This window comes from Lissotriton helveticus, chromosome 1_1, assembly GCF_964261635.1.
Source record: "Lissotriton helveticus chromosome 1_1, aLisHel1.1, whole genome shotgun sequence".
NCBI lineage: Eukaryota > Metazoa > Chordata > Amphibia > Caudata > Salamandridae > Lissotriton > Lissotriton helveticus.
In genome coordinates, this window is record NC_136057.1 from 925,592,605 (window position 1) to 926,080,191 (window position 487,587).

Genomic DNA, 487,587 nt, shown 5'->3' on the forward strand with positions numbered 1-487,587 from the left:
GAGTGCAGAGTAGGGAGTGCAGAGTAGGGAGTGCAGAGTAGTGAGTGCAGAGTAGTGAGTGTAGAGTAGGGAGTGCAGAGTGCAGAGTAGTGAGTGCAGAGTGCAGAGTAGTGAGTGCAGAGTAGTGAGTGCAGAGTAGTGAGTGCAGAGTAGTGAGTGCAGAGTAGTGAGTGCAGAGTAGTGAATAGTGAGTGCAGAGTAGTGAGTGCAGAGTGCAGAGTAGTGAGTGCAAAGTGCAGAGTAGTGAGTGCAGAGTAGTGAGTGCAGAGTAGTGAGTGCAGAGTAGTGAGTGCAGAGTGCAGAGTAGTGAGTTCAGAATGCAGAGTAGTGAGTGCAGAGTAGTGAGTGCAGAGTAGTGAGTGCAGAGTAGTGAGTGCAGAGTAGTGAGTGCAGAGTAGGGAGTGCAGAGTAGGGAGTGCAGAGTAGGGAGTGCAGAGAAGTGAGTGCAGAGTGCAGAGTAGTGAGTGCAGAGTGCAGAGTAGTGAGTGCAGAGTAGTGAGTGCAGAGTAGTGAGTGCAGAGTGCAGATTGCAGAGTAGTGAGTGCAGAGTAGTGAGTGCAGAGTAGTGAGTGCAGAGTAGTGAGTGCAGAGTAGTGAGTGCAGAGTAGTGAGTGCAGAGTGCAGAGTAGTGAGTGCAGCGTGCAGAGTAGTGAGTGCAGAGTGCAGAGTAGTGAGTGCAGAGTAGTGAGTGCAGAGTAGTGAGTGCAGAGTAGTGAGTGCTGAGTGCAGATTAGTGAGTGCAGAGGGCAGAGTAGTGAGTGCAGAGTAGTGAGTGCAGAGTAGTGAGTGCAGAGTGCAGAGTAGTGAGTGCAGAGTAGTGAGTGCAGAGTGCAGAGTAGTGAGTGCAGAGTGCAGAGTGCAGAGTAGTGAGTGCTGAGTGCAGAGTAGTGAGTGCAGAGTAGTGAGTGCAGAGTAGTGAGTGCAGAGTAGGGAGTGCAGAGTAGGGAGTGCAGAGTAGTGAGTGCAGAGTAGTGAGTGTAGAGTAGTGAGTGCAGAGTGCAGAGTAGTGAGTGCAGAGTGCAGAGTAGTGGGTGCAGAGTGCAGAGTAGTGAGTGCAGAGTAGTGAGTGCAGAGTAGTGAGTGCAGAGTAGTGAGTGCAGAGTGCAGAGTAGTGAGTGCAGAGTGCAGAGTAGTGAGTGCAGAGTAGTGAGTGCAGAGTAGTGAGTGCAGAGTAGTGAGTGCAGAGTAGGGAGTGCAGAGTAGGGAGTGCAGAGTAGGGAGTGCCGAGTAGTGAGTGCAGAGTAGTGAGTGCAGAGCGCAGAGTAGTGAGTGCAGAGTGCAGAGTAGTGAGTGCAGAGTAGTGAGTGCAGAGTAGTGAGTGCAGAGTAGTGAGTGCAGAGTAGTGAGTGCAGAGTGCAGATTGCAGAGTAGTGAGTGCAGAGTAGTGAGTGCAGAGTAGTGAGTGCATAGTAGTGAGTGCAGAGTGCAGAGTAGTGAGTGCAGAGTAATGAGTGCAGAGTACAGAGTAGTGAGTGCAGAGTGCAGAGTAGTGAGTGCAGAGTAGTGAGTGCAGAGTAGTGAGTGCAGAGTAGTGAGTGCAGAGTAGTGAGTGCAGAGTAGTGAGTGCAGAGTGCAGAGTAGTGAGTGCAGAGTAGTGAGTGCAGAGTAGTGAGTGCAGAGTAGGGAGTGCAGAGTAGTGAGTGCAGAGTAGTGAGTGCAGAGTAGTGAGTGCAGAGTGCAGATTGCAGAGTAGTGAGTGCAGAGTAGTGAGTGCAGAGTAGTGAGTGCATAGTAGTGAGTGCAGAGTGCAGAGTAGTGAGTGCAGAGTAATGAGTGCAGAGTACAGAGTAGTGAGTGCAGAGTGCAGAGTAGTGAGTGCAGAGTAGTGAGTGCAGAGTAGTGAGTGCAGAGTAGTGAGTGCAGAGTAGTGAGTGCAGAGTAGTGAGTGCAGAGTAGGGAGTGCAGAGTAGTGAGTGCAGAGTAGTGAGTGTAGAGTAGTGAGTGCAGAGTGCAGAGTAGTGAGTGCAGAGTGCAGAGTAGTGAGTGCAGAGTGCAGAGTAGCGAGTGCAGAGTAGTGAGTGCAGAGTAGTGAGTGCAGAGTAGTGAGTGCAGAGTGCAGAGTAGTGAGTGCAGAGTAGTGAGTGCAGAGTAGGGAGTGCAGAGTAGGGAGTGCAGAGTAGTGAGTGCAGAGTAGTGAGTGTAGAGTAGGGAGTGCAGAGTGCAGAGTAGTGAGTGCAGAGTGCAGAGTAGTGAGTGCAGAGTAGTGAGTGCAGAGTAGTGAGTGCAGAGTAGTGAATAGTGAGTGCAGAGTAGTGAGTGCAGAGTAGTGAGTGCAGAGTAGTGAGTGCAGAGTAGTGAGTGCAGAGTGCAGAGTAGTGAGTGCAGAGTAGTGAGTGCAGAGTAGTGAATGCAGAGTAGTGAATGCAGAGTAGTGAGTGCAGAGTAGTGAGTGCAGAGTAGTGAGTGCAGAGTAGGGAGTGCAGAGTAGTGAGTGCAGAGTAGTGAGTGCAGAGTAGTGAGTGCAGAGTAGTGAGTGCAGAGTAGTGAGTGCAGAGTTGTGAGTGTGTAGAGTAGTGAATGTGCAGAGTAGTGAGTGCAAAGTAGTGAGTGCAAAGTTGTGAGGGCAGAGTTGTGAGTGCAGAGTGCAGAGTAGTGAATGCAGAGTAGTGAGTGCAGAGTAGTGAGTGCAGAATGCAGAGTGAGTGTGCAGAGCAGTGAGTGCAGGTGCAGAGTGGTGTGTGCTGTTGAGTGCAGAGTAGTGAGTGCAGAGTAGTGAGTGCAGAGTAGTGAGTGCAGAGTAGTGAGTACAGAATAGTGAGTGCAGAATGCAGAGTGAGTGTGCAGAGCAGTGAGTGCAGGTGCAGAGTGGTGTGTGCTGTTGAGTGCAGAGTGCGGTGTATTGGCAATGTAAATGACAATGCCATTTATTTATGATTTAAAGAAAAAAAAAGAAATGTCATGAGCAATGCCAATAGCTCTACTTTTAATGATGCTGAGACCATTGCATTGTAAATGCTTGTTTGCATTTGTCACCCCGAGTGGGATGGGTATGCTCAGACATGAGTCCCATGCTCTCCACACCACTGGAGTCAAGCTATCCTGGCTGAAGACGGCTGATAGCCAGAAACCGGTCCTAGGAAGCTTGATTCCGGTCCAGGAAAGACATGGCTTGGCAGTTCGGGCTGGAATGTTCCCATGAGGCACAGGGTCAAGGCTGATTTGCATATGGCCATGTCTGAACTGGGGTGGTGTGGAGTGCAAAGAACGATGGATTTAGGCCCAGATCTCTGTACTGGGGTGAATGTATGACATTGTTCTGCATTCTGTCCGGCAACTGTTGTTTTTTCCTTTGCTACCTAGCAGACCTCAGCACTAAGCATGGGCGTAAAATCCGTTCCGCTCGCGGATTTTGCGGATTTTCGGTAAATTCGCAATCCGCAAACTCTAGCGAATTTGCCGAAAATCCGTCAATTCGCACGCGGCGGATTTTTTTGCTTGGTATTCCAATATTGCGGCGCGCGGCGTGGCGCACGGCGTTCACTTTCCGTCATTCAGCGTTTGCCGAGTTGGTTGTCTCGATATTTTGCGAGTGCTGCGCCATTTTGGATCTTGCTGCGGGATCCCGCGGGAGTTGGCGCCCGCGAATACGTAATCGCGGCTTGCCACCTTACCTTGCACAGCACCCATCGCGAGAGTTTGCAATTGCGAACACGTAGGTGCGGCGGGCAGAAACAATCTCGCACTCGCGAAATAGAGATTTTGCAATTCTGCACAAGAAATCCACCAGCAAACAGCATAAACCTTCAGAAAATGATGATTTTTATCAGAATCACTCCTCAGGTTGACATTTGCCTGCATTTTGTTTTGCAAGGAGTCTATTTTTTTGGGGGGGGAGGAAGGAAGTGCCCCACAGTCTCCAACTTCCTGTTTCTGTCCAGCAGGCTCCTCCCAGTGCTTTCTTCATGTGCTGGTCACTTTCATTTGGACCTTGACCTGGATGGATTACTTTTTGTGGGTGCTGCTGGATATTTGGATTTGAGGCCTTTTTGACTTTCTTTGGATCACCTTTGGATTAGAAATCAACTTTCACAAGTAAGTTTGTTTGGGGCATTACAGTTGCTGCAACTACAATTTTGGAACTTTTTCAGAACATTAAATAAAATATATTGTGGGTAGCCACAGTATCCAGTAGGACCAGGGTTGGTTATGGGTGCATGATACAACTGTTTTGTTGAATTTAAACATCATTGAGGCCATGGATGGGCTGGGATTGTGCTTAATTTAGTGTTTTTTGTCCATTTTCTGGGGCTGCTGTTGGGGCCTTTTGCCCAGGGGTAGTGAGTGGTGCATGGACTGAGTCTGCCTGTGGGGTCTTTTTAATGTAAACATCCTGGATGGCATTGGATTGTGGTGATTTTTGTCTGTTTTTCTTTTTTTGGGGGGGTGTACTGTTGATGTGGACTGGCCATGTGGTTGGTTTTGGTGGCCATCTTGAGTGCTGGTACCGGCAACATGTGCTTGGGGTGCAAGGGGCCATTTTGAAGAGAGGCAGTGTCTGAGGCCTGCACTTATTTTGCCTACTTTTCATCCATTATGCCCAGGGGTAGTGAGTGGTGGATGGGCCTAGTCTTTCTGTGGGGTGTCTTCTTGAATTTAAACACCATTGAGGCCATGGATGGGCTGGGATTGTGCTGAATTTTGTGTTTTTTGTCGTTTTTTGGGGGCTGCTGGTGGGGCCCTATGCCCAGGGGTGGTGAGTGTTGCATGGGCCCAGTCTTTCTGTGGGGTGTCTTCTTGAATGTAAACACCATTGAGGCCATGGATGGGCTGGGATTGTGCTGAATTTTGTGTTTTTTGTCGTTTTTTTGGGGCTGCTGGTGGGGCCCTTTGCCCAGGGGTGGTGAGTGCATGGACAGAGTCTGCCTGTGGGGTCTCACTCTCTTTAATGTAAACATCCTGGATGGCATTGGATTGTGGTGATTTTTGTGTGTTTTTTGTTTTTTCTTGGGGTGTACTGTTGATGTGGACTGGTGGCCATGTGGTTGGTGGTGGTGGCCATCTTGAGTGCTGGTACAGGCAACATGTGCTTGGGGTGCAAGGGGCCATTTTGAAGAGAGGCAGTGTCTGAGGCCTGCACTTATTTTGCCTACTTTTCATCCATTATGCCCAGGGGTAGTGAGTGGTGCATGGGCCTAGTCTTTCTGTGGAGTGTCTTCTTGAATTTAAACACCATTGAGGCCATGGATGGGCTGGGATTGTGCTGAATTTTGTGTTTTTTGTCATTTTTTTGGGGCTGCTGGTGGGGCCCTTTGCCCAGGGGTGGTGAGTGTTGCATGGGCCTAGTCTTTCTGTGGGGCGTCTTCTTGAATTTAAACACCATTGAGGCCATGGATGGGCTGGGATTGTGCTGAAGTTTGTGTTTTTTGTCGTTTTTTTGGGGCTGCTGGTGGGGCCCTTTGCCCAGGGGTGGTGGTGCATGGACAGAGTCTGCCTGTGGGGTCTCACTCTCTTTAATGTAAACATCCTGGATGGCATTGGATTGTGGTGATTTTTGTGTGTTTTTCTGTTTTTTTTGGGGTGTACTGTTGATGTGGACTGGCCATGTGGTTGGTGGTGGTGGCCATCTTGAGTGCTGGTACAGGCAACATGTGCTTGGAGTGCAAGGGGCCATTTTGAAGAGAGGCAGTGTCTGAGGCCTGCACTTATTTTGCCTACTTTTCATCCATTATGCCCAGGGGTAGTGAGTGTTGCATGGGCCTAGTCTTTCTGTGGAGTGTCTTCTTGAATGTAAACACCATTGAGGCCATGGATGGGCTGGGATTGTGCTGAATTTTGTGTTTTTTGTCGTTTTTTTGGGGCTGCTGGTGGGGCCCTTTGCCCAGGGGTGGTGAGTGTTGCATGAGCCTAGTCTTTCTGTCTGGCGTCTTCTTGAATTTAAACACCATTGAGGCCATGGATGGGCTGGGATTGTGCTGAATTTTGTGTTTTTTGTCGTTTTTTTGGGGCTGCTGGTGCGGCCCTTTGCCCAGGGGTGGTGGTGCATGGACTGAGTCTGCCTGTGGGGTCTCACTCTCTTTAATGTAAACATCCTGGATGGCATTGGATTGTGGTGATTTTTGTGTGTTTTTCGTTTTTTTTGGGGTGTACTGTTGATGTGGACTGGCCATGTGGTTGGTGGTGGTGGCCATCTTGAGTGCTGGTACAGGCAACATGTGCTTGGGGTGCAAGGGACCATTTTGAAGAGAGGCAGTGTCTGAGGCCTGCACTTATTTTGCCTACTTTTCATCCATTATGCCCAGGGGTAGTGAGTGGTGCATGGGCCTAGTCTTTCTGTGGAGTGTCTTCTTGAATGTAAACACCATTGAGGCCATGGATGGGCTGGGATTGTGCTGAATTTTGTGTTTTTTGTCGTTTTTTTGGGGCTGCTGGTGGGGCCTTTTGCCCAGGGGTAGTGTGAGTGGTGCATGGGCCTAGTCTTTCTGTGGGGTGTCTTCTTGAATTTAAACACCATTGAGGCCATAGATGGGCTGGGAATGGGATTGTGCTGATTTTTGTGTGTTTTTTCGACTTTTTGGGGTGTATAACTGATGTTCCTCTGTCTTCCATTGCTTGTAGGTGCACAAGAGAACCACCAGTGCCAGGAAGAAGTCCTGCTGCGGTGTGTGCAGCACAACGGCGCGTGTGGCCACAGACAACTCTGCAACTTGTGCAACTGCGGCCTGCTGTTCAGAGTGACATCTGAAGAAGATGGCCCCAAAAAAAGTTGCCCGTCGCTCCTCTAGCAAGAAAGTTGCCAGTAAGGAGCAGAAGAAGCAAGTGGCGCCACTTACCAAGGAGACTGGTGTGATGCCGACGGCCACATTTTTTGGGGAAAAAAAAGTACGCCTGCAGCAGCAGCGGGGTCTGCTGGGGACCAAGCTGGGAGCAGCACCTCCGCTCCATTGGGCTCAGTGCCACCACCACTACACCAACTTAGGTCCAAGCCCTTGACTGCTGCAGGGGCAGCCAGTATAGTTGTTCAATCACCATCGACCAGTGATGTTGGCTCATCGCAAGACAGTAGCAGCAATGTCCCTCAATCAACACAGGTTGTTGTAACTCATCTGACGAGTGTTGAACAACCACAGCTGCAACAACAATAACATGTGCAAGTACAAGCCCAAGTACATGTGGAAGGAGAGGCGGCGCAAGGAGAGGAGCAAGCAGAGGTGCATGGAGGGGCACAACAAGTGGCCACAATAGTTGTTCCTCCAGAAGTAGGGGCACACCTGGAAATCGACAATCAAGCCGAGGTATCATTCGAGGAAGCCACTCCTCCTGATGATCATTCATTGTCTTCCACATCCCGAGCAAGGAAAAGATCAAGGGTGTTGGTGTCTACATCTTCTTCAAGCCCACCTCCTTCTGATGATCTGGATCTTACTTGGGAACCAGCACCACTGCCGTCTGAGAGTGAGGTTGAGGAGGCACACCATGATCTGACAAAGGTAGCTAAGCGTAAAAGGAAGGTCGTCGAAACTCTCAAAGTTATGGAGTGTGATGACGCTCAACAAGAAGTTGCGTATACTCCTGCTGCTGAAGACTCTCACGACGACGACGCAGTCATCATCACTAACGTCACTGAAGCCCCAGCGGGCATGCAGCAAACAGACATTTTGACCCTAGCCCGACAGGCTGCTGAGCGTGATGATGAAGTCGACGAGGAGGCAATGGGAACACCAGAATCATTGATGTTAACTAGTACACCACAACGTACCGCTTCCATATTTCTTACTCGCCAGAAGGGACCTCTATCCACCTCGACCTCAATTAGTGGTGGTGAAATTGCACAACATAGTAAAGTTCAGCAATACACATCCTCCACTTCATCTGGCATTAGCAGCACGACCACCACCAGTATCGCCTCCTCCGGCCCCCACAGACATTTCAAGTCCGCAGTTTGGGACTTCTTTAGTGTTTCCCCAAAAAGTGAAAACATAGCCATTTGTAGCATTTGTAAGCTTGCAGTTAGTCGTGGTAAGCTTGGTACCAACTATGGGACTGGAGGCCAGAGAGGTCATCTTAAGAGACAGCACACTGTCCAATGGTTGGCGCACCTAAAGGCGATCAAGGAAGCCCGAATTGCAAGTCGAGAAAACGTTGATGTTCCATCTGATGATGACGAGGAGGAAGAAGTGTCACGCACTTCACTTACACCCAGTACCCCTGGGAGCCACACTAAGAGTGTGGGACAGACTAGTGAGACACCAATGCGAAAAAGTTCATCAGCGAGCGTAACTGGGTCGAAGAAGTCATCATCATCATCCCGTAAAATGGTCCAGGGCAACAATAAAACAATGTTGTTTTCAGATGCGCCATATTACCGCAACCACCCAATGGTGTGTCTGTATAACACTAAGCTGGCTAAAATGCTAGCGCTGGATCTTCTCCCTTTTTCTTTTGTAGAAGGGGTTGGTTTTCTCGAATTAGTGGCAGCGCTCTGCCCTAAATGGAAGGTTCCTAGCCGGTACTATTTTGCCCGAGTTGCGGTTCCAGCACTACATGAAGATGTGCTGGAGGTGATTGGGGCAGCTTTGCAGAAGAGTGCTGTTCACAATATACATCTCACAACAGACATGTGGACCAGTGGCGCAGGCACTGATTACATGTGCATCACTGCACACTGGGTCTCTTTTTCAGGGGTTAAAGCAAAGCTAAACGCAGGTGCTGACCTGGACCAAGTTTTTAAAGCTGCTCGGAAACATGCAACACTAGCCATGTTTGGCTTGGAGCTACGTCATACAGCAGAAAACATTTTGAATGAGTTCAACACAAAGGTCTTTCACTGGCTGTCTCCAAAAAAACGCGCCATTGGTTATGTTTCCACGGATAATGGCGCCAATGTAGTTAAGGCCATTGAACTGGGTGACTATTTCAGAGTGCCGTGTTTGGCGCACTGTATAAACCTGGTTGTTAAAAATTATTGGAGAAAGAAAGTCCAGCATGCCAGTTAGTGGTCACCTGCCGAAAAATGTGCAACCATTTCAGCCATTCTTTTAAGGCCCGGAAGCATCTGAGGAGCCTGCTACATGAACGTCGAATGCCAGTGAAAGCACTCATCCAAGAGGTGCCAACACGTTGGAACTCAACCTTCTACATGCTTGAGCGTCTGTATGAGCAGTTTGTTATACTCGATCAGTACTTCTTAACAATGGGTACAGCTGTGAAGGAGGACCTGAGGTTAAATGCGGCGCAATGGGAGCTAGTTAAAAGCCTGACAGACATGCTTCTTCCTTTTGAGTTCTTCACGCGTGCAGTCAGCAGGGAGGACTGTAATTTGGGATAAGCTATCCCATTGTTGCGCATGCTGGAGCCCAAACTGAAGGCGGTGTCTTCAAAGTTTTAAAACGATGAAGAAAAGCAAGAAGCTTTTCTTTTGGCGGAGAAATTATTAGAGCGTCTACGTGGCGATGAACGTCTTCAAAAGATCCACTCTGAACAGCATTAAATTTGTGCTAATATTCTGCATCCATGCTACAAAAAGCAGCTGGCAGGTTCTGCATTATTTCCTTTTAGTGATGAAGATGCTACAAAGTACAAACGTTGGGTAGCCTGGTCAGCCATCAGGTTTGAAAGAGAACGGAAGCTAATTGAAGGAAAAGGCAGTACATCAGCATCAGCAGGCCATCCCCAGGCACAAGACTCCACTTCTGCACCTGTGGCTGTGGCAGAAGTGACCTCTCAGCCGTTAAAGACACCGGCAACCGCATCATCTGCAAGAGACACAACAGAAATATCGGGTGATGAAGAGGATTGGCTAGCTGAGATTGGTTATGGTTCTGAAAAGGTCCGAGCGAAAATTCAGCGTAGTGGAGGAAACGTGGAGAACTTTGAGTCGATGGTGCAGGACTATCTGAATGACTCAACAGAGGTCTATGTTAATGCTGACCCATTGGCGTATTGGCATGGGAAAAAAGAATTGTGGCCAGAGATCTCCCGCCTGGCTATACATTACTTGTCTTGCCCACTCGCAAGTGTGTCTTCTGAACGTGTTTTCAGTGCTGCTGGTGGCATTGTAACTTGCAAACGGACCCGCATCTCGCCCAAAAATGTGGAGATATTGACAATGATCAAGATGAATGAGCACCTCATACCACCATATTTCAAAGTACCAGATCGCACGACGCAAGAAGACGAGGAGGACAGCAACTTAGAGGAGGGAATTTCTTCTGCGTTCGGTGACACTGACCTATTCCTGCCTGATGATTTCGCAGAGTATGAGGACGAACTCTTCTTCCCTGACACCGAGGCCTGAAAATGAGCCAATGAATTCAGACATTTTCTTTTTCGTACTTATTGACTTTTATTCCTGTGTTTCTGTCTTTCTTTGTTTTGCACAAGTTAATATAATTAAAACTTTAATCACCTGTACTTTTGCTTTTTGGCTGTTTGGGGGTCTTCTCTACTTGTTTTCGCCTGGGTTGACGGCTCTGGGGCCATTGCTGGGAAGGTCTAATACCGGATAAAACTGGTTTAAACAACATTCATGAGGAAAAAAGGTTTTGCCTTTTCTGACTTTTTGCTCAATGTAGCGTTTTCAGGGGCCTGTTTGGGGGGCTTCCTGGTGTTTGTGGGTGGGTTTCGGGCCTGGGAGCACTACTGGGTATGAATAGTTTAGATAGAAAGAGGTTTGAAGGAAATCCATGGAGGCAGAGGGGAGTTAGGGCCTAGCTGCAGAGCGCGCGCTGAGTGATTTTGCAAATTTTCAGAAAAGTGACTAAGTCCACATTTTTGTACTTTTGCTTTTTGGCTGTTTGGGGGTCTTCTACTTGTTTTCGCCTTTTTTGACGGCTCTGGGGCCATTGCTGGGAAGGTCTAATACCGGATAAAACTGGTTTAAACAACATCCATGAGGAAAAAAGGTTTTGGTACTTTTTGTAACTTAGGGTTCGTTAGGGTTAGCCCTAGCAGCAGGATTGCATGTGTTTCGGGGTGTTCTTGATTTTTGCAAATGAGTTATGGGGTTTTAGAGCACTCGTGGGAATGTGTAATTTTTGTTGCAAGCGACTTGAAGAAAATCCATGGTGGGAAAGGGGGGATCACTTACTCTGTGAGAGGCACTTAGTGTTGAAAAGATTTAGCCATTTACACTTAAAGGAAGAAAATGACACAGACTTAAGTTTCAGGGAAACAAACTTACTGTTAAACCACCACCCACCAGATTCAAAAGCAGTAGTATGGTGGGAAAGGGGGGATTTGGCATAGTTAAAGAAAGCCTTTGCCACTATTCTTAACTTAGGGCTTGTTAGGCCGGGTTTCAGTCTATGCAATGGGGAAAAAAGGATGGAGTCAGGCTTCACATTAGCGAGCCGCAATTCAGCATCCGCCAGGCAGGCAGTGGACAGGGTGTCTTCTGGTCACCAACATTGCTGGACGCAGCGTCAGCTGGAATGGAGGAGTGCCGCTAATAAGAGGAATTATTTGCTGCATGCAACTTACTTACCAAATTCAACAGGACAACTACAACAACATACAGATACAGTATCCATTGTTTTCTTCTCTGAGTGTGACTGCATTTCTTGGATCTCTCTCTGCTTCTAAATTGATCGCTACAGCCATTCTATAGGTTTTACTTCGGCTAATTTTTAAACCTAATTTAATGTAAGAAGTGTTTCTCTGAGTGCAGAGATAGGCAAGTGAAAACGCTGCAGCCCTGTACTGTCGCATTCTAGTACTACTTACTTTTCAGTAACAATGCATGCAGTAGGGCATGCACTTCCTTTATGGCACTTAAAAGATTTGTTGTTAGCTTTGTACCCAAATATTTCTATATCTTCAATTATTGTTTGTCCATGCTGTGCTTTTTTTTTCTTCTCTCAACAAAACATACCCAAAAAGAAACCCCCATTCCTATCCATTTTCCAAACTCTAACCCTCTTCCCCCGGGCTGTGTGGTTTTGCTTGATGTGTGACTAAATGACATCAATAATTCCACACACTTGCTGTGGAGGATAAGGTCATAGCAACAGGCTGGTGAAGGAATCCGAGGATATATTCTAGACTTACTCAGCTTCAGTACTATTTCTTGTAGTAGTAGCCAATGTCAAAGAAATTCAACGCAAGTACTAGTTATTAAGCATGGGCGGATCTAGCGGATCTCGCGTTCGCGAACTTGCGGATTTACGGATTCGCAATCCGCGAAGATCCGCGAACTCTAGCGGATTTGCGGATTTTCCCGTTTTTTGTGTTGGCGCGCGTTCGCGCCGATTTTGGGACAAGTTCGCAATTGCGAACTTACTTTTCGGCTCGCAACGGCCGCGACTATGTTGTTTCTACATCTGGTTTATCATCACAGGTTCACAGCACCCTCTGTTTCACCACTGCCACCCTCTGGGACACCCATGCCACCCTCCGGTACATCCTCACTGCCACCCATTAGGTTTATTTATCACTGTAGATTATGGTGGTTGAAAAAAGCAAGCACACCTGCCCTTCTTCAACTGCCATCAATTAATTTGTGTTTCATTAATGTGTCAGTAATTTTGAAAGTTCCAGTCTGGCTGGCACCTGCTTCCTTCCTTATCTGTAATTTGCTTTTTGTTGCAGTGAAAAATTTTTTTCACAGGACCTTTATGGTCTACTTGTAGCTATTCTATGAGCCTGCTGTTTGGGTCATAGCAGGGTCATAGAATAGTTGCAAACTCTGGAGGGGCCCATCAGGAAGCACTACCTTGAATGTTACTAATGTTAAGTTTGAACTTTTGCACCTGCTCATTGCTTTCAGTTTAGCTAAAATCGTTTTTTTTCTGCAATTTCGCGCGTTTTTTGGGGCGCGAATCCGTGCGAGATCGATTTCGGAAGCCGCGAATACGTGCGAATACAAAATTGTTTTTTTTGCGACGTGTATGTTCGCGTGATCTTGCGCGTGTTCGCGAGGCGCTTCTAGCTATACGTTTGCCAAGTTACCCTATCGGTCGTACACGGGCGCGGCCATCTTGTTGGCGTGACGTAATTCCGTTTCCGGCCGCTATGTGTAATCTCGCAAAGTGTGCTGCTCGCTAGTACAATTTCGCGCGTACTCGCAAGGAAAATCTCGCGCGAACTTACCCACGCGGTTGTGAACGGGCGCGGCCATCTTGTTTCTCATTCATTGCTATGGTTCTGGGCATGCTTTCTCTATCCTCTCTCAATCTCTGCCATCCTTTGCTTGTTTGAAGTTTTTTTGATCTAATTTTACTTATTATCTATCCCTCTATTTTTCTAGCTCTATATTTTTGTGTTTTCTGCAGCTTTTAGTTACTTTTAAACTACTTTTTTAAACTCTTTTCTTTTCTTCTTCACTATTCTATTTCTTGTTTATCATTTAACTCTATTTCTGCCCAGACCATGGTAAAGGGAGCCGGGAAGCACCCTGAGAAGGGGAAGGGTCCCGCACCCCGTGCCCGGCTCCCGTGCGGGCGTTTAAGGGGGGAGCAAGTGGTCCCGAGGGAGATCTTCAGCGCGGAGGAAGTGGCGGCACTGATCTTCCACGTCCAGCGCCGCCTCCCCAAGACGATCCTGGGAGGCGGCAAGATCGCGACTGGCTATGGCATCCGGGAGCGTCGCAAGCGGTGGGAGAAGGTGTGCCGGGCCATGTACAAGATCTCTGGGGTCCGGCGCACATATAACCAGGCCACCCACCGCTGGACCGATGTCATGGACCGGGAGCGGGACTTGCTGGACGCGCTCGGCGTAGAGGTCCCCGGGCTTGGTGAGTAGTAGTAGTAGTACATTTACTACTCTGTTTTATCCTGCTCTGTTATTTGCAAATCTTTGTTCTTTACCAAGAGCAATAATGCTGCCGATTACATTGAGGTAAATTATATTTCAAAATCTTCTATGCATTTCAGGTGCACTGCTCTCCTTCTCAGTAGCCTTGCTTCCTACTATGCTTCTTTGTTTTGTATGTTGTGTTCAGAAGCATTTCATTGGCCTGAGAAATTATGTATGAGTGTAGTGTAAAGATAAGAACTGCGTAATGCTAGACACTAAGGGTCATATTTTCAATTACCGGCGCATCCCTGCAAAGTAGCAGGGATGCGGCAGTAATTGTGTGCCATGCCACCACTACTCATTGGCCCAAAACGTCACAGAAGCCTTACGCATCTGTGCCGTAAAGGCAGCGCATTGCTGGAGTTGCGTGCCAACGATGGCGCAGCTCCAGCAATGCTCTGGGGTACCCTATCTCCCCAATGCTGCATCAAGCCGTACGTCGGCTTCAAGCGCGCAGGGTTTGAGTCATGCATCATTGTCCTAAAAGTGACTGATTGACATCTTGTCGATTTCCCTCAGCCACTTTTAGGATTCGTTCCTGCGCAGGTACGCCCTCCCTTGCGCCGGAACGCCCCCTGATGGCGCAGGGCTTTACAACGTGATGCATCGCCCATATGCCCATATGTGTTTTTTTTTAATATATACGCCGCACCAACACCATGGCGAGTCTTTTGTTCTGCCGCTGCGTCACAAAAGGCACGCAACAATGGAGGAAAATTAGCCGCAAGGGACTTCTAAATCAGCCCCAACAGACTGAAGTCCAGTCCTTCCTTTAGACACATGGCTATAAGAAGAAATAGTGGCGGTGGTGGGTGGATTGATAGTTTGAGTATTCACTGATCTGCAAGCAGGATGGACTTTGTCTGTCACTTCGCGTGCTGCGGACTGCTGCCTGCAGTGCCAGGCCTAGGCAAACCTCTTTAGTAGTCTGTTTATTGAGTTACATAGGAACTTTCTAAGTCAACGTTCCGCAAATCAGGCAATACGAATAACGTAGTATACCACATGAGATAGATCCCGTGGAATAGTTGTCTATCTATTTGCTATTTCTCCAAAATATTTAGTTATTGTTCTTTTGAAATGTTTGATTTGGTTGAAAAATCTCATCCATGTTTTCTGGTCTTTCTTTCTTTCATGTTGTACATCAGCTCCCCCCAAGGGCAAGAGGAGGACACAGGAGGAGGGTGCTGAGAATGCAGGCCAGGATCGGGCAGGCGAGGGCTCCTTTGCTGGCCCCAGTAAGTTTACATTTTAATAAAGAGTACCTATTTTTTCCTAGCGTTCCTCATTCGATTTTTTCTAAATCGTCTTTGATCTTCTTGTAGACTGGATCTAAATTCTTATCCTGCCTCGAATATGACTCCCTGTGGTATTACTAGACTATTCTTATTAGTCTGTCTGTGTAGCTAACTAAGATTGGACATTTGGCAATTCCATTGGACTCCCATTCTATTCAGCAATAGCTCTATGCACTGTCTCCTTACTGACTAGATAGTGTGGCAGAGTCATTCAGCTCCCGAAGTCACCGATAGATCCCCAATGATCTCTAGATTATCGTACGCCGGACAAGAGAGTAGTACGGAGTCACAGCACAGTCAAGAAGTGTCAGAGGCACTCATGCTTGCAAAAATTCCAAAACCTTTAGCTCATCCACTCTAGTCTGGAGGAACAAAAACCACAGAGTCTATTTAAGTTTAAAAGCTTTATTAAAAGTAAACACATTTATTAAAATCTACTTTGTCATAAAACTATTTAACTGAAAACGGAAAAGTGGTTAGTTCTGACGATTAATTGGACACATTTCTTGTGGTCGAGCCGAGCTCTCACCTGGTTTGAACTTGATCCTGGTCGTGTTCTTAGGAGTCAAGCTTCTGTCTGTTAGGAGAAAAAGTGGTGCGTGTTAAAAATCAAAAGCAAGCATTCATCAGTTGTGCATAAAAGTGCAGCAAGACAACAGCCTTCCCTGGAAAATGGGACATTTTTACTATCGAGTAGACAGTCACAAATTATTACATTGTATTCTGTTTTTTTAACATTTCTCCTAGACCAAATATTATATAGTAGTGAGTGGTGTATTCTAACATTCTTAAATGTACTTTGTAGGTGTAACATCTGGTGACGGGGCCAGCGCGGAGGTGGCTGTGTTGGGCGAGGACTCGGAGGCCTCTGGGGAGGAGGCGGTGCAAGAGCCGGCGGACGGTCCTGTGGGGGATCAAACGGTGGTGGCGGAAACAGGTAAGCTATATATTCCTTACTTATTGAGATTGAAGACTGCATAGTGTGCTTTCTGCACGGGTGTATTACAATTACAAATCAACCAGGTAGTAGTGAAGTTTTTGGTGAGAAGAATCCCAATAAGTTCTTAGACGAACGTGATGGATGGGATGAACGAAAAGGGAAAGAAGGGTGTAAGTAAGTGGGACGCGAACTTGTATGATGGCTGGCAAAGAAGAACGATATGTGTTTGCTTGGCCCCCGAGGTGGCTGGGAAGGAAAGAATATGGTATGGTGCATGGCTGGGTCAATGATGAAGCAAGGATGGGTGGAAGGACAGCAGCCTGGGTGGGTGAAACAGAAACTGTATGTGTGCGTATACTTTGACTGAATGGATGCCTGGAGCATGGTATTCTCTGACTCTTAGATAGCACATGTGTATCTAGAGAGAGTAGATGGTCGCCAGGTGAAGTAAGTGTTACCTTGAAGAGCATGTACCACCGCACCCGCACGTCCGTTCCAGTGCAGGGAAGGCAAGGAAAAGAAATTGTAAATGTGTCCAATACTACCATGAATAGTAGCAGTACTTTGTACTGCGTTTGCAATCACAGCATATATCTGGTTATTACGGTGGACACTCCGTACCTCTCTTAATAACTTTAGTTTACTTGTAGTACGTCATTCATGTGTGGGTGTATCACTGTTCACTCAATATTAAGCAAAGCACCTAAAGTCATGTTAGAGCAAGGATGCAGAAGTGGGACGTTACATAGATACTGTCCTCAATAGTTATGTACTGTACTTTCAATTTGCTACTTGTACTCTGTGACCCAACTTTCGGCTCAATCACTTTGTGTTATTAATAAGGAGCATTGGTTACAGACTATGTCTTTCTTTCTTCATATAGTTGCTCCTTCCAAATCAACAACAAGGAGGGAGCAGGCTAGATTGGCCCGGCAACGGAGGCTGGAGGCCACTGTCGCCGAATATCGGCGGCTGGTGGCCCTGGAGGAGGAGGAGGACACGCAGTCGAGCGGGGCAACAACGACATCCTCGACTGTGACCACTGCATCCTCCTCCGTGACTAAGCCAGCGCGACCGAGCCGGGCTAAGAAAGACGACCGCCACCGCCAAGCAACCGAAATACCAGCTGCCCCCCACAGGAGCTGCAAGGAACGCCAACGCCGCCTACGAGTCCGCATGTCCAACCTGGAGTAGGAGGTCCTGAAGTATAAGAACTTGGTTAAGGGCCTCCGCTCCGAGCTTGCCACCCTCCGCAAGGAGTATGATGCCCATGCCGCATCATGCACCAGCACCAGCACCCTCCAGTAGTGGAGTGTCCCTTGCCCTTTTTTTATAGACTTTTGGGGGGTGGGATTTGGGAGTTGGGATCGTTTTGGGACGTTTCAAAGACAATCGTTGGGGTTAGGGTGGGTGAGGGAGATTATTTTGTTAGGGCTAAATAAATATATTTTTAAACTTTATCTGACCATACCTGTTTTTTACTGCTTTTCAGTCTGGTGGGTGGGGGGCGGGGGTGTAACAGTAACTTTGTTTTCCTGAACAGTCGTAGGACTTTAGTAGTACAACCGTCAATCTCTTGTCTACTCCGAAATAATACTCCATTATACTACCTCCCACCAAACGCTTATCTTACCTGTAATTTGTGTTAGAAATTAGGGCTAGGAACAGGGCTGGCTCCAGGTGAAATGGGGATTAACGTTGTCAATCCTGGGCGGGTGACATTTCCTCATTGCGGTGGTACTAGTGGTGTGACACAGTGGCAGTTGCATGCCTATGGAAAAAAAGAAAACGAAACCTTGTTTGTCCTTACTGTAGCATTACAACGGTTACGGTACGATCGAGAAAATAGCAGGTGACAGTACACTAGAACAGTGCCATAATGTAGCCTAACAAATGGTAAAGTATTTGCTTGCAAGTATAACTAGTACTTGCGTTGAATTTATTTGACATTGGCTACTACTACTAGAAGATATAGTACTGAAGCTGAGTAAGTCTAGAACATATCCTCGTATTCCTTCACCAGCCTGTTGCTATGACCTTATCCTCCCCAGCAAGTGTGTGGAATTATTGATGTCATTTTAGTCAGACATCAAGCAAAACAACACAGCCCGGGGGAAGAGGGTTAGGGTTTGTAAAATGGATGGGAATGGGGGTTTCTTTTTGGGTAGGTTTTGTTGAGAGAAGAAAAAAAAAGCAGAGCATGGACAAACAATAATTGAAGATACAGACAATCTTTGGTTACAAAGTAAAGGTAAGCACATGCAGTCACACTCATAGAATAAAAGACAACAATGGATACTGTATCTGTATTGCGTATGTTGTTGGAGTTGTCCTGTTGAATTTGGTAAGTAAGTTGCATGCAGCAAACAATTCCTCTTATTGGCGGCACTCCTCCATTCCAGCTGACGCTTCGTCCATCAATGTGGTGACCACTGACAGAAGACACCCTGTCCACTGCCTGCCTGGCGGATGTTGACTGAGACCCGGCCTGTAATTATTGAACGGAAAACAGGAAGTGCTATTACAATACCACTGATAAATAAATAAAAGGTATGTACGCTGTGTGGTTCAAAAAGTGACACTTTGATTTCCCTAATAGACAGTACAATATTTTTGAAATTGCGTGCTCTGTCTGAGTCACCTTTTTAAGGATAAATAAGTATGGCCAAAATATTATAGCGGATCTTTCCCCTCAAGGTAGGTGTACTGTAAACTGTGTTTTAGAACAAAATTTGACCTTCCCAGCAATGCTCCCACCAAGACCCTTACTAAAGCCAGTCGCAAAAATGTAGAAGAACCCCAATCAGATCTCCAAAAACGATACCTAGCAGAAAAATGGTTACAAAACGTACTTTGAAAGTAACAGTAGGCCCAAATACAGACCGTGGATTGTATTCAAACCCCAGGCAAGACCCGCCAACCCACCCGCAAAAAAACACCCGACAACACCCCCAAACAGCGAAAAAGCTAAATCTCATACTTACAATGTCTCTCGGCCTTCGGTCCAAACGCGGCGCTGTGCAGCTAGGTCATCATCATCATCAATCATCATAACTCCTGTTTTCCACCACGGATTTCCTGAAAAGCAAATGCAATCAAGATTAGACTGTCGCAGCAGTGCTTCGACAGAGACCCCGGCCGCAACCCACCCACGAACAGCAGGAAGCCCCCCAAAACGCTACATTGAGCAAGATGTCAGAAGAAATAGCAAAAAAAAGGCTGTTCCTTATGGATTTTGTCCAAAACACTTCTATCCGGTATTAGACCTTCCCAGGAATGCCCCAGGCAAGACCCGCCAACCCACCCGCAAAAAAGCACCCGACAACACCCCCAAACAGCGAAAAAGCTAAATCTCATACTTACAATGTCTCTCGGCCTTCGGTCGAAACGCGGCGCTGTGCAGCTAGGTCATCATCATCATCATCAATCATCATAACTCCTGTTTTCCACCACGGATTTCCTGAAAAGCAAATGCAATCAAGATTAGACTGTCGCAGCAGTGCTTCGACAAGACAGAGACCCCGGCCGCAACCCACCCACGAACAGCAGGAAGCCCCCCAAAACGCTACATTGAGCAAGATGTCAGAAGAAATAGCAAAAAAAAGGCTGTTCCTTATGGATTTTGTCCAAAACACTTCTATCCGGTATTAGACCTTCCCAGGAATGCCCCAGGCAAGACCCGCCAACCCACCCGCAAAAAAGCACCCGACAACACCCCCAAACAGCGAAAAAGCTAAATCTCATACTTACAATATCTCTCGGCCTTCGGTCCAAATGCGGCGCTGTTCAGCTAGGTCATCATCATCAATCATCATAACTCCTGTTTTCCACCACGGATTTCCTGAAAAGCAAATGCAATCAAGATTAGAATGTCGCATCAGTGCTTCGACAGACACCAAAAATTACCCACAAACACCCGGAACCCGCCAAAGAGCACCTCAAAGGCAAGCAAGTCAGCAAAAACGGCAAGAAATGTCCACCTCATATTTGGTCCAAAACACTTTTGTCCATTATTAGAGCTTCACAGCAATGGGCCCAAATCCGTCAAATCACCCGCAAAGAAGTACAACACCCCCACAAGTGCTGAGTCTTTCTTCATTGGGCGTAATCCAGCACTCTGCTTGGAGGGAAATCGCAGTCTGGAGGAGGAGGATAGAGGAGCATGTTCTTCAGAACTTGTGAACCTGAGGAATGTAGACTGCGGCACCTTCAAATCAATAAGCAAACAAGTGAAGACAGTTCTGATGATGGTCTTGTTTTTGGGATTAGGTGATTAAAGTTTGAATTAAATTAACTGTGCAAAACAAAGAAAGAGAGACACAAAGCACACAGGAATAAAAGTGAATAAGGACGAAAAAGAAAGTTCTTGATTGATTGTCTCATTTTCAGGGCTCGGTGTCAGGGAATAAGAACAAGATTTCGTCATCATACTCTGCGAATTCAGGCTGGATGAGGTCAGTGACACCGAACAGAGAACAAATCCCCTCATCTACGTTGCCGTCCTCCTCGTCTTCATGCGGCGTGCTTTCTCGTACTTTGTAATCTGGTGGTATGAGGTGCTGATTCATCTTGATCATTGTCAGCCGCTCCACATTTTTGGGCGAGAGGCGGCTCCGTTTGGGAGTTACAATGCCACCAGCAGCACTGAAAACACGTTCAGAAGACACACTTGCGAGTGGGCAAGACAAATAGTTTATAGCCAGGTTGAAGAGCTGTGGCCACAATTGTTTTTTGCCATGCCAATACTGCAATGGCTCATCATTAAGAAAGACCACTGTTGAGTCATTCAGATAGTCCTGCACCATCGACTCAAGGTCAGCAACGGTTCCTCCACTTTGCTTACTTTTTGCTGTGGCTGTGACATTTTTTCGAGAACCATACCCAAGCAAACTTAGCCAATCCTCTACAACAGCCACTGTTTTTGTTGTGTGTGGTGCAGATGATCCAGTTGCCGGTGTCTTTAACGGCTGAGAGGTCACTTGTGCCCCAGCCACAGGTGCAGAAGTGGATTCTTGTGACTGGGGATGGCCTGCTGATGCTGATGCTGATGTACTGGCTTCTCCTTCAATAACCTGCCGTTCTTTTTCAAACCTCTTGGCTGACCAGGCTAACCAATGTTTGTACTTTTGAACATCTGCATCAGCAAAAGGAAAGAATGCTCTGCCTGCCAGCGCCTTTTTGTAGCGTGGATCCAGAATAGTAGCACAAATGTAATGCTGATCTGACTTGATCTTTTGAAGACGTTCATCACCACGTAGGCGCTCTAATAATTTCTCAGACAAAATGAAATGGTCTTTTTTTTTTTCATCTTTTTCAAACTCAGAAGACACCGCCATCAGTTGGTGCTCCAGCATGCACAACAATGGGATAGCTTTTCCCAAATTACAGTCCTCCTGGCTGACTTCACGCGTGAAGAACTCAAAAGGACGAAGCATGTCTGTCAGGCTTTTAACTATGTCCCATTGCGCCGCACTCATCCGCAGGTCCTCCTTCTGAGATGTACCCTCTGTGAAGAAATAGTGATCGAGTACCGTATACTGCTCATACAGACGCTCAAGCATGTAGAAGGTTGAGTTCCAACGTGTTGCCACCTCCTGGATGAGTGCTTTCACTGGCATTCCACGTATAAATAGCAGTCTCCGCAGATGCTTCCGGGCCTTAAAAGAATGGCTGAAATGGTTGCACATTTTGCGGCAGGTGGCCATTACCTCGAACGCTGTACTGTCTTTATCACTCAAGAATTTTTGAACTACCAGGTTGATACAGTGCGCCAAACACGGCACTCTAACATGGTCACCTATCTGCATGGCCTTAACTACATTGGCGCCATTATCCGTGGAAACATAACCAATCTTGAGTTTTAGGGGGGATAGCATTTTCAAGACCTTTTTGTTAAACTCTTCCAAAAGGTTTTCTGCTGTGTGACTTTTCTCCAAGCCAAACATGGCTAGTGTTGCATGCTTCCGAGCAGCTTTGAAAACTTTGTCCGGGTCAACACCTGCGTTTAGCTTTGCTAAAACACCTGAAAAAGAGACCCAGTGTCCAGTGATGCACATGTAATCAGCGCCTGCGCCACTGGTCCACATGTCTGTTGTCAGATGTATTGTGTGAACAGCACTCTTCTGCAAAGCTGCCCCAATCGCCTGCAGCACATCTTCATGTAGTGCTGGAACCGCAACTCTGGCAAAATAGAACCGGCTCGGAACCTTCCATTTAGGGCAGAGCGTTGCCACTAATTCAAGAAAACCTACCGCTTCTACAAAAGAAAAAGGTAGAAGGTCCACAGCTAGCATTTTAGCCAGCTTAGTGTTATACAGACGCGTCAGTGGGTGGTTGCGTTCATATGGCACGTCTGAAGTAAGCATTGTTCTAATGTTGCCCTGGACCAAGCATTTACGGGCTGATAATGACTTCGTTGACCCAATTTTGCTCGCTGGTGAACTTTTGTGCGTTGGTGTCTCACTCGCTCCAACACTCTTAGTGTGCCTCACATTGGGTGTGCTGCTGACAGGGGTACTGGGTGTAAGGGAAGTGTTTGACACGTCTTCTTCCTGCTCGTCATCATCAGATGAAACATCAACGTTTCCTTGAATTTGGCCTTTCTTGATCGCATCTAGGTGCGCAAACCATTTGACAGTGTGCTGTCTCCTAAGATGACCTCTCTGGCCTCCGGTACCATAGTTGGTACCTGGCTTACCACGACTAACTGCTTGCTTACAAATGGTACAAATGGCAAACTTTGGATTTTTTGGACAAACAGTAAAGAAGTCCCAAACTGGGGACTTGAAGTGTCTGTGGGACATGGAGGAGGCGGCGATACTGGTGGTGGTGGTCATGAAGCTAATGCCAGATGAAGTGGAGGATGTGGATTGCCCAACTTTTGTACGTTTTGCACTTTCACCGCCACTAATTAAGGTCGAGGTTGACGGAGGTCTCTTCTTGCCCGAAAGAAATATGGAAGCGGGACGAGTTGGTGTACTACTTAACTCCAATGATTGTGGTGTTTCCACTGCCTCCTCATCGACAACATCATCATCACGCTCAGCAGCTCTTCGGGCTAGGGTCAAAATGTCTGTTTGCTGCATGCCCGCTGGGGCTGCAGTGACCTTTATGATGACTGGGTCGTCGTTGGCAGAGTCTTCATCAGCAGCAGTATCCGCCACTTCTTGTTGAGACTCATCACACTCCATAACTCTGAGACTTTGGACGAGCTTCCTTTTACGCTTAACTACCTTTGTTTGTTCCCAAGTTTGATCCGTATCATCAGAAGGAGGTGTGCTTGAAGAGGATGTAGACACCACCCTTGATCTCTTCCTTGCTAGGGGTGTGGAAGACAATGAAGGATCATCAGGAGGAGTGGCTTCCTCAAATGATACCTCGCCTTGATTGTCGATTTCCTGATGTGCCCCTACTTCGGGAGGAACAACTATTGTGGGCACTTGTTGTGACCCTCCATGCACCTCTGCTTGCGCATCTCCTTGCGCTGCCTCTCCTTCCACATGTACTTGGGCTTGTACTTGCACATGTGATTGTTGTTGCGGCTGTGGTTGTTCAACACTCGTCAGATGAGCTACAACAACCTGTGTTGATTGAGGGACATTGCTGCTGCTTTCTTGCGATGAGCCAACATCACTGGTCGATGGTGATTGAAGAAGTATACTGGCTGCCTCTGCAGCACTCAAGGGCTTGGACTTAAGTTGGCGTGGTGGTGGTGGTGGCACTGAGCCCAATGGAGCGGGGGTGCTGCTGCCAGCTTGGTCCCCAGCAGATCCCGCTGCAGCTGCTGCAGGCATACTTTTCTTTTTACTCCCAAAAAAAGGGGCGGGCGGCACACCAGTGTCCTTGGTAACTTGCTTCTTCTGCTCCTTACTGGCGCCTTTCTTGCTAGAGGAGCTACGGGTTACTTTTTTTGGGGCCATCTTCTTCAGAGCAGGTCAGCAGGCAGCAGTTGCACGAGTTGCAGAGGGTTCTGTGTCCAGACGTGACGTCGCGTGACGTTATGCTGCACACACCGCTGCAGGACTTCTTCCTGGCACTGGTGGTTCTATTGAGTCTTCTTGTGCACCTAAAAGCAATGGAAGACAGAGGAACATCAGTTCAGTTATACACCCCAAAAAATCGACAAAACACAGAAAAATGAGCACAATCCCATGCCATCCATGATGTTTACATTGAAGACACCCCACAGAAAGACTAGGGACATGCAAGTATGCAACACTCACTACCCCTGGGCATAAGGGATGAAAAGTAGGCAAAATAAGTGCAGGCCTCAGACACTGCCTCTCCTCAAAATGGCCCCCTTACACCCCAAGCACATGTTGCCTGTACCAGCCAGCACTCAAGATGGCCACCACCACCACCCACATGGCCAGTCCACATCAACAGTAGTACACCCACAAAAAACAGAAAAACAGCCAGAAATCACCACAATCCAATGCCATCCATGATGTTTACATCAAAGAGAGTGAGACCACACCACAGGCACACTCAGTCCATGCACCACCACCACCCCTGGGCAAGCAAAAGGCCACACCAGCAGCCCCCCAAAAACGACAAAAAACAATAAAATAAGCACAATCCCAGCCCATCCATGGCCTCAATTATGTTTAAATTCAAGAAGACACCCCACAGAAAGACTAGGCCCATGCAACACTCACTCACCACCCCTGGGCAAAGGGCCACACCAGCAGGCCCAAAAAAACGACAAAAAACAATAAAATCTGCACAATCCCAGCCCATCCATGGCCTCAATGGTGTTTAAATTCAAGAAGACACCCCTCAGAAACACTAGGCCCATGCAACACTCACTACCCCTGGGCATAAGGGATGAAAAGTAGGCAAAATAAGTGCAGGCCTCAGACACTGCCTCTCCTCAAAATGGCCCCCTTACACCCCAAGCACATGTTGCCTGTACCAGCCAGCACTCAAGATGGCCACCACCACCACCCACATGGCCAGTCCACATCAACAGTAGTATACCCACAAAAAACAGAAAAACAGCCAGAAATCACCACAATCCAATGCCATCCATGATGTTTACATCAAAGAGAGTGAGACCACACCACAGGCACACTCAGTCCATGCACCACCACCACCCCTGGGCAAGCAAAAGGCCACACCAGCAGCCCCCCAAAAACGACAAAAAACAATAAAATAAGCACAATCCCAGCCCATCCATGGCCTCAATTATGTTTAAATTCAAGAAGACACCCCACAGAAAGACTAGGCCCATGTAACACTCACTCACCACCCCTGGGCAAAGGGCCACACCAGCAGGCCCAAAAAAATGACAAAAAACAATAAAATATGCACAATCCCAGCCCATCCATGGCCTCAATGGTGTTTAAATTCAAGAAGACACCCCTCAGAAACACTAGGCCCATGCAACACTCACTACCCCTGGGCATAAGGGATGAAAAGTAGGCAAAATAAGTGCAGGCCTCAGACACTGCCTCTCCTCAAAATGGCCCCCTTACACCCCAAGCACATGTTGCCTGTACCAGCCAGCACTCAAGATGGCCACCACCACCACCCACATGGCCAGTCCACATCAACAGTAGTACACCCACAAAAACCAGAAAAACAGCCAGAAATCACCACAATCCAATGCCATCCATGATGTTTACATCAAAGAGAGTGAGACCACACCACAGGCACACTCAGTCCATGCACCACCACCACCCCTGGGCAAGCAAAAGGCCACACCAGCAGCCCCCCAAAAACGACAAAAAACAATAAAATAAGCACAATCCCAGCCCATCCATGGCCTCAATTATGTTTAAATTCAAGAAGACACCCCACAGAAAGACTAGGCCCATGCAACACTCACCACCCCTGGGCAAAGGGCCACACCAGCAGGCCCAAAAAAACGACAAAAAACAATAAAATCTGCACAATCCCAGCCCATCCATGGCCTCAATGGTGTTTAAATTCAAGAAGACACCCCTCAGAAACACTAGGCCCATGCAACACTCACTACCCCTGGGCATAAGGGATGAAAAGTAGGCAAAATAAGTGCAGGCCTCAGACACTGCCTCTCCTCAAAATGGCCCCCTTACACCCCAAGCACATGTTGCCTGTACCAGCCAGCACTCAAGATGGCCACCACCACCACCCACATGGCCAGTCCACATCAACAGTAGTACACCCACAAAAAACAGAAAAACAGCCAGAAATCACCACAATCCAATGCCATCCATGATGTTTACATCAAAGAGAGTGAGACCACACCACAGGCACACTCAGTCCATGCACCACCACCACCCCTGGGCAAGCAAAAGGCCACACCAGCAGCCCCCCAAAAACGACAAAAAACAATAAAATAAGCACAATCCCAGCCCATCCATGGCATCAATTATGTTTAAATTCAAGAAGACACCCCACAGAAAGACTAGGCCCATGCAACACTCACTCACCACCCCTGGGCAAAGGGCCACACCAGCAGGCCCAAAAAAACGACAAAAAACAATAAAATCTGCACAATCCCAGCCCATCCATGGCCTCAATGGTGTTTAAATTCAACAAAACAGTTGTATCATGCACCCATAACCAACCCTGGTCCTACTGGATACTGTGGCTACCCACAATATAATTTATTTAATTTTCTGAAAAAGTTCCAAAATTGTACTTGCAGCAACTGTAATGCCCCAAACAAACTTACTTGTGAAAGTTGATTTCTAATCCAAAAGTGATCCAAAGACAGTCAAAAAGGCCTCAAATCCAAATACCCAGCAGCACCCACAAAAAGTAATCCTTCCAGCTCCAGATCCAAATGAAAGTGACCAGGAGATGGACAAAGCACTGGGAGGAGCCTGCTGGACAGGAACAGGAAGTTGGAGACTGTGGGGCACTTCCTTCCTCCCCCCCCCCAAAATGGACTCCTTGCAAAAAAAAAGGCCATGCAAATGTCAACCTGAGGAGTGATTCTGATAAAAATCATAATGTTCTGAAGGTTTATCCTGTTTGCTGGTGATTTTCTTGTGCGAAATTGCAAAATCTCTATTTCGCAAGTGCGAGATTGTTCCTTTCCGCCGCAACTACGTGTTCGCAATTGCGAACTCTCGCGAGGTGTGCTGTGCAAGGTGGCAAGCCGCGAGTACGTATTCGCGGGCGACAAACTCCCGCGGGAACACGCAGCAAGATCTAAAATGGCGCGTCACTCGCAAAGAAAAACAACTCGGCAAACGCTAAAATGACGGAAAGTGAACGCCGTGCACCACGCCGCGCGCCGCAACCAAGCAAAAAATCCGCCGCGAGCGGATTTCGCGGATTGCGAATTTGCCGAAAATCCGAAAAATCCGCGATCGGAGCAGATTTTACGCCCATGCTTACTAGTTATACTTGCAATACTTTACCATTTGTTAGGCTACATTGTGGCACTGTTCTAGTGTACTGTCACCTGCTATATTCTCTATCGTACCGTTGTAATGCTACAGTAAGGACAAACCAGGTTTCATTTTCTTTTTTTCCATAGGCATGCAACTGCCACTGTGTCACACCACTAGTACCACCGCAATGAGGACATTTCATCCGCCCAGGATTGCCAACCTTAATCCCCATTTCCCGTTGAGCCAGCCCTGGTCCTAGCCCTACTTTCAAACACAAATTACAGGTAAGATAAGCGTTTGGTGGGAGGTAGTATAATAGACTATTAGGACTAGACGAGAGATTGACGGTAGTACTACTAAAGTCCTAGGACTCTTCAGGAAAACAAACTTACTGTTAAACCCCCACCCACCAGACTCAAAAGCAGTAAAAAACAGGTATGGTCAGATAAAGTTTCAAAAAGTATATTTATGTAGCCCTAACAAAATAATCTCCCTCAAGACCCTCCCTAACCCCAACGATTGTCTTTCAAAAGTCCCAAAAAGAACCCAACTCCCAAATCCCACCCCCCAAAAGTCTCTAAAAAAGGGGCAAGGGACACTAGGTGCTGTTGACTTTAGCGGCCAGGGCATCATACTCCTTGCAGAGGGTGGCATGGTCGAAGCGGAGGCCCTCCACCAAGTTCTTATAGCTAAGGACCTCCTGCTCCAGGTAGGACACTCTGAGTCCTAAGCGGCGCTGGCGTTCCTTGCAACTCCTGTGGGGGGCAGCTGGTGTCTTTGCTGCTCGGCGGTGGCGGTTGGCTTTGGTAGCCCGGCTCCGTACCGCTGGAGCACTGCGCTGGCTGGCAGCCCGTGGGGACACGGAGGAGGATGCAGCTGTCCCAGTGGATGTTGTTGTTGTCGTACCGGTTGACTGCGTGTCCTCCTGCTCCAGGGCCACCAGCCGCCGATATTCGGCGACAGTGGCATCCAGCCTCCGTTGCCGGGCCATTCGAGCCTGCTCCCTCCGTGAGGGTCTAGTTGATTTGGAAGGAGCAACTATATGAAGAAAGAAAGACATAGTCTGTAACCAATGCTCCTTAAGATTAATAACACAAAGTGATTGAGCACAAAGTTGTGTCACAGTACAAGTAGCAAATTGAAAGCACAGTACATAACTATTGAGGACAGTATCTATCTAACCTCCCACTTCTTCATCCTTGCTCTAACATTAGTGGGAGTTTAAGGAACTAATTCTACGAGCACTATGGACTTCCATTACAGTCGACTATGACAGTACACCACCAGTCTTATTCTTCTTCTTCTCTCTTGTTTAGGAAAATTGGTACGTTATCTTATGTAAGCCGGCATAATGCCAGCGCAGTAAACTTGCACCCGAGAAAAACAGACGCACACCATGATGAGTGAGACAGACTTGCGTTACTGTACTGGTCCAGTACATGCAGGTGGTGAAGCTCTTCCTTTTCTATTACGGGTGGCACTGAGAATACTCTGTTACAAGGGCTACTGCTTAATTAATTTGGCTTTCACCCTACAGTGCAAATGAGTACTAGAAAAGGAAAATGAAGAAGCTAAATAATTTGATTATCTATCACTTCACATGGGATGTATTTGATGACATATGGGATGACTTTAGGTGCTTTGCTTATTATTGAGTGAACAGTGATGAACCCACACATGAATGACGTACTACTACTAAACTAAAGTTATTAAGAGAGGTAGGGAGTGTCCACCGTAAGAACCGGATATATGCTGTGCTTGCAGTTGCAATACAAACTACTGCTACTATTCATGGTAGTATTTGGACAAAATTACAACTTCTTTTCCTTGCCTTTCCTACACTGGAACGGACGTGCGGTGCGGTGTTACATGCTCTTCAAGGTAACACTTAGTTCATCCAGTGAACGTCTACTCTCTCTAGATACACATATGCTATCTAAGAGTCAGATAATACCATGATCCAGGCATCCATCCATTCAAAGTATATGCACACATACAGTTTCTGTTTCACCCACCCAGGCTGTTCTCCTTCCACCCATCCTTGCTTCATCATTCACCCAGCCATGCACCATACCATTTTCTTTCCTTCCCAGCCACCTCGGGGACCAAGCAAACACATATCATTCTTCTTTGCCAGCCATCATTACATTTCTCGTCCTTCCACACTTACTTACTGTTAGACGGGGACCTGGAGGGTCGGCCGAGCACAAGGGGAGAGGCCTCCGGTGAGGGCCGTCTCCAGCGATCGTACAGACAAGTAACTTCCCCCCCCCACAGATGGACACCACACGAAGATCAGAGTAACACCTTTTATAGGCAGTTCTTGAAGTAAGGTAGTACGATACAAGGAGATCAGGACACGATGATCCTCTCAATTCTAGTCTCTAGTAGGGAAAGGGGGTAGCGGGACAGTCTTGGTACCTACGGGTACTGAGGTGAAACGGCGGTAGCTCACAATCCTCAAGCTCGGCGGTCGGACGGGTCGGACCGCGGCAGCGCCAGCAGGTTCCGAAGAGATCGTAGGTGGCAACAGGCCGCGGCAGCGCCAGCAGGTCCCAACGAAGATGGAAGTTACAACGGGCCGCGGCAGCGCCAGCAGGTCCCACGAGGATGAAGGTTGCAGAAGGCCGCGGCAGCGCCAGCAGGCAGGACGATAGTTCACAAGGCAGGGCTGCGGCAGCGCCAGCAGTCCGTCAAGGATGAGTTCGTCTCGGTGTCTCTCGACTCCAGGATACAACTGCCTTCCTGCTCTGGGGCTCCTCGGTTATAGGTCTGGCGCCCTTTGATGTCCGGACCCTCGCACTGGGAGGTCGGGAGGTCCGGGATGAGGGAGTCCAGACACCCAGCAGGGGGGTGGAGCCAGCACCCGGGGAGGCTGGGGGCGATCGGCACCTGGCGGGGGAGAGCCATCGACACTTCTTTCTCCCATTAGCCTGCCAAGTGGTCCGTTCACCTCCTGGATGGATGGTGGTGCCGGGATGGCGGGGCCTGGCCGGGCCCAGGGTTGGGGTCGAGCTGAGGCCACGCGGCCGCGTGGTGCAGTGTCCAAGATGGCGGCTGGGCCGGGCAATGGGGCTGCCGGGGGCCCGGGCCCGTGACACAGAGATATCCGGGAGCAGGCGTCCCGGAGGGGACGGGTTGCGGGTTGCTTCTGCGGGTAGCCCCCGGAGAGCCGGTGTCTGGGCCCTGTCATGCGGGGAGGGAGCGAGCCCTTCGTGGGGCCTGTCCAACATGCGTCCCCCCCAGCTGAAGGCGGGGAGAGTCACCCATCCTCTTGGGGACTCTCCTCGTCGAGGCGGAAAAAGCGGGACAGGCCATCTGCGTTGGCGTGGTCTTGGCCAGGGCGATGCTCCACAGTGAAGTCCATCCCCTGCAGGGAGATGGACCATCGCAATAGTTTGGGGTTCTCCCCCCGCATTTGCATTAGCCATTGCAGGGGCCGATGATCTGTTTGTACCCGGAAGTGGGTTCCGAAGAGGTAAGGCCGGAGCTTCTTGAGGGCCCATACTACTGCGAAGGCCTCTCGCTCAATGGTGCTCCAGCGCTGTTCTCGGGGCAGGAGGCGTCTGCTGATGAAGGCCACTGGTTGGTCGACTCCCTCGGGGTTCAGTTGGGAGAGGACGGCCCCGATGCCATGGTCTGAGGCATCAGTCTGGACGATGAACTCACGGCTGTAGTCGGGGGCCTGGAGCACAGGAGCGGTGCACATGGCGGCCTTCAGCCTCTCGAAGGCCGCTTGACAGTCGGGAGTCGAGTTGACTGTTTTTGGGTTGGTCTTGGATGTGAGTTCCGTGAGGGGCCCCACAATGCTGCCATAGTCCTTTACGAACCGCCGATAATATCCGGTGAGCCCCAAGAAGGCTCGGACCTCGGTTTGGGTTACGGGGGAGCGCCAGGACTGGATGGCAGCGATCTTGAGCTGGAGGGGGGCCACCAGACCGCTCCCCACTTGGTGTCCGAGGTAGGTCACGGACCCCTGGCCGATTTGGCACTTGCTGGCCTTGATTGTGAGGCCGGCCCGTTGGAGGGCCTGCAGGACCCCTCGGAGGTGGCGGAGGTGGTCTGACCAGTGGCGGCTATACACCGCGATGTCGTCCAGGTATGCGGCGCTGAACTCTTCGAGGCCCGCCAATACCTGGTTCACAAGTCGTTGAAACGTGGCTGGAGCGTTTTTCATGCCGAATGGCATCACTCTGAAATGGTAGTGTCCATCCGGGGTGGAGAAAGCGGATCGTTCTTGTGCCCTGGGGGTGAGGCCGATCTGCCAGTAGCCCGCCGTCAGGTCGAAGATGCTTAGGTAGCGGGCCGCCCCCATGCGGTCAACTAGTTCGTCGGCTCGGGGGATGGGGTGAGCGTCGGTTCGGGTGACAGCGTTCAGACCCCGATAGTCGACGCAGAACCGGAGCTCGGGTGTGGTGCCCGGGGCCGCAGCTTTGGGGACCAGTACAACCGGGCTGGCCCAGGGGCTGTCCGAGGGTTCGATGACTCCGAGTGCGAGCATCTTGGAGACTTCTTCTTGGATGCAGGTGCGTACCCGATCTGGTACTCGGTACGGCCGGTGTCGGATAGGAGGACTGTCGCCAGTGTCCACGTCGTGCAGACACCAGGGGGTGACCCCGGGTGTGAGGGAGAATAGGTTTGCAAATTGCAGCAGGAGGGCCCGACAGTCTTGGCGCTGCTCCGGGGTCAGAGCCTCGGAGAGTTGGACCCTGTCCACTGAACCATCTTTTTCCCCGGCCCCCAGTAGGTCAGGGAGGGGCTCGGAGTCCTCTTCCGCCCCACTGTCTGTAGCCATCAGCAGGCTGAGCTCCGAGCGCACGAAGTGGGGTTTGAGTCTGTTGGCGTGGAGGACCCGGAGGGGGTTCCGGGGGGATTCCATGTCGATGAGGTAGGTGACGGGGCTCTTACGCTCGATCACCTTGAAGGGCCCCGTCCATTTGTCCTGTAAGGCACAAGGTTCGATGGGGGACATCACCCATACCTGCTGGCCAGGCTCGAATTCGATGGAGGAGGCATGTTGATCGTACCACTTCTTCATGTCCTCCTGACTGGCTTCAAGATTGGCTTTGGCGAGCTCTCTGAATCGCCGGGTCTGATTACGGAGGGTCAGGAGGTACTTGTAGATGTCTGGAGGGGTCTTCAGGGGGGCCATTTCCCACTCTTCTTTAACTAGGCTGAGAGGCCCGCGAACAGGGTGTCCGTACAGGAGTTCGAAAGGGCTGAAGCCGAGGGACTTCTCGGTAGGCGAAGAGGAGGCACGGTAGTAGCACGTCCCACTGGCGGCGTAGGGGTTCTTCCAGCCCATTGATCATCCCCTTGAGAGTGCGGTTGAATCGCTCGACCAGTCCGTTTCCTTGCGGGTGATAGGGGGTTGTGAATTGGTAGGTGACTCCGCACTGTTGCCATAGGGATTTCATATATTTTGAAATAAAGTTCGTGCCCCTGTCGCTGACGACTTCCCTGGGGAAGCCCACTCGAGAGAAGACCCCCATTAAGGCTCGACCTACCACTGGTGCTGTTACAGTTCGAAGGGGAACCGCCTCAGGATAGCGGGTGGCGTGGTCCACCAGGACCAGGATGAACCGATGCCCTTGTGCTGTTCGGGGGTCCAGGGGCCCCACAATGTCTATTCCCACCCTTTCGAACGGGGTGGTCACCACGGGGAATGGTTGCAGAGGTGCCTTGAGTTTGCGGCCGCTCTTCCCGCTGGCCTGGCAGGTCGGGCAGGACCGGCAGTGGGTGGAGACGTCATTTCTCATTTTTGGCCAGTAAAAGTGAGTCACCAGGCGGTTGTATGTTTTGTCTTGCCCCAAGTGTCCAGCCAGGGGGACATCATGGGCCAAGTTCAGAAGGAAGTCTCTGAAACGGAGGGGCACCACCAGCACTCGACTGGCCCCCAGCTCCGCTATTCTTTGTTCGCTGTACAGTAGGTCATTGTCCCAATATATCCAGTGGGCCCCTGCGGTGTCTCCTGCGCCCTGGGCGAGCGCTTGCTGTCGCAGTCCCTCGAGGGAGGGACATGTCTTTTGCTCTTGCCGGAATTGTTCTTGGGTGGGCCCCCCTTCCTGACGCCACTGAGCCAGGTCCGGAAGGTCTTGGGGCTGAGCGGGCTCTTCGTGGGTTTGTTCCGGGGTGTCGGTAGGGATGGAGTCTCCCTCTGGAGCGATCGGGGGAGGAGGTGCTGGCCATTCGGGTTCTTCAGATCTAGGAATGGTGTCGGCGGCCATGGACCGGGTTGTTACGCACGCCCAGCCCGGGAGGCCTAACATCCCCAGGTGCTCTCTTCTTTCAACGGCTGCCCACGGGGAACTCTCGAGATCGTTCCCCAGGAGGCAATCCACGGGGGCATCGTCGCGGACAGTCACTTTTAACATACCGGAGACTCCTCCCCATTCGAAGGGGACGCAGGCCATCCGACACAGGCTCTCCGAATTGTCGGCCGATCGGACGGGGCAAAGAACGTTTGGCAGAATTTGTTCTGGGGTCACCAGGTGACAACGGACGGCCGTCACACTGGCCCCTGTGTCACGCAGGGCTTCGGCCTTACGCCCATTTATGTTCACCCACTGGCTGTATTTCCTGGTGTTGGCTGGTAGGGGAGCCCGCGGGATCAGGTCTCTTCCCCCTAGGCAGGCCAGGGTCATGGCGGCAGGTTCCCACTCGGGCTGCTCCTGCTCATACTCTTCATGCTCTTCGGAGACTTGCTCTTCTCCTAGGGCGGCGGCAGCCACCTGGCGGGGTCCGGGGGTCTGGTTCTTTGGGCAGGTCGGGTCACTGGCATAGTGGCCGACTCGCTGGCATCGATGACACGTAACGTTGGCTCGGAACCCCGGGCGCATCGGGGGGTTGCCCCGGCCGGCCAGGGGCGGGGTGTTGTTGGCGGGAGCGGCCGGGACGGCGTCTCTGCCCCGGCCCTGTCCTCCTCCTCCTCCTCGGGGACGATGATGACCTTGGTTGGTTCTGTTCTGCTCGTTTGGCCCACTCCGGGTCACTCGGGTGCTCTCCCATCGGTCAGCCTCGGCGGCGAGCTGCCGTGGGTCAGTCAATTTACTGTCGAGGAGGTGCTGCCTGAGCTCGACGAAGCAGTTGTTGGAGAGGTGCTCCCACACAATGAGGTTGAAGAGCTGTTCATAGGTTGTTACGTTGCTACCCTTGATCCATCCCTCGAAGGCTCGGCTGAAATAGTTCACATATTCTATCCAGGTTGTACCCGGGATCCGGGTGCAGTTGCGGAACCTCTGGCGGTACATCTCGGGCGTCAGCCCATATCGACTGAGGAGGGCGGCCTTCATGTGGTCATAGGACGTCATTTGATGGTCCGGAAGCTGCAGCAGGGCATCCCGGCCTTCATTGACGAATCTCCCCCATAGACCGGCTCCCCAGTCACTTCGAGCGATCCGGTGGGCAGTCATGGCGATCTCGTAGGCCTTGAACCACTGCTGTATGTCGTCGTTCCGATAGTATTCACGGACCACATCCTTGGGGATGTGGACCTTCTGTTCGGTAGTACCTGGGGGGCGCGGTTGCTCGGGCACCCCTAGGTCTTTGTTCTGTTTGCGCATTTCTATCTCCGCTAGCTTGTACTCGTGTTCGTATGCCAGTCTTTTTTCTTCGAGTTCTCTCTGTCTCTGCTTTTCCTCTCGCTCTTCTTGGAGCCGTAAGTGTTCTAAGTTCATCTTTTGTTCTGCCAGTTTCAATTCTCCGTCTAATTTGAGCCGTGCCAACTCTAACTCGTGTAGTCTATTTTTCTCTCGTTCTCGGATCTCTTCCCGGGAGAGATCCGTTCTCCTTTCTTCCGTCAGAGTGGTGTTTGTCTCCGGGGCTTCGGGGTCCCGGGGTCCGGCGATATTTGTCTCTGCCCAGGATTCTAGGGCGTGTTTGAAGTCCTCTTTCATGCTCAGACCGGTGGTGGCAATGCCTAGTTCTATGCAAAATTGTTTTAGCTCTCGGTGGTTGTACTCTTCCAGTTTTTCCATCTGGAATTTCTCTGCAGATCCGCTCTCTCTGGTCGTCATTGTGGATTAGTCGTAGGGTGAGTTACTCTCTGTACGGTTACGCGTTGGTTCGGATCGCGCCACTGGCCACCAATGTTAGACGGGGACCTGGAGGGTCGGCCGAGCACAAGGGGAGAGGCCTCCGGTGAGGGCCGTCTCCAGCGATCGTACAGACAAGTAACTTCCCCCCCCCCCACAGATGGACACCACACGAAGATCAGAGTAACACCTTTTATAGGCAGTTCTTGAAGTAAGGTAGTACGATACAAGGAGATCAGGACACGATGATCCTCTCACTTCTAGTCTCTAGTAGGGAAAGGGGGTAGCGGGACAGTCTTGGTACCTACGGGTACTGAGGTGAAACGGCGGTAGCTCACAATCCTCGAGCTCGGCGGTCAGACGGGTCGGACCGCGGCAGCGCCAGCAGGTCCCGAAGAGATCGTAGGTGGCAACGGGCCGCGGCAGCGCCAGCAGATCCCAACGAAGATGGAAGTTACAACGGGCCGCGGCAGCGCCAGCAGGTCCCACGAGGATGAAGGTTGCAGAAGGCCGCGGCAGCGCCAGCAGGCAGGACGATAGTTCACAAGGCAGGGCTGCGGCAGCGCCAGCAGTCCGTCAAGGATGAGTTCGTCTCGGTGTCTCTCTACTCCAGGATACAACTGCCTTCCTGCTCTGGGGCTCCTCGGTTATAGGTCTGGCGCCCTTTGATGTCCGGACCCTCGCACTGGGAGGTCGGGAGGTCCGGGATGAGGGAGTCCAGACACCCAGCAGGGGGGTGGAGCCAGCACCCGGGGAGGCTGGGGGCGATCGGCACCTGGCGGGGGAGAGCCATCGACACTTCTTTCTCCCATTAGCCTGCCAAGTGGTCCGTTCACCTCCTGGATGGATGGTGGTGCCGGGATGGCGGGGCCTGGCCGGGCCCAGGGTTGGGGTCGAGCTGAGGCCACGCGGCCGCGTGGTGCAGTGTCCAAGATGGCGGCTGGGCCGGGCAATGGGGCTGCCAGGGGCCCGGGCCCGTGACACAGAGATATCCGGGAGCAGGCATCCCGGAGGGGACGGGTTGCGGGTTGCTTCTGCGGGTAGCCCCCGGAGAGCCGGTGTCTGGGCCCTGTCATGCGGGGAGGGAGCGAGCCCTTCGTGGGGCCTGTCCAACACTTACACCCTTCTTTCGCTTTTCGTTCATCCCATCCATCAAGTTCATCTCAGATCTTATTGGGATTCTTCTCGCCAAAAACTTCACAGCTAAGTCGAAGTACATTTAGAGGAGGCTACTACCTGGTTGATTTATAATACACCCGTGCAGAAAGCATACTATGCAGTCTTCAATCTCAATAAGTAAGGAATATATAGCTTACCTCTTCCCGCCACCACCGTGTGAACCCTCGCAGGAACGTCCGGCACTTGCACCGCCTCCTCCCCAGAGTAGTCCCCTCTCGTCCAACACCACCACCTCCGCACTGGCCCCACCACCAGATGTTCCATCCAACAAAGTACATTTAAGAATGTTAGAATACACCACTCACTACTATATAATATTTGGTCTAGGAGGAATAAAGAAATGTGAAAAAAACTAAATACAATGTAATAATTTATTGCATTATTTCGTGTCCATAGTTCTGTTTGTGCAGATTTGTCCCTGCAACAGTAGTAGAATGGATTGTCCTAGTATCCAAACCAAAAGTAAAGTAGTATCTTATTCTTTCTTGGTGGTCATTCACCTTTTTATTGTTGGCAACTGTCAAAGCATAAACATTTCGAAGACTTGAAAAGACATTATGGACAATCCCAGAGGACTGCACTCAGTGCATAGAGCTATTGCTGACTAGAATGGGAGTCCAATGGAATTGCCAAATGTTAAATCTTAGTTAGCTACACAGACGGACTAATAAGAATAATCTAGTAATACCACAGGGAGTCATAGTCGAGGCAGGATAAGAATTTAGATCCAGTCTACAAGAAGATCAAAGACGATTTAGAAAAAATCGAATGAGGAACGCTAGGAAAAAATAGGTACTCTATATTAAAATTAAAACTTACTGGGGCCAGCAAAGGAGCCCTCGCCTGCCCGATCCTGGCCTGCATCCTGAACAGCACCCTCCTCCTCCTCCTGTGTCCTCTTGCCCCTGGGGGGAGCTGATGTACAACATGAAAGAAAGAAAGACCAGAAAACATGGATGATATTTGTCAACCAAATCAAACATTTCAAAATAACAATAACAGGGGGGGCGTGGCTAGCAGCCGACTGGAATGGCTGCCTAGCAGAGGAGCTCCGTGGTGACTGAGACCCCATCTCATTATCCTTACATTCATCCGTGATCTCGGCTGCTCAGGCGACAGTTTCACCGAAAGGACTCCAAGCGGCATCCTCCGCCGCAACCCCGGTGTTGATCCGACGCCGGCAACTGCCCCGCGGTGGAGTGCCTGCCTGCGGCCTGCTCGCATCGTGGCTGCACCGGCCTGTCCTGCAACCCTTCCCGGCCGGAAGTGAGGGGCCGCCGGGAGACCGGACCGGAAGCCCCCGCATTGCGGCTCCGACCACAGCCCGGAGGAATCATCCGCTTTGCACACCGGACGTGTGCACTGGTGACGGCGCCCTTTTGCGGTGGGTCTTCAACTCCCCCACACCCCCCCCGCCCTTGACTTTGTTGTCATCGGGGGCCGGTGGAGAACATCCTGAGGCCGGGAATCGACGGTGAGTGAGGAGCCTGCGTCTGTTCCCCCCCCCTCGCCAACCCCCGCCACCGGCTGTATTACCGGCGGGAGGTGAGCGATCTATTGACACGCTGACGGGGCGGACCCGACCAATTACTGTCAGGCGCGCCGTCCCTCCTCCGGAGCCGACCTCACCTGCGCTGTTGCTGGCCCGGAGCCGCGCTGGGGAGAAAACGACCTGCCGGATTCGTGCCTGGGGTCGAGCAAGCACAGATACGCCCCAGTGTAAGCTCTGCAACGAGTTCACCAACCTGACATAGCTTTGAGGGGGCACATTGGACCCTAGGGGTTCTCCCACTACATGGAGAGAGAGTGCTGACCAGTGTATGCACCCTCATCCCCCAGAGACACTGCTCGCCCGGAGTAACAGTGAGACCGCTGTGGCGCAGTGGCCTGCACATTACAAGGCGCTCTGCATTGAGGTTTCCATCTGACCAAGCCTCGTCTACCCCACCGCTTTGTCGCTATTCACTATACTGCCCGACCTCGGTATTGGGGGATCCTATCTGCTGAGCCAGTCTCATAGCTTACCCCTGACGCCTGACCGGGCCTGCCTCGTCGGCGGACCGTCCTAATTGCACGCCCGACCCTCAGAGGGCGGAGAAACTGCCAGGACACTAGCCGGGGCTGACGCGCCTGACGGCCCACGCAAGGTCGGTGGAATGGCGGGAAAAGGAACGCGACACAACGCTGCTCAGTCGAGACTGGAAAAATTTGCGTTCGAGAAGACCCCCTCGCAACACACAGAAGGACGTTCGTCCGCAGGCAAAAGCCCCGAAGGTGACGGAGGGAAAAAGGTGACACTCGAGGACTTGATGAGGACGCTTACTAACGTCCAAACTACAGTGGGGGCCATCTCCTCGGACGTCGGATTACTGAGGGCGGACCTGCACAAGATGACCGAGAGGGTGGCGCAGGTTGAAGTGGTCACGAAATCCCTGGTTGAGGACACCTCCGGACTACAGCTGGCCATGGAGCGGATGGAGGCGGTCACTAAGAAACTGCAGGACAGGCTGGACGACCAGGAGGGGCGGGCTAGGCGTAACAATGTCCGAATCCTTGGAATACCAGAATCGGAAGGCAAACAAGCGATGGACCTTTACATCGAAGACCTTATCAAGACTGAACTGAAACCGAGAGGTCTATCGAACTTCTTCTCAGTGGAGAGGGCGCACAGGGTCCCAGGTGGAACGCCGAAACCGGGAGCAACACCACGGCCTGTCCTGGCCAGGCTATTCAATTTCCGGGACAGGGATATCATCCTCCAAGCGGCTCGGAGTACCCCACCCATCAAAATACAAAACTCCACGTTGGCCTTCTTTCCTGACTATACTGCCGAGGTGGCCCGACGCCGCAAGACCTTCATGGAGGTAAAACAGGCTTTGCGAGCAAAGGAATTGCCCTATTCGATGCTGTTCCCGGCGAAACTAAGGGTCGTAGATAACCATAAAGCATGGTTTTTTGATACCCCGGAGGCGGCGTGGGATTGGCTGGATGGTTGGCGTAGGGTGGAACCACCTAGACGCACGGGCAGAGACCAACGAAACCAACGATTCGACACTGCAGGAACTTCGCCAACATCGACCCGGGAGAATCGTGACAAGGAGCTGGAAGAGGGGCCGGAGGCCGACGAACGATGTCCTGATATATGAGTTCCTTACTGACACTGTACGAGCCATCGGTGGCAACGAGAGGTGAAAGGGCTGCCGTTGGACTATGCACGAGAGGAGCAGAATGTGACTGATGGGGTCACTCGTACCACGGAACACTTACCCCGCAAGCAAGTACATTGGGGAGAAATGGGAGTAGGCACTCTGCTAAGTTGGGGATGCGGGCGGTTCTTTGTCCGTGTAGCAGGGAGGCAGGGAGGGGGGATGGACAGGGGGGTTTGTTTGTAAAGTTCTATTGTTCTCTTTTGAGTCTCATGTTTTTCCTAGGGTTATATGTACATACGGCCACGGGGCATTTACTCTGGCGCCACTACACACTTCTAGATCTTCAATGCCGCCATAGACGAGGCTTCCTAGTGAGCCTAGTATTCTCCAGGGTCCTTCTAGCTAGACAGGGGGAGGGATTTGGAACTGCTCTGTACACTACACGATACGTTAGATGGTATGGGACCCCGGTCCGAGTGTCTTCTTCGGGAGCATTGCCGCTACGGCACTTAGTAAATAATGATTGTTCAGTGCTTGGGTCCCAGTGTTCCTATAGTCTCAGGTTCCTCTCTAGACCAGCTCTCCACTTAAGCGCAGAACGCTCTTTGTGTTACCTCTGTACGGCGCCGAACGCTTTTCACCACCACAAACGGAGCTTCCCATACACACTGTTGTTGGACCCCGGTCCACATGCTAGATTCAGCGCCACTGACACGCAGGAACACCTACAACCATGGCTGACCAAAACCTTTTAACGCCTCACCCCCCCTCACAATCACTGGTTACTCCCCCACTCACTATCATCACCTGGAATGTCAATGGGCTGGGCCACAAAATTAAGCGGGGTTTAGTCCTCCAATTTCTTAAGAGAAAGGCACCGACAATAGTACTACTCCAGGAGACACATCTGGTGGGTACAGCCTGTAAGGCCCTTAACCGCTGGGGATTTAAAATGGTCACCCACGCAGAATTCTCCTCTGGTTCACGTGGAGTTGGTATCCTGGTTTCCAAAAACGCACCCCTACTTATTAAACACACTTGGGCTGACGACCAGGGACGCTTTGCTGCGATCAGTTGCCAATGGGAGGGACGGCCATATAATGTACTGTCGGTCTACATCCCCCCGGCGTTGCATCAAGGGGCATTCCAAGACCTGGGTAACTTGCTGCTTAGACTCCCGGAAGGGGAATTAATTATCGGAGGTGATTTTAATGCGGTGCTAGATGCTGCCATGGATCGACAGCCTCCTCGAGAGGCTACCAGAGCGGACCACCTGTTCCGAGAATTCTTGGATGCACTGGGATTGTTAGATGCATGGAGACTCAAGCATCCCCGGGATCGACAATACACGTTTCTTTCGGGAGTGCATTATAGTCTCTCCCGATTAGACTACCTACTTACTCTAGCCGTTCCCCCAGAAAAGATTACATCCATTGAACACTTACCGCGGGGAATATCTGACCACTCCCCGGTGCTACTCACCTACACAGTACACCCCACCAGGCGTCAACGGATTTATCCGATCTATCCTGGGTATCTTAAGAATTGTACCATTTCTAGGGCACTAACGACGGCTACCACGAATTACTTCGAAGACAATGTGGGCTCGGTCGACTCACCATCGATACTATGGGAGGCCTACAAAACAGTGATCAGGGGACAAGCTATCTCCACCATCACTAGGCATAAAGTAGCACAGAGGGCAGCCATCGAGTCACTTGAGACAGCGGTCCAGTCCGCAGAGCTGGCGCATGCCTCTGACCCCACGGAGGACGCGGCACACACACTGGCGTTAGCATCTCAGGAATTCAGAGCATATGCAGAGGACATGACGAAGCTGAGGTTGACTGATACGCTACACAGGGTCTATGAGTTAGGAGATAAGACGGGGAAAATGCTGGCATGGATCGAGAGAAAGGAAAGGGCGAGTAGGTGGATAGCGACCTTAACACTTTCAGATGGCACACACACGACCTCTCCCGCTGAAATAGTGGAGGAACTCGCCTCTTACTATGAATCTGTGTACACTGCACGTGCGGATATCTCGATGGACGAATGTGCACGCTTCCTACATGACATTCCTCTCTCCACACTCTCGCAGGAAGAAGCACAGTCCCTAGAAGATGACCTAACGGGGGAGGAGCTGGGGCTGGCCATAGCAGCCCTAAACACCGGAAAGGCAATGGGACCTAACGGCCTACCGGTCGAACTATATAAGACGATGTCATCAGCCCTTACCCACCATATGCTTCCCATGTATGCAGACTGCTTGGAGCGGGGTTCCCTCTCGCCGGATCAGAGGTTGGCCACAATTGTCACTATACACAAGCCTGGTAAACCACCTGATCTATCTTCCTCATACCGACCGATCTCGCTGATGAACGCGGATGCTAAAGTGCTAGCAAAACTCCTGGCTCAGCGTCTGCAACCTCACCTCACAACTCTTGTCCACCCCGACCAATCCGGCTTTATGCCAGGGCGAAACACCTCCCTTAATCTGCGGCGTCTCAATGGGATACTACATCGCATTCCCTCACTCAGGGAGGATGCCGCAATTCTCTCATTAGATGCCACCATGGCATTCGATCTGGTGGAGTGGCCGTTCCTCTTTGCGGTGCTCAGGAAAATGGGCTTTGGCCCTAAATTCTGTGGCTGGGTTAAGCTCCTATATACAGCACCCCTGGCGCAGATCGTTGCGAATGGGCACACGTCACGAGTGATCACTTTGGGTCGCGGCACCCGACAGGGGTGCCCCCTGTCCCCGCTATTATTCGCCCTCATACTAGAGCCACTAGCGGTGAAAATCCGTATGGATCCACAGATCCGGGGCATCTCGTGGGGAGAGGGCTGGGAAGACCGCATCTCCCTTTATGCCGATGACGTGCTGCTGTATTTAATGTCTCCGACCCCGTCCCTATCAACACTCATGGCCATACTCGAGACCTATGGTGAGGTCTCGGGATATACAATTAACTGGGCAAAGTCGCTCTTGTATGTCCTACGCGGTTCAACGCCCATACTGCCACATGGCTGCACCTTGCAAACGGTAACCAGAGGGTTTAAATATCTTGGCATATACGTCACCCCACAGGTCACTGTCTTTATAGAAGAAAACCTGCTGAAACCTCTGCAGAGGCTAAGGTCGGATGTGAAGCACTGGCGCTCCCTTCCGTTGACTTTACTAGGCAGGGCGGCCCTCTTTAAAATGCTCTCACTTCCGAGACTCCTATACGTCTTGCAAAACACCCCGTTTCCAGTCCCTCTCACTTACCTCAAATCAGTCGATGCAGAGATCACCGCACTCTTATGGGACGGTAAACCGGCCCGAATAGCACAGGCTAAATTGTCACGTAGTTGGTACGATGGGGGCATTGCCTTGCCGAACATCAAATTGTATTATTGGGCCGCACAGCTTATGGTGGTGAATCAGTGGATACATGCCCCGCACCAAGATCCGGCCTACGCCCTTGACAGGACCGTCCTGCCCCCAGACAAACTTATGAAGGCGCTATACTCTGTCAAACGCCGGCACACACTCACGGGCCCTACGGCTCACACAATCAGGATCTGGCACGCTGCACAGAGAGCTCTGGGGTGGGAGGGGGTTCTTACGCTGGCCACACCACTCTGGGATACCCGTAAACTTGGCACACTGTCGAATTCGAAAGGTTTCAGGCAATGGGATCTAATTGGCATCTCGACAATTGGAGACCTATGGATAAGAGGGGAGATTATTTCATTCCCAGCCCTACAAGAGAAGTATGGAATGGGAGTAAATGAACGCTTTCGATATGCACAAATCAAACATGCCTTGCAGGGAGCCATCCCATCTGGTACAATACTTCCTGCATCCTCCCCCCTGGAGGATAGACTCCTCACTGACCACCTGGATAAGAAGGCGATCTCCCTTACGTATCGGAAGCTCGTCAATAATCTCCCTGACCCCACGGTGGTACTGCGCAGTCGTTGGGAGGTGGATCTGGGGGACATAGCAGATGAGGACTGGTTACACGCACTGGCATCACCCAGAGAGACCACCATACCTTCTCGACTGAAACTGGTACAATTAAAAATACTACATAGAGTATATTATTCACGTACTCTGCTACACAAGTTAGGGCGCACCCTGGAACCCACTTGCCTCAGGGGTTGTGGATCCCCGGGGACCTTCTTTCATACCCTATGGGATTGCCCCGAAATACAATCATATTGGGAGGAGGTTTTGTTTGAGGTATCGGAGGCGACGGGGGTGGTGTTGCCGAATGAGCCTAAATGTTGTCTATTGAATATCTGGTCTCCAACTGATATGAACAAGGGATTGCAACTCTGGGCGACACTGGGTATGGCCATTGCAAAGCGTAACATTGCTAGGAGATGGGGATCTGGTGTGAAACCCTCATGCACTCGGTGGTGTAACGATATGGATTCTGCAATGGTGGCAGAAAAGGCAGTGTATGTACATAGGGGGTGCCCTAAGAAATGGTCGAAAATATGGAATAATTGGAACGAATATCGGGGGAACTTATGTGACCCCCCCGAGGAACTGCCGGAACCTGATGATGACCTGTAGAGGGGATGTTACTATGGCTCAGCTCTGTCACGGCCTTCAATGTGTTGTGGGACACGGTGGGGAGTTCAGTGATCAAGGGTACTGCGATGTAACGTATGTGGCTTCTACTTCACCTAGGGGAGGTTCGTGGTTGGAATTCTGAGGTGTTTTGTGCTGGAGGGGAGAAGGCACGGAGAGTGTCACTCGGGGCGGGTGGTATAGCTTGTGATGGGACAGGTTCCATAGTATGATATGTGTACTTGGGACCCATTTGCCAATGCTTGTGCTGTATAACCCTGTAGGACGTTGACATTGAATGCTTTAATCCTACTTTTGATGGAGACAAGTTATGGTTGTTTAATATAAAATAAGACGGACTAGCTCAGTGATTATTCCTATCCGAATGTATCCAGGTGCTGTATCCATAATCAACAACTTGGCGAGGATGATCGTTAACGTTGTATTACTGTCATGATAATTGCATATGTTAAATAGCGGCCAGCCTCAGGGTTGTGTGCAAGACGCTGTGTATTACTGGAATATTTAATAAACGTCTTTAACAAAAAAAAAAAAAAAAAAAAAAAATAACAATAACAAAATATTTTGGCGAAATAGCAAATAGATAGACAACTATTCCACGGGATATATTGACCGATCTCATGTGGTATACTACGTTATTAGTATTGCTTGATTTGCGGACCGTTGACTTTGAAAGTTCCTATGTAACTCACTAAACAGACTACTAGAAAGGTTTACCTTGGCCTGGCAGGCAGCAGTCCGCAGCACGCGAAGTGACAGACAAAGTCCATCGTGCTTGCAGATCAGTGAATACTCAAACTATAAATCCACCGACCACCACCACTATTTCTTCTTATAGCCATGTGTCTAAAGGAAGGACTGGACTTGAGTCTGTAGGGGCTGATTTTGAAGCCCCTTGCGGCTCTTTTGCTCCATTGTTGCGTGACTTTTGTGACGCAGCGGCAGAACAAAAGAGGCGCCATGGTGCGGCGTATATTAACAAAGTGACGCATATGGGAGATGCATCACGTTGTAAAGCCCTGCGCCATCAGGGGGCATTCCGGCGCAAGGGAGGGCGTTCCTGCGCAGGAACGAATCCTAAAAGTGGCTGAGGGAAATCTGCAAGATGTCAATCAGTCACTTTTAGGACAATGATGCGTGACTCAAACCCTGCGCCTGCTTGAAGCCGACGTACGGCTTGATGCAGCATTGGGGAGATAGGGCACCCCAGAGCATTGCTGGAGCTGCGCCATCGTTGGCACGCAACTCCAGCAATGCGCCGCCTTTACGGCACAGATGCGTAAGGCTTCTGTGACGTTTTGGGCCCATGGGTGGTGGTGGCATGGCGCACAATTACTGGCGCATCCCTGCTACTTTGCAGGGATGCGCCGGTAATTGAAAATATGACCCTTAGTGTCTAGCATTACGCAGTTCTTTACACTACACTCATACATAATTTCTCAGGCCAATGAAATGAACACAAAATACAAAACAAATAAGCATAGTAGCAAGGCTACTGAGAAGGAGAGCAGTGCACCTGAAATGCATAGAAGATTTTGAAATATAATTTACCTACAATGTAATCGGCAGCATTATTGCTCTTGGTAAAAAACAAACATTTGCAAATAACAGAGCCGGATAAAACAGAGTAGTGATGAAATAGCTAGAAATAGCTACTACTACTCACCAAGCCCGGGGATCTCTACGCCAAGCACATCCAGCAAGTCGCGTTCCCGGTCCATGACATTCGTCCAGCGGTGGGTGGCCTGGTTATAGGTGCGCCGGACCCCAGAGACTTTAAACATGGCCCGGCACACCTTCTCCCACCGCTTCCGGCGCTCCCGGATGCCGTAGCCGGTAGCGATCTTGCCGCCTCCCATGATGGTCTTAGGGAGGCGGCGCTGGACGTGAAATATTAGTGCGCCCACCTCCTCCGCACTAAAAATCTCCCGAGCTATCACTGTCTCCCCCCTCAAACGCCCGCACGGGAGCCGGGCACGGGGTGCGGGACCCTTCCCCTTTGCGGGCTTCTTCCCGGCTCCCTTTGCCATGGTCTGGGCAGAAAGGAAGCAAAATAAGAAGAAATAGAACAGGGAAGAAGAAAAGAAAAGCGTTTAAAAAAGTAGTTCAAAATTAACAAAAAGTAGCAGAAAACACAAAAATATAGAGCTAGAAAAATAGAGGGATAGATAATAAGTAAAATAGATTAAAAAAACTTCAAACAAGCAAAGGATGGCAGAGATTAAGAAAGGATACAGAGAGCATGCCCAGAACCATAGCAATGAATGAGAAACAAGATGGCCGCGCCCGTTCACGACCGCGTGGGTAAGTTCGCGCGAGATTTTCCTCGTGATCATGCGCGAAATTGTACTAGCGAGCCGCACACTTTGCGAGATTACACATAGCGGCCGGAAACGGAATTACGTCACGCAAACAAGATGGCCGCGCCCATGTACGACCGCTAGGGTAACTTCGCAAACGTAGCGCTACAAGCGCCTTGCGAACACGCAAAAAATCACGCGAACAGGCACGCCGCAAAAAAAACAAATCGTGTATTCGCACGAATTCGCGGCTTCCGAAATCGATCTCGCACGGATTCGCGCCCCGCAAATCGCGCGAAATTGCAGAAAAACGATTTTTGCAGAACTGAAAGCAATCAGCAGGTGCAAAAGTTCAATCTTAACATTAGTAACCATTCACTCTAGTGCTTCCTGAGGGGCCCCTCCAGAGTTCAGTTGCCTATTTGCAACTATTCTATGACCCTGCTCTGACCCAAACAGCAGGCTCATAGAATAGCTACAAGTAGGCCATAAAGGTCCTGTGAAAAAAAAATTGCACTGCAACAGAAAGCAAATTACAGATAAGGAAGGAAGCAGGTGCCAGCCAGACTGGAAGTTTCAAAGTCACTGACACATTAATCAACCCCAAATTAATTCATGGCAGTTGAAGCAGGGCAGGTGTGCTTGCTTTTTTTCACCCCCATAATTTACAGTGATAAACCAAACAGAGGGTGGCAGTGAGGATGTACCAGAGGGTGGCATGGGTGTACCAGAGGGTGGCAGTGGTGAAACAGAGGGTGCTGTAAACCTGTGATGATGAACCGAACGTAGAAACAACATAGTCGCAGCCTTTGCGAGCCGACAAATAAGTTCGCAATTGCGGACTGGTACACAAATCCTCGTGAAACCTTGCGAACACAAAAAACACAAAAATCCGCAAATTCGCGAGAGTTCGCAGATTTTGCGGATTGCGAATCCGTAAATGCGCAAGTTCGCGTATGCCAGATTCGCTAAATCCGCCCATGCTTACTCAGCACTCGATCTCACAACCTCTGCTTGACCTTGACCAGCACGCCTCCATTGTAGGCCACAAGCTCAATTAAGAAAAAACTGGAATTCTCACGACTAACCCAGCTATGCGTTGGACATCGTCTGCCTGACAATAAGGTCAAATTCAACTCTGCTCAAATATCTTATTCCCTTCTCCAAGCGCAGTGGTTCTTGATCTAATATGAACCAGACGAATCTTATATGACAGGAAAGTAAAACTTGCATTGTGGTCTGCTGTCAGCCTCTCCCGGATGGCGTCGCTAGTCGCTATCAGGTCTAACATTACACCAAGGAGCTAATTTACAAGCCCCTATTGCCACAACAACGTCACTTTTTGTGACGTTCCCGTGGCGATAGGGGCTTTGCCTTATTACAAGGCAGGGTTAAGCCACATAACACTGCCTTGTAAGTAAGGCCCCCTTTCACGCTATGGGTGGGCAGTGGGTGTTGCGGTGGATGTTCCACAGCAACACCCATTGAGTTTGGCGGTGACTCCAATTTACAAGGGCAGCATAAATAGCAGGCAGCACCAAAATTAAGACCTGGAAAACCTTGTCTAAACTTGGCAAAACGAGGACAAATGCTTGTTTCTCCTTGTGTTTGGTTTTTCCATGTGTGCTGCCTTGTTCAGCACCACACATGGAAAAAGCAAAATGCCTCGGATTATTTATGTTCAGGAAAGTGAAATTTCAATAACAAGCTTTGGCACAGGCAATAGGTCTCTCCTTTGGAAACTTTTAAGTGTTTAGCCATGCAGCACACTATCCAGGGAGCTGTGCTACCAGGGATTGAAGAGCTATACAATTACCACACACTGGGTCATGTAGTCTGATTCAGGAATGCATCTCTATGGACAACTGCACTTCAACCGTGCCTTAAGAACAAAATAGGTCTACAGTTACAATAGGAGGTTTTAAAACTAAAACAAGGAAAGTGGCTGGAAGAGGGAGTTGAGTGTCCGGTCAAAGACATGTGTTTTTGGTCAAAAGTATGAAAGAGAGATCGACCATGAAATGGTGAGTGCAGCTAGAGACTTTCTCCACTCCTTACAATCTACATGATATCTTCTAAACACTTACATATGTGTGAACATACAATGAAGGTGAAACAGTACCCATTGCCTACAAATCTTATTTGTACACAAACGCCGAAATGTGTTATGCATCCACGGAAAAAATATTGACAGCAGTACAGACTGCTGTAGTGAGAGAAAGAGCACTAGCACAGGGGAAATGAATAATTGTCGTGACTCTGGTACCAACCTTAGAGGCTGTTCCCAAGGCAAGCATTCCAAACGCAAAAGCACTAAATCCATGATGGATACAATGGTTAATTCTCTCACTGCAATAGATGTAGATTACAAATTTGATTCTACATTAAAAATACAAGCATTTCTAGAGTATGAACAAGAATATCCTGTTCCGAATTAAATAATGCCTCTAGATCAGTATGAAAACATAATTCATACTGACGGATCTGCCCAGCCGGCCATAGAAAGTAATTCAGAAAAGGGGGTGGTGATGGCCATAGAAAGTAAACAACAATACAGCACAGCATGTGCGATTGCAAAGGGACATATGCGGGACAATAAGTACTGTCCTAGCAATAGGCAGATGCAGTCTCTAGGAGATTGCATGGCACAGCTGGCAGAACTAAAAGCCCTGATACTGGCACTAAAAAACACAGATCATGAATTCCCTACACTTATTGTGTGCAATTCATTTTACTGTGTCCAGTCATACTACAAATATCTTCACTATTGGGACCAGATTGGGTTTAGTGACCCCAGAACTTGCACAATAAAGCGCAAATTGCTTTGGGAATAAGTGCAAGTGGCAGAGCTGAAAAAAGGCTTGCCACAGGCTTGTGTAATTCCACATTGAGTCATCAGCATGTTGGTGTGCACATTGAAGGGAATTCAGTAACTGATGAAGCCTTCAAGGTGACAGTGAGAACTGCTGCCATTGCTGCAATCACTCGTTCCAGTACGAGTACAGACAGACAGCAGATGAAGGGTTCAACCGTAGCACGTCCGCCACAAACGCCACTACTGATATCAGACAGAACACTTGCATGTGCCTATTTGGACTACTACGGCCCCTTACAATCTGATGGGGCTTACAGGTACATCCTGGTGGCTATGGATTCATGCTCTAGATTCCTGAGGGTTGGACCCCAGAGCTCAGCTAATGCTTGAACTGTTAAAAAGGATTTGCAAGTCTTTATAGGGACATACTCAATTGGCACATTATATTCTGACAGTGGCCCTGTGTTTAGCACACAGGCTTACAAAGAAGCCATTGGAAGTTTGGGCGTGGTCTTGCGGTACTCCTCTCTGTAGCATCCTGAGGGAAATTTGATTGTGGAGAGGAAAAACCGGGACTTAAAGCAATCCTTAACAGCAAGGGTATTAGGGTCGGGTGGCAGTTGTGTCAATCACCTATATGGGGTCTAGAGGGCACTTAATATTATGCCAGGGAGTTCGCTAGGGGGCTGTACTCCATATGAAGTCCTGTTTGGGACTAGAACCCGTCCTCAATTGTGGCAGCTTTGTGGCGGATGAAAAACCATTTGACATCAAGGATCGTTTGGCTGTTTTACAGCAACTCAGTTAATTCTGGGCATTACAAAGCAATGCCCAAGTTAAATGGACCGCCACTGGGGAAGTGAAAGGTAAGTGAAGGCTGTTTAAGCAAGACCTGCCTGGGTCCCGAAGATTGGGGACTTGGACAGAGAAAAGATTTTGAACAAGAAAAAATGTGGGCCATCTTACAGAGCACCTGTACCTGTCCTGGCTATCAAAGGAACAAGAACAATACTTCTTCCGTTACTTGCCAGCAAAAAAGAAAAGAGATTTGTCTCAATTGATCTGATCAAACCACACTATGTGGCCAATAATCAATAGTAGGCTGTGTGGGCTCCTGGGTAGCTGCAGATCTCCTATCGCTACCATGCAGAATGTTCAGACAGAAAGATGAATAACCTTTGAAGATGATATTCTATGAAGTGAAGTAGTTACCAACAATGCAATGCAACCAGTGCCTGTTGAAATTGAACAGCTACAAAATACAAATGAAACACAGATCTCAGTTTGCCCCAATACAGATATCTATGTGAATATGTACGAAACAAGTCATCTGCCAGTTCTACAAAAGCTGCAGAGCTACCAAAGATATATTGAATTGCGTCTGGCTACTTCATTTAATTTGATACTTTCTCTCTGGATCCAAGTGAACCTGAGGTACCACCACTGCCTGTTTCCCACAAACAACTAATTTATGATTTCTACCTGTGGCTGAAAACGACCTACCTTGTTTCTCCCTGGCTACAGCTCTGGATTGCTTTGGCTCTACTTTCCTATTCCTTTGGATAGGTGTAGGGACTATCTTTTTCCTGCTGCTGAATGGACATTACCTCCCAGAAAGCTCTGCAGTACAAAATGTGAGTTTGGTCCTGAAACTACATCTATGATGACACCATAAACAAAGAGACCTGTCCTAAATCAACATTACAGTAGTTCCAGTTCCTGAAGGAATAGTTTGGAACTGGTTTCATATGATGTATGGTTCAACTGAACTTTTAAAAATACTCCACTTGTTTAATATTTCTTTTAATGATATCATCACTTCCAGTACTTTCCCTGATGATTGGGACTTTGGAACTGTAAACACTATGCTGTCTGATTTAGAACAATATGCTGCATTTTTGGGTGACAAATTGTATACCCGTATACATCTGACTTTGACACCATTTATTGTTACCAACACTATGGTCATCATTTTTTGCACAAAGCTAGTATTCCAAGTAACATTTTTTCTTACCATCATTGGCAGCAGTGCCCAACAAAGCCTAAAAGTAGTTCAACATCATTTGCACAAAAGTTTGCTTATTTTTCTGGGTTTAACACTTCAGACCAGAGATCTTAATATTATAATATTGCGCCTACACCTGCAAAGAAAAATATGCTCACCAATGTGAAACAGATATACTCTGCTTCCTTTGTTTCCCAACTGTCTTAACAGGGGTTTGACTTTTGGAGAGACACCATAGGCAAAAAATCTGTCTGGGGGACTAAAGATTGGAACATTCACAGCAAATTATCTTTCTGAATGACACAGTGCAACAGACTTCCTGTCTTGGTCTAGCGAAGATTAAGGACTTGAACACACCTCAGATTCCCTCCCTTTCACAATTTGAGGGGTGGCAACATTATACACAACATAGTAAGCCATATAAAACAATAGTTCTTCCAATTTGTCAGACCCCAATTGGAAGGGATGGTGGGTTTCGCCTATTGTCACAAATAGTTGTCAGTCAAGATTCAGGGGTACCACCAAAGGGTTTAGTATTTTATAGGCCTGACCAAAGCTACGTACAATGAGAATACTCTGGGGTGGTGACATCCTACAGTGTTGGTAAGTTATACCTGGATTTGCGAAATACCTCAACACTGTCCCAGGTGAAGCAACACTTGTCCTTACTCTCAGATGACATGGAACTTAGGGATTTTTTGTTAGGTCCCAGAAACCGCTTCAGAAGCATTTCCTTTATGCGATTTAATACGAGGTATGGAAAATCTCCCAGCAGGAGGCTGCTAGGATATTGCATGAGATTGACAGCAGGTTAACCTAGAAAAGGCTTTGACATTAGTCAACAATGGCATGACCACACTGACATCCAGGATTCATTAACTGGGAAATATTGTGTCCTCTGCAATAGGTATAATAGAACAGGATTGGGCTATTCTTCAACATGGACAATCAAAACTGCAAACCACTCTGGCCATTGCCCTGGTGGTATATCAACAGTACATCTCTGTTTCCTGCATACAATCTAACAGAAAGACAAACAACAATGGCATGAAGAGATGCAAAATATACAATGCTGCACATTGAAAAATTAGATCAATTACCTTTCACCATAGCTGAGTCACCTTCCGCAGAATGGTCAATCAACATTACACTGTGAGTTACGACTTCCAATTTCAGTACTGTCCACAGTATCACCAAGTAGGCAGGTATGAAGCATTGGGAGAGGGGTACATACATGAAGCTTGGGTATTACCGTACAGATTTAGAGGTAGGAATGAGGACACTGACGTTTTTCTCAGTGATTCAGACTGTGAGAGTTCTATAAGTGGTTCTCTAATTTGTCCGGATATTTAGCTTCACAAAGGCTGTCATGCTTCTTTTCAAACCTATTGTGTCACTTGAAAGGATCCCCAGCTGCCGTGATTCATTTAGTGCTATAATTACTCTCGAATGGGAGTTATTTGATGTTGAATAATCAAGGGTGTTGTGGGATGGTACCAGGCATCGCATATTTGGTCACAGTAAGTTCCACGGGTACTTGTTGTATCCAAGTATTGTTTCAACTGACCCACACAGTTAGGGAGGCAACGTTATGGCCTTCATTGGATGTTTCCCTTATACGGTGTGATTCTCTCAGCAGACTGAAAGCCATGCTGTCACAGAAGGATGTAGCCTTAACCTCAGCCCGGGTGACTTTTGATCTCCAGGTTGCAAGGTCTTCGGCTGAGAAACAGGTGCTAGTCCAAACAAACTTACGGCTCCATTTCAGAGAAATGGTACATCATATCTTTAACATGTCTGATACGAGTTGGATTGTGCACCTATTTAAGAACATAAGTTCTGGACAATTGAGAACCTTTCAGACAATTTTCGGCGTTATTTCATAATTTATACACTCCGTATTGGGAAGCAGTTTTTGAGGGCTTCCACTGGTCCTGCTACTGGCACTGGGTATCCTTCTTTTAATTTTCCTTCTACGCAATGGATGGCCCAGTTTCCAAAGAGATGGAAAATGCACTATTGGTGCGATGTTGCCGTGAACTCATGGTACTCTATCTGGGTGCACCTCAGCTTCGGGAGCTAAGTGAGCATTGGTTCCTTTCCTTCAGATCATCTTGCCTGTGCTACGCTGCCTATTCTGAGGATATGAATGTGTGTTGTATGTATGTCTGACCATTCCATCGGATGCCCCACCGAACGTTTATGTGCTACTGGACCCCTTAAAGGAACCCGTGTTACAGTGTCCCCAGAGTATTCCCATGTTAATGACGGCATTCCTAGAGCCTCCACGGGATGCTTCAGCTCCTGATGGAACGGACACAGGCTCTACAACCAGCACACAGGCTTCAAGTGTTTCCTCGGCGGCTACTGCGGGAACTGAAGATGATCACCTATACTCCATTGCCCTGATACAAGAGGTGTTACAGGGACCGTTGTCAGTGAATGCAAGCGACAGTGATTTGGCATCTCCCACACAGGACACATAAATATTTGGCTTACCGTGTAATGGGAACAATTTGGCCTTTTTCCAAACAAGCCAAATTGGAATTCAAAAACACTGTTTTGTTTTTTTCTCTTGCTATCACTAAGCACGGGAAACATCCTTTACAACGCAACTTTTACCACGCAGTGCCTTTAGGACGCAACTTTTACAACGCAAACCATTACAATGCATTGCGCTGGGGGGCGCTCTAGGATAGGGAATAGGTTTAATTTACTGTCCAACACCTTCCCTACTATCCACGGGGACTGGAGTTGGAATAGTAAATTAAACTATTCACTATCCAGCGCCCCAAAGCACTATGCGTTGTAATGGTATGCGTTGTAAAAACCGCATTGTAAAAGCATGCGATGTAAAAGCATGCGTTGTAATGTCATACATCCCTAAGCACCATAGCTTTCGATGTGCTTAGTTGGTCTCACAGCTTATTAACTATTTAGAGGACTTATAGAGGTATTTTAACTTTTACATTATTTTAAAACAGATACCATGTTTTTAAATGTTTTTATACTCATATTTTAGCAAGGTATTTCTGTTTTTTTACAGGCATATTTTAGCATTAGGTAATATTTTTGTCCTTCGGATGAGGAGTGGGTGTTATGAGCCCCAGTGTACCCCAAAATAGGCTTTAGTAGCTGCACGACATTTTATCTATATTTGGCCTACCTTGCTCTACATAACAGTTCTGGCACTGACCTTTTACCTAGTTATGTGCTGAATAAATGTTGTGTGGTTTTCTTCAAAAACTAGCCTCATTTATTATGCATGCATATCTTAATCCCCTGCCAATGACATGCACAGCAGGATTACCATCTTCTGTACACATCCAGGTAGAACTCCTGAGGGTACCTTTCGGGTATAAAAGAACCACATCTGCACTTGGCAACCAGAGGAGAGGCTTCCATGCTGACACTAGATGCTGAAGCCCCTGCATGCAGAAACTCCAGCATGCAGTGGTCTGACATCCCTTGCGGGGTGTCCAACTCAGGACCAAGATGGGGTCCTTCGTGCTCTCCTATCACATAATGGGGTTGGCGCTTTCCTAAGGGATTCTTGGCTTTACACCCACATATATGCTAGGTACACTTATATAGGGTGTGCAACATGGGAGTGCACTCAATAACTGCCATGTATTGATAAGCCTGCATATATTTACTGTTTTAGCACCATGGTAGAATTCTATCTTTTATTTACTCTGTTGATGCTTGTAATCGTATATATCTGTTTCTGTCTAATTATTGACGCTGGTTCAATAAATGCTTATTGAAAATGTCCCCATCGTTTATTCTGTGTATATTTCTGAGACCGAATGAGCACGATTGACTAAGAGAAAAGTATTGTACTATTTACACGAAGAATCAAGGGTTGTCAGGTTTCGATAGCTGCCAGAAACTATTCGCTCCTTCGTAAGGTTAGGGGGTTTTACAGTGGCACTGTGAGCTAGCTGGTCTAAAGGCTAGCAAATCCTGTGGGGGTGTCAGGAATATGTCTGGATACCAATCCCTTAATTTATGTTGTGTTAACGCGCAGATCCTATGTATTATTAGGAACTGCATGACACAATGTTTGTAGTAGTATGAATGAAATCAACCATAGAAAGCAGCCCAACGATAAAAAAGGCCAACAAACCTTAAAAAACAGCCCACACACTGACCTTTCAGACCACCTTTCGGGCACAGTGTGATGGCCTATGGCCAGTCCGACCCTGGAAGATGTGCCCTTTGTAGTGTGAGGGTGAACAGACATAATATTGAGTTGGAAATATTGAATAGCAGAAATATCAAGTCCAACATCTCGGACTACAAAAATATCGACAGTCAGAATATTGTTGTCAAGAATATTGAGTGGAAGGTAAATAATGTTATTAATATCATAAGCAAAAATATCATTGTTAACAATATCGTTGTTTTATTTAGTGTTATGTATTTTAGTGTGTATTTTACATGTATGTATTCTATTTTTTTGTGTAAGTATTGCATTTGTTTTTCGATAGAGGTGTTATATTTTTAGAAGTTATTAATTAAATACATTTTGCATTTTTGTCCATTGTGGGTTATGGGTTCATAGGGGAATTGGGTGGGAAGTAATTCAATTATAATAAATGTAATAATAATTTTTAGAAGTTATTAATTTATTTTAATAACATTTTGCGGTTTTGTTCCATAGCGGGTTGTGGGTTTATAGGGTAACAGGGTGGGAAGTAATTTAATTATAATTAATTAATAAATACATTTGAATAATTAATAGCTATGTATTTAACATTTGATATTGTTAATTGTGGTATTTAATTAATTAGTTATTAATTGGTTGTAAATTAATAATAATTATTTTGTAAATATCTTAATTGTGCTATTTTTGTAGCGGTGGGTTGTGGGTTTATAGGGGAATAGGGTAGGAACTAATTTAATTATAATTAATTAATTAACATTTTTAATTAATTAATATCTATGTATTTAATATGTTAATATTGTTAACTGTGGTAATTAAGTTATTATTAGTTAGTTATTAATTGGTTGTTAATTATTAATAATAAATTGGTAAATATCTTAATGGTGTTATTTGTTTAGGAGCGGATTGAGGGTTTATAGGGGAATAGGGTGGGGAGTGATTTAATTTATAATTAATTCATTTAGATTTTTAAATATTTGATTTTATGTATTTAAAATGTTATACTGTTAATTGTGATGAATAATTATTGTTAAATATTTATCTTTTGGTTATTAATAATTATTAATTAATTATTCATTATGTTATTTGTGTCCTTTTTTCCAGAGTGGATTGTGGGTTGATAGGGGAGTAGGCTGGGAAGTAATTTAATTTTAATATAATATATATTTTAATATATATATTTTTTATTATAATATTTATTTTAAGCTGTGTTATAGTTTTATATGTGTGAATTAATTTATTATTCATTGTTTTTAAATGTAAATGTATTTGAGCTTGTAAAGCGCACTGCTACCCGTCCATAGGTTTCCTGGCGCTGTATAACTCTGGGGAACCCGTCCTGGCTTTCCCTGTGGGATGGTCCCTGCTGGGAGTCCCCAAGGTGGAGCCAGGCATCCCCGGAGTTGATGGGGCCGTTGTGGAGATTAGGCAAGCTAATGCCCAGAGTTGCCGAGTGGGACCCCTGATTAGAGTAAGCACCGAAGCGAGAATTATCGAGTCCGCTGACCCAAGTCCACCACCCTGCCGCGTCGGGAATTGAACCCTGGTCCTGGGCCGACTTCTGCTCCTGGGTCTGCCGCCTCTAACCAGTGAGCCACACCACTCCAAATTGCTTCTTAATTTTAAATAATTAATCATTAATTAATCATGTTAATAGTGTTATGTTTTACAATATTGGTGGTGTCATTTATAGGGGAATATGGTGGGAGGTAAAAAAAAAAAATATTAATTGTTTGTTTATTAATTTCAATTATTTTGCTTGAGTTGGAATAGTAAATTATTCCCCTATGCAATCCAACACTTTTCCTACTATTGCACTTCCTGGAGTGGGAATAGTAATCTTATCCCCTCCGCTATCCAACATTTTCACTACTGTTGCACTCGCTGGAGCGGTAATATAAAATTATTCTCCTTTGCTATCCAAAACTTCCCTACTGTTGCACTCCTGGAGTGGGAATGATAATTGTTACCCTTCGCTATCCAACACTTGCTCTACTGTTGCACTCCCTGGAGTGGGAATTGTACATTATTCCTCTCCGCTATCCTACACTGTCCTTCCTGTTGCACTACCTGGAGGGGGAATAGTAAACAATTCCCCTTTGCTAACCAACATTTTCCCTACTGTAGCATTTGATGGAGTGGGAATAGTAATTTCATCCACACCGCTATCCAACACTTTCTCTACTGTTGCACTCTCTGGAGTGGGAATAGTAATTTTTACCCCTTCGCTATCCAACACTTTCCCTACTGTTGCCCTCTCTGGAGTGGGAATAGTAAATGTTATCCCTTCTGCTATCCAATTTTATTTATTTTATTTTATATTCTTCTATAGCGCAAGACTAGACCCCCGGAGGGGTATCTCCGCGCTTTGCCAGTGAGAATAGCCTTGGGTGGTAGAGAAGAGTTGTATGGTGCGTTATGAGAGAGGGGGGTCAGTTACTGGGGAAATAAGTGTGTTTTTAGGACCTTACGAAAGGTCAGATGGTTGGTCAATGATCTCATCTCAAGGGGTAGGGAGTTCCAAAGCTTTGGTCCAAGATAAGCCAGGGCTCGCCCTCCTTGTCTGGCCCTTTTTATTCTAGGCACCTGCAGAAGCTGCTGGCTACCGGAGCGCAGGGTTCGCCCAGGGGCGTATGGCAGGAAGATGTTGGTCAGATATTTAGGGCCTTTGCCTATCACACTTTTGTGGATTGTGCATAAGGTCTTGAAGTGCACTCGCTTCCTCACTGGTAGCCAATGGAGTTTAGTCAGCAGTGGGAGGGAGGGAGTCCTGGGGGGGACGTTGAGGACAATCCTTGCTGCCGTGTTCTGGATTACCTGCAGTTTTTTTAGCTGCCCTTCATTTGCTCCCAAAAGAAGGCCATTGCAGTAATCCACTCTGCTGATAACTAATGCCTGCACTAGTGTTTTTCTATGGCAGTCTGGCAGGTAGGGAAACACTCTCCTTAGCATTCCGATGGCTCGGAAGCAGGTGCTCGCCACCTGGTTTACGTGGTCCTTGTAGGTAAGTGTTTGGTCTAATAACACTCCTAGGTTTTTCACTGTGTTTTTGGGACTGGGAACTGGACCTAATTCCAGGGGCCACCAATCCGGTGTCCAGTGTGTTACTGCTTGTCCAAACAGCATGACCTCCGTTTTTCCTATGTTGCATTGGAGACAGTTTGCTGACATCCAAACAGATATTGCTCTCATTCCCTCTGCGAAAGATTTTTTTATCGCAGGTGTCAGTTCCAACACTTTCCCTACTGTTGCACTACCTGGAGTGGGAATAGTAAATATTTCCCCCTCTGCTATCAAAAATGTTTCCTACTGTTGCACTCGCTGATGTGGGAATAGTATGTGTTACCCCACTGCTATGCAACACTTTCCCTACTGTTGCACTCTTTGGAGTGGGAATAGTAAATTATTCCACTCTGCTAGCCAACACTTTCCCTACAGTTCTACCTGCTGAAGTGGGAATAGTAAATTATTCCTCTCCGCTATCCTACACTGTCCTTCCTGTTGCACTACCTGGAGTGGGAATAGTAAACAATTCCCCTTTGCTAACCAACATTTTCCCTACTGTAGCATTTGATGGAGTGGGAATAGTAATTTCATCCACACCGCTATCCAACACTTTCTCTACTGTTGCACTCTCTGGAGTGGGAATAGTAATTTTTACCCCTTCGCTATCCAACACTTTCCCTACTGTTGCCCTCTCTGGAGTGGGAATAGTAAATGTTATCCCTTCTGCTATCCAACACTTTCCCTACTGTTGCACTACCTGGAGTGGGAATAGTAAATATTTCCCCCTCTGCTATCAAAAATGTTTCCTACTGTTGCACTCGCTGATGTGGGAATAGTATGTGTTACCCCACTGCTATGCAACACTTTCCCTACTGTTGCACTCTTTGGAGTGGGAATAGTAAATTATTCCACTCTGCTAGCCAACACTTTCCCTACAGTTCTACCTGCTGGAGTGGGAATAGTAAATTATTCCCCTCCGCTACCCAACACTTTCCCTACTGTTGTACTTGCTGGAGTGGGAATAGTAATTTATTCCCTACTACTATCCAACACTTTCCCTACTTTTGCACTTGCTGGAGTGAGAATAGTAATTTTATCCACTCCGCTTACCAACACGTTCCCTACTGTTGCACTCTCTGGTGTGGGAATAGTGATATTTACCCTTACACTATCCAACACTTTCCGTAATGTTGCACTCCCTGAAGTGGGAATAGTAAATGATTCCCCTAAGCTATCCAACATTTTCCCTACTGTTGCTGTTAATGTAGTGTAAAATGTAATTGTAAAAGATTAAAAATATTTTAATATTTTAAATATTATAAATATATATGTATATTATTTTTATTTTACTGGTATATTCATACATATATATATATATATATATATGTGTGTCTTGATGACTTAGTGATACCCACTGCTGCTAATTTAGTGCTGCTCCAATTCTGTACTGCGAACCCTGGGATGGCGCTATGTTGTACTCACTACTATCCCCTTGTCTTCCTTCATCGTCTTCTTTCACTTCCTGCTACCAATGCCTCCTTGAGTATGCCAGCTCACAAATTACTATGAGCATTAGAAATGCAAAAGGTCCATTATTTTTCCTACATACGTGAAACTGATTAATTACAAATGCTTGTTTGAACTAGAGCTATGCATTAGTAAATGTGCACTAGCCACCAATGCCCACTGAAACAGGAATGGGAAACTTGCGGGCAGAAAAACAAAAGCGAATGATGGTGTCTGTGTACGCCGGCTGTCTTCAACTTACACCAAAGTGGATGCCTGCTTACGTGTGACAGGCACTAGGGAGTGTGTGCTTGGAAATCAGGTTGGTTTGAGAGAAACAAAGCGCTCACTGCGCGCTGCCTTCGGAGGGCTCCTTCTTGAAGGGGGAACGCTTTTCACAAGCTGCACACCTCTGCCAAAGTGGGGGAAGCACTCCACACCTTGGTGCCACAAGTAAAGTACCTAACACACGCTGAACATAGAACAACTACCCCATGTGTGTGAATTCTAGTATGTTGTCCAGTCGGATGAGGAGTGGGTGTTATGTTTCATATAGGTACCCCAATATAGAGTCAGGTAGCAACCTAACCTTTCACATATATTCTCCTCTACCATCACACTACATAACGGTTTTTGGGACTGACATTTTACCTAGTTACGGTACTGCTTACAGGACGTGGGGTTTTCAAAAACTAGCCTCATCCATTATGCATGAGGATTCTTGAAAACTCAGCAGGACTACCATCTCCTGCATAATAACTATGTATAAAGGTCATTCCTTCCATCATCCTAAGTCCGACATGACACAGCAAGGTAGAACCTCTGAGGGTTCTACTTTGGGTATATAAACACCATAGCTTGCTGAGGCAGGGAGAGGAGAAAAAGGACTTCAACGCTGACACACTGAGGCTAAAAGCTGAGTTTCCTGCACACAGACACTCCAGCTCGCAGTGGTCTGACATCCTTTGCGGGGTTTCCATCTCGAGACCAAGAAGGGGTCTCACAGTTTCTCACTTCAGGTAATGGAGTTGACTTTATCCTAGAGGTATTCTTGTCTCCACACCTACATACATGTTAGGTACTCTTAGCTACATCTAGTTAGAGTCACATCTTAGGAGCACGCATTCTTACTGTAATGTATTTTAATACCTGCCTGTATTCGTTGTTTTAGCACCATGGTAGAAATCTACCATATTTTATTCTGTTGGTGCTCATAATCATTTATATCTGTTACTGTCTTGGTTGTTTCAGTACACCTATTTTACACTAGAATGACGCTGGTTCAATAAATGCTTATTAAAAAATGACCCCCACCATTTATTCTATTTATCTCTCCTAGACAAAGGGAGCAGGAGTGACTGAGCAAAAAGTACCATACTGTTTCCACGATCCTTGATGGGACAGCGTTGTGATGTTCGATAGTTTCCAAGAACTATTCTCTCCTTGGTAAGAGGGGTTTCTAGGGGCACTGTGAGCTAACTGGTTTACATGCAAGCATACCCGATGGGGGTGTCGAGACTCAGTCTGGACATAAATCCCACAGTCTATATTGTCTAAACACGCAGATCCTATATAGGTTTATAGAAACTACACAACATGGCGCCCCCAATCTTGGTTTGGTACTTTTTTAATGGTCAAATCTTAGTAGTTCAGTCATGCTATTCACAGGGACGCCTACTCACATTTACCCAGTGACGTCTGGAGTAGGATGGGAACAATCTGCCACAGCTGAGTAGGCATTTACTATGTATTGGGTATGTGTGTATCAAGCTTGGAGGACAATAAAGTTCCTGTTGTGCATAAAACCATTATCAAAATAATGGCTGACGAAGACGCCAACGTGCCATCACAACATACTGCAGCTAGGGAGGATGAACAGGAAGGGGAAATCAACATTTCAGAAAATGTTAGAACTGCCCTTCCTAGGGGTGGGACAGTAACATTTGTGATTGAGTCACATCAATCATACAGAACAGAGGTATTCTATGCTTGGGTTAAATTCCCACAAGCAGATTCACACTCACATACATTTCATTTTTATATTAAAGATGAAACACCAGCTGAATACTGTCCATATGAGGACATTGAAGTTCCGCTCACCTACCAGGAGCACATAAACTGGTTTAAAGATGCCCTCCCACACACAAAATAAACAGGGAGACTCGGTCCGCTTAGAAGAGATGGAGCAACTTGGCCAGTCCTAGAGGCCTACACACCACATCCAGACATTGACATAATGTCAGTAGTAGACTTACGTCTACTTCATAAAGAAATAATAAAACTTAACAAAAATCTGACACAGTTTGTGATGAGACCACCCACACTTCAGCCAGCAAGGGCTGTACAAGCAGGACAAATTCAGGGATCTACCACTAAACTAACACCACAAACACTACATGTAGTTATGGGTAAAATGCCCAACAAACATGAGCAAATGCCATTCTAGATAGCTCAAAAAATAACACAGCTAGAGGCAGTATTTCAACACACTAGCCCTCAAGAAAAACACAGAATGCTAACAATTTGCTTGCCAATGGGGATAGCTCACTCCCCAGATAGAGAATTGTACCTTTTAGAGTACATATTTTGCTGCCATATATACCATAACTCATGGTATCCCTTCATTAGCAGTAACACCAGATGTATTAAGACAAATACAGAATGAGTATAGAGCAGAACCTGCTCTGAACTTAGGGATGATATTATTTGGTAATTTTGCCCAGGTATCAGCTATTATATTAGCAAACATAAAAGGGGAGGCAGCAGTAGCGGCAATACGCCAATGCCTGAGGGACTTGATTCCTTTACAACAGGAACATGAATTACCTAAAATCATCGAAGTCACCTATGCTGAATTAGGTAGAGACAATTTGGGAGCTAGAGCAACAAAACCTCAACTCATGGGTGGTACTAACAAGGATAGCACCAAGCAAGTACCTGATTTTTCCAAGAATAAATTGGATAATATTAAAAGACAAAACAATAGAGAGAATAGATCACAATCAAGGGGTGGGTCTCCTCAACAGGAGCCCTCCAAAAAGAGGTACAACCTTAGGAATCGTGATGACGTTAAAAAAAGTCACAGGTATGAGGATACAGATACACGTTCCTCTCGTTCCTTTGAAAGTTCATCAAAAAACTGAGAGGGAAGGATGGTCAGAACACAGACAAGAAGAGCGTACAAAGTCCAGGGACATGCAACGCGCTTTAGACTTCTAAGAAAAAAGAAAAAAACAAAATCTAAACATCAAATCAAAAAGAAGGTAGCAGGTCTTAAAGTTAGGCATGCCCAGAACTCTGAGGACTCAACCTCTGAACGGGGAATGGGCTCTGACGGTGCTAGACAGCGCAGCAGAAATAACAATAGCTCGCCAGAACCTGATGGAATTTCTGGTGACAGCGGAGTTGAATGAACATACCACGGTGGAGACACCTGATACACGGGTAAGTGTCCCACAAAGGTTACAGGAAATAACACTCCAAATGGAGGGGGACAGACCCAGAAAAATGTAAGTTCTCTTTTGGGAGAACCTGACTTATGGATATGACATTCTTTTGGCTGAAAAAGATTGGACGTCTGCACTTGTTATGAATTGCCCAAAGGGAGAAAGTAATTTGACCTGCCTTTTCCGATGTCGTTCCAATATACTTAAAACATGCATTAGCCCAGAAGTGGGCAACAGCACTTGCTTCAGCATTATTACACAACCATTATGGGTGGGACGCTGAGTCACCTCACCATGTTATCCCAGTAAAAACTACTTGATTCAACAGAGACAGTAACTAATAAAACAAGAAGTGAAAAAAAACAGGTCAGGGGGATCTTAGATCAGCCTGAATACCAAGGTGTAATTGAAACTTGCACAGCCTCCATGAACAATCGTTTGTTTCCCGTAATAAAACCCAATATTTCAAACTGTCCAGTTTTAGACTACAAACATCTGAACACACGCACTAAAACATTTGCTGTACAGAATGCACACAGTGCCGCATTAATGAATAACATTGTGCGAAAAAATGAAAAACAACACTAGGTATATCAAATGGATTTTGCTGCCAAAATATAGCACCTGAAAGCAGGTATTTGACAGCATTATCAGCGCTAGGTGGCATTGTCCTATGTAGATAATATTTATCTGAGGGATGATGATTTAGAGAAACACTTGACCCGGGTGAGCAACATAATGTTGGGGTTCCCCTCTGAGGACTACTAATTTAATTTTATAAAATCGAAAATAGCCTACCTCAATGTCCTATTTTTGGGACATGAGTTTCAAGTGAAGAGAAAAGCCTGGCAGCTAGCATTGTAGAAAAGTGTGCGCTGCTCCAACCTCCTTAATCATTTAAAAACTTACAATCCATATTGGTATTCCGAAATTTTGGCAGAACGTACCTTTTAGATTATGCAGAAAAACTAAAACCTTTCTATGACCTTATAAGACCTGATTTTTTAGGCATAGGACAAAAGAACACACAGATATCCTTCGGTCCCAACATGCTGACATGATAGCTTCCAAACACTTATACAATCGTCTAAAGACCACAAATTTGGTGGTCTGTATTATAGCGGGTCAATCTGGGTACGCTTGCCCATAGATCAGTATGAATATATTAGTTACACTGACGGTTCCGCTCAGCCGACCATAGATAGCAAACAACAATACAGTGCCGCACGTGCGATTGTGAAGGGTCTTATGTAGGAGGGTAAGTTCCATCCCAGCAGAACGAAGACACAGTCTCTGGGAGACTGCACAGCGCCTCTGACAGAACTAGAAGCCCTGGTACTGGCACTAATAAATGCGTATCGAGAATTCCCTACACTGATAGTGTGCGATTCTTTTTACTGTGTCCAGCCATACAATGAATATCTTCACTACTGGGGTCAGAAGGTGTTTAAAGACTCAAAAGGTTGCAAAATTAAGCATAAATTGCTATGGGATCAGGTAGCTGAGTTGAAAAACTAACTACCAAGAGTTTGTGTGATAAACACGCTGTCATCAATGTGATGGCGTTCACGTTGAAGGGAATTTATTGGCCGATGAAGCCGCATAAGGGTCTGTACGAATTGCGTGCATATCTGCAATCACTCGTTCAAAAATTGATAATAGGCAGACAGGTAATGGTAGCTGTCATTGCTTCACGCAAAAAGAGCACATCCTTGCAGAAAGGTTTTCCACTCAAGTGCTCCTGCAAATAACATTTTGTATGCTCAGATTACTGACATGGGGGATAGAGTAATACCAAACATAGATGTCAGATTAGTCTTAATATTAGCTGCACATAAGGGTCTGTATTCTGCACATGCTGGAGTTACCGCAACGTTTTTTTTATTGAAACGCTATTGGTGGCCAGGGTTAACTAAAAACACGAAGTCATCTGTCTTATTTGTCTTAAAGTCAGACATCTGTCACCAGATGAAGGGTTCCACCATGTCGCGTCCAGCGCAGACACCATTACTGATATCAGACAGACCACTTGTTTGTGTCTATTTGGACCACTGCAGCCCCCTACAATCGTATGGGGCCTAAAAATATATCTTGGTGGCAGTGGAGTCATGCTCCAGATTCCTGTCGGTTTGGCCTCAGCGCTAACTGTTATAAAAGATTAGTGAGTCTTCATAGGGACATATGCAGTCGGCACATTACATTCTGACTGTGGCCCCGCATTAAAATCTGGGGCTTACAAGGAAGCCATGGGAAGTTTGGGTTTTGCATTGCAGTATTCCTCTCTGTACCATCCCGAGGGAAATTTGGTCATGGAGAGGAAAAGCCGAGACTGAAAGAAATCTTTAACAGCAAGAGTATTAGGTTCGGGTGGTAGTTGGGTCTATCACTTATACGGGGTCCAAAGAGCTCTTAAAAATATGCCAAGAAGTTACGTAGGAGGTGTCACTCTTTACGAAGTCCTATTTGGGACGAGAATGTGAGTACCTGATCTCGACTATGACAGCACAGTGGTGGATGAGAAACCATTTGACATCAATAAACGTTTGGCTGTTTTTCAGAATCTCAATTAATTCCGGGCACTACAAAGCAATGTGCAAGTAATATGCACCACCACTGGGTAAGTCAAATCAGTCACGGCAGGAAATGCCTCGATCTTAAAAGTCGGGGATCTTGTCAGAGAAAAGATTGTGGACAAGAAAGAATTTCAGCAATCATAAAGAAAGCCTGTACCTGTCCTGTCTGTTGAAGGAACAAGGACAGCACTTCTTCTGCCCCTTGCCAGCAATAAACAAAAGAGATTTGTCTCTATTGATCTGATCAAACCACACTATGTAGCTGATACTGAATATTGGGCCTTGTGGACTCCTGGGTAGCCGACGCTCTACTCTAGCTACTATACAGGAAGTTCAGATACAAAGACTCATAACATTTGAAGAGTCACCAATACAAAGTAATGGAGTTTCCAACAATGAAATGGAACTCGTTCCTCTTGAAATAGAACATCAAAACACAAATGAAAGACATATATCAATTCGGCCTAACACTGATGTCTCAACAATATGCCTCTAAATGAGACGTCTGCCAGTTCAACAAAACCAGCTGAGCCACCAAAAACTAGATCGAAAAATGCATCTAGCTATTTCATCGATTTTGATACCTTCTCTCTGGATCCCAGTAAACCTGAAACAATGCCAGCTCCAGTTTCCGTAAAGCAACACATTTGTGACTTCTAAATTTTTCTGAAAAGACATACCTAGTATTTCCTTGGCTTGAGCTCTGAATAATAACTGGAATACTGTTTTTTCTGTTGTGGATTGGCCTTGTGACTGTCTTTTGCTTACTCATTAATGAAAACTATCTTCCAGAACGCTCTGCAGTTTCAAATATGAACTTGGTCTTGAAACCTCAAACATCATCTCATAGTGAGCAAAGAGACCTGTCTTTCATGAACATTCAGCTGTTCCAATTCCTGATGGTATTTTTTTGGACAAGGTTGTTTATGATGTATTTGGTCCCACTGAACTTTTGAAAATACCTCATGTATTTAAACTTTCTCTAAATTATATCATTACCTCCAGTACATTTTCTGATTATTGGGATTTTGAAACTGTAAATAATATGTTGTCTGATTTAGAACAATCCGATGCATTTTTAAGCACTGAAATGCTAGAGGACAAATCTGATTTTGACACTATGTACTGTTACCAACATTAGGGTCATCACATTTTACATAAATACAGTATCCCACAAAATGTTTTCACATACCACCAATGGGAACATTGCACTACAACACCGAAAAGTAGTTTGAAAACATTTGCACAGAAATGTTCTTATTTTTCATGGTTTAACACTCCTTTTTTTTTGTCCTCATTTCACCATAGGCGTCTGCAATTTTCGCATTGAGGACCCTATTCCTGGGCACCCTGGGTCCGTGCTCTTGCATTCACTTTTGGGCCAACCAGGCCAGCTTCTTTTTGTGCGAGGCTTGGTGTAATCATTGAACCATAGGGAGCCTAAACCAACCTCATTTCAGTACCCCAGGTAATTAATGGTAACCAGAGATTTTCTCCCCCTTGGTCCATTCTTGCCATACTTAATGCTGCTCCCAACCAGCTCTCATACTGTGGTGGTCTAGGATCTTTCCACAGCCTACAAATCTCTCTACGGGCAACTAATATCAAACAAAGAAATAGACCCATTGACTTATTAGATAGTAGGTTTGTGAGGATGTTGTCAGTACCAAAGACAACCAATAAAGAATTAAGATTTAAATTAACTTAGAAAATTTCCTCCAATGCCCTTTCCACATTCTCCCAGAAAACCCTTAAGTGAACACAATAGAAAAACATATGAAGATCGTCAGCCTCCAACACACCACATCTTGGACACTTAGGGAAGAGTTTGGTGTGAACCTTGCTATTTTTTTTGGGCATGGAATATAACCTAATTAAAACAAAGAAGTGATTCTTCTTAAGAGACGCTGGTCCTGAAACCCTACACTCCTGACCCAACCTCATATTACTATAGGATTGCACCTACAACTGCACAGAAAAATATGCTAACATACACCAAACAGATTTATTCTGCATCCTTTATTTCCCAACTGTCTGCACACGGTTTCGACTTATGGAAGAAAACCATAGATATAAAATAAGTCGGGGTTCATAGGAATGGCAAGTTCAGGGAACAGAAGCACTTTTTAGAGTGTGCCTCATTCCACAGCAGATACTATTTCTGAATGACACTGTGCAACAGACTTCCTGTCTTCGAATAGCCAAGAAGAAGGACTGGAACACACCTTTGATTCCCACACAATCACACTTTGAGGGGTTGCAAAACATTACATCATATGGAGGGGATACAATAGATGACATCATACAGTACAATTCATCAGACCACAATTGGAAGGGATTGTTAGTTTGGCCAACATACACAAACAGATGTCAAGCAAGATTCAGGGGTACCACCGAAGGGTTTGGTATCCATAGGCCGGACCAACACTATGTACAAAGAGAACATCTGGGGGGAGAACATACAGTGTTGGGAAGTTATGCCTTGATTGTCTGAAAACATTGACACCATCCCAGGTGAAACAGCACTTGTCCTTACTCTCAAATGAGGTGGATATAAGGGATTTTTAATTAGGTTCCCGGAAGCCACGTCAGAAACTTTTCTTATACGCTGTCTATAATGAAATCTGGAAAATCTCAGCAAGAAGCTGAGGAGAGACTTTGTGAAATAGATAGAATTAACTTAGAAAATGTCTTAGGTGTAGTTGACAATGGCATGACTACATTAACATCCAGGATCTATTCACTGGGCAACATTGTATCTTCTGCTATAGATATACTAGAACATGATCTGTCCATTTTCAGTATTGCCTAGAACACCAACAGGCAGGCAGATATGAAGCGATGGGTAGGGAATTCAACAAGGAATCTTGGGAATTGTAATACAGATTTTGATGCAGGAGTGGGGATATGGAAGTGTTTCTAAGCAGTACAAACTGCAAGAACTCTTTAAGTGCATCTCTCATATGCCACAATATCGTGCTACACGGGGCCTGTAACGTTTCAGTTGCAAACTTATCCTGTCACTTGAAAGTGTCCCCAGCTGCTGTTATAAATCCAGTATTCAGGTTGCTCTCGAATGGGAGTTACTTAATGTTGAATGATTAAAGTTGTTGTGGGATTCTTTCGGGCATTGCATATCTTTTCACTGTAAACTCCAGGGTTGCGTGTTGTATGCAAGTATTGTTTCCACTACCCACACAGTCAGGGAGGCGCTGTTATGGCCTTCATTGAATGTTTCCTTTATACGGTTTGAGCCTATGAGCAGAACAAAAGCCATGCTTTACAGAAAACCATGCCCTTATCTTCCCCCAGAGAGACTTATGATCTTCAAGTCGCAAGGTCCTCAGCTGAGATACAGGCACTAGTACGAACGAACTGCCCTTTCCATTTCATAGAAATGGTGCAACGTATCTTTAACATGTCTGATACAACGGGTATAGTCAGGGCCGTTTCTACCATTAGGCAGGCCTAGGTGGCTGCCTAGGGGTGCAAAAAGTTGAGGGCGGCCGGTGGACGCGGCAAAAAAATGAAAACTCAACAGTCAGGAAGCACTTACAGATATAAATGAAGCAGGTGCTTGCCTGAGTTGAAGCTCAAATTCTGTGACGCATTAATCATCCCAAAAAATTATTGAGCTTGATCGAGGCTGGGCAGGTGTGCTTTCTCCCCATATCTTATCTATCATCAAAAATTAGCTGCGATCCTTCCATGACTGTCTCGAGTGCAATCCCAGTGACGTTCCCGTGAGGCTAGGTAACGTGCCTTCAATTCCACCGTTGACGTGACGTTCAGCGCCACAGGCGGAGGCTGTGTGCTGGCGGCCGGCAAGAGGCAGAGAGACCCACTGCTGCCTGCAGGCTTGCCTATCAGGTACCAGGGGAAGCCGGGGTGGGATCCGGGTCGGTTGTGGCAGGCAGGTAGATGTAAAAAAATACAGTGGGCTAAAGGCCTGGTCAGTTAGTTATAACCTGGCCCAGACTAACTATTAGTAAGCAAGCAGTAAGCTGAGCGCCGCGGTCAAGTCTATCTGGAGCCGAGAGGGGTTTGAAGTGCGTGCAGGGCCGGGTCATTCCCAGGCACGCCATTAAACCATAGCTGCCAAAACTCTAAGGCAAGAAGAGTTTTGCACAGGTGGAAGAGGAGCCCTTGGGATCTGTGTCATGAGTTCCCAGGATGCACGGAAATCTCTGGGGCAGATTTTTAGGCATACCACTGGGAACCTTTGCGAAAAGAAAAGTAGTTTTAGCTGAAGATGTAAATATCTGCCCAGATTTTTATGTTATTATTATGACTAGGGCCTAACAAGTGGTACAGCTGGTCATTCAAGCAATGATTATCTCTCGGCGGGACTACGCTAGTTCACTCCTTTTAGGAGCGAACCAAGCTGAGATCCTTCGTTTACAGCGAGTCCAGAACGCTGCGGCTAGGGCAGTGGTCGGTTTGCCCCGGACCTGCCCCACCTCTAATACTCTGCGGTCCCTGCACTGGCTCCCGATGAATAAGCGAATTCAATTTAAAGCTCTCAGCCTGGTTTTTAAAATTCTTCGAGAGTCGGCACCTGTGATACTTAATAAACTGATCTCTCCCTATGTTCCAACTCGCTCACTTCGTTCCCTTGGACAATCCTTGGTGGTTGTTCCCCGTTTCAGACTTAGTCGGATGGGGGGACGCTCCTTTCGAGTGAAAGCTGCAGCCCTCTGGAATGCGCTCCCTTTGGAAATCCGCCTCTTGGATGAGTTAATATCCTTTCGTAGGGCCCTGAAAACCTTCTTGTTTTAAATGCTCCCTGTTTTAGGTGTTCTGCTTTTCTGTTGCTGGTTTTAGTGTTGTGTTGTGTCTGCCTTTCCCTGCGCCAGGACGCTCCTTCGCTGGAGCATCTGTGCGCATTAAAAATGTAACATAACATAACATAACATAACAATCAGTTATGATGATAAAAGGGCCATAATAGAGTTAATATATTAAGATTACACTAATTGCAGAGATACTTAGATATTCTATACCTGGGATAGCTGATTTCTTGTTAATGCTATGTGTGATGTGACGTGCATAATTTCAGTGTAATTATGAGTGATGTTTCAGGGACTATGAGTGACACTTTCTGGCAAGTAACATAAAGATGAAGGAAGCACATAAATATCAGAAAATGCACTAATTTCAGCAACGAGAAACACTAAGAAGACTTACATACTGCACAGTCAGGTCACTGGACCAGAAATTGAAGGGCACTCATCTAGCACTAATCTAGTACTCTTACTTTACTTAACTCTCTGTTCTTGGTGATCTGATCTTCATCTAGGCAGCCGTAGCGATGTGTGTCTGGCCTCGGCCATTGACTCTGCAGCAGCAGGCTAAGGACTGCCTTGTGCCACCTCCCACAGCAATCATTTTTGGTTTGCCGCCGGTTCCCGTGAATTCAGGCAGCTTGTCCGAGTCTTCTCCTAGCAGCCACTGCAAACGAACTGACGCGTGCTAGAGGTAAACAGCTAGATGGTCTTGGTCAACATAGCCGTGGAACAGATACAGGGTGCTGGGTGCCTGCTTTGAATAACCTAATTGTGCCTGAGCTAGTGTCATGGCCAGAGGCCAGCATTTCCTCTACAACATTGCTGTCGAGATCAAAGGCAGCATTTCAGCTTTATGCTGAGGTTGTCTCCACACCTGGAGGTGAAGGATCTAGAGAGTGTATTGTAGTGCAAACCAGGGCAGGGTCTGAGAATATATTGTTATGGTGTCCGCTGCCTCTGTTCCAGACATTGATGCCCCTGTGGTCACTCTTGTATTTTCTCAGGGTCATTGTCAGAGCTACAGGTGGAAGTTCAAACAAACACAGGAAGAGTGTCCTACTCTACTGGGCCTATGCATGGTGGTCAAAAAACAATTTGCCACTGGGGTGGTTAGCAGTCAAAGCTTGGTCTGGGAGGAAGGTCTACCGTACAGAAAACCTATAGAACCAGAACAGGTGTAAGTACCTCTTCTGATAGCTCTAGAGGCACACAGAAATGTTATCTTGTTTCTAGCTCATAAGTTACTTTCAGCCAAACAGACAAAGGACAGGTTAGATCTATTGTTCTACTAGCCAGGTATGACCAGCATCTAAAGTGAGTGGCAAGACTAGAGGCCATTCCAAGGCTCCTTCAGTGCCTATACCAATGACTGATGTCCCATGTGAGAGGATGGACACAGGCCATAAGTGTGTCTAAGGTGTGGTGGACCATTCCAATATGTGCTCTGAGGTGGTACCTCTGAGATAATGGCAAGGGCCCTCTTGCACTCATCTTCATGGTTGGATTTTCAAAGAATGTGATATCCTGCCAAAGAACAAATTTTACCTTTTCACTTTTGAGGGAATGTGAGAGCAAGCTAGAGTGATTTACTGCATCGCTGTGTGACAACCAACACCAATGTGCTAGTGCAATGCTTCAAAAAGACCCAAAAGACCATAATAGAAACTCTTTCAAAGCAAGAAATGATTGAGGCTTCTAGGCTGGATGACAGGGAAGAGAGTGATGGTAGTAAAAGGGAGTGGGTGGCATTTTTCAATTCTCGCCTAGGGCGGCAAAACACCTAGAAACGGCCCTGGGAATAGTACACCTATTTAAGACAATAGGTTCTGGACTATTAAGCACCTTTCAGACAGTCTTGGGAGTTATTCCCAACTTTATACAATTTGTATTCTGAAGCATTTTTGGAGTGCTTCCGCTGATCATCTTCCTAATAGCAGGTATCCTGATTATCATTTTTCTGTTATGTAATGGGCGGCCCAGTCACAAAGGAGATAGAAAAAAACACTCTTGTAGCCCGATACCATGATCGCATGGTATTCCATCTGGGCACACCTCGCCTCTGCGAACTCAACCTTGATTCCTGTCATTTAGACCATTCTGGAACAACTGTCTTCTGCCTGTCCTTCGATGTCTGTTCTGCGGGCAAGAATGTGTGTTAGATCTCTGTTTAACACATTCATCGGTTGTGCCACCAGACGTTGATGCTTTACTGGACCAGATAATGACCCATGTTCTACTGTGTCCTCAACATATTCCCATGTTGATGTCTACACTCTTAGAGGCACCACAGGATGCTTCAGCTCCTGCTGGAATGGATACCGGCTCCTCAACAAATACTCAGGCCTTGGATGTCACACAGCCTTCCCCATCTTTGGCTGTGGATAATACAAACCATCATCTGTGCTTGATTGACCTAATATGTGAGGTGTTGCAGGGATCGTCATCTGCGATGGCAAGCAACAGCGATGTTGCGTCTCCCAGCCAAGACACATAAACATTTGGCTCATCCTGTGCTGGGAACAATGTGGCTTTTTCAAAACAACTAAATTTGGAATTTTAAACAGTAGAAACTTTTACTAAACTGCATGGCTTTCAGTCCCTCATAGTTATTCGGACTATATATACGAACATATTTTAGTACAGACTTCTATCGCTTAAAATATATTTTTTTGCAATTTTTAGAGTTTTTACATTTTTGCCTATGATTTTTATGTATTAATTAGTTGTTTGCATACAATGCCTAGAAATACGATAGAATTTTAGTATGTCGTCCAGTCGGATGAGGAGTGGGTCTTATGTTTCATATAGGTACCCCAATATAGGCTCAGGTAGCAACCAAACCTTTCACCTATATTAAACCCTAGCATTACACTACATAACAGTTCTTGGGACTGACCTTTTACCTAGTTACAGTACTGCTTACAGGACGTGGAGCTTTCCCTGAAAACTAGTCTCATCCATTATGCATGAGGATTCTTGGAAACTCAGCAGGACTGCCATCTTCTTCATAATAACTTATATATGGGTTATTCCTTGCGTCATTCTAAGTCCGACATGACACTGCAAGGTAGAACCTCTGAGGGTACCACTTTGGGTAAATAAACACCAGAGGGCATAATATCAAGGGATTTATCTCTGCTTTTTTGGCTTTAAAAGCCAAGAAAGCAGAGATAAAATTATCTCCCTATTACCTAGCTGTCGCTAACACCAGTTAGCGACAGCTAATAGGAGATACAGCCTTATTCATCAACGGGCCGTTTTGCGAGCCCCTAATAGCGATTCATAGCGAATCGCTATTAAGGACTCGCAAAACGGTATTCATGTAGGAATTGCTAAATAAATAGCGATTCCTACACATTCCTTATTTGCGAGTAGCAAATTGCTAATCGCAAATAAGATAGCGATTGAAAGGGTGCCAGGGGTGTCCAAAGGACACCCTGTAGCACCCCTGAAATACAAATTGAAACAGGTGTTGCGCACACATATGTCCAAAGGACATGTGTGTGTGCAACATGCAACTTAGAAAAATGCTTTTAAAAGCATTTTTCTAAGTTTTTGCTATTTACCACGAGGTTTGACCTCGCGGTAAATAGCGGGCCGAAATTGCGAATTCGCAATTTTTAAATGGATGATGAATTGCATTTAAGGAATCTCAAATAGAGATTCCTTAAATGTAATTCCTCGCAAAATAGCGAAATCGCTATTACCGATTTTTGCATTTGGGATGATGAATCCCAAATGCAAAAATAGCGCTCGCAAAGGGCCAGATTCTCAGAATCTGGCCCTTTGCGAGCCGATTTCGGCTTGATGAATCAGGCTGATAGTGCCCATCTTGGGCCCCACTTTGCATGTCAGAGAAATTTATCACTAATGACATGCAAAGTGGGCGTGCCAAGATGTTAGCGACTGGAAACAGTCGCTAACAACGCTATCTCCTATTACCTACTTTTGGAGATATTCGCGCTAAGCGCGAATATCTCCAAAAGCTAACACCTGCCCTGAGTACTTCTTAGCCATGTTATCCAATGGGAGGTGGATAACATGGCTAAGAGCATTCGCTCGGTAATGCAGGAATATCGCTGACTTTATAGCGATATTCATGCATTTCGGACGATTTTTATTGTTTCAGAGATAAACTTTGCTAATAGCAAGGTTTATCTGCGATAAAAATCGTCGCAGCTCGGCGATAAATTTCTATCTCTAACCCAGCAATAGCGATAATTATCGCTATTGCTTGGTAATATGCCCCCATATCTTGTTGAGGCAGGGAGAGGACGAAAAGGACTTCCATGCTGACACACTGATGTGAGACGCTGAGGTTCCTGTACGCAGGCACTGCAGCTCGCAGTGGCCTGACATCCCACACGGGATGTCCATCTTGAGACAGGGTCCCACAGTCTTTCACTTCAGGTAATGGGGTTGACTTTATCCTAGAGGGATTCTTGGCTCCACACTTACATACATACCTCATTTCAGTACCCCAGGTAAAAAATGGTAACCAGAGATTTTCTCCCCCTTGGTCCATTCTCGCCATACTTAATGCTGCTCCCAACCAGCTCTCATACTGTGGTGGTCTAGGATCTTTCCACAGCCTACAAATCTCTCTACGGGCGACTAATATCAAACAAAGAAATAGACCCATTGACTTATTAGATAGTAGGTTTGTGAGGATGTTGTCAGTACCAAAGACAACCAATAAAGAATTAAGATTTAAATTAACTTAGAAAATTTCCTCCAATGCCCTTTCCACATTCTCCCAGAAAACCCTTAAGTGAACACAATAGAAAAACATATGAAGATCGTCAGCCTCCAACACACCACATCTTGGACACTTACGGAAGAGTTTGGTGCGAACCTTGCTATTTTTTTGGGGCATGGAATATAACCTATTTAAAACAAAGAAGTGATTCTTCTTAAGAGACGCTGGTCCTGAAACCCTACACTCCTGACCCAACCTCATATTACTATAGGATTGCACCTACAACTGCACAGACAAATATGGTAACATACACCAAACAGATTTATTCTGCATTCTTTATTTCCCAACTGTCTGCACACGGTTTCGACTGATGGAAGAAAACCATAGATATAAAATAAGTCGGGGGTTCATAGGAATGGCAAGTTCAGGGAACAGAAGCACTTTTTAGAGTGTGCCTCATTCCACAGCAGATACTATTTCTGAATGACACTGTGCAACAGACTTCCTGTCTTCGAATAGCCAAGAAGAAGGACTGGAACACACCTTTGATTCCCACACGATCACACTTTGAGGGGTTGCAAAACATTACATCATATGGAGGGGATACAATAGATGACATCATACAGTACAATTCATCAGACCCCAATTGGAAGGGATTGTTAGTTTGGCCAACATACACAAACAGATGTCAAGCAAGATTCAGGGGTACCACCGAAGGGTTTGGTATCCATAGGCCGGACCAACACTATGTACAAAAAGAACATCTGGGGGGAGAACATACTGTGTTGGGAAGTTATGCCTTGATTGTCTAAAAACATTGACACCATCCCAGGTGAAACAGCACTTGTCCTTACTCTCAAATGAGGTGGATATAAGGGATTTTTAATTAGGTTCCCGGAAGCCACGTCAGAAACTTTTCTTATACGCTGTCTATAATGAAATCTGGAAAATCTCAGCAAGAAGCTGAGGAGAGACTTTGTGAAATAGATAGAATTAACTTAGAAAATGTCTTAGGTGTAGTTGACAATGGCATGACTACATTAACATCCATGATCTATTCACTGGGCAACATTGTATCTTCTGCTATAGATATACTAGAACATGATCTGTCCATTTTCAGTATTGCCTAGAACACCAACAGGCAGGCAGATATGAAGCGATGGGTAGGGAATTCAACAAGGAATCTTGGGGCATATTACCAACAACTAGCGATAATTTTTGTCTCTAACTTGTTTAGAGACAAAAATTATCGCCGCACATCGGCGATTTTTATCGCAGATAAACCTTGCTATTAGCAAGGTTTATCGCAAATGCGATAAAAAACGGCCGCAATGCATGAATATCGCTGAAAAGTCAGCGATATTCATGCATTATCGAGCAAATGCTCTTAGCCATGTTATCCACCTCCCATTGGATAACATGGTGAAGAACTGCTCAGGGCAGGTGTTAGCTTTTGGAGATATTCGCGCTTAGCACGAATATCTCCAAAAGTTGGTAATAGGAGATAGCGATGTTAGCGACTATTTCCAGTCGCTAACATCTTGGCACGCCCACTTTGCATGTCATTAGTGATAAATATCACTGACATGCAAAGCGGGGCCCAAGATGGTCGCTATCTCCTATTAGCTGTCACTAACTGGTGTCAGCGACAGCTTGGTAATAGGGAGATAATTTTATCTCCGCTTTCTTGGCTTTTAAAGCCAAAAAAGCGGAGATAAACCCCCTTGATAATATGCCCCCTTGGGAATTGTAATACAGATTTTGATGCAGGAGTGGGGACATGGAAGTGTTTCTAAGCAGTACAAACTGCAAGAACTCTTTAAGTGCATCTCTCATATGCCACAATATCGTGCTACACGGGGCCTGTAACGGTTCAGTTGCAAACTTATCCTGTCACTTGAAAGTGTCCCCAGCTGCTGTTATAAAGCCAGTATTCAGGTTGCTCTCGAATGGGAGTTACTTAATGTTGAATGATTAAAGTTGTTGTGGGATGCTTTCGGGCATTGCATATCTTGTCACTGTAAACTCCAGGGTTGCGTGTTGTATGCAAGTATTGTTTCCACTGACCCACACAGTCAGGGAGGCGCTGTTATGGCCTTCATTGAATGTTTCCTTTATACGGTTTGAGGCTATGAGCAGAACAAAAGCCATGCTTTACAGAAAACCATGCCCTTATCTTCCCCCAGAGAGACTTATGATCTTCAAGTCGCAAGGTCCTCAGCTGAGATACAGGCACTAGTACGAACGAACTGCCCTTTCCATTTCATAGAAATGGTGCAACGTATCTTTAACATGTCTGATACAACGGGTATAGTCAGGGCCGTTTCTACCATTAGGCAGGCCTAGGTGGCTGCCTAGTGGTGCAAAAAGTTGAGGGCGGCCGGTGGCCGCGGCAAAAAAATGAAAACTCAACAGTCAGGAAGCACTTACAGATTTAAATGAAGCAGGTGCTTGCCTGAGTTGAAGCTCAAATTCAGTGACGCATTAATCATCCCAAAAAATTATTGAGCTCGATCGAGGCTGGGCAGGTGTGCTTTCTCCCCATATCTTATCTATCATAAAAAATTAGCTGCGATCCTTCCATGACTGTCTCGAGTGCAATCCCAGTGACGTTCCCGTGAGGCTAGGTAACGTGCCTTCAATTCCACCGTTGACGTGACGTTCAGCGCCACAGGCGGAGGCTGTGTGCTCGCGGCCGGCAAGAGGCAGAGAGACCCACTGCTGCCTGCAGGCTTGCCTATCAGGTACCAGGGGAGGCCGGGGTGGGATCCGGGCCGGTTGTGGCAGGCAGGTAGATGTAAAAAAATACAGTGGGCTAAAGGCCTGGTCAGTTAGTTATAACCTGGCCCAGACTAAGTATTAGTGAGCAAGCAGTAAGCTGAGCGCCGCGGTCAAGTCTATCTGGAGCCGAGAGGGGTTTGAAGTGCGTGCAGGGCCGGGTCATTCCCAGGCACGCCATTAAACCATAGCTGCCAAAACTCTAAGGCAAGAAGAGTTTTGCACAGGTGGAAGAGGAGCCCTTGGGATCTGTGTCATGAGTTCCCAGGATGCACGGAAATCTCTGGGGCAGATTGTTAGGCATACCACTGGGAACCTTTGCGAAAAGAAAAGTAGTTTTAGCTGAAGATGTAAATATCTGCCCAGATTTTTATGTTATTATTATGACTAGGGCCTAACAAGTGGTACAATCAGTTATGATGATAAAAAGGCCATAATAGAGTTAATATATTAAGATTACACTAATTGCAGAGATACTTAGATATTCTATACCTGGGATAGCTGATTTCTTGTTAATGCTATGTGTGATGTGACGTGCATAATTTCAGTGTAATTATGAGTGATGTTTCAGGGACTATGAGTGACACTTTCTGGCAAGTAACATAAATATGAAGGAAGCACATAAATATCAGAAAATGCACTAATTTCAGCAACGAGAAACACTAAGAAGAGTTACATACTGCACAGTCAGGTCACTGGACCAGAAATTGAAGGGCACTCATCTAGCACTAATCTAGTACTCTTACTTTACTTAACTCTCTGTTCTTGGTGATCTGATCTTCATCTAGGCAGCCGTAGCGATGTGTGTCTGGCCTCAGCCATTGACTCTGCAGCAGCAGGCTAAGGACTGCCTTGTGCCACCTCCCACAGCAATCATTTTCGGTTTGCCGCCGGTTCCCGTGAATTCAGGCAGCTTGTCCGATTCTTCTCCTAGCAGCCACTGCAAACGAACAGACGCGTGCTAGAGGTAAACAGCTAGATGGTCTTGGTCAACATAGCCGTGGAACAGATACAGGGTGCTGGGTGCCTGCTTTGAATAACCTAATTGTGCCTGAGCTAGTGTCATGTCCAGAGGCCAGCATTTCCTCTACAACATTGCTGTCGAGATCACAGGCAGCATTTCAGCTTTAGGCTGAGGTTGTCTCCACACCTGGAGGTGAAGGATCTAGAGAGTGTATTGTAGTGCAAACCAGGGCAGGGTCTGAGAATATATTGTTATGGTGCCCGCTGCCTATGTTCCAGACATTGATGCCCCTGTGGTCACTCTTGTATTTTCTCAGGGTCATTGTCAGAGCTACAGGTGGAAGTTCAAACAAACACAGGAAGAGTGTCCTACTCTACTGGGCCTATGCATGGTGGTCAAAAAACAATTTGCCACTGGGGTGGTTAGCAGTCAAAGCTTGGTCTGGGAGGAAGGTCTACCGTACAGAAAACCTATAGAACCAGAACAGGTGTAAGTACCTCTTCTGATAGCTCTAGAGGCACACAGAAATGTTATCTTGTTTCTAGCTCATAAGTTACTTGCAGCCAAACAGACAAAGGACAGGTTAGATCTATTGTTCTACTAGCCAGGTATGACCAGCATCTAAAGTGAGTGGCAAGACTAGAGGCCATTCCAAGGCTCCTTCAGTGCCTATACCAATGACTGATGTCCCATGTGAGAGGATGGACACAGGCCATAAGTGTGTCTAAGGTGTGGTGGACCATTCCAATATGTGCTCTGAGGTGGTGCCTCTGAGATAATGGCGAGGGCCCTCTTGCACTCATCTTCATGGTTGGATTTTCAAAGAATGTGATATCCTGCCAAAGAACAAATTTTACCTTTTCACTTTTGAGGGAATGTGAGAGCAAGCTAGAGTGATTTACTGCATCGCTGTGTGCCAACCAACACCAATGTGCTAGTGCAATGCTTCAAAAAGACCCAAAAGACCATAATAGAAACTCTTTCAAAGCAAGAAATGATTGAGGCTTCTAGGCTGGATGACAGGGAAGAGAGTGATGGTAGTAAAAGGGAGTGGGTGGCATTTTTCAATTCTCGCCTAGGGCGGCAAAACACCTAGAATCGGCCCTGGGAATAGTACACCTATTTAAGACAATAGGTTCTGGACTGTTAAGCACCTTTCAGACTGTCTTGGGAGTTATTCCCAACTTTATACAATTTGTATTCTGAAGCATTTTTGGAGTGCTTCCGCTGATCATCTTCCTAATAGCAGGTATCCTGATTATCATTTTTCTGTTATGTAATGGGCGGCCCAGTCACCAAGGAGATAGAAAAAAACACTCTCGGAGCCCGATACCATGATCGCATGGTATTCCATCTGGGCACACCTCGCCTCTGCGAACTCAACCTTGATTCCTGTCATTTAGACCATTCTGGAACAACTGTCTTCTGCCTGTCCTTCAATGTCTGTTCTGCGGACAAGAATGTGTGTTAGATCTCTGTTTAACACATTCATCGGTTGTGCCACCAGACGTTGATGCTTTACTGGACCAGATAATGACCCATGTTCTACTGTGTCCTCAACATATTCCCATGTTGATGTCTACACTCTTAGAGGCACCACAGGATGCTTCAGCTCCTGCTGGAATGGATACCGGCTCCTCAACAAATACTCAGGCCATGGATGTCACACAGCCTTCCCCATCTTTGGCTGTGGATAATACAAACCATCATCTGTGCTTGATTGACCTAATATGTGAGGTGTTGCAGGGATCGTCATCTGCGATGGCAAGCAACAGCGATGTTGCGTCTCCCAGCCAAGACACATAAACATTTGGCTCATCCTGTGCTGGGAACAATGTGGCTTTTTCAAAACAACTAAATTTGGAATTTTAAACAGTAGAAACTTTTACTGAACTGCATGGCTTTCAGTCCCTCATAGTTATTCGGACTATATATACGAACATATTTTAGTACAGACTTCTATCGCTTAAAATATTTTTTTTTGCAATTTTTAGAGTTTTTACATTTTTGCCTACTATTTTTATGGATTAATTAGTTGTTTGCATACAATGCCTAGAAATACGATAGAATTTTAGTATGTCGTCCAGTCGGATGAGGAGTGGGTCTTATGTTTCATATAGGTACCCCAATATAGGCTCAGGTAGCAACCAAACCTTTCACCTATATTAAACCCTAGCATTACACTACATAACAGTTCTTGGGACTGACCTTTTACCTAGTTACAGTACTGCTTACAGGACGTGGAGCTTTCCCTGAAAACTAGTCTCATCCATTATGCATGAGGATTCTTGGAAACTCAGCAGGACTGCCATCTTCTTCATAATAACTTATATATGGGTTATTCCTTGCGTCATTCTAAGTCCGACATGACATTGCAAGGTAGAACCTCTGAGGGTACCACTTTGGGTAAATAAACACCAGGGGGGATAATATCAAGGGATTTATCTCTGCTTTTTTGGCTTTAAAAGCCAAGAAAGCGGAGATAAAATTATCTCCCTATTACCTAGCTGTCGCTAACACCAGTTAGCGACAGCTGATAGGAGATAGTGCCCATCTTGGGCCCCGCTTTGCATGTCAGAGAAATTTATCACTAATGACATGCAAAGTGCGCGTGCCAAGATGTTAGCGACTGGAAACAGTCGCTAACATCGCTATCTCCTATTACCTACTTTTGGAGATATTCGCGCTAAGCGCGAATATCTCCAAAAGCTAACACCTGCCCTGAGTACTTCTTAGCCATGTTATCCAATGGGAGGTGGATAACATGGCTAAGAGCATTCGCTCGGTAATGCATGAATATCGCTGACTTTACAGCGATATTCATGCATTTCGAACGATTTTTATTGTTTCAGAGATAAACTTTGCTAATAGCAAGGTTTATCTGCGATAAAAATCGTCGCAGCTCGGCGATACATTTTTATCTCTAACCCAGCAATAGCGATAATTATTGCTATTGCTTGGTAATATGCACCCATATCTTGTTGAGGCAGGGAGAGGACGAAAAGGACTTCCATGCTGACACACTGATGTGAGACGCTGAGGTTCCTGTACGCAGGCACTGCAGCTCGCAGTGGCCTGACATCCCACATGGGATGTCCATCTTGAGACAGGGTCCCACAGTCTTTCACTTCAGGTAATGGGGTTGACTTTATCCTAGAGGGATTCTTGGCTCCACACCTACATACATACTAGGTACACTTAGGTACATCTAGTTAGGGTCTCACCGTAGGAGTACGCATTCTTACTGTCATGTATTTAAATACCTGCCTGAATTCATTTTTTTTGCCTTAATGTAGAAATCTAGCATCCTTTTACTCTGTTGGTGCTTATAATCATATACATCTGCTTCTGTCTTATGGTTGTTTCAGCACACCTATTTTACACTAGAATGATGTTGTTTCCATAAATGCTTACTGAAAAATGTCCCCACTGTTTATTCTGTGTATCTCTCTGAGACAAAGTGAGCAAGAGTGACTGAGTGAAAAGTACTGTACTGTTTCCATGATCCCTGATGGAAGAGAGTTGTCATGTTCGATAGTTGCCAAGAACTATTCCCTCCTTGGTAAGAGGGGTTTCTATTGGCACTGTGAGCTAGCTGGTATACAGGCAAACATACCGGTAGGGGATATTGAGAATCAGTCTGGACACCAATCCCACAGTCTATGTTGTCTGAACACCCAGAAATATATAGGTTTATAGGAACTACCTAACAGTACATGAGGGCCAGTTGCCATGAGAGGAAACCCAGCACACAAAGGAGGGCAAACTCGGACAATGCACCAATGAAAAGCCAGCAATTTACAACATCACACAAAATACCAAATAGAAAGCATGGGCATGCCAAAAGCCCACAAAGAGTGATTACAGCATGACTCACAGAGCACCTCATGCATGCTACCTTTAAGCTTGACCTAAAAACGATAGAAACCAAAAGGTAAAATTAAAAAACGGCCAAATGAGAGTCTTTAATAATCTATGCATGTGAAGATTTTTTGTTCTGTCACGTTATTGCTTTTAGTAGTGTCAACATTTGTATGGATATTTGCCGCTCTTTCTCTTGCCTGCACCGAATTGTGTTTGCTGATTCCTAAATCCTCCAACACTAGTCTTAGAAAATAAGCCTTGGTGTCAGTCAAAGCTACCTAAATGGAAAGCAAGAGTATCTTAGGGCATATTTAATACATTTTCATGAGAAAATCTGGAATTGAATATTGTGGGGGATGCATTACAACTTTATATTCTCTTCCACCTGTTTCCTGCTTGTAACCTACTCACATATACAGATTGCAAAGGCCAAGTGAGTAGCAAAGAAGGCATTCAGTCATGAAACCGAGAAGCAGCATGTCTGACTGGGGTGCCAGCATAACCAATCAATCAATCAATCAAAGCATTTATATAGCGCACTACTCACCCGGAGGGTCTCAAGGCGCTGGGGAGGGGGGGTCCGCTACTGCTCGAACAGCCAGGTCTTGAGATGCTTCCTGAAGGCGAGGTGGTCTTGGGTCAGGCGGAGGTGGGTCGGGAGGGAGTTCCAAGTCTTGGCGGCCAGGTAGGAGAAGGACCTTCCTCCTGTTGTGGCTCTTCGGATGCGGGGGACGGTGGCGAGGGCGTGGCTGGTCGATCGAAGCTGGCGGGTGGGAGTGTAGAAGTTGAGGCGGACGTTGAGGTATCTTGGACCTTGGTTGTGTAGGGCTTTGTGAACGTGGGTGAGGAGACGGAAGGTGATTCTCTTGTTGACCGGGAGCCAGTGCAGGTCTCTCAGGTGTCCGGAGATGTGGCTGTGCCGGGGGATGTCGAGGATGAGTCTTGCTGAGGCGTTCTGTATCCGCTGGAGTCTCTTCTGGAGCTTGGCGGTGGTTCCGGCGTAGAGGGCGTTGCCGTAGTCCAGACGGCTGGTGACGAGGGCCTGGGTGACCGTCTTCCTGGTCTCGGTGGGGATCCACCGGAAGATCTTGCGTAGCATGCGCAGGATATTGAAGCACGACGAGGAGACGGCGTTGACTTGTCTGGTCATGGAGAGGGAGGAGTCCAAGATGAAGCCCAGGTTGCGTGCGTGGTCTGTCGGTTTGGGTGCGCTGCCCAGGGCGGGGGGCCACCAGGAGTCCTCCCAGGCGGAGGGAGAGGAGCCCAGGATGAGATCTTCCGTCTTGTCTGTGTTCAGTTTCAGGCGGCTGGTCGACATCCACTCGGCTACGTCTTTCATCCCTTCGTGTAGGTTGGCTCTGGCGGTGGCGGGGTCGTTGGTGAGGGAGAGGATCAGCTGAGTGTCGTCGGCGTAGGAGATGATGTTAAGGTTGTGTTGGCGTGCGATGGCCGCAAGGGGGCTCATGTAGACATTGAAGAGGGTGGGGCTGAGCGAGGAGCCCTGAGGGACGCCGCAGATGACTTCGGTGGCTTCTGATCTGAACGGGGGAAGGCGGACTCTCTGTGTCCTTCCGGCGAGGAAGGAGATGATCCACTCCATTGCCTTCTCCTGGATTCCGACGTTGCTGAGGCGCTGCACTAGGGTGCGGCGGCAGACGGTGTCGAATGCCGCGGAGAGGTCCAGGAGGATGAGGGCCGCTGTGTCTCCGTTGTCGAGCAGGGCTCGGATGTCGTCGGTGGCAGCGATGAGGGCGGTCTCGTGCTGTGGTTGGCCCGGAAGCCAGACTGCGAGAGGTCGAGGGATCCATTCGTCTCGAGGAAGGTGGCCAGCTGCTTTTTAACGTTCTTCCCGATGACTTTGGCCGGAAACGGGAGGAGCGAGATGGGGCGGTAGTTTTTGAGTTCGGTGGGGTCCGCTGACGGTTTCTTAAGTAGAGCGCTGAGTTCGGCGTGCTTCCAGCTCTCAGGGAAGGTAGCGGTGTCGTAGGAGGTGTTGATGATGTCCCGCAGGTGGGGTGCGATGACAGCGTCGGCCTTGTTGAAGACGTGGTGGGGGCAGGGGTCGGTTGGAGATCCAGAGTGGATGGTGTTCATCGTGCGGATGGTGTCTTCGGTGCTGATCGGGGTCCAGGCGCGTGGGGTGGTGGTGGGGAGCGTAGGTGCGGTCGTGGGGAGCGTTGGTTGAGTGCTGAAGCTGTTATGAATGTCAGCGATCTTGTTGTGGAAGTAGGAGGCGAGGGAGTTGCAGAGGGCTTGAGATGGGGTGATGTCGTTGTTTCCGGCGTTGGGATTGGAGAGCTCTTTCACGATGTTGAAGAGTTCCTTGCTGTTGTGTGCGTTGTTGTCCAGTCGTTCCTTGAATGCAGTTTTCTTGGTGGCGTGGATCAGTTGGTGGTGTTTTCGGGTGGCGAGCTTGAGGGTGGTCATGTTGTCTGGTGTAGGGTCTCTGCGCCAGGTTCTCTCGAGGGCTCGGCAGTGCTTCTTGGAGCTCTTGAGTTCGTCGGTGAACCAGGGGGCTTTCTTGCTGCCGGGTCTGCTAGGTGGGGTCCTCAGTGGGGCAAGGTCGTCTGCGCAGCTGCTGATCCACTTCGTGAGGTTGTCGGCGGCCTGGCTGGGGTTCGCTGAGCTGGTGGGGTGGTGCTGGCTCAGGGATGCAGCGAGCTGGTCGGCTGTGATCTTGTTCCAGCTTCTGCGTGCACTCTGTTGCTGGTGGTGGTGGACCGTTGTTCTATTGAAGCTGAAGTGGATGCAGCTGTGGTCCGTCCAGTGGAGTCCGGTGGCGTGGCTGGATACGATGTCCTTGCTGGATGAGAAGACGGGGTCGAGTGTGTGTCCGGCGTAGTGGGTGGGGGTGGTCACCAGCTGCTTGAGACCGAGGTTGGCGTGGTTGTCCAGCAGGGTGGTGGTGTTGCGGTCATTGTTGTTCTCCAGGTGGAAGTTGAGGTCCCCGAGGAGGATGTAGTCAGCGGAGGGGAGGGCGTGCGGGCTGATGGAGTCGGCGATGTCTTCGCTGAATTGTGTGCGGGGTCCCAGGGGTCGGTAGATGAGGGTGCCTCTTAGGGTGGTCTTCGGGTTGGTGTGGATCTGGAAGTGCAGGTGTTCGGCGGTTGTCAGGGTGTCGTTGGTGTTGGTTGTGATGCGGATGGTGTTCCTGTGGACGATGGCGATGCCTCCTCCAGTTTGGTTGCTGCGGTCCCTCCTGGTAATCTTGTATCCGTCCAGGATGGCTATGGCGATGTCGGGTGCAGAGGAGGCGTTCATCCAGGTTTCCGTGAGGAAGGCGACATCTGGGGATGTGGTGTCGAGGAGGTTCCAGAGTTCTACGGCGTGCCTGTGGACGGAGCGGGTGTTGAGCAGGATGCACTTCAGGTGGTTGCTGCTGGTGCTCGGCTTGGCGGGTGCGGTGCAGGTCCGGATGCAGGTGAACTTGCAGGAGTGGCAGCTGAAGGGTCCGTGGGTTCGTCTCGGGGTGGCTCGGTAGCATCCCGGGATTAGGCCGGTGTTGAGTGTGTTGAGTTCGGTGGTGTTGTAAGTCCGTCGGGGGGGCTGGTGTCTGCGGGGGTCAGGGGTTTGGGCACTGGGCGTGGTCCAGGAGCGGACGGGCGCAGACGGGCTTACCTTCGGCGCGCAATCGGCGCGCCCGCTGCGCGTCAACGCTGCGGGTTTGCCACTCTGCCATATGAGGAGAGTGGGGGGGCGGAGCGAGGGAGGAGCAGCTGGGAGGCGGGAGCGGGGCGGCGAATGGGAAGGGTCCTAGGTGGAAGGGGGCAGGGCCGCAGGGGAGCAGCGGCGGGGAGCAGGGAGGTGGCGGGAAACGCGGCGGGGGCTCAGCAAGGGAAAACAGCGGGCAACAAATAAGAGGACGAATAAGAGGACAAAGGCTGTGCACAGAAAGGGCAACAGAGGATACAGCAACAATCAGAGGGGAAACAAACTGCAAATCACAGGAGACAGGTCACGAAATGGGCACCAGGGGGGAAAACAAACAGTCAGCAGGAGAAAGCGGCGCTGCGCTACGGAGGCTGAGACCACACCAGTGGTCAGGAGCACAGCTGCGGGCAGCGGCGGGATCGGGGCAGCCTGGGCACACCCACGGGGAGTGTGCGCGGTGCGTGGTGGTGTGACCGGCCCAGAGGGTCAGAGGTCTAAATATCTGCATTATAGTAAAAAGGGATTGATGGACTTGGCCCTTTTTGAAGGGTCGTCCCTGAACTTTTTGCCTGCACCCTCCTGTTTTTGGAACCCATTTTCGATTGCTTTTGGGATTCTATGCACTTTAACACTGATATCCAGAGCTAAAAATGCTTGTGATCTCTCCTTTAAACATGGTAGAATTAGCTTACCACCATTTGGCACATTTACTTTACTTGTAAAATCCTAATAAAGTGGTATTACATGTACCACAGGCTTCTAATTTAAATGCTACTAGATGGCCTGCAGCACTGATTATTCCACCCTCTGCCCGTTAAACATGTCTCAGGCCTGTCATTGCAGCCTGTTATTGCAGATGTAAGCTACCATTTCAGCATGGCAAAATAAAGCTTTTGCCAGGCCTAACCCTTTGTTACACATATAAGTCATCACTAAGGTAGGCCCTAAAGGCTCATTGGGCAGGGTGCATTCTATTTAAAAAGTTGGACACATACGTTTCACTTTTACGGGTCTTAGTAGTAAAAACTCTTTAATTCATTTTTCAATACTGCAAGGCCTACCTCTCCCCTAAGATAACATTAGATTATCTTATTACATTTAATAAGTATTAACTTCCAATTGGGAATAAGTCAGAATGTCGAGCTTGGTGTCTAAAGAATTGTCATCTAAATCCCTCTTCAGTGGTAAAGTTGGCTTTTAAGTCACAATTCTGAACTTGCCACTTTTACAAAGTTGGCATTTTCGTGTCTTAACCATTTGGCACTGCAACCTATATCCCGGGTGACTTGACTAGGTGTAGCTGGCAGGTAGTCTTTGTATTTTGCTTCACGATAGTGAGACAAAGGGGAATTAGGTATTGGCAGGATGGTCCATCTCGGGGTTGATAGGGGGTGGAATGCACCCTTCCTACTCTCCTATCGCACTTCCACATCACAAAGGCTCTGCTTAAGCACACTCAGAACAAATTTGACACTAGTCTCAGACAAGCGGGTACCAAGACAGGGAATCAGGACATTCCCCCTACTGTTGTCCTAAAAGTATTATGAGTTGTAATGGTATGCATTGTAGTGGTACAAGTCGTAATGGAATGCATAGTAAAGGTAGTTTCTAAAAATGCGTTGTGATGGCATGCGTTGTAAAAGCATGCATTGTAATGGATGTTGCGATGTAAAAACGGAATTGTAAAAGCATGTGTTGTAAATGTTTGCATTGTAACGTGTCCTATTCCCATTATTCGCATCCGGCCTTCTCCCATTTACAACAGCATTAACTGTGATGGCTTGGTCTGCCTTTCTTGGTGGTGGTGAGCGGCAGCACTTGGGGAAGGGGTACAAAGACTTACAGTAGCCGCAAAAGTTGAATTAAAATGGAGAAAGAGGCATGCAACATGCAGACGCACTGGATGGAGTGTGGTGTTTGGCCAGTTGGTCGGCCTCTGGTCGGCGCTTGATCCACATGTTGCTTGTGACCAAAATGCAGAACTACTCAGCCTAACTCAGAGACAAAAAAAACCCTGAGCTGCAGTGCAATATTTTGTGACGCTGAGAGACACCTTGTGACACCTTGAGGAACCTGTTGCCTGCTGTAGTTGCTTGCCGCCATACAAGTTCTGGTGCATGACCTTGAGCAAAGTATAAAAGTATAAACATGAAGTTCAAATTAGTTTAAATTATAAGCAACCTTTTACATATCATGGTAGGATAGCTGTTAGTGTAGCTACATTGGGTCAAGCCTTAACTTGAAGAGATGGCCCTGCTAGGTTGGGGTAAGATTTGTGATCTTGGTGTCTGCTTCCCCACTTCCCCCACCACACCTAATAAATCAAATTCCTTAGGAGTTTACGGGAAAATGAGATCCAGCAAGATCAGACAACAGGCTGTTTCAAAAACAATCAAACCAAAAAGACAGATAATGCCCCAGACAACATGACAAAAGCAAGAGAAGCCTAGGGCAGTACACTGATATTGCCCATACAAACATTATTTGGGAAATTGAATCGCGTTGGCAAATTCACGTTTTTAAAGGATCCAGCAGGATCTAGCAGCAGTCATTTATTCAACAACAGAAAATATTGAGGGGCTGCCAAACCCGCTCACTCCTCAAAAGCCAGATTCACTATTGATTTCTGACCAACGGTCTAGGGTAAATCCAAATACAGATGTAAAACTAATAGCTCCAATAAAGAGCAAAATGCCAAGTGGTAAAATCATAATGAGCCAGGCTCAGGTCCATGCACCAAATTACCCACATTCAACACCAACACTGACTCAAAGACCTGTCTCAGTTCAGCCCTCAATCTAGCCTTCTTCACAGAAAAATAATTACTCCATCAGTAACTCCATTGAAGAGGTGGACAACTCTTGACTACATTCAATTTCATTAACAAATAATACAGATCTAATACAGGCAATGGAGATTAGTACCATCACTCTGGCAAACGATCTTGAAGGACTTAAGCAATCACCGATCAAAATTACAAGCCTATCTGAACAATTACCCAAAATGAACCAAACAAAACCATAAGTAACCCGGGACTTATGCTACCGAAGCATGCTAAGTTATACAAGCACGTAGCATAGCATCCAAATCAACAATATTCTCAGATGCTTTAAAAAAGCTATTTCACGTGCTTAACAGCATATAACCAATTTATAAAAATGAACTTTTACAATGAAAACATTAGGTAATGAGAGAGCTGATGATTTTGGGGTTCCCCCTAACCTAGGGGGAGCACCAAGCAGATGCCTTGAACACAAAGAGCATAAACAAAAAGCACATTTTGTTGAACTTCAGTGGTGATCCCATCATTTTAGGACCACCCCAAGCACAGTTATTGGCAAAAAAACAATCCCAACCAAAGGCCCTGCAAAGCATTATGGGACGAGATTAGCAGTGGGCAGTGAATATTATAGTATCCAATATCAAAATAATTCTACAAAGAGCTGCAGTTCACCTATTTGTTACTAGATGTCCCTCACGAGTCAAATGCAAAGCATTGAAATTATTCTCACATCAAGCTGCAGTTCCACTGGTCGTCCCTAGATGTCCCTCACAAGTCAAATGCAAAACCTTTGAAACCCTTTCATCAAGCATTTGCATTTGACTCGTGAGGGACATCTAGTAACCACCAGTTGAACTGCAGCTCTTTGTAGAATTCTTTTGATATTGTATACTAAAAAATATTCACTGCCCCACTGCTAATCTCATCCCATAATGCTTTGCAGGGCCTTTGGTTGGGAATGTTTTTTTGCCAATAACTGTGTTTGGGTTTGTCCTAAGAGGATGGGACCACAACTAAATCGTTCAATAAGATGTGCTTTTTTATTTTCAAGGCATCTGTTTGGTACTCTCCCCAGGTTAGGGAGGATCCCAAAATCATCACATCTTCCACTGCGTGCTAATTTATAAGTTTCCCCATTGTGAAAGTACTATATGCACTTTAGCATATGAAGATAGAAATACCTATTTTATCATATCTGGTCATGTACAGGAAGCATTTTGCAATTTTTGCACAGTACAGACAAGTACACAGTGTCATCAACTACGCTACGCAGACTACGTGTACTACGCGAAGTTTAAAGTATACTATGTGAAGCTACGTGTAGTGCTGCTATGCAAGCTACGTCCAGGCTGTGGAGAAGCAATATCAACTCGAGCTCAGTCGGATTATACAGACCAAAATATACTTGACACCCCTTCATCAAAGGCAGGTAAGAGAATAAAAGATTCATATACTGCGAAGGAAAACTATGAGTATCATGAGACTGTGGACCTAAAAGCTGAGACTATTGCAAACTTAAACACCTCACTATTAAATATTTTACAAACATCAATCACGGCACTCAATATGCAGTCAGATAAGCTGGACATCCAGATTGACCTTATGAACCTAACTGCTTCTCACATCACCAGAATACACGCAAAACTAGATAAATTGACAGATTTGATAACAAGGGTGTAAGAAACAGACCCACCATCTTGAACAGATTGTGCGAGTGACCGAATTATTGATAAGTTAAGTACAATACCAGCCATTTTAACGAGTATTTTAAATGAAAGGAACAATCGCAAATTAGAACCCATGACTTGTAGACATACTCTGTAGCTGAGTAACTGCCACCAAGCTATGAAGGTTGAGAAACACTATGGGTATATTTACAATAGAACGGCATTAAGCTAAAATTGCTAACGCTGCACTCCGCCATTCGAAAAACACAGGGATGTGCTGCATCGTGGCGATTTGCTGTTTCTATGCACAAAGGAGCACACATAGAAACATCAAAAACAAGGAGAAGTTAATAATTTCTCCTCGTTTTGCCATGTTAAGACCAGGTTATTTTTGGTCTTAATTTTGGCGCTGCCCCATATTTACGCCACCATTGTAAATAGAGGGCAGCGTCAAAATCAATGGGTGTTGCGGCGGAACGGCCACCATAACACCCACTGCGCACCCCTTTCACACTGAGTGTAGCGCGAAAGGGGGCCTTATTTACAAGGCGCAGGGTTAAGCCACATTAAGGGCCTGATTTTGATGCGGTTAGGAAGGCCTCCTAACAGCATTTGCTTCTTCTAAATCGGATTGGGAATGAGTCTTCCTGACCGAGGGCCCAAGTATGATGCGGTTAGGAACATATACTCCCATTGAAGTCAATGGGAGTCCAACCAAATCGGGAAGTACCCGGAGGCATCATACTCCGTCGGTGGGACTCTCCCGATCCGAGTGGGTCGGAAACCATTTCAAAACCGATTCAGTCAGGAAGCTTTCCAACCCGCATCAGAATTGGGCCCTAAGTGGCTTAACGCCACCTTGTAAATAAGGCAAAGATTTATCGGCAAAGGAACATCACAAAACGTGACGTTTCTGTGGCGATAAACCCTTGTAAATATGCCCCTAAAAATTGGAGTCAAGCAAGCCACTTAACATCCCGTTCCATCCTTAAACTCCAATCCATTGACCAGGCATTGGGGAATAATGTTGAACAAACAAACCGATGATCCCTGTCAAGAGACAGAAAAAACATGCCAGAAAGGCAAGAAAGAACCTACAGTGTCTATTGAAAGATGTCTCATGCTGCAACAGACTATACCCCATTTTTGAGGGCAAGCAGGAGCAACAAGACATGGGAACAGTAACTATCTCAACAAACCCCGACAAGGAGAAGATAATCAAGGAGAAACTGTCAATTTCTGATTCATTAGAAACATCACAAACAACAAATTATGCAATAGATAATTCCTCGTATGCATCTGAAACTGCCCAACTCAAGCTGGCCATGATAAGAAAATGCAGTAAGGTGAAGCACTCCCAGCAACACCTCCAGGACCTCATTTATGAAAAGTGACGCATCGCTGCGTCAAAACAGTGATGCATCACTTTTCATTGCGCCCTCCTTGCGACACCAATGATGCGTCATATTTACAATATGACGCATCATTGCGCAAGGAGTTACAGATACGTCAGTATTTCTGACGTATCTGCATGGCGCAAAAGTGACACATTGCTGGAGTGTGTCATAAAAGTGACGCAACTCCAGCAATGTGTCCTTTCACATGGGGCAAGCCCTATGTGAAAGGGCCTGCATCAGTCTTACGCCTGCTGTGAGGCAGGCGTAAGAAATTGACGCATTTGCGTACTAGAAGTGGTGCAGTGACATCTTATGGATTTCACTGCGTCACTTCTATGACCTTTTCTTGCGTCAGAACACCCTCCTGCATACATTATACCTGGCGCAGTTATAATGTAGCGCCGGGGTATACAAAGTGATGCCTCTACCTAGATGCGTCACTTTGTAAATTTGGCGCAACAAGGCACATTTATTACGTTGCTGGTGCGTCACAAAAAGTGACGCACCAGCGGCGTAAAAGTGACGCACGGCCTCATAAATGAGGCCCCCAGGATTTAAGAGTAGGTAGGATTGTGCCCCTTGCAATGTGGGAAAAATCGCTACTAAAATTTAACTCTACATGTGACTATCCTCCCTTAGCATTAAATAATGTTATGTTATGTTATGTTATGTTATATTGGTTTTTATAGAGCGCACGGCTACTCAAAAAGAGTGTCCCGGCGCTTTTATTTAGGGTAGGCTGCAAACATAACACATTTAAAAAGAAGATGAGAATAGCGAATAAAAACAAAACAGACAACAGAACAGGAGAACCTACTGGGTAAATAGCCAGGTTTTAAGATCCTTTCTAAAGGCTAGTAAACTAGTGGCTCCCCGAAGAGTAAGAACAATAGTACAGAACCCCCCAAGGACAAACACTCGGGGGTCGAGTAACTACATTAACAAGCAATGATAACAATAGAAACCTTCTGAAGTTGTCTAGTGGGGTTTCTACCCACACAATAACTTCCAAAGGGATATGAGGGTAGTTAGCGTTAAAATGAAAAGAGGTGATTGGCCCAGTAATGGAGCAGTCTAAGAAACGCGCCAGCAAAATATTGATTCGGAAATGCTCCTCTGCTCCCTATTTCCTATAACACATTCCCTGCAAAAGGAGAGTCTGAGTCAGTAAATCCTCCTAATATCCCAGAATGTTTCACAAGGCCAGCAGGATATCCTCAACAGAGGAAATATAATTAAACTTTTTGCTGAATTATCCACTCTGAGGCATATTAATTCATCAGAATTAGCATCAGTTAAATTTCTTTCAAACGAGGGTTATTAGCATCCAGCACAAACCCTTACCACCTGGAGAACAGAGGCAATTGTGCTCTCAATTATAAATGCCAGCCATCAATTTGAAACACGGGGTATAACACTTTCAAAACCCTCAAAGCCCACAAAGCCACGTTTCCCTCTACCCCTGGTGATGTCAGCTAGAAGACTAAGCACTGTATTGGGTCCAACCTTGGTGTATTCAATTCTACAAAGTCCCCGTGGCACAATGGGAACAAGCAAACAAACAAAACGTAATCAGCCGTGCGATCGGAGCCAGGATCAGTCGTCTGGGTTAGCGTCAGCCTTAAACGTGCCAAGAAAAGCCTGACTATCTAAACGAGGGACTAGCAAGCCCCGAGAAATGTCATTAAACCTTCTCTCCTGGAATATTGAAGGGGCAAAGCATGAACTTCAGGGCTGAGATTATAGCTCTGCAAGAGACCTGGTTAACTGGGCCTATATAACTGGCAGGCTTTACACTCCATCAGGTTAAAGCCACAAGATCACCCCTATTTGGAAGAGCAAATGGGGGACTTTCTGTATATGTATCAACAACACTAAACATAACCTTGAAGCAGCAAATGCCCTATATTCCTCTTCTTCAAATAATCAAGTACAACAATTGGCACAAATATCCAACAACGGTAATACTCATTATTGTCTATGCACACCGTAATGCACAAGAAAAGATTGAACTTTTCAAATAATTTATCTCTGTGATAATTGAAAAGATGTTTGTGAACCCAACCTGGGAGATAATTGTCACAGGCAATTTCAACACCAAAGTAATTTGCACCCCAGACGAAGATGAGAATCTGGCATCAGAAAATGAAGTCTGGGCAGTGCCACCACAATCTCATCCTCCATTAAAATGCCCTGATTCTAACGGACAGCAACTAGTCACTGCATCGGAACAACTAGGCTTCAAAGTAGTAAATTGTAGAACTCAGGACACACCCTCAGGATGCACCTATCACTGTGCGAACTCTAGCTCAATAATAGATGATGCAATCCTCTCTTTACCCTACTGCCGCATTTGAGAAAATATGCATCCAAATAGACCAAGCAAAGTGACCACTCATATCAGCAATTGGATTGCAGCATAAACCCTTCTAAGCACATGAGTGCACCAGTTAAAGTTGGTTCATTAAAAATTATAATTTTTGAAACGCTTGAGGTGGACACATATTTCACGACCTGACTTGGCCAGCATGGTGAAAAAGACTTTGGAGTCTAGCGTGATGCCAAATTGTAGCCAAACTTATATATGAACCGATTTCACATTGAGACTCATGCTCAACCTGTAAAATACACTAAGAGGTAGGTCGACAAGCGATCAGAAGGCCTTATAAACAACTGCCAAGCCTTAAAAAAGGAACTAAGAAGACTAGTCAAGAGTTTAAAAAAAGGCCAATGCCCCAATGCATGTATAGGAGAAAATAAAAAACCCAATGAAGCAATATAAAAAACTACTTTGGGAAGACCGTAAAACCAAAATAGTGGCTTTTAGGCAAAAGTCGGATTCAATGCTAAGCAAACCAACATTAGAGCATTTTGGGAAACCATAAATGATATTTGCAGATCCACAAGTGTAATAAACAATTCAAGTGTGCTTGGGTCAACCATCTAACCAAGACATTTACCAAAGGTATATGCTCAAAAAATGCAGTGCGGGACAGCAGTGAAAACACTGGGGATACTGAAACAAAGGACATCACTATCTCCCAAAAAATGGGTATCAGCAACTCATGTATTACTTTGTACTGTCCATTTGGGCAGGAGATCCAACACTATCCATGAAATAAGGTGCGAAAGTAATAACAGTAGGGCAAAGAGATAGTGCGCCTGGACCAAACGGCATTCCGCAGGCTATTTTTAAACTCAATCCCGAATACTGGGCAATCCCACGGTCAGCTCTATATCAGGAGGTGGAACTAACAGGCTCATTTCCTAGGAGCTGGAGAGGGTCAATAATATACCCGGTCTTTAAGGGTGGACAATGTTCCAACCTGGCCAACTATAGGCTAATAGAGCTTATCGACTCAGAAGCAAAATACTACACAACACTAATCCTTGAAAAGAGAGATGGCTGAAATGTCTAACATTAACAACCTGGGGCCTCATTTATGAGGCCGCGCGTGAGTTTTGCGCTTCCGATGAGTCACTTTTTGTGACGCATTGGCGGCGTAAAACATGTGTCGTGTTGCGCACTATTTACAAAGTGACGCATCTAAGCAGATGCGTCACTTTGTAAACCCCTGCGCTACATTTTACCTGCGTCAGGTATAATGTATGCAAAGGGGGCGTTCACACGCAAAAAGCCTCGTAATAGTGACGCAGTGAAATCTATGAGATTTCACTGTGTCACTTTTAGGATGCTGGTGCGTCAAAATCTTGCGCCTGCCTCACAGCAGGCGTAAGACTGACGCAAGCCCTTTCACATGGGACTTTCCCCATGTGAAAGGACGCATTGCTGGAGTTGCGTCACTTTTGTGACACACCCCAGCAATGCGTGACTTTTGCGCTTACAGATACGTCAGAAATACTGACGTATCTGTAACTCCTTGCGACATGATGCGTCATATTATAAATATGACGCATCAATCATGTCGCAGGGAGAGCGCAGTGAAAAGTGACGCATCGCTGTTTTCACGCAGCGATGCGTCACTTTTCATAAATAAGGCCCCTGGTGCCAGTCAATCAGCCGGAGTTCTGCAGAGGGTTTGGAACAACCACAAACATACTAGCTGTTACCCTAACGCCAGATAAGTGTTAGCACAAGCGGAAAAAATGTCACCTATGCTTTATCGACTTTAAAGCAGAATTTGATTGAGTAGACTGGGAACGTTTGTGGAGAAAACTAAGTGAGTGAGGTATTCCAGAAAGAATTCTACGAGCCGTTAAACAGTTGTACACACATACCTGGATTCAAGGTTAAATAGTCAATGACACAAGATTATCGAGGAAAATCCCTACTGTAATAGGAGTCAAACAAGGCTTTGTGTTAGCTTCACACCTGTTCAATCTTTTTATGGCAGATATGTCTCCACAACTCGCCCAGACATACTCCCACCTCCAGCTTCAGGGCACCTTAAGAACGACACATATTTCTTATGTCAATGACACAGTTTTGATCAGCATAACAAGAGTGGGTCTCCAAAGATCATTTAACGATGTCACGGTCAACAAACGTGAAATCAACATAACCAAAAACAAAGAAAATTACTATTAGTAATTGGCCTGGGCCACAGCTCAAACTCAAGCTTAGAGACAAAATTCAAGAAGAAGTTAGCAGCTACAAGTACCTGAGATTGTACATAGACAATAGATTAAAACCACCAACACATACATAGTATGCCGCCACGACTGGAGCTGCCCTGATTTATGCATTTTGTGTACTAAGAAGCTGGACGGACCCTCCTTTAAGTTACTATTAGAGGTCATCACTGTTAATTGTTACCCAAAGTGACATACGCAAGGGTCTCCATGCACTGTAAGGACGCTCCGCTTCTGGACCGACTACAAATTAACACATACAAGCGGGTATTTGGCCTCCCACAGAATGCTTTACCTGCTCAAGTTCGCTTGGAATTTGGCCTCATGCACAAACCCTGGGAAGAAGCAACTCCACAATAAAAACATGGACCACAATTTGGTCAAGTCAAGGAAACATTTAAAATTATGCCCCATGGCTGGCATTGAAAACAGACCCTCAATCCGCCCATAGTGAGTATCTGCAGTTAGCGTTGAAAGCAACAAGGACAATAGACCTTTGGAACAAGAACCTGTCCCTTTCAACATTTCACCAATTAGTAAATAAAGCTGATAAAATGCACTCTCTTAGAGGATAAAAACAGACTAATCAGCTGCAAACATGTTTGGATGGTCCCACACACTTAAACTGACACCGCCCTTATATCTAAGAGTAACATTCTTTGTACAGATAAAGAGAAAGCTGATGGCCACTCGTTTTGGCACACTGCCGTCCTTGGCCGACCAACCATCTTTGAATTACAATGGTCCGCAGACATGTAGACTATGTGGCTCTGCAAAAGGGGGATTTTATTAATCTGATTTGTATATGCCCTTTTTTTAAATAAATCAAACACAAGGAGATGATGGACGGAGTGCTGAAACTTTTCAAACACTCATCCCTGTCACAGATCTGGGTTGAATCCATCATCATTCTTTAGCTCACTTTGCCACCCCAGTACAGACACAGCTATGTGCAAATCAGTCTTGACCCTGTGCTTCAGGGGAACAGTCCATCCCGAACTGCCAAGCCATGTCTTCCCTGGACCGGAAACAAGCATCCTGGGACCGGTTTCGAGGTAACCCCCTCATCAGCCAGGCTAGTTTGAATCCAATGGCAAAGTGAGCAAGGGACACACGTCTGGGCATACCCTGCCAACTCAAGGAGAACAAAGCAAACACAAGGAGGTGATGGACGGAGTGGATAATAGGCCTGCAGCTAGGGGGTCGCATGATATTAGTCTCCTTTAGTGTGGTCATCGTCGCGGGATTTAGAGTCTGCCCACCTAGGTCTAGTAATAGTAGCTCACTCGCAGAGTATGTCAATCGCCCACCATAGGTCCTGATCCCTGTGCCCGGTCGTGCGCGGACGGGCGCAGACGGGCAGGACTCTGGCATGACTCCGGCACAGGTCCGGTGCGTCCGCGTCCGCTGCACGGAGTCGTAGCCATCTCTTTTTAAGCGCTACTAGAGCGCGTCACCCGCCCAGCCCACACCCAATATGGCCGCCAAACCCAGGAACCAGCCCTCGGCGTCGATGCTCGGCCGAGAGCGGTCCGGAGGCAAAGGGAGGGGGGAAGAGGGACACAAAGCACAAGGGAGCACAGGGAAGTCTCAAGGCTTATTAAATCAAGCCTTAAAACCAACGAAGTTTAAAAATGCACTGATATGCTAAAAAAGCACAAAGTAAAGAGAAGAGACCTCCCGGCTTCCGCCTCAGGAGGGAAAAGTTGCTTCTGTCTGTAATCACTCGTATGGGCTCACTAAGCCCTTTTTAAGCGCTACTAGAGCGCGTTACCCGCCCGGCCCACACCCAATATGGCCACCAAACCCAGGAACCAGCCCTCGGCGTCGATGCTCGGCCGAGAGAGGTCCGGGGGGAAAGGGAGGGGGGAAGAGGGACACAAAGCACAAGGGAGCACAGGGAAGTCTCAAGGCTTATTAAATCAAGCCTTAAAACCAACGAAGTTTAAAAATGCACTGATATGCTAAAAAAGCACAAAGTAAAGAGAAGAGACCTCCCGGCTTCCGCCTCAGGAGGGAAAAGTTGCTTCTGTCTGTAATCACTCGTATGGGCTCACTAAGCCCTTTTTAAGCGCTACTAGAGCGCGTCACCTGCCCGGCCCACACCCAATATGGTCGCCAAACCCAGGAACCAGCCCTCGGTGTCGATGCTCGGCCGAGAGCGGTCCGGAGGCAAAGTTAGGGGGGAAGAGGGACACAAAGCACAAGGGAGCACAGGGAAGTCTCAAGGCTTATTAAATCAAGCCTTAAAACCAACGAAGTTTAAAAATGCACTGATATGCTAAAAAAGCACAAAGTAAAGAGAAGAGACCTCCCGGCTTCCGCCTCAGGAGGGAAAAGTTGCTTCTGTCTGTAATCCCTCTCTGAAGCTTGCTAGCCTGAATACAAGGTCACTTCAGAAACATCACCTTGAAATTTGTACTCTTCTTCAGGATGAGGCTATAGACGTACTAACTCTTACTGAAACTTGGCTAGGTGACAACTCCACTCCTGACATCATAGCCGCCCTCCCAAATGGATACGACATTGTTTGGCATAACCGACCGGATAATGCTCGAGGGGGGGGGGTTGCAATTATGTTAAAAAAACATCTAACAGTGGTCAAACTACTAGCTGAAACAGTAGATTCAGCGGACATACTTGGAGTAAAGATCACTTTGAACAACATATGTTTTGTTGTCCTAACTGTCTATCGTGCACCACAATGTACCCCAGTGTTTAATGATTTATTTGCCCCCATCATTTCAGATATTTGTACTCGATATAAAAAAGTCTTGGTGACAGGAGACTTTAATGTCCACTGGGACAGTGCATGTAAAGACTTGATAACCCGCCAGCTGGAGTCCTCCATGACCTCGCTAGGCCTAGAACAGCTCGTGGAGGCTCCAACGCATATTAAGGGTCACACGCTTGATTTTATCTGGACCTCTGATCCAGAGGTGGTCCTTACGGATATTGTACCCTGTATTTGGTCTGACCATTACCTATTCCTGTGTGATATTCCTATTGATAGTGTTTTGGCCAAACCACCGCTTAAAACAAAAAAAGTGCGTCAATGGAAAAAAGTCGATTCAAAAGCCTTAACTGACGTCCTTCCTAAATATATACAACCAATGGTCCCCCATGGTGATTTAGATCTGGACTATAATACTATAGCGGCGAATCTTAGACAGGCTATCGACCAGATAGCACCCGAAAGGGTACAGAAAATAAAGGTTACCGAAAAAGGGGCTCCTTGGTTTACCCCATCTCTGAGAGATTACAAAAGAAAGCTTCGTCATCTTGAGAGATGATGGAGGAAAACAAAAGACTGTACAGACCGAGAACGGTATCAAATCTCTTTGAATTCATATAAAAAGCTTATTGTGTCAGCCAAAGGGGAATATTACGAAACCCGTATAAACAATGCAGCTAATGTGCAGAAAGAAACATTTAGAATCTTAAAAGAATTGAGTAAGAAAGATGAAAGGGCTGAAATATCGATAGACTGTAACACCTTCCAATGTTACTTCCTTGAGAAGGTGGCAACTATCCTGTCCGATATTAAGAGGGATACTTTTAACGGTCCCCTTGCACCACAGGTCTCTCTAGCCCCCCCGAAATCTATCATTTCTAGGTTCGCAGGCATGGACTCTACAACTCTTGGACAGCTCATAAATAGAACCAAATCAGGCTCCCCCGCAGACGCATGCCCTCCCGGAATCTTTTGTTTGGCGCTTCCTGTTCTAGAGGATCATATCATTTCCCTCTTAAACAACTCGTTAGACACTGGTCTTCTACCAGCTAGTTTTAAAGAGGCACGTGTCAAGCCCCTGATAAAAAAGCCAGGGGCGGACCCGGCTATCCTGAAAAACTATAGGCCAATATCCAAGCTGCCTTTTTTGTCCAAGATCCTGGAACAACATGTGCTAAAGTCCCTGTCCTCGTTCCTGGAGTCACACCATCCACTCCAGGAGCGTCAAGCGGGGTTCCGCGCACATCACAGCACCGAGTTAGTAATGCTCTCGGTGCTGCATGAGCTTAGAGGCATGGCTGACAGTAAGAAACCAAGTGCCCTGATACTTTTAGATCTTTCAGCGGCGTTTGATACTGTCAGCCATGCCCTGCTTCTGGACAGACTGGCCGCTTTTGGGATAAAGGATCTAGCATTTCAATGGCTAAAATCCTTTTTGTCAGGGAGGACCCAGAGGATTCAGTTAGGGGATTGTATATCTGAAGTGGGTGTTCTTGAATGCGGAGTCCCGCAGGGCTCTGCATTGTCACCACTCTTATTCAATCTTTATTTACAACCACTGATAGACTCTCTGGCAAGCATGGGCTGCAGAATTTTTAACTATGCCGACGATACTCAGTTGTTACTGAGTATTGATAACACGGCATCTGCACAGACCCAGGCCCAGAATATACTCAGACATACGGTCAGCTTGATGACGGCAAATTTGCTAAAAATAAATCCCGAAAAAACTGAGGTTTTAGTGCTTTCAACTGCGGCCTCACCCTGGAATGACCTGTTCTGGCCCCAAGAGCTTGGCCCCACTCCACAACCATGCCCCAATGTAAAAAGCCTCGGTATCAAGATCGACCAAGAGTTGACAATGGCTAGCCAGATATCTTCTGTTGTTGGAATGTGTTCCAATCTAATCAGGCAGTTACGCAAGTTAGTTCCCCTACTTTCCCTAAATATGCTCCGGACCATTGTCTCGGCGACAATAATCTCAAGAATTGACTATGGGAATGCGCTCTATCTAGGTTTGCCAAAAATCTTAATTAATCGCCTGCAGGTTATTTTGAATGACGCAGCGCGACTGATCTTCAGATTACCTAGACAGACCCATGCCTCCCCATTACTATGCAGGCTACATTGGCTCCCCATAAAGCAAAGGGTGGACTTCAAAAGTCTATGCATCGCCCATAACGCAATCTATGGGCAAGCGCCTGCCTATATAAAAGAACGGCTTGAGGTCTATAATCCTAAACGAGTACTGAGGTCCTCCAACTCCCAATTGCTGTCTTGTCCACATTTCAAAATGGCAACCAAGGGAGGGAGATCCTTTTCTGTCCAAATCCCACAGATGTGGAACAAATTACCGGAGTCCCTTCGCAAAGAAACAAATCTTTTCCATTTTAGGAAGTAATTGAAAACATTGCTTTTTAGGGAAGCTTTCTGTTCCATCTGAAGTAATGCTGCTATCCCTGTATTCTCTTTTACTTCCTCAGCTGTTGTTACTGTCTCTGTCATGAGCGCCTAGAGACCTGACGGTGATTTGGCGCTATACAAACCTCAGATAACAATAACAATAACAGTGCTGAAACTTTTTTAAACAGACACCCACAGTCACAGATCTGGGTTGAATCCATCACCATTCTTTAGCTCACTTTGCCACCCGAGTACAGACACAGCTATATACAAATCAGTCTTGACCCTGTGCCTCATGGGAACAGTCCTGCCCGAATTGCCAAGCCATGTCTTCCCTGGACCGGAAACAAGCATCCTGGGATCGGTTTTGGAGAAACAACCCTCATCAGCCAGGCTAGTTTGAATACAGTGGCAAAGTGAGCAAGGGACCCACGTCTGGGCATACCCTGCCAACTTAGGGTGAACAAAGCAAACACAAGGAGATAATGGACGGAGTGCTGAAACTTTTCAAACACTCACCCCCAGAAACAGATCTGGGTTGAATCCATCATCATTCTTTAGCTCACTTTGCCACTGAAATGCAATGGTGAGCATAAAAACAATGCATTAGACCCAGATCTCTGTACTGGGTTGAATGTATGACATTGTTCTGCATTCTGTCCATCAATTGTTCTTTTTGCATTTGTCACCCGAGTGGGACAGGTATGCCCAGACGTGGGTCCTGTGCTCTCCATGCCACTGGAGTCAAGCTATCCTGGCTGATGAGGGCTGCATTCTGTCTATCAATTGTTCTTTTTGCCTTTTTAAAATAAAGTATGTTTTATTATTGAAAAATATTTTTAACGCTAGGAGCACTCAGTCCTGCAGGAGGGCGATAATAAAAGGGCTTGATCCAGTGGCCACCAAGCTTAACTGCAACATGATGAAAGACTTGATTTTATATGAAAAAGCTATTCAGTCTGAATTCACCTGCCCTGCAGGTCCATAAGAATATAGGTATGTCAAAGAATGAAGGCGGTAATAGTCTCAACATAGATTAAGGGCGAAATGGGTTGTGTATAATGGCCTTCTACTTAGAAGATTGTTGGGTTCTAGGAGCACTATGGCATCTTATTGATAACTATTTGCCAGCAAGTCATGTTGAATTCTCAGTACATTAATAACTAGGAGTTGTGATATCTTGGTGTTTTTAAACTTTACTGGTGAAATGTCTGTTTATGATGCTTCTGTAGCACTATGACACTTTTACTGATGACAACCCAGATGGTTTTAATGTTAATTGAGCTGTAAGGAAGGTTCCTAGACACTGTAAAGCCTATGAAATTGTGCTTAATTATGTATCACGTTTTACATATTCTTGTATTTACTGTAACATTGTTATGGTTTTTATTAACCTAAACAATAAAAAAGTTTTTAATTGAACTCAATTGACTGCCACTTCACTGTCCTGCTATTTACTGCCCTGCTTACTGCTGCCCTGCTTGCTGAGAAGGAAGGCTGGACCTACACCCTTCATGTCTCATGGAAATGACTCCAATGGTCAGCTGACTGACCTCTAGTTCTGAGTCCTGCATCTGATCAGCTGACCTGCTGCTTGGACCTGCAGCCGGACCTACCTGAGCCCTGCTGCCCTCTGCTGGAGGGAGTAGCTGACACCCAAGAGTTGTCCGCCAGGTCCTGGACTATTGGTGTGGCATCAGTTGAGCTCTCTCCCCAAGAAAAGAAGAAATCCTGAAGTTTTGGGCTCTTTGTAACCACAAAATGGCATGTTTGGGTCAAGATATTGCTGTCCGTACAGTCTGCCAATGCAAAGCTCCAGGACTCCTCACGCCATAGGGGCCACCAGTAAAGCCTGGCAACGTGAGATAGGCACTTTGCGCTACAGCATCGACAGCCTGCATGACTGCTAACTCGAATCTCCAGCAATGACTGTCCACGATACCTGACAGGATCTTCACACTATAGTGAAATCCGTTCACCCCACCTGGCCTGCTGTTCGCGGTATAGTGATGACCATCTGGGATGCTCTCCCTGCCCCATGCGGCCCCCTACACTACAACAGGAACTCTTCATGCTGAACTTTTGATGGTAACTCTTTCTGCAAGACTAAACTGTCCACTATATCCGGCCTGTGCTCCATCGTGGTCCACCTGAACGTTTGACTTTCACCCAGTCTTGCAAGGCCAGATAACTGTGAGTGACACTTTGTGCTTTTAGGCGCTATATCTACGTTTGAATCTTTGAAAATGCTTTTCTCTTGTGTATCATTTTGGCCTCAAATAAATATTTAAATATATTAAATACCACTCTAGTATTCTAAATTATTTTTCTAAAGTGGTGTAGGATTTTTCTGTTGTGTTTTCCCTTTATTACTGTTTCAAGTGCTGCATAAATACCTTGCACATTGTCTGTAAATTAAGCCTGACCGCTTTTGTGCCAAGCTACCAGAGGGTTAAACTTGTGTTTCACCCTGGCAAGAAATATGATTGCTGTTTGAGTAGGGTTTCACCCCCCTCCACAAACAGGAACCCTATTTCCAACGGGATGGATTCCACAATTTGCAAAACAACTCATGCTTGAGAGCACTTCCTGCCTAGCATTGCCCAATCTCAGACAATCACAGACCCTCTGATTAGATTTACTCGCACAAAAATCTTCAAGTGCATACAGTTCTGTAATAGGTTTTGAACTTGTAAAAAAGGTCATTTGCTAACATAAATTAAACGCACACACATTTACCAAATTGTTAATAAAACTCTATAACTCACACAAATTCTCTTTATTGACTTTACAAATGTCATATGAATTGCTGATACTGAAAGGTTGATCTAAATGATTGCTCCTTTCAAACTCTCTTTGTCGAGGTACAAAGGTCCATATGACCAGTGGCTGGGGTTATTTAATGATAACACCCGAAGATTGAGATATAAACATTCCTGTTTCATCAAGTGGCATTGAGAGGAAAGTTTATGTCACAGAGAGAAAGGAGCTGAAATAAATTGCCCAAATTAAGAAATGGCCCTTAAGTCAAGAGCCTGAACTTGAAGAATGGAGGAGTTTGCAATTCTGAAAGTAGTTGCAGTGGTGGAAGTGAGAGTATCAATAGGATTATGCATCACAATTGTCTTTGATGAGTTTTCGTTAATGTGTAAATAATAATAATAAAGACATTTTTAAAGCGCCAGGTTACGCCATCTCGGTGTGTCCCTGCGCTGAGTGAGAGGGAGGGAAACAGAACCTCGCAGCTATAGACCACTACACGCTGCCGGAGAACAGATAGGTTTTAAGCATCTTTCTAAACTTGATCTCAGAGCTTTCCAGCCTGAATTGTTGTGGAAGTTTATTCCAATTCTGAGCAGCCCGATACCTGAAAGAACGACCTCCCATCCTGGCGTTCTTTACCTTAGGGATCACCAATAGCCCGGTGCCCGTAGACCTCAGCGATCTCCTTGATGCATATCTGGTGATCAAGTCGTTCAGATAAGACTGGCCAGCATTGTTAAGAATCCGATGACAAGTGCATAGCGTCTTAAACATAACTCTTTCTTTCACTGGCAACCAGTGTAATGAGTTAAGCACTTTTTTTGAAGCCGCCCTTCTAGGCTGCCTAAGGACCAATCAATCAATCAAGAACATTTGTAAAGCGCGCTACTCACCCGCTAGGGTCTCAAGGCGCTGGGGGGGGGGGGGGGGGGGGCTGCTACTGCTCGAAAAGCCAGGTCTTGAGTTGCTTCCTGAAGGAGAGATGGTCCTGAGTGAGTCGTAGGTGGGTGGGGAGGGTGTTCCAGGTCTTGGCCGCCAGGTAGGTGAAGGATCTTCCTCCGGTGGTGGTTCTGCGGATCCGTGGGACGGTGGCGAGGGCGAGGCTGGCGGAGCGGAGCTGGCGGGTTGGCGTGTAGAACGTGAGCCGGTTGTTGTGGTATTCGGGGCCCAAGTCGTGGAGAGCCTTGTGTGCATGGGTGAGGAGTCTGAACGTGATCCTCTTGCTGACGGGGAGCCAGTGCAGGTCCCTCAGGTAGGCGGAGATGTGGCTGTGTCGGGGGATGTCCAAGACGAGTCGTGCTGAGGCGTTCTGGATGCGCAGGAGTTTTTTCTGTAGTTTGGCGGTGGTCCCAGCATAGAGGGTGTTCCCGTAGTCCAGACGGCTGGTGACGAGGACCTGGGTGACTGTTTTCCTGGTTCCAGTGGGGATCCAGCAGAAGATCTTACGGAGCATGCGGAGTGTGTTGAAGCAGGAGGAGGTAACGGCGTTAACTTGCCTGGCCATCGTGAGGGAGGAGTCAAGTATGAAGCCCAGGTTGCGTGTGTGGTCCGTGGGCTTGGGTGGGGGGCCCAGAGCAGGGGGCCACCAGGAGTCCTCCCAGGCGGAGATGGATGGGCCGAGGATGAGGACTTCCATCTTGTCTGAGTTCAGTTTCAGGCGGCTGAGCTTCAACCAGTCTGCGATGTCTTTCATTCCGTCCTGAAAGCTGGCTGTGGCGGAGGTGGGGTCGTTGGTGAGGATCAGTTGGGTATCGTCGGCGTAGGAGATGATGTTGAGGTTGTGCTTGCGTGCGATGGCTGCGAGGGGGCTTATGTAGACGTTGAATAGGGTGGGGCTGAGCAAGGAGCCTTGAGGTACGCCGCAGATGATCTTGGTGGCTTCTGCGAGGAAGGGCGGGAGACAGACTCTTTGGGTTCTGTCGGAGAGGAAGGAGGTGATCCATTCCAGGACCAGCCGCGCGTCGGCGTTCTGCAGAACCAGTAGTCGTCCAAGAGCCTTGTGCGTGGCCCCATGATAAAGTATGTTGGCATAATCGAGGCGCGATGTTATGAGCGCATGGACCGTGGTCTTTCTTGCACCTATCGGAAGAAGATCCAGCGTTTTACGCAGATTTCTCAAAACACCAAAACACTTTCCAACAACCTTTCTTATGTGTCCTTCATAGGAACGAGCAGGATCTACCCAAACCCCCAGATTTTTTGCCTCGAGGCACGGTGTAGGAGCAGGACCCAAGCTCGGAGGCCACCATTCCGTCGACCAGCTCGAGGTACTGCCTCCCACCACCAGCACCTCGGTCTTGCTGCCATTCAGTTTCAGGCAGTTCTTATCCATCCAGGAGGCAAGCTCCTGCATGCACGCCCTGAAATTGGATGCAGCAATCTCTGGAGCCTGGGATAAGGAGATCAACAGCTGGGTGTCATCCGCATAGGAGACCACCCCAACTCCAAAGCCCTGCACTATCTCTGCAGCAGTTTGTGTATTGTGTTTTTGTGAAGTTGATGGTTTAGTTTTGTTTAGGCATGTGATGTTGAGCAGTGGAAGTTGTTATCTGATTCAGAGTAGTCTGTGATCCCTGGATAGTTAAGAAATAAAATATTGTGATGTTACTTGCCTGCTAAGGTCTCGTGGTGTCAGTTCGTGAGGTGACATTGACCTCACAATTGAGATAGGGATTGCAATTAAGTTCTGTGAGTATATTGATAGCGATTGGTAATAGTGGAACCTCATTGCGCAAATGGGAAACTATAACAGTCAAGGTGATTTCCATCTGATCGAGATTTAATCTGTGTGTGTGTGTGTGTGTGTGAGGACGTTGGAAGAATTTTACTTTCGATTATATCTTGTATGAGTAAACTACTTTAAATTCTTTAGAAGACAATAGTTATTTGTTTATTGTACTTGCTTGAAGTTGTGAAATTTTGTGTACGAGAAAATTATAAAGACGGGTGAATTGCTGCAAGGAGCGAGAATTGTATCAGAGTGTGCTGCGCTGGTATAGGTCACTTGGTGTAATGTGCCACTCTGGGATTGGTTGGTGAATCATCTGGAACTGTACTGTATTTGTCTCATAGGAAAGGAGAGTGTTGGGATTGGAGAAAGATATTGATTTGCATGAGACTGTGAAGTAACCAAAAGGAAAAAAATAACTTGAAATTATTGAATTGATAATTGTTACTTTATTGTTGAATTTTCCAGTCACTTTAAAGTTCTTAGAGATTTAATCAGGGGTGATTTGCAAATCTCTGTTCATGAGACTCCACCAGAAGGTGTGTCCGGTCATTATATGGCAACAAATGTAGGACTTCATGCATGATTAAGGCTTCGTAGATGGCACAAGAACACTGCAAAAGAATGAGTATTCAGTAATCCACACTATGGTACTTTTGATTTGAAGATTATTGAACTTTTGAGGAAAAAACTACACAAAATGAAAACGCCTCCTAGACCTACACAGTATGAAGCATTTAATGCCTGGTAGAGAGCATCTCATGACAAAGAGAAAGAAAGGTACCAGAACAGAGCATAGAGAGCAGCTTGGAATTACATGGATGGTAAGTGGGGTGTAGAACAACAGAGATGGGGGAAGGATGGTAGTTGAGGGATCTGGAAAGTATCCGGCCATAGCTACAGACAAGTTGAAATCGGAAGCAGGAAAATTATGATGAGGAGTCCGCAAGAGAAAACTGATACTAAAATTCAGGGGTTGACATTTTAGATGCTTTGTTGTCCTCACTTCCGTCACCATGCGCAGCTCCAACATTATGTTCAGAAAGTGTTCCAACACTAGTGGCACAGTTCCTACAGCGCTAGTTGACCCAAATGTGATTCAGGTTGGGGGACCACCACCAACACTCTCAATTGCAACTGCACCTGTTGAAGCAGCAACTACTGTAATTCTATCAGATGTTACAGCTTCTATTGTGACTACTCCTACACCAGTGTCACAGGTTGTATCGGCTCAGACATTAGCAATTTGTGTTACAACTGCACCAATCAAAATTGTACCAAATACTGCTATTCTAGGTGCTGTATGAGGAATAGCCGCGACAGGGTTTATCCCAACTTCACAAAATACACAGTTTGTTGTCTAGACCCCCACCCCAGAATGTTCAATCATTGAGAGAAGGGAGAAGAATCATAATTACAATGCAAATTGCACAGGGAGAGACAGAACGATTTGATGATGAAAATAAAAGAACAGGAGATATAGAGAGGACAACTACTAGCCAGGAAAGGACAAGACACTTAAAAGCATATTTACAAGTCCCTATCACCACAGCAACATCACGTTTGTTGATGTTGTGGTGGTGATAGGATCCTCGCTTTATTCACAAGAAGGCGTTAAGCCACTTAATGCGGCTTAGCGCCTTCTTGTGAATAAGGCACAGTTTAACGCTACACTGAGCGTGAAAGGGATGGGCAAAGGATGTTGTGGTGGGCATTCCACCGCAGCACCCATTGGTTTTGATGGCATATTTACAAGGGTGGTGTAAATATGGGACTGCGCCAAAATTAAGACTTTGTGCACCGCACATTGAAGCAGCAAAACACCATTGATTGTGTATGTGCAAGAAGGTGTTTATGTGCAGGAAGAGACAACTTCCTGCACATAAACAGTCATTAAAAAACTATGTTTTGCAACTTCTATGTGCGCTGCATTGAGCAGCACACATAGAAGTTTTAGAACACCATTTCAGATTGTTTATGTGCAGGAAGGGATCCCTTCCTGCACATAAACAATCATTCCCCTCAACGCAGACACCCTTGCACTATGGTGCAAACGTGTATGCCTTGGCGTTGGCACTAGGCAGCTAAATTAGTGCCAGCGCAGGGGGAAACACAAGGCTTCACTGTATTCTTGTAAATACGGTACAGCATTGTGTTTCAGAAGTGGCAGAGTGCAGAGATAAGCCAAGGAGGCTAATGTCACGCTCCGCCACTTCCTTGTAAATATGCCCCTCAGATATACCAAAATTGAAGGTGGCATTGGAAAAGATAACATGGTATGTTTAGCTATTTCACATTTGAGTCAATACCAGGAGATTGAGCTGATATATTTGAGCAAGGAGATCACAAGACGTGCAACTGCCACACACAATAAATTTACAGAATTGGCAGGTAAATACGAGAATGATCTCACTAAGAGCATCCCTCTGCAGAAAAGGTTTATGGCACAATTAGATGATGAAGCAATTGTGACCATGCGGTCCTCAGGAATGAGATTACACATTGCTGAATTGGTGAACTGCATTTGAGAAATGGATCAAATAGAGACTTAGGGGCCCATGCATCAAGCGTTCTACCGGTCGCGAACAGGCTGATTCTGTGAACCAGCCCCTTTGCGACCGATAAAAAGCCATTTCCGATGCATCAAACACAAATGCATTCGCAAAATAGATAATTGCAATTTTTGTGATTACATATTTTGCGAATGCATTTAGGGGATCGCAATTTGCGATTCCCTAAATGCAATGCATGAAGCATTTTGAAAATGTGACTTTGCGTTAAGCATTCACACATTACCACCAACTTCAAGTTAATTTGCAAATCCTCAGAAAAATGCACAAAATTGCATTTTGCAAAGTGCCATGTGGTGCATACACATGCCCTTAGGGCATGTGTGTTCAGAACATGTGCACACTTACCTTATTTGGGGGTGCTTCATGGGGGACCTGGGCCCCCTAGCACCCTTGAAAGTGTATTTGCATTCTAGGCCCATAGGGATGAATGGGAAAGTATTCCCTAATAGGGAATCGCAGTTTGTGGTTCGCTATTAGAGAATGTGCAGGAATCGCTATTTATTTTACGATTCCTACATGCATAAGTAATTGGAACTCCTAAATAGCGATTCCTTGAAAATCGCTATTAAGGAATTGCAATTCCTTGTCTTGATGCATGTGCCCCTAAATGGGCAAAAAAACAAGGAAAGAAAAGGAAATCCTCAGATTCTACAGAAGTTAATGGTAAGCCACCATCACCGCTGCCAGATAAAGATGTAGCTCTAACTTTCCCCATGAAAGAGATATCAGGTGAAGGATATGTACATGTACGATGGAGTAGGGGTGATCTTGCGACATCCACAAACAGCTTCCTACAATTGAGAATCCTACCACTGGTATACAAGTTGACAGGTTTGTGAAACTTTTGAAGGTTTTATGGACAAATTTGAATACTACCTTTGATATTGTGGAACCAAGTGATCTATGGGCTAAATGTAAGATAGATGTACAATGGCCTTGTACAGAGCTTCCAAGAGATGTACTATGAGGTGATAACTTTTTTGAAAGGGAAAGATCCAGTGAGGGACAGTAATTGGTTAAAGATCAATAGAACTCAAGAAGCAAAGGAATAAGTGCATGTTTATAATGAGCCAGTGTTGGAGGTGTTTAACCAGCACACTGGACAAGAAAATTCCAAAAACGGAAAATGGAAAGTTTTGTTTCATAGGTTGTTCTTGAGTTGCGACCTAAAATAAGCATGGACATACAACAGAATGTAATTTGTTCGAACTCAAAGCCCTTAGATGAGATCTTGAAGTCTGCAAAGTACTGCTGTGAGGAGCAAGAGATGAAGCAGAAAAGACTTAAGGAGAAATTTATGTTGGGCCATACGAAGCTGGCTAAGAAAGATTTTCAACTTCATTAGAATTTAGGGAATGTTGGAGGAATGCAAGGTGTTGGTTTTCAGACTGGAAGTCAAATGGCACAAGGTGAAGTTGGCGCTCCACATGGTAGAGGTCGAGTTGCTTCTGTTGATCACAATTCAGTGGCAGATATTGCAGTGCTAAAGAAATCAACTCCTTGTCACTATAATTGTAATAGGCACGGGCATAGGTAGAGGGAATGTAGACAGAATCCCAATTGAGTAAGTTGTGAAGGGAAAATGCAATTTATAAACCAAACGCAGATGCAAAATGTTCCAATTCAAGCTCCAGTTTAGGGAATCCAGACACCAAATCAGTCACATGTCCCTATGAAATGCTGATTCTACAAGCTTCAGTGGCCTCACAGAACATGGGAAATCGATGATTCAATATGAATCAAGTACCAACAGGAAATTCAAATCAGCTCTAAAATTAAAACCCGGTTCAACAGTTTACCTCGTTGAGAATGAGAGTGTTGAATCCAATAATTTACAATGACTGTACCTGAGGGTGGAGAATGATTGCGTATTTGGTACAGTCTTGGGGGGTGGCCATAGTGGACCATTTGTAGGAGGAGTGGTAAATGGCCACCAAGGCCCTCATTATGATGTAAGTCAGAAAGCCCAAGCTCCCATAGAGAAATCGGAGTGTGCAACCGCACCATGTGCAGTCGTATCCTAATAATGCGGCCCGGACCACCGACCGACATCGTAATGAGGGCCCAAGTGTTCTTTCTCATCGACACAGGTTCTACCTGTTCCACTGCTAGAGCAGTGGAGGTCTCAGACCTACCCTTCTAAGGAAGAAAGATCCATGTTGTAGGTGTTACAAATTAGCAAATAATTAACCCTGTTTCAAAGAAGGTTCCCGTACAAATAGGGTTTCTTGAGGAAGATCACCAATTTGCTGTGTGTGATTCAAGTCCAGTGCATCTGTGCAGGTTGAATTGCACAATGTACTGTACAGCAGATGTTGATGAGTTTCGAAAACAAGATGAAAATGTTGAATTTAGAATGTTCAGACTGGGAACAATTTTTGGATTCTATCCTATTAAAACGATGTAGGATTTGCCTCCCAATCTATGAGATACTGTAAAATCAGGAGTATGGGATTTTTCAGGAAAAGACATCATACTAATCAATGGGTTAGAACCAAGTTAAATTACTACAAAAAAGTGCTGTGTTTCCAAGTATGGCTAACATGTAATCGCTGAGGGTGGGCAGAACTCGCAAAGTTTCACTCCACGGAATTCAGTAGAGTTACTTGAAAACGTCTTGAGACTTCGCAAACTAGCAGAAATCAGCATGTCGCACTGTTCATGGTGATTTTAATGCCAGTGGCTTGTTCTGGGTTGAAAAATCAGCGTAAATGGCACAAAGCGGTGTGCCAGAGGGCAATGCTTCTCGAGTCAGATTTCCTACTGCTCAAGAAGATTTCTGCTCGAGCAGCAGATGTCTCACCGCCCACATTGGAAAAATCTTGCAGGGCGCCCTCCCTGCAACCGAAAATAGGGCATTGGGATGCCAACTCTCGCTCGCCAATTTACCCTTGGTGAGTCGTATGCGAGAAAAAACGTCCCAATGCAGCAGTTGAATTGTGACGAACTGGCCAAAACTCCACCGTCTGAGTAGAATTTATTGCCCATCCCAAATAATCTCACATCTAAAACAGTGGCTGGAAAACCTCTAGTGAAGGAGTGGATGCTCAAACAAGGAATTTTGCGAGAAATTGTTTGAGTCCGATCTTCAAAAAACTTACAATATCGTAGTTCCATGCTGTCCCATGGTACCAAATCCAGTTACAATACTATTTCAGATTCCCTGATGCAGAATGGTTAACTGTTGTGGATCTCTGCCAGGCCTTTTTCTCTATACCATTGCATGAGAATTGTCAATTTTGTTTTGGCATGGTACTGATTTCCACCCTGGTATCCAGAGTGCCTTTCAGTCTTTAATCAAATATTGAAACAGAATCTTGAGACTTTACGGATGCCTTGCAACTCAGTTCTTGTGCAGTACATTGATGACCTACTTGTGGCATCAACTACACAAGAAGCTTGTAAACAGGATAATATTGCTCTTTAAAATCATTTGGCTGAGAATGGACCCAAAGTGTCCCAGAAAGAGCTCCTATAGGACATCTCAAAGAAAAAGGAATGAGAAGGCTGTGATAATAGAGAATCACAACAATGTAAACCCACCCAGAGCACAGAGAGAAGTTTGGATGTTCCTGGGAATGGTGGGCTACTGTAGACAATGGATACCCAGCTTTTCCCAAGTGGCCAAGCCTTTACTGAGGCTGAAGCACTGTTGTAGACCTAACATTTTGTCTCTGTTTTAGCTTTTCCTTTTTGACCTAGTGCCCTTTACTAATGGTGGTTTGCACATATTTCCCCTAATGCAAGAATGTGTGATTCACACATTCCTTTCTGATAGGCATTGTTGCCCTGTAGTCTGTACATTTAGTTCCAGCGTCACACAACTTAAAAAACAATGCATTGTTTTGTTTGTTGCTTATAGGAGACAACTATTTCTCCTCAGACTAATTAAAGATGCTCTTTTTCACCTTGAGAACAGTGTGATAAGCTTGCCATTTCATTATTTAAACAGTGTCCATGCTGAAGTCAGTGAGAGGTTCACTTCCTGCCAACATTCTCATCGAAATTGCAATGAGCTGTGACTGAGATGGAGGTCTGCAGTCCTCACCTTCATCCTGAGAAGGAAGATAGCCATGTGAGAGAAGTGTACAGGCCTGCATATTCAGACGGACGTGCATTAGTTAATGTAATGAGGCCAGATCCCTGTCATACAGTACAACAGTATGGGGTTCAGTTATTCCAATAGACCTGGCAGATGGGCACTCCCAACAAGCTCTCTTTAGCTAAGAACATTTTTGATAGATAGGAGTACCCTTAGTAACATTATAAACAATTAACATGATTGAATTATTTGTGTTTTCACCTTTCTCATAATGATTATAACAATGATTTGTTTTCTCTGTCTAATAATCGCAGTTCATATTTTATTACAACGATAAGAGCTTTTCAATAAATGTTTGAAAATGCATTGCAGCATCTTTTCTTTGTGACACCTTCGACATGCAGAAGTGACAAACACAAGAATTAGATCTGTAGCCACGAATCCCTTGGGAATCAGAGTGGTCATTTTTGAGCTTTGAGGTTACTAGTAACATCTACACCTCTGAAAGGTTAGGGGTTTAGATGTGGTACTGTGAGCTAGCCAAACAAACCAATACTTATTGATTATATAGGGAGATGCAGACTCAATATTATGAAAGCTTTATTGGCCTAATATACAATCCTAATAAATTTGTAGGAACCGTATAACAGGATGCCACCAACATTCTAGGTTTGGTATCTATTTAAAGGGTCTCCTGAGTAGTTCACTTGTGTGAGCCCAAGGCTCCTTTATTGCCTCTATAAGGAGACATCCATGGTGGTAAGGATTTATTTTCTTCAATTCAATAGGAAGTGCCTGTTTATGTCCATGGGTTGATCAAGCTTGATTTTTAAAAAAAGGATTGTCCCTTATAGTGGTTTCCTTTCTTTGAATTCCATTCACGAAATATGGTGCAACCAGTATTTATTCCAGTTACTAGTTATTTTACTGGACATGGACTCGCCAATAGAAGTGGAGAAGTTCACAATGTCAGACTGGGTCATCTCAGTAATGATGAAGGAACGTGGCCAGTCTTAGCAGGCTATAAGCCGTTTCCAAATGCATAAACATCAAACAAATGTGATACACTTGCTCTCTTAAATCATTTGGTTTGGCTGCATTGATATCTGAGGCAGTATATTATGCACACCTTAACAACTGCCCAGGCAAGGGTTCCTCATGCTGGTCAGGCTAATTTTGCCTTGTCTGCAATTACTCTTATTACTATTAGTGCCATTATGGGTAAAGTCCCTAACAACCCCATACAGGATCCAAAATAAATTCAGAATTCCCACTATGTGTATTCCACTTGGTATGGATCTCCCAGTTGATCAGTGTAGTACATGGGATACTGTATTTGCTGCAATCTGTATCATTACCCACATTACTCCAACAGTTGCTGTTATGCCTGCCAGAAGTCCTTAACAGATTCAGGCTGAACATGGAGCAGCCCCTACCCTGGATATGGGGATGAAACTCATTCACAAGTTTGCCACAGTAACTTAATACCTTAGTTCCTGTTGCAGATTAGGAACACAAGCTACCAAAAATAATTTCTGAAACCTATACAACTATAGGTTGTAACAGTTTGGGAACCAGACCTATTAAGCCACAACTTAAAAGCAAATCTGATGCTGATGCTGCCAAGCAGATACCTGAGACTTCTAAAAAGCGTTGGGATAAAAACAAAGCCAATGCTAAAATACTGACTGGATCTCTGCAACCGGAGTCTTCTGAAAATCATTACAATTTTTTTAAAAAGTGATACAATTAAATAGCATGATAGGCATCAGTATTCTAATATGCGTCCTTCTTGTTCCTTTTAGGACTCTACAGACAAGTGGCCAGAGAGAGGAGGACTAGGCAAACGCTGATAGGAGGAGTGTGGGAAACCAAAAACTGACTTACAGCGCTCTTCTGACCTCATCATATAAAAGGAAGAGAAACTCCCAAAACCAAAAGTTTAGATTAAATAGAGGAAAGTGGCTGGAGTTGTGTGATAAGAATGCCATAAATACTCAGAACTCTTCTTTGGACCAAGGAGTGGGTGAGAGGTCTTGTCGACAATACAGCAGAGGTCACAATAATGTACCAGCTATTTCAAGGGTTTCTGGTGGCGAGACCGAGTAATGACTTCATACAGGTTAAAACTCTAGATAAACTCTATGATTTAGACATACAAATTGTGGGTGACAATCCACATATTATTAAAGTAATAATCTGGTAGAATGTAACTAATGAATATGACTTTCTCTTGGCTGAGAGTGATTGGCTAGCGGAGTTTGTTCGAAAAGTCCAAGGTGAGGATATAATATTACCTTCCTTTTCTGTTATTGTTCCTGAGGAAGTTAACGCAGCATGTGCTACAGAATGGGCTCTTTCTCAAGCACTAGTATTATATTACAATCAAGCAAGTTGAGATTAAGACTTACCTTTTCAAGTTATACCTACAAGGTCCAGTCTGCAGGTGTAAACACAACGCTCTGCTAAACATGAAGCAAAACACCCTGTTAGGGAGATACTAACACAATTAGAATATCAAGGAGTTATTGAGCCTTGTGTCTCCCCTAGGAATAATTTGTTGTTTTCAGTGCTTAAACCAGATCATTCTTATTGTATAGGTTTAGACTATAGGCAATTAAACAGTCCTTCACACACTTTCGCCGTACACAATTCACACTGACTAATTACAAAGCACTGTTCGTAAATATAAATATATATATACATATATATATATATATATATACACACACACACACACACACACACATTGGATATGTTAAATGGCTTTTTCTATTAAGATATAGCGTCTGTACACCACAATTTGACCACAATCTCAGTGCCAGGAGCCAAAACAATTCTGTAGGCTCCCGCAAGGGTATAAGAATGGTCCAGGTCTGTTTGCTGCAACAGTAACATCAATTTTACAAGAAATTTTCTCAGAAGCGTTATTCTATGTTAATGACCTTTAACTCACAGATGAAGTTTTAAACACACAATTGCCCATAGTAGATTGTATTATTTTGTGATTCGCTGATCACGGCTATAAATTTAATTCCCCAAAATCTAAAATTGCCTTTCTCAGTGTCCTATTCAGGATCCGAATGATCAAATGAGGGCAAAAGCCTTTCACTATATTTCATAGAGAAATGTGCTCTCTTGCAAACCCTTCATACATAAGATTCCTAAACTTTGATAGAATATACATACTAGACTATGCACAATGGGTTAAACTGTTGTATGACTTAATTCATCCAGATTTGATGGACTTCTGAACATACTAACATGCTTGAGTCGTCCTCCTCGACCTCTCAGCGGCGTTCGACACAGTCTCCCACCACACCCTAACACACTGACTTCAAACGCAGGGATCCAGGGCAAGGCTCATGACTGGATCAGCTCCTTCCTCTCTGGCAGAACGCAGTGGATCAGACTCCCCCCTTTCCTCTCAGACCCCACACCAACCACCTACAGAGTCCCTCAAGGGTTCTTCCTCAGCCTGATGCTCTTCAACGTCTAAGGTGCCGCTCGCCCCCATCGTCAAAACCTACGGACTCAACATTGTGTCATACGCAGACAACACCCAACTCATCCTCTCCCTAGCCAACGAACCCGACACCGCCAGACACAACGTTTAAGAAGGCATTGAAGCCGTCGCCAAAAGGATGAAGAACAGCTGCCTACAACTAAACACCAACAAGACGAAAGTACTCATCATGGGTCCAAACCACGAAGCCTGGAACAACACTTGGTGGCCACCCGCCCTCGGAAACCCGTCCACTCCCATGGACCTCGCACGCAATCTGGGAATCACCCTTGACGCCGAGCTCATAATGGACCGCCAGTCTCGTCCTCCTGCTTCCACACCCTCCTACGTAAGACCTTCAAATGGATCCCCCTTGAACACAGAAAGACAGTCACTCACACCCTGGTCACTAGCAGACTGGACAACGGCAAAGTCCTCCACGCCGGAATAAACAAAAACCTCACCCACAAGCTACAGAACATCTAGAACCCTGCCACAAGACTGGTCCTCAACCTGCCGAAACACTGCCATCTCTCCCAGCACCTGCACACACTGCACTGGCTCCCCATTGAGCTAAGAGTCACCTTCAAGATGCTCACCCACGCACACAAGGCCCTCCACAACTTGAACAGCCAACGCAAATTCCACGTACCCCAAAGGACCCTACGATCAGCCCAGCTCTCCCATGCTGTGGTCCCTCTCATCAGAAAAAACAGATTGGGAGGATGCTCCTTCTCCTTCCTCGCAGCAAAAGCCTGGAATGCCCTTCCGCTCCACCTCAGACAGACAGCGTCGCATCCCATCTTCGTATGAAACCTCAAAACCTGGCTTTTCGACGGACCCACCCCTTGATGGACTGGAGCCTGCAACCCCCCCCAAACCCCAGCGCCTTGAGACCCTTATGGGTGAGTAGTCATGCTTAATAAATGTCTGATTGATTGCTTGATTAAACACTTACATGCTCACACTACTAATTTAGTTCCAGTTGTTGTACATATGTTTTATTCAATGAAGGAGAAACAGTGATGATTGCTTATAAATAGCATTTATATTCCAAATGCAGAAATGCATTTTGCATCAACAGATTTTTTTTCACTGCAGTTCAGACGCTTGTCTTGAAATAACGTCCATTCGCTCAGAGGAAACGCACAATTGTGGTGTCTCCTGTTCTGGCCTTAGAGGCTGTCATCAAGACCAGCGCTCCTAACGTGAAACATTACATCCTAGATGAATCCAGTGGACCACTTCCTTGACAGCTACTAATGTAGTTTATCTAGATGCACATTACACAGCCAACACTACAATGCCGAATTTAACCACGCTGCAGTTAGGTCACGGGTGGCGAAATGCCAATGGGCAGGGATGTGATGATGATGCCAATAAGCAAGCAATGTGACTTACCACCACTCATCCTTTCCACCACTGGGACTCCTCCCCCTCCAATCTTCTGTGTCTCTCCTGTCGCACTCTCTGCTGCCCCACGTCTTGTGCTGGCCCTGGCTCCGGCACTGGTGCTATCAGGGGCTAGAAAAAAAAAATCCCATTTTAAATACCAGATTTTTCTCTTAAGTAATTATTATTGTTTTGAACAACAGCAATACCTCCCTACAGTTTGGTTAGCAGTATCTGCTATTGAAACTATAACTATGGAAGGTTTGTTGGAAAAGCCAGGAAATTAAGCCAACCCAAAACTTTTTTCTTGGAATGGAGGAACAGAGCTATGATAAGTCATTGAAGGGCAATAAAGGGGTGGAATGGTCAATGAGGGACATGGGCTTGGTTGGCAAATGCAATGTGATCTCACTACTTTTCTGCCAGGCTACATTGTCATGGGAACTGTTGATAGACTTACAAAAATGAAGTATAACATAACATTGGGGTGTCCTCGACCATCGCCACTCCCTTGTTTTGACTGTTTGAGCATGAGCAAGAAAGTCTTCTCAACAAACATGAATGAATAATAGCTTATTGGGCCTGTATTCTTCGCAGTACCAAAATTATGTTCTCTAAGTCTTACAGTACCACAAGACATTTAAGTTGGAGAGGTAAAGCTAACATAGGGGCTCATTAGGATTGCGGGCGGACCTGAGTCCACCCGGCATCCCCGAGGTGTTGGGACCAGCCACCAGACATGTGTCGGTCCCACACCGTGAATTAGGATGCGACCCCCGCCATGGCGGTCGCATTCTGCAATTAACATTCCGGCGGGTGCTGCTGACAGCAGGACCCGCCACAATGTTAAAATTGCATGCCAGGCGTTTCACTGCACCACATGGCAGGCACCACACAATGCCTGCCACTTGGTGCAGTGAAATGTAGGGGGGTACCACAGGTACCCCCCAAGTGCACCCCACCTTACCCAGACACAAAGGGGGCCCGCAACTGGCCCATGGGCTCTCTCAGGGGCTAACCTGGTTCAGCATGTGCACTCCCCACCCATAGGGCAGGGCACACCCTTGACCTGGTGCTTTCTAACATTCAATCCATGAAAACAGAGTCCCCTTGGCAATTGGTGTTGACGGATCATTTCTTGATCCCTTTTTCATTTAATTTTGAAATGTCCAGACAGCAAAGGGGCACTCGTAAACCCTTAAAAAGTAATTCGAAAAAGCTGACTGCGGAGTCCTTAGGGCCAGTCCTACAGGGTAGTCTACCTTCACTATCAAATGACCCCAATGCTGACTCATGTGCCTTAAATAAATTGATTTCTGCCGCCGTGGAAGCCACGGCCCGGCCAAAATTTCTGAGGCAATCTATCTCGTCCCCCTGGTTCTCAGAGACCCTCAGAACATACAAAAGTAGGTGCAAACACCTGGAACAGCTGTGGGGAGTGGATTACTGCGCTCCAGCTAAAGTGATATATAAGGAAGCGCTGAAAGAGCTTCATAAATTGATGATAGATGCCAAGAGAGACTATGTGACGAGAAGCATTAAGGAGGCAGATAACTCTGGTAAAGAAATATTTAAGGTCGTGAACTCTTTTCTTAGGCCGAAAGAATTAGAGATTGAAGGGAAATCTTCCCTGTCACTGTGTGAAAGTTTTGCGGACTTTGATTTGTTTACAGCAATAGCTGAGACTGATAAAACTGAGGTTAAGTAGGGTAGCAAACCACATTATTCCTGTATGGAATTCCTCCCTAACAACCAGCAGGAAGCATTGGCACAAATCCTGAGCTGCAAGTCAGGCTCAGTGGAGGACCCCTGCCCCCCTAAACTGTGGAAAGAGATGGCTCACTCGCTTACTAAGGTGTTGACCCACATTTGGAATACATCTCTTACATCGGGTATCTTTCCTGATGTGTGGAAACATGCAATTGTCCTTCCCCCTAGGAAAAAACCCAATGGAGAGCCAGGCGATTTGAGTAACTACAATCCAATCTCAATGCTACCAGCACCAGCAAAAATGCTGGAAAAAATGGTGCAAAAACAGCTGGCCAATTTAATTGAGAAACACAGCATTTTGCACGACACTCAATTGGGTTTCAGACCCAGTTTCAGTACAGAGACGGCTGTTTTAGAGGTTGCAGAATCTGTGAGAATGTCGGTAAATTCAGGGGCATTAGTGATGCTGGTGCTCCTGGATCTATCTGTGGCATTTGACACGGTAGAACACGCAAGATTGGCACAGAGATTCCAGGGTATAAGCATTAGGGGAGTGGCACTATCCTGGCTGAAATCATTTCTTACCAACCGCACTCAGCAGGTTGCTCTGCTACCCCACAGGTCGAAACCCAAACATTTATAGTGCGGTGTTCCTCAGGGATCAGCACTAAGCTCCCTTCTCTTCAATATATATCTGGCCCCATTGTTCTCACTTATTGCCAATTGGGGTGTCAAGGCGATATCATACGCAGACGATACCCAGTAGGTGTTCTCTTTTAACGAGCAGTCGGAGGACACCTTTAAGAGTTTTAAAGGTTGTTTGAAAGACATCTCATTATAGATGAACAATAATAAGCTTAAACTCAATGCCGAAAAAACTGAAGTGTTGTTATTTTGAAAAAGCTCACCACCAGTATCAGAATTGTGGTGCCCACTGGAAATGGGTCCCCCTCCCACCCTCAAAGGTATGGTAAAAAAACAGAGAGTTAATAGGGAAACTGACCTCTTTTCTCTGCCCAAATGTCCTGCTTTAGCAAACTGAGAAGCCTGCGAAAGTTCCTTCCATATGCTTCCAGAGCAATGTCGCAGAGAAATAGTCCATGCCACTGTGACAGCTAGAATGGACTATGCGAATGGCCTCTATGTGGGACTGTCGGCATATTTGGTCAGAAGATTGCAGATGGTTCAGAATGCGGCTGCGAGACTGATTAGACTGGTACCACTCCTTGAGCATATCTCTCAGCACATTAAGGAGCTCCACTTGCTTCCAGGGCTCAAAGAATTACGTTTAAGGCCTTGACATTAGCATTCTGGTCAATCCATGGTAACTGCCCTAGCTACTTAAAACAACACTTGTGTAGCTATAAGCAGACCCGATTGCTGAGATCTAATGCACAACATCTCCCATGCACTCCTCAATTTAGAGGAGCTCGGATGGGTTGCAGTTCTTTCACAGTTAAGGCTTATAAAGTCAGGAACTCCTTGCCTAATAATATTAGGCATATTGTTTCGGAGGCATTATTCAGGAAAGCTGGGAAAACAGATGTGGCTAGTATGACCATGGCGTTTTCTCTGTACAGAGCTTCCGTCGGCCTGCCGCCAATTGCTATACCGCTAGGACACCTCCGTTTGAGGTAGCTGTTTGCTCTCTATAAGTGTTGGTACTATTATTTTTAATATTATCCCTGCCAGCCTTTCCATGGCGGAGTTGCCACCATGAAAAGGCCTTTCAAACTCGAGATCCTAATATGGCGGACTGTGCCTGCTAGGCACCACTACCATATTAATACCCCTGCTCTGCCCGGCAGGCAATCATGATGATTGCCACCGGCAGAAATACAGCAAATGGACTTTCTGTCCGCCATGATACCCACCACCATCATAATATGGCGGGGGTCAATTTCATGACGATGGCGGAACGATGCCACCGCCTGCCCGGCGGTGGAAAGCCAAAGTGGAAAGACCCATTTCGGTGATTTTAATCACCTACACAGCTGTGAAGTGTGCTGGGATGCTTAATTGAGTGCATGCCTCTCACAAACAGAGAGTGAGGTGTCCGTAAGATGAAGTGGTGACTTTTGAGCCAATTCAGAGATCACCTGTGTCCATACGGCTTGAAGGACTAAAGGGGGTTGAAGTACAGCAGATTTCCTCTCCTGTTCAAATTCTTGAAATCATACAAAGTGGTGTGGAAGTGTCACCTGAAAATGTAGAACTGAGAACTGGAAATAGAGGGGCTGTTGAATTGCCACCAAAACAAATTAATGATCCCGGTGAAGAAACAGGTGTGAGAAGAGAAAGACCCCATAGGAGATCAGAGTGGTCAAAAAGTAGCAGACAATTGAGATCTAGTGTGTCAGTTGAATGCATGTCACAAACTATTGTCAAAGAAACAGAATCCAGTGGTATAAGAGTCAGAAGAAGATCAACAGACACCAAGAAGACCCAAGAGAGCAAGAGTACCTTATCATAGCTATTTGGCACTTGAATGGACTTCCTACACAGAGACCATGCCTAACACAGCAGTTCAAGATCCCAATGGAATGAGATCAGAATCACTTGAACTTCATGATATGCCACATTAAGACAGCATTTGATTTAAATTCCTGAAACAATGCAACAAAATAAAACTTGACAAGTAATATTTAGCTAACTCAAAGAACCAAGATCTAATTCTAAAAACAATCAACTGTAAATAAACAGAATTGCAAAGACTGTGGAAAATGAACATTACAATTATTCATTAACAAAGACAAATAAAAAGAACTAAGAAGAATATCCTAGGGCAAAGGCTGCTGCAGGAGAGTAGAGATAATACTTCTAAAAGAAGACGGAGTGCTGCTAGGGATGCCTCTGGAAGATTAAGTAAATAAGCTGAATGAAATAACCACAAGTTAACCATTGAATGATTTGCACAAGTAGAAATCAACACAGCCTGCTGCTATATTCTACTTAAGTTCTGACTCTAGAAAAATGTGTTTCACAACCAAGGCAAGATGTAGGATATTAATAATTGCAGTCTTAAAACTTGGAGTACATTTAGTTGGTATGAATCTGACCCCAGAGGCAGAAACAGTTAGATGTACACCTGCACCGACATCACCTGCACGTATGATAGATGAGAAGAAATGAAAAGCTTATTTTATGGACACCTCAAATGGAGATTTGAAGTTGAATATTCTAGATTATTTCAGGAATACACACAAGCTTTAGATGCTAAAGATTGCTACGTTTGTGCACACTTACCTTTGTCAGCTGCTGAAGATGTAATGTGGACAAGATGCTTATTTCCAGTTGCCTGCTGACTGAGAATGGGTTTTCTATTTAGCTCTAGTATCTCCTTAGATGAATCATGTAAACAGCATAAATGCTTTAACAATGACTTTATCTCACAGACATACATGTAGTACCATCGATGGGGCATAATTAGTGGGAGACTTTTTTGGGGCAATCATTCCTGCTGTAGGAGAAGTTCTGATTGATGATAAAATTATAAAACATTCTACAGTCGTAGACAAGCTGGCTATTAGCACACCTTGTGCTTTGTTAGCAGTTAATACAGAAATAGTGGCTATTAGATAAATGGTCTTATCCGATTGATTAGCTTTAGACATATTGCTGGTGGAAAAAGGCAGAGCCTTTACAATGTTTAAGGCTCAACATTGCTGCTCATACATGTCTGATAAGAATAGAAAGATAGAAGAATTTGCAAAGAACATTTCTGATTTAAAACCTGAATTAGAAACTTTAGAGACAATTTGTGTGTTAGGAACCATAGAAAAGGGAGCTTAAACTATAAATTGAAGGCTTAGAACTATAGGGAGTCATATTAAAATATGTGTCATTCATTGGTATTTGCTTAATATCTTCATAAAGGATTTAGATTTTGCCTAGCAAGGCAGGAAAACAAAGAAAAACCAAGGAAAGAAGAAATAGAAATGGAAGAAAGGAAAAATAAGGCATACAAGCACTGAAGGAAGCTTACATTTTGAAAAGTAGATTTGATGAGATGGCAATGAAGGAAGGTGTATCTTTGAGATTCATTTGTGGAAAATTGTGATGGTTATTTTAACCATCAAGGGGGAAGGGTGCTGATGAAGCACATTTCTTGATTTTGCAAACAAAAACACATTTTACTAAAAAGTGCAAATTCTATTCTGAATATCATACATATAATAAATGCAATTTTTGTTGTGGGTAGTCATACCAGAGTTGTTGCATGCGTACAAGTGAAGTAAGATAATGTACTGACTTAAATTAGCCTAACTTTCATTTTTATGTTAATAGAAATGTATATAATAATTTTGAAAGGCATATGGTTCACGATGAGTTTTTGTTTTGCACACGATGTTTTTGTTTCAACTGCAGATGCTGTATCTTTTCAGAAATCTTCTGTTAGTTAGTAAATAGGTGTTTTTTGTATTAGACAGCTGATAGTGAGTTTCTCACTGGCCGGAGAGGAAACAACAGGAAGCATGATATGGGAGGAACAGTCTGAACTGCAAAATATGGATGAAGTATGTTTTCAAGGACTTGTATCTGTGGCCTATTGTGAAGACATGAGAAACTGGTGAGTTTTCCTGCTCCCAGGAGTTTACTCTAATCCTATTTGATGCTGTGAATGGAGAATGTGATACTTGTTTCAATTCATAATGCACTGTGTTATATTAGCATGTGTTCCTAGAGAAGGTCATCACATTCTATAGATCATTCCCTGGTTCTATGAGAACATATATCTCCTCATGAAAGGCTTTCATTTGAACTTTATTTCTTAGCAGAATATGTTTGCTGATTTATGGCTGAAAATACTTTCCAGATTCATTATTTCTTTATCATTTGAAGTGTTGTGGCTTTATGCTTATGAATGTATCCTCTCATCAGATCTCCTTATGGGTTTCTGAATTGACAATTTATTACATTCTCAATGTAATCTAGATTAGAGATATTCATTTATGGAACACTCTTGTTGCATTATTACTATTCTGACTATAATGTTCTCTAATATTGTATTTAATCTTGGTTTGAAATACCTACTAATGCAGTATTTGAATTTGTAAGAACAAGGACTGAAGAATAATAACTTCTAACTAAAATGGATTGAATTAACTAAATTATTAATACTATTCTTTAACTCACATAAATTCTCTGTATTGACTTTACAAATGTCAAAAAAATTGCAGATACTGAAATGTTGATGTAAATGATGGCTCCTTTTAACCTCTCTTTGCCTACGCAAAAAAGGTCGTTATGACCAGGTGGGGGTTATTTAATGACTACACCTGAAGATTGAGATATAAACATCACTGATTCTAATGATTTCATTTTTGTTGTTTTGGTCTCAAATCATTTATTAAATTCTAGTCTATTTTCCTAAATTGGTGTAATATTTTTCTTGTGTTGTGTGTTCACTTTATTACTGTTTGAAGTTCTGCATAAATACTTCACCCACTGCCGCTAAGTAAAGCATTACTGCTTTTGTGCGAAGTTGCCAGCGGGTTAAGTACAGGTTAATTTGGGGTTTGCATGTGTTTCAGCAAGACTGGAATTATCATTTCTGCTTGAGTAGGGTTTCACCCTCCACCTCCAACTGTCAACCCACGTTCAAATCGTGATACATTCTATAACTTCCAAAAAAGCTCATATTTGAGAGCCTTGCCAGCCTAGGAATACCCACTCACCAATCAATCAAACGCCTTATGAGCAGATTTACTCATACAAAAATCATTGAGTGCATATATTTCCGTAATAGGTTTTGAACACGCAATTGGCTAACATAAGTGAAACACATACACCTAAATGGATTTGTCAATACATATTTGCTCACAAGCTATCCTGCACAGTGATTCCCAGCATATTAACTCTTCTGTATCGTCACCAGTGGGTATTTCCAGTTCTTTTCCTGAGATAGGTTTTGTACAGATTATGTGAATGGACACAATTTCACAGCATTATGATGGTCTTTCATCTCCAGCTACATTGGATTCATAGCACCTCCACAAAGAACTCCATTACATATTTTAAGACCATTCAGGTAAAGTTACCCAATGTTCACATGCACAACATAAGCTTCAGAGCTCTATGGCTAGCTACCAACACTGGGGAACGGCCTTTACAACGAATCCATTACAACGAGGGACCTGAACCACGACTCATTAACAGTGGCCTCGACCTGATTTATGAGTTCTTTAATCACTAATGCATTTACAACGACCTGTTTGAACCACAATTTAATTGGTAAGTTATATAAACATGTTTAGTAAAAACAATATATTATATAAAGTGTGAGTAAAAAAATATTTAAATCATTTGAATCATTTATTAATTAATACAAAATTATACACTAATTAAAGTAATTATTGCAATGTATTTAATATCATAAATACTTACCTCTAGGGACGGGATGTAGGGACTATAGAGGTAATTTAGATGTAATATGTTTGATTTTTTTGTTTATGAAATGGTTATATTCTAGGTTGAGCTTTTTTGCTGAAATTGTTCACTTAGTCACTGTCCTGCATCTGCCCTGAGGTAAGTACCTGTTGGAGGTGGATTATAAAAATGGTACAGAAGTCATTGATCTGCACTTGCCCTGAAGTAAGTTCCCAGTGCACTTGGAACATCAAATTGGACCTGGTCACTGTTCAGCACCTGCGTTGAGGTAAGTACCTTGTGGATTTGGAATATTTAAATGGAACCTAAGTCACTCGCCAGCACCTGCAATATAACATTGAACCCATAGTCACTTTTCTGAACCAGCCCTGAGGTAAGTACCCAATGGATTTAGAATATAAAATTAGACCCTAGTCACTGTCCAGCACCTGCTCTGAGGTAAGTACCCGGTGGAGTTGGAAAATAAAATTGGACCCTAGTCACTGTCCAGTATCTGCTCTGAGGTAAGTTCCTACTGGATTTGGAATGTAAAATTGTTCCTCAGTCACTCCCCTACTCCAGCACTGAGGTAAGTATCTGCAGGGTTTGGATTTTAAAATTGGTTTCAAAGTCACTGTTCTGCATTTGTCCTTTTGTTAGTACCAGTTGGTGTTGGAATATTACTTTGAACCCTGTGTCTGCAACATTAGGTATTTTAGAAGAACTTACTGTGTGCAGTTGCAGTTATTTTTTTTATTGGTGCAGGCTCCTTAAATTTAGAAATCCAAAGCTTTTGTTTGTGCGAATTCTGAAATTGGAAAAGAAACTGTACAATAAGTATGTGTCCACCGCCAGCCCTGTAGTAATTTTATGGTGGGTTTGCAATAAAACATTGGACCCATAGTCACTATTCTGCACCAGCTCTGAGGTAAGTACCCAATGGATTTAGAATATAAATTTAGACCCTAGTCACTGCCCAGCACCTGCTTTGAGATAAGTACCCGGTGGAGTCGGAATATAGAATTGGTCCCTAATCAATGTCCAGCACCTGTTCTGAGGTAAGTACCCAGTAGATTTGGAATATAAAATTGGACTCTCGTCACTGTCCAGCACCGGCCCTGATGTAAGGACCCAGTTGTTTTGGAAGAAGAATTTGGATCCTTTTTTGTTAATATTATTTTTTTTACAGAAAACTGTAATTTGTACTGTTGTTGGTTATTGGTGGATTTCAGTATGCTCCTTGATATGTCAAATGAATATCTTTTCTTTGATGAATTTCTGAAATTTAACAAGAAAATGTATATATTTTTTTGGGGGGGGCTGTTTATACCTTTTTAAATATTCTGAATCGATTATTATTTTTTTTAATTCTAATAATTGCGATTAATTCACATTAACGTTATTGTTTTATTCTTATGTCAGAGTTAGTTACGTCTGTCTGATTTGTGTTTTTTAATAAGTCCATAACATATTGTTAAATTAATTTTCATTTTTATATTTTCTTACCTTTAGTTATGCACTCGTAATAATTTATTTAGCTTCAATTTACCTTTTGAGGCCTGTAGATGACACTCTTCGATTGTTTATGGCTGTTGATTTGCTCAGCTGTGATCGATGCATCTGTTCAGTCTGGTATCCACAGTTGAACTGTTGACATAATGGTGGATGGTCGTTTTTATATGTTTTAGTAGAGCGTATTGTTTTTTAAAAAGAAAATATGTGTCAGAATCTGTATTGTTTGGTTAATGCACTTTGGTTTAATATACCGTTCGACGCTTCGCCATTCTTGTTATCCTTCTTGTATGTCATTATTGTAAAATTAGACGAAGGACTTCTTTTTCAGTCGTTCTCGACAGTTGTTTGCTTACACTCTCCATGTACTTCAATAATTATTTTAAATGTTGGTTAAATGCCAAATTTTCAATATGTAAAATAAAAAAAAATTTTGAATGGAATTGTTCATTTTTAATAAATAAAAAGTATATTTTTGTGCCTTTTGTAAAAATGTTGTGGTTAAGGCTTATGGTGTTTCAATTGTAGTGGTTGCGTTGTTTTATAGGTAAATTTTGTAATTTTCATTATAGCACAAGTCGTGGTTCAAATCTTAGGGGCAGATTTATAAGCCCCTTGCTCCACTTTTGCGTCACTTTTCCCATGTTAAAAATGACGCAAAAGTGGCGCAAGGGCCTTGTAAATAAGCCCTTCAGTGGTTTAGGTTTGGTCTTGGTTTAGCCTGCGTGATTCAGCATGCGTGATTTAGGAGGTAGTTGTTTAATCATACATCCCCAACACTACCTAGGAAACAATCAGCGGCATAAGCGAGGTAATGAACAGCTGCCCACCCAGCTCATCGACAAGCAGGCAAGACAATCAGCACATCCATCCCTACACATAACACACTAGAAAGAATTGCAGCTGGTATATACTCCTTTACTTTCACAATAACCAGCACAAACCATTTCAACTATAGACTTCTAAGTTAACCTATACTAACCACGCACTAGCCAGCACAACAAACCAACCGTGCAAGAATGCTGGAAACAGAAAAGAAGCTTAGAACCATAAACAAGCTACGCAATCAAAATCGAAATTAATGTGAAACACTAAACAATTGTTATATCTTAAGATTGCAAAAACGCACATGATGTGGAATATGAAATGAGCTTGCAATGAATAAATTATATAATAACATTGGCTAAAAACAGATTCCATGGATTGAAATATTGAACTGCTGTTATATACCGGATAACCACTAGATGGCAAGATAGGCTCAATAATAAAAAATGAAGCGTTCTTGTTTTACACACTCGGCCTTAAAGCAATTCTACAAGGAAGTTCTCACTCACACCTCAGTATTGTGTCAGTGTGTTCGACAGGGCTGATCCTTACTCATGTATCATTTAACCCCTTGCATGCGCCGCAAATTTCTGCGCTGTGCAGGCGAATCTAAAATTGGGCGGGATTCGAATGGCCCCCGGCCGTCGTCAGCAAACGCCCACCATGCCGCATGATGCATCCGTCAAAATTCATCAGTAAAGGGATGGCGCTTATCTTTACTGCTCACCCTGTTTACCCTGAAACTCGGCATTAAGAGCTCTTGGTTGCCAACTACGATGGCAGTGTTTGTGCACTCAAAGATAGTGGAGCATCCCACTGCCTTAGAAATATGTGTTTGTTAGTTTTTGCACTGCATGCACATTGCTTGAAAGGGAGAGAACAGAATAGCGCGATATCTCCCAAGACCTGGTGCTGTTCAGCTGTAAAGACATGGTGCTGTCCTGTCGTGTGACTGAGCTGGCATCATAGTGTGACTGCCCTGTGGGAAACCTAGGCTTTTTGCTGAAAGAGGTCCCTTCCTGTACAAATTTTATGCTTTAAGGCATGTTTCACTTTGTATGTGTGCTGTACAATGAAGCATATGACAAAGTGGGGAAACAAGAAATGAAAAATTTCTCCTTGCTGAATGTATGACGTTACAACGCATACATTCACAACGCATACCATTACAACGAAACTTTTACAACGCAGGATCCATTACAACGCATGCAATTACAACGCATGCCATTACAACGCAGATGCTATTACAACACATGCCATTACAACGTAAGAATGGGTAAGTATTTTTTTATTTTTTATTATTGGGACTGTAATAGTAGTGTAAATGTTGGATAGTGTAGGGGTTAAAATTACTATTCTAACTCCAGGGGGGTGTAATAGTAGTGCAAATGTTGGATAGTGTAGGGGTTAAAATTACTATTCTAACCCCAGGGGTGTGTAATAGTAGGGTAAGTGTTGGATTGTGTAGGGGTTATAAATACTATTCTAACTACAGGGGGTGTAATAGTAGGGTAAGTTTTGGATAGTGTAGGGGTTAAAATTAAATTAAATACTTACCCATATTTACGTTGTAATGGCATGCGTTGTAATAGCATCTGCGTTGTAATGTAATGCGTTGTAATGGCATGCGTTTTAATGGATCCTGGGTTGTAAAAGTTTTGTTGTAATGGTAGTGCGTTGTGAAAGTTGCGTTGTAATGGCTGTTTCCCCTCCTTGCTACACCTGCTTCAAGGAGGAACAAGACTTTGGTGCAAATTCCTGTCCACAATTCTTTCTAGACAGGGATTTGCAACCAAAGCCATGGGTGAATGCATTGGAATGCCCATGCACCACTCATGGAACTCCCACTTGATGGAAAGTAACACAAGGCAGCGCATTGCAAGCTTTGTGTTACTCTGGGTTGAAATCCAACCTAACTCGTAATATGTGTTGGATTGTAAATCCCACAACACTTTGTACAAGGTTTGCATTAGAAAGTAACACACACCTGATGTGAAATGCTTCTAAATCTGGGCCCAGTCTTACCCATCTGTCCCTGTTACACCTTCTTCAGCAAAGACAACCAACGTCCAGCATATCCAGAAACATTTGAGATAACGTATAATTCCAAACTCAATAAAAAAGATAATACAAATCCTGAAGACATTCCACATATCTCAAAAAGTTTAAAGGACCTTACTGTAGACATATTAAAATGTGTTTCACTTTCAAGCTGTGCTGCACCACCTTAAAAAAGATCCAGTTCCAAAAAGAAAGTATATATGGCTGCAAAAGTCTCCATTGTAAGTAAATTCCTTTAGCCCTGAATTAAATTCTTTTTTTGCTGTGCCATACATTTTTTACACTACTACATATAGGTGGCTGTACGATTTTGGGCTACTGGTTGATGGTGATGAAACCCTACTCAAGCAGCAACCAAAATCCTTGTCTGGATAAAGTAGCAAGCAAACCTCAAATTAATCTGTGCTCAGCCCTCTGGTAGCTTGGCACAAAGCAGCCAGGCTTAACATAGACGCAATGTGAAAAGCATTTAGACAGCACTTCAGACCACACAAAGTGAAAACAGAACACAAGAACAATCTCACACCAAACTAGAACAACAGAGTAAGCTCCAATAAATAAAACAAGACTAAAATGACAAAAATCCAATACGTAGAAAAGATGTGCAATTTAAAACAGTTAAGGGAAAATAGCATGTAAAAGCACAAAGCGACACTCGCGGATATCTTGACATGCAAGAGTGGGAGAAAATCACAAGTTCAGGCCGACCACGATGGAGCGCAGGTCCAATACAGGGCCAGCTTAGTCCTGGTGACAGGGTTATCTTCTCAGTCACAGTGAAAGGGCCGCGAGGAGCAGGGAGAGCATCATGGATGGCCATTGAAGTACCATGAAGGGTAGGGGTGGGCGGAGTTTGCAAAGTTGCCTTTCGCAAAATTCCACGAAATGGCAAGAAATCTACGCGAGCACGCAAAATTTTGCGTGCTCGCGGAGATTTTGCTACACCCGTCAAAAGTATCGCCTGTAAAGTGGCACTACTGTGTTTGCGTGAGAATAAAACCAACCTGATCACCTGGTCACCGTGTCTTGCTTTATTTATTTATTACTTTATATCCACCTAACCCATATCATCCTTCAGCCACTATCGGCACAACAAATGAATGACATGTCACTAGGGGCCAGATGTAGGTAGCCAAATACCGGTCGGTATCGGCCGATTTCGGCCGTTACCGACCGGTATTTGGCTTTTGAGATGTAGGTGGGTCGGAATTTACAGAATCGGTATTTTTCCGAATCAGTAAATATACCGATTCTGTAAATCCATATGTAGGTGGCACAGTTTGCAGTGCCACAGGCCCTTAGGATTTCTTATTTTACCACCCAATCCTATTGGGTGGTATAATACCGAATTCCAGTGTACATGCACATCTGTGCATGTACACCTATGCCATGTGACACACAGACATGCCCTTAGGGCATGTATGTGTGCCACATGGCACACAAGCCTGCATTTGGGGTGCTACAGGGTGTCAAAGTGACACCCCATTCCCCCTGCCAGGATTCGGTATTTACCGATTCCGTAAATACTGAATCTGTATTTCCCATTGATTCCTATGGGCTTCAAGGCCCATAGGAATCAATAGGAAATACCGATTCGGTATTTGCAGAATCGGTAAATACCGACTCTTACAGAATCGGTAATTTTTTACCTACATCTACCTCCTTCCAATTTACCGACTCTTAAATACCGATTCGGTATGAGTCGGTATTTAAGAGTCGGTAAATCGAAATTACCTACATCTGGCCCTAGGTGTCATACACTGGAATGCAGTTTAGGATTTTCTGACACAACATATTTCAAAGTCACTGAACAATGAGCTCAAACGCCCCCAATCTCCTGAGGTGATGTGTGGTCTAAATATAAATGCATTGCTTCACGGTGTGATCTGATCGCCACCCAAAGTACGCAACTGGTGCCGTAGACGAGGTAGGGGGCAGGTGCTGTGAGAGGGTTTGGTGCGTTTCTCTGACCTTTTCTATGTCAGTGAACATTGGATTTCTCGCTGCTTGTCAGTTTCATTGAAGCCCAATTTCAAGATAATAGAGAGGAGCTCACACACCCATTCACCTCCCTGCCGGATAACGAGCTGACATTTCATATTTCACCTGGTGAGTCTGCTCGGGTATATTGTTTGTTATAATACGAATAATAGTGCATTCAATGCGGACAAGATAACCTAAATGAAGATATTTAAGAATGCTGGAAAAATGAATATATCGCTATAGAACTCAACAACGAGGCTGTTAGAAAAGGCATGCATGAAAATATATGAAGAAGCCTGAACAGTAAAACTTTTTTTTCGCCCTTCTCCATCTAGGCGCTGCACTTTGAAAGAGAAAAATGAAAGAAACAGAGTTTCATGCAATTTTGGATCCATTTCACTGGGGAACAAATGGAGGAAGTTTGCCAGCAAGTCAGTATGATCGAAGTAGAGACGGACGGAAAGAAAGAGAGAGAGGGAGGGAGGCACGGAGGCAGAGAAGTGGACACTCGAGCTCCTGCAAGTGCTTCCTGGTGAGGTTTAAAAATACCTCAAGCCCCCCGAATTCCATTGCGCCGCGGATGGTGGAACTTTCGACATTTTCGCGTTCCGCGTGGAAAGTGGAAATACCGAAATTTCGCAGGTTCGCCAGCAGAAGGGAATTTGCCGCCCACCCCTAATGAAGTGCCAGCTGGCAGTGCAGATGTTTTTTGCTGTAGCACAATGATCCTGTCTGGGTCATGAACGGTTGTGGCTGGAGCTTTGCGTTGGCTGTCACCTCGATGATCTCTGCTGCAGCAGTTTATTCACTGGAACTTTGCAGTGGTAATGGCAGCAAGCAGCAAGGTTTTGGTGCCAACAAGCCTGTTCACTTTCCTCAACTGAGGCCACACCAAGGGTCCAAGACCTGAGGGGCACCACTTGACGATCAGGAGCTCACTCCAGCAGAGCCCAGCAGGGCTCAGGCAGGTCCAGGCAGCAGGTCAGCTGTGCAGTTGCAGGGGGCCTCTGGATCTTGCCAATTTCCCCGTAGCTCAGAACAGGGGGTCAGCTGGCTGACCCTTGGAGTCACCTTAGCCTCTGATGAACGGTGCAGATCTTGTGTTCTTTCTCAGCAGGCAGGGCAGCAGGCATCAGAGCAGCAGATTAGCTGGACAGCAGATTGGCAGTCCTTCTGGCAGCAAACCAGCACAACAATCCTTCTTCTGCACTATCCACAGGTCCAGGAGTTTACTGAATAGTTTGTGTTTGAGGTCCAATATTTATACCTGGTGGCTCTTTTGAAGTGGGAGAAGCTTCTAGAGGTTTCTCTTTGATATGCGTAGGTTTTCTGCCTCCCAGTCCAGGTTCCAGACTAACTTCAGGGGGTTTGCAATCTTTTGTGTGAATGCAGGACTCAGCCTATTCAGGTGTAAGTGGGGATGTACCTAACTAACTCCACCCTCCCATCCTGCCAATGATAGCTCATCCAGGCACACCTTAGCTCTCCATTGTGTGTAGCTGTCTAGGAGGAATACACAAAGTCAAACTGACAACTACACCCAGTCACACTACCCAGGGAATGGCTGCAGACACTAAATGGCTAAGGCAGAAAAATGCCAACTTTCAAAATTGTAACCAAAAATCAAACTTCACCATAAAAGAGGATTTTCCATTACATTTAAAGAGACAGCAAAAATGAACTGTTTACATGTTCCCTTTTGGAAATTACAGCGTATTAAATGTAATAAGGTAACTTCAATGTTATCCTACAGGAGAAGCAGGACTTGCAGTAGTAAAAAATGAATTAAGGAGTTCTTCACTACCAGGATATTACACCTTTTTGTGTGGGCTGTTTAGGGACTACCCTCGGGGTGACATATGTATTAAAAAGGGAGGTTTGAGCTTGGCAAAAAGTTTGATTTTCCAGCTTGAAATGGCAGTTTAAAACTGCACACACATGTTGCAATAGCAGGCCTGATGCCGGGTTGCAATATTACTTAAGTGGGTGATGCAACAAGTACTGCTGTCCCACTGGAAGCATTTAATTTACAGGCCCTGGATACATTTAGTACTACTTTGCTATGGACTTATAAGTACATTCGAAATACCAAGTGGGTGTAAGCCTCCTCGACCATGGTTAGAGGAGAGAGCCAAGCACTTTAGCACCTGTTAGCAGTGGTAAAGCGCACGGAGCCTTAAGGCAAAAAAAAAGAAACGATTTCAGCAAAAAGAGAGCAAAGGCAAAATGTTTAGGGGTAACCCTGCAAAGAGGGCCAGATCCAGCAGTTGTGCTATGTAAAATTGCACCATGTCAATACCTAAGTGTGAATTGAACCTTAATATGATCCAATGTACATAATGTATTTATTATTTCTGCTTGTTTTTGTTAACTGTAACCATACATCACATGTAAGAACAGACATATACATCTTCACAGAGGAGCCGGGGAGTTATTGAGACTCTGAGCCCCTGCAGCAGCCCTGATTGTCCCTCTTCCAAGCCTTAAGCTCATGTAATTGTGCCAATAGATTCAGATATATATGCCACAGAACTTTAGCGCTTGGTTTGAAATGAACAAAATCCCCAACATGATAGCTGCTGTCCATGGTCTCTCCTGAACTGCCACCTAATCATCCCTGTAGTTCATTCAGGCAGTAAGGTGGGCTTTATGGAGGTACTGGGAACAATGCCAAACTGAGCATAACATTGATCTAGAGACAGGTTCATTTTAATTTGGCATAGCAACAGTATTTCATTTTAGTTTAGTTAGTGTTTCATGTTTTCTGTAGTGAGATTCTTATTTGCTGTGGTAATCGGTATTCCTAGTGCCCTATGGTGTGAGGTAACTCGGGTGGATAATGCTCATGTTGTAAGCAGAGGATGTTGTGTAAAATCAGTGGGTATCTGTTTTATAGGTTGGAGGGTTAATGCACCTGCTCTATGCCATTGCATCTAATATGAGTCATTTGTGCTCTTCATGATAAGTAACCCTATCTACAGCACCAGAGGCACCAGCATCCTGTTCTTACTGTATCTAATAAAGTCTATTTAACATTCGGCCTGGGCGTAGCACTACGCCACGTTCGCACAGTTTGCGAAGTTTGCTGCACGTAGCACAGTGTGAACACGCGTAGCATAGCATAGAATAGTGCAGCGGTCATTTTTTTTGCTTGCTCGCGGTCCTCAAAGTCAAGTTGGCGACCGCGAGCAAGCAAAATGACAACCTGTCTAGGCGTTTTCCTCGTTCGCGATCAGCAACATCAAGTTGCCGATCGCGAGTGTGGAAAATAAACCTCCCTGCGAGAATCTCAATGCAGGGAGGTCTGTTTTCTCATTGCGAGTGGTCGCATATGCTCGCGACCTCTCGCGATGAGAAACTACCAGTCCGCATTAAGAAAGCTGCAGCTCGAGGAAAAATCTCCTAGAGTGGCAGAAAACTATAGCTCGCACTGTGCAAGATGACGTTTTCAATGATTGCACAGTGCCGGATGCTTGTTCGCACTGTGCAACCATTGAAAACGACATCTTGCACAATGCGAACATACTACTACGCAGTTCGCGTAGTGCTACGCGTAGCTCGCATAGTGCGAAGTGCACTTCGCTTAGCTTCGCGAAGCGCTACTTCGCAAACTACGCCCAGCCCTATATAACATATACCCACAGCCTGTGAGGTGCTATATATTATATCTGTACTCTGAGGTGACAGGGCCATGTATTTGCAATTTCGTGTGTCTCTGTACACAGTGCTTCATGTTGTGTATGTATATTAATCCAAGAAGTGCGTCACTTTCTGTGCAGCCTATAAGATGCCTGTATACATCAAATGCCTGTATACCTCCTGGAGTCTGCTAGACGTGAATACATACATTTAAAGCACAATTAGGGTACCCATCATCTGAGAAAACTATGTTATCACCTGAGATCATTCTCTTGGCAAAGATATTCGTGTACTGCTAGTCAATCCGTAACTTGGGTTTGTAACTTTCACCCACCCATGGTTGGCATGCTTCATCTTGCGGCTCCTCCTTGCCCCAGAACCAAGGGTTCTGGGTGTGGGCTACTACAACCCCTTAAATCTAGGATGAGCTCTTGGGAGTGTTTTGTTTTTTAAATAGAGGTCCTATGAGGGTCAAATGTGAAGGTGAGGTATGCAGAGTGTGGGTTGAGTGTGGTGGGCTGAACAAGTTTTATTCTGGTGCCCCCAAGGGATAAGTTATAACTCAGAGGGGAGTGAACTTTAGCCCAATTGGAGAGGGATCAGCATGCTTCCACCTTGCTCGTGACTTTACAAACAGGTTCTAGGCATTCTTCAGGACCATTAATTTAGGAGAACAGTCACTCTGACAAATACCGGAGTTGAAGTGTGGTTTGAAAAATAAAAAGGTATTAACTCCAGTGATCCACAGTAGTTGTGGTAGGTGTCTGCTGTCGCATTTACCCACAGAGGTTCAGTATTGTTGGATACTGAGCCTCAAGTCAAGTCTACTTTTACGAACCAGAAATCAAGGCTGCTGCTATCCGTTGATGATCCACTGGTGGATTGTGCGACGAGGTCTCCACCCCTTGTGGCACCATTCAATCATTACGAGGTGGACTTTGTTATCTGTCCCATTGTACCTCTCTGGCCGCACTAGGTCCTACTGGTGAACTCTTGTAGGCCTTGCTGCTGTATTCCTTATGATTTCCTGTGAAGGCAGAATTTTGCATCTCTTGAAATGAGTGTTTTCGATGAAAATGTTTTTGCAAATGTTCCACTCTGAAGTAACTTAATGGCCCACCTAACACATTATTAAACTCCTAAACAAACAAATCAACAATACACATTTTTGCTGTATAATGTAGAATTGTTTTGTTGTTCATTTGGTCGAGAGATCAGCAGTTGAGGGGAGCCCATAGGACTAGGAATTGAGGCATGTACCTTGTGAAGGTATGTGCCTCAGTCTTGGAGGCACTTTCAGTCTTCTATGTAAGAGGCTTCCGAAACTCAGGCTGTGGATCAGTGGGATTCATTCTTTTGGTAATGCTACACACAGGTATTGACATGAAAATTACCAATGGTCTGCAGTAAAAGGACATACTTCTTGAATGCTTCAACCATCAGTTTACACTAAGAGCACCTGAATTTCTGAAGCTATTTAAACACTGCATCTTTGGTTGTTGTCCATTATGAGTTCTTTCAGCTACAACAGAATGTACTCTAGCCCCTTTAGAAGTGTTTTCCATAGAGTATATATGTAGTTGCAGCCTAGCCTACTGATGGATTCAATTCAGATTGCAAGCTACTCTTCTATGAAGCTCTTTAATGTCTCAAGTAGTTAAAAAAGTGGCTTTTGTAATTATCATTGCCTTTGCCCTAAGCAGAGGAATGCAAAAAGAGATTTGAATAACACTACAAACATAGATGTTTGAATGGCCTTGGTCTGCAGAAACTTGACAACAGAGTAAGAAATGACTCCCTTCAGGTAAAGTCAAAAGCCACAGTGACCGGCCTTGATCCAACCAATAGCTTCTACCCCAGGAAGTCACATCACTCAGACGATCTGCCATATCTGGGTTTAGTTACTAGTTTAAGGACAGGTGTCTCTGAGAAGAACACAGAGAAGTCGCTCCTTTCTGTGTACAAAAAGGGAGAGGGAGGACACTAATTCCAAGATGGGGGACAAAGACCCTGAATTTACTCCTTTAGGTGTTTCACTTCAGATGGAGTGAAGGGGGGAGGAGAAGAAAGGACTTGTAGGGTTTTTTTCCCGATTATAGCTCAGATAGTGCACATGGACAGACAGGTCTTGGAGAACAGGGAGAAGGGTCGATTTGGTTTTTAATTTATATTTTGGTTTTAAATTACTCAAAACTAACACCTCTAATGCATCCCTATTAACCATCCACTCAACTGTACCAGCTGTATCTTGCTCTTTTAGTTGGGTACACCAAGTATCTTGCTGGGAAATCTCAAACTCACCCCCCCCCCCCAACAATATTGCCACGGTGTTGCTGTGGGCAATCTACAGCAAAAAATCCATTGCTTTTTAGTAGCTGCTCCAGATGCACAAGGCCATTAAAAAGTGCCATTAAAAATCATGCGTTAGAGTGGCACAACGAGGAAAAATACCTTTATTTCTCCTAATGCTTTGCTCTTTCTGTGTGTGCTGCATTCTGCATTCTGCAGCACACATAGAATGAGCAAATCGCCTTTAATGATTGTTTATGTGAAGGAAGGTGCACATAAACAATCATCTTGCAACACAGGCACCCTTACACCATAGTGCAAGGGTGTCTGCATTGGTGCTAGGCAGCTTTTTTAGCACCGGCGCAAGGGAAAACACAGGGGTGTGCCGTATACTTGTAAATAGGGTGCATCCCTGCAATTTTTAAATGAGGGAGCACGGCACAGCTAAATTGCTTGCAGCTCCACACTGTGTCATTTCTTTGTAAATATGGCGCAGAGTTACCTGAGACCAAACAGCATTAAAAATTTAAATTATATATTGGCACTGCACTGTTTGAGACTGGCAGGTTGGAGGCGACTTTCAATGTGAGGAACAGTATGGCACCTCAGAAAGAAAACCTTTTGAACTTTAAATTACTTGTAGGCACAGCACATTAAGATAGAGACAGGTTGCAGCACGGGAATTTTGCTGCATTAACAGTGCAACAGAATTAGAAATTAATTGCAAACTTCACTATGGTACAATGTCTTTAAAGCTATGCCGAGCAAAACTTTAATTCGTGGGATTTCTCAATGTCACTTTAGGAAAAAATTGTAACCTTTTTATAAATTTTACATCTCTCAATTTAGCATTCTTTTTTTTAGTTTTGATCACGCGCCTCACCTAAAAAAAGAGAGTCTCACGAGATACAGCAGGAGACTGGTTCACGCAAAAAACGCCTCATCAACTATACTTGCTGTTCACACCTCTCCTCTGTTGGTATCTCGCCAAACTATTAAATGCTAGTGTCATGCCTGGGTAACAAAAGTGATGTGAGAAAACAGCAAACCACATTTTGCTACGAAATCATATTTTCACCAAACCTATGGAATTTCACAAAATTACACGCAAATGTTGAATTATTCCACACACACACCTCACTTAAAGCATTGTTTGTTGATTTGTTGGGTCATGTAGCAATGAACAAAACAGAGTGGAGTCAATATGTCAGTGAACTACTGGTAATTATGCTGGATGCATACCACAACATATATTTTTGACTTCCTGTGGCATTGCTGGAAGAGGACATACTGTATGCAAATACGCTTTTGGCTGCCCCAAAATGGGTCACATGTCTTCTGAAAGGAAACTCTGACACCCACGCAATTGTCTCAGAGTTATTGTGCCTCCTTGAGGTACTGCTTGAGTCTCAATGGGACCACATCTGGGCAGGCCCATGCCACTTAAGCAGTCACACTGACAAAAATAAAAACGTGCCGATGAGAATGCTTGAAATAATGTATCCCACTGTTAATTTCTTTGAGCACATTGTACTCCAATTGTTCTCATTACTATCACAGAAGAGACTAACTATATGCAGTTTAGCTTTAGCTAGATTTCTGATTCCCAAAACATGTTGGGATTCCTTTACCTCTAGCTGCGGGACAGAACGGCAGACGGGGCTTCAAGGCGTCTTGAAAGTTACCATTCACTGTTCTCAAACACGCAGCTGGAGTCATTAAGATTGGAGCCCCACAAACCCCTGCGGTGCCCATTAACCAATTTCTTCTTCTCCAAGGCATGCTGTCAGTAGGGTGTTCACTGCCCTCCACAGGGGTAGCAACTCAGGTGCCACTCATCTGTCTCCAGATGGGTGCTGGCAAAGCACATTCACAACCTTTGTCGCGCCTCAGCTTATGAATATGTGGATGATGTGTATGATGCAGTAGAATGCTGAGTGAGAGAAAGTAAGAATGTGATGCTGGAATAGTAGGTAGCTTGGACTGGAAGAGGGAAGCGGATTATTTACAGTTAGGGAAGGACACATCTCTGACAAAACCTAAGCTTTGTTGCTTGGATTCATAGGTTTACCTCTAAATAAAGATGCTATTATCCACGCCACCCTGTGTTATGGATCTTTCTTAAGAGGACTTTAACAATTTAGCGACAGCAGGGCCAGCTTTCGCGCTTGTGGTGCCCAGTACCACAATGTTTGTTGGCACCCCCCCATGACCACCTATGCAACAGATTCCCCTTACTACCACTCTTTAACCCCTTGCGTGCGTCGGACGGCCGCTGGCCATCCGACGTCACGGTGGGCGTGTGCGGAGGACGTCCGGGGGCCATCCGAACTACGCCCACGCTATAAATCACCCGCACCGCGGCGGAATTTCCGCCGCGTTTAAAGGGTTAAGAGACTCCCTCCAGTCTCCATAACCACCCTCTCTCAAATGCATTTAATTAGTTTTATAGCGCCACTCATATCAGTGTAGTGTGTCATGGCACTTAACATCACACACACATTACACAGAGACAATCAATTATACGTGTGTAAATCAGTTTACGGGAAATATTACATCAGGCAGAGGACTACAAGGTGTAGAAGTAACAAATCATCCATACTGGTAAGAAGTATATTTAAAGAGTGCTTGGTCCAGAGAAGCACACACTCAGAATTTAAAACAGAACACCATGGTTGGAGGTTCTCTTTAATAATAAGAATTGATTTCCTTTTTGCAACATAACGATGATGAAAGATGGCAAAAATTTCAACACTAATCTATACCATGCAATTTGCATGTAGCTCTTTGATGACAGTTAATAGCTCACTATTTTATGTTAGGATTTTAACTTAAAAACTGTAAGTCACAAAATGATCTCTCTGACAAAAGCAGTAGCGCACTGACCTATTTACCTTATATGCACTTTGTTATCTTTATGTTACACATTCTTTGCAACAGGCATATTAACTCTCTGAGCTACCTTACTATGAGTCAAAACGTCCACTAGATAAAACTCCAATCTCTGTCCAGCAAGAACATTATTCACCATAGTTATCTTGACGGTAAACAGTCTAAATATCGGTTTTCTTTTTCGACCTACAAGAATATCGAGTCGGAAATATCGGAGGGACAGAATATCGAAATCAAGAATATCGATGACCAGAATATCGACCTGAAGGTAAGAAATATCGTTTTTGTTAATATCGAAGTTAGTAATATCGATAGCAAAAATGTCCACGTTACTAATATCGATATTAATTTAAGTGTTATGTATTTTATATTTTAGTTTTTATAATTTTTGTTAATTATTGTACTAGTTTTAAAATATATGTATTACATTTTTAGAAGTTAGTAATAATTTTATTAAGACAATTTTGTGTTTTAATACCGTAGCGGGTTGTGGGTTTATAGGGGAATAGGGTGGGAAGTAATTTAATTATGGTAAATTAATTAAATATTTTTTAGTAATTATTACATATTTTTAAGTAAATTTTGCGTTTTAGTTCTGTAGCGGGTTGTGGGTTTATAGGGGAATAGGGTGGGAAGTAATTTAATTGTAATTAAGTAATTCTTTAATTTTTATTTATTGGTATTGATAATTAATTTTATTGTAAAAAATTATTATTAGGTAATGAAGTTTTATAAATTGGTAATTCATTTTTATTAATTGGTAATTCATTTTTATTAATCGATTATTATTAATTGGTAATTCATTTTTATTAATTGATTAATTGCTAATTATATTATGTGTATTAATTTATTATTGAAGTGTGTTGTGAGGTTATCGGTTAATGGGGGGGAATTCATTTAATTGTAATTAAGTAATTATTTATTTTAGTGTTGCGTAGTGATAATTAAATTATTGTTAATCAATTATTAATTGGTAATAACATTTTAATAACTAATAATAAACAATGTATTTATTGTTCATTCATTATTAATTGGTAATTACATTTGATTATTTATAATATATTGGTATTTATCAATAATTTATTCTTAATTAAGTATTAATTGCTAAATGTTTTTATAATTAATGTTGTTTGGTATTGATTTTTTTAATTATTATTATTTAGTAATAATTTGTAACTTATTATTTAATTTTATTTATTTTAATTGTTAATGAATTTTTTATTGGTCATTTGTAAATAATTATTTATTAGTATTGTTAATTAATTTATTGTAATTTAATAATTAAATTATAATTTTTAACAAAACATATTTTAATTATTAGTAAGTTACGTTAACCCCTACGCTATCCAATACTTTCCCTACTGTTGCACCCTCTGTAGTTGGAATAATACTTTTCACCCCTACGCTATCAACACTTTCCCCACTGTAGCACTCTCTGGAGTTGGAATAGTAATTTTAACCCCTACGCTATCCAACTCTACGGTTGTCTCTTCCCTTATCCTCACTTTCCCTCCTCGCCCCGCCCCACTACTTTCTCTTTCCTTTCTCTCCTCCCCTAATTGTATTGCTGATTGTTTGATATAATGTTTACTTGTTGATATTCTTCTGGTATATTGTTGAACCACATTGTTGCACTTCCTTTTGTCTCTCCTGTCGTCTCCTCCCGCATCCTCCCTCTATTTATGTCTCTCCTTCCCTCCTCTCTCAATGTATTGAGACCAAACTATTTTTGTCTGATGCCCGATGGAGCTACTTGGTTTAGCTATAGGGGAGATGGGCCGTGGATTCCCTCCTTGGTCGTCACCTACCCAGTCGGTCTTTAGGCAGACTTCTTTTCGTCTCTCCTTATTGTCTCTTCCATAGCTCCTATCCTCTCTCCCCTGAATCTCTCCCCTTGCCTGCTACTCTGCCTACCCCCTGTCCTTTGTGCCCTTTGACTAAGCTCTCCTTCTCCCCTTGTTGGGGAAAGATCCAATATTTATACTCTGGAGTCTCAGCGAACCCGCTGAGTGAGTCCACTGTGCCTAGGGAGCCACTCACACTTGAGGTATGGTATGGCACCCCTTGCCAAAGCACTCCCTCTCCCCTTTTTGGGGAAGGATCCAGTATGTAGGCCTTGGAGTCTCAGAGACCCCTCTGAGAGAGTCCACTGCGTAAAGGGTGCCTCATTATCTGTCTACTTCCCCTACTCCAACCCCCCTCCCCTGAATCTCTCACCTGGCCTTCTTTTCCCCTTACGTATTTGTGCTTATTGTTTATCTCGACCTTACAAGTAACTATGTTGCCATGCTCTAAGAAGTGTGTAACCTTTGTAACGATGTAACCTGTAACTATGATCCGATGCTCATGGAAAGCGCTCTGATACCTCCGGGTCTAGCCAGCGCTATATAAAACTTTTAAAATAAATAAAATAAATAAATAAATATAATGTATTTAAAATTATTTTTTATAATTTGATATATATAGTTTTGATATTTGTATTTATATTATTGTTGTATGTGTATTTATGTATTTATTATTTATAAAACGTTTTTCTACAATGTATAAGGTATTAGAGTAATAATTGTAAATATTATTAAGTAAGTATATATATTATATTTTATATGTATATGTTTAATGTTTTTTTACGTTATATGAATTACTTATCATTTTAAAAATATTTTTAACTATGTTTATATTAATTATATGTATTATTTATTTAATTTTACAATTTTTATATATTCTTTCCGATATTTTTGTACTTACCTTAATGTAGATAGGACTTCGATATTCTTGACATCGATATTCCGCCTCCGATATTTTTTTATTTTTTTTATTAGCATTTCAAGAATACAACATACAGCATACATCTACAAGGTACATGTATACCCCTGCCAGAAGACATAGATAATCTGTATAGTATTGATGTCCCAGCCAGATATCTTCATGTATAAGTAGACATTGCTATACAGCAGAAACAGCCCAACACCCCCCAACCCTCCGACCCCCCTTACCCAATCTACAAGGTAGTACAAGTATTCCAAAACTTTCTCATCTAGTCAGCTCCATTAGCACACGCGCCACCTGTTGAATAGTGTTTACAGTAAGTAGCATCATAGTAACAATACAATATAGCACTCAGAGCCAACAATCAGTGATGAATCCAAGGCCAAGCTCACAGCGACCTATGTGCCTCCCCTCCCCTCCCCAAACAGATCAGGGTGTGCAACCATGTATGTCGTCATGGGACTCCAAAAGTCCTTGGGGCGTGAAGCCTCGGATAGCTCCTCCCCGTAAGCCGGCAACTGGTCTCTACAGTATGACAGGTCAGTAAGCCACAATTTTATATTGGGGGCTGATCGTGAACCCCATCTCTTTGCCACTACACGTTTTGCTATCAGGGTGGAGACCGCTACAAGGCGGCGATTGGCGGGCTTTAGACAATTGACCTAGCCCAGAAGGCATAACTCAGGAGTACACTCAACGAGCTCCAATACCACTTCCGAGAGGATGCGGGCCACCTCAGTCCAGAACTCCAAAACGTTCCCACACACCCAAGCCACATGAAAGAAATCTGCATCCTCAGCCCCACATCTCACACACCTAGCGGAATCTCGCAGACCATACCTATGAAGTTGTAGCAGAGTATATTAGATTTGTTGCAAAAACTTAAAGTGAATAATCCTGAGATTACAATTGGCCGTTAAGCGCCCTGTCAGTTGACAGCAAGCTGACCATGTCTCCATCGGGAGCGGGTTGGCTATCGCAGTTTTCCAGCGCTGACGCGACTGTGGTTCCTCAAACTCCGTTTCTCTTTGAGAGGCATAGTAAAGTTGAGTAATAAGGCCCTTTCGGCTCGCCCCTGTTAACATTACCTGCAGGGCCTTAAGGGCTGCCGGTTCCTCCGGAAAGTTCGGGTAGACATCCCTCACTGCCTGCCGGACGCGAATATACATAAATCGGAACATAAAGGACCGATTAACGCCTTGTTGGGCTGTCTCAATAGTTTTGAAACGACCACCAGCGTACAGGTCACTCATACGGCCTATACCCGCAGCCGAAAGCTCCTTCAGAGCAGCAGGCTCCCTCGCAGCCGAGATTCCCGGATGAGAAGCTATGGGCAGGAGAGGGGCATATAGATATGGAAGTGGAACTCTAGTAGCTAGTGCTTTCCACGCCCAAGTCGTACAGCAGGAAGGGTTCATTTCCTAACGAGGCCCACCTGAGCCGTCAGATAGGGTCATAGCCTGCACCGGAATAGGGCGAACCGCGTCTGCCTCAATCGCTACATGCCGCTGAAAGCGCTGCGGAAAATGCCAATAATGAGCAAAGTGCGCTTGTGCACAAAGATAATACAAGCGGATATCCGGAGCCTCAAAGCCGCCTCTATCAAACGGTTGCACTAGAAGGTCCCAGCGGCATCGCGATTTCTTACCTCCCCAGACAAATGTAAATAAAGCTGACTGCAGAGTCTGGAAAAAAGCCAGATTCAGCTTGATGGGAACATTAATGAAGAAGTACAGCAATTTAGGCAGGAACACCATTTTAACAACCGCGATCCTATCTGCCAGCGACAAGGGAAGACGTGTCCACCTCTCCGTTTGCTCCACTATACGCGTAACGGCGCACCCATAGTTCTCTGCGATCACCACCGCTGGGTCTCTATGGATCATCACCCCAAGATCCTTTACTAGCTCCGCAGTCCAGGACAGGGGGAAGTCTAGGTCGACCTCGTTCGTGCGTTCCATTAAAGGAAAAACCACAGACTTGGACCAATTAATGCCCAAGCCAGAAAACCTTTCGAATTGGACATATTCCCTAAGGAGCGGCGATAAATAGTTTGATGGCTCTTGGACCTACAGTAACATATCGTCCGCATATAGCGATACTATCAAGGGGCGCTGCCGAAATCTCAAAGCCGCGGCCGAATGCTTTTGATGAAGCTTGCAGGCTAGGGGTTCTATTATCAAGGTGAAGAATATTGGGGATAGAGGGCAACCTTGTCGGGTGCCCCTTTCAATAGAGAATAGGGGCGAGACCCTGCCATTGACCCTGACTCTGGCGACAGGGCCATTGTAAAGAACCCGAATCCATTGGAGAAAGAAGGGGGGGACCCCATTCTACTCAGGACTGTGAACATATAAGACCAATGCATAGAGTCAAAGGCCTTTGCTGCATCGAGTAACACAGCAACGGCCTGAAAGTCAGGTTTGAAATAGTGCAATGTGGAAAACAGTGTACGTAAATTATGCGTCGTGGACCTCTCCATCACAAAACCATACTGATCTGGCAAAACCAGAAGGGGCACCAGGGGTTGAAGCCTAGTGGCAATCATTTCAGCTAAAATGTTGGTATCAATATTGATGATGGATAGTGGTCTCTACGATCCACATTGATTAGGGGGTTTGTCCGGTTTCAATAGTGTGACTAGCAAGGCCTCACGGAGTGACGGCATCAGAGGCCCACTGTCATATGCCTCAGCATAGACCTCCAGCAGCCGGGGAGCCAAGAGTGATGCAAATGTCTTATAAAATTCACTTGGCAGCCCGTCCAGCCCAGCAGCTTTGCACGTAGGTAATGCCATTATAGCCTCTCGCACATCTTCCTCCCCAAACGGCTGCACTAAATATTCTCGATGCGCCTTGGACAACCAGCCCAGCACCACATCGTCCAAGTAGTCATGCGTTTCCTCATCGGAAGGAGACTCCCGGGCAGCATATAGGTCCGTATAGAACTTCAGTACAACCCCGCACAGGTCTTCAGTCGAGTGTCGGGCCTCACCAGCATCATCGATGAGCTCATGTATGAGCTCCTGGCTCCGCGGCTCCCTCAACTTCTGTGCGAGAGAGCGCCTCGGCCGTCCACCTTCCCCATAATACCGTGCAATCCGACGCCGAGAGCAATCCCACAGCTCCTGGTCTACAGTGTCATTATGCCCTGAGACCAGTCCACGAATCTGAGCAAGTTTATCCGCAGTTGGGTCAGCGTCAAAAGCCCGCTCCAGGTCACTAAGATCCGCAGCCAATCTCCATATCCTGCGTCTAATATCTCGCAGTACTCCCGCCTGAGCCCCTATGCATACTCCCCGGATGGTGACCTTAAAGGCCTCCCACAAGTCCCCGGCGCTGTCAACCGTACCCTCATTCTCCGTAAAGTAATCTCCAATCGCCTCTTCTATAGTGTGTTTAAACACCGGGTCTTTCAATTCAGACGGCTGAAGTCGCCAGGCAAACTGCGGAAACCGGCAATGTCAATTCCAGGAGTACTGGGGAATGGTCGGAAAGTGTTCTGGCCGCATGACAATTACTTTTGACCCAATGGTGCACCCCCTCTGAGATCAACCAGTAGTCAATGCGTGACCATGAGCCTCACCCTGAAGACACACACGTACTCTCGCGCGCCTCTGGATGGTGCAGTCGCCGTACATCTCGCACATGCCCAGCATCTAGCAGTCCCCACAGCACCTCCGATGCACTCTTCTGTTGGGTGTCACCCACACCATGTCTATCCTTAAGTGCATTCAAATACACATTAAAATCACTGCTCCAAATAATTTCAGCCCGGGGAAACTGCAGAATCCTGCGCCACACATCCGAGAAAAAAGCCGGATCATCCACATTCGGCCCGTAGATATTCACCAATAACACATTCTCACCACCTAATCTGCCATGCATTATCACATATCGTCCACAGTCATCCGATTCAGTCTTAATTTTGACAAAGGGAACCCCTTTCTTCACCAACGTGAGCACACCTCTTGCAAACGACGAGTAGGAGGATGAAGCCCTCACACCAGCCCACCGGGCACCAACATTCCGTACCGACGCAGCAGTCAAATGTGTTTCCTGGAGGAAAGCCCCCTTCACACCCAGTCTATCCAAACTTGCAAACACCCTCCTGATCTTCCGTGGGGAGTTCAACCCACGCACATTCCAAGTGGCAAATTTGATGGAGCTACCCATTATCTGGTGGTAAGTACAATAAGTGGTAAACAGCATGTCTAAGGCGATACGTCCTCGGAGCGCATCGGGCATCCAATATCTGAACTGTACACCTGGCGTTGAACAACCAACAGTTATCTCCCCCCGTCCCACCCCACCCCACCCACCTCCCACTTCAGCACCCCAATCATGCCTAAGCCATCTCCAGACCCAACCTAACCCTCCCCCCCACAACAACAACAGAGAGCAAAATTTGGGGTACACCCATATGAAGGGGGCACAGATGCGCATAGCTCCCGCATAGCAGGAGTTGACGAGGCGACAATATAGCACATCTAGCGCCATGTTATTAGATACATTTGCATCAGAGTAATATGATATAACTCAGGGATTCCAAGCCCATGAAGTGACCCAGACCTAGGCAATCATGAAACACATATAAACTTACAGCGTTAGAGAAAATGTAAGAGGTGAAATATACAACGCTGTCAGAGTCCGTTAGATAAGACAAATACGGAATGCTCCTGACATCCGGAGGATATTTAGTGCCGCTATATCTGTGAAAACCCTCCCTTCATGAGACAAGGAACAGAGCAATTTACAGGACTAATATCAAATGGGAACTAGAAATCACAATGTCATACATAGTGTCCGACATGTCCAGCTGTCACCAGCGCATTAGTCGCACTACACACCGGGAAAAGACCCTCAGTGACTTCTTGCTCCTCCCCTCCCTGCGACTCTGCAGAGGCCCGCTTCCTTCGCTTCAGTTTTTTTGCATAGTCCATTGAAGCCTTAGGGGAGGAGAAAATCTTGTTATCCGAAGCAGCGCCAATGCGAAGGCGAGCAGGGTATAGCATTGCATAGGAGACCTCCTCAGTGCGTAAAAACTGCTTCACGGTGGTGAACTCCCTTCGCGCGGCCTGCACTGCAACAGTAAAATCGGGAAAAAAGGCAAGCGAGTTCCCCTTTCTCCCTAGCCAGGCATAAGATCGTGTCCCTGTCCCTATTCTTTAAAATCCTAGCAATTATAGGGCGAGGAGGGGCTCCAGGTACGGGCGGGCAGCCAGCAAATGGTGGAGGACTCACTCCACAATAAACATAGGAGACAGCTGTTCCCTGCCGAAGATGTCCGTGATAAGGCGCTCCATATAGGTCTCCATTTTTCCCACATTTGTGGATTCCGGCAATCCCGTAACGCAGATGTTGTTGCGTCGGGACCGCGCCTCTAAATCTTCGTTCTTCACCTGTATGAGAGAGAGGACCTTTTCCATATTTAGTGCCTTATCTGTAACCGTGGACAAGCCATCTTCTGTGGCAGAAACCCTCTGCTCCACTTCACCCATGCGCGCACTTTGTTTCTCTAACTGTGAGGACATGTGATCTAGTCTGTGGTTGACCGCTGCCATAGCGCCCTCAATGCATTGCAAGGTCCGCTGCATGGCAACCAGCATAGCCTCAAGAGTGGGGGGCCCATCAGACACCGCGTCTACCTCAGAGTCCGAGGCAGTCTTCTGTGGGGTCTTAGGGACATGCCGGGATTCAAAGGAAAGTTTAGGTTGTGACCTATCAGACCTACCCATGGTCCCGGAACACGTAATGTCAATCAAGGCTGAAATGGAGGTGAGGCGGGAGCCAGGCGGAACAGTATGGGACCAGTTGTGGCGCAGGGCCTGACCTATGAGGAGGCAGAGTTAACGGGCGTTGAGACCTCACTTCTCCAGTTCCACACACCCCCTCAGCCACTCTGAGGTACACCCCACAGGAGCAGTTGGCGCACAAATACAGGTTCTCACAGACGAAATCTGCGCGTTGGCTCACAAATTGCACCAATGTCCACACTTGGGTCCAGGTTGGCGTATCCCTACTCACTCTCTGGGGAGATACAGCACAACAGTATCCTCTTACACGAAATAATAAGAAGTAGCAGTCCACCACTCCAGCAAAGCTACGGGTAACCCCCACAAGGTAGGCCTACTCCGTGCTCTGTCCACCGGGGCTCCAGCTGCCCACAACACGTCTACCCCACAATGGTGTGCTGAGGTGGCTACTGGGCAATCCACGATGTCCCCGCAGACAGTCTCCTCCCACTTCCGGGCCTCGCGCTGCTCCCCACAGCGAGTACAGCCCTCCCTCCCGATGCGCCCGCCCCCCCTAACCAGGCCCCGCACCGGCCGCAGCTCACAGGACCCAGCGAGCACCAGGGCCCGAACCCGCCTCCGCGACTCGAGCTTCAGTCACGCCCCGGCCCCACTTACCGCCGACGAGCGCCAGATGGAGGGGATGCAACCGCTGGGGCACACCACCAACGCGGGGCCGTCTCCAACTGCAACGTGGGTCACTCTCCGGGCTAGCCATAGGCCGATCCGCCCCTCTTCTGCTGCGGGCTTCCCTGCACCTATTGCCAAGCACATGGGAGAATGCAGCTCGGGCAGACACCTCCGCTCAGCGCGGCTCCTCACACCACACAGAGACACGCAGGGGCAGGTAGCACGCAAGCAGGATCTCCAGCACCCGGCAGCTATTATTAATATTATTATTATTGTGTCTTTTATAAAGCGCGCAGCTACCCAATGGGTTGTCCCGGCGCTAATTGATTGTAAAGGGGTCCCTATAGAAAGAAACCTAAGACAAGCAGTTACAGGCAAAAGAGGAAGGTTTTCAAAGCGCGGTGGAATTCCGATTCCGTACTACTCATGCGCAGGTTGAGAGGCAACTTGTTCCAGCGTTGGGCAGCGACCAGCTCCAATGTTCTGCCTCCAGAACGAGATTTTTTAAATCTGGGTGTGACCAGCAGGCATTGAGAGTTGGACCGAAGCGATCGGGGGTTACAGTAAGGGCGAAGGATGAATTTCATATGGGCAGACCCCTAGTCCTGCGTGGCGCGGTAAGCTTGTGTCATAGCTTTAAACACAATGCGCTTGCTCATGGGTAGCCAATGCAGTTCGCGGAGGTATGGAGAAATATGCTGTCGGTGTGAGAGACCCCCAATCAAACGAGCCGCAGCATTTTGGACCATTTGGAGGTTGTGACAAAGGCCAGAGGGTAATCCTAAATAGAGTCCATTTGCGTAGTCCAAATGGGAGATAATAAATGCATGAACAATTGTTTTCCTATGGGCGCAAGGCAAATACTTGATACGTTTTTTAGAGTTTTAATTTCGGAAAAACAGGCAGCAGAGACTGATTGAACCTGACAGCCTAAAGACAGCTGTTGGTCCCAGCGAACTCCAAGATTCCTGACCGAGTCCTTAGGAATGGGGGCTTGGCTCAGATCTTCCGGCCACCAAATGTTAGAATCTCGAGGGGAGGGCTGGTTGAAGAAGAGCACTTCAGTCTTAGTTGCGTTAAGTCTTAGGGAATTGAGATCCATCCAGTGAGCAATGTTTCTGATGCAGGATTTAAGGGGTTCAAAAGAAAAAGTGGACGGCTCCTCAAAAGTGAAAAGCAGCTGAATGTCGTCAGCAAAAGATGTAGTTTTAATGCCGGACTTGGAAATCATATCAGCTAGCGGGGAAAAATAAACGTTAAAAAGAAGAGGGCTTAAAGACGAGCCCTGAGGAACGCCCCATTTCAATGGCCTGGGCGTAGAAATGAAAGGGGGTGTATGAACCAATTGTGAACGTTTTGACAGAAAAGAACCAATCCATTTTAGGACATTGCCCTGGATTCCCAAGGCCTTCAGTCTTTTTAGTAGGATGGGGTGAGAGACGGTGTCGAATGCTGCTGATAAGTCCAGCAGCACCAACACCGCCCTTGATCCTCGGTCTAGCGTCCAGCGGACAGAGTCCGCCATCTCAATAAGGGCCGACTCCGTACTATGGCCTTTACGAAAGCCATGTTGGGAGTAATGGAAAAGGCCATGGGTCTCAATAAAACCAGCGATTTGCTGATGGGCAAATTGCTCGAGTATCTTGGCAGGGGCAGGAAGGAGAGATATCGGTCTATAATTAGCAGGGTTACCTGGATCTAAGTTAGCCTTTTTTTTAAATAGGGACAAGGAAAGCCTGTTTCCAGGCTTCCGGGTAAGTGCCCGAACTCAAAAAAGAATTCCATAATGGATTGAGGTAGGGGTTGAGGAAGGATGCCAAGGCTTTATATTGTTTTACTGGCCAGGGATCCACTGGGGATCCTGACCTGCTTCTGAGTAATTCCTGTAAGGAAGACTCCTCCGATATCACTGTAAAGTCAGCAAAGACTGGGCCAGAATGGTTCGTGTCAGTAGGGTCCACTATGGACCCGGTATTCTCATGGAGAGGGAACGAGGCATGGATCTGGGCAATCTTGTCCTTGAAGTATTTAGACAGCTGGGAACAGAGTTCTTGGGAGGCGGGCTGTTGTCGGATCAGGGCCTGGGGATCGGTGAAAGATCTAACGATTGAGAAGATCTCTCGCAAGATATTACTGGCTTTATTGATCTTCTCGGCTAGAAAGCCTCTTTTATGTTTAATGATCTGTTTCCGATATTCTTTAAGAGCGCTACGATACTTCAGTTTATTCTCCGCCAAATACCCAGATCTCCAGTGTCTTTCCAGGATTTTACAAAGGGATTTCTGTTGACGTAATTCGTCTGAATACCAAGGGGCAGCTGGTGAGGCCCTAAAAGTTTTTATCGGCCTGAGAGGGGCCAGTACATCGAATGCCTCGCAAATCCAATTGTTAAAGTTGCTAATGCGAGAGTCTAGATTCGCCGCAGGGAGGGGACTACTATCTTTAAGACACTCCTCAAGAGAAGTCTGGGAGATTAGACTCCAGTTTCTTCCTAATGTTTGAGGGGTGGAGATGGGTCTGTCAAGACGGGTTCGGAGGATAGAAAAAGGGATGAGAAAATGGTCCGACCAAATAACTGGAAGAGGTTCTTCAATTGTAATATCCGAAAGATTAGTACATATTAGATCCAGTGTATGGCCAGCTCTGTGGGTGGGACTAGCAACTTGGTGCCACAGACCACAAGCAGCTAAGGTAGATAAAAAGTTGGAGCTGACCGGGCAGGAAGGGTGTTCAGCATGCAAATTGCAGTCCCCTAAAACCGTAAAGTTGGCATAACGAGCACAAGAGTGAGTAATATAATCCAGGAGAATTGGAAGATGAGAGGGGCTTGAATTGGGGGGTCGGTATAGTAAAAGACCCGTGAGGGAGACCGAGGCAGAAAATTTGACACAAAAAGGGAGTCCTTCTATGCTGTCAATATGGTCGAATTGTGTGGATGAAATGGACCATTTATTTTTATAAATAATGGCCACTCCACCCCCCTTCTTGGCACCCTGACGATTGGCACAGATAATGCCAAACCCCTCTGGAACAGCCAAAGAGATGGCGGGATTAGTGACCTCATTAAGCCAGGTCTCGGTCAAGAACAGTAAATCCCAGTCGTTGTCCAATAGGGATTGCTGGATGTCAAAAGAGTGCTTGACCAAGGACCGGCAGTTTATCAAAGCAATTTTAATGGGTAAAGCCAATTCAGGGGCCCGGGAGAGCAACCGGGAGGGGAGTTTAATGGGGTCAATGAAAGCCTTAGAAGAGAAGCCACAGTTCCTGTATAGTATCTTCTCATAATGCGGATTCGAAGGATTAACTCGATGGTAAGTACAGCCCGTCGGACGGATAGCAAGTAAATCTCTGTGATTATAAATAATCCTTACCTGACTGGTTAAACGGGCAGAGTGGTCGGCCACGGCCGCGGTCTGGTCGCGGACGGGCATAGACGGGCTTTCTTTTGGCACGCCCGCTGCGCGCGTCCGCTGTGCGGCCGGATAGGAGGGGACATTATATACAATGGGGGGCGTGGGAGGGAAACCAACTAGACCTCCATCCCCAGCCTCGCTCCAATATGGCAGCTCAGGTTCCATAATGATGCTTCCCACATCAGCGCCTTAATCGGCTGAGGGGAAGAGTGTCACCAGGTAGGTGAAAGCAAAGTGCAAATATGCGGGCAAGTGCAAATTAAGAATGAAGTAAAAGCAGATTTAAAATGCGTGCACCTATGTCCCCGGCTTCCACCTCAGAAACCTGTAACAATCAATTTACACAGCAGTGTCAGGATGCGCCTTTTATGCAATGGGGGCGTGGGAGGGAAACCAACTAGACCTCCACCCCCAGCCTCGCTCAAAAATGGCAGCTCAGGTTCCGTAATGATGCTTCCCACATCAGCGCCTTAATCGGCTGAGGGGAAGAGTGTCACCAGGTAGGTGAAAGCAAAGTACAAATATGCAGGCAAGTGCAAATTAAGAATGAAGTAAAGCGGATTTAAAATACGTGCACCTATGTCCCCGGCTTCCGCCTCAGAAACCTTTAACAATCAATTTACACAGTAGTGTCAGGACACGCCTTTTATGCAATGGGGGGCGTGGGAGGGAAACCAACTAGACCTCCACCCCCAGCCTCGCTCCAATATGGCAGCTCAGGTTCCGTAATGATGCTTCCCACATCAGCGCCTTAATCGACTGAGGGGAAGAGTGTCACCAAGTAGGTGAAAGCAAACTGCAAATATGAGGGCAAGTGCAAATTAAGAATGAAGTAAAAGCAGATTTAAAATGCGTGCACCTATGTCCCCGGCTTCCGCCTCAGAGACCTGTAACAATCAATTTACACAGCAGTGTCAGGACGCGCCTTTTATGCAATGGGGGGCGTGGGAGGGAAACCAACTAGACCTCCACCCCCAGCCTCGCTCCAATATGGCAGCTCAGGTTCCATAATGATGCTTCCCACATCAGCGCCTTAATCGGCTGAGGGGAAGAGTGTCACCAGGTAGGTGAAAGCAAAGTGCAAATATGCGGGCAAGTGCAAATTAAGAATGAAGTAAAAGCAGATTTAAAATGCGTGCACCTATGTCCCCGGCTTCCGCCTCAGAAACCTTTAACAATCAATTTACACAGTAGTGTCAGGACACGCCTTTTATGCAATGGGGGGCGTGGGAGGGAAACCAACTAGACCTCCACCCCCAGCCTCGCTCCAATATGGCAGCTCAGGTTCCGTAATGATGCTTCCCACATCAGCGCCTTAATCGACTGAGGGGAAGAGTGTCACCAAGTAGGTGAAAGCAAACTGCAAATATGAGGGCAAGTGCAAATTAAGAATGAAGTAAAAGCAGATTTAAAATGCGTGCACCTATGTCCCCGGCTTCCGCCTCAGAGACCTGTAACAATCAATTTACACAGCAGTGTCAGGACGCGCCTTTTATGCAATGGGGGGCGTGGGAGGGAAACCAACTAGACCTCCACCCCCAGCCTCGCTCCAATATGGCAGCTCAGGTTCCATAATGATGCTTCCCACATCAGCGCCTTAATCGGCTGAGAGGAAGAGTGTCACCAGGTAGGTGAAAGCAAAGTGCAAATATGCGGGCAAGTGCAAATTAAGAATGGAGTAAAAGCAGATTTAAAATGCGTGCACCTATGTCCCCGGCTTCCGCCTCAGAGACCTGTAACAATCAATTCAGCTCCACAGCGGCCGCCATTTTATTGCCGTCAGCAGCCTCACTTCGTGATCTCCGCCGTGTGCACAGCAGGGCCCAGTAGGGATTCAAACACCTCCGGATAGCGCCACAGGTCAGTGGAGGGCAGCTGCGACGTTGTCTAGGTCCGAGGACAGCGCGATGTAGCGGATAGTAGGCGGATTATGGCTCAGTCAGGCAGAGCCTCACAGAGGTGCAGCCATCTCGCCATGTGCCCTCTAGTGCCACCCGCCTCCGATATTTTTGACATCGATATTTTTGATGTCGATATTATGTCAGACATTCATCTTGACTGACATTTTCATTGTTGCCTGAAAATTGCTGGAGGCAAGGATCGTAGCAGCAGGTGCTTTTAAAACATAATATATTTGCAAACAAGGCACCCCCATCCAAAGTCAGCATCCAGTCCTGTACGACAGTTACTGAAGAGCGTGGATGTGCAGAAGGTCTCTGGGGGAATACATAGGCTACATTTGGGGTGACACAAAGGGGAAAGCTCCTCTGTCCTGCAGATTCGAAATGCCATTTGTCCATCCTTAAATCTGTAATCTAGAGACATTGGCATCCGCAGCTGTGCCGGAGGAGCCCCGTGAGCCCAATGAGGAGGGTGGGTAAGTATTTATTCGCAGTTGGGCAGCAGGCTGCTGAACAGGTATACGTTTTACAAGAACAATGGAACCCAATTTATGGTAAGGGACCTTGGGTACAGAGGGGCAAATTTACAAGCCCCTTCCGCCCCTTTTACGCCGCCGTTGCATCACTTTTGTGACGAAGCGGCGGCGTAAAAGATGCACCATGGTGCGGGGTACTTACAACGTGACGCATCTGGGAGATGCATCACGTTGTAAAGCCCTGCGCCAGAAGGAGGCGTTCCTGCGCAGGAACGCCTCCTAAAAGTGGCTGAGTAAAATCTACAAGATTTCACTCAGTCACTTCTGGGCCCATGCTGCGTCAAAACCCTGCGCCTGCTTGAAGCAGCGTAAGGATTGATGCAGCATTGTAAGAATAGGGGCCCCCAGAGCATTGCTGGAGCTGCGTCCCGCTTGCGACGCAACTCCAGCAATGCGCTGCCTTTACGGCACAGATGCGTCACGCATCTGTGCCGTTTTTGCCTCATGGTGTGCGGCATTGTAAATGCAGCGCATCCATTGTGGCGGAGGCATGGCGCACAATAACTGGCGCATCCCTGCTGATATGCAGGGACGCTCCAGTTATTTTTAAATCTGCCCCAGAGTATTTTACAGGAACGATGGTCCCTATCAATGAAATAATTTGTAAAAAAAAAGGTTTAGATAGAGATACAATGATATCTTCATGTAACTGTCCAACTGGAGAAGATCGTTTATTGTAAGCAATTAAAAGAACAACTTAAAAGTGGGAACATGTGCAGCATTTAAAAGGAAAAGGAACTCAGGCATTTGACGAAGCGTAGCCCAAAAAATACATCAGTTAGGTCAGCAGAAAATACATTACAACACTCAAGTACATCATAATAAGGGGTATACGTTTGTGTCAGAGATGAGGAGTCGATGATATTTAGATCCCTTTAGCACAGTTCTGGGATCATCTTCAAGACAAGACGAGTGATACCTGAGACCTGTTAAAGCCAGGAGCCTGTATGCCGTATAGGTGCACAGGGCGCGAAGGCCATGGCTCAAACATGAAAGTCCTGTGTGCGGTTTACGCAAGGCGGTTGCAGTTAGTGGAGAGATATGCAAGCCTGAGGGAATGAAGGGATCCACGTTGATGATGTGGTCAGTGCTAACAAGGAAAATGGAGGTTGCCACCTCCTTAGGGCGAGGTGACGATGAGTAGAATGTGAAGACAAGGGATGTGAGAGGGTGTCGAAGCAACGAGGAATGGGAGGGAGCCAATACCCCAAGTAATGGAGGAACCGCCTGGAAGAAGGGTAATCGCGACAGGTATAAGCAGACTGCGTGCTTTCAATTGATGTCATTAGTAAGTGGTGCTGTGGGGCACAGTTTAATCTTCTGGGGTTACTGAACAGAAGATACCTCTGGCCAGCACATGGTGCTGCAAGTAGTGTTGGCTCTACAGTTGTCAAGCGGGCATACTGTCAATGTTTACCCGTCGTGCAGCCTTTTCTTATAAGAGAGAAAAGGGAGTGAAAGATTGGACTGTTTCTAATCTGCATCAAAGGGCTGCGTGGAGTGAGATGTAAACTGCTCAGAGCTGTACCAGTCAGACTTTGGTGTGCTAATGATGGTCCCACATAAAGCTGCTTGTGCACTTTTAAGTGCATGCTGATGACACATTGTGATAGGTGTTCACATCACCAGGTAGATGATAAAGTTGTGCCAATGTGTGAGGAATATGTTCCTGTCTGCTGATGAGTCGCTAGTGAACTACTTTGGTGTAAGTAGAGTGAGCAAACTTCATGCATAGTCAAGACCTAGTGTAAGAAAGTCCCCTTTCAGTATGGTCACCTCCCACATTTTACTCCAATGCTGAAGGCTATGACTCCGACAGTGCAGTGAAGTCTGATGCCCAGACCGCAGTGCAGGGAATCTCTCCCTAAAACTGTTGTGTGTGATTTGTCAATTCCAATTGACAAGGACTTTACCTCCACCCCTTATAAGTGCCTGGTATATGATGCCAGTGGTACCAAGGGTATGGGAGGTAAAGAGGGGTGCCCAGGGCTTGCAGCACTGTTTGTGACCAAATAAGCTATTGACAGCCGGCCTGACATTGCAGGCTGCAGGATCAGTGCAAACTGTTCGAACTCTACTTTACCCTCACCATGTGTGGCAAAATCAAGGGAGCGACCCTTGACCCTGCTCCAGGCAGGTCGCCACCCACGCCGCACAGCTCCACCTTTCTATGCCCATGTCCCCGCTCCTGGCTCTCGCTGCTGCTGCGAGTTCGAGGCCCTCCTCCACCACACCCTCCGCACACACCTCCGCAACGCAGGGATCCGTGACAAAGCACTGAACTCGACCACCCCCTTCCTCACCGGCAGAACCCAGAGTGTCCGCCTCCCACCATTCCACCCTAAAGACACCAAGATCATCTGCGGAGTACCCCAAGGATCTTCCCTCAGCCCGACACTCTTTAACATCTACATGTCACCGCCAGATCGCACAACCTCAACATCGTCTCATATGCTGACGACACCCAGCTGGTCCTCTCCCTCACCAAGGCCCCCACCACTGCCAAATCCAACCTCCATGAAGGAATGAATGCCATCGCTGAATGGATGACGATCAGCCGCCTGAAAATGAACTTGGACAAGATGGAGGTCCTCATCATCGGATCCACCCCCTCTGCCTGGGACGACTCATGGTGACCGGCCGAACTGGGAGCTGCACCGACGCCCACTAACCACACACGCAACATGGGAGTCATCCTGGACTCCGCTTTGTCAATGACCCAGCAAGTGAACGCTGTCTCCTCCTCCTGCTTCAACACCCTCTGCATGCCACGCAAGATCTACAGATGGATCCCCACCAGTACCAGGAGGACAGTCACCCTGGCCCTCATCACCAGCAGACTGGACTACGGCAATGCTCCCTACTTGAGAACATCAGCCAAACTCCAGAAACAACTACAACGCATACAGAATGCCTCTGCATGCCGCATCCTCGACATCCCCTGCCACAGCCACATCACAGCCCATCTGAAAGACCTACACTGGCCCCCCGTCAACAAAAGGATCACCTTCAAGCTCCTCACCCACGCTCACAAGGCCCTCCACAATGCCGGACAAGCGTCCCTCAACGAACGTCTCACCTTCGACACCCCAAACCGCCAGCTTTGCTCCGCTGACCTCGCCCTCGCAACTGTCTCCCGCATCCGTCGAGCTACAGCGGGTGGCAGATTGTTCTCCCACATCGCCGCAAAAACCTGGAACACCCTCCCCATCCACCTACTACAGACCTAGGGCCTGCTGGCCTTCAGGAGACTCCTCAAGACCTGGCTGTTTGAGCGGGAGCAGAACCCCTGACCCCAGCGCATTGATACCCTCTTGGGTGAGTTGAGCGCTCTACAAACGGATTGATTGAATACACTATCTCTGATTATGGCAGTTAATCCTTGAGGAAGGCTTGCTAAAGTCCAGGAGGGAGGGTGCATTATATCAAAAGTGTAAACATGTAAGTGCAAGGTTTTATGACCCTGTAATGCCCTTTACCATTAAAGGACACTATAAATGATAGGCGGTCCATAGGATAACATGGGCTGGCACCCAAGCAAACCCGAGGTTGGAAGCTCCATTTTGGTGCAGACTAAATATGTCATTTTTGGTATCAAACAATGTGCCTTCTCAACCCTGACATGAATCTCATCTCAAGGGAGATGTGGAATGCACCCAGGTGGCTAACTTAGGGGTTGACCACCTGGTTGCCCCAGTTTCTCTGTGCTCTGGCTGGCAAGCCCGTGGTTCTTGCACTTGCTGCGCTTGCTGCCACCAAGACAGGAGTCTAACCTCTTGCCAGTTAGTGCCATCACTCCAAGGAACCAGAAACACAGGCCTGGGTGGGAAGGATATCGCACCTCCTCTCTCCCAGGTAGGCTAGTGAAATGGCACATCAAGGCAGTGAGCTTCAAGGGCTACATAAACTCTGATATGCCCCAGGGCTGCCTTCCAGAGGAGGAAACATCCCTTCCCCTACACCCAGGGCATTTGAACCCCCCATAAGGCTAGCCATACCTCCTGGGAGAGCAGCCCAGTCTGTACACAGAAAGAAGGGCTCTGTCAGTTTTAGAAGTGGCAGAATAGAGGGTTATAGGTATAAAAAGTGACCCACAGCCCTGGAGGTGATCATCTCAGGGGAAGACTAGCTGTAGGGACTAGCAGCTCATTGACTACTTCTTCCCACACCCAGATCTCCCCTAAATCCAAGATTTAAGGGATACCCCTGAAACCAGAACCTCAGTTCTGAACAACCTGCATCAAAGAGGACAGAAGAAGGGGCCTCTGTCTGCGACAATAAGGCTTGCACAAAGCAAAAGAGGGATATCCTGTACCTTTGGCAAGGTTCCTGGAAATGCCTGATCGAGACTTATGCTAGGCTATCTCTCCATTCCCCCAGACAGAGGAGCCACTTTGGAAGCCTGAAGCACCCTGAGACTCTCCTGGACTAGAGGCACTTTCCCCCTGCAAACTAAATGTAAAACAACGCTATGATCTGAAGAATTGCTGGTCATCGGACCCTGCAAGGAATTGCCCAAATCCAGATAGTCTAGTAGTTCTGCATTCCACAAACTTACAGTGAGTTACTGTGTACCACGGACCACCCGACGTCGAAGTAACTTTCTACTCCACTTATTGCTGCCAAGACTTGTTGGTTGCCAGTCAGGCAACTGACCCCTTCACTCGATATTGTACCTATCACCTCTATGTGATTTTTGACTAACATCAGCAACTATTCCATTGTTGTGTTTTTGCATCTCCCCCCCCCACCCCCCCCCCCCAACACTGTTTCAGTGGTCAAAGCAATCTCCCCCCCCCCCCCAACACTGTTTCAGTGGTCAAAGCAGTTCTCCCGCAACTCCTGTTCAGCACCAGGGACAGCCAAGACACCTCTTCACCTGGACTCCAAAGGCCAGGTAAAATCGAAATGACTGTATTGGCTTGGTCCTGGGACTGGCATCACCTTTACCCTGCAAGGGTGCCAGCAACTCTATCTGTAAGTGACCGATTGTCACTAGTGGGGTTTCCTATTGACCACAATGATGAAGTTTCAATGTATTATTTTTGCACAAATTTTATATTCCTTTAAAATCTATGGCTCCAGCTATATGTATGGTATTCCGTTCATTTTGGTGTCCAAGTTAACATGAAAATGGTGTCACATTTCTCTTGAGTCGTGTAAATTATCGTCGATATTGGTACTCTGAAATGCTTAACACATGTCCCTCTAGTAAAGCCTGACTACTCTTTTCCACACTACCAAGACTGAGCTAAGGATTTATTAGTGTGAATCCAAGGACCATCTTTGGGGTTTGTGAGAGTATAGCATGATGAAGCCTAACCAGTATCACCACATAATACTCCACCTTCCTACAACTAGCAGTTAGAGAAATCAGTTGCATGTCAGGTCCCAACTGACACTGCCCTCATGTGTAGTTTATGTACCTCATGATGATGAAGAATGCTGTCAAAAGCATTGTCCCATGGTGTAAACTCAACATTAGTGTTTAACAACAGAGTTGGTCATTTAAAGAAGTATGTGTGATAGAAGCTGTATTATGCTTAACGGGGTACACCATTTTTGCATTAACAGTTCTTTGCTTTGAGATTGTTTCAAAAATGTAGCCTTTTCTAGTAAGTCTTCACATTGGTGAATATTAGAAAAGCAAAGCCTACCCCTCCGCCCGCCCTCATCCCACCCTCTGTGTGTCATTAAAAGTCACCAGTTGCACATTTGACATTCTAAGTAAAGTTCAGATGGGATCACCTGATGATAGGTACTTTACAGCATGTACTTGTTACTGGAATTTGTAATGCAAATGTTTGCTTATTAGTATGTCCTTGGTTAGAGGTGCTGACTGACACTAACCAATGTGATATGGGATTCCCAACCCAATTTTCCCTGAATTGATTTTTAATGCCATTTTGCCACTCTTCTGCTTTGATAAGTGATCAAAAGTTGTCATTATTGATAAAAATAGAAACTCAGACAAAGATAAAGTACCTGGTATTTATTCGTATTCTAATGTTAACAAGTAATTCCATTTCAGTACTAAATATCGTCCCTTTTAATTAATAATTACACATTGACACAGTTAACAATAACAATTGTAACACAACCATGATAAATATGACACATGCACAGCATTTTGTATACAAGAAAATAAATATCGGAAACGCTGGCATTTCCTGTTAAACCTGGCTAAAAACAGGTAATGATAAGTGCTGGTACCAAGAAAATCATGAATAAAAGCGGACGCTAAACATATCTGAATAAAATAAATAATGTGCATTTAAGGTTTCAGGACATTCAACAAACATAGACGTAATTCACGTGCTCATTGCTTCAATGTAAACATGCTACATGCATATTGCCTTTTGATTCCATAGCAAATATGCCATTTTTAAATGTCTTGACTAGACCCGAACATTTGTAATAGAGGAAGACTCTTCCCACATTCGTGCAGTGTAAGTTCAATCAGAGATGAGACTAGATGGGTTCTTGGTTTGTCACAGGGCGAAAGCAAACCTTCCTCACACAAGCCGGAAGTGACCCTCCACTCATGACTCTTCTGAAGGCTGTCCAGCATACAGTGTGTCATGACCTAACATCCTCAGCTCAGTTTCAGCGGTCAGGTTGTCCACCGGATGATAAACCCACATCTAACAAAGCAGAAATAGTTGCACTAGTCGACAGGATCAGTGAAAGGTGAAGGATTCAATATATTCGAAATATGGGCTGTCATTACACCTGGTATACAGGTTTTACTCCAAGGAACAGTCCCCTATTCTTTCTCCATGTTTTATTGTATTGCCCGTTGTCTGTTAGTCGTCGGGGTAATGCAGTTTCGCAAGTTCCTCCTCATCTGTTGATACATCTTTCTGTTGCTTTCATTCATTTCTTATTTCCACGTTCTATTCTTTTTCTCACCAATCTCTCTCTTTTTCACACATCTACGTGTGCATACATACCCATACATATGCATATAAAGCCATACACACATTAAGGCGTATGCACGCGCACACACACACACACACACACATGCACATACTAACATAATATATTCCACTAAACGATTTGCAGTACTATATAAATTTAACCTTCAGTAGCCTGTGCCTAGTACTGCATGTACTGCAATGATCTTATTGGAGCTGGGAGGCTCATTTCCTTTTATCCCTACTGACTTAAGAATGTGTTGAGCCAGCCAATCAAAACTGTGAGTTCACTGATGGCTTTGTACTTCCTTCTTTGCAGTTGTCCCCGATCTTTGATCTGCAAAAAAAAGCATGCAATGTATTTACTTTAGAAATTTTGCTTAGTGGAAGTTATTCGCGTCTAAAACAAGTTTATTTGATGATTACCTTTTCAAATCTATCCTTCAACTGTCTGATCGCGCTGGACTCTGTGGATGCTCCAGTGCATGATATCTAAAAAATTAAAATATATAATTCAATAAAAAATATTAAATGAACAAGAATTAATAATGTCACAGAACGTTCCCATAGAACGTATACACTTTCACAGACACTATGCCTGATTTTCTCAAGATTAAGATTCATTTTCTTGAATTATAAAAGTATATAAATGATATGATAAACAATATATTTTTTTTATGTATACGATAACCTTAATACGTTTCGCCATTATGTAAGAGAGATTTCATGTTTCTCATGACTTTTGACTGTTTCTTCATTTTCTGTCTTTGCTTCTTTTTATTTCAATAAACTTCAAACTTAAAAAAAAATAAAAAAATAAAAAGATTCATTTTCTTGTGCAGACAACTCTTTGAAGGCCACAGCAGTTTTATAAGTCATGGGTTTGTTGCACAGGGTCAATCACTCCTAATCTTCCTCTTTCATTTTAGATTATCACATACATTTCCACATGATTTGAGTGGGGAGGACCTGTTTTAGCATGTCATCAGACATCTTTGTTGAATTAAATATAAGAAAAATTGCCCATTGCATGGGAGCACTCCCAAGCAGTTAGTGGCCAATTACTTTTTATTGCACAGAAAATCAAGTCTTATCAAAACATTTCCTCATCTGATGTGAATACATTACTTAGTATGAAGTGAAACTGTGTTCTGTATCTGCTGAGTTGGTCATACCCTTTCTACCTACTACAGCATTTTCTGATGATGTTGACCAGATCAGGTCTAGGTATGGCTGAATTAGCACGGTCAACATGTTTTTTGTATGTGACAGCTTTTTGTAGCAGCTGATGCTAACATCGAAATTTCGAAAGAAGTCAGAGTTAGTAGGCTTGCATCTCCTGTAACTCATTCTCAGATATATATCGTTGGGTTGTTGAAGTTTACAACAAGCATTGAGTTACCACTTTTTTTATTATACAAAGTTTTGTTGTACAAATACAAAAAAGTCCAGGTTTATCTAAGTAATTTGTGAACAGTTACTAGAAACCAGAATGGGTCTGCATTTTCAGAAGTTAGTAACTTTGTGACAAATGATGGAATGAAAGGAATTTGAGCATTTTGCACGGAATCACACAGTTCCAGAACTATTCGGTTGTAGCAAGACTAATAATGATAACTATACTGAATACTTAATTATTTTCATGTTTGTTATTATTCTGTGAAATATCCTCATTTTCATACCAATGTATTTATTTTTTAGCCATTGATACTAAAATTGCCATATATAAGAGCAGAACTACTCTGCAAATTGACACATTTCCATAAAAAAATATATGGATTGTGATCCTTAACGGTTTCATTTAGACCTATGAAGAAATAGCAGGTTTAACAATGCCCTGGTGGAAATAATATTGTAAGTGAATAAGGCTGTATTTTTTCAACTGACTATCACCTCAGTGGTGAGTTATGGGGAATAACATGGAAAGGGTAGTTTTGAGCATAGTTTGGGTGTATTATGGCCCCTTGTTACTTGTTTTTCACCGGCAATTACCACCAGCTGCAAGTCAAATCTGGAGCCAGAGCACTTTGCACGGAGTGCGCATGGGTGCAGTCGCTCTTTGCATGCTCAGGGGTCTCTCTGTCCGTGGCACACATATCATGCATACGGCTCATCCTGAGCTCTCTCTGTTGCTACCAGGAATCTTTTGGATGGGGCTGGAATAGTCCAGCGAAGTGTAATAAAAAAGCAATTGAGACCAGCTGTGGGTGAACCATATTCAGGCAATATGTAGATTGTAGATACTTGACATTTTTTAAGTCATGCCAAAAAAAATTCATATCACTCCTTTGTAAACCTGCTAATTATTAGCACAGAGTTTGCTCTCAGCTATGTTTCAGTAAGCAAAAGACAATGTCAATTTGCCAAAGATAAATGGACCATGGATATACGTCGCATTGGATGCTCCGGCATGAGCGTTCAGTAGGGTACAATTTGAAATGTACTGTTTCTGAGATTCACATGTCTTTTTTCAGTGCATCGATTTATGCAACCTCGTATTTGGGTTGAGGAAAGCTGCTTTGTTTGCTCCTCATGCGGGGAGTGGCAAACTCAATATTAAATAAGCATAATGTTGCAGCATCCTAGATTTTAGAAAACACATTACAAGGTAAAAATTATCAAGTATTAGCAGGAGTTATTAGATTTCAGACATAAAAATAAAAAAGGCTCAAACTTACAGAGTCATGATTTGGGAAAAGAAAAGGTTCAGAACTTTTGGGTTCGGGCAGTAAGAGGCCTGAACAAGCTTAGCGTGGGTTCTTCTCACCTAGGCATGCCTTCTGAGCCTGAGGTCACAGCATAAGGAGGTGGCAGGCAAGCAACCTTGGGTTCTTGGTGTAAAATGATGGTTGTGACCAACAGTTCAACTGTTTATATGTAGTTCACCAACATGTAGTTCACATGTAAACACATTTCTGAATAATACAGGACACCTTTAATTAGATTCAAATCTTCATAACGACCTCAAGCAATTTAAACATCTACACAAAGAAACTTCCCTGCATAAATCGCAATACAGTCTTGTTTCATGGCTAATTCCTTCCCTGCCTGCGAGAAATGATGGCTACCAATGAATGCATTGTGGCTAGGGGTTCCAGTTCCAGACATCTGCACACTTTATATGATCTTCTCTACCTCTTGTCACCTGCTGCCTCTAGTCATTCCCACCTCTGATATTTCAACAAGACCTTTCACCTTCAGGTTTCTGACGTTCATTGACATCCCACATATCACACAATGATGAGGAACCCCAAACGCTTCCCTGGGGGGGGCAGTATACTTACTTTCTCTTGTCCCAGTTCCATGGTACTCTCAGCGCGCGATATCTCACTGGACTCTACACTTTTACTAAGCGAGAGAATAGCCCCCTGTTTACCCAGCGCCCAAACACCCCAGACTGAGTCCCTGTTACACTGAAAACAGCTAGATAACACATTTGTGTTTTAATTAACTTGGCAATCAGGCCTAGAAGGGCATAAGGCATAGTTAGGTTTTACAAGACCTCCTGAAGTTAACATTCCTCCTCTAAAACAATGCGTAAACTCCTGCACGCTACCCAGTGTTGTGCTCATTTCATTCTACTTCAAGCATGATGACTTGCTTCTAATAATAAGGATACCACAACTGCATCTTAAGCTGAACTAGAAATTCTCATTAGGCCCAGAGGTCTATGAGGGCCTTTTCCTGACATCTCGGTGTTTCCTCAAAGGCAGACTTGCACTGCCCCAGCTGTAGTGATTTGTCAGAGGGGCCTTGCCATGTGCTCTACTCTGCATCAGCCCTACTGCTCCTCTACACCAAGTCAGCGAAGTGGCCTCTCCAACCATCACATTTTACATAGTGCTAACTGACCACCTTGTGATTTCAGAAGGCCTGTGTTAAAAAAAAAAACAAAGACAAGATAAAGGTGTCCGGTGCTTGTTTCCAAAGCATCTAGGCCTGTTTTGGACTTTCATATTCGTACACTCCTCATGTAATCCAAGATTATAAAGAATATGCCCTAGACACACTAAAGGAAAGAAATCAGGGCAACCATATGTTTGACGTCTGATTAACCTTTTCTCATGTTACTCTATATTGTTAACCTGGTATTTCCCAAAAAACCTCTGCAGCAAGTCACAAATTGTAAACAAGGCTGCATGCATGGTCTTAACTCACTGTACTGCTCGATTTCCATTCCTTTCACTGGGTAGTCTACTTTTGTCCATAATGAAATACACCTTTGAGGTGCGAGATAATGAATATATCGAACTATAATGTATTGTTCATTGGGGAACAGATAGTGCATTGCTACAATTTAGGTAAAGGGAATATTTTCAACATGGCCCCGGCTCAGGAAGGTCAAACGAGGAGGCGTCTGTTTATCCCTGAAACTGTGTCTTTTAAGTTCTATAACTTATCTTCTAATAAATCTACAACTCCTATGTCTTTCTTTATTTTCCCAAAAGAGGTATGACATTGTAAATTATATCACCATTCCATCTAAAAATAATTTAAAACATTATCATTTAGGCAGCCAGATAGAAAAATCGAGTTACTCCACACAGAATAATGTTCATAAATATATTATCACATTTCTCAAAGTTGATTTAAAATCACGTAAGTAAACAGGAACAAGACAAGGAAACGCCATAGGATATCCATAGAGGCAAGAATCGTCAAACTCATGCAAAACCACTAGTTGTACAGGTTTCAGAGCAGATGTCTCTCTTTAATGGAGGGCTGGACAGATTATAAAAAAAACTTATTTTTTCTGTTTTTTTAATAAAATCTGTAGTTCAAAAGGACTGAAGACCCGACACTGTGATAAAAACTCATTGTACAAAGTCCACACGTCCCATCCTTAGTGCCTAGAGGAATTCATGCCCAATGAATAATCAGATACTTCTAGTAGGTGTGAATTGGTGGTAGTCTTATTATAATCGAAATGTGATGCCCCAGCCTACCATAAAAAAATGCCCTAACAGAATAAAATGTAACCATCATGCAAATTAGCCGATAAAAGTGGCCAATTACAATCCAACCCTGAAAGCCTATAGGCTTTTACATATGTTTTTCACAATAAATAAGTTAGCATGCTGCCCTTGTTCTAACATTTCCTAATAAACAGGTCAGGCCTATGGCCTTGATGAAGGACTTGTCAATATAGCAATCACACTGTGCTGCGTTGAGCATAAGCTTTCTGAAAACGTGCAGTACAAGCACCGTTTTCAGCTGAAAGCACGCAATATCTATCCGTTCAGTATCTATACTGAAGAAAATCCCCATTTGGGTGGAGGCAAATCTACTCTTTCAATTATGCTTCTTAAAGCTTTTTTTCAATGGATTACATCAGGTCAGGTGAAAGACACAGAGGCCAAGCCAGATCTAAAAATGTCACTTGCAATAACACTGACATTCAATATCACCATCTTCGTTTAGCTATTTTCATGTAACGGTAGCATAAAACACGTGAGTAGGCGGTTTGAGTTTGTAAAGTTCCAGTTAAAAGTAAGGCTGGGTTTATTCCATTCACTTCCAGTTTTTAAGTAAAGTACCACAAGCAGCACCAGATTTTACTAATTTGGGGTAATGTTTCGATAGTGTCCAAGCACTAAAATAAATATTCAGACATGTGAAGTTACTGTAGGGAGTGTTTTGCAGTTATTGAATTACAAAACAATTCATGGAGTCTGTTTTGGCAAAACATGATCAACAAAATCAAAGTACAACATTATAACATTTAGAACAGTGAGCGCATATTTATCAAGGTTTTATCATGTCTCCCTTGCACCATGCAAGGGGATGCAAGGGCGACGCAAAACCTAAATGGGATTCATCAAGCCTCGCAAGGCCACCTTACGTGCCTCGGAGTAGCTTGATAAATCTATAGTAACACTCCTCTTCAGGGAGGTGTTACATTGGTGGAGACTGGGAGTTTATAATCATCCACCCTTGGATTCTGATACATTCCCATATTTACAAACATTGAAAGACCACGAAATGCGTCAGAATTGTACGCCTCCCCATCAGCAGCACGAGGAGAAATATCTTTATTTCTCCTTGTTATTTCCTATTTCTAAGTGTGCTGCATTCTGGAGCACACTTAGAAAGAGGAAAAGGCCTCTCCGTATTGTTTTAGTGTAGCAAGGTGTCCCTTCCTGCACAAAAACAATCCTGCCTGCCACACAGGCACCCTCGCAACATAACACAAGGATGCCTCCATTGGCGCTAGGTAGCCAAAAGTGCACCAGTGCTGGCAAAGGAGAGGAATGTGCCGTAATATGATAAATACTGCAGATTTCTGACCTTTCCCTTTAATTCAGCACAGCAAGGAGGCTTGCATGTTACACTGCATGAAAGAATGATAAATCCGCCCCTGAATTTGAAACTAATAATAGAACAGTTATACCCTTTTACAGAGGGATTTAACAGGTTTTAGCGCTGGTAGTGTCCAGTGCAGCAAAGTTTGTCGGTGCCCCCCCATCCTTGGTGGAGGTGGTGACCACCTCCACCGCAGATTCCCTCATCATCACCTTTTAACAGTACCTCTCAAGTCTCCATAACTACTCTCTTTCATATACATTTATTTAGTTATATAGTGCCACTCAGCCCAGTGCACGGTGCCAAAGCACTTTGCATCAAACACATATTACACAGAGACAATCAATCATACGTGTGTAAATTAGTGTATAGGAATTGTTACATAAGCTAGAGGACTGCAAGGTGTTGGTGTGAATTGTCATTCGTACTGGTAGACAGTATAGTTTAAGAGTGGCTGGTTTGGAGAAGCACAAACTCAGAATTGGAAATGGAACACCATAGCTGGGGATTCTGTTTAATAAAAAAGAATTGATTTCTACCCAAATGAACTCTTTTGCAACATTAATCTACGGGCTAATCTATAATTTACGGTGTGTAAAGACATAGAAATTCATGGAGGCTGGAATTTTTCAGAACCAGAGACCTGAGAAATAGAAATCTTATTCAAATAAACAGTCAATGGTAACCAAAAGAGAACTCTATTATTTTGTGGATTACAACAAGAGGCAAACATGGTATCCAACCTATGGTAGTGGCATACAGTGTTCCACCAAGACTTGACCGATAGCTTCTTTGAGCATTTCCAATTAAGTGTAATATGTTGAAAAGCTAAAGCTAACATGAGGTCAAACAACTCACTCATGAGACAATAACTCAAGTGACTCTGATAAACTTCCCGTAAAGAGAAGGATATTGGATAGAGGAATATGTAGATTAAAAATATTTGAGATCCTAGACCAAATTTGTGACCAAAAAGAAGCTGTGGGGGAGCATGAAAATACGAGGTGGAATAGATACGCCAATGGGTGGCCGCAAGACCAGCAGGTCTTGTTATTAGAGTGTGTAAAATTGGCAAAGAAGATGGGGTAAAAAATAGTCTGTGATATAGATAAAACATAGATTGAGTAGTGAGATTCAGATCTAGACATTTTTAAAGATCTTGTTCAAATCTTGCTCCAGAAATCAGTGCTCCATTCACAAACCAAGTCCGTCTCCCATGCAAGTTCCACCTTAGTCTTAACACGCTCCTGATCGGCGGAGTTGAAAAATGTATAAATGAGAGAGGCCTTTGGAGATACCAACAAAACTCTGATAGGTGGCTCTTGATGCATGCAGTTCTTTGATGGCAGTTAATAGCTCACTGTTCTTTATTAAGATTTTAACTCATACACTGCAGGTAACAAAAGGATGTCTCTAAGAAAATCTGTAACCCACAGACCTATTTACATTATATGCACTTTGTGATCTGCATGGTAGATTTTCTTGGCAGGAGGCATATTTATTACTCCCCTGTGCTATTTTATGTTCAGTCAAAACATCAACTAGAAAAAACTCCACCTCTCTCCATGAAGAACATTAATCACAGGAGTTACCTTGACAGGACGGGAGCAGGGGCTTTTAAAACCGAAATTTTATTTCAGCAATTGGTGCGCAGGCACCAGTCACACTGCTCTAGGGTTGGCCGATTTAAAGAATCACTGAGGATGACTAATTTAATTTTGCTGAATGCTGAGGGGTATTTGGGAGTGTGAATTAGTCAGCAGAACATCTTTTAATACAATATTACAGTGCAAGAATCATACATATAGAAAAAAGTTTGACCCATTTTTGAACACATGCAAAATTCTTGCACAATATTGTTCATTGGCAAAACCTGCTTGCTCCATTTCTTTCTAAGGCAACAGGAAAAGACTGCCACAAAGAGCACATATTAAAACATTACGCAGCCAATTCACAAATGTCAGATCAAAAAGTCTATAATCTTTTCATTTAAGAAAACTCCCACGTTTGAAGCGCAAGATGGACTTTTTGCGAATGCACATATGATAATCTAAAGAGCTATGGGCTAAATGTATGAACAGTAGTAATTATGATTACAAAACATTTTTGGGGGGTGAATCACTATTTGGTAAACACTATCACTAATGTAAAAAGGTATTATCTAGCCCTTCTTCCCTGAATAGTGATTCATATTGTGTTATAGATAGACCTACCTAATAAATATTAATGAGGTAGGTCACAATTTGTGGCCCACTAGGATTCACTGCCATCTCAGAGATGGTGGCCTGCTGGGGTCAGAAGACCACCATCTCTGTGATTGCTTACAATAAAGTATTTTTTTCATGCAGTCAATTTTGAGTTAAAGAAAAACGGAATGCATTTTAAACTTAAAACAAAATGTTAATTTTTATTTTCTGAGTGCACATAGGTCCGTATAACCACTGATTTTTGTTTTTTTGATGTTCTCAAGGAGAAGGGGTTGTTTGAGGACCCTTTCCCATTTGCGAATGTATTACCACCAACTTTGAGTTGATGGTAAAGTGTGAAGGTTTTGCAATCGGATTTCAGTCACAAAATATTGTTACATACCAATCAGATTCCCTATTTGGAAAGGACGTCCTGAACACACCCCTTCCAAACTGCAATTTGGTAACAAGTTACTCAATCGCAATTTGGAGTTTGTACATTACAAAAAGAATTTTTGCTGTTGCAAATGACCCAATTCTGTGAATCAAGTCGTTTACAACAGCAAACATGGTATGTGAATCCTGCTCCGATTTCCTAAAATGTTTTCAATTGGACATATACCTTTTAAACTTTCTCCTCAACAAGGAAAATTACTTTCTCTATGCCTGAAACTCTTTGAGTATTCACTTCCCTTTCCTGCTGCGGAAAATGAGTCGTACCTGATTTTCAGAAACATAAATTTGGGTGTTGTGAATACATGCAATGGTTTTTAAATACAAGCAAACTACATTGTTGCAGGGTGACCTCACACCTAACATCAAATATTGGAGAACCCATCATTCTGGTGGATTTCATTCATTGAACGTACACGGCACAATTTCCTTGGAAACCAATATGCTAACCAGGAGTAGTAGGAGTTACTAATGTAAATGAATGTTCCTTTGCATCTAAGCCCTATTTCAATGTGCAAAAAAGTATATAAACCACGCTCTATGCACTGTCTTACATTTTTACACTAGTTGGTAGTTTACCCGAGTTAAATACAAAGGAACAAGTAACTCTGGACAGAGAGCTGGGATTGCCAGTGCGCCTTCATTGTTTACATGACAGTCAGGCAATACAGCTTTCAGATTGATAATTTTAAGAGGATTCATGCTACATGTTTTAAATTACTACAAATCAATCCATTTGTACAAGTGGGAGAATCCTACTTACACATTTGCGCAGGTTTCTCCTGATTTCGTCAAAGGTATTCAATATGATCTGTGGAACGGACGCAGCTTGGAACCCACCAAAAACCTGACTTTGGTAGAATGAGAGCACCTCATCCTGGACAGTACAGTTTACCTGTGGGAGATAAACAGAATGTTGCTTTGCTCAGTGGTCATTCTATTGCACATGGGGCCCAATGGCAAATGGCTGGTGTTTCCGTACCTGGATTTCCCGTATGTGGGATTCTACTGGGGCTAATTTTACTAGCTGAGAAATCTGACTGGTAAAGTGTACATACAACCCAACCAGGCCCTTGCTCCCTGCTTGACCACCCAGTGACAGCCCAAGAGATAGAATGCTCATCCCCGTCTAGCATCAGCCTCCCTGCCCACTGACTGCCTGCCAACCACCTGTCCCCCGCCCTGTACAGCACCCCCTTCCCACCTCAAAGCAGGTGGCCTATGGAAGCAAGTTTGTCCCTGGAAGAGAGACTCTGCATGTACTTTTGGACTTGTTAATTCTGGATCAGCAAGTTATTCCCCATTCCATTGACAAAAACACAATAGCTTGAATCCGGAATATGTGGTAAATCTGTCATTCTGGCCGACACTTAGATCAGTCTCAGTCGTAGACAGAGCTTTGGTCTTTGCTCCCACTCCTTTGGCATGTTTTTTTCGAACCCCAAAACTTAAATCTTACCATGAACTGTGCCCGGAGCTCTTTGTCCAACAGTTTTTGGTGAATGATCCGGTCTTTCTGCGGAATGCAAATAGGTCAAAATGTATTGGTTTTCAGAGCACACAAGGGGTTCAATATAAATTAAACGAGTCACATTTATGTGTGAAGCAGACACATAACAAACACAATGTACAAAAGGTCACATATGTTTTTGCTGCATTTAAGTCCTGTAGGAAAAGGCATATTGGGAGTGGAGAGAAAGTAACCACCTTTGAAGAATTGGTACCACCCAGGAACTCTGGAAGTGAAAACGTCCCATTGCGCCACACACGTGCTCCTGTAGAAGCCCGTGATCCCTCCTTATTTTTGCAGCATTCTAGGTAAACAAATTAGCACTTGGCAGTGCCAAACTGCACAGTGCAACAAAGTGGCATGCAAGTTCTCCACAGACCCCCACACCTCAAAGTCCCCCACTGCAGACAGCTTCTTTTCCCCAGCAGACTGCATACGTTTGTGCCACTTAAACTGGTCTCTGAAATACTGACCTAAAAGCAAAACCATACACACCTATTGCTCGTTTGCATGAAAATTAGCTTATGGACCCAAACTCTGCAAAAGTTAAAGTTCTGTAAATAGGCTTTAAAGCTGGGTGATAGCCACGCCTGCCATTACTGCTGCAAATAGTGGTACACTCACTCTTTTCTAATTGTGCAAGAGATGTCTGAGACAGTATATATATCACCACAACTTTCAGCATTAAGCACCACAGTGATCTGATTGTCTGCACTTTAGGTACACTTACCGGAAGATTATGTCTCCAAGTGACTGTCTTGTTGTGAAGGCTGCCAATCGCCTGCAGCATTGCTGCCTTCGGGCACGGTCTTTTTGCCTCCGCTGCTTCACCTGAGACGGGTTTTGCTTCTGCAGTGACAAAGCTGAGAAGGACTCCTAGCAGACAGGAAATAAGAGCTACCGGCACTTGCATCCTGCAGGCCTGACCTAGGACAGCGCGAGAGCCGTGTGTGAACAAGGGTAAAGGTTACCCTCCTTTGTCCACCTCCAAGAATCCTCGTCACTGTGATTTTGGTCTCACCCAACCCACAGATGGTCTGCTGAGGGATTTCGTTGGTGATTTTATAGTTGGTGTCCCACTTTGCAAAGTTCCCTTCTCACCACCTCCTTTTCATTTGTGACGTGATGATGAGGTAGCCTCCTATTTACTGGCAGCAAAGGTCGCAGGTCTTCCTAGAACCGAGACTTTACTTACCACAAAAACATTTTGGTTACGTAGCTATCTGTATAGTATTAAAATAGGAAATGTTCCAAGGCCAATATCATGCGTAAAAACCTCGACAGGTCACTGTAAAAGTTTCTAGTATGTTGAATACATCTTTTCCTAATAATTTGCATGCTTAATGCAAAAACTTTGTTTGAGGACAACATGAATGCAATTCTCATAGTGCAAAAAAGGGGCACCAAGTGTGTACTGGTCAATATTGTCAGCCATGTTAGAGGACATCAACAGTCACAGATGAATTGTCAACGCAGTGGGTCATCATGCTAAGGATTTGCATGATGACACTCTGCTTTACACTGATAAATCTGTTTTCGACATCGTGTATTAATTTTTTTTTCTATTTCGTATTCACATTCACTTGTCAGATTATACCACCTGTCATGGTTACAGAGATGGCTCAAAGAGGTAGAGCTATTTTTGCTCATCCTTGCAGTGTAATAAAGCTATTTGAATTAATAACAGAGTTCTTTTTTGGAAGAATCGAAAGGCAAAATAATTGACTTGGGTCTATCAGTTATTTTAGGGTGACGCTCTAATTCCTTTTATTCACCATCAAAATTCACATAATTTATCTACTTCATACCAATATGATAAATTTGCAATATTATTAGACAATATCTCCAACCTTAATTCAGTTGATATTGGTCTAACTACTACCTACATTATTTACAGCCTAACCCTATACCTCGTAAGGTTTCAAACATTTGAGAAGCACTGCGTATTGAAATGTGAATTTATTTATTTTTGAGGAGATTTATATAGCGCGAACTCGACCGGTAGTATCAGAGCACTTTACAAGAGCACCAGTTGTTACAGACTGACACATTTATTATATGCAGAAGAAGCCATTGTGCCTCAAGGTCAGCAAGAACTTCTTAAAACATTATTATTATTAGGTGAGCTTGTATAGCGCAACAGCTGCCTCAGCAAAGAGGCGTCCCGGCACTTGCAGCCATGTCAGAAGAGCGCAGAAGCTAGACCGTGGGAAATAGGAAAGTTTTGATAGCTTTACGGAAAGACAGAAAGTAATCTAGCAGGCGGATCTGCACTGTGAGGGAATTCCATTGCTTGGCGGCAAGGTACCGAAAAGACCGACCCCCAGCACTGATGCGCCTCACCCGGGGGACCATAGCCAGGAATTGCTCGGCCGAGCGCAACTGGCGTGTGGGTACATAGGGGATCAACAGATTAGACAAAATCTCAGGGGAAGACCATTTGAAGATTTTGAAGGTCAGGCAGAGTGCCTTAAATTGAATCCTTTGAGGTATAGGCAGCAAGTGCAGGCGCCGAAATGCACCCGTCACAGAGCACATTATATTTTTCCTTAAGTGAGCTTTTATTTCCCAAACCTCAGTAAATAAAATCAATTTTGCTTCAAAACACATTACTCATGTAGTACTGAGTTTGGCCCCTTTTCACTTCTTTTTTAGAATAAATGCACTGACTTTCTTAGTTATTAGTGTGGAACACAATTTATGTAAAAGTGAAACTTACTGAGGAGGCAGACCTCTGGGTTAGCTCCAGCGTGTTCCCAATCGGGCGGGAGGGGACTCCCTAAAGCATGGTCAGGGATCCCACCAGAAGAAGGAGGGGGAGATAAATAACAAAGTTCTCAAAAGGTCCTCAAAACAACTCACAGGGGAAAAGGTCTAGTTCACATTCCCAATCTGACCCCCCAGAAGAAAACGTACCCTGAAAAAGCCCATCAAGTGCTATGAGTTCTAGGGGTATGGACACTACAAAGTCGGGCCCCAGGTGTCCAAAGAGAGCATCACCTCCCACTGGAGGAGAGGTTCCAGAAGTGACTAGTATGTTCTTGGGGAGGTGTGTGTCCCAGGTAATGGTGGAGGAGTTTACAGGGCTTACCCTAGTGTCCCTAGGTGATAGTGAGATGGTTCATAAGGTCCACGTGCCCTCACATACTACAAAGTATAGACAATGAGTCACCATCAATTGGCAAGGTGTGGAGGCTCTGATGGGTAATGACCTAGAGCACACTACCTAGAAGGAAGTGGAGTTCAAGGCTCATGTTAAGAAGTGAGGGTTACATGAGTGGATCTGTGCCACGGCAAGGTCCATGGCTGCCCAGTAAGAGAGACAAGAAGGGCTGAAGCCTGGAACAATGGTCTAGCCAATTGCTAAGAAGCAGAATGGCAGAGGGTGTGGTAAACCAACCCCCTAAATGTACTTCCAGTGAGCTTAATGAGGCACCTGCAGTAGCTGCCCCGATGTCCACTAAGAAGGACATTGCTTTCCTTGGTGACCTGCCTGAGCTTTCGGGATTGCATGTGGATGTAGGACATACCAAGGAGGAGTTCTGTAGTGCACAAAGGGAGTGCCAATCCTTGTGGGCATGAAGTAACAGGCTGAATACCAAGCAGCAGGTGATGGCTCTGATAGTCACCGCGCTTACTGGGTGGACAACCTCCTGTAAAGTGAGCCTAAGGCTCCTGGGCTTGGGACATCAAGGGTCTTAGTTGTCCCCCAATGCTACAGGACCTTACTGCTGCAGCTGGCTCATGAGATTCCCCCGGCAGGACACCTAGGCCAAGACATGACATTTGCAATGCTTGCCTCCATTTCTATTGGCCTAGGATAAAGATTTCCTCAAATGCATTTGGTAGGAGTTGTGTGATCTGCCAGGTCAGCGGGAAGTCAAGGCAGAGGCTTAAAGCCCCCCCTTAATCCCTTACCTGTCGTTAGCACCCCCTTTGAGATGGTGGGTATCAACATTGTAGGGCCTATGGATCCCCAGACTGTATTAGGCAACAGGTTCATCCTGGCTATGGTGGATCACGCCACTGGGTAGCCATAGACATTTCCTCTGAGGATTTCTACTGCACCTGCAATGGCAAAGGCCCTGATCAGGATTTGTTTCCAAGTGGGCTTCCTCAAGGAAGTTGTGTATGACAGAGGCATACACTTTATGTCTGCTTATATGCAGTGAATGTGGAAGGAGTGTGGGGTAATGTACAGGTTCTCCACCCCTTACCATCTACAAATCAATAGGCTTGTTGAGAGGTTCAACAAGACCCTGAAAGGCATGATCAGAGGCCTGCCAAGCCCCTGAGGTAAAAGTGGGATATCCTCTTGCCATGCCTTTTGTATGCTTACAGAGAAGTGCCACAGAGAGGAGTGGGGTTCACCCTGTTTGCATTATTGTGTGGGCACCTAGTTAGAGGACCTCTGAGTCTGGTGAAGGAAGGGAGGGATTAAGCTCCTAGAAAGGCACCTCAGGATGCAATGAGCTACTTGCTGGCCTTCAGAAGCCAGGTGGCTAAGTTAAGGAAGCAAGCTTCCAGTAATCTTGAAGCCAGCCAGGATGTCGCCACCAGATTCAAGCTAGCCTGGTTGATATGGGGTGTTATCCTGAAACCAGTCCCAGGATGCTTCTTTCTGGTCCAGGGAAGACCTGGCCTGGCAGTTCGGGCTGGACTGTTCCCATGGGGAACAGGGTCAAGACTGATTTGCATATGGCTGGGTCTAAACTGGGAGGGCGTGGCAAGCAAAAAAATCATGGATTTAACCCAGATCTATGACAGTGGGTGAATGTATTCTTTATTCAGCACTCCATTCATCATTTGTTTGCATAGCACTTTCTAAAAGTGGCATTTCTAAAACAGTAATGTTAAACCCAACTTCACCAGAAGGAGTATTTATCATTGCCATTTCAAACATGTGAAACATGAAAAAGGTACTCCTTTCTGATCAGAGATAGCCTGGCAGACAGCATTTGGTTGAAAGGGATCACTATGCACTTCAGTGAGCTGCTCCTAAGCCACCCCCTACATCAAAGGCACTTTGGGTAAAAGAACTGTGTCTCTGACTCCCTAAAATAAGACACGTCTGGATCTTGAACTGAACCTCTGCCAGAGGGACTGCTGTGCTGCTAATGGACTCAACTGGACTGGTTTACTAGAAGAACTGCTTTTCGGTGTTTTACCCTGCTGCCTGATGCTCCCTGACTCTGCTGAAGGAGAGCTGGACCCCACCTACACTCCAGATGATCTCCAAGGGCTTGCCTCCTGTTTTCTGAAGTCTACGGGACATGAAAGACTTCCTTCAATTTTGTTGGTGATGCAGGACTCTGCCTTCTGTGAGTCCTACCCTTGTGTGAGGTGCCCTTTCCAAGTTCTGGGCCTCAGAAGAGGGTTCTGCGGCTGTTTTGCTACAAAACTGATGCATAGCCACCTGTGCACTGATCAGGATCGACGCATTGCCCTTCAACGCAGAGGCTGTTCGACGACATCCTGTGCAGCCCGATGACGATGCTCTGCGCAGCTCGAAGAAAACACATTACCTTTGCCTCAGCGAAGCTCAATGGCGACGCAATGACCAAACTGCGTGGAAAAGATCAACGCATCGCACCCTCAGGGTTGACGCTTTGCTCCATCCATGGAACTTTCGCAGCAGGCCTTGTATGGGTCGTGTAGCCACCCTGCCCTCCATTGAGGTGGGTGTGAACTTTGGATTTGGACCGGACCCTCATGACCTCAAGTAGCCTTTTGAGCGCTAATGACTTCTAAGCACTATTTTTGCACTTATTCTTTAAAAATTATTATCTAGAATTCTACTGATTAGATCTTTGTCGTTTTGGTCTCATTTCATTGTGTTACTGTGTTTGTGTGCATTGCACAAATACTTTACACATTGCCTCTTTAGATGAGCCTGACTGCTCCGTGCCAAGCTACCACATGGTGAGCACAGGTTATCGTTTAATATGTTACTAGCTTACCCCCACTAGCGTAATGGTTCCTGCCTGCTCTCTGTGCATAAACAGCCAACCAGGAATCCTATTTCTAACACTTGCGGAATGGTATTTGTTTCATTGTTAAAATTGACCAAATCTAGGTATTTGGGGGCCTTTCGGCAAAAAGAGAGCCTATATGGTCTCTACTCTCTACATATTTCTGTGATATGAGCTTTTATTAAATACATTCTTAACATTGAGGTCTCTAAACCTCCTTGCGTTCATGGAACTGAGTATGTAAGTTTTGATATATAAACTAATTGTTTTGAACATTATGTCTACTCATAGATTGACACTATACTTTATTTCCCCTTACTTGTATTTTCTTTCGCTCTTTTGTGTTTTATTTTCTCTGTGATTTTCTGTGATTCTTTTTTTATGGTACGAAAATACATTGTTTTATTGCATTGATGTCACAGTGTTATAATCTTAATTAATTTTAATTGATAGGTATAGTTTTTTGAATGTCATTATCATCTTTACTTTATATTGATGGCACATATTGTTCACTTAAAGCTTATTCTTAATAAAAAAAATATCAACCTTATCTTCCAACTCTTTTTGCATGTCTTTATACTGCTAGCAAAACTATTGTCTTTCATACGAGTGACATAACAATTGCTACAATGGAGTAGATTTTCGGTGATTACCTCAAGTGAGGTAACATTCTTGAAGATAATATTTGGGACACATTATTTTTGTTAGAATATTTTGGTAACACACACCAGCTGTTCTCTACTTCTATTTGACATCCTTCTTTTCCAGGTTTAAAGGCTGAGCTTGGGTGGAGGTTGGCCATCTTGGTTTCTACCTTTCAATGCTTTTGGTTCTTTTTATGTATCTATGGCACTGTGCACTGCACTGATAAATCCACTTTAAAGGGACATCTTTTATGTGCTCTCTTTCTTATTCAATTTCAGTGGAATCACTGAAAATTAAAAATACCATTACCAGGGTGATAACTGAGATTTTGAATTATAATATTGTATTTTATTCCGGCTGTTTTATATTATTTGATGATGAGCAACCTTGCAAGAAGTAGTTCAAAGGTTGTTATAAAATGCTTGTTAAAAAGTGGTAAGAAAATAATATCAATATATATTACCAAGCAACGGGTTAAAGTATGCAAAACCCATTTCAAATCTTAACACAATGATTTTGATAGATCCTGGAAAACGTATCACCCAACGTTTAACTGGAAGAATTCTTAAAAAGTAGGCCAAGCTATACGTTAAAATTAAAGGAGTCCTGTCTCATTTCTAAAACAGAATAGTGAATGAGCTAGGCATAAAGAACAGGCGAACAAGTAGCACACATTAGGAGAAGCATAAACAAATGTATGATTAAGAATGACAGGTTTCGTAGAACAAGACACATCCAGTTTTATCCATTCTTTACTCTTGGTTTAAGAGGAGCCTTTGCTACCACCAGTGTATAAGCAATATGAGCGTGTTGTTTCAGAATTAGCGGCCTCTTTTACAGTTTGGTGAACTTCCACAAACCTGGCAGACTACTGCCATGCAAAGGTAGGCATCTCCTTTTGGAGGTGGCTCCTTTGAAGCATAGACAGCTCTTAATAGGGTGGCTCTAAGTCCATTGGGCCGTCAGTGTAGAGGTTCCAGGGGCAGATTAAGTGGGGGTTCCACTGGTCGAAGCATGATAGTGTGCCTGACTCTAAATAGAATGAGTGGACCGTCAGTTTGGGAGACAGAGTACTCTGTCATGTTTATGGTGAACAAGCCTGTCCAATGTTGGTGATTGTAACACGTTCTGCTGCAAGTGAACTGATCAGTGTGCTACGTTAAAAATATGCCTGCCTAACATATAAGTAACTACTATAAAGTGGCCAGGTCCCCCAGGGTGACTCGGACTCTAACGTGAACAACTACATGTGAAATACTCAACATTCAACCGTATATGACAATTTTATGCCAGCAATATATTTACTGAAATTATTTTCACATTTCAAAATGGCATTATTCAAATATTTTAGACATGTACAGTAAATTCATATTTCGTGTAAATTTACAATTGAACATTACACACTGGAATTAACGAGAATCAAAACTCAAAAAAACAATGCCCAGTGTATTTCGGGACGCAAGGTCCCTTTGTCAGGGGCCAACCTGTAATGATGTAAGGGAAACTCATCAATGGATGTGCAAATTAATATAAGAATGACTTCAAGAAAAGAAGTGGTCTAAACAATCCTATTTGATATTATCATGCACCCTGCACCATCTCATGAAATACCCAAGGAATGAGTGTCATGCTGTGAACCAACACTCTTACTGCTTTCACGGTAGTAGGACTGAATAGTGACCACTCTTGCAAGAAACCTAATAAAAGGAACGCGATGCAAATTACGTGTTCAATATTCATTCCATCAAAGCAACTTACAATCGCCTCAGATGCTTATACTTCCTGCATACCTGTCAGTAGCCAAAAGTCTTCCAAGGCCACCTTTACTTGCAGCGACGAGTAGGATACTCTCACTATAAAACCAAATTTATGGAGAAGTGGTTTGCTATTTTAAGCAAATGCTCCCTGGATTTGTTATTTTATTAATTGAAGAATTATCAAAAACAATTCATGATTTGGAAGAAGAAATCTTCATGGTCAAGAGCGATTTGTCAAAAAGAATGGAGGAAGAACCATGGCAAAAATGTCATTCTTATATTGATTTGCACATTCATTGATGCGTTTTCCTTCCATCAATACAAGTTGGCCCCTGACGAAGGGACCTTGTGTCCAGAGATGCATTGTGCATTGTTTTATGTTTTTTTATTTTCGTTAATTCCAGTGTGTAATGTTCAATTGTAAATTAGACACCAAATATGAATTTACTGTACATGTCTAAAATATTTGAATCATGTCATTTTGAAATGTGAAAATAATTTCAGTAAATATATTGCTGGCATACAATTGTTATATACGGATGTATTTTGAGTTTTTCACATATAGCTGTGCACGTTAGAGTCTGAGTCGCCCTAGGGGACCTTGTCACTTTATAGAACAAGCCTGTCCGCCAGACTCTAACGGAGTCCCTACATCTTTATATTCATAGAATCCCAGATTTTGCATTAATAGCGATTTTCAAAATGTAATCAATATCATGCTAGTTCCATAGGCCTTACCTCAGTAGAGAAATATCTCAGTAGTAAGTCACATGACAGAAACCCCTAAACAGTGTATTGGGAAGAACCACAATATGTGAGACATGTTTTCTATTCGTAGTGTCATGCACCAAGCAATATTAGAACATTAGAATGATGATTGGTATCATGAAAAGAATATGCTATATTAAGCTTTAATGCCTGCTAGAGCCTGCTGTCTTAAAATTATGTTGTTGTCTGAGAAGGAGTTAATCTTCTTCAGTAAAGTAAGAGCCAGCTTTTGCCTCCAGTGTCTGCATTTACTGCCAGTCAGTCGCAGCATACTGACAGAAGAGAGTTGTGAGCATGTTTCACTCACCTGAAAGGAAAATCTCTTTCAAATCAGCTCAGGAGTGTAATACCCTCATGTCGTTCCTAGTGAGGTCTCTCTTTTAAGGGATGTCCTGTAACTCATATGATGAAGGTAAGGACAAATATATAAGTATAGGGCAGTGCTTAATTTGTAAAATATTAAGTCCAGGTGCTCACATTTTTGTAGGAGGCCACACCCACATCCCCTAGCTCCACCCACTTCCATTACTGGCTTCACCCACTTATTCAATTGGCTCCACCCACATCCTCAACTGGCACTGAAAGCCAGATGTAATACCCAACTGAATTCCTACCTTGGTAATATGATGGTTGACTTGAAACAAGTGTTGGTTTTCCAGCTCCTTGGGAAAGATATCTTAATAAAATCAAGGTAACACTGCAAAAGAGACTGGATGTCATGACTTTTGAAACCAAACATAATGAACCTTTCTGACCATGAAAGCCCAGACTCCAAGGTTATGCAGAAATGACTATCTACTTCTGTTCTAATTTGTGTCTCCCCAGGCTCGATCTTCAGATAACACTCTAAACTACCCCGGACAATTCTAGTAGTAAAAGACCGTACCACACCTTACATACTTCTCAATTCTTTTGCTCTGATAATTTGGCGAATTCACCACTAATATATCTACAATTTGTTGTCAAAGGATATATGACATGATAGAGTTCAAAGGATCAAGCCCATTATGAAGGAATCTATCACATGAAGAATGTATTGGACCCTGCTAGATGTACATTATGCACCTCTCTAGCATCTGAACGACCTGTAACTGATTTACGCACATCATTCAATCCTCTCATATGCTCAATATAGACATCTAAAACCTCTGATTATATGCATATATCAGGTCTGCAAAATGTGCATATAACATAGACTCATGTAAAATGCAATGTCAAAAATATGTCTAGAGAATACAATGCAGACCCATAATATGCACAGTATATAATGCTGTGGTATCTGAAAATGGCACTCTTCAGAGATGCAAATTACTCAGGCATTACAGCGCAAATAAAGGAGGTCTGTACACTGCACATACCAGAGTTACAAATGTCAATTTTTGCAGGCTTCTGTTTGGACCACTCACCCTGTATTCACACAGCCATTGTGCTCACCCTGCACTCATACAGGCACAGTGCTCACCCTGCAGTCTTGAAGGCACACGCTCAGCCTGCAGTCATACAGGCACATCGCTCATCCTTCACTTATGAAGGCACAGTCCTCACCCTTCACTCATAAAGGCACAGTCTTCACCCTGCACTCAGAACAGCACAGTCTTCACCCTGCACTCAGAACAGCACAGTCCTCACCCTGCACTCAGAACAGCACAGTCTTCACCCTGCACTCAGAACAGCACAGTCCTCACCCTGCACTCATACAGGTGCATCACTCCCCCTGCACTCATACAGGCACAGTGATTCCCCTGCACTTATAAAGGCACACCGCTCAACCTGCCCTTATACAGGCACACCGCTCACCCTGCACTTAAACAGGCACAGGGCTCCTTGTGCACTCATACAGGCACACTGCTCACCCTGCACTCATATAGGCACACCGCTCACCCTGCACTCATACAGGTACACCCCTCACACTGCATCATACAGCCACAGTGCTCACCCTGCACTCATACAGGCGCAGTGCTCAACCTATACTCATACATGTACACCCCTCACACTGCACTCATACAGCCACAGTGCTCACCCTGCACTCATACAGGCTCACCACTCACCCTGCACTCATACAGATACACCCCTCACACTGCACTCATACAGCCACAGTGCTCACCCTGCACTCATACAGGTGCAGTGCTCAACCTATACTCATACATGTACACCCCTCACACTGCACTCATACAGCCACAGTGCTCACCCTGCACTCATACAGGTACACCCCTCACCCAGCACACATACATGCACACCACTCACCCTGTACATATACAGGTACCCTCCTCACCCTGCACACATACACGCACACCACTCACCCTGTACTCATACAGGCACACCACTCACCCTGCACTCATACAGGCACACCACTCACCCTGCACACAGGCAAACCGCTCACCCTGCACTCATAGAGGTACAGTGCTCAGGCTGCACTCATACACCTCACCATGCACTCATACAGGCATACTGCACACCCTGCACAGATACAGGCATCCGCTCACCCTGCACTCATACAGGCACACTGTTCACCCTGCACTCATACAGGCACACTGTTCACCCTGCACTCATACAGGCACAGTGCTCACCCTGCACGCATACAGGCACAGTGCTCACCCTGCCCACATATACACACACCCCTCACCCTGCACACATACACCCACACACCACTCACTCTGCACACATACAGGCAAACCGCTCGCCCTGCACTCATACAGGCACAGTGCTCACTGTACTCTCATACAGCTCACCATGCATTCATACAGGCACAGTGTTCACCATGCACTCATACAAGCACAGTGCTCACCTGGGATTCAAAGAGGCACACCCCTCACCCTACACTCATGCAGGCACACCACTCAGCCTGCAGTCATAGAGGCACATCACACACCCTGCACTCACACAGTCACATGAGTAAAACTGCTCTCTTACAGGCACACTGTCCACCCTGCACTCCTACAGGCACAGTGCTCACCCTACACACATACACACACACCCCTCACCCTGCACACATACACCCACACACTCTGCACACATACAGGCAAACCGCTCACCCTGCACTCATACAGGCACAGTGCTCACTGTGCTCTCATACAGCTCACCATACATTTATACAGGCACAGTGTTCACCATGCACTCATACAGGCATAGTGCTCACCTGGCATTCAAAGAGGCACACCGCTCACCCTACGCTCATGCAGGCACACAACTCAGCATGCATACAGGCACACCACTCAGCCTGCAGTTTATTTTATTTTTTTTATTTTTTTTATTTATTTAAAGAGTTTTATATAGCGCTGGCTCGACCCGAAGATATCAGAGCGCTTTACATGAGAATCAACAATGTAACAGAAAAAGATCAACAATTACTCAATACATCAAAATAGGCAATACAATTAGGAGAGGAGAGAAAGGAGAGAGAAAAGTAGTTGAGGGGGCAGGGGAGGTGAGAAAGGGAGGATAAGGGAAGAGACAACAAGGAGAGACGAAAGATAGTCTGTCTAAAGACCGACTGGGTAGGTGACGTCCAAGGAGGGAATCCCCGGCCTGTCTCCCCTATAGCTAAACCAGGTAGCTCCCTCGGGCATCAGACAAAATAGCTAGATCTCAATTGACGAGGGAAAATTCACCGATAAACAGGGTGGGGACTAAGGGCCAGGACAGGTGAGGGCAAAGGTCAGTAGCAGGAAAGTGGAGAAGAGTAGAGCGGAGAGAAAAGTTTCATATAGCGCTGGCAGACCCAGAGGTATCAGAGCGCTATACATAACGAGGTACAGTTGCTTCAAGAACGTAGTTACAAAGTTACAACAGTTTCAGGAACAAAAATGAAGGAGAAATAGGAGTTATTTAAAGGCATGGGTTAGGTGTGGGGAGAGGAAATGGAGGCAGGGGAGAGAGATATTAGGGGAAGCGAGGAGGGAGGGAGGAAAGAGGAGAGGGATGGGTTGGGTTGGGAAATGCAAGGGCGACTAGAGAAGAAACAAGTCAAAAGAATGGATGGGTATGAGACGGTCCAGGAGGGGGACCAAAGCCAAGCTCCTCAAAAGCTACATAGGGTGGCTCCATCGGCCAGAGGTTGCTCGGTCGACCGAAGTACAACAAAGGGTAAAGATAACAGCCTAGATGGATCGTCAAAAATTACACAGAGGGGGCCTATCACGATGTAAGGTGAATGGGTTCCCAGCGATAATGGGAACATTCCTAAACCTCCAATTATGTGAGATTCCTTAAACACTGTGGACTCTCTCAGAGGGCTACCTGAGACTCCAGGGCAGAAATGCAGTATCCCTCCCCAACAAGGGAAGAAGGAGTACTTTGGCAAGGGGTACAGTTAAAGGAGGCCAATTAAGGCCTTTTCCAATTTAATGTGATTCCCAGGCACTGTGGACTCTCTCAGAGACACCGGGGCAAGAATGCTGGATCCCTCCCCAACAAGGGGAGAGGGAGCGCTTTGGCAAGGGGCACAATTAAAGGAGGCCATAAGGCGCCTATATCCCTAGAGCAGCTAACCTTGAAGGAAGAGGGGAAATAGATCAATAACCGTTCACCGACAAGGTCTAAAATGAAGGGGCTAGCAGAAAAAGAGCGTAGGCAGAGAAGGAAAAACGTGGATACATTGGGAAAAATGAATGCGGAGGGAAAGGGAGGATGTGGACCTGTGGGGAGAGATTCAGCTGCCATAGAAAGGGCAGGCAGGTATAAACAGGCTCAACAGGGAATAGTCAACGGAGCTGGCAAAAACACAGAGGAGTCGGTGTGCAAGCAAGGGTAATGGTAAGAGATAAAATTAACAGAGAGAGTAAAGGAAAGAAGTAGTGCAGTACAATACGAACCATAGTATTAGAACATTAAGACATGCAAATAATCGGGGGGGGACATAACATGAGAGAATGGGAGGAACAGAGGTATCAATAACAAATTTTAAAACAATGTGAGTATCCATGTGGAGGAGAGAAGAACACCCATAATAGTTTGTGAGGGGGTCAGTGGGACTGGCAGTGAGGACCAAGTCGCAAGATGGCGGAGCTCAACCGGACTGACCATTGGAGGTGGGCCCAAAATGGTGGGGGGCAATGTCGCTCAAAAGTCCAGAGGAATAGCTTCTTCATACCTCCGGATAAAATCTCCATGTTGATCCACGCATTAGAGGGAGGCAAACCAGGAGGGATAGCAGTGGGAAACGCATCAGTGGCGAACTCCGGAGGCAGTAGAGAGGGCTGTTTACCTTAACCATGTTGGGATCTGTTGCACGGTTCATCCCATAGTCAAGAATATTGAATGCTCCTTGAGGTGGCCTGTGAACGAGCCAATAGGCTTTTTCTTGACGTTCTAGGAAAAACTTGTCAGCCTTCTTTCTCTCTTTTCCAGCCTTGTACTACTCTTTCGCCTGCATGGCAACGAAATCCCACTTGTGGTTGATCTTTGTATTTAGAAAGCTGTAATTTTCCTTTTCATATTCATATTCTTTTCAGGATAAGCAGCATGTAAGTAGTATATTTGAACCAGGCGAAGCCGCGCTGAGGCTGTAATTGGTCTGCGGGCCATTAGCGCATCCCTCCACTCATCATCATCCAAGGACCCAAGTCATCCCTCCCATCTGTCTCTGAGCCGTGATAGTGTATTGGGGGTATTATTTGTAAGGGAGGGTTAGATACTGGAAATCCCCTCTTTCCCCAAACTGCCAGTCATAACCTGGGGTTCCGGCGGGCTGTATTTGGGTATAGACGTACCCACTTGGACGTGCGAGTGAAGAGCGTGGCACAACTGCAGGTAATGTAATTGTAATACTGGGAGGAATGCAGGGAGTACGTGTGTTGAAGGTCCTGAAAGTACACATATTATCCTTCTTCCAAACATCTCCCAGCTGCGAGATGCCAATTAGATCCCATGCTCTGAAACCAGAGAGGCAGGCGACCTCCCGGAGCTGGGCGCCTCGCCAAAGTGGGGTGTATTGAGTCAGTTTACCCGACCAGTGAGTGTGGTGCAGCGAGGCCCGCCAGGCCAGGAGTACCCCATGTGTGACCTCGGGCAGGGTTCTTTCCGTATAGCATCCCCTGAATTGTGGGCAGACCTAGAGTGTGTAGTTCCAATCAACCACTGTTGAACCAGTCATGCAGAGTAAGGAGCAGAGTGGCTAAATATTTATCAGGGCAAAGGTTCGTCATCCCCAGACCCTCATCGAAGGGCAGGATCCGGCACGGAGTGAGGGCCAGATGGGGCCTCCGACCCCACCCCCCACAGGAACTTGACGGCCAGGCTGTCCATCTCCCGGAACCAGGCACGCGAGAAGGGAAGGGGTGTGTTCTGAAGCATGTAGTGGAGCCTAGGTAATATCATTTTGAAGAGGGCTATTCTGCCCATTGGGTTCAGTGGCAGTGATTGCCATCGGAGGTGGTCAGCCCAAGTCTTCTCCACTAGAGGAGTGACGTTGAGCGCCCAGGCAAGGTCTGGGAGGAGGGCTACCCAGATCCCTTGAAGGACTATCGGTGAAGGGGTATTGTGGACTGCCATTCAAAGCACTCTCTCGAGAGATGCAGTTGGACCAGGATGGACTTGGTGGAGTTCAACTGAAGGCCGGAGGTCTGTTCGAAGAGGCCCAGTGCCCGGAGGCACCGGCGTCCCGATTGCGCGGGCTCTGCCAGGTATAGGAGGGTGTCGTCCAAGAAGAGAGCGATTTTGTCCTCCTCTAATCCAGGCCATTACCACCCCCATAATCCGCTCTTCCGAGCGTATGAAACACGGCAAGGGCACCATTGCCAAAGCCAAGAGGAGGGGCGAGAGGGGGCATCCCTGCCTCAAACCCTTTCTGATGGGGAAGGACTGCAATAGCGCTCTGTTGACCAATACTAGGGCCCTCAGCCAGCAATACAGTGTCTTCACTAATTTGCAGAAGGTTGCCGCAAATCCCATTTCCGTCAACACTGCATTTAGGTACCGCCAGTCCACTGAATCAAAAGCCATCTGGAAGTCAACAAGAAGAAGGGACAAATATGAAGTCAAGCGCTGGTGGTTTGCCAGGGCAAGGTGAAGGCGCCTGAGGCTGTGTCTGGTGCCCCACGATGGCATAAAGCTGCATTGGTCAGGATGAACTAGTGTGGTCACGCTTGGTTATATGCGATTGACCAAGACGGAGGCAAGCACCTTCAGCTCTGAATTGATGAGCGAAATAGGACGGTATTCAGAGCAGTGTTTCAATTTGGGTTGAGACTTGGGAATCACCACGATGGTGGCCATGTCAGTTTTGGTGCAGAACGAGCCTTTCTCAGCCGCCTCCGCGTACAGCTCAAGGAGGTGTGTGACCAGCGTGTCCCGATAGTTTGCATAAAACTCCTGTGGGATTCCAGCTGGCCCCGGGGTCTTACCAGGAGCCATGCAAGAAATTGTCTTGTGTACCTCCTCTTAGGCGATCGGGAGAACCAGCACCTTTGCCTCAGGTTCACTAAGTCACGGGAGAGGAATCTGTTCTCAACAGAGCAGGTCTGAAAGTGAGAGAGTGGGGAGCTGCTCGGTGTAGAGAGCGGCAGCGAAGCATTGGCCCACTGCCACCGGGGACTGCTGGACCTCACCATCAGGGGATAGCACTTCAGGAATAATGCGGTTGGCCATCGGGTATGTGGACAGCCTATGGAGGATCTTCCTATTCTTGTCCCCCCACCCGTAAGCTCGCGCCCTGCACTCATACAGGCACATGAGTAAAACTGCTCTCATACAGGCACAGTGCTCACCCTGCACACATACACACACCCCTCACCCCTCACCCTGCACACATACACCCACACACCACTCACTCTGCACACATACAGGCAACCGCTCACCCTGCACTCATACAAGCACACCACTAACCCTGCACTCATACAAGCACACCACTCACCCAGCACTCATACAGGCACACCACTCACCCTGCACGTATACATGTACACCACTCACCCAGAACTCATACAAGCACACCACTAACCCTGCACTCATACAAGCACACCACTCACCCAACACTCATACAGGCACACCACTCACCCAGAACTCATACAAGCACGCCACTCACCCAGCACTCATACAGGCACACCACTCACCCTGCACTCATACAGACACACAAGTCAACCTGCATTCATACAGGCACACTGCTCACATACTATACTATACAATGACAAGCCATACATACTACACTATGGAATGACAGGCCATTGCATTCCACACCACAATGCAACACACCTCTATAAAAACATTGACAAAGCCAATAGATCCCACGTGCGCAAGACCTATGGGCATCAGTTCCTCTCAGTTAGCGTGCTTAGACTCATAGAAGCTGAAAGACCTGTGACCATCTATGCAAGGGGGCTGCTGTGATGGAATTAATGGTGCTCACATTCACTGTCAAATTTCATTTTCTTGCCAATTCCCTTTTGGAAAAAGATTAAAAATAAAATGAATGTATAAATTGACCAGTCAGGATGCTTCTTGAACCTACCCCATTTTCGTTGCCATACCTTGACCACTCCACTTTTAAAGCTTCAAGGAGTAACGTTTTTTCTATTTCAACACTGGTTAAACTGTTGTTACATTGTCCAGAGCGAGTAGCTTTTCAGGCTCTGCCTTTATTTTTGTTTGACAATTTTGACCAACCATGTGACCCCTACTAGAAATCTAACAAATTTTGCATTTTGCCAAATTGTTCTCTTTGGCAGACAACAACGGTTTTGGTGGGAAAAGTTTACCTCTAAAATGTTGATAGTGACAACCATTTCTGAAACAAAACAACCTTTTGTTACAGATATTTTCTCCTACAGTTTTTAATGTAGGCAGTGTATTTTCTACAACTGGGTTCCGTTCTCTTGCACTTTTGTGGCTCTGGCGGAAGCACACATTAGCAGCTTGAGCTAGGTGACCCCCACTGCCCCCGCCCCTCAATGACAACACTGCCCACCCCCACTTATCTAATGCTTGTAAACAAAGGTTCCCTCGCTCACCCCAGACTCCCAGTCGGTGCAGTGGTCCACCCCCTCAACTCACCATCAGCATCCACGGCCTCCAGGTCCTTCCACCTCTGTAACACCTCACTCAGCACTAGGGTCATGTAGTGCCTGCTGCGGCCTCGGGCATCGACCATCGACCAAAGCACCTGTGCCTTCAGCTCCGGTTGAGTTTCAGCCTCTTTGGGGAGAGGGCTGGCTGGTCCCAGGGGTCGGGTCCAAGGCCCCTCAGCACGGCCGGAAAGCACCGGCACAAATTAAGCACTGGTATAGGGTAACTATACTTAACTCCACTTATTTATATCTTGCCAACTGAATTACCTTCAAGGTACGTCGATGTGATGATAAGGAGCGTAAATCTATACTTACCAATGTATACTTACCATCATAATATTCTCCAAGACAATATTTTGGAAGGTTGATGTTTTTGCCTGAGAAATACAACTATCTGACAGATCCCTTCATCCCCAGTACTCTCAGCCAGCCAGCTTCCAGTGCTTACCACCTCGTGAATAGCCTCTAGCCTCTGTTGCCCAATACCCTGTAACCACTCTGCCTATGCGGGCACCCAGTCTCTGGTAGTGCTCTCCCCCACAACTCCAGGTAGTTTCATGGCCTTCGCCTCCACCCCTTCTCTACACTTTCTAAGTCCTCCCCAGCACTCACAGGCAGGTCTTCCAGCCTTCCTAACTGGCACCATTTGCCTCATTACAGCTCTGAATTACTCCTTATTTTATATGTAGATAATCACTAGTGTCATAATTCACTACACATTCTCGAGCATAAAGAGATGTCAGGTTAGAGGTTAGCCAGAAAAATAAAACACCTCTACTTTCAACTATATCGTAAACGGCACTTAATAAGTGAGTGAGGAAACCAAGCTGGCTTCTTTCAAGGAATTGCTTTCCACTGGAGAAATTACGGAGTTTCCTTCCTTCTATCCTTCTGGATGTCTTATTCAACTTGTTTTTCCTTCCTTTCTTCTTTCTATTTTCCATCATCCCTATGCTTTTGTGAACAGTTGTTCTGAGCACGCTTGCATTAACATCTATTCTCTATGGCATGCATTGATTTTTCAGGAATTTCTAAATGATGAGTTGAACATGTCCTAATTATTGTCACAGATGTGCGCAAGCTCTTGCAGGAGGTTCATGATGCAGTCTCTGAAAAAGTCCCACTTAACCCATCTGAAATGTCAATTAGCCAATGCCATCTTCATTAAAAACGACTCTACAAGTGATTGTGCAGAATGCAGTTGGTAGCCTGTCGATAATCTATTAATTTGAGTTGGTGGTGTCCAGTGTTCGGCACCGGCACTTTAATTGTCACCACTGATACTTATGACAGTCAGCCACATGATGATGATGTTTCTTTAATTTAGAATGTGCACAACAACAGTTGTTTATTCCATCAATATCCACGCGTTACCGGTGCCTCACTTTTTAGGATGCTCTGGTGGCCCAAAGCGCAGACACATCTAGGAGGCCACGCAAATACACTTTGCGTGGCTTTTCATTACCTCGTAGATATGGTGTGAGGCAATGCTGCTCAAGTTGCTGCGTTGCCTTATACCCCGCCAGGGAGGTGTTCCATGGGCATTGCAGTGAGTGTTCCCATGCAACACCCATGGGTTTGAATGCATTGCCAGATTTAGAAGGATCTTTAAACCTGGGAATGCATCAAAACTGTATGCGTCCCCAGGACAGCTTGTTTTTTTCCTCTTTCTATTTGTGCTGCATCTGTTTTTGCGCACCATGGTGCAAGGGTGCCTGCATTGGCACTAGCCTCCATGTTGTGCGCCGGCTGAAAGGACAGGAATGCCATGTAATGAGGCCCTTAGTTTTTATAAATTAAGTACTGTTCAAACTTCTTCTTCACTTACAAGAACTAATTTAATTTAACCCGAATATATGCATTAGAGTAATAATATGAACAGCCCCTCAGACCTTAATGTCTAAAATTGGCTGCACTCGTGACTAAAAATGATAATAAAGCATCTTTTCCGCCTACACTTATTGGACAACGAAAAGACTAGTTCAAACCCCTAACGTGCCCGGGTAGCATGCTTAACACTCTCCTCTGCATGCCACTTCCTGTGACCTAAAAGTTGATATTTCTTATTACCCACTGCTGACAATGCCTACGCGCAACCAAAGCCTAGGAAAAAGACCATGGGCAGTTTTTTGAGTACTGGAAAGTCTTGGGGTGAGGCTGGTCTCTATATTTTGGATGTCAAGTAAAATTATCTGTGCTACCCATATTTCCTTTGCCCATAAATGGGGACTCCCTGCGCTCATGGCTAAAATCGAAGTCAATGTTGTATAAATGGGCCACTCGACACACATGTGTTTAGACAAACATGTTTCTGTGCAGTTAGAAAAAGCATTGGAATCATGTAAAGACAGTTAAGAAATGTATGTAACTGGAACAAAGTTTTTTTTGTTGCAAACTAGCCATCATCTAGCAGCCAACAGAGAAGTGAAGAAGGCATGTGCTGTCATGTTGTCCCTGGGAAACAGGTGGGGACGGGGAGAAGCCGATCGAGTATGCCTCAAATTGGAGGACCCGGAAGTGTTTAGCCTGGTGCAAAGTATAAGCGTGTTGTGCGTGTCTTTTCATGTAAAACTGTGGGGCATATTACCAAGGGCCTTATCGCCACTTTAGCCGAAATTTTTCCCGCTAAAGCGGCGATAATTTTATCGCCCTATTACCTAGCTGTCGCTAACACCAGTTAGCGACAGCTAGTAAGAGATAGCGATCATCTTGGGGCCCACTTTGCATGTCAGCGATATTTATCGCTAATGACATGCAAAGTGGGCGTGCCAAGATGTTAGCGACTGGAAACAGTCGCTAACATCGCTATCTCCTATTACCTACTTTTGGAAATAATCGCGTAAGCGCGATTATCTCCAAAAGCTAACGCCTGCCCAGAGCAGTTCTTAGCCATGTTATCCAATGGTAGGTGGATAACATGGCTAAGAGCATTAGCTCGGTAATGCATGAATATTGCTGACTTTACAGCGATATTCATGCATTTCGGCCGATTTTTATCGCTTAGGAGATAAACCTTGATAATTGCAAGGTTTCTAAGCGATAAAAATAGGCGAAGCACGGCGATAAAATTATTGCCTCTAACCAAGCTTAGCGATAATTATCGCTTATTCTTGGTAATATGCCCCTGTGTTTTTTAAAACACACAGTATTCAGTTTGTGGTGCGCAGGATGCCCTCCCCTACGGAGCTAACAGTGTTTAAAGCTGAATCGCACATTTATGCATTTAACCGGCTCCCATAGGTTCAGTAGACAGCACCTGGGCTCCGGGACCACCGACACCTCCACCACCTGCGACACTGTTCTCATAATTTTCGCCCAATACACCGCTATCTGGGGGCATTACCAAATGGTATGAAAGAATGTTCCCACCTCGCCGCAGCCCCTAAGACAATAGTGATGCGTGGCCCTCCCTATAGTGTGGAGTGTGACACTAGTGTAATATACACAATGTAATATCTTTAACTGCACCAGACTGAGTCTAGCGGGTATAGCTACCTCCCGTGGATAACACAGGGCTGTCTGCCAGTCCGCTTTGTCGAGTTCACCCAGGTCAGTGGACCACTTGCACTTAAGTTTCAATGTTGGATCCGGAGTGTTATTAACCAGCTTACGATAGGTGACGAGGTCGCCTTTTTGGTCATGTGGTCAGTAAGTAGTCTGTCCTCCAAAGGGGTGGCCTCCGGCACATCGGTGCCAGGCGGGATAGCCGACCCCAACGCATGACTGATCTGCATATACCTAAACGTCTCAGTGGGTGCTAATTCGTACGGTGCCTGAAGTTGGTCAAATGGTACCACAGCGCCTTTCTTCCATAAACCCCCCACTGTGGAAATACCTATCAGGTCCCATGCCCGGAATCCCTTGCTATTGCGAAGCCTGCCTAGTTGTCGTGTCGACCAGAGTGGAGTCATCTGTGTGATTTTGTTTTTACATTTAAGACGAGTTTGTGCCGCGTACCAGATGGTAACCGTGTGCGCCGTAGGCCCTACGAGGGAAGAGGATCTACCCCTGTCATATAACGCAGAGAGGACTCCTGCTTCTCCTGGCACATATCTGTCTGCCTGGAACGCATGTTCTGTCTGGGATGCATGCAACCAGGAATTAATTATTTTCAATTGTGCTGCCCAGTAATATAACTGAATATCTGGAAGGGCTATACCGCCATCATACCAGCTCCGAATCAACTATGCGCGCTGGCTTACTTCCCCAGAGCAGGCCCGAGACTATTGCGTCTATAGTCAAAAAATACTTGTACGGGACAGGGAACGGGGTATTCTCCAATACATATAACTGTCGGGGGAGCGTCATCATTTTGAAGAGGGCGGCCTTGCCCAGGAGGGTCAGCGGTAGTCCACGCCAGTGCTTTACATCCCGCCGGAATCGCTCCAGGGGGGCGTTAGAATTTGGAGGAGGAAGACATCTGATCTGGGAGTTACCCATACACCCAAATATTTAAAGGAGTCTTTCGCGATCGTAAGTGGACAATCTGCCGGGAGCAGTGGGGGCGGGCCATTGAGGACGAACAGAATGGACCTGGACCAATTGATGGTATACCCAGACGCCCGCCCAAAGATTTTACAAATATTCAATAATACTAAGATAGAGCGTCTGGGAGAGGTTAGGTACAGGAGCACTTCGTCCACATATTGGGAGATGCGCTCCTCCCATGTCTCCGTCCATTGAAGTCCCCGAATCATGGGTCCCAACGGATCCAGGCCGCCAATGGTTCCTTCCAGCGCTAATTCGAATAGTACAGGTGACAGTGGGCACCCCTGGTGCGTACCCCTTCCCAATGGAAAGTCCCTGGAGATATGGCTATTCACCACCACGTGCGCCAGGGGATGGGAGTATAGTAGTTTCACCCATGCACAGAATTTGGGGCCAAAACCCAGATGTAAGAGAACTGCAAATAAATAAGGCCATTCCACCATATCAAATGCCATTCGAGCATCAAGAGAAAGGATAACTGCGGGTTCCTGCAGACACGATGTGCGTGCCATCACTGCATGTACCCTTCTAAGATTAAGCGCGGTGTTCCTATTGGGCATGAAACCGGACTGGTCCGGGTGAATCAGTGTCTCTAAGTGCGGGGTCAGTCAGGTGGCGATCAACTTAGCAAGAATTTTTGCCTCCGCGTTGAGCAAAGATATCGGTCGATAGGACGAACATTCATCTGGGGGTTTGCCAGGTTTTGGCACTGCTACTATTGTGGCCAGCCGTTGATCACGCGGCAGCTCCCCCGCTTCTAGGCTGGATTTGAACATTGTTAGGAGATGAGGGGCAGTCAGTTCAGATGTACGTTTAAAAGTTCAGTGGGTATCCCATTTGGCCCACAGCCTTCCCCGACTGCAGAGAGCAAATGACACTCAGCAGTTCGTCAGTCGTGAAGTCAGCCTCTAGGGACAGAGCCGCTTCAGCAGACAGAGTGGGCATTTTGATATCTTTGATGTATGTCTGGGCCTCTGTCGTCGTCATGCATGAGTCTGAAGTGTACATTTGCTTAAAATGCTCCGCCGGGCGTCTACTATGTCTTCCAGAGCGGTCACTATCCTACCCGTCGGAGTGCGGAGTTGTGCTATCATTCTCTGTGCTCTCTCTTTCGTATCCAACCACGCCAGAAGCTTGCCAGCCTTGTCCCCCACTTCATACACCTTGTGCCGTGTAGCTTGCGTCTGTAACTTAACTTGCTCACGTTGGTATTCCGTAACCGTACATTGCTTGAGACGTAGGGCTTGCGCCGTCTCCGGATCTACCTCATGGCGGGTTTGAATGTCTGCCAGAGCAGCCTCTAGGGCCCCCAACTCACTCCTCGCAGCGCATCTGTGGCCAGTTATGGAGGCAATTGCCTGCCCCCTCACCACTGTCTTATATGCCTCCCACAAGATACTGTCAAGGATTTTTAAGTTTGATGGATGGCTCCACTAACATAAAGGAGTTGTCCATCAAACTTTCTTTTTTTCAAAAGAAAAATCTTGATGCGATTTTATTTCAGAAAAAAAAGTGCCTCCCTCACCATGGGCATCATATCCCATGGCCAAGATGGCAATTTTATTTTTTTACTGTCCCGTACCACCAGGGTTTGCTTGGTGGTGATGAGCAGTAAAAAATGGCTGTATGTCCACCCATCTAAAAGAGGTGGATGGACACATAGCCAACTTTCCAAAGGGCCTCACTCTGTTGGGCCATCAGAGAGTTTTGTAAAGGTGGAGGCGGAACAGTCTTCGCTGTTGCCAAACTATAACCCACATATACATTTGGCCGGCAGACCATTATATTGGTGATAAGCATACTGCGTCTCCATTGTAATGCAGTATGCTAACCCCAAATATATAAATCAGGTCCTTAATCACTGCACTAAGTATTTTTATGAAACTGTATATCTACCACAAATGATCACACCCAGCGCCTATTAATCCCAGACTAAGAAACTGGAGTAAATCCAGCAAATGGTTTACCTTGAGGGTACATGACTAATGCCACTAATAATCACCGGATTACAGAGCTTTGTAGGAAATTGTAGTAATTGAAGCGCTGATAATTTTTATGTTATCCTCGTTTCTTCAAGGCGCATCAATATAATGGTTGGGTGACCATGTGTCACTGTTTCACCAAGGCACCATGCTGTAGAATGGGATTTTCCTTTTACAAAAACTTTGAGTTCTGTAATTTCTAGACAACTGATTGACCTGTACATTAAAAGAGAACCTCAAGCATGCACTGATGTGTTTCATGATAGCCGATGGCTGGAAACATGGGGCACCAATGACTTAAAAGCAAGTGGCACAGAGGCTATGGTCTGTGCTTGACCACGTGATATCACCACGGAGCAATGGCAGGTCAGGCACAAGTATCTGCGCTTTCTGGGCAGCATGGAGTGGTTTGCAAATTAATTAATCTATGTTTCCAACAAAGCTGCTCATCCTAAAATACAACTGTGGGAATTTAGGAAAAGTTACTCTGACATTGGTATTGCAAATAAGACTTCTAGCATCCAGCACGGCAACATCATCAAAGGAAAAGTTGGGTTTTTGCTTTGAGCCATAAAGCAGGCTGCGTTGTTTTAGGCAGTTACGAAGCAGTTTGATGGGAAAGCGACAGTGTGGTGCCAAAGTGATGTGATGTCAATCACATGTAACCATAAGTAGCACCTACTCCTTTGGCGTTGGTTTACCCATTGGTAACCTTTGCCATTGCTACTCTTGATCTTAGGGGCCATTCAGGTTGCAGCATGCATAGAACGTAAATAGGGCTCCTATGCCCTGATTACAATGTAAGAAATGAAATCCAATCCTGGTCCAAACATGAGTTTGAAATGGGATCAGAGTGCTGAGAAATGAATTAATTACCGCATCCCTCACAATTTAACCCATAAAACGCCTGTTTACAAGTTTCTATTCTAATCAATAGGAGTACGTATAACCTTTGCATGAACCTCAACTCATTGTCAAGCTGTTTCTAATCTTACATCAGTAATCAAGAAAATAGACAATGCAATGAAGACAAGGGGAAAAGTACAAATAAGAGAGATTTTAGTGACAGAATCCCGATGGGTCCTGTATGACCAGACAAGGAATCCTAACTTTAATACCACTAAATGCGTTCTGTGAATACCAAAAGTAGTAGGTTTAGGATTTTATGTCAGATTAGTTCTGTGAATTAGCCCCAAAGAGTTTACGAGGATAAAAAAAATAAGGACAATTTACTTGATGATGTGCAAAGGATAAAAGTTCAGTGAAAAATGATTTCCACACATTATCATTTGTGTGCTGTATAGTTTTATCGCCAAAAGTGCATATCAGTGACATTTTTGTGACCATTTCAATAGTAAATGTGCTGGCTGCAAATGTTAGTGTGCTATTTCACCATGCTGTAATAAAATATTTGTGATGGTGTGCTTCAAAATGCTCCACCAGTGACATACTAAGCCTTTTTAATTCTCTTGCGTATTGGGCATAGGTCAATTGCTACATTATTTCTTTGTGTTATACTTGGATTTTTCACAATCTCTAAGTCTTCAATGATCACTTAGTCTTACTCACTGTGACTCACTCATACTCATTTACTGACATTTAATATCACATTATCACTCACTAACAGTCACTGACTTTCACTCTCTTTCACTTACACACACATGCTCACATACACTCATATATGTACATACAAACACTCTCTATAATGAAGACACCTGCAAGTACGCACAGAACTTACTTTTAAAAACATTTTTTCCCACCCGAGCTTACAGTGAAGGTCCCAGTCAATCAATCAATCAATCAATCAGGAAATTTGTAGAGCACACTACTCACCTGTGAGGGTCTCAAGGCACTGGGGGAGGGGGCGGGGGTGCTGCTACTGCTCGAATAGCCAGGTCTTGATTAGCCTCCTGAAGGTTAGTAGCTCTTGGATCTGCTGTAGGAGGATGGGGAGGGTGTTCCAGGTCTCGGTGGTGAGGTAGGAGAATGATCTGCCGCAGGAGATCGCTCTTCGGATGCGGTCGGTGGAGCAGAGCTGGTGGTTTGGGGTGTAGAAGGTGAGCCGTCTGTTGAGGTATGCTGGTCCGGTGATATGGAGTGCTTTTGTGCGTGGGTGAGGAGCTTGAAGGTGATCCTCTTGTTGATGGGCAGCCAGTGCAAGTCTCTCAGGTGGGGTGTGATGTGGCTGTGTCGAGGGATGTCGAGGATCATGCAGGCAGAGGCGTTCTGTATGGGTTGCAGTTGTTTCAGTAGTTTGGCCGGGGTTCCTGCGTAGAGGGTGTTTCCATAGTCTAGCCTGCTGCTGACGAGGGCCTGGGTGACCGTTCTTCTTGTGTCGGTGGGGATCCACCTGTAGATCTTGCGGAGCATGCAGAGGGTGTTGAAGCAGGAGGATGAGACAGCGTTGACTTACTTTGGCATGGAGAGTGTTGAGTCGAGGATGAACCACAGTTTGCGTGTGTGTTCGGTGGGTGTCGGTGCTGCTCCCAGGGCGGTCAGCCACCAGGAGTCGTCCCAGGCTGAGGGGGTGGAGCCAGTAGCTGTGCTCGCCTGGCTTCAGTTTTTTCCCCAATCATCAGTAGTGCTAGAACATTTTTCAGGGTGGGTGTGTTGACATCACTGTAAGAGTGACTGCAAGTGAGTGAGAATGAATGAGTTTGAAGGAGAGTTAGAGAGTGTGAGATTGTAAGGGAAATGAGTGAGAGTGACAGTGAGTGAGATAAAAGAGTTAGTGAGTGCAAGTAAGTGTGAGTGAGAAATTATGACTTTCAAAGTTGAGAGAGAGTGAGTATGAATGAGTGAAAAATGTGTGAGGCAGAGTCAATCAATCAGGGAATTGTAAGCGCGCTACTCACCCGTGAGGTTCTCAAGGTGCTGGGGGGCGGGGGGATCCGCAGATCTGTTTAGCCAAAGAGCCAGTTCTTGAGGGTCTTCCTGAAGGTGTTCAGGGATGGGGCACGTCTGATGTCTGCCGGTAGCTCGTTCCAGGTCTTGGCTGCAATGTGAGAGAAGGATCTTCCGCCTGCTCTGGCTCTGTGGATGCATGGTGTTTCGGCCAAAGCGAGGTTGGAAGATCAGAGGGTTTTTTTTGGTACGTGGAAGTTGATTCTGTTGTTGAGGTATTTGGGTCCATTGTTGTGTAGGCATTTGTAGGCGTGAGTGAGGATTTTGAAAGTGACTCTTTTCTCAATGGGGAGCCAGTGGAAACTTCGTAGGTGTTGTCTGATGTGTTGTATCATGCCAAGGAGGAGGTCAGGATCTGGAGGCAAGAGACGGCACAGCCGAGCTGCGGGGAGACTGTGGACCTAGACCGAGGGTGAGTGATAATAAATGAGAGTGAGTGAGAATTAGGTAGTGAGAGTAATAGTGAGTGCAAGAGAGTGAGTGGAGTGACAATCAATGAGTGAGTGCAAGTTTTCTTGTTAGTCTACCATATGTCCTGGTATAGTAATGGTAATTCTTGTCTAATAGAGGCACCCATGGTAAAGCACTGGCGCTGACAATCCTTAGTATGACAATAACTTGTGACTAATTACTGGCAGAGTGAAGGTAATTTTTGGCGTTTACTAATTACTATTACTTGCACTCTGAAGGTAATTAGGTCTTAGCATAAGGGTATTATACTGGTAATTCCACACTTGGCATGTTTGGAAAAATGCTGGAGCTGTCATACTTGAAGAAATTCTTGGCATGGGGCGCCTGTAGCAAAATGCGGACACTAGCACTTTGGAGGTAAATACTGTTATCATAGATGCCATTTAGTGGCCACCAGGGATCTGAGCTGCATTCCTGGCTTGCCTCTAGTGACCTTGGTGCTGCCTTTGTGGTGCCTGGCCCGAGAGGCCAGGAACACTGGCAGCTAATCCTTATGGATGATGGTTGTGGCTCCCCTTGCCTTGTTTTGTGCCTATTTTGGATTATAAGATTAAGTGTCAGTAAGTGAGCATAAGTGTGTCAGAGTGAGTGAGACTGAGTAAGAGTAAGAGTGACTGCAAGTGAGAGGATGAATGGGTGTTAAATAGTGTTAGTGAGTGTGATAATCAATGTGCGTGAAAATGAATCACAGTGACAGTGAATGAGGGAGAGGCCTCACTCCAGTGACTCAGTTTAAAAGTACCTGTTCACTCCTATTGATCACTACATGGTATGCTGCCACAACAACGCTTGTGCTGCTTACATCCTGGTGGTGGGAGTAGTCTTTCACTGCTATGAGGGTAGAGCTTTAGGTGCCCCTCTTGGTCCAACAAGTCCGCAATCCATGAGAGAGGCCTATGTAATAGCACACATGTTTGCCTATGACAACAACTATCAATATTAGGGACCCAGACATCAGTACAGTTGGGCACTTAAGGCAGGAGTGCACATCCATTACCATGCAGAGGAGGTTTCTGTCCAAACGGACACCCCTAAATCAACTTCTAAGCTGGAAAGGTTAGGTGGTGAGATTGGAAAAAGAGGCAGGAAAGTTCATCAGCATTCCTGTGGTTCAATCCAGCTCTGTGCTCTATCACAAAGTCTAACCGTTCTAAAGAAATAGACCATTTCAACAACTTGGTATTCTTTCCTTCTTAACCATCAACTATTGCAGTGGCTTAAAATCAGTTTGCACCACAAACTTAGTGTCAAAAAATAACGGCAGAACTTACACCAGGCCCACACTATGGCAAGGCAGTCCTTCTCAATAGCTGCTCAATTGTGTTCTCTGGGTAGTAATCTCCTAAAATAAAGAAGACCAAACACTGTCTGTCTCTGTCATCCAGTTGAGCTAACACCACTCCAACTCCTTTGTCAGAGTTAACGCTGTAGACTTGTGCTTTTAGCTCACATGCAGTGCATAAAGTCTACTTCAGTTCCCCAAATGATTTCTAACACTCTGCAATCTATATCACTTTCCTGGGCTGCTTCCTACAGGTCAAAGCAGTCAATGGGGCAGCTATGTTTTCATAGTTCATCACAAAGCTCCGGTAATACCTGGTGAGTCCTAGAAAGGCAATCACTTCAGTCTTGGTAATTGGTACTTCACACTCCATCACACATCAAATTTGCATCCAATTCCTGAATCTTCCCGTTCCCCACCTCATAAGCAAGTTAGACTACAGAGGAATGGCCAATTTGGCACTTGGTTGTCTTGATGGTCAGTTTTGCCTCCTTTATCCTACCCAACACCTGTCCGAGGTCTTTCAGGTGGTCCTGAAATAATTTGCTGAACACTGATCCAGCGGCCTATAGAAAATATATCATAAACAACGCTACCCAACTCCATAACCTATAAACAAAATTCTATACTAAATATGGACCCATTTATAAACCTGACATATTTTGGGCCTACTGAATCAGGTGGTCAGATTAAATCTATATACACATTATCTACAAACTATATACATATTTATACATTTGCGGAAAGAATATTGTCATTAGAATAAAACTTAACCATTTAAACGACCACCATTGGCGACGTGATCTAGCTAATAGTAACCTACACTTCTGAATAACCAAGACCAGCTTGTTTGTCAAAAGTAAGATTTTATTTACTAAATTATGGTATATAAGTTGATAGTTTTATAAATGAATTTTATTAGCAATAAAGCAAGCATGATTGTAAAGAAATATGAGAAAATACAATTTAAGCAAGTAAATCAAAATCAAAGTGAATATATAAAGTTTAGCATTTCTAAAACCTAATTCCCTAACTTAGCTAAATAGATAGAAATTAAAGTAAAGTTCTTTGAGGATTCTTACGTGCTCCACGCATAGTCCAACAGCACTTCACCCTCATCGGAAAGTCAGAAAGCAGCAGCCAGCCCATCCCTAAGGACATGACTTTTTATACCTTTCTATGCTAACTAAACTACGCAAAGGAAAGTTTTCAGAAATCTTCGACGTCCCATTGGCTGAGAGTGACAAGTGACATGTCACCCACTTTCAAAAAGTTCCATTAAATCATGTTTCATAAGGACCATTGTCTCTTCCTCGTGAAACCAGGAGCTTCCTGAGTTTGCAACAAATGTATAAAGTCACTCTAGCAGCGTCCATTGACTTTCAATTAACTTCCGCGGATGCCAAGTTAAGGACTGACAAAATGTTCTTTTTCGACCTTGGCCATGTCCGACAGAATGATGACAGCACATTAGTTTTTGCTTTGTGAACGCAGCTTTTGACGAATAATTTATTTCAGAATGGGCGTCTCGTGACTTTTGCAGAATTACAAGTCAGCTCTTTTCTGCGACTCAAGTGACTAGGCCCAAAAGCAGGCAACTTATGATTTCTAGTATAAAACAAACACAAGAAAAGTATTAATGTAAGAAATAATGTAGATTCTGTATCCACCCTAGGATTTACTAATTAATTAACCCACCCGATTAATCAAAATGTTACCTAGCCAATGCAAACAAATAAAGCAGCGTTTATATCTACCAGTCTCCGTTATTCCATGAGACTCATATACACCTAGAATAGTAGAAATGACGTCACACAGACGAGGAAAAGCAAAACAAGCACATGCTTCTTTAAGTTTGCAGCAGTTAGTAATGACAAAAAACGAAAACAATAAATTATTTTATTATTTTGCACGTACAAAAAGATGCAACAATTATGCACGTTTATGAGCACACATGTTAGTCCCCCCATGTGTAAAGTTTAATCTAAGTTGTATTAGCACGACATGTCACAATTCATTAATATTATTATTCATGTTATGGAAATGTGACTTTGCGAGTTTAAACAAAATTTTGTTATCTATCTCGCTCCATCAACTCCCTCATCTGGTGATTAACAAATCACCACACCAGCACTCAAAATTTTGATAATTTAAATTTCTAAGAAATCGATTCAAATTCATTTATATCAGTAAACCTAAAAATCTGTTTCTGCATAATCTTTGGAATTAACATAACGCTCTCCATGTAACTCCTGTAATTCGATCTCTCTTTCTTGTTCTTTTCTAAGTTTATAGATTCTTTTCTTTTCTTTTAACTGTTTCTTTCTTTTATGTAACAAACAACCTATTTTGGTCAAAATAAAAATGAAAACTATTATAATCAAAGGTGCCAGAATCTTGCCAAGAATTGAACTTCCGATATTATGAAACCAGTTTTTAATTGCTTGAAACCTTTTTGAAAGTTTCCCTGTAAAATCTTCTTCTTCTAAAGGAATTATCTCTGAATGCATTTGTGTAATATTCTTAATATACATTTCAATATTCTTACTTTCATCAGGTATATATGTACAACAATGTTGCACATGTAAAATGCCACAGACTCCTCCCTCTTTTGCTAGGAGTATGTCTAAAGCAAGGCGATCTTGAATTACCATAGATCTAATTGCAATAACTTCAACATTCACTAATTGAAACCCATCAGCAGTGTCAGTTGATAATCTATCAACTATAGTGGACAATTTTCTAATTCTCCCTGCATTTAGAGTTATACCAACAAAAGGTATTACAGCTTGAAAAATATCTCCCAGAACTTCAGTAAAAGTTTCTCTTTTAGCTCTATTTACATAATTATGAATTTTAAACAATCCTTCTGAATCTCTGTCAACATGAAACACTTTAGGAAAAACAATTCCCACATAACAAGTTCCATCTGGAAGGTTGTAGTAGGCTTTGTCACCACAAACAAAATAAATCCCAGGAAAGATAGGATCTTTTCCACCTTTAAATCCCCAACCTCCCAAAATCTGATAAGTATCTTCACAGTTACTTGCACCTACAAAATAATTATCAAAAAGTGTATTGTCTCTTCTAATGCAAAGTTTTCCACTAACTGGTTTGTCTATGTGAATTGCAATATTTTCAAGCATTTTGCCATTTAATTTCTCATCCTCTTTTTGCCAGAAAGCTGACTTAGTCTGCTTGACTAATTCATTCCTCTTATAAATTGCTCTTCTCTCCTCAACCATGTTCAAAAATTTCTTTCCTTCAGCACTTAATTTACATGTTAGATTATTCTTGTAAGCATACTCGTAAGTGAGTTCATTAGTAACAAGGAAAAATTCTCTCATTTGTTTTGCTTTCTTATGCTTATTTAAAGCATTATCAATCTTAATATTAGCAAAAATTTCATCATAATTTGAATAGTAATATTCTAAACGTCCAGTTTGATAAAATAAACTAGTTAATACACTACATGTTACAGCATATGTGAGAGGAAGCATATTATATGTTACTCCCTCAGAAACAGAAGCAGGTAACTTAACGCAGACATAGCAGTCTTTTGCATCCATTACCTTAACATATTCACTCAATAGCTTTGTGAATGTATTACTTGAAAAATCACCTATTGATTTATCTTGATGAATGTTAGGCTGATGATCAATAACTTTTGCAGACGTACTATGTTTAGTTTGGCTAACCAGAGCTTTGCTTGTTATGTTAACTTTGTGTAATTCTCTATTCATCTCTAAAGGGATAATCACAGCTAGTACCAACCAGAGCAGAACTAAAATGAGCAGACATACCAGAGTCATCTTACAGCATCTTTTAAAAACAGAACACTTTGAAGTGCTCTCTTTAACATAAGGCATTTTTGGTTAGTTTAGCCTAAAAAAATAAAAATAAATTTTAAAATTCTAAATTTATATACACCCCCTTTTAAAATATATATATATATATATTTTTTTTTTTTTTAAACCCTAAACAAGATTTCTTCGACCTTATGTCATACATAAGTTTTCTTCAACTAAACAGTTTTTCTTCGACCTTGTGTCAACTAACAAATTTTCTTCAGCCTTTTGCCAATTTAATATTTCTGTACTTCAATCATTGTCACTAATTTCTTGGATTTCGTTTTCTTCTTCACTACTATCATATATGTCAATAACAGGTGGAATTACTAAGTAAGTCCACTCAGGAGACTTGTATTTTTGGTTTGGTCTTATTATTCTCTTCCCTTTTCTCGATATCACTTCAATTTTTCTTCCAACTCCAACTTCTTTTCCAGGACTCTTTTGACTACTGATTTCTTCAACTTGTTCTATTGGCTTTTTGATCAATCTGACTCTCAATCTTCCACCTGGCCAGTAGTCTGCTTTTCTCACGTACTTCTTCTTTGGTTCAGAATTATTTGATTCTGACTTCCAAGTCCTTTTCTTTTTGTTTTCACTTTCACCTTCCACGTCACTTTCTTCAGTTTCGTAGTCTGAAATTTCAATTGACTCAGGAACTTCTCTATTCGGCAATTTCACTCCTTCAGGAACTTCACTTTGTCTTCCATCACTGGTACTCGGTAATTCGTTTTCCTCCTCTTCCTCAATTACCTCCAACTTCCCAGATTTCGGATTTTTGTTCCTTACTTCAGAGTTTGTTCTCTGCCTTTCGATACTCTCCTGGTCTGAAACTTCTTTCTGTTCAGCTTCTTTGTCTTCAATGGAGACAACCGAATCCTCAGTTATCTTTCCTTTTAACAGATTCTCTTCACCTTCAGAATCTATTTCAATTATTTCCAAGTCTTTTCTTGTCAGATTTCCATTCACTGGCACAGTTTCCAGATGTCGACTTTCTTGTCGATCTTCAGAATCTGGAATTATTTCACCTTCTGTTTTGCCTTCTGCTTCAGAATCAGAATCATCTGTAGTATCACTTTCAACATCAGAACTCTCAGGAGTTGGTACTGGAATAGTATGACTAGGATGTATCCAACGTTTCAATCCTCTGCACTTTACAGCATTAGTAGTGATCAAAATTATCTGCCTAGGTTTCTGCCATCTAGGAGCTAGACAATTCCTTCTCCGATGTACTTTTGTTCTGACCCAATCGCCAGGTCTCAGATCATGTGTCAAAACCTTTTCATTTGATTGAGCTTCAGTTCCCACCTGATTAGACACAGAAGTTACCATATCAGATAACCTTTTACAGTAATCCAAAATTGCACTGTCATTTATGCTCAACAGTTTACCTACAGGTACAAAAGCTTGCCTCATAACTCTTCCCATTAAAATTTCATGAGGACTCAAACCTGTCTTTTTATCTGGTGTACTTCTTAATGACATCAAAACAAGTGGAAGAGCATCAGTCCACTTTATACCTGTTTCAAGACACATTTTTCCAATTCTATTTTTGATTGTTCCATTTATTTGTTCAACTACTCCTGATGCCTCTGGTCTGTATGCACAGTGTATTTTCTGCTCAATGCTCAAAGCTTCGCAAATTAACTTCATCAGTTTGTTATCAAAATGGCTTCCTCCATCACTCTCAATAGTGACTGGAAAACCGTACCTTGGGATGATTTCTCTGAGCATTAGTTTTGCCACTGTAATTGAATCACAATGTCGTGTAGGGAAAGCCTCTACCCATCTTGAAAATAAGCATACAATTACAAGTACATATTTCAAACAATTGTGTAAGGGCATTTCAATGAAATCCATTTGTAACCTGGTAAAGGGACCACCCTCTCGACCAATTATTCCTGTCCCCACCACTGATTTTCTGTTTGGATTCATTTGTTGGCATGACAAACACCTTTGACAAAAAGATTCAGCAATAGTTCTAAACTTTGTATTGAACCATGTTTCTCTGAAAAGTCTAACCATAGAATCTCTTCCCAGATGTGCTGGACCATGATATAATCTGGCCATGTCAGCAATCAAACAATTTGGTAAGACTACTCTGCCATCTTTGTAAACCCACACTCCATCTTCTTCACGTGGTCTACAATCTGATCTTAACCATAAGTCCTTTTCATCATCTTCTGCTTCGTTTTGTAAATCCCTAATCTCATGCCATGTTTCTACAACAGTTGTTAGCATTAATGAATTTGAATCAGTTTCTTTACTCCTCTCCCGATTGTATGAATAATTTTTCCTTGCGCAATATTTAGCTGTTTCATCTGCGAAGGCATTTCCCTTGGAAATATAATCAGTTCCTCTAGTGTGCGCTGCACATTTAACAATGGCGATTTCTTTTGGCAATTGTATTGCTTCAATTAATCTCCTAATGAAAACTGCATTTTTAATTGGTGATCCTGCTGATGTCATGTATCCTCTCTGTGACCAGAGTTGTCCATAATCATGCACAACTCCGTATCCATACTGACTATCAGTAATGATGGTAACTCTTATATCCTTTGATATTTCACATGCACGAATTAAAGCAATCAATTCAGCCACCTGTGCTGAACGAACTCCTTCAAGACATGATGCTTCTTCAATATCTACGACTGTACAAACTGAATATGAAGCTTTCAAGACACCTCCTTCGGATCTTAAGCATGACCCATCTACAAAGTAGACAAAATCCGATTCAGACAAAAGTCTGTCTTTGATGTCTTTTCTTGGTTTAGTGTAGAATTCCATGACATCTAAACATTCATGTTCTGTTTCAATGTCATCAACAATTTCAGAATCAGGCAGTAATGTAGAAGGATTCAGATTTAAACATCTTGAAATCGAAACATTATCTGCTCCCAGTATGATTTTCTCATACTTTGTCAATCTGCTACTTGTTAAATGTTGAGTCTTACCTCTTGTCAGTAATATTTCAACTGAATGAGGCACAAAAACTTTTACAGGAAATCCCATAATGATCCCCTCACTTTGTTCGAGGCTGATACTTGTAGCTGCAACTGCTTTCAAACAACCTGGTAATGCTTTTGCAATTGGATCAAGAACTGCAGAGAAGTATGCAATAGGTTTCTTTAAATTTCCATGTCTTTGAATTAACACAGATAATGCACATCCTTCTCTCTCACTGCAATACAGTTCAAAATCTTTCTCATAATTTGGCATACCTAAAGCAGGAGCTTGACATAAGCTCTTTTTCAGGTTCTCAAAAGAATCCATCTCAGCATCATTTAGAATAATTGGATCTTTTATATCTGACTTTGTCAGTCTTTGTAGTGGTTTTGCAATTACTGAAAATCCACTTATCCATTGTCGACAGTAACCAACCATTCCCAAAAACATTCTGACCTGTCTTTGTGTTCTTGGTGGTAACATTGCTTGAATCATTTTTATTCTCTCTATTGTTACTTGTCTTTTTCCCTTTGCAATTCTGTGACCAAGATATTTTACTTCTTGTTTGCAAAACTGTAGTTTTGCTGGGGACACTTTATGTCCTTCTTCTGCAAGGCGATTTAACAGAATTATTGTGTCTGTTACACAATTTTCTCTTGTCTTTGCAGCTATTAACAAATCATCAATATACTGCACTAGCGTAGACCTACCAGGTAAGTCTAGGTCTTCTAATGATCTTTTTAACAATTCGTTAAAGATTGAAGGACTTTCTGTATAGCCCTGAGGGATTCTTGACCATCCGAGGGTCTTACCTTGGAATCTGAAAGCAAATATTTCATAACTGTCTGGATGTAAGGGAACAGTAAAGAATGCATTGCAAAGGTCAATGACTGTATACCATTCAGCATCATGTGGAATCTGAAATAGAATTACTGCTGGATTTGGAACCACAGGACAACATGGAACGACAATTTGATTAACCTTTCTCAAATCTTGTACGATTCTAAATGTTCCGTTAGACTTTTTAACTCCCATAATTGGTGAATTACAAGAGCTACTCTCCATTTCTTTTAATACACCTTGCTTGATTAATTTTTCAATTATAGGTGTAATACCTTCAATTGTCTCTGTTTTCATTTTATATTGTGGAGTGTTTGGAAATTCTATTCCCTGTTTCAATGTAATTTTTACTGGATCTACATTTTTCATCAGACCCATCTCATTTCCAGTAAAATCCCAAATTTCAGATTTCACTGTTTCTTTGAGTTCTTCAGGTAAATCTTTTTCTTCAAAGGCAGGAAACAATTTTGTTTCTTCTGCTTCGATCATCATCATTGTCATTCTGTATAAACCATCTTCCTCCATTGTTTGTAACTCAACTCCATCAGGAGAACAATATATTCTACAATTCATTTTACATAGGATGTCTCTGCCTAATAGATTCACTGGACTACTATTACAAACCACAAATCTGTGTTTGTCTTTGTAATTTCCAATTTCAACTGGTACTGGATCAGTTAAGTCAGTTTTAATTTGCTGATTACTTACTCCGACAACTTGGATGGTATCCCCAGAGAGAGGTAGGTTTTCAATTTCCACTGATCTAACAGTAGAACGGGTAGCACCAGTGTCCACTAGAAAAGTGATGTCTACATCATTAACTTTCCCGTTTACAAAAGGACCAGACTGGTCAACCTCAAGAGTGGCTCCAACAACACACTCTTCCTCCTCTCTCGGGCACCGTCAGCAATAATCATCAGAATCGCTGTCTTGACTTTCTGTTAATAAAAATTGTTGTGAAGCATTTTGCATTTGAACCCTTTGCTGCTTTTGCTGTTTTTGTGGTTTTATTACCTGTTCACTTCCCTGAAATCCCACGTTTGGATTATATTTTTGAACTCCCCCACAATTCGGAAAAGGTGGTAGTGGCAATTGGTCTAGACGATTATTCACCTGTTGTTGTTGCTGTTGCTGTAACTGTCGCTGAATATTAAATTCGTTTAACCCCTGTTGCATCTGTAGCTGTCGCTGCAGGTCAACACCATTCTGCATCTGTGGATTCAATAAGGGATTCTTTAAGTTTTTAGGAGGATGAGGACACTCGTCTCTCCAATGTCCAATTTCGCCACAATTAAAACAAGGTAATCTTTGCTTCAACTCCTCAATCTTCGGGCTAAATTTCTTTGGGAAATTATTATTTTTAAACTTTCCTTGTATCTGGTTTGTATTTCCAGTTTGAACAAAATTAGTGTTCTTATTACCCATGCTGGCAATCTGTTGCTCAGCCACCTTTACCTGAGCCCACATGGCTTTCTCCTTCAGCTTCTTCTGTTTTACTTCTATTTCATCGCTGCAATACTTTGCTTTTCTTAGAATATCATCTACAGACAGTGATTGCCATCCGACAATACTATTTCTGATCATTTCTCCAATTTCAGGTTTTAGTCCATAAACAAATCTATAGACAAAATGACTCATGTCTTTTTCATCTAATTTTTCATAACCACTGTATTGTTTAAAGATTAACAGTAGTCTTTCATAAAAAGAATGAACTGATTCTTTTGTTTCCTGTTCTGTCCTTTCTATTTTAACCCAATCGACTTCTTTGGGTGGAATTTTGTTTTTCATCCAAACAATTACTTTTTCATAGAAATCCATTACAAGTGGATTTGGAGCACCTGTTTCTTTGATTCGCTCAGGTTCTGTTTTTGGCCAACTAATCGATATTTTACATTCTGTCCAAAGATCAGATGGAACAACAATGTCAAAAAATCCATCTAAATCAATCCACAGAACTTTTGACACTTTGATGAATCTATCGACTTGCCTGTACCACTCAACTGGTTTTTCCCTCAATTTTGGAAAGTCATTTGTAAATAACAAAATGTCCTGTCTCGACCAAGGGATATGAACATATCCTCCACCTGCAATTTCTCTCATTGGAAATTGTTTTGACAATTTTTCCAATCTTTCATCTTCCTTCTTTTTGGTCCATTTTACTCTCCATTTATTCAGTTCTCCTAGCTTTTTGATATAGACAATCAAATATTTAATGTGAACTATTCTTCCCATTGAGTTTAAACTCTCAATGTCACTTTCTGAAAAGTCTAATCTGTAATGTTTTGCAAAATTCTTTTGTTTACTCACATCGATTTCAAGTTCTGCTGCTAGATCCTCTAGTTGATCATATTTGTTTTTCGTTTTCCACTGAATGCTTTTGCAAATGAACAGTAGTTCATCATCTCGATAGTAATTTAAACTATCTGGACCAATTGTTCCAATTATTAATTCTTCGATATTCGCTTTTAATTTGGCCACATCAAGTTTTGGTGTGGTTACCCTGACTTCAGGACTCCCTATATCTGATATAGCACCCATTGGTGTTTTTGGAGATAAATCCTCATTAAAGGTTAAATCAGGCATTCTCGATTTAGAAGTATTTATTTCAGATAAATCTGAATAAAATTTTTCAGCAGCCTTTTGAATTTCTGTATTTAAAGGAATAGTTAATCCAGTTTTGTTTGTTTCCTTTTGATCAAATACGGGCTGAACAGGACCAATTGTTACTGGAACTGTCACAGCTTCCATGCCTTTTGTCATTCTTTTTATTAATTCTTCTTTAGATCTTAAATATTCATTATAATCAACATCTTCAACATTTCTTGCCTCTCTTGTATAATCTTTTGGAGGTTCTCTTGCTCTTGGAGCCATTGTAAAATGTCTACCTTCATTTCGAGCATTCTCGAATTCTGGTCTTCTAGGAGTTTCAATGATTTCGCAATTATTTGGATAAAGTTTAGGAGCTTCATTAATTGGAGGTGCACTCGGTGAAGTTTCAGTAGAAACCACCGGAGTAGACCATGATCTAGGAGGTCTCAAAGGCTGATTCTTTCTAGCAGTTGTATATATTTCTTCCATAACTGCATCCTCAGATTCGCTTTCCATAGATTTCCCTGTAGGAGAACCCATTACCATTTCATGAATTAAATACAATCCTTCACTCATGTTTCCCTGTCTCCACATTCGCAATCTATCTTCATGAGTTTCTCTTTTCCAAGATGGATTTTTAGAAGGTCTTTTAATTCCACTAGCTTCTCTTTGTAACTGATACATCTCGTCTTCCCACTCAACTAAAGCTTCAAATTGAGTTGGTCTCGGTTTTGGAACAAGAGCATTCATTTTCTCTCGTAAATTTCTTAAAACCTTTACATTAAATGAACCTTCATCAGGCCAAGTTAAAACACCGTCGTTTTTAGTATAACGTTTCCAACTGTCGAACCATAAGACAGTATGATATCCATATTCACCTTCCATATACGCTGCAGGTGTTTTATACTTATGAAGTAGTTTACCACCTCGCGTTTCGATTTTCTTGTCAGGTGAAAATAAATTCTTAAATTTCTGAAATAATGTTGGCTTTTTCTCAACATGTTTAAAATGATAACTCATTTTTAAGAGTTAAATCTAATTCACAAAATCGTTCGTAAAATATTTCCGGGATGTTCCGTACAACAACCAATCCGTGCGCGAAACACACCAACAAGCCAATGACAGTCGAGCTACGTCACTTTTCTGCTCAACCAATAAATTTGGAGTTTTTCTGAAAGACCAATCAGCTCACAGGCCGTCAGAGACTCAAGAGCCAATCAGAATATAGCTTGTGACGTAGGTCACCCAATCCCAGCGCGGCTCTGTGACGTACACAGCAGCTGCGGTTTCTCGTTTCTCACTCCTGGCGCTTACCCCTCCTTCACAAAAACTTTTCACAGCGCCATTTTAAGAACATATTTCAGTGTAAATTAATTCTTAACGATGACTATAAAGACAACATCTGTTCGTTTCACTATTTAGGATAGTTTACATACATTCAAGTATCCACACTTCGGAATAGACGGCGCTATTCACACTAAGGATATTATTCAATTGTCAGTAGAGTAACCCTTACCCCACCCTTCTAACACGTATAATTATGAACTCGCTTTGCTCTGAACCCACCGCGAAGTGAAAGTTCTAAGAGTTCCACTTGAACATAAAATACAATTCAAACTCGCACTTTCACACTGAAATTTCCCTAATTTCAAACACACATGAAATCCGTACAGGACTCTCACCTGTTTATAGAAATCATGCACCGTTAGCAAAATAACGACGTTATCTGTACAGGGCTCTCACCTGTTTATAGATATGAAACATGTACCCGTACAGGACTCTAACCTGTTTATAGATAATCATGCACCGACGCTAATTTTACCCTTCACTCAAGCTCGGATATAACTAATACTTTTATCACAGTGAGTTTTATGGAAGGCGCTTTGTCCCTATTCTCATACTGTTTTAATTTCTTAGAAAACCCTCACTTTACAAGATTCAGACCTAGCCCTAAAACTGTGCTGCTCGGCGACAACACTATGGTACACGGCGATACCTCTTGTGATACTCGGCGATATCACTACAAACAGAACAGATGGCTTGCGTGACTAATTTCTCGCCACACAATCTATACCGGTATAGCTTACGGATAGCACGAAAAACGGACTTAACATGTGTTAAAACATCGATCCTATTTCCATACCATAACACTTTAGTAACCCTTAGCAACCAACATATTACCTTGGTTACCCTTAGCAACCATCAATTTCTGCTACCAGAGAATTGATCCAGCGGCCTATAGAAAATATATCATAAACAACGCTACCCAACTCCATAACCTATAAACAAAATTCTATACTAAATATGGACCCATTTATAAACCTGACATATTTTGGGCCTACTGAATCAGGTGGTCAGATTAAATCTATATACACATTATCTACAAACTATATACATATTTATACATTTGCGGGAAGAATATTGTCATTAGAATAAAACGTAACCATTTAAACGACCACCATTGGCGACGTGATCTAGCTAATAGTAACCTACACTTCTGAATAACCAAGACCAGCTTGTTTGTCAAAAGTAAGATTTTATTTACTAAATTATGGTATATAAGTTGATAGTTTTATAAATGAATTTTATTAGCAATAAAGCAAGCATGATTGTAAAGAAATATGAGAAAATACAATTTAAGCAAGTAAATCAAAATCAAAGTGAATATATAAAGTTTAGCATTTCTAAAACCTAATTCCCTAACTTAGCTAAATAGATAGAAATTAAAGTAAAGTTCTTTGAGGATTCTTACGTGCTCCACGCATAGTCCAACAGCACTTCACCCTCATCGGAAAGTCAGAAAGCAGCAGCCAGCCCATCCCTAAGGACATGACTTTTTATACCTTTCTATGCTAACTAAACTACGCAAAGGAAAGTTTTCAGAAATCTTCGACGTCCCATTGGCTGAGAGTGACAAGTGACATGTCACCCACTTTCAAAAAGTTCCATTAAATCATGTTTCATAAGGACCATTGTCTCTTCCTCGTGAAACCAGGAGCTTCCTGAGTTTGCAACAAATGTATAAAGTCACTCTAGCAGCGTCCATTGACTTTCAATTAACTTCCGCGGATGCCAAGTTAAGGACTGACAAAATGTTCTTTTTCGACCTTGGCCATGTCCGACAGAATGATGACAGCACATTAGTTTTTGCTTTGTGAACGCAGCTTTTGACGAATAATTTATTTCAGAATGGGCGTCTCGTGACTTTTGCAGAATTACAAGTCAGCTCTTTTCTGCGACTCAAGTGACTAGGCCCAAAAGCAGGCAACTTATGATTTCTAGTATAAAACAAACACAAGAAAAGTATTAATGTAAGAAATAATGTAGATTCTGTATCCACCCTAGGATTTACTAATTAATTAACCCACCCGATTAATCAAAATGTTACCTAGCCAATGCAAACAAATAAAGCAGCGTTTATATCTACCAGTCTCCGTTATTCCATGAGACTCATATACACCTAGAATAGTAGAAATGACGTCACACAGACGAGGAAAAGCAAAACAAGCACATGCTTCTTTAAGTTTGCAGCAGTTAGTAATGACAAAAAACGAAAACAATAAATTATTTTATTATTTTGCACGTACAAAAAGATGCAACAATTATGCACGTTTATGAGCACACATGTTAGTCCCCCCATGTGTAAAGTTTAATCTAAGTTGTATTAGCACGACATGTCACAATTCATTAATATTATTATTCATGTTATGGAAATGTGACTTTGCGAGTTTAAACAAAATTTTGTTATCTATCTCGCTCCATCAACACCACACAATTTGCTGGATAACGCGGTGTCATCCAAGTAAGCCACACAGAACTCTTTCAACCTTGTGAGAACATGGTTCACCAGGCACTGAAAAGTTGCAGGGGCATTCTTCAACCCAAAAGGCACCACCATAAACTGATACAGCCCCTCTGGTTTAAAAAATGCAGTCATCCCCTTTCCATTCGGTGTCAAAGCAATCAGCAGATATCCACTGTTCAGGTTCAAGGTGCATAAGTACTTTGCATCACCTAACCGATCTACAAGCTTATCTGCTCTTGGTAGTGGATGGAGAATGGTTTTGGTTACCTTACTGAGGGTTTGATAGTAAACACAGAATCTCATGTCAGTAGAACCTTGCTTTGATGCTAGAACCACAGAGCTGGACCAAGGATTATGAGATCTCTCAATGACCCACAGGTCCAACATTTTGTATCCTTGAACCTGGTTAGACATTCTGTACCTATGTGCATCACTCCGTCCATCACCTTGTGTGTTTTGCTGTTCGCCCTATGTGGGAAGGGTATGCCCAGACATGGGTCCGGTGCTCACGACGCCACTGGAGTCAAGCTATCCTGGCTGATAATGGCTGATAGCCAGAAACCAGTCCTAGGATGCTTGATTACGGTCCAGGGAAGACATGGCTTGGCAGTTCGGGCTGGACTGTTCCCATGAGGCACAGGGTCAAAACTGATTTGCATATGGCCATGTCTGAACTGGGATGGCGTGGTGAGCAAAATAACGATGGATTAAACCCAGATCTGTGACTGGGGGTGAATATTTTGCCAATGTGCAACATTCCCTCCATCACCTTGTGTGTTTTGCTGTTCGCCCTATGTGGGAAGGGTATGCCCAGACGTGGGTCCCGTGCTCACTACGCCACTGGAGTCAAGCTATCCTGGCTGATGACAGTTGATAGCCAGAAACCGGTCCTAGGATGCTTGATTCCGGTCCAGGGAAGACACGGCTGGGCAGTTCGGGCTGGACTGTTCCCATGAGGCACAGGGTCAAGGCTGATTTGCATATGGACATGTCTGAACTGGGGTGGCGTGGTGAGCAAAATAAAGATGAATTTGACCCAGATCTCCGACTGGTGGTGAATGTTTTGCCAATGTGCAACATTCCGTCCATCACCTTGTGTGTTTTCTGTTCGCCCTATGTGGGAAGGATATGTCGAGACGTGGGTCCTGTGCTCACTACGCCACTGGAGTCAAGCTATCCTGGCTGATGACGGCTGATAGCCAGAAACCGGTCCTAGGATGCTCGATTCCGGTCCAGGGAAGACATGGCATGGCAGTTCGGGCTAGACTGTTCCCATGATTTGCATATGGCCATGTCTGAACTGGGGTGGCGTGGTGAGCAAAATAACGATGGATTAAACCCAGATCTGCGACTGGGGGTGAATAATTTGCCAATGTGCAACATTCCGTCCATCACCTTGTGTGTTTTGCTGTTCGCCCTATGTGAGAAGGGTATGCCCAGACATGGGTCCCGTGCTCACTACGCCACTGGAGTCAAGCTATCCTGGCTGATGATGGCTGATAGCAAAAAACCGGTCCTAGGATGCTTGATTTCGGTCCAGGGAAGACATGACTTGGCAGTTCGGGCTGGACTGTTCCCATGAGGCACAGGGTCAAGACTGATTTGCATATGGCCATGGGCTGTTACCTACTTAGGAGCTGACAACGAGCTCGCTCTTTCAAAGGATCGCTCCCCTGCTATCCGCGGGAGCATTTAGCCTCATTTTGTTTATTTTAAACCCGCATCTGCACCCTCACTTTGCAGCGCCTGAGCGCGCTTTTTAGCCGCCTTTCGCGGACGCTCCCCCGGCCACGCCCACTTCTTGGCCACGCCCCCCTGGGACGTGACCTACTTAGGAGCTGACTACGAGCTCGCTTTTCAATAGGATCGCTCCCCTGCCATCCGCGGGAGCATTTAGCTTTATTTTGTTTTTTTAACTTGCACCTTTATTTCGCAGCGCCTGAGCGCGCTTTTTAATTCACAGTCTCCTCACCTGCTTCTGGGACCTTGCCCTCGTCCCTCCCTCCCGCGCAGCCGACCTAGACGCTGCCGCGCCATCACCTTGTCTTGCCTGCCGCCTTCAGCGGACGCTCCCCCGGCCACGCCCACTTCTTGGCCACGCCCCCTTGGGCTGTTACCTACTTAGGAGCTGACAACGAGCTCGCTCTTTCAAAGGATCGCTCCCCTGCCATCCGCGGGAGCATTTAGCCTCATTTTGTTTATTTTAAACCCGCATCTGCACCCTCACTTTGCAGCGCCTGAGCGCGCTTTTTAGCCGCCTTTCGCGGACGCTCCCCCGGCCACGCCCACTTCTTGGCCACGCCCCCCTGGGACGTGACCTACTTAGGAGCTGACTACGAGCTCGCTTTTCAATAGGATCGCTCCCCTGCCATCCGCGGGAGCATTTAGCTTTATTTTGTTTTTTTAACTTGCACCTTTATTTCGCAGCGCCTGAGCGCGCTTTTTAATGCACAGTCTCCTCACCTGCTTCTGGGATCTTGCCCTCGTCCCTCCCTCCCGCGCAGCCGACCTAGACGCTGCCGCGCCATCACCTTGTCTTGCCTGCCGCCTTCAGCGGACGCTCCCCCGGCCACGCCCACTTCTTGGCCACGCCCCCTTGGGCTGTTACCTACTTAGGAGCTGACAACGAGCTCGCTCTTTCAAAGGATCGCTCCCCTGCCATCCGCGGGAGCATTTAGCCTCATTTTGTTTATTTTAAACCCGCATCTGCACCCTCACTTTGCAGCGCCTGAGCGCACTTTTTAGCCGCCTTTCGCGGACGCTCCCCCGGCCACGCCCACTTCTTGGCCACGCCCCCCTGGGACATGACCTACTTAGGAGCTGACTACGAGCTCGCTTTTCAATAGGATCGCTCCCCTGCCATCCGCGGGAGCATTTAGCTTTATTTTGTTTTTTTAACTTGCACCTTTATTTCGCAGCGCCTGAGCGCGCTTTTTAATTCACAGTCTCCTCACCTGCTTCTGGGACCTTGCCCTCGTCCCTCCCTCCCGCGCAGCCGACCTAGACGCTGCCGCGCCATCACCTTGTCTTGCCTGCCGCCTTCAGCGGACGCTCCCCCGGCCACGCCCACTTCTTGGCCACGCCCCCTTGGGCTGTTACCTACTTAGGAGCTGACAACGAGCTCGCTCTTTCAAAGGATCGCTCCCCTGCCATCCGCGGGAGCATTTAGCCTCATTTTGTTTATTTTAAACCCGCATCTGCACCCTCACTTTGCAGCGCCTGAGCGCGCTTTTTAGCCGCCTTTCGCGGACGCTCCCCCGGCCACGCCCACTTCTTGGCCACGCCCCCCTGGGACGTGACCTACTTAGGAGCTGACTACGAGCTCGCTTTTCAATAGGATCGCTCCCCTGCCATCCGCGGGAGCATTTAGCTTTATTTTGTTTTTTTAACTTGCACCTTTATTTCGCAGCGCCTGAGCGCGCTTTTTAATTCACAGTCTCCTCACCTGCTTCTGGGACCTTGCCCTCGTCCCTCCCTCCCGCGCAGCTGACCTAGACGCTGCCGCGCCATCACCTTGTCTTGCCTGCCGCCTTCAGCGGACGCTCCCCCGGCCACGCCCACTTCTTGGCCACGCCCCCTTACCTCACTATTAATTCATGTGTTTCCCCCGTTCGCGCAGCGGACGGGCGCCGCGGGCGCGCCGTTTGCGCGCCGAAGGCGCGCCTAAGGCAAGCCCGTCTGCGCCCGTCCGCGACAGGCCGGGACCAGGGGCCACAGACCCTGCCCTTCCTCTGATGTATTCTTCTGCCCAACTCTTTTCGTATCCTGCCACTACCCCTCCCTCCCCTTCCACAGTTAAACTCCTTTCCTCGCATGGCATTTACGTCCCCCCTTCCACTGGTCCAGTCTTGTCTATTTTCTCTCCTCTTACTTCCTCCACGCCTCCCCCCACTCGTATCTCCTCCGTTCGCCCACTTGCCTCTGCCTTTCTCCTCAATACTCGCTCCGCTGTTAAAAATCAAACTGCTCTCTTCAACCTTTTGGACACTGATTCCCCGGATTTCCTCTTCCTTACTGAGACGTGGTTCTCCTCGGATTCCCTTCCTGACCTCCTGGCCATTCTCCCTGGCACCCATTATGCTCTTCGTGCTGACCGCCCCGATGGTAAAACTGGAGGTGGTGTGGCCATGATAGTCCGCCGCTCTCTCCAATTCCAGCTTTTGCCGCATCCCAGTATTCCTGGTGTGGATTTCCTGGTGGCCCGCTCGCTCAACCTCCCGGTCCCCCTCACGGTGATTCTTCTCTATCGCCCCCCTCAAAACATGCCGTCATTTGTGTCCACTCTGCAGGACCTCCTGGCCACTCTGGCTGTAAATAATTCCTCGTTACTCCTGCTCGGGGATTTTAATTTTTGGCCGGGTAACCCGAGGGAGGATTCCTCTTCCAAAGATTTCTCCGCCACCCTTCGTTCTCTTAATTTTCTTCCTCACGTTTTGGCCCCCACCCACATCCATGGTCATACTTTGGACCAGATTTGGTCTTTACGTTGTAACTCCTTGGTCAATTCGATTTCCCCTTGTGTCTGGTCTGATCATTTTTTGATCTCCTTTTCTGTCTGCCTCGGCCAATCCGAGAAAGCCCCCCCGCCCAAAAACACCTGGGCCCGGAGCTGGAACAAGACTGATCTAAGTGATCTTTCTTCCTCTCTGCTCTCATCGGCTCCCACCCTGACCAACCTCTCCGTGGAGAATCAGGCGGAAGCTATTAACAACTGGATTTCCTCGGCTTGTGACCGGGCCGCGCCACTCAAAAAGATCAGATCAGCCCGCCCTCACGATGCACACAAGTGGTTCTCCAACGACCTCAGGTCCCTGAAATTAGAACTCAGGCGCTCTGAGCGTCGCTGGCGTCGCAATTACTGTCCTTACCTTCGCCTTACCTATAAGGCTCTTCTTAATAGCTATAAATCGGCCATCTTGGCGGCCAAATCCAAGTATTTCTCGGAGCGCGTAGCCCTCTCGGCCAATAAATCTTGTGAGATCTTCTCACTGGTGCGCAGTCTTGCCACCTCCGACCGTGCTAGCTTGTCCCCTGCCCCTTCTCTATCTCTCTGTCACTCCCTCAATGATTATTTTATCAATAAAATAATCACCATCAAGGCCAACATTCCGATAGTACCTGAACCTTACCTCCCGGATCACTCCCCTTCTTGTTCTTCTGTTTTAGATCATTTCAAATCCATTTCACCTGAGCTCTTCTGCGACCTTCTTGTTAAGGTCAAGTCCGGCTCTCCGGCGGATTGCGCTCCCGCACGGATCCTTAGGTCCCTTTACACTTCCTGCCCTACCCCTCCCTTAACTTTTCTCAATTCTTGCTTGGCTCTGGGTTCTGTCCCTTCTCTCTTCAAAACTGCCATTGTGCTTCCTATCCTGAAGAAAGCTGGCCTGGATCCCTCCCTCCCATCGAACTTTAGGCCGATCTCCCTTCTTCCCTACCTCGGGAAGATTCTTGAGAGCTATGTGACATCTTGTCTCTCTAATTACATCGAGGAGAATAACATCTTGGCCTCTCACCAGGCTGGATTCCGACCTGGTCACTCTACTGAGAGTGTGGTCCTCGCGGTCTTGGACGAACTGAAAGCGAAGGCTGACAGCAATCTCCCCCAGGCTTTAGTCCTCTTGGATTTGTCCGCTGCGTTTGATACGGTCGATCATGCCATCCTTCTCGACCGTGTCGGCGCAGCGGGCATCCAGGGCACTGCCCTCTCCTGGATCGCGTCCTTTCTTCAGGGCAGATCACAGGCAGTTCACCTCTCTGATTTCTCCGCACCCCCTCTCCCGGTCACTTGTGGGGTACCCCAAGGTTCTTCTCTTTCCCCTCTTCTTTTCAACCTCTATATCCGCCCTCTTATTTCTTCCCTCCTCGAGCTGGGGGTCTCCGTGTACAATTACGCAGATGACCTCCAGCTCGTCTTTGATCTATCCTCTCCCACTCACTCTCTTCCCAAGTTCAGCTCTACTCTGGTCTTCATCTCCCAATGGATGAGCTTTAATCATTTAAAGCTCAACCCTGACAAGACTGAGCTTGTCCTCACCGGTGGTCCCTCCAACCCCTGGTCCTCTGTTCACTGGCCCCTTTCCTTTGGTCCCCCCCCTTCCCCAGCCTCCTCCGTCCGGACCTTGGGCATCAAGATCAGCAATGATCTTTCTATGCATGCGCAGATCAGCTCTGTTGTTTCCGCCTGTTTCCTCTCCCTCCGCCTCATTCGTAAAATTTCTCGGTTTTTTTCTGTTGATGCCCTTAAAACTATTATTTCTGCCCTTATCACTTCCCGCCTGGATTACGGCAATGGCCTGTACGTAGGCATTCCAGCCTACGAAACTCGCCGTCTCCAGGCCATCCAGAACCAGGCTGCTCGTCTTGTTTTTCGTCTTCCTAAGTTTTCCCACATCACTCCTGTCCTTAAATCCCTCCACTGGTCCCTGTTCACCTCAGATCTCACTTCAAACTTGCCTGCTTGGCCTTCCGGGTGCATGCCCGATCTGCTCCTCTCTTTATTAATTCTCTAATTTCCTCTCATGCCCCTTGTCGCTCTCTTCGCTCGTCTTCTCTTTCTCTTCTTCACGTTCCCCGCTTCCGCAAATCCCGCACCGGAGGCACCCGCTTCTTGGTGCGGGCTTCCCAGATCTGGAATTCTCTTCCCCTCTCGATTCGCTCTATTCCCATCTTCTCACATTTTCGTAAAGCTCTCAAAACTTTTCTTTTTCTTCAGGCTTTCCCTGGCTAATTCCCCCCGGACCCCTTGGCAGACATGGTTGTGATTCTTAGCGCCAGGAAGCCGCTTGGCCGCAGTGCGCTCTTATAAATATTTGTCTCATTTCTCATTTCTCATGTCTGAACTGGGGTGGCGTGGTGAGCAAAATAACGATGGATTAAACTCAGATCTGTGACTGGGGTGAATGTTTTGCCATATTGCCATATTATGAATCCCTAGCATGCAAGAGAGCCACATCTGAAAGGAAGGGACCGCCGTATCCTTCCAGCCTGCCGCCAGAATATACCGGAGGATCGCCACGGACATAATAACAAATGCTTCTTCTTCCTTATTAGGATTTAAGTTACTATCATTCCCTAAGATCATTAGGGTAGGGGATAGGATGATCTTGATACCTAGCAGCGCCTCCCAAAATTTCTGAATATTACTAAAAATCCCTGATAGCTTTTGGCAATGATAAAACATGTGGGGAAGATCAGCTGCCACTTCAGAACATCTAGGGCATTTATCGTCTTCCCTCTTGCCCCATCCAAATAGCCTATCCGGAGTAAAATATAAATTAAATACAGTCTTATAATGTTGGGCTCTCAAATTCGTAGAGCGGGACCGTTTCCCTGCTAATTGCAGAACCTTATCTAGGTCAACGTCTGGGTCCCCTAATTTCACCATCCAAGCCGCTTCAATTTTATCCACATCATTTTAGAGAGTTGAAATTAGAACTTTATAGATCGGCTTAATTTTAACACCCCCACCCAAAACATACTCCATCACATTGATTTTACCCCCTGGAGTAATGGGTGGTCTGATCCTTAAAAGCGTTTGGTGTATCTGTAGGAATTTAAGCCTTGCGAAGCTGAAATTCTATATTTCCTCTGAATCTCATTAAAACTCAACAACATACTTCCACCAAACCAATCTCCCACTCTTGTGATTCCTTGATCCTGCCATAATCTCCAAAGTCTATCCATACTAAAATAAGGAAACACGCTAGAGTTCCAGAGTGGGGTATAATAATTAATCTTCAGGATTCCCAGATTCTTCTGAATGGATTTCCAGTACTTCCAGGCACTTCCAATACCTTATATCGTTTTTTGTTAAAATAGCGTTTGTCCGTTTTGCGCAACAGGACGCCGGTGGCTTCCTTACCTAGCAGCAATTCAAAAATAGAAGGGGGGTATCTTAACCATAAGGAAGAGTCAGACATGATTGATACGCTGTCTATTAAAATAGCCATCTGACTGAAAAGACAGGCCAAAAGATAAAATCTGATGTTAGGAGCCGCTAGCCCCCCTTATCCAATGGAAGTGAGAGATGGATCAAAGACCGTCTAAATTTCCCATACTGCCAGATGAAATTCGCAAAGGCTGCCTCTATAGATTTAAGCACTTCCTCCCCCACCACCAATGGGATAGTACAAAAGAGGTACAGTATTTTCGGAAACATGGTAATCTTAATGACATTAACTCGGTCTATGGTGGACAGGTGTATACAATCGATTCTTTTTAGCTCTGCTGTGATTGACTTAAGTACTGGCGAGAAATTTTCCTTGGCAATTGTATCTACCATAGAGCTGATCCTAACCCCCAAATACACTGCTGACTCCAGATATCTACCATCCCGCTTAGGAATATTAATTGAGCAAATTCTCTGGGTTTTTGATTAGTTGAGGTGGCATCCCAAATACTGACCAAATTCCATAGTAAACCCTATGAGAGCCGTCATAGCCAACTCTGGCTCTGGCGTTGTTATGGCCAGATCATCTGCATACGCCAACAATTTAGTTTCAAACCCATTGCACCCCACTGCTTTAATACTCTCACAGTCTAAGATCTTTCTAACCAGGGGTTCGATGAACAGGGCAAATAAAATTTGCGAGCAGGGGCACCCCTGCCGGGTCCCTAGAGATATGTTAATTTCCTCAGAGCTACCACCCATTAGTTGGATTTTTGCTACTGGCTCGACATACATGACTTTTATAGCCCTCAATATATTAGGGCCAAAGCCCCTCTGCTCCAATATCCCCCATAAATACCCACAAGTGAAGCGATCGAAGGCCTTTTCCGCATCCAGAAGGATCATGGCGATCCGACCCGCCACAGCAGGCTGGGCATCAAATAGCGTGATTGCCCGCCTGATGTGATCCGTGGTGTCACGGCCTGGTACAAACCTGTGCTGCCATGGGGAGACTAGACCGCCAATGATCCCTCCCAACCTCTTGGCCAAGACCTTCGCATAGATCTTGGTGTCCGCATTTATGAGGGATATTGGGCGATAAGAGCCTGGGTCTTCCTTATTTTTGCCCTTCTTATGAAAGACCACAATATTTGTACTTTTCCAGGATTCAGGGACATTTCCAGAGCACATTACACCATTAAATAAATCCAACAGAAACGGAGCTGACACATCATGCAGACATTTGTAAACCTCAATAGGAATGCCATCAGTCCTGTAGCCTTCCCAGCCGCCAGATCCTGCAGAGCTTCTTCCAATTCACTTATAGTCAGGTCGCCATTGAGTGTTAATTTATCCTGATCTGATAGCTTATGGCCGATAATACCCAGCTCCACACCTACCGATGCTACCCTATCCTCCTCCCTGTACAGTTGTTGGTAGAAGTTCTTAAACACCTCACGAATAACAGCTGGCTCCACAAATACCTGATCCCCTTCATGGATTTGAGAGATAATATTCCTACTGAATCCCTGCCTGATTTTCAATGCCGAAAGCTTCCCAGCCCGCTTCCCCGTTTCATACATTTCACCCCTATGCACCTGATATTCGTCTGCATTTTTCTGTGCTATCCATTTATTTAAGTCGGCCTTTAAGGCTTTGACCGGTCTCATTTCCCCCTATAATATCCCTCAAGTGTTGCTCCTCCACCTTCATTAACTGCCCTACCAATTTCTCATGTTCTTTACGGGCTTCTATCCTCTGCCTGGCAGAGAAGCTAAACGTCTCCCCCCTTAATGCCGACTTAAAGGCCTCCCACACACAATTGCGGGAGGCACTGAACCTATTTGCATCAAAAAAATCTCCAGCCCATTTTTTTTTAAATACTCTATACATTTCGGATTTACCAACAGTCTCCTCTCAAATGTCCATCTGGAGTTAACCTTCGGGGTTTTATCTATTTCATATAATAAGACCAAAGGATTGTGATACAAAATCAGTTTCGGACGTTTTTTAATACCCACCCTCAACAGCTCTGAAGATGAAATAAGAAAAGAATCTAATTTAGTATATTTCTTGTGCAGGTATGAAAAATATGTGAACCCTGGATTGTGTTGCTCTTTATGCCCCCAAACATCTATTATACTATACGAACTAATCAGCAAACACAAAGCTCTATAAACCTTAGGCTTACTTCCCCCATAAATACTAGCCCCATCACTATCAATAAGATCTGCAGAGATATTAAAATCCCCGCAGCAAATGACGGGGGATGCCCAGTTCACTAATTCTATTTCTAAATTGTCAAACAGCTCTGGGTCGTCCTGATTAGATCCATAGATTGTGCACAGTGTGACCCCAATCTGAAGTTCTACAATTACCCACTGCCCCCAGGAATCTACTAAACAACGGCTAATACCGCCTAAACTTGATTTCCCCAGGATTGCCACCCCTCTTACAGTAGATGTCTAGGTAGAGCATGCCAGCAAGTCAAAACCTTTGATATTTAATAGATGTTTTTTTGCCCACGGTAGGTGGGTCTACTGCAAACATATTACATCTAGCTGATTTGCTCTTGAAAATACCCCAATCTTTGCCTCTTAGACCAATCATTCAGACCTCCTACATTGATTGAACATATCTTAAGCATCCCCATTACTTCTTGGTACAAAGCTACCTAGCAACTATCTCCTTCCAACACAATATGATACAGATACATAAAACATAATGATCAAAAAATAAAAGCCATAGCACCAGGTAACCTTCTTTTTCCGCCCCATAAGAGTGCACCCGACCTTCCTCCAACCCTCCCACCCTCCTCCTCATGACGCTCCACCCTCCCTCATTCCCTCCCTCTCTCACAACACCCCTAAACCCCGTCGGGACGCTCATACCAAGGTCTGTGCATGTGATGTTATGCTGTGCCGGTGGAAAGCGGCTTCCCACACAGTAAAAGCTACAGTCTATCAAACCCATATATCCACCAGAAACCAAAATGTTTTACGACCCCCCGTGAAAAAAAAAAATTAACAGCCTCCACAAATATTCCATATTCCATAACCTAGCCCCCCTCCCCCTGTGCCCCAGCCCCACCCACCACTAGACAGAAAACGCCTCATAAAGCCCACTTTTATTTTTATTTTTTTAATTTCATTTGTCCAGGGAGTCCAAGTATTCTTTGGCTTTTATCTCTGATGAGAAATATAATGTGCTACCCTGGTTAATTACTTTCAATTGAGCTGGATTAACTAGATAAACCTGGATTTTTCTATCCTGAAAGGGTTTTATGAGCTGCCTCAACCTCCAGCGCCTCTTGACTGTAACTTGGCAGAAGTCCGGTCTGACAAAAAAGGAAACCCCACCGCATGATCTTTTGGAATCAGGTCTCGCTTTGTCATAGATTGCTTGTCACAAAAGGAAGTTGCCAAAAAAAAACTAAAATTGCCCGTGGCTTGTCCCCATCTTTTGCTGGTGCTCGAAGTTTTAGTGGAATACGGTGTGCTCTCTGGATCTCTGCTGACCAATTCTACTCCGAGAGTTCGGGGAAGGCCACTTTAAACATATCAATTATATACCTCCTGGCATCCGACCCTTCCAACCCCTCCTGCACCCTCAAGACTCGTAGAATATTGCGCCTCTGTCTGTTCTCTAATTCTTCGAGTTTCCACTGCAAGTCTTTAATTTGGGCGCCCTGGGCCTCCACCATGGTTACCGCACTAGATTCCTTGGCTGCCATAGCCACTAATCTTTCCTCAATATCAGTGACTCTTTCGCCCAAGTTTGAAAACGCTTTAGAAAGTTTCCTGACAACTCCCTGCATTTTCCTCATCCCAGCCTGGGCCTTCCGACTATCTTGGTGCTTTTCTTCTCTGTGTGCCAGGATGGCTTGATGTATTATATCCAGAGTGGGAGGGATCCCTTCCTCTACCAGAGGTGCCTTCCTTGCAGAGCCTGTAAGCGGTGTAACTGCTGAGTGATCCCAGGCTAGCTCTTTTCTGCCCCTACTATGACCACCCTGAATGTGGGTACCGGTCTGCTGGATCGATTTTACGGCCGTTAGGGGAAGCTCCGGCTCACTGTCTTCTAGATCAGACTCTAGACTGCTGGCCCCTGGAGAGGTGCGCTCAGAATGTCATGTGACCATTCTGTGCCTTCAGACACAGAAAAAAAACAGTTGATTGATTCCTTTTCCACCTCGCATCTGTCCTTCTTCCCCACCAAGTCGGCTGTAAAGTTCGTAGCAAGGCCGGGCCCGGGCTTGCACTGACTCTGGCTCTGTTTCTGGTTCTGATTCTCATTCTCCTGGCCAGAGCTCTGAAGTGTAAGCCCTGTGCTCGCAGTGCCCCCCGAACTCCCGCCTTTATTCATAATATAGGGGCTTTCTACTTCAATTACAGTCAGTGATTGCTCATTGAGGGGATCCGTCACCCCCCCCAGCATTAGCGCCCCCAGGAAGAGGTAATCCAGTGGCCACAGCACTATCTTTTTCCCCCTTATCACATTCCGCCACTTCGCCAACAACTGTAGGCTGATGATCGCCCTGCCTGCATACCTGGCTCACCTCTGCTGCTTGCGTCCCGCTTCCATCCTTTGCAGCGTCAATCACCGTACCAGCCGTCGCCGCCTGTACCTCCTTTGACTGCTGTAGCAGATTGACAACTGACGGTCCTGCCGGGCGGGTTTTTGCCGATACTCTGCCCCTTCCTCTCCTCGGGGCCGGCGGTTCCGGAGACAGAAGCTGGGACTTTTGCGGAGGACTCCCGCTTGCAGCTGCCGAATCGAGTACACTCTCTATGCGGGCTTTACGGGCCTCCGCCACCGCTGCAGCTTTAGAAGCTGCCGCTGCTGCCACCACTTTCGGCGCCATCCCGCAGTTTCTTCTTATCCAACGGGTGAGTAGCTGCAAGTGGTACTCTGCAATGAAGCGCTTAGTACATGTGGAGTTGCGTTTGTCCGGAAAGAACGATGAGCCACCAGCTTTCGACGGCAATATTGCATCTGTGGTGAGAGTGAGGAAGGCTGCTTGGGGGGGGGGAGCACTGAAAAACTACCACGAAAGAGATGGTCTCGAAGTCGTTTTCAGCTGTTCATCATGGGTTCAACTCAAAATCCTGCTGCCATTCACCACCAGCACTGCATCAGCCATCTAGTGGCCGCCATCTTGCCCCAAGCCCTCAAACTCCACCTGTTACCTTGCAATGTTAGGGGTAAGGAACACCAAAATTAGTTTGATGGGACCCTACCACACATAACAAACAATGTTAGACTAGGTCCCCTCAGCAATGAGGAAGCAATGTGGCTGGTCTTACCCGATTACACACAATACCCATTTACAGTAAATCTGACAGCAGTGGAGCTACATACACTATGCACAGGTCTAGTCAGAATATATAGATGTTTGACACAATATGTGATGCAAACAATGACAATAAACACCACAAGGGCTGCTCAAGATGCACAATATCAATTGGCTATGCCTGGAATTAGCCCAGTGACCATCAATGAAGTCATGGCTGAGGTTCCCAAAAGACAAAAAGAGATTCAGTTCTGGGTTGCATATAAGACAACTCAGCTTGAAGCAGTGTTTCCCCATACGGGACCCCAAGAAAAAAATAGAATTCTCACAATATGTTTGCCAATGGGGATGGCTCCTCCAGTGGGAGACAGTGCCACTTGGGGCACAGTCATTGCTGCAGCATGTACCAGAACATACGGTTCTCCCTCATTAGCTGTTTTGCCAGAAGTGCTTACACAGATCCAGAATAAGTAGGGGTAGCACTCGCCCTTAATTTGAGGATCGAACTGACTGGTAATTTTGCTGCAGTATCCACAAAAATACTAAGCTATATAAAAGGGGAAGCAGCAGCTTTGGCTATACACATGTTACTCTGGGAGACCAGGAGCGTAAATTAAATACAATTATTGAGGAAACCTATGCATGAATAGGTATAGATTTAAATTTAGCAAACCACAGATTAAGGCTAATCCTGAAAAGGATAACTCGAAGCAGGCACACACACGTTTTTGAAAAAGAAGTGGGATAGTAAGAAAAATAAAGAAGAGATTAAAACATGGAGTGGATCTCCTCAACAGGAGTCCTCAGACAAGCACAACAATCTGCACAACCGTCATACAATTAAAAATCAGGATACTGATACTAATCCTTCACGTTCCTTTCTGGAACAATCCGAAATTCACACAAAAAAAGGAGGAAGATCAGGGCGCAGATCAGAGGAGTGCGTGATATCTAAGAAGGGCTCGGGCTCTTCCGACTTCATAATAAAAAAGGAAGACAAACCTACACAGTCCAAGCTTCAATTCAAAAGAAGACTGTAGCTGGCCTTACCGTCAAGCATTCTGAGAAATAACATCTCTAGGCAACAAAAGGTCAAGGAGGTGCCAAGACCTATTCCAACATGGTTATTCTATTACAAACTCAGGGTACATAAGATGAGTATAAAAAGAACGTAATATTTTTTTAAATAACATAGAGAGACATTTATAGCTAGACAATAACAATACAACATACTATTTACATATACATATAAAAAATGCCAAAACTGGACAATGACTACAGATGAATTTATAATCAGACATGAAACACACATATAAAACAAATATAGTACAGTTTAACAAAGTAGTGGCTAATTGATATATTTTCCTGTATTGTTTTCTACGCACGTTTTGGCGAACAAAGCGCCTTCTTCAGGAAAGCCACAAAGAGTCCATACAAGAATGATAGAGGTTCAAATGGTACGAATGCCTTTGATGAAAAGGGAGCGCTAAGCAGATTCTCACTCAGCCAATCGTTTAGTGGCACTTGAGCGCAAGTTCATGTGCCTATACTTTTCAATATTTTCCAAACAGCGGTTTGTTGTCTTTCAATGCAGTGTTCGGACTCAACTTGATGTAGCTGTGGTACTTGAACCCAGGAATGTCAAGCATGCCACGGATATTGAGGATACTGCTTCTGAATGCGGAGTGGGCTCTGACCTTGCTGGACAGCGCAGCAGAAGTCACAATAGTTCGCCAGAATCGTATGGAGTGCCAGCCAGCAGTAGCAACTAGTGACTACATCCAGGTAGAAACACCGGACAGGAGACTGAGTGTCCCTAGTCAATAATAGGAATTGCAACTCCAGATGAAGGGGGATGTACCACATACTGTAACATTCTATTTTGGGAGACATTTTCATTTGGGTATGGTATTTTCTTGGCTGGAAAGGATTGGACACCAACGTTTGTTATGGATTGCCCCAAAGGTGTAAAGGTCATTTTACCTGCCTTTTCTGCCCTCATTCCATAATCAGTAAAACACACATACGCCAAGGAGTGGACATTAGTGCAAGCTCCAACATTATACCTAACCATGTGAGTTGGGATGATGAATCCCATTATCACAACATACCCGTGAGGTCCACCCAACAACCACAAACAAAACCCTATTAAACATGAGGCTAAAAAACAAGTTAAATAATCCCAAAACTTGAATACCAAGGTATAATAAAAAGTTGCTACTCCCTATGAATAATCCTTTTTTTTCCAGTGATGAAACCAGACCATTCATATCATCTAGTCTTAGATTACAGACACTTGAACACTGCTACACACACATTTGCTATACAGAGCGCACATAGTGCGGCACTAATGAACAATATAGTGCGTCAAAAACTGTTCTGTCGATTGAGACAAGGGCATACAAATAGCCCAGGGCTGTTTTCAGCCTGTGAGACGGAATTGTTACAAGATTTCGATGGCCAACCACTGTCCTATGTCGATGACATATACCTGACGGGTCATCCGGCCTTGCTTATTGTCTCCAGATTGGATTTCAGAAACTCTACATGGGTATATGTAATGTAATCAAATTAGCTGTTTGTAAAATACCATAATACCGCTTTGGGACGGGATTTCTATAGAAAGTTGCTATTATATAGGCTTGGAGTTGCATTTGAAGGAGGCACTTGTTTTATTCATGCTCGTGGCGAGATTTTTTCATGTCACTGATTATCAAACAACTGACGCCCACTGCCAGGGGCGACTCTAGGCTCATGGCGGCCCTGGGCAGGGACCGTCGGTAGGGGGCTCCGGAAGAGGGGGTACAGGCGGGGCTGAGCGCGGAGGCCAGTGAAGAGGGGGGGTCAGGGTGTTTGGAAGTGGAACAGAGCCGGAGGCCGCCAAATGATGGGAGCAGTATGCATACAACGCACATGTTCTGCATCCAGCTCCGGGTATTCTCCTTGCAAATAGCATCCACCATTCGGACTTGAAGGACAAAGCTGAAAAAAAATTGTGAGAACCACCTGAAAAAATACAAATTTACATTAGTTACATTGCAGTGGTTAAGAACAGACCCACTGCAGCCCTGGGCGCTGCCACCTCCTTTAATTTTAAAGAAAGCAGGTGGGCCGCCTGGATCCCCCTGCTGCCTCAGGGCCACCACCTACCCGGGACTTATGTTAATTTAAGAAAACGTCTTTCGCACGATGAGGTTTGACTAGCCTTGCTCATCAGCTGGGTGAGGTTGGTTATCTGAGACAATGAATTGGGTGGTTCTTTGTATAGCGTACTATACTACAACAGTTCTCTCGCATTCCTTTGTTTCTTAATGTTTTACTGTCATGAGAGCAATTCACTTTCTCCCATCTCACACCAATGAGCATCGGTTCAGGAAATGAAAGGCATATTGTCAAGACAGGCGATACAATATCGTCTTTTTAGCGGCAGAAAACGGCCGCTAAAACGGCGATATTGGGCTTGATAATATGCTCTATGGAATTCCAATTGAAGCCCATGTTAAATGTACTTCATATTTAACATGGGCTTCAATTGGAATTCCATAGAGCATATTATAAGCCCATTATAGCCGTTTTAGCGGCAGTTTTCTGCCGCTAAAACGGCGATAATTGTATCGCCTGTCTTGATAATATGCCCCATGAGTCCCACTGCCAGTAGCAAAAGGTAGGAGGAAAGGCTACGTCTGGAAACTCTACACTGGCAGGGAGGCAGCCATCACTTCCACAAAACCACCTTTGTCTCCTGGCAGCATCTGCCTTTATAGACATTAACCAAAACATCTGCATAACCAAATCTGCACCAGCCTATGAGGAAGAAGTCATCAATGCGCTCACCCTCCAAAGAAGGGCATAACCGTGCACTCTCGGACCTCCCTCGTCGAGAGAGCAGGACTGTATAACAACATCCGCCAAATCTGTCATGTTTCATTGATTCATGGTAGTGCTGTCACCCTCCAGACGCCTTTTGTAAGAGTATATGTAAAATCATTTGCATGTCATTGTATTTTTATTTTCACTTTGTTTTTAATAGGCATAACTGCTTCTGAAGGTCACTTAATATAATTAGATTGAATGCGCACAGATGTGGCCCGTCTACCATAAAAAACAGTAAACTTTAAATACATTTAACATATCTTTACAAGCTATGCATTATCTGGGTAGTTGCTCTGGTTTGTATGGTGAGAACCTGTACGAGTGCAGGGTATGTCCCAGTGCATACTCGTACAGGTGCATCTTCTCTGTACTGTAGCTTCTCTTGTGCTGGTAAATTATTTTATGGTGTCTATGTGCAGGGTCTTTTCTTCATAAATTTGCACAGGTCGAGAGTGTCCTCTTCTACTGTGTGTGATCTTATGCATTGCCTTCTCTTCTCTATGTGCAAAAGTATCACTTTTCGTCTAGTTTTTAAGGTTGGAGACCCTCTAGTACATCACTTTGCTATACACCAAACCCCTAACTCGGCTCAAGAAAGACCCCTTAAGCTTATACGGTTGATTCATGTTCATCCCTATGCAGGCCTGCATCTCGTTTTGGTCCGGAGTTAAGAGGACTCAACGTCCTGACTTGTATATGACAACTGAGATGCCAGTTTCTTCAGTACGTCTTGTCTTAAAAAGAACTTGAAGTGGAGAATTTCATGAATCCCCTAGAGGTTGGAAATCTACAATTCCTGGATTTCCAACTTTCAAAGAGATTGTTTTTCAACTGGCTCCTAGAAAGTCTAGGGACATATCCGTCTTCTTCCTATATAGATTCCCCATGCTGTCCAATTAACAAAATTGGGATCCTACTCTCCCATAAATCATAATTGCTAGTCTCTTCTCTATTTGATGATTTGTGATGTTTTATTCCACATTTCAGCTGATTAAACTGACCCCCCACCCCAAAAATGCACATTGAAATCTACACACATATTGTAAATTTACATGTGTACTCCTGCTGCCTTACACATGCTGTACATAGTCCTTTTCGTGCCCCACCCTGGGTTGTTGGAATGTTAGGCATGAGTGTTCTTGAGAGGCAATTGTTACATGATGTGTGATACTAGATTGCTAGAGCCTGATGTTTTGGACCTTCTTTCTCTCCCATGTCCCTTTGAGCATATACACAGTGTTTTCTGTAATCAACCTCTATTTTTAAAGACGTTCCTATAGATCTGTCTTGTGTCTGTGGTTGTTTCATGGAGGTTCTACATATTTTCTCAAGGTTCCTTCTCAATGTTATGTCTGACATGCCTACTGTTGGTAGGATGGCGCAGATTTGCTAGACCATAGAACCCTGGTCAAGACAAAGTGCGGTATGATTTTTTGTAGGTGGTAGGGTAAATTTGTACCAGAAGTATATAAGTAGATGTACTTCATTTTACAGATGGTCACAAGATATTAGAAGAAAATAAATCCAAAATTTTCATCCTTTTTAAACATATAAAATGGATCTCCACTTATGATTTCTAGCACTTTTTGTGTCACCACAATTTGTGGATTATTGGAGCACTGCAGATGCACAGGGCAAGGTCAGGAGTTCAAGTAATCAGTCCACAAGAAATACGATTTAAGAAGAGTGTATCCAAGCAGGGCTCAGAGAGTCGCATGGTAAGTGTTAGACCTGACATCCTTGGCGTGGTCTTCCCTCTAACTTTTTGCCTTCAGACCTCCTGTTTTGCTGACTTCATTTTTGCTGGCATTAGGACCCTGCACACTTCACCACTACTAAACAGTGCTTGTGCTCTTTCCTCTAAACATTGTAAGTTTGGCATATACCCAATCAGCATATAAATTACTTTTAAGTCCCTAGTAAAGTGCTATAACATGTACCCAGGGACTGTAAATTAAATCCTATTAGTGGGCCTGCAACACTGATTGTGCCACCCATGTCAGTAGCACTTAAAACAAGTCTCAGGCCTGCCATTGCAGCCTGTGTGTGTGCAGCTTAAACTGGCATTTTGACCTGACAAAGTAAACCTTTTGCCAGGCCCAAACCTTCCTTTATAATACATATGTCACCCCTAAAGTAGGCCCTAGACACCTCACAAGACAGGCAGAGCCTATTTAAAAAGTATGATATGTACTTTTACAAGTCCTGGCAGTGAAACACTCTTAAATTATTTCTTCACTACACTAAGGCCTACATCTCTTATAGGATAACATTGGAGTTGCCTTATTATATTTTATAAGTGTAATTTCCAAATGGAAACAGGTATTCAGCTCGTGTTTGGTGTCTCTGGAATTTTAATGAAATATCCTAACCTACGGTGAAGTCATATTTTAAATTACAATTTTGAAAATGCCACTTTTCGAAAACTGCCATTTTTTATCTTAGCCATTTGATGCTTGCAGCCTGTCTCTGGGTCACATTACTTAGTGTAGTTGACAGTTGGGCTTTGTGTATTCCTCTTAGACAGCCACACACAATGGGGAGCTTAGGTGTGACTGGATGGGCTATAACTGGCAGGATGAAAGGAAGAAGCTGGGCCCAGCTTCACTTACACTTGAATAGGTTGTGTCCTGTTGCCACACAAAGGACTGCATACCTCCTGTAGTTAGTCTGGAGCCAGGATCAGCAAGCCCAGGCACATGTGCACTTCAGAGGCCTGACACTAGAAACTTGTCCCCACTTCAAAGGCACAACTGGATATATATATCGGACCTCAGATACCAACTTTTCAGTACACTTCTGGACCTGTTGATACTCTGCCAGGATGGGCTATTGTGCTGCTAAAAGGACTGCCACTCTACTGGACTGCTGCTCTGAAGAACTGCTACCCTGCTGTGCTGAACTGCTGCCTGCTGCCCTCTTGCCTGGGTGAGAAGGACTGGACCTGCAACTCTAAATCCAGAACTCCAGAGTAGCTCCAAAGGCTAGTTTGCTGGCCGTCTGATTAGACGCCATAGGGACATAACAGGCTTCCAACAACCTTGAACGCAGCACCTGGACTCTGCCATCTGTGAGTCCTGCCCTCCCATGTGGTGCCACCCCAGTCCTGGGAACTTGGAAGTGGGTCTGAAGGTGCTTCAGCCAAGCCCAGCTGTGATCCTCATTGGAACCAACACTAAGTGGTGCGAAGTCCGGCAAATCCTCTCTACACAGCTGCCAGACTCATGGTAATCGACGCCGAGCAAAGCATCTCAAAGCATTGCTGCATAGATGCCAGTTCATCAGAGCCAATCCAAAGTGATGCAAGGCCCTGCCATCTTTATTGCACAGCTCCCTGGATTCGACACAAAGTGACCCCAAAACCCTCACAGCCTTGCCATACGCTGGCCGATGCAAGTCTCATAAATCAAGAATAAGTATGTACGTATTCTGTGTGTGTGTTGGTGTGTGTGTGTGTGTATATATGTATATATATACAGGTTTCTGTAGGTGTATTTTCGGTTAGTGCACCCAAAAAAATTACATAACAACATGCGGCCATATACACCCAAGTCAACCCTCTGGCTTTGAGAATACTTATTCAATACAGGAATTAACCCATGAATGATCCATGCCAGAGGCAGTCAATCACAGCTACACTTCCTAGCTGAAAGATATACAAGTACCAAGTGCAAGCATTATTTAACCTAACTAATCCTCAACACAAGAAAATGTTCGTGCACCCTGGAAGGGAATGCATCACTTTCCTAATCCATTATAAGCTTTTGAAGTGAGAGGTTCGGGGAGAGAAGATCATTTTTTCTATTTTATGAAGACAGACACTTGAACCTTATTGTGTCTATCCAACCCCTCAACATTAGGGATGGGCGATAAATTTTGCTCTGCAGGAGGAGTTGGCAGAGTTTTGGCCACTCGGTGTTACACATGTAATGTAGAGTTCCAAGCAAACTCTGGTAACCACCACGTGGTGGAGATTTTTCTTGCACGTAGCTCACCAACAATAGGAGAATTGGTGTCTTCTAGCATGATTTTCAGCCATTAGGAGGGCACCAGGTGAGATTTTCCCAACGTAGGCGGTCATGCCGTCGTGAGAAAGCTGCCACTCAAGTAGAAAATCTACTTAAGCGGCAGCAAAATCAACTCGAAAAGCAGAGCCCTCCGGTACCCCTGTGGTGCTGTTCACTTTGATTTTTCAGCACAAAACAAGCTCCCAGCGGTAAAAATCTGCATGAGCAGTGCGCGTTCCAGTTTCTGCCCTTTTTCCAAATCTGGTGCAGTTTTCATGGAACTCTGTGGAATTCTGCAGGATTCCGTAGAGTGACAATCAAAGAGTTTTGCTCACCCCTACTCCACATGTCAAAAATAGGACTGCAAAATTGGAAATAACACAACGCGGTTCTGCGCAAAAACATTAGAAGGAAGACACACAGCTTAAAAATAGTAAAGCAAATGTCATTCACCCCTTTTTCCTCTCTCTCCCTCTATCCTTATTTCTCTTTCTCTCTCTCTCTCTCTCTCTCTCTCTCTCTCTCTCTCTCTCTCTCTCTCTCTGTTATGCCATGGGTATTTGTAGAGTGCACAACTCACCCATGAGGGAATCCAGGCACTAAAAAGCAGGAACTGGGCATGCCAAGCTAGGGCTGAGTCTAATTGAAGAGACATGACTTCAATTTCTTGAAGTCAATTCTGGTTCTGCAAGTGCATTGGATGTTAGGGTATTTTATATGTATTTGTGAAGCGCAATTTCACCCACAAGGTTATCTTGGCACTAGAAGAGAGGAGGTGGAGGCTCTGATGTTGAGTGGGAGGCCATTCCATACTTTAGGCGTGAAGTAAAAGAACGCCCGTCCTCCTGATCTTGTTCAGTGTATGCGTGAGATCTGTGGGAGTAGGAGTCTTGCAGAGAAGATGCATCTGGGTGGCTAGTGAAGGGAGATGCAACAAAGTAGAAGGGGCCTATGTTTTGTAGTGCCTTGAATGTGTGTGTGTGTGTGTGTGTGAGGAGTTTGAAATGAGCAAGTTTGTATATCAGGAGCCATTGGAGCTCCCTGAGGTGTGGTCTGATGTTAGTTCTGTGTGAGAGGTTGAGTATAAGTCTAGCTGATGAGTTCTGGATTGTTTGTAGTCCTCTAGTGAGTTGCTTGGTCATTCTGGTGCAGAGGAAGTTCTTGTAGTGACGAATATGCTGGGTGAGTGGGCCATAAATTACAGTTTTTCTAGTATTGCTTTGCAGTCATTTGAAGATCTTCCTTAGCATCTTCAGGGTGTTAAAGCAGCATGTAGTGATGGCGCTGTCTTGTCATGTCCTCGACTCAAATGTAAAAAGACTCAATCACGTGCATTCTCAGGTAATGCCCCTACGATTTGGAACACTCTCCCCAAAGATCTTCGCTGCAACCTCTCCTACCTTCTCTTCAATAAAAGCATCAAGGTGTTTCTCCTTAACAAATATTGGGGTACTTAACGTCATTTAATTCACTCTATCCTTTTTTTTTCACTCCTCGACTCACCCCTCTTTTTTTCCATTTCCTATACTCTCTCTCCTTCTCTACCTTCCCTTCTCTCTCTAACTTTTTCAACCATCCTCTTTTTCTGATATTGATCCCTCAGTTACTTTTTCCTACTTTTCTCGTTCGACTGAATTACCTTATCATACGTGAGTAAAACTGCACTATGTTAAAAAAAAAAATTTATGTGTTAACCTACCGTGTAAAGCGCTCTGATACTCTTGGGTCCAGTAGCGCTATATAAAACCTTTTAAATAAATAAATAATGTGAGTACGGCATGTTGTGTGGGTGGTGTTTGGTCTGTGTGAGCCTGAGCATGTGTCTGGTTTGTGTGAGTGTATGCAACTGGAGTGCTGGGTGCTGTTGGTGCAGGTGAGGTGGGCATAGGGTGTGGGAGAGAGCATTAAAAATGTGCAGGAGACGCAAGTGAAGGCTCCTTCTGTGTTGTGTGGTGGGTGTGGCAGCAATGCGATGAGCGCAGCCAGGGTTGAGAGCACAGAGGAGCACGTGAGTAGGGGGAGACCCAAGGTTCCTGGCACTGGGAGTGATTCAGGAGCAGACAGGAGCTGACTGCCTGCTTTTAAAGCATCCTCACCGTGGCTCCATTCAGTAGCTCTTGAGACGGTGAAGGAACATAGGGTGCCATGGGCTGGAAACTAGTGTTATCACTTCCTGTGCAAATGGATGATAGGAAAGCTTGCTTGCCTTCTTTTAAAGATTGTTTTGGCAAAAAACTGCTATTTCATTTGCTATGCAGATGAATGATGGGAAATCCATATGTGTGAGTAAGAGCCCAACTGAGGTGTCGAGAAAGTAGGTCACTAGGATACGATGTTGATAACATTTGGAAAAACATTTATTTAAAATTAAAACATCGCACTAACAACCCTGCAGATTGTTAAGCATTGGTGGTCATTGGAGCGGTTCCTTCCCCCCTAGATTTCAAGCACCGAAGCGAGCACCAGGAGTTTAGGGAAGATGTTGGGGTGGATGGAGAGGAAATTGACTGGTCTTGCTCCATGGTCATTTAACCTTCTGCACTGAATAATGATGTGAAGCTATGATGTTGAATAATGTACATAGACATATTCGCTACTGTTTCCAGATTAATGGGCTCAGTGTTACCACCTGATTATTGTTGATGAAAACTGACATGATTTTTTTGTGTTATAAAACAGAACTGTGGCAAATGTTGTGTGGTAATTAAGTATGGTCACCTCATTACTTAGCATTTACTACGTTCTGCTACTATACCACCCGAAATAGGAGTGTTTGTGTGTTCAGCCTATTCCTCTCCCAAACGGAGCACCCATCCAATTTTCATCTCTGTCTACTTTTGCTTTTTTCTCATTTAAACCAAGATTATAAAACGATCTTCTGGCACATTCAAAACTTGCGTCCTTGATGTTTTCCACCAAAAACACATAAAGTATTATCTTATTTCCCAGGCTTACCAACCATAGACTCATCTCATCGTGTCTCTATGACTCTTGCTATAGTTTGTGTTACTTTAATATTTATTTTGCACTGCTGTACTATATACAGTGCCTCGGGGAAAAACACAAGAATAAATATTACATCTTTCAGGGTGATTTACAGTCAGTACCAATCCAAATGTAGAGGTTTTATGTTTTAATAAATATTAATAAATAAAAAGACAAATACTAGTCAGTGTTCTGGGGGTTTTAATCAGGGCTGGTTTAGGTGATACAAATGATGAGTGTTCCTGTCCTGGAAAAGTTAGTATAAAGCCACATGCAAGAACTGCGCTTAAAGAGTGGGCGGTAAAAAGAGCAGAATGAATGTGCCTGATGATTGTCATTTTCTGTCGAATGATAAGAATAATATAATTCTGAGAAGTAACACGGACTTGTGGGCAGTGAATAAGAAATAGCAGATTTTAGGTAAATTAAAATAACTTCATTTTATCTCTTCGGATGGCTAGTCTATTCCATTAAAAGGGAATGAGAGGAAATCTGGACCTTCAAAAGGGACCCTCTCAAATGGGCCACCCTGTCCTCTCGGCCTACCCCAATATCGACATCAATGAGAATTCCAGAATGTTGCTTTGTTGTTTGCTTCAGTTGCAAGCCCTATTCTGACATCTTTCAGTGGGTGACTCTTTCAAAGTTTTGCCTACTTTATTCATCCATAAGATACATCTCACCATACATTGTAATGATATTTCTAGTCACCAAGGTAGAGGGTTGTGTTATAAAGTTGGGGATTCCCGAGGTGGCTCTCATTATTCTTAAAATATATTTTACTGATTATAACACATGATCATACCGAATACGTCAAAAGCGATACCGCCTACTCGTAATGAGGACCTTTATTGCTCACTTTTGTTTCTGCACAATCCAAAGGTTTTACTGGTAGTGACCTTTGATATTACAAAACCGAACAATCGCCTGCAGAGGGCACCATTTAATCAACTTGTCAGGCACCTCCCTCATAATGCGTCAACAGCAAATACATTGGACATTTATTCTTTCTGACGGTAAATGATTAATTTGGGGCTGAGGCAGGAGAACTCCTCCATGAATGTTTACTTTTCAGTGCCTGATTTGCACGCACAGACCCTCATTGTACAGATGACTTGATGTCTAGTTATGGCTAAATCGGATACTGTAGTATAGTTTACTCTGTCACTCAACATATCTGGTTGAGAAACTTCATGAAATTCTAAACAAAACTGGGTGACGTGAAAACGGACCGTGAAAGCCCGCAGCAAACAGCTACTGATCCTCTGCTGGGGTGGGACTCGGTCCCCCACTTGCTCCTGACCTGCACCTGTGAGAGGGAGGGGCCTCGCCTCTTCAAATCCAACACCGGACTCCTGCAGTGCGGGACGCATGTGGGCGCACCCAGGCCAAGGGCAGCCCCATCTGCGCTCGTCCGCGTCTGAATGAGGCTGGGTTGGGTCTACCCTCTTGGTTGGGTTCTGCAGGAATAGACTGGATTCACGAAAGGCTTTCACCATCGCCTGCCCACTGAAGGGTTGATACAGAACTCAGGATCACTAGTGAGTACCCTTTATTTCCCGGAGAGTTATCCAGGGTACCTGCACTGATCTAGTGTGAATCACTGTAACCCGCTTTGAGTTGCCTGGCAATTGGGCCAATTGTCACTGGGCCCGCATTTATTCGGAACGATGGGGAAAAGGAAGGTGCAGCCAGTGACTCCCACTGGGCAGCCACGCCTCACCATTGACACATTCTTGGCAACGGCTGTGAGAGCCATTAACAAGCAGTTAGGCCAGGCTGAGACGCAGCTCTCAGCTGATATAGGAAGCTCAGGGCTGTGTTTTTCACCTACCATACAATCGATCTCTAAGACCCTGGATTTGGCCACTCCACCCCCAGATACATCTCCACTACCTTTGAACCCGGCACTAGTCGGGCAAACTTCTCCTGAGCTTTTAGCCTCTAGGCCTGTGCCCTCCCCTCCCCTGTCTATCCCAGTTGCTGAGGTGGCGAGTCCTCCGGCTCCCAAACGGAAGCGGAAGGCTAGGATGGGCGATTGACGCCTGTAGTAGAGTAGGATCTGCTTCTTATAGTTACCCCCACTTTTTGCTGATGTTTCACTGTTTTCAACTTAAATTGACTGGGATCCTGCTATTCAGGACCCCCGTCTAGCTGCTTTCTCGTCTAAATTGATTACATGTGCTTTAGGTACACTCCAGATTGAATTCTGGGGTACCCTTATAAGTCCCTAGTATATGGTATACTATATACCCAGGGCATAGGTACCCCAGAGGTCTCCCAGGGGCTTTAGCATGTATTATACCAACCCTGAGAGACCGTTCAAAATGACACCACAGGTCTGCTACTGCAGCCTGTGTAAGGTGGTGCATGCACCCCTTACTTAGATATAGGATCACTATATCTAACCTATATCACTGCACATATAACACCCCTATGGCAGGCCTATCAATCCTGAAGGCAGGGTGCTGGGTTTTATGTGAGAGGGTGCCCATGCATGAGCAGAGCCTCTCTGCAGCCTTCGGAACCTATTCTCTGGGGATGCAGCCAACCATATACTTTTAAGTGCACTATAACCTTGCGGTAAATGCTAACTTTAAAACAGCTGCTTAGAAACATGTTGTGTTTGGTGTCAAACACCTTGGAATCATATCTCCCTGCCAGTAACTGGCAAGGGAGGTATGAATCCACCCTTCTAAAGGGACATATGCGACACACCGGTACACCCAGTACCAGCTTTCTCGACCTGGGTATTACAAACGGATGCTGCCAGCCACAGACACGAGTCTGCCCTCCTGCTGCTGAGCCAAGCTCAAGCAGGGGAAGGCTTGACAATAGGCTTCCTGTCACAGGGAGGTGTAACCACCTCCCAGACATGATTTAGTGTATTGGGGCTGGGTGGGTGCACTCTGAGAGTGCTTTGATGTCTGCACTGGGGGCACATTTGGTGTCCCTGTGCATAGTCCAGCTCAAACCAGTTGCAGGAGCCATTTGCTCCTGCTCTGGTGTGAAACTGGAGAAAGGACATGGGTGTAGCCACCCCTCTGTCCTGACCCTCTCATAGGTGGGTCCCCAGAGTTTGTCCCACCCCTTCCTTGGGTATAAAGTAGGAACCCCTGACTACAGGACTTTATATTTTACCTGGACTAAACTCTTCTACAGAAACCAAGTACTTTGACGATCTACACTACGCTAGATGACTGAAGAATCTCGCTTGGACTAAAAGAGTTACTCCCCTGCAAGGCAGGCACCTGAACTCATCTGACCGGTTTGCATCTCCCAAGCTCCTGAGAACTCGGAGGATTTCTGCAACACAGGAGGTGGGTTCCCAAGGTCTCTGAGGTTGATCTGAACTCTCAGCAATTCTGAGGCCCGTATCCCTCGTGGGGACCGTGCAACCCGAACCCCTGTGCACCGTGTACTTTTGCAGCAGCATATGCTTTTAGGCAATCCCTGAGGCTGTGCTTTCGGCTACTTGTAGTCCTGACCCCGAGCAGTAATCCCACTGAAGATGTCCAGCCTAAACTCCTTGAGTGTTCCGTGGGTTGGTATTTTGTGATTCAGCTCGAGGTCCCTTCGAGATCCCTGGTCCATTGGCCTGAGGGTCCCTGCAATGGTAACTAACTTTCCATGGGCTTCCCTTCTTGCTCCAGACGTTCTCTGACTCCATTGCTTGGAGAGACCCCAGGACCTTGCTGGTCCTCACCGAAGCTAATTTCCTGTGACCGAGTGGGTTGCAATTGCCAATGCCTGTTGAAGCATCGCATCAACTCACCTGAAGCACTGGACATCGGTGGGCATTCGTCTATCGAGCCCCTGATCACCCTGAAGTGACCCAGACTCTGTCCCTTCTGCTTTCAGGTTCTTCTCACCTCGAATCCAGGCTTGGATTCCAACGGACACTTTTCATCTTCCCGGCAGCAGCACTTTTCCGCATCACGCCATTGAAAACGACGAAGATTCCTGACATCACTTGACACCTATGCACCCGGCTCCCCTGAGTTAGGTAACACGGTTACTCTGGTACTCACAAGGGGGCTGGCCTTAGAACCTTCTATGTTTGAAAGGGTTTGCTCATAGTCCTCTCTGAGGTGTCCTTAATCTTTAAAATTCCACCTGCGATTTTCCCATAGAGTTGTACGGAGCTCGCGTCTGGTTCTCACACTACACCCATCCTCCGTGGGTCCCCTGTGTCACTACTTTGGGTGGTTCCTTGGGGTCCCAGCGATTCTACGTGCTCTAGGCACTGTGTCTAGTCAAGTTGTGGTTGTTATACCACTTTCTTAATATATGGTTTGGTCTCCCCCTGGAGCCCACTGTGTATTGTGCTATTTACTGTGGTTCTAGTGATTTAATACTTCGTGCTTTGTTCTCTAATCTCATGAAGAGATTAGTAGAGAGTGTTTAGTAATAAATACATATATTTTACATATTCCTTGTGTGGTTCTCCTTTCATTCAGTCATTCAGGAGGTTCTCATCTGGTAAAACAAGCTGCTTTACATTCCTTCGATACTTAGCCTGAAGGCCGCTCTCCATAGCTACCACTAGGATAGCTTTCAATAAAGGTTGTCTTTAACCTAATCATCAATAAGGGTTGTTTGGACTGGTACAAGGTGACCACTATAATTAGTGGTCAGCATATACCAGACCAACTTCTCACAAAACCCTGTGATTACAACCCAGAGACAGGCAAGTGCTGCATCCATGACCAACACGGAGGAATTGCTGAACTACCTGGTGCCAGCTCTACACAAAATCACGGTGACCCTCACTGAACTTTTATCACCGCTCTTGATCTGATTGAACAAGCCGGAGTTAGCTTCCAGGGACTGGGCAAGCAAAATGGACATTCTTCTAACTTCTTTGGCTAAGCCCTTACATCATCAAGTGTCAGAGTGCCCTCCACAAGTTGATACTAGGTCTTTTGTTAATCCCCTGAGTAGCAGTGGCACTTTGCATGCTAACATTCCTGCAAAGCTCAAGGTAGCACTGCCTCAGTATACACTACAAGGGTCATGTATTAAGGGAGATGGCGCGCCCCATGTTGCTTTAGGGTGGGTAGATGCCGCCTATTCAGGGGTGAAGCCACCAAAGGAACCACAGCCTCCAGAGATCGGCCACCCCCAGCATGTGCTCCTTATGTTAATGTTAATGTTAAAAAGATTTTATATAGCGTACGGCTACTCCGGGGAGTGTCCCGGCGCTTTAATAAAAACTAGGAGATAGACAACGGGGCGAAAAGGGATCAGACATACGGACCTACTGGACAAAAAGCCAAGACTTTAGCTCCCTCCTAAAACCTAACAGACTTGCGTTAAGTCTCATGGACACTGGCAGAGAGTTCCAGAGCTTGGGCGCCAGATAGCGGAAAAGCGTCCACCAATTCTGGCCCATCCGATTGATGGAACTTGAGCCAGAGCCAGGGAAGCTGACCTTAGCGTCCTCGTAGGCAGATAGAATGCCAAACGATTCCTAATGTATTTCGCTCCTGTGCCATGAAGCGCCTTAAAAGTCAGTGAGAGAGCCTAGAAAATCACTCGTTTTTTGATGGGGAGCCAGTGGAGATTTTTTAATAAAATAGTCGCACTGGTTCTGCGATGAAGCCCATAAATGGCTCTGGCGGCAGCATTCTGCACAACCTGCAGGCGAGAAAGAAGAAACTCCGGCAGGCCCAAGTAAAGAACATTGGAGTAGTCCAAACGAGAGCCAATGAGCGCCTGGACAGTAACCTTCCGGTGGCAGAGGGCCAGCAGAGGAAGAAATTTTCTCAGCATCTTAATAATGCTGAAGCATTTGCCAACAAGACCCAACACCTGAGGCTTCAAGGTAAGACCGTCGTCTATCTGGACTCCCAGATTCTTGGCCCTGGAGGATACATCTACAGGGGGAAACATAGCCGGCGGCCACCAGGTCAGCCATCTGGGGTCGGCGGGACAGCCAAAAAACAGCAACTCCGACTTGTCGGAGTTACATTTCAGGCTGTGCCGTTCGAACCAATCAAAAACGGCTCCCAGACAGTCTCTGATCTGTTCCCCATCGAAATCGGACCCCTTCAGACTGGTAAAAAGAAGCTGGGTGTCATCAGCGTAGGACACGATCTTGGCACCGAAAGACTCCGCCAGAGCTGCCAGGGGTGCCATATAGATGTTAAACAGCGTAGGGCTCAAAACAGAGCCCTGCGGCACCCCTACCTCAAGAGGTGGCATCTCATCTTATACTGTGGTTTTGTCAGGGATTCCTGTCTTATCTGCCACAAAGAGGAATCCACTGTCCAATTGATTAATAAAGCCTCTCACTGGTTAGCCTCACACTCTGGGTATTCTATCAGGGATCATCATGACATTCTGATGGTGCAGAGGGTTGCTTGGATAGGCCCCTCAAGAAAATCTTTGAGGGATATTGCATCATCATCTCAGTGCGATACTTAGAGTTAGCACGGAAAATACTCTGTGGAGAATCTGGATACTTTTTCCCAGGTTCAAGTATTAAAATACTCCTGCTGGGCTTGTTTTACAGCCCCCGCTAGGTAACTTGGGGGTGGAACCCACAATGAGGGGTAGGCTTAATGAAGGAGGCAAGAGGCGGCCTCCGCTACTCACAAACCTTTATGCTCTACTAGTGGACTTGAATGAGCTGGATTGAATCCAGGAGGTGGAGGTGACACACACTCGGCAACCCCATCATCTAGGCCCTGTTTGTCAGGGTGCATAGGTAGCCAGCACCACATTAGTATCGAGTCCAAATAAGACCTTATCCGATTCCTGACCTCAGGTCTATCCCATGCACAACTTTGTTCCTCAGGAGATCCCCCTGCGACCCCTTTTTTTCACCCTCTTCTGGCAGTACTAACCACAATCCTGGAAGAGAATTTAACCTCATCTCCTGGAATGTGGCTGGTCTGTCCTCCAAGTTTTCTGATGATGTGTGGTTACTGAATATTAGGTCACACAAAATTATATGTTTTAAGGAAACCTGGGAGACAAAAAACAACTTTTTTCTGGACAGACACAAGACTATTTTCTGCCCAGCAGCAGACTAAATTATGGGACAAGCTAGTGGGGGCCTCATTACATTTGTTGATTTAGAATTATTTAGGTGTTTACAGATTTTAAAGTGGGATTCTCAGGTGTATCAGGGTATACAGCAACACATGGGGAGAGCATTCCCACGTGTTATAATTATTTTATATAATGAGGGGGAAGGATGGGCCCTCCAATCTTAATGCCCTAAATTGTGCCCTAGACTCCTTAAAAGCAGAGGGGTTTGGGCACCTGAACCTCATTTTAGCGGGGGACTTCAATTGTCACTTGCGTCCATCTTCTGTAAAGAACCAATCTATTGCACAGTCCTGCCCACTCTCAGACGATCTCCATATGGAGCACACCACAGAAGGGGGAGGAGTTAAACAATCTCTTACTCACCCATAATCTGGTATTCACACTAGACCATTGGCACACCGGACCTATCTCACATTTGCCCCATCCTGTAATGGAAGGGGTTTTACCACTATCATAGATTGCATCTTTGTGACAGCCCTCTTGGGTGGGGATCCTGGCTTGTTTAAGATAGAACATTACCCATTTAGTGATCACAATCCACTGACACTCTTGTTGATAGGGTTGGGTAACCATTCAACAGGTCCTCGAAAGCCCCTGGCATTCTTAACCCCCAGGGATCAGGGTAGGCACCTACACTGGGCGAGTATAAATGTGAAGGCCTTTAACCATAAACAAGAACAATAAACAGGAGATGCCAGGTCAAAAGAGAATGTGTGTTGTTCTGGAACTATGAGCAAACAAGGATCATGGAGCTACAACAAGAAATTACACTAGGCTGAAAAACTCCCATCAGCCCACCATTGTGGCGGAATTTCATCATGTGGGATACAGATGGTAGATCCACCTCTCGCCCTACCCATCTAGTGATGGTGCGGAGATGGATTTCCGAGGTAGACCTCTAGCCACAGTGTATTCCGAGTGGTGCTGATGGTGTGCAGTGCTGTGAGACAAGTGAGTGATAAGATAAAAATAACTACTAGAACAGAAAGTTTGTTTAATAGGCACTGTTCCAGTGTCAAGATTAAAAAACGTCTGATAGTCTGAAAATATGACTATATAATGGCGCAGTGCAGAGTGGTCGACATGTTTCAGCTGTATGGAATCAACTATCCAGCTTTCTTCAGGACCGTGATCTAATAGCGACTGCAAAGTAAGTGATAATGTGAAAAAATGTGAAATAAATTGACATTGTGCAATATTAAATCAGAATATTCCTACCAGGAACTTGGATCCCCAATGTAGACTGGTGGAAAATTAAATAAATCGTCCCTTCCTACAAGAAAGGAAAATAGTGCACAAAATGTATGTTTGTCAAAAATGTGTCCACCATGATCCCTGAGTGACAAAGAAAACAGTACAAACAACACATAGTTTAGCGAAGAGCAACAAGTCTCATTGCTTTAACAGAAGGCAGTAGTCCTCCTCTCTTGTATGACAATATTCATAATGATATTATAGAGGTACTGTACTCACCCAGCTTTATGTGGGAAGTCACCTCACGTCACCCGGCACCCGCTCGGGAAAATGAGGCCCCGCTCTGTTAAAAATGGAAGAGATGATAATTTGTGGAACACCACAAAAACAAGTATATTGCGGTGTATAGCCAGGATACTTCCTCACTTCCAAATAACTTAACTAAGCCCAGTTGCTTTCAAAATCGACTCCCCCCTACCAAACCAAATAGCCAAGACCAAGCTAGTCCAGAAAGGTCGATTTAAGCAAGAGCCCATTTAGCAAAAGAGTTTATCATCTATAGTTGACTAGCAGCCCGTCCTGACGTTGTCCGGGTATCAATTTCTGCCGGCAAGTACTATAGTAGTATATTGTTTTGTAGGATTTCGTTTTGATAGCATTTCTTATCTGTGACAGGGCTGTGAAATGCTCCGATTCACAGTGCACTGCTGATGCACTTAAGAGTGCGCGTTCAGTAGTGTGTGAACTCGAGTTTCCCTTCTTTATTTTTCCTTGCAATATTATATAGCGCGAACTCGACAACATGGCATGAGCACAATTTACATTACAAAAGAACACATTCATTTGTGGTAGGCACGGGGAGACAAAGCGATTTGCCTGGAATCACAGGATGTTGAGCTGGTGCCGAGATTCAAACGTAGCTCCCCAGCTCTAAAGTTCCCAATTCTAGAACTTGTAGCAGGAGGTGTGTCTAAAAGTGTATGTCGGTGCTGGCCATCAATGAGAGCGACCTGTGCATTTTTCACATCAGTGGTGAAAAAATATGAGTATGTTGCTGGAGATGTGGGCCGCCGTGCCACCAATGTACTTACCGGGGGAGGGTAAACACCCATTATTCCGCAACTTTCTTTCCACATACCATCACTCCGCATACTTTCATTACGAAAGTACCATGACTCCGCAATGCCATTATAACGCATGGCATTACATTTTATATGCTTTTACCACGCATACATTTACAACGAAATTCGTTGTAAATTCATGAATGGTAAGAGCATGTTTTTTTTTTTATGTTTGGATAAGGTAAGTATGGGTATAGGGGTATATGTTTTGGGGTACTGAGGTATATGTTTTGGGGTGTTTGGGTATTTTAAGTGTTCAGATATAGTTTTGGGTTATGGGGTACAGGGGTAGTTTTAGGGTTTAGGGATAGGTATGGGGTTTGGGGTACAGGGGTATTTTTAGGGTTCAGGGGTAGGTTTGGGTTTTGGGGTACAGGGGTATTTTAAGGGTTCAGGGCTAGGTTTGGGTTTTGGGGTACAAGGGTATTTTAGGGTTCAGGGGTAGGTTTGGGTTTTGGGGTACAGGGTTATTTTTATGGTTCAGGGCTAGGTTTGGGTTTTGGGGTACAGGGGTATTTTTAGGGTTCAGGGGTAGGTTTCGGTTTTGGGGTACAGGGGTATTTTAAGGGTTCAGGGCTAGGTTTGGGTTTTGGGGTACAGGGGTATTTTAGGGTTCAGGGGTAGGTTTGGGTTTTGGGGTACAGGGTTATTTTTATGGTTCAGGGCTAGGTTTGGGTGTTGGGGTACAGGGGTATTTTTAGGGTTCAGGGGTAGGTTTCGCTTTTGGGGTACAGGGGTATTTTAAGGGTTCAGGGCTAGGTTTGGGTTTTGAGGTACAGGGGTATTTATAGGGTTAAGGGCTAGGTTTGGGTTTTAGGGTACAGGCGTATTTTTAGGGTTTAGGGATAGGTTTGGGTTTTAGGGTACAGGCGTATTTTTAGGGTTTAGGGATAGGTTTGGGTTTTGGGGTACTGGGGTATTTTTAGGGTTTAGAGATAGGTTTGGGTTTTGGGGTACTGGGTATATTTATATGGTTAAGATGGGTTAGTATTTAAGGGTGTTGGGGTATTTTAAGGAGTAAGGGTGGGTTATGATTATGGGGTGCAGGGGTATTTAAAGAGAGCAGGGTGGACACCCGGAGCTGGAATGTACAGAACCTGGGAAGAAAAAACAATGAAATATTGGGCACAAGGCTCGCTTTTTTTTCCGTAATCCCGCGCCCGCACACGCCCACGCCCTCAGCACACGCCCACAGCACACGATATGAGACATGGCATGAAGGGCGGAACGTACCACACGCCCCCAGCGTTTGTCACACCCCCAGCACATGCCCACAGCACAACGCAGACACGCCCACAAGGGACTACTTTGCTGGCACGGTTCTTTTACCTTTTAAATGTATATGGTGGGCATCTGCATAGCCTATGTCCTTCTGCTGCAACTGCCCTTTCCAACGCTGTATTGGGTGTTGTGATTGGTGCTGTGGTTCCTGAGATTACCCACCTCAAAGGTTTGGGCTCTCTCTTTATTATATTAGTATAGATGAACAAACCAACACCAAAGTTTAAAAGCGGCAGTAAAGCAGAGTACGCAAGTATATCAGCCAAACAGCAGCTTCCTCAGAGGTCTGCAGGAGCCGACCTGTCCGTCGTTACCTCTCGCCGGCTTCCGAGTGGGAGTGGAGGTAACGAACGGACAGCTAGCGCGCCTTTTTATGCCGATGTTAATTGGATAATTGATATCATGAGTTTGCAGTTGTAGTGCTCAAGTATCAATGCCGATCACAATAGTAGTTAGATAATGGTTTAGCCGCCATTCGCCTACGCGCCTGCGCCAGTACTGCCTGCAATAGCGCATGCGCGGTAGAATGAAAGGCTGTTTTCGAACGCATGCGCGCAGAGTAGATCGTGTGTTGCAATACAATTGAAAAGTAGAATAGTGTCTCCGTTAAGATGACGTCCTGGGATACTGCTCACCTATATCTATGGTATCTAGGCTCAGATGACAAATCGTAGTCCCGTGTGGGACACAATCTGGAGAAAAGCCAAACTACGATCTGGAGTATCAAGTCTGCAAATACATGAAAAAATGTTTATTCAGTTGAGTGAACGGAGTCCAACAGGATGCAACCATTGAATTGGTGTATAAATAATAGTAATTATGTTCACAGATAGATTGTAGAAAAAGATACTCATATAAGTAAAGTATATTGCCTTTCGGAAAAGCGTGAGCTGTACTATCACGCAATCCTTCGTTGTTATTCATTATGCGGGCAGAAGTCCAAGGAACAAGAAAATGTATATACAGAACATCATTTATAGTGATGTCCATGCTATATCATCATTAAGTCCCTTGCTGTCACTCTTAAGTGAAAAAATCAATTTTTGTTCCTTAATGAATAGGAATCTGGAAATGTCACTGATGTGGGGTGGGATAAACGGCTGTTCTAAAATCAACCACCTCATATCTTCTGCAGTATGTTTGTGAGTAAAAAAATGATCGGTCAATCTTGTTGATTGTTTGTGACAACGGATCGTGCTCTTATGCTCCCCAATCCTCAATTTTATTTTTCGGGTAGTGTATCCAATATATCTTAAGGCGCAGGGGCAGGTAATCATGTAAATGACCCTTTCCGTATTGCAATTTGTGTGTTTCCTAAGGAGCCACATCTTGCCTGTTCCTAAGTCGACTTTATCAGTTTTGAGGGTCTGGGGGCAGGCACTGCATGAGCCACATGGGTAGTGGCCCTGTACCGGGGGGAGGTCCCAGAGTGTTGTTGGTCTCTCTTTCTCTTGTGCTCTTGGTCTGGTATGGACGAGGCTGTCACGCAGACTAGGTGCTCTTTTGAACGAGAATAATGGTAATGGAATGCGTGTGTCAGTTATGTTCAAAATATTCCAATGTTTGCGTATTGTTCCCTGAATTTTGTTAGACAGGACACTAAATGTGCTCACAAATGTAAGTCTATCCAGTGGTGGTTTTTGGGGTCGCCTTTCTAAGAGTGCCTCCCGGTTGTTATTGGAGGCACGTTTCCACGCTCTTTTGACTAAATACTTGGGGTAATGTCGTTCCTGTAATTGATGAGAAAGTTTGGTTGCATGTTTGTCAAACAATTCCATTAATGAGCAGTTTCTTCTAAGTCGGAGAAACTGGCCTACAGGTAGATGGCCCGTAGTGACCATGGGTGATGGCTACTGTACACGAGAAGGGAGTTTCTCGCCATGGGTTTGGTGTAAAGCTCATATTGTAGTCTCCCTGCTTCTGGAAAGATTGACACATCCAAGAAGGGGAGTCTCACATGGCTGAACTCAAGCGTGAATTTAAGGTATTGGTTCTGATCATTAAGCCACTGATGAAATGATTGAATCTCTACAGTGGAGCCTCGCCAGACCACCAGGATATCGTCAATATATCTCTTCCATAGCAACACCTGATGGAAATATGGGTTGCTATGGTTGAGCACACCACAGAAGGGGGTGGAGTTAAACAATCTCTTACTCACCCATAACCTGGTATTCACACTAGACCATTGGCACACCGGACCTATCTCACATTTGCCCCATCCTGTAATGGAAGGGGTTTTACCACTATCATAGATTGCATCTTTGTGACAGCCCTCTTGGGTGGGGATCCTGGCTTGTTTAAGATAGAACATTACCCATTTAGTGATCACAATCCACTGACACTCTTGTTGATAGGGTTGGGTAACCATTCAACAGGTCCTCGAAAGCCCCTGGCACTCTTAACCCCCAGGGATCAGGGTAGGCACCTACACTGGGCGAGTATAAATGTGAAGGCCTTTAACCATAGCCTCTTTTCCTCCTGTCTACATACAAGAAGATGCCCCCTTCTCACATTACTTACACTATTGCTTTTACAACGACCGAATAAACACATTCATTGAATCCGGTCTGGTATGTTTATTTATACCTTCTACTCATTTGAATTTTTAGAAAAAACTTTTTTTGGTTGACAGAGAAAAATACACATATCAGGAGATATTTACATTCTTATTTGGTCAACAAAATGCATATTAATCTAACATCACCATATACAAAACATATATTTACACACAAATTTCAAAAACATCCAACAAAACAACAATTCATCATTTTGGAATTCATACAATACAATAAATCAATTATTTAATTCCAATTTCTAAACAGAAAGCGATTTCATAACAAGAGCTACAATATCCATTTCATCCAGTTAAAAGGACAAAAAATGCGGTGCTTCGCTCTTGATGGATATGCCGACGCGTTTCAGGTTCGGGTCAAAATTCCCCAAACCCTCATCAGGGCTCTGTTAGTTATCTGTTGAGGATGCAAAAAAACATAAAGTTTTAATGACCCTTCAATTCCCTCAGTCCTCTACTAAACCGTTTGGACAGGTTATATGTTTACCTGTATTTTTCTGTGGGTGACCGCTGGTAACTGCTGTTAATTACTGCACTCCTCTCTTCGACTCTGGGGGAGTGTCTAGGGATCAATGACATGTTTTCCTTAGTCTAGCTCTAAACTTGTAGAGTGGTAGAACATTTTTTAACATTCAATTAAACCAAAAATGTAAAGATTCATACCTCCGTCTGCGCGGGCTGGCGCTGCCGGAGGAGGGGAAGAATTTTCTATCTCTGCTTGCCTTTTGATCCTAATTATAAAGACACATTAATGTTTTTTAGCTACATTCTTATTTCATACTTAGTATGTTGCGTGGGTACATGAACACTGAACCTACCCTACCTTTTGGGTCTTCCAAAATCGCGATGCAGCTGGGCTGCTTCGCCCAGTTTTGCCACCACGGACCCTTCCACCTAGTTTGAACAGAACCTCCATTAAGTACACTGTTTTTCTATTTAAATCTATTTATAAAAAAGGCTTTCGCGTTGTCTTTACCCGTATGTTCAGGCCAGACATTCCCTACCTTTCTCTTTCTTTATCAGCAGCGGAAGGGGTAGTGTCCTTTTCTTCAAGCTCTTCGCCGGGGCACGGTGGATAACAAACTAATCTGATAACATAAAGAAGAACGCGGTGAACTGTAACACGCGTTCCCTGCTTATTTACCCTGCAGCAAAGGCTGGCGCATTTCTCTTAGCGCATTACCTGAATGTTTGGATTCCGCTCCATTAGGTGGAAACGATACTGCTTGCCTCCTCACTTGCTGTTTCTAACTGCGGCCGCCATTTTGGATCTGTTAAACTTGCATCGATACACATGATGCATTATGGGAGTCGTAGTGTAGGAGCGAACAGAGTGCGTAGTCGCACACTATTCGCGTTGATTTTCGTGAAAGGATGATTTAGTGTGGTGGGACCTGATTGTGTGTATGGATCAACTACGGGACCTGGAATTAAGGTCTCATTGTTGTCCAAAACACAGTTCTTTGTGCAGCATTTTTACTTGAGCGGAGGCGGTGTGACACCAAGTTTCAAACCGTGCATCGTCACACACAGTGCATTGTGGGAGCAGTAGTTTGATCACCAACTGCTCACAATGGTTCTAGTGAATAGATGATTTGGTTGGAAATTGGGTGTAATTCACCAAATGAATAGATCAAAAAAAGGAAAGGAAGGGACCTATGAATGGGGTCTCAGTGTTCTCCACAACAAAGTTCTTATTACAGCATGTTTATATAAGCTAAAGCTTGTACGATCCAGCAGTCTAACACCAAGTCTCATATTCTCGACAGCTCTGACATACTGTTCAAGCCAGTCAGTATACAGTTAAATTTCAGAATCAAATATGCTTCCTTCTCGAGGAGCATCTTATCGATATCGGCAGAGCGCTGCACATTATTCATTGTATGAAGCACTGACCACTTGAAGTCGTTCTCATTGTGGGACATTTCGACAAAGTGCTCTACCATAGGGGCAGTGAGTACCTTCTTTTTAGTTCTTGATCTGTGCTGGGCTATACGGAGGTTGACCTGTTGGTTGGTTTTGCCAATGTAAATCCTGCTGCAGGGGCAGATGACTACGTAGATTACGTTTTTTGTTTTACAATTTGAAAAACCAAGGTGCTTCCATTTCACTCCCTGATGTTGGAATTCAATTCCTTCGATTGTATTCGCACATGCGACACAATTGCCGCATTTGTGATGCCCCTCGATTGGTTTCAAATCCCACAGTGCAAGCAGATCATGCTTAGGCTGGGTCTTTGTGAGATCAGCTCGCACAATCTGTTGTCCAACGCTCCGATTCTTTTTATACGCGAAAATGGGACGCCGAAAAGGGCACTCCAAATTTTCCAAGAGGTGCCAGTTTTTTTAGCACGGCTTGCCTCAATTTGTGCGTGTCTGGCCCAAAGGTGGTCACGCAGACTAATCGATCCAACTCTTTCTTTTCTTTAGTCTGGAGTAATGATTCGCGTGGAGTGAATCGAGCTCTTTTATATGAATGCTTTAACAGCTTCCTTGGATACCCTTGATGAAGCATTTCGTTACAGAATGACTGGGCATGATGGTCATAATCCCTAATTTCGTAGCAATTTCTCCGAATGCGTAGCATTTGGCCATATGGTAGATTTGCCTTCAGGCTTCTCGGATTATAGCTCTTATGGTGCAAGATGGTGTTCTTGTCTGTTGGCTTTTTGTACAACGTTGTTTTTAGGACACCATCCGCACAGGACAATTCTACGTCCAGGAATGTCATTTTAGTTGTACTTGTCTCGATGGAGAACTGGATGTCCCTATGTCTGGAATTAATCCATTCGTGGAACGCCAATAGTTCGGTGTGGCTCCCCTGCCACAGGAGCCACACGTCATCTATATAGCGCCACCATTGTATGATGCTTGCAATGTATGGATTATTATTTTCCACGAACATGGTCTCATATTGTGCCATGTAGAGCACTGCCATTTCTGGGGCATAAGGACACCCCATGGCAGTGCCCTTGATTTGCATATAGAACCGATCGTTAAACACGAAGTAGTTCTTTTTAAGTGCTATCGCTGCAAGTTGTAGTATAAATGAAGTTGGCACTTTGTGGGGCCTGTCCCTTTTGTCTAGATACAACTCGATTACCTCAAGTGCTTCCTCTTGAGGGATTTGTGTGTAAAGGGACGTAACGTCCATAGTAGCCATTATTTGATCTGATGGGATCTGGGGAGTAAAGAGTATGATTTTTTTTAAATAAAAAATGCCCCCGGATTCCAGTCCCTTACCTCTTACCGAAAATCCACAAAAGCCGAACCACCAGGGCGCCCGATTGTGTCGGGATGTGACTCCTGCTTGGAACCTATATCCAAGTATGTGGATTTTTTCCTAAAGCCCTTTCTAAAGGAGGTCAAATCATACCTCAAGGATACTACTGATTTTTTATCCAAGGTGGAAGGAACTCGGTTCGATCCATCAAATCAAATAATGGCTACTATGGACGTTACGTCCCTTTACACACAAAGCCCTCAAGAGGAAGCACTTGGGGTAATCGAGTTGTATCTAGACAAAAGGGACAGGCCCCACAGAGTGCCAACTTCATTTATACTACAACTTGCAGCGTTAGCACTTAAAAAGAACTACTTCGTGTTTAACGATCGGTTCTATATGCAAATCAAGGGCACTGCCATGGGTTGTCCTTATGCCCCAGAAATGGCAGTGCTCTACATGGCACAATATGAGACCATGTTTGTGGAAAATAATAATCCATACATTGCAAGCATCATACAATGGTGGCGCTATATAGATGACGTGTGGCTCCTGTGGCAGGGGAGCCACACCGAACTATTGGCGTTCCACGAATGGATTAATTCCAGACATAGGGACATCCAGTTCTCCATCGAGACAAGTACAACTAAAAATGACATTCCTGGACGTAGAATTGTCCTGTGCCGATGGTGTCCTAAAAACAACGTTGTACAAAAAGCCAACAGACAAGAACACCATCTTGCACCATAAAAGCTATCATCCGAGAAGCCTGAAGGCAAATCTACCATATGGCCAAATGCTATGCATTCAGAGAAATTGCTCCGAAATTAGGGATTATGACCATCATGCCCAGTCATTCTGTAACAAAATGCTTCATCGAGGGTATCCAAGGAAGCTGTTAAAGCATTCATATAAAAGAGCTCGATTCACTCCACGCGAATCATTACTCCAGACTAAAGAAAAGAAAGAGTTGGATCGATTAGTCTGCGTGACCACCTTTGGGCCAGACACGCACAAATTGAGGCAAGCCGTGCTAAAAAAACTGGCACCTCTTGGAAAATTTGGAGTGCCCTTTTCCGCGTCCCATTTTCGCGTATAAAAAGAATCGGAGCGTTGGACAACAGATTGTGCGAGCTGATCTCACAAAGACCCAGCCTAAGCATGATCTGCTTGCACTGTGGGATTTGAAACCAATTGAGGGGCATCACAAATGCGGCAATTGTGTCGCATGTGCGAATACAATCGAAGGAATTGAATTCCAACATCAGGGAGTGAAATGGAAGCACCTTGGTTTTTCAAATTGTAAAACAAAAAACGTAATCTACGTAGTCATCTGCCCCTGCAGCAGGATTTACATTGGCAAAACCAACCAACAGGTCAACCTCCGTATAGCCCAGCACAGTTCAAGAACTAAAAAGAAGGTACTCACTGCCCCTATGGTAGAGCACTTTGTCGAAATGTCCCACAATGAGAACGACTTCAAGTGGTCAGTGCTTCATACAATGAATAATGTGCAGCGCTCTGCCGATATCGATAAGATGCTCCTCGAGAAGGAAGCATATTTGATTCTGAAATTTAACTGTATACTGACTGGCTTGAACAGTATGTCAGAGCTGTCGAGAATATGAGACTTGGTGTTACACTGCTGGATCGTACAAGCTTTAGCTTATATAAACACGCTGTAATAAGAACTTTGTTGTGGAGAACACTGAGACCCCATTCATAGGTCCCTTCCTTTCCTTTTTTTGATCTAATCATTTGGTGAATTACACCCAATTTCCAACAAAATCATCTATTCACTAGAACCATTGTGAGCAGTTGGTGATCAAACTACTGCTCCCACAATGCACTGTGTGTGACGATGCACGGTTTGAAACTTGGTGTCACACCGCCTCCGCTCAAGTAAAAACGCTGCACAAAGAACTGTGTTTTGGACAACAATGAGACCTTAATTCCAGGTCCCGTCGTTGATCCATACACACAATCAGGTCCCACCACACTAAATCATCCTTTCACGAAAATCAACGCGAATAGTGTGCAACTACGCACTCTGTTCGCTCCTACACTACGACTCCCATAATGCATCATGTGTATCGATGCAAGTTTAACAGATCCAAAATGGCGGCCGCAGTTAGAAACAGCAAGTGAGGAGGCAAGCAGTATCGTTTCCACCTAATGGAGCGGAATCCAAACATTCAGGTAATGCGCTAAGAGAAATGCGCCAGCCTTTGCTGCAGGGTAAATAAGCAGGGAACGCGTGTTACAGTTCACCGCGTTCTTCTTTTTGTTATCAGATTAGTTTGTTATCCACCGTGCCCCGGCGAAGAGTTAAACAATCTCTTACTCACCCATAACCTGGTATTCACACTAGACCATTGGCACACCGGACCTATCTCACATTTGCCCCATCCTGTAATGGAAGGGGTTTTACCACTATCATAGATTGCATCTTTGTGACAGCCCTCTTGGGTGGGGATCCTGGCTTGTTTAAGATAGAACATTACCCATTTAGTGATCACAATCCACTGACACTCTTGTTGATAGGGTTGGGTAACCATTCAACAGGTCCTCGAAAGCCCCTGGCACTCTTAACCCCCAGGGATCAGGGTAGGCACCTACACTGGGCGAGTATAAATGTGAAGGCCTTTAACCATAGCCTCTTTTCCTCCTGTCTACATACAAGAAGATGCCCCCTTCTCACATTACTTACACTATTGCTTTTACAACGACCGAATAAACACATTCATTGAATCCGGTCTGGTATGTTTATTTATACCTTCTACTCATTTGAATTTTTAGAAAAAACTTTTTTTGGTTGACAGAGAAAAATACACATATCAGGAGATATTTACATTCTTATTTGGTCAACAAAATGCATATTAATCTAACATCACCATATACAAAACATATATTTACACACAAATTTCAAAAACATCCAACAAAACAACAATTCATCATTTTGGAATTCATACAATACAATAAATCAATTATTTAATTCCAATTTCTAAACAGAAAGCGATTTCATAACAAGAGCTACAATATCCATTTCATCCAGTTAAAAGGACAAAAAATGCGGTGCTTCGCTCTTGATGGATATGCCGACGCGTTTCAGGTTCGGGTCAAAATTCCCCAAACCCTCATCAGGGCTCTGTTAGTTATCTGTTGAGGATGCAAAAAAACATAAAGTTTTAATGACCCTTCAATTCCCTCAGTCCTCTACTAAACCGTTTGGACAGGTTATATGTTTACCTGTATTTTTCTGTGGGTGACCGCTGGTAACTGCTGTTAATTACTGCACTCCTCTCTTCGACTCTGGGGGAGTGTCTAGGGATCAATGACATGTTTTCCTTAGTCTAGCTCTAAACTTGTAGAGTGGTAGAACATTTTTTAACATTCAATTAAACCAAAAATGTAAAGATTCATACCTCCGTCTGCGCGGGCTGGCGCTGCCGGAGGAGGGGAAGAATTTTCTATCTCTGCTTGCCTTTTGATCCTAATTATAAAGACACATTAATGTTTTTTAGCTACATTCTTATTTCATACTTAGTATGTTGCGTGGGTACATGAACACTGAACCTACCCTACCTTTTGGGTCTTCCAAAATCGCGATGCAGCTGGGCTGCTTCGCCCAGTTTTGCCACCACGGACCCTTCCACCTAGTTTGAACAGAACCTCCATTAAGTACACTGTTTTTCTATTTAAATCTATTTATAAAAAAGGCTTTCGCGTTGTCTTTACCCGTATGTTCAGGCCAGACATTCCCTACCTTTCTCTTTCTTTATCAGCAGCGGAAGGGGTAGTGTCCTTTTCTTCAAGCTCTTCGCCGGGGCACGGTGGATAACAAACTAATCTGATAACATAAAGAAGAACGCGGTGAACTGTAACACGCGTTCCCTGCTTATTTACCCTGCAGCAAAGGCTGGCGCATTTCTCTTAGCGCATTACCTGAATGTTTGGATTCCGCTCCATTAGGTGGAAACGATACTGCTTGCCTCCTCACTTGCTGTTTCTAACTGCGGCCGCCATTTTGGATCTGTTAAACTTGCATCGATACACATGATGCATTATGGGAGTCGTAGTGTAGGAGCGAACAGAGTGCGTAGTCGCACACTATTCGCGTTGATTTTCGTGAAAGGATGATTTAGTGTGGTGGGACCTGATTGTGTGTATGGATCAACTACGGGACCTGGAATTAAGGTCTCATTGTTGTCCAAAACACAGTTCTTTGTGCAGCATTTTTACTTGAGCGGAGGCGGTGTGACACCAAGTTTCAAACCGTGCATCGTCACACACAGTGCATTGTGGGAGCAGTAGTTTGATCACCAACTGCTCACAATGGTTCTAGTGAATAGATGATTTGGTTGGAAATTGGGTGTAATTCACCAAATGAATAGATCAAAAAAAGGAAAGGAAGGGACCTATGAATGGGGTCTCAGTGTTCTCCACAACAAAGTTCTTATTACAGCATGTTTATATAAGCTAAAGCTTGTACGATCCAGCAGTCTAACACCAAGTCTCATATTCTCGACAGCTCTGACATACTGTTCAAGCCAGTCAGTATACAGTTAAATTTCAGAATCAAATATGCTTCCTTCTCGAGGAGCATCTTATCGATATCGGCAGAGCGCTGCACATTATTCATTGTATGAAGCACTGACCACTTGAAGTCGTTCTCATTGTGGGACATTTCGACAAAGTGCTCTACCATAGGGGCAGTGAGTACCTTCTTTTTAGTTCTTGATCTGTGCTGGGCTATACGGAGGTTGACCTGTTGGTTGGTTTTGCCAATGTAAATCCTGCTGCAGGGGCAGATGACTACGTAGATTACGTTTTTTGTTTTACAATTTGAAAAACCAAGGTGCTTCCATTTCACTCCCTGATGTTGGAATTCAATTCCTTCGATTGTATTCGCACATGCGACACAATTGCCGCATTTGTGATGCCCCTCGATTGGTTTCAAATCCCACAGTGCAAGCAGATCATGCTTAGGCTGGGTCTTTGTGAGATCAGCTCGCACAATCTGTTGTCCAACGCTCCGATTCTTTTTATACGCGAAAATGGGACGCCGAAAAGGGCACTCCAAATTTTCCAAGAGGTGCCAGTTTTTTTAGCACGGCTTGCCTCAATTTGTGCGTGTCTGGCCCAAAGGTGGTCACGCAGACTAATCGATCCAACTCTTTCTTTTCTTTAGTCTGGAGTAATGATTCGCGTGGAGTGAATCGAGCTCTTTTATATGAATGCTTTAACAGCTTCCTTGGATACCCTTGATGAAGCATTTCGTTACAGAATGACTGGGCATGATGGTCATAATCCCTAATTTCGTAGCAATTTCTCCGAATGCGTAGCATTTGGCCATATGGTAGATTTGCCTTCAGGCTTCTCGGATTATAGCTCTTATGGTGCAAGATGGTGTTCTTGTCTGTTGGCTTTTTGTACAACGTTGTTTTTAGGACACCATCCGCACAGGACAATTCTACGTCCAGGAATGTCATTTTAGTTGTACTTGTCTCGATGGAGAACTGGATGTCCCTATGTCTGGAATTAATCCATTCGTGGAACGCCAATAGTTCGGTGTGGCTCCCCTGCCACAGGAGCCACACGTCATCTATATAGCGCCACCATTGTATGATGCTTGCAATGTATGGATTATTATTTTCCACGAACATGGTCTCATATTGTGCCATGTAGAGCACTGCCATTTCTGGGGCATAAGGACACCCCATGGCAGTGCCCTTGATTTGCATATAGAACCGATCGTTAAACACGAAGTAGTTCTTTTTAAGTGCTATCGCTGCAAGTTGTAGTATAAATGAAGTTGGCACTTTGTGGGGCCTGTCCCTTTTGTCTAGATACAACTCGATTACCTCAAGTGCTTCCTCTTGAGGGATTTGTGTGTAAAGGGACGTAACGTCCATAGTAGCCATTATTTGATCTGATGGGATCTGGGGAGTAAAGAGTATGATTTTTTTTAAATAAAAAATGCCCCCGGATTCCAGTCCCTTACCTCTTACCGAAAATCCACAAAAGCCGAACCACCAGGGCGCCCGATTGTGTCGGGATGTGACTCCTGCTTGGAACCTATATCCAAGTATGTGGATTTTTTCCTAAAGCCCTTTCTAAAGGAGGTCAAATCATACCTCAAGGATACTACTGATTTTTTATCCAAGGTGGAAGGAACTCGGTTCGATCCATCAAATCAAATAATGGCTACTATGGACGTTACGTCCCTTTACACACAAAGCCCTCAAGAGGAAGCACTTGGGGTAATCGAGTTGTATCTAGACAAAAGGGACAGGCCCCACAGAGTGCCAACTTCATTTATACTACAACTTGCAGCGTTAGCACTTAAAAAGAACTACTTCGTGTTTAACGATCGGTTCTATATGCAAATCAAGGGCACTGCCATGGGTTGTCCTTATGCCCCAGAAATGGCAGTGCTCTACATGGCACAATATGAGACCATGTTTGTGGAAAATAATAATCCATACATTGCAAGCATCATACAATGGTGGCGCTATATAGATGACGTGTGGCTCCTGTGGCAGGGGAGCCACACCGAACTATTGGCGTTCCACGAATGGATTAATTCCAGACATAGGGACATCCAGTTCTCCATCGAGACAAGTACAACTAAAAATGACATTCCTGGACGTAGAATTGTCCTGTGCCGATGGTGTCCTAAAAACAACGTTGTACAAAAAGCCAACAGACAAGAACACCATCTTGCACCATAAAAGCTATCATCCGAGAAGCCTGAAGGCAAATCTACCATATGGCCAAATGCTATGCATTCAGAGAAATTGCTCCGAAATTAGGGATTATGACCATCATGCCCAGTCATTCTGTAACAAAATGCTTCATCGAGGGTATCCAAGGAAGCTGTTAAAGCATTCATATAAAAGAGCTCGATTCACTCCACGCGAATCATTACTCCAGACTAAAGAAAAGAAAGAGTTGGATCGATTAGTCTGCGTGACCACCTTTGGGCCAGACACGCACAAATTGAGGCAAGCCGTGCTAAAAAAACTGGCACCTCTTGGAAAATTTGGAGTGCCCTTTTCCGCGTCCCATTTTCGCGTATAAAAAGAATCGGAGCGTTGGACAACAGATTGTGCGAGCTGATCTCACAAAGACCCAGCCTAAGCATGATCTGCTTGCACTGTGGGATTTGAAACCAATTGAGGGGCATCACAAATGCGGCAATTGTGTCGCATGTGCGAATACAATCGAAGGAATTGAATTCCAACATCAGGGAGTGAAATGGAAGCACCTTGGTTTTTCAAATTGTAAAACAAAAAACGTAATCTACGTAGTCATCTGCCCCTGCAGCAGGATTTACATTGGCAAAACCAACCAACAGGTCAACCTCCGTATAGCCCAGCACAGTTCAAGAACTAAAAAGAAGGTACTCACTGCCCCTATGGTAGAGCACTTTGTCGAAATGTCCCACAATGAGAACGACTTCAAGTGGTCAGTGCTTCATACAATGAATAATGTGCAGCGCTCTGCCGATATCGATAAGATGCTCCTCGAGAAGGAAGCATATTTGATTCTGAAATTTAACTGTATACTGACTGGCTTGAACAGTATGTCAGAGCTGTCGAGAATATGAGACTTGGTGTTACACTGCTGGATCGTACAAGCTTTAGCTTATATAAACACGCTGTAATAAGAACTTTGTTGTGGAGAACACTGAGACCCCATTCATAGGTCCCTTCCTTTCCTTTTTTTGATCTAATCATTTGGTGAATTACACCCAATTTCCAACAAAATCATCTATTCACTAGAACCATTGTGAGCAGTTGGTGATCAAACTACTGCTCCCACAATGCACTGTGTGTGACGATGCACGGTTTGAAACTTGGTGTCACACCGCCTCCGCTCAAGTAAAAACGCTGCACAAAGAACTGTGTTTTGGACAACAATGAGACCTTAATTCCAGGTCCCGTCGTTGATCCATACACACAATCAGGTCCCACCACACTAAATCATCCTTTCACGAAAATCAACGCGAATAGTGTGCAACTACGCACTCTGTTCGCTCCTACACTACGACTCCCATAATGCATCATGTGTATCGATGCAAGTTTAACAGATCCAAAATGGCGGCCGCAGTTAGAAACAGCAAGTGAGGAGGCAAGCAGTATCGTTTCCACCTAATGGAGCGGAATCCAAACATTCAGGTAATGCGCTAAGAGAAATGCGCCAGCCTTTGCTGCAGGGTAAATAAGCAGGGAACGCGTGTTACAGTTCACCGCGTTCTTCTTTTTGTTATCAGATTAGTTTGTTATCCACCGTGCCCCGGCGAAGAGCTTGAAGAAAAGGACACGACCCCTTCCGCTGCTGATAAAGAAAGAGAAAGGTAGGGAATGTCTGGCTTGAACATACGGGTAAAGACAACGCGAAAGCCTTTTTTATAAATAGATTTAAATAGAAAAACAGTGTACTTAATGGAGGTTCTGTTCAAACTAGGTGGAAGGGTCCGTGGTGGCAAAACCGGACGAAGCAGCCCAGCTGCATCGCGATTTTGGAAGACCCAAAAGGTAGGGTAGGTTCAGTGTTCATGTACCCACGCAACATACTAAGTATGAAATAAGAATGTAGCTAAAAACATTAATGTGTCTATAATTAGGATCAAAAGGCAAGCAGAGATAGAAAATTCTTCCCCTCCTCCGGCAGCGCCAGCCCGCGCAGACGGAGGTATGAATCTTTACATTTTTGGTTTAATTGAATGTTAAAAAATGTTCTACCACTCTACAAGTTTAGAGCTAGACTAAGGAAAACATGTCATTGATCCCTAGACACTCCCCCAGAGTCGAAGAGAGGAGTGCAGTAATTAACAGCAGTTACCAGCAGTCACCCACAGAAAAATACAGGTAAACATATAACCTGTCCAAACGGTTTAGTAGAGGACTGAGGGAATTGAAGGGTCATTAAAACTTTATGTTTTTCTGCATCCTCAACAGATAACTAACAGAGCCCTGATGACGGTTTGGGGAATTTTGACCCGAACCTGAAACGCGTCGGCATATCCATCAAGAGCGAAGCACCGCATTTTTTGTCCTTTTAACTGGATGAAATGGATATTGTAGCTCTTGTTATGAAATCGCTTTCTGTTTAGAAATTGGAATTAAATAATTGATTTATTGTATTGTATGAATTCCAAAATGATGAATTGTTGTTTTGTTGGATGTTTTTGAAATGTTCTTTGAGTTGTGTGTAAATATATGTTTTGTATATGGTGATGTTAGATTAATATGCATTTTGTTGACCAAATAAGAATGTAAATATCTCCTGATATGTGTATTTTTCTCTGTCAACCAAAAAAAAGTTTTTTCTAAAAATTCAAATCAGTAGAAGGTATAAATAAACATACAAGACCGGATTCAATGAATGTGTTTATTCGGTCGTTGTAAAAGCAATAGTGTAAGTAATGTGAGAAGGGGGCATCTTCTTGTATGTATATTGTATAACGGTCCTGCCCTCCCTCAGCCCCTCCAAGGACCTAACTCCCTTTTTTGCGCTCTTTTCCTCCTGTCAGCAAGAGATTGATGTAGGCTTGGATCTTCATGCAATGAGTGAGGAAATCTTAAGCTTGTTTTCCTCCATTGCTCAGGTAGTCTCTGGCCTTTTAACCACACAGGTGGCGGACGTGGCTTGGCTTCCCGTCCATGGTTTGACAGTAAGTGCTCCCAGGCTTTAAGGTGGTTAAAGGTAGCCCTGAGAGAGGTGACCCTGGATAAAGACAGAGTGTCTCTGTGCTGGCGCCTTTAAAAAGAGACGCTGAAAGATCGCAGGCTCCAATTACAAACGCAGGCATGGGAGGACTTAATCAAAGCAGGTGAATTGAGGGATTCAGCCCTATTTTGGAGATCATAAATAGCCCCTGCTTTGCGGAACCAGTCTGACCGACCTTGTGCCATCATATTATGCTAGATGAGTGGGTTTCCCACTTTGAAAAGGTATATAATGCAGGTTACCCAGTTGAGCCATGGGTAGATACATCTACTGGCCTGGCTGTTATTCCCATGAGCGTCTCTTTGGACGAGGTATACTCAAGCATCAAGCTGCTGTAATTAAATAAGGCCCCGGGCTCTGATGGAATACTTCCGGACCTTTTCCGTGATAACGTTGAGGTCTGGTCCCCTATATTGACCCAAATCTTAAATGTGGTGACCTCGAAGGGGATACTGCCCACTTGGTCTACTGCCACTATAGTACCAATTTTCGAAAAAGGGGAAAAGGACAACCTACAATCTTATCGCCTGATCTCCCTCATTGATGCTATCGTCAATGTTCTGGGTCAGGTTCTTCTATCTAGATTGTCCTTGTGGGCCATAGACAACCAGATTTTATCGGACATTTAATAGGGTTTCTAGGAAGGCCTGTCAACCCCAGACCAATGTCTCAACATTTACCTTCTGATATCTAAATATACATTGACACAACGGGTGCTTTGTATATAGCCATCAAGGACCTTACGTCTGCTTTCGACCGATAGAACTGGACTAAGTTGTGGGACATACTTATTTCACTCCATGCCCATACGACAGTGTCTGTGAGATGATACGACAGTGGAAGTGAGATTTTCCTATGAGGGGGGCCTTACCAATCACGGGGACTGCATCAAGGCTGTATTTTAGCCCCATTTCCATTCTCAGTTTATATTAATGGTCTCGAAGTGACCCTTTTGGCACTTCAGTTGGACCCCCCAAGAGTGGGTAGATATCTGTCACTTTTACTCTATGCAGACGACACGGTGCTCATGGCCCGTTCGGCCCGGGGCCTGCAGGTTGTAATAGATTGATTTGTTGCTTTAATGGACAGGGAGGACCTGTCTGTTAATTAAGTCCTCTGTTTTAGTTGCGGGCCCCTGGGGCTCCTAACGAAACGTTTTAAAGCTGGTCACCATACTCTTGATAAGGTACCAGCTTTTCCCTACCTGGGAGTGTTATTTGATGATCAATTACATGAAGAGCCCTCTTGGAGGGCAAGCTGAGTGAGTTGAATAAAACTATGGGGGCTGTTACCAGCTTCACTAGTAGATTGGGTTCATGGGCACCGAAGGTCATTTTAAAATTGTACAAATCCAAAGGCATCTCAAAGTTTTTATATGGTATTGAAATCTGAGGGTATGTCCCCTCTCACAGGTGGCTGAAAATAAGTTTCTGCGCTGGAACCTGCGAGTCCCCCAAGGTACATCAGGTCCTCTGTGCACGAAGAGTTAGGGGTTGACTATTTGGTGAATCAATTGGCAATTAAACCTTTATTGTGCTGGCTGAAGATATGGACATGTGAGAATAAGGGCTTAAATCGCCTGATCCTATTGGACTGTTTGGCCTTGGATTACAGAAATAAAATCCCCTGGATACGATATGTAAAGAAGTCTTTTCATGCCATAGGGAGGCCAGAATTTTTATTTGCACACAACACTTTAAGCCCCGGGGATGTCATTATCACAAAAGACGCAACGTGAAAAAAGTGGCTCAGTAAACCCTCAGTGAGGGTTTATGTTGTGTTAAAGTCCATCCTGGGTATGGAACCCAATATTTCTGCTTTAAATAGCACTCATGATAGATTTCTAATCACAGGTTTTAGATTTAATTACCTTCATTATCTTTTAGCATACCCGGCTGGAGTTTTTTCTTTAAATCAAAGAGGACCCTGTGGCTGCGATCTTAGATCTCCACAGAACACCCTCCACTTTGTATTATTGTGCAAATTGTATTCACTGGCAAGAAAACAATTTCTCTGACCCCTCTTAAAGAACTTGGGGGCATATCAGCAAGGCGACGCTATAAAATTATCGCCGCTTTTGTTTTTGGAAGAAAAGCGGCGATAATTTTATTGCCTTATCAGCAGGGTAATCCTTGCCCGTAACGCCCACCTTTGCATCTCTAATGAGATGCAAAGTGGCCGTTCCGTCCCAAAATAACTGGAGAAATGTCGCTAACCGACATTTCTCCAATTATCAAGGGAATCGCTAACCTGCTTAGCGATTGGAAAAGAAGCACTAACCGTGCTTAGCGCAGAATTCTTTTCGCCTGCCGTTGATCTGACTTAGCTATGTAATCCAATGGGAGGTGGATTCAGGGCCGGACTGAGAACCAAAACCGGCCCTGGCAAAGTGCTCGGCCGGCACCCTGGGGTTGCGACCGAGCTCTTTGCAGGGCCGGTTTTCGGCCGATTTTGTTACAGGGCCAATTTTGCAGCTATGCTAAGCTACGCTGCAAAAACGGCCCTGTACCAAAAACGGCTCCCAGGGCCCAAAACCGGCCCCCACCCTTGCGGTGCACCGGGGGATTGCCCGGTGCCCGCAACGGCCAGTCCGGGCCTGGGTGGATTACATGGCTAAGTCCACCCTGCCCTATCAGCAAGGTATCGCCTGTCACAGTGCGATTATTGCTGGATTTCCAGCGATAATCACACTGTTTTGTGGCTAACGCATGGATTTCTATTGCTTGGGAGATAAGCATTGCTGATAGCACGCTATCTCCACGATAGAATCCAGCGTTAGCCTGCGATAATTATCCTCGTGCTAAGAGCACTGAGCGATAATTATCGCAAGCCCTTGCTGATATGCCCCTTGAAGTTTAGGCAGGATAAAGTGGCACTTTTGAACTTACAGTTGTTGCCGAACCCATATACCCTGTGTGCAGTATTACGTTTTTTGCAGGCCGCTTACAGATCTAGGCTCTCTAGAATTGATTGATCTCTGTGTGGCCTGCACTCACGTGGTTCTTTTTAGCATGATGGTGTGTACAGCTAATGACCCTCTATTGTTTTACCAACTTATTTATTTTTAAATTTGGTGATGTTTTATTAGTATGAAATGTTGTTATACTATGCTTTGTACGCGTCCTTTCATTGTACGATTGTTAGATTGTATCTTTTATGGACGCTTTTTGCATCTGAATAAAGAATGAATTATTATTATTATTATAATTATTATTATTACTATTATTATTATTATTATTACTAAACAAAACTGGAAGACGGGCCTCAAACTATGTAAACAAGTTCACATAAAACCGACTTTAATTCCAAACCATCAGCTCCTGCTTACTTCACTAAGCAAGTTCAAACACGTTTGCACTATGAACACAACATATATAACACAAAAAGGATTTCACTACCAACCAGGGGTCTCGCTCATCAGACTGACCACTCATGTGCCTCTAGATGTGTAAGTGCAATATACATGGACCTAGAGTCATGAGTGTTTAAGGTCCAAAGAATGGAACAACCTAACCTCGCTTCTAAAACTCCTACTGAACTACCTCCCATCAAGAACCAGACTTTTGCATTTACTGATATATTTACAGAGTTTTTTAATGTGTTTGTGGGCTTTCGAGCACTTAGATTGTGCTCCTGTAGGCCTCATGAATGGTGCATAAGAGCTTGAAATTAATTGTTTATTCCATCAGAGCCAGTGGAGTGATCTCAGTGCTGGGTTCATATTGTCTTCTTTCCTGCGAGAAAGTTGTGGATTTAATAACATTTATATAGGCACTCACTCAGTGCAACATATTTTTGCACTGTCTCAGGGGCCTTATTAATGTTTTGTTATGCTATGTTTTGTGCATCAGGTTAGCACCAGAACAAAACATTTGTTAATTTACCGTAAACTCTTTCTTTCACTCTGCACTCTTAGTATTATTTCCCTGAGAAGGACATGGTTTATGATGTTATAATAATGAAGGTACACCGTTAATAGACTCATTCCAGCTCAATGATCAGGGGCATATTTACTAGAAAATGACACAGCGCAGCTCTGCAAGCCAACTTGCTGCACTAATCTGCGTCATTAGGAAAGTGCGGGGATGCATCATATTTACAGCAATATGAAGCATTCCTGTGCTTTCCTCTGCGCTTGTGCACAATTGTCTGCATAGCACCACTTAGGCACCCTGACCTTCCAGCACAAAAACGATCATTGGTTGCATTTTCCTCCTTCTATGTGTGGTGCACAATGCAGCACACAAACAAAAAACAAACAAGAAAGAGAAATAAGGGGGCGTGGCTTCACTACTGAACGACATGACTGCCGGATAAAACAGCTCCGGAGTACTCCGACCATGCCCCGTAATACACCACACTAATCCGTCACCTAAACCACGGCGGGACCGCCCGAAGCACCATGGGCACTAACGAGTGAAAAACTGAGCTGCGGGTTGCCGCGGCTGAAAATATAAGACACTGCAGCCGGTGGCCTCTTTGGAATCAGGAGGCAGGGCATGGCATGATTCTGAGCCGTGCATGGTGACATCGCTGGACCAGCCCCCCTGGCAATGCGAGGCCAGGGACCGTGGCCTACCTTCAAAGAAAATTCAGCGGAGCGCAAATAGATATGGCCCTGCGGTGAGACTGCAGATTGAGGCGAGGACCTGACGGGGGCTAGAGGAGACAAGCGTGGCAGCGGTCCCATCCTCGGCGCTAAGTGAGAGGCCAATAAAGTGTGCCATAGAGGTACAGTGTTCAGCACCGACTGTCCTTGCACCCTCCTGGCCCCCAGTGAACAGTTGGACGGTGTTGCAGGTTCGGCCGGATCGCCCAGTATCTAAACTGCCACGGCAGAGTGGAAACCAGAGAAGTGGGTCATACTATTAGGTGGATTAGAAAATAAAAAAGCCCTGATTGCAACTGGCATCTTGTGACATGCGGGCTTGGGTGAGCTTAACCCTCATACATGATTGGCACAGTCATGGAGGCACACTCTGGGGCCTGCATTCTCTGCATGTTTGGGGGAAGCATCTAAATTCAGTGGCCCTGGACGTTACATAGTGGGTCATACACAGATCAGTCCTGGCTAATCATGACACTACCGCCCTGAAAGTGTTGCGTAGAGACGCTGCTGCAGACACAACTGAATAGCTCAAACCCGCGCACTGGACATCAATAAGGCGCTGAGGGGGGCAAAGCAGACCCTTGAGCACAGCTCCCACGCACTGAGCTGGGGTGGACTGGTGCCTATATTATACAGGGCGAGCAGGGTGAAGGAATACGACGCACTGAAACACCACAGACAGGAGAGGGCGCAGGAACTAGAGGCGAAGACCTGGCCTGATTGGAGAGTATTGAGATGTCGGGCGCCAAAGGTATTAAAGGCTTGCAGCAGACGAAATTAGACAAATTTGCAATGCCGAAATCAACTGACTCCGAGCACAACATCAAAGGTAAAATGATGGCCAGACCAGAACGCGAAGACCAAGATCCAACGTTGAAGGACGCTTAGCAAGATTTGGGTCCACTCCTTTGTTTTCTGGGTTACACTCCTCAAAGACCAGACTAGTCCGTGTAGTTCATACCCAAATATACACCAAGAATTTACTGTAATGTTTCACTTCTTGTTCATTGAAAGCAGTGTACTACAGTTCGATCGCTCTCATTTAGGTTGGGAGTCAGAACAAAGTTGGACATATTTCTTACTCAGAGTCAGGAGGATGATGGAAGGACTCAGGAACTACCTCAACAACAGCCAGGAAATGGAATTTATCAACTTCAGGGAAACCAACATGATGATGACTCTTAAAGGCCTACTCTGCTCGGTGGACTGGTCGAGGTGCATTAATGTGGGAAATGCAATGCAGCTGAGTGTGTGTGTTGGCTCAAATTTAAAACCCCTCCATATGTGTTCGGTGGGGGACCTTTTGTTGTAAATTGTAAGTAACCGGAGATAGACATGTTATGTCCTATCAACACATTTCATTATGCACATACTTGGCTAAATGTTATGATGACAGTTGTGAGATTGATGAGCTAGGCACATGCCGCCACTTGTCTGTGATTAGTTGTAATTTACTCTCACTTATCAGTTAATTGATCGCACATGAGCCATAAAATAAATGATTGTCATCTTGCTCTGCCTCCTAGTCTTCTTGGTACTCCCCTCATGAAGCTAACTTACTGTCCTTCTCTTTGACTCTACAATATAATTTCCGTTTTACAATATGCAGGCCTTCCATTCTCCAGCACAAAAGACAAAAACTCCATAAAACTCCTGCTTACCTTATTGGACCGCTTCAGCCAGGCAAGCAGACTATACAAGAAGAATGTAAAGGCACCACCCAATTTGGCAATACAGTATCATTTTTAAGAATAATTTTTTAGAACTGTGTGGACTCACTTCACTCCTCCATAATTTGTATTTTTCAAACCTAGATGACAGAACATCCATACTAATATTATAAAGAGAGAGCCCAAACCTTTGAGGCGGGCAATCTCAGTAACCACAGCACCAATCACAACACCCAATACAGCGTTGGAAAGGGCAGTTGCAGCAGAAGGACATAGGCTATGCAGACGGATAAAAAAATGTATAAAAAAATTGCAAAAAACGACATCATCCAGAAGGCCGAGGGCCAAAATAACATCAAACAGGAAATGATGTAATATTGTGACTCACTATATTGAGACTGAGAGCCAGGAGCCAAATTGATCGTGAACAAGGGATATGCTATCCCGAAACACGTAGATTTGTGCCTGCCTGCTTGAGAAACTCCATGCTGTGAGGATTAAATAAAAAACCACATAAGTGAAGACAAACGCGAGTTTGTCCTGTTTTTCTCCCAGCTGGGGGAATTGGTTGTGGATTTAAATGCGGATGGTTCTGCCGCAGGGATTTACGAACCGGCGAGAGACCACCGCAAATTCTGGCGAAAAGGAACCGAGGGGTATCAATATATATATATATATATATATATATATATATATATATATATATATATATATATATATATATATATATATATATATACTAGCAGCCCGTCCCGACGCTGTCCGGGCACTTACATGCCACACACCGCGTCAGTGTCCACTCCCGTCCGTCCTGACGTTGTCCGGGCACTTACACGCCACACACTGTGTCAGTCTCCACTCCCGCCCGTCCTGACATTGTCCGGGCACTTAGACGCCACACACCACGTCCGTGTCCGCTCCCGCCGACGCTAGACGCACACAACACGCGGGGCACTTACACGCCACACACCGCATCAGTGTCCGATCCCGCCGACGCCCCGACGTGATAGAACGCTATCCTGATGCCGATGCTGCAGGCGTGAGTATCAGACCTCACACGCCCACAACGCTAAACGACACGCCCACAACGCTATTCGCACGCTGTAGATTGCTTTTCACACGCCCACCTCTGAGCTGGTGCCACTCCTATGGACTACTTTGCCCCACAATGTTTTTTCCCCTTACAAAGTATATGTTGGGCTGCTGTATAGCCTATGTCCATCTGCTGCAACTCCCCTTTACAATGCTGTATTGGGTGTTGTGATTGGTGCTGTACTTCTTGAGCTTACCCGCCTCAAAGGTTTCAGCTCTCTCTTTATAATAGTAGTATGGCTATATCCATACTAATATTATAAAGAGAGAGCCCAAACCTTTGAGGCGGGTAATCTCAGTAACCACAGCACCAATCACAACACCCAATACAGCGTTGGAAAGGGCAGTTGCAGCAGAAGGACATAGGCTATGCAGACGGCCACCATATACATTTAAAAGGTAAAAGAACCATTCCAGCAAAGTAGTCCATTGTGGGCGTGTCTGCCTTCTTCTGTGGGCGTGTGCTGGGGGCGTGACAAACACTGGGGGCGGACAACGTCGGGACGGGCTGCTAGTTTAGATATATAATAATAACTTTGGTCTATGGGGCGGAAGGACTGTTTGCAATGCATTTAACTGAACTGTATCATACTCATTCCTTTATTTCCGTCCACAACAGATTAATGATGTGCTACTAATGAATGCCAAATGAATACTGTCGTTGTGTAGTGTTTGTCTTTGTCACAGCATTCCCCAAATCCCCATTCCTGTCTAGTCATCAAAACCCTAACCCTCTTCCCCCAGGTTGTGTGATTTATTGAGGTGTGAATTAATATATGCCAATAATGCAATTAGTGGGGCTGATGTGTTGAAAGCGACACCAACTCATTGCAGGATCTTCTATAACCTGAGCAATAGCCCTCACTGGCTCCATCTATCCACCCATGCATAAAAGTGATCCATAGTTTAGATATAGAAGAACATCACTTGTCAGCACCATCATTCAGGCATTGTGTTGTATAAACGTTGAACCTTTTTCACTCCAGAATTTCAGTGCACTTTTCCTGATTAGAGTATTTTGTAACTTTCAATTTAATTGCCTGTGATGAATACTCCTTCTGATTAATCCCACAGTTGGAACTCACCTAGATGGGAATGGGACCACCACCATTAGGAATAGGAACAGCACCGTGGGGAAACCTGCAGCAACTAAGGTTTTGGAAGATTGAGAGAGGTAGCAGCCATCGCTTAGTTTATTCAGGTAAGAGAACTATGGAGTGAAGTGAACTAGTTCAGTTAGTAAGTAAGCAACTAAATTCTACTGCAGATAAGTAGTAGTTTTCTAGGCTTTTGCAGGCAATAAAGGGCATGGCACCATACCCCCCTAATGGTGAAGATAGATACAGAGGGTATTAAGACAAGGGTATATAGCTAACTATAACTAACCGGTATACACTTTGATAAACAGATTATGAAAACAGGCAAGTCATCAGTGCAAAGAAAAAGTGAAACACAAACAAACTACTTCAGGCATAAAGTATGATAACATTATTTTCCCTTTTATATTTAACAACAGAAAACCCACCCTCTCTTCCCACAATAGGCCCACCCCTCTCCCCAAACAAATTGCCCCATCCCCAACCAATGTCCAAGAAGAAACATTTGAAGAACGTTCCCAAACACCCAGTCCCAACTCCTTCCCCACCCTCTCCATCCACAACAAAAGTTCCTCCCACCAAAGCAAAAATGTAAAGAGGGTTCAGAAGAGGGATTCATCAATGTGGGTCTGGAGTTGATCCAGGCTCTGCTCTATTCATCCTAACCGGCCTTTGAATCAATCCATTCACTGCAGAAGGTGCTGCTGATATAGGTGGTCTGAGCGGGGGCATTTGTGGCAGATAGGGCCCCTGATAGCTGGCGCCAGGATGCAGGAGGCTGCAGCTGGCTGGATGAACTGGCACCCGGGGCTGCAACAGATGCTTCTGCCTCCTCATCCTCCATGGCCACCAGCTGCCGGCATTTGCCCTAGAGGGTCTCCAGGCTCTTCCACTGCAGCCGGGCCACTGTCTCCTGCCAAGTCGGTGGTGGTGGTGGACCAGCAGGAATAGGTATATCAAGAAAAAAGACACATTTTAAACAATGCTCTGTGCAAACACTCGTTAAAAATTAAATAGTGGGTGGCACAGTAGCAGCACATTGCTGGTCCCTCAGGGCTATTGGAGTTTGATGTGATTAGGAAAATGGCAGGGCCATTGTTTACCCACACATGCTTCACATAAAAGCACACACTGTCTGGCTGAAAAGAAATAGGGCAGAATAGCATCAGATTTAATAATAAAAAAGTGACTTTCTTTTTCTCTTTAAATGGCCTTTCTAGTAAAAAACTAAACATTTTGTTGAAAAATAAAAATAAATTACCTCTGATTAATGAGTAAGGCATTATGCATTATGGAGTACAAGCTCTTGTGCTAAGTTAATGGAGGCATGCTAGCTAGCACATCAGGTACTTTGCTACTCTCTGCAGTCTGCAGATGGGCAGTTTTAATGGACAATTATCTTAAAACACAAAGTGGTTCTGAACACAACAATATCAAAGTCTTTAGAAATCCAGTGAATGGCAGTATATGTGTGCACATAGAAAACTTTCCAGTAGCCTACTGGATTTTAACTGCTTGATTTGATTCAATTTGAAAAACATCCCAATAAGGAACTTTTTTGAAGAAAAGAAACAGCATCTGGAAAGTCTTCTATGTGCACACATATATTTTCATTCACTGGATTTCTAAAGATTTTGATATTGTTGTGTCTGGAACCACTTTGTGTTTTATGTTGCTTTTGATTTGCTTCCAAATTATGGAGTAGAGAGGGATGTACTCCTTGGTTTCCTGCACCATTTCTTACCTCCCACACATTGCATTGACAAGTAGCTTTTTGCCTCAACCCTCTGGTCGCTATTATATATATATGAACAATTATCTTACTTTAATTCCAAAGGACGCGCTCTTCCCCAAATGCCTTTCATATTGTACACTGATTCCAAAGACGCAAATGACTGGCCTTGCCCTCCACCACAAATTATTTTCAACAAATGAATTTGCTTGGCAGTAAGGAAAATAAGCATGGCTTACTTTACTGCGTGGTAAATTGGAAGGATTAGACCGGGTAGGAAAAACTTTTGCTATAGAATAAGCGCGTGTTACTGATCATTATCATGTGGCTAAGCTTTGGCTTATTCAGTGATTGTAGTTGATGAAAGTCAAAAGGGAAAGGGACAATTTGAACAGGCATCAATCTGCTATGGGAAACCATTAAATATATTTACGAATAACTTCACATGGCCATAAAAACTGAAGCAAATGCACATTGCACAGTCAGCACTGCAGTCACAAATTGAGCCATACCGCACTTAGGTAATGGGTTGCAAAATGCCATGGGAAGGGAGGGAGGTGATGAATGATGATGGGTGGTATACATATCTGCTCACTTAAAAAATTCAGTCGGTCAAGGGAGTAAGCCAAAAATTAAATTAACCCCACTTCGAACCCAAACTTTGATAATCATAAAACCAAGTAAGTGAAGTAGGTAAGCATGCCCCTCTCCAGAAGAGCTCCCATGTTTCTTCATCCAAGCAATTATTAATTCATCCTTTCATTCTTCTATATTCACCCATTGATAGCCACCATGATTTAAGCTTTACTTTCTCTCATCCAGTCTTTTACCGAAATTTCCAATCCATAGTATCCATCCATATATCCATCCCTTCAGTGGCTACCCTTTCAACCATCCTTTCACCCATCCATCCATTTACCCAATATCCACCCACTCATCCTTTAACTCATATACCATTTCATCCATCCTATCTTTTAACATTTCCTTCGTTCCCATTTCCATCAATCCTTCAATTTTAGCATTCATTATGTGAGCTTTTGCTGTGTTGCAGATAGAAGAGGCCTTACGAAATCAACCACTGATGTAGCTGCTAAAGAGGGAGATTCACAATTACAAGTCATAACTCTCACGGGTCATGACGCCTTGCAGCTAGTGAGTATAATACTAATTTTCATTAAGCAAGCAATGTGACTGCCCATCCCTGCTGCCGCTCCAATACACAAACACAAAGGCACACACTAATACAATAAATAAAAATGAGGGGTAGATAAGTTTGCTGGGGGGAGGATAGAAAAGATTAGGTAAGGAGTGCATGAACAGGCCCAGCACCATGAACAGAACAGAAAACAAGATGGCCGCGCCCATGCAGTTTCTGGTGCAAGAACGAACTTTGCGCTGCATCCAACATAAAATGTTGCTTAAATGGGCGTGGCGAGCAGCTCCGCCCATTCGCAGAACTCCACATAACACCGCTGAGTTTTTGGGGCACTTTGCGGGCACTCCGCAAACTCCGCCCGGGCCTAGTCAAAATGAACATATGAACAGGAGTTAAGAAGTTGAAGGACCAGCAATCTTCTTGGAGGCCCTAACGCTGTTTTGTATGAATTTCTTCAGTTCCTTATGGTCCTTAAAAGTATAGATGATCTTTAAGATACATGGATGAAGCAAACCAAAACAAGCGGCCATGATTTTTTATTAAATTAATTTAACTCTGCAATCTTAGAGGGTTCATCCTGGAGGCCACTAATTCTTTGTTCACCATCAGCAATTCGGGATTCCATAGAAGACTCCTTTGAATCTAGATTTTGGATTTGGATAAAGTCATTTAAAACAGCCAGCCTGTTGACGTTATATGGCTGAAGTCATATTTTCAGGTGACTAAATGACTTTCATTTTATTAGTATCTCTTGAAACAGTACAATCAGAAAATATTATGTCTGAAGGCCTGTGGTTAGATTTAAATTTCCTCAACTTCCCTGTACAAGAGGAGCAGTGTATTCGGTAACAGCAAATTGAGTCACATAGCTAAATGTAAAAGCAGAAGACTGCAAACATGAACATCAAATATTCAGATACTTAGTTCACGCCAAACAAGAGAGCAAATGTTATATCTCTTTAAAATAGAAAACTGACCAATATGAGGTTGACATCGACCAAATGGTCCCTGGAATTAGATGCTCCTCATGTTAGATAAATGCTGAAAATGGAAGGAGGAGAAAAATGATATCTCATGTAGAGGGAATTTAGAGAGCAAGAAGAACTGATGAAATATTTTGAAAGATAAAGCCAGACATCATGGGGCAATCATGAAGAGAGGACAGAACTGTGGAGTGCAGAAAATGGCTGCCACCTCTCTGCTGCCACTGGACGCGGATGCAACATGCTGTCAGTGACCTTAAATGGACTGTGATTTCCAAAGTGGAAAAAAATCCCCGTGGTGGCGATCAAAATCTTGCATTGTCGAAACGGGAAGCTTTTTTAATAGTCAAATTTGACACTGCTGTGTCTGGGCTGAATGAACTAAGTGAAATATTTAAATTATAAGCAGGTTTGTTTCACTATCATTCACTCCTCCTATGCATGCAAATTCCGTTTTTTTCTAGTAGACCACTGGAAACCTTTGCGGACCTGCTAATCCGGCCCTGGTTTTCTGTTTCCAAACTGACTACCGGGAAACGTAGTGGGCGTATACCAATTATTGACCTGTATATATGGGCGGTCGCACGGCAGCCCAGCTAGCTAAGGCGCTTGTGCCAGAGTGCTGCCTCCCCGCTACGCCGTCGTCTGAGGTTTTGGACTAGTGATTCATTTGTGAGTATTACTAGACGCATGTCTCGCAGTGTTAGCCATTTACACTTTACCGCCTCGTAACTAACTCTTACCCCGTTGTTTCTACCGCAGTAATTATCTTCAAAATGCCCTCAGCGTGCAGCGCCGCGTTTACGGTAACACGCCTACAACCTTTTTAAATTTAGTCATACCCGTTCCAACGGTCCCCTGACATTTGCCATGTTATATTTTGCAGGGCCTGTGATTCGTTTGTAATCAGCGAGCCGCGTTTGGCGGACCACGCCCTTTGCAATTAACTACGGTAAGCCGCGTTGCTTCCTTCGAGCTTTATTGAATTACTGGTGGGTAGCATTCCAAATGTACTGACGAGCGCAATGTTGGTTCTCCCCCAGGTTCCCCAAACTACTCTAAATAAAGTGTCGGCTACAGTAATTTCAACATTGAATGTTCAGTCTTTCTGGTAAGAAATGTCAGCAGTTACACATTGATACGTTAGTATCCTGAGGCGGTTGCAGTTAACTGAAGCTTTTGCTCCATTACTTTTTTATAGACATCGTGCTTTGTTTTACTCTCATTTCGACGGCGGTTGCACTCTAAAATAAAGGCTCAATAATAATAGGTAAGGACTGTTGCAGCTATTTTAGAACTTCTAGCTCTTTACCAGCGAGAAACCTGCCCTGATTATATACGTATCCACTGATTTATAGGTACCACAATCGTTCTTCCAAGTGACTCTGCCTCTAGCATAGCATTCCCGCCTACTATCAAGGCAGGTAAGACTATAAGTTTTCCAATTCTTTCATTCTTCAGCCACCCTGATTAGGTCACGTAGGTAACTCTAGTCTGCCTTGATCATTTTCAGGTACAGGTTTTTTTCCCCCCAGCCATGATGCTGTGAATTTGATTATCTGGATGTAATTTCACCATTTGGGTAAGCTGTGGAGGAGGGGGTGATACCTGAGTGAGGAATCTGATGCTGATTCACTGAATGCACATCTTGTATAACTTTCCCCCTCAATCTTTCTTTTCTTCTTTTAGATATAACCAAAGGCCCTGAAGAGAATCCTCATAGACCAGTAGGATTCGAAACGCGTAGGCCCATTGCCACTCTCGAGTCTGCATGGGTGATAAGCTCATCTGAATCGCCCTGTTGCTTATCACTACTCTTTGTACATTACTTTGTTCATTTTTTCTTTAACAAAAAAACTGAGAATATCTGAATTTGTTTAAGGAATGTACTTTTTGTATATATAATTTTCTAGTAATACCCTCCAAAATACTTTGCAGACCGTGGCCTTCTCCAGCATTCTTGTGCCTGTTCGTTCACTGTAAATATTGGTCACTGTAATATATTGCACATGTTATAATTTCCTGTTGTTCCTGAATGGTTGAATGTCGTATGCTTGTGACATGTTTGATATGATGAAAGATTCCCTTATCTCTTATTTTTGTACTTAGCATGTAATATTGTCTACCTTTTTGAACAGGTTTTTCTAAAATATAGCTGTTCTTTTGAACAAAATAATAAAAGCTACTAATCAGCTCCCAGTCTTGAATTACTCCTTCAGGTTCTGTGTTTAAACATTTGTTAATTATTCTTTTGCATCAGTACTGGCATTTTCATTTTGTTTTTCTGGATATTGGCTCAGCCATACTGATTAGAGCCCCCCCTTTGTAGTTTTTTGGTTATAATAGCGGGCGCAGGCCCGCGAGGTTCTGTTGTTCATCCATTTGAAGCAAGGATAGACTTCACGCTATCCTTTTACATTGCATTAATTGTGCGATTGTGTCCCATGTACATGCTATTCTTTAATCTTTCCCCTTTTTTAGGTCTTTAAACTTTTCTTTTCTTTTCATTGATTTCTTAGAGTAATGGCAGAAAAAGACACCTTCGCCTATACAGAGGATCATATCAGAAACTTCCTCAGTGACCCACCTGTCTTCTCCTCAGTTACCCTAAGTGAGACAGCTACTACGTCTAACGAATCGGATAAACTAATCCATCTTAAGAAGAAGCAGATAAGGACAGACCTCCATGGTCACTTCTTGTTGCAACACCTCCGGGAAGGCACCATTCCTGCTGGTTTACAAATTAAGAATATACCTGTAATTTTTACAGAGGACCCGATATTTAAGAAAGGTTTTTCCATGATAGAAACTAAATGCAGTAGAGATTTAATGGTTCTAACAGTTGAGACAGCTGCCCGAATATCAAAAGAAGAACTAGCCGAAATCTCTAAACTAGAGTCAGAAATAAGTATTAACCCTACCATAGCAGACGCCAAGGCACTTTTGGATAAAGTTAACAAAGAAGTCCAAGAATTCAAAGACTACACGATAACTCAAAAATCCAACCAATTTGAGAAGGATAAAAAAGGCTTTTCGCTAGATAACATATACCCATACTTGCAGGCCGACTTTTATTCCAAGGCGGAATCGAGACGTTTCCTTTCAGGAAACCAGGGAAGATCACGAAAGCAGTTTATTTCCTTCAGTGATACATCGTCATCAGGAACTGACAGTGATTCCACCAGCAATTACAACCGTCCTAATAGGAATAGGAACTGGAACGCTAACCAACAACAACAAAACCAATCGTCAAACCCCCATTTTTTAGGGAGAGGCCAAACACTACCCAGGGGTCGAGTGAGAACCAACACCCCGTGGGAAATGAAAACCAGACGGCAGCATTACAAAAACTAGATGCGTCGCCTATTTTCAATTTATCTAAAAAAGTTTTAACATCTGACGAGGAAAGCATGTTGGCAAAAGGCCTGTCATTTGTCCCCTCTAAAAGAACAGACTTCGTTAAAATGAAGTCAGAATTCATTGAATTCTGTAGGAAATTAAGATTAACCCTGTTCTTTAAGGAAGCCCCCAGCAATCAGCCAATGGAGGTTACTGGCCTTAGGAATAAATCCAACTTCTGTCCCCCAGCAAGTAAAGTTCCAAAAAACCTTTTGACCTTCGAAAAAAGTGTTTTGTCGGCTATATCGGCTATGGAAAAAGAGAGGAAATATGTAAAATATAATACCACCAAGGCACAGATGACAGCTCTAAATAATCTTAAAACTGACAGTACGGTCATAATAAAGCAGGCCGACAAAGGCGGAGCGATTGTAGTGTGGGATATCAACGACTATACTACCGAAGTCATGACACAGCTGGCAGACAGTAGCTGTTATCGTAAAATAAATAAAGACCCAACTATAGACCTTCAAAACGAACTTTTTGCCATCATACAAGAAGGTTCTGACCTAGGCTTCGTTGGACCAAAAGAACTCGAATATCTTAAAATTCTACATCCGAAAGTGCCGATGTTTTACGTATTGCCTAAGATACATAAAGATCCTGACCATCCCCCTGGCAGACCCATCGTTGCAGGGTGTGGTTCTGTGCTAGAGCCAGCAGCCAAATATGTAGACTGTTTTTTAAAAGAATTCATGATCAGTGTAAAATCCTACCTTCATGGTATCAACTGATTTTATCAACAAATTAGAAAGTATTGAGTTCTGTGAAAACAGAGACAGACTAGTTACTTTGGACGTAACTGCTCTATATACCCAGATCCCTCAAGATGAGGCGATAGCAGTACTCACACATTATCTTGATTCCAGACCTAGACCGACGCAGGTGCCCACCAAATTCATTGTGGACTTGGCAGCTTTCGCCTTAAAGAAGAACTACTTCTGCTTTAATGGCGAATACTACTACCAAGTCAAAGGAGTAGCCATGGGCTGCCCCTTCGCACCAGAATTGGCGGTATTATTTATGGCAATGTATGAAGAGGCATACATCTATCAGAACAACCCTTTCATTCAATACATCGGAGCGTGGCTCCGGTTTATTGATGATGTTTTCATGACTTGGACGGGTGATAGTGACACTCTTGATCAGTTCCACCAATGGTTGAATGATTGAACTGCTGATATAAAATTTAGTATTTCCAGTTCGACTAGGAGGATTGCATTCTTAGACGTGGAAGTCTTCCCTTGTCAAGGGAAATTGGCCACTACCCTATACAGCAAGCCCACTGACAGAAATAAGTCCCTGATGTTTTCAAGTAATCATCCTAGGAACCTCAAAGAAAATCTCCCATATGGGCAGTTCCTGCGAGTTCGCAGGAACTGCACATTCAAGGAAGATTTTCAACATCACTCAGCAAAATTAACATCTAAATTGTGTGATAGGGGTTACCCTAAGAAACTCGTGAAGAGCTGTATGAGGAGAGCACAATGGACACCACGTGAGACCACCCTAGAACGCAAAACTAAACCTGAACTGAAACGACAGGTTTGTGTCACGACATACTGCCCTAATGCCAATCATCTGAAAAAAGTCATAAAGCAGAATTGGCATCTAGTGAAAGATCTGGATGACAGTCTTGTAGATATGCCTCTATTTGCTTTTAAAAAGGAAAATAACATTGCCAACCACATTGTTCGGGCTGCTATGCCAGCATCTAAACCTGCGACACTGCGCCAAATGATGAGGATGCCCCCCATTCTCGGACACCACAGATGTGGCACGTGCCTGTGTTGTGAATCTTCTATTGAGGGTTCATTGTTCCAGCATAACGGTATCTTCTGGAAACACGAATCCTTCAGTAACTGTAAGAGCAAGTTTGTCGTTTATGGCATTACATGCCCTTGTGACCTACTGTACATAGGTAAAACCAACCAGGAGATCCGTCACCGGATCTCGCAACATAAATCGAGAATCAAAAGGAAGGTCGAAAACGCCCCTCTGGTGCTCCACTGGACGCGGATGCAACATGCTGTCAGTGACCTTAAATGGACTGTGATTTCCAAAGTGGAAAAAAATCCCCGTGGTGGCGATCAAAATCTTGCATTGTCGAAATGGGAAGCTTTTTTAATAGTCAAATTTGACACTGCTGTGTCTGGGCTGAATGAACTAAGTGAAATATTTAAATTATAAGCAGGTTTGTTTCACTATCATTCACTCCTCCTATGCATGCAAATTCCGTTTTTTTCTAGTAGACCACTGGAAACCTTTGCGGACCTGCTAATCCGGCCCTGGTTTTCTGTTTCCAAACTGACTACCGGGAAACGTAGTGGGCGTATACCAATTATTGACCTGTATATATGGGCGGTCGCACGGCAGCCCAGCTAGCTAAGGCGCTTGTGCCAGAGTGCTGCCTCCCCGCTACGCCGTCGTCTGAGGTTTTGGACTAGTGATTCATTTGTGAGTATTACTAGACGCATGTCTCGCAGTGTTAGCCATTTACACTTTACCGCCTCGTAACTAACTCTTACCCCGTTGTTTCTACCGCAGTAATTATCTTCAAAATGCCCTCAGCGTGCAGCGCCGCGTTTACGGTAACACGCCTACAACCTTTTTAAATTTAGTCATACCCGTTCCAACGGTCCCCTGACATTTGCCATGTTATATTTTGCAGGGCCTGTGATTCGTTTGTAATCAGCGAGCCGCGTTTGGCGGACCACGCCCTTTGCAATTAACTACGGTAAGCCGCGTTGCTTCCTTCGAGCTTTATTGAATTACTGGTGGGTAGCATTCCAAATGTACTGGCGAGCGCAATGTTGGTTCTCCCCCAGGTTCCCCAAACTACTCTAAATAAAGTGTCGGCTACAGTAATTTCAACATTGAATGTTCAGTCTTTCTGGTAAGAAATGTCAGCAGTTACAGATTGATACGTTAGTATCCTGAGGCGGTTGCAGTTAACTGAAGCTTTTGCTCCATTACTTTTTTATAGACATCGTGCTTTGTTTTACTCTCATTTCGACGGCGGTTGCACTCTAAAATAAAGGCTCAATAATAATAGGTAAGGACTGTTGCAGCTATTTTAGAACTTCTAGCTCTTTACCAGCGAGAAACCTGCCCTGATTATATACGTGTCCACTGATTTATAGGTACCACAATCATTCTTCCAAGTGACTCTGCCTCTAGCATAGCTTTCCCGCCTACTATCAAGGCAGGTAAGACTATAAGTTTTCCAATTCTTTCATTCTTCAGCCACCCTGATTAGGTCACATAGGTAACTCTAGTCTGCCTTGATCATTTTCAGGTACAGGTTTTTTTCCCCCCAGCCATGATGCTGTGAATTTGATTATCTGGATGTAATTTCACCATTTGGGTAAGCTGTGGAGGAGGGGGTGATACCTGAGTGAGGAATCTGATGCTGATTCACTGAATGCACATCTTGTATAACTTTCCCCCTCAATCTTTCTTTTCTTCTTTTAGATATAACCAAAGGCCCTGAAGAGAATCCTCATAGACCAGTAGGATTCGAAACGCGTAGGCCCATTGCCACTCTCGAGTCTGCATGGGTGATAAGCTCATCTGAATCGCCCTGTTGCTTATCACTACTCTTTGTACATTACTTTGTTCATTTTTTCTTTAACAAAAAAACTGAGAATATCTGAATTTGTTTAAGGAATGTACTTTTTGTATATATAATTTTCTAGTAATACCCTCCAAAATACTTTGCAGACCGTGGCCTTCTCCAGTATTCTTGTGCCTGTTCGTTCACTGTAAATATTGGTCACTGTAATATATTGCACATGTTATAATTTCCTGTTGTTCCTGAATGGTTGAATGTCGTATGCTTGTGACATGTTTGATATGATGAAAGATTCCCTTATCTCTTATTTTTGTACTTAGCATGTAATATTGTCTACCTTTTTGAACAAGTTTTTCTAAAATATAGCTGTTCTTTTGAACAAAATAATAAAAGCTACTAATCAGCTCCCAGTCTTGAATTACTCCTTCAGGTTCTGTGTTTAAACATTTGTTAATTATTCTTTTGCATCAGTACTGGCATTTTCATTTTGTTTTTCCGGGAAGCACGAGCAGCATAGAATGAAGGCAACCAAAAAGCCAGAACTGGGGACGAAAGGAAAGGGGCTGCTTTGCCGAACCATGAGGTCTAGAAGACGATTCTGATTCATTTTTGTGCTAACAGAACATACTTAACGGCGCATAAAATAATAGTCACTCGGAGTGGCTGTGAACTCTCTCAAACGCTAGCCATTCTTCTCGACGTCAAAGTCATGACCCCAAGGTTTGGGACTGTAAACAGAATTCTACAGTGCTCATAAAATGAAGCTTCCTGCATATTAATCTGTATCTTTATTTCTTCTTTAATGCAGTCCTAGGCATGGAATCTGTTGGGGGTTGAGGCAGTTTTTAGTGCACAGCATGGAGAAGCAGAGTGGGAGGTGAATCAACATGATGTTTTTCAAATGACAAGCGGGTGAAACTAAAGTCAGTTTACTAGATGAGGATAAGGAATGGGATATCCCTAAGCTAAGTGCCCCTTTCTTGACGGGTTCGGCCTGAAATGGTAGCTCTTCATCAGACTGGGATGCCAAGCATAACTTTAAGAGGGCTACGTCATATGCAGAGAATGGTTAGAGCGGCAGACCCTGATGCAGAGGTCTAGCCCGGGACCAGGGTTCAATTCCCCGCCTCGGCGGGTCTTGGGCTCAAAAATTCCACTGACCTAATAATTCTCGCCTCGGTGCCTATTCCAATCATGGAGTCCCACTCTGCAACTCTGGGCAATAGCTTGCTTAATCTCCACAACGGACCCCACAACGCTAAGGATGCCTGGCCTCCACCTTGGGGGTGCCCAGGAGTGGACACCTCACAGGGAAAGCCAGGATGGGTTCCACAGCGGTATTCATACAAGCGCCTTGAGACCCTTGCGGGTGAGTAGTGCGCTATACAAGTATCAATTTACAAGTATCAATTTACAAGGTTATAGATAGATTATATAGCAGCCAAAACACCCTCTCTCGCACCCTAATAAACATGATCTTTTTTTGGATAACTCAGCATGTGACTCCACAATTGCACCTGTTTTTCCCTCCAAAAACAGAGCAACCATTAGATGGCTATGAATTATTGAATGTCCGATCAAATATGCCACTATATATGCAATAGTACTGGATATATTAGAACCTTACTTCAACAGTCCTATTAATATGAGCCCAATAACATCTATACATTGAACTACGGTTGACTCCCTTAAAGAACAGTTCTCAAAGATAGACTCAACTGAGAAGTGTAAAGACAAAGGAGGTGTATGGGATAATACTTCCTGTAGGAAGGGCAAGACAAAATTATATGAGGCTGTTAATCAAGGTAATAAAGATTTAATAGAGGCTGCAAGAAAGGAATACTGTATGTACAAAACATTAGCAAGAGAAAGTGGGAGGAGGTAAAGTGGCAGAACTTGGCTATTACTTTGAAAAGTAAAGATAGCAAATAATTTTCCCTACTTTTTTCTCATGGTAATAGAGGGCTCTCCAGGGTAGAGCAATTCTACATACAACCTGACGTAAGGCTAAAACACTTTAAAATACCTCTACAAGGGTCAAGATACAGGCATCAGGTTCCCTGACATGAACCTTCAGGACCCTTGTGTAAATGATGAATTTCAAATACACTATCTCTAGTTCACCTGGAGGACACATTATCAGCCATAGATTCTAAGAAGTCAGGAAAAGTGTCCAGTTTAGATAATACTTCTGCAGATGTATACCTCTCCGAGCCAGCTATCTGGGAACCCCATATTAATGTTCTGACAAACTCAATAGTGGCTGGTGCAGATGTCCCAGATCCCTGAAGAGGAGCAGAAATTAGTCCCATATTTAAGAAAGGGAACAGCAATAATCGGGTCAATTACAGACTAATCAGTAGATGCTGTCCAAAAGATCTTCTGCCGACAGATCCTGGCTAAAGTGCAGGATTGGATCCAATGTGCAAAGGAATGATCTCATCAGGAAAGTTGACCCAACACAAGAACTATAGTGCACTATACGTGTTCCGCTTTCCCTTACTTTCCTGGAAAACCAATTCACAAAATTAGGAGCAGCTGAATGTGATATTTGTAGATGTCTAAGCAGCGTATGATTTGGTGCCTAGGCCAAAACTGTTGTCTGTTTTGAAAAAAATGGGAATGCTGTAATCACTGCTTACACTAATCTTGGTCCTGTACAGCAATAACTGTGTGCAAGTATTTTGAGGGGAGAAGGGTTAGTTAACAGACAGAGAGCCAGATTTACATAGCCAAACGTTCGCTATTACCAAAATTGAATTTTTTTGCAATTCGCTATTTGGTAATAGCAAACACTAATGTACAAAAGTGTGCTTTAAACTTTCTGTGATTCCCAGTGGGCAGATCTCAGTCCTGTATCCGACCTGTGCTCCATTGCGGTCAGCCTGAACTTGTGAGTTGGGCCCTGGCTACTGTGACCAGATAAATGCAGTTGGCACTTTTAGCTTGATTTCTGCAAAACCTTATTATGTCGCTTTGGTGTCAAATCTATTATTAAAATTTACTTTATTTTCCTAAATTGGTGTGGGATTTTTCACTGATATTTCTCTGATGCCGTGCTTTCAGTTTATTACTGTTTGTAGTGCTGCATAACTATTTTACACATTGCACATTGCATCTAAGTTGTGCTTGACTGCTTATGAGCCCAACTACAAAGGGGTTAAACACAGGTTAATTTGGGGTTTTCTTATGTTTCACCCTGGCAAGAATTGTGGTTGTTGCTTGAAATCCCTCCAAGACCAGCAACCCAATTTCTCAAAGTGTACCTAATATATTTCTTAAATATTTATATGAGTTATATTACTGTTTGTGTTATGAGTTATTATTATTTTAATATTAAGTATGTTTGAGTATTCTTTTGGATTTTATTTATTTGGTAGGGTTTTGGGTTTATAGTGGGAAAAGGTGTAAGGTTTGTTAAATATTTCTACTTTAATTAATTATAACTATTTTCATAAGCTTTCATTTGTCAATTAGATAAATAATTTGGAAATTATTTTTAATTCTTAAATGATACTTTTTATCAATATGATTGTATTTTGTTTACTTGTTACTTGTTTAATTGGATACTGGTGTTAATTATTTAAATTGGTTTTAATAATTTGGATATGAATTAATTATGTTTACTTTTTGTTTAATAATTAAGTTTACAGCTTTATTATTGTTTTGAATACAATTTATTGTTATTTATTCCTGTTAATAATTTAATTTGCTTTTGGCGTGGCTGGAATTTTAGAGTAATAGGGGGAATTATTCTAAAGGTATTGTTTAAATGTTTTATTGGATTGTATTGAAAAATACACTTATATATAATTCGATATGTTAATTTGTTTTTAGATTTTATATATTCATATTATATAATGTTAAAAATATATTTTTTATTTGTTTATGGAAATATATGTTATGTTTATTTATATTACAAGTATGTTGTTCGTTTATATACATTTACGATCTGATAATTAAATATGAGGCTGCTAAAGTTTTACATATTTCCCACTGTTGCTTATGGAGGAGCGGAAATAAAAGCTCTCACCCCTCCAAATTGTAACACTTTTCCTACTGTTGTTTAGTGGGAATGCTAAATCTAACCGCTCTAAAGTCCTACACTTTACCTTCGGATGCCCAGGCTGAAGTTGGAATAGTTAATCTGACCCCTTCAAACACCAGCCCTTTCACTACTGCTGCTCAGGGTGGATTGGAAATAGTAAATCTGGTACTTCAAAGTCCTAACTTTTCCCTACTCTTGCTTATGTGGGAGTAGAAGTAGTGAATTTTACCCCTTAAGTCCATTGTTTATCTGATGTTTAAAGTTGCTTTAATATGTTGAGTTTTGTTTAGTATAATATTATCTTTTTTATTATTTATTTTTGGAATAAATAACTCATTTTGCATGCTTTTAACATCCTGCAAATGCCATAATAATTGATTTGTATTTTTAATTATATATATTAAAAGTATATTTTTATTATTTTAAATAGTGTGGGGTTTTTGTTATTATTTTTTATTTCATATTAGTGAAAAATAAGTGTTTTATTATTTATTTTACTTTATAAGTATTTTTAATGTAATATTTTTAAAGTTAATATATTATGGTGCATAATGATTAACAATCAATATACTTAACCATTTTTGATGCTTTTGTGGTCATCTACATTTTTGCTGTCAATATATTTGACTTTCCATACAAAGGCGTCTATTACGATGGCGGTCGGAAAGTCACTGCTACCGCCATGGTAGCGGGAAAACACCCCCCGCTAGGACTGCGGGAAAACAGCTGGTCCAATTAGTATACTCCGCAGTCAAAATCGGACCACTGTGGTCAGATCGTGGCAGTTAACATTGTGGCGGTTGCTGCTGCCAGCAGCACTGCCGCGATGTCCAAGAAAGCATGTCCTGTATGTCCCTGCACTGTGGCAGGCACTGCACAGTGCCTGTCACCTGGTACAGGGACATGTAGGGGGTACCATGGATACCCTCCCAGTGCACCCACACCCTCCTAACATATTGGGTGCCCGCAATGGACCCCCGGAGACATTCTCCACATGCCTTTCCATGGCGGTCCCACTGCTGCGGAAAGGCTGGCTACCGCCGGCATCATAATCCTGCCGCGGTGCTTGGCCCTGATCTGTCACAATTGTAGCAGGCCAGCTCCGCCTGCCAGGCAAGCGGGCGGACTGCAACCAGCGGAAAAGTGGCGGGCGGAAAATCACACCGCTACGGTCGCGCCGTAATGCTAATCGGGCTGGCGGTTTTCAGGGTTTTGATCGCGGGCGGATGTCCGCCGTCGGTCCGGCGGTTGCTACCGCCAGCCGGCGGCAGCCATCCGCCCAGCATCCTAATAGACCCTAAAGTGTTTAAAGTCACTATTTGGGTCCTCAATATGTTTTGGTAACATTTTTGTCAGCTACATTTCATTGTACACCCAGGGTTCTCATCAGGCTCCCAGGGAGTACCTAAATAAGTAAATAGCCTTGTCCCTTTTGTCCTGGATCAGGTGTCCTCAGATACACAAGGTTATGATGGACTGCCACATTTTAATTAGGATGGAAAGCTGTACTCACTGAGTATATTTTATTATGTGCATGCAATAGGCAGCGTAAACTGAAATATTTGTCAGATTGTATTAAATATTATTTTATTAGCATATTCACTCTAGCTGTTGTATATAACATAACTCAATAAAATAAAATCCTCAGATGCTAGAACATATATTACTAACTGAAGCCTTCCTAAAAAAATATTCCAGATCTACAGAACAGTGATTAATAATATTTTGCCTCTGCTAGGCAACATAAGATTCAAGTGGGCTAATGGCTGTGATGTACTGATGCCTGCAGTCCCTGCTCCTGCAGGAGTAAAGATAGGTTTGGTGTCTTTGGGCTTAGGCTTGGAGAGACTTGTAGCTATTCAACCTTTGTAGCCCAGAGAACTTAGCACATGTTGAACAAGAGTTTGGATGTTTTATCCTCTGAATTCTCAAAAATTAGTACAATTGAGTTGTGTAATAATAAAACATACTGTTCGTGCAAATACACAAGAAATACAACTTCTGGTGTCTGCTATATAGTTCTTTTTTCACTGTATAATAATCACATCTAAGAACTAGAGATTCATTCTATCATGAAACATGGCTAGTTGCTTATAACACCAAGACTTTAAAAAAATCAGTAACAATGTAAAGGTGGGTTTCACACAATGATCTCCTTTTTACTTATCTCTGTGATGTAAATGAAAGGCAACTTGTGGGTAGCGTGGTGCTGTGAGCTTGCCAAGCAGGATCAAATTAGGTCATTTAGGTGGCAGCCGCGAAGCACAAATCCTGTGGGTTAACTGATATGATTTTTTCTTTCCTTTCGGTAAGGCATTGTTGCATACCACCCACAACACCCCAAAACCGCTAAGCATTAAGAAAGGTCACAAAAATAACTACTTGAAAAGTTTGAGTATGCAGCATTGTGAATGTAAGGGATATTGATATGACTATGTGTGGCGTGTCTGCATGAGTGTCTGACAGATGCATATCATTTCCACAAACTTACATAGAGGTGCATTATAAGTACCTTTGCCATGCACACTATTTCCACGTATACCTTTTCATCGCATTATTAAAATATGTTAAAATGAATACTTTTCCATCAAAAAAATTAAAATGTTGTAAATACCCGAAGAGTACATAAAATAAGGCAGTACAGTAAAAAAATGTACACATGTTTAACATACAAAAATTATTGCAAAAATCGTAACCAAATATATTTTGCACCCTAATAAACCTTTTTATTTTTTTTCGTTTACACAGTAGACTTCCTTTAGTTTAACTCCGTCTGTGAAGCTTGTCCTCAAATAATATGGCTGAAGGTAAATGTGAAGAAGTTAAAAAAAGATACGTCTTTTTCACAACACAAAAATAATATGCATTCTGTCAGATTGTAAACCACAAAAAAAGTAAATCCAATACATACTTTATTATGAACTATCGAATATCACGTAAAAACATCAAAATTCAGCCATCCACCATTTAGTGCTCAGTGATACACTGACTTAAATTGGGACAGCACACACCATTGAGAGTAGGAGAGAAAGAGACATTACAAATCACATGCTGCCTTCTGTCCACACAAGTAATTAAAACAGTTACAATGAACACCCTTAGTAGTAAACAGCTAAATACTAAAAACGATTTTTTATATATTATTTTTAATTTACAATTCCTATTCTTACTCCACACGGTACCTAGCTCAGGGCAGGTGCTGGACAGAGACTGGAGGGAAAAATGCATATTCTAACTCTGCCAGGTACTTACCTCAGGACAGGTGCTGGACAGTGATTTGCACCAAAATTACTATTATAACTCTGCCGGGTACTTACCTCAGGGAATGTGCTGGACAGTGAATGGGGAACAAAACTACTATTCTAACTCCGCTGGGTACTTACCTCAATGCAGGTCATGGACAGTGATTGGGGCAAAATTACTATTCTAACTCTGCTGGGTGCTTACCTGAGGGCAGGTGATGGATTTTAATTCCATCGGGTACTTACTTCATGAAGGTGCTGGGCAGTGACTGGGGGGCAAAATTATAATTATAACTCAATTGGGTACTTACTGCAGGGCAGATATTGCACAAAGACTAGGGGGCAAATTGATTATTCTACCTCCACAGGATACGTACCTCATGGTAGTGGCTGAACAATGACTGGGTAATTACCTGGTACCCAGAGACCGGGGGGCAACATTTATATTCTAACTCCACTTAGTACTTAACTCATGGAATGCTCTGGACAGTGACAAGGGCGCAAAATTCCTATTCTAACTTCACCGAGTACTTACCTCTGGGCAGTAGCTAAACAGAGTCAGGGAGGTACAATTAATCTTCTACGTAACTCATGGCAGGTGCTGGACAGACACTGAGGGGCAAATTACTATTCTAACTCTGCCGGTACTTAAGTCAGCGAAGGTGCTGGACAGTGACTGGGGGGCACCATTATTGTTCTATCTCCACCAGGTACTTAGCTCAGGGCAGGTGCTGGACAGTGACTGGGGACAAATTAGTATTCTTACTCTGCCGGGTACATACCTCGGGGTAGGTGCTGGACAGAGAATGGGTGGCAACATTACTATTATAACTCTGCCGGGTACCTACCTCAGGGAATGTGCTGAATAGTGAATGGGGAACAAAACTACTATTCTAACTCCGCTGGGTACTTACCTCAATGCAGGTCATGGACAGTGATTGGGGCAAAATTACTATTCTAACTCTGCTGGGTGCTTACCTGAGGACATGTGCTGGATTTTAATTCCATCGGGTACTTACTTCATGAAGGTGCTGGGCAGTAACTGGGGGGCAAAATTATAATTATAACTCCATTGGGTACTTACTGCAGGGCAGATATTGGACAAAGACTAGGGGGCAAATTGATTATTCTACCTCCACAGGATACTTACCTCATGGTAGTGGCTGAACAATGACTGGGGGGCAAAACTACTATTCTAACGCAGCTGGGTAATTACCTGGTACCCCGAGACCAGGGGGCAACATTTATATTCTAACTCCACTTAGTACTTAACTCATGGAATACTCTGGACAATGACAAGGGGGCAAAATTCCTATTCTAACTTCACCGAGTACTTACCTCTGGGCAGTAGCTAAACAGAGTCAGGGGGGGCACAATTAATCTTCTATGTACCTCATGGCAGGTGCTGGACAGACACTGAGGGGAAAATTACTATTCTAACTCTGCCGGTACTTAAGTCAGGGAAGGTGCTGGGCAGTGACTGGAGGGCACCATTCTTGTTCTATCTCCACTGGGTACTTAGCTCAGGGCAGGTGCTGGACAGTGACTGGGGACAAATTAGTATTCTTACTCTGCCGGGTACATACCTCGGGGTAGGTGCTGAACAGAGAATGGGTGGCAACATTACTATTATAACTCTCCCGGGTACTTACCTCAGGGCAGGTGCTGGACAGTGAATGGGGAACAAAACTACTATTCTAACTCCGGTGGGTACTTACCTCAATGCAGGTCATGGACAGTGATTGGGGCAAAATTACTATTCTAACTCTGCTGGGTGCTTACCTGAGGACAGGTGGTGGATTTTAATTCCATCAGGTACTTACTTCATGAAAGTGCTGGGCAGTGACTGGGGGGGGGGCAAAATTATAATTAGGGCTCCCGGTTTTATGGTATTTATTTTTTTAACATTTCCGTCTGTATTTATCCATATTTATTTTTTTGACATTTTATCTGTATTTATCCACATTTATGTTTGTTGCAAGCAGGAAGAAATGCTGAAGCTAGTATTTTTCCACATTTATTTAAATAGACTGCATACCTACACTCAGTTGTTTTAGGTTTAGATATAGTTATATATGCGCCAAATTAAGTAAACAATACAATTGGTAATTTTAAAAAAAGGCACTTGTGTAATTTTGGAGTTTCACTTTCATTATCATGCATGTCCAGACTAGGCATAAGTGCAGTCATGTTTTGTTCACACCCACTTGGGTTGTTAATGGCATTGTTCTGGATACTTCCTTCACTGAAATGATTATGGCTAAGAATTTAGCAAGTTGGGCACGGCCGTCCCACAGCTGTTTCTGAATTTGGAGCCTATGGTAAGCACACTTTACATATTGGAAACAAATGTCTTCCCTGTCCTCTTGGAAAAGATGTGTGAATTAGTGGTATTGATTCGATGTTGTTTGCGCAGCTGCCTGCAAAGTCACATTGTTACCCCTTCTTGAAATAAACGCTCTAGAAAGTTCTTCCATCGGAATTCACAAGGAATTTTAAAAGTGCATTACCACTAAAAAGCATGCAAAATCATAAGTGTCTGTCATATTAAGTTGCTTAACTCCTAAGTACGTTATATGCAGAAAGCCATCCTTTGTCTTTTCCCCAGTATTGTCAAAGCCAGAAGGACTAGCTTTAATGTGCTAAATATCATTTGTATATGCAAGGCATGCAAACATGCCAATGCCTATTTTTGGTTGCTTCTGCCACACTTAAGTTCACAACTCCTCTGGTACTAAGATGGTGTAACAGATGTTGGGCTCCAACCCCCCTCCCCCCCTATGCCCCCATAAATCTCTTCCCCCTCCCATAAACGAAAAAAACAAAGGTTGCTGAGACTGCATCCGATGTCCTGGGGTGTTTTCACAACTCTTTTTTTTTTTTTAAGCCCGTCTTTGTGAAAGTGCGTTGCTGCATATAGTCGAGTTTTTGGGTGAGCCTCAGTACAGAGTAGCTAGGCATGGGTGGGCTGAATTCCCTTGAATATTGTTACCTGGCTTGTGGTCTGTTTTCACTTTTGCATTGTGTTTGTTTGCATTGTAGCTTTCAGTACACCCTCTGCCCATCGTAGCCAGTTCGAGAATCCCTAAGGTTGGCAGAGACTACATTTTCTCCCCTGCTTGCTCAAGTACTGGAGAGCATTCGGCTATCTCGGTTTTTCACCAACTTACTGTGCAGGGGGGAAATGAGCAGCTAACGCGCTTCATTCTGTTTAGGGGTGGAAAGACACAGCACTCCAGGAAGCAATTGTTCATCCCCTCTCCAGAGCGGCAGTCTGATGGCAGTGATTTCAGATTTCAATTGTCTCCAGATATCACTGGGCGATACCGAGGACCCAAGGAAGACTGGAGTGCTGCAATGGAAAGTCCCACCTCCCCCTTGGATATAACATTTGGCATGACTGATTCTGTTTTCATATTTCTTTCCTCAACTGAGTGTTATAGGGTAGCTTTGTAAAATCGCAAAAAACGTTGAGAATGTCCTTCGGGAACGTTTTGTGTTTGTAAATATTGTCAGAAAACGTCTGGCTGGCTGTTGATGGCTCAAACAGGCCAAGCAGTCAGGGCCGAAGTTTATCGAAGCCATCCTCAAAATATGCCCCTCGCCAAACTTCATGCACTTTTTTCTGTCTCTGTAAATGTAAAATCTCACCAGCGCTTTCTACTCGTGTTAACCTGTTATAGAAGGGCAGCTGGGATTCTCTAGATTGAAAACCTATGTTCAAGTAGCCCAGATCCACACGTAACTAGAACAGAACCAAAATACTGGCAGTAAGAAATGGTTACCTATAGAACAAAGTTTCTGTGCAGGGAGGAAATGAGCAGCTAATGCGCTTCCTTCTGTTTGGGGGTGGAAAGACACAGCACTCCAGGCTGCGCCTGTTCATCCCTCTCCAGAGCGCCAGATTGATGGCAGTGATTTCAGATTTCACCTGCCCATTTCTTTTGGCAGTATTTTTCAGTTTCTATTTATAAATACAGAAAAAGGAAAACAAATTTTCCGTCTGTATTTATGTGTAAAAATCCGTTTAAACGGAAAACCGGGAGCCTTAATTATAATTATAACTCCATTGGGTACTTACTGCAGGGCAGATATTGGACAAAGACTAGGGGGCAAATTGATTATTCTACCTCCACAGGATACTTACCTCATGGTAGTGGCTGAACAATGACTGGGGGGCAAAACTACTATTCTAACGCAGCTGGGTAATTACCTGGTACCCAGAGACCGGGGGGCAACATTTATATTCTAACTCCACTTAGTACTTAACTCATGGAATGCTCTGGACAGTGACAAGGGGGCAAAATTCCTAATCTAACTTCACAGAGTACTTACCTCTGGGCAGTAGCTAAACAGACTCAGGGGGGCACAATTAATCTTCTACGTACCTCATGGCAGGTGTTGGACAGACACTGAGGGGCAAAGTACTATTCTAACTCTGCGGGTACTTAAGTCAGGGCAGGTGCTGGACAGTGACTGGGGACAAATTAGTATTCTTACTCTGCCGGGTACATACCTCGGGGTAGGTGCTGGACAAAGAATGAGTGGCAACATTACTATTCTAACTCCGCCGGGTAATTACCTCGGGGCAGGTGCTGGATAGAGACTGGGGGCAACATTACTATTTTAACTCCATTGTGTACTTACCTCAGGTAAGGGGCTGTATAGTGACTGGGGGGGGCATGACTAGTCTAACTCTGCTGGGTGCTTACCTCAGGGCAGGTGCTGAACAGTGACTGAGGGCAAAACTGACTATTATAACTCCACTGGGTACTTACCTAAGAGCACGTGCTGGAATCTAACTCCATTGGGTACTTACTTCGGGGAAGGTGCTGGGCAGTGACCAGGGGACAAAATTACTATTCTAATTCTACCAGGTACTTACCTCAGGACAGGTGCTTGACAGGAACTGGGTGGTAAAATTACTGTTCTAACTTTGCTGGGTACTTACTGCAGGGCAGAGGCTGGACAGAGACTGGGAAAATTAATATCCTAACCTCACTGGGTATGTACCTTCTGGAAGATGCTAAACAATTACTGGGAGGCAAAATTACTATTCTAATGCTGCCGGGTACTTACCTCAGTACAGGTAGTGGACAGAGACTGTGGGCAAAAATTAATATTCTAACTCCACCTAATACTTACTTCATGGAAGGTGCTAGACAGTGACTGGAAGGCAAAATTACTATTCCAACTCTGCTGAGTACTTACCTCAGGGCAGGAGCGAGACTAACGAAAGGGGGGAAATAATATTCTAACTCCATGGGGTACTTACCTCAGGGCAGGTGCTGGGCAGAGACTGGGGGCAAATTACTATTGTAATTCTGCCAGTACTTACCTCAGAGAAGGTGTTGGACAGTGACTGGGGCAAAATTACTATTCTAACTCTGCTGGGTACTCACCTCAAGGTAGGTACTGGACAGAGACTGGGGGACAATATTTCTATTATAACTCCGTTGGGTACTTCTCTCAGGGAAAGTGCTGGACAGTGACTGGGTGGGGGTGGTTGCTGTTATAACTCCGCTGGGTGCTTGCCTTAGGGCAGGTGCTGAACCATGACTGGGGTAAAATGACCATTATAACTCCACCAGGTACTAACCTCTTGGCAGGAACTGACCAGAGACTAGGAGTAAAAATTATATTTTAACTCCACAGGATACGTACCTCAAGGCAGGTGCTGAACAGCAACTGGGGGGAAATTACTATTTTTTTTTTCCTCATTTGCCATACCCTCCCAAGAAACGCCAACCACCTTGCGTGTCCTATTTCGAGAGACAGATAAGATCTTGATCCTCTCCCATTCCCAGGCATGATTACCAGAGTGGCGGAAGACGAATACAAGGTACATGAGGAGGGAGGAGAGGGAAGTGTGGATCAGCAGTTACTCCATCAAGGTATTTTCAACCTGTCGGACCAGTGACGGTATCCGAGGGAACCAACCAAGGTCCGTGGAGTATAATAGGCATAATCATAGGACCCGGGGGGAAAAACCCCCCCCAAAAAAACCGGCAATCCTATCTCCACTGAACCAACAAATCCCAGAAAGACAGATTTGTTTACTGCAAGATCTGGCCAAGTCCACCTTAGATGTTTCATATAATGACGTTAGCCAGCCTGCATGCGATGGTGCCGTGGTATCAACCCAGAATTTGCAGATTTGCCGTCTTGCCAGGAGAATTGAATAAAACAGGAAAGTCTTACCTGGCCGGTGACGCTTTCATCTAACCCGAAAATTATTAGTGGCAGAGTAATAGATAGTGATGTATTAAGAATAGAATCCAATGAAGACTTTACTTCTTCCCAAAATATGCTAATGAGAGGACAGTCCATAAACATATGTACATCGGATGCTTCAGGGAGATTACATTTATTACAACTCTTTCCTGGCAGGAACTGACCAGAGACTGGGAGTACTCCACAGGATACGTACCTCAGGGCAGGTGCTGAACAGCGACTGGGGGCAAATTACTATTCTTGTTATGCTGATACTTTGCTCAGGGAAGGTCCTGGACACTAACTGGGTGTAAAATTATTATTCAAACTCAACCAGGTACTTAGCTCAGGGAAGGTGCTGTACAGTGACTGGTGCCAATTTACTATTCTAACTCTGTCGGGTACTCATCTCTTCGTAGGTGCAAGACAGGACTGAGGGAGAAAATTACTATTCTAACTCCGTTGGGTACTTACCTCAGGGAAGGTGCTGGGAAGTGACTGGGGGTGACTATTCTAACTCTGCTGGGAGTTTACCTCAGTTCAGGCGCTGAACAGTGACTGTGGGCAAAAAGGACTATTATAAGTCCACCGGGTTCTTAGCTCAGGGCAGGTACTGGACAGTGACTGGGGGCAAAATTACTACTCTAACTCTGCCGGGTACTTAACTCAGGGCAGGGGCTGGAGAGTGACTGGGGGCAAAGTTACTATTCAAACTCTACTGGGTACTTACCTAAGAGTAGGTGCTTGATTCTACCTATTCTAGATTATTGCCCAAAATTTTTTGAGACATCTGCCGTGATTTCTATCCCCAAATAAACAGCTTTTTGAACCACACGTGTGTCATTTAACTGTAAACCATTGCCAATCAGAATCTGAGTTTTACTCTGATTCAATTGATAGCCAGAATGTTTCCCAAAGAGATCAGCTTCTTTTTCAATCTCTCTTAAGTAAATCATAGGATTCAAAGTGATTATGGCGAGATCATCAGCATAAGCCAATATTTTTGTGTGCGCCCCGATATTCTGTACACCAACAATCAAATTATTAGCTTCTATCTTTCTACCCAACGGATATATGTAAAGCGCAAACAGTAAGGGTGAGCAGGAACACCCCTGCCTGGTCCCTCTGCTAATAAGAATTGGATCCGTCATCTCCCCCATGATGGAAATACATTCCGTCGGGCTACGATACATTGATTTTACAGCTGTGATTAACTTCTCCCCTATTCCTCTATCCTTTAATGTTGCCCATAAAAAAGGCCAGGAGACCCTATCGAACGCGTTTTCTGCGTCGAGCAGAATAAGTTCAATAGGATCCCCTGTGATACCTGCAGCATCGAACAGAGTGATAACCCGCTGGATATGCTCTATCGTACTACGTCTCGGTACAAACCTGTGTTGTGATGGTGAGACTAATTTCTTAATATCTTGGCATATATTTTAATGTCGCTATTTATTAAAGTAATAGGTCGATATGACCCCATTTCATTAGGTGGTATTCCTTTTTTGGGGAATATGACTATATTGGCAGTTTCCCAGAAGTTCGGAACCCCGAGTTATTTGAATACTTGATGAATATCCAAACCAGTTGACCAATATTCCACAAGCAATCCAAAAGAATTTGCTTAGGGTAACACTCATTTCAATCGAGTGGCATGTGCGGGCGCCACTTATCAAAAATACAGCTGTCACTGCAGACGGCATGGATTCAAGCTATCCTGGCTGATGAGGGGTGAATCCTAGGATGCTTGTTTCGGGTCCAGGGAGGACCTGGCTTGGCAGTTCGGGCTGGACGGTTCCCATGAGGCACAGGATCAAGACTGATTTGCATATGGCCAGGACTAAACTGGTGTGGCATGGTGAGCAACAGGATGATGGGTTTAACCCAGATCTCTTGACTGGGGGTAAATGTTTTGATTTGTTCTGCATTCTGTCCATTAATTGTGTGTCTTTTGCTTTCTCACCCTAAGTGCGCCAGGTATGCCCATACGCGGGTCCCGGGCTCAATGTCCCACTGGATTCAAGCTATCCTGGCTGATGAGGGGTGAAACCCCTAAAATAGTCCTAGGATGCTTGTTTCTGGTCCAGGAAGGACTCAGCTTTGCAGTTCGGGCTGGACTGTTACCATGAGGCACAGGTCCAAACTGATTTCCATATGGTCGATCTAAACTGGGGTAGCATGGTGAGCAAAAGAATGATGGATTTAACTCAGATCTCTTGACTGGGGGTGAATGTTTTGAAATGTTCTGCATTTCGTCCATCAATTGTGTGTCTTTTGGGTGCTTACCTCAGGGCAGCTGCTGGACAGAGATCGAGGGGCAAAATTCCTGTTCTAACTCTGCCGGGTACTTTACTCAGAGAAGGTCTTGGACACAGACTGGGGGACACAATTTCTATTCTAATTCCATTGGGTACTTATCTAAGGGAAGGTGCTGGACAGTGAATGGGGGCAAAATGACTATTATAACTCCACCAGGTTACCTCCGGGCAGGTGCTGACCAGAGACTGGGAGTAAAATTAATGTTCTAACTCCACTGGGTACTTACCTCATGGAAGGTTCTGGGGAGTGATGGGGGCAAAATTACTATTCTCCTTCAGTCTGGAACTTACGTCAGGGCAGGTGCTGGTCAGAGACTGGTGGGCAAAATTAATATTCAAACTCCACCGAGTACTTACCTCATTGAAGGTGCCAGACAGTGACTGGGGGTCAAAATTACTATTTGAACTCTGCCATGCACTTAACTTAGGGCAGATGCTAAACGGATACAGGGGTGCAAAATTATTATTCTAATTCCTCTTGGTTTTTACCTCAGGGAAGGTGCTGGATAATGATTGGCAAAAAACACAGTTGATGGTCAGAATGTAGAACAATGTCATACATTCACCCCAGTACAAGGATCTGGGCCTAAATCCATCGTTTTTTTGCACTCCACACAACCCTGGGTTAGACACTGGCTATATGCAAATCAGCTCTGACCCTGTGCCTCATGGGAACAGTCCAGTCCGAACTACCAAGCCATGTCTTTCCCAGACCGGAATCAAGCATCCAAGGACCGGTTTCTGGCTATCAGCCTTCATCAGCCTGGATAGCTTGACTCCAGTGGTGTGGAGAGCCTGGGACTCACGTCTGAGCATCCCCAGCTCACTCGGGGTGAAATTGCAAAAAACACAGTTGATGGACAGAATGTAGAACAATGTCATACATTCACCCCAGTACAAGGATCTGGGCCTAAATCCATCGTTTTTTTGCACTCCACACCACCCTGGGTTAGACACTGGCTATATGCAAATCAGCTCTGACCCTGTGCCTCATGGGAACAGTCCAGTCCGAACTACCAAGCCATGTCTTTCCCAGACCGGAATCAAGCATCCAAGGACCGGTTTCTGGCTATCAGCCTCCATCAGCCTGGATAGCTTGACTCCAGTGGTGTGGAGAGCCTGGGACTCACGTCTGAGCATCCCCAGCTCACTCGGGGTGAAATTGCAAAAAACACAGTTGATGGACAGAATGTAGAACAATGTCATACATTCACCCCAGTACAAGGATCTGGGCCTAAATCCATCGTTTTTTTGCACTCCACACCACCCTGGGTTAGACACTGGCTATATGCAAATCAGCTCTGACCCTGTGCCTCATGGGAACAGTCCAGTCCGAACTACCAAGCCATGTCTTTCCCAGACGGGAATCAAGCATCCAAGGACCGGTTTCTGGCTATCAGCCTTCATCAGCCTGGATAATGATTGGCGGCAAGATTACTATACTAATTCCGCCAAGTACTTAGCTAAGGGCAGGTGCTAGACAGTGACAGTGGGGCAAAATGTGTACTTTAACTTCACCGGGTACGTACTACAGGACAGGTGTTGAACAGCGGCTGGGGGAAAAAGTGTTATTCTAACTCCACCCTGTACTGAGCTCAGGGAAGGTGCTGAACAGTGACTGGGGTCAAATTACAATTCTAAAACTTCCGGGTACTTATCTCTTGGTAGGTGAGAGACAAATACTGGGGGAGAAAATGACTATTCTGACTCTGTTAGGTACTTACCTCAGGGAAGGTCCTGGACAGTGACTGGGGTGACTATTTTAACTCCACAGGGGTGCTTCCCTCAGTGGAGGTGCTGAACAGTAACTTGGGACAAGAATGACTATAATAACTCCACCAGATACTTACCTCAAGGCAGGTGCTGGACAGTGACTGGTGAAAAATTTTTACTATTCTAACTCCACCAGGTACTTTCCGCAGGGCAGATACTCCACAGAGGCAGGGGGCAAAATTAATTCCACCAGTTATTTAACTCAAGGCATGTGCTGGACAGTGGCTGAGGTCAAAATTACTATTCTAAGTCCGTCGAGTACTCACCTCCGGGCAGGAGCAAGTCAGAGACATGGGTAAAAAATTAATATTCTGAATCCACAGGGTACTTACCTCAGAGAAGGTGTTGGACATTGACCGGGGGGGGGCAAAATTACTAGACAGAGACAGGGGGAGCAAAATTGCTCTTCTAATTCTACCGGTCATTTAACTCAAGGCAAATGCTGGATCGTGACTGGAGGCAAAATTACTATTGTAACTCCACCGGGTACATGCCTCAGGCCAGGGGATGGACGGAGATGGTAGGGTAAAATTGCTATTCTAACTCCACCAGGTGCTTAGCTCAGAGCAGGGGCCAGACAGTGACGGGGCAAAATTAATATTTCAACTCCACCGGGTACGTACCTCAGGGAAGGTGCTGGACAGTGACGGGGGCAAATTAGTATTCTAACTCTGCCAGTACTTTACTCAGGGAAGGTGATGGACACTGACTGGGGGGCAACATTAATATTCTAACTCCACCCTGTACTTAGCTCAGGGAAGGATCTGGACAGTGACTGGGGCCAAATTATAATTCTAACTCTGCCCAGCTACTTATCTCCTGGTAGGTGAGAGACAAAGACTGGGGGAGAAAATTACTGTTCTAACTCCGTTTGGTACTTACCTCAGGGAAGGTGCTAGGCAGTGACCAGGGGGTGACTATTCAAACTCCGCTAGATGCTTACCTCAGTGCAGGTGCTGAACAGTGACTGGGTGCAAAAGTGACTATAATAACCCCACCAAGTACTTACCTCAGGGCAGGTGCTGGACAGTGACTGGGGAACAAAATTTCTATTTGAACTGCACCGGGTACTTACCTCAGGGCAGGTGCTGTACAGAGACTGGCCGGTAAAATTACCATTCTAACTGTGCTGGTTACTTACAGCAGGGCAGAGGCTGGACAGAGACTAGGGGCAAAATTAATATTCTAACTCTACCGGGTACTTACCTGATGGAAGATCCTGGACAATGGTTGGGGGCAAAATTACTATTCTAATGCAGCCAGGTACTTATCTCGGGGCAGGTGGTAGAAAGTGACTGGGGCAAACTTTTATATTCTAACTCCACCTAAAATTCACCTCATACTAACTCCACTGAGTACTTACCTCAGGGCAGGAGCTAGACAGAGACAGTGGGACATAATTAAAAGTCAAACTCCACTGGGTACTTACCTCAGGCCAGGTGCTGGACTGAGACCGGGGGCCCAAATTACTATTCTAACTCAATGAGTACATAGCTCAGGGCAGGTGCTGGACAGCGACTGGTGCCAAATTACTATTCTAACTCTTCCAGGTACTTACCTCAGGGCAGGTGCTAGACAGAGACTGGGGTGCAAAATTGTTATTCTAACTTTGCTGGGTACTTACCTCGGGGCAGGTGCTAGTCATAGACTAGGGGACAAAATTACTATTCTAACTCTGTTGGGTACTTGTCTCTAGGAAGGTACTGGACAGTGAATGGGGGGATACCTCCTCTAACTCCGCTGGATGCCTATCTTCGGGATGGTGCTGAACTGTAACTAGGGAAAAATTACTATTATAACACCACCAGGTACTTACCTCTGAGCGGGTGCTGACCAGAGACTGGGAATAAAATTCATTAATGTTCTAACCCCACTGGGTACTTACCTCATGGAAGGTTCCTGGCAGTGACTGGAGGGCAGAAATACTGTTCTAACTCAGCCGGGACCTTACCTCAGGACAGGTGCCAGGCAGAGACTGGTGGGCAAAATGTATATCCTAACTCCACCTGGTACTTACCTCATGGAAGGTGCCTGACTGTGTCTGGGGGTCAAAATTACTAATCTTACTCCGCCAGGCACTCACCTCAGGGCTGATGTTAAACAGAGATAGAGGGTGCAACATTGCTATCCTAATTCCACTGGTTATTTAACTCAAGGCAAATGCTGGACCGTGACTGGGGACAAAATTACTATTCTAACTTTACCAGGTACTTACCTCTGGGCAGGAGATAGACAGAGACGTGAGGGCAACATTACTATTCTAATTCCGCCTGGTTCATACCTCAGAGAAGGTGCTGGACAGTGATGGAGGCAAAATTACTATTCTTATTCCACCCGGTATTTAGCTCAGGGCAGGTGCTAGACACTGACTGGGGGCAACATTTATATTTTAACTACACCGGGTCCGTACTTCAGGGCATGTGCTGAACAGCGACTAGGGGGCAAATGACTATTCTAATTCCTGCCGGTACTTTACTCATGGAAGGTGCTAGAAACTGACTGGGTTGTCACAATTATTATTCTAACTCCACTGGGTTCTGAGCTTAGGGCAGGTGCTGGACACTGACTGGGACCAACCTACTATTCTAACTCAGCCAGGTACTTATTTCTGGGTAGGTGCTAGACAGAGACTGGGGAGAAAATTGCTATTCTATCTTTGTTGCTTACTTACCTCAGGGAAGGTCCTGGACAGTGACTGGGGGTGGGGTAACTATTCTAACTCTGCTGGGTGCTTATCACAGTGCAGGTGATGTGATGTGATGGGGTTTTTATAAAGCGCAGGTTGCACTCCAAGGAGCATCTTTGCGCTGTAGAAGAGATTTAAGAACCCTGGTCGATATGGAGGGGAAAGGGGAAGTATCTAGACTAGGTTTTTACATTGCTGTTCGGAAAGAGTGAAGATACAGGTTTTTGAGGGCCTTTCTGAAAATTGCTTCTGTGGGGATTTGACGGAGATGACAGGGGAGAAGGTTCCAGGCCTTGGAGCCTAGTACCGCCAGGGATTTTCCTCCTTTCGTCTTAAGTCTGAATTTGGGAATGGTGAGAAGATTGGCCCCTTGAGACCTGAGGCATCATGTGGGGCTGTAATGCTTGAACATTTTCAGTATGTAGTTGGGTCCCTTTCCATTGAAAGCCCTGAAAGTGATCAGTAGAATTTTAAAGAGCACCCTTTTGTAGATGGGCAGCCAGTGTAGGATGTTCATTGCTGCTCTGGCCGAGGTTCTCTTTTTCCATCCTAACACTAGTCTGGCTGCAGCATGCTGTACAATTTGTAATTTGTGGCAGACTTCTCTGTTGGGTCCCTGCATAAAGACTATTACAATAGCGGGAGGTAATGAGGGCTACTGCGACCATTTTCCTTGCGGAGATGGGAATTAGGTCGTACAATTTCCTGAGCCCTTTAATAATTCCGAAGCAGGTCCCTGCTACGGCGGTGGCTTGCTGTTTGAAGCTCAGGGAGCGGTCAAATCTGATCCCTAGGTTACGGACTAAGGAGGCAGTACTTGGGGGGCAATGGCGTCCTCAGGTCACCAGGATGTGGGTTTGAAGGTATTTTCTTTGCCGAAAGGTAGAATTTCCGTTTTCCCAGTATTGCACTTGAGATGATTTAGGTTCATCCATTTAAACGTGGCGGTAAGGCAGTTTTGGTGCTTTGTTTCGGCTTCACAGGTGTCATTCTCCAACACCAGAATGAGCTGCGTGTCGTCGGCGTATGCAATGGTATCTATACCAAAAGCTGAGATGAGGGTGATAAGTGGAGGTAAATCCCTCGCAACCTTGGGTGCGAAGGCCTGGAATAAACTCCCACCCAATTTGCGTCTGATCTCCATTGAGAAAGACTTCCGCAAGGCTCTGAAAACTTGGATTTTCAACCTCTCAGATACGGTCTGTATGACATTGGTTTAGTTAGAGCGTGTTCTGTATGGACAAGACGGATGCTGCGAGCTGACTTTTCCGGCCTGTCATCTAGGCTACGGGCTATAAGCGCCAAGATACTCCTTGGAGTGACAGTCGCGCTATACAAGTGTATAAAATAAATAAATAAAATAAATAAATAAATAAAGTGGGGCCATATATATATTGAAGAGTGTGGGGCTCAGGCAGGAGCCTTGGGGGTCTCCGGAGCCTACTAACTTTTCTTCTGACCTGTACTGTCTTAAGACCACCACTTGTCTCCTATTTGCAAGGAAGCTTTTTATCCAGCTCAGTGCAGTTCCGGCAATTCCTGCCGCGGCTAGACGGTCCAACAGAATGGTATGGGACACCGTGTCAAACGCCGCGGACAGGTCTAACAGAACCAGGACTGCTTTCTTTCCCTGATCTAGTGCTGCACGGAGGGTTTCAGAGGAGAAGATTAGGGCTGATTCTGTTGAATGTTGGGATCTGAAACCTGCTTGGTTGGGATGTCAGATGTTATTGACTTCCAAGAAAGCAGTGAGTTGTTTATCGACAGCTTTCTCAGTAAGTTTGCAGAAAGCTGGCAGTAGGGAAATGGGACGGAGGTTTGTGAGGGTAGAAGGGTCCGGTAGTGGTTTTTTTTGCAAGGATTTGACTGCTGCGAGTTTCCATTCTTCGGGGACCAGACCGTGGTTCAGTGAGGAATTTATGATGCTATTAATGAGTGGGTTGGCAATCTCTATTAGTGAATGGAGCACCAACGGGGGCAGGGGTCGAAGGGGGATCCTGATTTAATTTTGAGGGTTTCTATCTGAGATTCTTCTTGGATTACAGGTTGAAAAGAGGTCAGGGTATGAGTTATTAAGCTGGAATTGATTGCCTTGCTCTCCTCATGGTTATGAGGTTGCGGGAAATCTTTGATCAGCGTTAAGATTTTACCTTCAAAGAAGTCTGCAATGGTGTTGCAGAGGGTCTGTGAGGGGGGGATGTCTTTCTGCATGGTTTTAGGGTTGGTGAATGTATTTACAATGTTAAAGATTTCTTTTTGCTTGTTATTGCTTTTATTGATGGCTTCCGTATAGTATTCTCTTTTGGCTGTTTTAATCAAGCCTTGATATTGGCGACGGGCGATTTTATACATGTCTTGGTCAAGGTCTATGAAGTTAAGTCGCCACTTTTGTTCGAGCGCCCTAACCTTCTTTTGTTCCTCTTTTAGGGTGGGAGAGAACCACGGGGCGGTGGGTCTCTGTTTTCTCCTGGTCCTCAGACAGGGAGGGATAGACTCCTGGCCCTTAAAGAGAGTGTTGATCCATTCCCTAAAGGCCTGGCTGTCTTTGTCAGGAGCTCCTGACGGAGTGGGTCTAGATTTGTCTGCTCTTGTCAGGAAGTCTGATTGCCCAATCAGATCTTTCCAACAGAGTACTACCATGGCAGGCCCTGGGGAAACATTCGTTTTTTGGGTCCGAGAGTGGAATATCACTGGGAATTCGAACGGGATATAGCTATGGTCTGTCCAGGTTAATATTTGTGGAGTGTCTACCTTGAGTGCTTCGATATTGGAGCAGATACAGACAAGTATTTGTCCCGCCTTGTGTGTGACGGAGGTGGTAAGAATTTTTAGGCCAAGTACATTCATAGTATCAGTGAAGCAGATTGTAGCCTGATCTGAGTGAGCATCTAGATGTATGTTGGCATCTCCCAGGATGGTAAAATTGGCTGATTTGAGGGCTAGGTTGCCCATAGCTTCACCGATGCTGTTCATGAAGTCAGTGTGTGTACCAGGTGGTCGGTAAATCAAAGCCCCTGAGAAAGTGAAGGAGTCGTGTATTTTTAGCGCGAAACCAACATTTTCTGCTCCTTTAAGGCCTGGTATGGTAAAAGTTTGGCAGTTCAGGGTGTCACGGTAGGCAATAGCAATACCTCCACCCCGCTGAATAGGTCTATACTCTCTGGAGATTAAGTATCCTGGGGGGAGGGAGTTTGTTATATCAGGGTTACTATTGGGTGTCAACCAGGTTTCCGTCAGAAAGAGGCAATCTAGCTTCTTTTCCATTATTAGATCAAAGATATGTGCGGCGTGCTTTCCCATGGACCTGACGTTAATCAGTCCGCACCGTAGGTTCCTTACCTGTATAGGTGGCTGATTTCTCGCTTGATTGTTGGGGCCAAGGCTGTGTCTGCAGAGTCTACAGCTCCAGGACCCTATCCAGGTCATCATGTCCAGTGGTTGAGTGCAGGACGATGGGTCTGGTTTAAGTTTTAGTAGAGCTTCTCTTGTGTAGCTAATTTTTTGACCAGAGGGGGTGGCACTAGGCACGGGCGAGGTGCGGACGGGCACAGACGTGGTTGCCTTTGGCGCGCCTTTGGCGCGCAGGCGGCACGCCCGCTGCGCGCATCCGCTGCGCATTTGAGGGGGGCACATTGTTAAGTGAAAGGGGAGGGGGCGTGGCCTGTGATCGGGCGGAGAATGGCGGCAGGAACTCCGACCCGCGGCAGCCCTTAGATCGGCAGCACGGGGAGTTCTGATCAGGTGAGGTGGGGGGAGTGCTCAGGGGGAAAGTGCACAGTGCAAAATACAGTTTTGTTTTTAAAAGCAGTTTTTAAGATCAAATTGTTAAAAAATGCGAACGAGCTCCCGGCTATCTCGCCTCAGGAGTGGTAAATCTCTACTGCGGGCTTGTGTTCAGCTCGCTATTAAGTGGGTTTGCGGAGGGGGCGTGGCCTACGTCCGTGGGCGTGGCCTGTGATCGGGCGGAGAATGGCGGCAAGAACTCCGACCCGCGGCAGCCCTTAGATCGGCAGCGCGGGGAGTTCTGATCAGGTGAGGTGGGGGGAGTGCTCAGGGGGAAAGTGCACAGTGCAAAATACAGTTTTGTTTTTAAAAGCAGTTTTTAAGATCAAATTGTTAAAAAATGCGAACGAGCTCCCGGCTATCTCGCCTCAGGAGTGGTAAATCTCTACTGCGGGCTTGTGTTCAGCTCGCTATTAAGTGGGTTTGCGGAGGGGGCGTGGCCTACGTCCGTGGGCGTGGCCTGTGATCGGGCGGAGAATGGCGGCAGGAACTCCGACCCGCGGCAGCCCGTATATCGGCAGCGCGGGGAGTTCTGATCAGGTGAGGTGGGGGGGAGTGCTCAGGGGGAAAGTGCACAGTGCAAAATACAGTTTTGTTTTTAAAAGCAGTTTTTAAGATCAAATTGTTAAAAAATGCGAACGAGCTCCCGGCTATCTCGCCTCAGGAGTGGTAAATCTCTACTGCGGGCTTGTGTTCAGCTCGCTATTAAGTGGGTTTGTGGAGGGGGCGTGGCCTACGTCCGTGGGCGTGGCCTGTGATCGGGCGGAGAATGGCGGCAAGAACTCCGACCCGCGCCAGCCCTTAGATCGGCAGCGCGGGGAGTTCTGATCAGGTGAGGTGGGGGGGAGTGCTCAGGGGGAAAGTGCACAGTGCAAAATACAGTTTTGTTTTTAAAAGCAGTTTTATGATAAAATTGTTAAAAAATGCGAACGAGCTCCCGGCTATCTCGCCTCAGGAGTGGTAAATCTCTACAGGTGGTAGACAGACAGACAGAGACAGGGGGCAAAATTAATATTCTAACTAGTACTTACCTCAGTGCAGGAGTACTATTCTAACTCTGCCGGGTATTTACCTCAGGGCAGGTGCTGGACAGAGACTGGGGTACAAAATTACTATTTTAACTATGTTGGGTACTTACCTCAGGGAAGGGGCTAGGTCATACATCCGCTAGACAGTAACTGGGGGAATGACTATTCTAACTCCACTGGGTGCTTACTTCAGGGCAGGTGCTGAACAGTGACTGGGGGCAAAATGCCTATAATTAATCCATATGGGACTTATCTCAGGGCAGGTGCTGACCAGAGACTTGGGGGTGAAATTAATATTCTAACTCCACCGGGTACTTGACTCAGGGCAGGTGCTGGACAGTGAAAGGTGGGCAAAATTACTATTCTAACTCCGCTGGGTACTTTTTTAATGGAAAGTGCTGGACAGTGACTGGGGGGTAAAATTACTATTCAACACAACCAGTCACTTGTCCCCTGTCACATGTGCTAGACAGCGACAGGGGGCAAAATTACCATTCTAAATTCACTGGTTATTGGCCTCAGTGCAAGTGCTGGACAGTGAGTAAGGGGCAGAATTACTATTCTAACTCCACCGGTTACTTACCTCAGAGCATCTGCTAGACAGAGATTGGGGGGCAAAATTACTTTTCTAATTCTGTCTGGTTTTTACCTCAGGGAAGGTGCTGGATAGTGACGGGGGGGGGGGGTCAAAATTACTATTCAAACTCCACTCGGTACTTAGCTCAGGTCAGGTGCTTGACAGTGGCTGGTGTGCAAAAATTACTGTCATATTTCCAACGGGTACTTACCTCATGGCAGGTGCTGGACAGCGAGTGAGGGGCAAAATTACTTTTCTAACTCTGCTGGGCACTTACCTCAAGGCAGGGTGTTGGGCAGTGACTAGGGCAAAATTACTGTTCTTACTCTGCCAGGTATTTATCTAATGGCAGGTGATGGATTCTAAATCCACTGGGTACTTATTTCAGGGAAGGTGCTGGACAATGATTGGGGGCAAAAATACCATAATTATTCCACCGGGTACTTTCCTCCGGGCATGTGTCGGACAGAGACTGGGCATTAAAATGGCAATTTTAATTTATTTATTTATTTATTTATTTGAAACACATTACACAGGAGGTAAAAGCATGAATACAACACCATAAAGGAACTTAACAAGCACAAATACAAAGAAGAAATAGAGCAACAACCCATCTTACCGAACAAAGGTAACAACTCATCTTGTAGGACATGTAAAGTACCAGAAGAGCAACAAATATTATAGGGCATGTGGAGAGACAAAATTACAACCATTAAACAGAAGTATCAAAGAGTGTCAACAGGAAAGAAAAGTGAGTTAGGGTGGTTTCTGGACTATTGCTGTAGAAGGCCATTCAGGAGTAACCATTTGACTTGTTTTTTGAATGAGGCAGTAAAGAGGTTTAATCTGATCTCGGAAGGAAGAGCGTTCCATATTCTTGGTGCACGACCAGAGAATGCCCGATTGTGGGTAGGTTGTTTTTGAATTTGAGAGGTTTCAACAGTATGGTGTTAGAGCTTTTTAGGGTCCAATTCAAAACCTATAGTTCAGGTTTTTTTGCCAGGTAAACGAGGGAGTTGCACTGAATTGCTTTGTGCATCAGGCAGACTATCTTGAACCATATCCTTGCTTCAATAGACAGCCAGTTTAGGTGAACTAGGTCTGGTGTGATGTGGTCGTGTTTTCTGGAACCAGTGATGAGTGGCTGCAGAGTTCAGAATGGCTTTAGACGTGCCAATCTAGCTTTGAGTACCCCAGCCAGGGTCACCATTCCATAATACAAGCGTAGTATAACTAGGGATTGGACTCCAGACTGAATGTCCTCAGAAGACAAGAATGGTATGATTTTCTTTAATGTATTGAGCTGATCATTGGCTTCCCTTGTACTTGCACTGATGTGATGTTCCATATTCAGGTATTTGTCCACAGTTATGCCTAAAGATCTTTCAGAGTCAACAACATGAGGGGTGCAGTTGAGAGCTGTAAGTTGTTTGAGCCAGTCTTGAGTGGGTGCTGAGTGATTGTGGGGGTAGGAGGAATTCAGTCTTGAAAGTGTTAAGCAGAAGATGATTATGAATTAACCATTGTTTAGTTTTTGCAACACGCAGTTTAGAATTTTTATGTCATCTGGCTAAGCGATTTTCAAATAAATATGGTATTGAATATTAGAACAATTCAGAATTTCAGAGAGTGGTTCCATGAAGAGGTTGAATAGCTTGGGCTAGAGTGTGGAGTCTTGAAGTACTGCAAATGAGACTGGGGTACTTGTTGCAAGGGAGTGGTTAACATTGATTCTTTGCGTTCTGTTTCGTGGGAACAGGGCAAACCAGTTTAACACAGGGCCCCATCGGTGTTGAGACAGAATATCAAGTTGCAAAAGTCGACTTACACAAATATCGAGTTGGAAATATTGTGATTCAGAAATATGGACAGCAAGAATATCGTAGTCAAGAATATCACATTTAAGGTAAGAAATATCATTTTTAAAAGTTTAGAAGTCAATAATATTGTTTGGAAAAATATAGTTGTTTAAAATATCGATTTTTGCATTACTGGTATGTATTTCAGTTTATATTTTAGATGTTTGTGATGTATTTTTTTTGTTAGGTATTGTTTATGTATTTTAATATATGTGTTAAATTTTTAGAAGTTACTAATTTTATTTTAATTAAATTTTAGATTTTTTTCTTGTTCCGTAGCAGGTTGTGGGTTTATAGGGGAATAGGGTGGGAAGTCATTTAATTATAATAAATTAATGATTATTTTTTATTTATTTAATTATATTTTATAGTGTTAATTGTGGGAAGTAATTTATTTGTAATTAATTATTAATTGGTTGTTAATTATTATTAATTAATTAATTGATAATTAATTATGGAAATTGTGTAATTCATTTGAGGTGCAGGTTGTGGGGTTATAGGCGTAAAGGGTGGGGAGTAATTTATCTTTAATTAATTAATAATTACGTGTTAATTTATACTAACTAATTAATTGAAAATGAATTATGGAAACTGTCTAATTAATTTTAGGTGTGGGTTGTGGGAGTTGTAGGGCCGAAGGGTGGGAAGTAATTTATGTTTAATTACTTAATAACTAGTTATTAATTTATTTTAACTAATTAATTGATAATTAACTATGGTAATTGTGAGATTTTTTTAGGTGTGGGTTGTGGGGTTTATGGGGTAAAGGGTGAGACATGTTATAGTTTGGAATTAGCATTTAAAAAACGTTCAACATTCACTGAAAAAAACATAGGTTTTGGACATGATATAGTTAGGAATTAGCATTTAAAAAACCTTAGAAATTCACTGAAAAGGGGTGTTATAGTTAGCTGGACATTTTAGTCGTACAAAACCATTAAAATTCCTCCATTATAGTTAGTTGTACTAACTATAACTTGCGCGCCCGCAATCCACTGCTGATGACGTCACATATTACATTACTCATGACATGGTCAGTGATTTCACTCATGACATCACTGATGACATCTCAAATGACATCACTGATTACATCATCCTTGTGATAGAGTGGCAGACCTCCAATCACCCTAATATAACATCTGATACTCACATTCAAAAATAGAAACTACAATTTTCAAAACAATGGACATACCAATATCACTCACAACACACCTATTCAGTAATTCTAACATCTACACACACATTCACTCATTCAACAACAGTCTTATACAGTCACTCATACATGTACTCAATCATCACATGTACTTATACACCTATACATCCTGTTACACACCGCCACTCTACCATAGAGTTACTCACACACATACTCACCCATGCTAATAAAGAATAAAACATCCATTTACTTGCATATACAGTTACCACACGTACTTCTATAGAAACTTAACCTAGTTACTCTTTTAAACAATGATTATAGAAATACATACTTATTCATACAGGAAGTCTTCAAATCTCTCACTCTCACATATACTCACTTATATACACCAATACTCATATATACTAGTTTAAAATATATGTAGTTACTTATAAAGACACTATGGAGACAGTCATTCACTCACTAACACAGCCATACACGCACTCATCCACCCATACAGTCCTGCACACATACTATCTTCAAAACATACAAACAGTGACTCACTCATTTATGCAACTATGCACTAAGTAATACCACCCACTGAACTATACAGACACTCGTACTCATACTCGAAAACCCAAATAATAACCCATATAGACACTCATGTAGCTACTCACGAACCTATGCAGTCACTTATACACAAAGTGAGAGACTGATACAGAAATTTACATATTTAAACATCACTCCTATGTATGTATTCACTAAGATACACATAATCAGTGCATTATACAATCAATTTTACAAAAAAATCCATTTAGACACATATACCCATTTATTCTTCCATCAACCTTGAGATATACATATATAAAACATATTTAAACTTTACAGAAATACACATTCACTGGATGATGTCACCAGTGATGCCATCAGTGATGTCATTTGGGATGTCATCAGTGATGTCATGAGTGATGTCACTGACCATGTTATGAGTGATGTAATATCAGCAGTGGATTGGGGGCGTGCTAGTTATAGTTTCAATCGTTTTGTACGACTAAAATGTCTAGCTAACTATAACACCCCTAAAACCTATGTTTTTTCTGTGAATATATATTTGCATATCCATCACAAGGTTGCCCACAAGGAGTCGCCACACACGTAGGGGTTACTGGTCAGGATGCCACAGTTAGCAAGGTATCAGCATGCCTCCAGCCTTTCACGCAAGTCATATGCGTTTTGAGCAATAGAAATGCTCTTGTTCATTGGCATTAATGATGAAAGAAGCAGGTGAGTTTGGAATAACTAATTTATTCAAATATAAGTCCCCCCTATGTGGGCGTCTTTCAAACAGGCATGTAACCTGGTTCATTGTGTTCATGTTGACTGATATGGATAACATTGCCATTGTGAGGATGAATATTCCAGCTGTAAACTATTGCGTTTATGCCTTAAGTTGCCCATTTCCACTGGTATATGTAGGGAGCACTATACATCCAGTTAAGAAGAGGATATTGGAACACACTTGGGCAATTGCCAACGAGGATAAACAATATCCTGTGGTGCGGCTCTTTAACGAAGCGCACGGTAAAAATATAGGTCTTTTACAATACTGTGCATTGGACAGAATTCCTGAATCTGAATGACGAGGGAATAGAGTGAAGGAACTGTGACACCTAGAGTCTAAATTAATTAACAATAATGACACGGTTTCCCAGAGGATTGAATAAAGATGAGGAAATGTGGGTACACCTGGGGTAGCATAATGCAAAATATGTGAAATGTAAATATATCCTGTAGTGTTTATACATCTTATATGTTGAAGCTGTGTTTGTTTTTAATAATATATTTATATATAAAAACGAATGTATGTCTGTCTGTCTGTCTGTCTGTTTATCCTTTATGCATTACTACACCATTCATCCGATCGCCATGAAACTTTGGGAAGTTGTTGAGTACACTCCTGCGAAGGTTTCTGGCATATGCATTACTACACCATTCATCCGATCGCCATGAAACTTTGGGAAGTTGTTGAGTACACTTCAGTGAATGTTTCTGGCATATGCATTACTACACCATTCATCCGATCGCCATGAAACTTTGGGAAGTTGTTGAGTACACTCCCGCGAAGGTTTCTGGCATAAAAGTTTTTTAAATATCGGCCCCCCCAGGGCCCTCATAATCTTTTGAATACTGAATTTTTCCATTTATGTATCCACAAGCACTCGAATAAATACATAGCATTAAAACGACAGTTTGAAATGTTTTCCATATTAAAATGAATAGGTTTCAATAAAAATGACACAATGTAAATTGAATGTTATCATAACAAGTTTCCTTGAATTTCCTTTCTTCTGAGATCGCAGCAACGCGCGACGGGTAAGCTAGATTTAAAAACATTGATGGCACTTTTTTATTATTTTTTGTAGGAGACAAAATTGTCAGCAACTCATGTTGAAGTATTGGCATCTAAAATATATTGACAACTGTCACGTGAATTTAAAGCTATTGAGATAAAATCATGAGTGATTGTTGTAGGAAATGCACAGTGGATCAAGGTGTAATGGGATGTGTTATATTAGGCCCACTGGGGCAAAATTAATTTTGGAACGGCTGTGTTCATGTCATATAGTGCTACAATTAATTTGTACCTACGGTACTAAGAACCAGAATTTATTAGAATTCTAAGCCCACTTGGGCTCAATTGTAAGACATGCGTTGTAGCATATTGAACCTGGTTCATTGTATTCATGTTGACTGATATGGATAACATTGCCATTGTGAGGATGAATATTCCAGCTGTAATCACTTTTACATTGCAGTATTATTCAGTATTATTAGGAGTATATGGATACTAATATACCGATATATAATTGAGCACTAGCTATATTGCACATACTGTATGAATTGTGTTTTTCAAAAAACTTTATTGAAATCACCATGCTATTATCAATATTGAACATAAACACCATTACAAAATGGCCGCCCAAAAACTGAATGTAGAGACAAGTAGTCCTACCTTAATTTCTATGAATTTTTTCTCTATATGTCCTTTCCAACAGTTCTCGACCCGTGACCAAGGTGCCAGTGCACCGAAACGCGGCGGGCGTTTTACTTGCTGCATGTCTTAATAAATTATCACGCTGCAAAGAAATTTGAGCTCAAGCGGATTCTTTACGAATGCTGGAGGAATCATGGTTGGAGTTTTGAAGAGGGTTGCGACCTCTTCTCGAGCCCGCGGCCATTAAGAGGCAAAAAGACCCGCGAATGCTGTGGTGCGTGTATATATATATATATATATCTATATACCACTATTGCCACAGGTTTTTTTTATATATATATATATATATATATATATGTATATATGTATATACATATATATATATATATTCACTGAAAAAACCATAGGCTATAGACCATATATAGTTAGGAATTAGCATTTACAAAACCTTGAAAATTCACTGAAAAAACCATAGGTTATAGACCATATATCGTTAGGAATTAGCATTTAAAAAACCTTATTTTACTCACACAAAACCATTGAAATTCCATATATAGTTAGTTGCACTAACTATATATCGCGCACCCGCAATCCACTGCTGATGATGTCACATATTACATCATTCATGACATGGTCAGTGACATCACTGATGACATCACTGATGACATCTCAAATGACATCACTGATGACATCACTGATGACATCTCATTTGACATCAATGACCACATCACTGATGATATCATTCATGTGACAATACAATGCATCTCCTCACACTTTAATATAACCTCTGTTACACCCAGTGTTAAATACAGAGTATAATTTTTGAAACCATTGACACACCAATACTAGTTACTACATACGCACTCACTGATTCCTACGTCTATACACACATTCACTCATTCACCCATACAATCATTCATACATACAATCACTCATCTTTACAACACTATCATATGCACTCATACACCTATACAGACACTCACACTCTGCCACTCATCCATGGAGTTACTCACACACCTAGTCAGTCCTGTAAAGAATCAATCACACTTCCATTTTCTATTTTTTCCATTTTCCATTTAAACATAGAGTACCTTACATTTTCAAACATATACTAACACATACTTACTCTCTTATACAATCATTGATACAAGTACACATTGATCTGCACAGAGTCACACATCTCCCAGCCAGCCACACACACACTCAGTCTCCCATACAAATACTTGGACAATCAATCAATAACCCATATAGTTACTCATATAGCTACTGATCAACACATGCAGCAGTTTACAGAACAACAGACATAATGATGCACAAATTAAGACAGTTTAGTCACTAACCCATGCACTCAGTGAGACACATTTAATCACTCACTCATACAGTCAGTCACGCACCTAAATCCTTCATCCAGACACTTTTACATCTACTCATTCTTCAATATGTAAAACATATTTAAACTTTACAGAAACACACAGTCAAGGGATGATGTCATCAGTGATGTCATTTGAGATGTCATCAGTGATGTCATCAGTGATGTCACTGACCATGTCATGAATGATGTAATATGTGACATCATCAGCAGTGGATTGCGGGTGCGCGATATATAGTTAGTGCAACTAACTATATATGGAATTTCAATGGTTTTGTGTGAGTAAAATAAGGTTTTTTAAATGCTAATTCCTAACGATATATGGTCTATAACCTATGGTTTTTTCAGTGAATTTTCAAGGTTTTGTAAATGCTAATTCCTAACTATATATGGTCTATAACCTATGGTTTTTTCAGTGAATTTCAATGGTTTTTTAATAGCAAATATCATAAGCTGTCGAATGTCAAGTACGTGGTAAGTAAAAACATTTTCGTGTTTATGCACACTGATCTGCTTTGAATGCTGCCCCCCCCTCATTTCTATTAGGAGTACTCTCTCTTTGCAGATAGTGAAGGGTAGTTAACGCAGGCCTTTGCCCCCGTTGTAATCCGTCGTGCCTGCTTCTCTCTCCATTTGATTGATTGTTCTCTTTGGTTCATTCTCTATTTACAAACAAGCACAGAGTCGCAATACTCTGTTTAGTCTTTGCAGATAGCGAAAAATCGTGTAAAAAAACAAAAGGAATCGAGCAAAATCAGTAGGCCACTAATGGGATCTCTTTTTGACCTCGCTAAAATAGAAACATTAAGAACAACCCCTCATGACAAATACGAAACTAGTGAGATGAACTGAACTCCACACCATGATGGCTGCAATACAGCTCGGCTCCGCCACCCACCCCGCCCAAAATAACGATAAAGAGCGGCTGCCATGATTGCTCGCGGAATGGCCACGACGGAGCTACGAAATGGTGGTGCTCTCATGCTAACGCCAGCTTCAGTCTGAAACATCCAGAAACACTGTAGACTACCAATTCGATCAGTTCCGGTAGCGCCCCAATGTAACCCGGTAGAGAAGAACTAGCCCTCCCCTCTTTGACTGATGGTTCTTGTTGCCTGTCCCTTCTGTTGTCATTTAACAGAACTATTTAGCCTGCTGAAAGGGGTTGTGTTCCGACCGCTGGTTGGTGGAGACATTTTGACTATATTCTGGACCTGCGTTGTCGCGTAATGCGTCATATGACGCGCCGCGTTAGCGCATCCGGAAGTCATCCGGGGCGCGACGCGCAGCGCGTAACGTAAGCATAACAGGTCATGTGACTTGTTAATAAAACTTTTCATTGGTTCATTTTACTTTTCTTATTTTAATGATGAAAGGCTTGGTCATATGACCTAAAAATTACGCTTTTTATTACTTCCGAACATTATTTTTTCTTAAATATATGTTATAATGTTCCAGACTAATGTACTTTCCCGGAAAATTTACAACTGTCCTGCAAGTAAAATATATTCTTTTTTCGAGAAAAAGGGCGTTTCTTCGTCCCATGACGGAGCCTTTGAGCAAAAGAGGGTCGACCTGCTGTCTTAGTCGCCGATACGCCTGAATATGAGATTCTTATCGATCACTTTATGTTGCAGGAGTAGAAAACACAACAGCCCTTGACCATTTATCTTTACTGCGTTCCTGCGTATTATACCTTTTACCCTTCATGTAATTAGTCTGCTTTATTTCACTTGCCTTTTAATGATTCTAAAACAGTGACTATTATTAAAAACTTTACCAATGTATATACTACTACCATGTTTTCTTTTAAAAACCTTTATTGTGAAAATTTCATTATACAAATACGAGCCTATAACCACGTGGGCCGGCCACGGAGCAAACTGTAATCGTATATGATGAGTAGACATTTACACTGTAGAGGAACGTAACGGGCGGGCCATTAGGTTGCAAGAACTAAGGTGTCTAACAGTTGCGGAATCGGTGGACGTACATTTTATAATTAAAATACGACAGGGCCAGTTACAATAAAATTATCTAGATATACATTTGCGGGCAAGTACCATGCGCGACGTTAATTCGAACTTTCAATAGTACAGTAATCAATAACACATCAGAACTTAATATCAATAGGGATGTCGAAATACTCAATCAATTCTCGTCCCCGCCCGCCATGTGCTTCAAAACTGTATACGTATCTCGTGATTTCAAGGTTCTGCAACCAGTACACAACAAGGAGTTACGAGTCCCATTTATTCCGGCGCCATTTTGGGTGAGGACGGGCAGGTCCAGGATATAGTCAAAATGTCTGTACCAACCATCGACTATGATGATGTTCATATGCTGTATTTATAGAGTAACACTCATCTGTCCACATGAAATTAATTTGCCACAATCTAAACATGTCATTTTAATCTTTCCAAAGTTCTTCTAAATATTTGGGACCGTTTCCCTTGCCTCTGATGCTGTCAGTGCCACTTCTTTGATGAATGTACTGGCAGGTCGGGGGTTCTCCTCCAATTCTCTCTTTTATACAGCACTATAATTAATTGGTGCCACCTCTCCATATGACGATGCATGGTATAGTTACCATAACTATATTTTTTTTCGGTTCCTCTGGAGAGTACATCGTGGCAGATGAAGCGTATAACGTACCGGGCATTTACCTTTTTTTGCATGTAGAGGAAAGGAAAAAAAAATCGAGCGTCCGAGTTCTAAGGTGTCCCAGGGCCATTTTAGTGGACCAGGCCCAAATCCAAAGAACAGGCCGCCATTTTGAGAGTCCTGTTGCAGCCGCCTGTCGCTGTAGCATCAAGAGCGGCCAAAACTCAGCTGAATGGCAACTGAAACGGTAAAGGGGCGCCCCACTACAGCAGACGAGCCTCCACCTAGGAAGGCCCGTTCACGCCGCCTCCCCCCCCCCTTCGGGCACCCCACGCCGTTATTCGGAGCAGTATTGTAGGATGGCCACACCAGTGCAGCAACTTGCTAGACACCACCTCGGTAGTAACCGAATCTCAGCGCCTTGTGGTGTCTTCTATTCAGAAAACATTGTTGTGCTGCCTTCGACCTATTCGCCGCAAGTGCGCACGCAACTCAGCTGCATAGCTTGCTAGACACCACCTCGGTGCTAACCGAATCTCAGCGCCTTGTGGTGTCTTCTATTCCAAAAATATTGTTGCGCTGCCTTTGGCCCCATTCGCACATCGGTCCGCTACTGCCGCCATCTCACAGGCCAACGGGGCGCCCCACGCCGACTTTCAGCATTGTAGGATAGCCACACCAGTGCACCTTACTAGACACCACCTCGGTGCCATCCGGATCTTGGAATCTCAGCGCCTTGTGGTGTCTTCTATTCAGAAAATATTGTTGCGCTGCCTTTGGCCCCATTCGCACATCGGTCCGCTACTGACGCCATCTCACAGGCTAATGGGGCGCCCCACGCCGAGTTTCAGCATTGTAGGATGGCCACACCAGTACAGCAACTTGCTAGACATCACCTCGGTGCCACCCGGATCTTGGCATCTCAGCGCCTTGTGGTGTCTTCTAGTCAGAAAATATTGTTGCGCTGCCTTTGGCCCCATTCGCACATCGGTCCGCTACTGACACCATCTCACAGGCCAACAGGGCGCCCCACGCCGACTTTCAGCATTGTAGGATAGCCACACCAGTGCACCTTACTAGACACCACCTCGGTGCCATCCGGATCTTGGAATCTCAGCGCCTTGTGGTGTCTTCTATTCAGAAAATATTGTTGCGCTGCCTTTGGCCCCATTCGCACATCGGTCCGCTACTGACGCCATCTCACAGGCTAATGGGGCGCCCCACGCCGAGTTTCAGCATTGTAGGATGGCCACACCAGTACAGCAACTTGCTAGACATCACCTCGGTGCCATCCGGATCTTCGCATCTCAGCGCCTTGTGGTGTCTTCTAGTCAGAAAATATTGTTGCGCTGCCTTTGGCCCCATTCGCACATCGGTCCGCTACTGACACCATCTCAAAGGCCAACAGGGCGCCCCACGCCGACTTTTACCATTGTAGGATGGCCACACCAGTGCCACAACTTGCTAGACACCACCTCGGTGCCATCCGGATCTTGGCATCTCAGCGCCTTGTGGTGTCTTCTATTCCGAAAATATTGTTGCGCTGCCTTTGGCCCCATTCGCACATCGGTACGCTACTGACGCCATCTCACAGGCCAACGGGGCGCCCCACGCCGACTTTCAACATTGTAGGATGGCCACACCAGTGCGGCAACTTACTAGACACCACCTCGGTGCCATCCGGATCTTGGCGCGTTGTGCTGCCTTCGGCCTATTCGCACATCGGTCCGCTACTGACGCGAACTCACAGGCCAACGGGGCGCCCCACGCCGACTTTCAGCATTGTAGGATGGCCACACCAGTGCTGCAAATAGCTGGACACCACCTCGGTGCCATCCGGATCTTGGCGCGTTGTGTTGCCTTCGGCCTATTCGCACATCGGTCCGCTACTGACGCCGCCTCACGTGCCAACGGATTTTCTACGCTTTTTATACCCTATGCCGCATAACAGGTCATGTGACTTGTTTATAAAACTTTTCATTGGTTCATTTTACTTTTGGTTTCCTAATGATGGAAGGCTTGATCATATGACCTAAAAATAACACTTTTCATTGGATGAAACTTTTTTTTTTCCCAAACGATGAAAGCCCCACCTTGTTTCTGGATGTTTCACACTGAAGCTGGCGTCACCATGAAAGCACCACCATCTCGTGGCTCCATCGTGGTCATTCCGCGAGCAATCATGGCAGCCGCTCCCCACCAGAAGCCTGCAGGAGTCGGGGGCCCCCAAAACTTTTGTTGAATCCTCAAGGCGGAGGGGACGCTTTCGAGAATGGGGTCCAAGACCTAGCAGACAAGCGTCCGATTTACAAGGTGTCCCAGGGCCATTTCAGTGGACCAGGCCCAAAAAGAAAAGAGCCTGCCGCCATTTTGAGAGTCCTGTGGCAGCCGCCTATCGCTGCACCGCAAGAGTGGGCGCAACTCAGCTGAATTGCGGCTTTTGACACAGTGGACCAAAAGCGGACGGAATGGCAACTGAAACGGTAAAGGGGCGCCCCACTACAACAGACGAGACTCCACCTGGAGAGGCCCGTTCACGCTGCCTCCCCCCCCCCCCGGGGCGCCCCACGCCGTTCTTCGGAGCAGCATTGTAGGATACCAAAACCAGTGCGGCAACTTACTGGACATCACCTTGGTGCCATCGTTCTGCTGCCTTGGAACTATTCGCACAACAGTTTGCTACTGATGACCCACCCCCCGCGACGCCCCACGCCGGATGCCGAAATCAGTGCGGCACCCAGGCAACATCACCTGGGTGCCGTCCAGAAATCTGGATGTTGTGCTGCATTGGGACTATTCGCACAGCCGACCGCTACTTCGTTGTTTTTCCCTAAAAATGTTTATATGATTTTACTGTTTTTGTTTTGTTGTATATATTTATAAGTTATTAAAGTTTTATAATCTTACTACTGTGTTGGAGTGCTATATATTTTTAATGTGACACATAATTGTAAAAACTTTGATGTACAAAGAGTCATCCCTGGAATCTTCCGCTTCAGGCTCGGTCCCCTCCCCAATCACAATACAGGATGGTTTTCAGATAGTAGGAACGCGTGTGCTGTGACGGATCTCATCGAGTGTGGGCCTTGATCTACTATAACTCCTTTGAAGAGGGGTGATTCTTTACAGCTGGGGCCATAAACTACATCTGCAGGGCTAGCTGATAGCCTAGGACCGGCCTGGACAATTGGACACAGAGGAAAAGGAGTGTCAGAGGGTGCGGTAGTGAATAGGGCGAAAGGGAGGTGTCGGGCGGGCACAGGGTGTGATTCTCAGGGAAGAGCAGCGCAGATGGGGGGAGGTTTATTACCCATGCATAAGACAGAGAACGAGGGTGACCAGTGCCTGGGGGAGATGCTTGCGAGGGTGGGGAGCCATGCTAAGGATCGACAGCGTGCAGAGAGTGGGTCTGGTCAAGTCATCTAAAATGGCTGCCGTGCACAACAAAAGTGTGGCATTTGAAAAAAGGCAAGATGGCGCAGACAATGTTTTTCAACACTTCCTGATTTCCTTCGAATCGAACGTTAACAGACGTTGGGGCATATTACCAAAGTTAAGCGATATTTATCCCTAACGATGCTTAGCAACGAATTTTTTACCGCTAAGCATCGTCAGAAATTATCGCAGATAAACCTTGCTATTATCAAGGTTTATCGCAAATGCCATAAAAAACGACCGCAATGCATTAATATCGCTGAAAACTCACCGATATTCATGCATTACCGAGCTAATGCTCTTAGCCATGTTATCCACCTCCCATTGGATAACATGGCTAAGAACTGCTCAGGGCAGGTGGTAGCTTTTGGAGATATTCGCGCTTAGCGCGAATATCTCCAAAAGTTGGTAATAGGAGATAGCGATGTTAGCGACTGTTTCCAGTCGCTAACATCTTGGCATGCCCACTTTGCATGTCATTAGTGATAAATATCACTGACATGCAAAGTGGGGCCCAAGATGGTCACTATCTCCTACTAGCGGTCGCTAACTGGTGTTAGCAACAGCTAGGTAATACAGAGATAATTTTATCTCCGCGAAGCGGAGCGCTGTTACAGATATATATCTTTTTTTGAACATTAATTTCTCAAAATCCACTGAAGCACATATATTGAGACCTAGCAAAGGCACATGGAGCTACCAGTCCCTACAATTTTGCCAAGTTTCGTGCAAATCCATTCAGCCGTTCGATTATTATTATTATTTTTTTTTTTTGCCCCGCGGGGCCCTATCAGCTTCGCAAAGCTCCGTTACGCGAAAAGTACGCGAAGCGGAGCGCTGTTACAGATATATATCTTTTTTTGAACGTTAATTTCTCAAAATCCACTGGAGCACATATATTGAGACCTAGCAAAGGCACATCGGGCTACCAGTCCCTACAATTTTGCCAAGTTTCGTGCAAATCCATTCAGCCGTTCGATTATTATTATTTTTTTTTTTTTTGCCCCGCGGGGCCCTTTTAAAACCTCCACATCAAACCTAGAGGGTCAGGGAGGATCTACTATGCCCCCTTATGGTCATTTGCCCCTTCGCTTTGGCCTCCTCTTGTCTCTCGATCCTACCGAGAGACAAGATGGCGGCCGCTACGGACTGTTTGGAATGTTTACAGACGCCGGAGAACCAATCAGCTTCGCTTCACAAAGCTCCGTAACGCGTAAAGTCCGCGAACCGGAGCGCTGCCTGGTCCGCTGTTACAGATATATATCTTTTTTTGAACGTTAATTTCTCAAAATCCACTGGAGCACATATATTGAGACCTAGCAAAGGCACATCGGGCTACCAGTCCCTACAATTTTGCCAAGTTTCGTGCAAATCCATTGAGCCGTTCGGGCTAAAAGTGAGGCCAACCGCCCTATGGAAAACTCAATGTTAAAAACACGTTTTGGGACCCCCCTTTTTTCTCGGCCCCCCTTGACGAACCCCCCCCAAATTTTCAGGGGCTGCTCAGAAACAAAATGTTCCATTTTCCTGAAAATTTCAGCCAATTCCGTCCACAAACGCCAAAGTTATTAGACATAGAATTTTCAAAAATCCCATAGAGAAAAAATCCTAACTATATATACCTACTGGCGACCGCCAGTAGGTAATATATATATATATATATATATATATATATATCTATATACATATATACATATATACATATATATATATATATACTAGAAGCACTGAGCAGAAACATGTAAAATAAGAAATACCTTTGTTTACATGTGGATTTCTCTTTTATTGAAAAAAATTCATTCTTTATCTTTTTTTAGAAACCTTTTTGTTTTATATTATTATTTTAACAGATATAAAAAATTATTTTTCGTGTACATGAAAGAACAATATGTACATTCATGATAGAATATGACAATAAAACATGATTGAAACACCCCACTAGGACAACATCCCCATTGCATACATATATAAAATCAAAGTGACACTTTCACACAAGCTGTCTCACCAGGCATACTGTTTAGCCATACTATCTAGCATATCATACATCAAAATTAATGCAGAAAGAAGGGGAAAACACAAGAGAAACACATCTGAGATATTCCAACGAATTAGTTTGTTCAAATCATAGTCATAGTAAGGGGCATCGGTCCATCCTTTTTTCCTAAAGAAATCACAACTGTTTCTTCTTTGGATTGCTTTCCTGATTTGAGGCTTGTCAGATGTGCTTAACTGGCCTACGTACGTTTCGTTGATTTAGGATGAAATTATCACCTTCATCAGGGCCGAAAGGGGACAACATATCCCAAGATAACCGTGTAGGGTGTTGGCATATATATTTAATTCGAAGAGATATGATTCTATGGTCCAAAATATCCAAATTGGCATTCGAAGGGAAGGTTGGCCGTGAAATTTCTTCTCAATGAGACTGCTTTCAATGTGAGGTGGGGGTTATGCCTTTATCAGCCCCACCGGAAATCTAGAGGATAATGTCCGCTCTGTTTCTAAAAATAGAGAGTTCAGGGGCTGAGTGTCATGTGTGCGTCCTTCTAGTTTCTTGGGACAACTTTGCTCTATTTGCAATGAATGGGGTCTTTTGCCCAAACTCTATTTATGTCTCTCTCTTTCTTCAAAGCGGTCCAACTCTGCGTCCTCACCTATGTCGAGGTAAAGTATTAGGGAGGTGACAGGATATTGAGAGTTTGAGGATGAAGTACTGAAGTATGAGGCTGGATGAGGGGTAGGAGGAGCACTCATGTTGGTAAACAGGCAGACTAGAGTTGATATACCAGGGTTAGGTTTATTGGTATTGCATTCACCATCTGTGTCATGGGATTTGTCAGACTGACTCAGGGGAAGTGAGGGGGGGGAGTGGGTGGAGATGCAGGAGGAGGAAACACAATGTTCCACAGCTGAGGGAAGACTTTGATTAGGTAGACTAGCAGGGACTGTGTTATCCAGTGTATTTCTAATCCTCATAAACATTCTGTCAAAGCATTCAAAATTCCGGTCAAAAGCTTGAATAAGGATGTTTCCATTGTTGCAGAGGAATATGGCAGGATGAGCATTCTAACTCCACTGGGTACTTACCGCAGGGCAGAAGCTGGACAGAGACTGGTGGGTAAAATTACTATTCTAACTCTGCTGGTACTTACCTCAGAGAAGGTGCTGGACAGTGACTGAGGGGCAAAATTACTATTCTATCTCCGCCGGGTACCTAGCTTAGGGCAGGTGCTGGATAGTGACTCGGACCACATTTCTATTCTAACTCTGCCTTGTACTTACCTCAGGGCAGGTGCTGGGCAGAGACTGGGGGGCAAGATTACTATTCTAACTCCGCTAAGAACTTACCTCACGGAAGGTGCTGGACAGTGAGTGGGGGAAATTACTTTTCTAACTCAGATGAGTCCTTATCGCAGGGCAGGTGCTGAACAGACACTGGGGACAAAATGACTATTATAACTCCATTGGGTACTTACCACAGGGCTAGTGCTAGACAGTGACTGGGGGCCAAATTACTATTCTAACTCCACCAGATACTCATCTCAGGGTAGATGCTCGACAGAGACTGGGGGGCAAAATTACTGTTCTAACTCTGCCAGGCACTTACTGCATGGCAGGTGTTAGACAGTGACTGGGGGACAAATTTACGATTCTAACTCCGCCAGGTACTTAACTCAGGGTAGGTGCTGGACAGAGACTGGGGGGCAAAATTACTATTGTAACTCTGCCAGGCACTTACTGCATGGCAGGTGCTGGACAGTGACTGGGGCCAAATTACTATTTTAACTCTGCCGGGTACTAACCTTATGGAAGGTGGTGGAAAAAGATGGGGGTAAAATCACTTCTAACTCTGCAGGGTACTTACCTCGGGGGTGGTGCTGAACAGGGACCGTGGGGTAGAATTACTATTCTAAGTCTGCCAGATACTTACCTCAAAGAAGGTGCTGGACAGATGCTGGATGTGGGGAAAAATTACTTTTCTAACTCTGCTAGGTGCTTACCTCAGTGTTGGTGCTGAACAGTGACTAGGGACAAAATTACTTTTATATCTCTGCGGGCTAGTTCCCGTAGGGCAGGTGTTGGTGCTGGACAGAGACTGTGGGGCAATAATACTATTCTAACAATGCCGGGTACTTACCTCATGGCAGATGCTGGACAGAGACTGGGGGGTCAAAATTACTATTAACTCTGCAAGGTACTTATCTCAGGGCAGGTGCTGGACAGAGCCTGGGGGTAATATTACTATTCTAACTCCGCCGGATACTTACCTCAGGGAAGGTGGTGGACAGTGAGTGGAGCGCGTTATTACTATTCTAACTCCGCTGTGTGCTCACTTCAGGGCAGGTGCTGAACATTGACTGGGGGCAACATGACTACTTTAACATTACCCGGTACTTACCTCAGGGCAGGTGCTGGCCAGAGACTGGGGGGTAACATTTATTTTCTAACTCCACTGGGTACTTACCTCATGGAAGGTGCTACACATTGACTGGGGGGCAAAATTACTATTCTAACTCTGCTGGGTACTTACCTCAGGGCAGGCATAGACAGAGACTGGGGGGAAAAATGAATACTCCATCCCCACTGGGTGATTATATCAAGGAAGGTGCTGTGCAGTGACTGGGGGGCAGAATTGCCATTCTAAATCCGCCTGGTACTTTGTTCAAGGCAGGTGCTGGACAGTGACTGGGGCCAAATTACTATTTTAACTCTGCCCGTTACTTACCTTATGGAAGGTGCTGGACAGAGATTGGGGGCAAAATCACTTTTCTAACACTGCAGGGTACTTACCTCAGGGCAGGTGCTGGACAGAGACTGTAGGGTAAAATTACTATTTTAGCTCAGCAGGGTACTTATCTCAGGGAAGTTGCTGGACAGTGACTGGGGGGCAAAATTACAATTCTAAGTCTGCCCGGTACTTACCTCAAAGCAGAAGCTGACAGGAGCTGGTGTCAAACTTACTATTCTAACTCTGCCTGGTACTTACCTCAGGGAGGGTGCCGGACAGTGACTGGTACGGAAAAATTACTTTTCTAACTCCGCTAGGTGCTTACCTCAGGGTAGGTGCTGAACAGTGACTAGGGACAAAATTAATTTTATAACTCCGCCGGGTACTTACCTCATGGCAGGTGCTGACGAGAGACTGTGTGGTAAATCACTGATGTTACACCACCGTTTTCCTACCTTTTTTTCCTTTCACCAAACCCTATGAAGCCCCATAAATTTAAAAATCCAATACCAAATCAAGACAAAAGCCTTTTCACATAAATATTAATTAAAACATATATGCATAACCAAATGTAACAACTTTCCTTCTACATGCATCAAAGATTTAAACTTAAATATCTCTTGTTTTTTACAGTAAATTAAAAAAAATCAATACATTGTCTGAAATAACCATAAAAAACCATTCTCCTTAGCAGGTACATTGGTCACAATAAAATACACCACAGTTTTCAAATATACCATACGCAAAACTTCCCTTGTGTCAAGCTGCTTTACAGATCACTGTACAAATCAACTGAAGCAAACAATCCATCCGCCAGAAAACCTAAGGGAAATTCAACCTGTGTGCTGCAATCCAGATTACGAAAGCATAAAAAACATAAATCCTACAGTGGCAAGTTGTTGGGTTTATTCTAAATATAATTTTGATACTTTGAAGTATGTTTTCAGTTCACTTCTATCAATAGCTATGCTTTAATAAAGTATTCTCATGTTAGCCTATGGAGCCATTGTGCTACAATGGGGAAAACCGAAATTGGCCGTTTTTCCCTCACCCGGGCATTGAAAACATATTTTATAATGTATCTGCTTATAGTTACAAGGCACCCTAACGCTGGAGCATCCATGGGAGACCTTAGGGACGACCTATATGTAAAGATGAGGTAGTTTTAGCCTTGGGAAGAACCTTTAATTCTAAAGCCAAATTTGCATGTAATCTACTTTTAAAAGCAGCCTGCAAAGCTGCCTTTAAAATGACAGCAAGCAATACGGCAGTGCACACTTAATCTGCTGGACTTCTAAACCTACATGCCCTAGCATATATATTAGAGGCTTACAGGTAGGTCGTCATACCCATTGAAATTACACCTAATTCCATATACCTTTTACACAGTGCATTGGCCCTGGGTCTGGTTAGCAGAGTCCAGGGCACAATCACAGTCAGTTACCACCAGTATTGTAGTTCCTATAAATCTATATAGGATCCTCGTGTTTAGACAACATAAACCAAGGGATTGGTGTCTAGACTGATTCCAGACACCCCCACAGGATAGGTTAGCCTGTAGACCAGCTCGCTCACAGTGCAACTATAAGCCCCACAATCTTATCAATAGTTTCTGGCAACTATCAAACTTGATAACCCTGACCCCTCAAGGATCGTGGAAACAGTACAGTACTTTTCGCTGAGTCACTCGTGCTCACTTGGTCTCAGAGAGATACTCAGAATAAATGGTGGGGACGTGTTCAATGAGTAGTTATTAAACCAGTGTCATTCTAGTGTAAAAGATGTGTCCTGCAAAAACCATTAGACAGAAACAGATATATATGATTACAAGCATCAACAGAGGTAGAATTCTACCATAGTGCTAAAATTGTGAATCTATAAAGGCATATAGATACATACATGGCAGTAATCATGAGTACTCCACAATGCAACCCCTAGCTAAGTGTACCTAAGTGTACCTAGCATGTATGTAGGTGTGAAGCCAATCTTCCTCAATGTTCTGATGATGGCACAACAGGTAGACACCGTTCTGTTTACCTGAGAATCGAATGAGAGAACGGGATCAATTAGGACACCAAGATTCCTGGCTGAAAGAGTGGGAAGAGGGCAGTCCCCCAGTGAAGAAGGCCACCAGTCCTTTGACCACAGATCTTGGCTGCCTCCAAAGACCATGATTTCGGTCTTTTCACCGTTCAGTTTTAAAAAGTTACGCACCATCCACTGGGAGACTGCCTCCATACATGCTCTAAAATTGGACGCAGAGTCACTAGCCGACTGGGTAATAGATACCAAGATCTGGGTATCGTCAGCGTACGACAATACCTCAAGACCAAAGGATCTCACCACCTTGGCAAGTGGGGTAACATAGATGTTAAATAATAATGGGCTCAACGAATATGTCCAGAGAGCCCTTGATTCCACCGTGGTCCGGCACTTTGGCACTTTGAAACACGGACCACGGTGGAATCAAGGGCTCTCTGGACATATTCTGTGTCGGAACAATTTATTATGATCGACCGGACAGGTTGCCATCGCATTCCTCTTGAATAAACCTTCGAAGTGGGATACCGAGAGGATTGCTTAAGAAACGTTAGGTTGTCGTTATTCTCACCAACCGAGTATTTAACCAGTGGCAAGATCTCCATAGAGCTAGTATACAAACACAGGATATCCGGATAATTCACAGCTTGCGTGATGTTCGTAATTTCTCACTAGTCACGCTTGAACATTAGAGTAAATATTTTCAATATTATCAAACCATTTGAGCAAGCAACTTGGTATTAGGAGCTGTATTGGAGCTTCTCCATTGAGGATTCCTCTTGGAAATATTCTTTTCCATAATTAAGCCCTGAGGAAGTCCCTTGTGGACGAAACACGTCGGCTGTTTGGTGTTCATTATTGAAAATAAAGAAAGACAAGAAAAACATCATCTTCGCTCACTTGCTTTTACCTGGATTGCACTTTGGCTGAGGAAAGCTGTTAGCTGCCCACGAAGGATCTACTGACCACAGGGGATATCTGCCAGGTTGCGCTGCTGGTGGGAGCAGTACCGCATTCGGCGGATACTCTGCATGCTCCCAGCGTGCACCTAACTTGTGACAAACTACCGCTGACCACACCGGGGGACTGCGAGGACCAGCAGCCTCTAGCTCTTACAGCTGGTGCCTCTTCCCCCGGCGGTCACGCCCCCTCATTACCGCTATTTACTTTTCGCGACACCCGCTCAGCGGGTGCCGCTCACTTGCTTTTACCTGGATTGCACTTTGGCTGAGGAAAGCTGTTAGCTGCCCACGAAGGATCTACTGACCACAGGGGATATCTGCCAGGTTGCGCTGCTGGTGGGAGCAGTACCGCATTCGGCGGATACTCTGCATGCTCCCAGCGTGCACCTAACTTGTGACAAACTACCGCTGACCACACCGGGGGACTGCGAGGACCAGCAGCCTCTAGCTCTTACAGCTGGTGCCTCTTCCCCCGGCGGTCACGCCCCCTCATTACCGCTATTTACTTTTCGCGACACCCCCTCCGCGGGTGCCGCTCACTTGCTTTTACCTGGATTGCACTTTGGCTGAGGAAAGCTGTTAGCTGCCCACGAAGGATCTACTGACCACAGGGGATATCTGCCAGGTTGCGCTGCTGGTGGGAGCAGTACCGCATTCGGCGGATACTCTGCATGCTCCCAGCGTGCACCTAACTTGTGACAAACTACCGCTGACCACACCGGGGGACTGCGAGGACCAGCAGCCTCTAGCTCTTACAGCTGGTGCCTCTTCCCCCGGCGGTCACGCCCCCTCATTACCGCTATTTACTTTTCGCGACACCCGCTCCGCGGGTGCCGCTCACTTGCTTTTACCTGGATTGCACTTTGGCTGAGGAAAGCTGTTAGCTGCCCACGAAGGATCTACTGACCACAGGGGATATCTGCCAGGTTGCGCTGCTGGTGGGAGCAGTACCGCATTCGGCGGATACTCTGCATGCTCCCAGCGTGCACCTAACTTGTGACAAACTACCGCTGACCACACCGGGGGACTGCGAGGACCAGCAGCCTCTAGCTCTTACAGCTGGTGCCTCTTCCCCCGGCGGTCACGCCCCCTCATTACCGCTATTTACTTTTCGCGACACCCGCTCCGCGGGTGCCGCTCACTTGCTTTTACCTGGATTGCACTTTGGCTGAGGAAAGCTGTTAGCTGCCCACGAAGGATCTACTGACCACAGGGGATATCTGCCAGGTTGCGCTGCTGGTGGGAGCAGTACCGCATTCGGCGGATACTCTGCATGCTCCCAGCGTGCACCTAACTTGTGACAAACTACCGCTGACCACACCGGGGGACTGCGAGGACCAGCAGCCTCTAGCTCTTACAGCTGGTGCCTCTTCCCCCGGCGGTCACGCCCCCTCATTACCGCTATTTACTTTTCGCGACACCCGCTCCGCGGGTGCCGCTCACTTGCTTTTACCTGGATTGCACTTTGGCTGAGGAAAGCTGTTAGCTGCCCACGAAGGATCTACTGACCACAGGGGATATCTGCCAGGTTGCGCTGCTGGTGGGAGCAGTACCGCATTCGGCGGATACTCTGCATGCTCCCAGCGTGCACCTAACTTGTGACAAACTACCGCTGACCACACCGGGGGACTGCGAGGACCAGCAGCCTCTAGCTCTTACAGCTGGTGCCTCTTCCCCCGGCGGTCACGCCCCGCCGGGACAACATAAGAACTGGTCCAGTCCCTCCCGCAGCGCGGGACGCAGCGCGGGGCTAAGCCCGGGCAAAGGGCGGGCCGTCTGTGGCCGTCCGAGGACGATCGAGGACGGGACGGGCCACCCCACTAACATCGAAACCAGGAGATTAGGTTCATCTGATCACTAGGATTACAATATTTCCTAATGATGGCTCTAAAAAAACTGCGCTCAAGAACAATTTATATGAAACGCATGGGTACCGATGCAGCTATTAGAAAATCTGTTGATAAATCCATGAAACCAGGTCAAATTTCCAATACACCGGCAATAACTAAATACTTTTCTACTCTCTCAGAGAAAAACCACTCATTTCTTCGTACTTCGGAAGAAGAAAAAAAGCAAAATCTCTCAATTAATAATTGTGAACATCAGTCAATACTACCTTTAGAACTAAGTAACCAAAATCAAGGACCATCAAATCCAGAGATTAATTTGTCAAAGATCTTCCCCTCGGAAGAGTACCATCAATCAATCTTAGAGATGTCTCAAATAACACCAATTAAACAGCAGGATAATGAATTAGCCAAGGAGGTCTCAGTAAGCAATATTACGAAGATCGAAGAGCAGAAATCAGTGACTCCGTTAAGACTAAACCAGCCACTTACCAGTTCCCCAGATAAATCACCTAAATTGTATATTAATCAAACTAATCTCACTGACTTTTACTTTTCTAATTTAACCCAGGCAGCTACCGTTCCACCACTGTCAAAAGCACTCTTTTCCCTTCAAGACATTTTGGAATCAGTTCTCACCCATCTTGGTCAAATTTTAGCCAACTCAGATGACACTCTGGCGTCCAAATAGGTATTCTTAAATTCTTGGTGGAAGAAAAAAAGAAAAAAGAATTACTTAAAGACTTATCCGATAAACCAGAAATGGTTAACCCAGTACAGTCTGAAGATGGTCGTAAAAAAAGAACAAGACCTCAAAAAATGCAAAACGCAAGTACGCAAACATCAGATGCGAAAATAATCAAGACTGAATTTAAGGAATTACGAACAAAGGAAAAAACTCCGATAATATACTCTCTGAAGAAGCTCTTCAGAGAAGAAAAGGAATGTACCTCCGAAAATAGCATTAAACATCATCCCATTTTTTCCTATAAAGAAATTGAGAAAGGTCAAGGTTTGATATCTTCTGTAAATAAAATACATTCAACAAAGGATATCAATGAACAGGAAACAAAACAGACGGGAAAAATTATAAAAAACAAAGAAGTGAAGGAAAATATGGGAAAGAAAAAGCGAGGACGACCTCTGAGAAGAATCCAAAAGAAAAAAGGGAACAAACTTAAATTTCAAAGACACACATTTGCTAATTTGGTGAATACTTCACCGACTCAAATAACAACGCTGGTGAAGCCTTTGAACCCAAAAGCAGAAGAATACTGCCAGCCAACAGGAAGAAAATCAACAGAGCAAAAAACTAACAATACAAAAGATCTACAAGATCACAAAATTTGGCAGTGGGATGGAAATCAATCAAAACACCTAACAATAGAGGAACTGTTTCCCACCGACAATATTCCGCTCAATCGAGGAAGAATAATTAATCTATTACAAGAAATACCTTCCCTGAACTCCCTGACAAGTAAAGAAATAGACCTAGTACGCTTTCCAAAAAAAGAAAATATCAAATTTGCACAAGTGTTATTCTTTTCCCCAGTTCTCCCTGGAATAATTATAAGAGAGAAGGAAATCCTACAAAAGCATGGTTATGATGTAATCTCAATTCCAGAAATCAAAACTAACTCACAAAATGCAGTAGTAATTAGACAATCTCATACTGAAAATAAACTCAGTTTAGAAAGGGAAGAATATACATCAAACAACATGAGTAAAGATATATTAAAAATACAAGTAACGCATGGTGAAAGGTCGGTTTGGTCCCGGAAAACTAATCCAAAAGAAAAGGAGAATAACCTACTATCTTGGACGTGGTTACCAGAAGTATTAAACAGCAAAAAAATGGATAATCCGCAACAACGGCAAGTTTAGCAAAGGTTTGAAATTATCGTTATGGAACATGGCCGGGAAAACCGCCAATAAAATGATAGATGCAATAAAAGATAACCCAGACATTCTTGCTTTGCAGGAAACATGGTTCACCACTTCCTTCACGCAAAAAGGATATTATGTCTACGAAAATCTAGCAAAAAAATCTAAAAGGGGTCACGCGAAAGGAGGTATGGCAATCCTGCTGAAAGAAGACTACTCTTGGTCACAAGAAACAATTGATACCTATTCGCACAATCTACAATGTATCAAAGTACAACTTAAACTAGAACCAGCAGATACTCATAAGAAAATACTACTTTTTAATATCTACGCGCCACCAAGTAAAAAACATGACCCTTTATTCGATCATCTCTTAGAGACCATATTCAACATCCTCGAAGATCAACATCATCTACCATATATCATCATGGGCGACCTAAACGCTAAAATATCTAATAGTGAAATAAAGAAATGGTCAACATTATTTAAGGAGGAATCACTGGAAATAGCGCTCCCGCAATTTCCAAAAGGAGGAAAGTCGGATAAAAGAGGAAGTTTATTATTATCATTCCTTCCAAGTATAAACGGGACAATATTAAATGGAAACATCAATGGTGATAAGCCAGCTTCATTTACTAGGCAAGGAAATGGAGTCCCCTCTATTCTAGATTACTTCATATATGGGAATGAGTTAAAAGAACAAATTTCTGAATTGTCTATCAAGTTTAATGAGGAAAGTGATCATGCCCTTCTATGCCTAACAACACTCTGGATGCCACAAACCACTTTCCAGAATGATCCAATATTCAGTAAACCCAAAATAGAAGTAAATCCAGTCCAGCGTCGGATCTTTTGGGGTGCGGAAAATTTGGATTATTTGAATGTACTAATTACACAATCTCAATTGTTAACCGTTACTTACTCAGAAGACCCTATCAAGAATTATGAAATTGTATTAAATGAACTTAAACATGCTATACTAAGTAAATCAAAACAGGACAGACCAGCACAAAGAAAGTGTGTCAGCAAGTATAAAAATTGCAATCAGCCAACTATAAAAATGCTTAATAGGATGATTCGAGCTCAGTACCTGAGTAAATCGTCAACATATAAAGCCGAAATAAATAAACTGAAGAATCAAATTCGAAGACAACGGGCCAAACAGGAAAGGTTGAAACAGGACCGTAACTGGATTGATATCCAAATAGCAGTAAGGCAATGCAATCAACGAAAATATTGGTCTTTGATAGCGAAGATGACGGGAACTAAAAAGAAGCTCGAAGCAATCCCTATCTCAGAAGAAGACTGGGGCATATTTTTAAATGATCTGTACAAACCCAACATGAATGGATTGGTGAGAAAGGACACTGATCAAGAAAAGATAACCAAAGATATAAAACTCTCCAGGGCCTCGGCAGTGTCAATTGCTTTGAATATCAAAAAGGCAAGAAGTACGGGCGCATCCGGTCCTGATCAGATCCCGATTAAGGTTTATCAAGCTGACAAAAAAGCATGGGGACAGATGCTAGCGCCATTATTCAACTATATATTTGACTCTGGGAACATTCCAAACTCGTGGAAAGGAAGCACAATAATTCCAATATATAAAAAAGGAAAAAGGAGTATAGCTGGCAATTATAGACAAATTGCTTTAATGGATGCTGGCGGAAAGATCTTTGCGGCAGAAATACTCGACCGGCTGAAACTTTGGGCATTTTCGAAGGGATTAATCCCCATGTTTCAGGCTGGGTTCCGATCGAACCATTCAGTTACGGATAACATAGCTACCCTTCAATTTTTATTAGACAAATACGTAACTGGGAAATCCCAAACAATATACGCAGCCTTCATTGACTATTCTACAGCATTTGATAGGGTCGATAGGCCGACACTATGGATGAAATTGAGAAAAATGGGTATCCCAGAGCCTTTACTACAATTAATTGTGAATTTACATAGTAATACCTGGTGCCGTGTCCAAATGGGGGGTGAGAGGGGCCTGTCAAAGATAATACATACATCTAATGGCCTAAAGCAAGGGTGTCTTTTGGCCCCGATCTTATTCTCCCTATATCTGAGTGACCTACCGTCGCATCTACAACAAGGGCTATGCACTCCACCGAAAATGGCAGCTCAACGGATACATTGTTTGCTGTATGCGGACGATATAGTCTTGTTCGACCTGACACTTTGGTCTTCAAAATCTTTTAGTCATTTTACACAACTACTCGAAAGAACATTTTTTAACTCCGAATATAAGTAAAACTAAAGTAGTTGCATTTACAAACACAAAAAAAGATGTGAAGTACCAATGGAAACTGGGAGGAGAGATCTTGGAACAGACAAAGGAATATACCTATCTCGGAAGAATCTTTTCGCACAATATGAGTAACAGCAAACAAATTACCCATTTAAAAAGGAAATGTGATCTACATGCTGGGGCAATATCACGCCTGTATACCAACACTGGAAGCAGGCATTTCTCAGCACTAATAAAAATTTATAGAGCCAAGATCTCCCCGGTCCTATCTTACGCCTCTGAACATATCCCCCTAAAACAATGGAGTTATATGGATTTAAATGAAGGAAAAATACTAAAAAAGCTATTGAAAGTTTCCAATTCAACACCAGTACAGGCACTAAGACTGGAATGTACGATCACCAGCGCATTTGCGATATCAATAGCAAGCCTCATTAGGTGGGCCTATAACCTTCTGCATTCCAAAGAGGGTACCCTACGACATTTGCTAAAAATCGAGACTTTTAGTGAGGATACCATTAACTCTATATTTGTTAAAAACTTGGGAGAGGCTTTTTGTTTAGCAAAAATTAGTGCAGAAATGTTATCATCTTGGACACCCGCACAACTCAAACTATTTTTAAAAAAATGTTCACCAAAATTGAGTTACGAGCTTGATCACTCCCACTGCACAAAATTATCTATGTATAAAACTTACGCTTACTCCCAAGAATATAAGCAAAAATTGCCATATCTGGAATACACTCTTGCCCATGGTGCAAGGCGTACGATCATGATGCTACGTTTGGGTATACTCCCCTTGTTATCCTTTACCTCTTCCTGGAAACAAAACAGTACCTCACAATGTAATCTGTGTTTGGGGGGTAAACAGAACTTAGAGCATCTGCTCTTTATATGTCCGAATAAAGACGTTGTCATTGCTAGGTTATCATGTCTAGAGCCTATATATCGGTCCTGCAGGACCGCTAATGCAATGGATTTCATCTCCGTATGCGTTAAGCCACCTAACGAATATGTTTGTAATAAGATTTATAAATTTTTTTAAATTACACTGAAAATGTATTAAGTTGTACGTAAATGTAAAATGTATTTTCTTTTAAATAATTTTGTGGTCCTCGAAAGAGTACCGAAACAAAATAAAAAACTTTGACTTTGACTTTGACTTTGACATCATCTTCTTTTGTGATTGATCATACTGCTATATATTGTTCCTTGAAGTATTTAGTGGTGCACCTTTGCGGTTGTTTACTTGAATTTAGTCCCCTAGGGAATAGGCACAGTTACGGTGGGTGTCAGACAGTGTGCACACAAACCCCAATTGGAACTTTTGGGGAGGAGAAACTTTTGGGGAGAAAGGAAGTCAGGTGCTGACAACGAGAAGGGTTCACCGTTAAGCCTTTGTTACGCACTCACCATACTGGCGAGCTGTAGCATATTTACTTAAGAAGTGAGCTTCGCATTCCATGGACTCCTGGAACTCTGTCAAAAGTGTCAACCTCTGGACTGTCTTGCTGGGTCAGAGCGCCCCACTTCGTCCTGAGCCAATTGACCCAGCTGTTGCTCTATGCGTGTCAATATATTCCTCAAGTCGCGCAAGACTCCAGCATGCTTAGAGATGCATATGCCTCGCATATATGCCTTGAACCCTTCCCAGAGAGTAGCCCAAGACTGTACTGACCCCTTATTTATTTAAAAATATTCAAGGATAGCTTCATGGAGCTCTGTATGGAAGACATCGTCCAGCAATGCCTGATTAGGGAACCTCCACTGCCTCTCACAGCCCTCAGGTCGGGGAACTCTGAGCTTCACTACGATCGGGGAACGGTCAGAAAGAGTTCTGGGAAGATGCTGGGATTCCCTATACCAAGATGCCAAGGCGGGGGTCACTAACCAAAAATCCAATCTAGTCCAATTGTGATGGGGTGCTGAATAATAAGTATATGTTGAGTTTCCGGCACTACAATGCTGCCACACATCAATGAGGCCCAGTGTTTTGCACAACTCCTGTAGGGCTCGACGAGCACGGGGCTTCAAGTCAGTGGATTCTGATGTGCCATCTTGAGTGGGGTCTAAGAGAAGATTAAAATCTCCACCCATAGAAGTTCAGTCCATATCTAACTGAAGTATTTGTGAGTGTAGTGTGTGAAAAAAACGGGGTCGTCTAACTTGGGTGCATAAATGCATACAAGCGCTATCTGGTGTCCCATTAAGTGCTCCATCACCATAGTCTAATGACCCTCCCTGTGCGAGCTCGTGTAAACTATAAAGGTAGGTGTTTATGTGTGAGGATGGCCATGCCTCTAGTGTAGTTGCTGTAATTTACGAAATATCTGTGGGAGCCCCAGGAAGCCGCAAAGTGCATTGGCATGGTCCCTGGCAAATGTGTTTCCTGAAGAAATGCTATATCTACCTGGTGTCTTTGAAGATAGTTCAATACCTGTTTCCCTATTCTGGCATTATTTAGACCCCTAACATTCCAAGTGAGCAATGTTAGGTCAGAGAAGAGAGGACATTTATCCTGGGCAGCCATTTATGGGATTAGGTAATGTGTCTGTGCATAGCCTCTGTGAAGTATGATTCCGGCAACACTGGATAAGTAGATATTGCAATAATGGTAAATAACTTTAACAAACAATCCTTCCCTCCATTCCCCGCCCATCCCTGCACTCCCAATTGCAGGGGAATTTCCTGTTGCCTGATAAGAAGAATGCAATGTAATACAACCCCAAAGAGTCGGGAATAAGGAAAAACATCATCCATTCCGTGCAGTATTTCCGATCAAATGTGATGCACACTTGGGACGAGGCAATGACTCGCCATCCCTCTCGACCTTGTAACAATATAAAATACAAAAAAAATCCATCAAAAGCCCTGATGTAACAGGGTTAAGTGTGAGTCTGTCTCACCAAACAGCATGCCTCGAGACAGATCATTCCGATGAGAATAGTTCCACACTAGCAGCCGAGCCACTATGTGGGGGGAACCTCCAAGAGTGCCTCCTGTCCCCTTACAGTTCCCGCAAAACTCTTATACTGCTGTGGGTGTGTCGAATGCTCTGGATCCCCCCGCAAAGTCCACTCGCAGGTGAGCTGGGTAGAGCATTCCATACTTAAGACCCAAGTGTGGCCTTCACTCCTGTGAACTTCCTATGTACCACCTGAACCATGACTGTGAAATCTGCGAAAAGCGTTATAGTGGAGCCCTGCCAGGACAATGTGCTGAGTTCTCTAGCAAGGCACAATGCAGTGTCCCTCTCCCGAAAGTTCAGGAGGTGAGCGATGATTGGCCCAGGCGGAGTACCAGGGTTAAGGCGGGGTCAAAGCATGCGGTGCGCACATTACACCAAAAAGGTAGAGGTAAAGTGATCTTTACCAAAATAGGGCTATCAGAAGGGTCGAAAAGATCCATATGACCAGTGTTGGTGGACTCGGGAACACCCAAAATGGGCACGTTGTTGTGCCTACTTCTGGCCTCCAAATTTTCGTTTTTCTAGGTTACTGTTTTTGAGGATCTTCTCCATTCGGTCCAATATCTTGATGGACTGTGCTGACCCATCCTCCAGGTCTGACACCCTGTCCTCCACAGTGTCTAAATTGTGTGTATCTAGCCTAGCCTAGCCCCCATGACATCTAGATGCTATTCCAAGGTGTCGAAGCGGCCATCAAGGGCACAGAACCCTCCACGCAACTCTGACATGACGGTATTGTCGCGGTTTGCACCCCCACTAAGTTGTTTGAGTGGCCACAAAGGAGTGAAAAGAGTTTGTATGTCCCCAATGGGATGTCTATTGCCCTCTACTTTAAGATGCCGCGGTGGAAGGGGGCATGGTTGGCCACACTGCAAGATGGCCACTAGCTGAGCGCGCTCTGCCGGCAGGGATCTAATCCTTTCAACATCCATATAACAGGAGTGCCATCAAACATTAAAAAGGGCCTCTAGGCATAGCCTCTGAGGTTCTGCATTGTGGGAGCTATCTGTAGCTGCAAGAACCCGTCCCCTTTCCGAGTGGCTAGGCCCGCATTGCTGTGGCCTAGTGGCATGCAGTGGGCCCCGGGCTGGGGTGACGTTGCGGTCCTGAGCGAGGCAACTTATGTCCCGGACCTGAGCCCGGTGAGATGTCGCTGGACTGGCGAGGCTGCACTGCTGACTCTGCGAGGTACAGTGGTGGCACCCAGGTCAGGAGAGAGACTGGGGCTGCCCTTGTAGAGTTGCGAGGTCTCACACTGGTGGTCTGGCAGTCATGGAAGCATCGGCCCAGCCAAAACACGGCCATAACTCACCTGAGAGTCCCGAGAGACCTGCACGGGTCTCTTGTGTCTCCGTGTGGCTGTAGCCTATACATCCTGTGACCCCCCTCCACCCAGTAAGCCTTGCTGATGGGTGGAGGCTCCAGAGTGGTGCGGCTTGGCGGGGGCTGGTGATGGTGATGTGTCACCATCTTTGGATCAGGCTCCGGTCCAGAGACAAGTTTGCCTGCCCCGGCGGTCTCTCACTCTTTGCATGCTGGTGGCCCTGATGGTGGAGAAAGAGCGGCCCGGGACACGGAGGAATCGCTGGAATGCCATTATCCAACCAGTAATTTAACACCAGGTACAGCGAGAGGGGTGATACATACCGAGGTCTCCCTCTCCAAGGATTACCACTTAGAGACTGCGTATATAAAACTGTACTGTTGCCTGCACCTAAAGTGGTCTGAAGAGCCCGAGCACCATTGGGTGTTGCTGCGTGCTCCTTGGGGGAAGTGAAATTTTAAACAGATCTCCTGTCTGTTGCTGCACAAAGCAGGTCCCAGTGGCACGGAATTGTAGGACACCCCAGCAGACTTAATTTTGGCTGCTGGTCCAGGCAGCGGGGTGCCTGGTTCCATCTTCTTCGGCAGGGGGGAGCTGCCAAAACTTGTGGTTGCTGCCCTGAAGTAGTCGGCATGGTGGAAGTAGGCGATCTGGCACTGCGTGGGTCAGGGCCGCTGCCTACTAGCGCATTTCACGCTATACCAACCGATTTGAACACAAGCATTTACCAAATGCAAGTCCTCCCCCACTCACACCACCCTGGGCCAGCATTACCTGTATAGTGTGCCTGTGTTTACATCTGCACCAGAGTAGCGGGTCAGCGCTGTAGTTCTAGAGTGGGCCCTTTATGGTAGCGGCAGGGTCAGCATTGTGTTGAGCCCTTCTCCCAGGAAAAGTGTGGGATGCTGGGTTATTGCACCGCACTTGCATGATCTATTTAGTCCTGGTCTGTCTACCATGTTTGTAGGCGAGAGGGCCCACCGGGCGCTGGGTCCCAGACCACCAGTTGATGCCACACCCCGTCATATCCTAGCATGCTTGTTGAATTACCAGGAACGCAATGCCATATTAAGACTGGCCAGGGATCAGGGCACCGTTAATTATAAGGGAAACAACATTTCTTTCTATCCTGACATCACGCCGATGGTGCAGGTGGCCCGCAGGGAGTTCCAGCCGGCCAAGTGCCTCCTACGGCAGGCAAAAGTCCCCTATGCGCTCTTACACCCAGCAAAGATGACGTTTATTCATGATGGCACGACACACTTTTTTACAGACGTGAAATCTGCCCTGAAATCTGCTAAACATATTAGAGGGAGGAAAGGCAACGGTAAAGCGGCATCTGGTCCCCAATCAGACGCCAGACTAAGTGACAATGATTAATTCCCTGTCTTCAACACGCCGGACTGAGCAGTAAAAGAGTGGTACCTTTACAATGTTGTGTTCTTTGACGCGGGCCCATGAGTAGACAGGGGGGAAATGCAATATGATCATATAATTGTTTATACTACGAAACAAATGTGAATCAATACGTGGTTGTAGGAGAATGGCTCTTCTCAAATGATCTCAGCTGCCCTGTCCCGGGCAGGCTAGTATGCCGGTGGTACCACGGCCCCCAAGGGAGAGCTCCCATTTTCACTTAGGTTGTTCACCTGTATTGAATGTTTTATTTGTTTCTCAGGGTGGTTCTTTGCACACAACCTAGTTGGGGGGCTGGTGTGGGTGCGGGAGGATGGGAAAGGTACAGTTTGTAAGTTTTGTCAAAGTGGCGCAGAACATTAGAGGTCAATGCATGAATGCCCAAGTGGCCAGGGATGGGCACATATGGGTCTTCTGGATGGACAGAGGTGAGGTGGGGGCAATCCCACATCAGGTGCTTCTACTTGGGGGAGGTATTTACGTAGCCAAACATCCAATTCAAGTCCCAGTACGCAGAGTACTATCATGACTACCATCAATTTGTTAAGCTGGAACATTCGCAGTTTGAATGACCACAGAAAAAGTAGACTAGGTCACGCTTACCCAATGAGACACCATATCGACATTTGTTTCTTACAAGAAATGCATTTAAATACTACCTCTACCACTAAACTACAACAAAGACGATTGGGGTGTGCTTACTCCTCCATATATTCTAATTACGCAGGTGGGGTAGTGGTATTACTTCAACAGGAATTGGACTGGAAGCTGTCTGAGTCACATATAGACCCAGCGGTCGCTACATGTTATTTCTGGGGAGGTTGGTGGGGGTGGAAACAACACTCGTGGCAACATATGGGCCGAATACAGACGACCCAGAGTTTTTTCAAAGACTTTGGGCAAAGATCTATTCCACTAGCTGCGCTACAATAATATGGGGGCGGGGGGATTTCAACACCGTGCTGGGTGACACCAGGGACAGGAAGGGACTCTCATGTTCACTACATCCTAGCTCCACACTTAATGCAATAATCGTGGATAGCAATCTGTCGGATATTTGGAGGAGGCATAATCCCAATGCACTGGAGGGTACCTGTATATCTGCCCATTGAGGCGCCTGGTACGGATTGGACTTTTGGCTAGTTACACGGGATGTGGAAATGTGGGTGATGGATGTTGCACATTTTCCTCAAACACTCTTGGACCATGCGCCTTGTCTACTGAGCATGCTCATGTCGAACACACCACGGGGTGTAATTAGTTGGAGACTTCCCCAAAATGCTATGTTGGTTGAGGCCTTCAGGGAACAAATCCGGGGTGACATTGAGGAGTACTTCTCACTTAATACAGGCTCAGTCATGCAGCCAAAGGTTTGGGCTTCAGTACACGGGGGCTATTGGTCTCTTTATACGCGGACAACATTACCCTTTACATCTCCAACCCTATTGCCACTATCGCTCCAGTACTGCGTGAGCTGATCAAGTTTTGTGAGTTGTCAGGTGTCTCCATAAATTGGGCCACGTTCACGATCTTCCCACTTACAGACAGCACACATCCATTCATGGTTGAGTATCCCTTGAAGTGGGCAGACGACCCTGTGAAATACTTAGGGATTTGGTTGTGCAGGGATATGCAGGAAATTTGGGACATGACTTTTGGTCAGGCTGTTGATAGGCTGGGGGAAAAGGTGACTGCCTGGGCTGGACTGCCACTTTCATTAGCAGGGAGGATCGTCTTAGCCAAGATGGGGGTACTGTGTCTCTTTGTAAATATCCCATTGCCCCTGACTCAGGCGTTTTTCAAATCTGTCCATATTGATTTCACTGGTGTGGGCTGGGAAGCAAGCAAGAGTTTCTTGGGAACTTTTAACCCTGCCGTTAGCACAAGGTGGGATGGGAGTCCCAGACATACCCCTATATGCGTACTGTTCACAGGCCCAGTTCTTCCACTACTGGGTGCATCCCACCCCATTTCAGCCACATGCAGCGGTAGAAATGGATGTCGCTGCCTCGATTCCTCTGCGGGCCGCGTTATACCAAACATATAATAGACTAAGGGATGAGATTGTCACGGTGGAGACCCTGCTCTGGGCGTTGGATCGCCTGCGAGATAGAGCCCAGCTGTGAATACTGTATGCCCCTTCCATACCCCTAGCGAACAACCCAATGCTTCCGGTGATGGAGGAGGGAGCTAGCAGAGTAGCTGCAAAGTCACTTGGACTTCACAACTTTGCAGATTTGTATCCAGCCGATGTTTTCATTTCCCTACTGTCCGCATTGTGCAGTAGGCAGAGGCAGTACATTTCTCAGAGTTATTCTTCTACTACAAAATATGGGCGGCTTGTAGACAGTTGCATGTGGAATTCCTGGCCCGCCCACCCTGCAGGCACTAGAGAATACACTGATGAATTCCCTCGCCCCTCCAACTCATCACTAGGCTGTATAGCAGTATGCAGTGCTCTGCCCAGGGCTACAGTTGGAATCCATGCAGAATTGGAATTCAGTGCTCCCTGAACAGATCATGGAGGAGAAATGGGCTTTCTGCTGTAGCCAACTGACTGCCCTGTCTCTTAACTATAAGTGGAGGCTTATCCACTTCAAATACTTACACAGATATTATAGAACCCCGTATCAGCTGTTTGGCATGGGAATCAGAGAAGATGACAAATGCTGAAGGTGTGGTTTCGCTCCAGCGTCATTCTTACATGTGGATTGGAGCTGCCCTGGTGTGCCCACATACTGGACGGACATTTTTCACAAAATACACGCTATAATAGATGCTCCCTCTAATCCGGATCCGCTCATAGGTTTGTTGGGATATGTTAAAAATACAACGGCAGCTAGGCGTAAATTACATGCAGGATTGTTATTACTTGCTAACCGTAGAGTGACGATGGCCTGGGGGAAGAAGAGGGCTCCCACATGGAGGGCCTGTGTACAAGATGTAACATTAAATCATACCCAGCTGAGAGCGTTTTGGGAGCTTATATCTACTGCGTTGAGACCTAGGGACATCTGGGCTCCATTTCTGGAATGGGCCCAAGCACTACAAGAGGGGGAGGAGGTCCCGTCGACTCCGGGTAAGCATGTAGCTGTGTAAATTAAAGGAAGGTAATCTAGTCTGTGTAACTACATATACATGGGTGCTGGGGCGAGATGTGTTAGGAAAGTCTTTATACATGTGAAAATATTTGGGCTGATAGTTCCCCCCCTGTATTGCAAAGTTTCAGGTAATAATAGCTACTAGATTTGAACTGAATTCGCTATCTCGCTTCACCGACTCTTTGTTTGAAGGATATGATGTAAACCCAGAATGCATATGCAGACCTGTTTATTCTTTTGCGAAAGGGACATATAATTGCCTATATGACCTGGTTGTTGTATTGTTGTTGTTTTTTATTTTGAAATGCCAATAAACTACTTTCTTTTAAAAAAGTTGCTGCAGTGGAGCCACAAGCAGACCATGCTGGCCTAGGTCCCAGGATCTCAGGCCTATCTGGCTCTTTCTCCGCACAGGCCTTGTAATCCCAGTTCCTCCAGCATTCGCGCTCCAAGCAACCTGAGTGAAATCGAGTGCCAGCACTCATCATTGGGCGCTGTGTAGAAGTGCAGATCCACATCACAAGCTCTTCTCGGGAGTCTGCATGGTGCGTTTAGCAAATCGTTGTGGGATTCCCATGCCCCATGCGCAGCATGCAGTTGTGACAGCAGAGGAAGAGCTAGACTAGCAGCACTCTGGGCTCATCTGCCTCCACCCAACCAGCCTGTTCAGCTGAGTGGCTGGCCCCGGGCTCACCCACAGCCGCTGTAGCCGCGGGGCTTCCGGGATCTAGGCGGACCAGCTTACCTGCAGGGGTGGGGGGGCTGGGCGAGCACATATTCTACCTCCAATCGCCGCCACTCTGTATTTCACAGGCAGTCACAAGTGCGTGGTGTCATAGGATCTGTTCTGGCCGCCCAGACTAGGCCTCAACGTGTTGCCGTACTGTCAGATGTAAATGCGCCCTATCCCAGGGCCGGGTGCGCACCACTGTATCTTAGAGGCCACCCCGGTTCAAGTAGTGCATCGTCCGCTGCCAGAATCACTGTGTCTTCACCCCTTATGGAGCTCAGCCGCTCCCAGGCAGTGGGATTGAACTCCCTGGTCCCTCCGATGTGCACACGGAGGCCTCAAATGGACTTGTCCCGTGCAACGATCGCTCCACCTCGAACACCGCTGCAGCCCCATACCCCAGGGAGCCCCTATCTGGGAGCGGATCTCTCGTGGCATTGGTTACTGTTGTTCAAGCACAGTATGGCTCAGCATTATGCTCGGATGGGGCCAGGATGTCGGGATGGTCGGCGGAGCTGCAGTGCTACACAGCTATCTTGGTCGGCAGCCTGGCCATGCCCCTTTTAGGTAATTCTTGCTCCTGTTGTGCAGGAGTGCATTCCCTCAGGCATTGGCTTAAAGCCACCACTGCTACCCCCCCTTTTATGTTGGCTAATATAATTGTGGATACCTTGGCAAAATTGCCTATCAATTTAATCTTTACTAAATCCAGGGCAGATTCTGCCCCATATTCGTTCTGTATTTGTTTCAATAATTCTGGTATGGCTGCTATTGAGGGGGTACTATTGGTTCTGGTATAAACAGCAGTGAAAACTGTACCCCATGTGGTATAGTCCTCTAACAGGGGAGCTTTTCCCATCGGCAAGCAAATTGTCAGTATTCTATGTTTTTTGTGGGCCTATATGAGGAAATTATGCCTCAAGCTTTGCTATTTTCTGTGCTATCCAGAATGGAATGTATTCTTGTTTAGTGGGTATACTACCCATAATCGCGTTCAGCGTTTGTGGAGGTGATTTTAGTTGCGGTCCCTTGTAGTAGAGCTGCATGAGTGACCCTGATAGGTAGAATTGTAAGTGTTCGCATTACGGACTGTATAGAGATTTCTGTATAGCTTTATCATTTCTTTGTGAAGTGGGTATAAGTCTGCTGCTGGCAATGTGTCAATATTTGTATCCGGCGTGTAAGCAGCTAGGTGTGGCCAAGTCGCTCCGTCTGTGCTGAGAGGACTGAGTCTCACTTTATCTGTGATATGTGGAGGGTGCCTTTAAACCAATCTATATGCTGTTGGTAAGTTAACTAGATTTCTGTGTCCTCGAATGGAGACTAGTCATCTGGCATTTCATCCGGAGTGTAAGAATTAAATGTATGCGTATGTGCATCTGCAGGTGGGTATTTCACCCAAGAACAGAACACCTCTTTTCTGTATGCCTCATGTGCCTTAGTCACAAAGTCCCACCAAATGATGAAAGACTACAATCTGCTAGTTTTATCGTAAGTGCATTTCTGGAATTTACTGAAATATTTATAGCACTTTCCTGCTCAGCTTCCTCCCTACTAGTAACACTAGTACCATTAACACCCGTGCCTGTATTCTGAGACATTATGGGTGGAAGTTCTATAGGGAAAGAGAAAGGGTTTTGCACAATGTGGAACTATAATCCTTCAAGCTTGAATAAACCTACACCCAATACATAGGATATACCTACTCAGCTGTGGTGGATTTTTCCCTCCCCAACCCAGACGTCTCTGGGTAAATGTGAGTAGGGGTCTCTGAGAAAGCACGACTGAACTACTTAGATTTGACTGTTAAATAAGAACCAAACCAATACTGGCGGCGCTATGTCGTGTAGTTCCTATTAATCTATATAAGATCTCAGCGTTTAGAAAATATAAACTAAGGGACTGGTGTCCAGACTGATTTGAGACACCCCCAAAGGATATGTTAGGCTGTAGACCAGCTAGCTCACCCTGCCATTATAAGCCCCATAACCTTACCAAGGAGCGAATAGGTTCTGGCAACTATCAACCATGACAACCCTGACCCCTCAGGGATCATGGTAACAGTGCAGTACTTTTTGCTCAGTCACTCGTGCTCATTTGGTCTCAGGAAATAAACGGTGGGGACGATTTCAATGAGTTTTTATTGAACCAGCACCATTCTAGTATAAAAGACGTGTGCTGCAACAACCATAGACAGAAACAGATATATAACATTACAAGCACCAACAGAGTAAATAAAAGGTAGAATTCTTCCATGGTACTAAAACAGTGAATCTATGCAGGCATATGGCTGCATGGCAGTCATCATGAGTACTCCTACTATGCAACCCCTAGCTAAGTGTACCTAGCATGTATGTAGGTGTGAAGCCAAGAATCCCCCTAGGAAAGAGCCAACTCCATTACCTGATGGGAGAGGAGAATGAAGGACCCCATCTTGGTCTTGAGTTGGATATCCCGCAAGGGATGTCAGACCACTGCATGCTGGAGTGTCTGCATGCAGCGACTTCAGCATCTCATGTCAGCATGGAAGTTTCTCATAGGGTTTGCCCAGCGAAGATGCAGTGCTTATATACCTGAAAGGTACCTGCAGGTGTTCTATCTAGATGTGTCATGGCACTGTGGGGCTGCTGTCCAAGGATGAAGATAGCGATGACCTTTGTACAGCGTTTTTATTCACAAGATGGAAATCCTGCTGTGTGATACTAAGACTCCTCTTGCATAATAAGTTAGGCTAGTTTTTGAAAAAAAACACACAATATTTATCATGCACCTAACTAGGCAAAAGGTCAGCGCCAGAGCCGTTATGTAGAGGAAGGTAGTGTAGTAAGGCTTATAGGTCCATTGTCGACAATTGTTATATTTGCATGAGCTTAGCTGCCATTAACCTGCTTTTGCACACGACACTCCAAGCATCTATTTCGCAATACTTATTTGTGCCCCTTTTACACATGAGAACTGTCTGCTTTGCAGGTTCTTTGCTGTGCTCTGAGGTTTAGTCTGCCCACGATGTTCAAGGTTAAACAACAATGCCCTTTGTTATTCATTCCTGATCTGTCCCTCGGACCTAGACATAACAGACTTCACACAGCTGCACCTCTGGAAATCGTGTACTTTAATATCGCAAACACAAGCTGTTTTCACTCACACAGAGAGACACCTTTCCAGAGAGAAAACCCGTGTTTGTCCTGCATCTAGGCCATAAGGTATAGGGGTCCGCTGACAAAGCCCAGACGTCTTCTGTTTTATAATAAACTATTTCTTGTCACGGGGAGGGTGGTTAGGTTGTTCCATCCTTTACCATTGTTTTCTATAACATGACCTCTCCGTTTGTATTCTATGGAATTGTAACAATGCTGACTATATTGTGTTTATGCATTCTGCTGCTAGTATGGGACCATGTACTGCACCATAGAGCACGTTAGTTGAAATAAACAATTTAAACTATACTGCGTCTCTGATTACTCGCATTGTGACAAGTATGAGTGACTGAACGAAAGAGCGCCTTGCCCCTGTGATTCCCAAGATAGGGTTACGTGTTCTGGGTTGACTAATCATTGGTAGCTTCGCTGTAGACGGAAAATGAATGAGACACTAGAGCTAGTCAGTAAGGGATTTTGTGTACGGATGTGGTAGGTGGGTACCCCACCTATTCAATGAGGTCCTGTTTTCCAGTGCATAGTTCTGTGTATGTGCAGAATCCCCGCAACATGGCACCACCAAGGATGGTTCTTATTTCAAAGACGCTTAAGTAGTGCTTGTGCTTGTTCAGGATACCCTCACGTCCGCCTCTGGAGGCGGCGGTGACGGGTATACCTCCTATATTGAAGTTTTTATAGGTTCTTTCAAGCTGGAAGTTACGTTAAGTTGAACATCCAACTTTTGTGATGGGGCATGAGATTGCCACACACAGTTGTAACCCGCTCAGGGACTACTTAAGGACTTATGGAGTCCCTGATGCTCGGGATGATCTAATTTTTGTAGTTGAAATGGATCCTACAGATCCGTTCGAGGTCTTTTATTCTTGGGTCACTTTTCCTTCAGTTGAAGCCGATGATAATCTGTTTCATGAGTATACATACACTGCGGTCCTGGTCGCGCATCGTCCATATCAGACCCTAGAGGTTCCGCTGTCAGCTTGGCAACACCGTATTTGGTTTCATGGCACCCTTCCTCACTCATTTACACCTGCCCGGTTAGGTCTTTTATCAATTGAAGGAGCCTCATGGCCGGTGTTGGCTGGGTGTGCATCGCACCCACGTGCGTTAATAAACGCTAATCGCGATGAGCTGCAGGTGTTGCATTCGTGTACATAGAGCTGGTATACAGTTCGTGTCCCGTGCTTTTCAGTCAGCTCCACCAGGGGTTGTCCCACACCCTGCGTGACTGATGGTGTGACTATCAGTCCCGTTATAGTTAATTCGGTACAGGGCAAGCATTTGACAAATAAGGATGAAGTACCTTATTGGCTTGCTGAAAAATTTGGACAGCTTGAGGCTTTTTTTCCTAATACCTCTCCTGTAGAGAAACACCAAATTTTGACTATTAGTTTGCCTAAGGATTTGATTTCAGAGCTCACTGATTGTAACACCTGGGGAAAGTTGTTTGCAGCTGTATACTCAAAGTGTTTCGGCACACCATTAAAGACTGTCCTCCCCTCCGTGATAAAGCACGTTCAAGATGAACACGGCGCAGAAGCGGCTGTGGAACTTGGGATGCGTCTGGTGGGAGTATTCGACGTGGTGGCTGATTTGATTCTTGCCAATGCCAAGGGCGATGCTGTAAGCTTACAAGACGCTAACAGCTTGGCGGCTGTCCCTGAACTGGACAAACCACATGAATTGCCAATAATTATTGCATAGGCTTATAAAACAATTGGCCGCAATAGTTTGGGAAACAAAACTTTTAATTAAGCGCAAACACAGGCACAGACTAAGGTTTCATCTGGTACCACGCAAGTTATCCTTCAATGTTAATGGAGGCCCCAGACTATGAAGAACATTCATGTTCCTTCGACCTACTGAATTGGTTGGCATCTCACTTTTCCACTGACCAAAATGATGTATTTTGGGGGAAATGCATTCTTTTGCACTTACACCTGGATCAATTACTCATGTACATTTAGCTTGTAGACATCGGTTGGTCTTCCGAATGCCTTGCTTTCAACGTTTTTCTGCAATTCCTCCCTCTTCTCTTTCTCGTCTTTTGACTACTTCCAGGATTTGTTTTTTTTTTCACGAACTTTCATGTTTGCTTTTTCCAAATTAAATGACATGCCGATTTTATATCTGCTCAGACCTTTTTAACTTTGCTTTCTTGTATGATCTACATTCAATGGGCATATCAGGGGGAGGGTGTAGTTAGGCTTATAGGTCCATTGTCGACACTTGCTAAATGAGCATGAGCTTCGCTGCCATGAACCTGCTTTTGAGCACGATACTGCAAGCATCTATTTCGCAATACTTATTTGTGCACCTTTTACACGAGAACTGTCTGCTTTGCATGTTCTTCGCTGTGCTCTGAAGTTTAGTCTGCACATGATTTTCAAGGTTAAACAACAATGCCCCTTGTTATTCTGTTCTGATCTGTCCTTCGCACCTAGACATAACAGGCTTCACACAGCTGCACCTCTGGAAATCGTGTACTTTAATGTCGCAAACACAAGCTGTTTTCACACATACGGAGAGACACCTTTCCAGAGAGAAGACCCGTGTTTTTCCTGCGATGTAAACATTGCATCTAGGCCGTAAGGTAAGGGGGTCTGCTGACAAAGCCCAGAGGTCTTCTGTTTTATAATAAACTATTTCTTATCACGGGGAGGGTGGTTAGGTCATTCGATCCTTTGCCATTGTTTTCTATAACATGACCTCCCTGTTTGTATTCTATGCAATTGTAACAATGCTGACTATTTTGTGTTTATGCATTCTGCTGCTAGTATAATACTATAATATACTGTGTCTCTGATTACTCGCATTGTGGACAAGTATGAGCGGCTGAACGAAAGAGCGTCTGGCTGCCGTGATTCCCAAGATAGGGTTACGTGTTCTGGGTTGTCTAATCATTGGTAGCTTTGCTGTAGATGGAGAAAGAATGAGACACTATAGCTAGTCGGTAAGGGATTTTGGGTACGGATGTGGTAGGTGGGTACACCACCTATTCACTGAGGTCTTGTTTTCCTGTGCACAGTTCTGTGTATGTGCAGAATCCCCGCAACAGTAGGACAAGTGTAGGTAAAAGGTTGTGCAGCTACGTAGGCCTATATTTGGAAGCAAAGGGGCTCATAACAGTATCAATCAAATAAATGGTTTGATTAAGGCAAAATTTTTGACTTTTTTACTCCTGTTCTAACCAGACTTTCAAATTAAATTGCCATTTTTGCAACATAAATAATTCAACAAATGAAAGAACTTTTGGGGTTCCTACCTGTAGTTGTCTTCTTTCTTCATTTATTGGTGATTTTTCTAGCAACCTGTTACCAAGAGTCATCAGTACTCCAATAATCCAAGCAGGGAAACCAACTGCAGAAAAACATTTCCTAATTTAAAAATATTGTTTGGTAAAGAGTATTCCCAAAATTCTAAATCCAGAAAAACAAGATTGTTGTAAAATAAAGTTGCAAAAAAAATTCATACTCCAAAACAAATTTGCCAGGAAGAAATCAGTTAGTAATCCATGCACGTTGCAGATCAGCAATCCCAGAAAATCAAAACCTGAAAAAAGTATGCTTTGAAAAAAATGGCAAAAAAGAAAATTCATTATCCTAAACGAAATTCTCTGAAAAAAACCTGCAGTACGCCATCCATAAAACCTAAGTTTCTTCACCAATGACATGGTCCCAAAAAGTCACCAAAGTATTTTTAAAAAAACAACACCGAAAATTGTAAATGTCAAATTTATTTCAAATAGGTTTAAAAAGTAATAACTACTTTTTTGCAACTTTTGTAAACCTAGTTTGAAAAAAATTCAACCATCCTGATGCGGGCATACAAACACAATCTGCATGGGGATTTTAAAGCGGTAAAAACAGCAAACTCGAACAATTCTATACTGTGTAACATTCAACAACCTCTCCTGTCTTTCCTCACAATAAACTAAGCTGCCTATATGTCTAAAAAAGTAAAGTAAATTGTTCTTACCTGAACGCATCTCTTCCTTGCATCCGATCTTGACCCGACACTCCACCGACGTAAAAACAGATGCACAACCACAAATGTCAAGCCTAAAAGTAAAAAGGGACAATTTTCCCTATTAAAGTCAATAGATAAGCACAGTAAAATACTCCTAATTATTTTTGTTTTTACTGTTTAATATTTTTGTGCCATTTTTAACTATTTATAAATAAAGATTTTATAAATTAAACATGGTGTGATTATTTGTCTTTTACATTTTAAACATTAAAAATGTTTATTTTTCTATTAAAAAAAACTTTGTATGAAAAAAATATTTTAGGTATTTTAGAGATTAATTCCACTATGTTTTTGTTTATCTATCATACTCAATAATTAATTAAATTGTCTTACATAATTAATACTCAAGTAGTAAGTTTAAGGTTTGGGTGTCAGACCTATAATTAGATTAGATAATTCATATTATATTGAAATATCATATATTTTAATTTCTAAACATTAATTCCAATGAATTAAAATAAATACCTGTGTGTAAACCCAGTAGCCCTATAACCCCTGCATCCCATCCCTAGATGTTTGTGTAACAGTCCTGCAATTATTCTAAGTAATTAGTATCATATTTAAATATTTTACATTTTATTTTCTAAACATTAATACTCAAATATCCCTAAAGGTTTGTGTAACTTGTCTCGCAATAATTTTAAATAAATAATGTTATTTTATACTAACATGGATTTCTATTTCTAAACATTATTATTAACAATAATATCTGAATATAAATACACTCCCCCCCCAAAACCCATATATCCCTTGAATTCTATTAATAAAGGTTTGTGTAATAGTCCTGCATTCATTTTAAATAATTATGGGCCTTATTACGACAGAGGTTTGATGGTAACTGTCAGACTAGTATTCAGCTGTTCTACCGGCCAGATTACGATACGATCAGAAAAGGATATGTTTGTAAACATGCATGCAGTGTGAGCCAGGCACCCTGTGGCCCCAAAGTCCCCTTCCCGCTGCCTGTTAATGAACAGGCGGTTAGAAACGTATTTCGTAATCTCTATGGCGGTTCCTGCGCAGGCATCGACCCATTGTAGGGATTAGGAATCCGAATGCTGTCCTGACAGCATTCCTTGAGCCCGTCAGAGGCCGCCGTCTCCCCCCCAGCTCGCTGAGAGCGCCGTAATCTTTATCCGGTGGCCAGATGCATAGATGTTGGTGGAGCTGCCACCGATGGGCTGTCCCACCAACATCATAATGAGGGCCTATGTTTTAGATGAAATTGCATTAATTTTATTCATTTAAGACTAAAACTCAAGTATTAAAATGAATACCTGAGCTTTAATACACTTTACCACCTAATACTCTTCTATCCATTGCATCCCATACCTAAAGGTGTATGTCATATATTTAAAAATCATTTTTGTTAATTTGATTTTTATTTCAAAATAAACATAATTACACATTACCATTAATTTTAGCAAGTAAAATACATTTTAAACCAAATATGCTAATTTAACTACAAATATACTTACCTCAATATTTACCTATATATTTGCCCCATAATGTTTGGTAAATGGATATACCTATAATGCGTGGTAAAGATATGAGTGGTAATTACATGTTTGTTAAAGACTTATGCGTGGTATTGACAGCATGGTAAAGGTATTGCATGATTAATACAGTGTTTAATGGTTGTTTCCCGTGATGTCGCAGGCAGCATATTTGGTGAGCTTACTCAAAATTAACATGACATGATGTGTCATCCAACACAAATTTGTATACTAAAAAATCTATTTGCCTACTGGGGAGCTATAATTTTATTTTGACTAAATGTCACTGTCCCTTCTGTGGTCAATAAAGTGGCCTCAGCTGTCCAGTGGGGCACCTAATATGCTTGCAGCTGTAGTTGTTCCAGTAGCAGCTGTTGTAACTGAGATGAGGACACTTATTCCTTCGAACAGAGGCTCACCTAACACTTGCCGAGGACACCGAGGGTAGATTCAGCCCTACAGCTCGCCGCACCCGCTTCGCGGGTGCCGCTTCGCACGGGAGTGCGTTCTCCAGCAATCACCGGCACCTGGTTCCTGAAGGCGGAGGTAAGGGCGAGAGGCTAGGCGGGGCTGCGAGTGTGCAGGGACTCCAACAACCAGGAGTCCCTGCGAGACCAGGGATACACCATCCGGTCCGCTCTCCCCGCCGGCCCGCCCCCCGCCCGCCTGAGGCTCCAAAAGGCGTCTTTCCTGACCAACAGCTGGGACACTTATTCCTTCGAACAGAGGCTCACCTAACACTTGCCGAGGACACCGAGGGTAGATTCAGCCCTACAGCTCGCCGCACCCGCTTCGCGGGTGCCGCTTCGCGGGTGCCGCTTCGCGGGTGCCGCTTCGCACGGGAGTGCGTTCTCCAGCAATCACCGGCACCTGGTTCCTGAAGGCGGAGGTAAGGGCGAGAGGCTAGGCGGGGCTGCGAGTGTGCAGGGACTCCAACAACCAGGAGTCCCTGCGAGACCAGGGATACACCATCCGGTCCGCTCTCCCCGGCCCACCCCCCGCCCATTACGCTCATTATATCACAGCACTACACTCCCGCAGCGCGGGACGCAGCTCGGGGATAAGACCGGGCAAAGAGCGGGCCCTCTGTGGCCCTCCGAGGCCTGAGGAGCCTGGCCTGGCCCAGAAACTCTGCCTGATTGCCATTTTCCCACGGACTTGGTTACAACAGAACTGTAAGTAGGATACCCACCCGTTTTATTTTGCAATCGTGACCGTGCAGGACATTGACATTTTGAGACTGGCTGTTGTATTCTCTAAATATACCCTTTTCCTTATTTCTGGGTACTCGTAGGGTTTGCCATGAGTTGCCCAGAAACTAGAAGCAGGGCTGCTGCGGGGGTAAAGAAACTGACTGGTACCCTGGATGACTTCATTGTTCGTACTAATGCTTTAATTGATGAAGGGATAGTACTTATGGATAGAAGGGTGTCCCAGGATCTAGCCGCAGCTAGACGCTCCTCTCTAGGTCTTATTGCCAAAGCTCATACTCCTAATAGCGTATCTGCTTTGGGAAATCCAGGAAACGCACAGAACGATAGGGGTCATGACGCTCCAGGTTCACAGGAGGATCTGGAGGCTACTCCTAATCTTTCTCTGCTTGTGGCTAGCACTTCAGTTGAAAAGGAGACTGAAATTCTAACTATGGCTAGTGATTTAACCCATAGGGGTTTGAAAGAGGGGGCGATCCCTAAACAGAAGACTAATATTCAAAAAACTGTTAAACCTAACACTAGCAAAGGGAGAAAGGTATATACTAGCAAGAATCAAGACCTGGCCATTTTAGAACCTGTGCCTTTGAACGTGAACATTAATCCAGTTGTCCATACTAGTGATAATGGGGCAGACCATCAGTCCAATGTTGGCCTACCATTGAGTCTCCCAGATGATACTGTTTTAGATAGCAGTTTGGAGGATATTTTGGATCTAAGCGGCGCAGTTACGAACCAAGCTGAAGGTAGTGAGGACAATAGTAGCCTAAATACGGCTAACAATAACATCTTGGTAATGCTAAAGACCCTCCTCGAACCAATCGAGGTTAGGCTACGGTGTTTGGAAACTATATTAAAAAACATCCACAAAGATATAAGTGCCCCTAGCTTTAATTTGGATAATAAAATTCCACCTGCAAAAAATCAAATGACTAGGCCGCCACCAGCTGCTAAAAATGCTACTACCACGAACTCACTGCCAAAAACTATACCAACCCCTAAAACTCCTGCCCTGACTGATAAAATAGTCCCAGTCCAAGAAACTCCTAAACTACAACAAGATAAAGATAAAGATAAGTCTAGAAAACGGGATGTGCGCAGAAATATACACTTACCCCCAAAAGCCGCACCGTATGTTGTGGTCCTTACAGGAGTCCCTCAATTAAATGAAAATTCTAATGAAAATAATGGCGGACTTGTAAATAAAACCATCCATTGGCTGAATGATAATTACCCTCTCCCGCCAGCTGTTAAAAGTAATATTTTGATGGTTGAAAGGGCCCCATGGATTGGGTATAATAAAAAAAGGGCAGACGGCGATTGTGTGGTAATAACATTTGAGAATCCATTAACTGCTAAATACATTACCACAAGACCCCCTAGAAATCATGGCCTCTCTGTTACGGCTAGGGCATTATCTTATTTTTATCCTGAGGGCGAACACCCTGACAATAGGTGGAGTTGGACTAGGGACAACAGATATCAAGGGGGTAACAAGGGCTGGGCTCCTGATAGTAATCACTATAACATGCAAGGAGGAGGGAGAGATGAGGATGGTTGGAATGTAGTGAAATATAGATCAAGGTCCCCTTACTACCGACCACAGAGTTTTGACCCAGGATGGTTAGGCAATCCACAATTTCCTCCGATCTTCCCGTGTTCTAACCGGTTTGATTGTTTGGAAGCTGTGGATTGACTCCCAACGATAAAAGATGAGGTTGTAAGGACAACTAAACCTGTAGATTTGGGGCCTATAAAATCCTTGGGGTGTGTCGAGATTCAGGAACTTCATGTTGAGACACACGAAACCCATGGGGAGGATGAGACTATACTAGGGAGTCCGGGTAGTGCTATTGGAGCTATTGTTGAAGAGTCACTCATAGAAGATTATTGCAAGGTGGTTTTTTGGAATGTGGCAGGACTAAAGCAGAAAATTTCTAACCCGTCCTGGTGTGATGTAATTGCTGATGTGGGCATATTAGCTTTACAAGAAACCTGGACCACCGCACCAATACACCTTAATGGTTATAGAACTTATTTTACACCTGCGGTGGGGGGAGCACACGGAAGACCAAAGGGGGACTGTCTGTGTATATATCGAACCTGCTAGTCACCGATAAAATCTCTTTTTCTCCTGGTTCCAGTTACTACCAGAAAATAGTCATTGACACAAGGAAGGGTCCAACGATTGTTCTTTTTAATTTTTACAATAACTGTCTAAGTAGCACAATTAAGGATGTATTTGTTAATATAACTGCAGATATACAGAATGAATTTGAGAAAAAAAAGGGTGAAGTCATGGTATTATGGGGGGGTGATTTTAACTGTACTTTGTGTAAAAAGAGTCAGAAGGGTATTTGCGCCCTGATGTTGGAACAGGATATAAACTTGACGCACTTTGAACATACCCTTCTAAGTGATTCATTAAATGAGATGATTTTTAATTTTGATCTTGGTTTTACAAACGAGCTAGCCCACCACACAATGTCATTTGTTCCAACATTTGTGGGGCGGGGGGCTTCAACTATCATTGATTTTAGCCTCTGTACAAATAGCTCGGCGGGCAGATTGATCAGCTCTAGTATCATGCACTTACCATTAAGTGACCACTACCCACAGGTACTAAAAATGGAGAACCTATTTTCTGTAGCAGATCATGTAGTAGGTTCCAATAATAAGGCGCAGGATGTGAAATTAGGTACCCAAAATGGATATAGCCTTAAATGGAGTAGAGTGGTCCCGGCTGATTTTATGTCTAAATTACTGAATACGTGTATGAGTAGTTTTTTGACCTGCTTGAACGAGCATGCCGAGAGAAATGAAATTTTAAATAATTTTTATATTATTTCTACTGCAATCAAGGAGGCGCTGTGGGTTGCAAAGAAAAACTCCCTAAAGCACAATAGAAAATGGTTCGATAAGAAATGTACTAATGCCTTATCAAAGCTTAGACATGCGATCCATAAAAGACCACGGGATGTAACCCAAATTAGAATTCTGAGGCGGGACTATAACATAGCACTGAAGGACAGGAAGGCCACCATAAGAAAAGAGGCTTGGGATGATTTATGCGAGGCGTCACAATTAGAGGACCCGGCAGCTTTTTGGAGGGTTATTAATACCCCCTTCTATATGAAAAAAAGGCACGTATGGAAATCGCCATCCCAGAAGATGAGTGGGTGGCGCACTTTTCCTCGCTTTATAAGGCTGTGGAACCAGTACTCGATACAGGTCAGGACTTTATGTGCCCAAACATAGACACATCCAAAGTCTTGGTCGTAACCCTTCCTGAAGTTCTGGCGAGCTTGAAGGCAACCAAAGGCGGTAAGGCGGCTGGACCAGATGGTATACCAGCAGACCTCTACAAGGCTAATACTGAATTATGGGGGCCTTTGCTTGTCCAGCTTTTTAATGTTGCTCTGGCAAAGGGCTTAGTTCCCACCTGGCTTACATCGATTATAGTCCCAATATTTAAGAAAGGGGACAGGCAGAATTGCATGTGTTATAGGCCAATTTCTTTATTGGACTCCTCTATAAAAAATTTGGGGAGAGTAGTTTTAGATAAATTGCGAATCTGGTCAGAAGAGAATGGGGTGTTAAGCGATTTTCAATTTGGGTTTCAAAGGGGCTTAGGGACTATAGAGCAAGGATTGAATCTGTTTATCCTGCAGCAGAAGTATGTACGGGTTAAAAAACAACGTCTATACCTCACCTTTGTTGACTTATCGTCAGCTTTCGATTGTGTTTCACACAATAAATTGTGGTCAATTATGGCCGAGTTGGGGGTAGACAATGCCATTATATGCTTCTTGCGAGATCTATATTCCGGGGCCAATGCAAGTGTCCGTTTTGGGAAAGATGGTGAATGCACTAGACAGTTTGGGATTGGTCGGGGTGTACGCCAAGGGTGTGTTTTAGCTCCATTTTTATTTTTGCTATATATAAATGGCTTGGAGAAACGTCTCGTGCAGGAGGGTAGGGATATGCCTATGGTGGGTGGAAGGCCTGTCCCTGCCTTGATGTACGCTGACGATGCCGTTTTGATGGCACGAACCCCAATGGCGTTACAAACCTTGGTTACTTCTTTTAATAGTTTCATGCTTGGCTTAGACTTAAAAATTAACTGTTCAAAAACATTGTCCATGTATTGTGGGCCAAGATCAAGCAAGCATTTGAAACCCATTTTTATAAATTCCAATCCCTTGGAAAAGACCTCCACTTTTCCCTATTTGGGAATTCTGTTTCACGAAAGTGGATCATGGACTAGTGCAATCCATGCTAGATCCCTGCTGTTTTCCAAAACTATTATGGCCTTACAATGTTTTATGAGAAAATTAGGGAAAAAACCCATAAAAGATATTTTAACTATTTATAGGGCAACCTGCTTAGCAGTAGCCACTTATGGATCAGGTTTGTGGGGCTACTCAAATATTAGCACAATCCAAATCATGGAAAGTAAATTTTTACGCCACATACTGTCTGTGCCTGAAAGTACTGCAACTATGATATGCCATGTTGAATTGGGAGTAATTTATGTTACTGACACGATTAGGATTCAGCCAATCCTTCTTTGACATAGGGTGTGGACAAATGATGAATGTCTGGTTAATCGGGCTATTTTAAAGGACGTTTTAGCATTGGACAATATCAATGATTTCAAATGGATATGTTATGTCAAGAACTTTCTCAATGAAATAAATTGTGTTCAATACTTTGAGGACCCACCAACTATGGCATACATATCAAGAAGAGATCTGAAAAATGTGTGTATTGCCCATCTCAGGGACAAAAGACAATTAGAGGAGGCGAAAAAAAAGACTGTTTCTGCTCACCAGGACATTTTATGTGGAGAGAAACTACAGCCATATTTATCCTTATATATGTCTAATCATGAACGTTTCCTTTTAACCCGGTTTAGACTCAATATTGTTTTTAGAGTCTTGTCTTTTCCTGTGATGAATTGCTGGTCGAAAGAATTATCCTTTTGCCCATGTGATGATGTCTCCCCACAGTCTGATATACATATTTTATTTTTTTGTAAATTTTATACCTTTTTTCGAAAGAAACTTATCATCCCTATTCTCAAAGACTTAAATATACGCAGATGTCGCTTAGCGTTTTTAGAGTGCCAGAAAATGGAAACTGTTTTTATGGTAGCCTCATTGGGTGAATTCTTTAAATCCATTTTTAAATGTCGCAAATCGATCCAAATGAATTAATCTCTTTGCTGCACATATGTATTTTAAATAATGAACACATGACTCCTGTGTAAACTGTATTTTCTTTATGCTACTTTTATGGTTATTCTTGTCTTTTTAACCGAATAAAGTATTTTTTTTTATTTTGACTGTGATGACAGCTCTTGTAGCTACTGTAGTCCCTGCTGTAGTGGCAGCTGTTGTTCCTATTGTTGTGGTAGCTGTTGTTGATGGTAGTCTCCCAACATTGGCCAATGCTGTTGCCCATGCCATGCTGACAGCTGCTGTTGCTGCTGTTGTCCCTGCCATTGTGTGAGCTGCAGTTCCTGCTGTGGTTTCTTCTGTTTTTCCCAGAGTGGTTACTGATTCAGGCCCTGCTGTGGTAGAAGATATTCTAATGCAGTGGTTTCTGCTTCATGCCCTGCTATGGTAGATACTATTGTCCCTGGTGTTATTGCTGCAGTGGTGGAAACAATATTTGATGTTATGAGTACAGTTGTGGCCACTACTCTGATGTCTGCTGTAGTGGCATTTGTGGTCATTGCTTTTGGCCTTACAGCAGTTACATCTGTTATCACTGCTATGGTCACTGTGGTTGCAGCTGCTGCTGTGGCAACTGCTTTGTTGTGGGTTGTTGTGGAAATTGTTGGGGCTTCTGTTGTGGCAGTCGTTGGAGCTATTGAGCCTGCTGTTGTGACCACTGTTCTCTCTGCTGAGGTTCCTGCTATTATAGCAGTTGTTGTTCCTGCTGTGATTTCATTGGTAGTCATTTCTGTTGTTCATGTATTTTGGCAGCTATTGTTCTTGTCCCTGTCAGGTGGGAGCTGTGGTTGCTGTTATGGTCACTGCCACTGCCATTGGTGTACCAGAGCTGTGGTCACTTCGCTTGTGGCAGTTGTTGTCTATACTCTGGTGGCTAATAGGGTTGTTGCTTTGGTCCCTCTTTGGGTACAGCTGTGTTTGTTGCCAATGCGAATCTCCAGCAACTTCTGTCCATGACAGCCAACAAGATCTTCACACTACAGCAGCGACCATCCGAAGGAAGCCGCTGACCCTTTACAGTCGCATGCTAACTGAAACATGATGACTGCCTCTTTCGAGCCCTTATAGAATGTGCAGGATGACCTAATGTCCTTTTCGCATCCCCTTGATTTTTAACCTTGCTACTGGTCCTTTTTTTGATTGTAAATAAAGTTATTTAAAGCAATTTTAACTCAGTCATATGGCACAGATCCCACCACGCCTCTTAGGATAGAGACTCAACCTCCTGGTGGAGGAAAGGACCTATGATGATGCCATTGACCACAAATGCACCAGTGTCAAACACATAACACTGAGGAAGATGGTCAGTGCCGGCCTTTTACCTTCAAACTGAAGGGACTCTAATATAAAAAGAATGATGTGGGAGCACTCCTGTTAAAGTAAGAAAATGCCAACTTTCTAAAAGTAAGAGCAAGAAGTGTCCTAGCCATCACCTTCAAATGCTGCTACATTATTTTAACTAACTATGAACCATCAATTCACTTGATATTGGCTTGAGGCATTTATTTGCTGATCATTTCTATGTACTTTACTCCACATTTGAATCATGGGTCAGAGAAGTTAGATACATTTCAGTCTAGAACACATTACACTTATGTATGCCACAGATCAAACAAAACATACAAACTTCGTGGTGAAGTAGTGCGATGTAAAAAACAATACATGAACAAGTCATACAAAACAACAAATTATACAAACATTATGTCACCCATCTCAATTCACAAACAAAGCATCTACTTGGATATCCTTTAACATCCACATTGTATAACTGAGTCAAGTAGCTGCTATCACGGGGAACAAAACAATCAAACCCAGTAGTGAGACAATTCAAAAAGCATTTCCACTGGGCAGAAAAATGTAATTAAATACAACATTACCTATGTTGTATAATGCCAACGTGTTTCGATTCCCAGGGTGGCTTATGGGATTCTCTTCAAGGCATGGACTGGTTTATCCAAAAAACAAAGGGGGCATAAGTTGAACCTGTGAAGGGGCTCTGTACTTCCAATTTACTCAAACTACAAAATAATGTTTTATAAGTACCTGATCGATTTGAGTAAGCAATTGCGTGTTGCAGATGGAAAGATGCAAGTTAAAATGTAAGTATCAAGACCTTACATAAGAAGGGATCGGCCATTCGTCACATGTTGGTTTTTAGTGGTTTTCATTATTTTATGGCTGGAAGAAAAAAAGAAGGGGCACTTACTTGCGCCAATCGGGCTATACTTCTAACAATCCAATAGTTATGCTTGTTGGCAGTAAATGGAAGCTTAATTGAGCTTTCATGGGACGATCAATGAATGGAAATGAGCGCCACATCATTGAATTGCATATACAGTAATATGGCACATTGTTGCTTTATAAGTTACAGGCAACACTTACTTTTGCCATGGCGATGATATCGGATATTTTGTTTGAGGCCGTTCCGCAGCTTGTTTTGTCAGAAGTGGCTCAGATTGCTTTAAAGTTCACAAAAAAACGGACTGCGTTGCGTCTCTCTGTGCACAACAAAAAACAAGATATCTGCTTGTGTCTTGTTCTAAGTGGGAGTTTTTTAACTGTCCCTAAGTTTCAAAAAATATATGGGAAATTACTTGTATTCAGCTAAGCGAGTCTTGTAGTGGTGCCTCATTCCCAGTTTCAATCACTAAAATCACTTCCTGGTCACTGGTCTTAAACTTGCCACTACGCTTCACCAAAAAGAGACAGACAAGAATGCCATCTTGCATTATCACAGTTTCCATCCCAGGAACCTTAAAGATAATCTTCCCTACGGGCAACTACTTAGGATCCGAAGGAACTGTTCCCGCAATGATGATTTTCAAATATATGGAGAGGCATTTTGTGAACAAATGAAGGAAAGGGGTACCCAAAAAAATTGCCGAAAGATGCATTTAAACAAGCATGGTGTACACCAAGAGAGTCTTTGCTTATCAAACAAGTTAAACCAAAGAAGGGGAAGTTAGTTTGCTCCTCGGCTTATGGACTGCACACCAATGCATTCCGGTCAATCATAAGAAAGAACTGCCACCTAATACAAAATTCTGAATTACTGATTGATGTCCCTCTCTTCGCGATGATGAAAAACATGACCATTGGACAAAGAATCGTATGAGCGGACTTACCCTCTTCCATTGTTCAACATGAAGCCGTTGACGGGCCACCATAAATGTGGCACCTGCACAAACTGTAGCAGTACAATTGCAGATACTGACTTCACATACAATGGCATTAAGTGGACAAGGAAACTGTCTAACTGTAAAACAAAAAATGTCATTTATGCAATTGTGTGTCCCTGCTCAAAGATTTACATTGGTAAAACCAGAGAAGAGATTTGTCATCGCGTAGCGCAGCATCATTCAAGAATAAAAAATAAAGTGGTAACAGCATCTATGGTAAACCACTTTATTGACTCCAACCACCTCGAACTTGAGTTCAAATGAACCGTTCCAACGGTCACAAAACCACTACCAAGAGGGCGTAACACTGAGGTTTCACTTTTAAGAAAAGAAGCTTATATGATAGCCCATTTCAATAGTATCGCCAAAGGACTTAACAAAATGTCTGAAATGGGTAGATGCTAAAAACGTTCCGGTCAAGGTTTTGTATTTCCAATGTGCACCATGATCTATACATTCATAGGAAATCAAAAGATAGATCATAATATCAATGCATACATAAAATTCTGATAGAGACTGGTAGGGTTTCTCCCCTCCGTTTACATGTTGTACCTCCCTTATACATTTTATTCTCACTTAACCATAATTCAATGTGAGTATGTCACCTCCTTTTTAAAAAAAAAAAAAGTTCAGTGACCAGGAAGTGATTTTAGTGATTGAAACTGGGAATGAGGCACCCCTAGAAGACTTGCTTAGCTGAGTACAAGTAAGTCCACGTATATTTTTTTAAACTTAGGGACATTTAAAAACTCCACATAGAACAAGACACAAGCAGATATCTTGTTTTTTGTTGTGCACAGAGAGACACGATGCAGTCCATTTTTGTGTGAACTTTAAAGCAATCTGAGCCACCGCTGACAAAACAAGATGCGAAACGGCTTCGAACAAAATATTCGAAATCGCCGGCATGGCAAAAGTAAGTGTTGCCTGTAACTTATAAAGCAACAATGTGTCATATTACCGTATATGCAATTCAATGGCATGGTGCTCATTTCCATTCATAGATCACCCCATGAAAGCTCAACTAAGCTTCCATTTACCACCAACAAGCATAACAACTGCATTGGTAGAAGTATCGCCCGATTGGTGCAAATAAGTGCCCCTTCTTTTTTCCTCCCAGCCATAAAATAATGAAAAACACTAAAACCCAACATGTGACTGATGGTAGATCCCTTCTTATTTTAGGTTGTGATACCTAAATTTTAACTTGCATCTTTTCACCTGCAAACCACGAATTGCTTACTCAAATCGATCACGTGCTTGTAAAACATTATTTTGTAGTTTGAGTAAATTGGAAGTGCAGAGCCCCTTCACAGGTTCAACTTATGCCCCCTTTTTTTTTTTTAGATAAACCAGTCCACGCCCTGAAGAGAATCCCATAAGCCACCCTGGGAATCGAAACGTGTCGGCATTACACTGCACAGGTTCTGTTGTATTTGATAAAAAATTTCCGCCCAGTGGAAACGCTTTTTGAATTGTCTCACTACTGGGTTTGAATGTTTTGTTCCCCATGATAGAAGCTACTTAACGCAGTTATACAATGTGGATGTTAAAGGATATCCAATTAGCTGCTTTGTTTGTAAATTAAGACTGGTGACGTAATGTTTGTATAATTTATTGTTTTGTATCACTTGTTCATGCATTTTTTTTTTACATCAAACTACTTCACCACGAAGTTCATATGTTTTTGTTTGATCTGTGGCATAAATAAGTGTCATTTGTTCTAGACTGAAACGTATCTAACTTCTCTGACCCATGATTCAAATGTGGAGTAAAGTACATAGAAATGAGCAGCAAATAGATGCCTCAAGCCAATATCAATTGAATTGTTGGTTCATAGTCTGTTAAATTAATGTAGCAGCATTTGAAAGGTGACGGATAAGACACGTCTCGCTTGGTTTAATACGGCCCCGTCCGCCGCCTAGGGCCAAACTCCTTGTTGCCACAACTTTTTAAAAGTGGCATTTCAGACTTACAACTCAAAATCCAACTTTACCATTAGGTGTGGTTTTACGTTCTGAGTCCAGAGACACAAATCTTGATTTGCAGACATGTTTGCAGTATCTGCAATTAGCGAATGTCCAAACTCTATCTCTGGAGAGGGTTTCTCTGGTGTAGAAAACATTCTCTGTCAGCATCACCACAGCAATGTATTGGTTTTCCTTCAATGTCAGATGCTTTCTAATCAAGAAATTAGAGGTTGGATTTTTTGCTACACATTTAATACCATCACCCTAAACAGGGACATTTTTCCATTTCTCAAATTCTTGAGCAATGTACAAATCAGGTGATATCATAGATTGCTGATTTTGTTAATTACTATTGTTGTAAACAGCTTTGGTACACTAATGCCCCCATTTGATCTTTTTGAGAAGAAGAGACAATTTCAGGTGTATGCAGGTAGATGGAGGAAGTGTTTGACATATTTCTTTATTGCCTGCTCTAACTCAATGAGGGTCTTTACTTCTGTGCCTTCAATTTCCAGTTTAAATCACATCTAAGGAACCAAGTATTCACATAATATTTCAACCTTTTGGGTGGGTTTGATTGGGAAACTGTCATCCTTTTAGTACCTTGTTTATTTTGCAGTTTCTCTATGACCTGTGCGAGGATCAAAGTTCAATCCGAGGTATCAGTTTTAGGCCTATTGTTTTACTTTATTTTTTAATGATCTTCAAATTTGTACTCATTCCTTCCCATGTGCTACTGACTTCTGATATGTCGTTAACAAACGCTAGAGTGGTGATTTGCTCAATAAGTTCATCTGAGCCAAAAGTAAGACCCTTGTAATTTTTCTGAAGATCAAATATTAAAGTATCCATTTCAATATTAAACAGCAGTGGGGATAGTGAGTCACCTTGTTTTACTCTAGATTTCATTGTTATTTCTTGTGTAAATTAATTGTCCAGAGCATTGCTGAATGTGTGTATAAGTCAGTCAGTCAATCATAAACCTTATTCGATTTCAGGAAATCATAAAAGCATTTTGTACAAACATGAGTGAAATAGAGCAACAACACTGAACTGTTAATGTTCATAAATTAAAACCTGAATGTCAATTACTAGTACCTAAAAATATGTTCCATTAAATGTCAACAGTAAATCAAACAGTAAAAAAGTTTAATATGCATGTTAACAAATTGCAAAAATGCAATAATACTTTGATCAAGTTTCCTTATCAGTCTCAAGACAACTGTTAGCCATATTGTTTTCTTATTGAAAGTGCCCCCTTATTAAATTAAGAACCGCATAACTGAATTCATGTGATTCCAATGAATGCAAAAATCTAAAACCATCTTAATATGAAATTGGGCTTAGTAAGGGGAGCAAAAAGGTTGCTCTTACAGATTGATATAAAGGACAAAAAGGTAAAAAGAATACAGTAGATTGATTTGATGTATTATCGCAAAGACATGGCGGAAGATTTTGTGCCCATCCACATTGTAGTGGGAATGGCACTAAAAGTGCACAGGACCAAGGTGAAATCTGGGGAAATAAAATCTATGCTGAGAGCTTAAAACAAGCATCAAATAAAACTGCGACACTGGGGAGAAAGTTATCACATTAGGTTAATTGAATAACAGTTGCTTGGGGGGTAAACTTTGACGACTGGCCAGGGCCCTTTCCCCGTAAACGTCATTGGCTTGAGCTTTAGCTGATGGTATAATCTGAACTGTGTCTTTAAAAAGAGCAACGGGGCCCAAATCACTAAGTGCAATCTAACGTATCTTAGCCACAGGGTCTTCTCAATGTTACAGGTAGATAAATAGTCGGAAAGAATTTGCTTGAAAGTTCTAATTCAAATGTAGACCACAATTTGATCTATAATAATAACGGAGCAAGAGCTATACAATCCTTAAGGTAGGTCAAGCCCACTTCAGAGTAACAAAAGACGGTTGAGAACACCAGGGGGACCATGAGAAGCCTAGAAGGAAGGCATTCTCAGCAAGTTGGAGCTTGGTGCAGACTGTGTACCACCAAAATTCCTGCCCCATATGTGTCAACTGACATGCATTTTGCTTCATTTTCAGACATCATTTCCCAAGAAGGCTTCTGGCCCAACTTTGTTGCGAAGCGAAAATAAGCTTCCATCGCCCTAACTTCGTGCACCTTTAACGATATGAGAGCATTCCATTTCAGTAAATGATTAAAAAGGATCCGTGAATAGAAAAATGTTGTGACTTTATCCAATGGGGTTTTTTGCTGATTGAAGGTTATCATTTTTGTTGGCCACATACCATTACATTAATTTTTTCGAGGTTTACTTTCAAATCTAGAGATTCCATAAAGTCTGCAAAAGCATCAAGGGCTTTCTGCTGTTTGCTGCCCTCACTAGGAGGACAGCATCATCTGCATAAAAAAGCAAAGAGATTAGAAAATCACCGGCCTTTGGCCAATCAATTTTTTTCCATTTCTTTTTATTAAGCCTATCCGAAAACAGAGAATAATAAAGTACATTATAAATGAAGCAAAACAAAATGGCCCAAAGAAACCATATGAGATAACACAGTAAGTCTTGAAGAGTCACAGGCAGAACTAGAGAATGGGGGATTCAAAGAGAGCAAGACACAAGTAAACATAACAAACATTTAGAACATTACAGTAATGCATTAATACGAAAATAACTTTGGGCCAGATGTAGGAGCCCTAATACCGGTCGGAAACGGCCGAATTCGGCCGTTTCCGACCGGTATTACGGTTTTCTTATGTAGGGGGCTACTTAAGTACAGAATCAGTAATTTTACCGATTCTGTACATTTACCGATTCGGTAAAATACCGAATCGGTAAATGTACAGAATCGGTAAATAGAGATGTAGGTGGCACTCTGAAGAGTGCCACAGGCCTTCAAGAGTCGGTATTTTACCACCCAATCCAATTGGGTGGTAAAATACCGAATCCAGGTGTGCATGCACATCTGTGCATGCACACCTGTGCCATGTGGCACACAGACATGCCCTTAGGGCATGTCTGTGTGCCACATGGCACACAAGCCTGTAATTGGGGTGCTAGAGGGTGTCAAAGTGACACCCCCTGCACCCTTGCAAGAATAGATATTTACCGAATCGGTAAATACCGATTCGGTATTCCACATTGATTCCTATGGGCTTCAAGGCCCATAGGAATCAATGGGGGATACCAATTCGGTATTTACACAATCGGTAAATACGATCAGAATTACCTACATTTCCCCCCCTCTAATTTACCACTTCTTAAATACCGAATCGGTATGATTCGGTATTTTAGAAGTGGTAAATTAGATTTACCTACATCGGGCCCCTTGTGTGGTATACCTGTAGAAGGATAAAAACTCATGGGTCTCAAAATCTTTGGCTAAGAATATAAATATAACGCCTAATTTCATCATACCAGGTCACAAACCTATGACTAGATCTAAAATACATCAAACACAAAAGAAGTAGGTTGCCTATAAAAGTGTAATGAGGAAAATGTGGTGAGGTATACAAGCCTTAATTTTGCAAGTCATGTGTAACCAAAGAAGAGGAGGTATCACGAAGGCCATCCTTAATGGAAGAGGATGCCTCACACACAATATTGTATCATGCTTAATCATAGGCATCCTCTCCCCACCCTGGTGAGATGGCATTACCTGGGCAGACTCGACCTCCATGAAGACTTGGCGAAAGGAGGGAGGTCTTACATAAAATCTTACAGGACAAAAGAGGGATCTTGACGAGTTAAGCCACACTAATGATTGCCCATTTAACCAGCTAACGATAATGAAGGGTCTACAGAGACCCCCATTTTGAGGCACCATACGAACCTTGCGCTGAGATTGTCCTGCATTATTGAACATTCAAGAGGTTGTTTTTCGATAATTTTGATATGCTCTCTCCAACAGAGTGTGACTACAGACTTCACTCTCCACAGGATGAACCATTAAGTATTAGCTGAATATTACATATGTACATGGTGTGTTTATGTCTCTGTCTGTGTACATATTTGTATGTGTGTATTAAGTTTTGATCACCCTATAATTTTTCTGATTGTGCTTCTCACTAGATGTGCCACTTACTGCCACTAGCTTGTTGATAACGAGTCACTGAATGTTTTATTTCACCCTGAATGTGCTTACTGATGGTACAGGGTATCAAATATATTGGGGGCTTTTATATTGTAACTGTGACCCTGGAACTAGGAAAGTTTAATTTTCTCCCTATTTATGTTTACAGATTTCAATAATATGAACAAAAGACAAGTGGGATACATATATGTACCTTCTTATTAGCATGCAAGTTTAATGTTTTGTTAAGTGTAGAACAACAGGAGTGGAACCAGATGTTGCAATAAGTGAAGAAAATTATTAAATATGCTAGATCCTGAAGAATAGCCAATAGGCGTAGGCTAGAAACATGTCAACCATTAGGAGTTAGGAACATTATTTCCCCTTTTCATAATATTTCCCTTGTTCTTTAACCATACTGACTAGGGTTGGGAATAAAATAATCATAAACCACTCGCCAGGTATTTTTAAAGATTCTCTCTTCCCCTTTTCCCCACTCCTCCCTCACAGACCATTTTGTCTCTCATAGTCAATAAAAGTGCTCCTACGTAACTGGTAGGTCACAGCATGCCCCAGACTGCAGCAGAAAGGGGAGGACCCTATGATGAAGCATGCCCCCAATAGGTAACCGTGGTGGATGAGGGTTTCACAGACAACCTTGTGTTTTCTACTGAGCACCAACTAGACTTCCCTAAAAATGTGTTGGGTGCCTTTTTTCTGTGTTATGAATCGGTTTTGGAGGATGACCCCAGCTCTTATCCTCTAACTCCCTCTCTTTTTTATGTTATCCTGTTTTGTCTCCATCTCTCCATAACTATGTCCCAGAAGATGGGGGTAACGGTAGTGGTACGGATGTACGTGTGTAGTAACATATCGTGCCAAGTTAAAGGCACTTTCTAACCTGCTTCCATACTTTGTAAGCAGCTATCAGGACCTTAAATCAAGTTTTTCTAATAATAGCTAGGTTCCACATTCTTTAATAGGCACCCCCTTGCCTCTATGCCGATGATATATAGATGGAGCTTCTGCAGCCTCTATGGTCTCCTCACCTGTTAGTAAGTTCTGCATGTTTTGCAAAAGACAGGCCCAATAGTAATATGTGAAATTTGGAATTGCACAACTCCCCGGGTTTTTGCAGGTGGACTTTATTGAGCATAACGCCACTGACCTAAACAAGTACTTTAGGCAGAACACTCATTTTTCAGAGGTTGCACCTTTTAGCTAGTGAGAGATGGAGGCATTCAATTCTATCGAGCTCACTTTTAATATGGCCAATTACCATTTGATGCAGACAAGGTCTGATTTTGATCCCTAGATATACCACTTCCTCCATAATCCTTGGATCATTGTAAAGATCCGGGCTAGTGCAAATAATCTGAGTTTTAGATGTGTTTAAGTTGCCCAAAATGATTTGCCAGCCACTCATTTGCCAGAACTGCCACTGCCGATTGACAATGACAATGGCGACATCATCTGTGTATGCTAACACCCGATGTTCTTTTCGTCCCCGAGTTATAGATTTATTGCTAGGGCTACGTTCTAGCATAGTTAAAAATAGGTCTATATACAAAGCGAACAGCAATGGCGAACACGGGCAGCCCTGTCTTGAACCCCTGGAAATTACTACTGGTCTGATTCTAGTCCCATTGCTCACATTTTGGCAGAAGTTGCTATACATGGCAATTATTGCTGTTATGAATGCTGTTCCAAACCCTTGCCAGTGCATTACTGGCCAGAGAAATTCCCAGGAGACACGGTCAAACCCCTTTTCGGCATCAAGTAAAATTAACCCAAGTGGAACGTAATGTACATTAGCTAAATCAAATAGCGTGACGAGCTTACTTATATGATTGACCGTGCCTTTCCCAGGGATGAAACCATTTGCTTGTATGATACAAGAGGAGCGATGACCTTAGCTAAGTGAGGCCAGAATCTTTGCATAGATTTTGCCATCACAGTTCGATAAGGAAATGGGTCTGTATGATTCCAGCGATGTCAGTAGTTAGTCACTTTATCTAAAAACAACAATATTAGCCAAATCATAATGGAGCCTGGCACTGTTGTGCCCCCTGGAAGGATATCAACATGTCCTTATAAAGTTCCTGAAAGAATGTTTTATAAAACACCAAGGTAATAGGAGCATCATCAAGGAGGACTTGATCTTCTCTACTGAGCCTACTTCTAACCAAATCTTGTAGCAATTGCTCCTGGCCAATGTTATCCTTTACTGATCCCTCTGTGCATAATTCTTCATAAAATGCTTTAAACACATAAGGATCTTGGGTGGTGTCTCTACTAATCTGCCAGAGGAATCAGTAATGCCAGCTTTCCCCCTTGCAACCTCTTTACACCTTATCCATCTTCCTAAGATTTTAACTGTGGTCTCACCATATTCATAACATTCCTTTTTATACTGATGATATTTATGAGCTATACCCTTAATCCAATGTGAATTAATTTTGGCCTTGCAGAGAGCAACCTCTATTTGTCTCGAAGTTATTTCCTGGTTCCTTTGTAAACATTGTGTAAGTCTCTCCTCAGCCCTCACGAGTTCCCCATATATCCCCTGTACCACCAACTTATTATGCTTCTGTGAGAATAGTCCAAAACTGAGAGCTTCCCCCTAATACTGGCCTGTAGGGCATCCCATACTATCTCATTAGCTGCTGCACTATGATTAGTCTGCAGAAATTGTTTTATCCATTATTTAATGTGATCTATAAAACTGGGATCTAGCAAAAGTACGTTTTTTATCAAAAGAAAAAGACCTGCAAGAGCGAGTAAATCCTGTTAGCGGAATTTCTATCCTTAATGGGTCATGATAGGGGAAACTCTGGGGAAGGTCTCTATCCAGACCTCATCTACATACATTAAATCGTAGATATAAAAAAAATAGTCTAATCTCACAAGTTTATTATGTGGGAAAGAATGGACTATGAAGCCAGGGTCTGGGTGCCTACATTTAGTGCAGACGTCTATTAGACCATGATCCAATGGATGTATGACATTACAACGCATGCTTTTACCACGTATGCCTTTACAACGCGGTTTTTACATCGCATACCATTACAACGCATAGTGCTTCTGGGTGCTGGATAGTGAATAGTTTAATTTACTATTCCAACTCCAGTCCCCGTAGACACTAGGGAAGGTTATTGGATAGTAAATTAACCTATTCCCTATCCTATAGCGCCCCCCAGAGCAATGCGTTGTAATGGTTTGCGTTGTAATGGTTGCGTTGTAATGGTAGTGCGTTGTAAAAGTTTCGTTGTAAGTGATGTTTCCCTGATCCAATATCAATCGGTGCATAGCTCTGAATACCTTAAGTTTCCTCCTACTATAGCTTCCCCCCTACATCAATGTATGTGACCCATCCAGATGTATATTAAAGTACCCACATACAAACAGGGGTGTCGGGCAAGATGCCAGCTCCACATTTAAGATATCCAAAATCAGTGCTTCATCAGTATTGGAACCATATATTGAGCATACCGTTATTTTAACTGAGCCAACAACACACTCCCCAATGGCCCAACAGCCATATTTGTCAACGGCTGTCCTAACTGTGGTGCAAGTAGCATGTTTTGTGAGAATAGCCATACCTCGAGTTAACGTACTTTGTTGTGTACAAGCTAACAGTGTATAACCTAATTCCAATGGTGCTTTCCACTTGCCCCATGAAATATGGGTTTCTTGCATACAAACAATAGCAACTTTTAACTCCAGGGCTACTCGCTTTTGTCCCTGTTGTTAAGACCACAAATATTAACAGAACATATACGGAACCTATGCGACATCATTCCATCTCCAACTAGTCAAAGCGCAGAACCGCCTTGCTGTTAAGATTAACATAAGAGATCGATCACAGCTGCCATATGTCTGATTTCCTTTGTTTTTTTTTTTGTTTTTTTTTCCAAAGACCTTTATTTAAGTTGTTCACAGAGGGAATAGTTACACATCAGGGCCTACAACCCAGAGGGCCGGCCGCCACATACTTATTTGACATCCAACCTGTACAGTAGCACACAGCCATATGGCCGACAACCCTGGGGTCCGGCGGCGTGTCATGCAATCCTGTCCTTCATAACAACCTCTAATACTCGTGTAACAGTAGTTAGGCCTTATCATTTTTTAATGTTCATAATGTCCATGTCAGTTACCATAACTCAAAACTGCGGCTCATATCACTATTCACACTCAACGGTTATCTCCCTCACTACTTCTATCCACTGGTTAGTATCTCTATGTACCTCGACTAACCACCAGCCTTGCCTCATTCACTGTTCTCTCTCAGTTCTTCTGTGAGCTGAGTCACCCACCCGCGCCCTCTAGATATCCTCCTCGTCTTCGTCTGAGCTCACTTCGTCATCTTCAGGTAAAGGTTCACACAACTCTCCTCTGTAAACATTCCAGGCGGACCATACTTTGTTCCATTTACGGGGGCAGGCTCTAATCTTATACACCGCCCTCTCCGTAAACATTAAGAAGTCCATATTCTTACTCCACATGTGCGTCGTGGGTATTTCTGAGGCTCCCCACTTTTGTGCAATGTCCCTCTTTGCTACCATAATAGCTAATGTGGCCCATATGAGCCCATACCTGGTCAACTCGTTCGGGTCCCAAATGTTCAACAGGCATTTGCGTGGTTCAGGAAGGAGGGAGATTTGAAGTGCTTGTGAGACAGTACGCATGATTTGCCGCCAATACTCCACTATGTGGGGACAGTCCCAAAGCATGTGGTACAGGGTACCCTCCTCTCCGCAGCCGCGAAGACAGAAGGGGTGCGGTGCTCTGTGTATTTTGTGTAGCACGCATCGTGTATAGTACATGCGGTGTAGGATTTTGAGCTGTACTAATCTGAATTTTGCCGATATGCCCACTTCGCTAGTGCCGCATTCCATTCTGTGTCATCAATTTCTCCTACATCTCCCACCCACTTCTCTCGTAACGTCATTGTGGGGTCCTTCAGATTGTTAATCAATTTCTTGTATGTGAGCGAGGTGGCCCTCTGTTGCATGTAGTCAGTAAGTAATCTATCTTCCAGTGGTGAGGATGCTGGCACCGTAGTGCCCAACGGTATCGCCTGTAGTAGCGCGTGCCTGATTTGGACATACCTATAAGTTTCGTTCGGGCCGAGTCCATACGTTTGTTGTAGCCGCTCTAACCGGAGTACTGTGTCTTTCTCCCACGGATCACCCACCGTGGAGATACCTATGCAATCCCACTGTGCAAATCCATTGCTGTATCTCATTTGCCCAAGGGCCTTCGTGTCCCAGAGAGGGGTTAGTTTGGTAATTTTCCCCTTCCACCCCATTTTTGCCTGCGCCGTGCCATAAAGTGATCGTGTGTTTTGTGGGTCCCCATAGTCGCGAGACTTGTTGTTTATTGTACAGCGGTGACAGCATACAGTCCGTTCCTAGCTGAGCCCAATCGGCTCTATATGCCGGGTCATCTCTCGGCACGTGCACCCACTGGTTCACAATCTTGAGTTGTGCCGCCCAGTAGTATAATTGTATGTCCGGCAAGGCTATGCCCCCCTCGTACCAGTCTCTTGCCAATTTGTCATGTGCAATGCGCGCCGGGCCATTACTCCATAACAAGTTGGATACTAACGCCTTTATTTGCTTGAAGTAACTCGGTGCGATCAAGTATGGTGTATTCTCCAGGGCATACAAGAATCTTGGCAGTGCCCTCATTTTGTATAAGGCCGCTCGCCCAAGGAGGGTCAGTGGCAGGGTCGCCCAGTGTCTGACATCTGTTCGGAGACGTTCCAAGGGGGGGCCTCAGGTTTTTGTCGAAGAAGTCTAGGGCGTTATTTGTGATATAGATGCCCAAATATTTAAAGGAGTCAGGTCAAGGGGGCAGTCCGGCGCAAGCACCGGCCGCGGTCCCTTCAGCACGTAAATCACCGATTTTGCCCAGTTCAATGTATAACCCGACGTCTGTCCGTGCGTGTCACATATCGCTAAAAGCGCCAGGATGCCTCCTTCGGGATTCGTTAAGTAAATCAGCATGTCGTCGGCATAGAGGGACACTCGGTCCTCCCCGCCGTCCGCCCATCCTATCCCCCTAAGCAATGGTGTTGTTCTAATCAGTATCGCCAGTGGCTCCAGTACTAAGGCAAAGAGCAAGGGGGACAGGGGGCAGCCCTGTCGTGTCCCCCGCGCCAGCGGGAACGTGTGCGAAATGTGACCATTGGCGATAACCTGAGCAACTGGATTAGTGTAGAGGAGTCAGATCCAGGAAATGTACCTGGGGCCAAAGCCCATACGGGTCAGGACAGCAAATAAGTATTCCCACTCCACCAAATCAAACGCCATCTTGGCATCTAGAGAAAGGATCACCGATGCTTCTGATAATGAGTGGGCACGCGCTATCACCCCGTGTACCCGCCTAAGATTAAGGGCCGTGCTCCTGTGGGGCATGAAGCCCGATTGATCCGGGTGGATCAACCGTTGCAGGTGGTCCATCAGCCGGCTAGCCAATAACTTCGCTAGAATTTTTACTTCTACGTTGAGAAGGGAAATGGGGCGATATGTGGAGCATTCCGCCAGAGGCTTTCCGGGTTTTGGTATAGCTACAATCGTCGCGGTATGCTGGTCTAGCGGAAGTTCCAACCTTTCCAGGCTGTCCACGTACATTGCCAGCAGAGGCTTACTAAGAGTCTCTGACATGATTTTGTACCATTCTATGGGTATCCCGTTGGGGCCCAGCGCTTTCCCAGGTTGGATCGCCTGGATTGCTCGTTGTATTTTCTCTCCTGACATATCCGCCTCAAGTTCTTGTACAGCCTCTGGCGGGAGTGTAGGGATATCTATGCCATTGAGGGAGGCCATTGCTGCCTGCTCCGTGATTGCCTGGTCTGGGGTGTACACTTCATGAAAATGTTCCGCTAGAGTGTGCACTATGTCTTCTGGGTGTGTCTGCAGCTGCCTCTCACGAGTATGCAGGTGGTGTATGCCTTTGTTACCGCCTCTTCTCTTATCAAGCCACGCCAGCATCTTCCCCGCCTTGTCTCTGATGTCATAAATCCTGTGTGCAGTGTTAGAAATGCTGTCCCTGACGCGCGATTCGAGGTGGGCTCGGTATTGCTGTTGGCGCAATTTCAGTATGTGTGCAGTTTCCGTCGTGGGATCAGCCATGTGTGTCGTGTCAGCCTCCTGGAGTGCCAGCTCCAGTTCCGAGAGCTCCTGCTGGTACGTTTGTTTGTGTTTCGTGACTAAAGCAATCGCGTGCCCCCGCAGTACCGTCTTATATGCCTCCCACAGAATTGAGGGGGAGGTCACCGATGTAGTGTTTTCTGCAAAGTAGAATTTGGTCGCAGATTTAAGGTCTTTTTTGATCTGGGAGATCGTGAGATAGTTGGGACAGATGGGATAGATTCTCGCGCGTTTCTTCACCTTAGTGGAGAGGGATATCAAAACAGGAGAGTGGTCTGAAATTCCTCTGGGGAGTATGTTGATGGTGTCTATGTTCCTCATCCTGTCGCCGAGAATCAAAAAGTAATCCAGACGGGACAAACTATTGTGTACCTGCCAGTGATATGTGTACTGTTTCGCTGTGGGATGGATATGGTGCCAGGCGTCTTTCAGCCCCAATGCCTCCATGAAGCCTGGGAAAGCAGAAGAGCCCGACGCGCGTGCCCGAACGGGGAACGTGTCTAGCACTGGGTCTACAATGGAGTTGAAGTCCCCCCCTATGATCGTATCTCCCGTCGGGAGATTCAGAAGGAATTCCCCTAGTGCCGGCAATGCCACGGAGTGTAGTGCTGGAGGAATATAAACGGACACTACGTTCAAGAGTTTACCCTCCCATTGCCCATGGACCTCCGCGAAGCGGCCTTGATCGTCTACTTTGTGTTGTATCACAATAAAGGGGGAAGAGTTTTTCACTAGGACACCCGTCCCTCGTGACCCCGCCGTGAACTCCGCACGCACCGCCATTTTGTAGCCTCGTCTATCGAGTGCACGACATGCCGTCCCCGTGAGGTGTGTTTCCTGTAGTAACACTATTGCGGGGCCTTGGCGCTTAATCGCTTGTAGGACCAGCCCTCTCTTTATTTTGTCCCCTAAACCTCTAACATTCCATGTAAATAGCCGAAGGGGAGGCACCGCCACGGAGCGTGGCACGACTGCTGTGTGGGGTTGGTGCGTCATCATGTGGTCTTATGAGTACGGCTGGTGGTCGTATCAAATGTGGTATCATGCGTCTGTTGCCGTCTGTGAGTCTGTGTGGGTAGAGTGTGTCGTGGTGCATCATAGCGAGTACATCTTGAGCCAAAACCAATAAAACTAACTTCCCCCCCCCTTCCTAGTGTGATTGACTGTGTGCCTAATCTTAACTTGCGTTCTCTGTTGAACCTAATGCTGTGCCAATTAAATCTTACGACCGGAGTGGGATGACCATCCCTGTAGCTAAATCGGAGTGTGAGCGTATTAACATCATGTGGCCTGACTTGTGGACCTTCAATAACATCAAAAACCATGTGTCTAACCCTAACCTGCTTGATACCCATAACTATAGAACTACCCCCCCCCCGTTCCACCCCCCTCCCTGCCTCCCTGCCTAACGGACCCAGAACTGTCCACCCCCCAACTTAGCAGAGTGCTTTACCCATCCCATCAACAATGTACTTGCTTGCTGGGGTGAAGCATCCCCGGAGTAGGCGGCTCCCCTGCCCTCTTCGGGGTCTCCCAGGTCAGCGTCCAAGCGTGAACCCTCCGATCAATTTGCCATGAAGTAACACACCAGGGTGTATTGGGGATTCATGAATCTGCACCTTCCTCTATTTCAGAAAGTTCCTGAGTAGGTGACTTAACCGTCCCATCTCTGCCCGATGTCTGTGATCCTGCGCGGCTGTCTCCTCGTTGGTGTCCGTTATTTCTGTTGGAGCGACGGGCGGCCCCACCTGTCTCCATCCCTCCAGCCAGTCGCGGGCCGCCTCCGGCGTGGCGAAAAACCACACTTTGTCGTCTGCTACGACTCTTAGTCGGGCCGGATACAGCATAGAGTATGACAGTTCCTTCGCTCTCAACTCCTTCTTGACCTCAAAGAACGTTCTCCTCCGACGTGAGACCTCTGCAGTGTAGTCCGGGAAAAAGGCAAGCGTCGAGTTTTGAATTTGGAGCGGCGTCGCCATTCTCGCCGCCTGCAAAATGGCATCTCGATCTCTAAAGTTAAAGAGTCTCGCCAGTATTGGTCTGGGGGGGCCCTGGTTTGGGCTTTCCACCTGGGACTCTGTGCGCCCTCTCCACCGAGAAGAACTGCGAGAGCCCTTTTGGTTGTAACTGCGTCTTTATCAGCTCTTCCACGTAGAGGTCCATGGCGCGGGTACCCTCCGATTCCGGAACCCCAAGAATCCGTACGTTGTTTCTCCGAGAGCGCCCTTCCTGATCATCCAGTTTTTCCTTGAGTGACTTGTTTTTGGCCTCAACACGCAACACGCTCCATCGCCATTTGTAGTTCCGCAACGTCTTCCACCACGGATTTCGTGACTACCTTGACCTGCTTCACTCTTTCCCCCATTTTGTGAAAGTCTGCTCGTAATAGCGTGACCTCCGTGGCCGTGGACCCCACCGTTGCTTGCACTTGGGCCAGGGCTCTCATCACATCCTCAAGCGTCGCTTTCTTGGGCCCCTCTCCTTCCTGCGGTTTCCCGGTGGACGTTCGCGGTTCTGGTAGCTGAGAGTTATGCTTGTCGAACGCATATTTATCCAGTCTGGATTGTGTAGAGTTGTTTTTTGTGCCTCTGCCCGCCATATTAACTGCAGGCCGTGATCCCTCGCAGTTGCCCTTCTGACGTGGTCCCGGTTGCACCTCGTCTAGGCCGTTTCTCTGGAGTGCTATGTTCCTGGCGCTCTGTCTCCTCTCCGTTTTGCGGAAATCCAGGCTTCCAGCTGTCTAACGTAGTACTGTGGGTGGCTAAAGCCGCAGGTTTTGCCCAACCAGGAGTTGCGTCCGCGACCCACAGCGTGCACTAAGTAAAGGCCTCCGAGTCCTCCCCTGCAGCCTATGTGTTGTTGGAGCTGACGTCCCGCGGGGCTATCCTCCTCCACCTTGTTCCGGCCGCCCACGAAGAATGCTGGTCCACCTGCTTAGTCCGGTCTTCTGTTTTTCTCTCTGCTATGCTTTGGGTCCTTGCCTCGCTTCTCCCCGCGAGCCCTCTGTCCGCCCGCATGCAACAGTCAGCCTCACACGTGTACCCCAAGTATAAGTCAGTACGGAAATGCCTTGTGACAGCACCGGTGCAATGAGCGCAGACTGACATGGCGGGGCCTCTGCTTGCCGGTCAGCGGTGTAGCAAGTATAATGATAGCCGGTGGATTTATTAGGGTCACTGCGTGCCTTTCTTTGGTATAGTGAGGATCCGATATGTTGCGAGCTAATAGGGCCAGCAGGACCTTCGCTCTCTGCTCATAGGTGTTGCAGGTTCAATGCGGGCAAAATAAAGTTAATAGCGCCTTGTGGAGCGATAGGGACTGCCACCATAAATTGTATTGCGTGTTTGGTCACTGGTCTCAAAACGCCAAGGCCCGGCCAGGAGCAATAATAAACTAATCAGTCCCCACTCCGCCGGATCTAGGTGCAGAGTTCTATTTCAAAGGTGCCGCTGTTGTGCGAAACGTTAGCGGATCGGCTGCTGGGTATTCTTTCTCCCGGATGGGAGCTTACCGGCTTCCTTCGCGTCACTGCGGGGAGGCGCGCTTAATTGCGTTTCTCCGAGTCTGCGCTCCCGGTGCTATTCCTGACACCTCCCCGCCTCGTCCGCCGCCTCCACTGTTCCCGCTGATATTCGTATGATGCTGTTGTTGCTTGTGACGGGAGAGGCTATATTCCGGTCTTCAGCTCCGCCGTCAGTCAGTGATGGTCCCCACCAGCGCGGACTTCCGGCTGCATTCCGCCGCCTCCACCTCACTTCCGCCCGGCCTGTGGAATCACTGTGGCTCGATGAGGTTCGTCGCTTTAGGGCCCCAGGAGTCGGAACGCGTAACTTGCCCCCCCGGTGTCAAATTTTGTTAAGAGTGCCGTCGGTCGGACTCCGCTCGGCACTAGACCCGGTGTTTCCCCTCTCGAGGCTTCAGTTTTGCGGATTAATGTGCGAATATTCGTGGGAAGGCCTCCTCACCCCCAGAGCTCCTCTACTATGCTGCCGCCATGTTCGGCTGCTAGCCACGCCCCCGATTTCCTTTGTTTTTAAATTTAATTCCACATAGATTTTTCATGCTTCTTACTTTTCACAATGTGGCTTGTTTCCTGCTCTGAATCCACCACCCCACCGTCACCCTGTGATCCCTCAATCCACCAACCCTGACTCCATAGCTTCCTCCCTCCCTTCTGTGGAGTTACCCACCCTAGACCCAGCCTACGAGGCAATAGGACCAAAAAGGTCCATTGTACATGAATTACCCCCCCCCCCCCAGCCCATCAATCCCCTTGCCCCCGTCCCCCTACGGGCCATAATCCTAGAAAAACAAAAACTGAATTAAGCATGCAAAAAACTAATATGTGACGATACAACGCGTGGTGCTACCACGCAGTTGTTACAACGACAGCGTTGTTGCCACGTGTGGCGTTACATCGCAAGTCGACTTGCACTAGATGGCGCGTCGGACTTTGAAATAGTATGAATTACTATTTCTACTCCAGTTAGCGCAACAGCAAGGAATGTGTTGGATTTAAAATCCAACACATTCCCTGGTGTTGCATGCCACCTAGCGCAAGTCGTAGAAACGACTTGCGATGTAAAGTCACACATGGTTACAATGTGGTCATTGTAATGACCGCGTTGTTACCTACCTGCGTTGTAACCGCTGTGTCCGGCAAAGAACACCTAGGAGCGGCATAACAGGATTCTTAGTCACCCGACGTACGACCATGACAATACCTTTACACCAGTCTAACCCCATGACTCTCCGCATTTAAACATCAATTGACTACAAAAACTCCTTAGCTTTCAATTCAGAGGTTAAAAACTGGGCCTTATCTTTGTATTTAACCTTATGTTTTGCAGGGTTAAGAAGAAATACCTGAGCACCTTTACTCTGAAACATTGGGAATAATTGCCTGACTTCCCATCACTTTTCCACTGTTGTGTGATAGTAGTCTACCTAACAAAGAAATAATTTCCCTTTCCAGTCCTTTTTCTATCTGGATGCACCAGGTCATGTGGGGCTTGTCAAACCAGAAAGTTATTCAGACAGATTAACACTGCCCTAGGTTTGGAAGCGACTTGACCTGGACGATACTATTGTTTAAATGGAAAACGGTGACCCCTCTGTACTTCACTGTGCCAAGATCATTGCGTTAGCTCAGGAAAAGCTTCTGTAAAGAGTTTGACGATCTACTTGCGGCCTCTGAACCTGTAGCTCCCTCACATTGTTTGGGTCCTTTGGCTCTCTGCCCTGGTCTGTGTGCCATAATGCTTTGGTATATAACCGTAAGTGATACCTCTTCTGCCCTCTAGTGAACACCAGGGGTTGTCTACGTTGTCTCCAAAGATCCCCCTCCTTCAGAACCAATTAGGGGAGAGAACGAATAATCCCATCTAAGAGCACCTTCACCTTCATTTTGCCCAACCATGTCAGTCAAATCCTTTTTGCGGACAGTACCTGGCTTACTATTTTTACTGGAAATCTCCCCTTCATCCAGGCGTAGACTACTTGATTCACTCCATCCGCTACCTGGCGAGTCCCCCTTTGAACTCCGCTTGCACTAATAAGACTCCCCATCGCTAGAAGAGTTGGATAGATCTGACAGGGAGAAAACTTTATCTCCATAGTCTGTCCAATTCCTGGCTTCTAAGTTATCAACTTATTCAATTCAGCTCTGAGTCTTACGCCCCCAGCCCTGGGGTTCTTCAAACTATTAGTGGGCGCTGTGCTTGAAGGTGTGGGCCTGAATGTAGCTAGGGCTGTGTCTTCCTCTTCCTTGATTATTGCTTTTTCTGGTGCCACAGAGGGCACCCCAGAGGGACAGACCGGCCCATGTAAAATTGGAGTTAGAACACCCTCCACAGCCCCTGTTCACCCCCACCATGGCCTAATTTACCCCAAGTAGGGTCACTCACCCCACTCTGTACCGTGATCCCTGCAATAGGCAGTGCAGGGACTTCAGATTGTTGCTTCTCATTAGACTGCATTGCTGCACCTCCATTCTCCATAGCAGTCAGCTTTTTAGTTAAAGACTTGGGAGCAAAGAAGGCTGCTGGAGCAGATTTCTTCCCAGCGTTGCAAGTTTTCTCAGGGGTGTGCCTGAGTCTGCCTGTAGCCTTAACACCAGTACACTGGGATGTACTTTCAATCTTCATTGTGGCAGAGAGGTTGGCAGAGAGGTTCGCCGTGAGTCTTAGCTCCTCTCGTGGTCTTTGGAGACATCTCAGCTTTTCATGTAGGAGTCTTGCATCGGAGTGTATCCAGGAAGCAAATAGAGCTGTGGAGGAGGCACCGAGTAAGCTGGCAACACAGGGTTAATTGGTGTCAGCAAATTAAACTATATATTGTCCAAATCATGTAGAAATCATGTCAGAGCACTTTGCGACATCTAGAGGGCCGACTATCTGTCGGTCAATTAGAAACATAGAACGTAGCGAGACAGGGGAGTCTGAGCAAGCGGAGAGCTCACACAGCCGACTGCCCAGCCACCATCTTGCCTCGTCTTAACCCAAATTTTCAACAATCTAGTTTCTTCTGCCTTAAAAAACCCTTCAGTCCATTTATGTATAAAAGAAACAAGAAGGGGGAAAGGATACACCCCTGCTGCACACCCTGGATTGAGTCTATGGGGTCGGTGGTATCACCTGCAGGACCATTGTGGATATTCGTCATAGTATTCTGATCTAGTCTCCAAAGGTGGATAACCAAGAACTCCTCTACCCCAATGCTTTCCATCACACTCCAGAGCTTATCGCGGTTTACAGTGTTGAAAGCAGACGACAAGTCCAGATGTAGTGAGCACTTCATCGACTTGTTGTACATACTAACAACTAAAGCTAGGTTTAGACACTGCTCAAAAGTCCCTCAATCATGTCTAAAGCCATATTGGTTCTTGAGGGCATGCTATTATCACTATCCCATATTTCCAAACAGTTAATAACACCCTCCCCAGGACTTTGGCCGTGGTATCTATCAGAGAAATCGGTCTGTAGCATGCCACTATGGTCGTGAAGGTGATACCACTGACCCCATAGGCTCCGTATAGGGTGTACGTCAGGGTGTATCCTTGCCACCTTCTTGATCCTTGTTTATATAAATGGACTGAGGTTGTGTATACGTCTTTTATTTGATCCCGGATGTGTGACAGAGCTCTTTGTCTCGTGAGACTTGTACAATGTGACTGTGGCTGACAGAGTCAAATGTTTTTGAAATGTCTATGGACACCACTGCAAGAGAGTATTTATTCTTTTGTGGCCCTTTTATAGTGTTCTATAGCAGTGTTAGGTTTTCAAGACAACCTTTCACTTTCATGAAGCCCTTTGTCTTGTACTCAAATTAACGAAAGAGAGAAGTCTTTAGGCCAGAATTTTTGTAAATAGTTTCATCAATGCTGTACCAATTGAAAGTGGTCTCCAATTTCTTATTTTGTTTAGTTAATTTATTTGTACATTCTTTGGAATTAGATTCTAACTTTTTTATCCATCCTGGGACTCTTCTCATTGTTAACCAGGTTGATAATATGTTGGGAATAATTCTTTAATAGTTAAAGTATTCTAATGCTTCTGTTATTTCAAGGAGTTTAATTTCTTTCCACCGACATTTGAAACCCCATTATTTTGGTATTCTGTCAATAGTAGGGGTGGGCTGAATCTGCAGTGTTTCACTCCAGGGAATTCCACAGAATTATATGAAAACTCTGCGAGATTCCCCAGAGTTCTGCAAACAGGCGGAATAAGCCAAGTTGCGCTGCTTGTACTGGTATTTAGTTCCAGTAGCTCGTTCTATGCTGAAAGATCAGCACGAACTGCACCTTGCAGCGCACCTCAAGACGCTGCTTTTTGAGTTGATTTTACTGCCGCTTGAGTAGGTTTTCTACTCGAGATGCAGCTTTCTGAATGCAAGTGGTCATGACCTCCTGCGACCACCTGCTTTGTGAAAATCTAGCCGGATGGCCTCCTGGCAACCAAAATTCATGCTAGGAATGCCAAATCTTGCTCTCGCTTGTCAATTTACCATAGGCATGCTGCACACAAGAAAAACTCTGCCACAAGAAGGTTGGAAGAATTTGGCTGGAAGTGTGTGGTACATGCATGACGCAGAGTGGTCAAAACTCCACCAACTCTGCCGGGAGAAGAGAATTTATCATCCATCCCTAGTCATAAGGGGTGAATTGAGGATTTTTTTATTCTCTTTTTCAATAATGTCCTTGCAATATTAAAAGATATAATCTGCACCGATTTGACAAGTAGCATCTTCTGCTCCATCAATGATTATTCTGGCAATTTTCTTTTTTGTGTTTCCTGAAAATTGCCTAATATTCTAATGGCTGACCTTTGCTTTTGCATATCTTAATTTATGCATTTGATTGAGCTTTTCATTTTTCTTTTTAGATGTTAGTTTGGACTGAGACATTCTAGGTCTCATCTTGAGCAGCAATCAGAGGTTGATCACCAATTTCAATTCGAAGTTCTTTGCAATTGACTGCCTTTGAACTTATATCACCAGTACAGATTAGGGGGTTGGCAGCAAATTTCGCTCAGCCAGCAAGTTTGCAGAGTTTTGCCACTCCCAGCCGAGTTTGGCAAAATACCTACACCACTGCTGGCCAAATAAAGTATATCCATGTGCCGGCGCTCACCCCTAAAGATAGCTTCTGGACTTCAAAGATGGCCGACAAACTGCAATCACCTTAGAGTGAGAAGAGCATTGCAATTGCAAGAGACAGGAAAATCTGGGAGCTGTGGAGGAGTGGGCGGGGTCAAAGACGCAGTACTGTGGAAAGGTGAAAGTTCGGAGAAGAGGACGGAGAGAAACCGTAATGGGAAAACAGAGGAAGTAGTGCCGACCCAAGCGAGAATCCCCAAGGACAAGGTGGAGGAGAGGAGTGCTGCAGGCAAAGAGGAACAGCCGGATGTTGGCCATCATGGTGGAGAGGCTCTCCTGATAGCAAGAGGATGAGCTGGGTGTCGTCAGCATAGGATATGATGTTTAGTCCATGGGTTCTGACAATCTTGGCCAAGAGAGTCATGTAGGAGTTGAACAGTGTAGGGCTGAGGGACGAGCCTTGAGGGACACCACAGATGATGTGCTTAGGTTTCCAGGTGAAAGGTGAAACGTGGTAAGTAGAGTCTCTGGGTTCTCATTTGAGAGTATCTCCTTGGATTCCAATGTGGTGGAGCCTCTTGACAAGGGTGCGGTGGGATATGGTGTTGAACGCTGCTGAGAGGTCGAGGAGGATCAGGACCACCATTTCTCCCCGGTCAAGAATGGAACTGATGTCGTCAGTGGCAACAATCAGGGCAGTTTCGGTGCTATGGTTGGTGTGGAATTCAGATTGGGAGGTGTTCAGAAGATTGTTGTTCTCTAGGTGTTCCATGAGTTGGGGGATGATGGCTTTTTTGAGGACTTTAGACGGAAAGGGGAGCAGAGAGATGGGATGCGAGTTTCCTGGGGTCAGTGGATGGTTGCTTGAGAAGGGGTTTGACCTCTGTGTGTTTCCATTCTTCAGGAAAGGTGGCCATGGTGAGGAATGCATTGAAGATCCCTGAGAGCTCATTGATGATCATTTTGCTCCCGAGGTCGAAGATGTGATGTGGCGAAGGGTTCGTGAGTGCTCCTGGGTACATGAAGTTCATGATGGCTGTGGTGTTTAGAGTGGTGAGCCGGTCCCATGGGGTGAGCAGGGGTGAGCAGGGGGTCTGAGTTTGCATCAGTGGGAGAGAAGAGGCTGAGGGTGTCTGTGGCCTCTCGCAGTCTGGCTTCCGGGCCAACCACAGCACCGAGACCACCCTGATCGCAGCTACCGATGACATCCGAGCCCTGCTCGACAACGGAGAAACAGCGGCCCTCATCCTCCTAGACCTCTCCGCGGCCTTCGACACTGTCTGCCACCGTACCCTAGTACAACGCCTCAGCAACGTCGGAATCCAGGAGAAGGCACTGGAGTGGATCATCTCCTTCCTCGCCGGAAGGACACAGAGAGTCCGCCTCCCCCCGTTCAGATCAGAGGCCACCGAAGTCATCTGCGGCGTACCACAAGGATCATCGCTCAGCCCCACGCTGTTCAACACCTACATGAGCCCCCTCGCAGCCATCGCATGCCAGCACAACCTCAACATCATCTCCTACGCCGACGACACCCAGCTGATCCTCTCCCTCACCAACGACCCCGCCACCGCCAGAGCCAACCTGCACGAAGGGATGACAGACGTTGCCAAATGGATGTTGAACAGCCGCCTGAAACTGAACTCGGACAAGACTGAAGTCCTCATCCTGGGATCCTCACCCTCTGCCTGGGACGACTCCTGGTGGCCCCCCGCCCTGGGCAGCGCACCCAAACCAACAGACCACGAACGCAACCTGGGATTCATCCTGGACTCCTCCCTCTCCATGACCAGACAAGTCAACGCCGTCTCCTCGTCATGCTTCAACATCCTGCGCATGCTACGTAAGATCTTCCGATGGATACCCACCGAGACCAGGAAGACGGTCACCCAGGCCCTCGTCACCAGCCGTCTGGACTACGGCAACTCCCTCTACGCCGGAACCACCGCCAAACTCCAGAAGAGACTCCAGCGGATCCAGAACACCTCAGCACGTCTCATCCTGGACATCCCCCGCCGCAGCCACATCTCCGGACACCTGAGAGACCTGCACTGGCTCCCAGTCAACAAGAGAATCACCTTCCGGCTCCTCACCCACGCACACAAAGCCCTACACAACCAAGGCCCAGGTTACCTCAACAGCCGCCTCAACTTCTACGCTCCCAAACGCCACCTTCGATCGACCAGCCACGCCCTCGCCGCCGTCCCCCGCATCCGAAGAGCCACCACAGGAGGAAGGTCCTTCTCCTACCTGGCCGCCAAGACTTGGAACTCTCTTCCGACGCACCTCCGCCTGACCCAAGACCACCTCGCCTTCAGGAAGCAGCTCAAGACCTGGCTGTTCGAGCAGTAGCGAACCCCCCTCCCCCCAGCGCCTTGAGACCCTCCGGGTGAGTAGTGTGCTATATAAATGCTTTGATTGATTGATTGATTGATTGTGGCGGTGAGTACGGGTATGAAGTTTTTTGTAGATGGTGGAGATCTTGCAATAGAAGAAGTCCACCAGGGTGTCACAGAGTTCCTGGAAAGGTATAATGATGTTTTCAGTGGCTGAGTAGTTGGAGAACTCTCTGACAATGTTGAAGAGTTCTTTGCTGTGTTTGGAAATGGCTTCAATGTGTTCAGCAAGGGAACTCCTTTTCGTCTCTTTCAGGAGTTGGTGGTATTGGCTGAGGAATGTCTTGAATGTGACCCGGTCAGTGGGTTCCTTGCTGGTGCGCCATTTTCTTTCAAGTTGCGCTTAGTTGTTCTCAGTTCCATGGTGTATCCATGGTGTATCAACTGGCCTGTTTGAGGATCTCTTGAGGTTGGTGGTCTTGACGCGTTGACTGTCGGCATAATTGGTGATCCAGGTTTAGAAGTTATTGACAGCCTGTTCTAGGTAGGCTGCGGTGTCAAGTCAGGAGGTATTGAGAGCATGGGTCCACTGGCTTTCTGATACTTTGTCCCACTGCAATGTGAAGTAGTGGGTGGGTTGGTGGTGGTGCTGGTGGATCCTGTGATGGAGAAGTGGATGATGGTGTAGTCTGTTCAGGTGACCTCAGTGACATGGTGGTCCATGGCTCTGTCGCTGGCTGAGAAGATGGGGTTGAGTATGTGTCCTGCAACATGTGTGGGGTAGGTGACCAGTTGCGTGAGGTTGATGTTGTTCATGGTTTCGAGGAAATTGGCTGTGTTGGTGTCATTAAGGTCATCAAAGTGAAAGTTGAGGACTCAGAGGAAGATGTAGTGTTTGGAATTTGGAGATGAAATCTCAGAACCTGGGGCGAGTCTGTAGGTGAGGGTGCCTTTGATGGTGGTTTTGCAATTGGTTTGGAGTTGGAAGTTGAGGTGTTCCATGAGTGGAATGGTGTTGTCTGTGGTGTTGTTGCAGTGGATGGTTCTTTGTGGATGATGGCGCTTCCCCCTCTGTGTTTGGTGATTCAGACTCATCATGGCTTAGCCCCTCTAGCTTTCAGCACCACCACCTGCCGGATATGGGCTCAGCACTCCAGTGCCATCCATTTGCACGGCTAGTTGATTCAATTGGTGAGTTGTCTCACACCCCTTTGTAAATTACAACTTCCATGACTACCATTATGCTGTCTATATCAGCCAACACCGTTTATGCAGTCTGATAAGTGTTGGCATTGGGTGCCTTAACACAGCATTTGGTTCATTACACAGCGTCAGTTCTGCTTACTAAAATTGGCCCACTAGTCACTCTCATTCAATGCCTGGCTCCACGTCAGCAAGCCAGGCTTCTTACCCATTAAAAGGTTGAGAATAGATTCAGATTGTTTCAGCCCCAAGACCTCTAATCAACGGGTGTTTCTGATCACCAGCTGTCCTGAGGGAAACTTCAGAGGGAGCCAGGTACTATATGGTTTGATTAGTCTTTCTCCCAATACCCAGATGGTACAAATAATTTTCAAATCAGGACCGATAGGAAACTCCACCAGAGTTCCCTCTGGCTTTGCCTTGCCCAGGAAGAGTTCACCATCTCTCGGGTCCTATCACACACCTTCATGCTCCACCTCCCTGACATAGTGGGCAAGACGGGCCAGTGATGTGTTTGCACGAGGCCATAGCTGAATCCCACCTCAGTTGGCCCTCACCTTCATTGCGCCATAGGGTTTAAATCGGCCCTCTGACTCGTGCACGTGTTAGACTCCTTGATCTGTATTTCAAGATAGGTCAGGTGGCTAATCAACTTTGCTACAGAACCCTGTGACACTCGCTACTGGGTCCCCACCCAGCAGCGTGACACGGTTAGGCTTGCACTGAGCACAGTCTTCCCCATTTGACCGTCATGCCGGGAGCAGGAACCCCATTCCCCCTTCCCCACCCATGCATATCCAGAAAGGGGTCAGGCAAGTTGCTAGGGGTAGACACCGAGGCAGTCAATCTCCCTCAGTCCCTCAGACATGATGAAGTTGCTGCCATGGGGCTGTAACACTCTCCATCGGAGCAGAGAGCCACCTGTGACCCTTAAGCCTACCCAGCTGTCTTTCCTGCTGTGTTGAATCCTCCTGGCACACTGCACGGACCTTAAATGTTTACATTATGATGGTTTCATTCCTTCAAGAACTCTATCTTCAAAGTAAGTCTTTTCAATTTTACCTTACAGTACTTGTTGGCTATCTGTCTTGTGCCCATGTTTAGCCTGCGAAGGAGTTTAACACCTGCCATGGGCTGCATTCCACAGTAAGTCGACTACGAGAGGACCCAATCTCAGTGCACTCGGGCTACTACCAGCCTAACACCATCCGTGAAGTGGGTCTTGACCGGAAGGCATTAGGCCCCTTAGAGAAACCAGGCAATCAGTCTTCTGTATGTCACATTTCCTGAGCTTGCTGCCATGTGGAAATTGGCACTGGGCTCCCCCGTCTTCACTTGCAGTTACTGAGGGAATCCTGGTTAATTTATTTTCTTCTGCTCAGTAACATACTTCAACTTACCAGTTTTTAAGCCTGATATGAGGTTGTAGTCGGATGATAAAGTGTGGGGGAGCCAGGCCAGTTCCATGAGTGCCAGATAGGGGACCCTCTTTCCCACAGGGGGGACACTCTCTCCCACATGGGGGTCACGACGGAAAAAAGCCTATGGGGCCAGTATGGAAACCAGCACTTGCAGGCAGGCAGGGGACCTTCCCAGCCCCAGCCAAAGAAGTGGGCACCCAAAGATTTGTATGCAGGCACCCATGGGCCACCACATACAGTCACAAGCAGCACACAGCCAGGCACCCTGGGTCTTTCAGGCCTGGGTCAGAATGGGCATCCACCCACCCCACCAAGGAAGGCAAGGTCCACTAGTGGATACCTCTGCAGTGGGACCGGGGTGGCCTGCAATGGGCAATCAAGGGTCTGACCTTGAAAGGACAAAAGAAGCAGACCCCCCCGAGACACACCATGGGAGAGCCCCAGGGTTATTGACGTTCAAGCGACCTTTAGAAAGAAGTAGTCCTGGGGGGAACCCATGGCCACAAGGTGCATTCACATGTCAATGAGCAATGCGTCCTGCAAGTCATATTAAATCTTGAAGCTAACTGAGTTCTTCATTGACTCGCGAGCCAGGTGATTCACTGCTAAGAGTCACATGCAACTTTCACAAAGTTCGTCACCTGCAGGTGAATGAGAAGCAGGAGGAAGTCAGCTCCAATCATCCACTGCCCCCGCAATGACACAGTCAAATGCAGCCCAGCACCCCATCACGCCTCCCTTCTGGAAGTCGGCCTCCACAAATTAAAAATGTGTTTCCAGGCGCTCAGACCAAAAGCCCCACCCCGCCACCACATCAGTCTGGCAAGCTAGAGGCTCCCATGGCAGCAGATGGAGGAAACTCCAGCACTGGCCCTCGGAAAGTGCCACATAAATCTTTAAACCCCAGTCTGGACACACAGGTCCAGTTCACCTGGTACCTGGCATTGCAGGTACCTGGCAATGCACCGCAGCCATCCGCCACAATTTCAAAATAACTGAACTAATGAAAGCAAGAGAAAGCAACAGGATGGTTTACAGAAGTACCCTGGGAGCACATGTGAATTAGGCTGTCACTGAAAGACCATTTTAAAGCAAGGTTAAAAAAAACTACAGCCCTCATCCGCTCAAGCACGATGGAAGTCAGCCAGCAATAGAGCCATCCAAAAGTAGCATTTGTTTAACCACAACTAGAGAAGCAAAAGGTGTCTTGTCGAAAATGTGGTTTCAGGCAGAGGCGCCAAACCATAGTAAAGTGAGTGACTCAGCAAATTTGCAAGCATATTAGATTTCTGGAATCGGATTAACCGTCGCTCAGTTTTATCTTCCGTTACAACAATATATGTAATTTCCCAGTTAATATGGACCGGTGGTCAGGAAAATCAAACCATTTTCTTAACTATTCTTTAGACATGTATCTTACATAGACAGTGCCGGACTGAGAACCAAAAGCAGCCCTGTCATACTAGCCCACACAAGGCAGAGAGTGCGCTTATCTTAACTTGTATTTTTAATATTGGGCCATATTGTGTTTTTAACTATCACTCTGTCACTCTGTGCAAAGCGGTGATTACTACTGCCACTTGCACGCGCGAGTGCTTTTAAACTTGTATGTGCGTAGGGCGGCTGAATAATAGCGCCACTCGCACTCTCACCTGAACTGCGGCCCCTCTGCCTCGTTCCATCGCGGCTTCTGCCGATTGTGTGGAGGGCGGCTCACTTACCGCGGCTCCTAGTGCCGGTCCGGTGGTGGGAACGGGCGCCATATTGGGAGGAGTCCGAGAGCGCAGGGACCTGTGGCAGCGGTCCAGTCGCTCGAGGCTCCCTCCCATAAAACGATTGGGAGTCTCTTTTCACTCGTGGATTCCGGGTTGGTGGTAGCTGCCCGGCGCCATTTGCTGAGAGACTGCATAGCGGCAGACCTGACTATAATTGCTCTACAATTGCGCTTATCTTAACTTGTATTTTTAATATTGGGCCATATTGTGTTTTTAACTATCACTCTGTCACTCTGTGCAAAGCGGCGATTACTACTGCCACTTGCACGCGCGAGTGCTTTTAAACTTGTATGTGCGTAGGGCGGCTGAATAATAGCGCCACTCGCACTCTCACCTGAACTGCGGCCCCTCTGCCTCGTTCCATCGCGGCTTCTGCCGATTGTGTGGAGGGCGGCTCACTTACCGCGGCTCCTAGTGCCGGTCCGGTGGTGGGAACGGGCGCCATATTGGGAGGAGTCCGAGAGCGCAGGGACCTGTGGCAGCGGTCCAGTCGCTCGAGGCTCCCTCCCATAAAACGTAATGTGCTGGAGGGAGCGCAGCGGACGAGCGCAGTGGGCGCGACGGAGGCGCGCCGGAGTCGCGCTAGAGTCAAGCTCGTCTGCGCTCGTCCGCGAGCGTCCGGGGCTAGGGGCTAAGGACCCTGTTGGTCCAGTAGTGTATACATCCGCTGACTTGTTAGCGTTGCGACCCACTATTACCACATGCCCCCCCGTACCCCTTAATACGGTGAAACGGACATTTCGTTTAGGCATTACTAATCCCATTAATATAGCTATGGACCTTGGCTCTAATTATGCGGTGTTGGAAAGTGCGGCTGGCACTATTTGCAATTTTAAATGTGTTTATTTAAACACCCGTTCTATGCCCAAACATCAGATGGACATTTTTTTGCTGCTATCTGATATTAAACCGGATCTACTTTTGTTGTCCGAGACATGGCTTACTCCGGATTCTTTACCGGACATCTTGGCTGCCTTGCCTGCTGAGTATTACATCATGTCTGTGTCACGACCGGCAGGTAAAATTGGGGGCGGGGTGGCCATTATCTCCAATAAGAAACATCAACTGAGACAACTCTCCTCCTTGGATTTACCTAATGTGGAGAACATTGTTGCTAAACTGGATACTGTCAATGGGACACTTGTGGTGGTTTTGTTATACCGCCCGCCCCAAAATATGGCTACGTTTCCTGCTATTTTCGCTGAGCAATTGGCCATGCTGACCACTAATAATTCTAAATTACTTTTGATCGGGGATCTTAATCTCTGGTTTGATGATATACTATTAGACCCCCAAGCAGCTGAAATGAAGGATCTTTTGAGTGACCTGAATTTAATACAACACATAGACACTCAAACTCATCAAAAGGGCCATAGTCTCGATCAAATCTGGTCATTGAACCTACCTATTGATCTTATTGATATTAAACCATGTAGTTGGTCTGATCATTTTATTATTAGTTTCTCTTTTTGTGTTGCGAAAGCCCCTCAATTTAAACTGAAGGCTACCAGTCTGACTCGGAAATGGTCCTCTTTGGACATTTCAACTTTCTTAAATTTGTTAAAGTCTACCTTGCCAGAACAGAGCCTGGATGTGGAAATTGCTGACTGTAGGCTTCAAGAATGGCTTAACTCGGCCATCAATGCTTCTGTTCCTCTCACTCACTTCGATAACTCTCGCGGGGCGGCCGCACATAAGTGGTACACACCGGAGTTGAGGAAACTAAAACTTGAAGTGAGGCAACATGAGAGGACATGGCGTACTAATTACTGCCCTCAAGCAAAAATTGCATACTGTCTAATTCGTAAAACCTACCAAAAGACACTGCACACTCACAAAACTGATTATTTCTCTTCTAAAATACTCAATGCGACTAATAAATCGAAAGAAATATTCAGGATTGTGACTGAGCTGTGCAATGATGAAAGGACTTCTCCCCCAGTTGTCCCTTCACAATGCCTCTGCAATTCCTTGAATGATTATTTTTATGATAAAATAGTATTGATTAAGGATACTCTATCCAGGCTTCCAGTTTGCATGCCGATAGATGATACCTTTTTTAATCCCCTTACTTTGCATTCCTTCCCTTTAATTACAGACCAAATCCTTCCAGACTTGCTTACCAGAGTTAAATCTGGATCTCCTCAGGATGTCTGTCCTCCTCATATAATGAGGGAGATTGGTCGGGCAATCCCTAATAGCCTGCTTCCTCTGCTCAATAATTCCCTGATGTCAGGGATTGTTCCGGACAGTTTTAAACAGGCTTTGCTGATCCCTTTAAAAAAGAAACCCGGCATTGACTCTTCAGACCTCTCAAATTATAGACCAATATCGTTACTGCCTTACCTATCCAAAATATTGGAGGCCCATGTGACCAATTGTCTATCAAGCTTTGTGGAAGCCTCTGGTTATTTACAATCTAACCAGGCAGGTTTCCGGCCTGGTCATTCCACCGAGGCAGTGATATTGGCCGTTCAGAACACCTTGAGGTCTAATGCTGACGGGGACCTGCACCAGGCCTTGGTGTTATTAGATCTGTCCGCCGCGTTCGACACGGTTGACTATACCATCTTGGCCAACCGTGTCGAACAGGCTGGACTTCGAGATTCGGCTCTGGCCTGGATCAGGTCCTTTATTTCAGAACGTACTCAGTCGGTTCGTCTGGGTCCTTTTACAGCTCCTAAAAATATTTCCTTCTGTGGGGTTCCCGAAGGATCTTCCTTGTCCCCTTTATTATTTAACTTGTATATGCGGCCTCTTTTGTTCTCCTTACAACAGTTTAATGTTGATGTATACAACTACGCAGATGATCTGCAGTTGGTTTTTGTCTTAAACTCAGACAATGCGGCTGAGGATTTTCGAGCAACCATGTCCTTTATTCAAAGGTGGATGTCCTTAAACCACCTTAAGCTAAATCCGGGAAAAACGGAGCTCATCCTACCTGGGAAGAGTGAGATTAGTTGGAACCCTTGTTTCTGGCCATCGGACATGGGCTCGCCTCCTAAAAAATCCCGTACAACAAAAAGTTTGGAAGTGACTCTCAGTGAGGATCTCTCCTTGGAAACTCAAGTTGGAACAGTGGTCTCTACGGGGTTTTTCCAACTGAGGAAGATCAAGAAAATAGCACATCTCCTCACAGGTTTGGCCTTAATTCAAGCAGTCAGTGCTCTCGTCCTTTCTCACATCGATTTTTCAAACGGCCTCTATTTGGGGGCTCCTATCGGCCAGTTGAAAAGATTGCAATATCTGCAAAATCAAGCAGCGAGACTTATTTGTAAAGTCCCGAAGTGGGAATCGATTAGACATGGACTGGAGACCTTGCATTGGCTGCCTGTGGAGCAGAGAGCAATGTTTAAGGTGGGTTGCATTGTGTTTAAGGCTTTGGAGGGCAAGGGTCCCATGTTTCTTAGACAACTGCTGCGTAGATATAAACCTTCGCGCAGCCTGAGATCTGCCCACAAAGACTTACTTGAGGTTCCCCGTTTTAAAAGGAAACGTCAGGGAGGCAGCAGCTTCCAATTTTTAGCTGCCTCATTGTGGAATTCACTCCCCCTGACCCTGCGACATAGCAGGGACCTCCTTACCTTTAGGAAGACATTCAAAACTTTTCTTTTTTCTCAGGTCTATTGTAAGTAGCGATTTGCGTCTTTTATGTACTGTTGTGTTTGACTTTCTCCAGCGCCAAGAAGCCTTCGGGCGTATGTGCGCTTAACAAATAAAAAATAACATAACAAATAACATAACAGTGATAGAGAGCCTATCACTACAAAGTGGGTTTGAGGGGTTCGCTACTATTTTTTTTTAACTAGGAAAATGGTGCATTTTGCAACACATTTTTCTTCATATGCTCCCTTTTTTGCAGCTGCTTTTCCCCCTAAATACTTTTTTCTTCTGCCTGCTCACCCTTTCTCTCAATCCTCGTCACATGATCTTTAACAGGAACATTTATGATTTGCCTCTCATCCCTCCTTTCTTCTGCTCCCTCATTCTCACTATTGTTGTCCTTCTATTGCTCTTGTTATTACTTCAATCCTCCTCACCCCCTTTCTCTCTGGCCTTTTCCTTGCTGCCTTCTCTTATTCCCTTCAAGTCCTGTACTGAGTAATACTCGCAGCCGTTGCTTTTTTCATCCATGCCCCTTTCCCTTTCTGTTTACTCACTTTTCTTGCTGTATTCCCCCTCTAGTTTCCCTCTTTTGATTTTCTACAACCAGGTTTCTCACCCTACCTCCTCTTTGTCTACCTTCAACCGGTTTCCATACTCTCTCCTTTGTTCTGTGTTTTCTTACTCAGCGCACAGGCGCCTGGAGATGATTTACGCATGTGAGAATTTATATCAGTGTGCATAAGTTAGGGACCTAGGGCCATATGAATGAAGACAAAGTGTGATTGCAAACGCTCAAATTCGCAGAATTTCAGCGTTTCCGATCGCAATTTAGGCAGTGTGCAATGTAGCACACAAAAACCCACTCGCAAAATAAGGAAACGCAAAATTTGCGATTCCCTATTTTGCTAATGTATTTAAGGAATCCCAAATTGCGATTCCTTAAATGCAATGTAGGAATAATAATAATATGAAGCACCCAAGTTGTGCAATTTTGGCTTGAGAAATCGCAAATTACCACCAACTTCAGGTTGGTGGTACTTTGCGATTTCTTTGAAAACTGCACTTTTTTTGCATTTTTCAAAGTGTCATATGGTGCACATACATGCCCTTAGGGCATGTATGGGCGCCACATGTGCACACATGCTTATTTCAGGGTTGCAACAGGGTGTCCTGTTGACACCCTTGCAACCTTGATAGTGCATTCTCAATTTGCGATTCTTTAATTGGGAATCCCAAATTGAGAATGTCTTCACATTCATTCCAATGGGCCTTCTAGCCCATAGGAATGAATGGGAAGGTATTCCTTATTGGCGAATCTCAATATGCGATTCGCCAATAAGGAATATGTAGGATTCACAAAATATATAGCTAATCCTACATACATTGCATTTTGCGATTCTCTAATTGCGATTCCCTAAAAATCGCAATTTGAGAATTACAAAACGCGTTTTTCATACATATGGCCCCTAGGGACTAGAGAAGCCGAAGGCACATTGTTAGTGACTTTACTTAAATACATACTTTGCTCATTTAGAAGGCAGAGCTCCGATGCACAATGTAGCAAACACGTAAGATTTCGCATTTCAAAATGGTATTATTGTTTTTAAAAAAATCATGAAAGAAAGTTTCTTTACCAAACCATGCATTCTAGAAATGATAGAGTTTCCTCCAAGACATCATCGACCTCAGAAGAAGGAGACATTCCGGACTTACGAAACCCCAGACGTGGCCTTATATGCCGAGGTTAGGTTTAGCTTCAGATGCCAAGGAATAGCCACACATATATCACCTCAAACGCATTGTTTAGAGATGCACAGCATTAAATGCCAAGACACAGGCGTATTTGGATGCTCTAGATGTGGCAAGCAATCTTGGTGCCTGGGATGTTCGTTGTAAATTGTGCATTGATCAACTTATCATTGGTATACATTTTGTAATGAAATGTACATTGACCTCGACTTTTGTGTTCATTTGAGTTTCAATATCATCCTCAGCTAAAATATAATACAAAAATAAAAAGATGATTCCGGTCAATAGCTTTAGCGTATTCTCTTCGTTTTAGTAGCTTTTTCATCTCAATCTCAACAATGCTGCAACATTTCTGCCAGGGATTGCTCTTTGTAAAAATATTGTATTAGGCTCTCGGGGCTGTTGGTCTTTACAAGGCGCCCTACTGGGCACCCGCCTAGCCTTCTGGACACCTCCACTTGTGCTCACAGTGATGATGTATTTGTTCAGACTGGCCCTGGCAAGATAACTGAGGGGGTTGGACACTTGCTGCTGCTACCCCCTTTTGTACCGCTTTGGCCGCCATAAGTGTGGCAGGGTATGCTCAGACGTGAGTCCTTTGCTCACTTTGCCACTGGATTCAAGCAAGCCGGGCTGAAGACGGCTGGAATGCCAGAAACCGGTCCTCGGAAGCTTGTTTCCGGTCCAGGGAAGGCATGGCTTGGCAGTTCGGGCTGGACTGTTCCCATGAGGCACAGGGTCAGACTGATTTGCATATAGCCATGTCTGAACTGGGGTGGCAGAGTGGGCTAAAGAACGGTGATGGATCAAACCCAGATCTTTTGACTGGGTGTGAGTGTTTGATTGGTTCAGATGCTCCGTCCATCGCCACCCCCTTTTGTACCGCTAGTGCACTGAACGGCATTCCACGAGTTTGAACCCGAATGACTCTGCAGTCGGTAAATTGAGTGGCACTGCACCTGTTAATAGTAACACCTGTTATTTACAGCGCCTAAAAACGGTAAGGGAGTGCTATAGAGCTACATATAAAGTTAATTACGAGTATTCTGACCTGCTGTGGTTTTGTACTGTAATGTTGTGCGTTCTTGGCCACCAAGGCCTGATTGAGCTGCTCTTGTGAAATGCGGCAGCTCGAGGATCCAAAGCCTGCAGAATGCTGAGGCCGGCGGGCGCATCAGACATTATACAGCGAGGGCTGCATTATTTCTACAGAGCTTGTCGTAGAATGGAGCAAACTGAGATACCCGTGGCTGATACAGCGGCCAATGGCAGACTCCTTGAATAGAGGGGCTGGGTTTGTATCCCAGCGTGCCCTCTTAACTAAATTATGCGATCCCAGTCCAATCACATTATCTCTTTCTGCCTGTATTTCTTTATTTAACAAAAATATGAACATTAAGCAGGAGCACTGGAATTATGCAGCAAGGGAGGCCCAACCTCTGTGGATTAATGTGACACATTTTGTTATTGTATAACATCATTATTTTGTCATTTTTAGGTCGAGCGACCTATCTCAATGCGCATGCGCATTGAGAGCGGGAGCTCGATCTATTGCGGCTTAAACAGAGCTTACCGAGATCAGGCGATTCCCAGGCGATTTCTTCCAGTGCACGTGAAAGCGCGTGCACAATGCCACCAGCCGCTTGCCTCGCATTACCACATCAAAGGCAAGGCGGCCTCGTCTCAGGCCCCTGCTGCTTCACACCCTCATGCCGCTCTCCCCGCTCCGCCCCCTCCCCTGCCCACCGTGTCCACTTCACTTTGACGGCCGCAGGCCGTCTCTCGTGTTTCTGCTTGTTATTATCTCTCTTCCTCCTGGTTCTCTCGCTCTTTCGTTTCCTCCCTATTCACTCCTCCCCCTCTCTCGTCTCCTTCTCGAGGCCTCTTGTCTTTCTCTTGCTGTCCTTCTTTGCTCTATCTATTTGATTCTTTCCCTCCTCTTGTTAGAAGTGCGTGCTCTCGCTCAGCAGATGGCTGTGCAGGACTACTGTTCAGTATCGTGGTCGCTTTCACTTTCGCGGCCGTGTTTGTTGTAGCATCGATATTTGGTCAGCCAAAAAAAAAGTAATAGTAACCCTCGTAGGTGGCGTATGCCCTCGCAAGTGTCCTACCGCCGTAGCGTTTACCTTCCATCTTCACAATGCCAGATAAGCCAATGTCTGACAGGTAAATAAGAGCGTGAGAGATTTACAGGCATATGCTCCGGGGTCCCAGAAGAATAGACGCAGCCAACGCATAACTAAGGAACAGCACCTCTCTCTCTCTCACAAAGGCATCTGCTTTCTCTGCCTCGTCCCGCTTTACCTCTCCCGTGTTTCTATCTGACTGTCTTGCCCTGTCTCTCACGCCATCGCCCTCTTTCCTATCTCGCCACACACCCCACTCCCTCTACCCCCTCTCTCTCTCGCCCCACGTAGCTCAACATCACATATAGAGCAATACAAAATTTGAACATACATGAATTTAGAAAGGGGACCTTAATTTAAAACGTATGAAATAGGATTTTCTGATAAGTTCAGAAGGGACGCGCTACGCTCCAATTATACATACACTCCCTGAATGAAGGATTACATGAATGGTGGGTTGCTGGCATAGACAGGTAGAGGAATGTATGGATAATAACAATAATGAGCAGGGCGGCTGCAAGGCGATATCCACGTATAATCCACAGATCAGTGCTGGCGCTTCTTCACAAGAGGCTGAAAGGCGCTATACACTTCCGATCGACAGATCAGTGCTACCGCTTCTTCAAGAAAAAACATGTACTAGAAAGGAGCTACTTTAAAGGCGCGGAGGTGGTCTTTGACAGGTCCACGCTAGAGGTTTTCGCAAGCAATAGCGCTAAGATGTGTTGGGGAGTTAACCACTTACAGCCACAAGAACAGAGATGGCGTTTGGTCACAAAAAATGGACCGTAAAGGAGCTACTTTCAAGCCGTTAAGCATTGGCATTGGGTAGGAATAAGGTGTTAGGAGGCCGCGAGGTACTACACCCACTTACAACCTCGGACCAGAGGTAGCGGGTAGAGAGGTAGCGCTATGAACAGTACCCTGCCCGCTGACATATCGGATCTAGCTCGTGCTCAGAAGAGTCTGTACAGGAAAGGCACTGCTTTCAGCTGCCATTGGCAGGGGAGGTGGGCTTTGGAGGTAGTAGGAAGAGACGGCATATTTATTTACAACCAACAGATCACACCTAGCGCTTCTTCGCATGATCACAAACTGGAAAGGGGTTATTTTTAAGGCGCTGTGGATGCGGGCTTCGAGAAAAGTTATGGCGCAGCGCTGAGTTCCTCTCCATTTACAGACCTCCGACCATAGGGGGTGGTGAAGGGAGGAAGCAAGACACGGTTTACTCACACACTGACAGATTACAGCTACTGTTCGTTCATTACAATTGGATCGCAAAGGCGCTAGTTTCAAGGCTCTGACAGTAAAATGGGCGAGCATGAGATGTCAGGAGGTAGAGAGGTCCTATTCACTTACAAGTAACAGACAGAACTAGCCTTTGTTAGCACGCACATGGAAGGCGCTGCTTTCAAGGCGCTAGAAGTGAAGATTGACCGCAGCACGCAAGAGTTTGCCCCTCCATCTTCTCGTCCCTTGTGCACACTTGGAAAAGCACACTGAAGCAGAGGAGTCTCATAGCCGCAGGTAGCTAGTTTAAAGAAAAAAGTTATCTTACCGTTTAAATCAAGCTTCTTGAGATATATATCCCTGGTGATTCATGATCAAAATAAGGTTCCTGCATTCATTCATCCGTTGGTTTTGTTCCTCGTTGACGTTGGCTCCAGTGGTAACCAGCATTGGCATAGCCAATAGGTCTCGCCTTTGGGACCTCATAAGCATTTAGCTATGCAGCACAATATCCTCGGTGCAACAACATTAACTGCTGCATGGCTAAACACTTATAAGATCCCAAAGGCGAGACCTATTGGCTATGCCAATGCTTGTTACACGTTACCACTGTTTGAGCACAGGGTTCAACTCGGTGGTACCAGCTTGACTCCCAAATACAAGATAAGCAATAGAAATGTGCTCAGTCAACCTTTGCGAAGAGCCTTCCAGTGCACGTCAGCATGTGTCATCTCGTTTTAGTAACTTTTGGTCCATTTGAGCTAGACACTTGTTTTGGTTAAAATCTGCAGATTATGCAGCAAATGATGGATTATGTGGCAAACCAATATTTATGCGGAAAACACTGTGATCACAAAAACGCAGTGACTCTGGCTTTAAGCAGTGATTCGGTTCACAATGTGTTAAGTAAGATAATGCATACATTATGTGCTGTTGAAAAGCACTCTGAGAGTTGGGAATTTTTCTACCAAGTATGTGGAAAGTCCTGGTGAATTAGGCCAGGATGGAGACAACGAAGTTGGATTAAGAAGGCCCATGAGCACAATCTCTGTTTTCTAACCATTTAAGCAGAGGCATTTTTTCAGCATCCAGTTCTGAACTTGCGCTAGGCCGTGTGACACAGTCAAAGGATTTCCAGGTGTATTTTCTAGCTTACAGTGGATCTGGGTGTTGTCTGCAGACAAATGGTAGCTACTTTTTTGGCTGTTTGGGATCATGGAAAGGCAGGGCTTTGTAAACGTTGAACAGCAAAGGCTGTAGTGTTGAGTCTTGAGGTACCCCACAGGTGGTGTTGACGGAATTAGACTTGAATGAGCCTATTTTGACTTGAAGGGAGTCTGTGGATAAAGTCCGGATTCTTCCAGAAAAAGGCCCAACTGCCCCCAACAGGAAATTTTAATATTTAGCGGCACAGTTGCAGATTTAGTGAGGTCATTGTCTGATGGCGGTTCCACCGCCTAGATGTTCTTTGTGAACAATAAGTGGCCTGTAACTTTATATGCAGCGATACTGGACAACACTCTCCGGTGTCCTCACCCGCACCCCAAGATTGATGATGATAGTCAAGTCAAGTCAAGTCAAAAATTTGTATAGCGCACTACTCACCCGCAGGGTGGCGCTTGAGGGGGGGGGGGGGTTGTTACTTATCAAATAGCCAAGTTTTGAGTTGTTTTCTGAAGGAGAGGTGGTTCTGTGTAAGGCGGAGGTGGGTGGAGAGAGAGTTCCAGGTTTTGGCCGCTAAGTAGGAGAAAGATCTTCCTCCCATGGTGGTTCTTTGGATGCGTGGAATCGCGGCGAGGGCTTGATTGGACGATCGTAGTTGGCGGGTGGGGGTGTAGAAGATCAGGCGCGTGTTGAGGTATTTGGGTCCTAGGTCGTAGAGGGCTTTGTGTGCGTGGGTGAGGAGGCGGAATGTTATTCTGTTGTTGACGGGGAGCCAATGAAGGTCTCTCAGGTGACCGGATATGTGATTGTGGCGGGGTATGTCTAGGATGAGTCTTGCGGAGGCGTTCTGAATGCGTTGGAGTTTTTTCTGCAATTTGGCTGTGGTTCCGGTGTAGAGGGTGTTTCCGTAGTCCAGACGGCTTGTGACAAGTGCTTGGGTGACCGTCTTTCTTGTTTCGGTGGGGATCCATCGGAAGATCTTTTTGAGCATGCGTAAGATGTTGAAGCATGATGATGAGATGAAGTTGACTTGTCTGGTCATCGAGAGAGAGGAGTCTAGAATGAATCCCAGGTTGCGAGCATGGTCCGTTGGTTTGGGCGCGCTGCCTAGGGCCGGTGGCCACCATGAGTCGTCCCATTCGGAGGGGGATGACCCAAGGATGAGGACTTACGTCTTGTCTGAATTCAGTTTTAAGCGGCTGTTCTTCATCCACTCGGCTACGTCTTTCATCCCTTCGTGTAGGTTGGTTTTTGCGGTGTTTGGGTCTATGATAGCACATCATTGTTAGAAGAGCAGCCTCAAAAAGACAAAGCAACCTTGGCCTACTTGCCTTCGATGCCTTTTCAGGGCAGCCTCAGTTTTATAGATGGCTTCTCATCTCTGATGACTGTGACTTACCTTGAATTTGTCTAACATTACCACCTGGCACTCATGGAGTAATGCTGGCATTAAAAATGCTGGGCTCTGATGAGAGGATGTCAAATTGTCAAATTGGGTAATGTTTACAATGCCAAGCCCTTTTCTTAGCAATAACTACTGCAAGTGGTTGGAAGACAAGACTGATATCAGGAATGAGGACTGGGGCATAGGAATGCCTCATCCTGCAGTGGTGACCCTCAATGAACGGTTTAAAATAATTCAATTTAATTACCGTCACTGCATGTATATAACATCTTACCAACTCAGTAAAATATATATGATACCCTCGGGAATAAGATGTAGGCGTGGATCTGAGAAAACTGTGCTGGATGTGCCAAAGTTCACTGCCCTTTTGGATTCAAGTAGATGTTGCATCCTAACCAGTCACATGAACCTTCTCCGACCCAAGGCGTACTTGTGGGGCCCTCTTACATGGCAAAGAAGGGAGATTCTTTTATTTGGTATTTCTTTTTGCAAAAGATAGAAATGCCATGATGTTGAGATCCACAGCTGGTTCTGGATTACTGACTGGATGAGGGACCTCCGCACATGGGCTCCTGCTGAATGTATAGTACTGAATCCGACGAAGGTATGGAGGGGCCATGAACGAGGGGCCATGAACATTGAAGATCTTTCTTCTTGAAGGGTCCATGCACTCAGAAGGTCCCTATAGACGGCTAATGCACCTGAATGTAGGCGATGGACAATACACACCTGCTTCCTTGACGGCCTGGAAGTTTAAGTCTTTATTCATTGCGGGTGGTAGGATCCTGATACGCCAGTGCCCTTATGACCAAGGTGAAATGGACCCCATACATGCATTGGCATTATTTGCATTACCTGGTGACAGGAGAAGATTGGGACTTGGGGCATGCAGGAGAATGGACAGGTGTTGCATCACGGTGGCTGCAGATCTTTTTTTCATGTTGTCTTCACCATCATATCTGATAGGCATGTAGCGAATGTCACACAACTGTAGAACCCATTCTTCTGGTTTTTTTTAATGAAAAACAATACAAATTGTGCTTAAAATAAATGTTATCAAGGACGATTTCCCACTATTGACTCCTTCCTTCATTTACTTAGTAAATACATTGTTTAGGACTGTGCAGTCCCCTTTGTCTTCAACAAAGCCTATATTCTCCTTCTGCTGAAGCAGGCATCACTGAAACCTGCTAGATTCTTTTTTTATTAGCCGGAAAAGGCTGTAGCTTTCCCAGTTGCAATCTTGGAAGGAATGGTGGTATTGCACTTTAATGGCCATCTGGATCTAACAATGCATTTGACTGATTTAAAATTTGGCTTCGGTATTGAGGAAAGAACAGAGCTGGCCCTAGAAGAGTGGCAAAATAATTTGATGGAGATCTTGGATATGGACTAAATGAGCTACCATTAACATACAAATCGATTTTCCTCACTGCTTTGACACCCTGGATTACCAGGTTTGTTTAAATTACTTAAAATCGGTGTCGAGGTGTAAAAATATTGTCTTCATTCTTGGAAGGAAGAGTAGTTTTGTGGCCATAGGTTGACTGCATCCAGGTTGGATTGTGGACACGTGGAATTTGTTGCCCCCACCAAGATGTGTTCAATGCCTATGTGTAGCCATTTCATGCAATGCTTCTCCGCCCCAGACTGCGCTTCAAAAGCTGTCAGGTAATATTATATCTGACATCACTCTAATCTATTTACCTACAAGATAGACACTGGATGAAAGTAACTTTGCTTCATCAAAATGATGTTAAGAGAAAGATTTTACTGTTCGCCTAGGAATGGCAGCTTGTTGAATGAAACGCCTGCTATCCTTACCTGAAATTTGATGAGTGCAACATAATTCAGCTCTTCATGCCTTCTTTGACTCTTTCTGACTATGAAGCCTCAGTTCAGCTGTACGTTTAAGCTACTACCTGACGCTGTTATGGAGGAATGGTTCTTTTTTGCCATAGAGGCGCTACAATTTCTGGGACAATTGTTGGTGCATATTGGACTGCTGTAATCCTTTGTATGCTGGTATTTTGAAGGGTTTACTGTACAATGACCGTGGTTCAGAACTAGGTCACACACTCTATAATCCAAATCCCCTCAAGATCAACGCACCTCCTAATCTGAGACAGACCATTGTCTACATGTTTCGGCGTAAATCTCTTTAAAATTCTGTTCATCACTTATTGTGCTGCACAGGGTTTACCCCACCTTCTTAACATCCAGATTTAAGTTTACGATCCTGTGAATGACTCAGATCTCAGGAAAAGGCGGCGCTTCTAGCTGCAAGGTTCACTAGTGGGAATAAAGGAAATCAGACCTCTGCTGTTCGCACTAGCTCTGGAACAGGATATACATAACTTTCAGGAAAACCACAGACCGCTGCACTTCCGCTGGCAGGTTAAGTTTGTGAATACCGTGCTCTCCCTTCGTGTCTTTAATGCTTTATAGGCAGATTAGATGGAGAATTAGCTCAATAAAAACCCTTGCCTAAAACGGATCCTAATCTTTTTATCACCGTATTACATGGGAGAGGCAGTGCGGCTGTGCTCACACACTGCAGCATCGGGGTTTATTGTACTGAGGTTATGCCCCCACCCCACGACGACCTACTTTGCATTTTTTCTCAACAATGTATCTCATATATTCTCTCAAGTTAGATTCATTAATACAGTACACATAAACATTCGTCTCTCCTGCGTGTCATGTTTCAACTGCTCTTTAGAATTCAGTTTCTCTTCCGTGAATGCATCAAGAAGGGTGTACTGACGCCTCCTCAGCAGGAAGCCACGCGATGCGGGGCTCGAACCGGAAGTGTTTGAAGAGAAGGCGCGGTTGCGCGGTGGCGAGGCAAGTTCAGCACTTTTACTATTCAATTGTTTGACCCCAGTCTCTATTTGCTGTGTATAGAGTCAGTTTCATCCCGGTTCTGCATCTAGGCGCTATCTCTGACCTCCCTTACCAACATCCTCAGCTGCTCGTGAACCTTATGTTAAGTGCTCTGGAAGAACAACACTGAACCCTCGCGAGCCAGTTAGTTTGTTACCTAAAATAGTGCTACCTAATATGGAACCTGGAGATACATCTAATTATAAAATAACCATGGTGGTATCAGTAGTAGCCTTACAAAATAAAAAATTTTGGTTGCATAGAGGAAAATAGCATTTACCTTGACAGGCAAGACATCTACTTTTAAATATGGAAAACTCCTATAAAATTCAGAGAGTGAGCAACAATGCATAGAATACATTTAGATTGAAATGCATCGGGACAGCATACTTTTCTGAGCACTTAGAAGGACTGAAAAAGTATAAACAAATACTGGCAAAGTCAATTGGTCTGACGTATTTTGAGTTAGAAGCCAGACATGTAGGCTTTGTAAGTTCTTTGATCTGTGATGTAGTTCACAGCTGGCATTGAAATGAAAGCCTTTAATTTAAACCCACCTCTTCAAGTCAGCGTATGGCTAGTTCAAAGCCTGCGCCTGCCTGTGTTTCTTGGATGATCTAGACTTAACCCGTCAGATGCCCAAGCTTTATTAGGGTGCCCTTAGACAGTACTGGTTCAACTTTTATTACCGTACATGGAATAGGACTTGTATGAGATGACTTTACATGAATGCTCCCTGATTTTCTGCGGCCCACCCATGCACACTTTAAAAGCAAATGCTGCTTTTGGCTGGAAACGTAGCAGCATTTGTTGTCATGCCCAAAGTAAACAAAACAATATGTCACAATAGCAAGTAGTAATTCTTCATTGATAGAATAATTACAATATTTTAAATGTACATGATCAGACAATTAATAAAAGGATAAAAGCCCATTTGAAGCGTTGAATACTGGGGCCTGTCCAGGACAACTTTATCTCAATCACCAGCATAATGTCACATATATGTACTATATTAGGAAATGAGGCATTCATTCACTTATTTAGACAAACAATGCTAAAATAAGGACCTCGTTCTTTTCTCAATGGAGGATTAGGTCCTGGATCTTAAAAGGCCAGACTGGGAATAACAAGTCTAGTGTTTTGTGCGTTCATATGGTGGCACTGACCAGTCTGGGGATAAAGTGCTTGATGTGTTAATTTGGCGGTGCTCTCTCAAGGTCAGGCTGAAGCCCGGCTGAGTTTCCACCAGAACGATGTTGAAGATCTGCTAAAAGGGTCCCTCTGGTTGCAGATCAAATTAGAGGAACACCACAGATCAGGTGCTGTGCTCTTCCATCTCCTTGGAAACGAGATTAAGAAACCTCATGGCCTAGCTTGATCATTGCACAGGGTCCCTTCTTAGCATGAATATGACATAATAACATACACCAAGCAACATAACACCACAATTAAACCATAACAGGGCACAACAGAACAAAAAATAAAAACAGAACACACCACAGCCCCAGTACAACACAATACCATTACAATTCAATAATGCAGTACAAAAGCACAGCAGAATAAAAAAAGAATACAACACATTGCGACAGAGCAAACACGCACAAATATTCTTGTCACACTTTACAACATTTTGAATACAGCTTTCTTAAATATGATAGTAATCCTGGTTGCATCAAGCAGCACCTAGGTCGTAAAATAGCGTCTCTCAAAAATGTTTCTCGGGATGGTGCAGAAAACCATAAGATGACTTTCCTCATCCACATTAAACAGATGTGTTAAATGTGTTATGAGAGCGGCAGAAGTGGATGTCTCTCAAAATGGAGAACACTCTGGACGTAGTCTAAAATGTGGCAGATTGGTAAATCCTTCCACATGTGCAAGTTTTTACTTTAATGCTACATAACAAGCATCAAAGAGTGTGGTGTGCAGGATTGGGTTTAATAGTTGTTTTGCTAATGTCTTCTAAAAGTGTGATTATAACCTATGTAATTATGTTTATAGTGGTGTGTGATGATTTTTGGGATTTGATGTTTATTATTCTTTTCAGACCAGTGAAATAGTTTTTTAGTTTGAATTGTGGAGGAGTCTTGAGGAGTAATACAAATGAACTATTCTGAGTGATGACATTTCTTTGATGACCTTTGGTGTTGGCGGTTTGGTGGAAGTTTACCAATACCTTTCACATGGTTTGGAGTTATCAGTGTGAAGACACAGCTAACGAGGCAGAGTTCTGAAATACCTTATTTATCGATGTTTTTCATGTTCTAGAGCTAATACCCCTCAGTATAATTCAGATAAGGAGATAAATAGAAATATGAGAAATTGTATTTTCTGTCCAACAGCATCTTTAATAAAATTTGACTTTTTATACTTTGAAAACTAGAAAAATCTATATTATCGAATATTACCTGGGTGTTGCATTTAGAATATGTTTAGGTTGAGCATTCTAGACCTGCTGTATATACTTTAGTATGTACTTATATGTGTATGTACTTTGTGGGCCCTGGAGATCAGCCCTAGGGCTTGTCTGCTTCTGCTTAGGGACTTCGTTTCTGTTCAACTGCCTCTATTTAACTGTCTTGATAGAAAACGACCAGTAGAGGTCAGTAAAATATCAGAATTGCTTTCTGCAGAGGGACTTTATTTTTTATGTTTTGGCAAATGCCTCTATTTAACTGTCTTGATAGAAAACGACCAGCAGAGGTCAGTAAAATACCAGAATCACTTTAGCATTCTCTAGATTCCAGTCCATAGAAATTGTCTACCATAAGCCCCCTAGACAATAATTTTATTTTCAAATCTTGTATTTTCAGTGATATGACCAACGAAATCCCTGATTTTATATTAAAAACAGAGCTTTGGACTATACCATTTCCCACTGAAAGGCAATATTTCTCTCCATGTGTTCCCATACCTGGCATGTCACGCAGTTTGGTGCTTACTTTCCCTCCATGTTAAACAACAGTACATTTTTCAGCACCCAGGCTAATTTGCTGCATAGCTAAATACATATAAGATCCCAAAGGTGAGACCGATTGCATTGCAAATGCTTGTTTTATATACAATCTGATATAAAGCTTTTTCTGCAGAAAAGTATATTCAATTTGGCGAAGGTTAGTTTGACAGCATGTTGGTTAAGAACTAATGCAAATTAGTTTAAAGAGAAAAAAGATTAGATATACTTATCCCAATATCTGTCACATTTCTTTTCTGAAATAATAGGGTCCATATATTTGCATCCGCTAGATATTCCTAAAACAAAACACATAAAATGGCAGAGCCCTTCAGCATTGGCCCTTATTGATTTTATTCATATTTCATTATAAGGATTTTCACTGTTTGCAGTCTGAGTTATTGTTAGAGTAGTTAGTCCTCAGAAATGTAACACACAACTTAAGAGCTCAAGAAAATTTAATTGTAGTTGAGGATGGGAAAATAAATGCTACTAATCATGATTTTAATTTAACAATTGTGCTTATGTTTGTTTTATTGTCACTGGCAAACACATTCAAGCTACCATACCTATAATAAATATGTATTGATAGTAATGATATCAGTTCTTACTTACTATGAAAACTATGAAAGCAAATGTGGTCCAAAGAGTATGGCAGATGTGGGACATATGACAAAAGTGTGGCCGTCCTATCTACTCTATTAAGGGTCTATTGATGTTTGTGCACTCTAAATAGGGGGGATGAGACAACCTGCACTTTTTGGCTGATGCCCCACTTCTGCCAAATTGTTAATCGATCAATAAATCAACTCAGATTTATAAAGAACGTCTACTCAAACGCGGGGGTATCGAGGCACTACATACTTGCTGGGCTCATTCGAAGAGCCAGGTCTTAAGTCCCTTTCTGAATTCCAGTAGAGAGGCAGATGTTCAGAGATGGAGAGGAAGGCTGCGAGGTAGGAGAAGGAAAGTCCTCCACTGTAACTACAGCGGATACAGGGATTGTGTGTGTGAACGAGGGAGTTGGAGCACAAGTGCCTTGAGGGCTAGTGGAAGTTCAGGTGGTGGTTGATGTATGCTGGTCGTTGATCATGGGGGGCCTTGTAGATGAGTGTCATCATCTTGAATTGGCATCTGGGGAGCCAGGTGAGGTTCTTGAGGCGGGTGGTTTATGTCGGTACATTTGGGGAGGTCAAGGATGAGTCTGGCAGCTGAGTTCTGAATAGTCTGGAGTGTCTTAATGCCCAAGTTGTTTCAAGCTGCTCTTTGTACCCTCTACCCAACAACTCAAGAGCCCACTGAAAATAGCAATTGGATCTAAAATATATCTATATGCCCTGGTCTCTGGATATTAACATGTCTATTCAGACACACAACAAGTCAAGTATAGGGAATACATTTAAAAATCCAGATTTGCATAGTCTCCTGGTATGGCTAACAACGTTTTAAAATGCCAATAGCTCTGCGAGAGTGCAGAAATTAAAAACGTTTACTTTGGTCACTTCATTGACTGGTTGTTAGGGCAGCACTTCGGTTTTAAAACAGCTACCTAATAATAGTACTTTTAGGTGCTGGAAATGTAACACAAAATGAGGCACTTGTAGGAAATTGAGAAGCCACAGTACACATCTGTCATCCAGAGGCTATATGCCATCCTACATTATTCAATTCATGTTATTTGAAGGCTGCTTGAGGAATTAACTGATGGTGTTTGACACTGGCTTTAGCAGTTATCTTATTGCTATGGAGCGGTTTTTTATTTGTGCTGTGTGGTTTACATGTCTTCTTCACAGTGGTATGTGGTTTATCAGTCTGTTAACCATATTCGATTCCTACTAACCACAGGGTGGCAACTAACACATCACTTACCGCATAGCTGCCAAAGCAGCAGATTGTGCAAGGAAAATGCAAGGATTATGACTGCCCTAAGTGAAGTAGTTTGCAATTTGCAATGCGATTTACATAGCATTTCTCTTTACCAATCGTCAGAAGATAGTGATAATAAAACACTGTGCAAGGTGTTTTCTGAGCTTTGCAGGTACTGGCTAGAAGTGGGCACACTCGCCCCTGGCACCACCGGGGCACTGTGGCACTTTCCGTAATAGACCCCTCGAGTACTTATCAAGTACAAACCTAGCTACAGAGCAACAGAGCGCCCTACATTACAAAAACTGCACACAAAGTTACTGTGCATCACAATTTGTCAGTTTAACATAAAGGCTCCCAATAAGTTTCAAATATCTGGAAAACTACTTCAAGCCAAAAGTTCCAAAGAGATGCCAAACGCAGCTTTCACTCGGAAGCTCCACTCTGGGGATTTCTGATGGGCCGTCTGCTGCTGCATTTCTTCACATGAATGTTCCATTTAATGACAGTCAAGACTTTCTGAAACATTATTGTTTCTAACGCAGATTTTCTAATTATTACATCTTGCTAAAACTAACCAACGCTGCAAATGGAAGATTCAGAGAGCCCGCTCGCTGCCCGATCCGCATGTGTCATTGTCTGCAGAGGCTGCATTTCATTGCCTGCACCACGACTACAAGACAGACAATGTAGTACCTTGCCCGCCCAATCCCCAAAAAGGTGACAAATACCCAATTGAATGTTCCTCAAAACTACAGCTCCTACTTGTAGCAAGGCTGACTATCTTTTTCATTTGGAATCTGTGAAAGGCCAGGTAGCGAAGGCATACGTATTTAACACTTTTCTGAGATAGTTTAAACTTTAAAGTGGAGAAAGTGAGGGGAAAATGCATATTTATCTTAGGTAAGAGTTCATAGAGGAACTTGAACTGCACCCAAGCCACTTTTATAAGCTATTTTGTGATTAAGAGACAGCAAAACTCCAGCAACGAGAAAATAACAAGACAATTACACATAGTGTTTTCATGGTAGACCCATTTCCAGTTTGGCACATTGTACAACATTGATTGCTGTTTTGTTCCAGTTCCATGAGATGGCATTTCAGGGTAGTCCTGAAGTCATGGCGTGGGATACAGGGTCGGATCATAGGGGGATGTGGCTTCCAATGGTGGAAGAGAGAGATCAGGATGTGAATGCTGTTTAAGCAACATTGTAACATTAGCCCTCCGCAGCCCCCACGTGTGGGGGCCCCGAGCACCAGGGCCCCCCTCCGGCACTGTGCACGGGTGGTGGCCCACTGGCCTGAGAGCTGTTGACTGGGTCTGGGGTTGGGGGGGCTCTATGTACATTGCAGGGGTAGGGCGGGCTCAAGTTTCTCTATGCTACTTTGTGTATGGTGGGTGTAACAACTCATTCAAGTTAAGACACGCAATCCTAAATTCATGGAGTGTGAAGTGTGTCAGTGCGTTGGCACGGAATCTGGAGAGGTACAATGGAACACTTTGTATATTATTACCAACAATTTCTTAGGGGTCGTGTTTTAGCTATGAGCCTCCTTACTTCATGATGAAAGAAATTGATAGGTGTGTGACTGGTGAATAATATTCTGGTGGCAAAGGTAAAACTTGTCAAATTGGGAGAAGGACAATTGAGATATGTCCATGCGAAGGCTGTTGAAGAAATCTAATTTTCTCAATACTGGTGCATTAATGTGTGCCTTGGTGGTACAGAACAGAAGTCACAGCTGCATTTTCTTATATTTAGTTCTTGGCAGTATGCTGCTGTGGCCGTGATACATGTCTCCATATTGATAGAAGGGTTTAAGTGAACCCTCTCATTTCTGGCCAAGGACTAGGTGATCAATCTGTCTGGAGGAAATTGGGGCGAACTAGGTGGGAGCAGAGTAGGAGGTAAATAAGTGTAAACAAACTCAGTTTTGAAGGAGTTCAACATGAGAGTCATAAAGGCCAGCTAAAGTTGGAAATCAAGGAGACAGTCAGAGATGGAGCTAGAGATTCCTGAGGCGGAAGCCAGGAATCAGGGAACATAGTCTTTTTAAATCGTGTTGAAACGCTGTGTCTTTGTGTGCAATTTTAAAACCACGCACTTTTCTGTGCAACTTTTTAAAATACATCATTTTTCCTCACCTGCCACACTCGCTCTCCCCGGGGGCTAACGCGCTTCCAAGGGCCGATTTGGGCTCCCTTTGGTCGCGGGTTCAGACACTCGGGCGCATATCCACGGGCGCCATCTTTGGGGGAGTTGGAGGTCGGCGGGTTAGTGCTGCGGGCGAGTTTGGCCTCGCACTACATATAGGACCTAGATTTGCTAGCACTCATTGATAGAGCTAGAGATTCCTGAGGCGGAAGCCGGGAATCAGGGAACATAGCCTTTTTAAATCGTGTTGAAACGCTGTGTCTTTGTGTGCAATTTTAAAACCACGCACGTTTCTGTGCAACTTTTTAAAATACATCATTGTTCCTCACCTGCCACACTCGCTCTCCCCGGGGGCTAACGTGCTTCCAAGGGCTGATTTGGGCTCCCTTTGGTCGCGGGTTCAGACACTCGGGCGCATATCCACGGGCGCCATCTTTGGAGGAGTTGGAGGTCAGCGGGCTCGTGCTGCGGGCGAGTTTGGCCTCACACTACAAAATGAACCATGCATCACATTCGCGCAGCGGGCGCGCCGATGGCCCGTCAGAGGCAAGCCCGTCTGCGCCCGTCCACGCCAGTCCGGGCTCAGGGCCAGGAACCCCAGCCATTTTCTCCAATCACATCATTACTTACTCGCGCGAGGCACTCCTTCAATGGAGAACTGAGAGAAATCCCGCGTGTAGCAATTTGCCTATTCCAGATAGTCCACATACCCATTGCAGTTTTTGCAACTACTCCATGCCTGTAAAAAAGTCCTCTAACTATGCCACGACCTGCTTGCGCATGGCTCTACTGAATTGTAGGTCGTTGCCGAAACATTCCGTAGAGATCAACCTTTTGATTCATGACTATAAACTAGATGTATTGTTCCTAACGGAGACTTGGCTGTCTTCAAACTCTGATCCAGATATAGTCCGAGCTCTCCCTCCAGGATATCTTATCCAGTTCCAGAACAGGTCTAACGGCAAAGGGGGTGGAATCGCCATAATGTATAAAAACCACCTTTCCTGCAGGCTGGTTGACAGCGGCATTTCAGACTGTGAGAATGCCCATTTTACTATTCAAATCTCCCCTACAAGAACTATGTCAGGTCTTCTGGTGTACCGCCCTCCGGGCACTCTGGGGCATTTTGGCAGTTCGCTACTGGAGACAGTTATCTCCTTAGCTACTACCTCGACCAACTTCACTTTACTGGGAGATCTAAATCTTCACTTTGACGACCCTCTAGACATGGGTACTCACAAACTTTCTCTCGGGGGCCAAATTTACAGTGTGGTTTGTGTCTGAGGGCCGCACCAGTAGGGGCGGGGACAGTGGGGGAGGGGGCGGGGCTAGAGCAACAAAAAAAACTGTGACCATGAGGTTGATCACAGGTCTCTGCAGCGGACGCCTTCGTCCACTGAGCCACCAGACCCGGCATACACATATCTCTCTCTCTCTCTCTCTCTCTCTCTCTCTCTCTCTCTTTCTTTATCTCTATCTTGCTCTATCTCTCTCTCCCTCCCTCTCTTTAGCTCTCTCTCCCTCTCTCCCTGTCTCCCTCTGTCTCACTCACTCTGACTGTTCACTTCCTCTCCCTCCTTCTGTCTCACTCTGACTGTCTCACTCCCTCTCTGTCTCACTCACTCTGACTGTCTCACTCACTCCCTCTCCCTCTCTCTCACTCACTCCGACTGTCTCACTCCTTCCCTCTCCCTCTCTGTCTCCCTCTTTCTCTCTCTCTCTGTCTCCCTCCCCCCTTCTCTCTGTCTCCCTCCCTCCCCCTCTCTCTGTCTCCCTCCCTCCCTCAGTCTCCCTCTTCCTCCCTCCATCTGTCTGTCTCCCTTTCCCTCCCCCACCTGTCTGTCTCCCTCTGTCACCCTCTGCCTCCCTCCCTCTGTCTCCATATGCCTGTCTCCCTCCCTCTGTCTCCATATGCCTGTCCCCTTCCCTCTGTCTCCATATGCCTGTCTCCCTCCCTGTCTCCTTCCCTGTCTCCCTCTCTCTCTCTCCCTTCTCCCTCCATCTGTCTCCCTCCGTCTGTCTCCCTTCTCCCTCCGTCTGTCTCCCTCCCTCTTTCTGTCTCACTCCCTCTCTCTCCTTCTGTCTCACTCCGACTGTCTCACTCCCTCTCTCTCCCTCTCTGTCTTACTCACTCTGACTGTCTCACTCACTCCCTCTCCCTCTCTCTCACTCACTCCGACTGTCTCACTCCTTCCCTCTCCCTCTCTGTCTCCCTCTGTCTGTCTCTCTCTCCCTCCCTCCGTCTCCCTCCCTCTGTCTCCCTCTCTCTGTCTCCCTCTTTCTCTCTCTCTCTGTCTCCCTCCCCCCTTCTCTCTGTCTCCCTCCCTCCCCCTCTCTCTGTCTACCTCCCTCCCTCCGTCTCCCTTTCCCTCCCTCCACCTGTCTGTCTCCCTCTGTCACCCTCTGCCTCCCTCCCTCTGTCTCCATATGCCTGTCTCCTTCCCTCTGTCTCCATATGCCTGTCTCCCTCCCTGTCTCCTTCCCTGTCTCCCTCTCTCTCCCTTCTCCCTCCGTCTGTCTCCCTCCTTCTGTCTCCCTCCCACTGTCTGTCACCCTCCCTCTGTCTCCCTCTCCCTCCCTCCCTCTGTCTCCCTTCTCCCTCCATCTGTCTCCCTCCATCTGTCACCCTCCTCCCTCTGTCTATCTCCCTCTGTTTCCCTGTCTGTCTCCCTCCCACTGTCTGTCTCCCTCCCTCTGTCTGTCTCCCTCTTTCTGTCTGTCTCCCTCTTTCTGTCTGTCTCCCTCTGCCCCCCTCTGTCTCCCTCGCCCTCCCTCCCCCTCTCACTGTCTGTCTCCTTCCCCCTCTCACTGTCTGTCTCCCTCCCTCTGCCTGTCTCCCTCCCTCTGTCTGTCTGTCTCCCTCTCTATTCCTTTCCCTCCCTCTCCCTCTGTCTCCCTCCCTTTTCCTCCCTCCCTGTGCCCCAGCACATTTATCTGTGAGGGGCTGCCATTACCATAATTCCCCTAAAAGGGAGCGCCAGCATCTTGTTCATTGCGACGCCGGGACTGAGAAACGTTGCCTGTTTTTAAAACAATGTGGTTTCTAAAGACACTGCCCTAAGCACTAGTGCTGCTTGTCTGAAGGACCGCAATACTTTGGCAGTTTCAATTGCTTACCTGTATTGGACTGAGTGGTCCCAATACTCCTGCACTGCAGGAATTGCCAGCAATAACATAATTACTCGAACGGAAGCGCACCAGCGCTTCAACATGCACTGACTGCAGGCAAGTTTGCAATGCGTCTATGTAACCCAGAAACCTTTTGGATTTGAACACCAGACGGTGTTTCTGGATTTTGCACTTGCTGCTGCTCTTGCCAAGCACGTGCTATTTGATCACTGTAATTAAGATAGAGAGTAAAGTAATCTCGATATAAGCACTGTCATTAAATAAACACTTGATGACTACATTAGAGACAGCAGGCGAGATACACATAGGTGGTGTATATCTACCTAAAGTATGTATGTTAAACTGTTTTCATTAGCTCATATTTAATGGAACAAGCCCCGATGTTTCTGTCTCCTTTCCCTCCCTCCCTCTCCCTCTCTGTCTCCGTCCCACTACCTCCCTTTGTCACCCTCTTCACCTCACCCTGCGTGTGTCAGCCTGAGCTGAGACAGCCTCCTGGCACACACAGCCCCACCCGAGCACTTCACAGGTCTTTAGAAAGACCATTTGTATGTTAATGAGGCCTTGCTGACCTTAACCTCTTCTTAGGCCCCTGCAGCTCCACTATCATTGGAATCACCCGGCGGCCGGCCCCCACAGAGCAGCTGAGTCTCTCAGACTCGCGCCGCAGCAACCAGCAGTGTTTGAAGACACGATTACATTTTTTTAAAAATACAACACGGGTACAATGTCAGGAAGGTCAGCGGGCCGCCAGGGAAGGCTTGCCGGGCCGCCCCTGGCCCGCGGGCCGTACTATGTGTGCCCGTGCTCTAGACAAAGTGGCAGTTGAATTAACACTCGACCTAAAATCCTACGACCTCTGGCTCAAAAGTACACATGCTACACATATTAAAGGGCATCTTCTCGATCCCATATTCTCTAACATTCCAACTTTAGAATCCAGGGATCCGCTACCTATCCCCTGGTCTGATCATTTCCTTATCCCGTTCAACTAGCAAATCACCACGGACATATGTCGAGCCCCGGTGTTACGAAGTCAAGAAAAATCATGGTCCAAGCTTTTACCTGATAGCTGGACAAGTGTATTGGAGCAGTCTGCCAATACACACGACCCAGATCTGCTGGTAGCAGACAAAAACTTCACAAGCTGGCTTGACAGCTCTCTTGACTGCGTTTTACCTAGGAAAAGAGTGGAGAAGAAAAGTAGATCATTTAAATCTCCATGGTATATGTCAGAACTTAGGGATCAGAGAAAAGGATGCAAAAAATTAGAACGGGTATGGAGAAAAGACCTGGGCTAATAACAAGAAATCTGCATACAGATTAGCCATTAGGTCCTATAAAGCCTCACTCAAAGCCGCCCAGGCTGCTTTTTTCAAGGAGAAAATTCGAGCCTACTCAAATTCTTCTAGAGAAACCTTCAGGATAGTGAAGGAACTCCTGAAAGTCCCTGATCCTCCTCCCGCCCCTGATACTTCAGGGTCCAGATGTAATCTACTCGTGGAATTTTTTGCGAGTAAAATCCAAAACATTTTAAAAAGCCTGCCCCGTAGCGTCCATCCACCCGAACTTAGCATTTCCAGTGCCCCAATGCCTGAACTACACCTGGATTCCTTCGCCCCAGTTACCAGGGAAGAATTCCAAAAAATGCTGGGATCAATAAAAAGTGGGTCTCCGGGTGACCCCGCACCAATGCACATCATGAAATTGGTGACACCAACTATCACCCCACTAGCCACTGATCTAATTAATTCTTCCTTCCCCCAAGGTATTCTTCCACCCAGCTGGAAAAAGGCTATAGTAAAGGCCTTATTATAAAGAAGCCACAGCTGGACCCCTCAGAGCTGGTCAACCTTCGACCTATCTCGTTATTGCCGGGGATTAGTAAGATTGCGGAGAAAGTCGCCAACCAGCAACTGTCCACCTTCTTGGAAGCAGGTGAGCTGTTGCGCAGCTCCCAGACAGGCTTCCGCCCTGGCCAGGGTACAGATACCTCCCTCATAGTGGTGATTGAAAAGGCGAGGCAGATCTTGGACTCAGGAGGATCAGCAGCGGTGATCCTCCTGGACCTAAGTGCGGCCTTTGATACGGTTGATCACCGTATCCTTATCCAACGCCTTAGAAGTTTGGGAGTTTCGGGCTTAGCCTTGGCATGGCTAAAATCCTTTTTAAATAAACGAACCTTTCAGGTCTGGGAAGGTAACACTCGCTCCAAATCTATCCCTCTCCACTGTGGTGCACCACAGGGCTCATCTTTGAGCCCGACACTTTTCAATGTATATATGTCCCCACTGGAAGATATAGTCACTCCTTTCGGGATTAAATTAGTTACCTATGCAGACGACACACAACTGGTCGTCGTGCTTACTCAATCAGACCACTGCTCCGAGAACCTCCGATCCTGTCTGTCAGAAATCTATGGTTGGATGAGTAAATCCTTGCTCAAATTAAACGGAGATAAAACTGAGCTTATGCTCCTAGGACATAAGATGACATCCATCGCCGACTCCATGTGGCTTACATGTATGGGAGCAATCCCTACCCCAAAAAGTGAAATTAAAAGTCTCGGAGTATGGCTAGACCAAGATCTCTCGCTCAGAACCCAAGCAAAGAGAACTGCTGGCACATGCTTTGGCTTACTCCGTACTGCACGGAAGGTTCTCCCCCTCCTAACTCCCCACTCTAGGAAGCTCCTTATTCAGGGCTTAATCCTCTCTAGGTTCGATTACAGCAATGCCCTTTACCTGGGCGCCCCAGAAGCCACCATAAACAAATTACAACTTATCCAGAACTCAGCAGCAAGACTGCTAATTGGATCATCAACCAAGCTTTCAGTCAAACCCGCCCTTAGAACTCTCCACTGGCTGCCAATACGTGAGAGAATTAAATTTAAATCCTTGTGCATTATGCATAAATCTTTACAGGGCAAGGGTCCCCGCATCTTGAGAAGTCTGGTGGGCCCTTATAAAGCCAACAGAGCACTCCGATCCGACCACCTGTACCTTGCTAATGTATAGGATAAAGAAGGCACGTACAGGAGGACGTCGCTTCTCCGTTAATGCCGCGACACTGTGGAATTCTCTTCCACTTAAGATCCGCACTGAACCCAGTCTCCAGAAGTTTCGTAAGCTTCTCAAAACGTTCCTCTTCCCTAAGGTCTCCTAAACATCGCTTTCCCTGCTGTAATCTCTACTCTATAGCGCTTGGACGCCTACGGGTAACCACGCACTTTATAAATCCTTTTCCATTCCATTCCATTCCATGCGTGATTGGAGGTAGGGGGTAAGAGTGGGAATTGAGAAGATGTGTGTGTCATTGTGGTAAAGTTGATAGAAGAAGCCCATGTAGCAGATAGTGTTACCAAGGTTGGGGTGTGTACAGGATGTGAGAAGCTGGCCTGGTATGTGATGTCCTCTAATGTAAGTGGGCACCTTGCACCAGTCCAAACAAACCTTATGGTGATTTAAGAGGTCTCAGACATCCTTAGAAATCTATCCAAGTGGTAGCTGTGGAGAGCACCCTTCAGGCTTAGTTTTGAAGGAGTGTAAAACAGCTTGTTTGACCAGAATGCAATCTTATAGCATAGATTAAATGAAAAGGAACCACACAAAGGGGGTGATTATGATGGCGGACAAACTTGAGTCTGTCCGCCATCGTCACAGTAATCGGGACTGCCTGGCTATATGGCGGCAGTCCTGTTCATGCAATTATAATGCGACTGCCATTGTGGCGGTGGCATTGTGCATGTTTACCATTGCAACGGGTGCTGCTGGCTGCAGCACATGCCGCAAAGGCAAAAATGCATGTTGTGCATTTCCCTGAACTACATGGCAGGCACCACGCGGTGCCTGCCACCTGGTGCAGGGAACTGTGCCCCGCAAGTGCACAATTGCATTGCCCCTGAACAAGGGGGGCACACAACAGGCCCCCAAAGTCAATCTCTGCCAAACTTTGAATGGCGGAGGAAACATCATTTAAAGGCTGACAGAATGCAGCATGCTAATGTGGCGGACAGTGCCTGCCAGGTATGCTGGCCAGGTCCGACAGGCAATCGTAACGATTGCCTGCGTCGGATCGGTGGCGGACAAGCTTTCTGGCCACCAGCACTCTGCCCGCCATCCTTATCTGGCGGGCGGAGAATGGCCGCACGATGGCGGTAAACCCACTATCATAATCACCCCCAAAGTATTTATAAAAATATGTATTTAGTATATAACACTATCTGGTATGTTACAGTATCTGCTACACCAAGATAGACACAAATCACACAATACTTTATCAAAGAAATCACAGGTAAAAGCACTAATCCACAATGGGCCCCAGGGTGTGTCCAAACCATATACCAATAAAGTGGATTAAGAACCACGACTCGAGCCAGGACACTGTCGGGAGGGCGTAGAATTGCTGGGGACCCACAGAACTACCCAAGGTAAGTAGTTAGGGACCCACAGAGAGCACGTGCAGTTTGTGAACACGACCACAGGCTCCTTACAAGTCTATGTGCAAGTCGCCTTTGGAATTTTAAAGATTAGGGACCCTTACCAGTGGACCCTGAAGAAACGCAGTGGAAGACAGAAGGTTGGAGAGCCACCCCGCCCATGGATACCGGGGTACCCAAGTTACCTAACCCAGGGAAGTCGGGTGCATAGGTGTGAAGTGGCATTGTGAATCTCTAACCCAATGGAGGACTTCAGGAAAGTGCTGCTGCTGAAAGAGGAGAAAGTGTCTAGAGGAATCCAAATGTGGATTCTTGAAGTGGAGTACCTGAAAGCAGAGGAGACAGTGTCTATGTCACTTGGGAGTGACCAGGAGACTTGGAAGACGGATGCCTTCTGATGTCATGTGCTTCAGGTAAGATGGCCGTGACCTTGATTCTCAGCTTTGAGGACCAGGCGACGCTGACCAGGCTTCGGATACAAGTTGTCCCACGAGGGATGTCGAGTGCTGAGGGGTCGATGTCTAGCACGAGCACAAACATACCTTGGCAAATGCAACACATGCAGAAAATCAAGAAGGTGCACGGTTGAGACCAGCAAGGTCCAGGAGACTTACCCCAAGCAGGGGAGTCAGGGCAGGCCCGGAGCACTCAATCAATCAGTCAATCAATCATTATACTTGTAGAGTGCGATACTTACCCGCGAGGGTCTCAGGGCGCTGGGGGCGGGGGGGTGCCGCTACTGGTCTAAGAGCCAGGTCTTGAGGAGCCTTCTGAAGGTGAGCAGGTCTTGGGTCTGCCGTAGGTGGGTGGGGAGGGTGTTCCAGGTCTTGGCGGCGAGGTAGAAGAAGGATCTTCTGCCGGTGGTCGTACGTTGGATGCGGGGGGCGGTGGCAAGGTGGAGGCTTGCAGAGCGGAGCTGGCGGGTGGGGGTGTAGACGCTGAGTCTTGTTGAGGTAGGCTGGACCGTTGTTGTGGAGTGCTTTGTATGCATGGCTGAGCAGCTTGAAGGTGATCCTCTTGTTGATAGGGAGCCACTGTAGGTCTCTCAGGTGGGGGGTGATGTGGCTGCGGCGAGGGACGTTGAGGATCAGTCGGGTGGAGGAGTTTTTGATGCGTTGCAGTTGTCAGAGATGTTTGGCTGGTATTCCTGCGTAGAGTGCATTGCCGTAGTCCAGTCTGCTGCTGATGAGCGCCTGTGTCACCGTCTGTCTTGTTTTGGTGGGGATCCACTTGTAGATCCTGCGAAGCATGCAGAGGTTGTTGGAGCAGGAGGAGGAGACGGCATTGACCTGCTTCGACATGGAGAGGGAGGAGTCGAGGATGAATCCGAGGTTGCGTGCGTGGTCGGTGGGCGTCGGTGCTGTTCCTAGCGTGGTCGGCCACCAGGAGTCGTCCCAGGCTGAGGGGGTGGACCCGAGGACGAGGATCTCCGTCTTGTCCGAGTTCAGCTTCAGTTGGCTGTTCCTCATCCATTCGGCGATGGCCGTCATTCCCTCGTGGAGGTTGGTTTTGGTGGTGTGCGGGTCCTTGGTGAGGGAGAGGATGAGCTAGGTGTTGTCGGCGTAGGAGATGATGTTGAGGTCGTGCTGGCAGGCGACTTGAGTGAGGGGGGCCATGTAAACGTTGAACAGCGTCAGGCTGAGGGAGGATCCCTGGGGTATGCTGCAGATGATGTCGGTGGCTGAGGAGCGGAAGGGGGAGGTGGACGCTCTGGGTTCTGCCGGAGAGGAAGGACGTGGTCCAATCCGGGGCCTTCTCTTGAATGCCGGCTTCTTGGAGTTGTGTCTTTAGTGTGCGGTGACAGACAGTGTCGAAGGCGGCCGGAAATTCTTGAGGTCCTTGGGGTCCGCCTTCGGTCTCTTGAGAAGGGCTTTAATCTCAGCGTGCTTCCAGCTTTCCGGGAATGTGGCTGTCTCAAAAGAGATGTTGATCACTTTTCGAAGTTGGGGTGCGATGGCTGCGTCGGCTTTGTTGAATATGTGGTGAGGGCAGGGGTCTGACGGTGATCCTGAGTGGATGGAGTTCATGATCTTGTGGGTTTCGTCGTCGTTGACGTCGGTCCAGGAGGTCAGGTGGTTGATTCGGGTGGGAAGGGGACTGGCGTTGTCGCGTTAGTCGTTGTGTTGAAGCTGTCGTGTATCTCGGCGATCTTGCTGTGGAAGAAGGTGGCCAGCGAGTCGCAGAGTTCTTGTGAGGGCGGGATGTCGTCGGCACCGGAGTTGGAGAGTTCATTCACGATGCTGAAGAGCTCTTTGCTGTCGTGTGCGTTGTTGTCCAGAAGGGCTTTGAAGGAGGATCTCTTGGTAAGTCTGATGAGGTGGTGGTGTCTGCGGGTGGCATCCTTGTGGGCTGCATGGCTGTCTTGTGTTTGTTTGTGGAGCCATTTCTTCTCTAGTTTCTGGCAGGTAGGTTTGGAGGTCTGGAGTTCTTCAGTGAACCAGGTGGCTTTCTTGCTGGTGTGGCTGTTGGATGGTTTCTTGAGCGGGACGAGGGTGTTTGCACAGTCGTTGATCCACTGTCTGAGGTTACGGGCAGCGGCGTCTGGGTCGGTGGGGTCGGTGGGGGTGTTCTGGGTGAGGATGGTGGTAAGCTGATCTTCGGTGACTTTGCTCCAGCGGCGTCTGGGCAGTTGTTGGGTGCGGTGGTGCGTGGTGGGCTTATTGTACGTGAAGTGGATGCAGCGGTGATAGGTCCTGTGGGGTTCGGTGGTGTGGTTGAAGGAGATGTGGGAGCTTCTGGAGAAGATGGGGTCAAACGTGTGGCCGGCGGTGTGGGTGGGAGCCGTAACGAGCTGCCTGAAGCCGAGATTGGTGAGGTGTTCAATCAGGGCGACGGAGTTGGTGTCGTTGTTGTTCTCAAGTTCAGGTCCCCGAGGAGGATGTAGTCCGTGGAGGCGAGTGCATGGGTGCTGATGAGGTCGGCGATGGAGTCACTGAACTGTGGCCGGGGTCCGGGGGTCTGTAGACGAGTGTTCCTCTAAGAGTGGTGTTGAGGTAGGTGTGGATCCGGAAGTGCAGGTGTTCGGCAGTGCTGAGGGTGTCATCTGAGTGTGTGGAGACCTTGAGGGTGGACTTTTGGACGATGGCAATTCCTCCTCCAAACCCATTGGTGCAGTCCCTGCAGGCGATCTTGTAGCCGCCTGGGATGGCTACCGCAGTGTTGGGGGCCGAGGCGTATTTCCACCAGGTTTTGGTCAGAAAGGCGACGTCTGGGGTGGAGGAGTCGAGCAGGTCCCAGAGCTCGACGGCGTATTTGTGTGCGGAATGGGTGTTTAGGAGTATGCAGCGGAGGTGGTTGGGTCCTGTCTTTGGTGGTTTGGCAGCTCTGTCGCAGGTGAAGCTGCAGGTGCGGCAGGAGAAGGGTCATGGGTGCGTTTCGGGGCGGCCTGGAAGCAGCTGTGGTTTTGTCCGGTGTTGAGTACGTGGATGGTGCTGGCGTTGTATCGGAGTCTGGTGACGTGGTGTTTGTGGGGGCCGGGGGTTCTGGCGCTCGGCGCGGTCCAGGCAGGGACGGGCACAGACGGGCCTGTATCTGGCGCACCTCTGGCACACCAGCAGCGCCGCCGCGCAGCGGCCGCCATCTGAGGCAAGGTGGGAGGGAGGAAGGAGCAGCTAGGAGGCACGATTGGGCGTCGGGGTACAGAAGGAAAAAGGGGCGGGCCGCAGGGGAGTAGCGGCGGGAATGGGAACGGACAGACAAAACGAGGGGGGTAGAGTGGCTAAAGGCACATAGGGGCGGAGCAGCAAAATACGTGAAAACAGAAGAAAATTAGTACAGAATTGCAAAATTACACAATAAAGACAACAGTGACAATTACAGTGACAATTACACGAACCGGGCAGCAGCAGGGGGCAGAGCAGAACTGGCGGCAGTGGCGGCAATCAGGAGGGGGAAGGCACGAGCACACAGGCGGGGCTGTGCGGCGTGTGGAGCGACCTGTCCTCAGGGGAGCCCAAGGAACACAAAGAGGACCCTCAATTGGACCCACAGGCTGGAGGAACAGGGATCACAAGAGGACCTTGAGCAGCTCACCAAAAGAAGCAGGCCACGGTGCCCACGAGGCGGTGCGGCTAATGATCTTGGTGGAAGAAGTTTCCGAAGGTTGGGGCGACTTGGAGCCCAATGCACTTGTCACATAGTTGCCAACAAGCATATGCACGTGCAAAAGTATGCGGTTTCACAGGAGTTCGGTTAATGCAGCCCCCATAAGGGATTCTGACCTCAGACTTGGTGAGAGGGCAGCTCAGGCTTCAGGAGATGTAGATAACCACCACTTGTGTTGTTGAACCCTTTGGAGTCCACAGGAGCTCTGGATTAGCAGACCAGTCAGCAGTATTGGGGTGCACACGAGTGTAGGGGAGTGACTCCTTCAATCCAAGGGTGATCACTTCAGTTGTCCTTGATGCTTCACAGGCCTTGGAAGGTTCCTGTATGATGCACAGGCACAGATGATGCAGCAGACTGGAAGGGAGACTAAGTCAGGCCCAAACAACGTCCAGCGAAGTCTAGAGTGCCCAGACGGTAGAGGTGCAGTGGTTTCAGTTTTGAATCTTATCCCACAACAAATCTAGGGACCTACACCAAGGTAAGCCCTTAAGTATCCAAGGGAAAAAGTTGGGAAGATTCAGGGGAGGGTGTGGACAGTGGGGAGGTTACTCCCATGTCCTTCATCCAGTTTCGTGCCAGAGCAGGAGCCAATCGCTCCCAGGACTGGTTTGAACTCGACTATGCACAGGGACACCAAATGTGACCCTCATGCAGACTTTCAGGCGCTGGCTAGCACACCCACCCAGCCCTAATACACTAAATCCTGTCTGGGAGATGGTCACAGCTCCCTGTGACAGGATGCCTATTGTTCTGCCTTCCCCTGCTTGAGCTTGGCTCAGCAGCAGGAGGGCAGAAATGTATCTCTGGTTGGCAGCAACCATTTTGTGCTGTCCGGGACTGGAAGGCTGATACTGAGAACACCGAGAGCCTAATGGAGGGCTCTTCCAGTGCTTTGAATCATACCCCCACACTGTTTATGGTGTGGGGTTTCGATTCCAACATGTTAGATACCAAACATGATAGGATACATTGCAGCCGTTTTCGAGATGCTCATTTTGCGGTCACGAGATGCCCCTCTATATAGTATACATATACTGCTTCACTGACAACCCATGAGAATGGACTCTGTAGGATGCAGGGGTGTCTTGCTCATACAGAGGCACCCTCAAACTTAGAACCAAGCACCCTGCCCTCAGGATTGTAAAGGCCTGCTAGAGGGGTGACTTATAGGTTTTAAGTGCAGTGAGCCTGAGACATAGTAAACCTGTATCTTTAGTATGTGGTACATGCACTAACTTTTACAGGCTGCAATGGCAGGCCTGTAGTTCCATTTTGAATGGTCGCTCATGGGTGGCATAATGCATGCTTCAGCCCATGGGAGACCTCTGGGGTACCTAGTACATGGGTAACATATACTAGGAACCATCAAGGGTTTCCCCAAAATCCAATCTGGGATGTACCTAGGTACTGAACACAACAGTTTAGGGAGAAAGCTAATAGACTGGGGTCCTGATTAGCAGGATCCCAGTCAGACTGGCCAAAAAACAGCATCACATCAAGCAAAAAGTGGGAGTAACCATAAGAAGCAGATCCTACTTTCCTACATACAGGGAGATTCAAAATTGACCTAGGACTGATAATCAAGGACCCCAACTGGTAATGTAGTTGGTGATGATCTCTTTGAGTCCTATGCCACTGAACAAGACCAGTCTGATAAATAAGAGGAGAACCATTGAAGAGCAAAACCCTTAATATCAGTGGTATGTATGGACACTGGTGAAGTAGGGGAGACCATTAAAGTTGAGTTCGGAAGTAGTGGAAGTGAAAGAAGGGGGGAATGGCTAAGAGCAGTAGTGAGGGTGTCTAAAATAGTAAGGATTTGAAGGAGGGAGAACTGCAGTGCAAAGTACTGTGAAGGAAGTGGGAATGGTAAATGTACATGGTGGCAGACAAGGCCATTGACTGGGCTGGCTTTAGGGCGGTGCAACCAGTGCCACCGCACAGGGTGCTGGATTCCTGGGGGCGCCGTGTTTGCAAGTTTATTATGTTTTTGAAGCACCTGCTGCAGCGTTTCTTTCCTCCAGCAATTACCAGGCCTCACAAAAATGTCAAGATAACTTGTGTGATTAATTATCTTCCTGGAGAGAGATCAGCGTTTTGTATAGTTGAAGTTTTGACCTCTGTGAAGTTAGTGCAGAGGGTTAATATGCCTGCTGCAAAGAACATGTACCAAGTTGATTACAGAGTGCATATAATGTAAACAGATTAGCAAGTTACTGCTTTTAAAAGAGACATCCTTTGGTTACTTGCAATTTATAACTTAACGTCCAAATATTCAACAGTGAGCTATTAACTTTTATCATAGAACTGCATACATACTGCAAAGCATACATTAGAACGTTGATTAATGTTGCTTAAAGGGTTAATTAGACTAGAAATTGATTCTTATTAGAAAACTCCCAACTATGCTGTTTCTTTTTCCAGTTTGTGCTTCTCCACACCAAGCACTCTTAAACTATACTGCCTACCAGTATGGATGACATGTGACTCCTACACTTTTAGTCCTTTGGCTTATGTAAACAATTCCTCTGTCTCTGTGTAATGTGTGTGTGATGCAAAGTGCTATGACACCCTACACTGGTATGAGTGGCGCTATATAACTAATTCAATGTATCTGAGAGAGTGTGGTTATGGAGACTTGGTGCCTGTTAAAGGGAGCTAGTGAGAGAATCCGTGGTGGAGGTGGACATTGGGGGGGAACGGGTGGGGGGGGGCGCCAACAAACATTGTCGCACGGGGCGCCCCCAGCGCTAAAGCTGGCCCTGGCCATTGATTTTGTGTACAAGAAGTTGGGAATAAGTGCATAGTGTTGCGATGATACTTTGAAAGAATGATGAGTTTGCATTGTTGTTTTTAGATCGCAAGATTTTTTGGACAAGTATGTTTTGCCATCTGCAGAGCTGCGCCCTCATCTATGTTTTCGCTTAGCAAATGTCCTCTGTGATCAATACTTATAGACTAAGAGAGGTAGGAAGAAACAAGCTCAATGGAAAATGTCTCTTAAAACGGTTTTGCATGTATTTTTGAGTGGCTTGAGTATGGGGTGTGCTGCAGTGGTGTAATATTGTTGAGCATTTGGTGCACAAAAGCTGGGGACAGCCGGGTATGTGTATATTTATTTAGTTATGGTGAAGGGGTGTAATGGACTTAGGGGCAGGACTAGGGGTTACAAAGCCATGGTCGGAAGGTGAAGGGTCAATAATGAAATAGAACACGTTAGTTTGTCAGAGAGTAATATGTGATCAATAGGGTTATCTTATTTGTAGGAGATGAGTGAGCAATCAGATAAATATTGGGGAAAGATGGTGTTGTGTATTTGGATGCTTAGATGCCGAGGCTTAGGTGGGAGGTGTGTGGGATCGAAATGATCAATTACAGTTTTGAGGTCCTCAAAGAAAGATCCAACGGTGGTTAATGAGTGCCAGAATAATAGGTTTAAAAGGGACACTGTTTAAGGGAAAGAGAAATCCAAATGCTGTGAGGGATATAATTTAAAAATAAAGGTTCAAGTAAAATAGGAAGCATGCCAGTCCAAACCCCTAATGAAGCCTTTCTCCTGTTTCTTTCAGTAATGTGAAATCTCATCAGACTACACTAGTTGAGACCAACCCCACAATGAGTTTCAGATGGTTTGTGGTATCTTGACCATTCCGAAGAGAACAGTCCAGGTGTTCATCATCTGACAACACTGGACACTGTTAAAAGTTCCATGGGAACAATGTAGAGAGGTGTTTTTTTTAAATCAGACATTTTGGAATCAGGCTATCCAAATATCTTACCTATCTAAGTATTTTACACAAACTCCAAGCCTTAGAGAACTGGATCAAATAACTATCACATGACAACTGGGGAGAGGATGTAGCCTGATGGCTAGAGCGGTCGAACTCAAAGCTGCGGAACCGAGTTCGAGTCTCGGCTACGACACTTAACATCCTATTATTATGGGCAAATCGCTTAATCTAGCCATGCCTAACAAAAATTATTGTGTTCTTCTGTAACGAAACTGGTGCTCATGTAAAGCGCTGTGATACCCGATGTCTCGTGTCTAGTTCGCGCTATATAAAACTCTAAAAAAAAAAAAAAGTCACCATTACTGACTCTAATGGAGGTAGGAAGACAGGATCTCAAAACAGTAGAGAACCTCTACACAACAGGACCACCTGACATTGAGGACCTGCTCAGATTATATTACTCTGAATAACTTAGCACGCTGACCCAATATGATACCCCTATCCCTACTGTTACAAGCAGGAAGAGCTAATCATCGCATTTAGGGAAAGGGAGTCAAGCTCAACAAATGGCTAACACATCTTTAAAGCCTGGTAAAAGATTATACTCAATACAGATATATCTATTTAGTGCACAGAGATCCCCACAGAGACATATGCCTTCTGACTTCTTTCCCACTATCAGATTCACATATATTCAATCATGCAGGTTATGAAGTAGTTTTTAAGAACTACATGAAAACTTAGAGGAACTGGTCACACCTTATCTCTGTTGGGTAAGCACACCATTCTGGTGCAAACCCTGGTTTGCAAGTCTTTGTTAATCTGAGTTTGTCTCAAGATACATGAGTGGATGCATGGGAACACCCATTCTCCACCAATATTTAGCCTTCTTGACGCAAAGTAAGGCAAGGCGGCACTTTGTGCTGTGTTGCGATGCTTTCTATTTACTATACCATGCAAATCCAAATTTATAGATTTTGTGTGGCTTAGTAAAGGCCAAAAAGGATTTCTTTTCGGGCCATGCCACAAAACTGATGCAACCCCAATGAAAAATCATTGTAAAGAAGGGCCATAAACTTTAGTATATAGGTCCCTATCCATGAAGTTTTATATATTGCAAAAATACCCAAGCATAGCTATATCAAACTGTCCATACCCTTTCGAGTTGATATCTGATGTCAGCTTACACTCAGGCACACCTGTTCTCATTACAGCTAAACACACTAATTTGCAAAATGTGTCAGAAACAGAAGGCTCCTGATTAACCCTGGGTGGATAACTCCACTCCGCCAGAGGAGTTTACGCAGTTTTGCCTACTCCGCACTCCGTTGCGAACGCAGAGTTCAGGCAAAACTCTGACCTCTTAGCTGAGCGGAGTTAGCCGGCCCCTCTACCCTCCCTAATTTAATTATATATTAAAAAAAGGCATTTACCTGCTGGAGCTTCTCCGGCTGCTCCTCCTCACCATGGTCTCTCTCCTCTTCATCCTTATCCACAGAAATCTCTATGTTGTATGGTTTGCGCACGTGCATGCGCAAAACCCTACAGCGTCAGGCTTTCCGTGGACGAGCATAACAGGGAGAGAGCGCCCATGGCAGGGAGGCAGCCCAGAGACACCCCAGCAGGTAAGTTATTTTTGTATATTTAAATTAGGGAGGGTGGAGGGCAGTGGAGCAGAGCGGAGTTCCACAGAGTTTTTTTCCAACTCCGTGGAACTCCGCGTATCGGCACTACGCCAACTCCGCCCAGGCTTACTCCTGATTTGAGATCAAACTTGTACTGAATGGAATGTCTAATGCATCTATGCTGAGAATGCTCAAAACCTTCTCTGACTTCACAGATTGAATAACAATTTTTGATATTCAATTTCTTAACATATCGTGCACCCTTGCACAGAGCACATACCATGGTATATCCGAAGCTCAGCTCTTTACTGTTTTATCACCACAAGTTTTCATACCCAACAAATACATCTCATTGCAATGGAGTCCAAGTACACGTCTAAGATGGCCAACATGAGAACAATAAAATGTTTGCTGATGTCAGAGCTGCAGACAATGTAACATGCTACCCAAAAATCAAGATTAATCAGAATAATTGCAAAAAGCAACAAAACGTGTACTTTCTTCAAAATATAACTCCTCTCACCCCACGCTTCGGGGGTTTTGCAGGCATCCACTACTTCCTATGAACAGCAAGGGTGTTCCTCTTATCACTGGGTAATCTCCAGATGGCACTACCCTGGTGGCTTAGAAGTGGGTCAGTGCACTTTCGCTCCTTTTTTTATCCTAATGGGTTAAGCCTCCTAGCATTGCTAGGTGGGACCCGAATTGATGGAGGTTTGGGTTTTCACTACTGGATGCAGCCCATACAGTATCTATCATGTAGATCAAAGTGTACCGCTGTTTATAACACTACACATTCAAAGATGCTAACTACTTCATTTATGACTGCCCCTATTCTACTCTCTGCCTGCAAACACCCTATTAAAGTCGAAGTGTCTGGTTGCAAAAAGACATCTTGTGTATATTCATTAAAGCTTCCCTGGGAATGGATTCCACCCATTGCTTGCCATTTAATTTGTGGATTGTAACTCACATTTTCTGGCTTTCTAGCTGCTGACTTTATTTGTTTTAGGCTGTCTTACATGTTTTTGTCATGTCCATGGAACAAACCTTGTTCACTATTGATCCTTGTATTCTTCCTGACCCTTGCTTTCTGTAAACAGGCCTTTAACTTTTGTTCTTTTCTTGTCACATTTGCTATGCTTTTAAAGACAGAGGACAAATGTCAGGCTCTGTCTTCCGAGGGAGTTTGATGTTTACTTTTCTTTCTCTGACTTCAAGTGAGAGGATTTATGTGACAATATTGAAGTGTACTGTGAAAGAAAACGTTTTTTTCAAGCGAACACAACACAATTTAAATGTTTGTAAATGAACTGTGCAAATATTTCAGAATATAACAGATATACGAAGGCAGAAATGAAGCACATTTTTTGTAATTTGGAATTGTTGGTAGAAACAAATCTTTTACTCCCAGGTCTCGTCATGACTTTCAAAGAAGTGGGTTTAATCCTGAAAAATCATGTCTAATCGCACAGGGTACATCAGCATGTACTGGAAGTTAATGACTTGGAGTTTTGGTTTACTTTGTCACAAGATTTCCTCAGTTTTTAGGTTGCCTGAGAGTAGACAGGCAATATCATGATATTGGCAGATGGAGTTTTAATGGTCCTGTTGCTCTGGCTTCTCCGAAGATAGTGTCCCTGACATGATAGTTGAGCAACCGAGCTATCATCTGGCTTGGAATAGCCTCCGGGAGGATGGGGGGGGAGAGGTTTTCTTCAGGCAGCCAGGACTACAGCCAGGTGTCTAGGAATGTTGTGGTGGCCGGGTTTAGAGCCCCTTCCAGGAATCCTATGAAGCTGAGGGTATTTCTTCGTGAGCAATTTTAAGTGTCTTCCGCTCATTGTTCCAGGATGGCTGTGGCCGAAAGAGTGTCACCCTTGTTTATTTTACTGGCGGCTCCTCTGCCAAGGTGGAGAAGCGTCACCCCACTCCTCAAAAGGAAAAATAAAATGATAATAACGTATCGTTATCATTTCATTTTTCCCAGTCAGTGGCAGTGTGGGGCTGGCCAGAGCAGAAGGAAGAGTGCTTTGCACTCCCAAAGTGCGCATGACTGTTTGGCGAATCTCGCCTGTATCCCTCTCAGGCTGAGCATGGCAGATCATGTTCTCCGAAGTTATGGATGGTGGAGGATGTCCAGGAGCACCACTAGAGCACGCCAGCCATCTTGTCCGACCGGCCACATTCCCCTCCATAACTAGTACCCTTCTAACCATGCCATGGAAGGACTAATAAAGCAGTTTGATTACACTCTGACTTTTTAAGGATTATGAAGGGAAATAAATTACACCTGTGGAGTACTACATATAAAACAAGCTAGAAAGTGCTTTGGGCCTCAATCAATCAATGAATTTGAATTTGTGAAGCATGGCTCTTCACCCACAAGGGAAACAAGTCACTAGCTTGCTGGGATTAGTTGAGAAGCAAGGTCTTGAGCCTCTTCCTGAATACCCAGAGGTGGAGGGGAAGGACGTTACAGGACTTGGCGGAAAGGTAGGAGGAAGAATGGCATCCAATGTAGCGTGGTGTTTTTGCGAGGATGCGGGAGGAGGAGCTAATGAGGCTGGAGGCTTCATGGAAGTTCAGGCGGTGGTAGTATAATGAAGTTAATTGGTTGTGGAGGGCCTTGTAGGCGAATGTCAGAATCTAAAATTGGCATCTTTTCTGGATGGGGAGTCGGTGGAGGTTCTTGAGTTGGAGGGTGATGTTGGTCCTTTTTGGAAGGTTGAGGATGAGTCTGGCCACTTAGTTATGTATTGTCTGGAGTCTCACCATGAGTTGGGTGGTGGTTTCTGTGTACAGCGTGTTTTACACAGTTAAGTCGGCTCCTGACTAGGGCTTGAGTCGGGGTTATCCTCGTGGTGATGGGGAGCCATCTGAAGATCTTTCGGAGCATATGTAGGGTGTGAAAGTATGCAGAGGAGACTGCATTGATCTGTCATTTCATGGTGAGTTTGTTGTCTATGTGGAGTCCAAGGTTGCAGGCGTGATCTATGTGGGTGTTGGTCCGAGTTCAGCAGGCCACCAGGTGTTGATCCATGGGGCAGCGTTGTTCCAGAAGATAAGCACTTCAATCTTGTCAGTGTTGAGCTTCAGGCAGTTGATCTTCATCCAGTTGGCGGCACTCGTCTTGCAGTTGTGGAAGTAGGTCCTAGTGGAGGAGGGGTCCACTGAGAATGAGAAGATGAGCTGGGTATTATCGGCGTAGGATATGATGTTGAGGTCATGGGTTCTGACTAGGTCGGCCGAGGGCATGATGTATGTGTTGAAAAGGGTGGGGCTGAGGGATGACCTTTGAGGGACACAGCAGGTGGTGCTCTTTTGTTCCAAGGCGAAGGGTGGTAGGTGGATTCTCTCTGTTCTTCCTATGAGGAAGGAAGTGATACATTTGAGGGTGTCTTCCTGGATCTCGATGTGTTGGCGTCTCTTAATGAGTGTGTGGTGAGATAGGGTATCGAAGGCTGCATTGAGGTTGAGGAGGATGAGGGCTCTCGATTCTCCTCTATTGAGGAGGGGTTAGACATTATCTGTGGTATCCATCAGGGCAGTCTCGGTGCTGTGGTTGGCGCGTAAACTGGATTGCAAGGTGTTGGTTGAGTAGAATGTTCCTCTCCTGGTGTTTAGTGAGCTAGCGGTTGATGGCCTTCTTGGGAACTTTGGCAGGGACTGGGAGCAGTGAGATTGGGTGGTAGTTCTTATTTTTGCTGGGGTTCGGGGGAGGGTTTCTTGAGGAGGGTCTGACTTATGCGTATTTCCATACGTCTGGGAAGGTGGCTGTGGTGATGGATGTATTAAGGATGGGGGTGAGTTGGCCACTGATTTCCTTGCTTCCAAGGTTGAAGAGCTGATTGGTGAAGGGGTTGTGGATGCTCCAGAGTAGATGGAGTTCATGATGGCTGTGGTGTTCTGTGTAGTGAGCTGTTCCCATAAGGTGAGCGGGTGGTTAGGGGCAGCGTCCATTGGTGTGAGGAGGTTGTTGTGGTCAGTGGATTGGGGTTTGAAGTTACTGTAGATGGTGGCCTAGCAGTAGGCATGAAAGTGCTACATAACCAACAATACCATACCAATGAATATAATCCCAACCATTTCACTTCTCTTCTTATGTTCTGCTCAATAGTGTCTACTGGGGAGATACTTACATCACAAATATGAGTTGTGCATTACTATTGTCTGGGTTGGATCTTGTTGGAAAAGGGTGCTTCTGGAGGCCTTTTAATGTACGCACAAAGTAAACCGGAGAAGAAGAGAATGGTGACAGTGGAACTTAGAGAAACAGCCAGCACCTCCGCTATGCTTGTCACAATGGTGACAAAAGATCTTGTGGCTCCTGAGCAAATCATACATGGTGAGATGTACCAAGTGACGAATGCTAGTAATGTCAGGACAGACCATTCCTTGGCAGTTGTTAACTTCACCTGGGGAGGGGTAACTGGCCCTAAGAAGGTTGTGGTAAATGCAGACCTCCCTGTTGAATGCTTGTTGGGCAATGATTTAGAAACTTCAGCTTGGTCTGAAGTGGAGCTCAGGATTCATGCAGAAATGTTGGGCATCCCTGCAGATGTGTTTGCTATGACCAGGTCACAGGCAAAAATTTCTTCCACTGAAAAGACCCTGGATCCTGAAAAAATGGACCAGGCCCCTTCCAAGAAAAGGAGCAGTAGAGGTAAGACAGTGTCTTCCCCCCTGACTCAGAGTCCAGATCAGTCTCTTAAGGGAGATGATCTTAGTCCTGAAGAAGGAACTGTCACAGAGGAGCTTGAGCCTGATCAGGTTGAGTTCTTGGGGACAGGGGTCCCTTCAAGGGCAGATCTGAGCCAGGAGCAGCTGAGCTGCCCTTCTCTTGAACCCCTCAGGCAACAAGCTGTTGCTGAGGCTGCTGGGAGTGCTAGTGAGTCCCATAGGATCTACTGGGATGATGGACTCCTTTACTCAGAGAGTAGAGACCCCAAGCCTATTGACACTAGCACATGACATCCCTTTAGCAGGTCAGCTAGGCGGCCAAAACAAGACTTGGGACAGAATTGTCCCTCACTTTCATTGGCCTCACATGTCTTGTTGTATAGCATTTTAGGACCCTAGTGTAATTTTTCCGATTCATGCCCTTATATAGGTATAAATCACCTTGTCCTTATATAGGCATAGAAATCATAACCATACATAGACATAGCCCATGCAATCCAAATATAGGCATGGATATTTCCACTAGTTCCGAAAAGCCACAACGATTTCTTGGAAAACTTTGCTTCAGCAGTCAGAGACTTCCCCTTGCTTGAATAGTGATTTGTCCAAGAACTCATGGAGTTTTCAAAGAACTGCTATTCTTTGATGACGTTATTATGTCCAACTTTATGTCAAACTCGGCACCTTCAAGGTATAAATATGCCCACACTTGTCCTAGCAAACACACGGTGGTTTGGAGCAGTTCGACTATCTACTTGCCCGACAAAGCTCGCTACAGCAAGTGCCGAAGGAAGCCCACCCTCCAGCTGACACACTGTGAGAGACGCTGTCTTTTCTCTTGCCGAGAAATCCAGCTCCAGTGTTTCCAAGCTCCCCTTGCGGGGTGTTGAGAAATTGAGTCCCGAGACAGAGAGATACCAGACCTCCTTCATTCTAAACCAAGGTACGGAGCTGATTAGACCCTAAGAGAAATCTTGGATATATTCTTGCCAAAGAATACTAAACTTATGCTACACCTCACTTACTTCTTCCCTCGTACTAGACTTAGGTTAGGTACATAGGGGTAGACGTATTTTAGAAGCACCAGTTGAGTACTTTTAGTCTTATATATTTATGTATGTATTTTATGGCTTAGAAACCATACCATGCTTTTACACTATTATTTTATAATACTCTTCTTGCTGTACGTATTATGCTTTGCAGCCAGTATTACGATTGTAGCAGTTCATTTCTTCTGCATGAGAAAGAAGACTGTTCAATAAATACTTTTATTGAAAACGCCCGTCTCTCTATTTCTCTGCACCTCTGATGAAACGAAGCATGCACGATTGACTGAGTGAAATATCTATCTATTGTTTCCACGACTCTGAAGATACGTTTTTATCTTGGGGAAACAAAGTTGTCATGTTTATGCAGTTGTCAGAAACTAATCCCTTCTTGTTTATTCAAGAAACTTTCTAGTGACCTCTGAGCTAGCTGGCACTCATAATTAAGTCTAATATAATCGATAGGATATATTATTCCAATGCGCAGAGCCTATTGGGAATATAGGAACTACACTACAGTCTGAAGACACCAAGGAGTTTTGTCGCTCCTGTGTCAGCTGCCAATCCAGTGGTAAGGCAGGTGGTACAACAAAGGACCCCCTAATACCACTACCTGTGGTGGGGGTTCCCTTTGATAGGGTTGGGATTGATATAGTTGGTCCCATGGATCCTCACAGAGTTATACTGGTGGTGGTGGGCCATGCCAGTAGGTATCCAGAGGCAATTCCCCTTAGGACCACCACAGCTCCTGTGGTGGCAATGGCCCTTCTGAGAATCTTTTCCAGAGTGGGCTTCCCTAAGGAGGTGGTATCAGACAGAAGTGTGCAAACTTCATGTCTAGTTACTTGACTGTGATGTGGAAGGAGTGTGGAGTACATTACAAATGTACCACCCGTTATCACCCACAATGCAAAGGGCTAGTTGAAAGGTTCAACAAAACCCTAAAGAGCATGATTAAAGGTCTCCCAGAAAAGCTTGGGCGCAGATGGGACATACGTCTGCCCTGATTTCTCTTTGCCTACAGAGACGTTCCACAGAAGGGGTTGGGTTACAGCCCATTTGAACTTCTGTTTGGAAATCCAGTTAGGGGTCCATTATGTCTAGTGAAGGAGGGATGGGAGTTGCCTCTCAAACACCCTAAACAGGTTATTGTGAACTATGTACTTGGTCTCCGCTCCAGGATGGCTGAGTACATCAAGAAGGCAACTAAAAACCTTGAAGATAGCCAGGAATTGCAAAAGGCCTGGCATGACCAAAAAGCTGTGTTGACTGATTATCAGCCTGGACAGAAAGTATGGGTGTTAGAGCCTGTGGCCCCAGCAGCCCTCCATGACAAGTGGAATGGCCCTCATACCATAATTGAGCAGAAGGGAGAGGTACCTATCTGGTGGAACCATAGGGTGCTCCATGATAACAGGCTCAAACCTTATTTTGACAGGGCAGACATGGGCTTGCTCATTGCTACTGATGAGGGACAGGAGGAAGAGAGTGATCCACTCCCTGACCTGCTCTCACAGAACCCTGATGATGATTCAGTAGATGGTGTAGCCTTGGCAGGCCGCAACAAAAGGATTGCAGAAAAGTTCTACAACAGTTTAGACATATGTTTTCACTGACTCCAAGGCAGACTACCTGGTCCACTCATGAAGTGGACACTGGGGACAGTCTGCCTATTACAAATACGATTTACAGGCAACCTGACCACATCAGTGACTGCATCAGGACAGATGTCCAGAAGATGTTGGATTTGGGAGTGATTGAACCTTCTGATAGCCCCTGGGCTAGTCCAGTAGTCTGAGTACCTAAACCTCACACCCAGAATGGTAAGAGAGAGATGAGGTTTTGAGTTGACTACAGGGGTCTCAATGCAGTCACTAGGACTGATACTCATCCAGTTCCAAGGGCAGATGAGCTTATAGATACGTTGGCCTCAGTCAAGTTTCTGAGCACATTTGACCTGACAGCTGGCTACTGGCAAATCAGATTAGCTGAGGATGCAAAGCCAAAAACAGCATTTTTGACCCCTAGTGGGCACTACCAATTTGTGGTGATGCCCTTTGGTCTGAAGAATGCACCTGGCACTTTTCAAAGGTTGGTGAACAAAGTTCTTACAGGTATGGAAGCCTATAGTGCATCATATCTAGATGATATTGCTGTCTTTAGCTCCACATGGGAGGATTACCTGGTCCATGTGAGAAATGATTTGGAGGCCCTGCAGAAAGCAGGCCTCATTATCAAGGCCTCTAAGTGCCGGATAGGGCAGAGTCAAGTTGTATACCTGGGCCACCTGGTAGGTGGCGGTCAGGTTCATCCATTGCAGAGCAACATCCAGTCCATCATGGACTGGGTTGCTCCACCCACCCAGACTCAGGTCAGAGCTTTCTTAGGCCTGACTGGGTACTATAGGAGGTTTGTCAAAGGATATGGATCCATAGTGACCCCTTTGAAGGACTTAACTTCCAAGAGAATGCCAAAGAAAGTTCAGTGGACAGTTAGCTGTCAAAAGGCATTTGATGACCTGAAGCAGGCCATGTGCACTGCACCAATTCCTCACTATTCCAAAGAATTCATTGTCCAAACAGATGCATCTGAGTTGGGGGTAGGGACTGTGTTATCACAATTGAATGATACGGTCAGAATCAGCCAGTAGCTTTTATTAGCAGAAGGCTGACCTCCAGAGAGAAATATTGGTCAGCCATTGAGCCTTTGCTGTGGTCTGGGCTCTGAAGAAGCTCAGGCCATACTTGTTTGACACTCACTTCATTGTTCAAACAGGCCATACGCCTCTCCTATGGCTACAACAGATGAAGGGTGAAACCCCCAAACTATTTAGGTAGTCTATTTCCCTACAGGGATGGACTATACAGTGGAACATAGACCTGGGACTAACCATGCCAATGCAGATGGACTCTCCAGATATTTCCACTTAGAACATGAAGACTCAACTGGTCAAGGTTAGTTTAATGTCCTGACGTTTGGGGGGGGGGGGGGTTGTGTAGGAGAGTAGGATCTGCTTCGTATAGTTACCCACACTTTTTGCTGATGTTTCACTGTTTTCAACTTAGTCTGGCTGGGATCCTGCAATTCAGGACACCAGCCTAGCTGTTTTCTCTTATAAACTGATTGCATGTACTTTAGGTACACTCCAGATTGGATTCTGGGGTACTCTTATAAGTCCCTAGTATATGGTATATTATATACCCAGGGCATAGGTACCCCAGAGGCCTCCCAGGGGCTGCAGAATGTATTTTGCCACCCCTGAGATGCCACTCAAATTGACACCACAGGGCTGCTACTGCAACCTGCGTAAGGTTGGTACATGCACCCCTTACTTAGATTATAGGTTCACTATATCACTGCACATATATACCTATCAGTCACCACTATGGCAGGCCTTATCAATGCTGAAGGCAGGTTGCTGGATCTTATGTGAGAGGTTGTCCATGCATGAGCAGGGCCCCTCTTCAGCCTTTGGAATCTATTCTCTGGGCCCTGGGTTGTTCTCTGATGCAGCCAGACCATATACTCTTAAGTGCATTATAACCTCGCGGTAAATGCTAACTTTAAAACGGCTGCACAGAAAACCGTTGTGTTTGGTGACAAACACCTTGGACTCATACCTCCACACTTGTAAGTGGTGTGGGAGGTATGATTCCACCCTCCTAAAGGGAGAAATATGACAGCACCGGTACACCCGGTACCAGCTTTCTCGACCCTAGCATCACAAGATGGATGCTGCCAGCCACAGACACGAGTCTGCTCTCCTGCTGCTGGACGAAACTCCGGCAGGGGAAGGCTGGACAATAGGTTTCCTGTCACAGGGTGGTGTAACCACCTCCGAGACAGGCTTTTGTGTATTGGGGCTGGGTGGGTGCACTCCAAGAGTGCTTTGATATCTGCACTGGGGGCACATTTGGTGTCCCTGTGCATAGTCCAGCTCAAACCGGTTGCTGGGGCTACCAGCCCCTGCTCTGGCACAAAACTGGACAAAGGACATGGGTATAGCCACCCCTCTGTCCTGACCCTCCCATAGGTGGGTCCCCAGAGTTTGTCCCACCCCTTAATTGGGTATAAAGTAGGAACCCCTGGCTACAGGACTTTAGATTTACTTGGATGAAACTCTGCTACAGAAACCAAGTACTTCGACGATCTACACTGCGCTAGATGACTGAAGAATCTCCCTTGGAGTAAAGGAGTTACTCCCCTGCTAAGCAGGCACCAAAGACACAGCTGACCAGTTTACAACTCCAAAGCTCCTGAGGACTCCGAAGACTTTTGCAACACCGAATGTGGGTTTCCAAGCGTCCCTGAGGTTGACTAGTGTGCTCAGCAATCCTGAGACCCGTAGCCCTCGTGGGGACCATGCAACCCAAACCCCTGGGCACCATGTCTATTTGCAGAAACATCTGCTTTATCGTAACCCCTGAAGCTGTGCTTTGTTCTACTTGTAGTGTAGACCCTGAGCAGTGATTCCACTGAAGAGTACCAGCCTAGACTCCACGAGTGTTCAGTGGGCTGGTATTTTGTGATTCTTATTGAGGTCCCTTCGCGATCCCTGGTCCCTCAACCTGTGGGTCCCTGAGAAGGGAACTTTAACTTTCAATGGGCTTTTCTGGTTGCTCCAGATGTGGTCTGAGTCTCCATCACTTGGGGAGTCCCCAGAACCTTGCTGGTCCTCACCGAAGCATCTTTTACTCTGACCGTGTGGGTTTCAGCTGCCAAGGCTTGTTGGTGTTCAATCTGGACACTGACCCCCCCCCCCTCCCCCCAGCACTCGACATCATTTGTGGGACAGCTCCCCTGCAGATTTTGGTCATCGTTGACATCTCCTGGTCCCCCTGGCTGTAGAGTCAAGTTTACCTCTTCTCACCTGAAGCACCCGACATCGGTGGGCATTCGTCTACCAAGCCCCTGGTCACTGGCAAGTGACCCGGACACTGTCCCCTCTGCTTTCAAGTTCTTCTCAGCTCCAATCCAGGCTTGGATCACACTGGACACTTTTCCTCTTCACAGCAACAGCACAGTGGCCTGATATTAGATTAGTTCCCCATATTACCTCGAAAGTTGTGATTCCATTTTTAAATTATGTATTTGAAAGAGAAGGGTTTCCTAAATCCCTCCTTACTGATAATGGGGAGAGGAGTTGGCCTAACGGCTACGGCGGGCGACTTTGAATCTAGGGAACTGGGTTCGAGTTTTGGCAATGACACTGAACATCCTGTGAGTCTGGGCAAATCACTTAATCTCCCTGTGCCTAACATAAAAATTAATGTGTCCTCATGTAATGCAACTGGTGCTATGTAAAGCGCTCTGGTACCCGATTCGGGTCAACTTCGCATTATATAAAACTCTGTAAAATAAAAAAATTAAAATAAAATGAACATCCACTGAGATGAAAAATGTCCTTAACAGTCATGGCATTGTTCACAAGCACTCATCTATTTATTATCCCCAGAGCAATGGAATTGTGGAGAGGTGGATCAAGGTGTTCAAGGAAGGGTAACAACTGGCCATTTCTAATGGGGAAAACTGTAATCAAGCCATGAAAGAGATACTTTGGAGCTACAGAAATACTCCTAGATGTAACGGTGATCTATTGTTATGTGTCCAATAGAGCGCCTCGATTGCTCTATGCATCTGGGACCGATACTGATAGGAATGGCAAGGACTACATGTCCCAGAAGTCCTAGCGGCTGCAGGATGGTGGGAGGTTACATGTAGGAGTACACTTCCTGTTCTCCTTGTCGGATATTCGGTTCAGCTATCGACCTCAGGAGGATTCCGGCTGACTTCTGTCCTGTGGATTCCTCGTCGTGTTGTCAAGGAAGCTCCTGGTCTTTCTTCCTGAAGTACACGCGTTTCTTGTTCGATCGGCATTTCGGCCGGTTGCTACCGAGCTTTGCCCTCCGTTGGATGAGCCCGGATCTGTCGGCTCATGCGGAGGACGAATCTTGTCTGAGTCACATTTATCTTACACGCATACCTACTGCAACGCTTGCCCTCCGTTGGAGAGCCTGACTTACTAGGCTCATGCGGAGGACCAAATCTCTCCATTTACTTTACGTTACTTACCAGGCTTGGTAAGACGGTCCGATTCAGTTGAAGCTTGCGCCTGGCAGCTTTGGCACAGGATCTCATTTTGGATAAAAATTATATATATAGCTTCTTCAGTAATCTCGTGCCCTGTGAAGTTCCAAGGCGTATCCTGCCTGGCGAAGGAGCTTATTGGATTTGCCAAAGAGACAAGGTGCATTGGTTGCACAAGGTACTGTACTTTTCTCATTATTATTTCCGGGTGACGTAACCCATTCTGGATTAAGTAACTAACTATTATAAGAGAAGTTCGGGGCTACTTGGAGACTGCGCAAGTCTCCCCCATTTCCGCCTTACCAATTAGTGATGGGGGAAGGTGCAAACGCTATACACTTCTAAACCTTTTATTTAGTCAATCCTAGAACAGCGAGTAAGGGTTGTTGTTCCTTTGTGTGTTGCAGGGGGGAAATAGCGCTATTCCAATCCTTCCAGGGCCTTGAAGTTGGTGAAGAGCCTTATCTTCTACCTTGCAGTGTCGTTCATTTTCTTTCCAGGTAGAGTGTAGGGGGGGATTTGACCTTGTGGTTTTGTGTCTAGTGATTATAGAAACTGTTGAGTATAGAGGAAGAATCCGTCCAACGCTTATTTCATTTGTTGTTTCAGATCTCCCTCCCCGCTGTCCCCTTCCTTCCCCGCGGGCTTTTTTGCCCTCGCTTGATCCTTCCTTAACCCATGGCTGTCACAGCATTCGGGGTTTGGATAGATCAGGAGGTGGCTTTGTTTCTACATTATGCTGATCCCGAGGCCGAAGAGGATAACAGAATATCAGACCTAAGAGTTTCCTGCCTCCTGGTCAGCCGATGTTGAAATGGCCACTCTTGATGATGTTTTGGCTGCCCTCGTGCTAGTTCAGTCGGAGTTGATTTCCTCTAGACAGGAGACAACGGAACTGCGCAACCGATTAGATACAATCCAGAGGAATCCCTTTAATGCTGGGGCCTCGAGTACTGCCCCACCTAGTCCTGTGGTGGTGGAAATACCTGTGTCTATTCCTTTACCTAATCCTGAACGCTTTAAGGGGAATGCAGGCTCTGTACAGGTATTTCTCACGCAAGTAATGCTGCATTTCTTCTTTAAACCTAGGTCCTTTCCCACTAACCAGGCCAAGGTTGGGTTCCTTATCTCTTATTTGGCAGGAGATGCAGCCCAATGGGCGGTACCGCTGATACACAGAGATGACCCTATCATACACGATTGGGAAGCATTCAGGGACGAATTTACTAAGGTGTTTGCCTTGAGATTCTTTAGCACCCTTTTGTGGTTACTGTTTCCATATAACATACATTGTTGGATTTGTACTGAATTTGGAGATATTATTTTGGCTGTATAGAGTGTTGTGCGGACGTTTCCCTTTTGGGAACACTACCACCTGTATCTCTTTGTGAAGGTGTTTGATAGAAGGGCAGATTCGTATACAGCGGACAGAGAGTTGTTAGAGCTACGACAGGGGAATCAGGACATATTGACCTATTTGAATTCTTTTAGGAGACTTGTTACGAAACTAAGTGGCCTGAAGCCAAACAAGCATCTTTATCTCATCAAGGATTACATGACGATATAAAGGATATTACAGTGCAGATTGATCCTCAGCCAGTAACTTGTGAGGATTTGATTAATTTGGTCTTACGTTTGGATCACAGTTTAAGGGGACGCAAAGGAGATCATAAACTTAAGGGAAGAACGGTCCCTGCATATGGGCCTTCGAAAACCTTAGACAAAGACCCCGCTGCTAGTTCTGAACCCATGGATATTGGGGCGGTTAGGGCCGCCTTAACCACCAATGAGAAAGAGCTGCGTCGTAAACACGGGCTTTGTTTATATTGTGGCAAAAAAGGGCATTTTGTTCGGGAATGCCCTGTCAAACCCAAGATGTCAAGGTTCCGCAGTAGCAGAGGGGCTTCGGCAGCTATTGAGAAACCTTTGGAAAACTAGCGGACTCTAAGGTGAATGAAGGGGTTCCCTGGAGTTAGAATTGCATCCCTTCCTTGCTGAAGAATATTGTGGGGTCTCAGCATCTATTTATTGAAATTCTATTACTAGTTCAGGCTAGATGGATACCTACGCATGCTATGGTAGACTCTGGGGCTACTGGCCTGTTTATGGATTTGATGGAGGCAAAGAGAGCTGGGATAGGCTTGATCCCTAGATAGACATGTGAGGAGATATACGCTGTAGATGAGAGAAAATTAGACATAGGCCCTGTTGGGTATCATACAGGAGAGATGGAAATGTTGTTTGGGTGTCATAAAGAACAGGTCAGGTTCAGTATAATCAAGGCACAGCAATATGGTATCATCTTGGAGATCCCCTGGTTGAAACGTCACAATCCGGAAATAGACTGGGGGTACAGGCACCCTCACATTGAATTCCTCGTATTGCTGGGAAAATTGCTATGAGGTCAACGATAGGCCTTCTTCAGCTTTAGCTTGTGGAGAGTATGTGGCCACGGCAGCTGAAAAAGAAGTCCAATTGCCTGAGGCATACAAGGAATACGAAGGGGTTTTTGATGAAATTCAGGCAGAGATCCTTCCTCCACATAGGCAGTATGACTGCCAGATCGACCTTGTCCCTGGTGCTGTGTCCCGAGTGGACACCTGTATGCGTTGACTGAAACCGAGAGCGAGCATCTGCGGGCCTATCTGGATAAACTCCTAAAACTTGGTTTCATTCGTCCTTCTAAGTCCCTGGCGGCCTCTCCTCTTTTCTTCATTCCCAAGGCCAATGGGGAATTGAGGGTGTGTGTGGACTTTAGAGCACTGAACGCAGTAACAACTAAGAACAGATATCCCCTTCCTTTGATAAGCGTGTTGTTGGAACAAGTAAAGAAAGCCACCATCTATACTAAGTTGGATCTGAAAGGCGCTTATCATTTGGTGAGAATGAGAAAAGGGGATGAATGGAAGACCGGCTTTAAGACCAGGTATGGGCTGTTCGACTATTTGGTAATGCCATTTGGGCTCTGCAACGCCCCAGCGGCATTCCAATACTTCCTCAATGATGTGCTGCGAGAGATTCTGGATCATTACGTCGTTGTCTACATAGACGACATTCTCATCTATTCCGAGTCGGAGGAATTACATGTTCATCATGTCAAAAAGGTATTACGGATTCTGCAAGAGCATAGCCTGTACTGTAAGTTCAGCAAATGCGACTTTCATGTTTCAAATGTGGAATTCCTAGGGGTCATGCTCAGCCCACATGGCCAAGAAATGGCAGAACGTAAGATCCGAGCAGTGAAGGAGTGGCCTGTACCTCAAAACGTAAGGGATGTCCAATGCTTCATAGGCTTTGCTAACTTTTACAGGTGGTTCATCAAGCAGTTCTCTCAAGTGGTCGCGCCCATCACACAACTACTGAGAAAAGCACAACCGTTTGTCTGGAACTTAGAGGCCCATGAAGCTTTCGAAGCCTTGAAGGAAGCGTTCGTGTCTGCCCCGGTGCTCACCCATCCGAATCCAGACAAGCCGTTTATTGTAGAGGCAGATGCCTTTAATGTTGCGCTGGGAGCTGTTCTGTCACAGAGACATGATCACACTGGACAATTACATCCTGTTGCGTACTTGTCCCGGAAGCTGAACGGGGCTGAGAGCAATTATTGTATCGCTGAAAACGAGCTCCTGGCGATTAAGGTCGCATTCACTGAATGGAGGCATTTCGTGATGGGGGCTAAACACATGGTTACAGTCTACACTGACCACCGAAATCTCCAATTCATGACAGCTGCCAGACACCTCACACCGAGACAGCTTAGGTGGATGCTTTTCTTTTCAGAATTCCACTTCGCCATAACATTCCGACCTGGGGCGGATAATCGGAAAGCCGACGCATTAACACGCCAATCCTCCATTAAGTCTCCTGAGGCAGATGTGGAGAACGCTATCATAGATCCAGCCAAGCAGGTGTGTGTTCTACAGCCCGATGCTTTCTTGAATGGGATCCGTAAGGGAATAAAAACCTTCTACTGGAAGACCTGGCTTCAGAGCCACAGAGAATGGCGAATGTTGGATGGATATCCGGTGAATATGGGGCGGCTGTTGGTCCTGACTGTACCTCTTCGGAAGCAAGTGTTTCGGTGGTGTCATTGCTCTCCTAGTGCAGGCCATATGGGTGTGGAGAAGACAGTGGAGCACATAAATCAATGATGTTGGTGGCCCTCACTGAGGACTGATGTGGCTGAATGGGTATCACAGTGTGTGGTCTGTGCGACTGTCAAGGCTGATCACCATCATCCTGCCGGGTTCCTGCAACCTCTACCCACTCCTTCTGTCCCTTGGGAGCGCGTATCTCTGGATTTCGTGGTGGGTCTCCCCAGAGACCAGGGATGCACGGCGAATCTGGTGGTGATCGATTACCTGACTAAGATGGGGCATTTTATTGCCTGCCCACAAGTGCCCACGGCTGGGCAATTGGCGCCTCTGTTGATGGTACACATTGTGCGACTGCATGGACTGCCTACAGTTATTGTTTCTGATAGGGGTTCCCAGTTTACAGCGCAGTTCTGGAGGTCGTGGTGTTCCTCCCTGCATATCAAGACGGCTTTGTCCACCAGTTTCCACCCTCAGATGGATGGGCAGATGGAGCGTCTCAATCAGACCCTGAAGCAGTTCTTGAGATGCTATGTGGATCATAGCAAAGACAACTGGGTGAACTATTTGTGGCTCGCGGAGGTGGCATATAACAATGCGACTCATTGTGCTACGCAGGTGTCTCCATTTTACTGTACATATGGGCGCCGGCCGCGTTTCCTTCCTTTTCTTCATCAAGGAGGACAAGGTGCCGGAGGCTGCAAAGAGGGTGTCTCACATCAAGGAAACGTTGGTGAGGGCGCAGGCCAATCTCAAAGCGACGAGGGTCACGTACAAACGCAGAGCCGATAAGCACCGTTGTCCTGGTCCTTTGTATCAAGTGGGGGATAAGGTGTGGTTATCTACTAGGAACATCAGATTTGGTAAACACAGCGTGTTCAACCCTCGTTACATTGGTCCATACCCTATTGACCGTTGCATCAATCCAGTGGCTATGCGGTTGAGGCTCCCGTTGCACCTACGGGTCCATCCGGTGTTCCATGTGTCCTTGCTGAAGCCGTCCTTGTCCTCTGTGAAGTGGCTCCCCCCGCCACTGTTGGTGCAGGACAGGTTGGAATACGAGGTGGAGAGCATCCTGGACTCAAGGTGGCAGGGGCGCGGACTTCGTTATCTGGTGTCATGGAAGGGGTATGGCCCGGAGGAGAATACGTGGGAGCCTGCGTCTGGTGTCCATGCGCCTCGATTGGTGTCGTTGTTCCATAGGCGGTACCCGCTGCGTCCTGGGCCTCTGCGGCTTTCTTCGTGAGGGGGGATATACAGCTACGTGTCCAATAGAGCGCCTCGATTGCTCTATGCATCTGGGACCGATACTGATAGGAATGGCAAGCACTAAATGTCCCAGAAGTCCTAGCGGCTGCAGGATGGTGGGAGTTTACATGTAGGAGTACACTTCCTGTTCTCCTTGTCGGATATTCGGTTCAGCTATCGACCTCAGGAGGATTCCGGCTGACTTCTGTCCTGTGGATTCCTCGTCGTGTTGTCAAGGAAGCTCCTGGTCTTTCTTCCTGAAGTACACGCGTTTCTTGTTCGATCGGCATTTCGGCCGGTTGCTACCGCGCTTTGCCCTCCGTTGGATGAGCCCGGATCTGTCGGCTCATGCGGAGGACGAATCTTGTCTGAGTCAAATTTATCTTACACGCATACCTATTGCAACGCTTGCCCTCCGTTGGAGAGCCTGACTTACTAGGCTCATGCGGAGTACAAAATCTCTCCATTTACTTTAAGTTACTTACCAGGCTTGGTAAGACGGTCCGATTCAGTTGAAGCTTGCGCCTGGCAGCTTTGGCACAGGATCTCTTTTTGGATAAAAATTATATATACAGCTTCTTCAGTAATCTCGTGCCCTGTGAAGTTCCAAGGCGTATCCTACCTGGCGAACGAGCTTATTGGATTTGCCAAAGAGACAAGGTGCATTGGTTGCACATGGTACTGTACTTTTCTCATTATTATTTCCGGGTGACGTAACCCGTTCTGGATTAAGTAACTAACTATTATAACAGAAGTTCGGGGCTACTTGGAGACTGCGCAAGTCTCCCCCATTTCCGCCTTACCAATTAGTGATGGGGGTATGTGCAAACGCTATACACTTCTAAACCTTTTATTTAGTCAATCCTAGAACAGCAGGTAAGGGTTGTTGCTCCTTTGTGTGTTGCAGGGGGGAAATAGCGCTGTTCCAATCCTTCCAGGGCCTTGAAGTTGGTGAAGAGCCTTATCTTCTACCTTGCAGTGTCGTTCATTTTCTTTCCAGGTAGAGTGTAGGGGGGGGATTTGACCTTGTGGTTTTGTGTCTAGTGATTATAGAAACTGTTGAGTATAGAGGAAGAATCCGTCCAACGCTTATTTCATTTGTCGTTTCAGATCTCCCTCCCCGCTGTCCCCTTCCTTCCCCGCGGGCTTTTTTGCCCTTGCTTGATCCTTCCTTAATCCACGGCTGTCATAGCATTCGGGGTTTAGATAGATCAGGAGGTGGCCTTGTTTCTACATCACGCTGATCCCGAGGCCGAAGAGGATAACATCTATCTCCTTTTCAAAAAATAAGGGGAAGGAAGAGTGTGTGTAACATGAGTCAGGCATGGATGAGGGATTTGTTGTGTAGTAAAAACGACATGTTTAATCTGGCATTGTAGTTAGTACAGGCGTGCGTGTCACCGAGATATCGAAATCGCAACATGCTTGCTTAAAATGATATGAAGTATCTCTGGCATGTGTGCCGCTCAAACGCAGATAAACAACATGTTGGTCCACATCCAGAGAAAGTCAGCTCTCTATTCTTCAGGCCGGTTTTCTATAACCAACAGCATCTAACTCAAGAGGAAGACAGAACTCTAGTTTTTATTCTGGTACTCGCACATGCGCGTTCGACAAGACAAAGACTTCCAATGCAACAGTTCAGTGACACGCGCAAAAGGTAGCGCGTTCGCAATCTATGCGCGAGAGACAGCGCGTGCAGTATTTAAGAGGAGCGCAAGACAGAGTCCATGTGCAGTTTAAAACGGCAAAGCACAAATAATTAAGATAAATCTCACCACAACCTCCAATTTTGATGCGATTTTCGGAAGCATTGATAATCACCAACAGCGTCTTCACTAGATGGGTCCAGAAGACACTACGTTGCTTGTGACAGTGGACGGACTAGGGATCTGCTCACCGCAGGGCTCCAGGCTTGAAGGTCCGTTTTCCAGTCATCACCAGTGTAATGTTGTTATCTCCAAAGGATCACAGCTCACAGGAGTGAAGGTAAGATGGTTTATTCATCATGGAGAGAAACCAATCAGCTTCTTCAAACAAGCATGGGCCAAACCGTCTGCCGTGGAATCTGGAACACAGCACATATTCCCGATTCCAGGTAGGATCAGCAAGACACCAGAAAAGCCTATTGGTTTCATTCTCCAAAAACGCCGTACTGCTCTAATGCCATTCTGATGTTGAATGCTTGTATATAGGGTGGATACATCTAGTGTCATTAATAACATATTAGACTCCCATTTAACATCATATAGATGTTGCTAAAAATCAGAGGAATCCTTAATATAAGACGGAAGAGTTGAAACAATAGGATTCAAGACACATTCTCAAATAAGCTATTTTGAGCCACTATTATTGGTCTACCAGGCGGTCGTTGGAGATCTTTATGAATTTTTGGTATCAGGTAAAAGACTGGGAGCTTAGGATGATCTTGTTTTAGGAAACTGACTTTGTCCCAACTTATAAGTTCTTGTTCCTTCCAACTCTCCAGTCTATTGATGAATTGTTCTTTCACTTTGATGTATTCATCTATTTGGATACGTTTGTAACATTGCTGATTGTTCAATTGTACTAGAGCTTCTTCAATGTACAGTTCTATATTTCCCCCTTTATCCGACCGTTTCACTACCAGAACGGTGGAGTTGCTAATTTTTTCAATAGTAGAAAAGAGGATTTAATCTCTCCAATTCAGCTTTTATTTGCTATTATCGATGTTATATATAGTTGACGTAAGTCTTTTATCACATTTCATGAGAAGATTTCTAGATCATTTTCTTGCTTGAGGCAAAAATCTAGACTTTGGTCGAAACAGGGTGACTCCCTCTGCTTTTGTTTTCAATCTATTTTCTCTGAACTTAAAATTGCAGCCTCCCTTAATGGTGTGAGTTACAAAGGGGTTGCCCTGAGAACTCCAGGACCTTGGGCCTTGAATGAGTACAAAAAGGGGAATGGTCCGAGTTATCAATCAAATATATACAAAAGTAGTTACTTCCTACCAATGGACACCACATATAATTCAGTACAGTTGAATATAGTCACAAATGCAATATTCTTAGTCAAATTGCATTTATTCTCAACGAAAGTTCATTCATTTAAATTTCAAACGAGGAATTCATCGTATTGTGATTGATATCCATTCAATGTAATTGCGATTTCATTACATTAAAAAGTGCTCTCGGTGTAGAAGGGAAAGGGAGTGAAAGGTTTGTGAGGGACTGGGTAAAGGTGGTGTGACATTGAAAACATCACAGTAAAATCAAATACGCCTTTACAATCAAGGTAGTATTAATGTTCCCAAAATACATTGCACATAGGTAAGAAAGATTCATTGCATTGGATCCTATGGTGTGTCAGGTTGGCGTAGTCTACGTTTCGACCCGTTGTGTGCTGAAGGGTAAGTGTTGCCTCATGTTGGGGTCTTCATCAGGACAAGGTAGAGAGCCTATGAATTAATGTAAAAGCTGATATTAATAATCTACGTGGTGAAATGGTTGTATTTATATTGGGAGATGTAGGAATTACCTACATGGAACAAGCGGTCAGTGGATGTCCCGTCGTGGTGTGGGCTAGGGCGCTCCTACAGATTCTGAAATAAACAAAAATAAAAAGAATCCTCAAAGGACGGTTCTGGCTGGTCAGCCATCAACCCATAGTTTGGAAGGGAGAGACACTTACTTGGGCATAAGTCCTCATGCAGCGCCATAGAACGTTTCGTCGTGTTGTAATTCCTGGGTAAACGCCATGCTAGTCTGGCACCGTTCTGAAAATAATTGATTGAAGTGCACCGTGAGAGGCTGGCAAGAGAGATAGTGTGCATGTAAATGCAATTGGGGGGCATACAAAAAGTCTGACCGCGGGCTGCTCGTGCGGGGCCCGGTAGGATACCCCACGTCTGCGGTGGACGTCTAATCATGCAAGTGATCTGGCAAAATGGTGAAACTTAACAGTTTGTGAGGTGGTTGCATGGTACACGCATCGATTATTACAGTGCCGTGCGGCTGATCTGTCTGGGCTCGAGGCTCGAAAGTGGTTCGTAGTGCTGCTCAATACGATTAGGTGGTATGCATAAATCTACTCTGGAGCTGTTCCTATAGTGCCTGGTGGAAAATATCGCAGCTGAAAAGTGCATCTAATTGCTGTAACTACGGGCGGTTGGTCTAAAACTTGACAGTCACGATGGCGATACTCGTGATCACTGAAGTGGTGCCCGGGACCGATCTAAAAACACTCGGGGCTCTAAACGCTCGGGGCTCGAAAAGCTGAGCGTATCTCTCATTACCTGTTAGGCGTCCTTGTATTGCCGTCAGTGCAGATCGAGTCCTCAATCACTCTGAAACTCCTCGCGGTGCCGCAGCTCGATGCTCGGTATCTGGGGGCTCGGCACCGGTAAGCCAATCACCTAATCACTGCCTGGGACGCCGCATCATGCTGAGGCGGGTCCTGAAGGGAGTGTGTGCAAAGGCGTCAGTAGGTTTTTAGGGATCGTCTGCTCAGGGATAATTGTGTAATGTAAGGGTGGGAACGTTGAAACTGTTGATGCATGAATACGTGATGTTGCACCCCACAGGTTGGGTCTGGCTTGGGTCTGAAATGCCCAGCTACCATGACATTTGGTGTAACACCTTCCTGCATACATTAGATATTGTATCAATATTTGAAACACAAACAATGGTTCATAATTAGGTGATTCTGCCAATCTGGTTATCCATAGTGTTGAATGAACAAGAGATACGAATACACATGTATAACAGAGGTCAGTGGACGGCATAAAACATATGTGTAGCATTAGATTCAAGTTAATAATTGTAGGTGGAATCCTAAGGGTTCCCAAATAGCAAGACCAATTAATGTAAACACTTTTTCAGCATACATAAGATCATATCGATGTTTATAGCAAACACAGTCATTCCAGTCGTACGTGATTCTGCCAGTCTGGTTGTATATAGTATTGAATAAACGGGAGATATGTATACATATGTATAACAGAGGTCTGTAGACAGCATAATACCTGTGTATTGCATTGGATGCAAGTTAATATTTGTAAGTGGAACCCATGGAGTTATGGATTCGGGCAACCTGTATATCCCTGTGTAGTAAGTACTCTGTCTATTGATTAATGTTATGAAAAAGACAGTGACTCCCCCACTATGTAAGTCCCTACACGTGGTTTGAAGGGTTTAATTGTAAGGCAGTCATTCAGGTTCAAGGCCCGCCATCTGGGCAAAATTAGCATCTAGTTCATTGAGGCCCCTGGTGATAGTCTTGAATTTGTGCATCAATTTGCACTCCCTGATGTTAACAATCGAGTCCAAGTTCCCACCTCGTGGTCCCAGGGTAATCTTTTCTAGTACGACCCATCTCATAGATTCAGGGGAATAATTTTTGTCCATGAAATGTTCAACCAGTGGTGCTCCTGCTGTTTGGCAGCGGACTCTGCTGCAGTGCCGCTGGTGTTGCAATTAGTGAAGGACTTCAGATCAACGGTTAAATTGTTGTGGGTGATTTGTTTGGTCTCCCAGCAGGTAGGGCATCCACACTTCTAACGCCAAAAGAAAGCCAGCCATCTCAGGATCGCATGATCTGTGTCACGACATTTTGTAATAAGAGCAATGACATAAGGAAAATCATTAACAAGCATTGGGGGCTGGTCGCAGACATTTTAGACACCCCTGAGCCTCCGATGCATGCCTTCAAAAAAGCCAAAAGCATAAGGGATCACGTTGTTCGATCTCTATTAGACACACCTCAGGCACCAACCATCCAAGGACTCTGGAATCTACCAGAGGTAGTAGGCCACTTCAGATGTACGATGTGCAAAGCATGCCCTACCTGCTGGGAGACCAAACAAATCACCCACAACAATTTAACCGTTGATCTGAAGTCCTTCACTAATTGCAACACCAGCGGAGTAATTTATGCAATCCTTTGCCCATGTGAACTGATGTACATTGGGCAAACCAAACAAAGGGTTAAGAACCGCATCTTCCAACACTGCAGCAGAGTCCGCTGCCAAACAGCAGGAGCACCACTGGTTGAACATTTCATGGACAAAAATTATTCCCCTGAATCTATGAGATGGGTCGTACTAGAAAAGATTACCCTGGGACCACGAGGTGGGAACTTGGACTCGATTGTCAACATCAGGGAGTGCAAATTGATGCACAAATTCAAGACTATCACCAGGGGCCTCAATGAACTAGATGCTAATTTTGCCCAGATGGCGGGCCTTGAACCTGAATGACTGCCTTACAATTAAACCCTTCAAACCACGTGTAGGGACTTACATAGTGGGGGAGTCACTGTCTTTTTCATAACATTAATCAATAGACAGAGTACTTACTACACAGGGATATACAGGTTGCCCGAATCCATAACTCCATGGGTTCCACTTACAAATATTAACTTGCATCCAATGCAATACACAGGTATTATGCTGTCTACAGACCTCTGTTATACATATGTATACATATCTCCCGTTTATTCAATACTATATAAAACCAGACTGGCAGAATCACGTACGACTGGAATGACTGTGTTTGCTATAAACATCGATATGATCTTATGTATGCTGAAAAAGTGTTTACATTAATTGGTCTTGCTATTTGGGAACCCTTAGGGTTCCACCTACAATTATTAACTTGAATCTAATGCTACACATATGTTTTATGCCGTCCACTGACCTCTGTTATACATGTGTATTCGTATCTCTTGTTCATTCAACACTATGGATAACCAGATTGGCAGAATCACCTAATTATGAACCATTGTTTGTGTTTCAAGTATTGATACAATATCTAATGTATGCAGGAAGGTGTTACACCAAATGTCATGGTAGCTGGGCATTTCAGACCCAAGTCAGACCCAACCTGTGGGGTGCAACATCACGTATTCATGCATCAACAGTTTCAACGTTCCCACCCTTACATTACACAATTATCCCTGAGCGGACGATCCCTAAGAACCTACTGACGCCTTTGCACACACTCCCTTCAGGACCCGCCTCAGCATGACGCGGCGTCCCAGGCAGTGATTAGGTGATTGGCTTACTGGTGCCGAGCCCCCAGATACCGAGCATCGAGCTGCGGCACCGCGAGGAGTCTCAGAGTGATTGAGGACTCGATCTGCACTGACGGCAATACAAGGACGCCTAACAGGTAATGAGAGATACGCTCAGCTTTTCGAGCCCCGAGCATTTAGAGCCCCGAGTATCGCCATCGTGACTGTCAAGTTTTAGACCAACCGCCCGTAGTTACAGCAATTAGATGCACTTTTCAGATGTGAGATGTTCCACCAGGCACTATAGGAACAGCTCCAGAGTAGATTTATGCATACCACCTAATCGTATTGAGCAGCACTACGAACCACTTTCGAGCCTCGAGCCCAGACAGATCAGCCGCACGGCACTGTAATAATCGATGCGTGTACCATGCAACCACCTCACAAACTGTTAAGTTTCACCATTTTGCCAGATCACTTGCATGATTAGACGTCCACCGCAGACGTGGGGTATCCTACCGGGCCCCGCACGAGCAGCACGCGGTCAGACTTTTTGTATGCCCCCCAATTGCATTTACATGCACACTATCTCTCTTGCCAGCCTCTCACGGTGCACTTCAATCAATTATTTTCAGAACGGTGCCAGACTAGCATGGCGTTTACCCAGGAATTACAACATGACGAAACGTTCTATGCCGCTGCATGAGGACTTATGCCCAAGTAAGTGTCTCTCCCTTCCAAACTATGGGTTGATGGCTGACCAGCCAGAACCGTCCTTTGAGGATTCTTTTTATTTTTGTTTATTTCAGAATCTGTAGGAGCGCCCTAGCCCACACCACGACGGGACATCCACTGACCGCTTGTTCCATGTAGGTAATTCCTACATCTCCCAATATAAATACAACCATTTCACCACGTAGATTATTAATATCAGCTTTTACATTAATTCATAGGCTCTCTACCTTGTCCTGATGAAGACCCCAACATGAGGCAACACTTACCCTTCAGCACACAAGGGGTCGAAACGTAGACTACGCCAACCTGACACACCATAGGATCCAATGCAATGAATGTTTCTTACCTATGTGCGATGTATTTTGGGAACATTAATACTACCTTGATTGTAAAGGCGTATTTGATTTTACTGTGATGTTTTCAATGTCACACCACCTTTACACAGTCCCTCACAAACCTTTCACTCCCTTTCCCTTCTACACCGAGAGCACTTTTTAATGTAATGAAATCGCAATTACATTGAATGGATATCAATCACAATACGATGAATTCCTCGTTTGAAATTTAAATGAATGAACTTTCGTTGAGAATAAATGCAATTTGACTAAGAATATTGCATTTGTGACTATATTCAACTGTACTGAATTATATGTGGTGTCCATTGGTAGGAAGTAACTACTTTTATATATATTTGATTGATAACTCGGACCTCCCTTAATGGGTCTTTGTTGTTTTCTTCTTGTAGTAGCCACATATCTTCCAATATTTCCATGTCTGATACTACTAGGTTGGTGTTTTCATTCATTTCCAACTTATCTATATTTGTGTTTTGAGTATTGTCTTTTTCTTTCATTTTATGCATTTCAGTTATTTTCAAATTTCTTATAAATTTGCAAAGGTCAATTCTACTTTGTGAGTAGTTGAGATATACATATATATATATATATATACATTTTATTTTAATTTTATTTTTATTTCTTTACGGAAACTACCACACAATTTGCCTTTCATACCATAATCTAAATAATTTTTCTTTTCTTTGTACGTAATTCTCCTTTTTATGCATTGTAATTTAATCATGTCTGCTGCATAATTTGATATTTTGCTTATGTATAGTTCCAAACACCCTGTTAGAAGAATATGTAGTTTTACCTCCCTACCAGAATAGTTGCTCCAAGATGAATAATGCTCTTAAATCTTCTATGATATTCTTGGAACGTTGGTCCAAAGACACTCCAGAAGAAAGGAGGTCTGCATCAAAATCATGACTGACCTCGAGCTAATGGCAAGTATCAACCTCTTTCTTTTTTTTTAAATAAGACATTTCGGGCCAGATGTAGGTAATCTTGATTTACCTACTCTTAAATACCGAATCATACCGATTCGGTATTTAAGAGTAGGTAAATGGAATGCAGGTAATTTCTCTTTTTAAATTAACGAATCGGTAAGATTCGGTAATTACCGATTCGGTAATTGCCATTTATTCCTATGGGCCTGGAGGCCTATAGGAATGAATGTCAATTACCGAATCGGTAAATACCGATTCAGTAATTGGGGGAAACATTGAAGGGTGGCAGGGTGTCACTTTGACACCCTGTTGCACCCCTCAATCATGTATGGGTGCACATGTTGCAGACATACATGCCCTAATGGCATGTATGTCTGCAACATGGCAGCGTTTGGAAAGCAAAAAAAATGCTTTTTCAAGGCTTTTCATTATTTACCACCAACTTCTAGTTGGTGGTAAATAACGAATTCTTTTAAAGCCCTGTAGCACTGATTACAGTGCTACCTACATCTCATTATACAGATTCGGTAATTTTACAGAATCTGTAAAATTACCGAATCTGTAAAATTACAGATTCTGTATTTTAGGTGGCCCTACATCTCAGTATTGAAATACCGGTCGGTAACGGCCAAAAATCGGTATTTTGGGCCGTTACCGACCGGTATTTGGATACCTACATCTGGCCCTTCATGTTGAAAATATCCTACATCATTTTTTAAGTGCAACTGTTGTGAATTGCTTCCTTTTTCAGGTTGATGAGAGATTTCCTTTTCTCCTCGTGTGATACTACCCAAACAAACAAACACGCCACGAAAATGCAGAACTGCACTATTCACTGCTGACCTCTGTTTTTTACAATACAGATAAGAGTTATCTGGAATATACACTTTCTCTTGTAGTTACTGATTGCGAAGCACTCTCCATCTGCAGAACAGAGGAGCCTAAATCCAACCAAATTATCTTTAAGTGTGCTGGACTGCTCCAAAGAGACTTCTCCAAGAACGTGGCTTGAGTCCAGGTTCAGCTTTGACCTGAGAACAAACACTTGGGGAGGCCTGGGACTAACAAGCATGGAAGAATCCAGGACAGACAGGGGGTGAAATGAAAGCAATACTTGTTTGCTCACCATCAACAGACACAAATAATCGCTGTTTCTGCCACTGAATCAACAACTACTGGCTTGATGTAGCGATCAGTGGCCCTTTGCATCAATTCTGTGCCACCCAAAACAGCAGCTGCTTCTACAATCCAGTGCAGCCTTCAACATATTTTTTAAGGATAATAAACTGTGAGTATTTTCTTGAGTTTTTAACTGCAGCAGATACAGATGCAGGACCTGGGTGAGGGTTTTGAATGAGACAACTTCCAATGATCAACTTGTGCATAATGCAATTTAATGTCGTTGACAGTGTATATAGGATCTCATGTCATTGGCATGGAGAGATACTACATATCGTTGAATGCCCGGAGTAGTAGCTTCTCAGTCAGTGACCTCATTGTTGCACTGGAGTATTTTTGAACATAATTTGTTGTATATCTCTGGTAAAGGGCCTACATGCTTACCTTTAAATTGTCTTACTTTACCTGAAGCAGTAAAACACACAAGATGATGGACGGAATGTTGCGCAATGGCAAAACATTCACCCCCAGTCACCGATCTGGGTTTAATCCATCGTTACTTTGCTCACCAAGCCACCCCAGTTCAGACATATGCAAATCAGTTTTGACCTTGAGCCTCATGGGAACAGTCCAGCCCGAACTGCCAGGCCATGTCTTCCCTGGACCGAAATCAAGCATCCTAGGACCGGTTTCTGGCTATCAGCCGTCTTCAGCCAGGATAGCTTGACTCCAGTGGCTTAGTGAGCATGAGACCCACGTCTGGGCATACACTTCCTATACCTGAAGCAGTGTCTGATTCCTGTCCTCTTATTTGCTGTGTGCACAATCTTTCCCTTCTGCTGCATCGCGGATCTGCGCCAAGTTCCGCCAAATTATGCAGCGCTGTACTCCGACATTTTTAAAATACAGGGATGCACCATATTCAGAAGAATACAGCGCACCCATGTGTTTCCCCTAGCGCTGCTGCAAAAAAGCTGCCTAGCACCAGTGCAAGCACCCTGCTGCCATGTTGCAAGGGTGCCTGCCCTGCAGGGGTGATTGTTTATGTGCGGGAAGGGACACCTTCCTGCACATAATCAATAATGGTGGTGTGCTCTTTCCATGTGTGATGCAGAATGCAGCGCACATGTAAAGAGCAAAGGAGAGAAATTATTAATTTCTCTGTGAATCTCCTTTCTAAGGCCTGGTAATCCATAGAGTTCACTTTTGGCGCTGCCTTAGCCTTGTAAATCTGGGGCAGCGTCAAAAAGCAATGGGTGTTACTGTGGAACGCCCACAGTAACACCCATTGCATGCCCCTCTACCGCAGAGGAGTGCGGCGGAAAAGGGCCTCCTTACAAGATGGCGTTAAACTTATTTAAGTGGCTTAGCGCCACTTTGTAAGTATTGAAAATGGCGCTATATCACCGGAGCGTCAACAAAAGTGACACTCCGTGGTAATAGGGGCTTGTAAATATACCCCCTAGTGTCTTGCCAGCAGAACCAAAGTTCTAGAGAAATCAAAAGCACTATGCACCCTTAGCATATGCTTGCTCAGTAGCGGGCGTAGTGATGAATGAGGGCAGGTGATTATATATTTGTGTTTTTAGTATAATTGTAGGGTAATGATGCTTAAATGGTGGGTTAGTGAACTAGGAAGCAGTGGGCAGAACATCCCGAAATAGAGATACCACAGGAACATTGGAAATACTGTTGTTGACAAACCAAGGAAGGACCATGGATGGTCAGCATAAATTGCTCCATTATAAGTATTGGTATCAATTGCACCATGCACCAGTCAGCTTGGTAAAGAATAGCAGGAGGAAAAATGATAAGAAACTGGTGGCAATGATCTGGAATGGTGTGATGACACCCACTGCTGGAGAAAAGACCTAGTCCAATGTAATGTGCACTCTCAGACTTATAACAAGCTCCTCTCTGCTTCATCGTGCCCGAAGGATCAGTACCAGATTAAACCCTGCGTAGGCCCCTTGGCAGTTGAAATTTCAAGCCCTCCCCCCGCAAATTATCTCCTAATACGTTTTTAAGTTTACCAACCAACAATTTTAATTAACACATACATAGGTTGCACTGGATTTTTTTACAAACTGACGGCTGTCGGAAGATGAGCTTTTAGGAGACAAACTGTTATGTGAATCTGATGCCTCTGGTTTATGTACTTTAAGTAGTTACTGGGTGCATTACATTTATACAGTCTTTTCTCTATAGAGTTTTTAATGTAATTTTTTTTTTTGAGTTGATTCATGTTTTCCTATATTTTGGAAACAATTTAAGAAAGCTTGATTGTAATTTTCTTTCAAGATCAAATCAATATTATTTTAATCAGTTGTTGAGGGCCCCTAAAAGGAGTGGAGCCCATAGGTTGTGCCTACATTGCCTATTTGGTAATCCTAAACTGCGAAGGGTATTTAGGGGCCTTCAAGGAAATACGTGTTAATGAAGGATGAGGTGAGGAAGACCCAGTTGGTGAAGAAGGCAGTTCTCAATGGTACATGAGATATGTAAATTGTTCACTTAAATGTGTTACTACATACTACATTGCTGATCCCAGAGCAAATGAGCCAGCTGTCCTATTGAGGGAAGAGATATGACAGGACCATGCTATGTGTTTGATTAAGTAATGTTGGGTAATGTATATAAGGTATTTTATGGCTACATGTGACTATTCAAAAATGTAAAAAAAATTGTTTATTGCCAAAAAGAAATGGGCTAATGAGAATATAAATAGAAAATAGTGTGATTTTCATGAAAGGATAGTGTTTTTTTAAATTTTGTGTTTAATGGTAAAATGTTCGCATTAGGTTGATATTGTAAAAAAGTGTAAAATATATAATGAGTGTTTTGAAAACAGACACAATGGAAGAAACAAAACTAGAGCTACCCACCTGCAAAGAAAGCAGGAGTCGTTATAAACTGCTGACACATGACATAGATTTTATTGAGTCTCTGTTGATGCCTCTTACTTGAGAATGTTTGCCTTATTAGACCATATTTCCAGCTGCTCCAGTCCTACTATTATGTTGAAGTCATGAAAGACCTTATGTCTTGTGCAAAAAGGTTGAACCTCTAGTTTAATTCTCTTTCACATAAATTATTGTAACGATTAAGAGGTAAACAATATTCATTCAGGATAAATCTAACTTGTTAAATGTTATTAATATTAATGTATGGCTCTGGAAGGCATTTTACAGCCTACAGAGTTTTATTAGGCTGTAATATGTTTCAAATAGGGATACAAATGATATATACATATTATACAATTGTAAAAGTCTTCAAAGGAGCATGGGTTGAAAAAAGACTTTAACAATAGAAAAGTGTAAGAAATGAGGATACAGGTTGAAGGGGTGAAACCCTTCTCAAGCAGAAACCACAATTTGTTTCAGAGTGAAATTACAAGCAACCCCTAAATTAACATGTGCTCAACCCTTGGGTAGCTTGTCACAAAGCAGTCAGGCTTTACTAAGAGACAATGTGTAAAGTATTTGTGCAACACTTCAAATAGTAACAGTGAAGACACACCACAAAAGGTGCCCACAATAGAGTAAACAAATAGAGGAATGCTTAATAAATCAAACAAGACCAAAACAACAAAAATCCAATCAGTGGGCCCAGAGATATCGAATTTTGAGGCATTTGATAAAAATAGCACCAACATGTGCAGAACACTAACTGTGTATCTGATTGTGTTTGACTGTCTAGGGGGAATACAAAAAGCCCTAATTGCCACCTACACCCAGTCATGTGACCATAGAGAGGCTGCTGGCACTAAATGGACAAGGCAGAAAAATTTCAACTTTATAAAATGTTCATTTTCAGAATTGCAATTTCAAAACCGACTTCACAATAAGTTGGGATTTTGAATTGTTCGGAGACACCAATCATGAACTGGTTATCTCATTCCATTTGGAAATTACACTCATAAAATAAAATAAGGCAAATCCAATGTTATCCTATGGGAGCGATAGGCCTTGCAGTGGTGAAAAACCAATTTAAGAGTTTTTCACTACCAGGACATGTAAAACTTAAAAGTACATGTCTTACTTTTTTTAATAAATTGCACCCTGCCATCTGGGCTGTCCAGGGCCTTCTTTAAGGGTGACATACATGTATTAAAAAGGAAAGTGTGGACCTGGTTTATTTTGCCAGGTCGAAATAACAGTTTAAACTGCTATCACAGGCTCTGCAATGGTAGGCCTGATACTTGTTTAAAGGATTAATCAAGTGGGAGGTACTATCAGTACTGCAGGTCCACTAGTGCAAAAAAAACAATTGATGGACAGAATGCAGAACAATGGCATACATGCACCCCAGTACAGAGATCTGGGCCTAAATCCATTCTTTTTTTTGCTCACCATGCCATTCCAGTTTGGACCCAGCCATATGCAAATCAGTCTTGACCCTGCGCCCAGTGGGAACAGTCCAGCCCGAACTGCCAGGCAAGGTCCTCCCTAGACTGGAAACAAGCATCCTAGGACCGGTTTCGGGCTTTCAGTCCTCATCAGCCAGGAGAGCTTGACTCCAGTGGCATGGAGAGCACAGGACCCACGTTTAGGCATACCCGTCCCACTCGGGGTGACAAATGCAAATAGAACAATAGATGGACAGAATGCAGAACAATGTCATACATTCAACCAGTACAGAGATCTGGGGCTAAATCCGTCCTTTTTTTGCTCACCATGCCATGCCATTCCAGTTTGGACCCAGCCATATGCAAATCCGTCTTGACCCTGCGCCCAATGGTACACTTGTAGCATTTAATTGACAGGATCTGGGCACATGTAGTGCCATGTTGCTAGGGACTTAGAAGTAAATTAAATATGCCAAGTGGTTATAAGCCAAAAGTTCACATGTATAGAGAGAACAGAAGCACTTTAGCACTGGTAAGCAGTTGCACAGTTTGCAGTGTACCAAGGCCAGTGCCAACGAGATTAGTAAAAATGGAGGAGGAATGCAAAAAAATTGGGGGGAGAACCACCCTAAGGCTGCCAGGACTAACAAAAGTCACAATGTTCAGAAACCAGGAGGTATTGATGTTTCAGTCCATATGATTAATAATTTTATGGATCATCATAAATAAAATAGATGGGCGTTACTGTATTGTCGATGTGTAGGGAGACTTCCTTCCCCTTTAGCTTGCAGAGTCCTGTAAACAGCTGAGGAAATTATTTTATCTTTGTGGTGTCATGCAACTCATGCACTTGCTTTGTGAGGAACACCAGCTACAGGTCCTGTGTGACACAACCAAATCGAGGAGCCGGTGTTTCCCTCTGTGACATTGAACTTTGCTCAGGTCGATCTGTCTTCGTTCCCCACATCTACCTCGATGATACCCTTAGGGGTATAGGTACTATATTTGCGGGCCTCTTTGGACATGATGCTACTCATGGCTATTTTAAGGAGTGCAACACATCCTGCGAACACGACTCTCATCAAAAGTATATTGAATCCAAGTATATTTTGCAGGTCTCTTTAGACATGATGCTACCCATGGCTATTTTAAGGACAACTGACACACCCTTGGCGGCAACTCAGCAAAAGCCGAATATATTGCCTTACAACTGTACCAGCTTGCCAGTTTCATTATTGTGTAACACTAGACAGTAGTAAAGGGATGTTGCTGTTCTGCCACGCACACGAAAACGTATAAAAAGGAGACCAGGAGGCCATGATCCGGAAGTAGTTATCTGCCCTCAAAATCCGAAATAAACCATTACTGGGAATCAATTTTAAAATTCACACTACCTGGATATTGAGCTTAAACAGTTTACATCACCACACTCTTAGACTAAGGAAACAAGAGTAGATGAATACTCGTCATAATGATTTCTCTAATATACATACTCCTTTAAAACATCTGGACTGCAGATTTGTTACATTATGTGTGTACCTGTTGCTGACAAAGGACGCAGCTCAAATAGTTGATCTACAGATAAAGATCTTGGTGAAAATCGATTTACACCAATGCCTGGGTCTAAAACTCTGCCTAATGCAATCACAATGTAGTAACTCTGGGTGGAGATTTAAGTCTACTAGCAGAGTTTGCGTCACCATTCGCTTTTACATGAGGGGGTGGGGAAAGGTACGGTTCAAAATATGACCCTAAAGTTAATAGTAGTAAGTCTTTGAGTATAAATCAGCAAATATATATTCTATTACTTTGCATGCGTTACATCACCTGCTTTTACAACGCAGTTGTTCAACGACTGTGTTGTTACAACATGAGCCATTACAGCAAGTTGTTTCAACCACTTGCTGTAGGGGGCGTGCTGGACATAGGAATAGTATAATTTACTATTCCTACTCCAGTTTGTGCAACAGCAGGGAAGGTGTTGGATTGTGCACCCCCTACAGCAAGTCGTTGAAACGACTTGCGATGTAATGGGTCGCGTTGTAACAAGGAGGTTGTTGTAACGACAACGTTGTAAAAGCATGTGATGTAACACATGCAATGTTATGGCTGTTTCCCAAATAGGCCAAATTTAGTACTGCATACAGAACAAAAATAGAAAATGATTAAATAAATAAACTGACCACATCAGTCCTGGCAAAAAAAAAATTAGCTACTTGGTTTAAAAACTCGGAAACTAACTTCTTGGAATATCATTGGTTTTACGTCACATATCCAGCAAATGAGAAGCTTTTTAATTAATTGTACCTGAAGGGAATTAGTATCTAGATAACTACCAAAAAATCGATACATTTCTTTCAATCAACCAATGACTCTAACATGCTTACTATTCTCACTCCAGTGAGTGTAACAGTAGGGAAAGTGTTGGCTAGCGGAGGGGTAAAAGCTTACTATTCCCACTCCAGTGAGTGCAACAGTAGGGAAAGTGTTGGATTTCAGAGGAGTAACAGTTAATATTCTCACTCCAGGCAGTTCAAAATTAAAAACAAACTAAATGTTAACAATAAAAATATTTTACAAACAAAATAAATTAAGAAAAATATAAATATGTTAAAAATAAAAAATACAAATATATTACATATTTAAACCATTTAAAAAATATTATAATGTTAAACGCATATAAGAAATACCTACAAATATATTAAATAAAATAAAAAACAATTTCCAATCAAATAAATATTTGTAATGAAAAATTATTTAGAAACAAAAACATTATTACATAAATGTACTTTTTTTTCCTACCCTATATGACCACATAATTCACAAAACACAACTACATTAAAAAAATTTACTTCCTCAACTAACATAATTAATTACCAATAAAAAGAATATTATTAATTAAAAAATGATTTAACTTCCCACACTTTGTCCCTATAATCCCCACAACCCACAGTTAAAATTAAACTGTACATTTACACAATTAAAACTTATTTTCAATTAAAAAACTAATAGTATTTAACAACTAATTATAAAGTAAGTAAAACTAATTTACTCCCCACACTACATCCCTATAACAATAAAACCCACACATAACAAATATAAACAAATACGGTAATTAGAAATAAATAAATTCATTAATATTACTTATCCACACATTTTTAATAATTAAGCAAAAATTACTTCCCCCCCTTTAGCCCTATAAATCTCATAACCCAAACCTAAAATAATTACACAAATTCCATATCTAATTTTCAATTAATGTATTAATATTAATTAACAACTAATTATTAATAAATTACTTCCCACCCTTTACCCCATACACCCCACAACCCACACCTAAAAGAAATTACACAATTACTATATTTAATTAGTTAATATAAATTAACAACTAATTATTAATCGATTATTCATAAATTACTAACCCACCCTTTACCCCTATAAACCCCAAAACCCGCCCCTAAAATGAATTACACAATTTCCATAATTAATTTTCTATCAATTAATTAATATTAATTGAGAACCTAATATTAACTAATGAAAAATAAATTACTTTCCAACCTGTACCCAATGAGCCCCACAACCCACACCTAAACAAAATCACACAATTAACATAATTAATTCTCAATTAATTAGTTTATATAAATTAACAACTAATTAATAATTTATCAAAAATAAATTACTTCAAACCCTTTACCCCTTAAAACCCCACAACCAGCACCTAAAAACAATTACACAATTACCATAATTAACTATCAATTAATTAATTATTATTAATTAACAAACAATTAATCATTAATAAATGCAAAATGTTATTAAAATAATATTTATAACTACTAAAAATGTAACACATACATTAAAAAACATAAACAATACATAACATACACTTAAAATATAAACTAAAATACATAACACTAATTAAAAAATCTATATTTTAAACATCTATATTTTTTAAAACAATATTATTGACTTCTAAATTTAAAAAAAGATATTTCTTACCTATAATTCGATATTCTTGACCACAATATTTTTGCTGTCGATATTTCGGAATCACAATATTTCAAACTCGATATTTGTGTAAGTCAACATTTCCAACTCAGTATTCTGTCTCAGCACACAATATGCCTTTATATCTTTGGAGGCATACAATAAACAGAATAACTTAATTATCAATTAACAAAAGTTGAGATTTAGGTAGAACTAAACATAATTTTTTGTGGCACATGGGATCAGTAAAACTGATATGATGTTGTTTCCAATTATTATAGAGGAATGTGGAATGCTAGCCAATATTACAACGTGCAACTATTCAATCTACCAGTGTATCTACCACAATAGGGCACATTTCTCACAATTGCATATTCTCACACTCCAACCACAATCCAGTGTGTTTGAGGCAATATCTCTAGTCTGATCTACTGGAATGTGGTCTTCTGAGACAAACAAAGTGTTTGAATAAAGAGTTGTGTAAGTGCTTCCTCAATGTATTTAATTTACCTAACAACTGCACGTGTGTGAATAAGGCTTGAGTTTTGTTTGATAAAGAAATCACAAAGGGCTGACATTATTTTAAATGCTTGCACAGAATACTGAGGAGCCCTCACAAGAGTATCAAATTAGAATTGAGTTGATAAGACAAAATGAACATATTTGGGCTAGTCATTTATTTATTTGCTTAGACAGAACGAAAATAACCCAGGAACGGATGGGATACTGTAATAGCTTTGAGAAAGTTTGAGACCAGCTGATGGTAGTATTACTGAGGGGCCTAGATTGCGATAGACAGACTCTTATATGATTACCAGCCCACAACCATATTCACTCTATGGGGTCAAGAAAAGTTATCAGGTTGTACTTTCCACTAATCAACTTAGCAAAACTCGGAATCTGCTAGAAAAGCTTGGACTGCATCTCATTTACATGCAGGCTTTGTAAAGAAAACACGAATACTATCTGCATGAGGTTTGTGTCTGACATACCTCAAATTTGGAACCAAAATGTTGGCTTTGTCCCTCATTTAGAAAGTTGACTGTTTGGAATACTACTGATGCTCCTCATATACAAATAACAGGATTAAACAGTCATCTGATCCTATGACTCTTAGAACCCAATTCATAGAAGAAACTGCATTCTGAAATGGCATTCACATAGAATAGAAGCGTATTTTGTCCTTTGTGTATATGTGTATCGACTCGCCCCTGTTGTGTGTGGCAAGGTTTTCCTGAGAATGCACACGTTATATACAGGGCAGGCCAGATTGTATGGCAACATAAAAGCAATAACTCTATAGTGTGCTAGGCTTCGGGCATAGACAACTAATTTTCTTAATGTTAACTTTAATAATGTGTGTGCACCATATTATGTTCAGTCATTATTTTCAGAGCTGTAATCTGACAGAAATTGCACTAACAAAACAGTGACCTGAAATGTTCCTGTGTCTAAAATCTGTAGGATTACACGTAATATCGGAGTTGCAGGGTAATCTGGCCACTCACAGTCAAGCCTGGAAAGAAAGAGAAATGGTAACATTTGCCTGCCTTATGTATGCTTCTGCATCAGAGACATTGCTAGTAATTTGGTGCAATGATACCAGAGGCTGCACAGGACATTCCCTAACCTTCTTCGTAGAGCATCTTTGGAAGGGAAGGTGTCAGGAGCATCATGGATTTGGGTGGAGCAGACACAATGACTGATTATTAATCAGACATGCCAAAGAAACGCTATCCAACTGCAGATCCGATAACTTTCCGAGGAATATACGAATACTTACATGGTTTGGCATATGAAAAGTTAGGGAATTCTAATAACCATTCAGCCAACACAATAACCATGAGGTTGATCATGAGGCTTGAGAAATATGTAGATATTAGGTTAAGGACTAAGCTATTCTAATAGAGAAAGGTGGGATGTAAAATGTTTGAGGTATTTCTTATATTCATCTTCTTTTGTGTTATGACTGCTGAGATATCCGTAACCTATCATTTTGACACATAAATATACAACTAATGCATAATAAATAACATTTTATTGTAGAATACCAAACACTGTGTGTGTCTGCTGTTTCTAGGGGCCTGGGTGAGAATACATATCTATGCACACTACTTTTGCTCTAGATGGAAGTTACTCAGATAAGGCTGAATTTCTCCGAAGACTATGTCTGCATTAGCATACCTCATTCTAGTGAGGCATAAGAAACACTTGCGCATTCTCATTTCCTCAGAAGAGGGTGTGATACATGTGATTCCTCTTGGTGCTTAGGAGATCTATCTGGATGTGCCTTCCGGAGATACTAATGCAAAATTACTATATTTACAATACATTCGCAGTTTATGCATACCTCTCTTTACATGACATACCCTGAATGGCAACCCATGTATAAGTATACTGCTTGCTATTCTGAATGAAAGAATAGAAAAAATGTAATACCTGACCACAATCACACATACTAGGTATCAATAAAAGTGTAAACCACATAAATATAAGACACTCCCAGCGTCCTGCTATCTTTCCCTTTAGTAGCAAAACAGTTGGGAGCCACAATACCACTTTTTGTTACAGAAAAAGCACACGGTTGTGGTGAACATTGTTGTCAGTCACTTTGGAGAACAACATGGTCTTCTTCTACACACCTTCATTGGAGCTGAGAAGCAGGTCATCTAGCTGTCTAGCAGGATGTCAGCGATAGGGTGAATCTATTGAGGATGAATATAGACACCGTGAGGAAGATATAGAAAAAAATGGTAAGATGGGAGGAGGCATTTGAAGGATATGTTTGTCAAGATACATGTGGCTGATACAGTCCCCTGTGGTATACCCAAACCATCCTGCATTTCAGCATCATGGACCAGTGCATCCTGGATACCATGCACCCCACTAGCTGGATGGCTTGCCATTTTCTGAGGTCTGTATCATCAGGCCAGATAAGACGCATTTAAGAGAACAGGTAGAAACATGTCAACACACCAAGTGTAACCATACTGCTGGATGTGACCTTTTCTGCAGGGTCATCCCCAAACTTTTTTGTCTTTCATCCTCCTGTTTTTCCTGGCTTACTTTTTGTTGGACTTTAAGACTGCACACTTTACCACTGCTAACCAGTGCTAAAGGGCTTGTGCTCTCTCCTTTAAGTATGGTACCATTGGCTTACGCCCAATTGGCACATTTAGTTTTCTTATAAGTCCCTAGTAAAGTGCTACCACATGTACCCAGAGCCTGTAAATTAAATGATACTCGCAGGCCTGCTGCTCTCATTGTGCCACCCACATTAGCAGCCTTTAAAACATGTCTCAGACCTGCCACTGGAGCTTGTGTGTACAATTTTAAACTGCCAATTCGACCTACCAAAATAAACAATTTGCCATGCCTAAACCTTCCTTTTAAATACATATAAGGCACCCCTTTGGTGGGCTCTAAACAGCCCATAGGGTGGGGTGCAGTATTTTTCTAAAATTGGACATATATTTTTAACATTTACATGTTCTGGTAGTGACATCATTTTATTTATTTATTTATTTTTTAAATCTTTTTATTAAGAGTTTTTGCTTTTACATACAGGACACGGCACATTACTTCAAACAAGAGAAATAACAAAGAGGAAAAAAAAGAAAAGAAAAAAGAAGGAAAAAGGGAAAAAACCCAAGAAAAAAAAGTAAGTATAACAATCCAGGCTCTGAAGACATAAATCATATCAAAGGGTTAGCAGACAATCTACATATATCATTACTAACAAAACACTTTCCATTATATTACATATATTCTCTTATGTACGATTAAATCATAATCAGTTGTCTAATATTTATCTCCCTCCCAATGTTTCAGAGGTGGCGTCTAGGTACCTTATAGACCACCATGGGTCACGAGATTTTACTCATATCCAGTTTTCAATCCGTTCGTTCGGTTCCCCCCTCTTTCCATCGTGTAATGGGGTCCCATATTAGCTTACCCAGTTTCCTTCCCCTTTTCCCCTTTCTTGCATAAATCTCTCTCTCCATATTATACATTGTTATTAATTTGGCCAACCAGTGATGGAAAGTGGGAGGAATAGGGTCTATCCATGCAGACGCTATACATAATCTCATAACTGATACTGCTACAAATAAAAATTCCCCCCCCCCGCTTTGTAATTGCTCATCCTCCTCATTCACTCCTAATAAGATTATTGCGGGGGTTAACACAATTTCAGTTCCTAAAATGTTATTTATAAAACCTTCAATATCTTTTTTGAGTGAATATAGATTAGGGCATGTTGCAAATACATGCATCAGATCAGCTTCCGAACTTCCACACCTATAACACTTAATACCCACAGTGCCTCCCCATTGAGCTATTTTTGCAGGGGTGTAATATAGATGATATAGCGTTTTATAGTGTTGCGCCTGTAGTGGTGCCGAGCATAACAACGAGTATCCCGTTTCTAAAGAAATACCGAAGCTTTCCCCGCTGATATTGAGATTATTTTTCCATTTGTCTGTCCATTTTTCAAGATCATCCTGTTTTGACTTAATCAGTTCAGAATAAAACCTCTTGATAGTACAATCTTCCCCTGACTGAATCACTTCCATAACCGGGTCATGCCTAAACTCTAATGGTCCCCCCCTTTTACTCAATAAGAAACTCCTTATTTGTAAATATTTAAAAAAAATGCCTAGTATCTAACTTAAATCTTGCCTGTAGTTCTGAGAATTGACAAACCCCTTGTTCCCCCATTACATCCCCTATTCTTCTAATTCCCTTACTTTCCCATTCTATAAATGTAAGACCCGAAAAAATCTTTTGTGGAAAATTTGGATTATCTATAAATCTAGTGTATAAATTGTACTTCCCCAAGCCCGTTCTTTTAATGAAACTTTTCCAAACTGTGCATGCTGCTATAAGCGTCTTAAACCTTGTCCTTTTATAGTAACTAGCCTCTGTATACTTCAACAGCACTTTATCCACTTCTGTTCCCAAGGCTAGGCCATAGATTGCCAGCGTCCCAAACTCACTCCAGCCTTCTAACTCTGCCCCCCCCAGTAAGCCTACCATATTTTGAAGAGCTGCTGCCCAGTAATAAAGCTTTAGATCTAGTACTCCCCATCCTCCCCTCTCTCTTGGGAGTGTCATGAACCTGAGGGCCCTCCTAGTTTTCCCCTTTGCCCAGATAAATCTATTAATTATGTGCTCTAGTTTTTTAAATAATTTGACGTCGAATAACAAAGGTATTGCTCTAAATAAATATAAAAATTTTGGGAGAACCAGCATTTTTATTATATTCGTCCTCCCCACAATTGACAAGTGCAAGTTGTCCCACCTATCCAGGTCTTTCTGTACTTTCTTGATTAGAGGAAAGATATTCTTCTCTACCAGGGAATCCAGATCTGTCGAAATTGTTACCCCTAAATATATTCCTGCCTGCGTCACTCGGTTATCTGTACAAATAGTATAAGAGTTTTTAATTATCTGCGTTTTAGACGTGTTTAATTTATAACCCGATATCTTTCCAAATTTCAACGCCTCAATTTCTACATGCTCTATAGATTCAGTAGGGGTTGGAGTGATTACGGCCACATCGTCCGCATAGGCTAGAATTTTACAGTGCCCAATGAGTGTTATTAGGGGTGTAATCAACTCACACGCCTCTATTCTGCGAATATGTGGGTCCATGTATATAGCAAATAGAAGCGGTGAGCAGGGGCACCCCTGTCTTGTACCTCTTTTTATTCGAAAATGTCCCGCATTCCCAGCATTCACACGGAGAGTCGCTACTGGATTTAAATATAATGCCTGAATCGCTTTGAGGAATCCCTGTTTAACACCTGTTCTTTCTAATGCATGCCAGAGATAGTCCCAGGAGACCCGATCAAATGCCTTTTCTGCATCAAGTAACATTACTGCCATCGGGTCTCCTGTGACTGCTGTGACATCAAACAAGGTTATTACTTTGCGTGTGTGGTGGGTAGTCCCCCTTCCCGGTATAAAACCATGTTGGGCGCTGCTGACCATTTTGTCAATCACTCTGGCAAGTCTTAATGCTAATGCTTTGGAAAATACTTTAGCGTCTGAGTTCATTAAGGTGAGGGGCCTATAAGAACCTGGTTCCTCCGGAGTCTTTCCTTTTTTCAGTATTACTACCATCTCTGCGCCCCCCCATGATTTGGGGATGAGCTCACCCAACTGTGCCTGCTGCATTATCTTTATTATTTCTTCCTCAAGAATAACCCAAAACACCTTATAAAACTCAATAGGTATTTGGTCAGGGCCCGCTGCTTTCCCTGAGGGGAGTTTCCATACCGCCTCCTTAATTTCTTCTGCCTGCAGAATCCCCTCTAGACCCTCTGCGTCCTCCTCCTCCAATATGTCTACCGGGAACTCCTGGAGGTACTCCTGAATGTCCTCTTTAACTCTCCGAGTGTCTCCGCCCGCTGATTCATCGTCATATAACTTCTCATAAAAAGTCCTAAATACTTCCCTTATTTCATCCGAGTCTGTGTGCCCCCTACCTGATGTATCCCTAATCTCTCTCACTGTTCCTGACGCTTCTTGCTGCCTTGTCCGGGTAGCCAGAGTTCTCCCTACTGACTCACTGAATTCGTAACACTTCTCCCTTTTAGTTGTATATATTTTAGCTGCCTTGCTGGCAATATCACTCTCTGCTTCGCCTTTTGCTTTCAAAAGTTCTATCAAGGCATTATCCAGTCGTGTCCCAATCAAAACGCATTTTTCTAGATCCTCCTCAGCCTTGAGCACCTTTTCCAGTAACTCTAGATTCCTCAGCTGTTCCTGCTTCCGCTTATAAGAATTAAAACTCATCGTTTCCCCCCGGACCGCTGCCTTAAAGGCGTCCCAAACCACCCCTATTCCAGCGCTGCCCCTGTTAACGCAAAAAAAAATCACTAATCCATTTATTCATGTGTTCTATATAGTTATCCTCTTTTAGCAGCCCTCTTTCAAAGGTCCAGTTTGTATATTGTCTAACATTTATTTTTGTTACTATTGTGAGCACTAAAGGATTATGGTCGCTAAGGATCCGTGGTAGCCTGTCAATCTTTGAATTTGATATATTAGTGCTTGAGACAAAGAAATAATCCAATCTTGCACAGGTTCGATGTGGGGCTGAGTAGTATGTAAAGCCTTTGTTATCCAATCTCTTTTTCCCCCATACATCTGAAAGAGCATTATTTAGAACTAAACTCTGTAATGCTTGGTTTACTCTCCTCTTCCGGCCTTGGTATTTTCCAAAGGAGCCCAGTCCTAATCCATCTGCCCCGTTTATATTAAGATCCCCTGCCAGAATAATTTTAGGTGCCCAGGTAGCTAATTCCACATCTAAAAATTGAAAAATCTCCGGATCATCCTCCGTTGAGCCGTAGACAGTTACAAGCGTTGTCCACTCCCCATCTATCAAACATTCAATCATGGCCCATCTTCCCCATTGATCCTGTGCTTTCTTCCTAGTCAAGGTATTTTTATTCCTGGCTAAGATTGCTACCCCTCTTTTTTTTACCCCTTGACTAGAGTTTACTAATAGGTGAAATCCTAGCTGACTAAGGAAATACGCTTGTGTATCCATAACATGTGTTTCTTGGATCAAAACAAAGTCCACATTCATTTGCTTTAAGGCTACTGATATTTTTGATCTCTTTTGAGCATCGTTTAGCCCACATACATTCCATGTTACACACCTAATACCCATAACTAAATTTATGAAACACCCCCTCCACCAACTGATCTCATATACACCCTAACCACATTTGGCTTCCAGTATCTTATAAAGTCTCTTACATCAACATTTATCATCTTTCTTCCTTCAACCCTTTGTCTCCTTACCCATTCTTCCTTTTCTCCTACTACTCCCTCTAAGAGGCATCTCCCTCTTACGTGTCGTGCCGTGTCCTGCACCCCCCCTAGTTTCCCCCCGCCCTCCCTTTCCCCCCCTCCCTTACTGGCAAATAGGTCAATCCTGACCTATATGTGACAGCCGAACCCCCCCTAGGGGGCTTCCCTCAGCCACCCTCCCATGATCCTTCTTCTTAAACCCTTAAGTTCAAGGTGTACTGACCTCATCCTTTCTTTTTATTTCTGTGTCATGTGTGCTGTTTGTCTTATGGCTACGACCCGATCGTTTTGCGTCTTCCCTTCCCTTTGTGCCCTCTCTTCCCGAAGGAAGGTCAGATATTCCTGTGCTACTATTTCAGAGAAAGATACTCTGAACTGGCCATTACGTCCTACTTTAAGGCGAGAGGGAAACATCAAATACACTTCACACCCTACATTCTGAAATGGTATTATAAGTTGCCTCATGCGCCATCTTCTCTCCACTGTTGTATGGCAGAAATCCGGACGTGCAAAAAAAGTTATGTCCTTGAAAGTTCGTTTCTTCATTGGTTTTGCCTTCATGATTACTTCCTCTCTTAATAAGTAGTTTCCCACATATACAAGAATAGCTCTTGCTCTGGAGCCCACATTGCTATTTTTCTGTATAAGAGGAAACCGATGTGCTCGCTGCACCTCCTTGTCCCAGTCCCAATTATCCATCTCTGGAAAAGCACCTTTCAGCAACTCCACCACAAAGGCTCTTACATCTCCTCCCTCTTTCCCTTCCTCCACTCCAAGCAATCTTATATTGTTGCGTCTTTGCCTGTTTTTGAAATCTTCGAGTTTCCAGAGTATATCAGACTCTGTTTTCTCCTGCCCCTGCCTAAATTCTTGCAGCTTTACCACTTCATCTTCCATCTTGCCAGTCCTCTGTTCAACCTCCGTCAATCTGCCAGTGACTTCAGCATACATTTCATGGACTTTGTGGAGAGATCCCTGAATTTTCTTATTAGCGCGCTTAGCTCTTTGGCTCTCTAGTCGAGCTTCCCCCTGTATTTGCTTCAAGGTAGAGAGTAGGAGATCGAATCTGTCTGTATACGTGTCTGGAGGACCTTGGGATTGGTCCTGAATCTGTTCCTGTTCCTGCGCCGCCTGGTGGCCACCACTAGTTATTTCATCCTGGTGTACCTGCGAAGTGACTGCCTTATCCCAATCCAATCTCTTAGCTACCCCTCTTTGTAGCGTACTCCCTGCCCTACTGATTCTCATGCAAGGTCTCCCTCTTGGCTTATAATTTTTAGTTTTCGGGTTTCTTTTTAAGGCAGTATTATGTTCCGTCTCTAATTCTGAAGAGTCGATATCTGATTCTTCATAGCCACTCGATAAGGGATGATCTGACTCTGTAGGTGAGGTGGTGCTTAAGTCCGTTTCATCATCTTCCTCCTCCTTATCATCATCATTGCCTGTAAAAAAACATTCATCGCTAGGTGAACCTGTGACAGATGGTTGTCTAAAGATGTTTGTGTTTTTCTCGCAGTTCGACCTCCTAGAGTCCCGTAATAAAACATTATTAAACCTAGCCGGTCTGACAGGCTTCTTAGTGATTTCCTTTGGAATAGCGCCACTGCTTGCGTGTACTGATGTGCAATTGACTCCCTTTTGCTTCTTAAGTATGTCTATTTGCTGATCATTCTGCTCGGATACCGAGGGTATCGAGGGTAGAGGCATATCGTCTATTTCACGGATGTATGACGTTACAACGCATACTTTTAAAACGCATACCGTTACAACGAAACTTTTACAATGCAAATACTATTACAACGCATGTATTTACAACGCATGTTTTTACAACGCAGGTACCTTTACAACGCATACCATTACAACGTAAGTATTGGTAAGTATATATTAATTTTTTAATTGTAAATTAATTGAAATTAATATAATTTAATGTAATGTAATTTAATTTAATTTAATTTCATTTAATTAATTTAATTTAAATTTAATTTTACTTTATTTTTACCCTGTACCCCTGTACCCCAAAAACCCAAAACTGACCCTGAACCCTAAAAATACCCCTTTACCCAAAAACTCAAAACTGACCCTGAACCCTAAAAATACCCCTTTACCCAAAAACCCAAAACTGACCCTGAACCCTAAAAATACCCCTGTACCCCAAAAACCCAAAACTGACCCTGAACCCTAAAAATACCCCTTTACCCAAAAACCCAAAACTGACCCTGAACCCTAAAAATACCCCTTTACCCAAAAACCCAAAACTGACCCTGAACCCTAAAAATACCCATTTACCCAAAAACCCAAAACTGACCCTGAGCCCTAAAAATACCCCTTTACCCAAAAACCTAAAACTGACCCTGAACCCTAAAAATACCCCTTTACCCAAAAACCTAAAACTGACCCTGAACCCTAAAAATACCCCTTTACCCAAAAACCCAAAACTGACCCTGAACCCTAAAAATACCCCTTTACCCAAAAACTTAAAACTGACCCTGAACCCTAAAAATACCCCTTTACCCAAAAACCCCAAACTGACCCTGAACCCTAAAAATACCCCTTTACCCAAAAACCTAAAACTGACCCTGAACCCGAAAAATACCCCTTTACCCAAAAACCCAAAACTGACCCTGAACCCTAAAAATACCCCTTTACCCAAAAACCTAAAACTGACCCTGAACCCTAAAAATACCCCTTTACCCAAAAACCCAAAACTGACCCTGAACCCTAAAAATACCCCTTTAACTGCTTCAGCGCGGCGCAGATTCCTGCGCTGTGCTGAACATTCCATTGGGCTTATGGAACCATGACGGAACGGTTCCGTCATGAGCACAGCTCAACCGACGCTCATGACGGAACCGTTCCGTCATGAGCATGGAAGGGGTTAAAAAAAAAAAACATATAACATTTTAAATATAATTATATACTTACCAATACTTACGTTGTAATGGTATGCGTTGTAAAGGTACCTGCGTTGTAAAAACATGCGTTGTAAATACATGCGCTGTAATAGTATTTGCGTTGTAAAAGTTTCGTTGTAATGGTAGTGCGTTGTAAAAGTTGCGTTCTAAAGGTTGTATACCCTATTTCACCAGATAAGACCTCCTGCATGGGGGCTACATTCACCTTCACCCTCCCTTCTGCAGGGATCGCCTGATTATTTAAATGATCGATGTATTCTACCGTTGCTACCGGCCCTTCCCCTTGTAGCTCACCTTGCTGCTCGATACCGGGCTTAATCGTCATTGTATCCAGGTTGCTCGTTTTTCTATGCGGCATCTGATCCTCGATCAGATTCTTGGCCTGAATCTCGGTCTGAAGTGATTCTTCAACCAAATGCTCCACTCCACTGCGCGTCTGTGCACTCGACTGTACATCAGCCTCCAACGCCGGCTGTAATTCCTGTGGCTCATGTGACACGTCGACCACGTCATTCTCGTCATCTTCTCCAGTCCCTCCTACAAAAGGAGCTCCAGTCATGTGCTCTGTAACTTGCATTGCTCCGTCTCCAGGTCCAACGGCTCCCATAGAGGTCTCCCCCTCCATTAATGCCGGACGCTCTGTAGCCTCTATTGCCGCCGCTCCTACCTCCATGGTGGTCTCATTGTGCACAGATGTCGAGTGCTCTATCGTCCTCATCGATGCCGAGCCTTCTGTGAGTTCTGTTACCGCTGCCCCTGCTGCGGCAATCTCAGCAGCGATTTCAGCGGTAGTCTCTGCCTCCATTGCTGTCACCGGTGCAGTTGTCAGCGCTTGCCCCACTCGAGGCGGAAAAGACTCAAAGATCGTTGGCTGCCGCAGAATCACCTCTCTTTGGGGGTCAGTGCCGGGATCCACGGAGAGTCCCCTTCCAGGTAATTCCTTTCTCCTTCGCTCCACCTCCCGATCTTGTCTCCTTCTTTCAGTCGCTAAAAAGCGCTCTTCCTCTCGTTTCTTGACAGCCTCCTTCCGAGCCTGTGCTCTTTGTCGAGCCTTAGCTCTTAGGTTCGCCGCAGGGATATCGGAATCGCTTAACAGTCCAGATTCTTCCTCTCTCCCCGAGGTCTCCTTTACTGCCCTCTGCACTTTTGGGGCCATGACCCGCTTGACAGCTTCCCAACTCTCAAGGAGGTGAGTAATCGTCTCTTTAAATATTAGTACTGCTGACTGCCAGACGTCGCTCTGCTTTCTCCTGGACTGGGCACCTGCTCGCGCAGCCAACCACTCAGCAGTAGTCGCCGGGTTGTAGAAATCCTCCAGCATCTCTTCTATGCCTGGTTAATTACCGCATACTCTCTTGATTCTCTTCGCATAGGGCTTCAAAGGTTTAGATGTGGACAAGATCAGTACACCAGTACACCAGCATAGGGAGAGTGGCTAATGGGCTGCTACCTCCTATGGACTGTCGGCGGCCATCTTGCCCCCAGCCTGACTGACATTTACATGTTCTGGTAGTGACATCATTTTAAGTTAATTTTTCCCTGCTGCAAGGCCTACCGCTCCAATAGTATAACATTAGTTTAAGTTATTACATTTAATAAGAAATAACTTTAATTTGGAAGCAGGCAGGAATATTGAATTTGGTGTCTAAAGAATTATGACTTAAAACCTTCTTTAATGGTAAAGTCGGAATTTGTCACAATTGTGAAAATCCCACTTTTAGAAAGTTGACATTTTCTTGCCCCAACCATTTGGTGCCTGCAGCCTGTCCCCTGGGTCACATAACTAAGTGGAGCTGGTAGTTGGTCTTTGTGCATTGCTACCAGACAGTGAGATAAAGGAGGATAGGTGTTGGCAGGATGGGCCATCTCTGACTGAATAAGGGAGAGGATCTGTTTCCTACCACACTTGCAAGTCATGAAGGCTTTGCCTGAGCACACACACACTAGTCCTTTGCGACCCCAAACAAACTAAGGCCAGGGCAGGGAGGCAGGAAATTCCAAGCACCTCTAGATGTGGAAACCTCCAGAACCTCCTCCTACTTCAGAGTGGAACCAGGTATAAATAATGGACCCTCTGACCCAACTCTGTAGTACAGAAGGACTGCAGTGCTGCTTTGCTGCTAGAAGGACTGCTACTTTGCTACTGTGCTACTCCGCTGCCCTGCTGCCTGCTGTTTTTCTTGCTGAAACAGAATACTGGACCTGCACCCTTCACCCCAGGCTGAAGTGACTCCAAGGGTCAGCTGCCTGACTGTTCTAAGCTACAGGGACATCACAAGCTCCAGTGGCCCACTGAAACTGGCCAGCTGACCTGCTGGCAGGGACTGCAACTGGACCTGCAACTGGATCTGCAACTGCACTGGCCTGAGCCCTGCTGGCCTTTGCTGGTGTGTGTTCCTGACCCTAAGAGGTGCTCCTCAGGTCCTGGACCCTTGGTGTGGCATCATTTGAGCTTCTCTTCAGATAAAATGGGAAATCCTAAAGTTGTGGGCTCTGCACTTCGAACTACAGCATCAACAGCTTTCAGTGACCACCAACGCAAAGCTCCAGCAACAACCATCCGTGACACCCAACAGGATCTTTACGGTACACCAACGACTGTCCGCAGCACCTGACCTGCTCTTTGTTCTACATTGACAACCATCTGTGGCACTCTCCCTGCTCCTCCGCCACGAACTGAACTCTTCGTGCTGGACTTTTGAAGATAACTTTTTCAGCTGGATTAACATGGTAGCTATATATAGCCTGCTCTCCCATTCACAGTCAGCATGAACTTCTGACAATTAGCCGGTTTCACATGAACAGATACTCATGAGTGGTGCTTTGTGCTTTTAGGCACTCTACATACCGGAAATCTTTAAAATTACATATCTCCCGTTCACTGATTGTATTTTTGTATTTTTTGGTGTCAAATAATTATTACATTTTACCCTATTTTTCTAAATTGATGGGAGATTCTTCTTGTGTGGAGTTCTCACTTTTTTACTATTTGAAGAGCTGCATAAATATACAAATATATATTAATGTCAATACTATATATGTAAGTATTCTCTTTGAATGTCTCCATAGTAGATTTGTTTGTTTGGCTGTTCAATCATTGATGCTGGAAACACAGTCAAGACAGTGCAATCATATCCTCCAAACACAATAGTTTATTAAGTCAAAAATTATTTATTAAGATAACGCATGTTTGCATCTCTTGCACAAAAATGAATAGTTTTATTCCACTGTTCACTTAAATATTTACATAAATAAATATAGAATTAATCAACACAAATAAATAAAATGCACATGAAGCATCACAAATTTAATTTAACAACAAAAACTCAAGTTTAACCCGTTGGGACGGGCTGTGCTAATGACGGAGTGGTTCCATCACGGCCCGACCGCCACGCCTGCGCGGCAGCAATTTCGCGCCTGCGCTGAGCGTTCCATTGAGGTGGCGGGCCGTAACGGAACCACTCCGTCACAAGCACAGCGCGCCCGAGGCTCATGACGGAGTGGTTCTGTCACGAGCATAGCGGCGCCGCGCAGTCCCTCCTCCCCCCCTAGCGCTGCTGCGGAATTACCGTCGCAGCCAAGGGGTTAAAGCACATATTGAATAAATGGCAAGTTTTATTTTTCCTTTTGTGTTCCTTCCATTATAATGCTGACAAGAAGTCTCAGTTTATACTGCAAATTTAGCATGTCCAACATACTTATACATGTTGGTATGTTGTTAATGGTTACTAATTAGCACTTGCATAATGCACAAGGTTGGTTGATGCATCCCTGATCCCTGTATACCAAGCCCATATTCTTAAATTTTCATAACTGCAATAACCATTTGAGCAAAACAATTGTACGATGAACCAACTAAGCAGTTTTCACAAACACAGTCTTTACAAATATCATATGCATTGAAAGTATTTTCCTTCAGTTAAGTTAAGCAGTACCTTTAAAAAGTTTCTGTGAAGAGAAACCCTCTGACCCAGATTTATGAACATTTTGCACCAGTGCAAAGTCACCAAAAGTGTTGCAAAGTGTTGATTGGGGATTTACTTTCCAGCTCAAAACTTGTTTCCTAAAAGTAACGCAAAGTAGTGCTCAGTGCTACTTTGCAACAAGGGGGCATCCTATGGGGGTGTTCATGGGTTTTCACATGCTTTGACACAAAGTCCTATCTTCTAACATTTGTTAACAGGGATTTGCACCAAAACAATACTCAAGAAAGGCGTGAAGAAGTAGATACTTTTTCTTTTCTCCAAACTTCTCAACCTTTGCAAATGTGCTGCACTGTGCAGCACACATACAAAGTGGAAATTTAAAGTAAGGCATAGTATTTTGCACTAGAAGGGGACACTTCCGTCACAAAACCGACACTAGACTCACACAGACACCTTTACACTTTGGTGAAAAGGTGTGTGCATGGTGTAAGGCAAACAAATTGTGCCACAGTGCTTGGGAGGAGAGCAGAAATTCAACATCCTAATAGATATGGTGCATTTGTGCCCTCTCCCGCTGACGCAATACGGCGTAGCACCTTAGATTCTTGCACTGTGCTGTCTGAGATATTAGTGCGTCTGACCCATTATGTGCAGTCAATCCATGCAGATAATATGTTTAGATATTAAGATAAATACATAATGAATATTTGTTTATACACAACTCAATCGTGAAAATTGTTTCAATGTCCTAAATTAAAATGGCCAAATCTTACTTATTATATTGTTTGGTACGGTTAGATGATCAATATAATACACACAGACACAACTGTAAAAAATAATTTAGCAAAAATGATTTCTCTTCCAATGGCATATGTGGAACCTTTGGAGATTTAAAATCTATAAATAGCATACTAAAAATATGTTCATGTGCTTACGTAATTTGGCAGTATAAAAACGTTGTCATAGAAATACCGTTAAATCTTATAAATAACGTGCACAAAAGTAGCATAAATATACTAGATAGCATTGTAAAAACATGTCTGTAGAAAAAAAGTACAACAATTATTTCCTTTTGTAAAAAGGCTGCCTAAGCAAATAGCATACTAAAAATATGTTCATGTGCTTACGTAATTTGGCAGTATAAAAACGTCATAGAAATATCGTTAAATCTTATAAATAACGTGCACAAAAGTAGCATAAATATACTAGATAGCATTGTAAAAACATGTCTGTAGAAAAAAAGTACAACAATTATTTCCTTTTGTAAAAAGGCTGCCTAAGCAAATAGCAAAGGCTGAGAAATGAATAAGTGTTTTATAAAAAGTCATTAGCTGTAAATCTTTAAACTTTTTTTGTTAGTGACTTTGTCTGTTTTCTATGATAGGCCGATATAGTCGACAAATTAATCAATTCCGAAAACCCAGTTTCCTTGGAAATCGTCGTCCTTGATTCAGTTTCTTGTTTTTATGTTGAGGATGGCCATCGGATTCCTGGTGCAGGCATCCTTCAGGCACTGAAGCAACATTCTCAGCTCTCCAATGGCTTTGTTGTGAGCACTCTCGCCCAGCTGCCAATAAAGAGAAATGTAGGAGGTCAGTGGCTTGGAGAAGTATATTATTCACGCCCCACAGTCAGAGGCGTGCATGCAAAGCAGTAAACGTCACTGTAACATTCATATATCAAGGTGTTCAGTGAGGAAACAAAGACTGCAAAAACACATTTTGGAAAAACGTGGACTTCAAAATGAAGAATGACAACATCTAGACCTTGCTAAAATATAACTCTACAACAACTTTACTGGAATTTGATTCTTCAATCCAGCCAAACTCACTTCCAACATTTGTCTGCTCTTTTAATAGCATTTAAGATCCTAATATAGTTCTAACATAAGATATACAAGTTATAACATAACATATCCCAATACAGCGCTAACATAACTTTGGTGACCTCCTTGATAACGTGATAAGTTGCAGGTTGAATCTGTAGTGGGGCAATTAAATGTAAGGATCGGACAACCTGTGTTTTCACATGATGCACATCTAAGGAAGTGGGGGAGCAATTTCAATAG

General features: G+C 44.7%; 1 protein-coding gene, 1 long non-coding RNA gene and 1 pseudogene across 2 annotated transcripts; 1 reads left to right on the forward strand and 2 right to left on the reverse strand.

The window, feature by feature from the left end:
• Positions 1-156,816: 156,816 nt before the first annotated feature.
• Positions 156,817-474,515, forward strand: LOC144771478 (uncharacterized). The gene is made up of 3 exons (XR_013599305.1): positions 156,817-156,896; positions 277,050-277,176; positions 474,422-474,515. It is a non-coding gene; the product is annotated as an uncharacterized LOC144771478 (long non-coding RNA).
• IL26 (interleukin 26) lies at positions 163,684-176,113 on the reverse strand. The gene is made up of 5 exons (XM_078655902.1): positions 175,806-176,113; positions 175,025-175,081; positions 174,329-174,460; positions 165,050-165,115; positions 163,684-164,960 (listed from the first exon to the last, which is right to left on the reverse strand). Exons 1-5 carry the CDS (start codon positions 175,986-175,988, stop codon positions 164,865-164,867), a joined length of 534 nt encoding a protein of 177 aa, XP_078512028.1. The 5' UTR covers positions 175,989-176,113; the 3' UTR covers positions 163,684-164,864.
• On the reverse strand, positions 395,748-395,900 carry LOC144779959 (5.8S ribosomal RNA; annotated as a pseudogene).
• Positions 474,516-487,587: the final 13,072 nt, after the last annotated feature.

What these genes read in the sequence shown, in the direction of transcription:
- IL26 (XM_078655902.1), bottom strand. Translation starts at nt 175,988, where the DNA reads ATGCAAGTGCCGGTAGCTCTTATTTCCTGTCTGCTAGGAGTCCTTCTC. An exon ending in CTTGGAGACATAATCTTCCG is followed by an intron (nt 175,082 to 175,805) that starts GTAAGTGTACCT and finishes TGCATTCCGCAG; the next exon opens with AAAGACCGGATCATTCACCA. An exon ending in TGAAGGATAGATTTGAAAAG is followed by an intron (nt 164,961 to 165,049) that starts GTAATCATCAAA and finishes TTTTTTTTGCAG; the next exon opens with ATCAAAGATCGGGGACAACT.